The 446356-nt window shown below is 36.6% G+C and overlaps 2 protein-coding genes and 1 long non-coding RNA gene across 17 annotated transcripts; 1 reads left to right on the top strand and 2 right to left on the bottom strand.

The window, feature by feature from the left end:
- Positions 1 to 79473: 79473 nt before the first annotated feature.
- Positions 79474 to 364780, top strand: Focad (focadhesin). 8 transcript variants are annotated; one of them, XM_074051714.1, is made up of 44 exons: positions 79474 to 79546; positions 110460 to 110546; positions 113246 to 113320; positions 115476 to 115630; positions 133833 to 133937; positions 146394 to 146495; positions 150255 to 150459; positions 158134 to 158340; positions 163720 to 163807; positions 165479 to 165681; positions 179461 to 179718; positions 211397 to 211501; positions 211932 to 212033; positions 212648 to 212709; positions 214426 to 214552; positions 245191 to 245325; positions 248540 to 248590; positions 249876 to 249959; positions 257914 to 258040; positions 264130 to 264315; positions 268876 to 268997; positions 295221 to 295313; positions 299926 to 300014; positions 304009 to 304053; positions 308914 to 309022; positions 311515 to 311631; positions 314403 to 314641; positions 317779 to 317868; positions 323159 to 323306; positions 325156 to 325275; positions 328198 to 328320; positions 328777 to 328854; positions 329499 to 329570; positions 330892 to 330994; positions 332793 to 332873; positions 346775 to 346903; positions 348667 to 348782; positions 351222 to 351482; positions 352148 to 352237; positions 355437 to 355614; positions 357205 to 357302; positions 359896 to 360147; positions 362171 to 362246; positions 364425 to 364780. In XM_074051714.1, exons 2-44 carry the CDS (start codon positions 110490 to 110492, stop codon positions 364496 to 364498), a joined length of 5337 nt encoding a protein of 1778 aa, XP_073907815.1. In that variant the 5' UTR covers positions 79474 to 79546; positions 110460 to 110489; the 3' UTR covers positions 364499 to 364780. The 8 variants fall into 8 exon arrangements, with proteins under 8 accessions (XP_073907815.1, XP_073907812.1, XP_073907814.1 ...); XM_074051711.1 differs by having other exon boundaries at positions 212579 to 212709; XM_074051712.1 differs by lacking the exon at positions 79474 to 79546 and adding an exon at positions 94738 to 94873 and having other exon boundaries at positions 212579 to 212709.
- Positions 364781 to 364983: 203 nt separating this feature from the next.
- LOC141415421 (uncharacterized) lies at positions 364984 to 376124 on the bottom strand. Its single transcript, XR_012440425.1, has 2 exons — positions 369762 to 376124; positions 364984 to 368133 (listed from the first exon to the last, which is right to left on the bottom strand). It is a non-coding gene; the product is annotated as an uncharacterized lncRNA (long non-coding RNA).
- Positions 376125 to 378060: 1936 nt separating this feature from the next.
- Positions 378061 to 404898, bottom strand: Hacd4 (3-hydroxyacyl-CoA dehydratase 4). 8 transcript variants are annotated; one of them, XM_020180642.2, is made up of 7 exons: positions 404746 to 404898; positions 403325 to 403428; positions 400961 to 401088; positions 392986 to 393098; positions 388959 to 389065; positions 385253 to 385378; positions 378061 to 378392 (listed from the first exon to the last, which is right to left on the bottom strand). In XM_020180642.2, exons 1-7 carry the CDS (start codon positions 404781 to 404783, stop codon positions 378310 to 378312), a joined length of 699 nt encoding a protein of 232 aa, XP_020036231.1. In that variant the 5' UTR covers positions 404784 to 404898; the 3' UTR covers positions 378061 to 378309. The 8 variants fall into 8 exon arrangements, with proteins under 8 accessions (XP_020036231.1, XP_020036233.1, XP_073907820.1 ...); XM_020180644.2 differs by lacking the exon at positions 404746 to 404898 and adding an exon at positions 404605 to 404737; XM_074051719.1 differs by lacking the exon at positions 404746 to 404898 and adding an exon at positions 401891 to 401976.
- Positions 404899 to 446356: the final 41458 nt, after the last annotated feature.

Below are 446356 nucleotides of genomic sequence, written 5' to 3'. Positions count from 1 at the left end.
CAGGTGAAGGTGAGACACCTGGGAGATCGCGGGGCAGACCCTTGGGGACCCGGCTCGGAGTTGTTTTCTCAGGGGGGCTTCCTCCTCTGACAGCCTGCTGGGTTGCATCAGATCGTGGGGACTGTCCGCCGAGGACGCGCAGAGCCACCGGAGCCTTAAAATAGCAGATAAAGTTAATACTGACTGTAATGTGCATAAATTGGATTATAATCTTTAGGCATATTGGTGACAGCCAACGTAATCCATCTCTGGGTCTTAATCCATTTAGGCTTCCGGGTGACAACCAGTCTCAGGAGTGTTCTCAGAGTCTCTCTCCTGGAAATGTTCCCACTCAGTGCCCGTGGATAGAATAGTGTGGCCACCCGAGGGACGCGAGGAAGAGTAGTGACTAGCTTCCTTTAGAAACGCAGACAACCTTTAAAAAGGAAACGGATAAGATCGAGACAATTGATATGAAAATGAAAGATGGGTGTGACGTGTTCGTTAAGTAAAGATCCTTACATCTTTGCTCTTATCCCTTTTTTTTTTTTCCCCCTTTTGGTCTTTATCTTTACCACCCTTTTTCTCTCTACTCCCATCTTTGTGAACCTTTTTGACTCAACTTTCTTGCTTTCCTCTTTCCTTATTAAGAGCAGGAAGCAAGTTGTCTTGGCCCTTGGATTGAAGAAATCAGAATAGCGGGAAAGAGGTTCACTGGGGCATCCGGGGTCCTCACTGTTAATATTCAGTTCTCCCTGATGCTCACCAAAAAAAAAGAAAGAAAGAAAAGAAAAGAAAAAGAAAAAAAGATAATGGGAATCAGATTGAGCCACTTAGCCCCAACTTCAATCTACAAGTCAGCAAGCTCCCAACTGGAATGGTTTGATCCCCTAAAACTGATAATGTCTCCTAGTTACAACCAAAACAACTTCGATTGACGACTCCATTCCTTCTCAAGCTTTACTGATTGTAGCCGAGGGAGGAGAAAACGATTGAGGGGGAAAAAACATTTTAATGCAAGTGTAAGGGCTTAGATTTCTCAACCTAGTACATAGTGCATTATATCTTGTAGGTGTGCGTGCAGCTCTGGTCAGTGTGTATAATGACTAAATTTACATACACATGGACCACCTGTGTGTACACTACCACATTACGGGAAGGCTGGCTCTACCTGCCGGGCATTACTAAACTTTTGAAGAAGTGATCAAATTGGAGAGAAGTCCTTTGGAATGATGAGATTGGAAACTGAGGATTATCTGGATGCATCATTAGTAAGTTCATTTTCCTATTAAATGGTAACCATTAGCAGTGAGTGTGGCTTAGGACAAGGTGCGAAATAAGGATTCCTATTTGAGTTGATTTCAGGCTTTGGCTATCTTCTCTCCATACTGCCAGACCTCTGTCTTGTGATTCTCTCCAGAACTTGTACTTAAGCAAAGGACAGATGTTTCTTTTCTGAATTACATTTTTGCTAAACTCGGGTTTATTTGAGCAAACACAAATAAACCATAGCGTCTGAGAGAGTCTTTCCGCAGTAGTCCTCCTTTCTCATAAAACCCCCAAGGTACGGTCATTCCCAATCTCCAGACGGTGCAGATTTAAATTCCGTCAGTAGATGGCGCACAAATTCCTTCCACAGACGTCCTTATGTGACCCTTCACAATAAAGACTGGGACCTGTAGATAGAATAGGAAAGAAAACAACCCATAATACTGTAGGTTCAACTTTGAACAAAGGAATTTATGCCAGTCTTTCAATTTGTTATTTATGTCTACTTTAATAAATTGTTTATTAAAAGCAATCAAAACAGGAAGAACAGATTAATTTCCTATCCAGTTAATCTGGAGATTTTAATATTTAAGTGAGGTATAAATGTGAAGAACCATCTTTTGGGTACTTGACAATATAATTATAGAAAATGTGCTGCAAAAAACTTTGCGACAAACTTGCTAAATACCAACTAATAATAACAATAATTCATAATTAATAATCCAGATTAATTATTCTTACCAAAATTCATACACAGTATGAAGCACCATGGAACTGGTTTGGAGAGCAGAAAAGAAAAGCAATTGATATCATATCAAATAAAAATTGTGATGAAGAATAAAAGAGTCTGTGACAGACGTTTAGCCCCTGCAATTATTACCACTACCATCACTGTCCTAACACCATCATTGCGCTTCCGGGCTTTTCATTTGCAGGTGTTTTACTAACTTCAAAGTTGAGGCCAGATTGGTGCTTCTGGCAAGACAAAAACAAGGCTTTACAAGTGTAACTAGGGTGTTAAGGAAAACCCTAAAATCAATATTATCTATTTGTTGTGATAAATTATCGATAATTTGACAAACTCAAAAAAATCATTAAAAATTAGCTTTTGCCCATCCTTTGCTGTATGACTTTGAAGAAAGAGGAAGTTGCATGGGGGAAAACCTAGATAATTGGACAGGTAGTAAACAGACATTTTGCCAGTCCTACATTCAGAATAATTAAGGATTTGTTCCCATAACAGTGCACTTGCCTGTGTACTACATCCATATATTTATTTACTAAAACTAGTCCATATGTTGGACCTGGAGCTAGGGACTAGTATAAATCACAGAGCTCCTGGGGAGAAACATGACCAAAATCATTTGCTTTAATTTTTTTAAAGTTCCTAACAACTGAATAGAAGACAGATCTATGTGTCACACATAAGCAAACACCAAAGAGACCCAACAATGATATATTGTAAGAACTTTTGTAAATGTCACAGTGTACCCCCCATTACAACCATACTATGATAATAAAAAAAGAAAAGAAAAACAGTGGCACAAGTCCAGAAGTCCTAAGTTGTTGTGTTCAGTTCCAGCTTTTAGTACTTTGAAAGGGATGGGGAGGCTCTTTCTTGCAACTGCAGCTGATTCCTAAGTTCCTTTTTCTTCATCTGAACTACTTTCTATTCCCTTAAATGCAGTTCACTTAGGGGGAAAAAAAATCTCACAATGAAAAAAAAGTCTTTTCAAGATCACAAACACATTCTCTCAGCTTACTCTCTCTCATCTTCCTTTTTAGCACTACTGGGATTTGAACCCAGGACCTCACACATGCTAGGCAAGTGCTCTACCACTTGAGCACACTGTTTCTTACAGAAGTTTTTGGTTCAAATGTTACATGTTTAGTATTATATCTAATTCATTATTTTAGGACAGTGTGTTGGGAACATCAAAATAGTAAGAATCATTACTACATTGGAAAAGCAGTTGCTTTGATATCCACTTGAGCACCTAGTCCAAAATTATTTCCAGAGATAAGAAATGCACAGAGCTTTTTTAAGCACCAGAACCTGTTCATGTGTAAATTATTCCCTGAGAATCATTTAGGTGATACATTTATACATTCAGAAGACAAGAGTGCCTCCATAGTAATAATTAATTAATTTGGTAGGCTGTATCTCTAATTTAATAAATAGCACCTCAAGGCCTGAAAATTAATCAAGGATGTTATATGGCTAGCAATATGAAACATGATAAATATTGGGGGTCAGTTAATAGATTGTGATTGAAAATGTCTCCCTAATATATACATGAGCCCCCAGTTGAATAGTTGCGGATAAAATACATACTACATTGAAACTGATTGCTTTAAAACTATCTAAAAAGTAGCCCATTTTACTTTATGTATGTCTGGCATCTCCTCAAAGGCTACTGTGCAATTTTCCATCATTCTTCACAAAATGATTTGATCTCTTTGATTTTCAATAGAAATTTGGTTTATTCTTATATGCCAGTTCACCTCTCCCATTCACATATAATGAATTGAGTTAATCACTTTATCTTAATATCACTTACTATATTTTGCATTATTTTGTAAACATGGAAAAAAATCACATATCAAGCCTATAAATTAAAATAGATCAAGTTCAATTAAAATTCAAAAGAAACTTAGGAAAAAGAAATTACTTTCTTCTGGGTACTAAACAGCAAAACAGTTGTTTAAAATAATACTAAGCCTCTAAGAAGTGAATGATTTACTGCCTTTTGGTAGGATCAGGTATACTGGTTGGGTTAAGCCATTTACAGTCAGCCTCAAATAATCCATGACTATATTACTCACTTAGCAGATAATCCCAATGATATAATTTATGTGTATAGGTTTTTTACTGTATTAAAGGCAGGATTTCTTTAAAACTGTACAAAATGCATCTGACTACATCTATTTGTCAGTTTCCATTCATAATTTTTCTCAAAGGAAAGTTTATGTTAACCTTTGGAGCTTTTCCTAAATTTTCTAAATGTTATTAGAAAAGCTTTCTAATAAAACTTTAAAATTTTTGGCTGAAGTGTGACTTGAACCCAGGACCTCCAACTTGCTACACAGATGCTCTACCACTTGAGCAATACCCCCAGTACTAATTAAGCTTTGTGAATTTTACTAAGCCCAGAAATGGAGCACTTTAACAAAGAACTATTGGTTTAGGAAGCAATACCACTTAAAAGGAAAGAAGCAATATTCACTTATTACTTTGCTGAATCACAAGAACTCCTAGAGGGTATTGCTAGGAATAGTTCTATTATACATCTTATGGAATCAAATAAGGGATAATTAATGAAGGATTTTCCTCTGAACTGTATTGATAGCAATTTGGAGAAGTATAAAGTTGTGACAAGGAGATAAGAATCACTAATGGATAGCAAATAAATAAATAAATAAATAAATCTCTACTTATTTCTATGCAATTAGACCCTCAATATTTATTATTTCGGTCGTTTGTCTTCTGTTTCATGACTTTGACATTTTACTTTTATTATTATTTCAATGTATTCAGTTACCTTTTAGTGGTTACCCATTGAAGGTCAGCCATTGTTCTTGGTCCTCAGAAGCCAGAACACAGTATGGGATGTCTCTAACACTCACATTTATTTCAAAACATTTCATAATTATCTACTTAGCATGATAGGTTGGTGCAACAAATGAAAGCTGCAATTAAGCATATCACAATAAATCCTGGTTATTCTCTTGTATCACTCTTTTAAAAGAAAAAAAGATTTCATCATAACATTAACAGTAACCTCTACTTAAAAAAGAAAACATAAAGAAGATGGTTGGACTTATTCACTAAAATCACAAGTAAGTATTGAGAAGATTTCCAAGTGAAAAATTCACTTTCTAAAGTTCCAAATGGCCAAATTGGAACACTTTAAACCTGAAAAAGAATTCATAATTCCATAGTGATACTTTAAAATATAATAATAATAAAATAACTTAAAAATTTCTTCTTCCATAAAATACTAATAAATATATACACAAAGAATGATAGCATTAAAAAAGTCATCATTTTTCAGCCTCCAATGCAGCAATCAATTTAATCAAAGCTTATCAAATATGCGAAAGGTATTGAATGAAAGACTTCTGGTTTGGAGGGTTTTTGTTTGTTTGTTTTTGTTTGTTTGGTGATGGTACTGGGGTTTGAGCTCAGGGCTTCATGCTTGCTAGGCAAATGCTGTACTACTGGGGCCATACCCTCCAGGTCTTTTTGCATTATTTTTCAGCAAATCATGCACTTTTGCCTGGCTGGTCTGGGATTGTGATCTTCTTACCTTTGCTTCTGGGATCACAGGCATGCACCAACAAGTCAGGCTGATTAAAAGATTTTTTTAATGCATTATTCACAAGGTTTCATTGTCTCATTGCACAGATTACAAATTACATATTAATTACAAAAGACTCTTCAAGTGGAGAAATCTGGTGGACACCACTTAGCCAAGTAGTCAAACTGAACATTGCTGATATCATGGACGTCTTGATGCAATGTAATTTAGTATGCAGCATCACCTAGAGAGTATTCCTGTCAGAGAGTATTCCTAACTGTGAGGTTTAACCATGAGGAAGGAATCAGACAAATCCAGATATTATGAGGCATTTTACAACACAAGTGACCTAATTACTCTCTTAAAAAATCAAGAATGATGGAGGGGGGTGAAATCAGCTATGATATATTGTAAGAGCCTTTGTAAATGTCACAACATACCTCCAGCACAACAACAATAATAGTTAATTAATTAATCTCAATATCATAAGGGTCAAAAGAAAAAACTGAAAGTATGTTCCAGATTAAAGTTGGTTGAAGAAACATGACAACTAAGTACACAATGCTTAATACTTAACCAGATTCTAAATCCAAAAACAAACACATAAACAAAAACAGCCTAAAGAGAATTCGCAGGGAAGTTAGAGAAAGTACCCCAGTACTGCCAAAATAAACAAATAAATAAAAAATAAAATTTAAAAACAGATTTAGAGCTTATTTTTAAGTAGCCATTCTGTATATGTTTCCTTAATAGTGTTTATTTTTGTTTGCTAAAAATATAAGCTTACTAAGCACAAAAGTAGGGAAAAGGGGAAATGAAAATATCATCATCTGAATGACTCGTGTGTGTGTGTGTGTGTGTGTGTGTGTGTGTGTGTGTGTGTATTGAATCCAGGGCCTTGTACATGCTAAAGAAACCCTCTACCACTGAGCTACATTCCCAGTCCAAGAATTTTATTTTTGAAAAAAAGACAAGAATTCTTTTTTTTTCTTTTTTCTGTTTCAGGCTTTAGCTACTTTATGTTTCTGTTTTCTGCTTACCCAGATTTGTTTTTGAATTATTATAATGTGATGCTTTTTGATTGACTGATGTATCTTTGAGGTCAGCATCTTTGGTGATTTCGGCTTTTTTCAAATAATGAAGGGCTCCAAAAGGGAGCACGACACATGACATGAGTTTAGTGTGCCCTGCTGAACTAGTGACATTATTTTCATGGAATGTTCCTTCAAAAGTATGTGCTGTGTATGAAAGGTTTCCCTCATGAGATTACAGCAATTGAAAGGTCAATAAATTCTTTCTACAAACTGCTTAATTATCCTCCATTAAGCATTTCTCAAAAAGGTGTGTGTGTGTGTGTGTGTGTGTGTGTGTGTGTGTGTGTTGTAGTAGTAGTAGTATTCAAGGACTGCCAACATCAGCATTGTCTAACTTAGAAAGATTTTTTTCATGCTTTCATCACTGACCTGGTGTATAATTCACCTACTTTCCTTTTGTTATTGCTCAAGGGCAGCTGGATGAGTGGCCTTGGCCCATTTGGAAACTATCTAATGTTTTTGTTCTCAGTTAATATTTTCTTTAAAGGTCACCTACCTCTGACACCCATCCCATTAGCACTTCTCAGAATCAGGACTAGGAATTTTGCTTGACGAGTAAAGCCAGTGCAGTGTATGAAGATCATCCAGCACTTTCCAACAGATTAACAAATTATTTGCTAGGCTTTCATTTTAGGCCCAGGATCTTTGTGGGCACTTTGTTGCCAACCAGGTACCAGGGGAGGAATTTGGAAAAAGTAGATGAAATAAGAACAGAGTAGAGAGCTCTGTGTTTCCTTTCAAATTTGAGAGAGAATGCACAAAGGCACCATTCACTCCTTAAAAGATCTTTCAGGGTTTGAGAAGGGCATAAAGTAAAAATAGGGAGGGAAAAAAAAGACCCTAAATAAAGAGCAAATAAACAAGATAAATCCACACCACTTTAAGATTTTAAAAAATTCCAAAGTAGACTACAAAACAGAATTTGGGGGAATTATAACAGTACTATAACAGTATTATGGAAAATTCTTTTTACTCTAAGGGAAAAGCATTTAGAGATTGGTTTTGATTTTTATTCAGCAGCCCCAAAGTGGAAGCTGTAATTGCCTATAACATAGTCCATATAGTTTCTCAATTAATTAGTTGTTGTACTGTGGTTCTTACCCAGGCTGTGATTACTCTATATACATGAAAGGCAGTGGAAGTATCTTTCTGAGATTGTCAGACCTCTTAAGCTTTCCTACAATCAAGACCCTTAATTCTCTTATATAACCCTATATTTAAAACCATGTATTGGTCTTGCTGTATCCCAGACATTTTGATTAAAGGGCTCACGCAATGGTCTGACTCTGAGCCAGAACTTAAGTTAAGCCTTAAGGTAGTGATCATAAGCACATGGAAGGAAAAAGATATACAGACAGTTTTCAGGTCATAATGCAAAATATCCCAAGTCATTTTTGCCTTCCTTGACTCAACAACTTGGTATGAAGTTTTTTAGCTAGATATGCAAAGTTTTTATTTTTATTTTTTTGTTGTTTTATTTGGGGGAATATCAAAAGAAGTTGGAGTTCCTCTGATCCTAATTAAAAGTAAAACAGCAATTACGATATTTGTGGATGAAATTGTTTTTCCTTCTAGATTCACCAATCTGTAAAACCATTTATGGAATGCAGTAGAATACAAAACATAAAATCACTTTCCCTAATACTACAGATTGATTTAACAAATATTTATTGTATACGTATTATATATGAAGTACACAAAATTACCTTTTTCAACTTTAGATAAAATTCAATGAAAAGGTAATTTTTGAGGGGGAGCTGGGTATTAAACGAGGGCTTTGCTCCTGATAGTGCATGCTTGTAATACCAGTAATTCCAGAACTCTGGAGGACAAACTAGGAGAAACAAAACAAGATAGTAAGAGCCTATCTCAAGCAAGCAAACAAAGTTTCCTTAGCATGGTATATTTTCTGGGATAATTTACTTGTTCAATAATAAGAAAATAAGAATAACATAGCATAGGCACAGTTAGACTTTCACAACAACTTAGGAATGGAAAAGCAAAGACATTTATCAGTACTCAGAATTCTGCCATCACTAATGAATACCATAAAGATAAGGTGGCACTCATCCTCATTTTTCCAGTTGGGATGAATCAGAACACTCTTGGTCCTGGTTTTGCCCTGGCAGCAGTCTTTAACCTCACTCTTTTTCTTTCTACTTCAGTGTTTTATCATATTAGCCATTATGAAAAGCTGCTTTGTGTTTCATGAACACATGAAAACTCAGATGTGAAGGTAATTTTTGAGATGTTATTACTTAATTTTACGTGTTTGGAGTTAAGAGTTCATTGAACTTTTATGTAGATACATGAAAATGCTACCAAACAGTATTAAGTCAATCTTAGCAAGTGTTTTTTTAAGTATTGGCCCAAATATAAATTGGCTAACTTCTTCCTTAATGTCAAAGATAAGATGATTTAACTCTTGGGTATAAGCTAGTGCACTTGGCAAACCTGGGGAGCAGAAGCAATTCTGAGCCAACCACATTTCTCAGAAAAGGAAGTTCTTTGACATCAAAAGTTGTCTCCGACTGGCAGGGTTTAGGAGCAGCAGATAGTCCTAAAATAATAAATTTGAGAAATCTTATTTTATTATAAAAATAGAAAAAAAATTGTGTGTGTGTTTCTGGGGATCAAACCCAGGGCCTCACATATGCTAGGCAAGCACTCCACCACTGAGCTATACTCCCAGCACTCAGAATAGTTTTTCATTAAGCCAATGGCACAAATTTTATTTACATGAGAAATGAAGATGGCCCAAAAGTCACTAAAAAAAAAAAAAAAACAGAAGAAGAACTAAATTGAGTCCATAGGAAAAATTGTATGGTTTATTTATTTAAAATAACATAGTAGATGATGTGTACATTTTGCAGATTTTAATGTAAAAATTTGAATTCCCTGCTTCTTCTGGGGAAGGTAGCTTTTTTATTTATTTTTTTGTGTGTATGACAGTATTGGGGTTTGAACTTAGAGCCCTATATTTGCTAGGCCTGTGCTCTACCACTTAAGCCACATCTCCAGTTTTTTTCTGGGGAAAATAAAATCACAGGATCTAGCTATGGCCACACAAAGCTGGCATATCTCAGTGAGTCCGCTGAAGCTGAATGCAGGCTACCCCCCAGACCAGGTCCTCCTTCTGCAGTTATTTAGTGCCCCTCCCTGACCATTTCACTCACTCTACTGGCCTAATCTGTGAGGCCCTTTTTGTGGTAGTAAAGATGATCTTATCCCCAGGATCCTGTCTTTGATACAGAACAGATGTGGATAATCCATGACAAGCAAACAGGCTCTAAGCCTATTTTGAGTTAAGGAAAGCTTTTACATCTTTAAATAGTTAAATAAAAAAAAATTAAAGGATATTTCATGACACATGAAAATTACTTGAAATTAAAATTTCAGTGTCTGTAAGAAAAGTTTTATTGGAATGCAACAAAGCTCATTTGTCTATGTATCATGCATGGTTGCCTTTGTGCTACCAGGGTAGGATGGAGTAGTTGTGATAGAGATCTTCTGGCCCACCAAGTCTAAAAGCCATTGCTAAGGAAAAACATATTCAATGATATTTTCCACAGCACTGTAAGGAAGACTTTATTCAGCACCATTGCAAAAGGTATAGAGTCCATTGCAATGAGGACTTATGGAGGGGTGGAGGGGACTGTGTTCAACTTCAAACACAGCATAGGTCAGGGGAATTTATAACCAAGGAACAAAGAAGGGGTCTATGGATAGAAAATCATTAAAAGGGGGATTCCGGCTACACTGACCTCACAATATTCTTGCTGAAGAACTTCTGCAGTGATCAAGCATCACTTGGGGCTTGATGGAGGATGAGGAGCCTGACCTAATACCTAGGATGAGAGGTTCTTGCTAAAACTAGATTTTAGAAGGAAGTATACTGATGGCCTAGGAGAAGTTCAGAAAAGTCTAACTAACCTTTGGCAAAGCAAAGGATCTTTGACACCACGTTTGCTGATCTTGGTCTAGAACAGTGTTATCCAATAGAACTGTAATGTAAGGCACATTTGTCATTTTAAATGTTCTAGTAGACACAATTTAGAAAAGAAAGATGAAATCAATTTTAATAATATTTTTATTTAAACAACAGAGTAAAACATTATCATTTCAATGTGCAATCAATATAGGAATTGTTAATAAGACACTTTACATTCTCTTTTCATGCTGTCTTTGCGATTTGGTGTGTACACATTTGCAGTATATCTCACTTTCAAGTAGAATTAGTCTCATTTGAAGTACTCAGTGGCCACAATGGCAGCACAGATTTAGAATTAAGACTACTAAGAGAGGGCTGGAGGCATGACTCAAAGAGGTGGAGCCCTTGAGCATAGGCCCTGATTTCAAATTCCAGTACTACCAAAAACAGATTTTTAAGAAAAGTGCTGGGACTATGGCTAAGTGGTAGAGTACTGCTTAGCTTAGAGGTCCTGGGTTAAATCCTCAGCACTAAAAGGAAAAGAAAAATAGTATTAGAAGACAACCATTTAGAAAAGAAATTAAGTCTATTTATGTAATAAAGAACTCTCTGGAGTAGTCACTGCAGTAGAGTAGGAACAAATGCCTTTAGGTTTGAGAGTGAAAGAGGGCTGGGAGAATGAGTTTAGGCTACTAGGAGCTGAAGAGGATCTTAAGACATATTGGGATCTATGGACCTTTTTCCTGGGTTTAAGAAAAACCTAAAAATTTTTTGATATAAAGAATTATGTTTAGGGCTGGTGGAGTGGCTCAAGTGCATACTCCCTGGGGTGCATACTGACATCTACAGAACAGGTTTCCCTTGAAGCCACTGTACACCTTCTTCATGTGAGCACAGACACACAATTCTAGTGCAATATGGTAATTACTGTAACGACCTTTGTTCAAAGCAGCAGAAGAGCAGACAGAGAACCGGGTCAGGGGTTTGAAGAAAATTCATCGTTGGAGAGCCTTTTCTACTACCAAATCAATGTGGCTTTAGAGTTTAGCATTACTGCAGAAATGTTTTTGAGTATGTATTGTCACTTGTGAAAATTAGATGGTGAAAACTCAAATAATTATAATTTGGATATGTATAGATATGAATATCTAGATAAATGAGAACTTTTGCTTTTGTAAACTCCTATGATAATGACAGAAAATAGAAGTATTGCTTGAACACTGAATTTTGCCTAGAGGAAAATTATGTCTTTCTTAATTTTTTGGTTTAACAAACATATATATATATATGAGTTCAAACTCCAGTACCAACAACAACAACAAAAAAAGGTAAACAAAAAGAAAGTAAAACCCATATGGTCTACACTCTGGACCAAAGATAGCTGGTAATGCCTTATATCCTCCTTATGGAACACTCATATCAGGGTCGGGCATGTGCCTGGCAGCCATAAACCTGGAAGAGTAAAGAAGATCAAAAGGGAAGGGCAAAGAGGATCAAATGTGCACATGTATGCTTTCCCAGACCCTGGCAGCCACTGCACAGAAATTAAACCATTCAGGCAGGAGCCACTAGGAGAGGGCCTCCGTTTCCTACCACCTAGTAACCCCACCCTATTGGATAAAACCCTAACTGCCACCTCACCCCTCAAAGTGTAATTCTGCTTTTCTAATAGCTCTCTCTTTACTATCTTCCTACTCTTTGTGGCTCTTTTGCTGTACCTGGGCAGTATTCTAATCTTAGATGTAGTACCCAAGAACCGAGAAACATCTGGAACACCCCAATCACCAGTAACATTGTGAGTATTTACACATATTAACTTTTTAAAAATTCCAATAATAACTTCCATGGTGCTGGGAAACCATTATCCCCATGTTTTACCTGAGCAATCTTAGGCACTGAGAGCTTAAAGGTTTTGTGGGAGTCACACAACTAGTGAGTAGCAAAGTTCTGGGTAACAACTGTCCTGGTTTTAGGACTGATAAGTTCTTCCCCCCCAAGTAACTCCTCAGTCCCAAGAAAACCAGCATGGTTGGTCAATCTAAAATTCAAACCCTGGGAAGCCTTCAGATTTAATGCTACTAACATGTAATCTATTTTATTTTATTTATTTTGGTGCTGGGGATTTAGAATGTGCTAAGTGTACACTCTACCACTTAGCTACACCCCTAGGCTTATCTCTTTTATAATAGTGTACAAATAACCCTAATAAATGTGGAATACCATGTATACACATGGATCTAACAAAAGCAGTCTTTTTAAATCTGGGCCTTCTATAAGATGGTCAACTTGGAAAATTCAACTAGCTAGTCTCCCAATAAACACTCTTAAGTGTTCTAGGGTGACCTGCACCAACTGTAGTTGGAGGGCAATTAAGGCAATTGAAGAATCTTCTAATAGTCAGGCAGAGGAAGGAAAAGGGGAATTGAAAATGTTCTGACAGAAAAGCAAAGATGTCTCATTTTTCACAAGCAAGCACAGTAGGGAGCTCAAAAAGTTTGTAAATGCAACTTGGAGCACTCTGTTTTCTGTAAGTTCATGTTTTCCAGGTCATTAAAGAAACTTTCTGTTGTGTGCATCCATTGACCTTTCCCCTCCATTCAGCCCAAGGCCTTGCTGTGACTGTACTACATTAAGGTAGAGTCAAGGCAGAGGTGCCAGAGGACAGAGAAGATGGGTGTGTTTCCCTCAGGCTAATGGGAAAATACCCTAAAACTTCCTTCACCTGGGGAGGAAGCAGGTAGGAAAGAGCAACTAAGTCAGCAGGGTCTTTGAGTCTAAACCTTCAATCACCTCCCAAATCACCCCTGCAGCCACCTGAGTGGATAAAATCTTGTGGTGCCTTGTTCACCTTGGCAATCAATGAGGAAATGAGAAGCTAACTTATGAAAGACCTTGCATTTCATGCTTGGAAGTTTAGGTGCTTCTGTGCTAAAGGGAAGCCACTGAAACAGTTTGAACAGAGAGGAGCGACATGATTTGCATATTTAAAACATATGAGGATCTTGTCACACACAGTCCTAAGGAATGTATTATGCAAAGACATGCTGAATGATAAACTAGTTACTAAGTGGACCCCTAGGAAACAAAAACTTTGAAGATCTCTTTAAAGAGATTTAAAACAAATAAATGAAAACAATAAAAAGACTTATGTATATCAAAGAAAATACAACAGGGAAGATTGTAAACCATGTAAGCCAATGATGTATTTAAAGATGAAGACAAGGGCTGGAGTGGGGGTGGGGCATAGCACTTGCCTAGCATGTGTTGAGGTCCTGGGTTCAATCCCCAGTACTGAAATTTAAATAAATAAATAAGATGAAGATGAGATCATTTACTGAATGAACACATTCTTGACCTCAATACTGATTTGGAACACATGAAGTTTCCAAATTGTCCCCTGCAACAGCAAATAGGGCTTATTGGTTACATGTTCTAAACCAATATGAAGAAACAGAAAAATCATCCAGACTGGCTTGTAGTTTCTCATGGCCTCTCTGAAGGATATTTTATCAGAGATCCTTCTTCCTGCATTATAATCATACTGTCATTCCTCTGTACACAGATTTCTGAGAGAGAATGTAATATTTTGCTTTTTATTTTAAAAGGTAAAATGAGATTTAAAAAAAAATCCTTAATATATACATTGTATGCATGCTAGGCTTTTTGTGTCATTGACTTAAAATCTCAATCTTTACATTCTTTTTGAAAGCTTACCTCACAGTTTATTTTTCTAAAGCTGATATTTTATATATACAGTTTTATTTGATTTAATACTCATTCATTGATAAATACATCTTGCTTGCCTACCTTTTTTCCCCCTTAGGTTCTGAAGAAGATTATAGTCTAGTGTGAAACAATTTTATCATGATATGTGTAAAAAATATGAAAGAGAGCTGGTGGCATGGATCAGTGGATAGAGCACCTGCCTAGGAAGTGTGAGGCCCTGAGTTCAAATCCCAGCACCACAAAAAAAATGAAGGTCAACTTGCCTACCCAATATTTATTTACTGTATCTTTCTGAGAGGGGAACCCCAGTTTGGTTGGGGAGACAAGTATCATGCCCAATCGTACTGGATTGTATGTCCCCAAATGGCCACAGCAATATTCTGATCCCACTTGCCCTTCTAGACTTGATCACCCTAAGCAGTAACATTTACCTCCTTTCCCCTTTAGCCTTGGCAGATCTTAGTGTTTGCCACAATACATAGAATGTGGCACAAATTATGCTGAGTGACTTCTAGGCTGAGGTCATAAAGGCAATATGATTTCCCCCGAGTCTATCTTGGGACACTCGCCCTTGGGACTCAGCCATCATGATGTGGGAACCCAAGATGCCACATGAAAAGGTCATGTGTAGGTGTTCTAATCACAGTTCCAACTGTGTAAGTCTTCTTGGCTGGCAGCCAGCATCAATTGCTATGTTGATACCAGGTAGAGCAGAGACAGTCTCTGCTGAGCTTTGCCCAAATGGCATGTTTGTGAGAAAACACTTTCATTCTAAGCCATTAAGTTTTGAGTTAATTTTTACAAAACAATCAGCTTAAAAAACTATATTTCCCAGATTTCCTGATAGACTGGAGAAGCCATGTGACGTAATTCTAACCAATGAGATATAAGCAGATGTATTCATTCATCTTTCATCACTATAATAAAATACCTGACACAGACTTTGTTTTTTTTTTTCATTTTTCTTTTATTATTCATATGTGCATACAAGGCTTGGTTCATTTCTCCCCCCTGCCCCCACCCCCTCCCTTACCACCCACTCCACCCCCTCCCGCTCCCCCCCTCACTACCCAGCAGAAACTATTTTGCCCTTATCTCTAATTTTGTTGTAGAGAGAGTATAAGCAATAATAGGAAGGAACAAGGGGTTTTGCTGGTTGAGATAAGGATAGCTATACAGGGCATTGACTCACATTGATTTCCTGTGCGTGGGTGTTACCTTCTAGGTTAATTCTTTTTGATCTAACCTTTTCTCTAGTTCCTGGTCCCCTTTTCCTATTGGCCTCAGTTGCTTTAAGGTATCTGCTTTAGTTTCTCTGCATTAAGGGCAACGAATGCTAGCTAGGTTTTTAGGTGTCTTACCTATCCACACCCCTCCCTTGTGTGCTAAAGCTTTTATCATGTGCTCATAGTCCAATCCCCTTGTTGTGTTTGCCCTTGATCTAATGTCCACATATGAGGGAGAACATACGATTTTTGGTCTTTTGGGCCAGGCTAAGCTCACTCAGAATGATGTTCTCCAATTCCATCCATTTACCAGCGAATGATAACATTTCGTTCTTCTTCATGGCTGCATAAAATTCCATTGTGTATAGATACCACATTTTCTTAATCCATTCGTCAGTGCTGGCGCATCTTGGCTGTTTCCATAACTTGGCTATTGTGAATAGTGCCACAATAAACATGGATGTGCAGGTGCCTCTGTAGTAACAGTCTTTTGGGTATAGCCCCAAGAGTGGTATTGCTGGATCAAATGGCAGATCGATGTCCAGCTTTATAAGTAGCCTCCAAATTTTTTTCCAGAGTGGTTGTACTAGTCTACATTCCCACCATCAGTGTAAGAGGGTTCCTTTTTCCCCGCATCCTCGCCAACACCTGTTGGTGGTGTTGCTGATGATGGCTATTCTAACAGGGGTGAGGTGGAATCTTAGCGTGGTTTTAATTTGCATTTCCTTTATTGCTAGAGATGGTGAGCATTTTTTCATGTGTTTTCTGGCCATTTGAATTTCTTCTTTTGAGAAAGTTCTGTTTAGTTCACATGCCCATTTCTTTATTGGTTCATTAGTTTTGGGAGAATTTAGTTTTTTAAGTTCCCTGTATATTCTAGTTATCAGTCCTTTGTCTGATGTATAATTGGCAAATATTTTCTCCCACTCTGTGGGTGTTCTCTTCAGTTTAGAGACCATTTCTTTTGATGAACAGAAGCTTTTTAGTTTTATGAGGTCCCATTTATCTATGCTATCTCTTAGTTGCTGTGCTGCTGGGGTTTCGTTGAGAAAGTTCTTACCTATACCTACAAACTCCAGAGTATTTCCTACTCTTTCTTGTATCAACTTAAGTGTTTGGGGTCTGATATTAAGATCCTTGATCCATTTTGAGTTAATCTTGGTATAGGGTGATATACATGGATCTAGTTTCAGTTTTTTGCAGACTGCTAACCAGTTTTCCCAGCAGTTTTTGTTGAAGAGGCTGCTATTTCTCCATCGTATATTTTTAGCTCCTTTGTCAAAGATAAGTTGCTCATAGTTGTGTGGCTTCATATCTGGATCCTCTATTCTGTTCCACTGGTCTTCATGTCTGTTTTTGTGCCAGTACCATGCTGTTTTTATTGTTATTGCTTTGTAATATAGTTTGAAGTCAGGTATTGTGATACCTCCTGCATTGTTCTTTTGACTGAGTATTGCCTTGGCTATTCGTGGCCTCTTGTGTTTCCATATAAATTTAACAGTACATTTTTCAATCTCTTTAATGAATGTCATTGGAATTTTGATGGGAATTGCATTAAACATGTAGATTACTTTGGGAAGTATCGACATTTTTACTATGTTGATTCTACCAATCCATGAGCATGGGAGATCTCTCCACTTTCTATAGTCTTCCTCAATCTCTTTCTTCAGAAGTGTATAGTTTTCCTTGTAGAGGTATTTCACATCTTTTGTTAGGTTTACACCTAGGTATTTGATTTTTTTTGAGGCTATTGTAAATGGAATTGTTTTCATACATTCTTTTTCCGTTTGCTCATTGTTAGTGTATAGAAATGCTAATGATTTTTCTATGTTGATTTTATATCCTGCTACCTTGCTATAGCTATTGATGATGTCTAGAAGCTTCTGAGTAGAGTTTTTTGGGTCTTTAAGGTATAGGATCATGTCGTCTGCAAATAGGGATATTTTGACAGTTTCTTTACCTATTTGTATTCCTTTTATTCCTTCTTCTTGCCTAATTGCTCTGGCTAGGAATTCCAGTACTATGTTGAATAGGAGTGGAGATAGTGGGCATCCTTGTCTGGTTCCTGATTTTAGAGGGAATGGTTTTAATTTTTCTCCGTTAAGTATAATGCTGGCTGTAGGTTTGTCATATATAGCTTTTATAATGTTGAGGAACTTTCCTTCTATTCCTAGTTTTCTTAGAGCTTTTATCATGAAATGATGTTGGATCTTATCAAAGGCTTTTTCTGCATCTATTGAGATGATCAAGTGGTTTTTGTCTTTGCTTCTGTTAATGTGGTTTATTACGTTTATTGATTTTCGTATGTTGAACCACCCCTGCATCCCTGGGATGAAGCCTACCTGGTCGTGGTGAATAATCTTTTTGATGTGTTGCTGAATTCAATTTGCCATTATTTTGTTGAGGATTTTTGCATCAATGTTCATTAAGGAGATTGGCCTATAGTTCTCCTTTTTGGAGGTGTCTTTGCCTGGTTTTGGGATAAGTGTAATACTGGCTTCATAAAATGTGTTTGGCAGTTTTCCTTCCCTTTCTATTTCATGGACCAGTTTAAGGAGGGTTGGTATCAGTTCTTTAAAGGTCTGATAGAATTCAGCAGAGAATCCATCAGGTCCTGGACTTTTCTTTTTGGGGAGACTCTTGATTGCTGCTTCAATTTCATTTTGTGTTATAGGTCTATTCAGGTGATTAATTTCCTCTTGGTTCAGTTTTGGATGATCATTTGTATCTAGAAATCTGTCCATTTCTTTTAGATTTTCAAATTTATTTGAATATAGGTTCTCAAAGTAGTCTCTGATGATTTCCTGGACTTCCATGGTGTTTGTTGTTATCTCCCCTTTTGCATTCCTGATTCTACTAATTTGGGTTTTTTCTCTCCTCATTTTAGTCAGGTTTGCCAGGGGTCTATCGATCTTGTTTATTTTTTCAAAGAACCAACTTTTTGTTTCATTAATTCTTTGTATGGTTTTTTTGGTTTCTATTTCGTTGATTTCAGCTCTTATTTTTATTATTTCTCTCCTTCTATTTGTTTTGGGATTTGCTTGTTCTTGTTTTTCTAGGAGTTTGAGATGTATCATTAGGTCATTGATTTGGGATCTTTCAATCTTTTTAATATATGCACTCATGGCTATAAACTTTCCTCTCAAGACTGCCTTAGCTGTGTCCCATAGGTTCCGGTAGGTTGTGTTTCATTTTCATTGACTTCCAGGAACTTTTTAATTTCCTCTTTTATTGCATCGATGATCCATTCTTCATTAAGTAATGAGTTATTTAGTTTCCAGCTGTTTGCATGTTTTTTGTCTTTACTTTTGTTGTTGAGTTCTACTTTTACTGCATTGTGGTCAGATAGTATGCATGGTATTATTTCTATTTTCTTATATTTGCTGAGGCTTGCTTTGTGCCCTAGGATATGATCTATTTTGGAGAAGGTTCCATGGGCTGCTGAGAAGAATGTATATTGTGTAGAAGTTGGATGAAATGTTCTGTAGACATCTACTAGGTCCACTTGATCTATTGCATATTTTAGATCTTGGATTTCTTTATTGAGTTTTTGTTTGGATGACCTATCTATTGATGATAATGGAGTGTTAAAGTCTCCCACAACCACTGTGTTGGCGTTTATATATGCTTTTAGGTCTTTCAGGGTATGTTTGATGAAATTGGGTGCGTTGACATTGGGTGCGTACAGATTGATGATTATTATTTCCTTTTGGTCTATTTCCCCTTTTATTAGTATGGAATGTCCTTCTTTATCTCGTTTGATCAATGTAGGTTTGAAGTCTACTTTGTCAGAGATAAGTATTGCTACTCCTGCTTGTTTTCGGGGGCCGTTGGCTTGGTAAATCTTCTTCCAGCCTTTCATCCTAAGCATATGCTTATTTCTGTCGGTGAGATGAGTCTCCTGTAAGCAACAAATTGTTGGATCTTCTTTTTTAATCCATTTTGTCAAATGGTGTCTTTTGATGGGTGAATTAAGTCCATTAACATTAAGTGTTAGTACTGATAGGTATGTGGTGATTCCTGCCATTTAGTTATCATAGTTGTTTGAAGGTTTGATTGTGTGTACCTAACTTGATGTTACTCTCTACTGTCTTGCTTTTTCTTATCCTGTGGTTTGGTGCTGCCTGCCTTTTCATGGTTAAGTTGGGTGTCACTTTCTGTGTGCAGGATCCCTTGCAGAATCTTTTGTAATGGTGGCTTTGTGGTCACATATTGTTTTAGTTTCTGCTTATCATGAAAGACTTTTATTGCTCCATCTATTTTGAATGATAGCTTTGCTGGGTAGAGTATCCTGGGGTTGAAGTTATTTTCATTCAGTGCCCGGAAGATCTCACCCCACGCTCTTCTTGCTTTTAATGTTTCTGTTGAGAAGTCTGCTGTGATTTTGATGGGTTTACCTTTGTATGTTACTTGTTTTTTCTCTCTTGCAGCCTTCAATATTCTTTCCTTAGTTTCTGAACTTGTTGTTTTAATGATGATATGTCGTGGAGTAGTTCTATTTTGATCTGGTCTGTTTGGTGTCCTGGAGGCCTCTTGCATTTGTATGGGAATCTCTTTCTCTAGATTTGGGAAATTTTCCATTATTATTTTGTTGAATATATTACGCATTCCCTTCGCTTGCACCTCTTCTCCTTCTTCGATGCCCATGATTCTCAAGTTTGGTCTTTTGATGGAGTCAGTGAGTTCTTGCATTTTCTTTTCACAGGTCTTGAGTTGTTTAATTAATAGTTCTTCAGTTTTTCCTTTAATTACCATTTCATCTTCAAGTTCTGAGATTCTGTCTTCTGTTTGTTCTATTCTGCTGGATTGGCCTTCCGTTTTGTTTTGCAGTTCTGTTTCGTTCTTTTTTCTGAGGTTTTCCATATCCTGGCTGTTTTCTTCTTTATTGTTGTCTATTTTTGTCCTGAGTTCATTTATCCATTTATTCATTGTGTTCTCTCCTTCACTTTGGTGTTTATACAGTGCTTCTATGGTTTCCTTTATTTCTTCTTTTGCTTTTTCAAATTCTCTATTTTTATTGTCTTGGAATTTCTTGAGTGTCTCCTGTACATTTTGGTTGACCCTATCCAGTATCATCTCTATAAAATTCTCATTGAGTACTTGTAGTATGTCTTCTTTTAAATTATTCTTGTGGGCTTCATTGGGTCCTTTGGCATAGTTTATCTTCATTTTGTTGGAGTCTGGATCTGAGTATCTGTTCTCTTCATTCCCCTCTGGTTCCTGTACTAATTTTTTGCTGTGGGGAAACTGGTTTCCTTGTTTTTTCTGTCTTCCTGTCATTGTCCTTGGTGTTGTTACTGTCCCTGTACTGTGTGTAATTAAGTATTTTCTAGCTTGTAATATTAACAATGGTAATATTGAGAATGGAAGAGTGAGCTGAGATGGAAAGCAAGAAGTTAAAGAAAAGGGGAAAACAAACATACAGACAAGAAGGAGAAAGCAGAACAAGGTATCAGACAAGAGAGTTTCAAAGGTATAAACAGGGAGTGTTAGTGTACTAATTGACAGTAAGCTGAACAGACAATAGAGAGACAGAGAGAGGATTGAAAATCAAAGATAAAAAAATAAAAAATAAGTATATGAAAGTAATATCTATTTATAAAAATGAATTAAAATAAAATGGAAAATAGAAAATTAAAAAAAAACCAAAAAACTTCCAAGTTTATATGCAATGCAATTTCAGTCTTAATAATTTGGATGTCCGTCTCAGTCTCCAGTCCTGGAGTTGGTGCCTCAGATGTTGTTCTGTAGTTGTCTCATCAAAGGGGATGCATAAAGTAGAACAAAACTACACTCACACTCACACAGAAGAAAAAAAAAAAAAAGCCCCACCAAGTGTCCCCAGTTCAAATGCAATACAGTTTCAGTAAGTTTTTCGGCTTGCAGGTGTAATTCGGTTGTTCTCTCATCAAAGGTAGGGAGAAAAAGAAAAAAAAGCGTCTGGAGGCAGTTCTGAGAGTGGTATCTGCAACTGTGGCTTGCCTGCCTGCTGCTCTCAGCCTGTAGCTGGCTGCGTTATTTATGCAGATCTCTGGGGTGAGCTAGCACTCACCTGGTCCCACAGGCTTTGTTTGCTCAGAGTTCTCCTGTGCTGCGGCCTCTTCTACAGGCTTTTCCCTTTCCAAGCACTGGGAAAGGTGCCACTGCCCCGCGTTGTCAGGCATGCGTGTTTATTTACAGTTCACTGGGAAGTGGGTCTTCCCTCCTCTCACAAGCATCCCTGCTCCTGGTGGCTGGGCACACGCCCCGCTCCCGCCAGAGCCTCTCCGGCCCGCCGGGCTCGTTTATTTACAGTCCCGGGAAGGGTTCCCTTCCCCCAATCTTCAGCGCTCAGGGCGCCCCACCCTCTTTCCAGCGTGTCTTAACTGTTCTTATTGCTTAGTACTCGGTTTCTCTTTTTTTCCCGGGTGGAGGTCAGTCTGTCCAGGGGGCTATGCTGCTCTGGCCCAGGCTTGTCTGTGGGGCTACCGGCGGTACTGCGAAGCTCACCTGGTCCGCGTCTTCCCAAGCCGCATGGGCTCCGGCCACTGGCGGCCCCGGTGGCCCTCCTCGGTTCTCCGTTTAACGTGAAGTGGAGATTCTCTGCACCGGCTGGAGATGTGGAGGAGTCAAAGTTATGCCTTTTCTCGGTGATTATGCCTGCAAAGTGTGTCTCCAGCGTCTCTCCAAGATTTCACTATAGGAGGCTCGCTTTCTGCTTCCTACCTCTAGCCGCCATCTTGGAATTCCCTCCTGACACAGACTTTGTAAAGAAAACAGGTTTATTTAGCTTGTAGTTATAGAGGGTGTGGTGAGAGCCCTATGACAAATGGCAGAGCTTGTATGAGAGGAAGAATCCTATCTCAAACAAGAAAGCAGAAAGATTTGAGTGAGGCCTTACTTCTTTTGTAACAGGCCTCTTACAGAACTACCCTGATCCCTTCAGAACGCAGGATCCCGATAATCTCCCACCCAGGTCCCACCTCTCAAAAAGGTTCTACCATCTCCCAATACCACCATCCTAGAGACTAAGCCTCTAACACACTGACCCTTGGGAGACACTTGAACCATATCCAAATCATAGCAGCAAAGGTCCAAAGCTCAGCAGATGGTTATGTGACTTTAGAACCTGGATCCGTGGTTCTGCTTTCTGCCTGCAATTTGGTGCCATTTTGTAAGAATGAGAAATAAGGCCACATCCTAAAGGTTTACAACAGATCTTTTAGGCCCAACATTTTTTGTCATCATGACAATGCAAATTAGAACTATAATGAAGTACTTTTTCACACTTCAAAAAAAAGCAAACATCCTGTAATCCCAGCACTCCACAGGCTGGAGCATCTTAAATTTGAGAACAGCCTGGATTACACAGGAAGACACTGTTTCAAAAAAATTTTTATTTGGCCAGGAGTGTTTGGTGCATGCCTATAACCCCAGCTACTCAGGAAACAGAAGCAGAAGGATTACAAGTTTGAGGCCGGCCTGGGCAAAAGTTAGGGAGAACCTATCTCAAAAAACAAAATTCAAAGTCAAAGGCCTGGGGGCATGGCTCAAGTAGCAGGGCACCTGCCTAGCAAGCACAAAGCTCTGAATTCAAACCCCAATACCACCACAAATGACAAAAGCAACAACAAAAAACTCATCAAAATGTGTACCAAGGTATGTGTACTTTACTGTAAATTACAAAATAATAGTTAATTAAAAATAAATATACACTGGCTTACTTTTCAATGCTTACTTACTCCTGAGATCCACTTGGAGTAGCTAGGGGTTAAATATTATTGATTTGCTGCTATGGTTAACTTATAATAGCAATGTTCAAACTAATATTAAAAATGAAAATATTTTTATGACCAGGTCTTACTGAACAGCAAAGCATTAGCTCTCTTTATTTACACAAAACGATATATTCTAGCCCAAAGCATAGTCAACATAAATATTCTTTCTCCTTTTCCCAAACTGAGATAACCATAACAACATTCTTTAGGCGAATCTCCATACCAACAAATCCAACAACTGATGTGGATTTTTTTTCTTCTGAGACAAAGAAGTTTCTCAATGTTGCTCAGGCTGGCCTTGAACTTGTGATCTTCTGCTAGGACTTCTTGATAAAAATGAGATCTGAGTCTTAACTGTGATCTGAGTTACAGCAGGATTAGCAGCCAAAATCAGAGTGAGTTGAAGTTCCAGAAGCAATGGAAAAAAAAATATATGTGTGTATATATTTTATAACACACATACATGTATGTTTATATGTAATACACATGTGTATGCACACACATACACATATATATTATATTATAAACATATATATAGTGAGAGGGAGAAACAAACAGAAAAACATGGAACAGAGATAAAGAAACTGAAGGATAGTGATTCAATGCAATCATTGAAAAGACTGAAACAATTTTCTAAACAAGAAAAATAGTACTTGATTGGGAAAGGATACAGAGAATCTTTACAGGTGTCTTGGGAGGGATGATGGCTAAGTGCCTGTGTACACATGTACAAGTATAAAATTCTTAAAGCTTTACATGTATGTTAGTGCATATTACTTTACTAGATGTGTGTTACATTTCAAGAAAAAAACCAGAGGGATTGACCTGTAGGTGACAGAGTCAAAAGAAAGTGTGGAGAAAAGTGGCCTAAATAGAGATCTGTTTAGACAGTAGATTTGACTAGGCCTGGAGACTGTTTGGATGAAAGAAGGGAGAATGTAAGGACAAGACACCATCACTAATAACTTGGGCATCTGGTTAAATGATAGTGCAAATAACCTAGATAGGAAGGTGGAGTGTCTGAGCAATGACATGGTCTGCCTTGGACAGGATAGAGTTCTGAATAGCGTTCAAGTTAAAGAAGCATGGTTTTGTGTGACTAGTAATATTAATTATTTATTGAATATATAAACATTCAGTAAGCAATTGAATGGATAGTCCTAAACTTCAAAAGAGATGTCTGAAACCCAGAAAGGTTTTTAGAAAATGTCAGTATTTGGAAGGTGTTAGAAAGTACTACTTTTCTGTAAAATAGAGACTTAGCTGGATATATGGCTTCTTAAGTAGAGACTCTATTTTCCTGCCTCCTTGCAGCTAATTGTGGCCATATCTAAGTTCTGACCAATAGAATTTAGTAGAAATGATATTTGCAACTTCTGGATCATGCCTTTTATAGGAAAGAAATATGTTTCCTTATTTCTATTGAATACAAATATAATTGTAAAGTAATTTTGACCACATAGATGAAGCCCATTTCCAATAAATGTCATAGATTAAAAGGATCTTGGGTTCTCTAAACCACTGTGCCACCGTTATTATTCCAGGACCACACACACAAAAATACTATTAAAGAAATAACTCTCATGTTTAAGTCTATTTTGTCTTTTAATATTGTAGTCTAGCCTTTATTTGTACTAATCCAATTATTATTTAAAATCAGCAGCAAATGTGACAAATGAGAAGTACAAGAACAGTGTGGAAAATTGTAAAGACTGAGGGAGAAGACAAGAAAAAAGTAATCAATTGTGTTTAAAACTTTGATCCATCAGCCAGGAAATGATTTCAGATCATCTTCTCAGAATCTTCAATTTCATTATGTTTGATCATTGTTACCTAATCACTTATCCACAGTATCAAATGAGTCAATTCTATCTCACTAATTAGGACAAGTAATTTTTGCTTCTGTTCTGCTTGGTGTAGTAAATATTACTTTGTCTTTTATAGTAATCTCACAGTGCTTCTCACCCAAGAAGGATCTGTCATTCTGATGGTGTGTTTAGGTAAATGTTCTAGAAGGTGCCAATATTGGATCCATTTTAATTCCAGACTAATTAAGCTTGGACAAGAACCAACTATATTGACTCAAAGTAATCAGTCTTCTTCCCAAAAATTACACAGAGGATTAATCTAGCAAAAAGAAGGGATATATATATATATATATATATCTGTGTGTGTGTGTGTGTGTGTGTGCCAGAGTGTTCACTAATTACTAGTTAATTGTCTTCTTATGCAAGGGACAGAACCAAAGGAAGAACAGGGCAGGGCTTACTGGAAGGCTCTTGAGGTGGCTCAAAGATTCTGAGGAACCAGAACTGTTCTAGGGACCTTGAAGACTACAATCAAGGACTTAATACCACCCTTTCTCTTCCTACCTCCATTTTCTCTCAGGCTGCCAGTTTTACATTTTCATGTATAATTATACTTTTGAGAGCAAGGGCTACCTTTTTTACTTTTAACAATTATACTAGGTTCGGTTCTAGAACAAGAATTTAAAGAGTATGGACCTTTGGGGCTGGGGAAGTGGCTCAAGTGGTAGAAAATCTGCCTAGCAAGTGCAAAGCTCTGAATTTAGAAAGAGAGAGAAGAAGAGAGAGAGAGAGACAGAGAGAGAGAGAGAGAGAGAGAGAGAGAGAGAGGGAGAATGGACCTTTTTTAAAGATCTTGATTATATTGCCAATTGCTTTCTGAAAAAAAATGCATACCAGTTTAGGTTCTCAACAGGAGTGTGTCATGATTCTTTTTGCCTAAATTTTACAAATTTTAGTAAATTTGTTTTTAGTAGAATAAAACATGCCACTGCTGTTTTATTTTGTTTTACTCTATGACTATTAAAAGTGAATTCCTTCACATATTTATTGATCATTTTTTATTTATGCTACTAAGATTTGTCTGTGTTTTGTTTTTGCACCTTTTCCATTGAAGTTTCAATGCTTTTCTTATTGATTTCAACTGCTATACACTTTATTGATTTAAACTGCTACATACCCTTTGTCAGACATCTTGAAAGATTTTTCTACTTTGTAATTTGCTTTTCAATTTTTGATAGTTTCTGTTGGAGAGACTTAAATTTCTCACATAGTTAGATCTTTGATTTTGATTCCTTTGTGATTTAGCCCATTGATTTTATACTTAGACATTTCTTCCTCCCTCTCAAGAACAAGTAAATAGTTCCCTAAATATTCTTCTAGTTTTTCAACCAGTGCTTTGACAAACATTGATTTTGTTTCAGTCATGTTTTAATATTTGTTTGGCTTACACTGAACATTTTTCAAATTTAACATCAGGAAATAATTTTAGAGTGTGTTGTACATTGGCAATTTAACTCAAGTTTTCACAGGCAACCATTGAACTATTGAACTATTTTTCTTTCACACAGTGCAATGTGATGTCAAGCTTTTTTATTTACACCATTTTTATAACTAATAATAGTTGTTTATTCCCTTCTAAAGATATACTTACAAGTGTTTATACTGTTACTACCTTGTTATGTGTGTTGTTCTAATGTTTTTTAATGAATGATAGGCCAAGTCTTTGTATTGGACTTTTAGTTATCAGTTACAAAAATTCATTAAGTTACTTTATGTGAAAAAGAGAATATTCAAGGACCAATAAATTGTGCCTAGAAGAAAGGATCAATTTAACCCAGAGATGATAATTGAATCCTTTGAGCTGGGTATTCACTCTTTCCCTCATCAATTTCCTTTTTAAAAATACATCTTGGCCCTTCTTTGTTTTTTCTAGCTAATCAACTCTAGAATCACCATTTCAAGCTTCAAAAGGTATCCTATTTGGATTTCGATTAGAGTTGCATTAAATCTATAAATTAATATGAGAAGAACTGACATCTTTATAATAGTCATTGGTATCTAGGAACTTGGTAGGACTTCCATTTATTCAAGTCTTTTTTTTAATGGTCTTCAGTAAAATTTTGCAGTTTTATTTATATCATTCCTGTCCATTTCCTGTTATGGTTATTCTGAGGTATTTTATATCATTCATTTCTAAGTCAATCACCATCTGACTTCTACCTATTAATCTTAATTCTTTTGTTACTAAAGAAGGAGGAGTGAGAATCGTGGAAAGAAATTACTGGAAGGATATAGGAGAAACTCAGAATTAAGAAAAGAGAATTAAGTTTTGGGAAAAGGAGGCAGGGCTGACATCAGAGGTGACTGAATTCATGGCTGAAACATGACTGAATTTCTCTTTCACAAGTGCTTTCTCTCTCTGTCTTTGTGTGTGTGTGTGTGTGTGTGTGTGTCTCACATACTTTCTTCCTTTTCTGTGTCTCTATTGCTTATTTTTCATCTCTACAGATATTTGTATTTTGAGTTTATTCTGGTATTTCCATTATCCAAAACCAGAGAGTGTTTTTCTCATTGGTTCCAGACAGAAAGATCAGTCCAGGTTGGATCATATGCCTACTATTGAACACTACTTCTCTCTATAGCTAGATGCTGTCCTGCTATGATTGGCACCATGTCTTGACTCATGTCTCTGCCCCTGTAGGCAGGGAAGAAAGATTTGTTGCCAGATGAAGAGGAGAAAGGCATGTGGAGCAGATGATAACCACTACATCCATTGATATTATTCCTGCTAAATTGTCCTATGATTGGTATACTTCTAATTCAAAGGACACTCTTCAATTCTTGTGATTATTTTTGTCTCTGAAATCTTCAATGCTATTGACACCCTCCTGAAATTCTCTCCTCACCTTGGTCCAATGACATATTCTTTTTATGGTTTTCAAAAACCAATTTTTTGTTGTCATTTTTTTTTTGAGACAGGATCTCACTATGTAGGGCTGGTCTTGAACTTGGATCCTTCTGCCTTATCCTTCTGAGTGTTGGGATATAGGTATGTGCAGCCATGTGTGCTCTTCTTTTTCATTCTCAATTCCAGATTTTTCATCTCCCACCCACTCTTCTTTTTTGTTTTATATAGGCTTTCATCCTTGGTTTATTTCTTTTCTCCTTCTAGAGCATATTATGCAGGACTGTCCTAATCTTAACCTGTGGCTTTATGCACCGTTGATTCTCAAATTGATTCCTCTAGGTTAACTCTTTTCCCATCTTTAGATTCAGCCTCAAATGATAAGAGACTCACTGCTTTAACTACAAGGGAGAATAGTGGCTTAAATTGTCACCTGGCCACAGGAGATACTGAACATATAGTGAATACATATAGAAAATATTAACTGTGTCTTATAGAGTGAACACAGTCTTCCATTCTTCACCTGTGTGATCTGTTTCCAAAGCAGTAACATTTTATACTTCATCTCTAGTAATCAGATAAAAGCCAGGACATGGCATAATAATTAGAAAAAAATATGCTGGAAAAAGTGACTAAGTGTTTTCATACCTAAAATTCCTAATTCATGATTATGGTGAGAATATAATAAGATACTTAATGCATGTAAAATCATTTTATTGTGCATAAACAACTATGTACAGCACATGAAATAAAATGATCTATAGTATGTAATTTTTGGATACTATCAATTTGCAACAAATAGGTATCATCTCTTTCTAGGAGGTCCTTAATTATTTCATTAGTTATTTGAATTTAGTGTAACACAAAATCAACAGTCATTGTATATAAAATACAACTCTTTCAACATCAAAACCAGCATTTTGTTAATGGGAAAAATATGGAGAAGTCCCATTAAAATCAGGAGTTAGGTGAAAACATCTACTGTTGCCACTATTCAAGGCTATTTTGGAGATTACAAGCCATCACAACTAGAAAAGAGATGGAAATGAGAAGTGTAAAAAATGGAAAGGGAGGAGGCAAAATTATAATTACTTGTAGATATTATTGTTGTATTCCTGACAAACTTGTGATAACTGAAAGCTATAGATAAGATTCTTCATGAAGTTGGCTAAATGTGAAGTTAACACGAAAGAGGAATGTATTATTTATTTAAAACACCAACTAGTTAATTTAGAATACACAATGAGCAAAAGACACTATTTACATAAGCAACAAAGTCTTTCTTGAAAAAAATTAAGAAATAGGCCAGGTGCTAGTGGCTCAAGCCTGTAATTCTATCTACTCATGAAGCAGAAATTGGAAGGATCATGGTTTGAGGCCAGTCCAGGCAAAAAGTTAACAAGACCTTATCTCAATCAATGGCTGAGTATGGTGGTACATGCCTGTCTTCCATCTACAGAAGAGACATAAATAGGAGGATTGTGGTCGAGGCTCACCCAGGCATAAAATGAGACCCTATCTCAAAAACAACCTATAGGGCTGGAGCTATTGCTTTATCAGTAGAGCACCTGCCTCACAAGCACAAAGTCTTGAATTCAAATCCCAGTACTGCCGAAATACACACACACACACACACACACACACACACACACACGCACGCACAGAACCACTTCAAACTACAACTCAAGTCCCAAAAGAACCTTGAACAAATGAAAAGACACATGTCCCCTGTTCTTGACTAAGAAGGCCCATCAGAACAGGGATTGATTCAATAAAAAGACAAAGATGATTTTATTTCAGGCAATTTGATTCTGAGGTCTATTTTAAAAAGAAACAAGCAACACATGTACAGAAATGTCGGGAAGCCTAGAATGTGAGGATAAAGTAGCCCTTTTATATTGAAAAGAATCAGTAGAACAAATGAATATTCAGAAATAGAAGCTAGTAAATATGAAAGCAGCATTTCAAATCAGTAGGAAAAATGGCTTATACAAAAAACATGTTTGAACTGCTGATAGACAGCTAGAAAAATAAGGAAAAAAATTGGATCTCTGCCTACTAACTTATATTACAACAATTCCAGTTGCCTCAAATATTTATATGTAAAAGATGAAAGAGTAGAAGAACCAGGAGAAAACTTCAGAGATTTCCTTTTTTAAAAAAAAAATTCAGGGTGAGAAGGATATTTGTAAACATGTAACAAAATTCAGAAGCCATAAAGGAAAAAATGAGTAAAAATTACATAAACTGAAATAAAGTTCTGCAAGCTAAAACAATCAAAAGACAACAGGACTCAGAGTGTAGCTCAGGGGTGGAGTGCTTGCCTAGCACATGTGTGGCCCTGGCCTCGGTCCCCAGAAATGACACTGAAAAAATAAAAAGACAATGACAAATAGGAAAACTATTTGGTACTCTTAGCTATGTTAGGTTTTCTAACACAGAGAAAGCTTTTATAAATCAGTAAGAGAAAAGACCAACAGACTGTTGATATAAAAGAAAAAACAAATGACCCTTGAACATATGAAAAGATGCTTAGTCTTACAAAATCAGAAATGCATATTAAAGCAATTTTAAATACATATATTAAATACATTTTTTAAACTGTATTAGCAGGAATCTAAAGGTTTGATTAGACAATGTGTTCTCACACATCACTAGAGTGTAAATTGGCAATTTGGCACTACCTCACAGAATTAACAATGTAACCCAACAGATTTTCTTCTGGGAGTTTATCCCAGACGTTATTCACTCATGTATGAAATGATGTATGAAATAGATTACTCATTGCAGCATTGTTTCTGATATCAAGAGATTTCATAGTAAAAGATGTACACAATGTGCTTTGGGTTAGGGCAGCTATGAAGATGCTCCTTGTATGACACAAAATGATCTTCATGATCTAATGTTATTCAGAAAGGGCAAGGTATGATTTGATCCAGCAATACCACTCTTGGGGATATACCCAAAAGACTGTTACTCCAGAGGCACCTGCACATCCATGTTTATTGCGGCACTATTCACAATAGCCAAGTTATGGAAACAGCCAAGATGTCCCACCACTGACGAATGGATTAAGAAAATGTGGTATCTATACACAATGGAATTTTATGCAGCCATGAAGAAGAACGAAATGTTATCATTCGCTGGTAAATGGATGGAATTGGAGAACATCATTCTGAGTGAGGTTAGCCTGGCTCAAAAAACCAAAAATTGTATGTTCTCCCTCATATGTGGACATTAGATCAAGGGCAAACACAACAATGGGATTGGACTATGAGCACATGATAAAAGCGAGAGCACACAAGGGAGGGGTGAGGATAGATAAGACACCTAAAAAACCAGCTAGCATTTGTTGCCCTTAACACAGAGAAACTAAAGCAAATACCTTAAAGCAACTGAGGCCAATAGGAAAAGGGGAACAGGTACTAGAGAAAAGGTTAGATCAAAAAGAGTTAACCTAGAAGGTAACACCCACGCACAGGAAATCAATGTGAGTCAATGCCCTGTATAGCTATCCTTATCTCAACCAGCAAAAACCCTTGTTCCTTCCTATTATTGCTTATACTCTCTCTACAACAAAATTAGAAATAAGGGCAAAATAGTTTCTGCTGGGTATTGAGTGGGTGGTAAGGGAGGGGGTGGGGGCAGGGGGGAGAAATGAACCAAGCCTTGTATGCACATATGAATAATAAAAGAAAAATGAAACAAAAAAAAGAAAGGGCAAGGTATGGTTTGTATAGTATGCTTTTATGTACAAATGGGAGGAAAAAGAATGTAAATTGTGTTTATATGTATGAATTATCTCCAGAAAGGCACACAAAAATTCTTCATGGTAGTGTCTCTAGAAAACAGAACAGTATAACTGGCTCCCACCAGTAATCCTAGCTTCTTGAGAGGCTGAGATAAGGAAGATCGCAGTTACGGGCAAAAAAAAGTTTGTGATACTCCATGTCAGTGGAAAAAACTGAATATAGTAGGGCGTGCTGTCATCCCAGCAACTGTGGAGGACTGTGGTGCAGGCTTGTCTCAGTAAAAAGAGAGACCTTTTCTCCCAAATAAGAGTAAAAAGGGCTGGAAATGTGGCTCAAGCAGCAGAGTGCCTGCCTAGCAAGTGCAAAGCCCTGAGTTCAAACCCCAGTACCAAAAAAAAAAAAAAGAGCATTTTATATCCCTTTGTGCTTTGTTTATCAATGAATGTAAAACCAATTCTATACTGTAAATAAAATTAAATCGTAAACTGTTATCCCATTTTCTCATTTAGAGTCACTTTTGCTTACTATTGAAATGACAAAATAATTCTGAGGTTACAACCTCTATTATAACTCTTCCTGAATCAGAATATTAATTTAGCAGTACATCTAAGTGGCAATACAGTAGAAAACTCCTGGAGACCAGGTAGTGGGACAATCAGAAGGTAGGACAGAAGTTACATTATCCCACATTTGGGGGATCTAACATGTGGATGATGTTTCAAATACTTTATTCATTTATCTTCAAAAGTTGTTAAACTAAACGTATGACCTAGTGTAACTGATAACTCCTATCTCTTTGAGATGTATGAAACACTTCTGTTGTCCCACAACTGCTGCTACTATGCTCATTTGAGCTGCTCTTTGCATTGCATTTTCTCCACAATGTTTCATAATGTTCATTTACTCGTGTGTGTGTGTGTGTGTGTGTGTGTGTCTGTGTGTGTCTGTGTGTGGTACCGGGGATTGAACCCATGGCCTCCTACAATGCTAGGCCACTTAATTACACACTCGGTTTTGTTCATACACTTTTAATCATGAAAACTTCCCTGGTTAGGGGCTGGATGTGGTGGCATACAACTGTCATCCCAGCTACTTAGGAGGCAGAGTCAAGCGGACCACAGTTTTAGGACAGCCTGGGCAAAAAAGTTAGCGAGATTCCCCATTTGAACAAGCAAGTTAGGTGTGGTGGTGTATACTGAAATCCCAGATATATGGGAGGCATAGGTAGGAGGATCACGGTCTGAGGCTGGTCCTGGGTACAATGCAGGGAACCACCATATTTGAAAAATAAAAGTGAAAAGGGCTGAGGGCATAGCTCAAGTGGTACAGTTCCTGCCTAGCAAACACAAGACCCTGCCTAAACCCTAGTACTGCCAAGAACAAAACAGGAAAGAAAGAAAAGAAAACGCTTTTAAGCTGTCAAGTCTTGTCCACTTTATTTTTCAATATGTAGAAATCTTTTTGTACCATATGATTCAAATGCACAAGTACAAAAAGATTCTAGTGAAGAGACTTGCACCTCTTACCTGGGTCCTTTTTTTGACTTTTGGTTATGCATATTATAAGCAAGAAAGAAGTACAATGCCTACTGGCCTATTTGGATTTTGGAGGCGGCATCTTCCTCACTTGGATGTGTTGCTCTAGCCCATATACTGAGTGACTCCAAGAGCTGCTAGTTTTGAGAGGCCCAGAACAGGAAATGCCTCAGCAACAGGTCTAAGCTGTTGTGCATGGTGCTTTGCAACTTGGGCCATATGACTTAGCAGGTCCAGTGAAAACAAGGAGTAGTAGACAGGCCTGCTGCTAGCCCTTAGTGGAAACTGAGTGCTTAACCATGGGCTACCAAGTTACCATATGACCTGAGCTGCCCATCTTGAACTTGATGCTATCTGATTCACCAAGCCATAATGCTGGCTGTGAACAGCAGCTACCCATCATTAATGGAAGTGGTATATATGTGACAAGGTTTGAGCATGTCCTGAAGGCACAACTAAGTTACATGAGGAAGTGGTCCAAGTGCCCATGGTTTCTACTTCTGCTACAAGGCCTTCTATCTCCCAGAGTGCACCTATTACCTCATGGGGTATATGCTATGATCAGTTGATGCAGGAAGACTGTGGCCTAGTCTACAGATGGTTCTGCACATTATACATGGACCACTCAAAAGTGGAGAGCTGTAATATTATAGCCTCTTTCTGGAACATCCTGAAGGACAGTGGTGAAGAAAACCTTGGCAGAGGGCAGAATTTTAGCAATAAGCCTGATTGTATGTTTTGCTTGGAAGAAAAAATAGCCAGATGTGTGATCACATATATATTCTTGGGTTTCAGCTCATGATTTGGCTGGTGGTCAATGACTTAGAAGGAACACGATTAGAAAACTGGTGACCAAGACTTTTGAGAAAGAGGTATGTGACTAGATCTCCTTAAATGGGCAAAGTATGTAATGATATTTGTGTCCCAAGTAAATTCTCACCAAAAGGTAACCTCAACAAAGGAGGACTTTAATGATCAAGTAAATGGAATGATGTGTTTTGTGGATAACAGTTGACCTCTTTCCCCAGCCATCCCTGTCACTCCCCAACAGGCTCATGAAAAAAGTCGCATGTGGGCAGGGATGAAGGTTAGGCATGTAGCTCAGCACCATGGACTTCTACTCACAAAGATGGCCTGGCTACAGTAACTGCTGAGTGCCTAACCTGCCAGCAGCCCTGACATAGCATCATTCTTTGAGTTGATCAGTCAGTGACCTGATGACAGGTTGACTACATTGGATGGCTTCCATCGTGGAAGGGACAGCCCTATGTCCTTACTGGAATAGACACTTATTTTGGGTATTGAACTGTCTTTTATGAATGTAATAATTCTGTGAAAACTATCATCTGAGGACTTACAGAATAACTTGTCCACCATCATGGTATTGCATATAGCATTGCTTTTGACCAAGTAGCTCACTTCACAGCCAAAGAAGTGTGTTAATGGGCTCATGCTCATGGAATTCACTGACCTACTATGCTCTCCACCATCCTCCAGCAGCTGGCTGGATAGAACATTCGAATGGCCTGGTGAAGATTCAATTATTGTGCCAGTTAGGTGGCAAAACCTTGCAGAACTGGCACAAGGTTCTCCAGAAGGCTAATATGCTCTTAATCAGCATCCAATATATGGTACAATTTCTTCTGTAATTTGAATTCATGAGTGCAGAAAATGGTACCACTCATCTTTACTCTAGCAACTCACTCACTAGCAAAATTTTTGCTTTCTATTCCTGTGACCTTATGTTCTGCTGGCCAAGAAGTAATAGTCGCAGAAGCGGGAGTGATTCTACCAGGAGGCACAATGATTCCACTGAGTGGGAAGGTAAGGCTAGCCACATTGGGCTCCCCATGCTCCTGAGTCAACAAGCTAAGAAGGGATACCCAGTATTGGCAGGGTTGGTTGAGCCACATTACCAAGGGGAAATTGCACTACTAGTCCATGGTAAAGGTATGGAAGTGCAGGAGATCCCTTAGGGTGTCCATTACTAAGACCAATGGAAAACTACAACAATTCAATGCAGGCAGATTGACAAATGGCCCAGGACTTTCAGGCATGAAGATGTGGGTCACCCCTCCAGGTCAGAAAAAAGTATCTGAGGAGCTTACAGCAGGCAGAGGGAATAAAAAAGGGCAGCACACGGAGGCAGTTATAAATACCAGCTATGGCCATGTGACCAGTTACAGAGGATTATAACTGTCATGCATGTTTCTTTCCTCTTTGTTAAGAATGTTTGTGTATATACACATATATATTAAGCACGTATCTTTGTTTTCCTTCCTCTTCTATTCCTTCATCCTGTAATATAACATTGATTGAATTAATGCCAGTATGTAAGTGTTGTTAAATCTACATTTACTGTATTTAAATTATGAGATGTCAGGAGAAGAGTAAAAAGTCCTCAAAAGACTTTATCACCTATTCTGGGGAAAGAATTAGTGTGTTTTCAGTTGTATGCAGAATAGTTAACATGTTAGGTAGTATTATGACCTTGTTATTGTTTTTATTTAGAGATTCAGTATGACATAAGGAGCTGTGTTTGGGTGTCAAGTTGATAAGGGGTGGATTTATGATTGTCAATCTCAATTGCCAAACTGACTGGATTGGGAGATGTTTGAGGGCTGGTTAACCACACTTCTCAGTGTGTTAGTGGGGGTGGAGGGCATTTCCAGAGAGGACTGACATGTGGAAGAGCAACTGAGGGGGAAAACCCATCCTGATTGTGGGCAGTACCATCCAATAAACTGGGGTTCCAGATGGAATAAAAGTGGAAAGAGAGAAAGTCAGCCAGTGTGTTAAGCTCCTTTCTTCCCGAGTGAGGGTGTCTGCTGCTGAGCCATCATCTGTGGCCATCAGATTCCAGCTTCTTAAGACTTTTGATGCAGACTCACATCAGCAACTCTCTAGAGATCTTCCCCCCGCCCCGCCCTTGCTCTGAGGCTTCCAGCTTCTTAGACTGAGCAGCTACTGGGTTCTCTGCCTCACAGAATGCAGATAGCCATTGTTGAACCAGCCTCAAATCATGTAAGCCAATCCAATAAATCCATTTTTATAATTATAACATTCAAATATCTAGAGAAACACAGAATATATATATATATTTGTTATGTTCCTCTAGAGAACCCTGACTAATCCAGCAGATTAGGCACCCCTCAGCTATCAGGCTTTACTTGTTTTGTCATCAGTATCAGTATTTCTCATGATTAAATGCCTAGAGATTATTTTCAAAGGTAGGTGGTGATTCAGTAAGTCTGCAGTATCAGCTGACAATGTGCATTCTTAATCTCCCAGGTAATACTGATGCTGCTGGTGTAGGCCCATACTTTGACAGCAAGAGCCTATGTGAGTCTACCCTGGAGGGCTGTGGAGTCTTGGATTTTTTTTTTTTTTTGCTGGTGCTTCAACTCAGGGCCTACACCTTGAGCCACTCCACCAAGCATTTTTTTCTCTTTATTCATTTATTCATATGTGCATACATTGTTTGGGCCATTTTCTTCCCCTTACCGCCCTCACTTCCAGGCAGAACTTGTTCTGCCCTTTTCTCCAATTTTCTTGAACAGAAGACGTAAGCAATAATAAGAAAGACTTAGTGTTTTTGCTAGTTGAGATAAGAACAGCTATACAGAGAGATTCCTAGCATTGCTTCCATACATATGTGTATTATAACCAGAATTGATTCATCTCTACCTGATCTCTTCACTACTTCCCAGTCACCTTCCCATATTGACCTCTGTCATTTTAAGGTTACTGTATTAGCTCCTCTGCACTGGGGACATCAAACACTTTCAAGTTTTGGGTTTTCTACCTATCCCCATTCCTCCTGTATGTGCCCTCCCCTTAGCGTGTGACCCAAGTCCAACAACACTACTGCCTTTGCCCTAGATCTAAAGTCCGCAAATGAGGGAGAACATATGGTTTTTGGTCTTCTGAGCCTGGCTAACCTCGCTCAGGATGATGTTCTCCAGTTCCATCCATTTACTTGCAAATGATAAGATTTCATTCTTCTTCATGGCTGAGTAAAATTCCACTGTGTATAAATACCACATTTTCTTAATCCATTCATCAGTAGGGGCATCTTGGCTGTTTCCATAACTCGGCTATTGTGAATAGTGCCGCAATAAACATGGGTGTGTAGGTGCCTCTGGAGTAACCTGAGTCACATTACTTTGGGTATATCCCTAGGAGTGGGATTGCTGGATCATATGGCAAATCTATGTTTAGATTTTTAAGAAGCTTCCATATTGTTGCACTAGCTTGCATTCCCACAAGCAGTGTATGAGGGTTTCTTTTCCCCACATCCTCACCAACACCTGTTGTTGGTGGTGTTTTGATGATAGCTATTCTAACAGAGGTGAGGTGGAATCTTAGTGTGGCTTTGATTTGCATTTCCTTTATGGCCAGAGGTGGTGAGCATTTTTTCATGTTTATTTTGGCCATTTGAATTTCTTTTTTTGAGAAAGTTCTGTTTAGTTCATTTGTCCTCTTCTTTATTGGTTCACTGATTTTGGGAGAGTTTAGTTTTTGAAGTTACCTGTATATTTTGGTTATCAGTCCTTTGTTTGATGTGTAGCTGGCAAATATTTTCTCCCACTCTGTGGGTGATCTCTTCAGTTTAGAGACCATTTCTTTTGTTGTGCAGAAACATTTTTAGTTTTATGAAGACTCATTTGTCTATCCTTGCTCTTAGTTGCTGAGCTGCTGGGGTTCTATTAGGGAGGTCCTTGCCTATATCTATTACTTCCAGAGTATTTTCTGCTCTTTCCTGTACCAACTTTAGGGTTTCAGGTCTGATATTAAGGTCCTTGATCCATTTTGAGTTGATACTAGTATAGGGTGATAAACATGGATCTAGTTTCAGTTTCTTGCAAATGGATAACCACTTTTCCCAGAAACATTTGTTGAAGAGGCTGTTTTTTCTCCATCATATGTTTTTGGCACCTTGTCAAAAATGAGGTGGGTATAGTTGTGTGGATTCATATCTGGATCTTCTATTGTGTTCCACTGGTCTTCATGTCTGTTTTTATGCCAGTACCATGCTGTTTTTATTGCTATTGCTTTGTAATATAGTTTGAAGTCGGGTATTGTGATACCTCCAGCATTGCTTTTTTTGCTGAGTATTGCCTTGGCTATTCATAGTCTCTTGTGTTTCCAAATCAAGTTTAGTCTAGATTTTTCAATCTCTGTGATGAAAGTCATTGGGATTTTGATGGGAATTGGATTAAACATGTAGATTACTTTTGGTAGTATAGCCATTTTTACTATGTTGATTCTACCAATCTGTGAACACAGGAGATCTTTCCACCTTCTCTAGTCTTCCTCGATCTCTTTCTTCAGGGTTTTGTAGTTCTCCTTGTAGACATCATTCACATTCTTTGTTAAGTTTACTCTTAGGTATTTGATTTTTTTTTGAGGCTATTGTAAATGGAATTGTTTCCAATATTCTTTCTCAATTTGTTCGTTGTTGGTGTATACAAAAGCTAATCATTTTTGTAAATTGATTTTGTATCCTGCCACCTTGATTAGTTGTTTGTGGTGTCTACGAGTTTTTGGGTAGAGTTTTTTGGGTCTTTAAGATATAGGATCATGTCATCTGCAAATACGGATATTTTGACAGTTTCTTTACCTATTTGTATTCCTTTAAGTTCTTCTTCTTGCCTAATTTTTCTGGCTAGGAATTCCAGGACTATGTTGAATAGGAGTAGGGATAGTGGGCTCCATTGTCTTGTTCCTGATTTTAAGGGAAATGGTTTCAGTTTTTCACCATTAAGTATGATGTTGGCTATAGGTTTGTCATATGTAGCCTTTATAATGTTGAGGTACATTCCTTCTGTTCTTAGTTTTCTTAGAGCTTTTATCTTGAAATGTTGTTGGATCTTATCAAAGGCTTCTTCTGCATCTATTGAAATGATCAAGTGATTTTTGTCTTTGCTTCTATTAATGTGCTATATTACATTTATAGATTTGCGTATGTTGAACCACCCCTGCATCCCTGGGATGAAGGTGACTTGGTTGGGGTGGATGATCTTTCTGATGTGTTGTTGGATTTAGTTTGCCATTATTTTATTGAGGATTTTTGCATAGATGTTCATTAAGAAGACTGGCTTATAGTTCTCCTTTTTGGAGGTGTCTTTGTCTGGTTTTGGGATGAGTATAATTCTGGCTTCATAAAATGAATTAGGCAGTGTTCCTTCCCTTTCTATTTCATGAAAAAGTTTAAGGAGAGTTGATATTATCTCTTCTTTAAAGGTCTCACAGAAGTCAGCACAGTATCCATCAGGTCCTGAACTTTCCTTTTTTGGGAGACTCTTTATTGCTGCTTCAATTTCATTTTGTGCTATAGATCTATTTAGGTAATTAATATCCTCTTGGTTCAATTTTAGATGGTCATAAGTATCTAGAAATTTGTCCATTTCTTCAAGATTTTCAAATTTATTGGAATATAGGTTCTCAAAGTAGTCTCTGATGATCCCCTGGATTTCCATGGTGTTTGTTGCTGTCTCCCCTTTTGCATCTCTGATTTTACTGATTTGGGTTTTTTCCTCTCCTCATTTTAGTCAGGTTTGTCAGGGGTCTGTCAATGTTGTTTATTTTTTCAAGGACCAAATTTTGTTTTATTGATTTGTTGTAGTGTTTTTTGTTTGTTTGTTTGGTTGTTTCTATTTCATTAATTTTGGCCCTATTTTTATTATTTCTCCCATTCTGCTTGTTTTGGGTTTTGCTTGTTCTTGTTTCTCTAGGAGCTTAAGATATAGCATTAGGTCATTGATTTGAGATCTTTTTGTCCTTTTAATATATGCACTCATGGCTATAAACTTTCCTCTTAGGACTGCCTTTGCTGTGTCCCATAGGTTCTGGTAGGTTGTGTTTTCATTTTCACAAGCCTCCAGGAATATTTTTATTTCCCCTTTTATTTCATCAATGAAATTGATAAAATGTGTTATTCAGCTTCCAATTGTTTGTGTATTTTCTGCTGTTGTTTTTGTTTTTTGAGATCTAGTTTTAATGCATTGTGATCAGATAGAATGTATGGGATTATTTCTACTTTCTTATATTTGCTGAGGCTTACTTTGTGCCATAAGAGATGATTAATTTTGGAGAAAGTTCCATGGGCTGCTGAGAAGAATGTACATTGTGTGGAAGTTGGATGAAATATTCTGTAGACATCAGCTAGGTCCATTTAATCTATGGGGTCATTTAATTCTAGAATATCTTTATTGATTTTTTTGTTTGGATGACCTATCTATTGGTGATAGGTGGGTATTAAAGTCTCCCACTGCCACTGTGTTGGAGTCTGTATATGTTTTTAGGTCCTTCAGAGAATGTTTGATGAAATTGGGTGCACTGATGTTGGGTGCATGTAGGTTGATAATTGTTATTTCCTTTTGGTGTATTTCTCCTTTTATTAGTATGGAATGTCCTTCTTTATCTTGTTTGATCAATGTAAGTTTGAAGTCTACTTTGTCCAAGATAAGTATTGCTACTCCTGCCTGTTTTCAGGGACCATTGTCTTGGTAAATCTTCTTCCAGCCTTTCACCCTAAGCCGGTGCTTGTTTCTGTCAATGAGATGGGTCTTCTGTAAACAACAGATTGTTGGATCTTCCTTTTTAATCCAGTTTGCCAAAAGGAGTCTTTTGATGGGGGAGTTAAGTCTGTTAACATTCAGTGTTAATATTGATAGGTATGTGGTGATTCTTGTCATTTAGTTGTTTTTGTAGTTTAAGGATTTGATTGTGTGCAGCTAAATCAGTGTTACTTTCTGATTCCTTGTCTTTTATTCTCCTGTGGTTTGGTACTGCATGTCCTCTTCATGGTTTTGTTTGCTTTCATTTTCTGTGTGCAAAATTCCTTGAAGAATCTTTTGTAATGGTGGCTTGGTGGTCATATATTGTTTTAGTTCCTGCTTATCGTGGAAGTCTTTTATTATTCCATCTATTTTGAATGATAGTTTTGCTGGGTAGAGTATCTTTGGGTTGAAGTTCTTTTCATTCAGTGCCCAAAATACCTTACTCTATGTCCTTCTTGCTTTTATGGTTTCTGTTGAGAAATCTGCTGTGATTATGATGGGTTTACCTTTATATGATTGTTTTTTCTCTCTTACAGCCTTCAGTATTCTTTCTCTATTTTCTGTGCTTGTTGTTTTAACGATAATATGTTGTGGGGTAGTTCTATTTTGGTGAAGTCTGTCTGTTATCCTGGAGGCTTCCTGTACCTGAATGGGCATAGCTTTCTTGAGATTTGGGAAAATTTCTGTTATTATTTTGTTGAATATATTTCAAATCCCTTTTGCTTGCACCTCTTCTCCTTCAATGTGCATGTGTCTCAGGTTTGGTCTTTTGATGCAGTCTGTGAGTACTTGCATGGTTTTGTTTAACCATGTCTAGTAACATCTCCATGAAATTCTCAGTGATTACTTGCAGGATTTATTCTTTCAGAGTGTTCTTATGGGCCTTGTTGAGTTCCATGGCGTCTTTTCTCTTTGTTTTGTTGTAGTCTGGAGCTGGATATCTGTTTTCTTCATTTCCCCCTGAATCCTGTATTAAATTATTTTTGGGGGGAGAATGGTTTCCATCCATTTTTTGTCCTCTCATCGCTTCACTTGGTACTGTGCAACTATGTTCTTGATAGTATAATTGATTAGCACCTTGAGCCACTCCACCAACCTCTTTTTGTGTTGAGTTTTTTCGAGGTAGTGTCTCACGAGCTATTTGCCTGGGTTTGCTTTGAACTATGATCCTCCCATTCTCTGCCTTCTTAGTAGCTAGGATTATAGGAGTGGGCCACCAGCACCTGGTAGTTTGTTTTGAAACAGAATCTTGCTATATAGCTGAGGCTTGTTTTGAACTCACTGTGTAGTCCAGGTTTCCCTCAAACTCAGGACTCTCCTGCCTCAGTCTCTGAGTGCTAGGATTGCAAGTGTAGCCATCACGCCCAGCTTCCACCTATGTAAGACTACATAGGATTCCTGTGTTGTTCATGTCCCCCAGCATTCTCAAGTTTTAAAATATTCTTCCATATATGTTCTATGTGTAAGCAAGTGTATGCATATTTAACTGTATCTAATTATTTACACAAATGATGGCACATTACATACATTGTTCTACATTTTTTCCACTTAATGTTTTACTGGTGCATGTAACACTGCCTTGTGTTTTTTTTTCCACACTGGATTTTTTTTATTTATTCATTTATTCATATGTGTGTACATTGTTTGGGCCATGTCTTCCCCCCATAACTTGGCTATTGGGAATAATGCTGCAATAGACATGGATGTGCAGGTGCTTTTGGAAGAACTTGAGTATATTCCTTTGGGTATATCCCTAGGAGTGGGATTGCTGGATCATATGGCAGATCTATGTTTAGTTTTTTAAGAAGCCTCCATATTGTTTTCCAATGTGGTTGTAGTAGTTTACATTCCAACCAGTAGTGTATGAAGGTTCCTTTTCCCCATGTCCTCACCAACCTTTGTTGTTGGTGTTGAATTTGATGATAGCAATTCTAACAGGAGTGAGGTGGAATCTTAGTGTGGTTTTCAATTGCATTTCCTTTATGGCCAGGTATGGTGATAACTTTTTCATGTGTTTTTTGGCTATTTGCAATTCTTCCCTTGAGAAAGTTGTGTTTAGTTCAGTTGCCCATTTCTTTATTGGTTCATTGATCTTGGGGGAGTTTAGTTTTTTGAGCTCCCTGTATATTCTGGTTATCAGTCCTTTGTCTGATATATAGGCAACGAATATTTTTCCCACTCTTGGGTGGTCTCTTCAGTTCAGAGACCATTTTTTTTTGTTGTGCAGAAGCTTTTTAATTTTATGAAGTCCCATTTGTCCATCCCTTCTCTAGTTGCTAGGCTGCTGGTGTTCTACTGTGGAAGTCCTTGCCTATACCTATTGCTTCCAGAGTATTTCCTGCCCTTTCCTGTACTAACTTCAAGGTTTCAAGTCTGATATTAAGGTCCTTAACCCACTTTGAGTTGATAGACATGGATCTTTTTGCAGGTAGATAACCACTTTTTCCAGCAAAATTTGTTGAAGAAGCTGTCTATTCTCCATCATATGTTCCTGGCACCTTTGTCAAAAATAAGGTGGGCATTGCTGTGTGGATTCATAGGTGGGTCCTCTATTCTGTTCACTGGTGTTTTTATCTGTTTTTGTGCCAGTGCCATGCTGTTTTTATTACTATGGCTCTGTAATATAGTTTGAAGTTGGGTATTGTGATACCTCCAGCATTGCTCTTTTTTTGCTGAGTATTGGCTTGGCCATTTGCTGTCTCTTGTGTTTCCAAATGAACTTTAGAGTAGGTTTTCAATCTCTGTGATGAATGTCATTGGGATTTTGATGGGAATTGCATTGAACATTTAGATTGCTTTTGGTACTATAACCATTTCTATTATGCTGATTCTACCAATTCATGTGTTCAAGATTTTCAAATTTATTGGAATATAGGTTCTCAAAGTAGTCTCTGATGAATCCCTGGATTTCTGTGGTGTTTGTTATTATCTCCCCTTTTGCTTTTCTGATTTTATTGATTTGGGTCTTCTCCCTCATTTTCGTCAGATTTGCCAGGGATTTGTTAATTTTGTTTATTTTTTCAAAGAACCAGTTTTTGTTTCACTGATTCTTTGTAGGGTTTTTTGGTCCCTATTTCATGAATTTTGGCACTTATTTTTATTATTTCACTCCTTCTGCTTGTTTTGGGTTTTGCTTGTTCTTGTTTCTCTAGGAGCTTGAGATATAGCATTAGGTCATTGATTTGAGATCTTTTTGTCCTTTTAATATATGCACTCATGGCTATAAACTTTCCTCTTAGGACTGCCTTTGCTGTGTCCCATAGGTTCTGGCAGGTCATGTTTTCATTTTCATTAGCTTCCAGGAACCTTTTTATTTCCTCTTTTATTTCATCAATGACCCACTGATCATTGACCAATGTGTTATTCAGCTTCCAATTGTTTGTGTATTTTCTGCTGTTGTTTTTGTTGTTGAGTTCTAATTTCAATGTGTTGCAATCAGATAGAATGCATGGGATTATTTCTATTTTCTTATATTTGCTGAGGCTTACTTTGTGCCATAAGATATGATCAATTTTGGAGAAAGTTCCATGGGCTGCTGAGAAGAATGTATATTGTGCAGATGTTGGATGAAATACTCTGTAGACATAAGTTAGGTTCATTTCATTTATGGTGTGACTTAGTTCTAGAATTTCTTTATTGATTTTTTGTTTGGGATGACCTATCTATTGGTGATAGGTGGGTATTAAAATCTCCCACTACCACTGTGTTGGAGTCTATATGTGATTTTAAGTCCTTTAAAGTATGTTTGATGAAATTGGGTGCACTGAGATTGGGTGCATATAAGTTGATAATTGTTATTTCCTCTTGGCATATTTTGCCTTTTATTATTATGAAATGTCCTTCTTTATCTTGTTTGATCATTGTAAGTTTGAAGTCTACTTTGTCTGATACAAATATTGCTATTCCCTGACTTTTTTCAGGAGCTATTAGTCTGGTAAATCTTCTTCCAGCTTTTAATCTTAAGCCACTGTTTGTTTTTGTCAATGAGATGGGTCTCCTGTAAACAACAGATTTTTGAATCTTCCTTTTTAGTAGTTTGCCAAATGGTGTCTTTTGATGGGGAAGTTGAGTCCATTGACATTCAGTGTTCAGTGTTAATATTGATAGGTATGTGGTGATTCCTGCCACTTAGTTGTTTTTGTTGTTTAAGGGCTTGATTGTATGCAGCTGAATCAGTGCTACTCTCTGATTCCTTGTCTTTTCTTCTACTGTGGTTTGATATTACCTGTCCTCTTGTAGTTTTGTTTGCTTTCATTTTCTGTGTACAGAATTCCTTGGAGAATCTTTTGTAGTGGTGGCTTGGTGGTCATATATTGTTTTAGTTTTTGCTTATCATGGAAGATTTTTATTGCTCCATCTATTTTGAATGATAATTTTGCTGGGTAGAGTATCCTAGCATTTAAATTATTTTCATTCAGTGCCCAAAATACCTCACTCCATGCCCTTTTGTTTTTAAGGTTTCCGTTGAGAAATCTGCTGTGATTTTGATGGATTTACCTTTATATGATTGTTTTTTCTCTCTTACAGCTTTCAGTATTCTTTCTTTATTCTCTGTGCTTTTTGTCTTAATGATAATATTCCGTGGGGAGGTTCTATTTCGGTCAAGTCTTGTTGGTGTCCTGGAGTCCTCCTGTACCTGAATGGGCAAAACTTTCTCCAGATTTGGGAGATTTTCTGTTATTATTTTATTTAATATATTATGAATCTCTTTTGTTTGGGCCTTTTCTCCTTCTTCAATACCATGTTTCTCAGATTTGGTCTTTTGATGGAGTTGGTGAGTTCTTATATATTCCTTTCACAGCTCTTGAGTTGTTTGACTAACATTTCTTCAGTTTTTTCTTTCATTTCTATTTTATCTTTGAGTTTTGAGATTCTGTCTTCTAGTTGTTCTGGTCTTCTGGAGTGGCCTTCCATTGTGTTTTGTGTTTAAGTTTGATTCTTTTTTCTGAGGTTTTCCATATCTTGGGTTACTTCTTTAATATTTTTAATTTTCATCTTTAATTCATGTATCTATTTTTAATGTTCTCCATTTCATTATGGTGTTTATTTAAAGTAGCTCTGAGTTCATTTATTTGTTTCTGTGTCTTCTTATGTTCTTTATTTTTGGTGTCTTGATATTTCTTGAGTGCATCTTTTACATTTTTGTTAATCACATATATTATTTTCTCCATGAAATTCTCCATGATTTCTTGCAAGATTTCTTCCTCGAGGGAGTTTTTGTGGGCATTTTGGGGGCCCTTAGTGTCATTTATCATTGTTTTGTTCAGGTCAGGAACTGGGTATCTGTTTTCTTCATTTCCTTCTGAGTCTTGTATTAAATTATCTTTTTGAAGAGAGTGGTTTCCATCCTTTCTTCTTCTCACTCTACTTGGTACTGTGCAACTATGTTCTTGATAGGCTAGTTGGTGATTTTAGTTGCCTGCTTTCTTTCCCTTGATTTAATTTTTGTGTTGTGACTGTCTTGATTGTTAGCTAGGTTGGTGTGCTAGTTCTGTCCCTGGTCTGAAGGTGTAATTTAGCAATAACTAATTCACCAGTTCAATACCCGACCAGTTGTTTATATAGTATATAGATGACTTCTTGGTGGTAATATCTATAAACAGTGGGAGTTGGGGGGTTAACATTTGGTGGGCTAGCTAAGAAATTTGGGGAATTGGTTAGGGTCTGCCTTGTATTTTTAATGGCAAAATAGTATTTTGCACAATGTAGTGATTATTTAAGTAATGAGTATTCAAATGATGTCAGGCTACTCCTCTGACACTTGGTCTTAGCTCTACCTCTCCCTCCTTCTGGCACTTTTCTTCTTGTTCCAGTAGCATCTGGCCTGTAGCATCTATCACACCTACCTATCAGTGAGGATATGGAAGGGGAGAGCCATGGTTGCTGTGTCACAGTTCTATTTTTCCCCAAGAGAAGAGCAGGATTAGTCAAATCCTACATGAACATGACTGGTCCTACAGTGGGCAATTTTTAAAAATTTGGTGGTACTGGGGTTTGAACTCAGGGCTTTGTGCTTGCTAGCAGGTTCTCTACCACTTCAGCCATGTCTCCATCCCTTTTTACTTTAGATATTTTTTGAATAGGGTGTTGTATTTATACCCTGGCTGACCTGGATCATGATGTTCCTGTTTGTACTTCATCAAGTAGCTGAGACACACACACAACTTTTTATTGGTTGAGGTGGGAAGGGGAGGGGATCTCACAAACTTTTTGCCTGGGCTGGCTTTGACTTGCAATCCTCCTGATCTATGCCTCCCAAATATTTAGGACAACAGGTGTGACCCACCAAGCTCAGTTAATTTGCAATTTCTTTTTACTTAGTATGTTGCATCCAGTTTCAGCTCTGGGCTCTAAGAGTATAAGATAGATATAACTGGGCTCTCTTCTCCATAATTTCACATATATGTTAGTTATCTTTCACTTGACATACCATTTTATGTTCAGAATACTATTATTGTTATTGATGAGGTGAAGCAGGAGCTATGCATTTCTTATGGTCCAGCAAAGGTATTTACTAATCTGTTAGTAATGGTATTAATTTATTATGGTGGTAATAATAAAGCATGCATCAATGGACTAAAATATAGATAAAGCCAGGTTCTGGAAGGGCTCTATCAATAGTAAAATTTGGTGTAGGCATTTTGCATCTGTAGTACCATAGTTACATAGAACCAATAGCAGAGAAACAAAACTCTACATAGAAGAGAATTAAGCTTAAAAGGGCACAGTATTATTAACTGTAGGAGACCTCTGAAATTTTCTTTTTCAGTCTGATGGCTTATCTTTTTGACTTATTACTGATTTGCCTCCTTTCTGTTGTTGACTAGAATCTGAGCTGATTTCAATTCTTATTTTATTTCCATTACACTTTATTATGAGTATGGTCCATCACTAAGTAAACTGTTAGGTGCTGGGGCTCCAGTGCTTCCCAAAACAAATCAGCTTCCAGTCTAACTAGATAGATCAAGTAAGAGACTATATGAAAGGTACACAAATAGTGAAAAGGAACAAGTGAGTAAACTTTTTAGATACAGGCTGTGGTGGTCAGAAGAAATTGATAAAAGTTGTGTAGGAGTCAGAATGGAGTGTCTTTCTTTCTTTCCCTCTTTCCTTCTCTCTCTCTCTCTCTCTCTCTCTCTCTCTCTCTTTCTCTTTTTCTAGTGGTGCTGGGGATCAGATACAGGGCCTGCACATGCATTGTACCACTGAGCTACAACCTGGTCCCAAGGGGTTTCTTTTCCTGAAAAAAAACTTCTAATGATAACCAATTGTGAATTGTACTTTTAGAAAGCTCAGTAGAGGTGTCTCTTCTGTCTCATCTCATTTTATTTTTTCCTGATTAAGTCTTATCAGCAAGAGAAAAGAAAGGTAATTTTGCCCACACAATCAAAACCTATAGATTTTGTGCTTGTAGGAAGACGATTGGGATTCAACCTCAGAACCAGTCTCCTTGGAAACTGAGAGACTAGTTTTAGGTCTAGGAGAGTTTTAAGGAAAACAAAAAAGGGAGACCCAGTCTTGCAGCAGGATGCAGAGTGCCTGCATGGATACAGGAGATAGGCTATTCACTGGGGCTCCTACATGAAGGGCTCCTTGGCTGGGTCTGCAGTCTGTGGCACATATCCCTGGAGCACGCACCACCTGGTTGCCTTCTCCAAGGGAGAGGGCATATGGTTCTGACAGCATTACACAGTAGAGGAAGAAGTTGTTACCCAGTGATCCTAGTTTGACTGAGACTAGGGAGGGGAGATGCCCAAAAGATGACTGGGATCTCTGATTTAATTTGATTTAGAAAAATAAGGAAATGTGACTTTTCCCATACCTAAGAATAATAAAACAGTACAAGAGCAACTCATATTGGTAACAAAATAAATAATTTGAAAATTCAGCATGGCTTAATTTCTAAGTAACCACAAAGCAACGAAACACAGCTACATTTACAAGAATTAAAGACCTTGAAAATTAACGTGTCTGAATTAAATTGGACACATTTCCAGACTAGGATAAAATTGTGTTTGACTTGTGGGTTTCTGGTTACTAAGGATACCAAGAAGTGAGAAGTAAAGATTTCAGAAATGTAGAGGTCCCCAAGTTAATCCCTTTTGAGGCCCAGGTTCACATGAAACTAATATATTTTCTAGCAAGATTCTCTTTCTTGTGGCACCACACTGTTTCCTACATAAGTGAAAACAGTAGGCCTTGAATCTAAAGCTGATCATATAGCTTTGTTACAATGCAGTGGTTTGAACTCACCTGCAAGTTTTATGTTTGAAAAGGGAGGGTTTAATTGGCATTGAGCCATGAATTTTAAAAACATTGATTTTTGATTTTTTGGGGGCATACTGGGGTTTGAACTCAGGGCTTCATGCTTGCTAGGCAGGCTCCCTACCACTTGAGCCACAACCCAGTCCTTCTTGATGGATTTCTTATGCTTGGGTAGCCCAGTTCCTGAATGTCTGGTTTCTCTTGATGTGAGTTTAGCTTCTAATTTGGCTGCATAAATAATGCAGGATGGGTGACTGACTGTTGAAGGCAGCCTGCCATAATAAGACACACACTTGGCCCTACTGTGTGGGTGCTCTGGTGTCCTTGCATGGGGCCTGGTCCTCTCTTGAATGAGTAAGGCAAGACCCAGTCTCTGTCAGGAGGCAAGTTCTGCTGGGACAAGGCCCCTGACTTCCTCATGTCTACCCAGCCTGGAGCTGTAAGAAGTACACTTCTTTACTCCTCTCTGCTAGGTGTCATTTCTTCCTAGATGCTGGGGAAGAGCTTATATTTTATTTCTGCTCCATATAGGTGCTATGGTTTGAAGGTCTGCTCATAGTTCATGTGTTGGAAATTTAATCCCCAGATTCATACATTAATAGAATTTGGAGATTGGGACTTTAGGAAGCAATTAGGATTGGATGAGATCATGAGAATAGAACTTGAATGATGGCATTAGATTTATAAGGAAGAGAGACCTGGCCTCTGCCATCTTAGGATGCACCAGGAAGGCCCTTGGCAGATGCCAATGTCATGGTTTTGAACTTCCAGGCCTCAAAAACCATGAACCAAAGGCATTTGTTCCCTTTATAAAGTACCCAGGCTTGATCATTTTGTGACAGCAACAGAAAATAGCAAAAACAAGAGGCTCACACATTCTAGCTTTAGAAACAAGGATACTAGAAGAAGTAGTGAAATTCCATCAAAGTAACACAATAACAAAGTAATATCAGTTGCTAATTTACAAGTTTTCAAATTTCAGAAAAATCACAGTGCAAGGTTTGAAGGATGAATAGCAGTTTAGTAGTGACAAGAATGGAGGGGAGGCAGGTGAAAAACACTTATCAGTAATTTAATAATATCACCTGTGATTATTGATAGTAAACAACAACAACAAAAAACAGAGCACCCACGTCAAGAGTCTGTTGTTTTTGTTTTATGTGGTGCTGGAGATTGAACTCAGGGCTTTTTGTTTGCTTGAGATGCGGTGGAGGGGGGGGGGTCTTACTATGTTGCCCAGACTGGCAGACTGGTCTTGAACTCCTGGACCCCAGGGATCCTCCTGCCTAAGCCTCCACAGTGCTGGGACTACATCACTCACCACCACCACACTCCACTTGTCAAGAGCCTGACTACATTGAGACTGTTGGAGATATGAAAATCAAACAGTGGTCCATGACAATGTTTAATGACATTGGGGAAAGGGTATATTCAATAATTGTGCTCAAATGTACATGTGGTTATATTGACTTTTTTCAAAATACTGTTTTAACTGCATTTGAAATAAAAATATATTAAAAAAAAAAAGAACGGAGGGGAGGGAATGGGCATGCTAGTCAAAAGGATGGGGTGCCCAGAAGCACCAAACATATTGGATGTTTGAGCAACTATACGGAATTTGGTATCCCTGGAATTTCAAGTAACATAAGGCTGGATGTGGTGGTGAATACTTATAATCCCAGCACTTGGGAGGCTAAGGCAGGAGGATCATGAGGTTGAGGCCAGTCTTGTGAAACCCTGTGGAGCAGGAAGAAGTGAAATAGGAAAATAGCAAGAGATAAAGTTGGAGAGATGGAAAAGGCCATATTACAAGTGAATTTATGTGGGGTTTTGTTGTTGTTATTGTTTATTCATTTGTTTTTGTTACTGGGGTTTGAGCTCAGGGCTGATCATTATGTTATAACAACCACTTAGGACATCCTTAATTTGTAGGTGATTTTTATGGGCCAAATCCTATGTTGAAACCCTATCAGTATCTCAGAATATGATTGTATTTGGAGAAGTGATTTTCTTCTTTTAAGAAGAGGAAATTTGGATACATGAAGATGCCAGAGATGTGTGCACCACATGGAAGAAAGAGCATGTGAGAACACAAGAGAAAGTGGCTACCACAGTGTAAGAAGAAAGACCTCAGGAAGAAACCAGACCTGCAAGTACTTTGATAATAATTATGAATATGTAAGAGATTTTCTTGTTTGCATAAAGAACTACTGGAAATATACACAGGTAGTTGATAGGACATGACTTTTCATTGTAAATGTTTCATAGTTTTTCTATTTTTTTTTTTTTTTGGGTAGTACTGGGGTTTGAACTCAGGGCCTCTTGCTTGCTAAGCAGGAGCTCTACCACTTCAAGCCACATGTCCAGCCCTCCTTGACATTAGTTATTTTTTATGTAGGGTCTCACTTTTTTGCCCAGGGCTAGCCTCAGACTACAATCCTTCTACTAACAGCCTCCTTAGTAGCTAAGATATAGATGTGTACCATGTCATATTGTTGAAATGGGATCTCACTAACTTTTCCCTTGCTATGGCCTTAAACTATGATCCTTCCAGTCTTCACTGTCCAGGTTGCTGGGATTGCAGGCACAGGCCACTGTATACCACCTCATACCATTTTCATTTTTAAACAAGTGAATGTGATGCAAAAATCAAGTAGATGCATATACATTATAAGCTACATTGTGAGGTATGCCACCCAGATCTCTCTTCAGGGACTTCAGTGCAGTTGGTTCTCCCTGTCCATGGGGTTTGCGTCCATGATTCCACTGACTGTGCATGGGAAATATTCAGGAGAAAACCTTGCATCTGTATTGAACATGTTCCTCTTGTTATTATTCCCTAAACAGTATGGTATAATGATGGTTTACATGATATTTACATTGTATGAGGTAGCATACATAACCCAGAGATGACTTAAAGAATATGGGAGGACATGTGTAGGTTATATGCAAATATTCTGCCATTTTATATAAGGGACATGAACATGTACAGATTCTGGTACCCACCAGGGTCCTGGAAGCAGCCCCCATGGCTACCAAGGGACAACAAACTGCCTAGCTGTGGAGAATGCAGTCAGCTGGCTAGAGCTCTCTGGCCATAGCTCCTCAGGGCCTGCCTCAGGGGTAAAGAGCTGTCTTGCTGAAGGTCACATCCTTCCCAAGACATCTCGCAGCTGCCAGCAGAGTGAGGCAAGAGCATAAAACAGGCCATTTTAGCTTTATTTTTTATTAGGATATATTTATTGTATGGGGGGATTCCTTGTGGCAATTCCAAATAGGCTTATATTGTACATTTTTAAAATCAGCCCCACATCTCTCCCCCTCCCTGCCTCACTTAAAGTAACTGCAAAAGATTTCTTTGTTCTATTTCATATAAGTATATAGTCCATCAACCATATACCCTCACCTTAATCTCCATTTCCCCTCCCTCTCCCGCAAATACCCCTCTCCTCCACACTGTGCCTATTTTACAGCCCTGTCTTTCTTTATCAATATTTAAGTTGATGTTCAAAGGGGTTTCTCAATGTAGCCCTACTGTAGGTGGGCTGGCAGAGTGGCTCAAGTGGTAAGAGCTCCAGCCTAGGAAGTGTGAGGCCCTGAGTTCAAACCCCAGTGCTGCAAAAAAAAAAAAAAAAAAAGTCTAAATGTTCTGTTTTAGCTTTATAAGGATCATCCCTGAAGCTGAGCTCCCAGTTTGGTCTACTAGGCTCTTTGCCCAGACTGCATCTGTACTCTGTGTTTTCCTCTTCTCCATTTCACTTCCTTACCCAACTTTTGACAGGTGTTTACTCTTATAACATGAACTTCAGCTCACAGATTACTTCTGGAGAAAGAAGAAACATGTGTATTTGGTATTTACATTCAAAGAAATAATTCAAATAATATAGAAAATTCTTTGTGTCAAGTGATCTTGAGTCCAATGTATTTCAATGTAATCTTTTAAAGTAACAATGTTAGCAGTAGCACAATGTATCATATTCTCAGAAAAAATTATGTAACAAGATTTCTTTTTACATTTGACAATGGAAGAGCAATGGCTATGTTTGCAAATGAAATTAAATTAAAAGGTACTCTTTAACTCAATGAAATATTCTATCCATTTTCCATATTACTTACTATGTGCACGATGTATGGTGCACAAGCACACACACATAATCTTTAGGTTTGCAATTTTCTTATCTATCATCTGCCCTTAATCACTTAAACATTTTTACCATTTTATTAAATGCTATATGTCAGGGCTGGGGAATGTAGCTTAGTGGTAGAAGCACTTGCTTTGTATGTGCAAGTCCCCTGTTCCACTCCCAGCACTATGAATAAAATAAAATAAAAATAAAAAGTTAAAGTAGTAGAGTGCCTAACTAACAAGCATGAGGCTCTGAATTCAAACCCCAGTACCACCAAAAAAAAAAAAAAAAGTTAAGTGTCAGAAACTATTCTAAGATATGGATCTTATTTTCAAAGAACTCACACTCTAGTTGACACTTGAAAAATATTATCAGAATGCTTATAAAATTGAGGTTTTTGGAGAGAGCTATCTAACCTTCAACCTGAGGCTCCCTGAGGTATCACAGCAGGCTAGGGGTGGAGCTCCACCATACAACCATTGCCCAGGATGGACAAGGCCCTGGGTTTCATCCCTGGTACTGTAAGAGGAATAAAAAGAAATGTAAGATATTGCAGCAGTTTTTGAAAAGCTTTTCCTTTTAAGCTTCTATATTTTCTTTTTTCCTGCAACACTTTAAGCTAAAAGCCATCTCAAGTATTCTTTTTTCTTTTTTTCTTTTTATTTTTTTTTCTTTCATTTTTCTTTTATTATTCATATGTGCATACAAGGATTGGTTCATTTCTCCCCACTGCCCCCACCCCCTCACTTACCACCCACTCCACCCCCTCCATCTCCCCCCCCCTCAATACCCAGCAGAAACTATTTTGCCCTTATTTCTAATTTTGTTGTAGAGAGAGTATAAGCAATAATAGGAAGGAACAAGGGGTTTTGCTGGTTGAGATAAGGATAGCTATACAGGGCATTGACTCACATTGATTTCCTGTGCATGGGTGTTAACTTCTAGGTTAATTCTTTTTGGTCTAACCTTTTCTCTAGTACCTGTTCCCCTTTTCCTATTGGCCTCAGTTGCTTTAAGGTATCTGCTTTAGTTTCTCTGTGTTAAGGGCAACAAATGCTAGCTAGTTTTTTAAGTGTCTTACCTATCCTCACCCCTTCCTTGTGTGCTCTCGCTTTTATCATGTGCTCATAGTCCAATCCCCTTGTTGTGTTTGCCTTTGATCTAATGTCCACATATGAGGGAGAACATACGATTTTTGGTTTTTTGAGCCAGGCTAATCTCACTCAGAATGATGTTCTCCAATTCCATCCATTTACCAGCGAATGATAACATTTCGTTCTTCTTCATGGCTGCATAAAATTCCATTGTGTATAGATACCACATTTTCTTAATCCATTCGTCAGTGGTGGGGCATCTTGGCTGTTTCCATAACTTGGCTATTGTGAATAGTGCCGCAATAAACATGGATGTGCAGGTGCCTCTGGAGTAACAGTCTTTTGGGTATATCCCCAAGAGTGGTATTGCTGGATCAAATGGTAGATCGATGTCCAGCTTTTTAAGTAGCCTCCAAATTGTTTTCCAGAGTGGTTGTACTAGTCTACATTCCCACCAACAGTGTAAGAGGGTTCCTTTTTCCCCGCATCCTCGCCAACACCTGTTGTTGGTGGTGTTGCTGATGATGGCTATTCTAACAGGGGTGAGGTGGAATCTTAGTGTGGTTTTAATTTGCATTTCCTTTATTGCTAGAGATGGTGAGCATTTTTTCATGTGTTTTCTGGCCATTTGAATTTCTTCTTTTGAGAAAGTTCTGTTTAGTTCACATGCCCATTTCTTTATTGGTTCATTAGTTTTGGGAGAATTTAGTTTTTTAAGTTCCCTGTATATTCTGGTTATCAGTCCTTTGTCTGATGTATAGTTGGCAAATATTTTCTCCCACTCTGTGGGTGTTCTCTTCAGTTTAGAGACCATTTCTTTTGATAAACAGAAACTTTTTAGTTTTATGAGGTCCCATTTATCTATGCTATCTCTTAGTTGCTGTGCTGCTGGGGTTTCATTGAGAAAGTTCTTACCTATACCTACTAACTCCAGAGTATTTCCTACTCTTTCTTGTATCAACTTAAGAGTTTGGGGTCTGATATTAAGATCCTTGATCCATTTTGAGTTAATCTTGGTATAGGGTGATATACATGGATCTAGTTTCAGTTTTTTGCAGACTGCTAACCAGTTTTCCCAGCAGTTTTTGTTGAAGAGGCTGCTATTTCTCCATTGTATATTTTTAGCTCCTTTGTCAAAGATAAGTTGCTTATAGTTGTGTGGCTTCATATCTGGGTCTTCTATTCTGTTCCACTGGTCTTCATGTCTGTTTTTGTGCCAGTACCATGCTGTTTTTATTGTTATTGCTTTGTAATATAGTTTGAAGTCAGGTATTGTGATACCTCCTGCATTGTTCTTTTGACTGAGTATTGCCTTGGCTATTCGTGGCCTCTTGTGTTTCCATATAAATTTAACAGTAGATTTTTCAATCTCTTTAATGAATGTCATTGGAATTTTGATGGGAATTGCATGAAACATGTAGATTACTTTGGGGAGTATCGACATTTTTACTATGTTGATTCTACCAATCCATGAGCATGGGAGATCTCTCCACTTTCTGTAGTCTTCCTCAATCTCTTTCTTCAGAAGTGTATAGTTTTCCTTGTAGAGGTCTTTCACATCTTTTGTTAGGTTTACACCTAGGTATTTGATTTTGTTTGAGGCTTTTGTAAATGGAATTGTTTTCATATATTCTTTTTCAGTTTGTTCATTATTAGTGTATAGAAATGCTAATGATTTTTCTATGTTGATTTTATATCCTGCTACCTTGCTATAGCTATTGATGATGTCTAGAAGCTTCTGAGTAGAGTTTTTTGGGTCTTTAAGGTATAGGATCATGTCGTCTGCAAATAGGGATATTTTGACAGTTTCTTTACCTATTTGTATTCCTTTTATTCCTTTCTTGCCTAATTGCTCTGGCTAGGAATTCCAGTACTATGTTGAATAGGAGTGGAGATAGTGGGCATCCTTGTCTGGTTCCTGATTTTAGAGGGAATGGTTTTAATTTTTCTCCGTTAAGTATAATGCTGGCTGTAGGTTTGTCATATATAGCTTTTATAATGTTGAGGAACTTTCCTTCTATTCCTAGTTTTCTTAGAGCTTTTATCATGAAATGATGTTGGATCTTATCAAAGGCTTTTTCTGCATCTATTGAGATGATCAAGTGGTTTTTGTCTTTGCTTCTGTTAATGTGGTTTATTACGTTTATTGATTTTCGTATGTTGAACCACCCCTGCATCCCTGGGATGAAGCCTACCTGGTCGTGGTGAATAATCTTTTTGATGTGTTGCTGAATTTGAATTGCCATTATTTCATTGAGGATTTTTGCATCAATGTTCATTAAGGAGATTGGCCTATAGTTCTCCTTTTTGGAGGTGTCTTTGCCTGGTTTTGGGATAAGTGTAATACTGGCTTCATAAAATGTGTTTGGCAGTTTTCCTTCCCTTTCTACTTCATGGACCAGTTTAAGGAGGGTTGGTATCAGTTCTTCTTTAAAGGTCTGATAGAATTCAGCAGAGAATCCATCAGGTCCTGGACTTTTCTTTTTGGGGAGACTCTTGATTGCTGCTTCAATTTCATTTTGTGTTATAGGTCTATTCAGGTGATTAATTTCCTCTTGGTTCAGTTTTGGATGATCATATGTATCTAGAAATCTGTCCATTTCTTTTAGATTTTCAAATTTATTTGAATATAGGTTCTCAAAGTAGTCTCTGATGATTTCCTGGACTTCCATGGTGTTTGTTGTTATCTCCCCTTTTGCATTCCTAATTCTACTAATTTGGGTTTTTTCTCTCCTCATTTTAGTCACGTTTGCCAGGGGTCTATCGATCTTGTTTATTTTTTCAAAGAACCAACTTTTTGTTTCATTAATTCTTTGTATGGTTTTTTTGGTTTCTATTTCGTTGATTTCAGCTCTTATTTTTATTATTTCTCTCCTTCTATTTGTTTTGGGATTTGCTTGTTCTTGTTTTTCTAGGAGTTTGAGATGTATCATTAGGTCATTGATTTGGGATCTTTCAGTCTTTTTAATATATGCACTCATGGCTATAAACTTTCCTCTCAAGACTGCCTTAGTTGTGTCCCATAGGTTCCGGTAGGTTGTGTTTCATTTTCATTGACTTCCAGGAACTTTTTAATTTCCTCTTTTATTGCATCGATGATCCACTCTTCATTAAGTAATGAGTTATTTAGTTTCCAGCTGTTTGCATGTTTTTTGTCTTTACTTTTGTTGTTGAGTTCTACTTTTACTGCACTGTGGTCAGATAGTATGCACGGTATTACTTCTATTTTCTTATATTTGCTGAGGCTTGCTTTGTGCCCTAGGATATGATCTATTTTGGAGAAGGTTCCATGGGCTGCTGAGAAGAATGTATATTGTGTAGAGGTTGGATGAAATGTTCTGTAGACATCTACTAGGTCCACTTGATCTATTGCATATTTTAGATCTTGGATTTCTTTATTGAGATTTTGTTTGGGTGACCTATCTATTGATGATAATGGAGTGTTAAAGTCTCCCACAACCACTGTGTTGGCGTTTATATATGCTTTTAGGTCTTTCAGGGTATGTTTGATGAAATTGGGTGCGTTGACATTGGGTGTGAACAGATTGATGATTATTATTTCCTTTTGGTCTATTTCCCCTTTTATTAGTATGGAATGTCCTTCTTTATCTCGTTTGATCAATGTAGGTTTGAAGTCTACTTTGTCAGAGATAAGTATTGCTACTCCTGCTTGTTTTCGGGGGCCGTTGGCTTGGTAAATCTTCTTCCAGCCTTTCATCCTAAGCATATGCTTATTTCTGTCGGTGAGATGAGTCTCCTGTAAGCAACAAATTGTTGGATCTTCTTTTTTAATCCATTTTGTCAAATGGTGTCTTTTGATGGGTGAATTAAGTCTGTTAACATTAAGTGTTAGCAGCTAAGGCAGTCTTGAGAGGAAAGTTTATAGCCATGAGTGCATATATTAAAAAGATTGAAAGATCCCAAATCAATGACCTAATGATACATCTCAAACTCCTAGAAAACAAGAACAAGCAAATCCCAAAACAAATAGAAGGAGAGAAATAATAAAAATAAGAGCTGAAATCAACAAAATAGAAACCAAAAAAACCATACAAAGAATTAATGAAACAAAAAGTTGGTTCTTTGAAAAAATAAACAAGATCGATAGACCCCTGGCAAACGTGACTAAAATGAGGAGAGAAAAAACCCAAATTAGTAGAATTAGGAATGCAAAAGGGGAGATAACAACAAACACCATGGAAGTCCAGGAAATCATCAGAGACTACTTTGAGAACCTATATTCAAATAAATTTGAAAATCTAAAAGAAATGGACAGATTTCTAGATACATATGATCATCCAAAACTGAACCAAGAGGAAATTAATCACCTGAATAGACCTATAACACAAAATGAAATTGAAGCAGCAATCAAGAGTCTCCCCAAAAAGAAAAGTCCAGGACCTGATGGATTCTCTGCTGAATTCTATCAGACCTTTAAAGAAGAACTGATACCAACCCTCCTTAAACTGGTCCATGAAGTAGAAAGGGAAGGAAAACTGCCAAACACATTTTATGAAGCCAGTATTACACTTATCCCAAAACCAGGCAAAGACACCTCCAAAAAGGAGAACTATAGGCCAATCTCCTTAATGAACATTGATGCAAAAATCCTCAATGAAATAATGGCAATTCAAATTCAGCAACACATCAAAAAGATTATTCACCACGACCAGGTAGGCTTCATCCCAGGGATGCAGGGGTGGTTCAACATACGAAAATCAATAAACGTAATAAACCACATTAACAGAAGCAAAGACAAAAACCACTTGATCATCTCAATAGATGCAGAAAAAGCCTTTGATAAGATCCAACATCATTTCATGATAAAAGCTCTAAGAAAACTAGGAATAGAAGGAAAGTTCCTCAACATTATAAAAGCTATATATGACAAACCTACAGCCAGCATTATACTTAACGGAGAAAAATTAAAACCATTCCCTCTAAAATCAGGAACCAGACAAGGATGCCCACTATCTCCACTCCTATTCAACATAGTACTGGAATTCCTAGCCAGAGCAATTAGGCAAGAAGAAGGAATAAAAGGAATACAAATAGGTAAAGAAACTGTCAAAATATCCCTATTTGCAGACGACATGATCCTATACCTTAAAGACCCAAAAAACTCTACTCAGAAGCTTCTAGACATCATCAATAGCTATAGCAAGGTAGCAGGATATAAAATCAACATAGAAAAATCATTAGCATTTCTATACACTAACAATGAGCAAACGGAAAAAGAATGTATGAAAACAATTCCATTTACAATAGCCTCAAACAAAATCAAATACCTAGGTGTAAACCTAACAAAAGATGTGAAAGACCTCTACAAGGAAAACTATACAATTCTGAAGAAAGAGATTGAGGAAGACTACAGAAAGTGGAGAGATCTCCCATGCTCATGGATTGGTAGAATCAACATAGTAAAAATGTCGATACTCCCCAAAGTAATCTACATGTTTCATGCAATTCCCATCAAAATTCCAATGACATTCATTAAAGAGATTGAAAAATCTACTGTTAAATTTATATGGAAACACAAGAGGCCACGAATAGCCAAGGCAATACTCAGTCAAAAGAACAATGCAGGAGGTATCACAATACCTGACTTCAAACTATATTACAAAGCAATAACAATAAAAACAGCGTGGTACTGGCACAAAAACAGACATGAAGACCAGTGGAACAGAATAGAGGATCCAGATAAGAAGCCACACAACTATGAGCAACTTATCTTTGACAAAGGAGCTAAAAATATACAATGGAGAAATAGCAGCCTCTTCAACAAAAACTGCTGGGAAAACTGGTTAGCAGTCTGCAAAAAACTGAAACTAGATCCATGTATATCACCCTATACCAAGATTAACTCAAAATGGATCAAGGATCTTAATATCAGACCCCAAACTCTTAAGTTGATACAAGAAAGAGTAGGAAATACTCTGGAGTTAGTAGGTATAGGTAAGAACTTTCTCAATGAAACCCCAGCAGCACAGCAACTAAGAGATAGCATAGATAAATGGGACCTCATAAAACTAAAAAGTTTCTGTTTATCAAAAGAAATGGTCTCTAAACTGAAGAGAACACCCACAGAGTGGGAGAAAATATTTGCCAACTATACATCAGACAAAGGACTGATAACCAGAATATACAGGGAACTTAAAAAACTAAATTCTCCCAAAACTAATGAACCAATAAAGAAATGGGCATGTGAACTAAACAGAACTTTCTCAAAAGAAGAAATTCAAATGGCCAGAAAACACATGAAAAAATGCTCACCATCTCTAGCAATAAAGGAAATGCAAATTAAAACCACACTAAGATTCCACCTCACCCCTGTTAGAATAGCCATCATCAGCAACACCACCAACAACAGGTGTTGGCGAGGATGCGGGGAAAAAGGAACCCTCTTACACTGTTGGTGGGAATGTAGACTAGTACAACCACTCTGGAAAACAATTTGGAGGCTACTTAAAAAGCTGGACATCGATCTACCATTTGATCCAGCAATACCACTCTTGGGGATATACCCAAAAGACTGTTACTCCAGAGGCACCTGCACATCCATGTTTATTGCGGCACTATTCACAATAGCCAAGTTATGGAAACAGCCAAGATGTCCCACCACTGACGAATGGATTAAGAAAATGTGGTATCTATACACAATGGAATTTTATGCAGCCATGAAGAAGAACGAAATGTTATCATTCGCTGGTAAATGGATGGAATTGGAGAACATCATTCTGAGTGAGGTTAGCCTGGCTCAAAAGACCAAAAATCGTATGTTCTCCCTCATATGTGGACATTAGATCAAGGGCAAACACAACAAGGGGATTGGACTATGAGCACATGATAAAAGCGAGAGCACACAAGGGAGGGGTGAGGATAGGTAAGATACCTAAAAAACTAGCTAGCATTTGTTGCCCTTAACGCAGAGAAACTAAAGCAGATACCTTAAAGCAACTGAGGCCAATAGGAAAAGGGGACCAGGAACTAGAGAAAAGGTTAGACCAAAAAGAATTAACCTAGAAGTTAACACCCATGCACAGGAAATCAATGTGAGTCAATGCCCTGTATAGCTATCCTTATCTCAACCAGCAAAACCCCTTGTTCCTTCCTATTATTGCTTATACTCTCTCTACAACAAAATTAGAAATAAGGGCAAAATAGTTTCTGCTGGGTATTGAGGGGGGGGGAGATGGAGGGGGCGGAGTGGATTGTAAGTGAGGGGGTGGGGGCAGTGGGGAGAAATGAACCAATCCTTGTATGCACATATGAATAATAAAAGAAAAATGAAAAAAAAAAAAACATTAAGTGTTAGTACTGATAGGTATGTGGTGATTCCTGCCATTTAGTTGTCTTAGTTGTTTGAAGGTTTGATTGTGTGTACCTAACTTGATGTTACTCTCTACTGTGTTGCTTTTTCTTATCCTGTGGTTTGGTGCTGCCTGCCTTTTCATGGTTAAGTTGGGTGTCACTTTCTGTGTGCAGGATCCCTTGCAGAATCTTTTGTAATGGTGGCTTTGTGGTCACATATTGTTTTAGTTTCTGCTTATCATGAAAGACTTTTATTGCTCCATCTATTTTGAATGATAGCTTTGCTGGGTAGAGTATCCTGGGGTTGAAGTTATTTTCATTCAGTGCCTGGAAGATCTCACCCCACGCTCTTCTTGCTTTTAATGTTTCTGTTGAGAAGTCTGCTGTGATTTTGATGGGTTTACCTTTGTATGTTACTTGTTTTTTCTCTCTTGCAGCCTTCAATATTCTTTCCTTAGTTTCTGAACTTGTTGTTTTAATGATGATATGTCGTGGAGTAGTTCTATTTTGATCTGGTCTGTTTGGTGTCCTGGAGGCCTCTTGCATTTGTATGGGATATCTTTCTCTAGATTTGGGAAATTTTCCGTTATTATTTTGTTGAATATATTACGCATTTCCTTTGCTTGCACCTCTTCTCCTTCTTCGATGCCCATGATTCTCAAGTTTGGTCTTTTGATGGAGTGAGTTCTTGCATTTTCTTTTCACAGGTCTTGAGTTGTTTAATTAATAGTTCTTCAGTTTTTCCTTTAATTACCATTTCATCTTCAAGTTCTGAGATTCTGTCTTCTGTTTGTTCTATTCTGCTGGATTGGCCTTCCGTTTTGTTTTGCAGTTCTGTTTTGTTCTTTTTTCTGAGGTTTTCCATATCCTGGCAGTTTTCTTCTTTATTGTTGTCTATTTTTGTCCTGAGTTCATTTATCCATTTATTCATTGTGTTCTCTCTTTCACTTTGGTGTTTATACAGTGCTTCTATGGTTTCCTTTATTTCTTCTTTTGCTTTTTCAAATTCTCTATTTTTATTGTCTTGGAATTTCTTGAGTGTCTCCTGTACATTTTGGTTGACCCTATCCAGTATCATCTCTATAAAATTCTCATTGAGTACTTGTAGTATGTCTTCTTTTAAATTATTCTTGTGGGCTTCATTGGGTCCTTTTCAAGTATTCTTACCAAATATATTTCATGTTTCACCCAATCTTCATAAAAAATAAGCATATAAGGATTATATATGTATATTTAATTTTCATGAATGTCATGAAGAAAATCACTAGTGGATGACATTTTTAAAATGTTTTTCCTAATTATCTATTCTGTGTTGTTATTTAATCTTAATGAGACCAGATAAAACAGCCAATTTCAAAGCCCTTTTCAAAAAGTGAAGTAAAAATATCATTGTTATTGCTTTATTATTATTATTATTATTATTATGCATGTGTGGTGCTAGAGATTGAATTCAGAGCTAAGTGAGCACTCTACCACTTTTTATTAATTATTAAGAGACTAAAGGAAGAAGTTTTGCTTCCTCCCTCAAGAATCCAAGAAAATGTAATTTAATTGCTGGATAAATGTTTTCCTTTCTAAAAGTTGTATATTTCTAGGCCCATACATAAATATGGAGGAACTGGTAGTATCACATTCACATTCACTGTGGTATGATGTTGACTAAGTGATCTGGCATCTAGTATGACTACAGAAGCATCTACTTTATTAAAGGAGGTATATAGCAATTGCTCATTTAGTACTGAGTCTAAAGGTTCAGATGAGGCCTCAGTTCATAGAGACAACTATTCATTTTTGAGTCCATATTATTTATGGAGCACTTTGAGAGCTCCAAAGACAAGTAGAACTTCCTCTGTCTTTCCAAAGAGTTTATCATATATTCAAGAAAAATAAGGTAAATCAGCAGTCAGGAAGAGACAAATCCTGCAGAAGAAGGGATAATACAGTAGAGAGTGATATCTTTTCCTTTTCTTCAGTATGGGGGTTGGCACTCAGGGCTTCTGGTTATTAGGTAGGTGCTCCACGGCTTGAGCCACGTCTCCAGCCCTTAAGTAGGCACTTTGCTTGATGAAAGCTTAATAAGACTAGAGTTATTGGCTTAGAAACTGTCAAAGAGAAAAGAGATCAGAGCTATCAATAATGTTTGCTCAAAATTAGGAGGGGTATCTTACTTAACAGAACTAAGAAAGCTGTCACTTCAGTGGGAACCCAAAGAAAGAAGCAGGCCACTTAAATGCTATAATTATTCAGGAATTAGAGGCAGTAAACAAGGCAACTAACAAAAATAAAACAGAAAAAATGACTGTGAAGCCAGAGACAACTCAGGAAGAATGATAAATAAAAATAAGTCTTAAAAATAAAAAGAACTTTAGAGAGGTAAAGTATTATATTCATAAAATGCAAACAGGGTATTGTAAAATATTTATAGAACAAAAAGACTCTGAGAAAACAAAAATGCAGAAGTAGAAATTTAAAAGACATTATGCTATTCCGTAAAGTAGAGAAAAAAAAAAAAAGCCAGAGATGCGAAGTAGCAGAGAAATATTTTCATGGCATATAACATAAAGTTAGTCATTTTTAAGGTATACAATTCAGTGGCCTTTAGAGCATTCATGAGTTTATAAAATCAGCACTTTTCTCTAGTATCCAGACTTTTTAATCACTCCAGAATACCTTGTAAAATAGAAAATTGGCTAGAAGGCCAAAATCTGACTCATAAGTGTTCCAGAAAAAGGGAAGTTGGTGGAAAGAACTGTCAAAGAAATGCTTCAGGCTGGGTTCTGGTGGCTCACACCTGTAATCATAGCTACTTAGGAGGCAGAGATCAGGAGGATCACAGTTCAAAGCCAGCCCGGGCAAATAATCCACCAGATCCTATCTTGAAAAAGCATATCACACAAACGGGCTGGTGGAGTGGCTCAAGGTGTAGGCCCTGAGTTCAAGTCCTGGTACTGTGAAAAAAAAGAAATGCTTTAGAACAAATTTCCAGAGTTGATGGGTGAACTTGAATTTTATGACTGAAAAGACACACTAAGCATTTTTCTCATCATGCCCAACAAAGTGTGAGAAAAGTTTCTTATGCCAAAATATATCAAGATAAACTGGGTGGGGTGGCATGTGCCTGTAATCTCAGCTTCTTGGGAGAGTGGAGAGAGGGGGATCATGGTTTGAGGCCATCATGGGGAAGAGTTAGTGAGAGAACCTAATTGTAAAGCAAACTGAAAATGGCAAAGAGACTGGAGATGTAGTTCAAGGGGTAGAGGCTTGCCTAGTAATTATGAGACCGAGTTCAATCCCCAGTAACACACAACACACACACACACACACACACACACACACACATTAAAAAAAAGAAAAAAGAAAATGATAGAATTAAGATAAAAATATCAGCCTATTAGGGCTAAAGAGAAGACCCTGAAAGTTATCAGTGAGCAAACACAAATTACATACAAATACTTGAGTTTCACAATAACCTTAGATTTCCCAATACCAACAGTGGAAGACAGTGAAGTCACACACTTAATTATAATTATTTCCACCTAGAATTCTGTTCATAGATAAATTATTGATCAGTATGAGAGATGAATGTGTGATATATTTAGAATGTAAGGTTTTTATTCTTCATTATTTTTATTATTATTATTATTGAGACAGGGTGTCACTATGTATCCCAGGCTGGTCTGGAACTCCTGATCCTAAATACTGGAATTAGTACAGGGATTACAGACACGTGCCACCATGCCCAACTTTATTAGGAAACTAGACAGAATGTAAACTCAGAAAAAAAAGTGAGGATCAAAGATATGTCAGGAAAGAAGTGAAGATAATTTTGATGATGATAAGGAAGAATAAAAGGAAGTGAGGAAGCAGAGAAAGGTGGGGAGAAGGAAGAGAAGGGATTAGGAAGCTCCAGGATGACACTGGATAGCTGATATAGAGAAAGACTAGGAAGCAGAGGTTCAGGAGGAATTTCTTCGCATAAAAAATTGTAACTCATAGATGGATTTGTTTCATTAAGTATTTAGACATATTGAACAAGGATTTACAGCTTTCCTTGATAGTTTGAGAATGAATTAGTAATAAAAACATAGAAGATTGAATAGGCAAATTATTAATTTTTGGGAAAACAACAATGTTCTACACAAATAAAAATGTAACCCTGGCACACAAGCTGTCTCATCTCTGAAATAATATTAGCATAATCATAGTCACATAAATACTGAATATTGATTTAATACCTCAAAGCAATGTAGTCACATTAAGAGATGATAAAGGCTGGGGATGTAGTTCAGTGGTGCATGGGGACCTGGGTTCGATCCCCAGGACCACAATGAAATGATGACAGAGAGAAAGTGTGTGTAATGTGTGTGTTTTTCAGGGGGAGATATATATGAGATAGTAAATCTTTATCTTTCAAAGTCAATGGAGATCATCTAAAGCTTTTTAAGATATCAAGAGATACTACTCTGACCTATTTTGGACTAGGAAAGCAAATACTAAGTGGCAACACAAAAAACAAAAAACAACAATAAAACCCCTAACAGACTTGAAAGTGGTTTCCACTTAGAGATCTGGGAAAGGGGTAGGACTGAAGACTGCTGTTTTTTGTTTGTATGTTTATTAAAAATCCCAAAGTGCCATCTGATTGTTCAAACAACTTACTCATATTATGAAGCATTGTGGTTATTTGGTGAAGATAATAAAGATTACATATAGTGTGAATAAAAATAACTGTCTTAGTCTGACTCCAATAGTTACTTATGACTTAGAAAAATATTTCTGATTAGGGCTCATATGCAGATTCAGTAAATACCTACTATTAAATATTTAGATTAAAGTAAATATGCTATGTTCTAAAAAATTATGATGATTAAATTTGTGGTTCTAAGCTAGGCACGGTGGGTACCTGCCTGTAATCCTAGCATTTGGGAGGCTGAGGCAGAAGGATCATGAGTTTGAAGCCAACTTGGGCTACATAGTGAGACCGTATCTCAAAAACAAACAAAAAAAGTAGTTCCAGTAGTGACAAAAATAATGATGTTGGTGGATGGATCTGAATAGTTCAAATAAAATTGTTCAATATATGTCAATAGGGAACATTCTAAAACAATATCAGATAATATGAAATTATAAATATGCATGTAAATACATTAATAAATTATTTTTGACTATTCCTTTAATGTTCTTAAAATAATACATAGTCTAGTTAACAAAAAATAAAAAAACAAAAACTATTTTTGCAATGTCTCATTAAGAAAATAAGGTATTGATTTAAATTTGAAATCACTTTATATTTAGGTAAGTTCTGTAGTTTTTTTCTTGCATTATTCTCTGAAGCAACTAATACTTTCATTTAAATTAGCTTAACAATCTACCACTTGTTTCTCTTTTCTTTATCTATGCTTTATGATCACTGAAAACATGTCTTTATGAAATATGCATGCTGTGAGATGTCTCCTACTGTCATCTTAATTAATTAAAAATGAAATTTCATACTACTGAAAATATTCAGATAAGTAATAAAGGCAATGTACTTTAGAAAAAGCTAAAAATCACTCACTCATTCACTAGAGATGGAAATTGTCTTTTATAATTCTTGTTAGAAGCTCTTAAGGCTAAAGGAACGTCTACAGATTTATTAACCCAGAATGAAGAGAAGATGTTTGTGCTATATAATTTCATAATTGAGAATTTAAACTGTAAAGGAAAGAGTACCCATAAGTGACTCATTGCCTGTGGTTTTTTTTTTTTTTACACAACAGAAATTTATTCATTTCTTACAGTTTTAAAGCCTGGGAAGTACAAGAGTGATGGGCAGCCAGGCCTACTCTCTAGACGCAGGCCCTCTCTGTGCTTCAAGATGGTATCTTGATGCTGTGTGCTCTGCAGGGGACAGATGCCATGCACTCACATGGTGATGGAAGGGGAAAGCCTGCTCCCTCAGGCCGCTGTGCAGAGACCCTGATTCTATCCATGAGAGCCCTGCCCGTGTGATATAATTGCCTCCTAAGCTGTCCACCTCTGAATACTGTTACATTGATGGCTAAGATTCACATGAGTGCTGAAGGACACATTCAGACCATAGTAAGGTCTATCTAGAAGCCTATAACTAATGACCTATTTAAAAGCATTATTGCCTGTGTTTTAACGCAATCCAAAATTAATCTCACCCTTTTGGCTATATCCCTGACAATAAGGTCTTTCATGCCAATTCTCTGACGTTAGTTTGGGGTCTAGGAACATCCCTGAGAGGACAGAAAAGGATCACCAAGGAAACCACTGCAGAAATTCTAAATATCTTTTAGGTGCTTTACAGCAGACAGCTGAAACATTTTTGGATATGGTCACTATTGTGACCCAGAGTATTGCTTTAGGATCAGGCCATGGAGAAATTAAGTATGGAAAAGCCTTGCACTCCCATAGAAAAGCATTTAAAAAACCCCTTTAAAAAACACAGCAAACCAGAAAAAAAAAAGATATAAAATAAATAAATTAAGAACCTTCCTAATAAAGAAGGGATTCGTCATTGTGTTAATCATTCTGATATAAATAACAGAAGTAGAGCAAAACTTTAATGTTTTCTAGTTACTTATAGATGTTATTAGGAAAGGTTTAAGTGCATTTAGATAGAGAAAAAGAAGTGCATATTTATCTTTTTACTCTTCCTGGTATTGTCAAGTCTCTCTTATAATTTCTGGGTGAAATCCAATATAATTGTATGGCATCCTATAAGCAGTAACATTTTCCTTGTTTAATGTAGTAGAGAAGAACCCAGTACAATTTGCATCACATTTTAATATTTTAAAGAATGAAATGTTAAATTATGAGGACAAACTTTTCTTTTCTTTATTCTATTTGAGAAATCATTATGAAAACTTGTAACATTTAATCATAAGGGGGAAAAGAGCCCCCTTATCTGATCTTTAGTGGCTTCATTTGAACAACTGGATAAAAAAGAAAACAACATGAAGGACATCCTCGTAACCTACGGTAATATGAATGAAGTAGAAACATTTTATAAATTTTTATTGTTATAAACAAAGTTGCTTAATCTGCCAGCATTGTTTCATTATGCAATAAAATACCCCTGGAAGATAAATAACAGTTATTAATATCTATTATATTTCTATTTTTAATGTTCTGATATAAAACAACATCCATATCAAAAAATTACAAGGGAGAAGAAAAGGAAAGGAATTAGGGTAGACTATAAAGGTTGTACACATCCTAAATGGTGTGATTATAGGGCATGATGGCCATTGAATAGATCCATTAGTCATAATTGAAGCTGTCAGAAGCCAGTTAAATGGCTGCCTCTGAGGAGGTCACCTTCCACATATGAGTTGGCCTATGCCTTGTATTAGCTTTGTTAGGAAGTTGAATACTGACTCATCTGGACAAACCTTAAAAACATGGCTTAAGAAATGAAATAGTAAATCTCAACAGTAACAGTGCTGTGGACTGAAATAAAATGCACTGCATAAGGAGCTGTATTCACAGTAGACAAATGTTATCATCTACACTGTTCTCTGCCCACACAGGTATCTGTTTACCTCTGCAGCTCCACCTTCAGCCTTGCACCTAGCTTTGGGTTGGCCTTTATAAATTGCACCAAAAGATATTCCTTGCCCTCTGACTCCTGGTTAGACGCAGCCAATGGGAGGTCCTGTGGAAGACTGGAAGAGATGGAGAGTTTTTATGTCTTAGCTCTTGGATATTTAATTCCCTGTTGTCTTCTTTCACAGGCCTGTGCTCCACCAAGGACCATAGATGAGCTAGACTAGAGTGAGGCAAATGAGGCCTTAAAGTACGAAATTCAAAGGAGCATCATTCTTGGTGTTGTGCAAGGGCAGATTTGGAATCTGAGATCAAAACTGAAGGCCTGCTTGAATTTTGATTACTAACGCTCCTCTCCACCCCCAAGTGCTAGAAATCAAACCCAGAGCTTCATGCATGCAAGGCAAGCACTATAACATTGAGGTATATTCCCCAGCTCCTTGATTACTACTTCCTTACAGTAACCCTTCCTTTGACTGAACCGGTTCAAGGGGATTCTGTTCCTTATAGTTGGTTCCATGGTTATAAGGACTGAAATTTGAGAACATTACTGAATAGTTTCCTTCAATTATTCCCCCATATCTACTTATGTCAGTGCCTGGAGTAAAAGGTTGCATCAGAATCTGAGGTGGGGTGAGGGGTGTAGAGAAAGAACCATACTTAGGGAAGCAGCAAGAGAACCAATTGCTTCTCTTGTACATGTTCTCTAAAAATGCAAAAGTCAGAGTTAAGGGCAGTTTACTTCTTCCTGGTCAGATCCTTTTCTGGTATAAAATATTCTAGTTCTATAAGTCTCATAGGCTAGCACTTACTCACATAGCCATTATCTTACTGTGAAGGAGTCTGGGAAAGTATCTGGCAAAGAGAAATAAGAGAGCCAGGATTGTTTTAAATTAAGGGTAGGCAAACCTGAGTTTACAGGTTAAGAATGCGTTTTACATTTTAAAAAATCCCAGTGCATAGCCTTCATGTCAAATCAAGAAAAGAAGAAAGTGATGCAGGAGGCCCTGTGTTCACTGTGTTCAATCATTCCATCACCACCACCAACATAGGAACGTGAACTTGCTTTTAGGATGCAGTAGAGTGTGAATTATTCTGTTACCAAATTAAATGGCAAAGTATGTCTAGTGTGCATACACCTAAGTGACATACAGCTACCTAAGTGACATACAGCTATGGCAAAAGATTAAAATATATATTGACACTCCAAGACTCATCACAATAGTCACAATTCACAGGAGGGCAATGGTTATAAAAATATGAAAATTTACAATGGAATGTCTCATCACAGTACAGTTTATTCACAAAAATTTAAAAAAATGAAAGAAGTGAAACCAAAGTAAGCTTCTGAGTGACTCCTTTGTTAGCCAAGCAAGGAAAACTGTTTTCTGATGGTGAGTTAATTAAATATGTTTGATTGCAGCAGCTGGGGAAATGTTTGAAAAAATGTTCCATCACTAGACTTAAGAGACAGCTCACAGAATGGGAAAAAGTCTTTGCCAGCTATTTATCTGATAAGGGACTAATATTCAGAATCTACAGGGAATTTAAAAAACTTAACCGCTAGAATCAATAGCCCAATGAAGAAATGGGCGCATGAATTGAATAGGGAGTTTTCAAAGGAAGAGGTACAAATGGCCAATAAATACATGAAGAAGTGTTCAACTTCCCTGGCTATAAAAGAAAAATGCATATCAAAACTACACTAAAATTTCATCTCCCCCCAGTTAGAATGGCCATCTTCAAGAACACAAACAACAAGTGTTGGGGAGGATGTGGTGCAACAGGAACCCTTTAGACAGTACTGGTGGGAATGCAAATTAGTACAACCATTATGGACAGCAGTATAGAGATTCCTCAAAAAACTAAAAATAGAACTTCCATTTGATCCAATGCTATTGCTCCTGATGTCAAGTCAGGGTACCATAGCGACACTTGCACGCTGATGTTTATCACAGTACAGTTTACAATAGTCAAGCTATGGAAACAACCCAGATGCCCTACAACTGAAGAATGGATCAAGAAAATATAATATATATATGTATAAATATTATATTTTATATATAAATATAAAAATATATAATGGAATTTTACTCAGCCCTAAGGAAGAGTGAAACCATGTTGTTTGAAGGTAGATGGATGCAATTGGAGGATATCATGTTAAGTGAATGAAGTCAGGTTCAGAAAGATAAAGGCAGCATATTTTCTCTCATATGTGGAAGATAGATCCAAATGATAAACATATGCACAAAAAAACATGATCATGTACAAACATATATGTAGAACATGTTTGTAATAGTGGAATGACACTATGGAAATTGGGGAAGGAGGGAAGGGAAAGAAGAAACATAACTTTTGTGAAGGTAGAGGATCTAAGGATATGTGTTCAAAGTTGTTGAAAACTGGGGGAGTGGGAGGGAAAGGCTAAGGGGATGTAATGGAGAGGGTAGAACTGACTAAAGTAAAGTATACCAAGAATGGGGCTACATCAAGAAGCCCCTTTGAACATTGACTTAGAAATTAATAATGAAAGACAGAACTTAAAATAGTATAGTGTGGTGGGGTAACTTGTAGGAGGCGGGAAGGTGAATGAAGGAGATAAAGGTGAGGTGATATGGTTGATGGACTTCGTATACTTACATGAAATAGAACAATGAAACTTTTTGAAGTTGCTTTAAGTGGGGCAGGAGGAAGTTGAGGGGGAGAAATGGTGGGGGGTGATCTAACAAATGTACAAGGTAAGCCTATTCAGAATTGTTACAATGAACTCCCCCCTCGCCCCCGCTCCATACAATGAATATATCCTAATAAAATATTTAAAACAAACAAAAACTCTTGCTAAATGGTAGCAAAATTTAAAATATGCTTAAGATCTTCATTAAAAATATTAAACTTACATTGAATTTGAGAAAAGAAAAGAAACGTTTCAGACTGTTAGCCTTTCAGTGAGACCTGTTAACGTAAAGAGTTGGGGATGTTGGGCGCAACACCAATAGTCACTTGAAAAACAATGCAAATAATTTTAAGTGCTTTTTCTTAGCTCTTGATGAATTGACAGGTATTACAATATCACTCAGTAATTGTTTATTCAAGGAGGCAGTGCTGAGTTTGAAATGTTTTTGAAGATATTCAGAAAACACTAATTTAGTACAACCTCAAGTGGAATCTGCTAAGATGCATTATAACTGATGGTGATTAAAAATATGTATGGAGCAGAAAAGACTTTGAGATAAATGTATAAAACTTGTGAAAATATAAGGTATTTAAAACCTCTGTGTTGTTTATCAGCAAGTAATTCGTAGAAACTGTGGTTTTAAACTAACAGTTTCAATTGTGAACTTCATTTACTCTGGCAGACTTAATGATCAGGTCTGTGAACCTCTGTCAAAAATAGAATATCCCAAGTCAGGTGCCAATGGCTCATGCCTGTAATCATAGCTACTTGGGGGGCTAAAATCAGGAGAGTTGTGGTTTGATGTCAACCCAGGCAAAAAGCTGGTGAGACTCCATCTCAACCAATAGCTGGATGTGGTGGCATGTGCCTGTCATCCTAACTATGGAGGGAAGCATAAAATAGGAGGATAGTAGTCCAGGGCAGCCCAGGCAAACGCAAGACCCTATTTCCAAAATAACCAGAGCAGAAAGGGTTGTAGGTGTTGCTCAAGTGGTAAAGCACCCACCTTAAAAGTGTGAAGCCCTTAGTTCAAACCCAGTATCGCAGGAAAAAAAAAAATACTGGTTTTCCCTATAACACAGCAGTTTGGCAGCTTAGCAGTGGTAAAGTTTGATTGTAGCTTTCTTCTTTTCTTCTTCTTCTTCTTCTTCTTCTTCTTCTTGAACTGGGTTTTGAACTCATGGCAGTTCATTTCACTTTTTTTTTTTTTTTAAGAGATGGGGTCTTGTGAACTATTTTCCCAAGCTAGCCTTGAACCAAGATTCTCCTGATCTCAGTGGCTACAGGCATGAGCCACTGGCACCTAGCTAAGTTTGATTGTAATTTTGAACACAGACCTGAGACTGGTTGTTGGCGTCGGGGAAAAGGAAAATGAGGTAAGTCTCTCTCAATCACTGTCATCAAACATGAATGGCTTTGAAAATTAGCTTTTGCATCAGACGTGATCACGTCTGTCAATTTGAAATCACAAGGCAAACAGTGCCTGTATGAAAATCCTGTACTGTGAAAAGACATTTTAACAACTAATGCTATTTCAGTCACAGATAACGCCAAGCTACTTAATACATGACCTGTGCTGTCAGTTTTAAAAAGAAGCAAGGTTTCCATTAAAAACTGTAGAAAAAATATTTTTCAAGCTCAAACTGTAGTTCCAACAGTATTTTGAATCTCAATGCAAGTGGAATGGAAATTTCTATACATCAAAATTCATTTATTAAAGAAGACAGATAAGTGCAAAGATATGATGTGTTCACAGATTGGAAGGATTAATATTGTCAGAATGTCCATGCTACTCAAAGTGATCTATAGGTTCATGAAAATCCCCATGAAAATCCCAGTGACATTATTTACAGAAATTGAAATAACAATCCTAAAATTTATATGAAACCACAAAAGATCCCCAAAACAATTTTTTAGAAAAGAGAACAAAGCTGGAAGCATCATATTTCAAAACAGATTACAAAGCCACAGTAATTCAAACAGTACTGGGCTGGGAACGTAGGTCAGTGGAAGGGAACATGCGTGAGGTCCTAGGTTCAATCTTCTGCACCAGAAGAATAAGAAAGCATCGCACTGGCACAAAAACAAATAGACCAGTTGAACAGAATAGGTATCCCTGAAATAAATTCACATTCTATGATCATCTGGTCTTCGACAACCATGTCAAGAACACACAATGGGGAAAATGCAGTCTCTTTGGAGTGTTGGAAAAACTGGATTTCCATATGCAGAAGAACAAAACTAGACCCTTATCTCACTCCATGTATAAACATCTAAAAATGGACTTAACCATAAGATCTGAATCTATAAAAAAAGAAAACATGAGAAAAAAGCTTGTAGACACTGGCCGGGGCAATGACTTTTTGAGTATGATACCAAAAGCACAGGCAGCAAATACACAAATGGGATTGCATCAAATGGAAAACCATCTGCACAATGAAAGAAACCATCAACAATGTGATGACCTACAGCACTGCAGAGACTATTTGTAACACAATAGACCTAAAAGGGGCTACTATCCAGAATTTATAAGAAACTCCATAGCAAAACAGAACCAAACAACTAGACAAAAATCCTTCTCCTTTTTTTTTTTTGAAACAGGCTCTCACTATGAAGCCCAGCCTCAAACTTGTGATCCTCCTGCTTCTGTTCCTGAGTGATGCTGGAATTACAGGCATCTGCCACCATGCCCAATCAGGGGTGATATTGAGTCCCTTATGTTACAGAATCTCCTTTTGATCTTTTAAATTTCCTGGCTACACCTCTGTTTATAGTCTCTTACTGCATTCTCCTCTCATTTTCTTAATTTGATTATGCCATCTGTTACTTTCTGGGAACCCTGATTAATAGAGTAGGCCTTATCCAGAAGGTAACATTTTGGCAAAGACTTGAATAATCTGTTGGAATCAGTCATAAAGATATCTGGGGCAGGGGCCAAGATCTTGTAGCTGGGAGGAAGCAGGGTGACTGGAGCAGAGGTGCTGGGGAAGCATGTAGAAGACGAGGTCACAGAGGTAACGCTGTGTGTATATGCTGGAGATGAAGCTGCATGGTGCAGGGGAGGTAAACTATGTGTGGCCTCGTGTTCGTCTTTGGCTTTTACTTTGAAAGAAATGGGAGCAAAGGGAGCCACATATTCACATCGGACTAAACCTAATAAGATTGCTTTCTGTTATGGGTTGACAGTGGAGCTCTGTGATTCAGTGCTGAATTTCTCCTCTCAGTCTTGTGCCTGCTGATGAATGCGTGGGCGTGTTCAGCCAGCTCAGCATGCTTGGGCCTGAGTTCAAGGCTTTGTGTCTCTCCTGATGCTGTGGGTGACATGACCTTTCCTTACAGTCAGGATTCAGACTACAGTGTCTTTTTTTTTGTTAGCATATTCTTTTCAGTTCTGCTAATGATTTGGGAGTGGACACATTTTTCTTACTCTCTTTCTTTTTTTGCTGTTGTTAAAGTCAATAGGCCTTTCTACACTGACTTCAAAAAGTGTACTTATCTAAAGGGTCTTGTACAATAGAGAACTAACTGCTTAACTATTTCAGGAGAAATAATACAAGGCATATAACAGAGAATTACTGTCTGCCTGCTTACCTCTTAAAGATAGTGGTTTGTCCTGAATATTTAAAAAGCAAGGAATTCATTTGCATGTACTATCTATGACTATCCAGAAAATAATATGCAGATTCAAAATATGTTTTAATCCTTCAATTGAAATTTCCACTTAAGCTGGGTCTAAATCACCTTCTGAAGGTTAAATGAATAAACTTGATCCCCTCCACTCCAGAACCCTCTTACCAACTTCCATGGGGTTCATTCTCTGATTTGTGTCGTCATTTCTCAGAAATTCTCCCTGGGCTGAGTCTCAATGAATCGCTTGTACAGAGTTCCACATTAGCTGTGGGTGTGCCCTAGTCAACCATACTGACCTTTCCTAGGTATTAACTTAATCAATTTAACTATAAATTATAGCTGAATTCCTTCAGGCCCCCACTATTTGCTTTCAGTTCTAAAAGACACAAGCTATTTAGCTAATAAGATTAATTAGACAGACCTTTTTCTTCCTGTCTAACAAAAGTGGCCTATAATAATCTGTTCTGATGGTTTGTTGTCTAATCTTCACCTTAGTTTCTTTTTTTTTTTTTTTTGTGATGCTGGGGATGGAACCCAGGGCCTTGCACATGCTAGGCAAGTGTTCTACCACTGAGCTACATCCCAAACCCTTCACCTTAATGTCTTTTAAAATTTTTTATTAGTTAAAAAAATAATTCTAGCCAAGTTCATGAAGTGGACTATTTCAGTGGGCATATACAGTAGAAAGAGGACTGAGTGAGGAGTCAGAAATCAGGGTTTTAGTACTTCTTAGGACACCTGCTAGCCATATGACCTTGAAAATAAACTTCATTTTTCTGAAATATCAGTTTCCCCTGTCTGTAATTTGATAAGGTTAAATTAGATTAGTGAAACATTAGCAGAATTTAAGATGTAACATAGACTATAATGTCCCTAAAAAATATAAAAACTTCTAACTATAATCTACTAATGATCGTTTTATATGACAGAACATTTTTAACATTAAAAAAAAATCAGATTTTGGGTGTAGCTCATGATAGAGCACTGTCTGCCATGTGCGAGGCCTTGGGTTCAAGCCCCAGTACCAGAAACACACACACACACACACACACACACACACACACACACACACACAAAATGAGTTGGGTTGAGCGTCAAGGAAGGGGGATCATAAGTTTGATAGCAGCCTAGGCAACATAGTGAGACCCTGTTTGAAAAAAAGAAATCAAAGCACAATCTCAGAAAAAAGGATAGTTAAATTGAATAAGTTAACTTTTATGAACACTCAATACATTTTTTTATTTCAGATCCTTTTCAGTGAAAACTTTGTCATGGACTGACAGCCTCTCAGACACTTTCTGGTTCTAAAAGTCTACACCTCTGGTCTTGTCAAAATAAGTCTTGTGGCTTCTGAGTTGGTCTCCAGGATGAGCTGGCTCTTTGAGGCTCTGTATCATGTCTTTCATCTTGGTATCTCCCAGGCCTAGCACAGTGCCGATATAGCAATAAATCAAATAAATTAAAAGATGAAATGATCCCTAGGGAATTGCAGCCCCCATTTGGAAGGAGCAGGAAGGAGAGGTTGTTCTTCCAGCCTCGTCAAAGATTGGTAGTGAACAGTCAAGTCACTTCTAGGTTCTAGTTTTAGCAGTCTTAATTCTTCTACCCTACCCCAACCCTGAATCTAGGGTAGGTGCCTGCTATGGTTTGAGTATTTTTAATCTTTCCCTGCCAATTCATATGTTGAAAGCTAACATCCAATGCAACAGTATTAAGAGGTGGGGCATGGCTGAGGATGTATCTCAGTGCTAGAGCACTTGCCTAGCATGCTTGCAAGACCCTGGGTTCCAGCTCTAGCACTGGGAAACAAAACAAAACAACAAAACAAAACAAAAAGAGGTGGGGCTTTGGGGAGGTGATTCCGTCATGAAGTCTCTGCTTTCATGAATCAGATTAATATTCTTATAAAAAATGTTTGTCAGGGCATGGTGGCTGAGACAGGAGAACTGAGGGCATTCTGGGCTACACAGCATGACCCTGTCTCAAAAAAAAAAAAGTTAAAGGAGTTGGGGATGAAGTTATACAGTGCATGCTTAGAATGTGTGAAGGCCCACTTTTTTTTTTTTTTGCTGTACTGGGATTTGAACTCAGGGCTTTAGCAGGCAGTCTACCACTTGAACCATGACCTCAGCCCATGAAGTCCCAAGTTTGATCCCCAGTACCACAGGGGAAATTAAAAAAAAAAAAAAAAAGATTGCCCCTTCTGCTATGTGGCTCTCACCAGATGATAAATCCGCTTGCTTGGACTTCCCAGCCTGTAGAACTGTGTGCAATATATTTCTATTGCTTATGATCTAATTACCCAGTCTAAAGTGCTTCGTTATAGAAGCTCAAATGGACTATGACACTGTCAAAGGTAGACTTTTTATCATTTTTTAAGTGGGTATTTCCCTATATGCTCTTCAAGCCAGATTTTTTTTTTTAAATAGAAACAGAACATTTATTTATTGAGAGAAGGGTGCCTGGATTCAAATTTGGCTTTGCTATTAACTGGGTGTGTGACCCTGATCAAGTTGATTCAAGTCCTGTGTCTCAGGTTATTTATAAAATGTGAGTAATAATTGCACTTGTAAAGTAGGACTGTGAACAAAACTATCAATATATTTAAAATAGTACTGTTCACATAGTTACACATTCAATTATAATTTTGACTAATGAACCTCAAGAAATATGAGAATTGATGAAGAAAAAAAGTCCTAAAAGAAGTACTGGTATATTTGGAAGACTGAGGGGAAATATCAAGCTCCATAAAATCAAAAAGGCAATTATAAACCACATAAAACTCCTTTTTCCCAAAGGATAACAGAGATTGAATACATAAGTAGGTTCAAAATTAATTTAGATAAATTCTTACAAAATGAATACAACCTAAGTTGTTTGGAGAACTAGAAATAGTCTATGGTATATAATTACTTTCTTGACCGGAAGTACAGGAAACCAAATCCTTCCTACAAAGGAGAAGTAGAATTTCTTTTTAACACATTAAAATGACCTTGGAAGCTTAGAAAACACCAATGCCAAGGTCCTATAATAGAACTATTGAATTAAAGTCTCTAGAGAAGGGGCCCAGGCAATTTTTTTTTTTTTTATAAAAAGTCTCCAAATGTTTCTAAAGTTCCACCAGGGTTCGGAAACAGCAACTTGGCTTCACTTTTGCATATAATTTACACTTCTGTCATTCACAATCAGAATTCCACTCCTTCATAACCTTCTCTTCTCATTTTTTCCTACTGTCTATTTTAGCTCCTGCTCCAATGTGCCAGGTGTCTGTTACAGCTTCCCAAGTGGGAGTACCCCTTCCCCCTTCCCGGAAGAAAATGCATGTTTATGCCCAAGGGCAGGATCTCAATAAGTAAGCATTAGACACCAATAACAGTAACAATCATAGTAAAAGTACTTGAGCCAGTTCTCCCCAGATTAAATGAGTGGGTCTTTCCCACTATTCAAGCGGTCCTATCAATGTAGCGGACAGAGCTGCAGTGTTTCAAGTCTAGTAAAGATGCGTAGTACTAGGTACAAGAAGAAGGGAGCCACTTCGCAGCTAGTGGCCTGGCTGCTTACATTTTCTGAATCCTTAATGTTATCGGTACTATTTTTTTCCCTTTTTTGGTTAGCAAAAATCTCCAAATACCAAGAAGCTGCTCTGCATCGTCCAAAGTTGTAGAGAGGCAGCCAACAAGACCACCTGGGTACGCTGCAGTGGCATCTCCAGGCAGGTTCCTTTAAATTGCTTTTCCTAGAGCTGGCTCCGCACTGCCTGGCTACCCAACCGCCAGCACGCGCGCGCAGCCCCGCCTGCACCACCGCGGCTGCGGGGCCGCGCACAGCCACCACGCACCCTGGCAGTCGCAATGCGCGACCTCAGCCTGGGAAGCGCGTGCGCGCCAGCGCGGCGGGCGGACCCAAGCCAGAGGAGGCGGGGCACGTCCTTAAAATCTGCAGCCCATTGGCTGGTCCCTTAAGGCCCCGCCCCCAGTGTTGGAGGCGGCGGGGCGGGCCACGTCAAGCTGGCGCTGCCGGGTTGAGCTTGTAGCAGAAGGGAGGTAAGCCATGGGGATGCAGGCGCTTCTCTGCGGGTTGCTGCTGGCTGATCTCGAGCTGCCGAGTGTCATCCGCCTGCGGCCTGGCGTTGGCCCTCTCAGCTTGCGTTGAGGGAGGCGAAGGCCCTATGGGGCTGGGACTGTGCAGCCGAGCATGCGGCTGCAGGGCCGCGGCGCGGCGCGGGGCGGCCAGGAAAGGGCAGGACGTGCTCTGTGCCCTGGTCCCGGCCTGTCTGGGTTCCGAGCTTTCTGCGGTTACAGAGCTCTCGGATGGCTGGGCAGTGCTGGCTGTGGTGCCTGCCGTGGGACTCAGAGGCATCCAGACTCCGAAACCGGTTGGCGTGCTCCTTACTTACTGAACTGCAGCAGGTTGCAGTTGTTCCTCCCTTCCTTCCTTAACCGGTTTCCCTAGTCTGGGGAAGTGCCAGGGATGCCTCCTTCTCCAGGACTCAGATCATGTCCACGTTAATGAGAAAGCTTATGAATGAGCAGAGCCTGTTTTCAGACCTCCTGGTTCTCTGTTCTCACGTGCGGGAACTTCCTGAAGAAAGAACATATATATATATTATAATTAAGAAAGTATATATATGTATTTTTAAATGTTTGCAACAGCTAGGCGGAAAGTTGCAGAGATCTGCAGTTACGTTGCACCTACTTTCCACGAGATAATTTCAGCTGTGCCATCCTGGTCTCCCAGCGTGTATCTTGTATTTGGAGGTTTTGAAATCAGGGAAGTCATCCTGTCAGTTATCATGCAGTCATTCACCCACTCATTTTGCAGACTTTTTTCATGAATTCCTTAATGGTCAAGATCTTAGGCCAGATGCTAAAATTGACTTCTCCTGCCTATTCTTCCAGTTATCTGTAAGTTTTATTGTCTTGAGTTACAAGATTTGAGATGGAATTTTTTGTTGGTGGTTCAATTTTAAATCTAGGTATAAAAAATAGCTGTCTTCTGGGACCTTGATTTCACTCTCTAGTAACCCTGTTTTTAGAGTCTTAAGCCTACTTTCACATGCTTAAAAGACGGAGGGGTAATCCTTCTAAGTATACCATTAAAGACCACCAAGTCTATTTGTAAGGTGAGGAGAATGAGATTAGAAATATCCAGTAATTCTGAGATGTTCAAGGAGAAGATGGGCATACAGCATATTGACTGAATGGTGTTAGCAATTGTGCACCAACCATTTTAAAAACACAGGATGATTTTTATGATTATATATCCCAACAAACACAGGATCTGTCTACATTCACTTTTTCACTAGAAAAGTGCCTGGTTTGCCTGGTTATAATTTTGATTGACATTAGCTCCTGCAAGGAACGCACTATGACTCATCTAAATTTTGAAATGTAATAGTCATGAGCTTTTTAATGTTTCATATAGAGAATGGTACAGAAACAATTGGAGAAGAATGCAATTTTCAAAGTGTTTTCACTTGTTTTGGTAGATTAATAGTAGCTCAAACCTCTGCCTTGATTTTTTGCTTGCAGGGTTAATGTTAGTTACCATTGCTTGGCTATTAATACCATGTGTATTTTAGCATTTATTGTATCAGCCTAACATTTACTGCATTTTAGTTGATTGATGACTCTAATTGAGGCCTGATAATCTATGGTAAATAAATTGCTATTTTGAAATAAAAATGCCTTAGAGAAATAATAGTTTTCATATGTTGATTGATTAATGGTGCTTACAAGTAGATCAGTTTGCCTTTTTCTAGGTGTAAAGTGATTTCTAAAGTTGTTCTTCTAAGACAATATTAATAGCCTCATGTTACTTTCTGGATATTGTCCACAACCCATTAAGTTGAATTAAATTCTCTGTCTCACTATTAGGAGTTTAGAAAATGTTAATTCTGTAAGTATAGTATTTTTAAAAAATGACTACTAATCCAGAGATACTTAGTATAGTAAGATATAGTGTAGTTATGTAAGTGTAATGTAAATCTTATTCACAATTAAATTGGATGGATGTGATGTGTAATAGTTCCACAATAGGAAATTTATTGAGATGGATTACATCTCAATAAAGTCAATGTAAGTTGACTATATTGCAAGTTGAAAATGCATTTGATACACCTCATTTAATGAACTTCATACCTTAGCAGTACAGCACACTGGAGAACATCGGCTGTTTACACTAGGGATCCAGTGGTTGACTGGGAGCTGCTTCTTCCTGCTGCTGTCTAGTAAGCCCAGCCACTCTTGCACCATGTATCCCTAGACCAGGAGATGATCAAAACTCAAAATTTGAGTACACTTTCTATTGAATGTGTTTTGTTTTTGCACCATTTTAAGGTTGGAAAACCATTAGTTAGAAGTCCTGACTTACAGTGCATTTTGAAGACTTCAACAGATTTGACTTTAAATTAAGTATGAGGGGGGGCTGTGGTGTGCACCTGTAGTCCCAGTACCTCCAGAGGCTGAGATAGAGGGATCACCTGAGAACTGACCTTCAAGTTGAACTCCTGGGAGTTCAGGGCTAGTGTGGACAGCATAGTAAGACCCCATCTTTTAAACAAAAAAATGAAAATAAATACCGAACAACTCTTCATTGTTCATGATGGGAAAACATTTCTTTTAGACAAAAGGAAGGTGAGACTCCAAACTGCAAACTGAGACTCTAATATGTAGCTTGTTATTATTTATTTAAATGAACCATCTTTTCACTTATCTGGGGACCAATGAAGCATTCCAGCCAAGTTCTTATACTGAAGATTTTACTTTCTTCTGTTCAATTATCATATCTATTCTAATCTCTAGACAGATGAGTGATTGCTTGCTAACTTAGCTCATAAGCATTTTGAACAGATGTTATAATTAGTTATAGTTGTAACTATAGTTCTGTGTTCTGGCTTCCAGGTGTGTACCATCCCTCCTTTTTTTGGTGGTACTGGAGTTTTGAACTCGAGACCTTGCACTTACTAGGCAGGCTTTTTACCACATGAGCCACTCCATCACCTCCCATTCCCCTCTTTCTTGACAAACCTTTCTCTTTTGTCTACCTATTTCAGAATTTGCTTTCTTTTACTTTAACAATCATGGAGCATGTTGGGTTTTGTAATTAAAACGTCAGTTTTTAGTATTTGGTATTAGGACATAAACACAGTGGTGGGAAGACACAGAGGAAACTTCTAAAGTTATTTAATCCAAATAACTTTATTTGTATTAAATGAAACATTTAAGTAGATGGGATTTTAAGTTGGAGATGTTTTTAATTCTTCTCTTCAACAAGACAATGACTGTTCTTGTCACACATTCCTAAGTTTCCTTTTTTGTTTTTTGAGACTAAGTCTTAGCATGTAGCCCAGACTGGCCTAGAACTTACTATGTAGCCTAGGCTTGCCTCCAACTCAAGATCTTCCTGCCTTAGCCTCCCACGTGCTGGGATTACAGATGTATGCCACCACACCTGGTTTAGATTCCTAATTTTTTATCAAGGAATTGAAAGTACTACATGAAAGCCCCAGACAAAGCCAAAATACAATGAGGCAAATATTATAATTAGATGTATACATAAAGTACAGTGGGGATTAGAAGTAATTGTATGTGAGGTTTTAGGAGATTTAAAGAAAGCTTTGTGGAAGAATTTTTGTCTTACTAAATTTTGAAAGTGAGTAGGAATTAGTAAGAAAAGAGGGGAAGACATTCTAAGCACAAGAAAGTAGTAAGGACAAGCAGGTTAGATGTAGAACATAGTATTAGTGTATTGAGGGTGAATAGAGAGATGACGTTTAATAAGTAAATGTGGGCCAAATAATGAAACCCTTTGCCCCATGAAGTTAAAGATTTTGAACTTTATTCTGGAGGTTGTGGTGATCTTTGGGGAAGAGATTTTAAATGGAAGAATGTTAAGATTAGTTTCATAAGACAGTGTAAGGAATGAATTATAGTGGAATAAGGCCAAAATGCCCACTAGGGAGCTGTTCATTTGGGAAGACAAGAAGCTTGAGAGAACAGGATGGATTCAAAGTGTATTAAGGTGAACAAGCAGGTGTCTAGTTGGGTGTGGGGGGATGAGGAAGAGGGGAAATCAAGGACACCTATGTTTATGATGATAGGAGTTACATGAGGAATATCAGACATGTAAGGATGTGGACATTGCTTTGGGTCACAGAATTGGTGTTCAGTTTGGATAGAAGGTTGCTTTAGTCTGGAAATGGGGTATTTTGGGCTGAAAATAGATATTTGGATGTATTGGCATATCCATAGTTAAGTTAGTGTAAGATTAGGTGGGATACCTAGGAGAGTTTGTGGAATTCTAAAGAACAAAACAAAAGAGAAACCCTTGGAAGTACCTCTATATAAAGAAGATGGTCCAGTGAAAAAGACTGAGAAGGAACAGCTTAATTGACAGGGAGCTTTAGAAGATCAGGAGGGAGGGAATTTGAAAAGGAGAACCTGGCCACCTGTCAAATGCTGTAAGACTTTGGGAAGTTTTGCCAGATAGGCAGTTTGTAATTTGTAATAATACTGTTATAATTGTGTGAATTTCTGCAGCAAAATGCAGTAGAGCCAAAGATGATCAAGACTTGGATTGCTTCAATATGAAGATTTTGTTGTTCACATATGGTAGCAATACAGGGAGTTAAAAATATTGGCAAGAGACTGAATGGGGGAGGGGTTGGTAGTGATGAAGCCAGGAGGCTGAAAGCCTGAGAGAAAATAATTGGTTCAAGAATGAATGAAGTGTACAGTGTTTGTAGATAAAAGAGAGATAGCTTAAAGAACAGAAAATACTCATGATCAGAGAATACAGATGGCCTGAGACTTGCAGAGGTTTGACTTAGGAGTTTTCAGTGTATGAAAGTAATATGCATTCAGAAGAAACTGTACTTTGGATTTTAAATTTTGGTTATTTCCCAGGCTAGTAATATGGAGTATGATATTCTCTCAAAGGTTGAGCGGTAGCAATAAGCCATAGCAATCAGCCACATAATCCTAACTGGAACTCTACTGTGTAGTGCCGCTAAGTGACTATGTTGAGTGAGTTAGATACATTAAATGCATTTTCAACTTATGATATTTTCAGTTGATAATGAGTTATTGAGATGTAACTCCATTGTGTATGGGGGAACACCTGTATTTGGATTTAAGATTTTAGGGTGTTGATGGGATGTAGGGTTTAAGATATGGATGTGGGTGGCTGAAATGGAGATGCTCAAGAACAATGAGACTGATATACTGGATGTATCACTTACCTAGACATTGATTCCTGATGACTGTTGCTCAGGGAGGAGAAGTAGACTCAAATTTTGGTTTCTCAGGTTGTAGATTGCTTATTGTAGTGATTGCAGTACATGAGAAATGAAGGTACTTTGATATCAGACTCTCAAAGGAATAGGTCTGGAGGGCAAATGGCATGGAAGCAATCTTCTGGGTCTTGGAGTTTGGAAGAATGATTTGTCTTCAATGGGAGCCACTAAAAAAGGAAGGTTTAGTTTTCATTAGGCCTAGGAGATAGGGGGAATATCTGTTGAAGAGGCTGAAGATGTAATAGTTTATTGACTTTGGAAGGAGGGAAGACTTTTTTTTTTTTTTTTTTGTGGTACTGGGGCTTGAACTTAGGACCTTCACCTTGAGCCACTTCACCAGTTGTATTTTTGTGAAGGGTTTTTCGAGGTAGGGTCTCACGAACTATTTGCCTGGGCTGGCTTCAAACCATGATCCTCGTGATCTCTGCTTCCTGAGTAGCTAGGATTATAGGCATGAGCCACTGTGCCTGGCCAGGGAAGACTGTTTAGTATAGAGGAAGATAGGTTAAAAAGAAATTAGATTTGGGTTTAAGGATGACAAGGCTTTTCTGAGGCATATATCTAGCTTTAAAGTTCCAAATAGTAGTTTGGATGTGAAGTTTTCATGAAACTTCCTCTAGCTATCCTTTAATCATCAAATCATTATATAGTTTCTGTTATAGTAGAATAGCTGGCATAGTAGTTTTTAAATGAAAAAATAACGTATCTCCAGTGAATATTTGTGTTTGTCAGAGGAAGACTAGCTTTTTTGCTTTTATGTACTTCTTGTTGACCTTTGCCCTTCAAAATACTTTGGCTGGCACTTTTCATCACATGTTAATGACTAATAGTATTTTTAGGTCAGTGATGGGGCTTAAAGGTGATAGATGCCATGGATGTGAGAGGTAGATATATCTGCATTTACCACTGATTTTCCTCCTGTAATGCTGATACCTAGAGTATCAGTGAACAATCTATCACTTTCTTTCCCTCCCTTCCCTTCTCTTTCCCTTTTTTGAGATGGTGTCTTGCTATCTTGCCCAGGCTGGCTTTGAACTCCTGGGCTCAAACCAACCTCCTGCCTTAGTCTTCTGAGTAGCTTGTGTTTCAAAGTGTACGTCTTCATTCATGTACTAGGTCTCATTACTTTCACTTCTCTCTCTCTGTCAATATTACATTTTTCCTTATTGCTGATGGTACCCATCAGTATATAAAAATGATGTTCTTTTCTTATTTTAAAATAATATCTCTTGACCCCATTTCCCTGTATAAGCCACTGCACAATTTCTTTGTTTCTCTTTAGGGCAAAAACTATAGTCAATTGTTCAATTGCTTGCCTTCTATTCTTTCTTTAACATACTTTAATCAGGCTTTCTCTTTTACCACTCATAAAAAATTCCTCAAAGTCACTAATGACTTTCATTTTGCTAAGTCCAGAGGTCTGTTTTTTGTTTGGTTTTTGTTTTTGTTTTTACTGGGACACAAACCCAGTTCCTCCCACATGCTAGGCACTGTTGAGCTACACATCCTGAGGCCTTTGGTCTGTTCTTACTCCCCTAGTTGACCTCTTAGCATTTTTTGAGATAGTTCATCACTTTCTGCTTTTAACACGTTTATTCAAATACCACTATTTCCTTCTACCTCACTGCTTCTTTTTTAGTCCTTTTCTGGTTCTTTCTTATCTCCCTGACCTCTTACTACTGGAGTGGTCCAGGGTTCAGTTAATTTTTATTTTCAGTATCACTTTTTTTTTTTTTTTTGCTGGGGCTGGGGTTTGAACTCAGGGCTTTGTACTTGCAAAGGAGGTACTCTATCATTTGAGCCACAACTCCAGTCTCTGAAATTTTTATTTCCAGCCTGGATCTTTTCTCTTGAACTCCAGACCCTTTTATCCAGTGTCTACTCAGCACTTCCATTTGGACAACTAGTAGATATAGATATCTTGAATCCCACTCTCAATTTTCTCCCAATACCTACTTTGCTTACAATTATCCCCATTTCAGTTAATGGAAATTCCATGCTTTCTATGGCTCGGGCCAAAAACCTGGGTGTCATCCTTGACTCTTTTTCTTTCACAATCTTAACATAAACTATTAGGTAAGTCTGTTGGTTATACCTTTAAAATATATCTAGAATAAGAGTACCTCTCTCTACCCACTGCCCTCTCCCCGAGTCTAAGCCCTTCTTGTCTGTGTCCTGGATATTGTAGTAACCTCTGTACCAGTTATATATTGCTACCCACATTCAAAATTAGCAGCCTACAGCAACAATTTTTCATTAGCTTATGATTCTGTGGCTGACAGTTTTGGTTGTGCTTGCAGTGAGTTACAGTTCTTTTGCTGTTCTTGCCTGTACTTACCCATGTGGTGACTGGGACTGATAGGTTTGCAGGTCTTAGCTAGGCATGGTTTATCTCTGCTCCACAGGGACCTGAGAGCTGCCCCATTTTAACTTGTGTCATGGTCACATTGAAACAAAAGAGCAAGAGGAGGCTTCATGGCTTTTGGAAGCCTCAACTAAGAATTCGTACAACTTCATTTTCCTTGCTGTTGGTTTGCTGTTGGTTAGGGCAGATCACAAGGTCAACCCAGGGCTGGGGCCATGGTTCAGTGGTAGAGTGCCTGTCTAGCAAGCACAAGGCCCTGAGTTCAAACCCCAGTCCTTGCCAAAGGGGAAGAAAAAAAAAAAAAGTCTGAGACAAGGTCAATCCAGTTCAAGGATATAGAGCATTAGTCTTATGTTTTTTTTTAGACAGGATCTTGCCATGTTAACTCAGGCTGGTCTTGAACTTGTGTTCCTCCTACCTCAGCCTCCTGAATGCTGATTACAGATGTGTACCACCATCTCTAGGTTAGTATACTTTTTTAAATGAGAGGAGCAGAAAAGTAACTTTTTCCCTCCCAGGACATAGACACATGTGGTAGTTTTTTCTAGATATTAAAAGTATTCTGAAAAAAGGGATTTATTTAATATATTTAATACTGTATTTTCAAATTAAGTCATCAATAAAGGATATTCTCTAAACTTTGAATGTAGGGAAATGTTCATAGTGAAGAGTGATTATATACTGAATATAATGTTCTGAAAATAGCAAAGTCACTTTGGAAAGTGGTTTATAGACAAGGACTGGAAGACACTTGGAATTATTGTTTTTCTTTTACATTTGATCATAGCTCTCTCTTTCTCTCTCTCTCTTTTTTTTTTTCATTTTTGCAGATTTGGAATTGAACCCAGGGCCTTGTACCTTTAAGGCAAGTTCTCTACTACTGAGCTATACTCCCACAGCTAACCATAGTATTCTATTTTTTTTTTTTTTTTGGTGGTGGTGGTGGTACTGGGGTTTAAACTCAGGGTTTCATGCTTGCTAGGCAGTTTCTGTACTGCTTGAGCCATGCCTCCAGTCATTTTTGCCCTGGTTGTTTTGGAGATAGGGTATTGCTTTTTGCTCAGGCTGGCCTGGATTTTGATCTTCCCCTTCCCATTTTAGGCTTCCTGCCATCTCTGAGATGACAGGTGCATGCCACCATGGCTAGAATTTTTACATTGAGGTGGACTTTCACAGACTTTTTTGGCCCAGGCTAGCCTTGAACCACAATTCTCGTGATCTCAGCTTTCCAATTAGCTAGGATTATAGGCATGAACTACTGGAGCCTGGCTCAACCACAGCTTTTAAACTGATATCTTCTTGTCCCCACAACACTTCAGCAGAGTAGCTATAGTGATTTTTTCAGAAATATGAATTAGGTTTCTTCTTTTGCTCTAAATGCCCCAGTGGCTTCCCATTGCCACCCAAAGAAAAAGGCAAAATCTTTGTAGTGGCCTCAGAGGCTTGCCATGATCCAACCCATTTGTGGCCTCTTTGACTTAATTTCCAACTATTCTGTTACTCAATCATGTTATCTTCTAAATTGGCTTTGCTGTTCTTTATACATACTAGCCATTCTCTCTCCATGGCTTTTGTACTGCTTCTCTTTCTGCCTGGAATTCTTTTTTTCTGAGATTATGAACTATTCCTTTAGCTCCTTTAAGTTTTTGCTCGAGTGTCATCTCAGTGAGACTTTCTCTGACTATCCTCTTTAAAATTGGAGCCTCTCTTTGGTATTACCTCTCTTCCTGCTCTGGTGTTCTTTTATATGTAACACCTATATTCAGAGATGCTATATACTGCTTTGCTTATTCTTGCCTTCCCTCCACTAGGATTATAATCTAGAAGGCAGAGATTTTTGTCTGTATTCAGTGTTTAGTACAGTGAATGGCACAGGTAGGCATCTAATATTTGATGAATAAATGAATGAAAAGGTAGGTTTTTGGTACTGCAACCTTTTTTCAGGGCTTGGTTTTTTGTTTATGCTTTATGGAAAAACTCTTGAACAGGTTGTGGTTTATTATCTGAGGACATTTCTGGCCTCCTGTTGCAAGTACTTTTTAGAATTCACTTTTCATTAGAGGTCTGCTAGATAGTGTTCTTCTGCATCCAAGATCTTCATTCTTTGCAAGAAGAGTATCATGATTTTTGCTTAACTGCATTGAATACCTGCTCTTGGTGCTTAATAGCAAACTCTTCACTTTATGTTGTAAATCATAACATTTTTGTTCAAAGGAGAGCTGAAGGCCAGGGACGTGACTCAATGGTAGAGTGCTTGACTAGAATGTGTAAGGTCCTGGTTTGATCCTCAGCATACCTTAAAACAAACAAAACAAAACAGCAAAGCTGAAACAGTTGATATGTCAAAGTGAAGTCTAAAGCAGAAAATTTTCAAACCTTTTCTTAACTGTTGAACTTTCCCCACCCCAAAATATCTTACTGAGAACTTAAGATGAGGTCTGTTTTGTCATTCAAAATAAAGCAATTTTAAATTCTAATTTATGGAATAATCATGTTATAAAATCAGCCTGTACCATGAGATTATTATAATGAGCATAATATTTAAAATTAATGATTATGAATAAAAATGACAATCTCTTAAATGCCTGATTTTTGTTCCATTGCATACCATTAAGAAAATCTTCATTCACACAGGTTAGCAGTTTCAAATGGTAATAATTTTTTTAATAGTTCATATTGTTTTGGAAGAGTCTTACTATGTAGCCAGGGCTGGCCTGGAACTCACTGTGCAACTGGGGCTGGCCTCAAAGAGTTTCTGCCTCCTGGGTTACAAACATGCCTTACCATGTTCTACTCTATTTTTCTTTATTCTTACAAATACATTTATGTGGAAAATTTCACACACACACACACACACACACACACAAACACATGTAAATACAGAGTACAGTAAATGAACTTAGTTACAACAAAGTCATTTTTTTCTTGTCTCATTTATCTCATTTTATCTTGTTCTCACACGTTTTTCCTCCTTTAGCTCTGAAAAAGTAATTATTTTGAACTACTATTGACTGTGTATATATATATGTATATACATATAATTGCTATGTAATTATCAACCGTAACAAAATCATCATTTAATACTTAACACTTAATTCCTTAATACTACTTAATAGTCCATGTTTCAGAATTTTTAATTATGCCAAGATTGTCTTTTTTTTTTTACTTCTTTTTTTAATTTTTTTAATTTTTTTGTTCATTTATTTACATGTGCATACATTGTTTGGGTCATTTCTCCACCCTGTCTCCCTACCCCACCCTTGCCCCCCTACCCCCGTCAGTTTCACCAAGATTGTCTTATTACAGTTGATTTTTTGGAATTAGTTCAAGTGAGGTTCCCAAATTATATGTGGCTATTATATCTTTTAAATTGCTTATTATGTTTCAGTCCCTCTACCCTTTCTTATTAAAATGTCATTGATTATAGAAATAGAGTCATCGGATTGAGCTGTGCCTGAGAGAATAGTAAAACACACCTCTGGGTAGACCTGTGAGGTTATTTCTAGAGAGGAATAATTAAGGGGGAAGACATACCCTGAATGTGGGTGGCACTATCCCATAGGCTGGGGGCCTGAATGAAATAAAAAGGGAAAAAGGAGAGAGCACTGCAGATCAGGCTTTCTCTCTGCTTCCTGGCTTACCCTGATGTAAGCTACTCCGACCCACATGCCCTCCCTGCCATTATGGACTCAAAGCTTTCAAACTGTGAGCCAAACTAAATCCTTCCTTCTTTGTTGTTTTGTCAGGCATTTTTGTCACAGTGATGAGGAAACTTTTATTTAGGCTTATAGTGAGAACTGAGAGCAAAAGGCAGAGCTGAAAGGTTTGAGAAACTCAGAGTTTGCTAAAAACACAGAAAATTGGTACCAGAGAAGTTGTGGTGTTGCCATGACTAAATGCGACCCTGTGATTCTTAAGCCTTTGGAGCTGGTTTGCAGGAGAGATTTGGCAAAGTTTGGAGATAGGGGCCACGGGAGCCTTAGAATGCTGTAAGCAGAAGTTGATGGGGTTCTGGTGAGACCTTAGAAGGCCAGAATGCCAGTGCACATGTAGACAGTAAAGACTCTGTCCTTGAGGTTTCAAATAGGAATGAGGACTTTGTTGGGAATTGGACTTGAGGTAATGTATGTTGTATTCTGGCAAAGAACTTGTCTATATTTTTGTCCATGTCCTGGATTTTGTGGATGCTGGGTTTAAAGGTGATGGTCTAATTAACTTGGTGGAGGAAATTTCAAGGCAGTCCGGCATTTAGGCTGAGGCATGATTTTGCTGGTGCTTTTAGATAAGCATACAGTGAGAACTGTGAGTGTAAAGTAAAGCAGAAAAGGAGCAGGTTTAAAGTTGGCCAAGGAAAGTGTGGTTGTTAAAGAAATTAGCACTATTAAAAGAAGCAAAGTATTTGCATCAGGACAATAGGAAAGATGATTTCAGGGCATCTCAGGAATTGGTCAGATCCTACCCATTGCAGGCTGAAGTTGCAGAGCTCCCATGCGAAGAGAGCACCTCCAGGGCATCTTGCTCACAGAGGGCCACCTAGGGAAGTGCTTCCTTATGTTCAGCCATCCAGGGACTCAGAAGCCACTGCAGCTGTGGTTGAAGAGGGCTCAGCTACTGCTTAAGCTGGTGGTACATCTTGGCATTGTACATGCAATGTTGAATGTGCAGGCGTGAAGAATACAAGAGTTGTATGTTAGTGGAGGCTTCTACTCAGATTTCAAAGGAAGGCCTGTGATGCCAGGCAGTGTGTAGCAGGGTCAGGATCCTTGCAGGCAGCTCCTGAGAGGGCAATGTATGAAGTTGTGAGAATGAAACCTAGGCTGTGATAGAGACCCAAGGAAGTTGATGATGCCAGGAACGTGGAATGTCTGCTGAGGAAGGCCACAGGCATAGAGCAAAGCCAGCTCAAGATAGAAGCTAGGTAGGCTGCAAACAGCAAGGCTGTAAGGACAAGGCTGTCCAAGCCCATTGGAGCTCCCATCATGACACCACATGCTCTTGGTGGTGGTCATGGAGCTATAAAATTCACTATTTGTCCTGCTGGGTTTTGGTCCTGTTTGGGTCGATTTCTTCCTTGCTATTCTCCTTTTGGAATAGAATGGTTACTCTGTGCCATTGGGTCTTGGAAGTATGTAACTTGTGAGATAAACTCTCACAGCTAAGAGTTTATCTTTAATTTCAGAGGAGACTTTGAACTTCAACATTTGTTTTGGAACTGTTAGGACCATGGGGACTTTTGGAGATGGACTGAATGCATTTTGCATTATGAGCTTTTGGGGCCAGAGATGGAATATTTTGGTTTAAGGAGATGTGTTTGGGTATCAGTTTGACAAGGGTGGGCTTGTGATGGTTAATCTTTGTAGAGAGGATTAACTAGGGGAAAAGATCTACCCTAAATGTTTTTGGCACCATCCCATAGGCTGGGGGTCTGAATGAAATAAAAGGAGAAAAAAGAAAGAACCCAAGTGGGCATTCTGTCTCTGATTTTTGATCACCATGATGTGAGCTTCTCTGAGGCCCCATTGGGTTCTCCTTCCCATGAAACCTTTGAAATTATGAGTCAGAATAAATCTTTTAAGTTGGTTTTCTCAGGTATTTGGTCACAACAACAAAACTGACTAACACAATGTCCTATTTCATCACCTCATAAGGATACAATGTTTGGGTAACTTTTAAGTGACGCTGAGATGAATCAGTGGGTTTAGGTAGGGTCATCCCGATCTTTCTAATGTAAAGTTATCCATCTTCCTTTAACCTACTAGTCTTAGCAACAGTTGATGATTACTTATATATTAACAAGGTAACCTCATATCTTTAAAGATTTTTCAAGAGCTTAGGGTATGGCTCAAGTGGTAGAGCACGAACCTAGCAAGCAAGGCCCTGAATTCAAACCTCAGTACTACCAAAACCAAGTTTTAAAAAAGAAATAAATACATTTTAATTTTCTTTCTTTCACAATACAACCAGTCTTTCCTCTATCCTTCCCATCCTGCACTTACATACATGCACAGTGACTTCAACATTTGTTGAGACTTTGACATAAAGCTCAGAGGGAACATGAAATGGAATGGACAATGAAGGCTGGGGAGGGGTAATGAGGATTGTATGCCTACTTTGCTAAATTTTCCTGTCTCCTCTCTTTCCTTCCCTGTCTCTGTTTTTAGCTTATAGATTTTTTTTTAAGCTTATAGGATTTTTGAGCTATGTGGGATAGCAAGGACTTAGAGGGCCAGTGAGATCTTATAGCGATTGGAAGGATTGGGGCAGATGTTGATGGCAGCATTGAAACTGGGTATGAATGCAGTGTAAATTCAGGCTGCAGCTCAATATACAAATGTGAACATTGAGTGTAGTCAAGATTGGCCCCAAATAAAATTGAGTGAATGAAGCTTGTACACTCTGCACCTGACATCCTTTTGTTATGTAGTCTTTCTTTGCTGCTGTAGACAAAAGTAAGTTGTAGTCCAAGGATTTATGAGACTCCCACATTGCTAGATTATCTTAAAAACAGATGATGACTCCTTTTGTCTTCTACTATTAGTTTGTGACTGCTTCTTCATCCATTTATCTCAACTGAAACCTTTGGAATCATCCTTCACTCTTCCAGCATTCTACATCTAGTCCATCAGCAACTTTTGTCAAAATATATCTAAAGTACTTTTCATCTTACAACTAAAAGCTTGTGCTCTTTAGCCAAGTGAGACCTGATGTGTGAATGGTGACTATAGTTAATAATAATGTATTGTGCACTTGAGATTTATAAGAGAGCAGTACTCAGGTGTTCTGAACACACACATACATGCAAAATCATAACTATGAGGTGATGGATATATTACCTACCTTGATTAAAGTTATTATTTCACAATGTATACATATATCAAAATATAACATTTATATCATATGAATACATAATTTTTTAAACCGTGCCTCAATATATCTGAAAAAATATAAAAAGAAAAAAAAAAGCACAAAAACCAAAAACCACATATCTAAAGTCTGACCTCTGCTCACTGTCTCTCCTACTGGTCCCTCCTCCAAGCCAACATGATTATTACAGTAACCATCTAAATGGTCTTCCTTTTTCCTTTCTTTTTTGTGGTCTGTTCTCCATAGGAACCACAATGATCTTTTAAAAATGATAGTCAAATATGCCATCTCTCTGTTCCAGATGCTCCTGTATTGCTCAGGAACATCCAAAAGTTCACAACCAAGCCCTAGCAGGGGCTTCCACAGCTTGGGTCCCTACTTCACACTGTAGTTTCACTGCCCAACTGGCTCACTTGCTCCAACTACAGTGGTGTCTTTGCTCTTCCCTAAACTTGCTAAGCATGTTTCCATATCAAGTTCATTGCCTTTACTGCTCCTTCTGTCTGAAATGCTTATTTCCATCAGGTGTCTGTCTAAATGTCACCGTACTGAAAGGCCTTTCTTGATTCTTTGACAGATACTGTAAATGTAAAGACTTCCCTAAAATTTACTAATGACAAAATTTTGATTTTCCATGTGTTATGTTGTATGTGCATTGGAAAATTAAAATAATTTAAAATAAAGTCTTTGTGCTATAGTTTAAACAATTAAAATTATATGCCCTCTAGGTAGAAGCTAACAAAGTTGATTAGAGAGGAGTGGAGGAAGTTGAACACACTGGAGAAACACTTAATTTTTATCAGGAACAAATGGATTAATCTCCTGGCAAACAATTTAGAAGCAAAGGTAATTTTGTTAGCTTACTTATTTAGAACTTTGCAGCTTCTAATAACTCAAAGGTGTGACTTTCTCATTAAATAGTTCTTAATAAGTAGTGTAATTGGCTCAAGTGGCTTTTTAAAAAAATCTTTGTGCTGTGATGAAACTACTTTAGATAATGATAAAAGACCACGGTTTGCAAGTAAGTAACTACGATCACTAATTTTTTATCAAGACTAAAAAATTCATCTTACGGTTTTATTTGAAGAGAATTAATAATTCCCTTTTAATTTAAAAAGTAATCTATGCCTAGTGTAGAAAAAAAATGTGGCAAGTATAAGAGAGAATGTAGTGGGATGTAATCACCCATCGTCCTGTTATCCAGAAATAACCTTGCATATTTACTCTGTGTGTTTGCTTTGTGTTTGTTTCTTAATACTGTGTGTGAGTGTTTACATGCATATGTATATAAATGTATAGTTTATATATATTAATCTTGACTGTTCATGATTGTATATGAAAATTTTATTCAGTTTTAATTGTAATCATTTAATGGCATTATTAAAACTTCATAGATAATTGCTTTAAATTACAGGTTAATATTTTGTCTGTATATTCCTTAGTTTACCTTTTATATTAATCAGTGGGTACTTTTGCACAAACCATGCTTGCTGTTTGGCCATTTGTACTCTTGCTTAACTTTTCAAATGTGAGCTGAGTAGAACTTGCACTCCCATAGAGCCGCTTAGGCTTTGACTTGCCTGGAACTTTCAGCTTCCTTGTGAGATGAAGTAGGGCCAGTGGGATTTGGGAAGAAGACTTGTGTTCCTGGGAACCATACTGGTACTGCCTTATTTTTGTAGCTTGGTTCCTGAGCTGAAGTAACCTTTGAGGACTTTGATGTAAGTTTAGAAGTAAGCCAGGTTGGGAACAGTTTCACATACAATGCTTGGATTTGGGGAAAGAGGCAGAAATAGCCTTTGAGGATTAAATGAAACTGTGAACATGGACTTCTTTGTGAATTGCTGGGATATGGAATGGCTGGGACTGTTTATGCAGTCAGTCATTTACTTCCAACAAGCTTATGCATGTATGAAAATGATATGTATTGGTTTAAAAATTTGTGAGATTAAATTCTCTTTAGGAGTTACATATTACTTCAGAACTTCTTTGTTTAAAAAGAATTCTTTTAGCTGGGAGCATAATTGAGTGCATGTGCATAAAACCCTGAGTTCAATCACGAGCACCAAAAAAAAAAAAGCAAAAACAAACATAAACTTTATCTGAAAGACATTCTACATACTGTACTCTATTGATTGAATGTCAGCATTTTAGTACAGTATCTTCTTTTAATTTTTTTTGGTAGTGGGTTTGAACTGCTTGGTTGGCAGGTGCTCTACCACTAGAGCCATACTCTCAGCTCTTTTTTATTTAGTTAGTTTTAGAATAGGGTGTCCTGTTTTTACCAGGTGTGTCTGTATCTCCATCCTCCTATTTATGCCTTCTGTGTAGCTGGAATGACAGTTGTGTTTACCATGCCCAGCTTTATTGGTTGATATGAGGTCTTGCTAACTGTTTTCCTTGGATTGGCCTCAAACTGCTATTCTCCCAGTCTTTGCCTCCTGAGTAGCTGGGATTACAGGTATGAATCACTACACCTGGCTTCCTGTTCTAATTCTTGATTGTGCGTTTTGGTATCTCTGTGCTAATGTGAAATGATTTACTAATGATCTCAGGGTGGTTAGTTAATATCAGATTATTAGGCACCATACAAATAAAAGTAGCCATGAGTAATACTAGCTGTAGCATAGAAGATCACTAAATGTTACTTCTTTGGGTGATTATGTATTTAAAATGCCTTTCACCCCAGAATAGTGTGTCTGGAATGAACTAATTATTTTCCAACCCTAAGTGTGTGGGTAACTGAATTTAGATTACTGTATTAGTTTGAAAATAAAATTATTTAAAGTTTTACTTTTCTGCTCTGGTCCTTATTAATTTATTTTGGTCTTTGTTTTATGAATTCTAATTAATTTTTTAATTTCTTACTCTCTGCTTTGGACAGCTGGTCTGAAAACAGTAGCATCCTGATTATAACTTTTTAAAAAATGTATTCTATATTAGATACTGTGCTAAACACAGTCATTCAACAAACATTTATTAACTGCTTATTACATGCCAGCCCCTGCAGTGGGTGAACAAGACACAGAAACTCTAGAGCCTAAAAGTGCAGAATAATAATGTCATGGCCTTGGTGAGGGAGGAGCCCTTCCTGCTGGGGCCACCTCTGCACAGGCATCTGAGGTCTGAGCATGGTGGAGCTGCTGAACATATGGACACTGGCCCCTTCAGAATTAGAAGTCTTCCCTATCTTGAGGAGAGATTATAACCCTCTCAGAGCTGGAAGGAACACCAGAGACTTCTGTACTGTATACTCATTTTTTTCTGGACCGTGAGGCCAAGTTGTAGAAGCTGTTTTCTGAGGCAGCTGCAGGAAGAGAAAGAACATGCAGTAGCTTCCTCTTGGTCTTCCTGCTTTTGGGCATTTATTTCTTCCTGACCATTCCATTGTTATTCCAAACTCTGTATTTCAGCATGTGAATTTATCCATGTACAAATATCTCTGTCCTATTGAACCCTGTTTTGAACTGTCACATGGTGAGGTTACCTGCCAGTCATGCATTCATTTGTGGCACTGTAGCCATCTCCTTGTGGCAGAATTCATTTAGGGAACTGATTGCTTTCATCTTTTTCAATGAGTACTTATTTTAAAAAATAAATGGAAAATGCTATCAGTGGCAAGAAGTGTTGACACTATTACCGTTGCTGAACGTGGCCAATCTTTACCTTTTGTTAGATACTCATTGAACTTGAGCTGAAATGTCAATGATGAGATAAAACTATAAAAATCTAGGAACATATGCAAGTGTGAGAGATGCATTGCTGATTATGGTAGCACAAAGACAAAGGTTAGAGTGGTAATTTTTGTGCTGTAGGCACAAAGTACTCCTTTAATATGTAACTTTTGTACATTAGACTTGATTACATGTGTTTAGCATTGCAGTATATTTATTTAAAGATACAGAGCTGTTTGCATATGCCAATAAGTTACCTTGGGAATTTGATTTAACACTGTGTATGCAAACCTAGGTTTTTTTTTTTTTTTTTTTAAGGTAGGCTCTTTCTGTGTAGCTAGGCTGACCTCAAACTTGTGATCCTCCTGCTTTAGCCTTCTGAGTTCTGGGATTACCACATCCAGCCCAAACCTAGGTATTCTTTTAAGATTTAGCTCAATTCCCTGAAGTACAAGATACAATGGAGAAAATAAGATGTTAGGTTCAGACTAAGAATAATAAAAGCTAACCTATAAAAGGTGTTTGCTATGTGCTTGTTTCTGGGTGAAATGCTTTAATGGATTATCTGAATCTTATAAAAACTTTGGTAACTATACTTTATAGAGGAGTGGTTAAGCATGTGAGATTTGGAGACAGACTTAATATGTCCATGTTCTGCTTCTTATATAAGGCAATTAATTTCAACCTCTCTTTGCCTCACTTGGTTTTTTCATACGAAAATAAGGGTAATAGTACGTATCACGGGATTGTTTTGAATATTGGGTGAAAGAATGCATGTAAAACTTTGACAGTACCTGCCTGCCAAATGGTAAAATTCTCAATAAAATCTAGTTATAAATACCACTGTATAACTCCAGGGAATTTACTTCCTCTCAAGTTCCTAATTTCACATGGAGTTATAAAGATCCTGTGGGATCAAGAATTTTATGGAGTGCTTGGCTCATAGGAGCTGTTTAATCCAACATGGTGTTCTAAATCCTATGTCACAATTTGTGTTTACCCAGTAGCTCTTTAAACAGGTATTTGTTATGTGTTGGCGACAACAGTGGTTAAAAAAGAGAGTGGGTGCCTGTCTTCAAGAGTTTGCATTTTGCTGGATGCCTCTGGCTCATGCCTGTCATCCTAGCTACTTGGGAGGCTGAGATTGGGAGGATTGCAGTTTGAGACCAGACTGTGCAAATTGTCCATGGGACTCCAGAGCAAAATGGACAGGAGGTGTGGCTCAAGTGGTAGAGTACGTAGAGTACGTGCTTTCCAAGAGCCTACTTTCCAAGTGCAAAGCCTGGAGATCACTACCCCAAGTCCCACCAAAAAATAAATAAATAAATAAATAAATAAAAATAAAAGTTTACATTTCACTGAGCCAGGGAGGCAGGGTGGGACAGTAGAAATAAGTACATGACATTCATCTGAGATTGCTGTAAAAGCTTGAAGAATACAACAGAGCGTCACTGTGGTAGCAGGTAGGGAGCTGCCTGAGGCTGGGGTGCAGTGACTGCCACAGGGAAGGCTCTGGGAGAGGTAAAGGAGGAGAACAGCAAGGGTAAGAGACATGGAAAGAACTTTCAGTGTGATTTAGTGCCCTGACTGAGGGAGAGTTGAGACCAGATTGCCTAAGACATTTTGGATTTCAAAGAGCAGTTGGAAGCTATTGAACAGTATTAAACAGGTGAGTGGAAAGTCAACTATATATGTATAGTTTTATTGGTTTCACTGTGCTATTTTCCTATATATATATATATATATATATATATATATATATATATATATATTTCAACAATATTTATCCGCCTGCTACCCTCTCCTTTCCCTGTACTCCTGCTCACTGGTCTTCCCCAGCCCCCAAAGACCCACTTTTACAGTCATATCATTATTATTCTCTTTAAGTCTATAGCCTACATATGAGCAAAAACATGCAATATTTGTCTTTCTGAACTTGGCTTATCTCACTTAATATGATGGTCTCCAGTTCTGTCCATTTTTTTGCAGATATCATAATCTCATTCTTCCTTTGACTGAATAATATTCCATTGTATATATGTGCCACGTTTAAAAGCCAACTTTATTTTGAATGGGAATCTTTTAACTGTTTTTAACCTTGGGACTACCTATATCTAGTGACTTAGGTATAAGACTCCACTCTGGGTTTTGATGAGACATGCCCTCTGTATTCTTAAAACTCAAATTCTTTTCCATCATTCACCTTCATTGACTGTCCAACAAACATCAAGGGAGGGAGGAAACACACACCTTTAGCATGCCTACTGTGTGCAAGACCCTCTGGCCTTCAGCATACTTTGTATTCTTATCCACACAACCTTATTTAACCAGTGAGGAGATAAGCTTGGATGCCATAAGGAGTTTGCCTAAGCTTTAAGGCTGCTGCTGACCTTGGATTTGCATTCAGCTCTGTTTTCCCTCCTGTCTTGGCCTACTCACTTTGCTCTTTGTGTCACATTGCTCTGTCGTCATGATGATAGAGGCACGTAAAATCATAAACTTAATCAGATTAAAGGTGTTTTCTCATTTTCTCTATAGACAGTTTTAAGGGGCTGCAATATAAGTCAGTTTTTCACAGTGCACTATTTATCTTGTTAGTTTGAACATTTTCGAGATAGTTCTAAGAATGTGGTAATTTCTTTCTGTGATTTAGTTGGTTAGTGGAATAATCTCCATCTCCATTTTGGGCTACATTTACTTTGTTAACAATGGTGGAATTTTCTGTATAATTTCTTTGTTCATTTGGTCTTCTGCTTTCATTATTCCTAAGTATGCAGGTTTAAGTAAACTATAACTGTTTTGTTGTGAATTTAATAACTTAAATTTCATGAAAAAAGAAACAAATGAGGTCAGTTGGTTACTTTGTAGCAATCAAGAAAAATATTGCCATTAAGCTTATGATAAGTCTACATAGTTCTCTTCCAGAGTAAGAGTTTTTATTTTGGTGTGAAACTTTCTAAGAGACTAATTGGGAAAATTATAATGATTAAAATGGAGTGAGTTTTTAAATGGTTAAAGTTAATTGAATCTATCTGGTTAAATTGCAGTGATTCCTTTTCAATATTACTGACTCCAAAGCATTGGTAAAAATAACGATCAAAAAATTAACCTTATATAATTAAAAAAATTTCCTACTTTTACTACTGTCCACTTTTATGAACCCTTTAATGATGAATTTCAGTGCTTGCAGTGACTTGGGTATCAGAAAGTTGTATCCTCTATGAATAAACATTTTGGTATTTGAGCTGGGCGTGGTGGTACTCAGTTATAATCCCAGCACTGAGGAAGCTGAGGCAGGAGGATCTCAAGTTCGATGTAAGCCTGCCTACATAGTAAAACCTTGACTTAAAAGTAAAAAAAGCTAAGCAAACCAAAGATTTTGATAGTTTTGTAACTTAAACTTACAAAACAGGCTGGATGTATGCCTTTAGTCTCAGACTAGGGAGAATCACTTGAACCCAGGATTTCCAGGCCAGTCTGGGCAACATTGCAAAACATGTTTTTTTGTGGCAAAATTAGAAAAAAGAAATGAGCAAAAATTAAAAAAAAGAAAAACACAAATCATACTTTCCAGGCTTTTAAATGTGCATATGCAGTCTGGAGCCAAAGAACTTGGAGCTCTGTAACACTCTGTCACCTTGGGGAAGTTATTTAATTCTTCTATGCTTTAGTTTCTTTTCTTTTTTGACAGTACTGGAGTTTTAACTCCGGGCTTTGTGCTTGCCTAGTCATTTGCGTGTAGTTATTGTGTCAGATAGGCTCTTTTGTCTGGCTGACCTTGGACAGAGATCCTCCTGCATAGCTGGGATTAAATGGGTGAGTCACCGTACTTAGCTCTTCAGTTTCTTAATCTGTAAAATGAATACCTAATTCAGGTTACTATAGGAGTTAAAGGAGTTAATCCGTGTGAAGGGCTTTGAATGTTGCCTGGCCCCTAGGGACATATGGATGGGATTTTAAAAAACTTTTTATTATGAAAAAATTTCAAATTTATATACATATATACTATGTACTCACTTACTATCAACATTTAGATATTGTTTTATTTATCATTTTCTGTTTTTTGTTTTGTGTCCTGGACTGGAGTATTTTATAGAAAAATTTGTAATATCAATTATTACTCTATCAATACTTCACTTTGGACCATATAAATGCTTGCTAATAATTAAGTAAATTACTTTAGAGAACCAGTGCACAAAACTTGAGTCATTTTTGAGAGGAGGAAATATAGGTAAAATATCTGTAACATACATTCTGTGATGTTTTACTAAATTTTAGTTAACTGAATGATATTTAACCTGGGTGCGGTGGTGCATGTCTGTCCCAGCTACTCAGGAACCCAGGACTTGGTAACCAGCCTGGGCAATGTAGTGAAACCTTATTTCAAAAAAATAAATAAAGAAAGAAAGAAAGAAAGAAAAAGAAAAATTAAATGATAATTGTGAATGTGGAGATTTTGCTCTTCAGATAGATTAGTAATTTATTGGCCAGTAAGATGTTTCGAAATGATTGGGTATGTATTATTCAGCTTTCTATTATGGTGACAAAGTACTTGAGAAAAGTCAACTTAAAGGAAGAAAGGTTATTTTGTCTCATGATTTCAGAGGTTTCAGTCCATGGTAACTTGGCTCTGTTGTTTTTGGGCTGTGGTGAGGCAAACTATCATGGCAGGAAGTATATGGTAGAGAGCTGTTCACCTCATGGTGGCAAGAGAAGACAGAAAGTTATCTATCTATTTATCTGTCTATCTATCTACCTATCTGGAGAAGCACTGGGGTGCAGATATAGCCCCCAAGGGCACACCTTCAGGGACCCATCCTCTTCAACTAGGTTCTACCTCCTAAGTTCCCATCATCTCCCAGTTGCCTGTCAAATTCTGAACTCCAGCAGTGGTTAATAGTTAATCCATTGGTAAGGTTAGCACCCTTATGATCTAATCATTTCCCCAAAGCCCCACCTCTGAATATTGCTGTACTAGGGACAAAGCCTTCAACAAATAAGCCTTTGGGGACATTTCAGATCCAATCCATAACAAGTCATCTGTTTTATTGTGAATATACTGGAAAGATTATTGTGTGTTAAAATAAAATCCTTACAAGTGTTTAGGACAGACCAATTTGAGTAGTTACTCTCTTGAAGGAGCAAAAATATTTTAAAATTGTAATACTGGAAAACCAAAATATTTGATACTTGGTACTGTAAAAATCCTAGAGATAAAGAAGTCCTTAGATTATTGTCATTATTTTTTTTGTGGTGATACTGAGGTTTGAACTCGGGGTCTCAGGCTTGCTAGGGAGGAGCTCTTACCGTTTTAGTCACTCTGCCAGCCAAGCCCTTAAATTTAAAACACTTTTTTCATCTGCATCCCCTTATACATTTAGCATTTAAATATACACACATGATACTTTAAAAAACATTATTCAAGAATAATTGAAAAAAATATTGTAACAAGGCATTATTCAATTGGTGGTTTTATTTCTCACTTTAATGCCTTGCTCTCCTGGACAGCAATGAAGTTTATCTTGGAATTTCCTGCCTTTGATCTAATAGTAGGCTCCCATTTAAAAATTTTTGAGTAAGTAACATGTGATATTAACCAAGAAGGAACTAAATTGTTAAAGGCAGGAATTTGATTGCAATTTGATGTACTTTCAGTAAATTGCAATTGGTGAGATCATCACAACTTATAGTTACCTAAATTTTTTAGTACTTGAATTATAGTAAAATTCCTGGGACATCATGCAATAATGTGAAACATGCTGGTCATGCCTCATGTTGCTGATGGTCCAGTGGAAAGAACACTGGGTTGAAAGTCAAGAAATCTCCATCCTCACCTTGACATCTGTCATGACAATTTTCCTTATCGGTAAGTTGTTTAACTTCTCCCCTCCCCTCCCATCTCCTCTCCCTCTTTCCTCCCTCCATCTCCTCTGTTGTGGAAGACTACCCAGTAGCTGCAGTTATAGCTATGTGCCACCATGCCTAGCTTTTTTAACCTTTTTAAGTTAAGTTTCTTCATTTCTCCAATGAAAAAGAAGTATGGAAGGGAAATGATGTCAGGTCTGTTATACTTGTTAAGGAAGTACTAGTGCTGCAACAAGGAGACCCCCAAAGTGCAGTCGTTTATGCAGGGTATTTTATTTCTTTCTTATGCAATAGTTGAAGTTCCAGCTGTGCAGCTCTGCACTAAGCTGTCATTTAAGATCCAATTCCTTTCATCTTATTTGTTTGACAGTGTCCTAGGGGCATTGTCTTTATGTGCATAATTTAATCTGGGTTGTTGCCAAATCTTGGTGTGATTGGGAAGATAGTGGAAGAAGCAGTGTAGTCTAGAAAAGGTACATCACTTCTGTTGAAACTTCACTGGAGAGCACTTAATCACATCATCATACCTAACCATACTTGAGGCTAGGAAGTATAATGGAGCTAGTCAAGTAACAATTTTATTAATTCAGGATGAGAGGAGAATAGTTTGTAGTTTCTCTGATTATGTTATTGACCAAGTATCTTTGTCACACCACTTAGTTGCCCTCTGCTTAAGTTTGATTTTGAAATTGCTGGCAATAGAAGTGTTTTCTATTCTCTTTAATTTAAGTATGATTTGGGGCCTTTTTGAGAATACAGTGACTAAAATTTGTTTTGTTCACTTGATCTTTATGATTAAAACTTCTCATTGGGACTTCTGTGTGATCTTTCTCTTTTTATGCATCATATAGTTAGTTTTCTAAGGTTCTTACCCAGTTAATTTGGAAATTAGATGACAGATTTTGGACTGTTTTGAGGTAGGAGCTGTGGCTAAACTTGAGTTTCTGGTAGGTGTCAGGATTTAATACTGGGTATGAAACAGAGCCAGCTGCTGGATCCTTGGGACCAGGAAGCAGAAGGTGAAAAGCTAAGCAGGCAGAATAAGGAAGATAAAAATATTGGCTAGCAAAACATAGTAGTTATTTGAAAACTATAAACATATTTTCCCCCTAATTTTGAGAGGCAGAGCCAGTCAAATAGAGTCTGGAATATACCCTTGTTTGATAGTCTTGATAACTTTATTTATGTTAGCTCAAATTCATGTACCTGTTTATTTTGTAGTACTGGGGTTTGCGCTTGTTAGGCAGGCACTCAACCACTTGGGCCACAGTCCCAGCTCTTCAAATTTATTTTTTATGTTATTTATTTTTTTCATTGCTGGGGATTTTCCAACCCAGGGCCTTATGCATGCTAGGCAAGCTTTCTACCACTTAGCTTCAAATTTATTGATAGTATACTCACCAGCTTTGCAAAGTCATCCAAATGAAAGTAATAAGAAAAAAGAAGTCAAAATAAGGTAGTTCCCCTTATCTGCAGTTTGACTTTCTTTGATTCAGTTACCTTGGTTAACTATGAAAATATTTCAATGGAAAATTCCAGAAATAAACAGTTCATAAGTTTTAAATTTCACCCCATCCTGAGTGGCATGATTAAATTTCAGCTATCCTAGTTTGTCCTGCCTGGGGCATGAATCATCTGTTTGTCCAGTATATCTGCACTGTATACTCTACTTGCCCATTAGTCACATAATATGTGTCAGTTTTCAGATCTAATGTTGCACTATCACAGTGCTTGTGTGTAGGGCTTGGTGCTGTCTGCAGTTTTAGGCATCTTCTGGGGTCTTGGAATGGAGAAACTACCTATGTGTTTAACATCCTCAGGTTGATGAGTCCATAGCTTAATTTGTGGGATGAAAAAACTTAGTAAATCCCATAACTGATAATTGCAATAGTTGATAAACTGTTAGAAATAATGTAAGTCCTAGATGTGTCTGTAAAACAGAGGTTCCAATTAATATGAATGAAACACTTTTTTTTTCCAGTTTACTGACGTTATTCATGTAAACTAGATTTAAGAATGTACTCCAGATAGCATTAACTTCCACCCAGATTGCTGCCTTTGAGTTCTTATATAGAAATTTGGTAGTCAAGAGTGCTCAGAGTCAGATGTCTTTCTCTATTACCTCTTGCTCCTGTGTCCTCCAACTGTCCTATATAATCACTTGTTCCCTCTGCTGGGTTTTTGCAGCACTGGTATCATTAGATAGGTTTTCTCTTGTTTTTCAGATTATGCCCTTTATTTGAAGTTTTTCATTAAGTACTTTTATGTGATATGTGGTACATATTTTTATATACTAGAGAAACTGAGAGGAAAACTTGAAAGCTCTTTATCTATGTGCTGCTCTTTTATTTCTTTTAGAGTACAATTGATAGATTTATTTTCTTGGAAGTATTCTTAAGGGGCTGAAACACCTTGGTAGATAATATGATAATTGCTTATATTAACAAATGCTTTGATTCATGGCGAGTTTAAAGACCTCATGAAAAATTCTCTTTCTGCTTTAGATTTAGATGGACAAAAAGGCATAATGACAGTGAAGATAAATCTTTTAAAATCAAACGCTTTTTTAGCATGTGATTTATGGATCATAGTGTGACTGCTTTCCTTTTAGTAAGAACGCCATCACAAGAAGTAATATATGTTATTTGTCTTTAATGTATAAAATGCTGAAAGGAAGTTGAGATTAAAAATAAATTAGGACACATTCCACACCAGTGCTAATGCTAGCATGTGTATCGTTTTTGAAATTCCCTAAGAGAATATGATGTTTTTATGCCCTGAAAGGCCAAATGGTTGTGATTAACCTTAAGTATAAGTCTCTAGCAGATGAAAGACACTTGCAATTTGTAGCCTAAGAATAGCAAATCAAGGATGATAACAAATCATTGTAGCTTGGGTAGTAGTTTGAGAATGCATAATGGCCATTTGTTAGGAAAGATAAAGTTACTATAGCTTTTTAAAATGTATTCATTCTCTATAAAGTGTCACACTGAAATTAGGGCTGTCTTTTATAAGCTTAGGTATTTGGCATCTGTACTTAGGTAATTTTGATAAAAACAGCACTCTAATCACAGTGGTCCACCTCTTGAAGACAAAGCCATCTTTTTGGATTGTTTAGCTCCTTTTCTGCTAAGATAGACTATTAGCCTAAGTAGCTGCTCATCTAGTCCCCAAAGCCAAGTAGGAATTCAAGCATTCTGGGCCAGGATCAGAGAATACAGCCAACATTTTCTTCTGTAGTTCTGTCACTGTTGACATTTGAAGAAGTCTATTATGTGACATGTAGATTACCATCTCTTCTTTAGGTACTCTGAATTCTATCTTCCATTGAGTCAGGTTAGATCATCAAAAAATGTTGTACTTGGACCCCATTAGCTGAGATTCTTGCTGAAGTATATGTTACATTATACCAATGGCTTTATTTGAGGTTGTTTAAAAAAGAAGTAATATAAAACTTCCTTTTGCTTAAGTTATTGAGAACACTGTATTTCATATTCTCATGATGTGAGAAATTTCTTTCTGAGCTTAAGGGCATAAAAAACTTTGCTTTCTTTACTTTTCCATGTTTTAAATAATAAAAGTGGCATATGAGTTATTTATATATTTACTTTGCTTCCTGGAAGCACAGAACCAAATTTGGATGCTAATTGTAGCAACTGTGTCAAGAAATGTTTAGAAATTAATTAAAAAATAGTTATCATGCACACCAGGATCTGTTTTTATAAAGAAAATTTTACTGGATCACAATGATAATTTCTTTATGTATTACCTAGAGCGGCTTTCATGCTATAATAGCTTATTTGAATAGTTGCTGATTGGCACTTTACAGAAATCCCAATCCTGATGTAGATGGTCACAAGATGGTATGAGTCAGAACAAAGGCAATAGTAGCAAAAGCAAGGTGACTACTGTTAGATGTGGCCAGGTGGGAAAGATGTAACAGAGTTATGCTATGAAAGGTATTTAGTCTTTAAATAGTGGGAGCATATAGAGAGAATATATAATGCCCCATATAGTGGGGCATTCTATGTATTCTATCTGACATCCTCACTTGAGTATCTATTATGCATCTAAAACTTAACTATCCAAAGTGCAATTTCTGGTCTTCCCCACAAAACTTGTTTCTGCAACTTCATCCTTTCCTTTAATTAAAAAAGTGCCATGGTAAGAAGTAATATAGAAATTTTTCTGTTTAGTGTATAAAATGCCCAAAGAAATTGAGATTAAAAATAAAGTTGCCCAGATTAAAAACCTTGGAGTTAGCCTTGACTTTTTCTTTCTCTTATACTATTGTTGAATCCATATTGTCTCTCCCTTCAAATATATCTAGAATCTGACCACTTCTTTTGTTGTTTTGAGACAGAGTCTTGCTGTATAGCCCAGTCTGGACTTGAAGTTGTGATCCTCCTGCTTCAGCCTCCTCAGTGCTGGGATCACAGGCATATGCCACCATGCCCAGCTTTCTGACTTCTTGCCTCAACTGATTCTATTAAAAAATATATCACTTCTTTCTACAATGACTTCTCATTTCATCAGGATAAATGTATCAGTCCTTCTAGTGACTTACAAGACCTTTTATGATCTGACTTTTCATTGATTCTCTGACTTTACCATTTTTTCCCTCTTGCATTGCACACTGTGCTCGTCTCTTTGTTTTTCCTAAGACAGGTCTTAAACACTTCCTTAGTGTAGGGCTTTTTCATTACCCATTTCCTGTTTCTGTGACAGTGTTCCCCCAATTAGGTTACTAATTCCCTTCTTTTAAGTCTGTTCAAATTCCAACCCCTCTAGGAGAAAGTAATCCTGATCACCCTATTTAAAGCACAAAGTCACCTTTCCCCATTGCACGTTCCCTTTCTCTGCTTTCCTTTTTTCCTTAGCACTTATCACCTTCTAATATATTATACTTTATGTATTTATACTTTATGTATTCCTTGCCTCCCCTTTTTTTTTTTGGTGGGACTGAGGTTTGAACTCAGGGCTTCATGCTTGCGAAGCAGACGCTCTACTTATTGAGACATACCTCTGGTTATTTTTGGAGGTGGGCTCTCCTGAACTGTCTGTTCAGGCTGGCCTTGAACTGTGATCCTTCTGATCTCAGCCTCTCAAGTAGCTAGGATTGCAGGGGTGAGCCACTGACACCTGGCTAATTCTTTGCCTCTGGTTACTAGACTGTAAACTCCACAAGTACAGAGATTTTTATTTTATTTACTATGTAGCCCCAGAACTTAGATAATAGGCATCTAATAAGTATTTGTTAAGTGAATGAATGCATTTTTAAGATATGAATATTGTTCTCGTAGAATTTTTTCTCCTCCAAACTTTTTCCTGAGTTTCCCAAGGATGTATTTTAGGAAATTATGTTATGATATATTGTGGAATTCAAAGAAGAAATTCCAAGAAATTTGTAACTGGCACAATTGGGATGTTGAAGAAGTTCTGACTTGCTTAAGGTAATGAATAAATTTAGATAGGGAGATAGTTTGCAATTTTAGAACAAGTTGTCTCAGGGCTATGGAATGTCAAACTTAAGGCACTAAATTGGGACATAGATGTTGGAAAAAAAAGTCAGGATAAATTGCTAAATAGGGGAGTTTAGCTTTGGAAGAAAGGAAGGAAAATAGAAAGATGCTGCAGGATCAATGCAATGTGCTTCATTTTTTTTGGGATCAAGAGAATGGTTTTGTCACTTGTTTTTATGAAGTAACCCAATGTATTAATCAGTTTGTGTCACTATTATGAAATATCTGAGGCTGTGTAACTTTATAAAGAGATTTATTTAGGTCATAGTTCTGGAGGGTCAAGGGCATGCATTTAGTCATTTCCTTCTTTCTGGCAGTACTAAGGAGGCTGAGGGCATTACATGACAAGGGACAGGAAGTATGCATCTCTCTTCTGGTTTTTCTCCTTGTTCCTATAAAGCTGCTAGAATTAATCATGAAGGCTCCACTCTGATGAATTTATCTAATCCTAATCATCTCCCAAGGGCCCTACCTCTAAGTACCTTATTTCAATTGAGTTTCTGCTCTCTGAATAACTTATAATGGGGATTAAATTTCAACACATAAACCCTTGGGGGACACAGTGAAACCATATCCAAACCATAGCACTTCACCAGTATATTGCATTGACATGAATTTTATTTTACATTATGTTGTAATAAATAGGCAATCTAAAGCAACTACTTTTCAGAGTAATGCAATTTGGTGGGTTCAGAGTAATTTCTGCCTAGAAATAGGATAAATTGAGTTATTTAGGAAATCCTCTTATTAGTTCCATGCCTTCACATTATCCATCTTTTGCATTTTTTTTTGTTGTTGGAGAATACAGTAGGAATAAGAAGTGTGGTATTAATATTAAAAATTGGTGGTAATTGTTTGCTTGTTTTCTTTTTAGGAGACAGTTTGTTTTGATGTGTGACTTTCTTTTCTAAGTATATACTTTCTGAAAAAAGTTCACCTAGGTGACACATTTGTCATCAGCAGTTAGATTAGTGCTTGAGTGAGAGCTTATTCCAAAGGGAGGCACAGTTTATACAGTTTGACTCTTTCTCCTGTATGCGTTTGATCCACAACAGGATTAATTTATAGCTCAAATGTGTGGTTGAACTTTTTTTTTTTTTTAGGTTCTATAATGTGAAGTCATCTGTTTCAGGGCTAACTCTCATGGAAAAACCCAAAGTTCTTGGCCAGTTTTAGTTTATTTACTAATGACATTTGAATATTGAAGGGGTTAACAAAGAAGTTTGTGCCAGTGATTACTCTGTAGATCCTAATGTCTTATTCCCATTGTGGTTTTTGAAATGACTTACATTCTTATCATTTGAGGAACAGTTGGTTTGGAGGCCAGCACCAGTTGGAGGACTAACAAGTATTCTTTTGTTTTGGTTACAGAAGCTGTATACATACATGTAAGAAGCAAAAATGTCAGATGATATCAGGAAAAGGTTTGATTTTCCAAATTCTCTTATCCAATCACAGGTAATTATATTTATTTATTTTTGCTTCTTGGTAACAAATGAGCTTTTTTGGTGGATGGTTAATTGAACTTTATATTTTTAACATTTAATGTTTTTACATATCTTCTACATATAGAGACTTATTTTACTAAACAACTGTTGATGAGTTAATTTGCAAAAATATGTTTGAAATAGGAAAATATTTGAAAGTGGTCAATCTCAGCTTCTATTTATGTCATATTTTTTCCCCTTGAATAATAAAACCTTGATTAACCAGTTTGCTCCTAAGATGTGTTTTTGTTGCCTGTAATTAATTATTCAGAACAGAGGTAAATGGTTGTATACATCCACAGTGTATGAGAGATTTATATTTGCAGATTTATATTTATATAGATTTATCTGTAGATTTATATTTACTCATTTACAACTATTAAAAATAATAGATTTTTATAATAATGAATTCAATTATTAAAATATCTGGATTAATACAATTTGATGCATCTACTGAGGTAGGAGTAATTTAATTTAGTGAGCTTTTCCATAAATAGGACAAAGAGTTAAAACCAAGATGATTTTCTGGTTAGCCATTAGCTAAGTAGAAGGATTCTGCTTAATCAAGGTACTATATAATACCTTGTTATCTTTTCCTATGAGTAAAGCTAAGCAACCAGCAGAAGCCAGCCTGAAGACTTAACCATGGACAGCGTCTCGGACACTTTGTCGGGTTAACTTCGGAGATGCCTGCATGGGAATTGACTTAGCTGGGTGGTGGGGAACCCTTCCATGAGGAGTAGGACCCTCCTTATGCAAGATTCCCTTCTACCTGACTGGGTTGGAGTCATACCCTGCTCTGTGCAGCACAGGTTCTTCCCATGAAGAAGACAATGACAGCTTGGAGGACACTGCCCACAATTTTCATTAGCATAGATAAAGAGAAATGCCCGGATGTGTTCCTGTTAAATTAATGAAAGTGTATGTGTGCTGTTTAGTGTAGAATGTCTATTTAAATTCTGATGAAAAACTTAAGTAGTAATGTAGGCTAATTTATCTTTATGTTTTATATTTTCAAACCAATTTAGGCTACTATCTTTGATTTATTAAGGATGAATTAAAAAGCAAATTAGAGAAGTTGAACATTGTTAGGAGTAGAGATATGTATTAAATTAACATTATTTTCTTTTAGTCCTTTAAATATGAACTATAGCTTTTGCTATCCCCATTGCATTTCATATTAGTTTTATTAGTTCTTGTGATATGCTCTGTCTTCTGTGAATCAGATACTTGTTATTGTTTTTTTTTTTGTAACCATTGTTTAGTGTTAGTACCATATTTCATTGATTCACAAATACATTTTTTTTCTTTACATTTTAACTTCTTTGGAATTGGATTGGTTCTCATAAGGCTGGCAGCTGTTGAGATGTAGTTGGTACTGACTTCACACTTGTAAACTTGGCCATGAATTTTTAAATAAGTTTAAAAGAGCTTCTTCATTAATGTAAAATCAAATCCTAAATTATGAGAAGCCTTGTATGCTATTGATTGATAGTTTTTTTTCTTTCTCTGTGGTAGATAATGGTGTATCTTGCAGTTGATGTCAAGATACCTAATGAAATATGCTATGTTTTGTACAACAGGAACTCCTCATTTCTTGTTTATCCTTTTGCTAGGAGGTGAGAGACAGTAAATTTAACTAAACAATGTTACCGTGAGTGACTTATTTCACAAAACTGAGATCCTCAAGCATTGAGGTCTTATGTTAGTTCCAGTGTCTGAAACATACACACACACACACACACACACACACGTGCACCCAAAGGGAATGGGTGTTGTGTGGTGTTTTGAACTTTTCTGGAGACTTTGCAAGACTAACAGCTACTTTCAGTTATAAAACACAAGGCTCCAGCATAGGATAGACAGTCGTAGTAATGAAGATTTCCTCAGCACACAGAATGGCTATGATTGTTGTCAGCCTATTTGCTCTCAGACAGAGTGCTGCATAGTGATGCCCTAGGGGTATGAAACTGAGGTGGTAAAAGGCAATAATATTTATGTATTTATGTAATCAACACTTTTATAAGAATCTTGAATGTAATTTTGGCTCTTTGACTAAAGCAGGATATGGAAAATTTTTTAGAGATTTATGAGACTGAAAACTTATTAAATTAGGGCTGAAACCTATGAAAAAAATGATAAAGTAACGGGGCTTAGAAGGGGGAGGACAATGGTGGAATAAGGAAGACCAGTCTGTGGGCTGTCTCCGTACAGATAGGGATGAAATTTTTTCTTCATCTTCACTAAGGGCATGAGGAAACAAAATGGATTTTATTTAGATGCAAAGATAATTTTAAAGACTGAGGTTTCTCATTTGTCTTATGGTATAATAGATTAGACAGTCTCAACTTGTCTTTTGTACTAAGTGGTAGCAATTTGAGTGAAAATTGGCAATTTTCTTAACATCTGTGAACTATAGCTTGCTTATTGGTAACCTGGGATAAAAATGCTTGAAAGTTGAAGATTGGAAGTTATGTATCTGTAGATTACCCAATTCAGTGCACATTGAATGAGAATTTTATTGATAACCAGTTGGTTGTCTGACATATTCACATCATACTCACACCAACTATTTTTGATGTTAGTTATCTTAAATGCACTATTTGGAAAGAACTTCTGAGGGAATGTGTTCCTTTATTCATTTATTTATTTATTTATTTATTTTTTTAGGCTGTGGGCCATCTTATTGCTGCAGTCCTAAAAGAAAGTGGCTTTTCAGAAAAGATCCACCAATCCACAAACCAGGTCTGTGTTTAACTGTGTGTTCTAATTCTATTAAGATATTGCTACTAGCTGGATCATATACAGACTTGTCACGTTTCCCTCAACTTACCATAGAAATTATTTTGAACTCTGAGAATTCCATTCCCTTCCCTTCCCTCTCCCCCCTTCCCATTCCCTCCTCTCCCCTCCCATATTCTGTAGCATTTTAAAAAAAATTTAGGATTATTACAATAGATTCTAGGAGTAAGGCATGGAGGGGCGCGAGGAGGGGGGGTTTCTCATGACTGTTTATAGAAAATAACATGGGTGGAATGAGGGAAGGCATGCTTTATGGAAAGTTGACAGTTACCTCTTAGGGAATGTTTTTGACTAATACAGAAAATAAAAACAGTGGCTGTGTTTGGGAGTAGGAGATTTTGTGTGTTCCAGTTAGCCCCAATTGTGAATTTCTAAGTTGGAAAGTTCACACATTGACTGTTGAAGCTGGAGGGAAATTTCCCATCCCACACACAGGACCAGTGAGTGCCAAAGTTGAAACCATGCCTGAGACATACCACTTGGGATTTAGTTGATCAGTGTTGTGTATTTTGATATGCTGGTTGGGAAAACTACTTCACAGAGGTATTCTGGTACATTCTACAGAGAACATGGATGATGGAAGTAAGATTTCTTTTCACAACAGAAATAAACCAATTTTCTTTTCCTCACATTCTTTTTGACTAACCACTGTAGTTTATATTCCTTCACACTGCTGACATGGGGAAGTGTAGTGATATGCTTCACTAATTGACATTTATCTGGTGTTTGTATGTAGTCCTAAAGTAGGTTTTTTGAGAACCCTGATCCTAATCCTGCTGTTAATCACATTATGTACTTGGAGAAGATCTAGTAGTTTTACCTAAATTGCTAAGATTTATTGAATGTCAAATCCCTGTAACTACATATTTCTACTTCCACTAATAAATGAATGCTTATTTCCATGAAGACATGTTATTACCTGAGGCAACACTTGGCTTATTCATTTATTTTGTTTTTCTGACTTAGTAATAGAGTAATGGCATTTAGAGCCCTTTGATATTATCCATACAGGTGAATATAATTTTCTTCAGACTAAGAGGAAAAATGGAATATAAGTATTTCCTTCCTACAGTGATTGACTGTTAACTAACTCTGTTGCTCTTTTCATACTGGGATGCTAAGACTGAAATGGCTCTCAGCCAGCTGTAGTTGTAAAGTGGGCACAATATGTTGTTGGTTTCTATTCTTCTTATGAGCTGGGGATCTCCAGTTTTCATTCAGATTACACATTTCTCTAATAAATTGTGTCAAGAGAAAGGAAAAAAAGCTTTACTAAGAGTTCTTTTTAGTTTTTAATAAAGAACAAAAACAGGCATAAATCGAAATGGACTTAACACGTAAAACATTCAAATACTGGCTTATCATCATCACTGAATCTTTTTTGGGATCATGAGTTCCTGAAAAAGTTATAAAAGCTAGCATACCTGCTTTAATAGAGTGTTTCAAAATAAGAATTTGTGTTTACTTATGTGCCCATCAGTATCTTTCTGTCAGAAGATGAATGCAAGAATGAGAGGGGAAAAGTCATAGTGTTTTTCGTGGGTTATGGGATGAGCAGCTTTATGGTGCTCTTTCCTATTTCTCTCTTGTATCAGGGCCCACATAAGATAAACTTGAACAAACTGTGGCAGGGGCATTGTGGGTGGTGGTAGAGTGCCTTCAGGCAATAGAAGTTGGTGATAGGAGAGCAAAACATTTTCTGACAATGTCATTGCCATTTAAGGCTTGAAGCCTAGATAATATTTGCAGTTTAACAGACTAACTGATAGACTAGTACTGTTGGTGTCTGGTTACATTGCTAGATTTGAGCATGTGCTAGAATGGAGTCTTAAATGTGTTGTATTGCTAGAACTCGGGTTGTCTTTCTACCTGCAGCCAGCAGGTATCTGCAGCCCAGATATCAGAGAGAGAAATTTCAAACATTTCCCTGTCTTGGAAAATTGACTTTAGTTTATTCTAGGAACAGAGTGACAATAGCATACTATTGCTACAGGAAAGCTAGCCCATTGTGCATGAATTATACGTTGATGAATGGCTATGCTTGTGTGTGTGTTTGCTGCCCATCAGAAGTGTCTTTTAATCACTGATTTGATTTCAGACTCCTGCTTTAAACTTGCTGTGGGAGGAGTGTTGCAGTGACAATGTAGTTGTTCGAACAGCCTGCTGTGAGGGTCTGGTGGCACTTGTTGCTCAGAATCATGCAGAGTTCAGCTATGTTCTCAACGGGATACTCAACCTGATTCCTTCAGCCAGGTACACTTTATTCCATCTGTGATTAATGATTTACATTTTTAGAAAAAAATTCGTTAATTCCCTTTTAAGGGTCAGTATTCACTCTACTTGCAAATCTTTTTTATTTCCCTTAAAATATTATGAGTTTATATTTCACATGTGGTAAAATCATGCTAATTTAAATCTTATAACTTTGGCACTTATCATGTGCTAAAGTTAAGCTTTGAGGCTCTACTTTATTGTTGCTCTTTTTATGAGAAAAACAAGTAGTTAGATTATAATTCACTATATCAATATAAATTCTTGATTTCTTTTAAGAAAGAAGGTGGCCCATAGGCATTTCTTCTTCCACAGTGATGCAGTCTATACACTGTAATTTCAGTACCCAGTCAGCCCTTGGCACTAGTAATCTGCGCTAGAAAATGATAATACTAATTTCTATAAAAGTATTTCATGATTTTGGAATGTCTTCTTGGTGATTATTCAAGTGAATAATGTTTTGTTCTTTGAGTTTGTTTGACATAGCCATATTTCATTCATTCATAGATTGAGGGTAAAGAATTACAAGGTGTAGCAAGAGCCTACTCTTTCTGAGCTAGTCAGACAGGACCACATTTGAACCAATGAGCATTTCTTGTAAATACTCTCTAAGGCCTGGGTATGTAGCTCAGTGGTAAAATGAGTTCCTGGCATATAAAGCCCTGGGGTCAGTCCACAGCACACCAAAACAAAAATACAACCCACCCTCCCTCCCCCGAAAAAACCCAAAACAATTCCTGGAAAAGGAAATACTACTCCTTGTTTCAAGAAATGGTCTTATAAGCCTTCATTTTTGCCTACTTTGAATCATTTAGGCTTCTACCCTTTCCCCCAGCTGTCACCCTGCCTCCTTCCTCTGCTTCTTCATGGTATTACTTGTTCTCATGTTGATTTTTACTCCTCTTTATTGTCATATAATAGAGTTGAGTGTTCAGTCTTTTGTTCTGCTTCAGCGGAGAGGGACAGCAGGTGTAACTACTAATCTGTAGAAGATACCTTCCTGGGCTTGAAGTCTATTAGGCTACTTAACATTTTCATCTCTCTTCATAAATTCTATTCTGTTTCCTCAGACCACCTCTTTGTGTATTTTTAAATTAGGTTTTATTTATTGAATGTATTAAATTGTACATAGTAAGGAGGTTCATCATAATGTTTTCATATATGCATATAATGTACTCTGATCTATTCACATCCTGTATTACTTTTTCTTATTCTTTGTGTATTGTTAGCACCGTGGCTTTCCTTTACATTTTGCTGTCTATAACTATAAGTCTGTAGCTTATAGACCATGTATAGCATGTATAAGACCTTTTCAAACCAGTGCCAGTCTCCTACTCAAGCTATGTTTCCTCCCATGATCTCTCTGTTCTGACACACACAACTCTTCAGATTTCCTGAGCCTTCGCATGCACTCCACCTGTGCATGGAGTGCTCCTTCCCCTTCTCCTTTGGCATCATCGTCATTATTATATATATCCATAAATATGTTCTTACCTGTCTGTTAATATGTAGCTAACTCTGACACTTAGTAGATGATTAAATATTTCTCAGTAAGTATTATAGGCTAAAAATGTTCTCACTTTCTCTCTTTCTGGTCCTATGTATGTGTGCACACACACAGAATAATTTTAGAATAACTTGTATACCATTGAAAATGATTTTGAGGAAGATTTTTATATCTCTTTCTCTTTCCCTCCCGCCCTCCCTCTTGTTAGCATTAAACTAGCTACCTAGATTTTGTGTCAGATGCTGGTAATAGTATTCCTTTTCCTCTAAACAGTTTTCAAATGCCTTAAAATCTGTGAACATAAAATCAACTTGCATTGTGAAGTTGTACTACTTATATTAGAGTTTCAGAAGCTGAGGACAATGCCGACTGTCTATTTTTTTTTCTTCTGTGTTTTTTAATGGTAATTAGACTGGATTGGACTCTACCTTTAATTACAGAAAATTATGTTAGAAAAATTTGTTGGTGCAATACAGTTCACACATTAGTATAAATTCATCATCACTGTTGTAAATCTCAAAGTAAAAGCTTTGCTAATAGTCAGTAAGCATGCCATCTGCCTATAATTATCCATAGGCTTAGTTTTTAAAAATTTAACAATGTAGTCTTTGAATAGGCAATACATTCAGATTTTGAGTATATGAGGCAGAACCTCAGTCCTACCCTGTCTCTGTTTTTTTTCCACGAGGACAAAACTGTTGCTAGGTCTTATTTCTTTTTAAAGATATTCTATATACATATAGATAAAATTTATATGTAAAAGTATTTGCCTTTTTCAAGACCTAGTATCCTAATATATATGTGTATATGTATGTATATAAAATATTCTTTACATTGCATTTTTAGTGAAAAAATATCTTGGAACTTATTCCATAAAGTACATGAAGAGTTTTCTAAATTTTTCTAGTTGTATAACATTCCATTATCTAGATAAATCATAATTTAGCAATTCCCTATTTTTTCCAGTCTTTTGGGAGAACAGACAATCTTATACATGGTGGTTAAGATGTCCAAGATGTGGAAGAAACTCTTGAATTTTACACTAAACAGATATAGGAATTTTAACACTGTAAGGATATTGGTATTAAAAAAAGTTTCTTATCTGAGAAAGTTCATATAGTCTAAACTGTTAGCCACAGGGGGCTGTGAACAGGGTAGATCCTGATGTGAGCTGGTTTAATTTTTGTTGTTGTTTTTCGAGTTGAGGTTCTCCTATGTTGTCCAGGCTGGTTCAAAACACCTGTACTTAAGGAATCCTCCTTCCTCATCCTCCTGCTCACTGGGACTATAGGCTTCTGCCACTGTGCTTGGATTTCAATTTAATTTTGAATCAGTTTGATCATTAAATGTATTACGTAAGTGCTAAGTTTGCTTTGTTGTTTTCAGTAGGGGTTATAATTATTTGTATGAAGAAAGCAAATTTTCTTCTTTTGCTTTATTTCAAGTAGCAGAGCTCTGAGATTTGTAGTAATTACAAAGGCTAAACTTTGTATTGTTTATGTTTTTTTTTTTTTTAAGCAACATGAGAATCAAATTTAAGAAACACAAGCTAATTGAAAACAGAAGATGCAAACATCCTTGTCTTCCAAATGCTGCTCAGGGAATCTTTGAGACACAGAACTATTTCTGTCTTTGGTATCTAAAAGAAGGAATGATTTTGACTGAGATACTGAGCTTTCAGTTTCTAATATTTACGTTTCTATGTGTCTCTGAATTTCTCTTCTTAAAATAGAGGTTTATCTGACTCTAGAAGCACCTTGGGAACAGAGCTATGTCATGATTGCTTATCTTTGATTTAGAAAAATGATGCTAAAACTTTGTTTCCATCTTGCCTATTATCCACCTTAATTCCTTCATGCTCCAAGATAGTGGATGGGGGCGGGGAAAGAAAAAGCCAACAGTGAGAAGAAGCTTTCTACAGAATCGATACTTAGAGAATGTGGTTTGTGGAGGTTTCTTACCATTGCAGCAGAGGTTGAAAGCCTCAAAAAAGATGGAAGTAAAAGTAGATGAAGCCATTTCTCCCAGCCCTATAACTTGCTTGTGGTCCTTGCAGGTCTAAGTGTGTAACATAACCTTGGAACACATAGCGAAGCCACCCCTCCTTCTGAAAGCCAGCACATAATTTGTGAGACTTTGGTTTAGAGCCTGCTTCATTGTATAGTCTAACTTTGAAAAAGACTTGACATTTGCAGTGCTCTGGTTGTCTAAACTTCAGGGAGTGGCTGGGAAAGTGTCTGGCTTTGCTTGAGAGACTGTTCTCTTCAAAGGAATAGTTTGATGTCCTAAAGTGTTCATGGTTCAAAGCTGAGGCAACATGAAACAACTGTAAACTCGTTTTTATAGCTTCTGTAAACAAAGAAATGGATTTAAGCACTCTAAAATGTTCTTTTAATCAGTAAGGAAATTTGAAAAAAAACACTTCCCTAGGCAGGGTGAAGAAAAAAAGGGACCACAAAGAACACGAAGTAAGGAAATCATTATCACCCATTGAATGTGAATTTAGAAATTAACTGAAACTGAAATTAAAGTAAATGATAAAAAGTAGCACGTACTTTTCTTGTCCTTTGAAGAGTTGCTTGTTTTGAGTTTAGATTGTTTTCAGTTTTGTTTAGTTTTCTTTTTATATTGAATTTATCCTGAGACAAAGATTCCCGGAGCAGAGTTTTTTTTTTTTTTTCCTTAACTATGCTAGCTTCTGGAAAGCTCATGCAGCCATTGTTACAGTTGCTTAGTAACAGGATTGTGAATAAAATCTTCCTCTCCTGTGGAACTAGGTATTCAGTTTTCAATATCGAGGTGTCATGACAGCCTGTAATTTTGTTTCAACTGCTTTCTCTCCCACCCGCGCCTCTTCTTTTAAAAATGTAGAGTAGTTATGCTCCATATAAACTAGGCTAGCATTTGAGTTGTCTGCCTTGTGTGCTTCCAAACAGGGAAGGGATCTGCACTTGATGAATTTTGGGAATATTAAGTGTATTAATGGGTTGGAAATTATGTGTGGGAAATTAAAGTGTATTTTTTATAGCCTACCTAATGAAATCTTGTAGAGGATATTAAAAATTCCCTTAGTGGGTTCTGGCTAAAGCTGTTGGATTCAATGAGTCTTTGATCATTGATTAATGAAGGTCTAATGATTAGAAATGATTCTGAGAATTATTTGGAGTTAAGATTTATGATAATTCACTGAAAAAATTCTTGTCTCAGGGTCTTCCCTTTTACTGATGATTCTTTTCCTCAGGGAACTTAATTACTTTGTTATAATGTAGGAGACACACTATTCATATCTTCTTGTATTATTGAAGATTTTCTGTACTATTTAGCTTCTTTCCCTTTATTTTACTTGGCTGGAGAAGAAGGACCAAGGAGGAATGCCCTTATGAGGTTACCTCCAGGCTTAGGGAAGACAGCCTGCTTTAATTTGCACATGAGTGTAGAGTATTATTTCATGAATTTGAGATAGTTTCAGGGTTTATATATACATTGGTATTGCTCATTTTGCTGTTATCAGAGAGTGACAGAATTAGTAGATCCTGCCTGTTTCCCCATCTTGTCTTTAAAATTTTCCTTTTAAGTCTATTAGTTTGTTTCCAGATGTTCTTCTTCTCTTTTTCCCCAATCCCTTTTCTTTCTCTAAAATCCTAGGATCTCTCTCAACTTGAAGCTTATAAACAGAAAAGTAATTCCAGCCACTTTTCTCATCTAGGACATTCTGCCCTATTTCTTTTTAAGTTTGTTGATCTGCCTGAATGCTTTGTTTGTCACAAAATCTTCTATTTTAAGAGTTGTATGTTATGCTAAGAAGTTTCTAGGTGATTTCTAGGTGGTTTAAGAACAGTGGCTATTGAACATATTACTTTTATAATGGAAAAATGCTTCAGAAAAAATTTGGCTGTTTTCTGGTACTTACAAGACAAGTGAGCATACTGAACTTTCTCAAGCAAAAGCTAAATAGCATTGTATCTTTTAGATATTTTTTTTAATATCTTAGTTTTTTTTTAAAGGAACATTTTTAAATCTTTTATTTAGGCATGAGGTCTCCAGAATTGTTTTTTAATTTTCTCCCTCCTTTCCTCTATCTTTGTCTCTGTTTCCTCATGGTTTTATAATGCATTTAGACAATGATTTGATCATTAATCTGATATTTGTCACTCTTATTTGCTGTTGACTTCCTGTGTGTTCTTAAAGCTAACCCAATTATTCTGTTCTGGGATCTTAAATCCTGTCTAGTTGAAAAGACACTTGGCCACATTTGTACCATTTGCTCCCATGAGACCCAGGGAAGTGCCCCTTTGGGATATTTATGTCATTCTCTTCAACCAAAATACTTGTTTATTCTATCCTCTGTCAAATACGGGTGTTTCCTAATGCCTGCCTCATCTTTCATATATTTTGAAAGCAAAGAGCCAACCATTATTTGTAGTCTTTTCTGAAACAGACTGAGCTTACCTGAGCAGTGCTTCGTATTACAATCAAGTCAGTCCTAAATGCATTATTTATATACACAATAGTGATTATATACTTATATTATATCTGCCTAGTGCAAACCAATTTGCATGAATGATTTTATAATTAGCATAGTTTGTACAACTGGGCCAAAAAACTTTTTTGGGTTTCTTCTATATAGCTTTTGGGATCTTCAGCATTGATGTTGAAGACATATGAACTGAGTCCTGGCTTTTATGCCAGGATTTTCAGTGAAAATCCTTTTGTATTCTCTTGCTACTACAATTGTGGCTTAGTCTTGAAGTCTCTTTCACTTTCCTTTCTTGTGTAAATTTACCTTTTTTGGAAGAAAAGACTTGTTCTACCTGATCTTTATTGATCAGGTAATAGGTCCTGAGCATGTTAGGATCCTTTGGACCACCAGTTACAGAAAGCTACTTGAACTAGCATGAGCATAAAAGGTTGATATATATGTATATATTTTTGGTGGGACTGATGTCTGAATTCAGGGCTTCAAGCTTGCAAAGTTGATATTCTACTGCTTGAGCCACAGCTCCAGTCATTTTGGTCTAGTTATTTTGGAGATGGAGTTTTGCAAACTGCTTGGGCTGGCCTCAAACTGCGTCAGCTCCCAAGTAGCTAGGATTACAGGCATGAGCCACTAGCACCTGACTTTTTCACTTTTTTAAATAAAGAAGGGTACAAAATGTCCTAAGAATAGGAATGCATGTGGTCCTCAGAAATAGATTGGATACAGTCTGTGTGTCTCATTCTTGTATTTTGCTGCAGACTTTCTCTGCTTCTTACTTCACTGCCACCTGCTCCTGGGTCACCATCTCTTATATATAAGAGATAGCCAGGCTGAGATTGGAATTTTTCACCTCAACTAAAGATTTCTAAGGGTAGGACCTGCAGTTGGATTAGTCAGCTCTGCCAGTGAGTGTGTGTGTGTCAATTTCCTAGCTCTGCTGTATCAAATGACCATAAACTTGGTGGTTTAAAACAACACTTATTCTTTCATAATTCTGGAGAATAGAAGATCACAACCAAAGTATCAGCAGGGTTAGTTCATTTTGGAGTCTCTGAGAATCTTCTTTATGTCTCTTCTAGCTTCACACTACAAACAACTTGTGGCATATCTAGGCTAGTGGCTGCATAACTCCAGTCTCTTCCTCTGTATTCTCATGTTACCTTCTCTCTGTGTCTCTGTCTTAAATATTCCTTTTCTATCTCTTATAAGGATACCAGTTACTGGGTTGTAAGACCCACTCAGCTTGATCTCATCTTGAGATCCTTAACTTAATTATATTAGTAAAGATGTTATGTCCATATAAAGTCACATTCATAGATATAGCAAGTTAGACTTAGATATATCTTTTTGGAGGCCACAATTTTACCCTTTATTGGCTGTCTTCATTGTGTGAACGTACATGTGTTTGGATCCCTTATACATATTAGTAGAAAAGGAGTGTTAATTTCTTATACACAAAGGAGACCTGGATGTTATTCCCAGAGGAACTCTCTGTACTGGAATTGAATTTGGGGAGAGCCATGAGCTTGGAAATAGGCATCTTTCATCCAGTTCAGCTCTAGCTTTGAAACGTAATTGTACTTAAGTATAAGTGACTAACAGTGTATATGTTTTTCTCTGGTAGGGATAGCAGGAGGAGAGATTGAGTGGATGAAGGGTCAGTGTCACAGATACTTGTTTTTTTACAGGGGTGGTAGTAAACTGCCCTGTTTTCCACCTTCTTCCTCCTTTGGAATTTTTTTTTTAAATTATAAATGATCTTTCTGAATAGGAATAATAACAGGAATAACCACTGCCTTGGTTGCTAGGGGAAAGAAGGTTAAAAACAAGACTAGATGCCAGGCAGGATGGTGTACATCTGTAATCCCAGCACTTGAGAGGCTGAGGCAGGAGGATTGTGATTTAAAAGCCAGCCAGGGAAACATAGCCAGACCCTGTCTCAAAAATAAAACAAACAACAAATAAAACAAATAAACAAACAAAACCAAAAGAAAGGAAAGTAGCCTTATTTGAATATTAGCTCTATGCATAGCTTTGTGCTCTAGGTAGAATAGTGTCTTTCCACTAACTAGGAGGCACGTAGAATCTGATTGTTTTCCTTTTTGGTGCTGTTAGTAGCTGTTGACATTAATGACTATGCCCATTAATACATTGGGTTAGGGGTTTCAACAACGGTAGCATCCTGATTCTCTCATTTTTCTTCATTTATTATTTCAAATACTGCTGTAAGAGGAATCTTGCCAATTTTTACTCTTTGGTTATCTAAAAGTACAATTTGTAAAGGAAAGACAAGATATATACATAAAACCTTCCTTAATTTACTAACAATTTTTTTTAGAATCCTTTAGTAGCGACCAGTTAGATCTGTTTTTTGGTGGGATTTGAACTCAGGGCTTCATGCTCGAAAAGCAGGTGTATCACCACTTGAGCCACACTTGCAGTCCATTTTTCTTTGGTAATTTTTTGGAGATAGGGTCTCCAGAACTATTTGCCTAGGCTGGCCGAAAAATTTGATCCTCTTGATCTCAGCCTCTCAAGTATCTTGGATTACAGTTGTGAGCCACTGGCACCTGGCTAGATTTTCTTTTTTTAAAAATTATAATAAATCATCACAGATATAATTGTCATGGATTTAAATTTATTCAATAGATTTCACTCCTCCATTTTCTTCTTTTTTTTTTTTTGGGAAAAACTATTCTTTGAGAGTTTGTTATTTTCCACCTATTTTAAAAACTGTTTATGTACCCATTCTTTAGAAGCAGCTTGGAGAGAAAAGTTTAAAAAATTCCATGGTTATTCAATGATTTTCACACATGAAAATGAGTTAAGATGGAAGAGAGGAAAAGAAAATAGCATTTTCCAAAAGGTGCCTTTTGTAGCTGTTCTTATATTAAGTCAGAAGAGTTAATTTGCAATGTGATGAATTTAGCTACATGGTTGATAGTCTTCAACACAGCAATTTTTTATATTCCATCTGAATATTTTGGTATGACTTTTTTATTCTGTCAGGAATGTACATTGGTTTTAATATTGGATTAAGATGTATTTAATGAAAACAAACAAAACTCCAACCAAAAAAGTAGGTGCTTCCTTTGACCAATAGGATTGTTTCATTGCTTGATAACATAAATGTATTATATTAACTTTACTTTTCCAGTATTTACAATTCATTGACTAAATGTGCAATCCCTGAAATCACTGATCTTTATTAACCATACCACTAATACTATTTGTATTAATTCATTTAGTAAAGAGCTAAATAATGAATTTTGATATTAAAGTGATCAGATCCTCTAATTTCTTTCTTCTTTTTTAGATACTCTAATTTCAATGTGCATGTTTAAAATCATGTAATTGCAGGACTAGAAATTACCTTCAGGAGTCCCTTCTGGAGCAGAGCATGATAGTACCTTTGCTATCTCCAACCATATTGAGTCTTCTGTTAAACCTTATTAAGTATATTTTCTCCTATATTCCTGTGCTCAAAGCTATGATGTCATGGTGAGTGAAGCAGAGGTAGTTGCTGGTTTAGAGGTTATTGCCATGTCCACATAGTTCTGCATATCTACCTATAGTCATATAAACTACACATGTGAAACTGTGTTCACATCAAGTATATTGTGCTGAGAGTGCCATAATAGAAGGGCTTCACTGAGTCATGCTGGACAAAGAAGGCTTTCTTGAGGCAGTTACTAAGGAATGAATAGAAGTTATCTGGCAAATGGGAGAGGGTAGAACTTTTACATTTACAGGAAATAGCATGTGCCAAGTCCATGTTTAGGAGGAAAGATGGCTACCAGAAAGGCTGAAAGAACACTCTGGACAAGGGAAAAGTGGTTTAGATGAGGCTAGGAAAGTGGATAGGAGCTACACAATGGAGGCCCTGATAGATGATCTGGAAGATTGGATCTTTATCTTGGTTACAGCGGCAATCTGTTGAAGTGGTTTTATTTTAAGTTTCTTGAGACAGGACTGTACCATGTAGCTCATGTTGGCCTAGAACTGGAAATCCTCTCACCTCAACCTCCTGAGTGCTGGGATTACATGTGTGTGCCACCATTCCTAGCTTATTGAAGTGTTTAGTTTAATGGGTGTCAGTGGGTCCAAAATGACCACTCTGGCTACAGCATGAAGATCAAACAGCTGATAAATGAGCTGAGGTGTGGCTCATTTAGTAGAACTCACCTAAAAAGCATAAGGCCCTGAGTTCAAACCCCAGTACGGACATTAAAAAAAAAGATAAAGACAAAATTGAAAGTGTTAGCGTTAGAATAGACAGGTAGAGTGGAAACAGGGAGATTAGTTTAGGTGGTAGTGTTCAGGTGAGAGGTGATGGTTGCTTCCACTCTAGATGGAGGAAATAGATTTGTGAAATTTTTGGTGGTGAAACATTTGAGGTGGATTGAGTATGATGTCTGAAAGAGTATGTCAAAGTGGCACATTGATTTCTGGTTTGATTTCCCTGCATGTGTGTAGGGAACATTAGAATACCAGGTGCGTGGGGAGAGCATGAGTTCAAGTTTGGACATGTCGAATACAAGATATTCAGGTGGTGGGGCTGGGAATAGCTAGTAGGCAGCTGGATGTGCCTTTCTTGTTAATGATATCCCCAGAACAGTTATACTATGAATACGTTAAGCATAATATCTAATCAGCTGTTTTTTGCTCTGATTAAGGTCTTTACTTTGATTTGTTAATTAACTGTTCTATGTTCCTGTGTACCTCAGAGTCATGCAGCCTGCTTGTCTAAAGGTTAATTCTAGTTCCTGAAAGTGTTCCTCAGAAGTCTGCTTTCTCAAATTTAGCAACATGTTTTTTTGTGTCTTTGCTAAACTGTGACTGAATACAGGTCTTAAAATAAAAGACACTAGTTATTTCATTGTTTATTTAAATTTTTGCTTATACTATCTATTTGGGAGATCAGGTTTAATCTTCTGTTTGTGTTCAGAGTCCTTCTTCACCTAAGATTATAAATTATTACTATTTTTGCAGTGTTGGAGATTGAGCCCAGGGCTATGTACATGCTAGGCAAGCACTTTACCAATGAGCCATACCTGCAGACCTCCTCTGACTTCTGTTTTTAAACTAATAAAATTGTGCATACTTTTCTGAAAATGCAAAAAATGATACTTTTACATTGTGAAAGTAGTAAGTGTTAAAACTTGATTTAAAAAAAGTCATCTTTTTTTAAATCACTTTTTTATTGGGTACTGATAAAAAAAGTAAGGTAGGATAGGACTTGAAAGTTTCAGCAATATTAGGATGTATGAGAGGTTCTTCTGAGTCTCTATCTTAGTTTCCTCTAGGATATAGAGAAAGATAGGGTATCCGAAGTTAGATTCAGGTATACGGAGTTAAGTACCAGCTAACTCCAGTGAAATTGGAATCTCATTTCTAAGCCTATAAAAAAGACTTTTATGTAGACACACTCCAAGTGTTTGAAAGTGGTTCTTAAACAGCTTTTTTCCCATTTAATTTGTCATGGACATTTTTCCATGTTAGTAGTTACAAATCTGTTTGCATACTTGTTAACAACTTCAGAATATCCTATCATGTAGATAGATGTGTCATATGTTAACCATTTCCTTATTGGTAAACATGCATTTTTCTCTTTCACTTTTTAAGATAATGAATGTGGTGCAATATGTTCTTTTGAGTATATGTCAGGGTGTAACTGTAGGATGGGTTCCTAGAAGCAGAATTTATTGGAATAAGCATGTGTTATTTTAAATTTTTATAGGTATTGTGAAATTGCTCTCCATAAAGTCTGAACCAATGTATGCTCAATGTGAAAGTGCCCTATTTCCTCATTGACCCACCAATACTGGATGTTATGAATCTTATTCTTTGTGATTCTTGATTCTCTGCTTATTTTTCCATTCTATGAGTTGTTATTTTATTGCTTTTCTTGTTTGATGGATATTAACTCTTTGTCTATCATGTGTTATAAGTATTTAATCACAGACTCTTAATTTTATGTTTTCTTTTTCCTGAAACCCCCCCTAAAATTTTAGTTACATATTAGTTTCTGTTTGCTCTTTTTTACACCCTATCCCCATCCTTTTTTTTTTTTAATTCATTTATTCATATGTGCATACATTATTTGGGCCATTTCTCCCTGTCTCCCACCCCTTCCCTCTGCTCCCCTCCCCCCTTGCTTCCAGACAGAACCTGTTCTGCCCTTTTCTCCAATTTTTTTTTTTTTTTTAGGGCTTCAGTATGAGTTTATTTATTTATTTATTTTTTTTCATTTTTCTTTTATTATTCATATGTGCATACAAGGCTTGGTTCATTTCTCCCCCCTGCCCCCACCCCCTCCCTTACCACCCACTCCACCCCCTCCCGCTCCCCCCCCAATACCCAGCAGAAACTATTTTGCCCTTATCTCTAATTTTGTTGTAGAGAGAGTATAAGCAATAATAGGAAGGAACAAGGGGTTTTGCTGGTTGAGATAAGGATAGCTATACAGGGCATTGACTCACATTGATTTCCTGTGTGTGGGTGTTACCTTCTAGGTTAATTCTTTTTGATCTAACCTTTTCTCTAGTTCCTGGTCCCCTTTTCCTATTGGCCTCAGTTGCTTTAAGGTATCTGCTTTAGTTTCTCTGCATTAAGGGCAACAAATGCTAGCTAGTTTTTTAGGTGTCTTACCTATCCTCACCCCTCCCTTGTGTGCTCTCGCTTTTATCATGTGCTCATAGTCCAATCCCCTTGTTGTGTTTGCCCTTGATCTAATATCCACATATGAGGGAGAACATACGATTTTTGGTCTTTTGAGCCAGGCTAACCTCACTCAGAATGATGTTCTCCAATTCCATCCATTTACCAGCGAATGATAACATTTCGTTCTTCTTCATGGCTGCTCCAATTTTGTTGAAGAGAAGGCAAGAGCAATATTAACAAAGACAAAGCGTTTTTGCTAGTTGAGATAAGGATAGCTATTCAGAGAGATTCCTAGCATTGCTTTCATGCACAAGTATATTACAACCTGAATTGATTCATCTCTACCTGACCTTTTTACTAGTTCCAGATCACCTTCCCTTACTGACTTCTGTCACTTTAAGGTTTCTGTGTTAGCTTCTCTGCAGTGGGGACATCAAACACTTTCAAGTTTTGGGTTTCTTACCTATCCCTGTACCTCCCGTATGTGCTTTCCTCTTAGCATGTGACCCAAGTACAACAACACTGCTGCATTTGCCCTAGATCTAAAATCCGCATATGAGGGAGAACATACGATTTTTGGTCTTTTGGGCCAGGCTAACCTCATTCAGAATGATGTTCTCCAATTCCATCCATTTACCAGCAAATGATAACATTTCGTTCTTCTTCATGGCTGAATAAAATTCCATTGTGTATAAATACCACATTTTCTTAATCCATTCGTCGGTGGGGCATCTTGGCTGTTTCCATAACTTGGCTATTGTGAATAGTGCCGCAATAAACATGGGTGTGCAGGTGCCTCTGGAGTAACCTGAGTCACATTACTTTGGGTATATCCCTAGGAGTGGGATTGCTGGATCATATGGCAGATCTATGTTTAGATTTTTAAGAAGCTTCCATATTGTTTTCCAGAGTTGTTGCACTAGCTTGCATTCACACAAGCAGTGTATGAGGGTTTCTTTTCCTCACATCCTCACCAACACCTGTTGTTGGTGGTGTTTTTGATGATAGCTCTTCTAACAGGGGTGAGGTGGAATCTTAGTGTGGTTTTGATTTGCATTTCCTTTATGGCCAGAGATGGTGAGCATTTTTTCATGTGTGTTTTGGCCATTTGAATTTCTTCTTTTGAGAAAGTTCTGTTTAGTTCAGTTTCCCTCTTCTTTATTGGTTCACTGATTTTGGGAGAGTTTAGTTTTTTAAGTTCCCTGTATATTCTGGTTATCAGTCCTTTGTCTGATGTATAGCTGGCAAATATCTTCTCCCATTCTGTGGGTGGTCTCTTCAGTTTAGAGACCATTTCTTTTGTTGTGTAGAAACTTTTTTAGTTTTGTGAACTCTCATTTGTCCATCCTTGCTCTTAGTTGCTGAGCTGTTGGGGTTCTATTGAGGAAGTCCTTGCCTATTACTTCCAGAGTGTTTTCTGCTCTTTCCTGTACCAACTTTAGAGTTTCGGGTCTGATATTAAGGTTCTTGATGCATTTTGAGTTGATACTAGGATAGGATGATAAACATGGATCTAGTTTCAGTTTTTTGCAGATGGATAACCACTTTTCCCAACAACATTTGTTGATGAGGCTGTCTTTTCTCCATTGTATATTTTTAGTGCCAAATAAGGTAGACATAGTTGTGTGGATTCATATCCAGGTCCTCTATTCTGTTCCACAGGTCTTCATGTCTGTTTTTATGCCAGCACCATGCATAAAACATGCTATTGCTTTGTAATATAGTTTGAAGTCAGGTATTGTGATACCTCCAGCATTGCTCTTTTTGCTGAGTATTGCTTTGGCTATTCATAGTCTCTTGTGTTTCCAAATGAATTTTAGGATAGATTTTTCAATCTTGGTTATGAATGTCATTGGGATTTTGATGGGAATTGCATTAAACATGTAGATTACTTTTGGTAGTACAGCCATTTTTACTATGTTGATTCTACCAATCCATGAACACAGGAGATCTTTCCATCTTCTGTAGTCTTCCTCGATCTCTTTCTTCAGGAATTTGTAGTTCTCTTTGTAGACGTCATTCACATCCTTTGTTAAGTTAACTCCTTGGATTTGATTCTTTTTGAGGGTATCAAAAATGGAATTGTTTCCATATATTCTTTCTTAATTTGTTCATTATTGGTGTATAGAAAAACTAATGAATTTTGAAAGTTGATTTTGTATCCTGCCACCTTGCTGTAGTTGTTTATGGTGTCTAAGAGTTTTTGGGTCTTTAAGATATAGGATCATGTCGTCTGCAAATAGGGATATTTTGACAGTTTCTTTACCTATTTGTATTCCTTGTATTTCTTCTTCTTGCCTAATTGCTCTGGCTAGGAATTCCAGTACTATGTTGAGTAGGAGTGGAGATAGTGGACATCCTTGTGTCATTCCTGATCAGTTTTTCTCCATTAAGTATGATGTTGGCTGTAGGTTTGTCATATATAGCCTTTACAATGTTGAGGTACATTCCTTCTATTCTTAGTTTTCTTAGAGCTTTTATCATGAAGTGGTGTTGGATCTTATCAAAGGCTTTTTCTGCATCTATTGAGATAATCAAATGGTTTTTGTCTTTGCTTCTATTAATGTGCTGTATTACATTTATAGATTTGTGTATGTTGAATCACCCCTGCATCCCTGGGATGAAGGCGACTTGGTAGTGGTGAATGATCTTTCTGATGTGTTGTTGGATTCAGTTTGTCATTATTTTATTGAGGATTTTTGCATAGATGTTCATTAAGGAGACTGACCTATAGTTCTCCTTTTTGGAGGTGTCTTTTTCTGGTTTTGGGATGAGTGTAATGCTGGCTTCCGAAAATGAGTTAGGCTTGGCTTTAAATTGCTCTTATTTATTCTTTAATTTGGCAGAAAATGATAGCTTATTATTTCTGATTTTAGATTGTACAGATGAGGATGTTTAGATTGCTCTGTGATTAGTGACTTACCCAAGATTCCCTAGCTAATTAGAATTAAAGCAGCTTAAATCAAAATTAATCTGAAGTCATCTGTCTAAACCTATTTGAAATATTTAGATAAGGAGACCAAGTGAAACTTAAAGATTAAAAATCTGGACTTCATTTGATACCCTCGGTGGTTCTCTGAACCCCTTGGAATTAAATACAAATATGATGTATGTGCTTTTCTCTGGCTTTCTGTTCCTTTCAGGAAGGGGTGAGCAGCCTAAACTGTTTAAAAATCATAGATCTGTTGTCTGCCCTCTATAAAACTTTAATCCTATGGCAAATAAGTCTTACAAGGAAAACTAATATAGTTTTACTTGCAAAAAATGGTTCATTTAATAAATACATATTTCTTGGAAGAAATTGAGTGAGGACTTCAGTCAACTAAGATGCATATGAATGGAGTCATTTTAGCTTAAATCAGATGCTAGAGCTCATTTCTAGTTGCATCCAAATATAGTGACCCTTCCACCCAGGCAAACCACAGAGGACCCCCTTTTCCCCCGCAGTTGGGGCACAGGCCTGGGTCAGAGCCATGGGACCTTGTATTAACCATAAGGAACTTACTTATAAAAGGCAAGTCTACAATCCTGAGACTTGGTGAGTTAGTTTTAGAGAATTTACATGTGTGAAGGAATCAGATCCCATTGAGACTCTGAGGAGACTCTGTGATCTCTGCCCTCTGTGACTGAGGCTAAACATTTACACCTAGGAACAGGTTCTTAATAAATTGGTGATAGAGCAGTTGTGATTTCCATGTTGAGGTATCTTCAGGTCTTTATAAAAGTTACTGTTGTGAGGACTTGTGAAGAACCATTACTTATAGTCCAGGATCCTCCATTACAGAGAGGTTTTGATTCCGTAAAAGTGAATGGCGATGAAGAGCTACAAAGCAGGACTTTATTTCAAAATTGTGGATTTTAAGATATCATTTTCCTAAGCTTCAGAGAAAGAGGAGTCTAGAGACTTAGTGTCAATAGAGAAGGTTCTAGAAGATTCTCAGCAGGAAGAAAATAAGGCAATATTTCTGTTACTCAATGTCGGGAGGATGGATGTCTCATGGAGGTGCCATGCAGGCCGACATTACCATTCATTCAAGGTTTAAAATGTTTTCCTTTTTAATTTTTTATTGTGTCATAATGGAATTAGCTAGCCATTTTGTTGATCAAAGAAAAGTACCATGGAATTGACATAGTACCAAGGCAGGGGATATGAGCAAAACTATTCTTAACACACACAGGAGAATCTTTATGGAGAAAGTTTCATGGAGTGTTGAGTCCACTGTTCTCCAGTGGACCCACACAGGAAACAAATCATACACACTTTTTCCTGTCACAAAAGAGTTATCTGTGAATCGACACTGCATGTTTCTAAGAGGATTCGTATAAAAGAGAAAAGTGCCATTGTAAAGACTGTGAAAAGTTCTTCAAGTGGAAGGGAAACCTCAACACTCCCTTAAAGAATCCACTTAGGAACTGAGCCATATGAGCATCCACAGCAGTGCTGTGATGCGGAAATATAACAGGAGCCACAAAAGCAAGCCACAGTTTTCTAGTAGTCACATTAAAAAAGTAAAAAGAAACAGATGATGTTAGCTTTAATAATGTATTTTATGTCAGCCAGTATACCAAAAATATTATTTCAATATGTAATCAACATGAAAATTATACATATTTTGTATCCCTTTTTATGCCTTTAATCTTTTAAATCTAGCACGTATTTGACATAACACATCTCAATTTGATCTAGCCATATTACCCATGCTCAATGATCACTATGTGGCTGTTGGCAACTGTATTGAATAGTACAGGTCTACTTTGTGGTCAAACCTTTTGCCAATTTTTAAATGCCATTAAAAAATACCCTCAGTGACATCTTACATAAATACCCTAAATGATATTTAATTATGCCCAAGTCTTGTAAAAAATGAATTGTAAACTACTCTGTTCTGGATAATAAATAACATAGTAATATAGGTTACACACTAAATAGAATGTCTAGCTTATAGTAGATGCTCAATGAATATTAACAATCATGTTTAAAAAATATTTTTCCATTTAACTAAAATCTTTTTATTAATGGGTGTCATTTGCCCTGATTGGTCCCCTGGTCCACATTTTTGAGTTGTTGATCCATTTCATCTGTCTGGTTATTTTCCATGCTCTACTAATGTTTGCAAATGAAAGACTTGCTCATTAATTATGGGTAACTGATGTGGTCACTGCCTGAAATTATGTGGGCTAATGTTTGTTTTTTTTCCTGATTGATTTTTTCCCCAAGTGTGTGTAGGGAGGAGTGGTTTGATTCTTTGCCTGCATTTGTTTTTTTGCTCCCTTAGATGGGTTTTAAAAGTGGTGCAGAATGAACTGGGTGCCTGTGGGTGGCTACTGTTCAATGTGGGTGGGATGTTTTAAATTATTTAAAAATGGTTGGATTGGGCTGGTGGCATAGCTTTGTGGTAGAGCACTTGTCTAGCATGTGCAAGGTCCTGCATTCAACACCCAGTACCACAAAAAAGAAAAGAAGCAGGATTAAGCCTCTGTTTATCATATTCACTTTGTGTCTATAACATTTAACATACCATTACATTTCTTAACAGGAATACACATGGCTTGATAAAAGCTCTCATGAAATTACTACAAATGCAAGCTCTAAAGGAAGGACAAAGTGGGGAAAAGAACATTCAGAATATATATACTATTAGGTAAGTCCTTTTTCCCTTTTTTTAAGTGAATTGTTAGTTAAGTTATGAACTAAAACATGAAAGTCCGTTAAGAATTAGTTATTTAATTCAACAGAATTTGCACACAGTGATTGTGAGTCTTCGCTTCTCAAGGAGTTAGTATTTCAGAGACTCGCAAGAATGAGGTAGACTTGACAACATTCTGAGTATCAGAAACCCAACGTGGGTTTCAGGGTTGCTTTTTAGAAATGAAAGTGCTTAGCAAAAATTCAGATCATTCTTTTTGCTGTAGGATGTATAACTCTCTTCCCAGTACTATAAAAATTTCAGAGTTCATTGAACAAATTTGCTAAAGTACAAGGGCTTTGGATTAGGTAAGACGGCAAGCTTTCTCACTGTAAAAACTAATAGGAAACTGTTGTTCGCAAGTGTTATTACCCAGGCCAAGATCAATAGTTAGAATGCAGAGTGCCTTTCCTTTGTCATCTATATAATGTGATATAGTATGATTATTAAAAAAAAAAGAAACAGCAGCACTGGATTTTATAGGGGAGTTGTGGATAAGGGAAGGTATCACAATTACTTCTGATGATGACTCTGTATGTCTATTGCCTGGAAGCTCCCAGAAAATCATTTCTTAAGAGAGGGGCACTCAGCAGAGGGTCCAGAAGAAGCATGCAACCATGTTGTGCTGTCCCAGGAAGTTAACAACTTGATGCATACTGAATGTGCTCATTTCAAAGAATGACACCATGGGACTATTAATAGGGTATTGGTTTATGAAGGGAACATGGCTTCCATGAGCTGTGGTGATTCAATAGGGAAATAAATCAGGTACTTATGAACCATCACCGGTTTGAACTTACAGCATCAGTAATTTTGGGAATTTGACATCCCAGCTGTCAGAAAGTATGAAGAGGCTCTAAAATAGGGTGATACTTACTATTTACCTTTATTTATTGTGCTTTCCTTTTGATATAAGTGAGCAGCATCTCATGTATTACCACACTGTTTCCTATAATTTTAGCATTGCTTAAGATATTTTATTGTGAGTAGATCATTGAGAGTTTCTGAACCCATTTTGTTTAATAGGGTCAGATTCATAGTGTATATATTTTTTTCTTAACATGTTTTGTGAATATCTGCAAGCATACAGAGAAGTTGGAAGAATGTGGTGTAATGAACTCACTTTTTTTTAACTAGGGGATGCAAAGAGAAATTTATTTATTTTGAAAATTCTGTAGAGGCTTGAAATGTTCAGAGTGAAGTTTATTATGCCCCTCTTTCTTTCTCATTCTCTTAACATGGTAGGGCTCTTTGTTTTTTGTTTGCTTGTTGTTTTGGTGGAATTGGGATTTGAACTCAAGGTTGCAGAGCAGGTGCTTTACTGATTGAGCCACACCTCCAGTCTATTTTGCTCTCTGTCCTATAGATTTTAGCTTCCCAAGTAGCTAGGACTCCAAGTGGGAGCCACTGGCACTTGGTGGTAGTGCTCTTTGTAATGCAAGGATTTACTTTCAGGTTTCTTTATCTAATGCCTTGACTAGAATTGATCCTGAAGAGTAGATGAACAGATCCTAATGTTTCTGGAGGAACATCTGTGTTTCTCCCCTTTAAAAAAAGCAAAACAAAGTCTTGGGCCAGAGTTCCAGGGTTAAAAGTAATTCAGTTTCATTTGTTGTTAAGTTGGAATTGTTTGTTTTTCTTTTTTAGATAGAGAAGCTATAGAGGAAATTTAATCTTTAACAATTTTATTTAGATTTAATCCACATATGATATGATTGAGCTATTCAAAGTGTATAAGTCAGTAGTTTTAGTGTATTCACAATTCTGTAGCCATCACCACAATCAATTTTAGAACATTTTCATGATCTTCCAAAGAAATTCCTCATCCATTAGCAGTTAGTCCCTATTTCCTTTCTACCTAGTGGGGTATTTTAATCTTTGGTTCTGAATACTGACTGCTTATTAAAACCACCTGGGCATGCTTGAAAACAAGCAAATGTGGGAACAATCAAATATCCCAGAATTTTTGCTATGAGCCCTACTGGTTGTTGTTGTTTTAAAGGATCCTCTGTGGTTCTGATTCATAAGATCTAAGTACAAGATGATAGTCAGCTGTTCTTTAATGTGCCTACTAGTCAACTGGAGATCTTCTAAACTGCATATTCTCTCTCCTTAAGTCTCAGCTGGGCTCAAGAGGCCTAGCAAGTGCCTAGGTGATGCTGCTGTTGCCCTGTAGCAGAGCTTCGTGGTATCAGCAGTACCTGGGGACTTGTCTTGAAGGCAGCATCTTAGGCTCCATGGCAGGCCGCCTCAATCAGAGACTGTGTTTTAGAAAGATTGTCCAGATAATTCATAGGCTCCGTGAAGTACTTGTTGAGATAAAGGTAAAAAAAAAGGTTTTTTTTTTTGTAGTACTGGAATTGAACCTGGGGCCTTACACATGCTAGGCAAGTGCTCTGCCACTTAAGCCAGTCCCTAGCCCTTAAATTCTTGTGGTATGTAGAACAATTAGAGCTCCTTTCATTTTCATACTAATTATTCTCCTTGTGTGTGATTGCTATCCCTTTATTCATCTGTAATGTTTTACCCGTTTTTAGAATTCATTTTCTCTTGTAGTTGGTTCTTCTAACTGCAGTCTTGTTTTCAAAAGGCAGTCAGTGCAAGTATGGCTAGGGAGTCTAGTTTGAGGAGCCAAAAAGAATTGAGTACATAAGGTTTGTCTTTAGATAGGTGGCACATTAAGAGGTACAGAATCAATCACCTGAGTTGGCATAATCCAGTAATGTTTATGAAGTGCTCTTGTATGAATGGCTGTTTGGTATTATAAATCACTGGATTGTAATTGAGTGTATAAGAGCTTTAAGTTCTTCCAGAGGGGATTGTGGATGGCAGAAACAGAGGAGAGGTGAACCTGAAGAACAGATTCCTCTCAAGAGAACTATTATTACCTGAGTCAAGTATAAAATTTGTCATGCTGTTTTAGAGCCTTCTTTACCACATGTTGGTTAGCAATATCATTCAGCCTTGGAGAGCCAACCACTGAGCTATGTATGACAGCATAAAAAGGAATATGAGAAGCTTAGAGCTCTACAAAGAGATGCTTTCTGAATATAAAGCTAATCTGTGATTTCATGTTTTAAGGACTTTGCCGGTGTGTAGTTGTGGTTTAAGTTTTTTTTGCTTTTTTTTTTTGTCCTAATTAGCTGATTAGTTTGAGTCATAATGGAACAGCCTACTTGGTTATTTAAAATGGGTCTGTATAGAATTACATATGGTGGGTCAGTGTGGGAGTAGAGAGACAATATGTGAGGATCAGGAATGTGAGCTAGTGGGTGCTCTTGTTCCTGTGCACTTCCTGAGGAGCCCTAGAGAGGATATTCTTTTTGCTATATTTTTGTTGATTCTTCTGAATCTTGTTTTCAAAGTGCAGAGGTCCAAAATCAATCACCTGAGTTGGCATAATCTGGTAATGTTTATATAGAACCCTCATTTGAATGGTTGTTTAACATTGTAGTAGCTTAGTGGTTCTCAAACTTCTCATGCATTAAAACAACTTGGCCAGCTTGTTAAAAGTGCTTAATGAGCTTATCCTCAAAGTTTTGATATTTGCTTCTACAACATGGCCTGGAAATACACACTTTCAACAAGGGATTTGATATAGTTGATACATTGAATTTAAGTGTGTGTAGCTGATAAAGCTTATATTGCTTAACTGGACTCTCTTAGGAAGATCTTACTTAGATTTGTGGCTTAAGCAAGAGTAGATGGGGATATTTCAGTGGGGTTGCGGCTGTGAGTATGTTTGATGATGGGGATAACTGGAAGAACACTGCAGTACATTTAGTTAATGTGAGCAACTCAAGAGCCTTTACCAAGCATATATGGCTGCACATTAGAGTCTTCTGAGGAAGTTTTAAATATATCCTTGCCTGAGTACTATTTAGAAAGCTTTGAGGATCAGCCTGAGAAACTGGTTTTTTCCCCATACTTCCTTTGTGATTTTCACTGTGTAGGTAGGGTAGAGAGATCTTTTGGCCCAGGGTTACAGTGAGGCGGTGGGGCTTCATAGTTGTGGGACATCATTCAGATTTTTCAGTATATGTAAGATTTTTATGTGGATCCTTCTTACTAAATGCTGGAAAGCAATTTAAAAAAATGCAGGGTAGGCATACCAGACACATCTGTTCACAGGATATAATCCATGGGTAATAAGTTTATTATCTCTGGCTTAGGAACTTAATGGTTTTCAAGAACTTTAGAAACCCAGTTCTTCTTGTGAACAGTTTTGAAGCTAACATTTTTTTTCTTTTTTCCACTTTTGAGATACCTTTTAGGTTTTTTTTTTTCTCACCCCTTTGTTTGGTCTAGATTGTTGGTTACAAGGATGAATAACTAGAGCTAAGATTTCAATTATTAGAGACAAATTTTCTCAGTTGCTTTGCAATATGCCATTTTCCCCTTGATTTGCTTTTTTTCTGCATATTCATATTCTGGCAATCTTTTAAAGATCTCTTTTCCCTCAACTAAAGTGAGGAAATAGCTGTGAATTCATGAGCAGTACCTGCCTGTTCCAGGATTCATGCATCATTCTGATGTGCCAGACAGTGGCTGACGCGCACAAATATCAAATGTGAAGAGTCTTACTTGTGGCAAGGCTTGTTCTGATCAACATCAAGCTGTACTTCCTGAAATAAGGGAATATTAAGTGATTTGGCAGATGGCGTGCTTTGAAGTGGGCAATTAGGCCAACAGTAATGGATAGTTGTACCCTGAGTAAATTTAGGCCCTCTGTATATATATTTATTCATGTAGTGGTGTTATGTAGTTTATTTGGTTGGAGAGTTAATTTAAAGAACTTAAGAAATGTGTGTCCTAAAGGCTGAGATACTTATAAATTCATATTGATTCTTTGACTTATAACTGAATGCAAATTCATTCCATAGATTCATCAAATAAAGAAAAACAAGAAAAAGTCCCAGATAAACACTGATGTAGGTGAACAAAAGCCAGTATGTGATTTGGATATCAAAATGGAGCCCTAGTTTTTATTTTAATAACTGACTTTTTCTAAGCAATAAACTGTTTTTGCCTTTTTCCTAATTATATGTTTTGAAGGATGTATGGAGCTAGCCATGGGAAGAGTAGCGGAAGTGTTTTGTGAAAGAGGTTGGCACATCGGATGGACCCACAAAAGAAAGAGTGGCTGGATTTTAGAGCTCACTAGAGGCAGAGGCCTGGTCAGAGGTTCAAAAAAGAAGAGCAAGGCAAAGACTGAGTTTTATTTAAAGAATAGTGGGAAGTCATTGAAGGCTTCTCTTTTTAACTTACTGTTTTAAAATAATTTTAAAGTTCTAGAACAGTTTCCTGAGTAGTGTAAGAAATTCCACATACCATGTATTCAGGGTCATCAGTGTTTTTAACGTTTTGCCATGTGTGCTCATCGAATTCTACTTTTGATAGTTGTCTTAATAATATCTTTATGCTTTTTCCCTTTTCTCTTTATTTTTAATGCATGGGATCTAGTTTAGGATCACATGTTGCCTTTAGCTGTCATTACTTTTTAGTTTTTTGAACTCTGGAACTATTTCTCAGCCTTACTCTTTAATTACTGTTTAATTAGGGTAGTTGTTTAGTTATTGTGGGTTTTTTTGGGGGAGTACTGGGGTTTGAACTTAGGGCTTCCCAGTTGCTAGGTAAGTGCTCTACTACTTGAGCATTCCTCCAGCCCTAGTTTTTGTTTTTTTATTCCTGTATAAATTCTGCTACTACATTTACTATTTTGTTTCTTTCCTTTTCTTCATCCTCCCTCTCTTCTCTTCTATTTCCTCTTCCTCTTCTCCCCTCCCCTCCCCTCCTCTCTCTGTCTCCCCTCTTCTCTGTAGCCCAGGCTAGCCTCAAACTTGTTGTGTAGCCAGGCTATACCTGCAATTTATAATCCTTTTGAAGAATAAGCTACATATATTGTACAGCTAGCAATGTCCACTAGAAAATGCTTTGTAAGTTGTTCTAAATGTAAATTTTACTATATAAATTGGTATGATAATTTGATAATAGGTGTTTTTAACACCACAAAAATATTAGAGTTTTTGCCTCGTTAGCCTGTTTGATGTTTCTCTAGTGTGTGTGTGTGTGTGTGTGTGTGTGTATGTCTGTATGTGAGATCATGTAACTTAACGAAAGAAAAGTTTTAGATCCCTAAATACTTATATATTTCCCCCATTTATTACCTTATACCTAAAATAGTTCCGGAATTCTGTCATTGGCAGAGACCTTGCATTAAAATCCTGGCTCTCAAAATAGAGATCCTGGGAAAGGTTCAATGTAAGGGCAGAAATACTGTAATAGGAAGTATATTTTCAGAGGGATCTTATAAACTCCCTGTCTTGCAGACTTAAAGAAAAAGCATAATTACTCAGAAATGTCAAAATTAAAAGCACTTTTGCTCTATGTCTTTTTCATAGGAGGTGTGTGAAAAGCACAAGATTACATTTGTCTTAAAATTATGCTATACATAACAATTCATAATTAGTTATGTATATTGGTGTTTTTTCTTCTTGGTTCATGTTTCTCTTAATAGTAGTATTCATGGTGGAATCTTTATATTTTTTTTGTTATGCATCTTTAAACTTTCTGTAGAGATTTAAAAAAATCAGCTTCTTACCAACACTGTCAAATCAAAATTCAGAGTAGGTAGAGAAATGCTTTTAAAATGCGTATTTGATGTAGTAAGCGCTATGCTATGCTCTGAATGCTTGGGGTCACAGCTGCATACATGAAAATGCATGGTGACTGCAGGCATTGTTTCCTCACACAGAAAAGGCAATCTGTGCCAGTCGCTGAATTTATGATGTAAATCAAATCATAGCTTTCTGACACTCAGAGATGTAGTAAGAAGGTTGAGGTGACCAAAAGGTTACAAATAACTTTTGCTTTCTGATTTACCTCTTGCAAAGCTAATTTTTTTATTCCCTCATTTCCATTAAGGTTGATGTATTTATTCTTGGGAAGGTGACTCTATTTTATCACTGCCTCCATGCTAGTCTAGTGGAACCATGAATATATCATTCCTTCCTTCCTCACTGCATTTGCACCTGTACTGCTGTGTGTTATCTGTGATATTATTACTAAAGGGGGTGGGAAGCACTCATATCACATCCAGAGTCTGAGTGCTTCCTTTTTTTTTTTTTTTTCCCTGAACAGTGTTGATTTTGGAATAAGAAACTTTTTTTTTTTCATGATCCAGCTTAGTTTTTCATTTGTGACAACATGAATAAACCAGTTTCGAGGTTTAAGATGTTTTGGGGAAAGTGTATGGTGTGTGAGTGAGATAGTTACATGCATTGCAGACTTGCATTTGGCACTGAAAGGGAGACAAACTGGTTAAGACACAGACCCAACTTTTAAGCTGCTTGAGCTCTAATTAAACCTACTCTCATGATAACCATACTAATATGTATTTATGGAGTACTTGCATTTGCTAGGTGTTACATTGTATGCTTTACTTAAAATAGCAATTAAAATATTTCCTATCACAGAATGAGAAGTTGCCAACCTACACAATAAATAGATTAATCTGTGATGGCAGGTTAAAAAAAAATCCAACAAAAAGCCAAAGGAGAGATTGCAGGCAGTAAAGGCCAATGGAGGGTGACCTGGTTGTCTGGTTTGTATTGATTTTGAACTGTAGAAACAATGTTATACTTTTTTAAGGAGAAGGCAGAATCTACATGCTATCTCAGGAGTTAGGAAATTCTGATTTAAAAATTTCTCCTGGTCACTATATTTTACTTCTTCAAAATAGAAATGAGGGATGATTTATTTCTGTGAGATAATAGGAGAACTCTTTTTTGAGGCCTTAGATTTTAGTAGACATTGGCCTTAGGGCCATTTAAGCTTCACATAACATTAGCGTTGAGAACCATCTTTATGGTTGTCTGCTTTTTCAGGATTTAGTTCTACCTCTACACCTGAGCATACTGAGGTTAGGGCTTTAAGGGGTGGTGTGGGTTATATGACTTTCAGCTCTATTAGGTATTTGGTCTCATCTTCTCATTTTACAGATGAAGAAATGTTGGCTAAGAGAAGCTAATTCTCTTACCTGGGATCCCATGCTATGTTGCAGATCCAGAATGTAAATTTGGAGTTCTTGATGCTTACTTCTATGCTTTCCCCTAACTATTTTACCCCACCCCTCCATTTTGGTTTTATCTGAGACAGCGACACTACCACATAACAGTAAAGTTTTCCAGTGATGTGCTAGAGCCCTGCTTATGTAAAAATAACAGTGATGATGATGTACCACACTGTTTGTTTTTTCAAACAAACAGTAGCTTAATGGTTGCCACTGTGACTTTTACAAGTGATCAGATTGATTGTATGGTCAGCCCTTCCATCATTTTGAATAAAGGATAGAGTCAACTGACTCTATCCATATCCAAGTTATGAACTGACTGTTCATAACTTGAATGGCAGACTTGGGAGTAATTGAACTTTAAAGTGTAACCAAGTTTTGTTTGTTTTTTTAAATACAGCTTATTCCCTTCCTCCCTCTTGCCTTTCTTTCTTACCAATAGCGTTTCTAGCTTTGACTTTTATTTTTGTTTTTTGGTGGCACTGGGTTTGAACTGAGGGCCTCATGCTAGGTGCTCTTACTGCTTGAGCCACTCTGCCAGGCTGTTACTGTGTTGGGTATTTTTGAGATCAGGTCTCTTGAGCTATTTTCCTGGGCTGGCTTTCAACTGCCATCCTCCTGATCTCTGCGTACTGAGTAGCTAGCATTATAGGCATGAGCTACTGGTGCCCAGCCAGTTTAAACTTGTTGACTTGTTTAAATTGTGGATCTTCTCACTTACCTTGACCTTTCTTTCTTGGCTGTACTTAAAAGAAGCAGCATGGCTGAAAGCCAGTGAGTGAAAGGAAGAAAAGAAAAATCTCGAATAATCCATAAATTTAATAATCAATTCTTGAATACATCAGGAGTGAACTATACTTAGCCTTATGGCATTTAAAATACTCTAATTATAATATTTTGAATAGAAAAATAACTTCATTTTCTGTCATACTCAAATCAGCATGTGTATTATTTAATGCTGTTTATCTTAGAACAAGATTCTTTATTATGCAAAGGAATAATTTTACATTTGTTTTCCATTTTAAGCCTTCTAGTTTGTAATATGTTGTGTTACTCTTGGGCACCTAATGTTAATTTTTGAGAAGTGTATTACCATAAGAAACTTAAAAATTTGAGTATAGCTGATCACTTCTAGTTCAGTATAAAGCAGGGTATAGTTAGAATCACAATCTTTTTGAATAATTCAAGACTGGTACCATGCTTTATTTAGTTTTGTGCCTCCTGTAGTGCTTATACTTTACTTAGAGCAATGTTTCTGATCTAAGAGCAATTTGGCCCTACAGGCACATTTGGTAATGTCTGCAGACATTTTTGGTTGTCATAAATAGGAGAAGTGTTACTAGCATCTAGTGAGAAGAGGCCAGGGATGCTGCTAACATCCTATGGTGCATAGGAAAACCTCCACAGTAAATAATTATCTACCCTAAAATGTCAGTAGTGCTAATACTGAGAAACTCATGTGTGGCATTAGTTTAGTTTATGGAATTAAAAAAGTATCCATTAAATTAATTAAGCATAGGGTTCTCTATATTATTATTCACATACCAATTTGATGATTCACAAGGGAGAAGTTAGCTTTTTGCTTCATTATGCTTAAACTATTAAAACAAAATTTGACAATTATAATTGATTTTAGGTTATTTGTGTTCAATTGAAATAGTATATTAGTAATCATGTGCTAATCGACAAGAACAGTCAGTGTTCTCATTTTGTACAGCCCTTCTCAAGATCTTCATCTCAAAATCAATATTGTATATTATTCCCTACAACATTGCCACTTAGATTGGATATAATCAGTTATCTGGATAACTTAATTATCCAGAGATCTAAATCAGTAATTAATCTGGATTTTTATCCTAGTATATTTTACTTAATCTCAGTTTTAGTGATTAAGTCTAAGATACTAAATGGCATTGGCTAAATCTAATAGCCCTTCAGTTTTGTGCAACACAGGAGGAGTGGCTTCCTCAGTCTGAGTGGAGAGAAGCCACATTGTAATGGAGTTATTTGTCATATGTGCATCATTTCCAATCCTACTTTAATATCTGTTAAATCTCTTATATCTGTTGACCTGATTTAGTTTGGACAAAATGGTATGTTTTAACCGAGAGGTAGTTCCACAGTAGGAATGGGAAAGGGATGACTTAAAAGGGAAGAATATTGATAAGCACTTCAGTGCTTTATGATTCTACAAAAACTTTGTGGTTAACTTCTTGGGATTTTCTTCTGCAATAGTAAGAAATGCACCACTAGCTGGAGGATTAATACATGGTCTTGTCCAACACAGTTGCTTATCAGAAGAAGAACCAACAGCAATAATAATTATAGCTGATTTTTCTTTTTTATTTGGAGGTTTTAACTGAACATGCTCTATTGAACATTGAGTCTAAGAAGTACATATGATGTGATATACCTGATGAGCCTTAGGGTTTATAATAGTTGCTTTTTAATATCTGTAACAACTAGATTAGAAGCAGATTCTGGATAGGTTGAACTGCCAAAGAGTTTGGGATTCAGAAACATGATTTTGATATGATTTTTGAGGTTTGGCATAAGAAGTTGCTTAGAGCCATCCCTTAGCAATAGTGGCAATCTGGCAGTCAGAAATAGCCTGCACTTTAACAAGCAGGAGGCTGCCAGCCTGTGAAGTGAGGATATGATAGAGTAGGTGAGCTCGAAGAAAAAATGAGATGGTGTTAATATCCAGAAACTGTGCAGTAGTGGCAGAGAGGTGTTTAACATGAGTGTTGTGTTTCAATATGATAGATCTACTGAACTTTTCTTATTTTAAAAGAGAAAAAAAAAGCCAGAATAATTTCCTATCCTTGACCTCCCTTATTAGTGGTTTTTGCTTGTTGCAATTTTGAACCTTGGCAACACATTAGAATTACCTGTGGGGTTTTTAAAAATTGCTAATGCGTGAACACCATTCTTAGAAATTCTAAGATATTGGTGATAAGAACTCCACAGACAATCTGACACATAACCAAGTTTGAGAAACACAGCTTTATAGCAGTACAGCATCATTTTTTTGCAGGACTATTTAGTAGGTTAGAGAATTTGTGTTTCTAAATTCCTAGGTGATGCTGATGTGCTGGTAAAGTCATCACACTTTGAGAACCCCTAAGAAGGCACTTTTTGAAGTATGATTTGAGGCTTGGAAGTGTAATTCAGTGGTAGAGCACTTACTTAACACCTATTAGGCTCTGGGCTCGCTTGCTCTCCTGCACCTCAAAAATAAATAAATAAATATGCTGGCAGAGTGGCTTAAATGGTAGGATGCCTGCCTGGAAGCACAAGACCTGGAGTTTTGTCTCCAGTATCACCAAAAGACAAATAAACAAATAAACAACCCCCCCACCAAATCATTTGAGTATTAAGTGATGGTCTAAGTGTTTTTTTTGATTGATTGCATATTAAAAATTAAGCTTAAAGAATGGTGTTACATATATGATTCCTTTTGTGCTTAAAACATTGATATTTCTATGTTGTTTGGATTATTTTTGCAATGAAGCTTTTAATTTTTACTAGATTTCCTTGGAGAGAAAAATCAGCATCGATAATTACAAAGTTTAAGTACTTCATAGCTTGAAAAGCTGATACATTTACAATTACTATTAGGCTTTTTGAACTATTTAAAATGACTTGTGGTTGTGTTCCCTCCCCTATATTTAGAGTTCTTTGAGACTCCTTCAGATTTCAGATCTTACGTTTAATGTAGGTTTTTAAGATATTTTAATGGAAATAGCTCAAATAAGATTCATCCGTGTTCACTTGTAATTGAAGCATTTTCAGTTAGGATGGTTTCTTGTTTGGGATGGTAGGTATATTTTCTTTTCCTTTTCCTTAAATATGCTGAGGGAGCATATGCACTTGAGAAGAGGCAATTAAGTGGGAACAGAGAGCAAGAGATGGTGCTGTGAGTTTCAATAATGGTGGAAGAAGTGGAACCTTTTTGGCATGGAAAAAGAACCCTAGAAAGACGGTGAGATGCCCTGTAACCTCCGGGAATAAGGAATCAATGGTTGGATGTGAGAGAGACACAGGACTCCAGAGCTCGGTCAAAGTCAGAGCTATTCAATTGTAGAGTCTTTTCTCCAATTTGGATCCTGAGAGTCTAGGTCCGCTTTCTTTTCTGCAAAACTGTTAGATAAAAGGAAAAAAAAAAGTCAGTTCTGAAGAACCAATTCTGCAATTAGTATAGCAAATGCTAGTTTTGTGATATTATGAATCCTGGAAAAAGTCGCTAGATTGTATTGGCTTTTTTGCTCTTATATTTGGATATTGAGGATGTGTAGTCCTGAAATGACAGCTTCCAATGTGATTTGTGTGTTTTTCAGAAATCATCCTCAGCCTTTGGTCACTGTGCTTGAACATAGACCTGATTGTTGGCCTGTACTATTGCAGCAGCTGACAGCTTTTTTCCAGCAATGCCCTGAAAGGTAATGTGAAACAAAATAAATGAAGGAGACAGAAAGGTATATGCTAATTTTAGAGCTAGCTTTTTTTCCCCCTTAAAAGTTCTACGACTATGTTTTCTCCTGAAGAAAGAAATGTTCTAGAGCTGGTTGCAGTTTTCTATTTTCCTTTTAAGAGTAAGAGAAAAAAAAATAACTTGTCAGATTCATTGACTGTTGAAATATTGAGTATGAAAAAAGCTGTTATTAAAGCAGATATGCATTGATTAGTGAGTTAATCTGTAGTAGAAACCCTCCAACTGGGGTGAAATAATCCTGCCTTGTGGGATAAGATTACCAACAAATTATGTCGGTTTGTTAAGTGTCACCATGGCCTTCTGATGGTCCTTAGAGCTACTCCCTTTTCTTCTGTGTTTACTACATGGCACTGATTCAAGTCCTCATCTCTTGCTTTGGCTGTTGCCACTTGTTCTGAACTGTTGTCTCAGTACACAGTCTTGACCTGCTCACATCCATTCTCTGATTCTCTGAGAATCCATTGGTATGATTTGTCAAGAATGCAAATCTTACTGTGTCACTTCCTTGCTTAGATCTCCACAGCTGTGGGTTTCAAACTGCAATTGCAGTATATGGGCTCCACAGGGGAGTTGCCCCCAACCCCTTGAATTCTGTATTTGTTGCCAGTACCTGTTGATGTCTTACAGAAGCTTTCTATTGAAAACAAACAGACAAAAACCAAAAACTAACTTGGTTTCTGAAATTGTTAGAAATTTCCTGGACTATAGGATAAAATCTAATATGTCCTGTTTATGATATGGTTCTCACTGGTTTTATCTTTTTGTTTTTCTCATAATTGTTTTTTGCTTTATTTCCATCATAAAAATGAATTAATGATATTCTGTGAGTGGTCCATAAATTTTGCCAAGGGAATTAATAATAGATGAATGAATAAAATTAAGTCTTACTGATTTGGTAACTTTTAAATTTTAATGTAACTTTAAAATACCACATTGCTATAGAATGTGTAAGATTATAAAATTGTGTTGTCAAACACAATTCGAATTTCATTCCTTCCATGAAGTGATTACACTTTTATTCCATTTTTTGCAATTTTCACTTCCTGCCCTCTAGTTCAGGAGCACAGTTGATTGTTTCTGTTTGACTGTATGCTTACTGTATGTTTCTTAAGAATAGTTAATATCTGGTTCACCATTGTATCTTAATTAATTATTTCTTATATTTAATAAATGAAAATATTAAAAGAAATAAAATGGTATTTAATTGATGCATGGTATTTAAAAACTACTCTGTTACTTACTGTGATTGAGATAATTAGTTGACTGCACATCTCTTTGAAGGCCTGATGTATATATTATTGGTGATACAGCAATAAAGAGGAATCCATGGTCCATGCCCTCATTTGGCTTATAGTCTAGAGAGGGATAAAACACATAATGACAATAAGCCATTGCACTGAAGAGCATATAATGGGGACTTGATAAAGGCTGCCTGTCAGGAAGGGACTTTAGGAAGTCATTGTAAAACAGAGAAATGAAAGATGATAAAAATTAGGCCCAAGGTGGGAGGTAGGGGAGGAATAGGAAGGGAGAAAAGGGAGAAGAACATTACAGATAGAGGGAACTGCAAGTGAGAAGAGGCCTAGCTAGCTTGATTGAAGACCTGAAATATGTTTAATAAATTCAATGGAAGAGTGGAGAAATAAAACAAATGAGTCTAGAAAGGTAAAAAGATGCTGCATTATAGAGGGTTTGTGAACCCAATTAAATTTTTTGTCTTTAGGCCAAATTGTTTTAAGATGGCTAATGATAGGATCAGATTTTTATGTTTGCATGTTATTCTGACATGTTTCTGACTTTGGACTAGAAGTTACTGTGATATAATGAAATATAGATAGTTATGAAAGATATATAAAAAGATATGTAGATATGTAGAGTCTTTTTCCTATGAGTAGAAAGTGATTAAGAGGAGGCCTTTGGCAATTACCTCATTTATCTCTCCCTTAGTTTTCTATATCTGTGTTGTGGGCATAATAATATTTTTTATTTCATAGGGTTTTGGCAAGAATCAAATGAATTTAAAGACTTAAAGAGTAATAATTTGCACACTGTAAAGGTTAACAAGTTAACAGACTCAGTAATCCTCTCATGGAGGAATAGCATTTCAAGACCTGCCATGGATGCCTGAAACCACAGATAGTACTGCAGCCCATATATGTCATACTTTTTTCTATACACATGTATAGTTTTTCATTACTATAACAGAATACCTGAGATTGGATAACTATAAAAAAGAGGTTTATTACCATACAGTTCTGAAGATTTGAGGGTACGACACTGGCTTCTGCTGGGCTGTGGTAAGGACCTAATAGTGGATGGTGTCATGGTGGTGAGAATGCATGAGAGGGAGAAATCTCACTGCTATTCAGGAGGCCAGTGAGAAAGTCAAGGGTCAGGCTCAGGCTCTTTTATAATGAGTTTTTTTTTTTTTTTTTTTGAGAACTAACTCAGGGGTCCCATAAGAACTATCTTAATCTCCTGTGAGGGCAGCATACCTTCAACTAGTTTCTACTTCAAGGTCCAACAACCTCTCTAGCACTGAATTGAACTGAACTGAAGATCCAGTGTCCAACACATGAGTCTTAGGTTACTGAATCATGTCAAGCCTATATCAACATAAATTAGGCACATATTAGCAGATTAATAGCAACTGAGATGGGGTTTGTGGCACATGCCAACTACGCAGGTGCCTGAGGCAGAAGGATCATCAAGTCCAGGAGTTCAGGACCAGCCTGGTCAATATAATGGGATCCTGTATCTTGAAGAAGAACAAGGAATAAGGATGAAGGAAGGAGAAGAAAAGATTTACAATAATTTACCATAGATCTTACCTTAACATACAACTATTTTTCTTTATTGAGCTGAGAACTTGTTCTGTTGAAGAAAGCAGTGTATGACTTGGCATTTCTAAATTGCCAGAGTCACTAGTCTGGTGCTTTGATGTCATTATTAAGTAAAATAGGGACACAATTGTTGCCATATCATGACAATTGATTTGATGACCAACATGGCTTCCAAGTGACTCATGCTTTGTATGGTGGGCAGCACGGATAAACTGGACAAAAGGATTCATGTCCTGGAAAGGAAAGAGTGGGACAGTGAAATTTCATTATGGTATTCAGCATGGGATATAATAATGTACAGGTTATGAATTGTTTATTTCTGGAACTTTCCATTTAATATTTTGAGATTATGGTTGAGTGAGGGTAACAAATTGCAGAAAGGAAAAGGGGAATACTATACATGTTAACTGTCATCCTAATCATTTTAGGATGACTGTATGAATTTGTTTTACACAGATTTTACCCATATAGTTTTTCCACAAATGCATGCCTCTGCCATGCTCATGGAGCATAGATCCCTTCATCTGCAATTCTAAAAAGGTCTCAGGTGATGCTGGTGTTCACCAAAGACTGGCCATGGATTTGTAGAGATGCTCTTCTAATATGCAAAAAATGATGCTCTTATTTCTGGACATTGTGTTTATGATTTCCTGGTATTAAGTCATTTTCCTCAGTGCACAAGGAACTGTTTGACATAGGTCTAGTTAGGTCGCAGGGGAATACCAGAAGAAAACAAGAAAGAAGTTACACTTGATGTTGTTGTAGTTTATGATATGTCATGGAGTGTAAGTTGATATGTGCTACTTATCTGTTTGGTAGTGTATTTAACTCAGTGATGGGCTAATGAATTATGTGACTTGCAGGTCAGAAGTTTCATGTATCCAAATAATGGCACCATTTCTATGGTATCTATACTGTGAACCATCTCAGTTACAAGAATATGCTAAGCTTCGAATAGCCCTGCTAAAAGTTTTACTTCAGCCCAGGGTTGTTAGTGACAAAGCACAACCGTCAACATTGGACCAACAGATACTTCAACTGTGTTGTGACATGGTTCCATGTTTGCAGGTAAGGTCTTTTGTCCTTTTTTCCTAATGAAGTATTAGTACTGAGAAGTATTGATTATTATTAGCATAATAAAGTTATTCTAGATTCTATATGATTTGGCAAACTTAGAGACCATCCTGATTTTAAAAATGCTTGCAATCTTTTGGAGAAGATAAAAGAACCAAAATCTAGATTTTATAGTAATGTATACTATGTTAACTAAACCCACAAAAATATGCATTCTATCTTGGGATAAGTAGGAATGAAAGCTTTCCATTATTTATGAGAAACTTATGAGGGAAAGGAGATTTTGAGTTACTAGGTACAAGAAAAGAAAAGACCTCATCATGCAAATTTTAAAGAAAGGTATGTCTCTGGTGAGATGTACTCTGAGGAGGCAAAGTTTGGTGGCTGAGTGCTGGATTCCAGTTTCTGCCTCTTCCCTTATAAGATATATATTGGTCCTGGTGGATCCTGCTCTTGAGAAGTAGGGGATGGAAGGTTGTTCACAGAGGTATAGATAAAATGCTGGGACAGTTCAGGGGAAAAAGAAATTTGAGTTAATATCTCTACAACTGCAAATTAAAAAAAAATTCAGTTGCCAGTATATTGTGTTTTCATTGTAGTGGTTCACTTCTCAGGCTGACCCATTCCATGAACAAGGTTAGGCCAGTTGCCTGGAATCTGAGCACCATGCTGCTCAAGTGATGGAGGGAATCTCTGAATATATTTCAAGGCAATCACTCGAGGTCACAGATGACCTGTTTTGAGTTTGTGTTAGCAAGGAGTGACTAGAGTGAATCTTTCTTTTGTGACTCATAAATGGGCTTTCCTTTAATCAAGGCAGAGAAAAGTTAATTAAAATGAATTCTCGGGTGGCTTTTCTAAGGCTTTTGTTTTCTATGAGTAACAAAGCAATGCACGGGCAAAATGTCTTGAGCTAAGGTACATTTTTTTTACACCATGCCCACATTGTCTTTCTGTGCTCTTTGGTAAATGTTTGCCTTCATTTCCATGAAAAGCTTAAATATTTGCAGAAATGAACTCTGTATGGTATTTCTGGGACTCTTTGACTTATTACTATAACAGAGATGTGAGGAAAAATGGAAACATCATTTGAAACTAGTGAGATAAAAATATTTACTCACTTAGTCAATCAACTTTACTAGAAGAAAGAATCTCAGATTTAAAAGGGGTTCTAGAGGCAGAGTTCCCACTCATTAGTTTGTTTTTTTGGTGCTTGCTAAGCAAGTGATTTACTACTTGAGGTGGCCTGCAGACCTTTTGTCTTTATTTTGCTTTTGATACAGGATCTTGCCAACTTTGCCTAGGATAGCCCTGAACTTGTGACTTTCCTTACTCTGCTTCCTAAGTAGCTGTGATTGCAGGTGTAGGTTACCATATCCAGCTGCAGGGATTTCTTACACTATCTAAAAGGTGACCATCCAATTACTAGTTGGATAGTTCAGTGATAAGCATACTATTTTGCAAGACAACCATTTTTTTTTTTTTTTTTTTTTTTCATTTTTCTTTTATTATTCATATGTGCATACAAGGCTTGGTTCATTTCTCCCCCCTGCCCCCACCCCCTCCCTTACCACCCACTCCGCCCCCTCCCGCTCCCCCCCTCAATACCCAGCAGAAACTATTTTGCCCTTATCTCTAATTTTGTTGTAGAGAGAGTATAAGCAATAATAGGAAGGAACAAGGGGTTTTGCTGGTTGAGATAAGGATAGCTATACAGGGCATTGACTCACATTGATTTCCTGTGTGTGGGTGTTACCTTCTAGGTTAATTCTTTTTGATCTAACCTTTTCTCTAGTTCCTGGTCCCCTTTTCCTATTGGCCTCAGTTGCTTTAAGGTATCTGCTTTAGTTTCTCTGCGTTAAGGGCAACAAATGCTAGCTAGTTTTTTAGGTGTCTTACCTATCCTCACCCCTCCCTTGTGTGCTCTCGCTTTTATCATGTGCTCATAGTCCAATCCCCTTGTTGTGTTTGCCCTTGATCTAATGTCCACATATGAGGGAGAACATACGATTTTTGGTCTTTTGAGCCAGGCTAACCTCACTCAGAATGATGTTCTCCAATTCCATCCATTTACCAGCGAATGATAACATTTCGTTCTTCTTCATGGCTGCATAAAATTCCATTGTGTATAGATACCACATTTTCTTAATCCATTCGTCAGTGCTGGGACATCTTGGCTGTTTCCATAACTTGGCTATTGTGAATAGTGCCGCAATAAACATGGATGTGCAGGTGCCTCTGGAGTAACAGTCTTTTGGGTATATCCCCAAGAGTGGTATTGCTGGATCAAATGGTAGATCGATGTCCAGCTTTTTAAGTAGCCTCCAAATTTTTTTCCAGAGTGGTTGTACTAGTCTACATTCCCACCAACAGTGTAAAAGGGTTCCTTTTTCCCCGCATCCTCGCCAACACCTGTTGTTGGTGGTGTTGCTGATGATGGCTATTCTAACAGGGGTGAGGTGGAATCTTAGTGTGGTTTTAATTTGCATTTCCTTTATTGCTAGAGATGGTGAGCATTTTTTCATGTGTTTTCTGGCCATTTGAATTTCTTCTTTTGAGAAAGTTCTGTTTAGTTCACATGCCCATTTCTTTATTGGTTCATTAGTTTTGGGAGAATTTAGTTTTTTAAGTTCCCTGTATATTCTGGTTATCAGTCCTTTGTCTGATGTATAATTGGCAAATATTTTCTCCCACTCTGTGGGTGTTCTCTTCAGTTTAGAGACCATTTCTTTTGATGAACAGAAGCTTTTTAGTTTTATGAGGTCCCATTTATCTATGCTATTTCTTAGTTGCTGTGCTGCTGGGGTTTCATTGAGAAAGTTTTTACCTATACCTACTAACTCCAGAGTATTTCCTACTCTTTCTTGTATCAACTTAAGAGTTTGGGGTCTGATATTAAGATCCTTGATCCATTTTGAGTTAATCTTGGTATAGGGTGATATACATGGATCTAGTTTCAGTTTTTTGCAGACTGCTAACCAGTTTTCCCAACAGTTTTTGTTGAAGAGGCTGCTATTTCTCCATCGTATATTTTTAGCTCCTTTGTCAAAGATAAGTTGCTCATAGTTGTGTGGCTTCATATCTGGATCCTCTATTCTGTTCCACTGGTCTTCATGTCTGTTTTTGTGCCAGTACCATGCTGTTTTTATTGTTATTGCTTTGTAATATAGTTTGAAGTCAGGTATTGTGATACCTCCTGCATTGTTCTTTTGACTGAGTATTGCCTTGGCTATTCGTGGCCTCTTGTGTTTCCATATAAATTTCACAGTAGATTTTTCAATCTCTTTAATGAATGTCATTGGAATTTTGATGGGAATTGCATGAAACATGTAGATTACTTTGGGGAGTATCGACATTTTTACTATGTTGATTCTACCAATCCATGAGCATGGGAGATCTCTCCACTTTCTATAGTCTTCCTCAATCTCTTTCTTCAGAAGTGTATAGTTTTCCTTGTAGAGGTCTTTCACATCTTTTGTTAGGTTTACACCTAGGTATTTGATTTTTTTTGAGGCTATTGTAAATGGAATTGTTTTCATACATTCTTTTTCCGTTTGCTCATTGTTAGTGTATAGAAATGCTAATGATTTTTCTATGTTGATTTTATATCCTGCTACTTTGCTATAGCTATTGATGATGTCTAGAAGCTTCTGAGTAGAGTTTTTTGGGTCTAGGACAACCATTTTTTAAAAAGTAGTTTTATTGACCTTCATTTAAAAAATTATCCACTAGTTTCTACTTTTCCCATAGCGAAATAAGTGTTTAAAAAGCTCATTTGTTACCTAGGAGTAAATTTAGCAAAAGATGTGAATGGCCTCTACAAGGAGAATTACAAACTCCTGAAGAGATCGAGGATGACTTCTGAAGATGGAAAGATCTCCTGTGCTCATGGATCGATAGAATTAACATAGTAAAAATGGCTACACTACCAAAAGCAATCTACATATTTAATGCAATTCCCATCAAAATCCCAATGACATTCATCACAGAGATTGAATAATCTACCCTAAAGTTCATTTGGAAATACAAGAGACCGTGAATAGGCAAGACAATACTCAGCAAAAGAAGCAATGCTGGAGGTATCACAATACCTGACTTCAAACAATATTACAAAGCAATAGAAATAAAAACAGCATGGTACTGGCACAAAAACAGACATGAAGACCAGTGGAACAGAATAGAAGATCCAGATATGAATCCATACAACTATACCCACCTCATTTTTGGCCAAGGTGCCAAAAACATACAATGGAGAAAAAACAGCCTCTTCAACAAATGTTGCTGGGAAAAGTGGTTATCCATCTGCAAGAAACTGAAACTAGATCCATGTTTATCACCCTATACTAGTATCAACTCAAAATGGGTTAAGGACCTAAATATCAGACCAGAAACTCTGAAGTTAGTACAGGAAGGATCAGGAAATACTCTGGGACTAATAGGTATAGGCAAGGACTTCCTCAATACAACCCCAGCAGCCCATCAACTAAGAGAAAGGATGGACAAATGGACTTCATAAAATTAAAAAGCTTCTGCTCAACAAAAGAAATGGTCTCTAAACTGAAGAGACCACCCACAGAGTGGGAGAAAATATTTGCCAGCTATACATCAGACAAAGGACTGATAACCAGAATATACAGGGAAATTAAGAAACTAAACTCTCCTAAAATCAATGAACCAATTAAAAATGGGCAACTGAACTTAATAGAACTTTCTCAAAAGAAGAAATTCAAATGGCAAAAAAGCACATGAAGAAATGCTCACGATCTCTAAGCCATAAAGGAAATGCAAATCAAAACCACACTAAGATTCCACCTTACCTGTTAGAATAGCCATCATCAAAAACACCACCAACAACATGTGTTGGCGAGGATGCGGGAAAAGGAACCCTAATCCACTGCTGGTGAGAATGCAAGCAACCACTCTGGAAAAAACTTTGGAGGCTTCTTAAAAATCTAAACATAGACCTGCCATATGATCCAGCAATCCCACTCCTGGGGATATACCCAAAGGATTGCAACACAGGTTACTCCAGAAGCACCTGCACACCCATGTTTATTGCAGCACTATTCACAATAGCCAAGTTATGGAAACAACCAAGATGCCCCACTACTGATGAATGGATCAAGAAAATGTGGTACTTGTACACAATGGAATTTTACTCAGCTATGAAGAAGAATGAAATCTTATCATCTGCAGGTAAATGGATGGAACTAGAGAACATCATTCTGAGTGAGGTCAGCCAACCTCAGAAGTTCAAAAATTGTATGTTCTCCCTCATATGCGGACTTTAGATCTAGGGCAAATGCATCAGTGTGGTTGGACTGGGACCACATGACAAGGGGAGAGCACATTTGGGTAATATAGAAATAGGTAGAGAATCCAAAACATGAAAGTGTTTGATGTCCCCACTCCAGAGGAGCTAATACAGAAACCTTAAAGCAACAGAGGTTATCATGACAAGGGGATCAGTAACCAGGGTAAAGATCAGTTAGAAATGAATCAACATGGGTCATAACACGTGCACACGAAAGCAGTGCTAGGAATATTTCTGTATAGCTATCCTCAACTCAACTAGCAAAAACACTTTGTCTTCCTTATTTCTTCAACAAAACTAGTGATAAAGGCAGAACATGACCTGCCTGGAACTGAGGGGAGAAGGGGGAAGAGGATGGGAGAGGAGGATGGAAGGAGAAATGACCCAAACAATGTATGCACATGTGAATAAAAGAATAATAAAAAAAAAATTAAAAGCTCATTTGTGGGTATTTTTTTGTCTCATTTTCTCTCTTCCTTCCCTTCCTTCTGTTTTTCCATCATTTTCTTTACTTCTCTATATGAAATAATTTCCAGATTTTTTCCCTTTCTTTCATTATTATTATTATTGTTATTACTATTATTATTACTATTCTTTGCTAGGGATTCTCTATTGGTACTCAGAATGTGCTCCTTTGAAGTATTCTTCTCAGTGCTGAATGCAGTGCTGTAGATATTGTCTGACCATACATTGCATTGACATAGGACCACATTTAAATTAAAAAATTGTTTCTGAAATACCGTGCTCCCTTATTGATTTATGATTAGAGTGTGGTCAGTGAAACTCCTATTTTTCTCCTCAACCAGTACTCTTCCATTTTATATTTGTGGAGTTGTCTTGTTCATTTTAATTTTGATTCTGGTCTTCTCATATAATATCATTACACATGATATTACCTTTATGTTTCTACATAAAGGTAGAACATTACTTCAAAATTATCCTTAAGAATTTTCATAATTTAAGCTGGGTGCCGGTGACTCATGCCTGTAACCCTTGATACTTGGGAGGCTGAGATTGGGAAGATAGTAGTTGGAGGACAGCCCAGACAAATGGTTTTCAAGACCCATCTCCAAGATAACCAGAGCAAAATGGACCAGAGGTGTAGCTCAAGCAGTAGAGTACCTGTTTTGCAAGCATGAAACCCTGAGTTCAAACCTCAGTCTTACAAAAAAAAAAAAAAAAAGAATTTTCATAATGTTAAAGATGACTAAAGCACACTTACTGCTAACTTACTGAGGTTATCTTCTGAATTTTTTTTATTATTATGGAGAGTTTCCAGTATGAACAAAAAAATGTACTCATGAAAATATGTTATCAAATAAACATTAAGCATTTGTGTTCAAGCCATCTCATTTCTCAGAAGCCTTTAGAATGTTCTATGCTTGCAAAAGAACAAATAATTTAGGTACTGGGCTTGTCACATTTTGTTTGTAACTTTTTTTCTCTCTTGATCTTTTAATATCTTTTTTGTCTTGTGTGCTAAGAACTAATTTTTATCTCTGTGTATAAATGTAGCAGTTTTGGGTTATTTTGGTAGTAGCTACTGGTGAAACTATAGGCTTTTCCTCTTGATGACTTTAACAGACACAGGATCTTGATTGAAGCAAATGATCATTGTTTATAATATCTGAAAAATGCCAGTGTGTCTGTGAGCAGGGCCATCCCCTTAATACCAACTCTAGAATTTTGATCAGAACAGCTGCATTTGAATTGAATTGGGATTTTCAAGAATACCCAAGTACTTCTTATCTAAGATATTTCCCTGTTGCAAAGACACCCTTTGCAACCATTTGAATATGACCTCTTATTACATCTTTCAAGTGTGGAAGTGCTGCTCTTAGTTAAGGCTTACAGATGTAGGGCTTCCTAGTGCGTTAGAATAAGATGCTGACCCTTACTACTAGTATCTATGTTGGTATTATAAGAAGGAGAGTTCACTTGGAGAATTCAAAACCAGCTTATATTTAATTTCCCTCAACACACAGACACCAGCACAATTTTTGTCTTAAGACATCTCCACTTAGAAAAGCTCCACTATAAAAATAAATGAAGAGATGTGTGCCGGGCAAGAGTAACTAAAACAGCAGTAAACCATATTTTGTGTAATGACTAAAGAAGGCAGTGTTGTGTTACTTAATACTCTTTGAGTTATGTAACTTACTTCATCTCTTTTAATTTTTGTTTTAGGTACTGGGGTTTGAACTCAGGACTTTGCATTTGAACCACTCTGCCAGTCCCCCTTTAATTCTTTATAGGTTTAGAGAAAATCATTTTATTGAAAACTTCTTGTATAGCTTAAAATTATCCTGTAATTTTATATCATTTTAACATTGCATCATAACTTTCTTAAACAGATAAAAGATCTGATACAGACAACAGAAGTGATGCTGTTTATTGAAGAAGTATATTTAAGCCTTTTGCGTCATCCTGTTTTCTGGAAAATTCAGCTTATCCAGCTTACTCTTCAGCTGCTGTGTATCTCTGACATCAGCTTGAAGATAACTGGGGAATGTTCATCTTTAATTCAGCTTTTAGAGCACAGCATTGAACTTTTAAAGGAGGTAAGGATAGTAAGACATTTTAATGTATCACTTAAGAAAATCAGAAACTAAGTAGTTGTGCTTATTTTATTGCATATCAGAAGTGATTTGATTTAAAAGGTAGATCATACTACCAACGTACTACTCCTAGTATTATTTATTGTAAAAACAAGCCGTTAAATAGTCTTTAGAACATCAGTTAAGTATCTACCACTGTGGTTTTTTTTTTTTTCATTTATCAGGTATTGAACAACTGATATCAAATATTGTAGGCCCTGCAAGGTCCATAGATGAAAAATACGTTCTGCTGCATCAAGAAACTTAACAGACATATAAATAAATAATTCTGGTTTTTTATAGCAGTTTGTATGAAGGATAAGGGAAGCATAGCTTAAGGGAAATAGGGCATGAGTTGAGATTTGAAGACTGAGTAGGAATTTGCCTGAGAGAAGCCAGAGGTTGGCTGGGGCATTCTAGCTGGGAGAACAACATTTGCCTAAAACCAGAAACATGAAAAAGCAAGCAGGCATGGCCTGTTCAGAAAACATAAGTATTATTGCTTTAAGTATTGTTGAAGGATTAAGGTGTGGAAGATAAGGTTGAACCTGTTTCCCATGTCCTACAAATGAGTTTACATTTTATCTTGTAGATAATGGCTTGATGTTGAAGACCTTTCAGCAGATAGGTGCCCTCGTTTTTCATTGTGTGGAAGATCTTTCTAGTAGGAGAGTGGAGGAGGGTATTGTAGGGCAACACTAATAAGGCAGGAAGTTAGGAGGGTGTTTTTAGTTAGGGTTGTCATGACAAAATACCACAGTCTGGGTACCTTAAAAATCAGAAATTTTTTTCCTATGGTTCTTGAGGCTGAGAAGTCCAAGATCAGAGTACTGGTAGACTAGGTTCTTGGTGAAGGCTCTCTACCTTGTTTATTTATGGCTGCCTTTTTGCAGTTTCCACACATGGTAGGAAGAAAGCATGAATTCTCTGATGTCTCTATTGGATTAGGACTCCACATTTATGACCTCATTTAACCATAATTACATTCTTACTTCAATTAATAGTCACATTAGGATAGAGGTTCAGAATATAAATTTTGGGGGATGCAATTCAGTTCATAGCAAGGGATTTATTAGGGAAATCAGAGTGGGAAAAGAGTAATAAGAGAGGAAACCAGAATGACTTTGATTGATCAAAGATCAACCAAAGATAGTCAAAGAGAGGGTCTTTCATAGAATGACACCTTCTAATTTAGGCTCCTGGATGGTGCCATTTACTTTGAGAAATGATAACTAATGTTGGAGAAAAGATGATTAATTTGGTTTTTAAATAGGCTTGGTTTGAAGTGAATATAGATTATAGGTCATTGTGTATATTATTTTGAAATTCAAAGTAGAAGTCTAGGCTAAAGACGTAGATTTATAGATACTTATTTTGGGGTGGGAGTTTTTAAGTTTGGGATACGACGAAAGGGCTTGGGAATGTAACTCCAGGGATTACTAGTATTTAGATTGTCCTGATAAAGAGAAACCTTGGAAAGTACAGCTGGAAGAATTATAAGATAAGAAGAGGAGACAGATGACTTAAAAATCAAGGGAAGGCTGGGCACCAGTGGCTCATTCCTGTAATACTAGCCACTCAGGAGTCAGAGATCAGGAAGATCAGCCCAGGCAAATAGTTTGCAAAACCCTACCTCAAAAATACCCAACACAAAACAGGGCTGCTGCATTTCTCTTATGGTGTTAGTAGGTATAGATACTCAACATTTAGATCCATTAATTCATCAGGAGTTGCAAAAGTGGTGATGTTCTAATTCTATCATTTCTTTTTCATTTATTAGGTGGAATACTTCTATAAGAACAGTTTCCCCTCACTTACTATTTGGTTATCCAGTTGTAGGATGTATATAGAAGATGTTGGATAAATGCATCTCTCTCCTTTTTCTCTTTATGTGCCAATTTTAAAAAGTATCATGAAATCATAGGTTTAAAAATATTTAATGCATTTTAATCTATGAAATGTGTTGTTGCTATTGAAGTTTAAGTTGTCCTATTTTTGATCAATAGGAATGTCACAAAGTTGGCTCTTGTTTAGTTTTTTAAAATATTTTATTATAACACAGAATCACAGAATACAAATTTCATTTACAAATAGGAAATGATTTCTGTGAAAGAAGATCTTACTTATGTTGTCTCCTCTCTGCTCAGTATTTTAACAATTTAGAAGGAAGTAATGCTAAGTAGAACTGTTACAATGGTTGTGTTATAAAGTTTCTTGCTGTTATTCCTAAGGCATAAAGTAAGGAAAATTATTTTGAAAACATATATCCTTTAAGACCCCTAGTCACACTAATTTGAAATAAAGTGAAGTAGAATAAAATAGTTGTATCTATTTTTCGGCTATATATATTTTATTGTTTCACTGGGTTTATCAGTTGGATATTCAATTCAATGATTACATTATTTTTCACCTTTGTTTTTTTTCTGCTCATACCACAGAAGTGTGATTGTACACTGAATAGGTTTATATCCTAGATGTATTAGTTTTTGTAGACTTGGTCTTATCTTAGTAGAGCTATTAGTTGCTCTACTTGAATGATAGTAGTTTAAGGTCCCTTTCATTTCAAGCAAAATTAAGCAAACATAATACTGATTGGGAGGAGACCCAGCAGCTCTTAAAGTGAAGGACAGGTTGAATATTTTGGCTTTAGAAAGGTTAGGAATCTGTGGTTTCTAAGAAACTGCCACCAGATGACTCAGTTTCAACCCCTTCTTTGTCTCAATGTAGGAGTTCCTAGGAAGAATGATCTGTTGGGCAGAATTGGGCTCAGTCAGCTCTGACCAGAGGACAGGTTAGGAAGAAAAGCTGTGGCCCTGGGGGATTTTGTGATCTGGGCCGCCCTATCCTTTGTGTCTTTTATAGGATGTGGACTTTCTTTTTTTTTTTCTTTTTTATTATATTATTGTTGTACTGGGGGTACATTGTACATTTACAAAAGTTTTTACAATATATAATAGTTGAATTCATCCCCTCTATCATTCTCCATTATCTCCCCCCTCCCCATTCCTGGAATATTTTCAACATGTCTCATTTTTCCATTTTCATATTATACCTTGTTTTCACTTTCTTTTTTAATACTTCTCCATGATTAAGACTAAATTCTTGAGAAGAAGGGACTATCTTGTTTGTAGCACCATCTTTAGACACAACATATGTTCTTGGTGTGTAGTACATGGGTGGTGTTTGATCATTTCTTTTATTTGAATTCATGACAAATTTGTGGACCTCAATTGTTTTCTGACACTAAGAGTTCGCTAACACCTGTTGGCCAGGTATAAAGGCATTTACTCCTTTGTATTTAAATTTCTTTCTCCAGATAGGCTTTGTGTTAGTTAGGCTAAGTTTCTCTAAAGGCAAAAGCAGAGCCTGGGTGCCCTCAAAAGCAAAGGCTTACATAACTGGAGTTCATTTGCAAATATGATCTTAGAAAACAGGTGGGAAGGGGACAAAATGAGTGAAATATGGAAGGTATATAAAAGTTTTGTGAAGTTGGCCACTGCTACAAATAACCAGTTCCTTCCTTCCATAGAATTCTTTCAGAAGTCTTGTGAAATATGTCTCAGAACCTGCCAGAAGAGCCACAGAATACAGGGGAAACATTTATCTGTAGGCACTTAGCCATGAATTGTCAAGCCTTACCCTGTGGGGCTTGAATTTTGAAGCAAAGAAGTGTGTGGTGGGGCATGAGGGGAAACCTTAAGGTTGCACCTGTGCAGAGACTGTTACTGTTGCAGTTGTAGTAGAGGAAATGGCACATGAAATACCGATACAGGCTTTTATTACAAGATTTCACTGTATGCGCTTATCTTTTGGTGCCCATTAAAAAATCAATCAAGCAAACAAAGCCCTGGTAACCAATTGTAAGCAGTTTATCTAGTCTAGTCCTCCATGATTTACTCTTCTTTATTTTTGATGTCTTGAATCTCCTTTCTCTTTCACTCTCTGTTGCTCACAGGCTGGTCTGATCCTTTCTTAAAATGTTTCTATTCCATTTTAGAACCCTAAAATGCTACTTTGTAGCCCTTGCAATGACAGCTGGTATGAAAAGGGCATTCCAGTAATATCATCAGTATACAGTAATGCTTTTATTTCTGATCCTCTTGGAAGATAGTGCATTTAGAATTTAAATAACTGCTGCCTTTCTGTTTTATATGGACGTGCAGAAAGCGAGGAAACTATGATATTGAATGGTATGATGTATCTTGTAAGTGCATTGTTTTAAAAATGCATTTATTATCCTCAAATAGATAGAGCTGCTTTGTTGTTCTCAACTGTATTTCAATACCAGTGAACATACATAAGTTCCCAAAGATACAATCTGTAATATTTTCTATTTACAAAAACTTATAATTCATTTCCTTCTTTTCCTATTTTTCAAAGTCCACAAACCATTAGAAGATTTTGCAGTTTATTTTCACTTTTCAAATGTAAAACTGAGATGTAGGGTATTTATTAGTTTGTGCTGGAGTTGATAGCATCTCTAAGTTATAACTTGTAAGTGTGTCAGACTAAATTGTTTTTCAAGTGTTTCCTTAACACGTGGCTCTCTCTCACAGATTTTTTTTTGTCTGTCCTAATGATTTGTAGGTACTTCTGCTCTATAGGCACATCTGTAAAATTTCAAAATGAAGTAGTTTTAGCTGGATCTTTCTTCTTTTAGTTTGATTGTACATTGTTTTCTTTACTTAGAAATCTCAAATAACATCTGTCACTTGCATTTTATTAGAACTTAATGTGTGTCTTTTATTTATATACTTAGTGAACTTAGTGATTTTATGTTTCTATTGTTACTATTTTGCTATATTTAAATATGCTTAATAAATTACTATAATTTCAAAATAATCCCTGCTTCCCTCAGAATAGTATTCTTTTATTATAATAAAATGATTCATTAACATTTTAATGTAGTTCATCATGGAAATTACATAGGTAGATCGTGTCTATGTTAGGTCAGTAGAAAAATTGAGCTACTTTTCAGAAATAAAATATCCTTAAATTTAGTACTTCAGGTTATTTCAATGTTTGTAGATTGACCGTTTTGAAGACTTGTCTATTTATTGTGTTTTGAAGACTTGTCAATTTGTTGAGTTTTCTCTCTGAATTATTTTGGCATAAGCCTGCCTTTTGTCCTTGTGATACAGCAGTTTAAACTTATTTCTGATGATGTGGCATTCACCAATTCTTTCTTTAGTAGTGCAGACTTGTTTGAGTAACTTTATGTAATAAGTTTGCAATTGTTTATGTTAAGTATATTCTTCTTGGATACATGTGTAAAGTCGTAGTTCTGGGAACCTGTTCAATAACTTTGGTTTTTTTTTTTTTTTGGTGCTCTTCCTTTTTTAGGATTTCCCTGTTGAATTGGTCATAATTGGAATAGCTTTACTTCTTCTCCAGACTCCAGCTAGTCAGCAGAAGCCACTCTTAAATCTAGGTAAATAAAAATACACTTGGTAGAGTAAAATGTAAATGTGACACAAGTGTTGGCAGGTGTCATCACTTGAAGTGTATGTCATGCTTTCCTGTATATTTTGAGTTTCTGTTCTGTGATTTTCTTAATTATTACTAGGTATTTTTTCTTATTTAAGGTATTATCTTTTGCCAGGTTCCAAATCCCATTATTTACTAAGTATCTTGCATGCCCATCAAGTTATAATACAAATCATATAACAGTGACATTTGTAAATGTATTGAGGGCATATAACTTTATTGCCAATTGTACATCAAAATGAGAAGCAATAATATAAAACCCTTGAAAGAAAGTGTTTAGCCAGTTGTATTTGTTTTTCTAAAAACATTATTATTTATAATTGATGCTACATTGAATAAAATTTAATGTGTTGTTAGTGTATGAATTTAGCTAGTACAAAGGAAAGATAATATTCTTTTGCCTGTCCGGTATTGAGGGAGGGGCAAAAGTGAAGCAAAAATGTTTTAGTTATGAATGATGTGGGGCTGCGGTATATAGCTAAATGGTAGAGTGTTGGTCTAATGTGCCAGTGCGAGGCCTTGAAATTTAATCCCCAACACTGCAAAAAAAAAACAAAAAACAAAAAAACCCATAAAGAGTTAAGTTGCTGGGTCTGGAAAATTGATAGGTTACATCTTCAAAATGCGATTTTTTGGGCTTCAGGTGTGGCTCAAGTGGTAGAGCTTCTGCCTAGCAAGTTTGAAGTCCTGAGTTTAAACCCCAGTACTGGTTAAAAAAAAAAAAAAAAGTGTTCTTTTTTTTTTTTGCTTTTCATTTTTCATTAGTATGTCTCACTTTGGTTCAATATAATCTGTGTAGGAATGGGGATAATGGTCTAAATTATTTTGTTTTAGTGCCACAGTATGTTGGTATATCTCCATCCTCATTTTTAAATAGTGTTTGAGGTCAGAATCAATTTATAGCACATTCCTCTGGGCATTTTAATTCTTCAAAGTGGCTTCAGTACATGGAGGAGATCCTTGTCTCTCAGACTTTGATTTCAATCCTGCTTTTACCTTGGTGCCTTATGTTCATTTGTGCTTTTCCTCCCCAAAACAAAAAGAGCTGAGTTAAAATTCTAGACCCCCCACCTCCCAAAAAAGAATCACTTATTTAGAAAAAAGACCTTCATTGTTCTGCTGGTTATGGACTTTGGGACTTTTGTGATCTACTTCTTAGGAAGTATAGCAGAAAGGCGGGCCTGCTTCACCTTGCCCATTCACTTAAGCTTCTACTAATAAAATTTTCAGTTGTTTTGTGAAGGAAGTCTGTACGTTGTATTTATTATCCACTGGTTAGGAACTTTTGGTCTCTTGGCTATTTGCTGAGGGCAACAGGATCTGAGAGGTTGAAACACTGAATTGTATTATTTTTTTAAAAAGATTATATTTACCTATAAAGGAATTGCCTATTTTCTCTGAGTATTATCAGTTTTTCATAATGGTTTGTTTTACATAATACTTAATTTTTTATGCTATATTTGTTTCTTTTTATGATGAGATTTATCACTAGTTATGCATCTGACCCTTTTTTTAAAGTCACAAGAAAACTTTGCCATATCACTGTTAAAACGGCATTTCATTTGACAGTGGTATTAATTCTGAAAATGTGAATTCTTGTTTCTTTGATATTTAGCTTTGAAGGTCCTTTCTTTTGCTGAGGGTCAGAAAATCCCAAAGTCTTCTCTGCTGCTCGTGATGCCCCTTCTGCAGATACTGTCTTCTACTGCCTGGGAAGACTGCATGGCAGTGGAGGAAGAAGGTCCCTCTAGACAGCAGTTGGCTCTAAACCTTCTGGAAATGGTACAGCAGGAATGTTACAGAGATGACCACCCAAAGGTAATGGGTTCATCCTGTTTCTCTTAAGTGTCCATGTGAATATTTTGTATTTGCAAATCATCTCACCTTCTGACAAAGTTTCTGTTAGGGTATAACCTCTATTATTGAACTTTCCCATTCTTTCAGGCTGTGGTGAGGGAGATGTTAGTATATTCTTCTGGACCCAGAGGTAGGAGGATTGGGAAATAAGTTTGGAAATGCTATATAATTCTTCTTCCTCTTTGACATTGTAGTGTACATTATTCATTAAAGATCCTAAGGAATCTTGCAGAAAAGTAACTAATTCTATTTAATCTAGTGCTTCTTTAATGTTTGAGCACAGATTCTTTCCTTCTCATCATACTGTCAATGCGTATGTCATATCGTTAGACTGGGAATAGTCCAGTGCTCCTCAAATGCCTGGAAGTTCTGGGGTCAGTATGAAGTAGGACTTTGTATGATATGACATGGTATGCCATATTCTCCTGGCATATTGGCTCTTGATGCCTCCTGTATGTGCTTCTACTACATTGTCCCTTGCTGGATGGCACAAGCCTGTCACATGCTGGTTTTAGTCCTGCCAACCTCATTCTGTGTTTTCTGTCTCACTTGTCCTTTTATGAAAATGTGACAATATTGTCAGTGTTGGGTTAGTGGTTAAGTTCTAGGACTAGATTTGCAAGACCTTTTCTTTTTATGTTTTGAGTTTGCCTTTGGTAAAGTGTAGTATTACTTCCCAACTCCTACTTTTATGGGAAGGGAATGAGAATTAAGATAAAGCTGGTGAAGCATCATAAGTTTCTGAGGAGAGAGGCACTATATAAATACAAGCTAGAAACATGTTTGTTCTTCATATGAAAAGACAGAAATACCTCTCACCATGTATTGTTAAATGTTCTAGCAGCAAGAATCCAGTCATTATTATTTGCTTGAGCATGTAGTAGAAACTAGCCTATCACTATATGCAAATTGAATATGTATTACAGTTTCCTAAATCCAGATTGTTTTATTGAAACTTTAATACTGACTACATAATCGATTTGTATTCAGAGAAGGAGGTTCTTCCTGTGTCAGCTCTGAGGCAAGCAAAATGTGGCCAAAGAATTCTAATAGCTTTTTTACCTCTTGTTTTGCCCATATAGAATGATGATTGGATCCTGAATGGGGGTAGGGCTAGGGCCAGGTGTATTTTCTCTAAGAGTTGTGTTCCTTTAAATCATAAGTGTTATTACTGAAGATTTCCCTAGCTAGTAAACTATTTTACTAGTTTGCTATTTGCTCAGGTGTGTATGAATCTTATTCATCAACATGAATAGCTGGACTTTCTCTTCAGCAACTAGTGAGGAAGGAGGAGGAAGGAATACTATTAAGGCTATAAATGTCCTCCATGTGATACTGGGCTGGGTTTGACTAGAGGCTTTGAGTAGATATATGCTCACCGTTTCTAAAAATTTAAGCCACATTTTACTGTTAGATTTTTTTCTTTTTTTTTTTTTTCCTGCATCTACCTGGGACTCTATATTCCAAACATACCTATCAATTCGACTTGCTCCACGTACTAGATGTCTTTTCCTGGATTTTCGCTTTTGCACAAAATGCTCTTTCATGTCCTCTGCATGAACTGCTTATTCTTCAAGACTCAGCCAAATGTTCTCAACCTCCGAGAGTCAGAATTCATTGCTGTCTCTTTGTGTTCATAGCATCTTTTTTTGCATTGGTTAAATGCAAAAACTGCCCTGTGTTAATGCAGAGGGTTACATGTTTGTACTTCCAACTCTATTATGAGCTCACTGAGGGGAAGAATCTTGGCTCTTTTCTTTCTTAAGGCCTTTAGGAAATTGCAGCAATTTAAATAGTTAACATTTAAATTGCAACAGTTTTTGAACTTCTTGTGTTTTGCCTCTCCTAAGTGTTTCTGTAAGCTTTTTATCTTTTGTAAGCTGATAGAGGAAAGGAGCTCTTTAGTTAAAAATATTTTAGCTCATTGTCAAACTGATTATTCTCCTTCTTTAAATAAATAACATCCTAGCTTATTTATCTATCTTTGCATCCAAAGTAACTGGTCCATTTTTCACCACATGATAGACATTTAGTAAATTTTTTTCTGTGAGGAGTGTGTGTCTCTAATAAGAATGCAGGTTATTTTACCGTCTTAATTTATTTCAGATAGACCTCTATATAAAAGCCTCAGATTTTCTTGTTCCTATTATTTCTTTTTTGATTGGTGACTCTGATTTACAGCATTTGATTTAGAACTAGAGCAACTCTTTAGAACTACAGTTCTTTTGGCAGATGAAAACAAGGTTAGACACACTGTGCCATGAAATTCTGTAATTGCATCTTCATTTCTGAAGTGTCGAATAAAAAACACTTTAACTTCTTCCAATTTATAAGATTTAAAAATGTAAGATCTCCAACTTGACATTTACTTCTTTAAAATCAAAGATTGATATTATCTAATAAGTTTTTATAGTGTGTGGAAAACAAGATCCTTTCTATTTGGCTTTTAAATGTGATATATTTAAAACCATCTATTGTATTGTCTCCAGATTCAAAGAAAATGAGACACTAGTATATTCTAAAGTGCTTGAAAGGTCATGCTCCTCCCATCTCCTGAGAGAATGTTGGAGATAAAAGAGAGCACTAGTGTATGAGTTAGGGTCCAGTCAGGAGAGGGAAATTTGTTGATAAAGTTTAGACTTATTTTCACTTTTTTGGTTATTATGAATATGCTGCTATGAATATTCGTAGACAGGTTTTTGTGAGGATATGTGTTTTTATTTCTCTCGGATAGATACCTAGTAGAATTCCTGGGTCATATTATGACTCTGTTTAAGTGTTTGAGAAACTATCAGGCTGTTTTCTAAAGCGTCCTCACTAACTATGCTACAGTCTGTCTTTTTGGAAGATTTTCATGTCTACAACTCTAGCACAAATGTTGATATTGAATCTTTTTGATTTTAGCTGTCCTTATGGGCAGGAAGTACAAATTCCCTTCCCTTCCTTGCCTTCCCTCCCCTCCCTTTGCCTCCCCTCCCCTTGCTGGGATGGAGCTCATGACTTCTGACAGGGTAAGCAGGTGGTCTACCATTGAGCTATATTCTGAGCCATGAGAGTATTCTGAAATACTCATTGTACAAGCCAGGATACTGAGAGTAGAGAGGTTACGAACTTGTGATTACATGGGTGGTAAAGGCTAGAGTTGAAAATCAGATTTTTGGCTATTTAACTCTAGAGCCTAGATCCTTTTACTTGTTCCCTCCCTCCTTTCCTCCCTCACTCCCTTCCTTCCTACACTAATTTATTATATTGGTACTGAATTTAGGAGTAAATAACAGCAGTGTTTTGGTAAATTAATAGTTAAAGGAATGGTAAATTAACATTACATTGAAATAAACTGGTTTATTAAGAGCTTTAAGCCTGAATCTTGCGCTTTTTTGTCATCTTCTGAATGCCATGGGATGGGATGGTGTGGGTTATCTTTTTTGTGATAACCAACCACTCCTAAATTGCTCAACTCATGTAAAGTATTTGAAGAAGTGCAGTACTAGAAAGATTTCCTTGAGGTTTTTCTAGTCTAATCTTCTGTTTCTGGTCTGATGAGTGATTAATATACCTTTTAAAGGAGTCCAAGTTTGAGTTTCTGCATCCCTTCTCTGCTCTCACTACACCTGGTTTAGTGTGTATTGTAGATGTATGTTATTCTTTACTGTTAATAAAAGCCTATATTTCTCACCAGTATTCACAATTTTTTTCTGACTTCTTTACCCAAATAAGTATGATCATATGTCTGTCTTACCATTAACACTTATTGTCCGGGAACATTTTTTTGATTTTTTTTATTGTTTTGCTGGGTGAGGGTACATTGTGGCATTTATAAAAGTTCTTACAATGTATCAAATATATTATACTTGAATTCACCCCCTCCACCACTACCTGAGCATTTTTATTAAAAGCTTTCTAAAGTAAAATATTTTCAACTCTTTTAAATAGGTAAAAGATGTTTTACAACCATTTAGTATTTATTTAAATGTGATTTACTATGGTTTCTTTTCTCCCTTTTATTTTTTATTGAGCTATAATTTATATAACACAAATCTGTGTTTTATTTTTAAACAGTCAACTTTCTCCTCTGAAAGGAAGAGCCTACCAACGCTTTCATGGGTACTTCCTCAGGCTGGGACCAGGATTCAGTAGCTGACACTGAGAAAAAACACTTAATGGCATCCTTGCCCTGGGACTTTGCCAGTGACAGCTGTCACTCAATAGGAGAGGGAGACTTTTCTGTGGCATCTTATTTAACATTGTACCTTTTGCTACTGCTCTAACCTTAGGCAAATAAAATACAGAGCCTGATCCTGACCATAATACTATAAGTAAAGTGGGATTGCTTTTCTCTTTTATTGATTGCTGTTACATGTGTCTGTAATGGTCTTGTTTTATTTTCAACTCATTGTTCGTGGTGATTTCCAATTCTTTTTTTTTTTTTTTTTTGGTGGTCAAACTCAGTATCTTAACATTCCCTAGGCAGGCGCTATACCCCTTAAGCCACTCCATCAACGATTTTTGCACTGGTTATTTTTGAGATAGTGTCTTGCTTTATGCCCCATCCAGCCTGAACTGTGATCCTCCCGTCTGTGTTCCCAGCATAGCTGGTGACAAGTGCATGCTACTGCATCCAGCCATTGTTTAAGATGGGGTCTTGTGACCTTTTTGCCAGGGCTGGCTTCAAGCTCCACCTCCCAGGTAGGTAAGATTACATGCTTGGACCACCACGCCCAGCCCAGTTGTTTTATTTGATATTCATAATCATTGGTTTTATTCCCCTCCCCCAACAAGGCAACAGGGATATTTCCCTATATTTTGTAGTTTCAGACACTGTCCTAGGGGCTTCATTTGATTTGTCTCATATCTACCTCAATAATACTGGCAGGAAATTAGTCATTATTCAGATTTTGCAAATGAGGAAAGTAAGGTTTAGAGAGATTGCATAATGGCTAATAGCTGGCATGGCTGTGCTGAAGTCTTGGTCTTTAATCTCAAGTCCAGGGCTACTTGTCATTAGTCTAAAGAACTTGGCTCTGAAGGTGTGGCTTAAGCCATAGAACACCTACTTTGTAAGCATGAAGCCTTGAGTTCAAACCCCAGTCCCACCAAAAACCAAACAATAAAAAAACTTGACTGTAGTCATTAATGAATTTCATCTTCTTTGAGAGATAGAGGTATATCAACTTCAATATTAATTAAGTAATAATAGTGCTGGGGATTGAACTCAGGGTCTTATGATGCTAGCCAAGTGCCCTGCCACTGAATTATATACCCAGCCCTTTTTTTTTTTTTGAGACAAGCATTTACTATATAGTTCAGGCTGACTTTGAAATCACTATGTAGGCCAGGCTGTTACCAAACTCTTGATCATTCTACCTCTGCCTCCTAAATGCTAAGATTACAAGTGTATATCACCATGCCCTGCTTTAAGTTTTAAATTTTATAATCTTTTTCATTGGAGGCAGGTATCAAACCCAGGGCTTTTTGCATGTTAGACAACAATTTAACTGCTGAGCTACATCCCCAATCCCTACAATTTATAATTTTTTAATATGTTCACATGGCTCAGAAGTATCAAGTGATACGTGATGAGAAGCATTCATTTTGCTCTTGATTCCAGTGGTTCTTTTTTTTAAAATTTTATTATTCATATGTGCATACAAGGCTTGGGTCATTTCTCCCCCCTGCCCCCACCCCCTCCCTTACCACCCAGTCAGCCTCCTCCCTCTCCACCCCCTCAATACCCAGCAGAAACTATTTTGCCCTTATTTCTAATTTTGTTGTAGAGAGATTATAAGCCATAATAGGAAGGAATAAGGGTTTTTGCTGATTGAGATAAGGATAGCTATACAGGGAGTTGACTCACATTAATTTCCTGTGCGTGCGTGTTACCTTCTAGGTTAATTCTTTTTGATCTCACCTTTTCTCTAGTTCCTGTTCCCCTTTTCCTATTGGCCTCAGTTGCTTTTAAGGTATCTGCTTTAGTTTCTCTGCGTTAAGGGCAACAAATGCTAGCTAGTTTTTTAGGTGTCTTTCCTATCCTCACCCCTCCCTTGTGTGCTCTCGCTTTTATCATGTGCTCAAAGTCCAATCCCATTGTTGTGTTTGCCCTTGATCTAATGTCCGCATATGAGGGAGAACATACGATTTTTGGTCTTTTGGGCCAGGCTAACCTCACTCAGAATGATGTTCTCCAATTCCATCCATTTACCAGCGAATGATAACATTTCGTTCTTCTTCATGGCTGCATAAAATTCCATTGTGTATAGATACCACATTTTCTTAATCCATTCGTCAGTGGTGGGGCATCTTGGCTGTTTCCATAACTTGGCTATTGTGAATAGTGCCTCAATAAACATGGGTGTGCAGGTGCCTCTGGAGTAACCTGTGTCACAGTCTTTTGGGTATATCCCCAAGAGTGGTATTGCTGGATCAAATGGTAGATCAATGTCTAGCTTTTTAAGTAGCCTCCAGATTTCTTTATTGGTTCATTAGTTTTGGGAGAATTTAGTTTTTTAAGTTCCCTATATATTCTGGTTATCAGTCCTTTTTCTGATGTATAGTTGGCAAATATTTTCTCCCACTCTGTGGGTGTTCTCTTCAGTTTAGAGACCATTTCTTTTGATGAACAGAAACTTTTTAGCTTTATGAGGTCACATTTATCTATGCTATCTTTTAGTTGTTGTGCTGCTGGGGTTTCGTTGAGAAAGTTCTTACCTATACCTACTAACTTCAGAGTATTTCCTACTCTTTCCTGTATCAACTTTAGAGTTCGGGTTAAGTCTGATGTTAAGAACCTTGATCCATTTTGAGTTAATCTTAGTATAGGGTGATATACATGGATCTAGTTTCAGTTTTTTGCAGACTGCTAACCAGTTTTCCCAGCAGTTTTTTTTGAAGAGGCAGCTATTTCTCCATCGTATATTTTTAGCTCCTTTGTCAAAAACAAGTTGGTTATAGTTGTGTGGCTTCATATCTGGGTCCTCTATTCTGTTCCACTGGTCTTCATGTCTGTTTTTGTGCCAGTACCATGCTGTTTTTATCATTATTGCTTTGTAATACAGTTTGAAGTCAGGTATCGTGATACCTTCATCATTGTTCTTTAACTGAGTATTGCCTTGGCTATTCATGGCCTCTTGTGTTTCCATATAAATTTAACGGTAGATTTTTCAATCTCTTTACTGAATGTCATTGGAATTTTGATGGGAATTGCGTTAAACATGTAGATTCTTTTTGGGAGTATAGACATTTTTACTATGTTGATTCTACCAATCCATGAGCATGGGAGATCTCTCCACTTTGTATAGTCTTCCTCAATCTCTTTCTTCAGAAGTGTATAGTTTTCCTTGTAGAGGTCTTTCACGCCTTTTGTTAGGTTACACCTAGGTATTTGATTTTTTTTGAGGCTATTGTAAATGGAATTGTTCTCATACATTCTTTTTCAGTTTGCTTATTGTTAGTGTATAGAAATGCTAATGATTTTTCTATGTTGATTTTATATCCTGCTACCTTGCTATAGCTATTGATGATGTCTAGAAGCTTCTGAGTAGAGTTTTTTGGGTCTTTAAGGTATAGGATCATGTCGTCTGCAAATAGGGATATTTTGACAGTTTCTTTACCTATTTGTATTCCTTTTATTCCTTCTTCTTGCCTAATTGCTCTGGCTAGGAATTCCAGTACTATGTTGAATAGGAGTGGGGATAGTGGGCATCCTTGTCTAGTTCCTGATTTCAGAGGGAATGGTTTCAGTTTTTCTCCGTTAAGTATAATGCTGGCTGTAGGTTTGTCATACATAGCTTTTATAATGTTGAGGTACTTTCCTTCTATTCCTAGTTTTCTTAGAGCTTTTAGCATGAAATGGTATTGGATGTTATCAAAGGCTTTTTCTGCATAAATTGAGATGATCAAGTGGTTTTGTCTTTGCTTCTGTTAATGTGGTTTATTACATTTATTGATTTTCATATGTTGAACTACCCCTGCATCCCTGGGATGAAGCCTACTTGGTCATGCTGAATAATCTTTTTGATGTGTTGTTGAATTCGGTTTGCCGTTATTTTGTTGAGGATTTTTGTGTCAATGTTCATTAAGGAGATTGGCCTATAGCTCTCCTTTTTGGAGGTGTCTTTGCTGGTTTTGGGATAAGTGTAATATTGGCTTCATAAAATGTGTTTGGCAGTTTCCATCCCTTTCTATTTTTTTGGTTCGTATTTCGTTGATTTCAACTCTTATTTTTATTATTTCTCTCCTTCTATTTGTTTTGGGATTTGCTTGTTCTTGTTTTTCTAGGAGTTTGAGATGTATCATTAGGTCATTGATTTGGGATCTTTCAGTTTTTTTAATATATGCACTCATGGCTATAAACTTTCCTCTCAGGACTGCCTTAGCTGTGTCCCATAGGTTCCGGTAGGTTGTGTTGTCATTTTCATTGACTTCCAGGAACTTTTAAATTTCCTCTTTTATTTCATCGATGATCCATTCTTCATTAAGTAATGAGTTATTTAGTTTCCAGCTGTTTGCATGTTTTTTGTCTTTACTTTTGTTGTTGAGTTCTACTTTTACTGCATTGTGATCAGACAGTATGCACTGTATAATTTCTGTTTTCTTGTATTTGCTGAGGCTTGCTTTGTGCCCTAGGATATGATGTATTTTGGAGAAGGTTCCATGGGCTGCTGAGAAAAATGTATATTGTGTAGAGGTTGGATGAAATGTTCTGTAGACATCAATTAGGTCCATTTGATTTATTGCATATTTTAGATCTTGGATTTCTTTATTGATTTTGTGTTTGGATGACCTGTCTATTGATGATAATGGGGTGTTAAAGTCTCCCACAAACACTGTGTTGGCGTTTAAACATGCTTTTAGGTCTTTTCAGGGTATGTTTGATGAAATTGGTTGCGTACAGGTTGATAATTATTATTTCCTTTTGGTCTATTTCCCCTTTTATTAGTATGGAATGTCCTTCTTTATCTCGTTTGTTCAATGTAGGTTTGAAGTCTACTTTGTCAGAGATAAGTAATGCTACTCCTGCCTGTTTTTGGGAGCCATGGCTTGGTAAATCTTCTTCCAGCCTTTCATCCTAAGCCTATGCTTATTTCTGTCAGTGAGATGGGTCTCCTGTAAGCATCAAATTGTTGGATCTTCCTTTTTAATCCATTTCGTCAAGCGGTGCGGTGCTTTTTGATGGGTGAATTAAGTCCGTTAACATTAAGCATTAGTACTGATAGGTATGTGGTGATTCCTGTCATTTAGTTGTCTTAGTTGTTTGAAGGTTTGATTGTGTGTACCTAAGTTGAGGTTACTCTCTACTGTCTTGCTTTTTCCTGTGGTTTGGTGCTGCCTGTCTTTTCATGGTTAAGTTGGGTTTCACTTTTTGTGTGCAGAATCCCTTGCAGAATCTTTTGTAGTGGTAGCTTTGTGGTCACATATTGTTTTAGTTTCTGCTTATCATGGAAGACTTTTATTGTTCCATCTATTTTGAATGGTAGTTTTGCTGGGTAGAGTATCCTGGAGTTGAAGTTATTTTCATTCAGTGCCCGGAAAATCTCACCCCACGCTCTTCTTGCTTTTAATGTTTCTGTTGAGAAGTCTGCTGTGATTTTGATGGGTTTACCTTTGCATGTTACTTGTTTTTTCTCTTTCAGCTTTCAATATTCTTTCCTTAGTTTCTGAACTTGTTGTTTTAATGATGATATGTCGTGGGGTAATTCTATTTTGATCTGGTCTGTTAGGTGTCCTGGAGGCCTTTTGCATCTGTATGGGAATATCTTTCTCTAGATGTGAGAAATTTTCTGTTATTATTTTGTTGAATATATTACTCATTCCCTTTGCTTGCACCTCTTCTCCTTCTTCGATGCCCATGATTCTCAAGTTTGGTCTTTTGATGGAGTTGGTGAGTTCTTGCAGTTTCTTTTCACAGGTCTTGAGGCGTTTAATTAATAGTTCTTTGGTTTTTCCTTTAATTACCATTTCATCTTCAAGTTCTGAGATTCTGTCTTCTGTTTGTTCTATTCTGCTGGATTGGCCTTCTGTTTTGTTTTGCAGTTCTGGTTCGTTCTTTTTTCTGAGGTTTTCCATATCCTGGGTGGTTTCCTCTTTAATGTCAATTTTTGTCCTGAGTTCATTTATCCGTTTATTCATCGTCTTCTCTGTTTCATTTTGGTGTTTATACAGTGCTTTTATGGTTTCCTTTATTTCTTCTTTTGCTTTTTCAAATTCTCTATTTTTGTTGTCTTGGAATTTCTTGAGTGTCTCCTGTACATTTTCGTTGACCCTATCCAGTATCATCTCTATAAAATTCTCATTGAGTACCTGTAGTATGTCTTCTTTTAAATTATTCTTGTGGGCTTCATTGGGTCCTTTGGCATAGTTTATCTTCATTTTGTTGGAGTCTGGATCTGAGTTTCTGTTTTCTTCATTCCCTTCTGGTTCCTGTACTAATTTTTTGCTGTGGGGAAACTGGTTTCCCTGTTTTTTCTGTCTTCCCGTCATTGTCTTTGGTGTTGTTACTGTCCCTGTACTGTGTGCAATTAAGTATTTTCTAGCTTGTAATAATAACAATTGCAATATTTAGAATGGAAGGGTGAGAGGAGATGGAAAGCAAGAAGTTAAAGAAAGGGGGAAAACAAATACACAGACAAGAAAGAGAAAACAGAAGAAGGTATCAGACAAGAAAGTTTCAAAGGTATAAACAGGTAGCGTTAGTGTACTAATTGACAGTAAGCTGAACAGACATTAGAGAGACAGAGAGAGGATTGAAAATAAAAAATAAAAAAAATAAAGATAAGAATAAAAGTACAAATAAGTAAATGAAAGAAATATCTATATATAAAAATGAATTAAAATAAGGTGAAAAATAGAAAATTAAAATAAAAAACCAAAAAACCTCCAAGTTCAAATGCAGTGAAGTTTCAGTGTTAATGATTTGGGTGTCTGTCTCAGTCTCCAATCCTGGAGATGGTGCCTCAGATGTTGTTCTGTAGTTGTCTCATCAAAGAGGATGCATAAAGTAGAACAAAACTACACACACACACACAAAAAAAAAAAATAAACCCCACCAAGTGTCCCAAGTTCAAATGCAATACAGTTTCAGTAAGTTTTTCAGCATGCAGGTGTAATTCGATTGTTCTCTCATTAAGGGTGGGAGAAAAAGAAAAAAAAAGCGTCTGGAGACAGTTCTGAGAATGGTATCTGCAGCTGTGGCTTGTCTGCCCGCTGCTGTCAGCGTGCTGTTGCTGGTGGCGTTATTTATGCAGATCTCTGGGGTGAGCTTAGCACTCACCTGGCCCTGCAGGCTTTGTTTACTCAGAGTTCTCCTGTGCGGGAGCCTCTGCTACAGGCTTTCCCCTTTCCAAGCACTGGGAAAGGTGACACTGCCTCTGCGTTGTCAGGCTGCGTGTTTATTTACAGTTCATGTGGGAAGCGGGTCTTCCCCTCTCTCCTCTGTTTTCCTCCCACTGCCACTTTTACAGGCTTTCCTGCTCCTGATTACTGGGCGGTGCTGCTGCTTCTGCCAGCTGCCATGTTTGTTTACAGTTCACGTGGGAAGTGGGTCTTCCCTCCTCTCCTGTGGAGTTTTCCTCAGTCCACCACTCTCAGAAGCTTTCCTGATCCTGGTTGCTGGGCGCGTGCCCCCGCTCCCACCAGAGCCTTTCCGGCCTGCCCGGCTTGTTTATTTACAGTCCCGGGAAGGATTCCCTTCCCCCAATCTTCAGCGCTCATGGTGCCCCACCCTCTTTCCCACGTGTCTTTATTGTTCTTATTGCTTATTACTCAGTTTCTCTTTTTTTCCTGGGTGGAGGTCGGTCTGTCCAGGGAGCTATGCTGCTCTGGCCCAGGGTTGTCTGTGGGAGTACAGCGGTACCGCGAAGCTCACCTGGTCTGCGTCTTCCTGAACCATCTGGGCGCAGCGACTGGCGGCCCAGGGGCCCTCCTGGTTTCTCCGTTTAACGTGAAGTGGAGATTCTCTGCGCTGGCTGGAGGTGTGGAGGGGTCAAAGTTTTGCCTCTTCTCAGTGATTATGCCTGCAAAGTGTGTCTCCACCGTCTCTCCACGATTTCACTATAGGAGGCTTGCTTTCTGCTTCCTCCCTCTAGCTGCCATCTTGGAATCCCTCCAGTTCATGTGGTTCTGTCTCACCTTTCTAAATGGAAGGTGATGATGAATGGTTAATCATTTCTTCTGTATTTGCCCATATGCATTTCTTTAAATGTAATCAAATGCAAATATATAGTACTTTTCTGACCACCCTCTTATAAAAAGAGTTAATAGCATTCCAGACACTTTCTGCACCTTATACTTTCACACAGAGGATCTTTATTATATCATCACAGAAATTCCTCATTCAGTTTTAGGGGGCCATGAAGTTCTCAGATAGATTTCATATCCAGTTTTAAGCATATACTCATGAGAATTGAACACTTACATCCTAAGAAAAACTTTTATAGGTTGTTCATAGCAGCATTAGTCATAATAGCCCAAAATGGAAACAACCCAAATATCCATTGATGAATGGATATACAAAGTATAGTATATCCATACAGTGGAATAATATTTGGAGTAGAAAGGAAGTACTGATAAAAGCTGTGACATGGTTGTACCTTGAAAGAATATTGTGTAGTTACTACAATACAAAATAGCCAGAATGGAAACAGAAAGTTGATTAGTAGTTTCCAGGGTCTGTGGAGGACAGGGCACAGGGGGATGTGAGGAGTGACTGTTAATGGGTACAGGGCTTCCCCTTTGGGTGATGAAGATGTTGTAAAATTAGATACTGGTGGTAGTTATACAACTCTATGAATTCTTAAAATCTACTGAGTTATAAACTCTCATCAGGGCATTGTGTGGTATATGAATTATATCTCAATAAACCTGCTACTAAAAGTTTTAAAATAAACGTTAACTTTCATTTTCCATCCTTTCAATTGTTATCATATCCAAATAAGTCATCCTCTAGTTACTAGATAGTTACACTCTTGAGATTTCTAATTTGTCTCATCACACTCTGTTATTTGAATTACTTTAATAGCAGGCAGTGTCTGTCGACTCTTCTAATGCCTGTGGCTTCTCCTGAGCTGTTTCTGCACATAGCACAATGCAGGCCAGAGAGTGGGCTACTGCCATGACTGCACTACTACTCTGTGAGGAGCCATTTCTCCGGCTTACTGAAATATAACATCTTCTCTGGGGATTGTTTCAGTTTAGAGCTGTCAGGCTACATTTTACTGCAGAAGTTATTCACAATTACTAATGAATTCCCAGGCTCCAGCTGAACCAACTCTGTTCCTATCAACATACTGTCTGTTACAAATGTGAATTGTCCTCTGTCCAAGTCTGCCATCTGCCCTGGGCTGCTGCTTATAAGGGCCTGGAGGGGGTTAAATGCACTGGGTTTTCTGTCTCTTCGTTGCTGAATACTTTTTTATTGACTAACTTTTTCCAAACTGCTGCCTCTGTATCTTATATATTGATTTTTTTTCTACCTTAATTGGGAATGAATGGTAAAAATGAGCAGAACTTGTAATAAAGTGTTCTAGAGTTCCATCTAACAACTGTTTTTCTCTTTGTGTAATCCTGTTACCTCAAATGTGGGCAGAGAGCTTTTTGGCAGGAATTCAAAGTTTGTATTCATTTTGTTGGAAGGAATGATTTCTTATAATGAAAAATAAAAAATAAATGAATGCCAGAAATATATTTCTGACAAATATATTCATATTCCTCTTTATTCATGCTCTTTTTGGTGTGTTTATTTTTCAGCTCTGCTACAGGCTTCCATTCCCTGTAACTAGCATGTGTGACTCAATAATTACAGCCTGGAGGATTCTGGAAGTAATGAGAGAAGAATCTGCAGCAAATGACTGGCTGTCTTCGGTCGAGTCCTTGCTCCCTGTTACTACAGTGATCCCCATGCAAGTTTTTCTTCTGCTGGCTTACCTCCTTGTTGAGGATAAAGGACAGAATCTTCACCAAATACTGAAGGTCACCACACAATTAGCCCAGGCAGATTCCTCTCAGGTAATAAAAGAAAACAGTGGAACTGGATGGGAAGAACGTTTAATTATTGGAATTATAATCGGTCATTAATACTTTGAAGAATGTTTTAAATTATGGTTTAATTCTTCTTGTTCTTTTTTTTTTTTATAGTGCTGGGTTTTAAACTTAAGGCCTTGTGCTTGTGAGACAGGCACTCTACTGCTTGAGCCACACCTCCAGTTCTTTTTGCTATCTTTATCCTCCTAATTTGTTTTTCTTTCTTCTTACTCTGAGTTGATGTGAACTTAAGAATAATATTTCTGTAATGAAAGCCACACTTTGTAAGGAAATCTGCATATGGTGCTATTCTTTTTCTTTCATTTTTCAGTGAATTGCTAATTCTTACAACCTATTCCAAGGTGTATCTCTCTTAATTCTAATACTGATCTTTTAAAGTAGTCCCAGATTAATCAATCCACAATAAAACTGCCTATACAATAAGCACTAATGTATTTTTAAATACTTGAAATTTGACCCTATCTTAGTTCTTTCATTTAATAAACTGAAAAATATTCGGTCCTTCCTATGTGTGGTCCTTAATCTGCATGGTGGAATGTAAGAATCTCTGTCTGCACATAACTTGAGTATAATAAGAAAGCACTCAATAAGACTGTTTCCCTCAACTTTTAAACTGTTTATTTAGCATCATTTTGTGTGATCTTCTCCCTACCCACTCCCAAACAGACATGGCAGATAGACTCTCTAGAATGCATTTCCTGTGAATGAAAGGGTTTCCTAACTAAATAGGCACAGCATTTTTTATGAGCCTCTGTTTATCAGTATCTGTGCTTATGTTTCCTTTCAAATATGGTTAAGAAAAATGTCATCACTTAGTGGAAAATCATGTGTTCTAGAGGAAAAAAAATTGGTGGTAGAATGAGACAAATGTGTTTAAGATGTGAAGTTACAGGGTAGAATGCCTGCTAGCAAGCCTGAGGCACTGGGTTCAATCCCCAGTACTACAAATAATAATAATAATAATAATAATAATAATAATAATAATAATAATAACTAATTAATTGTATTTAGAATTCCTTTTTACCCTCACCTAGTTATGATCAGTAACCAACTACTGATAGCTCTCAAAAAGATTTCCCTTTGACCAGACCTCTTCTTTTGATTCTCTAAGCAAATCTGTAGTGTAGTCTAAGTACTTTTGTTTTTTACACAGTATATGCATAATATGAATCATTTCAACAACTTGCTTCCTACTTTACTTCTCTTTTCTACTTTCAGTAATGGCCCTACTTCTAACCAATGTTTTCTTTCAGTGTTGATACCTTATAAGGTAATTTCTTTTTGATAGTTAATACATAAGTGATACCTGGAGATATTCTAAAGAAGGGGTCCCTTGAAATAATACAGTATGATATGTTGAAAGATATAGAAAGTTGTTATGAAACATTCTCTCTCTCTCTCTCTCTCTCTCCCCCTCCCCACCCCCCCTCCCCTCCACCCTCTCACCCTCTCTCCCTCAGTGCACTTGGTCTTTGAAATTGTAGGGTGGTACTTTTGCTTTCAGGTAACAGAAACCCATCTTAAACTACCATAAACAGTTTTTATTAGCTCTGGCATTTAAACCAGTCATGACCTAGACAGTGCATTCAAGGCACAGTGTCTTTCTTTCCTTTGTGAATTATCTGGAATCCAAGGCCTTATTAACCTCATCTTCCCAATCCAAAAAGAAGAGAGATGTAGAGAACACTCCATTGCCTTTGCTTGGATGGGTCATGTGTCCACATTAAGCAACCATCATGATACGATAATGAGCACTTTAATTGGCCATCCTAGGTGGAATAGAAGTAGGATAAGTGTCAGAGCCCTAAAATTACCTGGGCCATCAGATTTATGTGGACTGAGGTTAGGATGGTTCCCTAAAAGAATGATAGTTTGCTGTAATGGAAGTGGGAGTGTGCAAAGTGGACAAAAAAATGTTGAGTAGTACTTCTTAATCCATGGATCAGGGAACACTGAATTGCTATAAATATGGCATGTGTGCTTGAGATATTCCCTCTCTCCTTCTAGCAGTCAGGTGATTGTCTCAGCTCAGGCTGCTGGAAGTCTCTGGCTGGCAGTCTGCCAGCTGGTGTTTCATTTATTTACCCTGTTATCCTTAATAAACATTAGTTTTCATGTATGTTGTGAAATGGAATAGGTTGGCAAGCACTAGAATGACCACTGACATTTACTTATTTATTTAATAAATATTTATTAAGCACTGCTATAAATTGAAGCCAATGTGTTCTACCATTGTTGATAAATTTTTAGACAGCTTTGAAAGAAATGAGGAAAACATCTAGTAGATGAATGGTAGAATAAAGTTTTTAAATGTGGTTACCCACATTCATGTGCTAGCATAGGAAATATTAATAAGAATGTAGGTGGAAAAGGACAAAAGAAGTATCTTAGAAATAGGAGATAGTGTTGTTTTTTCCCCCTCACTTTTCCTTATGATGTGGCCATATATCATTTTACTAGCCTTTAGTTACAAGCAAAGCAGCCAAAAAGAGAGGAGTGAATATTTTGAAAAAGTAAGATTTCTGATTTTGAATAGTTCCTTGGAGTAGATTTGATTGAAATGAATTAGAATTGTAATATATTAAGTGGAGTGATTTCTACTTCTTTTCACTTAGTTGATGAGATTATATAGAGTGTGTTCATAGTTCATGTGGGTTTGTCATTTCTTGTAGAAAGAAGGGCAATTGGCTCCAATTCATGGAGGAGATGATACTACAATTTTAGGCTACTAGTGAGACTAAGTAAATAGGGAAGATTAGGAATTTCAATGCAGTCTTTTTGCTTCTGTTTTGGTGGTCACCTGACATTTATTGTAGAATTTTATCACTTATAGTGTGGTTATCTAAATGTTGTGTTTGAATGACAACTTGGCTTATTATAAGACTCCTACTATATGATCTTGTGAGAGAAAATATTTGGCTTGTTTGAAAGAGATGAGCTATATGTAAAGTATGTGTTACTATTATTAATTCTATGTGGTATTAATAGAAATTATTTTTAATAGTGCTAATTAATAGGAATACAAATGATTAATATCTATTGGTAACACCATATTAGTGTTAAAAGGTGATTTTAAAAATGTAGTTTTATTACTGCTTACCGATCCTATGGTTTGATGGATCTGCTTCCCCAATGTGAGTTTTCATCCTTAGTCTGTCACCTGGTATACATTTCCCATTATGTTTAAGACAGTTAACTGTCTTAGGGCTATGAGAAGACTATAAAGGTAAGTAATCTGAAGAGGGTCTGGCCTTATGAGTACCACTTGATCTTAAAATGACACAATAGTTGTCCCAAATCGAGGCAATAAATCAATGTGTGAAAGAATAAATAGAGTTTTCTCATATCTAGAAATGCTATCAGCAGTTATTAATAATCCTTTTAGTTTTCTTACCGGACATCATCAAACTGAGTTTGCACAAGGTACAACCTCACATCAAGCAGTGCTCAGTAAATGTTCTGTGCTTTTTACATTCTTGGAGCCAGTATCTTTGAATATTCTGAGGAAAGTTCTGAAATGAGCATCATGGGTGAACTCTCATCAAAGTCTTGAAAACTTTAAGCACATTGATTTAAAGATTCAGAGGTTTTCTTAACGTTTTTTATTGCAATAATAAATGAGAATTCTCTTTCCTAAATTAGTGATTTTTTTTAATGGAAATAGCAGTTAGTACATTCATGTGGTTTTAGATTTAAAAAAATGGTATTTCCTGCCCTTCTGATACTGTGAGTAATGTCATTTCCGCCACATTTTGATGTAAATCATCCAGCCTGCCTAAGCGAGAATCAAAGCATGTGACTTCCTGGCTTATGTACACTAATATACGCTTGACTTTGTTCTTTTCTTGTTGAGCTATTTCTTACCTGTGTGGTTGTGTAGGATCCAGCCACATCTGAGTGAAATCAGGGGTAGTGAATGTTAATCACAGATTCTACTGAGTTAATGAAGAGATGATGTGTATTCCAGTCCTAAATGGGAACTTTTTTCTGAATTTTAATTTATAACCCTTTTAAGGCTATTATCAAATCAGATTTTGAACCCTTAGCCAATAATTGGCCCACCTGTGTAACATGATTGTGAACAGTTAGAGAAAATCTGAGATTGACAAAACTTCCTTAAGAGGAGATTAGTGACCCATAGTTAGTTAGGCAATAGATGTTTGTTGTCCTATCTCCCATGTATATGACACCAGCAAAGTGGCATTACATTTGTTTAGAACCACATATGGCTCTGTGTTCTGCACTGTGTACCTCAAGTACATTTTTAGCAGGTAACAGCACTAGCTTGGTACCACTTTCTTTAGTTCATTCTGTATACCGGATTGTATTTTGCTTCCTTTCTTTTCATTTTGGATTTAATGTTTTGTTCTTTGCCAACTCTGAATGTGACTTACAGAAATATTCAACCCGTAATTATTTTGGCAGCTTCTGGTAGGTTTTTCTTTGTATCTACCTGGGACTCTCTCCCAGTGTTCCTAATGTTAACCTGTGTCTAAAGAAGACACCAGGAAGTCTTATCTCTTCAAGCCTTCTCTAATACCTGTTCTGATTCTTCTTCACTGGGCTCCCCTATAGTGTTGGTATTGAGCATTATACATAAGGGAAAATAGAGGTGTTGGAGGACTCTGTGATTCACATAGCTTTGTGATCTTACAAAAGCCTTATAGGACTTATTGGATGTTTAATAGTATGTCTTATAAGTATATTCAGTGTACAAAAGATTATATTTCTTTTGGAAATCAGAGCTGTTTGTTCATGTTTTAAAACTTGAGATAATGTGTTTTCTTCTTGTCATTCTTCTTATACTGTTAAGAGTATAGGACAAGAATAAATATCAAGAATAATGGCCATAGAGGTTAGGAGGGGTACAGGAGAGGGAGGAGAGAGGGAGAATAGAAAACAGGTATCAAGATACACTTAGATAGGAGGAATAAGTTCTATTGTTCTGCAGTACAGTAGGATGACTATAGTTTGCAATAATTATTTTGTAAAGAGCTATGAGAAAGGAGTTTGAAGGCTCTCAATACAGAGATGATAAATGAATGCTTAAGGAGACAGAAATGCTATTTACTGTGATTTAATCATTATGTATTGTGTATATCTGTCAGACTGTCACACTATACTGCATAAATGTATAGGGTTATTGTGTATCAATGAAAATTTAAAATTCAATATCTAAACTGAATATTAATCACTGATATTACAAATTATTGGGTAAGTTGAGAAAGTTTACTATAACTCTAATACTATGTGTAAGGCATATTAATTTTTTTCTTACTGATTTATAAAGTGGAATATGCCAAAGAACAAAAGCCTATGAATTTTTTAATAAAACTTAAAAACTATACATATTAATGGGATACCATGTTTTGATATACACATACATTGTGTAATGTTTAAATCAGTTTAAACATATCTATTTCCTCAAACATTTATCATTTCTTTAAGGTGAAACCTTCAAAATCCTTTCTTCTAACTTCTTGAAATACACAGAACATTATAATCTGTAGTCACCCTCCTGTGAAATAACATAACAGAACTTCTTGCTCCTATCTGACTGTAACTTCATGCCCATTGATTGATCAGCCTTCTCCCTACCCCTTTTCCCCAGCCTCTGATAGTAACCACTCTACTTTCAACTTCTATTAGATTGCCTTTGGTGAGGTACTTGGGTTTGAACTTAGAACTTTGTGCTTGATAGACAGGTGATCTATCGCTTTGAGCCATGCTCCAGCCCTTTTTGCTCTGGTTACTTTGGAGCTAGAGTCTTGATTTTGCCCAGGCATCCTGCACTGTGATCCTCCTAGTTTATGCTTTCTACTGTCACTGAGGATGACAGGAGCACACTACCATGCCCAGATTTTTTCGCTTGAGACGGGGTTTTCACATACTTTTTTTTTTTTGCCCAGGATGTCCTGGCCCGAACTGTGATCTTCCTGATCTCAGCCTCCCAAGTAGCTAGTATTGTAAGTGTGACCACCAGTGTCCAGCTAGATCAACGTTTTTGAATTACTCATGAGTGAGATCAAGCAGTAGAAACTTTAAAAGTTTGACTTATAAAGTCAACCACAAGTTTCCTTCCTCTAAACCTATTCTCATGGATGAATTTGGTAAAGTCACTTTTGTGAAACTTGTCATCTGTTTGAGACACTTGGTATTTGTTTACCTTTCTCTTGTTTGGAAGTGGTGGTAGTCATGTTTATTTTTTTTTCCTACTGGCATTTTACAGCTCTAAGGTCTTTTATTTCCTCTTTACAGTTTGGTTGTTAAGTCTGGTTAAAGGTCTTGTTTAATGGGAAAAATTACAATCTTTGTCAGTTTTATTTTATCTTTGTGATGTTTTCAGGGCTTAGTTTTTCCATTTGTAAAAGTATGCACATATTTGAGTCATTTGAAATTACTTATGTGGCTAGGTTCATGGCCCATGACTTTCTGTCTTTTCAAAGTCATATGTTATTAAATAGTAAAAGTTGACTTTCAGGGCAGAATCCTGTGGTAGTTCTACTCAGGGTCATAAGCCATATTTTAACATTGGAAAATGAATAGGAAATGTGTGAAATTTAATGGTCTGTAAGTTACTGCTGTGAGAAAGGGAGAAAATATATTCTATTAAAGAAGTTGCACAAAGAGTCTTTGGACACTTTGCACTCTGTTTCATTGTGACTGAGTTCTGTGAATTGCTACCCCCTGAAGTTAGTCTTCTTCCTGTGTTCTTTACACCAGCAAATAGAAGCCAGAATGTACAGTACTTTCAATACAGACCTTTAGAGATAAGAAGTGCTGAACTACTATTTCCTGGTAGCCATAGCATCAATTATGCCTAGAGAAAAATTGGTGTGGGCCTGTCAGCATGAAGCAATTACACAATGGGAAGCACAGACCAAAATATAAGGTCAAGTTGTATCTGCCTTATCCTGTAGCAATATATTTATTTCTTCTTTATATGTCTCACAAAGATACCTATGGAAAAAATGTTTTTAACTGGCACTTGAACGGTATTATGTTTTCCTGATTGTGTAAATGAAGCCAATAGTTTATACTCAGGGAAGCAGTTCTTTGTTAATTTCCTGACATTTCTGAGTATTAATATTGGGCCATGTTACTTCTAGTTAATTTATAGGTTAGAAATTACTTAATATTTTCATTGAAAGAATGTTTGTGATTTTTCAGTTCAACTCATATTATTGTGACACTTATTTGTTTAATATACTAAAACAAAACACATTTGTCTTGATGTATCACTGAACACCAGAAAGGATGGAGAAGAGTTGGAAGAGGATGGATTCAGTACTGCATTCTAAATAGGGGAGTCTACCTGCCTCCAAGTGACTATCAGGTATCAGCAGCTTTGCCTATTGGTTAAAACTCAAAAGAAGAGAGTGAGACTAACTGAATAAATGTATAAAAGCACGGTTATCATCTAATGGTCAGAAATTATTTGTACATATGCACACACTATTTGTAATGTTCAGAATCAGGAAGTTCTCAAATTAAAGAAGTTTTTCAGTGTGTAAAAGGTAGATTTTTGCATACCCTTTGTTTTGAAAAATAATGTTGAGAAAATTAGACCTGTTTGTTAGGGCTGTGACATTAAAAAGTTTGACAAGATGTAGTCAGTTTGAGAACTTGAAAGGACATGAAGGGATCACTCATTAAATAAATAGCCATGGCGAACCTCTTTGGGATACACATGTTAACTGGAACTTGGGATGTGAAGACAGTATACAGGGAAGATGGGCAATAGACTCTGTGCTAAAAATGCAAGGAAGCAGGTGGTATGCAAACCTAGAAAGGGGCAACTAAGTCATACAAGGGACCAGATAAGGCTGCTGGGAATAGGCTATTCATGAGTAAGTATTCTTTGAAATGAGTTGGAAGAAGCCTGTTTGTGTCACATATTAAATGTTTCTTATTTTATAATCCTATTGAGTACCACTGTTAAGCAAACCGTGGAATAAATAAATTTCTGTAGGTATTGGAGTAGTTCTTTTTGAACCATACTTTCACTGGCAGTGCTTTCTCCAGTATTTCAGATTTAATTTTCTTCTTTGGGAGTCAATGGCAGGAGCACACAGTCATACTTATACCTACTATCCCATAGCAGTAATTGAGTTGATGGGTCATGATTTGGTGGGAAAGTTCAACTCCAGAATTCTGAAGGTTGGAGAGTTGTGTTAGCATCTTTATCAGAAGTCTTGAGACTTATGCTGTCTCTTTTGCTATTGAATGTGGTGGGCTTCTACCTTGACAATGACAGTTTTCAGCATTTCATATAGATAGTATAACAGGCAATGTAAAGAAATTGGGCATTTTCTTAATGCAGAGAAACTAAAGCAGATACCTTAAAAGCAACGGAGGCCAATAGGAAAAGGGGACTAGGAACTAGAGAAAAGGTTAGATCAAAAAGAATTAACCTAGAAGGTAACACCCACGCACAGGAAATCAATGTGAGTCAATGCCCTGTATAGCTATCCTTATCTCAACCAGCAAAACCCCTTGTTCCTTCCTATTATTGCTTATACTCTCTCTACAACAAAATTAGAAATAAGGGCAAAATAGTTTCTGCTGGGTATTGAGGGGGTGGGGGGGAGAGGGAGGGGGCTGAGTGGGTGGTAAGGGAGGGGGTGGAGGCAGGGGGAAGAAATGACCCAAGCATTGTATGCACATATGAATAATAAAACAATAAAAAAAAAGAAATTGGGCATTTCAAGTCAGTTTGCTTCAGATGTGTAAACATAGTTACAAATGAACTGGGGGCAGACACGTTGTTCAGGAGTGACCCAGTATGATTTCTGAATGGCAGGCTTATAGTATGTTGATTAGAGTTTTGGACACCGCGTGTCCAGCCATCCTTGTTTACTGCCATTCTTGTGGGAATGGCTTACCTCTGCATTTAAGAGGATTTTTGTATCTTTTCCATCTATCTTTAAAGTAAACAAGCATATGAAATATAAGTAACTTAAATTTACCATATTATAGAATCAAATAAGTACTAAAGTTGAATGAGTCAGAGCAAATTAGCATTCTAAAGTATTCTGTAGTTATCTTGAATGTGAACTGTCCTCAAAGGGAATTCAGATGCTATTCAGATACTATCAGATTTAGAATTCATGAAAGGAATTCCTCAAGGGAAACTGCATTTTATTTTTTTTTGTCTTTCAGTAACCTTCAAAAGTTCTTGTGTTTAGTTTAGTGATTAACACATAAATATATTAGATATATTTACCTACTGTTCTAGAACCAACAAACCGTTTTCCACTATTGTCATGTGTTTTCATACTGACAGATGTGACATTGTGGAGTCCAGGGACAGTTAGGTTAGATTACATTGAAATCTTATTAAAGAAAATTATATTAATTTAGGGTTCAGGGAATTTGATACAGGCTAAGTTAAAACATAGTGGGTGTTGACGATACTATTTTTAGGCAGTTTGGACTTGCTCATTTACATTAGTACAATGAATGTGCCAATTTAAAATGATCAAATTATCTATTCATTATGGCATATCAAGAGGGACTGGTACTTGGAAGCACTTAGCTAATTAGTTTTAGTATATAAGTGAAAATAATCAACTTTTTTTTCTTTAACATTTTTTTCTTAACTCTGTCTTGCCTACCTGCATTATTTCTTATAGTCTGAGCTATTATTAATGATAATTATACTGGTGGCATTTTATTCTATTTAAATGTACTTAGTATCAATTTATATTTAATTTTTAATGGTAGAGGTGCAGCTTGATCTGTGTTAAGTATAATTATCATGGTATTATCATTCAGCTTGAAGCACTGTGGATACCTTGTTTTTATTAGGTCCCATTTTATTTATTAAGCATTTTCAAGTCATTCATTTAATCATTCAACTTCCTATTTGGTGGGTGCTGATAATACTAAGATGAAAGGACATAGTCTTTGCCTCCAGGGATGATGGGTTGAGAGAAGTATTAAAAATTACTCTGCAGTACAGGATGGTAATTTCCTCTGTGGAAGCATATAAACACTGCTGCAACACAGATGAAAGGGCCCCTAAGTTTCTTCTAAGTAGGGGAAAGAGAAAACATTCTAGGAAGAATGAAGAACAGATGTGAAGAACATGGATGTGGTAGATCACACTGGGGTAACAAGACTGAAAGTCATATAATATCAAACTGGATATATAGGATGAGGGAAGTGGTGCCTAGAGTGGATGCAGGTATTTAGAACAACATCCTAAGGAGCTTTGCAGTCAGGAGATGTGATTTTCCCTAATGTACTGGGGTAATCAGACACAAGGGAGATGAAGTTGCTTAACAGGATGTTAAAATAGAACTTTTGGTGGCAACCTTGTAATACCAAAGTGAGTTTTGAGACACAATACCCAGGATAAACTGTAGCACAGGAGAAATAAACCTAGGTGCAGGTGAACTACTGCAGTTCTTAACCCCTTGTTTATATCCAAGTATAGATGTTGGGAGATGAGCGTGTAAGTGAAGAGTACAGGGAGGGTTCTTGGGGAGTTATGAGTCTCATAGTTTTAGCCTCTTATCTCAAGCCCAATGTCGGGGACTGCAGCCTAACCTTTACCTCCTTCAATCCCTCCATCCAGTCCAGTTTGATGTGTATCTCCTGGAAGTTGGGGTGGATGGATACATAGGGTGAATTGGTGACTCCCTGAAAAATCTAAAGTGGAATGATGTGCTGGCTTAGTAGTTGTGATGGTGGAAGTGATGGAGAGATTGATTTACATTTGTAGAATTTGTCTAAGCAAAAAAATGTATTAGTGCTTCCCTTAATGAAATGTTGGCAGCAGGGGCAAGAGAAGTACACTGGGATCAGATTGTCTCAGCTCTCTCAGAGCTGCTTAGAGCACTGTACAGGCCTCTGATGAAGCAGTATTTCTAGGGGCTGTGGAACAAGTGACCCAGAAAAAAGCATCTCACCTGCCTAGAGTTGCAAGAGAACTTATTCTTTTTTTTTCCTTTATTATTCATATGTGCATACAAGGCTTGGGTCATTTCTCCCCCCTGCCCCCACCCCCTCCCTTACCACCCACTCCGCCCCCTCCCTCTCCCCCCCACCCCCTCAATACCCAGCAGAAACTATTTTGCCCTTATTTCTAATTTTGTTGTAGAGAGATTATAAGCCATAATAGGAAGGAATAAGGGTTTTTGCTGGTGGAGATAAGGATAGCTATACAGGGCATTGACTCACATTGATTTCCTGTGCGTGGGTGTTACCTTCTAGGTTAATTCTTCTTGATCTCACCTTTTCTCTAGTTCCTGGACCCCTTTTCCTATTGGCCTCCGTTGCTTTTAAGGTATCTACTTTAGTTTCTCTGCATTAAGGGCAACAAATGCTAGCTAGTTTTTTAGGTGTCTTACCTATCCTCACCCCGCCCTTGTGTGCTCTCGCTTTTATCATGTGCTCAAAGTCCAATCCCATTGTTGTGTTTGCCCTTGATCTAATGTCCACATATGAGGGAGAACATACGATTTTTGGTCTTTTGAGCCAGGCTAACCTCACTCAGAATGATGTTCTCCAATTCCATCCATTTACCAGCGAATGATAACATTTCGTTCTTCTTCATGGCTGCATAAAATTCCATTGTGTATAGATACCACATTTTCTTAATCCATTTGTCAGTGGTGGGGCATCTTGGCTGTTGCCATAACTTGGCTGTTGTGAATAGTGTCGCAATAAAAATGGGTGTGCAGGTGCAAGAGAACTTATTCTTGTAGGTCTGGGCAACTTGTCATAGAGCAGTAGGAGAATCCCTTTGGGGATTGTGAGATGTAAAGACACCCAGTGCTGACACTGTTCTCTAAGGGTGCTTGTTCCAAGTCAGAGATGGAGAGGGGAAGCCAACTTTATTAAAGGTTGTAAGGTTAAGGGAACCTCTGAGAATTCTGCCAACTATCACTGTAGCCCATTGCTAGGGATCTGGATTTAACCTTCCTCGTCTTATCAGCATGGGAACAAGAAATGTGCAGATATTTTTAGGTTTAGGTTTCTGTGGGGCTTGAATGATTCTGAGCCATTTATTGTAGTAGATTGTCAAATGGTCAGTTCATTCCATACCTTTCCCTTTTTTGGTTTACATTTAAAATTTTACATTTAAAAATTTTTTTATACTTTGCTGAGGTTCACACATGGAGTTCTCAAAATTCACTTTGGCCAATGCTTTTTCTCAGCAATGTCATATTATAATTAATGATACATTGAGGAAATATTGTAAAGGATAAAAGTAATTGCATCAACTAGCTATGCTTCCCTTTTTGTTTTTTTTTTTCAACATTAGTATAATTTATTCAACTGATAGAAAGGAGTCTTATATGTTTTTCTGTTGCCTGGTAGAGAATTCTTGGTGCCTGTTTTAAAACATTCAGTAAGCATTTGATGAGTTCTTAGTTGTTTTTTGAAGCCAAGGAGGGTTCAGGCTGTGGTCTGCAAAATTACTAAAGGAAGTTCAGCAGTCATTTTTGAAACAGCAGAAAAGTGAAGAATCATGCATGCATGTATAAGGTTGTCTTAAATCAAACCCTAGCTGGAACTGTAGTGACACATGCTGTTCTTGAAAGACTTAATACAGTCCTTCTAATCGGATGAATTGTCTTGTTGTGCAAAAACTGTTATTACACTGTGTGTGAAACCAACCATGCTGCAGGGGGAAAAATTAAATCGCCTGACTGAGAGGTCACTTGTGAATAGTAACACAAGATCTATTACCGTTATTAGAGACTCTGGAGGACATTCACCCTTTTATGGTCTTTCAACTGCTGGAATGAAATATTTTAGTGGTAAATGACACGCTTCTGGGAAATCCTCCTGAAGATTCATTCTTTACTATTGGTACATAGGATAAAAGGCAGGGGGCATAGAGAAAATAGGGGAAAAAAATCACAATATTCCTTTCAGATCACTTAAAAATTTTACTTAATTTTTGATTTTGTGTGATAACAATTGCCATTAAATGTTCCTCATTATACTACTCTCAATCTGTATCTGTTAGGACTACACTTTCTCTTTTGTAACATGTCTTGCACATTCTGTAGGGAAATTCATGATAGCATAAGATCTCAGAAACCAGGGTGGCTGTGGTTTATGTCAAAATCTGGATCATGTGCTTTAAGATAACATGAAGTAAAGAGTCAATCTGCTCATTTTGTTTATATTTTAAGGGTCTTGAAGTGTACACAAGAAGGATTATGTGAGTATGTGTTTTAGTTCTGCATGGCAACCATGCTGAGTGGTAAATATTTTAAGATGTGAGTGAGCAGCTATTGATCTGAAGTGATGCTTTATAACACAGTTATTAAAGTGCAAACTAGGGTTCCTTTCCAATGGATAATATTCATTATAAACTATCAATCTATTTGTTATGGTTTATTTCCACTCTGAAATTTTCTGCCTTTTTGTTAGATGGTCGAGATTAGTTTTTGTGGGCACAAGGAAGATATAAAGTAGGTAGGGATAGAATTGCAAATAATTTGGGTAAATTTTTTTTGGCTAATTTCAAAGTCAAATTGCTGACTTTTTTTTCTTTCTATTATTTGATTTCAGCCTTTCCCCCCACCCCCTTTCCTCTACAACTTCCTTACTTTATTGCCCAAAAGCTATGGCACTGTTAGAGCGATCCGAACAGGGATATAAATTCATTGGATTTCTCAGTGCCTGCCTTTGTTACAGGTATATTGATGGGCTCATTAAAACATATCTGTTGAAATGGGGTTGGGAAGTAGGAGGAATAGAGGAAAGGAAATACATTTTCAGAAGGAAGAATACATAGATACTTGAGCTTCACCTGGAAATAAAAATAATTTTTTTAAGTGGGAGATAGAAGCCCTTTGTCAGGTTGCTAATGAGAGGCTTGACCTAGTGGCTGCAGCAGCAGCATCTTTGGGGATGATGAGAGATGCAAAATGCACTGTTGCTAGGCAACTCTCTTGGCTGACTTTGGAGCAGGTTCATATGTGCTAAGAGCTAATGAATCCTCATGTCTGCTCTTTGAAACTGTTCAAAAGCCAATGAAGACATACCCAGATATTTACCATTTACAAGTACCTGAACCATTCTTGCCATGTCATTTAGTCATTAAAAATTAAGTTGACCATTTGCTGTGTCCTGAATATTGCTTTATTTTTCACAGTGGGCCAGTGTTTTAGCCCTAATAAATATGTTTTCACAAAGGAGCACAATAAACATGACTTAGTTCTGATTGGTGCTATTTATATTATAGATTATGAAGGATTATTTAAAACTTGAATGTCTTTTTTTTCCTTCTTTTTTCTTCAAAAGTAATAAGTTGTTATAGTCTGCCTCTTCAGGCCTCTTAGAAAATTTCAGGTCATACTCTCTGCATGCCTTGTTCAGCCCAAGGCCATCTCTGAAGATGCCAGGATTATGTTTTGTAGGTGACCTCTTTAACCACCCCGAACTTCAAAAAACACCCTGGATAATAACCATAAGACAAGACACAGAACATGAATGAAAGTCTGATAAGGGACATTCCTGAATCAATTAATGAATCTAAGTACTTGTAAGGTCCCACACAATGTCTAATAACCTCTCAGAGATGTTGCAAACTTCTGATAATAGCTCAGGATTGCTGTGAAGATTAAAAGATCTGATACATGATAAAACCTGTAAACTGCCATGCAAATACTAGTTTTTTTTTTCCACATTGAATTCCAACCAATTGCCTAAGTTCAATAAGAATTTTGTGCTGTTGTATTATTTGCTAAGAGTTAGGTTTGTTAATATTATTGTAGGATATAGGATAATGATAGTAGGTTTTATTTGTAATAGGTTTTAGCTTTTATCTGTTTAAATTTTACTTGCACTACCTGTGGTTTCTCTTAGTGTCATAGCACCTGGTATAAAACCATGAGATAGCATTCAATAAGAAATTACTTAAAGAAAGTCACACAAACTTCTTGTACAGACTATCTAAATTGTCTTTTTTCTTATAATATTTCAAAATGTAATAAAATTCTGTTAAGATTCTATAAATGTGTTTTATCTAAAATGAGAGCTATAAAAGAAGTCATCACATTAAATTCAGCATGTGAATTAAATGACATAATCCAGAGTACAGTACTCAGTTTATAATCAGTGTTCAACAATATGTACTGTTAAAATGATAGTTGACTTTTGTAGTTCTTTTTTACTCATTTAACAATTATTTGCTACCGTATGTTACAGGCAAGTGCTACTGTTTATCTAAAGAGACATACTTTTTGCGCATCTGGGGCTGTCATTATCCTTTATTCCTCAAGCTCTGACAGCATTGTCCAATAGAACCTTTTGCCATCGTGTGAATGCTCTGTAATTTGTGCTGTCTGATAAGGTAGCCACTGACCACATTTGATGATTGGGCATTTGAAATTTGGATAGTGTGACTGAGGAACAATGTTTTAATTTTATTTATTTTAATTAATTCTAATTCAAATTTAAATAGCCAGGTGTAGCTATTTGGCAATAAAATCTAGAATCAGTAAAATCTCTCCTTTGAACAATGAAAGACAATTATTATCTATGCTGCCTAGTATTTTGCACTATTTAAAAATGTTATTTTCTTGTTTTTATATCTTAATTTTGGTTCACAATAACTTTTTGTTAGGCATTTGTGTGTGTGTGTGTGTGTGTGTGTGTGTGTGATGGTACTGAGGTTTGAACTGAGAGCCTTGCGTTTTCTAACCAGGTGCTCTACCACTTGAGCCATGCCATAAGCCCCTTTATTATGTATTTTGTTCTCAAAATTGATTTCAGGTTTTTCAGTCAATAACAGTTGAGCTTATAGTTTTGAGTTTCTTAACTAGACTGTAAAGTATTTGACATCAGAGACTCTTTTCTCAGTTATGTTATTAAAGCCTAACAGTGTAGGTGTGGAACTGACCTTCCAATACTTTTGATTGTTGAACATATAATTTATAGGAGAATTTCCTGTTTATTATTGATGTTAGAAATTCTCTAGAAGTTATTCTTTTTAAAAATAATAGCGGCAATTTTGTTTTCTTAACTGCTACTTTCTTTTAAAGCAAAATTTAGAGTGTTTGTGGGCCAGGGCTCTCCAAGATAACACCCTGGTTCAATGATTTTCCAGCAGAGCTCACAGAACTCAAGCTTTGGATTGTATCGTGGCTAGGATTTATTACAGTGAAAGAATACAAAGCAAAATCAGTAAGGGAAGAGGTTCATGGGGCCAAGTCCAGAGGAAACAGGCATAAACTTCCAGGAGTCCCCACCCTGGGGAATTAGACAGGACGCACTCGAGCCCTTCAGCATCAGTTATGACAGCTCATGTGAAGTGTCTAGTGGGGTAGCTTGTTAGAGACTCTGCCAAGGATTTTATTGGAGCTGGTGAGTTGAGGCACAGTATTTTATACACAGTGACTGTGCAGTTTAGGAGTTTAGGGACCCTTAGATCAGTTAAAGAATGGTGGGAGCCTTCCCCAAATCCATTTTCCAAAACCTTATCAAAGACTAATCTTTCATGCAGGCCTTTGTATGGATGGCAGTCCCAAGCCTGTTTGTTAACTCTTTTCTACACAAATACTTGCTTAAATATTGATTTGGTTAATTTGAGCTGTTTTTTTTTTTTTTTGTTGTTGTTGTTGTTAAGAAGTAGATCTGAAATCATTCTTCACAATTTCTTCTATTCTCCCATCCAAGTACTAACCAGCCCCAACTCTGCTTAGCTTCCAAGATCAGACAAGATTGGGTGCATTCAGGGTAGCATGGGTGTAGACACAATTTCTTCTATTCACATTTTGGATATCTGAGTATATATTTTAAACACCTCCTAAGCAGGTGGTTATTATTCTCTTTACTGAATACCTTTTCTTATAAAAATTTTTCCTCCTTTTGGGAGTAGCCCAAAATGTCTATTTTTTAAACATTCCTTTAAAAATTCCTCTTCCATATTAAGCCCAGGTATGCCTTTTAATTTGGTTTTTGGGATTACATAAAAGAAACCTAGTTTTGTGTTTTCTGTAAGTCCTTTAAATATTTGATGATATCTGTTGCCCATCTTCTATTGTGTATTACAGCTGTGTTGTTTTTAAATTTCTGTTTTCTTATTTATTTATTTATTTATTTTGGTGCTGGGATCAAACCCAGGGCTTCCTTCATGTTAGCTATACAAGAACTGTACCACCAAGCCACATTTCCAGCCCTATTCTGTATTGCAGAATTTGTAGTTTGTATATCTCTTTGCCTGTTTCTCTTTGTGTCTGTAACAAAAATCCCACTTATGTATTTTCACTTGGTGTATGTTTTGCACATTTGTGTGTGTGTGTGTGTGTATGTATATTTTTTTTTTACTATTGGGATTTAAACTCAAAACCTCATTCTTGCTAGGTAGGCAGTCTACAATTTGAGCCACACACTCCCAGCCCTATTTTGTATGTTATATTTTAATTTGACAGTTTTAATTGATTTACTCAGACATTAAATAATGAATACATACTATCACATATATATCATATCATATATATGATATATCTAGAGAAATGTGTCCTACATCTTACAGAATTTTTGATTTAGAGAGAATACTAGGTTGGAAGGTTTCTTTTAACATTTTTTAATGTAAAAATTCAAATATCTTCAGAAATGTAGAGAATAGTACAATAAACCTGATGTGCCCATTCTTTATACTCAGAAATTGTTACTATACAGCCAGATTGTATTATACTACTCCCTAATATATTACTAGGGAGTATTTGTACTATTCCTTAGTTTCTAATTCTGAGAAATTATTTTGAAACATATTCCAGACACTTGCTGAAGTTGAAAATTTTTTCTCCAGAAATATTGTATCTATTTTACTCCCCCAGAATCATGTGTCCCTTTTAATGTATCCTTATATTAAGTTTTAATGTATCCTTATATATGTTTAATATAACATATAAAAAGTTACTTTCTTATGATTTGCAGTTATGAAAAATTATGAAAATAAATGTTCTTAAAATTCCTATTTGCCAGTTTTTTTTCCTTTAAATTTTAGATTTATGTGTTTTGTTCATAATAATATTTTTTTTCTTGTTTTTTGGATGTTCTTCTTTTTAAGCCATATCTTTCCTTTCTGGTATAGTTTGAATCTGGAGTGTCCCCCAAAGACCCATGTGTTAAAGGATTGGTTGCCAAACTTTAGAACTAATGAGAAGTATTGGTACCTTTAGGAGGTGGGGCCTAATGGAAGGAAGTTAGGTCTTGGGGGGCATACCCTTGCCTTCAAGTGGGATGCCTCAGTCCCTTCATTTCTCTCTGTGCTTCTTGGTTGCCATGAGGCAAACAAGCTCTTGTACCATGCATTCCTGCTGTGGTGTATGTGCTACCTCAGGTCCAAACTGACAGAGCCAAGGAACCATGGTGTAAAACTTCTGAAATAGGCAAAATAAATATTTCCTCCTTATAAGTTGATTATCTTAGGTATATCATCACAGCAACAGGAACTATATAACATACTTATTTAATATTCTTTGTTTTAATGCTCAGTGAGTTATTACCATCTAGAGGCATACAAATAAATATTTTCAACATTTTTCTGAATTCCTTAAAAATGATTTCTTCTTTGTGTGTTTCTTGAATTCATGTGGAATTTTTTTTCCTACATGATAACGTGTTAGAATTACCCTTCCCTGTTAGGTAATCAGTTTTTCCTAACACCATTCATTGTTTAATCTATTTTCCCCTTATTGGTTTGCAATGTTTGCTTCTTTCATGAATGTCACTGTCATTTTACTAATGTTTATTTCATCTAGACTGATGATTTTCCTTGAGGCAAATGATTTAGGAGCTTAGCAAATGTGTTTTCTGTCATTCTTTAGCAGTGTACTATACTGTCTACAATAGAATCAGTCTTCGTTGTCATCCACTGTTTCAAGAAATTTAGACAATCTTTTTTTGTGTTTCTGGCTTTTTTCTTAATGTTACTTCATTTTGTGTATAATCTTGGTTAATATAATATTCAAATCAAGTCATTTGCTTACCTTTATTCACACAGACCCTACTTAATAAATAATCTTTTCTAAAAGTTTTTAAATTTTATTTTTTGCCCCTCCCCCAGTATTTCATCTTTTATTTGAGGCTATACCATGTAATTCATGCATAAAATACATACCACTGAAGAAGACAAGTAAAGCTTTGGACTCATACTTTATATTCATCCAACTTGTTTTGACTCTTTATTCTTTTTTTCTGTCTAGTGTAGTGTGGATTTGTATCACGTTTACTATTGTCAGTCTTACATGCTTTTCATATCCTAATAAATTGATTTGACTCTCATAGCTTTGGTTTCTTTGAGTAACCTGCTATTTTATTAAACTCAAAAGCTTTGAATTTCTCTAGTGTTATTATATAGTTGCTTACTTAGATGATGAATTTCAGACACCCTCTTCCAACTCTGATGTAAAACATATTACCAGTGACACAACAGTAAAAATTGACTATTTGTAATTGAGAGGAAAATACATATATTTTACATTACATACAGGACATTGGCTTTTAGATTTTATCTTATTAGTCAGATATCAAAAAAATTAGAACTAACATAGTGGAAATATAAAACTACTTTTCTCCAAGAAAGAAATTTAATCACTCAAGTGATATACTTTTTATATTTTTGTAGTCTGCAGTTATATTTTTATAGTCTGCAATTATTTCCATAAGTGGTGCTGCTATGTTGTTGACTGTATCTTTTACATACTAGGAAATTTATACCTCAAAGTCTGATAGTGTCCATGTTTGTGACATCTCAGTAACCTCTATCCAACAGGTACCATTTTCTGATCCTAAGTTAATATGATCAGAGTACTATGTTTAAGTATTTTCTTTGCAAATGGTAGGCTTTTAATCCTTGTTTATAGTCAAATGATTGCAAAATTATTACAAGATCCATTTTGTTAGTTGGTATTTGAGCAGATAGAGAAATTAGGAGTAATTTATGCATAATAAAAGCATTGTCAGTTTGCTAGGTATGAGGGAGACAAAGGTGAAAAAGATGTCACCCCTACCTTTGGTATGGTTAAATGGCAAGTACATGGGTTTTGGAGTTAAATTGCCTAAATCCAATTCTAACTTTTGTACAAGCTTCAGATTTGTCATTTGGAACGTGGTAATAATCATTATTGTCTGCCAAATGCTTAGGAGAATGTGATAGTAAGTGTTAAATAATTTCTAGCTGCTATTGTTGGAGGAGTCATCACAGATCAAATAGATCAGAATAAAGCTAGAGTTATATCACCATAGAAAGAAGACTGTCTGGTGGGGCCTTTATTAATTTAAATACATTTCTTCCCTAGACCCATGCGATTCTCAAAGGTTAATCATCAAGGCTTTAACTATTTGTTTAATTATAATGTTGTGATGTAAATATAATTTGAATCTTAGAGGAATAAAATTATACCATGTTTACCTTTCTTTTGGTGTTATGCATGCCTGCAGATTCCTTGTAAATGGAGGAGCTAATTAACTTTAAACAGTTATCAGTGGACTGCTTTCCATGAATCACTTAAATGATAACTAAATGCCATAAGTAGAAATGCAAAGTAAGTGAGGAAGTTGGAATTAACTAATGTTCAAAAGTTTAATTGTATGTAGATCATCATCATTATCATGTCCTTTTTTTGGTACAGTGAAGTGTTTTTTTTTGTTTTGTTTTTCTTTTTTTAAAAAACAGGATCTCCCTCACAATGTTGACTAGGATGGTCTTGAATGCCAGGATGCAAGCGTTCCTCCTTCCTTAGCCTCCTGAATAGCTGGGACTATAGATCTGACTAGAATGAATAATATTTAAAAGTCCCTTGCAGTGTTAAAATGATTAAAGAAAGCAGTTATGCTTGTTTGCATATACCATTCAAACATATTCTTCTTTTGTATGTATGGTACTGGAGTTTGAACTCAGAGCCTTACTAGGCAAGTGCTCTGCCACTTGAGCTATGCCCTCAGCCCTTTTGTTTGTATTTCGTTTCTGAGATAGGGTCCCACCAACTTTGTCCAGGATGGTCTCAAACTTGCAATCCTCCTTCCTCCTCTTCCTGAGGGGCTAGGAATACAGATATGCACCATCATGCCCACTATTGTCATTCTTTGTTATATAAATTCATATTTTATCCTTTCATTTCTAGCATTACACATACTATGATTTTGTCTCTCTTTAATGTATGCCAAACACCTTGTAAAACATAGAATTTAGGTCGACTTTTTTTCATAAGGCAAAGATGGGTCAGTATTTATTGAATCTAAGACTATGGATAAAAGAATAATAGAACATTTGTAGTTCAAACATGAGTTTGAAAAGTTAAAGAAAACCAGATACTGCTTTGGATTTTTGCCTCTCACTTCCATTGCATGATTATGTCTTGAATTATTTCTTTCTACTAGCAACTTTATTTTCTATTTATACTAATTTATTCTATGTCTTTCATATAGTAATAAAGTATGAGCTATCTGTATACTTTAATGAAAGAGGGATAGTTGTAAGCATTATATATTCTGTTACCTGCTAACTGATGAGTAGTAACAAAGCCCTTTTTATTTCTTGTAATTTATAAATAGATAGCACAACTCATGATTTTCATTGAAGAATTGTCTGAAAGATTATGCTTTTTTGTGTAGCCTCATGAAGTGTTGCCAGTGTGTATGTTTTTCCTGGAATCCAGAGTTAAGTTTTATACTCTGTTCTTTATATGCTGGAATCCAGGAAGATGCTGGTTTGCATCTCTTCTGAGTGTTGTGTGTTTGTTTTTTTTTCCCCTCCTTTATGCTTTGTCTAACTAATGGGAGAAGATTTACTTGATAGCTCCTTGTTCTTGTAATAGGGGACCTGGAATCTTTCTTTGTTGTCACTATAGAATGAAGGAGTGGACTACCATACTCCTTTTTTCACCAATAATCTTTTCATTCCTCTGGACCTCAGTTTCATTATATGTAGAATAAGGTTCTTAAATTAAAGGAACTTGACAAGATCTCTTCTGATGCAAAAAACAAAACAAACAAACAAAAAAAAAACAATTCCATGATTCTTTTCTGTCTTTTTGGTGGTTAAAAAACACGTAATAGCGAGTCTACCTTAAATTTCTAAGTATACTGTAGTCAACAATATCGTTAACTACAAGAGCATTGTTGTATATTTGATCTCTAAAACATTTTCCTTTTGCCTAACTGAAACTTTATACCCAGAGATCAATACCTCTTTCATCCCCCTACTCCTCTATTAATTAGAGACTACCATTCTACTTTTTCCTTCTCAGAGTTTGACTACTTTAGATATATAAGGGAATCATGCTGTATTTGTCCTTCTGTGACTGTCTTGTTTCACTTTAGCATAGTGTCCACAAGATGTAGCATGTGACAGATTTTCCTTCTTTTTAAAGACTGAATAGCAGAGATGACATTGTATTCATCCATTCATCCATCAATAAATGTTTAGATTATTTTTATCTCTTGAGCATTGTAAATAATGCTGTAATGAATATGGAAGTGCATATGTCTTCTTGAGATCCTGATTTCAGTTATTTTGAAGACATACCCATAAGTGGATTGGTAGATTGTGTGCTAGGTTCTTTTTTTTAATTTAAAATAACTTTAATACTGTTTTCATAGTGGCTGTACCATTTGACATTCCCACTAACAGTGTCCAAAGGTTTTAATTTCTCCATCAGCTCTTCCCACCTCTTCCTGATGCCATTTACCACAGCTGAGATAGTACCTCAGTGTGGATTTGATTTTCATTTCTCTATTTATTAATGGTGTTGAGCATATTTTCTTGTCTATATTGGCCATTTATATGTCTTTTTTTTGGGGAGAACTGTTCATTCAAGTTCTCTGCTGTATCTATCTATCTATCTATCATCTATCTATCTATCTATCTATCTATCTATCTATCTATCTATCATCATCATCATCATCTAACATTTATTTATCTAATCTAGAGACAGGATCTTGCTATGAGGCTCAGGCTGGCCTCAAACTCTCTATCCTACTGTTTCAGCCTTCTTAGGGCTGGAATTTCAAACATGTGCCACCATGCCTGGCTCAGTCTCTGCTCCTCTTAAAATTGAGTTAATTGTAATTATTTTGTTGAGTTGTAGGGGATTTTTACAAATATTTTAAGTATTAACCCCTTATCAGATATATGGCTGGCAAGTATTTTTTCCTCAATGTACATTTTTGCTGTTTTACTCTGTCAATTATTGTGCTGCTCAGAAGCCTTTTAGCTGATGTAGTTCACTTTACGTTTGCTTTTGTTGCTTGGACTTTGATCCAAGAAACTATTGCAATGACTATTGTTATGATGCTTTTCCCTGTATTTTCTTCTAGGAGTTTTATAGTCTCAGGTTTTATGTTTTCTTTATTTTAATTTTGTGTGTATTGTGTAGGATGGGATTGAGTTTTATTCTTTTGCATATAAATTTCCAGTTTTCCCAATAATATTTGTTGAAGAGACTATTTGTATTGTATAGTCTTGGTACCCTAGTCCAAGATGATTTCACCACTCATGAATGAGTTTATTTCTGGACTGTTTATTTTGTCCCATTGTTCTATATGTCTGTTCTTATGCCAGTACCATGCCTTTTGGTTTATTGTAACTTTGTAATTTAAAGTATTTTTGTTAGTGTATATTAATTTTACTAAGTGAAAGTTTTCATTGTGGTATTTCCATTTATTCATATAATGTACATTGATAATATTCACTGCCCTGTATTATTATTTTTTATCCCCTTCCTTTCTTACAAATTTTAAAAATGTGATTCATTATGTCCTTTCGTATGTGCATACAGTCCACTTGAATTACATTGCTTACCCCTTTCACCCTCTGCTTCTCCCTCAGTAATCCCTCTTTTTCATTCATGTCCTTCCTTTTTTTTTTTTTTTATATCTAGGTTCTGTGTATGAGAGGAAACTTTTTTTCTTCTTATTGTGTACATATGCCATATCATTTTAAATCCATTCATCTATTGGTGGGCACCTAGGCTGATTCCGTAGCTGGGCTGTTGTGAATAGTGCTGCAGTAAACATTGGTGTGCAGATATTTCTATCGTGTACAGGCTTATGTTCCTTCTGATATATGCCCAAGGGTGTTATAGCAGGATCATGTGGCAATTCTATTTTTAGTTTTTTAAGGACCCTCCTTACTGATTACCATAGTGGCTGTACTAATTTACATTTCCACCACCAGCATTTGAGAGTTCCTCCTTTCTCCCTTCCCTGCATACTTGCCACCATTTTTTGTGTGTGTGTGTTTTCTGGATGATTGTCATTGTGACTGGGTTAAGATAGAATCCCACTGTAGTTTTGATTTGCATTTCCTTTATGGCTCAAAATGTCGAACACTTTTTCATGTGTTTATTAGCTATTTGTGCTTCTTCTTTTGAAAACTGCTTGTTCAATTCACACTTGCCCACTTAGTAGATTGTTCGTTCTTTTAGTGTTTAAATTGAGCTCTTTATGTATTCTAGATATTAATCCCTTGTCACATGAATAGCTGGCAATGATTTTTCTCTCATTCTGTGGCTGTCTCTTTTCTCTGATGATCGTTTCTTTTGATGTGCAAAAGCTCTTAAAATCTGATACAATGTCATTGTCAGTTCTTCCTCTTATTTCCTGAACTATTAGAGCCCTATTTGGAAAGTTGTTGCTTATGATTATATCTTGAAATGTTTTCTCTAGTATTTTCAAAGTTTCAGATCTTACAGTAAGCTTTTTGATCCGTTTTGAACTGGTTTTAGTACAGGACGAGAGTTAGAGATCTAGATTCAGTCTTCTACATGTGGATGTTCAGTTTTCCCAGCCCTATTTGATGAGACTGTCTATTCAAATATTTTTGGCAGCTTTGTCAATCAAATGGCTATAGTTATCTGTTCTATTCCATTGGTCTACATGTCTGTTTTTGTTCCAGTACCATGCTATTTTTGTTACTTTGGCTCTGTACTATAATTTAAAATCAGGTTTTGTGAAACCTTTAGCATTGCTGTTTTGCTCAGGATTGTTCTATCTATTCTGGGTCTTTTAACTTCCATATGAATTTTAGAAAATTTCCCCCAGTTTTGTGAATGTTTTGAAGTCAGAGTGTGAGGCCAAAAGTATTGTCCATTTTCCAAGGTTATTTTGGCTATTGAAGGTCCTATGTGGTTTCATATGAATTTTAGGGCTTTTTTTTCCTGGAAAAAATGCTTTTGAAACATAGTTTGTGTTGAACCTATAGTTTGGTTAGGGTAGTATGGACATTTTAAGCAATATTAAGTCTTCTAATCCACAAACATAGGTACTTTTCCATTTATTTGGGTCTTCTTTAATTTCTTTCAGAAAGTTTTGTAGTTGGTAGTATGCAAGTCTTTTACTTCCTTAGTTTATTGCTAATTATTTTATTCTTCTTACGCTATTGTAAATGGCATTGCTTGTTAATGTCCTTTTTGTATTGTTCTTAATGTATAAAAAAGAAGCTGATTTTCATGTGTTGATTTTGTATACTGCCGCTTTGCTGAATATATTAGTTATAAGTTTTTTATTGGAAGTTTTAGAGTTTTCTACAAAGAAGATCATAGCAACAAATTGAGGTGAATTTTACTTCTCTGATTTTCATGTCTTTTATGTATTTTTCTTGCCTAATTTTTCTCACTAGGACTTCCAGTATTAGATTGAATTGAAGTGGGGAGAGTGTGCGTCCATGCCTTGCTCGTTATCTTTAAGGAAAAGCCTTCAGTTTTTCACCATTGTGTATCATGTTAGGTATGGAGGTTTCATATATGACCTTTATTTTGTTGAACAAATTTCCTTCTATTCCTAGTTAGTTCAGTGGTTTATTATTATTACTATTATTATTATTACTGTTATGGAAGACTTGAGTTTTGTCAAATGGTTTTCCTCTATCTATTGAGGTAACTGAATGATTTTTAAATCATTCTTTCTGTTTAATGTGATCTATCACATTGATTTTCATATGCTGTACCATCCTTGTATCCCTGACATAAATCCTGGTTGATCATGGTCATGATCTTTTTAATGTGCTGTTGAATTCATTTTGATAGTACTGTGTTGAGATTTTTGCATGTATGTTCATCAGAGATACTGGCCTGTAGTTTACTTTCTTGTAATGTGTTTGTTTTTGGTATCTTGGTAATTCTGGCCTTATAAAATGACTTTGAAAGTATTTTCTTCCCCTCATTTTTTGGAAAGAATTTTAGAAGGATTGGTGCTAATCTTTAAGTGTTTGGTAGAATTATTCAATGAAGCCATCAGGTGTTGGGGTTTTGTTTGTTGGGAGGCTTTTGCTTAACTCATTGTCTTTATCAGTTATGAACATGTTTAAATTTTTGTATTTCTAAGTGTTTCAGTCTTGTTAGGTTGTGTGTTTCTAAGAATTTATCCATTTCTCTTCCACTTCACCCCGGTTAGAATAGCCATCATTAGCAACACCACTAACAACAGGTGTTGGCGAGGATGTGGGGAAAAAGGAACCCTCTTTCACTGCTCGTGGGAATGTAAACTAGTACAACCACTCTGGAAAAAATCTGGAGGCTACTTAAAAAGCTAAGCATTGATCTACCATATGATCCAGCGATACCATTCTTGGGGATATACCCAAAAGGATGTGACACAGGTTACTCCAGAGGCACCTGCACACCCATGTTTATTGCAGCACTATTCACAATAGCCAAGTTATGGACACAGCCAAGATGCCCCACTACTGACGAATGGATTAAGAAAATGTGGTATCTATACACAATGGAATTTTATTCAGCCATGAAGAAGAACGAAATGTTATCATTCGCTGGTAAATGAATGGAATTGGAGAACATCATTCTGAGTGAGGTTAACCTGGCCTGAAAGACCGAAAATCATATGTTCTCCCTCATATGCAGACATTAGATCAAGGGCAAACACAACAAGGAGATTGGACTTTGATCACATGATAAAGTGAGAGCACACAAGGGAGGTGTGAGGATAGGTAAGACACCTAAAAAACTAGGTAGCACTTGTTGTCCTCAATGCAGAGAAACTAAAGCAGATACTTTAAAGCAACTAAGGCCAATAGAAGAAGGGGACCAGGAACTAGAGAAAAGGTTAGTTCAAGAAGAATTAACCTAGCAGGTAACACACATGCACAGGAAATCAATGCGAGTTAACTCCCTGTATAGCTATCCTTATCTCAACTAGTAAAAACCCTGGTCCTTCAAAAAAAAAGAATTTATCCATCTCTTTTAGATTAAAATAAAAATCTAAATAAAATTGCTCATATTAGTCTCTTATAACCTACTTTATTTCTGTGGCATAGTTGTAATGTCTCTTCCTTACTTTTGGTTTTCTTTATTTTTGTCTTTTTTCTTTTCTCTTTGTCTAGCTTAAAGTTTGTTAATTTCATTGATTTTTTTTAAGCAAATGGCTTAATTTCCTTATTTTTGCTAATATTGTTCGTTTTCTAATTTCTTTAGGTGTGAAGTTATGTTGTTTATTTGAGATCTTTGCTGCTGTTGTTTTTCTGAGGCAGGGTCCGTATATGTAGCCCAGGCTGGCCTTGAACTTGTGACCTCTTCTTACTACTGCTTTTGCTACATTGCATAAGCTCTAGAATATTATTTCATTTGTCCTAAAATATTTTCTCATTTCCCCTTTGGTTTCTTCTTTGATCCATTGGTTAGTCAAGAATAATAACTCTTAAATAAATGCCCAGTTTCCAGGTATTTGTGAATGTTTTAAAGTTTTCCTTCATTACTTTCATTTTATTGTGGTTTAAAAGAGTAACTGGTATGATTTCAGTCTCTTGGTTTTGTCAAAATTTGTTTTATGACCTAACCTTTCCTGTAGAATGTTCCATGGGTGCTTGAAAACAACATGTATTTTGCTGTGATTGGTCAGATTGTTCCATATATGTTTGTTAAGATCATTTGGTCTGTAGTGTTGTTCAAGGCCTTTGTTCCCTTACTGATCGGTCTGGATGTTCTATCCATTGTTAAAAATGGGGTGTCAGAATCTTGAGGGTGTTGGAATCTTCTACTATTATTATATGCTATCTGTTTCCCCCTTCTCCTGATACTGTATGGCTATCAGTATTTGCTTCACGTATTTGGGTGTTCTGATGTTGGGTGCAATACACAGGCACACACACACACACACACACACACACACAAAATTGCTGTACCTTCCTGGTGAATGAACCATTTTATCGTCATATATGTTCTTCTTCATCTCTTGTGACAGTTTTGATTTAATGTTTATTATCTGATATAAGTGTAGTAACCCCCTATTCTCTTTTAATTACCTTTGAATCAAGTATTCTTTCATTTTCAGCCTATTTGTCTACTTAAATCTAAGACTGCATTTTATAGACTGCATATAGTTGGATCTTGTTTCATCCATTCAGCTACTCTTGTCTTTTGGTTGGGAGTTTAATCCATTTACTTTAAAGAAATTAGTGGTATGAAAAGATTTACAATTGCCATTATGTTAATTGGTTTGTGTCTGGTAGATTTTTCTTTTCTACTCTTGTCTTTATGTTCCATTGTTTGTGTTCATACCAGCATTCCTTATTTGTTTTCTTTTGTGTATCTTTTATGGTTATTTTTGACTGATAGTAAGATTCTTACACTGTATCAAATATATCATACTTGAATTCAGTCCCTCCACTGCTCTCCTTTATCCTCCCTCCCCCCTGATTCCTCAAGTAGTTTCAACAGGTATCATTTTTGTATTTACTTACACGTGTACACATTTTTTTATACCATATTCACCTTCCTACCCTCTTTCCCTGCTGCCTCCCCCCTCCCACTGGTGCCAGCCTCCTACCCTCTGGGCAGGACCTGTTCTGCTCTCCTGTTCTCTGATTTTGTAGAAGAAAAAAGAGATAAAAAAGAAAAAGAAAAACATGTCATTTTTGCTTGTTTAAGATAAAGGTAGCTACACAAGGAGTTTCCTTGTGAAGTTTCCATGTATATATGTATTATAACCCCAATTTATGGTTATCTTATTTGTGGTTATCATAAAGCTTACATAAAACATCATACAACTATAAAAATATTTAAGTGATAACTTACATACATAAATTTCAATTACCTATATAATTTTCACCCTATTTATGATACAGATGTCGCATATAGCATCTTTTTTATATTGTGTATATGTACATATTATATATTTATAATTATTTATACTTTTATGTTATAATTTGTATACCAGAATTAAAAGTGGTTTATGTATAATGCTACAGCATTATAGGATTTTGTATTTGTCTATATATTTTCCTTTACCAGAAAACTTTATACTTTTGTATGTTTTTGTGTTGCTATCTAGTGTTCTCATTTTTCAATTTGAAGGACTCCCTTTAACGTTTCTTGTAAGGCTGGTCTAGTAGTGGTATGGTAAACTCTCTCAAGCTTTTATATATCTAAAAATGTCTTTTATTTGTCCTTCATATTTAAGGAATAGTTTTGCCAGATATGGTACTCTTGTTTGTCAGGTTTTTTCTATTCATTTTGAATATATCATCCCACTCCCTTATCTCTCTCTCTCTCTCTCTATATATATATAAATATACATATATAGATAGATAGATAGATAGATAGATAGATATAAATTTACTGGTTATTGTTGTACTTGTGGTACATTGTGACATTTACAAAAGTTCTTACACTATATCATAGTTGAATTCATCCCTTCCATCATTCTCCTTTATCTCCCCTCCCCCTGCTCCCTACTGATTTGTAAAATTTCTGCTGCGATATCTGCTTTGTAGTCTTATGGGGAGTCTAGTAACAATCCCATGACTCTAAATCAGTTTGTTTGTCAAGGACTTGAACTCTGAATGTGAAAAGAGAAAGCATTGAATTTTATGAAACTAGATTTCAAGACAGTCAATTATAGGGTGCTTATCAGCATTTTAAAATTTTAAGGTAAAATCTAAAAGTTCATTTTTTCCCTCTATCTCTGGAGAGTAAAAGGTTTATGAGCAGGAGACTCAAGAGCTGGTAATGATACCTCAGGTAAATAAGTGGAATTATGTGTTATTTCATTAGGAAAATATCATGTTTAACTTTATGTAAAAAATCTTTTTCCAAAGATGTATATATCTGTGTTTCCTTAGTGAAATATTCCTTCTTTTATTATTTCCACTTATCTGGGCACTTAATTTGGACTATTATGCCTCAAGAACTATATTAAGTCTAAGATTATTTATTATAAAGGTTTCCCACATGGTTTCTTTCTTTCTGAACTGGCCAAAGAAAAAGACACATATTTCTTTAGAGTCAGAACTCTTAAGGGAACTGTATTCTTAGGCATAAATACAGTACTTTGTTTCTTTCTTGACAATATAATTAAAACACTTGTTTAAAAGTCACATGACTAAATACACTATTTTATAAAATGCCACTAAATGTACTGATAGCCTTCCTCAGAACTAAGAATCTGTCAGAGTGCCTTGGTAGAAATCTTCTCACTGGGGATAATTCATTATATTGCAAGGCAATCTAAGGTAACTTTTTGTTTTTAATTAAAGTAGAAAATAAAAAGCCAATTCAAAAATTTGTCTTCCTTCATTGTTCAAGGTGAGAGTGATAGAATTTCTGTCCTAACCAAGTCCTAACACTTGTTAAAAACATCGTAAATCCTGGCTGTGTCCCATGAGGCTGTGATTACTGCATGCATAGCTCCACATGCCACCATGGTATATCACGGTCAGGATCATTAATGAATTAATTTTTAGATGTCACTGTCTTGATGGTTGGGTTAAGAGGATATTTTTCTTCTTGAAATTGAATTAAAGTAGATGTCTTCTAAGCTTAGAAGAGCAGGCTTCCAAAGATTAGAACAGAAAGGAAATAAATACTAGAAACCAACTTTTGAAATGTAACATTTGAAAGATAATTTCTTTTGGCACTACATTTTGGCCTATCAAGTTAAGTGCCTTTCTCATAGTAGAGATTCAATAAATGATTTTGTATTGGCATTTTAAAATTAGTCTTATTAAAGTCTAATTCACATACCATATAATTCACTCATTCAAAGTATGTAATTTCATGGCTTGTAGTACATTTACAGAGTAGTACAAATACCACTACAATCAACTTAAGACCATTTTCATCATCTTCAAAAGAAACCTATATTCATTAACAATCATCCCCTATTTTCCTCTTCTTTACCTCTCCCTATCCCCCAAATCCCAAGGCCTATTTACTTTCTCTACATTTGCCTATTCTGGGCATTTCATGTATATAAATGAGATCATACAACATGTGGTCTTTTGTGATGTGCTTTTTTCACTTAAAGTAATGTTTTCAAGATTTGTCTATGTTTTAACATGTTATTAGTACTTCATTCCTGTTTATGGCAGAGTAATAGTCCATTGTTTAATTATGCTACATTTTATTTATGCATTCATTAGTGTTGATGGATATCAACACTAATATCCACCTGCTTTGCAAGTACAAGGCTCTCAATTCAAGCCCTAGTACTGCTCAAAAACCAAATCAAAACAACTACCCCCCAAAAAATAGGTGGATTAGTAGAACTATGAAATTGCCATTAATAACAAATACCTAACTTAATTTCTAAGTCTTCTAATTCATTCATAGTCATATTATTCTTTTCAAGAAAAAAGAGGTAAACATTGCTTTATAGATTGCAGTTTTTGAAGAAAAAGGCATAATTAACATACTCTTTAAAATCGTGTTAGGTACCAAATCTGATTCCAGTTTTGATGTTCAAATTGGGTAGACCACTGGAGCCTGTGCTATACAATGACATATTGTACACTTTACCTACGCTTGGTGTTCACAAGGTTAGTATATTAACCATTTTACTTAGAGAAAAAAAGAAAGTGAGACCTAAAAAGTACATTGAGTTCTTTTTGGTGGTTTGAAATTTTAAGTCTTAAATTTTGATGCTATCCCTATTTCCCTTTTTGGGTCATATATTGCAGTAGGTAATATTCACCAAAGCTAAAGTGTTTATTATAATGTTTAAGGCATAATTCTTTGAAAGCACTTAATATCCAAGTTGTCGCATCTACTGATCTCTGAGATTAGGTCCTATGCCCCCAGGATTGCCCTCGAGTCCCTCCCAAAGCTATCTCTATCCTCTGAGAAGATGGGTATTATCTCAGCAAGCTTCCATTTCATTATATAATAAAGTGTTTAAAATGCTTTTGGCAACCTTGAGGTTGTCTACACTACTTTTATGAAACCAAAATGTCTTTGATATTTTTCTAGGTGTGCATAGCACAGATCCTGCGAGTAATCCAACTGCTTGGAACCACCCCACAGCTGAGAGCCATCACTCTGCGCCTATTGACGTCTTTGTGGGAAAAGCAGGTAAGCTCAGATACAAACTTATATGAGTAGTAAACATACTCCTTTCACTGAAGAAAAATGATTAAGCCATTATATGTGACAGTGCTTTGATTTAGTATTATTAGTGAGTGGCATCAATGATTGCATTGAGAAATTTTGATTTATTATGATGTATTTGATCTGTAATATAGCCAGTTTTGATTGACTCAGAACTGAGAATACAAAATCATCTTTTTTTTACTTATTTCTAAAATTTATCTATTTGTATGAGAAAGCATAGAAATATGTTTAGAATATAAATGGTGATTAGAGCCTTTGTAATTAGAATGAGATTTAGCCACTTTCTTCGTGTTTTATGAGAGGAACAGTCCATAGGTCTGTATGAAAATCCTCAGTAATCACAACAGCATTCTTCTCTGCTGATTAGCAGAGATACATTATAATTTCCAATGCAAATGAAAAATTTGGAGGTGAAAATGATGTATAGAAGGAAATAATGATTATTCCACTCAAGCTGGGAAATTACCTTTGTGTGTGTTTGTGTGTGTGTGAAATTACATTTTTAGGATCGTGTATATCCTGAACTTCAGCGTTTTATGGCCATGTCTGATGCACCTTCTCTCTCTGTGGGCAAGGAACTCCAGTGGGAGAAATTAATTGCAAAAGCAGCTTCAATCCGAGATATATGCAAGCAAAGGTAAGATGTGTGGAATTCTTCAGGACATATGCTATGATGTGTTTTTTGTCACTTAATTTTTCTCTTGCATGGAAGAATAAGTTAGTTTTCAGTTCATATAATCTGATTGTAAAATTTATTGGAGGATAATTTTCAGAAGCAAGGATGTCTTTCAACATTAGTCTTGTATCTAAGATCTAGTCTATTTTTAAAATAGGATATTTATATCCCTTTCAGGATAATAATTTAATATTGCTGTGAAACATATGATGTCATGTTTTCTACTTTTCTCATATAGATCTTTGAAAACTAAGCAGTGGACTATAGTCATGAACTATTTGCCCCCCACCCACATTGGATTTTGAGACAGGGTCTTGCTGTAAAGCTCAGGTTGGCTTTGAATTCCCAATCCTCTGGTTTCAGTCACAGAAGTGGTGGCATTACAGATGTGTGCTACCAATACATGGCTTATACATGACTTTTATAGATAGTTTTAATAGGGAGGGCCTTATTTGTGACTCGTGTGAAATTATTATGAATTATAACAAGGAAGAAAATGATACTAGATTTCCTTCTACATGGAGGGAATAGACTGGATGCATTTGAAATCATTTGTAACCCTGCAGTTTCACATGTTGGTGAGCAGCCTCATTGTAGAATTCCTGGGAGCACATTCTTACATCTGCCAGTGACCTCAATGTGAATTATGCTTTCTGAAGCTGGGCAATAGGTTGGCCCAGACGCTGACAACACAGATGATCCTGTTTCAAGTGAAATCTTGGATCAGAATGTATAAGAGCCTAAGTAAGCCCTAGCAGTACTGCCTCTTTGCTAAACCTTTGCCTTTATGCACATATATAACCTAAGTTGGGGAGTCCAGATTTTATTGCTGTGTTGGCATGGAAAAAAATTTCAGAGATGAAAGGTTATCATCTAACATTTTTATTTTATATACTTGAGAATGAAGTGCAGGAGAGGTTGTATATCAGAGCCGATCAGTCTATTGATGACTTATTCAGTGTGCCTCTCAGTTATACTGCCAGATCTGTCACATGTTTTTTCCAGTTTTAGAAAATCATTGCCATTTGTGGGACAATGAAACAAAGGAATCCTGTCAGATAATTTCGTCAATTAGCATTTTGTTATTAGAGAAAAGTATTATATTAATGAGGGTAACAAGGACTTAGGGAGCTGACCTGAGTAACTGTGAGCTAGTGAATCTAGCATAGTGCTTGTTATAACTCAGTCAGTTATAATTTATATTATTATTTTTATAACCACCATCACTGTGATAAGTGTAGTCTCTTAGTATCACTACTACCATAAATCATCTTCTGATTTCAAATCTCTGCTTTCATAGTCAGTATCTGATACCAGAGCAGCCACTAGGAAGGAATAGCTCTGTTGTTACTGATAATCTTGATAAGTTCACTATTTTACCTTTATTATACATTTGATTTTTCTCAATTCAGACACAAGTGGGGAGAATAAAATTTGTTAAGAAATATCTTCTTTTTTAGAATAATATTTCTATATCAAAACGAGCATTAAGTTATAGAAGAAATGATCATAATATAAAGAATTTAAGAATAATGTATGGTATTAGTATCTCAGGTTTAATATTGAGTGAGCACAGGGGTAAAGAAAAACATTACTGCCTTTTGTTCAAGCAAAAGATGTGGGTATGGTAGTAGGTTTTTGGATCTAATTTTGATTGTCACCTGTTGTTTGTTGCAGGCCCTATCAGCATGGTGCAGACATGCTGGCAGCTATTTCTCAGGTGCTGAATGAATGTACCAAACCTGACCAAGCTACTCCAGCAGCCTTGGTGTTACAAGGCCTTCATGCACTCTGCCAAGCAGAGGTGGGTGTTTTTGAATTGTTCTGGATAACTAATATTTTACAAGGCAGAGTGGCTATAAGGGTGCAAAATCAGATTCTGGTAACTGAAAGTCTGAATATCTATTTGCAGAGATTTTTATTTCAAAAAGTAGAATAGCACCTACTTTATAAATTCTTTCAAAAGCGGAGTCTTAAACCATCTGGTCATGTAGACTTTCTTTTGAAATTAAATAAAACCCAGCTTTTGTTTGTCCTTGTTCTTATTTTTGTTAAAATAAAAAGGAAATTTATGTTTATAGACTTCTTGCGTATATATGCTTTTTAATTTTGTAATGGCAGAGCCTTAAAATAAGATGAGATGAGGAAATTATCATAAGCCCGTGGCACTTTTATAACCACTAAAATTACTATTGGTTTGAAGATTGTCAAAGGAATCTTTCCATTCTAATGATTAGGCTTGGTAGGATAGGTGAATGTTAGAATTGAACTTGTAAAACATTTCTTGAACTTTAGATCACTTCCAGAATTACAACTTAGCACAGAGAATATTTATTGTTTTTTTGAATCTTTATTGTTTTGAAGAAAGATGATAGTAACACGAAAGATCATTCATTGACGTAGCCAAAGTTTTTGACACAGTTAACATACAGACTAGTTTTTAAGTAAATGAGAGTAAGTGGAATTCTCTTACCTTTATGTTATAACTAATTTATGGTCGACAAAGATGTTAATGAAAGAATGACATAATACAATCTGAAACCATATTAAGTGTTTATATCCTCATAAACACTAATGCTAAATGCTTTTCCTTACCAACTCTGCAACATAGGAATTAACACCATTTTAAAACTGAGGTAAGTAGGCCTTAGGAGAAGTTACTTATTTAGAATCTTGACATGAGAATGAACTCATATTTTCCTGTGTGAACACTTATTTTAGCAGACAGTGAGCATCCTTGCTGTTCAGAAAGTGATGTGTGTTAAGGACAGTGCTTTCACATTAGGTGCCCAGTAGCTGGAAAAGTTGTTAGAACTTCACAGCAGAAGATCATTACAGCAGGGGAATACTATACCCAGCAAGGTCATAGTATTTATATAGTATTTTTTATTGCTTCAGTCAGTCATGTGGGATCAAGAAGTGTCACTTCAATAATTGTATTACTTTCTAATAAATTATTCTAAACCTTAGTTTTAAACCAGTTCTAAACAAAAGCTTTGAAAGAACAAGAAATTCTGTACTTAGATTTCTAAAAATGGAGCATTTTTACTAACTTCCAGTATTTTCTTTTCATTATTTTTTCCAAACTGGCACTGTCTCATTTCTGAAATTAACTTCTTTCCTTAAGAAATAGTAAATTAGTGTTACTGTTTATAATTTAATCATTTTCTCCACCTCACCTTTCTGTTACCATAAGGCTGTATAGTCTATCAATGCTTATTAACTTGTCAGAAATGCCTTGGGTTGGGCACTGACTCTTCTCATCCCATTTCTTGCAGACATCATTATTAACTGTGGCTTAGTACTGGAGATCTGAAAAATGTTTCCTGATATGGTAGAAAGCATCTTTGTTTGTAGCACTTGGGTCTGTACCTGATGTATAGTAGTTGTTAGCTGCGTGTCTATTGACTAATTTACTTATTATCTCAGAACCTTTATTTCTTCAAGTGAGGATAAAATGAAATTACACAAAGGACCTAGCCTAATATCTGCCCATATAGGTGCCCTCTTGATGTCAAACTTTGTCTTGATGAGTTGGTACCCAACTGGATAACTCAGTGCCATCAAGTAGGTTCTAAATAGTTCCTTGATCTTTCCCTTGAAATTCACATAGTCTGTAAGAGTGATTTAATGTCTTCCTCCAAATGGTATTCTATCCTGTCATTACCAAAGCTGTTGAGTTTTCATTGTGTACTTAAAGAAGAATGTTTGGGATTGCTGAATATTTAGCCTCAAATCAATTCTTCCCAATTCAAACCATTACTCACAAAAGTAATTTTGAGTTCATTCTTATGATGTACTACTTTGCACATCATACTCTTGTATTCTAGGAATTGAGGCATCACGCTTATATTTTATTTAATAAAACCTATCTCTTATTTTGGTACCTCAGCACTCCTTCCTTTCCCATTGTGTCATCCCATATTAACAGTATGAAATTCAAATCCCATTAACGTTTTTTATCAAAACTCTCTTTTAAGAAACCTCAACTGATAACATTGCAAATGAACTAAAATTTTGTATGTTATCCATCCGGCAATAGCTGCTAGCTCCTTTCAGTCCTTCTCATAGCAAGATGGTCATTAATAAATAACAGAGCAATACCACCAATTAACTTAATATTATTTAAAGGAATGCTTACTTTGTTATCATTTATTTTTCAACTGTGTTTCTTATCTAGAGGTGAATAAGTATTATGTATCATGTTTTCCTTTATTTTTTCTTTTTTGCAGCACTTGGGTTTGAATTCAGGACCTCACACTTGCTAGTCAGGCACTGTACCACCAACCATTTTTTCGCTTTATTAATTTTCCAATTGAGTCTTATACTGCTTATTTTTTTGGAAGGAAGGGGCAGACCTGCATAACACCATAATCCTCCTACCTATGCCTCCCACATTCCTGGGGTTAGAAATGTGTACCAGTGTACCTGGCTTGTTTGTTGAGATGGAGTCTTGCTAACATTTTGGCCAGGCTGGCCTTGAACAATGATCCCCCCAATCTCTGCATCCCAAGTAGTTGGTGTTATAGGTATGAGCCACTGTGCCTGGCCCTTCTGTATTGCTTTGTTGATATTACAAATATCCTGAGTTGTCTTTTTTTTTTTTGAGGCTACATTCGTGTTAGTTTTGGTAATAAAAGTGCTCCTTTCAAATATTTGGTAATGAATAGCTTTATGTTCCTCTAAATAATTAATTCCTTTTGATGAGTCTTGATGATGTCAATATATCTTTCTATTTTGTTTAAGCCTTTCTGCGCTTTGTGTGTGTGTTTTCATTATTTGTGAAGCTGTTGCTATTATATCCTGTGATGTGTGTTAAAATTGTAAAATTTACCCAATTCAGCAGCTCTTGCCATGCCACATTTACTAATTTGAGACTATTCTTTTGTTTTGGGCCTGCCTGCTGTCCTCAGAAGTCAACATACCTTCTGCGAGGCTATTTATTCTGTTGTCTAATTGATATCATGTGTGAAGCATTGGGGTAGCCACCAGTTTCAAGAATAAAAACTTAGCACAGTCACGAATCCATTCCACAGCAGTGTTTGTGGTGATTTGTATATCCATTACTCTTTAGATTCCTAATAAATAGCATTAGGAGTACAGAAAGATAGCCTAAAATAATGAAATAAATCAATAAGGATAAGAGAATAAGCTTCTTAGCTGTGAGAAAATACATCAGTTCAAAAGCCACTTATAATTGAATTTTATAAGGCTCTCCTAAACTTGTCTTAGTATAAGACGTAGTGCTTTTTTCCCTTAAGGTTGATAATGAACTCTTTAATTTTGAGTGTAAGATTAAACTTATATTTTCTGCTGTTTACTCATTTACCTGACCATCAATGGGAATTTTAAAAGGATGAACTCAGTCCTAAATGCCAAGTAGACCTGGGTAAAGATTGTATTTCCAATATGGGTTTCTTTGATGCTGCTTCTTTAAACAAAAATATAGAGAGAAGCTTCTGGAAATCTTGACTACCATAAAGGTGAGAATGTAGTTTGGCAGTGTGGAGTTGGAAAATAGGAATTAATTCTTTACTTAATGCTACTGACATACTGATTTGAACTTCATAAATTTCTTTTAAGAATTAAACAACTTTTAAAAATTACAGCTAGTATTTCTTGGGTACCTAGTGTAAGTTTTGACATTTTCTGATGTAGGAATTACAAGAGTTCATTTTTTGGTGAACAGAGGCTCTGTAACTTTCCCAAGGTCATGTTGCTCACAAAAAGTGGATCCAAGACTCTGAGGCCCATTCTTTTTTGTTTCTCCCAGGCTTCCTTCCTTTGACAAATGTGGGCGTTGAAAGAAAGTAATGTTATTTATCTTTAAGCCAAAGAGTTGTCATTTTCAAAAGGAAATAATTAATATTCTTGTATTCTCTGTTCCTTATCTTTTCCATCTAGCATTCTCATCACTTTTTGCCCCACGTTACCCCATTTGCCTTAATTTTCTCACTTCTTTCTGACTTACTATAGAGTAATGGCTTTGAGAAGAAATATTCTGCCTTTTAAAAAGCAGTTTCGATGAGTGCATTTTGTTATGCCATCTTCCTACACAGATGCATTGTATTTCACTCTTTTCCCTCCCTCTCCTCCCCCTAATCCCGTCAAACAATATTGCTAGTGCATATTTGTATCTGTCCTTCCACATATGAGAAAGGACATGCGACCTTTGTCTTTCTGAATTTGGCTTACTTTGTTTAACATGATGATCTCCAGTTCCAATAATTCACATACATGCAAATCACCCATTTAATATGTATAATTCAGTGGTTTATGTATATTCAAACAGTCATGCTGCTATCACCACAACCAATTACACAACATTTTTACCATTTTCTCCCAAACTCTGTACCCTTTTGTTCTCAACCTCAGTTCCCCATATTCCACATTCCAACTGGCCTTAGAAAACCATTTATCTGGTTTGGCTATTCTGGATATTTGTTATAAACAGAAACAGAATAATATGGTGTATTGTCTTTTGTGGCTGACTTTTTCTACTTAACATGTTTTTGAGGTTCATCTATGTTATGGCAGGTGCCAATACTTTATTTCTTGGGTGAATAATATGCTATATGGTTATATCATATCTCATTTTTCTACTCATCAGTTAACGGACACTTGGAATACTTCTGTTTTTTGGCCATTTTGAACAGTGGTATTTTGAATAAGTTTTTATGTGGATATGTTTTCATTTTTGGAGCTATATTCTTCAGAGTGGTATTTGGTGAGTTATATGGTAACTCTATGTTTCAACCATTTTAGAAACTTCCAGACTGTTTCCAAAGTGGCTGTTCCATTTTATTTTTGCAGCAACGATGTATGAAAGTTCCAGCTTCTCCACATCCTTACCAACACTTATTTTTCTGTTTTTTTTTAACTGTAGACATCCTAATGAATATGAACTGGTGTCTGATGTGGGTTTTATTCATATTTCACAGTAACTAATGATATTTTGCATCATTTTCTTTTCTTATTGGCCACGTGTGTTCCCATTTTGGATAAATGTTTTTTCAGATTTTTTGAATGTTCTCTTCATTACTTTTAACTTCCCTCTTTCCATTCATTCCTGTATGGGTGATGAATAAAACAATTCTTCCCTGATGCTTCGAAGTAAGGGATACTGAGAAGGCATGAACTTGACTCGTTGGCCTTCTGAGTCAAGGTAGCTTATCCAAATATGAAAGATACATGAACACAGGAATTATGTTCTTTGCTATGTTGGTTAACATGTTATACTTTCTTTGCTATATATGTAATTAGTAGAATGGTTTCCACTGGAAAACTATTGGAGATATTGTAATAATATGTGTAGTAGTAAACATCTGTTGACTTTCTGAGTTTCTATATAGTAAACACTGTACCTTAAAGTCATTAATTTATTATCTCATTTAATTTGTACCCAAAACCCTGTTCATGGTAGGTACCATTTTTTTCTGAGAAGGTGACAAAGGTTAAATATTACTGAAGGCTAGATGTAGTAGAGTCAGAATTCAAACCCAGGTCTTTCTAAATCACTATGTTTTTTGAACAAAGCTTAAATGAGGTGTAATTCACTTATCAAGGGTTTCTGTTGGTGGTAGTTTTGTTTAGCTGAACTTGTCATGTGATATTGGAGAAATCTTTTTTTTAGGATAATGTTTAGACTCTTCCTAACCTTCTTCTTTCTCACTTTTTTTGGGATTAGTTAGTACATAAGATTTTACATTATCAAGGCTCTGCATAGGACTCTAATGAGAAAGATGCTTTGAGCTAAAATATATTAGCTTTTAGTGTTTTATTTGTTATACACTGTATTTTATATTTTAAAGATGTGGTGAAGCATTTTTATCCCACCTATAAAGATGTTAGGTTTTTATAATATCACACTACAAAACCATATTCATTTTTCTTTGTTCCTTTTTGTTGTATTTTCTTTAAACAGATATTGTTAAGTTTCCCGTCATTGACTTTACATTTTACTTGAAATAATTTTGATATTGCTGCAAGTTATAATGGTTTAATTATTTTGCATTGAGTGAAAATATAATAAGTAATCAAAATATATATATTAGATTTTTTAAGTTACTTATTTTTGTCTCTTTAAAATTAATAGTCTATGACTATTAATTATTTAATAGTCATAGACTATTAAAAGGATTTTAATAGTGTAAAAGAATTCTTTTCTTTTGGATTATTTTCTTATAGTAAATATTTTGCATTATTTGTGGAGGCGTTGGTACGGAGTTTGTACTAAGGGCCCACCACTTGAGCCACACATCTGTTCCTTTTATCTTTTAGCTTATTTTTCAGATAGGGTCTTTCCCCTCACCTCCCAATCTTGCCTCCAGACACAGATCCTCCTGCCTCTGCCTACTGCTTAGCTAGGATTACAGATGTGTGCTATCATGCTCAACTTGTTTGTTGAGATTTTCTTGCTAGCTTTTTTCTTGGGCTGGCCTCCAACTCCAGTTCTCTCTCTCTCCATCTCCTGAGTAACTGGGATTACAAATGTGAGCCATAGTGCCAGGCTTAAAGATATTTTCATGATCTTATTAACTGCTTAGCTTATTTGTTAGCAACCTTCCTTGTTTACCTGATCATGAGAGGTGGAATATACCATTTGTACCACGTTTCTGGCACTTACAAAAACCTTTCTGGTGTTTATAACTAGCAAGAATAGTTCATTTGTGTTACCACCACATTGAATTTAGGGCATCATTTCTTGTTACCAGGATGCCCTATGTACAAACATTCCAAATTATTATTCAGAAGAGAGATGTAAACTGACTACTTTGTCCTCACAGTGAATTTTGCCCCATAAAGGTTTATATTTTGAGCTTTGGAGAACTATGAATATGAGAGGACATTTGTGTAAGTAAATCTATCATAGACTTTTATGTTACAGTTGTAAAAAAATTAAATGTTTTTGACTGATTAATATTATTTGCTTTGTTATTAATATTTTTAAAGGATGTTTTTGACATTCATCTTGCCTAGGGATCTTGTTTAAATCCATCTACCAGTTTGTTTTTCTTTATACTTTTTTAAAAAAGATTGTTACTTTGATTTAGGGATAAGAGTTTATGCTTCTAAGTATAAAATGATTTCATAATCTCATAAATGTTGCTGCCTGTTCCAAGAGATGTTCAAATAGAACTGTTGGCAATCTTTTAGAACAGTTTTTTATTCATTCTCAGGTGGTTAGGAGAGCAAGGATAAGGGGACACACACACACACAAATAGGTGGCACAACTTTCCCCACCCCTGTCCACTGCAACAACAAACATTAGGTAGATATCTCCTAGGCAGTGCACATCAAGCATTAACCCTAAAAATAAAAAAAGTGACAACTTGAGCCAGGCTGGGCACTGCCCTCTGGATACAAAGATTTATGAGACATTTTTGGCTTTCTGGGAGCTTGCAGTCTAATATGGGGGAACATTGTGTTAAGTATCTTAATGTATTTGAAGTTCAGAAATAGACCAAGGAGGGCGTAAGATACACGATAAAGTACTTGTTCAAACCTCACTGTCAGGTGGCAGAGGGAAAGATGGTAGGATTGGAGGAGAAAGGCTCAATGGCTCACCTGCCTTCTTTTTCTTTCTTTCTTTATGTGAACTGCTTTACTGAGGTACACATCACATTCCATATGTATTTTGCATTTAAAGTGTACAATTCAGTGACATTCTGAGTAGTCATGGAGTTTAAGCATCACTAAAGGCAATTTTAGAACATTGTATCTCAAAAAGAGACCTCACATCAATTATGCATTACATCCCAAACCCTCCATACCACCCAGATTTAGGGAAACACTCTACTTCTAGATATTTACCCAAGTCAGTGAAAACATGTCCAAAAGAACCCCAAATGACACAAGAATATTCATTTAAGCTTTATCAATGACAGAATATTTGGAAGTATTGAAAATATCTATCAGCTAGCCAATGAGTAAGCAAATTGAGAATTTTACAATGAAATACTATTCTGCAAGTAAAAGGAACAGATCTCTGCCACTTATGCAAACGTGGATGAATCTTGAAAACATGCTTAGTGAAAGAAGCATACAAAGAGTCTGACTACACCATATGACTCCTATTTTATGAAGTTCAACAGTTGGTAAAACTAATCTATGGGCACAGAAATAAGAGTAGTGGTTGACCTGGAGTTTTGAGGTAGAGTAGACCTGAAAGGAGCATGAGGAAATTTTTTGGACAGTGGTTATGTTTGCACCATCCACTATTGTAGCTGTTAGCTGTGTGTGGCTAGTGATCACTTGAACTATGGCTATCCAAATTGTGATGCATTGTAAGTCTAAAATACACTGTGTATCTTACAGCCACGTGCTGCAAACCAGCTTTTCAGCCAACAATGGACCACATATGTGACAGTGTCCCATGCTATTGTAACTTGTGTAGGCATATTCTGATATTAGTACAATGATGATATTGACTAATTACATGCCTTAGAATGTATTCCTGCTGTTAAGCAACCCAATCATGGATCTCATTGATAATATGTTAAAAGTTAAGTACATATTGAAATGGATATGTATATAATGGTTGCAAATACATTCAAAACATATTTCCTTGGCCTTTATCTTGACTGGAGTGGTGATTCCATATATGTGTCACTTGTCATAGTTCATCATACTACACAATGAAGATCTGTACATTTTACAGTGTGTTATTCAACTTCAGTAAAACAAAAGTATAAAAGCTACTTTCTTTGGGACCTGTTACTATGTTTGTCTTTTGGTATATGTTATGTTCTATGTTAAATATCCAATAACCTTTGCATGTAGATAATATTTACTGAAGAGTTTAGAAAGTGTAACATACCAAATTACCGTGGGAATATGTGATAACATGGAGATTAGAATGTTCTTTCATTTGATTATCATTGGTGTTCTTCCTATGCCAGCATGTTGCTTCACCAATTATAATAAAAGAGTGAGTTCACTTTGAGAACACTTGAAGTTTTGCTCCTTCAGTCATTAATTTCTCAACCAATGCTTTAAGTGGCATATTTCCAAAACATAATTGTGTGACTGAATAGGAATCAAGTAACATTGCTACTGATGTTTCAACAGGGGAAATAACTTCTGATTAAACAAACTGCCCAGGGTGGGAGAGACACACTTATAGTGTGTGCAAAAATGAAAATCAATGTATTCTGTACTTGAAAAGAGGGCTCATTCGCTTTTAACATCTTCTCTCTTAAAGGCTTAACATGGGAATGTTTGGCAGTGCTAACCCTGTGTTTTCTTAATCAGTTGTGTGTCTATTGTAGAAAAATTAATAGGCACTGCACAATCATGAAGAAAAGCTCTTTCATCTTGCCCAACTCCATGAGGGTGTTATATTTTCAAAGCAGAGTATTGTACATTTGAGCAATAGATAAGGAGGGGAGGGGCCTTTCCTGGGGATTCTTGACCGCTGGAAGAGTTCATTTCAGGCCATTTGTCACAGCAGTGATTTCCCCGGAAATACCCTATGCCAAGGTTATGTTTTGGCTATTCTATTCCCTTTTATTTATTTACTTTCTGAAACCATGGTGGAAGGTAGTTGTCCTTGCCCTCTCCCATCATCCCAACCCTTTGTCTAGAGTCTCCTTTGGAACCCCATGGGGTGGGAGCAATGTTCAATAGGACCCAGCAGGTTTGGAAGGTTTTAGGGAGTTAGTGTAGTATAAAAATGGCCAATAGAAATCCTGCATTTTGTGTGAGCATTTTTTAGCGTGATAAATATAATTTAGTATGGAAATGTGATCCATTGTTCGATGGCAGGTTTTCTCAGCTGTGTACAGTAAGGCTTCTGTCACCTACTGTGGATTTGGTATTTATTACACTCTGGAACCTCTTTTGTTGTTCTTATAGTTTTGTTTGTGGAGACTTTTAAAGGTAGATTGTCTGTCTAACCTTGCAGAGGAATTGATTAAGTTGAATTTGCTATGCATTAGAGAATGAATTTGCTGGTCTTTTTGAACTGAGCTCCTGTTATTTGTAGTTGGGGCCTATTTTTTGATGGCTTCAGTTCTTCCTGGGCATGAAAACTCTTTGTACATTTGTTGAATCTATTTCCATGCTGAGCTTTTTATATACTGTACAATGACTCTTTGCAGTTAAAAGTTGTAGTTTGGCCTTATTTTTAACTTTAAAAGGACAGCAGGAACTTGCCTTTTATTAAACATTTGTGAATTTTATAACATGTACTTTGTCTCCCTGCAAGTAGATTTTTAAATACCTTTTTTAAAATTTTTGAAATAAAATTTAAATGGACTGTGTTACATTTGTATGATGTATACTATTCAGCACATACAAGCCATTTGTGAAATGTTTGGGGAAATAAAAATACTGTTTTTTATTAATAGAAAATTGTTTATCTTTTCACTACTCTTTAGTTGGTTTAGTCTTTTTTTTTTTTTTAAAGCAAAGCATTCTGAGATCATGGAAAGTTGAGTGCTCTATCAAAACTTATAGTAGGTTTTGATAAAATTACCTACTTAAAATTACCTACATAAAATTGAGGTCTTGAAATTTTATCACTTTGATTTTGCTTCTATCCTTCAATTCTCTGTCCTTTTCCATCTTCCACCTACCATGCTCGGATATGTTAAGATCTTTTAAGACATTTTATTCTTAATAGTTTATGACCTCCAATATTGAAATTATAATATTTAGGATCTCCCTTTGCTCCCTGTATGTGATTTTAATTTAATTTTTGCTTTTTTTGCTTAAATAATTTTTATATGAAGAGTTTCTTCACTTGAATCAGAATTGTAGTCTCTGAGGATTATTAACTGTCATGAGCAGTCTGTGACCTAACATGAACGCTGTTCAGGGTGTCCAGCCGTGAGTTTCCGGCTCTCAGGCACAAACTAAGGACATTCTTTAAAAGATCAAACGACTTGGACACTGGGAGGGTTTTAATGATGTCAGTTAACATCAGAGGAGTTGGGCTCAGTGGTTGCAAATTGTGCTCCTCTGAATCAAAGCCACTGAGCTGGAAATAATGACATGACTAAAATGATGCTAACTGTGTACCATTCTGCTATTCCGGTGAATAAAATATATTGGTTTAAACTTATACCAGAAGTACGTTTTTCTTCAGGGGGTAAATAAGGACATGTAGTGTAGAAGGCAATCATTGAAGGAGAACAGGGTAGTAAATGACATTAATGTTTTGAACAGGTTTTGGAGTTTTGAGATCTGATTAAAAACATTATTTTGGTACCTTCTGAGAAATTGAAAGGTCAGTTTAAAAACATTTTCTTCAGCATATGCTCTCAAGTGACATAGAGTCATGCTTTTATCAGAAATGGTATTCTTGGGTGTGGTGTTTAAACTCATTTCTGTGCTATATAAATGTGTCCAAAATAATAGGAGTATAACATTGCTTAGGATAAAATTTTACCACACTCATTTATACAAACACTGGTAATTCCAAATTAACCTTGATTAGATGACTAAAATCACCTTTGTTGCAGTTAGTTAAGGGAAGTTAATTTGCTTAAAAAGGATTTGGAAATAAGGCAACAAGACTTTGTTAAGTCTTTTCACAGTACAGAATTTTTCAGAATTCCAGAGCATATAAACCCAGAAGTATTATTTACAGAAAGTAATCTATGCATTTTCTTTTAAAAGCTGAGAGACTTTTCATAGTCAACAGAAAAGGGTTTCTTAGAGTCTGTGACCTATACTATTAATTGGTTGCTATCCTGAAGCTGTATTTATGTTTTGATTTTTGAGTACATACTAGTTACATTTTAGGGGACTTCCTGCCATACAGGGTTTCTTTTCTTTTCTTTCTTTTCCCCTCCTGTCTTCCCTTTCTCTCCCTACTTCTCTTCTTCCTCTTCATTTAAAAACAATTCACAATAGCATAGTGGAATATATTCTGCCTTTAGTCTAGATTCAGCAGTGAGTAAGATGTTCTCTGGGGCACTCTTCTTTTTGCTTCAGAGCTATGACATGCCACCTCTACTTATGTAGAGCAGTTTACTTGCTGAAACAATTGTCAGGGATATATAGCTTTGATCTGCAATTATAGAATTATACTGTTTATATCAGCTACTCTATCCAAGTTATGAACTTCATGGAAAAACGGAATCTAGTGATTTCTAGTGTGTAAAGTAGGATCTTCAAAAGTCTTTTTGATAATTAGGCTATTGAATTAGAAACTCAAAAGATGAAGCCTAGATTTTATTTTTTGATGAGTTCCCTATTGTCTTCAATGTTCAATAGTGAAGTTTGGGATCACTGTCAAAAGCAACAGTCTCTAAAGTGAATTGTGTATAAGCTTGCCCACAAAGCATGGAAGAAAATTAGGATATTTCTTATTTATCTTTTATATTTATTAATATTGTCATATGGCTTTGTGTTATTATGTGTTACTGACACTACCCAGGTATCCTGAAGGAAGATGGGGGGCAGCATTCCATAATATAGACCACTTGCAGTACCCTCTCTCCTTTGCTAGAATATTGCGGTCCATTGCACTTAAATGGATAGAATATATATTTCCATCATTTTATTAGTTATGCCGGTTTCAGATATGGATTATTAGGATTTATCTGAAGCAGGTAATTTTAGCTGTGTAGAATTTCTTCGTTCCTTTGTGTTATGCTAAGTACAACTACATACAAATTATCTAACTTTTTGCTATGTATTTTTTGAATCATTTAATCATAAACCTTTTCCTGACAATTGTGCCTTAACAAAACAGCTGTATTGAGATATATTCACATGTCATCTACTTTAGACTTTTAAAGTATGCATTTTAGTGTTCTTTAGTATATTCACAAAGTTATGCATCAATCACCACTATAAGCCTTTAGAATGTTTTCATTGTTCCTAGGGTAGATTGAATAATGGCTCTTAAAGATAGCCAGGTCGTAATCTGAGGAACCTGTAAATATTACCCTTTATGGCAAAGGAGACTTTGAAGTTGTGATTAAATTAAGGATCTCCAGATTATCCTAGAGCATCTGGGTGGGACTTAAATATAATCAAAAGTGTCCGTATGAGAGAAGGAGGAAGACTTAACTACAGAAGAGGAAGGAGGTGATGTGACAGCAGAAACAGAGGGGAAGTGGTGATGATGTGGAGAAGATATCATGAGTCAAGCAAAGCCACCAGAGGTTAGAAAAGGCAAAGGAATCCAAAGGAAGTGGATTCTCTTTTTGAGCCTCCAAAAGGAACCTTGACTATAGTCTTGTCAAACTCACTTCAGACTTCTGGCCTCTAGAGCTTTAAGAGAATACATTTGTGTTATTTTAAGCCACCAGTTTTGTGGTAATTTGTTACAGCAGCCATGGGAAGCTAATATAACCCCCACTCCAAAAAAAAAAAAAAAAAAGAAAAAACCCTGTGCCCTGTAATTAGCAATCAATCTTAATATCCTTCTTTCCTCAGTTTCTGGCAACTTCTTTATGTCTTAGTGAATTTTCCTATTCTGGACTTCTTATGTAAATGGAATTATATTATCTATGGAATCTTGTATCTAGTTTTATAATGTATAATATTTTCAAGTTTCATCTAAGTTCCCTTTTAAATGTCTGATTGATATTCCATTTGTATGGCAATACCACATTTTGTTTATACATATATCAGTTGATTGATATTTGGATTGTTTAGACTTCAGGATATTATCAGTAATGTTACTATGAATATTTCTGAATAGGTTTTTATGTAGACATATATCCTTGCTTCTCTTGTGTAAGTTCCTAAAAATGGGATTTCTAGGTTATATAGTAACTGTTCAACTTTTCAAGGAATTCTCAAAATGTTTTTCAAAGTGGTTGCACCATTTTAAATTCTTGCCAGGAATATATGAGACCTCCCATTTCTCCATATCCTTAATATTTATTGTTGTCTTTTTTTTTCAATCAGAGCTATCCTATTCACTGTGAAGTAGCATCTCAATCTTGATTTGCATTTTCCTAATAACTTGTATTGTTGGGAATATTTTGAGGTGATTATTTGCAGAATGTATTATATATAATATTTTTACTGAGATTAAGAGCATCTCTAAAATATATTTGTATAGGTATAAAATATATTTGTATAGATAGAAATCCAAAGATTATTGAACTTAAAAATGGATTGTATTTTCCTTTTTTTATTAAGTATTGTTCCAAATTTTCTCACTTTGTCTAATACTTTCTTCTCCTTAGTTCACACATGCAACACATTAACCTGTGTACATATGTGCTATTGTGCGAAAAACTTTACTAGTCATTGCTGCTGCTTGATAACTAATGAGGATTGAAGATGAATAGCTTAGAGCAGTACAGACAGCATTTAGCCTTGGAAAATTTAACACTTAACTGTTAGTTAGAGTTCAGATTCCGCAGTTGCAGAGCAGTATTAAGAGTAGTCGATCCTAAAGTGCAAGTGAAGGACAGCCTTAGAACCTGCCTTCTAAGCCACCCCATCCCATTCCTTCAAAAGTTAGATAATTGAATTACTATATGACACAGAAATCCCATTCCTGGGCATATATACAAGAAAAGTGTTTTGTGTTCATACAAAAATTTTGTGTACAGACAAATATAGGTGCATTATTCTTAATAATCAAAAAATAGAAACCACCCAGATACCCATCTAATCAGTTATTTATTCATTTATATGTATATGTATTCATTTTTATTCATTCAATTAAATTTGTATGTCTGCTATGTATTAGGCACTGTTACATGTTAAAGATGCAATGATTTAAAAGACAGACATAGTTTTTTACACTCAGGACACTTGCAGTTTAAGTTGGGGACCCCAAACAAATAGCCCTTTGTGGAACTTACCTATTTGCAGTTGTGAAAAATCCTACAAAGCAGGGATATAAGTTGCTTTGGAAATACAGGGGGTTTATATTAATCTAAGAATGTCATTTAGATTCTTATGATCAGTGAGACATTTCCTTGTTGCTACATTAATAAGGAAGTCACTGTGGAGGATTTATTGAGTGATTTATGTTTCTCCCTTAGGTTTATGTCCTTCCCACTTTGCCCATGGCATCCCTTTGTAATTGAGAGTCATAGCTCACTGTGAAGTGTTTCCATATTTGTGTTCTGTGAGTTACCTTAGGACATTACCTCTTCTTTTTCCATGGTCTTAACCCTTAATAGAGGACTTAGCTTATTATAAGACTTTATTTAATGTGTGCTTATTTATCACACATCTTGAATTTCCCAGGAAAGTTTTGATTTCACATTTTCTGTCTTCTCAACTCAGTATTCTAATTTTTAGAATATGCATATTGATTTTTAAAGTACTGTTATTATACAGCATGTTTGTCATTCAAAAATTTAAAAAATATAGATTAGCAAAATTAGAAATAAAAAGTTGTTTATAATGTGCTTAGAACCATCCAGAAATAACTCTAACAACTTGCCAAATATAATTTTGTACTGCTTTCTGTTTGTATATCTATAGATATTATAAAAATAAGATTGTACTGAGCATATTCAATTTAACCTGAGTTTTTGTTTTTCTGGATTTTTTAGTGGTTCCATGATTTGTCATTGTACCTTGCATGTATTGTCCTTTTTTCCAGTCCATGATTGTTGGCATTTTGTTTGATTCTTTCTAATGTTTTTTCTATCATTTACAATGCTGCAATGATCATCCTTCAAGTTAACTTTAGTACTTATCTCTAACATTTCTTTAGGATAAGCTTTTAGAAATGGAGTTTCTGGTCGAACTATGTGTAATTACAACAAGAATTTCATCTATTACAGTCCTACCTGTATCATATGGGACTCTTGCTTTCCTCTATACAGCCTACTACATGGGATATCGATTTTTCATTTGTGTCTTGATAATTGTTTTGAAAAACTTGGGTGACCATTGTAACTAAAGTCCCGATTCTTTTAGGTATGTATGACTATGAGAGAAGGTAAACTTTATGATGTATAGAAATAAATAAGAAAATACAAGGAAATCCTAAGCTTTTATTATATGGCTTTGCAATAGAAATTTACACTTATTTTATTGTAGTATGGCATGGGGAGTTGTGTGTGAGAGGGCAGCCTCAGGACTTTTCTGCACTCTAGTAGACCTTTCAGGCCATCTTCAGAAGGCCAGGCTGGAATGTGAATGTTTGAGTTATTGTGTAGAGGGTTATGTTCTTAGCCACAGGTGCCTGTCTATTACTTTGTGGCTACGCTTAAGTTTCTGAAGGTTGAAACTTAGAAGAATCTGCAGAAGTATGCATGTTCTTTATTCCTAAGGGAGAAGACTTTATTCCAGGTCTTGCGCCTTTCATACCCTGGATATTAAATGGAATAGCATCAAAGGAAACTTCCAAATCTCCATTATGTCCCTTTCTTAAGCATTAAACCAGAGCTAACCTAGGTGGAAGCAGCCACCTTTCTGGTGCTTCTCATTCCCTTTGGTTACCCTGAAGCGTTTTAGCCCTAAACTATTGTAGCAGTTAAAAGTCCACTACAAAAGTAAGCATATTAGAGCACACAGGAAAAATGAGAGCTTTTACAATCTTTGTACTTCACTTGGCCTGGATGCCTTTCCTATACAATATTGTGGGATTTTCATGGTAAGTGCAGCTGACATATAATTGGATGAATGGGATGCCCAATGAATACATCGGCTATTGAGGCTCATGAGGCTCATGAGGCTCTGGAAAAGGTGGTATTGATTAATGTAGGAGGTTAGTGACAACCATCAAAGTTAAATTGTAATGAGGCACAACCATGCAGGTGCTTTGGTTTGTCTTAGAAAACTAACTGAAGTTAGAGAATTCAAAGCAGAATGGAACAGTAATACTGATGCCAAGAGCAAACATTTAAGTGCTTACTCATTGCTAAGAACTGTACTAAGTCTTTTTACAAACATCATCACAGTCATCTTGTGAGGTTGTTATTAATACTCATTTTGTCGATGAGGACAATGAGACTACACAACTGATTAGCAGCATAAGCAGGGGTTGAGCCTAGATTTCTCTGATGCCGGAACATCTATTTCTCTGTAGTCATGCTAAATCCAAGCTCTTTTGTAAAGAGCTTTATTGAGGTAAAATTCACATACAATAAAGTTAACCTATTTAAAGTGTACAGTGGTTTTTAGTATATCCACTTGGATATTAGGTATAAATGAATCATGCAATATACATACTTGTACAGCTTCTTTCACAAAGCATGTTTTCAGGATTCATGCATGTGGTAGCATACTAAGTCTACACCTTTATGATGCCATTGCCTATTATTTCTTTTGTGATCCTACAGAAAGCCTTTAGTCCATCTACTTAGTTTTTTAAAATCTTTGTGCAGTGTTTTCTTGTTTAATTTTTATGGATTGTATAGGCACCCCCAGACATATTACTTAGTTGATGTGACAGAAATAGTTGTTATTTCCTGGCTTATGCTTTGGAGAAGGAGGAGCAATAATCATGCCTGGCAACAGGAGAGTTCAATATCCTTGGAATTACATTAGGTGGTAGAAGAGATTTGATTCTATTTGTAAAATAAGAACAGCTATGTTAAACTTACATGTTGCCTTGTAAAACAAAACTTAATTTTAAGTGGTGAATAGAAAAAAACATGTCAATTCTTATGAAAGAATGACCATGCTTCCAAATGCCATTAAAAATATAGTAGTTTTAGATGTCATGTGAAAATAAAGCTTTATGTAAGGTATAGGGAACCAAAGAAAATTAATTTTAATTATAGCAAAATGACTATGAATGAAAGTCAATTATAGCAAAATGACTATGAGTGAAAGTCATGAGTATATATTTACTTTAAAGTAGGACTCAAGTATCATAAGTATGTAGTGGGAAAGTCAAATTATGGGGGGAGAAAGAAGATTACAACTCACCAACAGAGGCTGGGGACATGGCTCAAGGGATAAAGCATCTGCTACGCACACAAAGCCCCGAGTTTAAATCCCAATACCACCAAAAAATAAAAGAAAGAAAAGAAAAGTAAACCTATTATAAAGATGAACCACTATAAATGGAGAACAATCACTTATAAACCTCAGAGACAACTGCTGTGTGTGTATCCTGGAAAAGGAATCATACTATACGTATTCCTTTCTAATCTGTTTGTTTCAGTCAGCAGTTTTTCAGGGGCACCAGATCATGCTGATAATCCACTTTGGGCATCTAATTGAATGAGTACGTGTGTATAAAACAGTTAATGAATTTCCTGTTTGAGATACCTAATTTGTTATTATTTTTATAAGCCATACTGCGATAAGTGTTTTTGTATAAATAAATGTGGTAAATGTCTTTGCAGGGCCTTTATTATTTAATAGGTTTGCATTTTTGATACAGGTAGACCATTGGAAAAGAGTTGGGAAAAAAGAAGAATTACTTTTCTATACATTTTTTTAAATAAGCAAGTAGTTTGAACAAGAGGTAGATTGCTTTACTTTTAATTTGGATGAAAGACCATAAAGCCAATGAGCTTTTCTAATATTTTCTTCTCTTGAGTGAAGAGCCATACCATAAAAAGCATTCTCCCATGGAATCCAGGGTCCTCTGATTTCTTGGTTCCTCTATTTCACTAGCATTTCTTCTTGGTGCCCCTTGTTTCCTCACCCTTTTAATATTCTTCTCTATGGCAGGTGGACTCTTTTGGAAGTCAGTTAACATTCTGTCCTCTTTAGAGTTGTAGCCTGTTTTCTTGGAAGGTTTCTTTAGCACTGCTGTGGTGCAGATGTTTTTCTGGGACTTTCTAAAGTAAGCAATTGCAATATAGACTTCTGAGAATAAGGTAACATTAATAGCATACTTAGATTTGTGGAATTTTTACATAGAATTTTAGTTTTGAACTCTTTAATACTTATGTAGGCATGATTTGAATTTGCTATACTCTCAAGAGTCTGGGTCCAAGGAGTTAGTATCAGTGAACAGTTAATTAAAGCATTGGTTTACAGTTAGTAGACTTAAGAGATTTGAAGATTTTCTAAAGGATGGACAGTCATAATTAGTTTGAATTAACTGCATTTCCAGATCTTTAATTTCACTGTGTACTCTTCAGTGATATTTATCGGAAATTACACTGTTTCTCCTTTCTCAATTCTCTTTACACAATTGCTCTTTCCATTTTATAAAGAGAAGTCTATCTCCACTCATGGTGTATCTTTTGTAGCTCACCACTCTAAGAGGTAAAACCTCCAGGGTATCATACAGGCAGAATTCAAATTGCTGATTCAATTTAACATGAGAAATTCATTGTACAAATATCACTGTGATATTTGCATACATGCTTATAATGTACTTTGGTCTAATTCATCCTCTTTATTACTCTTTCTTAATATTTTTAAATCAAGCCACCATCTCTCTATCCTCCATTGCCATTTCTGATACTTTAACCTTCTCTGTGTAGTTATTACTTATGTTTAGTGATTACTTGTTAATAGTTGAAATATGTTTATAGCTTGGCTAATTATATGTTAGTAATAATCATGGCAGTTATATAACGTGATTTAAAAAATTAAGTCTATGGTCTTAGAAAATAAAAATAAATAGTTTTAATTCATGCTACATTTTTGTTGTAGAGGTTTATGACAAATGATCAATAGCAGAATTCTAACTACAAAATACATTAGGATAAAACTGAGGAAGATAAGGCTATGGGTGTGGCCCTGAGTTCAAAGCCCCAGTAATGCCAAACCAGACAGACAAACAAACAAACTGAGAACTGGAATGGAACTGCAATTTCAAGAAGGAAAAGAATTATATATATTTTTGACTGTTAAGACATTTTTGCATAAGTTTTATAAAATGAACGATGGCACACATAAAATTGCTATGGTATTTTATCCAATTGCATTAAGTTAATAGAGTGTTTCAGTAGTTTTATTTTACTTTTCTTTTTTTATTATATTATTGTTGTACTGGGGGTACATTGTGAAATTTACAAAAGTTCTTACAATATATCATAGTCAAATTCACCCCCTCCATCATTCCTCCTTATTACCCCCTCCCTTCCTTCCTGGAATAGTTTCAGCATGTCTCATTTTTCCATTTTCATACATGAGTACATAATATTTCCACAATATTCACCCTCCTTTTCCCTTTCCTTATATCCCCTCCACCACACACACACTGCTACCAACACCCAGCCAGGACCTGTTTTACCTTATTGTTCTCCTTTTTTGAAAAAAAAAAAAAAAAAGATACTTTTGCTTGTTTAAGAGAACTCTATAGGAGTTCCCTTGTGACATTTCCATGTATATATGTATTATAACTCGAATTGGTTCATGCCCTATATTTTTCTCCTTTCTACCTTAGTCCCCTTCTTATGGTGATTTCAACAGGTTTAAAAATTCTATAATCATTCATGTATAGAGAGTACATAACCATATTCACTTTCTTAACTTCCTTCTTTTAACCTCCCTCTCCCATTAGCGACTTCCCCTTAGTGTAACCTGTTTTTCATAGTGTTGCGTATATTTGTATTGTGAGTAGTTTTATTTTAAATTGTCAATATTTACTATATATTAGAAAATAACTCTACGGCAACCCTTAAACTTATGATTTTAGTTGCCAACTTATTTCAAAACTCTTAGGAATTGCATAAGACAAAAAATCCTGCCTGCCTTACATTATACTTTGAACATGACTTTTCTTTTGTCATGTAGGATTACACTGGTATAATTGGAAATTAAAATACTTAACACTGTCTGATACATAATCTCTTCAGTACTCTCTTCTGTTTTCTTTAACAAGGTAATTTCCCCCTCTATATGTAGCAATTTCTTTCAACACAGGGTTTTGTAATACATGTTTATGTATCAGTCTTTATTACCTCCTAGCGAGTTCCTTGAAGGTAAAAGGTGTGTCTTATCAATCTTTTTTTTCCCCTTTCCTCCAAAGCCCAACTTAGTACCTGGTATATAGCAGTTGTTCAGTTCACAGTTCTTGAACTGAAGAAAAATAAACAAATAAATAATCCTGAATTCTGTGAAAGTATTAGAGGTCTTTAACTTGTTTTGCTTCTCAAGATTTATCTCATCTGGCCCCACTGAAAATTTTTCCATTGACTATTTAGCCTGTATGAATAATTCCGAAAACTGTTACCTTCAGATAATGTCAAAAGCTTTTAAATGCACTTGGGGAACTCTATCCTTTAAAGTGGTTTAAACTGAGTAGGTATTTTTAAGCTTCATCTTTGTAGCTAAAAATTGCTTTCTAAAGTGTTTTTGGAATCTCTGACATGAGGCTTTAAAAACAATTCATCAATTATTCTTGATATATCACAAGTTAATTTTTAATATGAAATGGCAATAAACCATATTTCTAAATATCTTTTCATAGTGCACTTGTAATAGTTTAGCCCTTTAGAAAATTTAGGTAGGTGTGTTTTATATATATATATATATTTTTTTTTTTTTCTTTGAGATTGATTGGATCTTGATATGTATTCCAGGCTGGCCTCCAATTTGTGGTCCTCTAGCCCTAGCTTTCAGAGTTCTGGATTGCTAGCATATGCCACCATGCCCGGCTTTAGATGGATGATATTTTATTCTTGTCGCTCATGGATACACATTGGCTTTGCTTTTTTGTATCTGCTGAACAACTTTGCAGCAGTTTGATTTTCTTAGTCTTACGCTATATTGACTGAATTTCTATTATTTTCTTTTATCACCTTGGAGTCCAATCTTCATTGAAGAAAAAAGGAGAAGGATCTGGCATTTCTGGTTTCTTTTTTAAATTCTCTGTGGTTATTTGAAAGGGAATAAAGGACTAATTAATATCTTGCTAAAGAATAGTTTTGACACATCCCTACTGTGGATTTGCTCATTCATACCAAAAGAATGTCCACCATGAAGTAGATAATTACTCCAGACAGAATCTGTGAATCAGAAAAAGTCAATGTCCCTGTAGGGAGCTCTTTGTGTCACTCTTTCTGTTCCTATAGAGAAATCAATGGGGTTTGCATTGGAAGATATTGTTCCCCATAGGGAGGTAACTCAGGGAACCTGCAACTTCTCACTTGGGGAATGAAAAAGAAAACTAACATCATCAGTCTCTGAGTTGTGAGTCCCTCAGGTGACTAGACAGTCTAGATCAATCTGTTTAATAAATGTCTGCTTTTACTTGTGTCACACAGTTTTAAGCCTCTTCTAGTCAGATGTTAGTTTAAGTATGTACTACAAACTGTCAAATAGTTTCTCAGAAATACAGAATAATTTTGGAAATGGGATAGTGATATGAGGGGTGTTAACATGACAGCAGTATTACCACAGGCACAAATAATTTTGATTTAGACATGTGCCTTTACATTCTTCACCATGAAAGGACAGAGGTCCAGCAACCGTAACAGAGAATCATCAGAATTATTATCCTTTAGTTTATAAAGGACTTAAAAAAGGACAACTCAATATTTATACCTATTTGTTTATTTTCCTACAAAACTGCTTTCATGATCATTAGTCTCAGACATTAAAAGACTATGAAATTGCTTAAATAAACCTGTTAGACATTTAAAAAACATTTATAACCTTTAACCCCAAATTATTAGGATAAAAAAGAATGTTATTTTTCCCATTGTTTCTGCTCCATTGATTGTCTTTTTAAACTCCTTCTTTATCTCCTGTTACTGTGTTTTGGTAACAAAATCATCCTGTTTTATGAACTATGTGTGTTGAATTAGCTGAAGAGGGCTTCACTGCATTGTGATGACTTGAGTCCTTCAATTGTGAAGGCAGTTGCTTTTCCCTTCATTATGAAAGGGGCACAGAAGGCAGTTTTCATAGCCTAAAGGTTTTTATAAAGCTCTCCCTCTGTTGGAGTAAAGAATCAGGACAAAATGAGTAGGCTGTTCTCAGGAATTTCTAGAAATAGCTTTTGAAAGTAAAATTAGGAGATAGCTATCTGTTCCTCTTCAAAGGAACAAAGTCATTTTCACAGCATAGGAATTAGAAGCAAAGGCTCTGATTCTTCTCCAGTTCTTTATTTTTCCCATCAGTTATAATAGCAATAACCATATTTTTCGGTGTATAAAACACGTTTGCATACAATTGTCTCAATGTGGCCTTTGCTGTTAACCTCCTGCTACACATAGAGCAGGTGTTGCTAGTATTATTTCCATTTTGCAGCTGGGGAAACAGACTGAGAGAGATTAATGACTGCCATAGTCTAACAGCTATCGAATGGGAGAGCCTGGGGTTTCTGACTCCAGTCATGTGCTCTTTCCAGTATATCACACTGCATAGGGTCTCCTTAATCTGTACTCTTTAGTGTTGCTAATATTCTTGTGGAAGAATAACATGGAAAAACTACTATTGTCCCTAGCAACAAGATGTACATAATGTAGGCACTTAGAATGGGATAAAGTTCTCCCAAAATCAAACTAAGCAGGACATTGAACCATTTGTACATAAATATTAATATGCTACATGTGCATAATTTATAGGTATTATGCCTCATTGTATTTTATGTGTTTATTGCTTGCTTGTTTTTTAACTTCATTATTGAATGGTGGAGTTAGTGTAGACTGGCAGTTTCCTTGGCACTTTTAAGATCTTTTTGTGTGATCTTCTGGTTTTGTTAAATTTAAAAAGCTTGTTCTTAATTTTAAATTGTTCATTGGCAGTATGTTTATTCAAAGATAAGCTTTGAAGTTTATCTCTGTTTTCTGTGTTTAATAGTCACAGTATGATGTATTTACTTAAAAAACATACTTTTATTTATCTTACTTTGGATTCAAGCTAGAGATTTATGCCTTTTATTGATTCTGAAAATTCTTAGCCAGTATTTCTTTAGTGCTTCTTTCATTCTCCCTTTAACCTTTTATTTTGAACCAATTTTATACTTACAGAAAAGTCTAAGAAGTAGTATAGGGAGATATATAAATAGAATTGAAATATTTAGCAAAAAAATTTCTGGTCACCCAGGATTGGGAAGGCTGAGAAGAAATGGAGAGTGAGAAATGAGTACAGTTTTTTTTTTAGGGGGGGTGTATGTGATGAAAATGACTTAAAATTGATCATGATAGTTGTACAACTTTGTGAGCATACTGAAAGTCACTGAACTGTACACTTTACCTGGGGAATTGTATAACAAATATATGAATTATGCTTCAATAAAAGCTCTTATTAAAACAAATGAAAAAGTGTAGACTTCTTGTAAATTTCCACCCATCTTCCCCTAATAGTAATGTCTTGCTTATATAACTATAGTAAAGTTATAAAACTCAGAAATAAATGTAGGTGCAATGCTATTAACTAAATTATGGACCTTATTCCCATTTTGCCAGTTTTCTCACCAGTGTGATTTTCCTGGATCCATTCCAGGATTCCACATTGAATTTAATTGTCATGTTTGCTAACTCTCTTCCAATTGTGCCAGTTCCTTAGTCTCCTTGGCTTTTATGATCCTGATACTTTTCAAGAGTCCTGACCAGGTATTTTGTAAACTGTCCCTCAATTTAGGTGAATGTGATTATTTCTCATGATGAGATCAAGGTTATACATTCTTGGCAAGAATACTTCAGAAAGCTGGGTGCTGGTGGCATATACTTATAATCCTAGCCACTTGGGAGGCAGAGGTCAGGAGCATTATGGTTCAGGCCAACCCAGCAAAAAGTGGGACCTTATTCCAAAAATACCCAACACAAAAAAGGGTTGATGGAGTGGCTCAAGTGGTAGAGCACCTGTGTAGCAAGTGTGAGGTCCTGAGTTCAAACTCCAGTACTGCCAAAACAAAAACAAACAACCCCCCCCCCCCCAAAATCCCCAAAAACCCTTCAGAAATAGCATGCCTTTCTCACATCAAGGGGGACATAACATTATTATATTTTACTACTGTTGATTTTAATTTGATCCTTTGGTTAAGGTGATTTATACAGGATTTCCCTACTATAGTTACTATTTATTCATTTGTAAGTAGTAAATGTGTTGGGGGGAGATGCTTTTTGAGACATTGCAGTTTTCCTATTTCTCCTCAAATTTTTGCCCACTAATTTTAGCACCTGTCAATAGATCTTGTCTACAGCAATGACAAGGCACTGTGGCATTTGCCTAGTGCCTATTTTTCTCATCACCTCTTCATTTTTTAATTGAATTTTTTGTAAGGAAGAACAGCTCCTCACTTATTTATTCATTCAATTATTTGTATATATCAATGTAGACTCATGGATATTTATTTTATGTTCCAAATTCTTATCTAATTACCATTACTACCATTGCTATGTTTGTTATTCAAACTACTCACGCATTGGCCATTGAGAATTCTTTCAGATTAGCTACTATGCTTTCTCAACAAACTCACATCCTTTTTGTTTGTTTTTTAGTGTCAGGGGGTTGAACTCAGGGCTTCAAGTTTGCTTGGTAGGTTCTCTACTGCTCGAGCCACACCCCAGTCCCTGGGAGACAATTATTTTGTGGCACTGTGGTTTGAACTCAGGGTTTTGTCCTTGACAAGCAGGCACTCTACCATGTGAGCTGCATCTCCAGTCCATTTTGTTCTGGTGATTTTGGAGATTGGGTTTCATGAACTATTTGCCCTGGCTATCCTTAAACTATGATCCTCTTGGTCTTAGCCTCCCAAATTGCTAGGATTACAGATGTGAGCCTGACTTTTACATCCTTTTTTGAACACCTTACTTTCTAGCATAAGAAGATGCTACAGGCTTATATTTTCCTACCCCATCCCTGGAATCAACCACTTCTGCAAGGGTCATGCCAAGATTCTTTTGGAAATGCTACACATAAGATAGACCACTTTATTGAATGCTATATGATTTTGTTGCTTTCTGTTACATTATACCTGAGATAATCAATTTTATTAAAAAAAAGTTTATGTTGGCTCATAGTTTTGGAAGTTTCAGCCCATGACCAGTTAACCTCTCTGCTTTTGGATCTGTGGCAAGGAACATCAAGGTAGGGAACCTGTGGCAGAGTACTGTCTATTCATCTCATTATAGGTAAGTGAATGAGTTAAGGAAGAAAAGTAGAGTACCATAGTCCCCTTTAAGGACATGCCCCCAAATGACCTAAAACCACCCCCCCCACTAGGCCCTACCTTTTAAGGTTTCTACCACGTCCCAGTAGCAGCAGTCTGCAGACTGAGCCTTTAACATATGAGCCTTTGAGAGCTAGTTAAGATCTAAACTAAAGCAATGACTTTAAACTTTAAAATATAGCCTCTTTGTGCTAATTGTAGGGTAATGTAACATGAATTGGGCTAATGATTTCTATGATTGCATTTTTTAATAATGGAGATTCTAGTTGTTTCTTTTTAAAATTGGCCTCTTCTTTTCCATTAGATCTTACTCTTTTATTGGAAATTAAATGGCTTATCTTATATATCTTTTGTATTTCTTTTAATTCATTTTACTGTCTGGAGGTCTTAGACTCTATAATCTGTTGCTTATTGTTTTTTGCTGATTCTTACTCATGTTAGACTGTATGACTATGTATTTTGATTTTTTTTAAATCATGAACTCTTTAGATGGGCTTATTTTTATGTGTGAATTATTTGGAATATGTGTTATCAGAGTGTGCTTCCAGAATGGTGTAGGTGCATCCAACTCACCTCCATGTTTTATGCTAATTTCTCAACTTGGTGGTTTCTAATTCAACTATTACAGTAAAGAGTCAGCCTTTCCAGGGTGCTAGTTTTTACATGGGGGGGGGGTTCTGTACTCCCTGTTTTCCATAGGCTAAAGGCCAGGTCTCCTATTTTTGTGCAGACATTTAAATAGAAGCTTTTAGGTGAAAGAAACTGATACATTTCTTTACAATGCCTGGAGCTACAATGCAAGTATTTCCCTATTTGTTTCTGGTGCTCAGCAGTAGCCCTTTTTCCCCTTTTCTTTTCAGCTCCACTGTATATAGGAGAATTTTCTATCCTTTTCAATCACTTTGAAAAGGTATATCATATTGCTGGAGCAACAGTCTTGAAAACAGACTAGTCATTAGGTAATGAGCAGCAGACAGAATAAACTAGGAAAATCAGACTCATCTGATATAGTTTGACAGATTATGCAGGCCAAAAGGATCAGATCTATAAGGTTCAATAGGGACTCACATGGCAGAATGGTAATGGGTAGAATCAAAGGAGCCTTAGGGCTAGATATCTAAGATGTAGATAAGAATAGCCCAGGGTTGGAGAAGTCAGAGAAAGCAGTTTCTTTGGTTTTCCTGCCCCTGTTTATGTGTGAGCAAGCTTGGTGTTTCAAATATTCACTGCAGGTGTACCTGGCTTACATTTAAGGCCATACTTCATGACTGGGATACTGGAATATTTTCTCACTGTTTACAGAGAGAGTACTATTTTAGACATTAGTTTTCAAACTTTCCAGGAAGAAGACTAAAAAAATAATTCTAAACCTTTAAACATACTTTTCAGGTGTTTCCTCATGCAGGAAAGGACCAGGCTCCCTTTGTACTTCTGTAATTGGTGGCCAGAAGTCTTGTTTTGTTGACCCACAAAGTACATTGAAATTTTTGTGGCAGTGTGAGGTAGTGCGAGGACATCTCCTCAATATCTTTACACATAGAAATTTTCAAATGACAGATCTGTTGTTGACCAACCCCATGTCTGAGCTGTAGTTTTCTCTCTTGGAGGTCTTCCAATTAATCTCAATTAATCACATTTCACAATATCTCAAACTGAGTTTGTCTACTGTATCTCCCATCTCCTACAAATGTACTTCTTCTTCCAGTTTCTTTCTGTTGTGTTTTTTTTTTTAATGTTGCTACTATTTGCCCAGATCTCTAGGCCCCACATACCTCACTTTCCAACTCAAGTTCTTCTAATTCTTTTATTCTCTACTTGATATTTCTTCCCATCTCTCAGTATTTTAGTGCCTTCAGTACTGATCATCTCTTACTTATTACTGTGCTAGGAGAGTGGGGAATAAGAATCATGAGATGTGGTCATTGCCTTCTAAGAGCTTAATATCTAGTTGAAGAGAATTTCGATTCATGACAACATTGAACAATACTTGACAGTATATAATTAAATGCTAAATTAGGTGGTACAGAGTTTTCAGTGTTAGAAATTGGAGGAAAGAAAGGAATTAAATGAATATTTAAATTTTAAGAGAAAACTTAATTGAGGAAGTGGGATTTAAACTGGGTCTGGAAACAACATAGGTTGGAATTAAAGAGGCATTTAAAGTGAGGAGTAAGAAGGAATAGTTAGTGAGTTTACTGAGTGTAACATTTTGGGAAAACTGAAGCCTGTTTATATGTTAGGGACAAGTGAAAAATGGAAATGAGAGCAAGAAGCAGGAGGGAGGGAAGGGATGACAATTGCTTTGACTTTGGCTGTAAGATTACTTCATCAATCTTTCAAGGGTAGCCTTTCATTTTGTATGTTCCTCAGCTTATTTCTAGAGGTGGCATTTTCTTTTTAATTCTAGTTCAAATTACCTTGGTATTCTAGATACTCTGATCCACCAGCCTTCCCCCAATAGCATGCATTGTTTTTTGGGCCTACAGCATACTTTTCTGTGGTTGATTTATGAGTTCTCTATCCTTGAGTGTCTGTGTGATTTCTGTCCATACCTTCTTCAAGTCTTCTCAAGACTTACTATCTCTTGTTACCCACCCTGATGATTCCAGCCCATTGATATTTCTTTCCTCCTTAACTTCCTTTTGAAGCTATTTTGTGTTGGAAATAGTTCAAATCATGTACCCTTTTATTGTCTAATAATTTAGATAAATTTTTTGAGTGGTTAGATTGTGTTTTATATTTTGCTGTAGAAACCTGAGTATACTTGGTACTGAATTTGTAGCTTTTAAGGAACTCTTTTCTTTGAAACCCTGATTATTTGTCATCTCAGAGTTACTTCCTTGTGTAGATGTGCCTGCTGTCATGCCTGACCTATAGTACTTCCTTTAGTAAATGCTAGTTGAATTCAAATCATGTAGTGAATTTCAAGTCAAAGATCATCTGTTTCATGGAAAGTAGGAAATAAGAGCAAAACCCCTAAAGGTAACATTTCTGGAAGATGTCCTTTCTCTTTCTATTCCTTTGGGCCTCTCCTTAATTGGTATCCTTTAAGTATATATTATTCATTTATCTTTGTCATGTCTTTACTTACTACTTCATGTAGTTTTTCTAAATAATTTATATTTGTAGGTAGAGATAAATTGTATATATTAATTGCAGCTTAAGAGAAGAGATTGGAGTGTTTTAGAAAGATTAATCCTGGTTAAACTCTATTTCATTGATCCATGTTAGCACTCTGTCCTGCCTGAATTTTAATATTTTAATGAAATATACATCAGTAAAAAAAATCATCTGTTGTTACTGGAATTGAACTTAAGAAGAACATTTGAGTATCTATAAAACCAGATTTGAAATGACTAGGAACACAGTTTTAAGGAAATTGGGTCATGTTAAAATTGCTATAGCAGTTTTGTTGGGCTTTAGGTTTATTATATCATTTAACAACCTCTTAAAAATCTGAAGTAACTTTTAAAAGTCTTAAATTATTATTTTAAATAATACAATTATTCTCTCACCTCCTTTAAAAGCTTATAAGGTGATTTGAATTGAGAATTGGTTGATTTATATATATTAAAATCAACCAATTTTCTGGGTTCTAATGTAGTTTCAGCAGAGGTAAAAAATAACTCAAAAAACTATAAGAGCTATGTATGCCTGGATTTAGAAATGTGCTGACATTATCTTACCTTTTTTATTTTAAGGAATATATATTCCAGTGTCAATTTTGTATGTAACACAAAGTTGTGTATGAAGAAGAAAGGAAGAGAGGGAGGAGTGAAAGAGAGAAGGAAAGAAAGTGAAAAGGAGTATGCTAGTCAGATTTCTGTAACTGTAACAAAATATCTGAAAAAACAACTTAATGAAGGAAAGTTTTATTTTAGCTCCTGATTTCAGAGTTTTCAGTCCATGGTTGACTGGCTCAGTTGTAGAACACCATGGCAGAGAAATAAGGCTCGATGGAGTGGAGCTGTTCTTCTCATGGCAGCCAGGGAGGGAAGGGAGGGGAAGTAAGGGAGGAACAGAAAGTGAGAGAGAGAGAGAGAGAGATTGAGATTGATTTGGGATAGGATATATCCTTCAAAGTCTCCCTCCAGTGACCCATCTCTTCCAACTAACCCTACTTCCTAATAGCCCATTTAGCTATGAACTCATCAGTGGACTAATCCATTGATAAGGCTAGTGCCCTCATGATCCAATTATTTCTCACTGGATCCTTGAGCTGGGACCAAGTCTTCAACACATGAGTCTTTTCAGGGAAAATTTCATATCTGAACCATAACAGATGGATAGTTATTTGCTTGAGTAACTGAAACAAGTAATAGAATAACAATTGTGTGGGGTAGGCTGGTTCTTCAACAGTTTATAATGGTTTAAAGTTTTCTTTTGAGGAAGTAGTACCTTATGAAATCTTCTAGGAATATTGTGGTTCTTTTCTTGATTCCTTATGATAACATATACCACAATTAAGTTATAACTTCATATGAGTTGGAGTTTTATTACATACTGACTTTTAAAATTTGTTTCACAGGTTGTTTGTATTCGCTCCACTTGGAATGCTCTCTCTCCAAAGTTGAGTTGTGACACAAGACCTCTCATTTTGAAGACGCTGAGTGAACTGTTTTCTCTAGTTCCTTCCTTAACAGTCAATACAGCTGAATATGAGGTATGCATATGGAGTTCAATAAGTTGTCTGTTGTGTATTGCAAAATCGTGAATAAAATAACTACTTTTGGAATAAATATTCATAATCTCCCCCTCTTTTTTGAGGTGGGGTCTTGTTCAGGTTGGTCTTGAACTTGTTCTATAGCTGAGGCTGGCCTCAAACTCATGATCCTCCCAGGTTAGTCTCCTGAATGTTGGGATTACAGACAGGCATGTACCACCATGCATAATGTTTTTGTTTTTGTGAGCCAGAGTCTTGCTATGTGCCCAGACCTGCCCTTATTAATTCTAGTCTCTATGAGTGGTTACATAAAGGACGCCAAGTTTTTATTATGAGAGTATCATCAGGAATTTAAAAAGACAGTTTGTTAAAAATAAGAGTTCCTAAAATAATACTGTTAATAATATTCACAACTTAAAATCTTTTTTTTTATTTCTTTATTATAGACAGAGTAGTCCAGGCTGGCCTAGAACTCACTATGTAGGTCAGGCTGGCCTCAAACTCAAGATCCTCATTCTTCTCCCTCCAAATTTCTGTTTTACAAGTATGCCCCCCTATGGCCAGCAAGACTGATATATTACTGCTTAACATTGTTTTCCATGCTTTCTTCTTTGAGTGTAATAATCAGAGGTTGGAGAATTACATGTATGTCTCCATTTTCTCTTTCATGCTCACCTTTACTCCTTTTCCTTCAAAGAGCAGCAACTGATTTTCATTTGAAGTCTTGATGACAACATACCATTTGATTTAGAGAGACTTTATAAACTACCTCATCATAAATTTCCTTTAAATGTGATTAAACTCTAATCATTCTAAATGTCACATAATGAATAAAATCGAATTTGTCCTTTCTGGGGTTAAATATATAGCATAGTGTCTGGCACATATTCTGTAAGTAGTTGTTGAATGAATCAGTGAACCAATACAGAGGATTATGAGTTTATTCTTACATGTGGGCTTTTGTTTTAAGGTATTAAAAAAAAAGAATCAATTTGAGACTCCTAGAGTATTTAGTTCACCAACAGTCTCTTTTATGGCTATAATTCATAGCTATTTGCTCTTATACTGTCAGGGAGCCTATATGGCTAATAATAAGGAACTAAGACTAAAATCCGAGGCAAAGGCATGTTGTGTGTACTTACATTCTGTCTTCATGGACTGAAATCGGATGCCTTTGTATTGCTTATACTTTACATTATTCTAATTGTATTGCAGGCTAATTTATGAAGTGGTTTGTGTGTTGGTTTCTTAGATTTGCTTACTGATAGCTGTGAGTTGTCTTTTGGACTTGATTATTTTTTCTTTCAGATTTTACATTCTTTTGATTTATCTTCATGTTTATATTATATTAAGGTTTTTCTGTTGTTCAAGCAGACTGCTTTGGGACTGTTTTATATACCTCTTTCCTCACAGTCAAGGAGGTCCTCCCTTCAGTGACAATGGTACCCTTGGAAGCAAAAGTGAAGAACTGATGAAGGAGAGACTCTCCTTCTCTCTTTCCCTTCTTACTTTCTTCTCTCCCCTCCCTGCATCCTTTTCTCCCTTTCTCCCTCCTTTGTTTCTTCCTTCCTCTCTCCCTCATTTCCTCCCTCCCTCCTTCTCTTCTTCCCTCCCTTATTCTTTTCCTTCCACCCTTCCCTCTCTCTGTCCTCATCTGTCTTTCTATCTTTCCCTCTCTTCCTATACATATTTAGACAATTTCTTTTCTTTTAACTGCTTAGAATTTGTTAGGTCATAAGCCAGAGTTCAATTTAGTTTTCCCAAAGCATTTATTAGGTCACTTTATTCCTGTTCATTTCAATATTTTATGTAAGGCTAAAATGAAGTCCATTTTCTTTATAACAAATCAATAAGTCCTTCTACAACATATCCTGTCTCTATTGTCCTGCACTTAGGACTCCAAATAAACAAAGCCATTTGTCATTTCCCTGTGTGCCTCCAAACTGTTCTAGTTCTTTTCTTTTATTCATTTTGTTCTCTCTGTCTAGATTTCCTTTCTTTTTCATCTCTATTTAATGGATCATTGTGTGTACACACAGGATTTTCCAACTGTACTGCTTGTGGCTATGTTCTTTACTTTGTGTGTTTGTTTCCTGTAATGCACATATTAACTTAAAAAAACAAAGGTTATTTAAAAACCTGACAAAAATAAAATTCTGTTCTATTGGAAAACATTTCTGTAAGCAGAAGTCTTATTGCTCCCTAATTACTTTATACTGTCCTAAGAACTTCATTTTGTACTACAAGGATATCTATCTATCTATCTATCTATCTATCTATCTATCTATCCATCCATCCATCCATCCATCTATCTATCTATCTATCTATCTATCTATCTATCTATCTATCTATCTATCTATCTATCTTGAACTCCTACTAATTTCCCAGTGCTCTTCTTGGTATTTTACATCAATTAGTTCTAAAACCTGATAAGAAGGTATTATTTTTTATTTTATAGCTAAAGATGCTACTGAGGTTTTGAGAGGTCCATCTATTTATTAAATCAATATTTATTGAGTATCTGCCATGTGCCTTGTAGTTGCTAAGTGGAAGCTGATAGCTAAACTCAGGATTTTCTACCTACCTAGCCTATATTTTCCCATTTTATGATATGGTCATTCCCTGTATTCTAGAAAGCTCAAAGGTTGGTAGACAAAATTGACACAAGCAGTGATAGTTATAGTAACATTAAATATTTGACACTTTTAAAAATTTTTTAAAACTCAGGATATATAACTTGTACAAAGGTATTTCTTAGTGATGTTTCTATAAGTGTATATAATATACCCCAAATAAATATTTGTTACTTCTAATGATATGTTCTGGACTCTGTGGTCAAAATATTTAAAATAAAAAAGAAACAATAACTACCCTGATTATTGTGTGACACAGAGGGCCTTAATCATTCCAGATGCTAAAGTATGTCATGTGTGGTATGGCCACTTGGAGAAAGATAGTCTCTGTTCAAAGAGTGACATTTTCATTAGGAATTGAGAGTAAAAATGCTTAGGTTTTTAGATTCAATTATCTTAGAAATCTCAGTATGTTTGAGTTATCCATGTTTAAATGGTGGATCTTTTTCCAATATTGTTATCTTATGAATGATAGGTAAATATAGGTTGAATCAATGATGTAATTTAAAAAATAGTTTAATTTTTATTATTCTCAGTTTTGCTGTTGTCTTAAAATTTTTTCTTGTTTCCTAATTTTTCAGAATTTTAAAGTTCAAGTCCTCAGTTTCCTCTGGACTCATACTCAAAACAAGGTATTATGACAGGGTGTAAGTGAGTCTGAACAAATTGGGGAAGTAAGACTGTTAGAGTAAAAAAAATGCAACTCTTAAAATGCAGCTTCTTTTTTAAAAATAGTTTTACTCACATTTTTTCATTAGTATACATGAAAGTTATGAGGGGGTTTCATTATGGTAATTCTATACTTATGTACCATGTATTTTGAATAAGCTCACTCCCTCCATTTTAGTCCTATTCTCTCCTTGCCTCCTCCTCCCCTTTTTCAAACAGTGTTTGGTGGGTTTCATTAAGTTGTCTTCACATATGTGCGTGTACGTGTGTATGTGTGTGTGCTTGTGTGTTTGTGTAGCATACTTTGATCTTCTTTACTTCTCAGAATCCTTTCCTTTCCTTGTTTCCCTCCCCCTTCTCACTGATTCCTGTCTAGGCCCTGTTGTTCATATTCATGTCTTCTTCTTATTATTATTATTAATATTATTATTTTTACCATCATTTTAGGTCTAGGTTCTATAAATGAGCAAGAACACGCAATATGATGGCTTCTTGATTCAAAAAGTTTGACTGTTAATAAGTTTAGATTTAAAAAATTATTTTCAATTTATATCCATTAATATATTTTCTTCAAAAAGTGTACTTAATATTTTTTCAATCTGACAGACATGAAGAGGGATTGATGACTTTATCTCATATTTTTATATGGTCCTTCCCCTTTGCCACTTTGCTCTTCCACCACCAACTAGCATAACAAATGAACAAACAATCCTGTTATTCAAGAAGTTGTTTGTGATGTTGTACCTCAGCCATGGGTAAATGAGGTTAGGTTCCAAAAGGCTGTTCACAGATGGAAAACCAGAATCTAAACCCAGGCTTGTCAGACTCTAAACCATACCACTTCATGGGACCTGAGCAATTATGAGTCACTTTATGTTTACTGTCCAAATTAGGATAAAAATTTGGTGTTTCTGACACTTTTTACCCAATGCTGTTTTCTCTTTATTTTTATTTGGGACACATTCTCCAGAAACATATTTGATGTTAATAATTTTTTCCAGCTGTTTTAACTTCTGTCTTCAGGCTTTTAAAAATCTTCCTTTCACAGTATTATTTTGGAAATGATAAATTTGATTTCTTTTTTGAAATTGCTAGTAAATGTCCTTTTGGCCTGAGCAAGACTTATACACCTTGTCCAAAGCACTAACTATAGAACCTTGGAGTTAACAAGCGAAGATTCTTCCTCCAGATCTGATTTCTAAATAACATGTTATTTTTTTGTGTTTGCTTTTCTTTTACCCTATATAGGACCCAGTTGTAGCAAATGCAGCATATAAATCTCTGTCCCACTTTAGTGCAGGAGAACACACCATTCTTCACCTTCCTGAAAAGGTAGGCATTTCTCACTGGTATTGCTTCACTTTTCTGGGTTTTATGATTTTTCTCCCTCTCTTAGAACATCTGTCCAAATAACATAAGAACTCATATTTATTATTTGTTTTATCTGTAAAAACTGTATATCTTATGTTTCACAGGTAATGAGTTTAGAACTCTTTGAAGCAGATGAAAGATAGCTGTGGTACAAATGAAGTCATCTAAAGGTGACTGTATTTATGGTTTGGTCTGGAAGACATTTGCCACTGAGGACCTACTTTGCTGCCAAGTCAGCACAGCATCTTGGACTTCAGTTCCAAGCATGGCCTGTATCAATCAACTACAATTTTCTTTTTTTTTTTTTATTAAAGAACAATAATATTTTATCAACATAAAGCATAAATGTCTACTACAATTTTCTACCACCTGTGAAGCCACAGATCTTTATTTGGAATGAAAAAATGAATGGCATATGAAAAAACCTGCTATTTTTTAGTATAGTGTAAAATGATATATAGGTTAGCCACAGAGACCTGACTGAAGAAAGTATGATTACTTTTTATGAGTTAGTACACAGTATGGCATTGTCTTAGTTTTTAAAATAAAATTATTTTAGTTTTAAACTAGAAAACATATAGCCTTTTTTAGTATCTACCTATTATAGCCAGTTTTAAACTATAAGATCAGTTTAAGGAGTTCAGTATCTGATTTCACATTTAGAGCAGCTATTAGTTCAAATATGTATACAGGTGTTTATTGAATGCCTTTAGAATATAAGGCAGACATTGTATTGCATAATATTACCCAGAAACTATTCTGGAGATTAAATGGCAAGAAAGTTTGGTGTGAATTTCTTGGTATCCTCAGCCATTGAGATGGGTTTCACTTTTTCTTCTAGATTAAGTTTCTACAGAGATTAGAAGCCAGTAGGAATCTAGCAAACTTTTATGAAATTGAATTGGAGCTACCATATAATGGATACTGAAAACGGGTTATGAAAAACCAAATCTTAAGTAAAGCAGGATTTCCTATACTATTGAAGACTCATAAAGACAGACTGGCCAGCTTGTCATGCAGTGATTTACAAATGTGAGGGTTGAAGTAAAAGTGTTTCATAACACATATAATTAAATAAATGGACTTCAAGCCATATTATAGAGACTACCAATACCCACAGCTGTTTAAAAAAGAAAAAGGAGAAAAAGCAATGTGGATTTGGTTAGCAGTAGCATCTGGAGAGAGATTCTTTTATTATTTTTAATAAGCTATTGCTCATTTCAATTGCAGCATAAAATTGCCTCTTATTTTTAGCAGTTATTCCTAGAATATTCCAACTTGAACAATATCTTTTATTAAATAACTCCTCTGTACTCTCCACTGTTTATTATCTGCCTCTTTAGGTATTGACATATGTGTCTTATTCATGACTGTAGGGTTAGATTCAGTTTTAATTGTGTCTGTTAGAGTTCATATTCAATTAAGTGTTGTACTAAGTCAACTGTTAGCTACTTCCTTAATCTTACTCTTCTGAACCCTCTGATCTCTGAATAGTCATAAATAGTTTTTTATACCTTCCAATATAAATAGTAGTGATCATTCAGACTTAGGTTTTCTATATATTTTTGAACTTTTGCCATCAGAGTACAAAGAATTGCAGAAGAAAGTCATATAGCTTCTCCTTTTGCAGCCATGTTTTTCAACTTTCTTTCTGTCCTAATCCCATTCTGGGATATGTCCTGCCACCCCAAGAAGCAATAGTTCACTGTATGGTGGGTTTTTCCAAATGAGGTTGTGATGAGGGAGTTGAAGAGTGTGGAAAGAGTTTTTCCCACTCTGCCCCCATCTTGTGATTGCAAAGACCTACCTCCTCATGGAGAACCACTGTTTTCAAGACTGTACCCTTCATTCTTCTTTTTATTACTATTTTTAGTTTGGCTGTTAGGATGACTAAAAACTAAAATTCTAGAAAGTGGCCACTGTGTTCATATCCCAGACAAGTCCAGGAAGGCTAAGGATACAGCCCAGTAGGTCAGTGCTGCTGCTTTGTAGGTGTTGGCAGTGGGTATGAAACTTAAGCTCACCTTCAAGTGTTTCCAAAGTCCCTGCCAAGTAGGAACTTCTATAATGTACAAACCAAGTTTCTTCTTTGTTGTCACAGATCACTTGTCCTGTACTAAAGGTAATAGCTTACTTACAAGTTTTAAGATTCCTATACACTTTTCCAGTGAAATTACATCCACTTTCTCTCTTTCCACTTTTGGCAATATGTAATATAAACCATTGAACCCACTGTGAACTTCAAGTGGAATTTAAAAATAAGAAAAGATAGAATGTAACCTTACAAACATTCGACTTTTCTGAATTATAACTCAGCAGCTTTTGTAAGTACTACTTTTCTTCAAGTTTAATTAAGAAATATTTCTTGTTGATTGAAGAACATCAGTGTAGTTTGTGTAACTTGTTGAGAGTGAACAGACAGGACAAAAGGAGTAAGAGGAGTGGTAGATATCAGAAGATGAGGGCTGAAGGAAATAGTACAGACAGAAAACATCAGTGAATAGGTAGCTGAATGGGGCACCACCTGAGGAAGGGATTTGAATACCAAGTTCATTACCTCATCTTTCTTGTCACTGGCTTGTGATTGGGAAGTTCTGTGGGACTAGAAGTGATGGAAACTTAATACTTGCATCAGTTTAATAATTATTTATGGATATACACTGTTAGACCCTGCCTTATGAACTGGGGATGTTGAATGAACGCATGCATCTTTTTTGTTGGTTTGTATCAGTATTGCTATTAATCTCTTAAAATGCAAATGTAAATTTGTTGAAAAATAGACAAGAATGAGTTTTCCCTTTTAGTTCATATTTATTCTATTGTTTTCAGCTATTACCATTGTCCTCAGCCTTCTTTAGCACTCCTATCTCCCCCCATCCAAAAAAAAAAAGAAAAAAGAAAAAAGACCTATATAGAATACAGAATTGTTTTTCTGGTGAAAGAATCAGTAATGGACAAACTTCTACGTAAAAGACATTGATTCTCCTCTCTGACATAGATTCATTAAAAAATATTCAGCTATTTAAAAACTAAACTTTTTATTATAGGGGTCTTAAGATAGATTGTTTTGTTGATTTTAGAAGTAATATAAAAGAACTCATTATGCGTTCAGGGTTGGTATAAATATGGTATAACCCGTTTGGCTTTGATTTAAGTGAATGTCACTGCATTCATCAGAAGCTGTTTCTCTTTTTAACTGAACTTATGTAGATACTTGACATGCTCCAAATTAAAATCCTCTGTTTATGTACAGATTCTCGGACTTTCATAGGTTATATACACAGAAAGGTGGTTGAAAGGTTATCTGGCTCAGAACCCACAGTGAGGCATTTTGAAGGTTAAATTTTCCAGGATTCAATTTGAAGCAGATTTTAGAAGTAATTTGTCATTTTTATTTGGCTTCCCATTTAAGGGTTTTCAACAAAGCTTAGCTATAATAGGAAGGTCTTTGTTATTGTGTGTGTATTTTAACAGCTAATGGAATATAATTGCCAAAATCCTATAACTTCAGCAGCTGTTCTTCCTTGTGACTTATCTTGATCCTTCCTATTTGTACTCATATTGAGCTTTTCTGTTGTTACACATAAACCGAGGGAAAAATCTGGCATTAGCATAGGGAATCTAGAACAAATAATTCTTTAAGGGGTGAGCAGATGAGGAAGGGAATGTAATATAATCAAGTTATAAGTGTGAATTTGTCCAGGAGAGTCAGCTACCTTTGAGGAAAAAAGCTGAAGGAGCAATCATACCATTATAACTATGTAGCATTTATCATCTATACGTAAATGACATATGTAATTCTGTGTTAAAGTTTATGAATATGTGAGATGTAGACACATGCTCTTCAATGCATAGCAGGTAAATTAATATATCCAGTTATGTGAATGTGAAATTAGACAATTTATCTCCATTAATGGGTAGATAAATTTTCTTTATCCCCAACCTGGTAACTATATAAATATCATTTTAAATTCACATATATTAATTGTACAATGGGGTTTCATTGTGATATTTCCATATGTGCATATATTATGCATTTTGATCAAATTTACCCCCTTTATTACTCTTTCTTACCCTCCCTACATCACCCTTCTAAACAATTTTAATGGGTTTTATTATTCTGTTTTCATATATGTGTATAAAATACTTAGATCATATTCACCCCTCCTTCAACTTCTTTCTGCTCTTCTGTCTCTGCTAGTTCCCACCCTCAAACATTCCCTATATTATACTTATGTGATTTATTTTTTATTGCACAAGTGAGGGAGAATTGTGATAATTGTCTTTCTCAGTCTGCCTTATTTTGCTTCACATAATCTGCAGTTCCATCCATTTTCCTGCAAATGACATAATTTCATTCTTCTTCATGATAAAATAATATTCCATTTGTCTAAATGCCATATTTTCTTTATCCCTTCATCACTTGATGGGCATCTAGACTGATTCCATGGTTTGGCTATTGTGAGCAGTACCGCTGTAAATATGAATGTGTCTTATTACATGTTCACTTAATTTTTCTTCAGATACACATATGGGGTGGTATACAGGGTTTTATGGTAGTTCTCTTTTAAGCTTTTTGAGATACCTCCATACTAATTTCTATAGTGGTCACACCTGTTTATATTTCCACCAACAATATATTATGGGTTCTTGTTCCCCACATCCTTACCAGCATTTGTTGTTTGTTTTCTTGATAATAGCCATTTTGACTGGGGTGAGATGGAATGTCATTTTAATTTGCATTTTCTTTATGGCTAAGGAAGTTGAACATTTCTTCATGAATTCATTGACCAATTATATTACTCTTCAGAACTATTTAATTCATTATATACAGTCATTAATATTGGGGTATAATTTTTGGAGCTCTTTATATATTCTAGACATTAATCCTTTATTCAATGAATAGCTGCCAAATATTTTCTCCCATTCCATAGGTTGTCTCTTGATTCTCGTAATTGATTCCTTTGTTGTGTAGAAGCTTTTTAATTTGATGCAACCCCATTTATCAATTCTTCTACATGTGGGTATTTAGTTTTCTTAACATAATTTGTTGAAGAGACTATCTTTTTCCACATACTTTTTTGGCATCTTTATTGAAAATCAGATGGCTGTAGCTGTGTGGGTTTATTTCTGGGTCTTCTAGTCCATTGGTCAACATGTTTGTTTTTGTGCCAATACCATGCTGTCTTTGTTGCTATGACTGTGTAGTATAATTTGGAGTCAGGTATTGTGATCCCTCCTGCATTGCTCTTTTTACTCAGAATTGCTTTGGCAATATGGGATCTTTTTTGCATCCATATGAATTTTAGAATTGGTTTTTCTATTTCTATGGAGACTGATATTAGACCTTTTATGGGGATGGCATTGAATCTTTAGATTGCTTTTGGTGTGTGGCTATTTTCACAATATTAATTCTGTGATCCACGATCATGGGAGGGCTTTCTATTTCCTAGGGTGACCTTCAACTTCTTTCTTTGGTGTTTTACGGTTTTCATTATAGAGGTCTTTTGCCTCCTTTGTTAAGCTTATTCCTAGGTATTTTACTTTGTTGTGGGTATTGTAAGTGACATTGAGAGTTTTATTACTGCTTCAGTCTCATTATTTGTTATAGATCCGTGTAGGTGGTTTTTATACTCTTAGTTCAAATTGGTATGTCAGATACATGTAGAAATTCATCCATTTCTTCTAGATTTTTGAATTTATTAGAATATAAGTTTTTAAATATTCCCTAATGAGCCTGTGGATTTCAGTGGTATTTGTTATGATATCAATTTTTTGCCTCTAGTTTTACTAAGTTGTCTTTTGTCTCTGTCTTGATTAGTTTGGCAAAGAGTTTGTCATCCTTATCTTTTCAATGAAATGATTCTTAGTTTCATTGATCTTTGCATTTTTCTTTTAGTTGCCATTTCATTAATGTCAGTTCTGATGTTTCATTCTTTATGTCCTTCTGATTTATACTTTATTCCTTTTGATGGCTGAATTATATTCCATGGCAGTAATATGCTACATTTTGTTTATTAATTTATCAGTTGATAGACATTTGGGTTTTCTTTCATTTGGGGTCTATTATGAGTAGTAATGGTTTGCATGAAAGTTTTCGTATGCTCATATTTTCATTTTTCTGAGTTATATACCTACATGTGTAATTGGTGTACACTATGCTCACTATTTTACCGTTTTCCAAAGCTACTTGCTGCCTCAAAAAGTCAGATAACAGGGTTGAGCATGGTGACACACAGTTATAACCCTACTTGTGAGGTGGAGATTGGGAGGATTGTGATTCAAGAGCAGCCCAAGAAAACAGTGAGGTCCCATTTCACCAAACAAGCTGGGCATATTGGTTCACATCTGTAATCCCCTCCCTGAGAGGTATAGATAGAGGATCATGGTCTGAGGCTGGCCCCAGGGAAATCTGAGACCCTATCTGAAAAATAAAAATAAAAAAATAACTAAAGCAAAAAGTGCTAGGGGCATGGCTAGGTGGTACAGCACCTGGCTGAAGTCCTGTGTTCAAACACCAATACCAAAACAAAAAGCAAAAATAGGAAGCAAGACAGAGGGACACAAAAACCATTTTTTTCTAGGACTTTTAGGCACTTCAACTGATTAGAATCTCAAAGATAATCCTTTATCATAGTAAACCTAGAAGCCCTTGCTTCTCAGTCCCAAAAAGGTTTGTAGATATGCTAAGGTGTATGTGGTATGCAGTGTAACAATAGATGCTATCCTTTCCCAGTTGGAGTGTACATGATGTTATCTCTGATAGTGTGGCTGGTTCAGCCTTCTGAGAATTAGGTGCTCTATGTTGAGCCTAAATTAATTCTAGTCCTAGAAAGTACTCAGGAGGTCAAGATGCTTCCACTCTTCCTTCATGACACAAGGGAACACTTGTTACGGTTGAGAAGCTTCATTGGAGTGGAGATTATTATACTTAAGAGAAACATTTCCTCTCTGCTTTCTTTATCCCTTTGCAAAAATCCTGACTCAGTGCAGTTTCTAAATGAAACAGTGCTTTGGGGACCCATGAAGACAGCAGTCTGCAGGAATTGTTAATTATTTCTAAAAATAACTTCAGGAGACAGGCTAATGGTAATGATTGGGTTCTGGCACTTTATGGTTATAGCAACTACTTTTATATATTTTGATTTCCTCCCCTAATGCTTCATTATCTCTATGTGGGCATTATAATGGTATGTCATTGAAAATATTAAAAATTTAACTAATTGCTTAACAGTTATATCTTGTGGAAACTAAGATGGTGATAAACTTTGTACATTTTTCATTTTTGGTTCACACGAACCTAACTAATCACAGAGCAACCAAAAAAATGTTCAAAATGCAAATTAGACACCATAAAATATAGCTACCAATTATAGATTTTAGTGTTTTTGTATCCTGTAGCAAATAACTGCCAAGTCTGGAAATAAAGTCAGCTAGAGGTTTTTGTCGTTTCCTGTTTGCTACTGTATTTCTATTGAAAGATTTTAAGATCTATCATGGAAGTACAGCTGGAATTACAACATTTTTAAAAAAATGTCCAGATAAGACAAATGTTTAATTATAAGCCATAGATGTTCAATATATTGAAAATGTGAGTGTTTACATTTTATTGTCAGATGGATTTTATTAGTTTTCTATAATAATCATTGCATATCCTGGCATTTGGTAGCTTTTCTACTGTATTAACATTCATTCTTTAAATGAATCTGAGATTTTATGTAATAAGATGACTAGAATTTTACATTTAATCTAGAGCATGAGTAAATAATTAAAATATTAATTTCAATGGTCTTTTGACATCATAGTTTAACGGAATCTAACAGTTTTTAAATTTTGACACCAAAAGGACAAAGACAAGATTTTATGTAACGTTTTAGTATCATTATCTCTAAAATATTACCACTTATCTTTTTAGATTAGACCAGAAATTCCCATTCCTGCTGAGTTAGGTGGCGATGAAGATGAGGAAGATGTGGATCTTTCAGTTCCTGGCCCTTGCTATCTCAGACTCCTGTCACTCACTGCTCCCTTGGTTTTACCAGGTGACTCATACTTGGAGACAGGGAAGCTTACCATTTTAAATGACTACTGCATGTGTGACTAATTGTGGTCTTTGGGTTATATATTTACTGTAGTCTACTTTAAACATAAGTACTTATTTTGTACCTTAAATGCTAAGTACATCCATATGTTCTTTAGGGACCAATTGAAGTCGTATGGTTTCAAAACACACCAAAAAAGCCAATAGACTCAAGTAAAGTTAAACTGGAAAATTAGCATAAATGATTGTTCTCATTAATAATTAAAATTCCTTTCAAAGGCTAAACTTGAAATAAGACAAATTTTCAGTGACATTATAAGTCACTGGTTAATTGTTGCCTCTTTTTTACATAAGCTAAGTGAAAAGATCATTTGAGAATTAAAAATTTATTGTGTAGTTTCATCACTTGTTACAAACTTATTATTTCAAGAAAGTACTCCAGCTGGGCACAGTGGCTCACACCTGTAATCCTAGCTATTTAGGAAGCTGAGATTGGGATGATTGCAGTTTGAGGCCAGCCTATGGAAAAAGTTCATGAGACTCCATATCAACCAATGACTGGGTAGCTGGTGCATGTTTGTCATCCTATTTATGGCAAGAAACATAGATAGGAGCATTGCAGTCCAGGTTGGCCTGGATAATAAGCAAAACTGCATCTCCAAAATCACCATAGTAAAAAGTGCTGGAGACCTGACTCAGTCGGTAGAGTACCTGCCAGGCAAGCATGATGCCCTGAGTTCAAACTTGAGTATCTTCAGGAGAGAACTTCAAAGGTATTATCAATATTTGAAAGCTATAAATTGATGCTTTTAAAAGATGGGTCAAATTATGTGGTCATTCCAGTTTGAAAAAATCCTTATTGAACTTTTAGCTTTTAAGAAATTATTCTAATGCATACATGTGGTGATCATTCTATATGGATGTCATATTTAGAAATATTTGCCCACCTCATTACTCTATTTCTTACCCAAGAAACCTTAGGTGATCACCTCTGAGACATTGTTTGTAAGATATGATTAGGAATTTACATTTTTTATCTTAAGTTTAATTTTCTGATTATTAACAATTATTTAAAGTTTCCCCAAGTGATCTTTTGTGATGAGTAGCTTTTCAGTATTAGTCAACATTTTACTTTTTGTCCCAATTCTACCTTGAATATTTATGGGTGTGAAAATTTAATTTCTGAAAACAAAGCTTAATAGAAACAGAAAATGTCATGTTGTCTTTGCAATCATAATCACCCTAGCCTGTAATGTTAAAATGTTTTTTTCTTGGTTTTGTCCCACATGAAGCTAAATATATATATTATTATAAATTTCTAAACAAAACTCCTGTCCCAAATCCCTGCCTCCTTTCATTAGAGCAAACTGAATGGTGCATCTCAGACAAGGATGTCACCTTTTCCCCTGCTGTTAAAAAATAAGTTCCAGAGACTTGTTCAGTGTTACTGTCTTCTCTTCTCCCCTACTTCCTGCCTCATAGCTCCTCAGAGTCTACACCTTGCTGAGTTTAGTAGCAAGCAGAAAGGAAAAGCCTTGTTTCCTACATTCCTCCTGTATCCTAAAACAGCCTACTCAAAATTTCTTTCATTTCTTTCTTCCTTTCTTTTTCCCTTTTGTATACTGAGGTTTGCTGGTACTGAGGCTTAAACTCAGGGCTTTATATTTGCTAGACAGGTGCTCTAGCACTTGAGCCACTCTGCTGGCTATAGTACTAAGGTTTGAACATGGACTTCACAATTGCAAGATAGGTGCTCTATTGCTTAATCCATGCCTCTAGTCCTCTTTTTAGATTAAAAAAAAATGACTCTGTTCTTCTACACTATCCCTATTTCAGTCCTGTGTTATTAGAAAACAAACAGGGAGGAATGGTTACCAAGGTGAGCTGGTATGTCTGTCCAATGTGTGTGGTACTGTGGTGGCCGCTAGCTGACTCTTCTGTAGTCTTTTTTGCTTGATGGTAAACAGTGTTTTTCCCTGAGAAGAAGGGGAGAACTTCAGATCAATAACAGTGGCTGTTTGAGAAAAGTCAATAACTAGAGTCAGGAGGTATGTTTAGGTACTAACCATGACTGGCAAACCATCACCATGGACAATGTTTTCATTTATCTGTGCTTTACTTTCCCTCTGATTAGTAGAGAACTGAACAATGAGCTAGGACAAAGACTCTAGCCTTTAAGAATGTGTGCCATAAAGTGTACAGCGTGGAATGGTACATGTCAGTCACTAGGTGCTATAGGCAGAAAAACAGATTGCTCTTAATTGAGTGAATCCTGGTCCTTCCTTCTTTTAATTCCTGTCGAGTGAACATAACTGCAAAGTAAATCTAATAATTTGCATTATTTTATTATTATTATTATTGAGTTTTAAAAACATATTCTACTTAAAAATAATTATAGACTTTAAGAAGCCACAAAACTAGTTGAGAGAGTTCCCACATACCTTTTACCCAGCCACTCCCATTGATAACATTTCATATAGCCATAGTATGTTATTAAAGCTAGAAAACCGATCTACCTGGATTTTACCACTTATTTTCAGTATGCAAACTCTTTGGATTAGTTTTTTTTTTTTTTTAACTCAGCATGGTGGCCTTGAGATCCATGCAAACTGTTGCTTGAATCAATTTAAAACAAACAAGCTGCTGAGTGGTATTCCATTGTATGGCTATACTGGAGTCTGTTCACATACTTACTTGCTGAAGAACATTTGAGTTGTTTAAAAAACTTATGTCTGACACCCATGTCCTGCAAATTTTTAGCTTCTTTTTAAATTCTCACATGGTCATCTATAAGGAAGAGACTAAGGAAAGGCTCTTAAGACAGTGGGGAAAAAAAATCCTAGATGTTAGCTTAATAGCTAAAAGAAGAATGTGCTCTATGCATTAGCTACGTTCAGGATCTTGGTATCTTATCCTCATTTAAAATTTTCTTTAAGGCTGGGTTTATCTGTAATCCCAGCTACCTGATAAGCAGAGATAAAGAGGATCTCACCTTTATGCTGCCTGAGCAAAAAAATCATCAAGACTGCATCTCAACAAAATAATCCAGGTGTGTTGGCATGCCCCTGTGATTCAGCTAGGCAGGAGGTATAAGTAGGAGGATCTTGGTCTGAGGCTGGCCTCAGGCAAACTGAAAAAGATAACTGAAAAAAAAATGGGAGGGGGGGGTTGGGGACCTGGCTTAAATGGTAAAAAGTGCTTATTCAGCAAACACAAGGCCCTGGAGTTCAAACCCCAGTACCACCAATATATATATATAGATCTAGATCTATATCTAGATCTATATATATATATATATTCTTAAAGCTGGAGTTATTTGAGAATTCCTAATTTGCTTGATGAGTAGACATGTTTCCGAAGCTGAGTTTACCCATGTACATATGTGTGCTTGTCCCTTGACATGTGTACTTGTCCCTTTTGCCAGAACACATGAACTTACTCTCTCTCAGTGTAGTGCCAGTGTCCTTCCTCATGATAGGTGACTCATATTCTGAAAAGTCTGCACACTCATTCCCAGCCTGAAGCAGCCATACTTGTGCCATTGTATTCAGGAATTGGGATATATGGCCTACAATTGGATACTCCCCTTTCTTGTTTAGATGTTGTGTAGACTAAGGTCATGACCAGAAGTGTAGTCACATTCAGTGGAGTAACTGAAGAGAGTTCAATAAAGGGACTATTTACTGTTGTGCTGTCAAAGGGAAGGGCAGTTCACTAGAAATGGTAATATTATCCCTGAGTGGTTCGGGTTCTTTGGCCTTGGATTTAAGGGAAAAGAGGTTAAGAGAGAGCATCTGTATCACAAATAGGGCTGCCTAAGTGGAGCCAGGACTTCTGAACAGGGGGACACAGCCTCTAGCAACCTGCTGGAAGGTGTCTGGGGAATGCATTCCCTTACTCTCTGATATCCTGCCAATGACTCTCATTAGATGAAGCCAAAGGGAAGCCAGCAGACAGGAGAGGCTATTGACACATTTCTTTTTTCTTTTTTGAAACATTTCTTAAAGATTATTTTTGCAGGGCACAGAGCAAGGTTGAGAAAGGTAGAGGGGATATTTGGAGGAGTAAACAGAAAACATCCCACACAGGTGTCCTCTGGGCTTTGAAGGGAGAATCTTGGTTGCATCTAGGAGAGTTTTCTATAAGGAGGACAGAACTAGGTACTTCACAGATGCTCCAGAGAGCACTTGTGGCCTTTAATTTAATCATGATCATTTAAAGGAGATGCTTAGATACATTCAGAATGAAATCCCAGTGTAGTGAGCAGACCCTTGCCTTTTGTTCCTGTAAGAGGCATATGCAGCTCTTTCCTTTTTGTTTTCCATTTATTTAGGTTTAATGTTTCTTTGTTTTTGTTTCTGTATTGGGCAACCTCTAGTGGCTCTTCAGAAAATGACACTACTATGAACCCATAGTGCTATTATCTGTCCTCTATTTTGTTTGACATCCTATTGTCTTTCTGATCCTACATTTCTTTGTTGTTTTGTAATAAGTAAAATTTCAAATTAGAAGAAACACAAGCAAAGAAATGATAAAGGAATATTTCATTTTTTAATAACTGTACTAGTATTGCTACAGAATGATGGTTATTCCTAAAAGTCCTCCCTAAAAATGCCAAACAGATAAGAAGGACCCAGTCATATTAAAATCTGGGATTAATATGTCCCATTTAGAAGGAACAGCAAGTTCAGTGGCCCTGACTAAGTCATCGAATTGTATTTTTGAGGACTGCGCAGAGACCATTTGGAATTTGTTTGTTAATCTGGCAAGGAGGGAGGGTTACGATCATGATCCCTCCACCATGGCAGAAGATGTGAAATCATTCTGTGTGCAATGAGAAGCCATCGCTGGCTTCTAGTTAGAGGATGGTTTGTGGCAGTGGTCATGAGGACAGAAATCAAAAAACTAGTCTTTATGTTAGTATGGATGAAGAAGAGAGAAAACGATAGGTAAGTAGAGGTGAAAATACATGGAAAAGAATGGATTAGGGTATACTTTGAAGAGGAAGCCACAAGAACTTGCTAACCTAAGTGAGGAATTAAGAATGACTTCTAAATTATTACATTTGAACTTGGTGCCATGTTCTAACTTGGGAGACACTACAAAAGTAATCGGGACCAGGAGTCTCCTTCTTTTTTTTTTGGTGGAACAGGGGTTTGAACTTTACAAACCTGCTTTGCATTTACAAAGCAGGTGCTCTACCCCTTAAACCACACCTCCAGTCCATTTTGTTGTTATTTTTGGAGGTGGGGGGAGCGGTCTCACAAAATATTTGCCTGGGCTAACCTTGAACCATGATCCTCCCAATCTCAGCCTTCCAAGTAGCTCAGTTTACAGGCATGAGCCACCAGCACCCAATTTAGTTTTCTTTTTATCATGTGAAGCTCAACCTGAAATATAGCTTAGATGTTTACATTCTAGTTAAAAGTGAGGATTTCTCTTTCAGAATACTGGATCTACGCTGTCTTTGTGTTTTGCTTTGTTTTTGTTTTTCTTTTTTGGTGGTACTGGGGTTTGAACTCAGGGACTTGCACTTGCTAAGCAAGTACTCCTCCACTTGAGCCATGTCCCCTGTCTTTTTTGGCTTTAGTTTATTTTTCATTCTTAAAAAATTTCTTTATGTATTTACATCATCATATTATTGTACTGGGGTACATTGTGAAATTTACAAATGTGCTTATAATATATCTTAGTTAAATTCAGCCCCTCCAACATTCTCCCTTCATTCCTGGAATGAGTCTCATTTTCATTTTCATACATGAGTGCATAATATTTCTGCGATGTTCACCCGTCTTCACCTTTTCCTTATATCTCCCCACCACTGGTACCAACACCCAGATAGATATTTTTTGCTTGCGGCTAGCCTTGGACCACAATCTTCCTCCCTCCACCTCTCACATAGCTGGGATTATAGACATTCACCACCATATCCAGCTTGTTTTTTGAGATAGTATCTCCCTAACTTTTTCGCCCAGAGTGATCTCAAACTTTGGTCCTCCCATCTCTGCCTTCTGTATAGCTGGGATTATAAGCGTGCACCACCACACCAAGCCTGTACTCTAACTTTGATCTCCTTTTATCCTCTTGCAGCTTTAGAAGAATTTTTTATATCCCTTGTGAAGCAAGAAATGGCAAATATGCCCCGTGGGATATATCACTCTGCATTAAAAGGAGGTATCCGCTCAGACCAAGGAAAGACTGTGGCAGGAATCCCCAATTTTATGTTAAAGATGTATGAAACAAACAAGCAACCAGGATTGAAACCTGGTCTTGCAGGTAAGAGTAGTGTGCATAGGTTTTTAATGTGATTTGAATGATGTTGTATGTTACTGCAGGGTGTCACTACTACTGATATTTAGACATAACTAGATAAATCAGACAAAAATTAAATTTTAAAAGGCACAGAAGAACTATAGAAGCAAAGACAGAGTTGGGCTAAAATTTCAGGATGGGCTGAACATTTTGAAACTCTTTTTTTTCCCTTTTGAGGATGTTCATTGATTTTGATTGTGGGCCAGGATTGGGTGTTGGCCCAGGCAAAGGCCTGGTCTGTTGGAGGAAAGAGAAACCAGTGAGAATTTTAGTGCCTGCATTGGACTATTGTGACAAGTCAGAGATTTTCATCACAGGGAATTTTTAATTTGCACCAAAAGCTAAAAAGTCTGGTAGAAAGTTTCTGAAAGACAAAATAAAATCTCTTTGGTTTTAGATCTTGTGGAGCTTAGGATATAAAGACTGACTAGCAGAATGGACCTGAAAACAGCATGCAAGAGCAGAAACCCTAAAGATGGCAGTGAGTTGGTTGTGAAGGTCTGCAGCTGGTCTCCCCTGGGTGCACTTCCTGGCCACAGCTGGAGGTTGAGCATTTGGGCTCTACCCTAGCAAAAGGCAGGTGTAGAAGTTGAGAAAGCACCTGAGAGCTTGACATTCATGTAGCTAAGAAACTTGAAGAACCTCAAACACAGACCTGAATATCCTTAAGATATTCATCAGATTTTAAAGATTTATATGATGGAATATTAAAGAGCTAAGCTGAAAACTTCTGAGGGCAGGCCTGAATTTCCCTTTTGGGTCCCAGAGATTGGAGTCAAAGGCCCATTGAACTATCAGCTGAAAACCTTGGAGCCCAGGGTTGAGGCAGAGGGGAAGACATGACTTAGAAACAGCAGTAAGGCATAGGACACTAAAATTTTCCAAATTGTACAATCAAGCCTAACCTAGATCAACCCCTGAGTAGGTTAAGATAGCCAATTCTTCACCCAGTCTGCCTAACAGAGGAAAGAAAACTACTCTCTGACAAGTGTGAGAATGTGGTTCTTTCATATGCTGTCCATTACATGGTGAAAAGGCACTAGAGATAGGAAAAAGAAATGAAGGTACTGGAAATGAAAAAATATTTTGTGGATTTAAAAAGTCACTCCATTAGAAAAGATTATAGTTTCTGTTGGTCTACATGACGTAACATAGCTTCAAAATATATTAAATATGAGCAGAACTAAAAGAGGAAATAGAAAAAACCCACAAAATATTGAAAACTTTGAAATATCTTTTTCAATAGCTAGCAGAACAGGCAGACAAAAAAATCATCTAAGTTTGCAAAATATCTGAACAGTACTATGAGCAAATTTTATTGAAAACAGTGTGTATCTCATAAACATTGATGGAAGTCCTATTCTTTTTAAACTTTGGGAAATTTACCAAAATTACCATATGAAGGAACATAAGCTTTAATAAACTTTAAGATACTCTAGTCACTTAGAATCTATCCTATCTTACCAAACTGACCAGAAGGAGAAATAGAGCACATGAATAGTTGATATGTATTAAATTAATTGATTCTGTAAACTAATACCCTTCCTTCATTGAAAACTCTAGGTGCTTCCTTGATGAATTCTCCTAACAGCTTCTTCTTCTGTGAGAGAGAGAGAGAGAGAGTGAGCAGTATCTTATAAAACTTTAACAGAGCATAGAAAAAAGGCACAACATTTTATGGCAGCAGTATAATCTTAATACCAAAACCTGGTCTTTACTCTACAAGAAAGGAATGTTGTACACCAGTCTTTTCTGTAACAAAGTTGGAAGAATTAAAAAAAAAATTGAAAATTGAATTAAGCAATTCATATAAGGATTAATACATAATAATTGAATCATTAAAATTAATGTTTCAAAACCAACATAATTCAGGACAATATTTAAAGTTTCAGTAGTGCAGAAAAAAGACTTAACTCATTAAAATGTGAAGGGAACTTATTTTATTCCGATTAAAGAACATTCACCAAGAAGTAGGGTGTCATAGCATCTGTTTGTAATCCCAGCACTTGATTGCCTGAGGCAAAAGGGTTACAAATTTGAGACCAGCCTGGGCTACATAGCAAGACCTGACTCCAAAAATATAACAGCAACAAAAAGAAAAGCCACCATGACTTATTTATAGTTAATACTGAAATAGTGATACCTTTACTCCCTGAAATTGGGGAAAAGATGTCGGTGCTTGTTATCACCACTATTATAGGTATTGCAGTAAGCTAAGAAAAAGAAATAAAAGGCATAAGAGCTAGAAAAGAAGAGATTAACAGTCATTAGTCATTGTTTGCAGGTACCATGATCATATACTAGATCAATATGATCCACAGATTTATACTAGGTTTAATAAATGAAGTCAATTCAACAAGGTTACCTCATACAAAGGTCAGTATATGAAAAAATCAGTTATGTATTTTTATATACCATAGCAAATAAAAAATGAAAACTTAAAACTATGATAGCATCAAAAATATCAAGCACCTAAAACAAACTTACAGCCTGTATACTGTAAACTACAAAATATTGAGAGAAAAAACTTAATAAATGGAACAGCAAATAATATATATGGACTAGAAGAGTGCATATTGTAAAATGTAAGTTCTCCCCAAACTAATGTATAGATTCAACTCAATTGCCATCAATATGGTGACAAATTTTTGGAAATTGACAATTTTATTCCAAAGTATGTGTGGAAAATGCTAAAGACCAATAATAATCCAGACTAACCAAAGGAAGAATATACCAAGTTCAGACACACACACAGAGTTACTAAAGGTGGCACTGAAGTGCTGTGAAGAAAAATGATGGTCTTTTCTATGAGTGCTGCTATAATTTTAAAAGGAATGGCAAATATATAAAAATTAAGAACATGTCTTACTGAAGCTATATGGAGATTAAAAAGTCAAGTTATGGAGTTCAAGAAGGTATTTTACAATACTTATATCTGATAAAGAACTTACCCAGTATGTATGAAGAACTTCTGCAATCAGTGAGAAATAGACACTTAATACAAAACAGAAAAATGGTTTGAATTTACACCTCAAAAATTGTGTTTTCAAATGCCTAGTGCACATATGGGAAGATAGTCAACTTCATTAACATCAAAAAAGTGTACAAGAAAATACTGTTACATACCTACTGGAATGGATAAAAAAAAGATGGAAAATACACAGTTAGTCTCGTGTATCCATGAATTACACATCGGTGGTTTCAACCAACTGCAGATGGAAAGTATTCAGAAAAAAATTTGCATCTTTACTGAACATGTGCAGCTTTTTTTTCTTGTCAATCCCTAAACAATGTAGTGTGATAACTATTTGCATAGCATCACATTGTATTAGGGATTATAAATAATGCAGAGATGATTTTAAATATATGGGAGGATGTGAATAGATAACGCGCAGATACTGTCATTTTCCATAACGACTTGAGTATCCATGGATTTAGGTATCTATGGGGTTTCCTGGAGACAATTCCCCTTGGATACCAACAAATAACTGTATTGGTGAATATGTGGAGCAACCAGAACTGGTGTCGGGAATGTAAGTTCATGTAACACTTTGGAAAATGGTACTGAACTGATTCCTACCCTATTGCCCAGTTATTTCATTCTTAGGGATAAAACCCAAATGAAGGCACTGCAGGATATATATTGTGATGTCCATAGCAATACAACTTAAATAGCCCCGTACTTGGAAGCTGTTTAAATGCCTACTGACAGTAAAATGGATAAATAAGTATATAATATAAGTATTGTGTATCTATGTGATGGAATGCATATTTACTTATAAATGCTTATGTACTTATTCATGAGAGAATGATCACAGTACAACTGCTAATGAAGCATTCTCACAACAATTAGGCTGAGTAAAAGAAGTCAGATATGAAGGCACATACTCAGTCTAATCCCATTGTAAAGTACCATGGCAGGCAGAGTGGTAGCTAGAAGCATGCTACTAGTGGGTGGGCATGGGAGTGACTGGAAGGAGAAAGGAGGAAGGGCTTCTGAGATGATGGATAATAACATTGTGTTTCTTGATCTGGGTTCTGGTTAGGCAGGTTTATCAGTGTGTCACAATTCACTGAGCCGTATACTTATGTTCACTTTTCTGTGTGTTAGTCATATGTTAATGAATGATGTTGAAAAATGTGATGATCTCTATATTTTAAGTTATTTTTGTTCTTGTATGTATCTTCTTGTTGACCCTAAGTCACCCACCAGCCCTTGGCTGTCTGCTCTTTTTTTTTTTTTTTTTTTGGTACTGGGGTACCTAGGAATTATGTTTAACCATTTATTTATAAATATTTACACTTACAAGTATTTACTTATAAATGACTTGTAAATAAGTTGTATTTAAATATTTTTGTATCTTCTGTGTTTTTTCTTTCCTTAGACATCAATACTCAAAAATAACAACTTGCTTATTTTACCTTTTCATTTATATGTTCCCTACTCAGATTTATTACAGATTACTGAGAATATAACTAATGATGTTTTGCCATAAGAAACATATTTGTAATGTTTTTTTAAAGGTGGTATGTTATTTTGCTACGACATTGCCATGTACCAGAGTAAAGATGGAAAACCATTGAATCGATTGATGGCCAGTAGAGGGCGAAGTTTCAAGCAGACCTCCCTTGCCCTTGTACATGAGGTAGGTGCCCTCCAGCTCACTGTTCTCTGTGTGTTTTACATTAACTCTCCTTTCCTTTATGTTTATGAAATAGAGTGTTTGCTTGAATATTTTTTTCTTTATCATAATTAATGTAAGTTTCTTTAAAGGCTACCAAAATAGCTGAGCAAACAGAATACTAAAATATTTTGAGGTATTTCTGAAAGAAACTGCATGTTTCTCACACTGCCCAGCCTAATTGTTAGGGAGTAGTATCTCAAGACTTGGTTTATTCCAAATCGCTATATTTAAGTTTCATTATTGAGAATAAATTTCAACTTAAAACTATTGCCTGCTTCTTAATTTTATTCTTTTCTAAGTATGTAGGACACCAGTGTTTGTACTTTGTCAGTAGAAGTAACAGTAAATAAAAATGTATTCTTGGTTTTAGGGTTTATCTTTCCTTTCACCTGCGTTTAAAAAATTAGGTGTTCAAATTTTTTTCTTTTTTCTTTTTCTTTCTTTCTTTTTTGCTGGAACTGAAGTTTGAACTCAGGGCTTCACACTTGCAAAGCAGGCACTCTAGGCTTGAGTCATGCCTCCAGTCCATTTTTGTTCTGGTTATTTTGGAGATGGGATCACACAAACTATTTGTCTGGGCTGGCCTCACCACAGTCCTTCTGATTTTGGCCTGTACACAGGCATGAGCTACCAGTGCCCAGCATGTGTTTATTTTTTTATTTTTATTTTTTTTTATTATTCATATGTGCATACAATGCTTGGGTCATTTCTCCCCCCTCCCAGCATGTATTTAAAATTTAAAGTATGTGATGCCCTTAAATGATTTTCAGGAAATAAGATCATTGCAGATTATAATGAAGCCAGGGGTAGCTGGAAAGCACTTGGAAAATATATGCTTCTGTTGTTTTTAAATTTTCTTAATACTCATTCAGGTGTTTATCAATTAAAATATATTAATCAGTAGTAACAAAAGAAAATCTCAAAGCAAAAATTTTTTTACGTAATTGAGACACAATGGGTTACATATGCAAATTATAGAACGTTAACGGGCTTGATGTTAAAATAATTACTATTTCTAAATGTGTCTGTATAAAAACATATTTCAATACTTGATTTATAAATCCTGGTGTCACTAATTTGGTTCAATTATATTATGTATCCTTCTACTTGTTGCCAACATAACAGGTTAGCAAAGGGCAGAGGGTTTTAAAGAGCCAGCTTCATCCCATGCCAGCATTTTCCTTTCATATATTTAAGTAGAGTTGAAATTGTATACATATTTGGTTGAGGATTTGCTTGTCTCATATGGTGTTTCTCTCAACTAAAGAAGGAATCAGGATCTTGGAGGAGTGATGTTTTCCTGGAAGGAAGAGATTTAATTTCACAAAATGGGGAAAAACATAGGTGATTTCTACATTTAGCATTCCTTAGCATCTCATTCCTTGGGATAGAGGAGGGAGAGATTTGGTGCCTGTATCCTCAGGACAAATCAGAGTTGCCAAGCCTTCATGGAAAAGCTGATTTGAAAAATCACCATCAAAACAGAATAAAAAAGCATGGGACAGGATAGCAAAACATCAATAAATTAAGCTAGTGCTGTCAGGAGTGATGAGATGTGCCCCAGATTTGAAAATCTCTGGGTTATGATGCTTGGAGCTTGTGTTACAGAGGACCTAGACTATTGCAAATGGTTGACAAAATAATGTCATTATTTTAGGAGTCAATTAAAAGGCATATTAGAAAGAATTCTGCGAACTCTATGGTAGGATTTTAGTTCACATTTCACCTTCTGATTTCTTTAGTTCCTTTTTTTTAAAAAACAGAGAAGGAATGAGCCATAAGTTTCTCAAACTATATGATAAGAAATATGATTATAATAATAATAGCTTATGATCAGCTCAGGCACTTTTAAAATTGCTAAATATATAGTTGGGCCCTGACTTAAAATGTCTTAGTTTATTATTATTATCACAGAACTGGGTTTTGAACTCAGAGGCTTGTGCTTGCTAGGCAGGTACGCTACCACTTGAGTCATGTCCCAAGCCTGCCCCAACCCCCTTTTTTTTTGCTTTAGTTATTTTTCAAATATGGTCTCACTTTCTTTCCAGACCAGCCTGGGATTGTGATCTTCATACATATACTGTCTGTATGGCTGGTACTATAGGCATCTACCACCATGCCCAGCCCTCAGCTTACACTTTTTTTGACTTGTAGTATATGACTAATCTATAATGTTTGAAGGTTCCAATTTAAGTACATTTTCAGTGTATGATGGTTTATTGGAATGTGTCCCTGTAATTGTGAGGAAGCAACTGTGTATTAATTCATTTAATCCCTGCCTTAATGCTCTGAGGTAGCTTCTGTTCATTTGCTGGAGGTCATAAAGCTATTAGGCGGAAGAGCCTGGAAACTGAATCCAGGAAGGAGACTGGGTAGTCTTGCGCTGTCTTCTGCAGCAGTATCTTTTATCCAAGGTGGACATGTTCTAGGACAGACAGTGGATGCCTAACCCATAGACAGCACTGAACTCTACACAGTAATGCCTTTTAAATCTTAACAATGTACTTAGTGTACACTGGACTATAACTTGTACAGTTTGAGGTGGGACAAGACTAGCACAGATTTCTTTTCCTTCCATCACAATCTCATGTGTAGATTTTTTTAATAAGAAAATTTTAATATATCAGTGAAATTAAAATTCTATAATTTGTATGTACCAATAATATACTGTAATTTTATAAAACAGTATTTAGGAGAAATAAAGGGAAAAATTCATGGATATACTTTTCATATACAATTTTATTTTCTTATTAAGTCAGGACCCTCACTTTTTCACATTATGCCTTTTCTTTGGCATGGCTAAGTCGCCAGCATCACCACTCTTGTGCTTTGGGACCATTATACCAGACACGAGCATTATGGTGCCTTGACAGTTGAGGGCTAGTGAGGGCTAGTAGAGGAGTAGTGAGTGACTAAGGCCTCACAGATGTACTGGACACAGGGATGATTCACGTTCACAGTGGCTGCTGCAAGATTTTATCAGGAGTCTCAGAACAACATGCAACTTAAAACTTAACAGCTTATTTCTGGAATTTTCCATTTCATATTTTCAGACCACATTTGACTGTGAGTAATTAGAAGCCATGGAAAGTGAAATTACAGATAAGGGGACTACTGTACTGTTCCAGGTCAATCAGAGAACATTTAAAAACTATATTTGGATCCTTCCAAGATTACTTTCAATAACTCTTAACTCTTCTCCTTGCTTCTGGCCTTTCTTTCATTGCAGGCTGCTTGGTATTTTTTCCAGATGAAATGTCTTCAAATTCTACTTTGATTCCCACTGCTACTCTATTCCAAGTCTCTTTTATTTTAAAGTCTTTCTTGAGGATTTCAGTTTGTTTACTAACTCACTGGTTGGTGGACCTTTGGGTTGCTTCTGGGTTTTGGTTATCATGACTTAGCGCTGCTATAAACATTCTCGTGCAGGTCTCTGTGTCTGGACATCTGTTTTCATTTATTTTAAATAAATAAATAGGAGTGAGATTGATAGGTTATGTGTTCATGTAGAGCTTTGTACAAAACTAACAGGCTTTTCCTAGTGGCTATCCCACTCTGCCTGCCCACCTGCCATACACAAGAGTTCTATGTTCTACCTCCATCTAGTTCTTGAGTCATTCTCGTAGGTATCTTTGTTGCTCATGTTCCATTCAGATGTTTTCTTCCATGAGGTGTATGCTCTGATATTTTGCCTATTTTTTCCTTGAGTTTGGTTTGCAAGCAATAGTTCTTTTTATATTATGCACATAAATGATATATTGGAAGGGATTCTAATTTCCATTTTCTAACTTCTTTTTGTCTAACCTAAGATCACAAAGATTATATTTAATGTGTTTAATTTTTATTTTTCATTTTTTAAAAATTAAAGTATAATTCATATATCATAAAACTCACCCATTTAAGTGTACAATCCATTGTTTTCAGAATATCCATGGAGTTGTATAACAGTTACAATTTTAAAACAATTTTAACACCCCAAAAGAATATCCACTAGTAATTACATTCTAGTTTCTCCTTTCCTCAGCCTCTGGCAGCCACTGACATTTTGGACATTTCATATAAGCAGAATCATTTTTAGTATGGCTTCTTTCACTTGGTATAATGTTTTTTAAGGTTTATATGGTAGCCTGTATCAGTACTTTATTACTTTTTATGGTTGAGAAGTATTCTACTATAAGGACATACCACATCTAGTGTATCCATAATCAGTTTGTTGATAGCCTATGTTTTCTTGTAGAAGTTTTATCCTTTAGGCTTGCATTTTAGGCTGTGATTCTTTTGAGTTGATATTTGTATAAGATATGAGTTATACCATCTTTTCTTCACTTACCTAAGTACCTTTGTTAAAAATCCTTTGTCTGTATGTATGTTACCCTGTTGTGCTCCATTGTGTTCTGTATGTCTGTACTTTCACCAAGCCATACTGCTTAATTACTGACACTTTATAATGAATCTTGAAATGAAGCAGTATGAGTCTTTCAACCTTGTTTCTTTAAAAAAATATTTTGGCTGTTTTAAGCCCTTTGCTTTTTTTATGTAAGTTTTAAATCATCTTTGAGAAATTATTTTTAACAGTCCTGCCATGATTTTGATTATAAATGCATTGAATCTGAAGGTCAACTTGGGAAAGACTTAACATGTTAGTAACAGTGCATCACTGTACACAGGAACAAGGTATCTTTCCACTTAGATTTGCTATTTTTTTGTTTTCGTGTTACAAATTCTGAACTTATTTTATTAAATTTACATATTCCTAAGTGTTTTGATGAAAGTATTGCAATTAGACTTTATTTTTGGTTTGTTTATAATTTCCAAATATTGCTAGTATGTAAACACACAATTAATTTTCTTCTAGACATTCCTAAACCCACTTATAAATTCTTACAGATTTGTTTGTTTTTAATGTTTTCTATGACTAGAGGTGGTTTCAGTGAATAATTTCTTACTTGTATGCCTCCAATTCCTTTTTCAGTGCCCGATTTCAATGCTTCAGGTCTCCACCACAGTGATAATAGGACTGTTGAGAGTGGATGTTCTCCTGTTATTCATAGTATTAGGGAAAGGCATCCAGTGTCTCATCATTTTCATCATTTGAGATGACGCCAGTATAATTAGTGTCTCATCTCACCTTGAAGCACTTTTCTTTTAGTCCTAAATTGCTGAGAATTTTTATCATAAATAGATATTGAATTTTTCAGATGCCTTTTTCTGTATGTATTAAGATATGATGAATTATTTTGATTGATTTTCTGAAACTAACCCTGCATTCCTAGTATAAACTCTACTTGATCATAATTTTCCTTCTATTTTTTATATTGCTACATTCTATTTGCTAATACTCTGTTAAGGATTTTTGTATCTTTGCCCATGAGGAATATTGTTCTGTAGTTTTCTTATAATATCTTGTCAGGTTATATTATGAGGGTAATTGTATCCTAGTAAAGTGAGTTGTATAACATTCCCTTCTCTTTTGTTTCCTGAAAGAATTTGTGTAGTCTTGTTATTAACTTTTTTTTAAGTCTTTGGTAAAATTTCCTAGTGAAACTATCTGGGCCTGGAGTTTTCTTTATAAAAATGTTTGTAACTATGAGTTCCATTTATTTAATGTATGTGAGACCATTCCTTCTAACTTTTTACCTCTTTATGTCTCTGTCTTGACCTATAGATCCTGAAGAGAGGATTAAGGGAGACCAGCATACATCACAGTTAGTTTCTGTTTTCCTTTCTAAAGAATAAACACCAGAAATCAGGGAATTTGTTTTGTTCACGTGTACACAGTGTTTGATATTCCTGGAACACAGCAGAGTTACTAATTATTTTAATCCTTTTCAATCTTGCATATGTTCATAGTTATTTTATAATTTCCTTTTTTCAGAAATGTTAAATTAGTGTCAAGTCTTATACAGTCATGTATTACATAAGGCCATGTCAATCAATAATGAGCCATAAAAAATAGTCCAATAAGATTATATTGCTTAAAGTTCGGTGTGGTATAACATGGTTGTAATCCTAGTACTTGGGAGACTGAGGCAAGAGGATCATAAGTTTGAGGCCAGCTTAGACTTCTTAGTGAGACCCCTTCTAACAAAACAAAAGAACAATAAAACCCAACAGGACTATATCTCTTAGTAATGTCATAGCCATGCTTGTTTGTGTAAGCACACTCTGTGATGTTCCTGCAACAACAAAATAACCTAATGAAGCATATGTCCAGCATATCTCCACCACTGGTTAGGTAATACATTACTATAATTGATAGGCTCTTACTAAGAAATATGATCTTGCTGTCACTGATCATGCCCTTATATACTCTTTTCATTCCTATGGTTTAGCCACCCCTCCTGTTTTCCATCCCCAAAGAATAAATGTCTTCCTTTTGGATATTCTATATCCTTTCAATAGCTACAAATACAGGTGAATGAGTCAACAAATTGCTAAAAGAGATTAGTTTTGAATGGAGATGTGCTTTGCGCCCTATATTTTTTTAATAGATAGACTTTTTAGAGCAGTTTTTAAGTTCATAGCAAAATTGAGGGGAAAGTATGACCATTCCTATATATCCCTCTACCTGTCGTACCTCCTGTCCCCACACACCACCTAAGTGTGTGGATGAACCTACAGTGTCACATCATTATCACCAAAAGTCCATACTTCACATTACTTTTGAGGTTAAACATTCTGTGGGTTTGAATAAAAGCACTGCTATGTGTACATCATTGTAATTATTGAATAGTTTCATTGCCTTAAAAATGCCCTGTTCATCCCTCTCTCCTCCCTAATTCCAGGTAACTACTGACCTTTTTTCTGTCTCTATAGTTTTGTCTTTTCCAGACTGTCATATAGTTGGTATCATACAGTATGTGTGATTTTTCACACCTTGGTAGCTTGTTTTTCTTTCAGCACTGAATAATATTCCATTGTCTAGAAGTATCACAGTTTAACTTTCCATTTACCTACTGATCTCTTCGTTGCTTCCAAGTTTTAAAAGATATGAATAAAGCTACTTTAAAGTTGGCATGCAGATTTTTTTTTTGTAGCCATAGTTTTCAACTCCTTAGGAGAAATACTAAAGAACATAATTGCTGGATTATATGGTAAGAATGTGTTCGGTTTTATAAGAAACTGCCAAACTGTTTTCCAAAATGGTAGTATCATTTTGTATTCTCACCAACATTTAATGACAGCTCCTGTTGGTCCACATTCTTATAGCCATTCAATGTTCTGTTCTGAATTTTGGCTGTTCTAATAGGTAGGCAGTCATCCTTGATGAAATATGATAGGGAACATCTATTCAAATGCTTATATTTTATCTATGTATCTTTTTTGGTGAGATTTCTTATCTATGGCCTTTTAAAAATTGGGTTGCTTTCACCCTCCTGACACCTTGCTTTTGGACTTCCAGCTTCCAGAACCGTGACAAAGTAAATTTTTGTTGCTTATGCTACCCAGTCTTAGACCTAGCAAACTGACATATGCATTATTAACTAACATATGGTTATTCTGGTTTGTTTCTAAAGTCACATATAAAATGGAAGGGGAGATATGGATCAGAAATAACCAAATGACATAGTCAAGTTGAGGGTGAATTATGAGATTAAAAGTCCAATTTCTCAAGAGATTCCTGCACACCCATGTTGATTGCGGCGCTGTTCACAGTGGCTCTGTGTTATGAAATCAGTCAAGGTGCCTATCAACAGATGAATGTTATGAAGAAGAATGAAATTATATCATTTGCAGAAAAATGGATGGAACTGGAGGTCATTATGTCAAGTGAACTAAGCCAGACTAAAACAAATACCAAATGCTTTTCATATGTGGAAGCTAGAGCTAAAGAAAAAAACTGAGCATGAGTATAAATGGGGGACCATCTGGGGAAGAACTTAACAGGAGGTGGGAATTGGAAGAGAGGATGTGGGGAATAATGTGATAATGTATGGAGAAGTCATAATGAAGCTCATTTGAGAAATGCAAGAAGGATAAAAAATAAGGTAGGGGATAAGAAAAGTAGAGAAGGTGAATATGATCAGAGTTTATTTGGAGACATCCCAGTGGAAGCCCCCACAGTACAGTTAATATGCACTAGTAAAAATGGGAAAAATCCAATTTCCCATCTTTCACTTAAAGTTATTGGGATAGTCAATTGGAAGAGGCAAAATGCTCACCCATAGGCTTTTCCTTGGTGTTTTGCTTTTGTTTTGTTTGTTTCTGATGTAAATTTTACTTAGTGTCTCTTGGGAATGAAAATTATGTGATCGAGATCATTGACTCCCCAATTTCTATTCATTCTAATTCTTAGCAGGTCTTGTATTCTTTTGGGAGCTCATTTTCCGCCTTTAATTTCATCTTCCTTACAAAGCAGCCTTTACAGTGCCAGTGGTGGTGACTTGTGTTTGTGACAGGATCTTTCTCTAGTCTAGGCTGGCCTGGTACTCTCTGTCCTCTTTTCTCAGCCTTGAAGTGCTGGGATTACAGGCATATGTCTCCTCACCCACAAAAACATTTTAAAACACATGTGTAATCATTCCCCTCTTTGCTACACCTTTCTCTTAAAACCCTTTTTTCTGTGAAAAAATTTCACATTGACCATCTATGGCAAGGATGAGTTCTCAGGTTGTACACATATTTAGTAATTCTTAGATAATTTTTGTTTCTCAAACATTCCATAGTTCCATGCCTTTGCACAAGCCATCCCTGTGTCAGGAATATACTTTGGTGCTCTCTCAGTCATCTTCAGTCACTTTTTACTTTGCAGTGCTGGGGATGGAAGCCAGGGCCTTGCATATATTAAAAATTGGGTTTCTTCCTTTATCAGATAATGCCTTTTCCTGACATTGTCTCCTAGTCTACTATTTATCTTTTCATTCTTTTGACAGTGTCTTTTGCATAGAAAATTTTTTTTTTTAATTTTAATGGAGTCTTGCTTTCTTTTATGGGTCGGCCTTTGGCGTTATTTCTAAAAACCAAACTCAAGAGCATAGATTTTTCTCTTATGCCATCTTTTCAGAATGTTTTGTAGTGTTGTCTATTTTGAGTTATTTTAGATCAGTGATCTATTTTGACTTATTTTGTAGAAGAGTGTAAGGTTTGTATCTAGATTATATTTCTTTTTTCTCCTGAAGATTTCTAGTTGTTCCACCATCATCTGTTGAACATAAAAAGATCTTTTCCCTGTTATATTGCCTTTGGTCCTTTGTCAAAGATCAGTTCACTATCTCTGTATGGTGTTTCTGGGCTTTTAAATCTGTTCCATTGATCTATTTCTCTCATTAATTACCAATATCACACTGATTACTATAGATTTGTAGTAAGTCTTGAACTTGGATAGTGAAACTCCTCCAACTTTGATCTTCAGTGTTGTCCCTCTGTGTCTTTTCCATTAACATATGAACTTGAGAATGAGTTTGTTGAGATCTGTGAAATAACTTGATGGGGTTTTTATGGGACTGCACTTAATCTGTATGTCAAATTGTGAAAACTGATTTCTTTTTAACAGTGTTGAATCTTCCTATCTTTTGTTTTCTTAACTCATCATTTATTTCTTTTATCAGAGTTTTATTTTTCATATAGATCTTGTATTTAATTTTGTAGCTATTAATATAAATGGCATTATGTTTTAAATTTTGACATCTATTTTTTCATTGCTGTTATATAGGAAAGTGTGCATTTATATTAAGTTTGTATTCTGAACCTTGCTGTAGTCACTTGTGAGTTCTTGGGGTTTTTTGGTCATTTTAAAAAAAGTTTTCTTTATTGACACTCATGTCATCTGTGAAAAAAATAGCCTATTTCCTCCTTCCCTTCATTATTCATTTTACTTTCTCTTTTTACTTTTTTTTGGTGGTACTGGGGTTTGAACTCAGGGCCTCACACTTGCTGGGTAGGTGCTTTGCGACTTGAGCCACTCCACGAGTCCTAGATCTGAGTATCAGTAACTCTTTTGCCCAGGCTGACATCAAACCTCAGTCCTCCCATCTCCAACTCTTGCATTGATGGGATTATAAGGATGAGTCGTCCTCCCTGGCCCTTTCCTTCTATCTTAAAAAAAGTCTTTTAAAATTTATTGAAAGACAAGTCTATTGACAATAAATTCCATCAGCTTTGTTTGCATGAGAGAGTATATTTTCCTTTATTTTTGAAAGATCATTTTATAGGGTATAGAAGTCTACATTGCTAGTTTTGTTCATCAAATGATTAAAATATTTTACTGTGCTTTTTTTTTTTCTTTCGCATGGTATCTGAGAGGAAGTTGACTGTGATTCTTACCTTTGATCCTTTCAAAGGAAGGTATTTTCCCTTTGACTCTTTTTTTTTTTTCGGAATATTGTTCTTTACCTTTGATTTTCTGTGGTTCAAATGTGATATAGCTACCTGTAGGTTATGGGGCATTTATCCTGTTTGGTGTTGTCTAATCCCCCACTATCTGGTTTGCTTCTAACATTAATTTATGGAAATTCTTCCATCATTATTGTTTCAAATAATTTCCCTATTCCTTTCTCTTTTTCTTCTCCTTCTGGAATTCCTATTACATGTATGTTACGCTTTTGGAATTTTCCCACAACCCTTGGATAGTCTGTTTTCTTTTGTCTGTTTTTTGGGTTTTTTTTTTTTTTTTTTCTCTCTTACTTTTCAGTTCTGGAGATTTTTGTTGAGGCATCAACCTCAGAGACTTTCTCCTTAGGTGCGTCCAGTGTACTAATAAACCCACTAGAGGCATTGTTCACTAATGTTACAGAGTTTTTGATCTCTAGCATTTCTTCCTGCTTTTTTCTCAGATTTTTTTTTCCTGTCTCCTTACATTGTCCATCTGTTCTTGCATATTGTCCAGGTTTATCCCTTATAGCCATGGCATATTAATCATGGCTGTTTTAAATTCTCAGTTTGATGATTTCAACATCTCTGACATGTCTGCCTGTGGTTCTGATTCTTGCTTTGTTTCTTCAAACTGTTTTTTGCCTTTATGTATATATATTTACAGTTTTTCCCTGATAACTTTTACTAGGTAAAAGAAATTGAAGTAAATAGACCATTAGTATTATAGTGGTAAGGTGTGTGTGTTGGGGGGGTGTGTGGAAGCATTCTGTAGTCAGATAGTTGGATCTCAATTTCTTAATGAACTTGTAACTATCACAAGTGCTATTCAGTTTCTTCTACTCCCTTAGGTGGAGCACGATGGATAGATTGGGTGGGAGTTCTATATTTCTCTTCTACATTGAAGGCTAAAGGATGTTGTAGGTGGGTATTTCCCTTACCTCAGGTTAATCAGGTGCTGATAAAACTCCGTTAGGAGCTGGGCATAGAGAAGTACACCTTTGATCCCAGTACTTGGGAAGCTTAGGAAGGAAGATTGTGAATTTGAGAACAGTCTGAACTATATAGTGAGACTTTAAAATAAAACCCCAAAAATGACAATAAATACTCCATTAGATTAAGAAAATGTGGTGTTTATATATAGTTGAATTTTACTCAGCCACAAAGAAGAGTGGTATTTGGCATTCTCAGGTAAAGGGATAAAACTGGAGAACATCATCTTAAGTGAGTCAGCCAGGTTCAGAAGGCCAAAAGTGACATGTTTTCTCTCATCTATGGAATATGGACCTAACACAAATATAGCAGTATTATGAAACACTGGTCACACTAAGGGGAGGTCACACGTAGGAGGGGTAGGGGAACTAGAAACTTGAATAGGGTTGATATACTCTCTACATAAGAATGAATATAGAAATCTTAAACTGACTGAAACTACCGTAAGAAAGGAACTAAGGTAGAATGAAGACTATTAGAGGAGATAAACCAATTGGGGTTATAATACATCTATACAAGGAAATATCACAAAGAAACTCTTTGTGTAGCTACCTTTATCTCAAACAAGCTAAAATGTCATGTTTTTCATTTTATCCTTTCTCTTTTTTCATGTACATAATTGGAGAACAGGAGGGCAGAACAAGCCCTGCCCAGAGGGGAGTGCTGGCTCCAGCAGAAGGAGGGAGTTGTTGGGGAAAGGGGATATGAAGGTGAACATGATTCAAAAAATGTGTATGCATGTAGGTAAATGCAAAAATGATAACTGTTGAAATTACTCCAGGAATCGAAGAAGGGTGGAATGAAGAAGAATGGTAGAAGAGGTGAATTCATGTACAATATATTTGATACATTGTAAGAACCAGTATAAATGCCACAGGTATCCCCAACCATCACAACAATAAAGGAAAAAAATTACCATTAAAAAAAAAAAAGACTCTATCAGGATAGGCTTTGGTAAATAGTTTCTTCTGATTGCAGACCTGGGCGCCCTGGTGACTGATCTACACTGGGAACTTCTGATTCTCTGCCTTCTGTAACTGTAACATCAACTGGAACTTGAACTATATTATCAACTGTAGTTTAAGTTTTTCTAACCAGGCACTTGTTACCATGGAGGTTTCTACCTATGGGTTACTGTTCAGTAAGTTGTGATTCTCTGTTTGCCTATCTGTCATGGGGTCTGCATTTTGCTCTGTGATCTCAATTATCTTACAGATCTCAGATGAGCTATTGATTGTAATGTTATCCACAATGAATTCCTTTGAAATTCATTTTTTAAAAGTTTTTATCAATTTTTCTTAAAGTGCTATTCTGCAATGTTACTTTTGGAAGAAGAATCACAGTTCTCTGTCTGGATTTGGGTTTGATCTGACATAACAGAAAAGTCCTGCATAATTACTATCTTGTTTAGATTTCCCTAAATCTGAACTGCCCTCTCTCTTTGTTCCTTGGACCAGGGGTCCACTGTGGTCATTTCAGGTCTCCAAGCTCAGGTGACTATCTTTCTCTGCTCTGATTTATGCCTTCTTCTCATCCTGAGGTTCACTTTGCTCCTGTTGAGGAGGAAGCTGAAGGTGAATGTCAGTTTCCTTCTCTGGAATGTCATCCTCTGGCATTTCTAACTTTGACATGCCATTCTCACCTAAATTGGGTGATGCTGAAATGTCCCTGGACGAGAATGGCAATCTTCCTTCATTATTTTCTCCATTCCTAGGCACATGCAAATTTTTGTGATCCTGCCATTGCTACCCAACCATATTTCTGTCACAGCACTATGTAGTAAGCTGGGTTTTAAAAATTTTTTGTTTTAGAGAAACCGTGTCCAGACTTACTGAAAGCTCCACTCTGATTAAAATGTCTGGTTTTACATTCTGTCTTTTCTTCTTAAGTAATCATTTTTTGATTATTTTTGCTTTATAAATTAATTTTGTTTCTCCTCTGCTTTCTTTAGAATTTTTACCTAGATCCTCAAAGTTTTATGTGATATGAGCAATTACTTAAAATATAAGAAATATAATTTCTCCTTTTCTTTCAGCTCCTTCTTTATTTTAAAATATATTTCTTATGAAGTACATGGAATAGTGTTAGCATTCATGCAATATGAAACGATTAGATGAAAATTATGAATAATAATGGGGAGAAATTATATCTGTGCTTCTTATAGATTCTCCCTGGAAAATACTGTGAAAAGTATGGTTTGCTGTGTTTTAGATACTCCATAATTACCATGTGGATGTGAGTTGTTATGGTAACTGGGTTTCCCCCTTCTATTAAATAACAGAGTAAATGGTTGCTTGAGATGTGATTGAATTGTCAGCTTTCAAGCTAATGTTACCCTGATGGGAAATGGGGTGGGGTGGGGAGACAATAAAGAGAGAGGCATGGGGAGATGAAGAAAGAGAGAAAGGAGAATATTAAATGTCTCAAAAACACCTACAAAGAGATAGTGTCATTTTACTTCAAAAAGGTGTCCTTCATAAGCCCTCCCTTCTTATAATTTGTTAGGGGACAGGAATAACAAAAAGTTATTTTCTGCCAATGAGATTACTATTGACAAAAAACTGAAGCAATTTTTTGAAGCAAAATGAAACAGTGGGACATTGAGTGGCTTTTAGGGTCTCAAGCGCCAAGTACAAGTGGTTTTTCTTCTAGGCATGTGAGAAGAATGTTAACCAAACATTGTGACTCAGTATTCATTCGTCTTGGTTTGTATGTCTGTATAGCAACTGAAGTAAATACCTTAATCTTTTCAATTGTTCTATTCCTTGGCTTATTTGTTTGGTGATAATAAGAACATTTGATGACCATGAAAAATGCCTAATTTTGTGGAGTTCAGCTTCAATAATTAATAACAAATATTTAGTTTACCTGTCAATTTTTACATGTTGCTGTGCCTTTCCCATTCTAGTTTGATGAAGAACCTCACCCAGTTTGTCTAACTTGATTTATAGTATTTCTTGAAGGGTTGTTAAAATAGATACTAGCTTGTGTAGGTTATAATTGTATTTGTTAAGATCATTTAAGAGGCAGAATACACTACCAAGTTCCTGGGCAATATATTCTGAAAAGTAAGTAGCTAATTAGATGGGCATGTGGCCTTATGAGTAAAACATGCATCAGTGAGGAAAACATGACTACTGTTTCATTTTCTCTCCCAGTATTCCTCTACATTTGTGAACAGTATTTTTATGCAAAATATTTTGTGTTGAGATAGTACTTTTGGTGTACTTACTTAGAATCTATATGATACAAAAATGTTTAGGGAATATCAAAATATAAAGTTTATAATCCCTACTTTCAAATTTTGCCTTGTCACTCATTATGTACTTATCTTTAACTAAACATTTCCTGTCTAAAACATTTTGCACATACATTTATAAAATGAATTTATAAAATTTCAGATCACTGTGTCTTTAAAAATTTGTACTTGAGTTTAGCTGTATCAGATGGAAAATTTTTTGTTTCCAGAGTCACCGTATGTTGAACAACATAATATTTTTCTTACTTTTTTTTTATTGTTTATTTGTTGCGAGCACTTATGGTTCATTACCAATCGAGTACAGGTAAGCAGTACTCAGGAGACTCTTACTTCAGAGAACAGGATTTTATTCCAACAAATCCACATGGCACTCTCCCAAGGATCCTAATGTCCTGTCCTCTGTTACCCCAGCCAGCCAGGAACTTACTCAGGCCTTCCCCAAGCCTTGCTCACCATGCGACATTTTCTTAGGTGTTAAGGGGAGTCCAGCTGAGCTCTGGGGAATCCTTACAGCAGATCTGAGTTGCAGGTGGATCTCACAGTCTGCCGGTGACACCGGTCGTTGGGAGAAGGGGCGGTGCTCTCAAGCAGCGGCTGCCTCTGCGTCAGAGCTTCAGGATGGACTCCGACAGCACGTACTCCAGCATTCGGGAGGCGAGCAATGAGTGGTAGCAAGGCTTGGGTTTTTATGCTTGGTGGTGACCTCATGGTTGGTGTTATCGGTCTAGCCACCTAGATAGAAATGATATGTTCATTTACATATCAGCCTGTCATTCTCTGGCTTGGTTTCTTAGTCCTAATATACACTAGCTAATAATTCTTATTACAGCAGTTTTCCATACTTTAACACAATACAGTTAACCAATACAACAGCAATCTTATATGTGTTCACCATAATATTGTTTGGGCCACCTCTCCCCCTTATCTCCTCTCCCATCTCCCTTGCTTCCAGGCAGAACCTGTTCTGCTCTGTTCTCCAATTTTGTTGAAGAGAAAACATAAGAGATAATAACAAAGACATAGCATTTTTGCTAGCTTGAGATAAAGATAGCTATACAGAGAGATTCCTAGCATTGCTTCCATGCACTTGTGTATTGCAATCCACATTGGTTCATCTCTACCAGACCTCTTCTCTACTTCCTGGTCACCTTCTCATAGTGGCCTCTGCCACAATGATTACAAAGATTACACACTAAGATTACTTTGTTTGCTCCTCTACAGTGTGCACATCAAACACTTTCAAGTTTAGGTTTCCTTCCCTTTCCTTATTCCTCCTGTGTTCTCCCCGTAGTATGTGACCCATGTCCAATAATATTACTGTACTTGTTTTGGGTCTATAATCTGCATATGAGGGAGAATGTGATTTTTGACCTTCTGAGCCTGTCTAACTTCACTTAAGATGATGTTCTCCAGTTTCATCCATTTACCTGCAAATGACAAAATTTCATTCTTCTTTGTGGCTGAGAAAATTCCATTGTGTATAAATACCACATTTTCTTAATACATTTGTCAGTAGTGGGGCATCTTGGCTGTTTCCATAGCTTAGCTATTGTGAATAGTGTGGCAATAAACATGGGTGTGCAGATGCCTTTGGAATAACCTGAGTCGCATTCCTTTGGGTATATTCTAGGAGTGGTATTTCTGGATCATATAGTAGATCTGTGTTTAGTTTTTTAAGGAGTCTCCATATGGACAACATAATTTCATATAAGAATTTCTCCTTAGTAAAGGGAATGCTGTACATTTAATTCTGTTAAACTCAGCAGGTATGTAATTGAATGCCTGGACACTGTTATGGGCACCGTTCCAGGATGACCAGGACACAATCTCTGCCCCCTAGGATTGTGTGAGGTTAAGATTCATACACAAAAGGTCTAAAATGGAATTAGAAGAGTGTTACAGAAGAGACACACAGTGTACTAGAAGTATAGAGGTGAGAGAAATTATTTCAGTGAGTAGAAATGAGAGAAGATAAGGGCAGAGTAACAGTGAGGGCAAAGGTCCTATAAAGTACAGGACAAGTTCAGGAACTGGATTATACCTCAGTTTAACCAGAATAGAGTTGAACAGAGGAGCAAGAAATCAAGTGGGAAAATTAGTGAAGGATCTTGTCCAGCATAATTATTTCTTAAAGTAAAGGGTGTTCTTTTGATTCTAAAAAGATTTTGAACATGATACAAAAGAGTTTGGATATTATTCTTTAATGAGCCATCAAAGATTTTTGACAAGAAGTTCTTAATTAATGCAAAAGTAGCAGCGCCACTTACAATGTGTTAGAAGGAGGAGTGATTTTGGTTTGTTGGAAATCAGTTAAGTGGCATCATAGTAATCTAGGCAGGAATTAGCACTATGCCAAAGAGCCAAAGAGGAAGAAAGTAGGGACATACAGAATTTACATTTTAGAAGTAGGCTAGATAGTTGTTAGACTCATGAGAAACCTCAAGACAAATCAGAAGCTTCAAATGATAGTAACAAGGATATTGGTGATGATCATGACAGAATCAGGAAAGGTAAGAGGAAGAGTAAACTTTGAATGGTGATGAAAAACAACTGCACAGAGTGTAACAGATGGTAGGAGGTGATATTTGTAAAGCACATGTCAAAAACCAGTGATTTTTCTACCTATTTTTGATATTTTAATTAAAAATTTTATATGTTTTCAGTTTATTATAGATTTCTCTTTATTGCACAATTACACTAAATTTCATCTGACCATTTTCTCAACATTTTAAAGAAATGTGGGTAAATTAATAGTTTATTAGGATAGCACATTGCACTTAATTTATGAGGGCTCTCTATATACTCTCTAAAATATATAAAATTAAAAATAAAAATATTTTAATCAAATACAACTTTAGTATCAACCACATTATGTATGCAATGAAACAATATTATGCTTTTAGCAAAGAGTTTAGGCTCAGCTTCACATAGACCAACTTTTTTTTTTTTCATTTTTCTTTTATTATTCATATGTGCATACAAGGCTTGGTTCATTTCTCCCCCCTGCCCCCACCCCCTCCCTTACCACCCACTCCACCCTCTCCCGCTCCCACCCCTCAATACCCAGCAGAAACTATTTTGCCCTTATCTCTAATTTTGTTGTAGAGAGAGTATAAGCAATAATAGGAAGGAACAAGGGGTTTTGCTGGTTGAGATAAGGATAGCTATACAGGGCATTGACTCACATTGATTTCCTGTGCGTGGGTGTTACCTTCTAGGTTAATTCTTTTTGATCTAACCTTTTCTCTAGTTCCTGGTCCCCTTTTCCTATTGGCCTCAGTTGCTTTAAGGTATCTGCTTTAGTTTCTCTGCATTAAGGGCAACAAATGCTAGCTAGTTTTTTAGGTGTCTTACCTATCCTCACCCCTCCCTTGTGTGCTCTCGCTTTTATCATGTGCTCAAAGTCCAATCCACTTGTTGTGTTTGCCCTTGATCTAATGTCCACATATGAGGGAGAACATACGATTTTTGGTCTTTTGAGCCAGGCTAACCTCACTCAGAATGATGTTCTCCAATTCCATCCATTTACCAGCGAATGATAACATTTCGTTCTTCTTCATGGCTGCATAAAATTCCATTGTGTATAGATACCACATTTTCTTAATCCATTCGTCAGTGCTGGGGCATCTTGGCTGTTTCCATAACTTGGCTATTCACATAGACCAACTATTTCTTTGTTCTCCTTTCCCCCCAAATTACTATAACAACAAGTTCTAAGTTTCATGGGTTTTAACTTTTTTGTCATTCCCATACAAGGCAACTGTAAGAGGCATCAGGTTACTTACACAGCTCCTGCTCTCTGATTTCTGGGAGAGGTAGAATTACTGGGTTATCCGAATCTTCATCTCAGCTACCAGAATGTGATGGAACTCAGTGGACAGCAGTTCACGAGTTTGCCACAGTTCACTGCGGAATCTCTAGAGCAATTTTGCAAATTTTTCAAAGGTAAAATATGTTCTGTTCAAGTTTTTACTTGCTCTGGGACACATATAATATCCAGTCTTAACCAATGTAAAGAAGTCTATGTCCATATCCACTCATGGATCTCTTACCTCATTTCCTCAGATACCTCTGTATTTTTATAAATATACAATGCAAATAGGAAAAAAAGCAGGCATCATTATTTTTACATAAAGAGTAAGTTTCTTTACACTTTTTCTTCTTGCCATAGATCTGATTTATTTTCTGAGAAGGGGCATATAGAACTTTATTATACCTTGCTTTAGGAAGAATTGTCACAGTTTTTAAAGATTTTCTATTATTATTGTACTGGGGGTACATTGTGACATTTATAAAAGTTCTTACACTATATCATACTGAATTCACCCCTCTATCATTCTGTTATCTATGGGGTACCATGTGATATTCTAATACATGTGTATTCAACTTTATTGAGGTACAGTTTGCTTATAGTAACTTTCTCCTCTTTTAGCATACAGTTCTTTTATATGCTAAAGTTATTTTAAATTTTATAAAATTTATTTTCATTAGCATAAATTAATTGTACAAAGGGGTTTCATTGTGATATTTACAATATACTTAAAATGTACTTCAAATTCATCTCATCTGTATTACTCTCTTTTAACCACCCTTCCTCTTCCTCCATCCTTTTTAACATTTTTTGTTGGTTTTCATTGTGCTATTTTCATGCATATATATAATGTGCTTCTATAATATTTACTGCCCATCATCCTCTCCTTTCACCTTTCTCCAACCTGCTGGTTCCCCACTTCCAACAGTCCCCCTTTACAATCATGTCATATTATTATTATTTTTTTTTCATTTTTCTTTTATTATTCATATGTGCATACAAGGATTGGTTCATTTCTCCCCACTGCCCCCACCCCCTCCCTTACCACCCACTCCGCCCCCTCCCTCTCCCCCCCCCAATACCCAGCAGAAACTATTTTGCCCTTATTTCTAATTTTGTTGTAGAGAGGGTATAAGCAATAATAGGAAGGAACAAGGGGTTTTGCTGGTTGAGATAAGGATAGCTATACAGGGCATTGACTCACATTGATTTCCTGTGCGTGGGTGTTACCTTCCAGGTTAATTCTTTTTGATCTAACCTTTTCTCTAGTACCTGTTCCCCTTTTCCTATTGGCCTCAGTTGCTTTAAGGTGTCTGCTTTAGTTTCTCTGCGTTAAGGGCAACAAATGCTAGCTAGTTTTTTAGGTGTCTTACCTATCCTCATCCCTCCCTTGTGTGCTCTCGCTTTTATCATGTGCTCATAGTCCAATCCCCTTGTTGTGTTTGCCCTTGATCTAATGTCCACATATGCGGGAGAACATACGAGTTTTGGTTTTTTGAGCCAGGCTAACCTCACTCAGAATGATGTTCTCCAATTCCATCCATTTACCAGCGAATGATAACATTTCATTTACCAGCGAATGATAACATTTCGTTCTTCTTCATGGCTGCATAAAATTCCATTGTGTATAGATACCACATTTTCTTAATACATTCGACAGTGGTGGGACATCTTGGCTGTTTCCATAACTTGGCTATTGTGAATAGTGCCGCAATAAACATGATGTGCAAGTGCCTCTGGAGTAACAGTCTTTTGGGTATATCCCCAAGAGTGGTATTGCTGGATCAAATGGTAGATCGATGTCCAGCTTTTTAAGTAGCCTCCAGATTTTTTTCCAGAGTGGTTGTACTAGTCTACATTCCCACCAACAGTGTAAGAGGGTTCCTTTTTCCCCACATCCTCGCCAACACCTGTTGTTGGTGGTGTTGCTGATGATGGCTATTCTAACAGGGGTGAGGTGGAATCTTAGCGTGGTTTTAATTTGCATTTCCTTTATTGCTAGAGATGGTGAGCATTTTTTCATGTGTTTTCTGGCCATTTGAATTTCTTCTTTTGAGAAAGTTCTATTTAGTTCACATGCCCATTTCTTTATTGGTTCATTAGTTTTGGGAGAATTTAGTTTTTTAAGTTCCCTGTATATTCTGGTTATCAGTCCTTTGTCTGATGTATAGTTGGCAAATATTTTCTCCCACTCTGTGGGTGTTCTCTTCAGTTTAGAGACCATTTCTTTTGATGAACAGAAGCTTTTTAGTTTTATGAGGTCCCATTTATCTATGCTATCTCTTAGTTGCTGTGCTGCTGGGGTTTCATTGAGAAAGTTCTTACCTATACCTACTAACTCCAGAGTATTATGTCATATTATTATTTATATTTAGATCTGGATTCCACATATGAGTGAAAACATGTGATACTTGTCTTTCTGAGTTTATCTCTCTTAATATGATTGATCTCCATATAATTCTATCTATTTTTGAAAGTATATTCCTATAACCAGTACCACAGTAAAGATAAGAATAATCCTAACATCCTAAAAAAATTCCTTCACGCGCTTTTGTAGTCAGGCCTTTTCCCTTCTCCCATCTCCTGAAACTACAGTTTTCTTTTCTTTCCCTCTAATTAAAATTATAGCTTAAAGAGTCCTAGGTACCACCATAAAGTAGGCACAGATGACCAAGAGAGCTAAACTCCAAGCCTCCAGCCTTCACACTTATTTTATCTGGACAAGTTTTCTTCTTGGCTTTTAGTATTGTCATCTCAACATTCTATTTAAGATGAGTAGAAAATTTGCATAGCTAAATGTTTGAAAACGAGTACTTTGCAGTGTTCCTGATATAGCACTGAGCTGCCTTCATTCCCTATAGTCTATTGTCAGCATTAGCAGTCAATGAGGAAATTTTACAATAGAAATAAGATCATGCCATTCTTCTTAAACCTTATAATGACTCCCTAAAAGTGAGTCCTGAAAAGTGACCTAGAAGACCCTGAAGTCTCTGGCTGCCCTGTTAATTCACCAAGTTTTTTTCTTTCTCCCTTATTCTTCGTTCACCTTGTGTATTTTAGTTATTCTGCCTTCTTTCTGTTCCTCACACAGGTCAGCCATGTGCCTGCCTGAGAGTCTTTGCCATACTTTTGTTTTGTTTTGTTGTTGTTTGTTTGTTTTATTAATTGAAGTAATATTAATATAGCATACAGTTAACCACTTTAAATTTGAAAATGTACAATTAACTAGCATTTAGTTAATTGGGAAACATTCACAATGTTGTGCAATTATCATTGCAGTTAAGTTGCAAAACATTTTTATCATTTCCAAATGAAGCCTTATACCCATTTAATAGTCACTTCCCATTCCCCCTTCCTTCTTTTTTTTTTTTTCATTTATTCATGTGTGCATACAATGTTTGGGTCATTTCTCCCTCCACCACCTGTCTCCTCCCTTTCCTCCACCTCCCTCGCTTCCAGGCAAAAACTGTTCTGCTCTTTTCTCTAATTTTGTTGAAGAGAGAGTATGAACAATAATAAGAAGGACAAAGCATTTTTGCTAGTTGAGATAAGGATAGTTATACAGGGAGATTCCTCGCATTGCTTCCATGTACAAATGTGTTACATTCTAAGTTGATTCTTCTCGAACTGATCTTTTCTCTAGTTCGTGATCCCCTTCTCCTATTGGCCTCTGTCGCTTTAAAGTTTCTGCATTAGTTCATTTGCATTGAGGACATCAAATACTATCATGTTTTTTGGGTTTCTTACCTATCCTCATACCTCCCTTGTGTGCTGTCGCCTTATCACGTAGCCAAAGTTCAATCACCTTGCTGTTTTTGCCCTTGATCTAAAGTCTGCATATGAGGGAGAGCATATGATTTTTGGTCTTCTGAGGCTGGCTAACCTCGCTCAGAATGATGTTCTACAGTTCCATCCATTTACTTGCAAATAATAAGATTTCATTCTTCTTCATGGGTGAGTAGAATTCCATTGTGTATAAATACCACATTTTCATAATCCATTCATCAGTAATGGGGCATCTTGGCTGTTTCCATAACTTGGCTATTGTGAATAGCACTGCAATGAACATGGGTGTTCAAGTGCCTCTGGAGTAACCTGTGTTGCATTCCTTTGTCCCCCTTCCTTCTTCCCCTCTCCCCTACTCCCAGCCCTCAGCAACCACTAGACTCCTTTGTGCCTTGATAGGTTTAGCCATTCTGGATATTTCTTATAAATGGAATAATATGTGATCTTTTATATCTGGCTTCTTTCACTTTTGTTTTCAAGATTCATCCACAATACAATATTGTGGCAAGTAAGAGTACTTTATTCTTTTTATGGCTGAATAGTTATTTCATTTATGCATATACCATATTTTGTTCATTCATTCATCCATGAATACGTTTTGATTGTTTCCACCTTTTGGCTATTGTGAAAAAAGTGCTGCTATAATCATTTATGTACAATTATTTATTTGGAATTGTTTTAAATTCTACCTAGAAGTGTAACTGCTGGGTCTTATGGTATTTCTGTGTTCAATGTTTTAAAGAACCACCAAACTTTTCCATAATAGCTGAACAATTTTAGATTCCCAGCAACACTTACATTCTCACCTCCCATCAAGGTTTTGCTTACACTTTACCTTCTTAATGAGCTCTACTTTGATTGCCTGTTTAACCCTTTCACCTGCTCCTGTCCCCATTCTTACTTCATTAGCTTCCTTCTTCCTCTTGCATATTTTCTTAATATGGTCTCTTTCTTGGGCACATGTATAATGTTTCATTATATTCACTACCTATTTTGTATAGAAACAACTTCTTCTTTTTCTTCTCCTTCTCCTCCTCCTCCTCCTCTTCCCCCTCCCTTTCCCCCTCCCCCTCCCCCTCCCCCTCCTCCTCCTCCTCCTCTTCTTCTTCTTCTTCTTCTTCTTCTTCTTCTTCTTCTTCTTCTTCTTCTTCTTCTTCTTCTTCTTCTTCTTCTTCTTCTTCTTCTTCTTCTCTTCTTCTTCTTCTTCTTTCTTTCTTCTTCCTCTCCTCCTCTTCCTCTTTCTCCTCCTCTTCCTATTCCTCCTCATCATCTACCTCACTGGGTATTGAACTTGGGGCCTCATGCTTCCTAGATAGCTGCTCTACACTTGAGCAACTTGCCTGTGCTTTTTTCCATTGTTTTTTTTTTAGGTGGTACTGGAATTTGAACTCAGGGCTTTGTATTTGATCGGCAAGCACTCTACCACTTAAGCCACTCCTCCAGCCCAGCATTGGTTATTTTTGAGATAGGGTCTTGTTTTATGTCCTAGCCTGCCTAGACTGTGATCCTATTTTTGTTTCCCCATGTAGCTGGGGATGACAAGAGTGCACCACTGCATTTAGCCATTGGTTTGCTAAGATTATAGGCTTGAGCCACGGTGCCCAGCCTCTTACTCTTCTTGAAGACATAGGACCTACTTGTCTCAATAGTCCACCACACTGCTGTTATTGTAAGAGTGTATGTAGTTGGTTATAGAAAAAAATAAATTTCACACATTTATTAAAACTTGGTAACACAGTAGTTGAGAACCCTGCTTTATCATCTGCTGAGTAGCTACGTGGCAGCTTCATGATTCTAAATTATTTTGATTGGGATTCCTTCATTTTCTTCTCACAAATTAGACGTAATTTCTATACTTTATCAGTGCTAATTGAATTTATTTTTAATCATAGCAATGTTAGCCTAAAATATAGGCAACATGAGTGACTATATTGAGTTGAAATGCATCTTCAAAATTATCAGGGACACCTTTTTGCCTGTGACAAAACTGGAGTGTAAGCACATGACTCTCTTCAAGCTATTTCTCCAAGTCCTTTTCATTAAGGGGAAGAGCAAAAGAGTGAATTTTTAAAGAGACCCATTTATTCACAGCAAACTCCAGGAAACTCTTAAGATTATGGCTTAATCCCATAAAACAGGGGCTCCAGGGTGGCAACTAGTCTCTAATGCAGCCACTTTACCTGTGGTCAGATGAGCAGCAGGATTAGCTCAGCCTTTTGCTCATAACCTCCTTCTAAATAGGTTTCCTGGCATGACTTTGTTTTTAGAAGCTCAACATTTTATTTGTTCATTTTCATGTATGTTTTTCCTTAATCCTTTTCTTCTCTAACTCAAATTTAAGGAGCAATTGAGACCATTGTCTTCCCAAAACTTTCAGTGTTCTTTTCGCCAATTTGTTGAAGCTATCGACATTCTTAGTAGTGCAGTGAGACCCGTGGGTTATTTGGCAGGGAATCTGAAAATACTTTGAGCTTCTAAAGTTAAGAGGTAAAAGTTGGGGTTGTGGTGCTTGAGTGTTATTTCTGTTAAATCCAGGTCTCAAAATAGGGCTTAATGGTAGTTAAGAATTGATAGGAAAAAAGTTAAAGATTGCCCACATTTTGCAAAGAGAGAGCAGGGCCAAAAACTGATGAATGCCTCCCCAGCCGGATACATGGCCTATGTTACTGTTTGCTTCCTGAATAGCAAGACAAGAAGCAGGGATTGGAGGGTTCCTTCCTTCAAGGAATTTTGTGGACATTTTAATAAGATGTCCCCTACCCCACTTGGCAGAGTGAATATTATTCAGAAAAAGAAGAGATTAACCTTTGTAATTTTTTCAAGTTCATTTCATGGTCTGAGTATCCATTTCATACTGTTGGAGTATCTAATTTTCAAAAAAGCAGCAGTGGCATGAGAAGTGATTAATAGCAGTCAGAATTAATTTCTTTGTACTCTTCATTCTCTTAGAAATCTATTTGTGCCCATCTCTAGCTCTCCTGCTAGCCAGAAAGCTCTCTGCATACATGAACTGATTGATAATCCTCATATCCTTCCACAGTACCTTGCAAAGTAGACTTTCATGAAGGCTGAGATTAAAGAACATCTGGAGGCCATGGGAACTTTCTATATATATATATATTCAGGGAGGCTGTTAACCTTATCACAAGACACTGGAAAGAATTCTTTAATGCAATGAAAAGTTCTTAAGCACTATCATGATTCTGTTGTAATTATGTATATATTTCTCTCTGTCTCCTCCCCTACCAAGGACACAGACTAAAGTTAGATGAGATAACTTACAGGAAGCATGACATCTGATGCACTGTAACTGTTTTTCTTGAGTGATCCTTCTTTAACAGAAGCAGACTCTATATTTGTTGCAAGATAGCTGTATACTAATGGATAGAAACAGAAATGACTATGAAAACCAGATGTTTTGCATGGGTCTCTATTCAGAAATAAGATTTCAATATGGGCATATATCATTTTTCTCCTGTTTACCTAAACTGATGAAAGGGCATTTATCTAGTGGTATGCACAATTGCTATATGCAGGACTCATCTGTGTGCTCTTACCACCATGGTTTTTATACAACATGATATTTCTTTTGGCAATTTAAGTTTATTACTTCAGAAATTGTCATATTTGAAATACAGGATATAGGCAATATTTATTTTTATTTAAAATTGCTAGGGGGATTTGTTAGACAATACTCAGTTCCCCAACTTTGGAAGAGGTTTTACAACACCCTCCCCCTCAATTTTCAAGGATGGATTTTTATTACACATACATTTCAACTTGTTATTATTATAGGATTGTATTTGCTTTAATTTAGGAAATTCCAGGCACTTTGTCTTCATAAGACTCCAAATTCTTTTCCTCTGGGACTATCCAAAAGATATTATTTGTGGTTCTGATCTTGGATTGTTTGTTTTTGAGTTTAAGTCACTTAAATAAAAGAAAAGAAAGAATTGGTGACATGATTTTAATTTTATTCTGTTGTAACTCTGTGTAATCTAACATATCCTGGTACATTTTTCCACAGGTCCACATCCAGCTTTCAGAATGGCACCATGCACTTTTTCTTCCACAAGCATGGCTTGCATATATGAATCGAGCTTATCATGCCATTTTACAGGTAAGAATACTATGATGGGGGAGGAAAGAGGGAGTTTTTTGCAGGCAGCATTTCGTCCTGATCGGAAATTTTACTGAAACTACATATTTAATGTGAAAGCACTTGGGAAAACAGCAGTATCAAAAATGCAATGGTTGTTTTTGCTATGAGGAATGTGAGCTGATGTTCATAGTTGCACTTAAAATTTCAATATGGATGCCTCGGAGATTTGTGTCTCCCATCCAGAGTTTCCTCCTGACCTCCACCCTTTCTGTCCTGGTGCCTTCTGAAAGCCTCCCAAACTGATGTATATCTTTCTTTATCCTGTGTTTCCTCAAGTTGGGCCTGCCTGCAGCTCCAGCCTTATCTCTTCACACCCCATCCCCACACCCATATGTCTGTTTCAGTCTTGCTTTATGTCTTTTCTGAAACTTGCCATGTCTCTCTAACCTCTTGGCTCTTGCACACACTGTTTTTTCCTGTCTCAGACCCTGACATTCCCTATTTGTTCCCACCTAATTTCGACTTGTTTTTGGAATCAATTTCTCTGGAAAGACACTTGCGTGTCTTATCTCCCCACCCCTTCTCTGTATGCCCCTCTATGTTCTTTCTTAGCAGCTGTGCTTCCCTCTTTGAAGCCCTTACTACAGTGATTGTTTATCTGGGGCCTCCCATTGTCTCTGTGATCATCCAGGGCAGAAGTGTGTTTGCTTCTCTGATGTCTCTGCTACCTGATACATAAGCATCTAAAACATAATTGTTGCTTGCTAAATAGATGAGCTATACTCAACTTGATTCCATTTACTCTAGTACTATTATAAGTGATAGTTTAAGAATTTTTAAATTGCAGATATATTTTTGTCATTTGGGGGCTACATGAAACAGTAGAAGAAAGCAACTAGCTCAGTTCTTTTTCCTTGCTTAAAAGTCATTGTTAAGGATAATAGAAAAATGTGATTCTACTTAAGTAACTTATGTCCTAGATTGAGATTTTCATGGATGATAAAAGATAATCATCCATGACCTTTAATTATATGATGATTAAAGATAACAACTGTCCTATAAAGTGGAGTGGGAGAGTGAAACTGGAGGGTTGCGGTTAGATAAGGTGGTAAGAATGACTGAGTGTCTAGGCACTGTTATATTCTCATCTCAAAGTAAAATCCTGCTGCAAGAGAGTTTATTGAGTCTAGAATTTAGAAAACACTGATTATCTTCAGAGATTCTGATTCATTAGAACTTAGTAGAGGACCAGGAACCTCCAGGTTTTATAAGCCACCAGGTGTGCTTAATGCAATTAGTCTAGCCTCACTTTGAACAACACTGTTTCAGATGTTCCCCCAAATGTGCTGTAATCTGCATTTCAAAGATGCTTCTTTGGAATCCCTATTTTCTTTTGCTCATCATTATTTTATTCTGATTTCAGCCTAGTAGTGTCTATTTTGAGTAATTTTTGTGAGTAAATAAATGAATTAAACCTGTCTCTACATGTTTCTTTAACATCACTATACACAACCATGGCTAGTTCTAGTTTTTATTCAAGAAGGGTGAGATTGCAGGTTAGGATGCTCATTTCCTCACATTCCTGCTTCCTGCAGTAGTTTTTTAGTGTTTTCCTTCACCAAACGTTTATGGCGAAGGCCCAGTGCTGAGTGCATGGGATGCAAAGGAGAATAAAGCACTCCTCCCAGCTAGTGATTTCTCAGTTCAGTGAGGGAGGATAACATTTCCAGTAGCAATCCCAGTACAACATCTTCAGTGGTTCTAAGAAAAGAGGGAACGGATGTTCCCTACCTGGAGAAGGTAATAATAGTTCCTCCTGAAGAGTGAAGAATTTTATTTAGCCCTTAGTGTAAGAAAGGCTGAACTGAATATATTATGGTGTAATTCTTACAGATGATTTGCAGTTGATTAAAAAAAAAAAAACTCCATTTTTCCCATCAGAGCTACATTTATTGAATAATTAGTGTGTATCCAACACTTAACATATATTATTTCACTTAATCTTTACAAAGACCCATTGAAGTGTGTGTTTTTAAACCCATGAATAATTAGATTATAGATGGGGGAAGCAAATGGCTCAAAACCCAGTAGTTAGTAAATGAATTGGAACTTAACTAGGATTTGTTGGACTCCATAGCCTCAGCCTTTTCTTCTGTATCACATATTTTCACTAACACTATCATTAGTTGTAGTAATAAATAATGCAAATTGGTTTAATATTTTAAAGGACAGATGTATTTATGAAAAGTCTGGTGACTGATTTTTAGAATACAGGCCTGTGATTCTACTTTTCTATTGTTTTAGTGATAGCACATTTTTTTTGTCTTTTAAGATCTCTTTACTTTGGATTTCTATTAAGTCCAGTGGCATTGACAATTAGTGACAAAAGAAGTAAAACTGAAGGGCTTCAGTAAAAACTAAGGCTTCAGGCTTAGCCATCTGCTTCCAGCCTTATCTTAACATTTCCACAGAAACATGGGATTTTTAATTAGAAGTATTATCAGTGTGGTTGACTTATGGGAAGTATATGGATATTTTCCCATCAAGATGAAAAATGCAGATGCGAACTGATTGACTCTTCAAAGACCATCTCGGTAAGAAACTTTCTAAGGTCTCCTTTACCTTGTTTACCATCCCTTCTGTGATGCTGAGCAAGTTCATGTCTCCAGCCTCTGTGAAATAGTCTCTTTGGAATTGTGAGTATAACCTCAAACAGCAGACAGGGATGAAAGCAGATTGACTATAGCCACTCATCTCTTGATCAACTAGCCACAAAACAGTCTGAAATCAAAGTCAAGGTCAGTAACTGAGACCCGCTAATATATAGCTCTTTGACGGTTGAAAGATTTTTTTCTTTTTTGTTATATTATTTGCATTACTGGTGCTGGGGATTGAAATCAGGGCCTTGCACATGCCAAGCATATTCTACCAGTCAGCTATATCCCTAACCCCTATTATTTATTTTTAATGTACACTGAAGAACTGGGTGAAATTGCTCACTATAATCAGCAAGCTCTTGGTGATATACGCTAGAGACAAAAATTAAGAGGAATGGATAGAGTACTAGGTGGAATTAATAGTCAATCCAAAAATCTCAGTTCAGGTTATCATGTCAGCCTGTTCTCTCCCCATTTCCTCCTCTTTGTCAGAAGTAGAGATGACTTTGTTGAATGCTGCTGGAAATAGGCTAATTGGATCTGGATAAGTAACCTAACACAGACTGGGTAGAAGAAGGTAGGGAGACATTCCAGAAAGAAGCTCTGAGAAAGAAAAATATGAAACTTACTAAGTCACAATAGAATGGTTGTACTGGTTTGTGACTACAGGGAAGATTAGAAAAGTTGGCCTTCTTAGGAATCTGCACATATTCTGGATTTCTTATGCTTGCATACTTCCAGGTTTTTAACCATCTAATTTCTTGTTCCTTTTTTTTGGAAAATCATTATATGAAATAGACGTCTTGGGAATAAATGGGCATAATTTAAGAAGCACAACTAGCAGAGATTGGCAATAAAAATATTCTCTTTTACTTCCCCTGCCCTCTTGAGGAGGCCAATATAATTGTTAAATATTAATATTAATATTTTTAGTTTGGTCATTTATGATACTTCCTTCCAAAAGACAGAGGGGAGAATAAAAGAGCCAGGTTTTCTCTTTTAAAATATGGAGATAAGGACAAATATGATTGTAATAAATAAACTGTGTAGAGTGCCCACCAAATATGGAAGTGCCTGAACAGGTGAGCAGGGTACTGTGTGCTACAAGTTGTGCTAGATATAAGGATCACTGCTAATGAAAATGCAAACCAGCAGACTACTTCTGAAAATGGTTAGGCATTACTCTGTGTTCTTACATAAAATGTGAATACTCACAGAAAACAAAGAAAGAAGGAAGGAAAGAAGGGGGGAAGAAGGACAAAATGTGAATCCTTGTCTAATTTAGGATCCATCAATAAATTAGTATTTTAATTACAGTTAAATAGCATAATTGGTGATAGAGTAAAGGGGGAAATAACTGATCCCAATAACCTTGAGTGTGAAATAATGGAAAGGATAATAAGCATTTGAAAGTCTTAAAGAGACAATATTAGCTATATTTTTGTTACATTGTGGAAGTCAAGAACTATGGTATCTGTTTTTGTAAGTTCACTCAAGAAATAGAAATGTAGTGTGAAGCTGATTCTGAATAGCTTTTGTTACATGTCATATGGATCTTAAGTGTGACTTCTCATCTAACTCATTTTCTACCAATCTGTTATAATACTAATGCCCAACCCCAATCTTCATACACTGTCAGCTAAAAATGATCAATTGCTGACAAAGTCAAATCATTACCATATAGGGGACATTTCAAAGGGGACCCATGAAATTCAAATCTGCTTTAATAGCTATCCCTAAATGAAGTTCTGTGTACTACATTTGCCAATCATACAAGCTCTTCAAGATGTACCTCTGGTGAATGCAGAAATACCTGAGCACTAATATGACTTTTTCTCCTTACTCATCCTCTCCCATGATCTCATATCCTATCAGAATATTATAATCAACTGGGAAAGGGTCTGTTTCCCAAAGAAATTTTCAGTTCATTCTGGATCGAGTTCACATGCTGATTTTTGCTGTGTTGTTTGCAGGGAAGAATAGGAGAGCTAGAGCTGCAGTTAAAACATGGAAAAGAAGGACCTGAAGAGGTACAATACAAAAGCTGCACAGCCTGGCTTTGGTAAGTGGATGGTGTTCTGCTGCTCATCATTGCCATGGGAAATGAGTGATAAAGGGAATGGCAACTGCTTTAAAGGCTTTGATGTTGGTGACTTTACCTTCTGCATGAGCCTGAATTGAAAACCATAGAAGATCTAATACATATATTTTTACCGAATCCCTAAATATAATAGGGAGAACTTTATTCATAAATTACATAATCACCTCTCAGTATCCATAGGGAATTGATTCCAGGAACCATGACAGATATCAAAATTCATGGATCCATAAGTTCCTTATATAAAATAGCATAGTATATGCATATAACCTCTGCACATACTCCCATATATTTTAAGCCATCTCTAGGTTGTTTATGATACCTTATACCATATAAATGCTATGTTTATAGTTGTTACAATCTGCTCATTAGGTAATAATGACAAGAAAAACGTCTGTCTATATTCAGTCCACACAATTACTTTTTCTGAATATTTTTAATCCATGGTTGGTTGTGTATCTATGGATTTACAACCCATGGATACAGAGGGCTGACTGTATATAAATGTGTGTGTGTGGGTGTGTATTCTTAATACAGTGTGGAAATAGTTTGTTTTTCCCCCCTTTGCACCTTACAACTGATGATTTTATATGCCTTTGAACAAAAAATTCTGGTTTTTCCCACTCATTTCATAGCTGTCCCGCCTCACATTTAGTGAAGAACTACTCCACTCCTTCTCTCCTTTGCTCATCCTTCCACAAGACCTCTTCATTATTAGGAGCAACTTTACCATGTCAGGCCTTTAATTTCAATAGCAGACACTCTGTAGGGTATTACCACTATATTAACTAGAAATGTATAAGTGCTGGGACATGAAAAGCAACTTAAATTGTTATATAGACTGGTAAGAATACTGTGTCAGCTTAATTGTTTCAGCAGCCTACATGTAAGTTTAGTGTCCAGAGCCTAAATAACTGTTGACAATCACAGGTTGCTTTAATCTAAAAAACATATCTGAAAATTTCTTGATTTGTAGAAAAGTTAAATCTGTGTATATTTAATTAATTCTATTACAAGTTGTATTTTCTAGATTTATAAAAATAGCAATGTAGTTTAAATATTTTGATATTGGATTTAAGATTAGATATTAAGAATTTGGGTTTCATTTCTTATTTGCTCATATCTTTGGCATCTGATTTTGCTTTCATCTTCTGAAAGTGATAGATTGGTGGGAATTGTATATTTACTGCATTCTAAAATACATAAAGAGACCTATGGATAAAAGTCCCTGATGATCTGTATCATGATCTGTATGTGAGAATAAGACAGATAAGTTCCTAGAAGTTTCTTAAGAATAATATAAAACTAGAAAGTTTGAAAATTTCAGAGAATTGAATCCTGGAACACTTCAGCATTTATAGAGGGGGAAGATGAAGAAGGAATCAGGCTACTTTGAAGTGAGCTCTTTAGCAACTCACTTAATTGGAACAGAATCCCAAATGCACATAAGGACATTTTAAATATACTATTTCAAAATTTATTTATTGAGGGTCTGTAACATGCCAGGCTTTGTTCTGAACATAGAACAACAGCAGTGAACAACCCCTCATCCTTGTTCTCCAAGGGAGAACTTTTCCTGAGGGAAATGATCAGGAGTCATTGTAATAAAATTGTTCAGGCAAAAGATGGCAGAGTTTGGACTAAGGTGCTAGCAGTAGAAGTACTGAGAAGTAAATAAAATTTGAATCTATTTCAAAGGCAGATTCCTTTGGTTTAAAATTCCATAGGTTTAAATTATTAACTTAAATAAAGGTTACGAGTGAAAGATAGATGAAGGATATGAGAGAAATCCAAAGATAACTCCAAGATTTTGACTGACTAAAAGTATGGTGTTCCCATACTAAGATAGGAATGATAGAAGAAAAGCAGGTCACCATAGGGAAAGAATCAGATTTTAGATTTGTTAGAGCTGAGATGCCTAATTAGACTTCCAAGTTGGGATATCAACCAAGTAGGTTGTTGACTGAGTCTAGAGTTCTACAAAGAAATCAAGGCTGCGGATATAAATTTGGGAATTGTTAGCATATTGATGGCATTAAAAATCATGCTGATAAGAGCACCTAGTAAGTGAGTAAAGAAAGAAAATTTCAGAGGGTTGAGCCCTGTAACACTTCAGCATTTATAGAAGGGAAAGATGAAGAGGGACTCAATAAAGTAGACAGAAAATTAGTAATCAATATATAGGAAGAGAACCAAGAGTGTGGAATCTCTAAAGCAAAGGAAAGAAAGTCTTCTAAGAAAAGAGTGACCAATTGTGCCAAATGCCAAGGATGAAGATTAGGAATAAAGCATTAGAGTTAACCTCTTGCAAGTCATTGATTACCATGACAGGAGTTATTTTGGTGGAGTTGTGGAGATAAAAGCCAGATTGTAGAAGGGCTCAGAGGGAGCTGAAGGAGATGAACTAGAATTAGCAGGTATAGATAATATTCTTCTAAAGAAGTTTTGATATATATGAGGTAGAGAAATGGGACAGTATTTGGAGGGCTTTTTCTTCTTCTAGATGCTATGATAGTTCTACATGCAAGTAGGGAATGAAAAATTGGTGATGCAGCAGAGAGAAGGGAATAGAGAGGGAGCTCTAGTGCACAAGAGAAAGGTTTGGTTCTAGATAGAATTGTGGACAGTCACCATTTGTAAATATGGTGAATATATACTGACCAATGAAAGATTACAGGGGATGCACTAAGCTTCACCTAGGAAGGCAGAAATTGGACAATACATTTTAGAGAAATTTATTGTCAAATCATTTTAAAATCATTTATGGTTTTTAGGAGCCATGTGAAACTATCTGAAAAACATAGTTTTTATGAACGACTTGTTCTCAGGGAGTGCCAAGTGGCTAAGTTTTTTTGTGTGTAAAATGCAAACATTTATGAATGTAAATATAATTCATATTTGAATACTAAAATTTATATTTATGAAAACTTTGAATTTATAAATTTCAAAGTACATATATTGAAAATTATCCTTTTAAAATGTGAACTTGGGGGAAGTGGGGAGGTGGCCAAATAATATATACACATGTAAGTAAATGTAAAATAAATAAAATAATACTAAAATAAAATAAATTAAATTAAAAAAAATAAAATGTGAACTTGGAAGCCAGTGTTTGTTTTTCACTTTATCTCAAGGGTTCTATATTGGAAAAAAATATATTCTGTGAATATTTTAATTGAGCATATCTGCCTTTCAATCTACCGGTATCATTATCTTCTTTTGGCTTTGGTCTGATTACATAACCAAAAATTGCAATTGTATATACAGGCAGTGACTATTCCACATGTATGACTTGGAAATTGTAAGTTGATGTTTCGATGAGCTCTTGTGCAAAAAAGAGATAAAGGGTATCATAGTCGATTTGGCTACCATATCAGAAATACTGTAGACTAGGTAGCTTAATGAAAAGAAATTTCTTCCTCACAGTTCTGGAATCTGAGAATCAGAGATCAAGTACCCAGTGTATTTGGTATCTGATGAGGGCCCAAGTCCTGTTTGCAGATGGCCTGTCTTTACAATGAATGCTAATATGGGAGAGACTAAAAAGAGAGGAAGCAAGCTTTCTTGTCTGTTCTTATAAGGCCACTAATCCCATTAATGAGAGCTCCACTTTCCATTACTACGACATTGAGGACTAGGATTTCGACATATGAATTTGGGGATTAGACAGCATTCAGAGCAGGAGATAAAGGACTCCTGTATAGCCACCACTCAGTTTGAGATGACACTCATAATGCTGCCTGCAATCCCTCCTTTCTCACCTCCACTAAATGACCCAATGAAATGGAAGATATAGCTGTCTTTGAAGTAAAACCTTATTACAGATTTTTTTCCTTGCATCAAGGTTATACTAAGAGTTGAAGTCATTGCCAGAGGTTCTTATTAGTTGGAGAGTAAGAAAAAAAATTGTGTTCTTGCTCTCACGTAAATTCATGTCTATTTTCCATCTTTATTGCAGGGTCAGAGACATGTTGACTGATGAGATCACCAAGACAGCTGCAAAGTAAGAGTCATTTATTCTTTTACTTTAGTTTTTTTTTAAATTAAACTTTTATTTCCTGGCAGGTACATGTAGTTCCTCCTTTTGGAGCATTTCATAACTTTAAGGACTGTAAAGTACTTTTTGATTACTCTTTTTTTTTAAAAAAAATCGGTTGCTACCCTTTCTTATATTAAGTTAATTCTTGCTATATATGCTGCAAATGCATGACTTTACATCTTGAGTCACTGAGGTTGTAACTTAACAAAATGCCATGTGCTTTGGCTTCAATGTAAAGGATTATAATTTAGTTCAAAGGGGAAAAAATAAATTCTTAAGAATGTGAGTTATGTGGAGTCTGCAGATAGATTAAATCTGAACTGCAAAACAACAAACAAATCAAAGTAGTACTTCCTTTCATTTCCTGTGTGTTCGAGTCCAGTGTATCTCAAAACTGAATTTTATATACTCAACACGAATGCAAAGGCCCAGTAAAAATGCAGTTTCAGTCATATCCTTATGGTTGTTTTAACAAAAATTACTGGAGTGGAACTGCCTTGAGACTTTTTATTTACCTTAAGCCAATGCTCTCCAAGAAAACTGTACCCTAATGAACTTGCTAGAACTATCTCATCAGGCTCCTTGGTTAACAGGCTCACTAATTGTTCCTGGCAGTTCTGTCACTTATATTCACTTCTCCCTTCTACCATCACCTTTAACTGTTGCCATTTGTTTGACTTCCTTATTTCTTAGCTTCCAAATAACATAGGCACACCTTTGACCTTGAGGGTTGCATGTGTACTGAAAGTCCATATCATGTGGAAATACCAAATTGCTGTAAGTTTCCTCCTTATCATATCCCAGTACTTTCTGTAGCTAAGCAGGTTTTGCTTTAGGAAGAGCAAACCGAAGAAATAAAACTACGGTGTGCCTTTGTGCTAGCATTCTACCAGTAGTTTCCTAAGCAGTCAATTAACTGTGATGTGTGACCTCAGCCTAGGGTCACTACTCAGTCATGTCTTCTGAATAAACGAAAAGAGCAGTGACAGTCCTCCTCTGTTCTCATTTTCTTGATGGGGAGCACTGGGAAATATCTGTAGATATAGCTGTTGACAGGATGGAATGGAACTTAGAGAGACTTCCTTAGAAACATTCACACCTGCTTTTCTGGTTTGGTGGATTGCAGACCAGTGGGCAAGTTTCCAGAGATGCATGTTTGGGGGGAGGGGGCTATATAGAGTTATTTGGTCGACTAATATCCTGTTGAAACCTGTGCTTTGACATTTGTAGTAAAATGCTTGAATGCTGAAGAAGCTAGCAGCTTTCTATGAAAACAAACTATAATCTTACCTCTTTGGTAGCTTTTACACTTTCCATTCTGAAATTTTATTTCTCCATGACTTAACTTCAGGTGTGAGGCATTACTAATGATCTGAATGTGCTCAAATTCTGAAGTAGTGTGGACTAAAGATAATTCATGTTCTTATGCCATTGCTACTTTTTCATCAAAAATTTCAAAGTATTTTTTAACCCAGTCTTATTAAATCAATCCTGATAATAGTAGGCATGACAGAAAGCAAATAGGTGTTATTTTAAAGTTCAGAGGCAGAGAGATAAATGAGAGTGCTGGGGGAAAAAGTAGCTACTACCCTCTTTTTGTTTATTTCCATTGTCTTCCTCCAAGCAGGTGAAGAGCTCACCACAACCCTCTGACAGCTTAGCTTTCAGTTCTTGGACCATGACTATCACTGGCCATTTTGGACCAGAGAAGGACTTATTTTATGCATAGTCTTATATTAAATGCAGGAAGTAAAACACAAGTCATGGGGTTAAACTGACGTGTGCACTTGAGACCATTTTTCAAGCATTAGGGTTAGGCATAATGAAGAATCAGAACATAGACCTAATGATGGATGGAAATTTGTTTTTATTGTTACTAATTAAATTGATTTGAACCTGAAGACAAAAATCCCCAAAAGATTGGGTCACTTTGCTAATATGTAATATAATACTTTGTCCCTAAGAAAGCATCATTGAGGCTCATCCTTCTTGTGCTTTTTAATTAGGTTAATGACATCAGTTTGTTCCAAAGGACAATTTAATTAAAATGTCAGTGGTGCTGCCTAGATAAATACTGTACTGATGCTGACATGTTATTATGCAAATTAGTCACTGCTGTTTGACTGGTAGGGGAGGGTTATTTGAGTAACAAGGGGATAAATTTTTATGCTACAGTTGTAGATTTTTGCTGGCCAGCTCCTCCTCAGATTTGTTTCACTAAATATGTATTGAGTGCATGCTCTTCAAAAGTTGCTCACTATTCTTGGCATGTAGAGAATGAAAAGATAATCAAGAGCTAGTCATGATACCTTTGTGAAGTACACAATATGTGGACTGTAGAACAGTTTTTTGCTATATAAAGATTAATGTCCAGTGTTCAGCCTGCATCCAGAGATCTAAATGCTTTAAATGGCTTTAAATGCATTTTCATCCATTTTTCAGCAATACGTGCTCAGGTGTGTCAAGACCAGTAGAACTTTTGAAATAAAATGATTTGGAGCAGCGTTTTAAAACTGGGGCTCAATTCTTTCTCAAATTTCAGGGCTGGAAGGATGCTTTTGATGTCATCTTGTGTAGCATCTTTGTTTAGAGATTTGATGTGCAATTTCAGGTGACTGTGTTTTTGGCATGGTGATGTAAATTGGCAAACTAATTATCAGACCACTGAGAACTTAAACCTATTTTTTAAACTAAATTTAAAACTATTTCTTAAGTCCCTAAATTTCCCAACCTTAAGGATTCATAGCCATTTTGTACCAAGAGAGGCCTCAGGATATTTACATTTCAAAGAAAGAAATAGGGAGGCAAACATTTGGAGGATCACATTTCCAGGCGTCTGTAGCAAAAAGTTAGGGAAACACTATGTCAGCAAGCAAGCCAGACATTGTGGTAGATATCTGTAATCCCAGCTATCCAGGAGCATAGATAGGAGGATCTCTGTCCAAGGTCCATCTTTGGTAAAAAGCCTGAGACCTATATGAAAAATAACTAAAGCAAAAAAGGGGCTGAGAACATGTCTCAAGTGGTAGAATACCTGCCTAGCAAACACAAAGCCCTGAGCTGAGTTCAAACCCCAGTACTACCTTCCCAAAAGAGAAATAAATCAATAAATCAATAATACAATGTGAGTACTCCTAATCCAAAATGCTTGAGACCAGAAGTACTTCAGATCTTAGTGCTTTTCAATTTTTGAAATATTATATAGGCTTTGCCAACTTAGCCTCCCTAATCTAAAAATCCACAATTCACAATCCTCCAAAATGTGAGATATTTTGAGCATCATTGCTCAACCTGTATTAAAGATAAGTATTTAGTTTTGCTTTTGTGAAATAATTTTATGGTCTAAATCCTACCATGCTTCATGGCATTTTATTATAGCTAAATAAATACTCAGTAACCCAAAATCTAGGTTGGAACTGTCTTCTTAGACCTCAAGGCTTCCTTCCAATTTTCTCTCCCATTCATCCTCAATATGAGTGTTGATTTCTTACTAGCTTATGACAGACCTCACAGAAGAATGAACTAAAGAAGATTGAACAAGATGAGCAAGCATGAAGAGCAGATTTTCATTGAGTTGAACCACCCTAAGGTTAGAGGGAGAGAGGGAAAGGGCAGTTGAATAGATGAATGGAAGGACTTTATAATGGCAGGTCCAGAATCCCATTCTTAATAAATAGATATGAACACATGTGCACAGTAACATTTTAACACCCATGGGCTCACCTGTTCGGCTGTGTCTGTGGATTGGATCTGGATGAAGGTACAATGCTTGCACAGGAGCAGGACCAAAAATCCTCCCCATCCCAGGTTTATATCCTAGTCCTGCACTGGAATAAGCAGAGAGTGGTTCTTGAAGGCATATAATGAACTCCAGTTCAGTTCTCAAGAGTAGGTTTTAGGGAACATTCTCTGTATTTATGGTGATGCACAATCATAAGCCTGAGAACAGAAGTCTTTGGATGGATGCTCAGTTGCCTGAGCTCCATTATGACAATTGACAAGCCAACAAGAACTTGTTAGAGTCTCATTTGTTACTTTCTTTTATAGGATCAATGTGGGATTGTAGAATAATACTAAGTGCACATTGTCAAGTGCTAAATATATATGAAAAATATTTAGTTATCTTGATTCTGAAGTCAAAGATAAAATTTTTGTTACTAATATTAGAAAACTAATAATTTAGGTGATATAACATGATCCAAATAGTCTGTAAACAAGTTTTTCTTTTTGTATCTTACTTGGAATCTTCAAATTGTATCACAAAGTGTCTTTAAAGTTGCTGGCTTTGGCATGCTAAGACAAAGAAGGAGATGATAGTAATGACTGAGGGAAGCTGCCATGTGTCAACGTGTAAGGAAAATGCTGTCTGAAGTGGTTCACAAGAAGCTGGTTCCACATACCAGTGCTTCAGAAAAGCCAGAGGCCATTCCAATCTTCTGGGCTTATTCACGTAAAGGTCCTTGGTTGTGTTTTCAGAACAAATCGATAGAATTAAATTGGCCAAAGATGACATAGAAGAAGATAGCTTGGGAACTGCCAAGTCGAACAGTGGAATAAAATTTTTTGGAAGGCAGAAATTAGAAATATGAGCTTGAATCTTTAAGTTGTAGAAAGTCACTGTGATCATACATTGGTAAGAAGAGTTACAAATCAGCACTATTATAAGGAGAGAAATTGACATCTGGAACAAGCATATTTACATTTATGAGCTTTGTGCAGGAATAGAAGTGCTTTTCATCTCTTCTGTCCTCCCATGATAGCGTCTTCCCTTCTCTTGGTTAATGCCCCTAAGTCCTCTCTTGAAATCTTTTTCTTTTAAAACAGGGAGAGTCCAGTGGTCAAAGGCAATGCGCTGTTAGCCCTAAGCAGCCTTGCCGTCATCGTATCCAAACATGAAGCCAGCCTCTCCTCAGACTCTGATGGGGTCCTGGAGGTGAGTTACGGTGATTTAAGCTAGGTGGGCGTTAGTCATGTCTCTTTAAGCCTGGTTTTTGATGAGCTGGCCCTAGATTTACAAGATTAAATTCTGTGAGTGCAGCACCCAATTTCTGCTACTTGATGAGCCTTCACACTGTCTTCCTGACTTTTGTTTGCTGCTTTTCTGTTTTGCCTTCTCCATCACAGTTAAGTGGTCATTTCCATTTGAAGGTGCCAATTTTATGCAACAGGGGTTGTCTTTTTGTGATTACATCAGTGGTAACCAATCTTAGGAGGTTAACTAGGCTTACTGAAAGTGAACAATGCTGTCAAAAATGATAAATAAGCAGTGTTTACAGATTGAAAAAAATGTACTTTGCATTTTAATTGTAGATGTCAAGGATAAAGTGCCTATTCATTTTTGCACGCCATTTATTTCTTAATTAAACATGTGGCAAGCTAGCCAATGTTCATTTCCAATGTACTTTCTCAGATAATTCATATCTGTCAAAATAAAAAGGCACAGATTTGTTCTTATTGAAAGCTCCATTATCTGGTAGCTCCTATTATCTGGAGATGAAGTAGCTGAGTGGTTAAAAAGCATGGGCTTTGGAATAAGAGAGTCCTATGTTTAAATCTTACTGCTTCAACTCATTAGCTCACTGGCCTATTTCTAGTAATCTCTTTCAGAGCCTGTTTCCCCATCTGTAAAATGGGGATAGCGATACTTACCAAATTGCACTATAGCAAGCATTAAATGAATTAGTACATGTAACACACAGCAGCTGGCAAATACAAATTTCTCAAATCATGACTATGTTTAGCATGTGCATCTACTTTATCACAGCTTGCTCTGGAAGTTGAGACTTTATTCAGCATTATTCAGCCTGTCTCTGTCTTAGAGACTCATGGGCTATTCATACTCTCACTTCATGGTATTTTTGGCTACAAAGAAATCAACTCTGACTTATTTAAATAAAAAAGGAACTGGAAGGATATGTAATCCAGAAGCTTAAAAGCTTTAAAGGCTGAGTCTTGGGATAGCAGGAACAAGGTAGTTAGGGAGTCCATTTTACAGATATTAATGAAATATCTCAGGAGACCACCCCATTTGGGTAGATAAACTCCAATCATTCATTGTCCTTGAACCAACCACTTAAAATTTAGAGACACTATGTCCTATGTCCACCCCTTGGATAGAGTAGGACAGGCTGCTTCATTGAGAATTTAAGCAATCTTCATATTCAAAGTTGGAATTTCCTGCAGGGTGCTATTACCAATAAGCAAGAGAATAGGCAGTATGGACAAGAGCTGCAAGTGTACTTTACACATAGAGGAGATTGTTCTATGAATGATAAAAGTATCATTAGTTAGCATAAGAATATTTAGCTTTGAACCCAGAGTCTTATTTTAATGATGAGAAAGATTAAAAAATTTTAGAGGATGCATTTCATTTCCTTGAAAGAGCCATGGCCTGCATTATCAGAGGCCACCTGCCAAAGAGATTTACAACCTAAAAAAGTTAAGGTCCTTTCCTGTGATCTCTTCATTGTGGTGTTAATTATGCTGAATTAACAGTTGTACAGTTAATTAGCCCTGTAATAACTGGGGGCGTGCATTAAAGATTGAGTTCTAGGCTCTCTTGTTCTTCTTTACTGCCACCCCCCCCACCCCCCCACCCCCCTCTCCCCGCATCCCCATACACACTTCCACTCTGTACACTTCAAACCATTCAGCCTAAAGACAGGGCTTGATTTTATTCTTGATAACTTTGCTTTGCTCAATACAAACTCATGATCTCATTATTTGATTGAAGTTGAAATTTGTCAAACTTCATTCAAATAAGTATGTGACAAACAGCTAAAAATCTTAAGATGAAGGCCTTGTTTGATTCAAGAAACTAAATTCCAAGGAGATACTCACTATTGAGTACCATGTGAATTACTAAATGCAATTGACACCTGTGGGATGAATGATTTTTATAACCAAGTTTTCTGTTTAATGAATGGAGTTAGAATTTCTCAGTCAGCTAGGTTTTCTTAAAGGATAACTATATGATAATGGTAAACAAAAATACTAGAGTTGATCAAACTATTGTAGGCTGATTGCCTCCTTTGTGAAATGGCAAGTATAAAAGTGAGAGAATTTAAATTGTTTTCTTTGCATCTCTCTCTCTCTCTCTCTCTTTCTCTCTATCACATTATTGCCACCATAATTCATTGAATAGAGGAGAGCTGTTGGGTTTTGGATGTGTTGTTTTGTAGCTCCTATCCCACTTCTGCTACATCTTGTATAAAAAATAAATCTTACTCTTATTGGGGCATAGGTAAGAATGTGCTTTTTGTCAAATATCTGTTCATCTTGTATAATCCAAGCAGATGAAGTTTCCTTTTTGGTAATAGCTTTTTAGTGTTTAATACAAAAGGGGGTTGTACTCTGGGTGTCAAAACCATGTTTAGACTTATTTTCTTTTTTCTGTTATTATTTCATGTTGTTATTCATCTGTAGGCTCAACCTAATTTCCTTCCAATGAAAGAGTGGGTTTCCATGGTGCTTGATACTCTCCTAGTCATTGTGGATAACCATTACCAAACCAGAGGACAACTCTTCTCCTGCTTTTATCATGTAAGTGTGAGAAATAAAAAATGACCAGAAAGGCCAAATGTGATGACTCAAACCTGTAATCCTAATACTTGTGAGGCAGAGATCAAGAAGACTGTGGTTCAATGTCAGCCCAGGCAAAAAGTTGGTGAGACCACCATCTAAACCAGTGGCTGGGTGCAGTGGCACATGCTTGTCATCCCAGCTACATGGAGAAGCACAAATAGGTCCCAGCTGGTCTGGGTATAAAGCAAGACTTCCCCATCTCAAAAATAATCAATGCAAAAAGAGCTGGTAGAGTAGCTCAAGGGGTCTAGTACCTGAATAGCAAGTGCAAGTTCCTGAGTTAAACCCCTGCACTGCCAAAAATTTAAAAAAAAAAAAAAAAAATATATATATATATATATATATACACACACACACATATATATATACATATATATATATGTCAGAAAAGCTGAGGGTTGCCAGTTCTAACTCCAGTTGTTCTCAAGGAATTCTCATTTTCAGCTCTGGTTGTAAGTTAGTTATCTGGGAAACCTACATGACTTGTAGGCTCCACCCCTAACTTGATGTTCTGGGATGTGCCCTGGGAATCAGCAGTTTGAAAACTCTAGATTTTTCTGATTTGTAGTCAGGGTCATGAACTGCAGTTAATAGTAGAATAATCATTAGCTGAAATTGTAGTTACTCAGAGTTTCAAGTCATAATCGGTCCATTTTAGGATATGTGTAATAGGTCATGAGTAATTCTCTTAATCTCTTTGGACCTTATTGTTCTTATTTATAAAAGGTGAGAGTTGAATAATATTCTCTTCAATTTTTGAAGCCCTACGTCTGATCTTTACTAGTTTCGTGGCCGTTGACTTAACATTCAACTCTTGCTTTCTTTACTGATGAAACAAAAGTAATAAACAATGCTTTGCCGACTTTCTTAAAGGCTATGAGAATCAGTATATTTAAGCCATGTAAAAGTGTTTTGAAAATAGTGAAATACTCTAAATGCAAAGTAATGTTTCTGGTCATAAAAGTGCACCTGTTACCCACAGTCATTTTCTGTCTTCATGCTTGTATTCTGATACTTGAAGAAACTGAATACATACTTTTTTCTTTAATTTTCCTTTTATTGGTTGTAGCATGTGTTTTATTTCTACATGTGTACAGAATTATTTTGGTTCTATCCTATCAGTATCCATTGCTTAGGGAATTATAGTGATCATGGGACAGTCAGCTGAGTGGCAGAGGATTATAGTTGACTTGAATAAAAATATAGCCCAGGTCCTGAACTGTTGCTAAAATAACAAATTTAGCCTGAAATCCTTTGCCTGTGGTCTTCTCTGTACATTGTGTGTGCTTCTATCTTCCTGCTGTGGGAGGACTGGTATGTATTCATCTGAGACATAGAGTCTAAATGTTAGATTTTTAGCCATATTTGAGAACAAAAAAATTACTTACCAGATAATGTAGAATCAAATTAGAAGTAGATTTTGCTCAAAGAAGTAATTTCTTTATGCTGATTTGCTTAACTTGTTTAGAAGCTTCTATGAAGTCTTTGCAGTAGCTATTCAGTTCAGACATTCATGGGAATAGGACATTGTGTGACATTTCTCATAATTCTTCTTTGTGCTTGCAAACCAGTAAGAAAACCTCTTCACTAGCCAGCTCAGTTTCTTCTTACCTTCGTGATTTACATTAGTACAGTTTTCAAAGCTCTGTTTCAAAAGTCGCTTCCTGTATCCCTGCAGCAGAATCATTTTGAGTAACATTCTCATTTAGAGAGTGCTGTATTAACTTAGAGTGTAACTTAGTACATGCTTGATTTTTATCCTTAAAATACTAGAGTTTCGAGAGTGTGTAGGCATGGGATTAAAAACACATTTTAGTGTGCTCTGATTGCCAGGGCTGCCATCTTTATGCTGTGTCTGAAGATTAAAATGGATAATAGTGAGGAATGATAAACAGGCTTTCGTCTTCACATGAGACCCATGTATGGATGTACATAGAGTACTACTTGAGCTCTCTAACATGGGATTCTTATAGAAGCTGTTCATGTTCAGCTGCCCTGTCATTTTACTAGGATTGTTATTCATCTCTTTTCCCATAATTATATATAGGAAGTAGTATATAGAGCTCTCCATTTCATTTTGAATAGCTGGTTATTGCTTTGTAACTAGAGGCTTTTAGGATTTCAACTTCCTTTTTAATTAAAAAGAATTAACCCCCTGTAGGAAATAATCCATCTATTGGGAAGTGTTCCCACCAAAAATTTTGGGAAATGTGCCAGTAGATCTTTGTGCTAAACTTGCACTTGTTTCTCTATATTAAACTTAAGCCCCTTTTCCTTTCTTTCCTGGAAAACTCCTTTCTGGACATTTATAATGTAGCTTGGTGGCTTGTTGAGGTTCAGGTAGTTTCACTTATTTCTCTCTCTCTCTCTCTCTCTCTCTCTCTCTCTCTCTCTCTCTATATATATATATATATATATATATATATGTGAGCTTTTAAAAACACTGAAATTCTTTCAGTCTTTGAAGTAAGAGAATTCATAACCTTTAAACATAAGATACTTATTTTCTTTTTCAAATTTAAAAGGACATTAGTAGTTAATTGGCTATTTAGTAGCAAATTGTTTCATCAAGGGAAAACAAAACTAGGAAACACATTTAGTTTGAGGGGGCTGTGGAAGCAGATTTAGAGAAGCTTATATTGTTGTCCATAGCTTTTGTAACAGGTATGCCTCCTTCATGTTTTAAACAAAAGGCTAACCCCGTTTTCTTTTTTTTTGGCATGCTCTAGAAATCCTATTCTGGTGAAAACACAGCTAGTGCCATTGCCCGTTCTGCTGCCGCCACGGCTTTGTCTCTCCTTGTGCCAGTTTTCATTATCTCTTGCAAAGAGAAGGTTGAGGAAATCCTGAACATGCTGACTGCCAGGTTACCTGGGAAACCAAGTGCTGATGACTCTCAAGCCGTGCAAATCCACATGGGCCTTGCTTTGGGGATGTTTCTCTCACGCCTGTGTGAGGAGAAACTCAGGTACGGTTTATTAAAATATTCCTGCTTTTCCTCTTTGTGGTTTGTGAAGGATTTTGCATCTTTACACACACACTCCATACGTTGTATCTGAGAAATATGTGGTTGTGAAACTCTTTAAGATAAGAAAGTTGATCCCATCTTATTCTCCTTTATGGGTGAATCTGTCTGTCTAAAATACCATCATGTAGACATTCATGTATTTGAATGGTTGATATTCAAGTGATTAATTACTTGAAAATCATTTCATGCTTAGATGAAAGCCTTGAGTACATTTGTATAATAGGTATGAACAAAAGTCTAATCTTACAGTACTATAAGTAAAGAAGAGCTTTTTTTCTCATTTGTATGCATGAAAATAATTGCTGGGATTTTCGTAGTTGATATCATTGTAAAATGGAAGGAAAGGATTTGGGCATCTCTTGTACCCAAGGCTTGTTGGGAGTCACTGGGTCACCTGAGAACTGCATGTACCCAGCTTTAAATATTGCTTTTATCCTGTGCCCTGGCTACATTTTAATAATCCTTAAAGAGTCTTAATCTGCTCATATTATACTATGTACTTTATTCAGTTTGATTACTTGTTTTTGGACTTTATCCTTGAGTGGAGCTAATAGAATATCAAAGACCCAGGTAGAAAATTCCACTAAATGGAAAAGCTTTCTTTTGCATAAATCTATTTTAGTTTTGTTGTTCATACTGTTTATTCTTCTTTATAACAAACCTTAGCATCTTACTTATCCAGATTGATTATAGTGTGATCCAACATGAATGTTTGGTTATCATATATATTTATATATATATATATATATATAATATATATTTGATATATTTGATTGACTTGGAATTTAACCCCATTTTCCTGTGTTAGAAATAGGATAATGGGGAGACATCCCACTGTGATGTTAGATATCTAAACTCCCCTCATGGCAGAAATTAGTGGTCTGAAAGCAAAAACTGGTGTTAGTGTGAAGAAGCTGGATGAAATTATGCCTTTTGTAGGTTGCAGTTTGAAGCTGGTGGTTAAGTTTGTAACTTATATCACTTTGTACAAACACTGATATGTGAAACTTTTATGGGAATTGCTATTGATCTGGGGAAATGGTATGTTTCAGATGATCATTTTCAGCTCCTGAAAACATCTGTCAGATGATTGAGATGACCGGCTCAGACTCTGCAATCATAAATGCATCATTCCCAGAATATTCATTTTGTTCTGCTCACTAGCATTAGTGCATATAGGCCTGCTCTGGATGGAAACAAAAAAAAATGCTCCTTATATGGGAATTAACTTTTACATATCTCATGTGTGGTAGAACAGAAAGTGTTTTTAAAGACTTAGACTTCAAAGTGAGTTTCCCCCCTTTGTTACTGTGCTACAAATGGCAGTCTCCTTACCATCTGTGCTCAGGCTCCCTCTTCGGTATTTTTTCAAGTGACGTATTATACAACTAAGAGTCAGTGCTGGCAGTTTAATTCTAGGCAGCTCATTTCATCCCAACCTGGCCCTGACTCTCTTCATCATTAACTTAGAATGAGAAGCTGCTGGTTTTAGGCCTGACAAGCTTATATTTGTGTTTTAATTTAATCATGCTGCCTAGAAAAAAATCCCATGGTGACTTCCCCCAGCACACTTGTCCCTCTTTCCTGGATTTTCTTCTACTTCTATCTTATTTGAATTTGTACCACAAAAAATTCTGGGCAAAGACACCAGGAAGCTTTTTTCATGACTCAGTACCTCAGAATAACTACAGATTTTAAAGTTGCCTAATATTCCTGTGTTTTGTAGCTTTCTTCTTCTTCAGCCCTGTGTATAATTAGTAATGCAGTCACTGATATAATTATTCATGGCTCTCACCTTCCCAGTTTTTTGAAGCACAGGAATATGGCATTTATGTACTAATAGATCTTTTACTAGGTAATTACAGGGTCACCAGAAAATGACAGCTTTGGAGAAAGTGTCTGTTTTTTTTTGCTAAAGTAAAGGTAAGTGTTTTGATGGCTATTGACTCTAAACAATCAATAATATCAAACAAATGGCCCAAAATGACCCTTTAATGGGAACAGAATTAGGGCAGGATATTGGTTCTCAGAGAGTGAAAAATCACCTTGTAGAAGTGAATTATGACAATCGATCTTTTTTTATTTATTTTTTGCCAAAGCCTTCCGAATTTACATTCTAATATCAGGAAAGTATATTATCGTAAGCTTTTTGCTTCTGTCATAACTCCCAGAAGGTACAAGTATGATCTTTTTGGCATTTATTTAGATATTTAAGAATATCTTATTCCAGAGAAGAACTCCAATAGGACTTATTTAGTTAAAGCCATTAAATGTATGTGTGTGTGTGTGTGTGTTTCTTTAATGGCAAAAATAATCCTTCATCTTGGGTGGCCTTGCTTTTGCCTTGGCTTGAGAAGCTAGCATTCCTGGGGCTGCCTTCCATCTAGTGCAATCTGAGGCAGCAGCATACAGGCTGAGACATGGGGATCTCTGGATGACAAAGTGTCAATGAAGAAGCCACAATTCTGGCTGTAGAAACAGCTATCAAGCTACCTTTTAATTTGTACTTTGCAACTGAAGATCTTCTTTCTCACTAAGCCAATTGCAAAAGCTAATTATTCCATAAAAGCATAAAATAGAGGGCTATCATTTTTACCTCTTTAATATGTAAGTAAAGGAATATAATTTATAACCTATATAATTAAGACAAAAGTGACAATCTTTGCAAGAGAGAGGTTAGAAATGATTATGACCATATCACTTAATAAGTTATTAAATATTTTGCAGAAAAATCTCTTTTGCATTCTTAGAAATGTTTGGAATTTTAACTTTGGTTTTATTTCTTAGTGATTTAAATTTTGAATATGCTGAGAAAAACTAGAAGAAGGAGTTTTAGAATTTATTGGCTTATAAGTCGTTATACTCTTCAGAAACCTAATTACTGAATAAGTTCTCTAACTCAGTTTCTTTATCTAGAAAATAAGCATCTGTGAGTTACCAATATTATTATTTTTGTTTTTAATAATGAAATGCTAGCATTGTCAGTAAAATGTTAATAGGAAATTTCTTTCTACTATGTATTTTGAACAGTTGATGGTTACTAATGATTTATTTCCCATCCTTGGTTTGTTATGTAGTGATATATCTGGTAAACAGATGAACCTTCTTCTGATGAAGTCTTTGGATGCCCTGGAAAACTGCTGCTTCGATGCTAGTCTTGAATACAAGTATGTTGTTCCCATTTCCTCGCTAGTAGATACTTAGGGATTGGTTGCTACTCTGCCGTAAATCTTGCATACTATGTGAAATATTTGTGGGCTCTGGTCTTGAATTCTTTTGCAGAGTTTTCAGCAGTAATCATTTTTTAAAAACATGCAGTTACTGCTTACTTGTTTTGAAAACCTATTTCAGCAATAGGCAGTTTGCTCAAATACAGAGCAACAAATATCATTTTATAGTTTAGTCTTTATATTACTAAAACCTTAGTTTTGTCTTTCAGTTATCATATGAGGCATATATCTGGGGACCTAGATGTATGACTTAACCTTTTTCAGGATCTGTTGAAATCATTGGAATTTGATTGGGTCAAGAGAGTCTTTGATGATTTATATTTCCCTGTAAATCCATTGACAGAGGTATTAAAATAGAAACAAATACTTGTTATGCCATGGTTCTCAACCTGTTTAACAATAATGGGTCCTTTCCCCCCTCCCAGATTTCATGCTTTTTAAAGATTTTGTCTTTTAAACTAAACTTTTAAACTTATTTTCTCATTCTAGCAGTTAATAAAAAAGAAAAATAATCCAAAAAGAATATTTTTAAAAATTGTACTAAATATACACATTTAGCTACACATTAAATGTTTCAGTTAACCTATATGAATTGTGGGGGTAAAAAATGTGGTTTTGTTAGGCTTTCTGAAATATTGACACCATTGAGAACCCGCATTGGAGGAGAGTAGAGTTGGGTCATCAGAAACTTCCAGTCCATTTAGTGAAAATTTCCTTGTCTCTCAAAGCCCAATTAAAAAGCTCAGGGCTTTCAAGAAGCCCTTACTTTATCCTCTTCAAGTTTTTGTTATTCCTGTAGTCAATAAGGTTTAGTATTTTCTCATTCTTGATGCACTGTAGATGTACAGTTTGGAGAACACATTTGTATGTGTGTATGTGTGTATGTGTGTTACTGTGGTTTGAACTCAGGGCCTTACTTTGCTTTGCCATTTGAGCCATGCCACCAGTCTTTTTTGCTTTAGGTTATTTTTCAAGTAGGGTTTTGTGCTTTTCACACTGCCTGACTTGGTACTGCGATCTTCCTATCTATGCCTCCCTGCAGCTGGGATTACAGGTATCACCACATGTTTGATGAGATGGGGTCTTGCTAAGTTTTTTCCTTGGCTGGACTGGAACCTTTATCCTCCTTATCTAAGCCTGCCAAGTAGCTAGGGTTGCAGGCCTGAACCACTGGGCCCTGCTGGTCATCACATTTCAGTAGAAAGAAAACAAGTTGATGCTTGACAGTATGGTGTTTTATTTATTTATTTTTTTCTGTTGTGCAAGTTTTGCCTGTCATTAAAAAAAAAAAAAGAGACTGCTTTTCTAACTAGGTCTGGTCCTGAAAGCAGGAGCTTGGGACAGTCCTCTTTCAGTGAAATAGTGGAAAATAGTGGGAGCATTAGTAGGAGGTGGTTAATAGAGCTGAGAGTGTGCTACCTCAAGTGATAGAATTCACCCAAAGCAAATTCACCAGGCTTCCCTGATGTAGGGGATGTATCCCTACTGAGCTAGCTCAGCACCTGGGCTGGCCAGTGTGTGGTCCTATCACTAACATTTTGCTGCCATCTAGTGGTAGTGGGCTTGGTATTAAAATTCTCACAGACCTGACTGTCCTATGCTCTATCCATCAAAGACCTGAGCTTTGGTTAATTACTATTGAGCTTTTATAAATGCAATAACATTTGCATAGTGTTTTGTAAAGGGAAAATTGCTATACAAATGTTAACTGTTATTAGAACTAATTATTAGATGGCCTCCTGTACTTAATCTTCAGCATTGCCAACAATGAGCTAGAGGATTCAAGATTCATCCTGGTTAGTTTAGAAAATATGTCCGTATATCTCAGTTGATATAACAGCACAAATATCAGAATTGCATAGCTTTTTAGGATTTCTTTTCACCAGTGATATTTTAATATACTCTGATAGAGAGTCAAATAAATTATGACATAATAGGATGTAGAATTTTAAAACTCAAATTGTCTTTATCATTTGTTAGCATTCCTATAGGGTATTTATACTAACAATTCCAAAGGTTCAGTTTTATACTTAGTATCTTAATATGTTTCTATTTCATCTTTCTGAGAGACCAACACTTTAACTCCTCGTTTGTAGTGCACAGAAAGGTGTGAAATCTACCTTTGCCCAAGTTATTCTTCTCTTAGAGCTGGCAGACATATCAAAAAGAACCTAAAATGTGGTAAATGTGGGGAAATGGTGAGCTAATCACCTGGGATAATCTTTAAGATTTAGGACAAAAATAAACACATTAAAATGGAGAAGATGTAGAACTGAAGAGGAATAAAGGCTTAAGAAAACCTTCTACGTACATACTGGAAAACTGAGAAAAAGTAGAAGGAAACTATTGAGAAGGCCATTTGATTATCCACACAAGAAAAAAAAAGACTAAATTTCAAGATATGAGCTGAGGAAACTCTACTAACTACAGATGTCACTCTAACATATTTACAATGCCACATGCATGTACATAATTAGGTTATATGTTTATATATTACAGCAGGCAAATAATTAACATTGTAGCCACGAATAGAGTTATAACCTTGCCTAAAAATAATGGCAGTTGCTGTGATAATTTTTAGGCAAATGTGAGCTAGAAAATCCGATGTCTTTTTTTTAAACCTTTGTATCTTTGTATCTTTGTACCTTGAGATGCTGGAGTACAGATATTTTTGTTAAATCCAGTATACCTCAGAAAGCAAGACCTAGATAGTTGCCTGTTTATTGAGAAGATGAATCCCAGTTCTTACACTAGTGAGCTTTGAGAGAAATCCTCTCTCCACACAAATGTCACATCCATCTTTCTTAAGAAAGGTACCAGTAGAAGCGGGGAAGGGATAAAGAAAGGGTGAAGGAGGATGAATATGGTGGAAGTACTATGTATTCATGTGTGAAACTGGAACAATGAGACCTGTTGAAACTGTTCTAAAAAGGGAGGAGGGAGAATTAAAGAGAAAGGGGGGGTGAATCTAACTAAGATATATTGTAAGCACTTTTATAAATGTCACAATCTACCCACGGCACAACTATAATATGCTAATAAATAAAAAATACGTAGATGACATGTTCAGTGCATTTTATCACTCATAAGGTAAAACGGAAACAACAACAATGAAGTCACGCAAGACCTGATACCTATGTTTGGTTGAAGGTAGTAGGTCTTGCATGACTTTATTGTTGTTGGTTCCTTTCTACCCCCTGTAGTTCTTCTGTGTACTCTAGCCTCTTAAAAGGCTTCACTTCGGTCACTTCTTCAGCACGCAGTAAGTATTGGTTCAGCTCCTGCATGCATCAAGCTGTATATCATAGATACTGTAGTGAGGAAAAACAGAAAGAGTGCCCTCCCTTATGGGACTTGCTGGTTTGAGAGGGATAGAAATCAATCCCCAAAGTAATCCTTATCAGAACTTACATTTAAAATTGTGGAAGTAACGCTAAACAAAAGAAAAAAACAAAAAAAAATTAAAAAATTAAATAAAATTGTGGAAGTATAGGGTGCTGTGGGAGAATATGACAGAGGTTTCCCACTGGACCAGGGAAGGTATCCCTGAGGACATAACATTTGAAATCTTATACATAAGTAGCAATTGCATAGCCAAAGGGAAGGCACCAGTCAAAAATATTAACCAAATTCTTTCTAATTCTATCTTTGGTCTAATTTTTTCGAATGTTTAAATACATCAATATAGAAAGGTAGCTAAAAGAAAAAAAACTTGCCTGTAGATTCTAAATTAAAACAAAGACTTTAAATCCATTCTAATCAAGAAGTAGTCTTTCCTTCAGAAGTGCAATTTGTCTCAAGGCATGCGGTGCTCGGATGTTAGATGTTGATTTAACTGGTTGGAAATGCGTTGTGCCAGTGGAGCTTGTTAAGTTCCTGTAAGCTGTGACAGCAGTTCTGCTTGACTAATGATGGACGATTACTGCAGCAGCTTCTTTACAAAGACTTCTTAGTGCCAGATTGTTATGCAATGGAAACATGAAAAACACACTTCATGCTGCCTTCTCATGGGCATCCCATCATGGTGTTATGTTGGGCACTGAGAAGGGCCTCGGGCTCAGCAGGTGGAGCAGAAGGCTGGGACCCAAAGTCCTCTAGTTCTGGTCATGTTCTATTGGAAACTCTGTGTGTGACCTTGAGCAAATCCGAAAGTCTGTCCATCCTTTTGGGTGTCTACTATCAGATGAGGATGCTCTGCTTTCATAGAGGTGGTGGGGGAGTAACTACTCTATTTATAAAATAATTAGTTTCTTGATGCCAGCTAAGGGTGTAAACAGTATTTAAGAGAAAAAAATGACATAACATATGGACATTGAAATATAGTATTGGAGAAATGCCCTGGAATGTATTCTTAAGTGACAGATACTATGACAAGAGGCAAGGCAAACCAGAGCCAGGATGATATCTGAAAAACTCAGTATTTCCTCCAGTTCAACAGCAACAATGACAACAAAAACTTTAAAAAGCAAAAAATTGTCACAAGCTGCATTATGTTATCATACTAGCTTGAAGTTTTCTGAGAGAACAGTTCTTTTCTTTAAATAGTATGTATTCTTTCAGAAGAAATGGGGCACAAAGGCCCAGATTCCAATTGAATTGTCACATGGTATAACTTTTGACAAGCCTGTCATTTGTCCATTTTCTATTCTGACCCAGTGGTACTCTGAGAGATCAGAGGGGAGAGAAGGATTAATGTCATTGTGCACAGATGAATACGCAGTTTCTTTAAGAAAGAAATTCCACTTGTTGAAGTTGACTAGGAAACATGGAGCACTAGCAGTACCTCCTAATCATGCCTTGCACTGATTTCCCGTTGTCAGTCAGATGTCCTCAGCTCATAGTTTGAAATCTAGTCTTTTCTGTCCTTATGCAGATCATTATTGCATGCTCAACATAGACAGATGGAGAAAGGGCTACATCATTTCTGTCAGGACAGAAATAGATAGGTGTTTTATGCCTTCTCCTCTCCTCATTGTAGGGGTTAAATCAGGCCGTTTTGTGGTCTTTTTTGTGGTTTGTCCAGTGCATCTTGGATACTTGTTTTGATATAAAGTTCCTGTTGAACGGACAGGTAAATATACCTGTCATGAATCATGGGACACAGTTACATATGAGGCAGAAGAATTAAAATCTGCCATCTCACCTCAGGCACTGTAAACTCCCATGGGAAGTGAGGATCAGTCATGGATTTCTTGTATCTAACTCCTCATCTTTTTTGTCATTCAAGCACCGGCTGTATATTGGGAGTTGGACTTGTTCTGTCCCTCATGAGCCACAGCAGCCAAATGGAATCCCGAGTACATGTGGCAGCATCACTTCGGAAGCTGTCTGCATATCTAGATGACAGGGGGAGCCAGAGCAGGACATTTCAGGAGGTAGGAGATGAAGTTTCCATTTTTCTTCCCTTTCCTTTCTTTTGTTTTTCTGTTGGTGCTCATTTTCTACTTCTCCTATTTTGATGACCCTGTAAATTAAATTCTTTCTCAATTTCAAATGTGATAGGGAAAAAATCTGAATGGCAAGTCATCTATATTAGATCATGAGTTTTTCAGATTGTGTGCCTATATAAATCAACTTAAACATGAATGTAGCATATGAGATAAGAGCCATTAGTGAATGCAGAAGCCTGTTAGCATCATAAGAAGGCACTTCCTAAGAAGAGGTACAATTTCTGGAAGAAGGTTAAATGGAGGCTTTTAGAACTGTGCCCAAGCAACATGGTAGAAAGGAATTTGATGTTTTTTTAAATGCCCACCAGCACGAAAACTTATTGAGGAAATTCTCTTTGCCACACTTAATGAAAAAGTTTTTCTGATATCTCACAAAAAGTACACAGAATTGAGTTCATGGGACAGTCCTTGTGTGCTAACCATGCTTAGATAGACAGCTTTGGGCATGTGTTGTGCCCATCTCTGTTGTGCCCAGGTAAAGCTGCACTGCCTGTGTTCTGCTCTAGGAGAAGCAGGGTTGACCTCGTGGCCTGGCCAGATTCTCCCTCTCATTAGAGTAGATTCACTTTATCCTTGACTGCCTAAGAGCTATTGATGGGTGCATAATGGCTGCTGTGTTTCCTGCATAGCTCCTCCGCTTTCAGCAATAAGATTTGTTGAATTGGTGAATTTCTTTGGGGCACAGAAGGTTGAAGTTTTGTTCTAAGACATGCACTAAATTTCCATTTTTAAAGTAGCATACAGCATAACTTAAAAGTACATTTTTTTTTCAAAACAAAGGAGAAAATCTTGTGACTGAGAAACAATTCAATTAATAAATGAAACCAAGGTTTTTATAACATGTATGCCTGCCTTGATAGTTTGAATTATTAGACCTTAAGCAAACAGTTTTGTTTTTCCCTCTCCTTTGATGTTTTATAATCTAGTTTTTACCTTGAAAACTGCTTATATTTTCATGCTTCAAATAGTGCTATGAGTTGAATTTTACACTTTATCTTAACAACATCCTTATAAGGAAGGGTCTTATCATGAAAATTTGCAGTAGCAGGAAAAGGATGATTAACTTCAATTTGCAGAAATTGAGACTTAGGTTAAGTGACTTGCTCAAAGATGCTTAGCTGGTATAAGGTTAATTTGGGACATAGGCCCAAGTATTGTCTCTACTTCCAACATCCATATATATAAATATACAATTTGTTCATTTACTTATTCATTTATTTACTTATCAAGTTTTCACACTAGTACAATGAAGTAGATAGTATAATCCCTATTTTACACGATTAATCTAACTCCTCAACCCATATCATTCTTGTTCTAATCAGGATCCACAGTTTTTCCAGGGAATCTTAACATAGATGTGTATCACTTTTTTGAACTTCCTGTTGGGCCATGGATGGCTTTCATGGCAATCAATAGCATCCACTGCTAGTGAAAAATTTCTTTTCTTCTTTTGACGGATGCTATGCTGTGGCATAATGTGGTGAGGAAACTTTTTTATTGAGAGTCTGAAGATGTGGATTTGAATCTTGCTTTTATCTGACAGCTATATGCAATTGAGCCTCAAATCTTTATCTAAGAAGTAGGAATAATGATACCCATCCTGACACTGTTAGGAAATACACTAATACAGATCAGGCAGCAAAACAGTGCTTGATCTGTGGTAAATGCATTTGAACTCAGTTCATATTCTGGGGAGAAGTTTGATAGTCAACCAAGCCATGTTCTTTGGTCTTGCATCATGAAGAAAAATTTTTCTGCTGTGATTTCATCTCAGGTCCTCGCCTACACCCTTAGCTGTGTGTGTACATCAGCGTTCAGTGCTGGCATTATTGAGGCTACGGAGGCTGAAGACATTATGAACAAGCTTCAACTGTTAGTAGAGAAGAACCAGCAGGTTGGGACGTCTGCCCTGATTTGCTCTCCCCTGGGCCTCATGCTGTTGCTGAGTCTACACTTTGCCTTATTCTGAGTTAGAGTATGTTTTTGTATCTAGAACTGAGGAACCCTTCTCCATTGCTCTAGGCAGCAATCCAAATCTTTTTCTTGCCTTATCCTCTTGTCTCCTTCTGTGGATGTTTCTTTTTCTTTGTCTGAGACATTACTGATAGACTTTTTTTTCTCTCTCTAGCCAATGTGTAAATGTACCACAGATGTGTTTAGTAAATGTGGGGAGTGAATTATGAGAAGCCTATGAGAACTTGACATAAGCACAGTTGTGCTCAATGATCTACAGGCTGAATTTGGCATTGACCCAGCCACAGAAGAGAGCGAAGTACAAAATGTATCACTACTGCTTTTCCTAAGTTGTTTATGTTCAGAGAAGTAGGAGCACAGGTTTCTCTTGTTACAGTGTCACACCCCTCCCCAAGAAATGTTGTTCCACCTTCCTGTTTACCACTGGATATAAAAGAGTCATTGAAGGAGGATGCGAGGTTTTTTGATGGAGGGTTTTTTGATGGGGGATGGGTTGGTTGTTTGGTGGCTTGCAAGGGGACTGCTACAGAATGGCGCTGCTGCTGCTGAGTTATGCTAGAGATTAGAGGAAACATGGGACAGTGCAAGTCTGAGCACCGAGACTTTACAGGGAAAATGGGGCAGTGCAAGTCTGAGGACAAAGACTTTAAGAGAGATTATGCTAAAGAAAAGCTAACATGGGACATGGGACAGAGCAAGTCTAAGGAAAGAGACTTTAAAGAACAGAAGACTTTAGAAGTAAGGTTTTAAAGTTAGAGAAAAACAGTACAGAGAAGAGAAGTAAAAGAGCAACAAGGCTGTCGTGGGTTTCCATCCAAGCACCCAGTTCACCTGGCCCCAACTTTCTGCATATCTGTCTTCTATCATTTCTCCTTTCTGAGTGTCCCATTGTCCCCAGTTAGGTTAGGAGAACAAGGGAGCAAGAGAAAGCTCACTCTGGGTGGCACCCGAACAGGGACGCCTGGGATGAGGAGACACTCTCTGGGAAGCACGTGCATAGTAGAGAAATGAAAAATAAGCAAAGTGAGAGGGAGAGTGAATTGAATACAGTCAGGTGTAAAAACATGGGAAAGTCTATATATAGGCTTTAAAAAAAATCTATGTTAAAGAGGTTAAGTAAAAGAAAAAAATACAGAAGAAGAACTATAAGGTAGAGAAATACAGTAGAAGAAATAGAGAAATACGGTAGAAGAATTATACGATAGAATACGGTAGATGATGGTCCAAGTAACCTATTAGAGCATAGAAGTAAGAAGTAAAAGATTTTCTTCCATGGTAGTTGAGCTGGGATGTGGGACTCACCCCTTACAACCAGTCATACAGGAGTGTGAGAGGCAGTAACAAGATGCTGTGGGCAGTGGAGCCGCTGAGCCATCAGCCCCATCTTAAAAGTAAAGTAGAGTCCAGAGATGATTCTGATTCAGTGTCAGGTGAGGAGGGTCAGGAGGACACTCGGCCCATCAAGTACTGGGAACCATGCATCTGGAGTTACCTCCATGGGCCAAGGGACTTCCTACTCTTGCGAAGAGTCCCCTACAGGCTGCCTTGCAGGTGACTCATAGTCAAAGAGGCTTTACCTTATGCTTGAGAGACTGGACCATAGCAGCCCTGGCATACAATAGAGGTTCAAGACAACTGGTTGGATTGGGGAACAGGCTTCATCGGGAGCATTTAAGAAATAAAAAGGGAAGTAAATACAATTACATCTTAAAATATGTAGCTAGGGAATATCAGAATTATACAAAGCTAGCAACAGTAATTTATGAAGATGTGAATACATAGAGAACTCTGATTCAGTCAAACCTCAGCAAATTCAAGGCAGAAAATTCTCTGCTCATAGCTGAATACGTATAGGAAAATTAAATACCTGTAAACTAAATAACCTTAAAATGATCCCTCTGAAATATTACTCAGCCTTAAAAAGGAAATTCTGCCATGTACTATAGTATGGATGAACCTTGAAGACATTATGCTAAGTGAAATAGGACAACTACAGGGGAGGCTCTGTATGATTTTACTTTTATGAGGTTACATAGCATCGCCAGAATCAAATAGTCAGAATGTCAAGTGGTAGTTGCCATGGGTTGAGGAGAGGGAGGAATAGAGTTAGTGTTTAATGAGTACAAAGTCTCTGTTTTTCAAGATGGAAAGAATTCTGAAAGTGGTTGAGTGTAGTCAATGCTATGGAGCTGGTATTCATTTAATTGAGGACTAGAGGTGTGGCTTAAGCAGTAGAGCACCTGCCTCACAGGCATGAATTCCACACCCTCCAATGGAAAAAAAAATCCATCTAATTGCAAATGCCATAGAATTTTCCCAGTTGGATTTTAATTTTTTAGAGGTTTTTCCAGAGTCATTGTATTGGCCACAGTGGGTTATTGTAGGATTTGCAGGTTTTAAGCTTATGCAGGTCTTGTTGCTATTTCATGGTTGTGTGCACTTGCTCACATTCAGAAGTTTTCATGTGCTTTGTTGGATGTGGGGTATTTTCTGTCATTGTTTAGGTGTTCACTGACCTTGTGTGGTCCATCTTGGTGTTTTTATATATAATCCCTTCTGAGATTTGGAATTGCTTGAGCTGAGTTACTCTATGCAGTATATTTTCCTAAAATAAACTACTTGCTGCAGCTGAACTCCCTGCAATTAGACTCTGCAGTTTCTGTTGCCAACCAAAGTCTAGATCAAAAAAAAAAAATCTGTAAACCTCTGATTTTCAGAAGACAAATAGATTTGTAAGTAGGAACAACCCCTAGAAATGCTTGTTTTTCTGTATGTATAAATATTCCTAATCTGTGTCTTTTTCTTCTTTTTCTCACCCTTGTTTTTAATGTACTTATACCAGACTTCAGGTTTTGCCCTGGCATTAGGAAACATAGTTCATGGTTTATCTGTGTGCGGACATGGAAAAGCTGAAGACTTGGGCAGCAAACTTCTCCCTGGTTGGATCAGAATTGTTCTAGCAGAGGTAGAGGTCACATCCTGTATGCTATTTTATATTTTTATAAAGGAAAAAGGACCAGTTTATTGGACCATATATAAGAACTGCTAAGATATGTAGTTTAACTATAAAAGAACAAGCAATTTCAAATGAAAGAGACATGTACTTTTATTCCTCATAAACAATGCATCCTATCAACCATTATAGTTTTTTTTTTTAAACTGGCTACTAGATCAGTGCTTTAATTTGAAAACATTGCGTTTTTTGAAAAATAAAAACAGCAAGACACCTATGATCATGCACTCTTAATATGCTACTTTATTTTAGTCTGTTGCATTTATTTTAGTTAGTTATACAGGTTATACTGATCCTACACATTTAGTACTATGTTAACCATTTATTTCTCCCTGCAATAATAACTTTTATAGAATCCAAACCCAAGGAGTATTTTGCTCTTGATATATTCTGATGTTTTGTTTTCAGGGCACTCCCACAATGCTGTGTCTGGCAGCCCTTCATGGCATGGTAGCCTTGGTAGGCTCTGAAGGGGATGCAATGCAGGTAAAGAAAGGGACCCTCTGTTGAGAGGAAGGAATTTAAATGTGCATATAGCCATGGCAGGAGGAGGATATCCATTGCCTTAGTATGCTAAATTCAGAAGAATATGTGCTCATGGTAATAGTTATGCTGGGTTTTCAAAGACTTGCTGTATGAAAAGGTGCTCTTGACCAAAAATTCTTTTAGTAGAGATTTGTTCCCTGTTTTATTTGGTTTGTAGAGATTAAACCAGGTCAATGTAGGTACTTTCCACAAATTTCCCTGCCTGAGAAAAGTGATTGAGTAATAACAAATTTCAAAAGTCATTCACAAGAAACTACAGTTTGTATCTGTAATTTTTAAGTTTATATAAATACTGTTTTCATAATGTAACTTCTAAATGTTTTTGTGTAGGTTTACACATAATTCTAAAGGAGCTCTTTTGTGCATATAGTAAGTTTGTTGAGTGACTGCTACATGCCAAACTGAAAAAATCAATGATAAATAAAGCATTGGCACTGGCCTTGAGGAACTCTGAGCTTATGTGTTTGAAATATAAGGACACATGACAAATTATCCCATATTTAGAAGATGTTTGCTCATGCACTGGGAATATAATTATTTACTTTTGGGAAGAGGATGATGGATATTTCTTCTCATTTTTTCAGCTGAAGTCAGAAGCCATCCAGACGTCTCATTTTCAAAGCAGACTTAATGAAGTCATAAGAACCTTAACTCAAGTGAGAAGTGAAACTTAAAAATCCTTGGGTGGGAAAACAGATAACCCCCTTTCTTGTCCTTTTATATAATATAAGATGTTTTACCTGGATAATGCAGAAATCTCTGTCTTCATGGTGAAGTAAAAGGGGATTTGGGAGTGGTATATGGTCCTGTATTCACTGATAAACATGCACAGCTTTTTTTTGATGTGGGAGGGGAGTAGTGCTAGAACCCAGGGTCTTGCACTTGCTAAGTAAATACTCAACCGCTGAGCTATGTCTCCAGTTAAAAATCTGGCATTTTGATTTAGGTTGGTATTGATTTCCCTTAAAAATTAAAAACTAACCCTGTGGTGATTAGCAGGCCCTAGGACAAAGAAAAAAAGAAGGTGATCAAAGGGCAGGGCAGGTATCTAGGAAGAATGATCAGGGACACTAGTTCAGATATCAATGATAAAAGTATTTGTGATGAATTATTGTCATTATTCCTAGCTAAAGAATAAATTATTTATCTGCTAAGAAATGTTTTTATCTTTTAAGTTTTTTTTTAAATGTTGTATTCATTGGATAAAATTTGAAAGTACAGAACAAAAGAGGCTGAAAAAGTATCTTCAGTGGTCCTCCAAACCTGAAGCAACTACTGTAACATACGGTTGTATTTCCAAACATTCTTACTTTGTTTGCATGATTGGTATTCTTACTGGGTCCAGAACCTTATAACTTAATCTTTTCATTGAGCATGCTTATTTTCATTCTTATAAAACATACCTAATTATAGTACCTACTACATAAAGTTTAGTAATTCATGCTTTGACATCAAACATAAATCTCTAAACAAAAGAAACATTTATGAATATGTTCTGAAAATTTTACTGAAAACTTAAGTTGCTGTAACTTGGAGGAAAATCTGTAAATGAAAACTATTCTTTAAGAATGTTTATAAAAAAGAGAACAAAATAATATCTCCTTCCTTTTTTAGAAGTATTTTAGTATAACTATCCTTCACCTCTTTTGTACATCTTAAGTTTTTTTCTACCATAGTTTTAAAAATTCCTTGGAGAACAGTCTGACTCAGGAATAACATGAGCAAAACACTCTTTATTTCTGCCACAATTAATTGCTTATATAATTCATTTATACATTCATGTAGCAAATACTTGTTGAGTACCTGTATTATAACTACATCTAGTGTCTGACACACACATCATGTCTTGTCATAGAACTTCTCGTTACCAGCCAAGCCATTGTCTTACAAAACATTAGTGATGTTCTGTGTGTGACCCTTTATTGAATGGAGGTTTGGTCCTGCCCCACCATTGAACTGTTGTATTTTCATCTGTAGGTCATCAGTGTCTCTGGGGTGATTGGTCTTCAGTCAAATGCAATCTGGCTTCTAGGACATCTCCATCTATCTACTGTGTCCTCAAATCAAAGTAGAACCTCTGGTAAGATTAAAGTCCTAAAACACTGGGACGGGAATAAGAAGTTACTCAGTGTTTAGTACTGTGGTAAGAGTACTACTCTTCACAACAACCCTAAGTGGTGCATGCTACCATCTCTGTTTTATATCCGAGAGAAATGGGGTATGGAGAGGCTGCCTGACTTATACAAGGTTACATGGCAGGAGGTGGTAGTTTGAACTCCACCTTTGTTGGCCTCTAAACCCCACACTCATTCATGTTTCCTCTTTGCCTTCCTTAGAGAATGTTGTAGACATTCAATCTAACCCTCATATTTAAAAATGAAGAATGTGAGGCTCAGAAGGATTATATGGCTTGCATGTAGAGTTTGTTTAGTGACAAATCCTGAAACAAGGAACCAGGTCATTAAAGCTTAGAGCAGACATTTTTACTTTACTAGATGTAATGGTATTATGTTTCATTAAAAGTCTCTTTATATATGACTGGAGTTATTCTGGTTCATGGTTTTATAAAAATAATGAGCTAACTACATTTAAAGATGTGCATTTCCCTGGGAACTGAAATCCTGTATCTTAGTGTAACAAAGCATTTTCTATTTGTAGCTTTTTGATAAAAGCAATTAAAATATTCACAATTCCCACATGCTTAATTTGTTTGTACTTGAAGATTTTCTGAAGAAGGCATCATTGTTAATATATGTGCTCCTTTCTCTTTGTAGAATTTTGACTCACTGGCTATCTTGGACCCAGGCCAGAGAGGTTTAGGTATCAAAGTTTCCTTGTTAAAATTTAATTTCACTTATTCCTGACAGGTAGTCTACTAACATCATAGCCATGAATGTGGGCCACAATAATTACTATTTCCCTTGCTTCATTCAGTCTGTAGCTATAAAAATATAGCCTTCCCAACATAATGAATTTTAGACAGCTGGAAGTTGTCATATTAAAATGGGAAAAAAAACAGTCATACTGGAAACCCTTGGTAATGCTAGTTTTGAAGGTCAGGTCATAAACAGTATCCTTGTAAAGCAGCATATTTATATCAGGCTTTTGCTATTTTGCATAGGCTTTTAATTATATTATGGAGTACTTAGTCTGACCCATTTACTCAAATCAGGTAGCATTGAATCATCTTATACCCAGGTTCTTCTGAACAAAATGATTGTATGTCTGGAAAAGCACAGTGATTTGTTCCTGATGAAATTTTCCAACTGAGCCATTTATTGTAGTAAGAACTATCTCATGAAATAGTTATAGGTGCCTGGGAGGAAAAGGATTTAGGAAACTCTCAGGACCAAACTAGCATACATGTCACTGCTTCACCATTCCAGGTCAGCAACCACATCTGGTTATTTGCACATGTTTGTCACTTAGAGGTCCCTGCCTTAGGTAATAAACTGGTGCTATTAGTACTGATTGTTGAATTTCCATGATTCATGTATCTGGTTCAGCATGTCCTAAAGTGACCCTTAGAACAGGGATCTAAGCCTAAAACCCTGAGGAGGTCACTGAACTGGGACTCATTGATTTGACAATGTGGAGGGGAAAGGATTTTTAACCACTTAACTCAAGTATTCATCCTGTGATTTTTTTTTCTAGGTTTGTCACCATTGTAGATTTTCCTGCATAGCTTAAGTCATTACTTCAGTGCTAGTCACTTAATCTAACAGAATTAGTTGCAGCCACAGAATATTGTGCTGAGATTAATGGCATAAACATCTCCACTTTGTCTGTAGGTTGATGTGGCAGCATGAGATCATTATCTCTCCATCATTAGTCCTGCCAAGTTCACTGGTTAATTTGATCATTTTCTGTCTCCACAGTTCCTACAGACTACAGCTATTTGCCTGAAAGCAGTTTTATTAGAGCAGCCATTGGCTTCTTCATTACAGGAGGCAAAAAAGGCAAGTGAGCACATTCCTTGAATTTTATCATCTTTCTACATGTTAAGTAAGTTTGTGTGCCCTAAGCAGGCCTCTGTAGAATTAACAATACAAATCTGAAGGGCTATTTTCTTGAGCTAAATTATCTTTCTAATAGAGATGACCAGGAGGTTAACTACAATAATAGCTACATAAACATACCCACTGGGTAGTCTCTTGGAATCACTGTCTTTGATCTTGGGTGGCTCTGTGATAACCTTAATATTCCATTTGGCCATTTCAAAAGTATAAACTCACATTGCTTTTCCTGTCAATTTACTGTGATCTAAGAAGAGAAAAAAACACTTCAGTGCAGATTGTATCCCTTGGAAGTAGGTCTTGTCCCTGTACCTTGTGTGATCAAATTGTGTTGTTGGAGCCACTGGCTCTAGTTCCTAGTTTCAGTTTGTGTTCTTTTTCCCTGTACACATTTGTCCCTTTGTGATTCTGTGTTGCTGCCATCCACATGAGAGCACAAGCAGTATGAAGACAGAGATTGAGTGCCTTTTTTAACTGGAGCCAGAACAGTTATGCCATGTGAGTTATTGAAGAAGTGCTCTTTAATGATACACATACTTTTTGGAGCTGCGAGTCGAAAAAATGGATTAGAACTGAACATGTTCTGCCTCAGGTACCAGCTTCATTAATGAAATATTCTTTCATTGATATTTGCTAAGATCATTCTTTCTTGGCTAGGAAAATTGGTGCCTGTATTTATAGCGAGATCATTACAATTTTGGAAAGAAAAAAGTTTCTAAAAGAACTTAAAATGAAAAGCTAGAGGAATCTGGAGGAAGTAGCGTTATCAGTGAAGATCATAGAAGATAAAATGTTACCATTGGAGGGGAGTTCAAGGTTACTCTGTCTGATTTCCCACTGGGTGCAGTAATCCTTGGAGCTTCCAGATTTTGAACTATTTGCACAGCTTAGAGACTTGCATTTGGTGTCTGGAGCTCTATAGTTGATGCTACGGTTTCTTTTATCCCAGTATCATGAGTTAACATTATTTGCTTTAAATTTTCCCCAGCAGAAGTTGACATATGGTTATGTCATTGTTGTACATGAGATATAAACATTATATATTACAAGCAATGTACAAGTTACTTTAGTGACCATATTGCTATGGATTAAGTCTGCTTAAAATATTCATTAGTAAGAAACTGAATTCTCACTAAGTAAACATCTAAAGTTTCTGAGGCCAGAATCATGTTAGAACTGTTTATTTTTGCTGTACTTTTTTTATTAGGTTGCTTATTGCTATCTTATAAGATTTTTGAATGATTATAATGTGAGATGTTTCCATGAGAAACAGAATAAAAAACTCTTAGGTCAAATGAAAGACTCTTTTTCTTTTCTAGCAAATAAAATGTCATTTGTCTCCCCAGAGCCATATTTCTTGGCAGAAATGAATTTTCTCTGAAACTTATGGGGAATTCTTGGTTGAATGTGACATTTTTATGATTACACAATCATGGCACAACAGGAATTATTCTGCTCTGAGGCTGAAAAATCAGGTGGAAGTGAAATTGGTGTTGTGATGTGTAGTCTTGCTGAAAGCTGTTTTAAAACAGATTAATGAAGTATTAAAAATGCCATATTATCAATTGAATTTTTGGCATTTTCAGGTTGTGGGAGAGGGCTGCCTTCTTGTCAGGTTTACTGGCTAGATTCAGAGGAAAATCTATTCAGCCTTACACATTACTAATGATGACCCCAGAGGAGTGGGGGCCGTGGGAGGCTGACCTCCGCCTCCAAAGCCCATTTACAAAAACAAAACCAGACCCTGCTCTATGGGACTAAATGGGATGGCCAAAAGCAGAGGTGTGCATGCAAACGAGTGTTTTCTTCTTCGATATGCCCAGCTCATTTGAATTTTAATAACTCTCTTCTGAAGCAGCTTTTGAGTTTAAATGTCTGGATGTCACTCACCAGAGCCCAGTGGGGCTGCTGATAGGAAGGATGACAACTTTGGTGAACTCTTTTGAGGAAGAAATGGTTTTAGAGAATAAAAATCATGTTTGGCACAAGCAGAAGATAGAACACTTCAGGGATGGCATGGTTTCATCGCTGTTGTATGCTCTTTTTAACTCTAGGAACTCACAGGAAGAAATGTGAAGGGTTGTCCCTGATCCACACTTGTACCAGGATAAGATTGCACGTCATGATTTCCATTATAGCCCATCAGATTTGAACATATTAATCTTTTGGAAGCTTAGGACTTTCCTCACTTTGAATACTCACTTATGTGGCAGAACATACAAGATGTTCAAAGCATTCATTTCTTCTTAGAGGCCTGTACTTTAAAACCATACCAAGTCGATGAAATTCCTTCAGATTTAAGTTTCCAATTCATAGTTTTGAAAATTACTTTCCTTATGTATTCTGTGACTTTCTTCCCTAATAGCCCTGGCCTCCTTCCATCAGATGTGTTGCTCCTTAACTTTTGTGGTCATCCTTCTCTAGTCTGTGGACATGTCTAATTACTTTCTAATGCTAACATTAGGTATTTCTACATAATAGGATTATTTTTATTATCTTTCTATTATTGGGGAATGTGACTAACTCTTTCTAAACTTGTATTTTTCTATTGGGCTTTAAAGTTTACAGAAAAAATGAATGACATTTCCTTCTTAATATCTATTCATTGGTTAGTGATCTGTATGCATAAGTATTAGGATTGTGTACAAATTATCTATAAGCATATTCTCAATCATTTTTTGACATTTCATATGAGGTACAATTGTCAAGAAGGTGTCTAGCAGAAGGAACAGAATTAGTGAACTCTGAATGTGGGATAAATTATGTGAAAAAGTTGTCTACTTTTTATGAAATTATAGAGTTGGTTGCCAAGATCATGTATCATTTAAAAATATTTGAGCCTAGTAATGTGTTATCTATTATAGGCCTTCAAAAATATTATTAGAAATGAGTACATGTGTCTAATGCAAAGTTCAAAAATGATATAAAAAATAAGAATCCCTTGTTATATCTCTATATAGAGATTACTACTGTAGATACTCCAGCAGATGTACTTCTAGGTGTGTGTATTATAATTACTTGTAAGTTTATATTATCCTACTAGATGATTTTTCAAAAAACTTAATGACTTTCCATATAAGTGGATATAATCACTACCCACCTTCTTTAAAGGAGACTTGGAAGAAGTATGAAAAGAATCCTGCTGCATCATTTTCCAGGCATTCATCAATAGGATATTGATGGATATCAATGGGATATTGTGGGTTTGATTTTTATTTTTATTGAAAAAATTAAAATATTTGGAAACAGAAATGTAACCGATTATTCTAGGACCTATATCTAGACATTCTTAGATACTAACTTTTTAACTTATTTTTTTTTTTGCACATACAATTTTTACACATGTGCAAATATGCATATACTTTATTTTTAACTACTATAAACATTTCCCTATTTCCAATATAGCTCCATAATTATCTTTTAATTTAGTTTAATTTATTTTTATTTTTGGCAGCACTGGGGTTTGAACTCAGGGCCCCATGCTTGCTATGCAGGTGCTTTACCACTTGAGCCACTCTGCTAGCCCTTGTCTCCATAATTATCATTTTAAGTGATTGTAGAGTATTTAATCAAGTTGATAAATTATGATTAATCATTTCATTATTGGTTATTTAAGAATTTTCTACTATGGTGACCATCTTTCTGCATATACCCTCTCCTCTCTGTTAAAGTTTTCCTTAGGATAAATCCTCAGCAATTCGTTAGTGGGTAAGAGTGTAAGGATTTGGTGACTAGAGGGATGGCACGGCGTTTTTGCCTTTCAGAAGGATTGTGCTAGTTTTTAGCTCTCAGCTCTGCATGGATATGCACAGCAGTATATCATAGAGCCAGACTGCTTGAGTTCATATTCTGCTACTACTTCTTGCTGGCTCTTTAAGTTCAGGAAACCACCTGTGTCCCTGAGCCTCAATGGCCTATGTAAAATGAAAAAGATAATGGAATGTTCTCTATAGAGTTTTGTAGTGGTTATGTGTCGTTTTATTTAACAGTACTTAGAAAACAAAATAAAGAATACACTCCTTCTAGTTATAATATATTATAAAGCTTTGAGGTATAAAATGATACTTTAAGATTACCTTTGTGGGGGGCAGTTCTGATTGAACTCAGGGTCTTGTGCTTAGCAGGCAGATGCCCTATCACTTGAGCTACAACCCCAGTCCTTTTTGCTGGACAGCCTGGACCACAATCCTTCTATTTATGCTTCCTGCATAGCCGGGTTGACAGGCACATACCACCACACTGAGCTTTTATTTTGAGATGGGGTCTCATGATCTTTTTTCTAGAATAGCCTAGAACCACGATCCTCCTGAAGAATTCTGCCTCCCCAGTAGATAAGATTATAGGTGTGAGCCATCGTGCCCAGGCAAAACTGCTTTTATTTGCATTTCATTGCCAGAAGGAATGAACATTTTTTGTATTTTTACTATTCAAGAGGTTTTTAAATTAACGTTTAGAATTTCTCAAATTTGTACTTTTTAAAACATTTTTTAAAAATAATTTCTAACTTACAGGAAAGTTGCAAAAATTTACAGAAAAGTTACAAACTGTCTCCCTTCTCTGACTATAAGAAAAAACTCTCACATTCCATTCACCCAGAGGAACCTATTTATTTATTATTTGTTATTTCACTAACAATCCCAATGGTATCTTTAATAGGAAAAGGGCAATCCAGAATGTTGTTGACTTCCTTATCATGTCTCTTCAATCTGAAACAATTCCTCAGTGTTCTGACTTTCATGACTTGAGCATATTTTAAGATTGAAGCTGGTTGTTTTACAGAATATTCTTCAATTTGGTTTTGGCTCGTGATTCTCATATGAGTGGCAGGTCAATGGTTTTTGGCAAGAATATCACGGAAATGGAGCTCTGCTCTCACTGTGCCCTTTAGGTAGCACATGCTGTCCATCTCCCGCCACTGTGAGTTAACCTTGATCTCTTGGATAAGGTGCTGTCTTCCAGGTTTTCCCATATGAAGTTACTCTTCTTCCTTTATCAAGAAATATTTTGGGTGGAGATATTTTGAGAATTTATAAACATCCACATTTTCATTCTATTTTCCCCCTACAGTGTTGGTGCCCATTACTGTATCTTGCTTGAATTTATTATTATTATGGGACTCAGTGGTTGAGTGCAGCATAGCATGTGTGAGGCCATGGGTTCCATCCTCGGCATTGCAAAGGAAAAAAAAAGAAAATGGTTATTATGATGGTTGCCAAAAGGTGATTTACAAAATTCCATTATTATTCCATGTACATTTTTTAGTAGGGATTCTGCTCCAAGGAAGAGATTTCTCTTCATTCATTCTTTCTTTCCCTCTACTCCCTCACTTCTTCCCTCCTTCCCTCCCTTTTCATTATTTTATTATTCAATTTTATTCATTATTTTAATCTTCAAATTGCCCCAGATTTGACCAGCCTCTTCAGCTGACTCTTACGTGCTTTTGACATGACCCCATCATTCTCTGAGTTTTTCCTTTGTGTCATAAGAAGTTGTTCTAGGCTTATCTGTCTTGTACTATCTTCAAGTCTGTGATCATCAGGTAGCCTAGTTTCCTTTCAGCAGAGAATAGTATTTAGAAGCCAAACTCTGGGTACAACATATGTATTGCTAGTGGGATAATAATCACTGCTTCCAGAGCTACTCAGTGGACAGTGCCAGGAAATACACATTCTCTTTCCTTTTCTCTTGTACATCTATATTTGTTTCTATACCTAGATGTATGTATCCATATGTTTATATCTATCTATATTTAATGCTGAGTTCATACTGATATCTGCAGTTCTAGTTCAAGACCATTCTACCTTTTTCTCTTTTATATTTGTACCTTCCTTCTCTGATAGTAAGAAACCTGGCTTCCCAGTGGCTCAAACCTGTAATCCTAGCTACTCAGGAGGCAGAGATCAAGAGGATCACGGTTCAAAGCCAACCTGGGCAAACAGATTGTGAGACCCTATCTTGAAAAAACCCTTCACAAAAAAGGGCTGGTGGAATGGCTCAAGGTGTAGGCCCTGAGTTCAAGCCCCAGTACTGCTTAAAAAAAAATAAAAAAGAAACCTGGCTCCCATTATTCTCAATATATTTACTCATTTGATCAGTCGCCTGTGTGTAATCAATCTCCTATTCCCACTAGACCACAGCTTGGCTAAGCTCTCTTCTCTCTTGGGTTTTGATTTCCACTGGCTGCCACTGCTAAATGGCCTTGCTCCTGCTAAGGGGCACAGGTTGTTCTTGTTTCTGATAACTCTGAATGTTGTTGAAGTTTTTGCTCTTAAAAAAATACCCTACCAGTTTTTAGTATCTGATGTTTCAGAGTCATTAATTGTTTTCAACAACTCTCTTGATTGTAGAATAATTTCCGGAGGGCAAAGCATTTTATAGTTCTGCAAATAGTCTGTGCTGTAATTATTTCTGCTTGTGTTTTCTATGGACTTTATCTGGAAGAACCCCTACTCATCCTTTCTGTCTTGATTTAAACATCTTTTTGGTGGAGTGGGTGTTAAGGGAGGGGTTGGGGGCAGGGGGGAGAAATGACCCAAGCCTTGTATGCACATATGAATAATAAAACAATAAAAAAGAAAAATAAATAAACATCAATAAACATCTTTTTTTTGGGGGGTGGGTAGGTAGGGCCTTCCCTACTGCTCTCAGGTTATTTTCTTTCTTCTTTCCTTCCTTCCTCCCTCCCTCCCTCCCTCCTTCTCTCCCCTCCCTCCCTCCCTTCCTTCCCTTCTTTCCTCCCTCCCTCTGTCCTTCCTTCCCTCCCTCATTCCTTCCTTCCTTTATTCCTTCCTTCCCTCTCTTTTTCTCTCTTTTTTTCTTTTCTCTTCTCTTCTGTTCTCTCTCTCTCTCTTTCTTCTATTACTTTTTTGGCAGTAGTGGTGTTTGAACTCAAGACCTCAAACTTCAAGTGCTCCACTTCTTAAGACATGTCCTCAAGCCCTTTTTGCTTTTGCTTTGTTTTTAGGTAGGGTCTGATGCTTCTGCCCTGTCTGGCTTCAAAACTTCCAAGTACCTGGGATTATAAAATGTACTACCATGCCTAGCTTTTTTTATCGAAATAGGATCTCACTAGCTTTTTAGCTGGGCTGGTCTTACACTGAAATCCTATCTCCACCTCCCAAGTAACTAGGACTATAGGTAGGATGTATCATGATGCCTAGCCTTAGATTAGATTTTTCATGGGATACTTTTCTATAAATTTTTCATAGTATTTTACATGTGTGTCATTGTTTATATACTCTTTTACTTTTCTTTGTTAAAAGTCTGTCTCATTAGACGTAATCCCCTCAATGGGGAGGAAGAACATCTCATCTGATCTGTGTTTTGTCCTAAATGTTTAGAGCAGACCACCTGGCAAAAAATAGTATTCAGATATTTGTGATTTACATTATGTGTGTGTGTGTGTGTGTGTGTGTGTGTACTGGATTATTTTAAGCTAAGCTGTTTCTAGTAACACTGAAGATGGGGAAAGTAAAGACATGCCCATACCACACACAAACAATGTGCTAAAGATAGAGAATGTACACTCCAGCTGTTAGTCTTTTTGTTGCCAGACTTTTCCTATAGGAATTATACATGTGCACTGTGACATTGAGATCTGATCCTTGGTGTAGCCAAAGTATGCGTGATAATGGGTCCTGTTATAAAGCATTATGTTCGGATAAGCCATTTATAACTCTGCGGCTGTCAAATAGATGAGAGATTTAAAGCAGCTTCATATCCAGATTTTAAAACATCTGGATCTTTTTAGCAAGTACCCATAGGCATTCTCAGTTTCAAATCCATTGTTCATAAAGCATTCCAGTATTTCTTCTTATCTAAGACACTTGTTTGAAAGACAAAGCACTAAAATAAAGGAACTGATCGTTCCTGTTTCTATTTGGATTCTTTTGTCCTGTGCTAAAGAACTCTGGGGAAGGAGCCAACGACTTTGCTGCGTGAGCTTTGGGACCCCTCTCTTTTCATACCTCCCCCCAAATGCATGGAGCTGCCAAATACTTTTTCCATTCCTTAGTTCCCTTTATTCCTTTTAGTGTCAAAATCAGTTCCTTGCAAATTTAGTGGAAAATCCTGTGTGATTCTAGTTATGCTACTCAGTAATGATTCTCTGTCCTTTCAAATATGGAGGATTTACTGCATTACAGCACTGACGTGATTTTCAACCTTCTCCATTTTACAAGTTCTCTTTGTTTCTGACACTTGCTTGTATATCAGGTCAAGTGAAGTGAATATAAAAGCAACATGCAAAAGATATAGTAAAGTGTGACCACTGAGGAAGGTTTCATTATCCATCAAAGAAGAGCTCATTGTCTGAGCAATGAAACATCTAAAATATGACCATTTTACCCAGGGTTCTGGTATTAGAGGACAGGTTGAATGCCTTTTCCTGCTTCCCTAAATCCTCTGGAAACTGCAAGTTTTCCATAGTGAATTCTGTTGACAGACCTCAAATAACATTTTATGTAATTTTTGTAAGCACTTTATCTTAAAAACTTTTAAAAATAGAATGCTGCTAACGAATCAGTGATTTCCAATACAGAATTATATACATGTCTTTAGTAAGAGACAAATGTTATTCTATTTACAGATTTGCTATAATACCATCAGGTCACCACATCAGGCCATTTCTATGAATCATGTACCCAAAGGACCCTTAAAATTGATTATTATGTTATTGTTGTGTGAAAGCAAAGACTCTAATCTTCATTCAGCCAGTATTGTGTACAAACACTTGCCACAAATATGTAAGCAGTACAGAGTTACGTGAATAGCCAACCAGTTAGCTCCTATCTTACCGTGTTTCTCATAGACGGGTCATTTCTCATAGATTGTTCGTTTATTTATCTTCTCACTAAAACAATAAGCTCCATGATCTAACAACCTGTTCTGTCTTTTTCAGATGTCTCCATTGTCGGGAACAGTCCTTGATACCTAATAGATACTCAATAAATTTTTGGTTGAATGAAAGTGTTTACAAATGTATTTACTTTGTCAGAAAGTTGTCTTGTAATAGCAATGGTTAACTCCTTGATAAGATTTGCTGAACTTCCAGTATTACATCTCAAGATGAGACGGAAATAAAGCATCAGTCCCTAGTAGCACAGCATAGCAGAGTGGTAGGAATGTTGACCTTTAACATTTTTATAAAACAAGAGTGTTGAAGTTGAAACTAGTACCATTGCAAGGCACAGTACTAGTTTCATCAAGAGGAGAGAAACACCAAGAGTAAGGTAGTAGGTGAGTGGGCCCCAAGGCTAAATAAACATTCTGAATTCTGAGACTTTTCTGGATGGAAATGAGAATCTGAAACATGGGATAAAGGCTTACATTAGAAGTAGTCATCAACATATAAGTAATATTAACAACTGGGAGAGTAGATGAGCTCACTCAGTGAGACACAGCAGAGGAAGAATATAGAAACAATTATTTCAAGAACAGAGCATGATATACTTTTCATTCATTCTCTGAATGAAACTGAACTTTTCAGAGAATTAAAAGTATGGAAAGAAAGACTGAAAAAAATGCACTTGAATTTGGCATTTAGATTTAAGGCCATTAAAAATCTTAGCAAGAGCAGCTTTGATGATGACTAGATAGCAATAGTATTAAGGTACTTGTTAGTGCAGAAAATGACTTACTTAAACTAACCAAAAATAGAGGTATTTATTGAAAAGAATATCAGAAATCCAAGGGCAGAAATTCTATTCCCAGTTCTTTAGAGTACCAGAAAACAGGAAGATACCAGGCACCAATACTTTGTCTTGCTCTTTCTCTCTGCCTATCTTTTCCATCCTACATAGTATCAGTTTCTCCTAGGGTTTCTACTTTTCTCTCTAAAAACTGTTTCATCACTTCCTGTGATTTTTGTACACATACCATAAAATTTACATCTTAACTATCTTAAAGTACACAATTCTGTGGTTTTTATTGCATCTATAGTGTTTGTACACCCATCAATCACTATCTACTTCCAGAACATTTTCATCACCCTAAAAAGGAAACCTTGAGCCAACTGAACAGTTGATCCCCCTTCCCCATTGCCCCCAGCCCCTAGCAATAATCCTTTATTTTTGTTTCTCTAGATTTTCCTTTTTTGTATATTTCATTAAAATAGTATCATGTGATATGTGATTTCTTATAACAGGCTTCTTTTCTCTTAGCCTAATGCTTCCAAAGTTTATCCATGTTGTAGCAAGTATCATTTCTTCATTCCTTTTTATAACTGAATAATAACCCATTGCATGGATATGCCACATTTTATCTAGTCATCAGTTGATGGACATTTACCTTTTGGGTATTGCAATTAGTGCTGTTATTAATATCTGTGTACATTTTTTGTTTGAACACCTGTTTTCTTTTCGAGCTAGATAATATGGAGATTCTGTTTAACTTTTTAAGAAACTGCCAAACTTTCTCCACCATGGCTGCACTATGTCACATTCCCATTAACGGTATGTGAAGATCCAGTTTCTCCACATCCTTGCCAACTGTTTTCCATTGTAGTATTATTGCTATTGCCATCTGATTGGATGTGAAGTAGAAAACCTCATGGTTTTGAGGTTTCCTAACAGCTTTGGTATTGGGCACCTTTTTATGTCCTTGTTGGCCATTTGTTTTGGGTGTTTGGGGTGTTTTTGTTTTGTTTTGTTTATTGAGACAGGGTCTGGCTATGAATTCCAGGCTGACCTCAAAAGTATCTATCTTCCAACCTCAGCCTCCAAAATGTGGGATTAGAGCCATGTACCACCATACCCTGCTTCTTATTTGCCCTTAATATATTTTCTTTGGAGAATTATCTTCAAGTCATTTGCCCATTTAGAAAAACATTGTCTTTTGGTTGTGGAATTTGAGTTCTTGGTATATTCTAGAGACTGGATCCATGTCTATGATTTGCAAATTCTCCCATTCTCTAGATTGTCTTTTCATTTTGTTGACAATGTCCTTTGATGCACAAAGGTTTTAAACACTGATGGAGTCTAGTTTATCTACTGTTTTTCTTTTGTTGCTTATGCATTTGATGTCATGTCCAACAATACATTGTCCAACTCTTAAGTGAAGATTTACTCCCATGCTTTTTTTTCTAAGAACTTGATTGTTTAGCCTTTATATTTGATAAGTTTTATATTTAAGTTTTTATTTATTTTTTATTTTGGAAGTACTGAGGTTTGAACTCAGGGCTTTGTGCTTACAAGGCAGGTACTCTTTTGCCTGAGCTACACCTCTAGCCCCTGAGTTAATTTTTGTATTTAGTGTTAGGTAGGATTCATGGATGTCTAGCTCAGCCATTTGTTGAAGAGGCATTTTTTCCCTCATTGTGTGGATTTGGCACCAGTGTTAAAAATTTATTGGCTGTAAATGTATGGGTTTATTTCTAGGCTCTCAACCCTATTCTATTGGTCTGTATATCTGTCCTTATATGTGCCCATACTGTGCAGATTACTATAGCTCTGTAGTAAGTTTTTAAATAGGTACATGTGAATCCTTTCATTTTTTTCTTTTTCTAGGTTGTTGCAGCTATTTGGGGGCCCTACAATTCCATATTAATTCAAAGATTCGTTCTTTCAATTTTTGCCAAAAAGACTTGGAATTTTGATAGGTATTGCATTGAACCTATAGGACACTTTGAATAATATTATCATTTTAATGATATTTAGAATTGCAGTCTATGAACATGATGTCTTTCCATTTGCCTAGGTCCTCTTTCATTTCTTTTAGCAATGCTTGTACTTTCCAGAGTGCAAGTCTTTCAACTTTGGCTAAATGTATTTTCAGGTGTTTAATTCTGTTTAGTGCTATTATAAGTAGAATTTTTTTCTTAATTTCCTTTTCAGATTATTCATCACTAAAATGCAGAAACAACGAATTATTCTCTCTCTCAGTTTGAGGTTTGTCACTTGGTAGTCTTTTCTATAATCCAACTTTTGTTTTTTGTTGTTTCTGTTTTTTTTTCTACTCTGTTTTGTTTTAGCTGAACTCAAAATTTTATTATTTCTTTCCCTCTGCTAATTTTGGGTCTATTTGCTTTTCTTTTCCTAACTCCTTGAGGCAGATTTTTCTGTTTTGGGTTTGTTAAATTTCTTGGATGTATAGATTTGTGTCATTTTTTTATAAATCAAATTTGGTACTTTTTGGCTGTCATTTATTCAAATATTCTTTGGCCCTTTCTCTTCTATATTTCTAGAGATCCCATTATGCATAACTTAGTATGCTTCATGGTACTTTTACCTTCTCTTCATTTTAAAAAAAAATTTATTAGGATATATTCATTATGGGGGGATATTCATAGTGACAATTCTGATTACACTTATATTGTACATTATTTACATTGTCCCCATCGTCTGTCCCTCTCAGCCCTCTCCCTACTCCATTTAAAGCAATTGCAAGAGGTTTCTTTGTTCTGTTTCATATAGCTATATGAAGTCCATCTACCACATACCATCACCTTAATCTCCTTTCTTCACCCTCCCTCCCTCCCACACACACACTGTACCTATTTTACAATCCTGGCTTTTGTTATTAATATTTACATTAATGTTCAGAGGGGTGTCTTATGTATGCCCACTGTGGGAATACTTTCCTTTGGTCCGTCCAACCTCCTCATTAGCTTTCAATACACATCCTTATATCCTCTACCTGTACATCTTATGTTATACGATATTACCAATGCTGTATCATTCTCTTTTCCTTTCCCTCTTTTCCCGAGTTCCATAGAGTAGTTCCATTGTTACAAATATGTTCTACATATGAGTTTGTATATGATCATGATTGTTTTTGTGTATATGTTTATCTTTGTATCTATCTTTCATGTATGAGAGAAAACATATGTCTTGTGTTTCTAATCCTGGCTAATTTCACTTAGCATGTTGTCCTCCAGTTGAACCCATTTACCTTCAAACCACATGTCATTATTTCTTATGGCTAAGTAATACTCCATTGTGTATATATTCCACAATTTCTTGATCCATTCATCAGTTGTAGGGTATCTGGGTTGTTTCCAAAGCTTGGCTACAGTGAATAATGCTGGGATGAATACTGGGGTACAGATGTCTGTACTGTATGGTGTCTTACATTCCTTTGGGTAGATGCCCAGGAGTGATATCACTGGATCATATGGCAATTCTATCTCTAGTTTTTTGAGAAATCTCCATATTGCTTTCCATAGTTGTTGTACTAGTTTGCATTCACACCAGCAATGTATTAGGGTTCCTATTTTGCCACATCCTCACCAGAATTTGTTTTTGGTTTTTTGCTTCTTCTTTTTTCTTTCTTCTCCAACTAAATAACTTCACCTGGCCAATCTATGGACTAACTATACTCCCTTAGTGATCATCTCTGGAGCAGCCATCATAGCATGGGCTGAAGAGCAAAAGAAGTAATGAATCAGATAGTATAGAAGGTAGAGACTTAAGGCCCAGGGGCTATACGTAATTTGTAGTGCTTAGAAGGTAATGCACGTGGGCAGGCAATACTCATCCACTCTGCTGGAAGTGCATTGAGGAATAAGTGAGCAATGAGGGCACAAAGTATAATGAGCCACTCTTTAAAAAAAAAAAGAAACAGATAAAAAGACACAAGATTGTGGAAGACAGCTAAGTAAAAAATGTGGGATATTCCTATCTAGACTATTCCTATAGAGACAAATAAGAGAGAAAAGAACAGGGGAGCCAGGTTTTATAGCATATGGAGCTAAGATTCAGAGCATATTAGAGGTTTGAGTATACTTGAAGATGTGATCTCAAATCCTTTGAAACTAGAAGAAGCAATGCATTTTTGCATTTTCATGATGCTGCAAAGGTATTTATCATTATTATTATAATCATTATTAATCTTCTTTCTTGTTACAGGTCCTGAAGCTGTGCCTCCTTCTCTTCTCAAAGTAGTGATGAAACCCATAGCAACTGTTGGCGAAAACTACCAGTATCCTCCTGCAAACTGGGCCGCACTCCTCTCTCCACTTATGAGACTAAATTTTGGTAAGTACCGAGTGTTTTTAAGTCTGAAGACTTTGCTTTTATTATTTACCTAAATAGAAAAACAGATTCTATGTCACAACTGGTAGTGACTGGTAGACTTGTGGATCTAGATGTTTGTCAACTTGGATGGAATGTCTGAGTTACTTTCACTGAGTCATTGAATCATTTCCATTGAATGAGGAGAAAGAGGTCTATAGACAGGTCAGATACAGTTATGAAAAACAACACTTTTCTGAGGTATGTATATCATTGGGTGTAGTGCAGGCTGGTTGGTGGTTATCAAACTGCACTTCCAGAGTCTTAGGTTTCAAGGAAGCACTTTTTAAGGTGATGCATTAGTTTTCTTTTGCTACTGTAGCAAATTACCACACACTTAGTGGCTCAAAACAACCCAAAATTTATTGTCTTACAGTTATATGGATCAGAAGGCCAACATGGTGTTCAGACTAAGAGCAAGGTACTAGGAGAAGAGAATTTCTTTCTAGAAACACTGGGAGAGAATCCATTTCTTTCCCTTTGCCAGTTTCAAGAGGCTGCTTATATCTTTGATATGTGACCTTCTTTCTACATATTCAAAACAAGCAATGGAGGGCTCAGGACTTCTCACACAAGTGCATGTTTCCAAACTTCTGTGACTATTGGGCCTATTTAAATAATTCAGGATAGTCTCCCAACTCAAGGTCCTTAAACTTAATCCCATCTGCAAAGGTCCTTTGACATGTAACGTAATATATATTCACAGGTTCCAGGGATTGGGATGTGGACATTATTGGAGGCCATTATTCTGCCTACCAGAGAGTCTTTGTGGTGAGAGACAAAGGAATGCCCATTTCTACACTTCACTTCATCCACAGCATCCTCTTTTATACAGAATGGGATTACTACATATATTTATAATTTCATATGCTTGACTCATGCTTCAAGGAGGGATGAGAGAGAAGAGAACATGTAAGGCAGTATATTTGCCATCACTGCTCTATCACTTACAATACAATGCTTACTTATACATAATATACAGAATAACTTGTATACTGTAATTTATATGTAATTTGTGATAGTTAGGACTGGAATGTGGCTTAGTGGTAGACCACTTGCCTAGTATGTGTAAGACCCTGTGCTTAATTCCAAGCACCATAAAAAAAGATAAAGATGACTTTGACTGTACACAGCTTTTTGCTTAAATGTTTGCATTTGAACCTAATCCCTGTATCAAAATACGATGTCAGCATGTTGAGTTTCCAGGGATTTCATTTGAAAAATATGTTCCTCTGTCCCTCTCATACTTCTATATGTGGCAATTGAAATACTTGTGTTTTAGTTAAGTCTTCAGATAAAAAGGAGAAAAGGTCTGGTTGGAAGAATTAGAGTACTGTAAAGACCTGATCACTACACAGCATGCTAGATAGAATGTGCTGACCATGAGGTAGAGAGGAGGGAAAAACTGGGACCAAGAGATTTTTAGCTAGAATGTTTTCATATTTTTGATAGTGCTAGAGTGGTTATGTTTCTCTGACTATCATAAGAGAGATTAAACTTGCTAGTTCAAGGCCCTTGCCAGTTTCAACACTTCAGACTTGGACACCACTGGAGACATCCTTTGCCTTATCACTCACAGGGCCTCTTGAAATACCTTTTGATTTATTAATGTTCTGTTACCTGCAGAAATTACCCAAGCAGGTGCTTTGATTTGAACATTAAAGCCTGAAAATGAACCAGAGGAGCAACAGCATTGCAGAGATTCTTTTCCTTTTTTTCTCTTTCAGGTGAAGAGACACAGCAACTGTGCCTGGAAATTATGGTGACGCAAGCACAGTCATCACAGAATGCAGCTGCCCTGCTGGGCTTATGGGTGATGCCACCACTTGTCCACAGTCTCAGTGTATGTAGTAATTAAGGGTGTTGAGCAGCAGGAAGATAAGTTTCTTTGGGGGAAGATTAACATGCATTTGGATTGTGTTCTCCATGTAAAGAGCGGGGACTTGATAGTAGCTGGCCAGCAGATTGGAATGCTGTTACCATTCACTTTAACTACCATTTATTACAAAGGTGACAAAATGGTGATCAAAGGTATTCAAATTTCTTTGTCAAGACCATACAACTAGAAATTCATGGAGTTATTTGAACCTAAATTTATTTGATTATATTGTATACATAGATATTTCAGTGGGTATTAAGAGAAAGGCAAATCTACATGCACTGGACTCATCTATATATTATCCCTCCCTTTCCCAGAGGGGCAGCAGTTAAGTTGAGTGGTGAAAGCTTGATATGATTTGGATACGCACCAAGTCAGAAGCACTAGGCAGGTAGGTGGGAGAGTGCAGGCATAGGAGGTGTAACACCTCTGCTACAGTGTTGAGCTTGAACAAGTGCTGAGGAGGAAGTGATTCAGCCTGGTATTTGTGACAAAGTATACAGGTTAGCACTTTCCAGGTATATACACCAAAGGTAGAGAAGAAGAGTGGAATAAAAGTATTTAAAGATGTTAGGGCTGGGACATAGCTCAAATGGTAGAGTGTCTACCCAGCAAGCACAAGGCCCAATACTGTCCAAAAGATGTGAAATTAGTAAAAGATGCATAATTTTGAGTACATTTTAAGCTGGAACAGAAAAATGCAATTCACAACTCCTTAGAGGCTTATCAGTTGATGATAAGAAAATTATCTTCATCTTTGAATCCTCTGTAATCTGGCTTTAATTTTTTAAAGTAGTGCAAAAGCCATTTTATTTCCTCAGTGCCTTGGCTTTTGTTCCTACTCTGCATTGTTTTAGTGTTTTGAGTCTAATGCTCTTTAGTTGAAGATATGTATTATTGAGGCCTATATCCTCTCTGTTCACTACTGTCATTACCCCACCTGTATACTATAAGTGACTTCTGCTAGCACCACCTGCTGAGTACTTGCTATGTACTTGGTACCTGTTGACACTCAATGAGTACTTAACTTACAGATATCAGATTTAATCTCTACAATTCTGGAAGGCCATGTTTTTAAACAGCTTTATTGAGTTATAATTTACATACTGTGAAATGACCATTTTAAGTATAAACTTTAGTGAATTTTAGTACATTTATAAGTTTTTAGTCATTGTCAAGAACATTTCCATTCAGTCAACACAAGTTCCATTGGGTTTATTTTTAGTCGGTCTATTCCCAATCTTAGACCCAGACCACACCAAACTACCGTCTATAATTTTGCCTGTGTAACATAACTATTAATTTAAATTTCATATAAATTTTATAAATTCTCTAGAATCATAATAAGAGCTCTTTTGTGTCTCCCTTATTTTAATTCTGAGAAATACATTTTGTTGGTTCTATCCTATAGATGGATAAACTGAGTCAAGTAGGAAGTCAAACAAAGTTAGCATCCTAATAAATGGAAGGGCAATATCTGGCTGACTGCAAAACTATTGAGCTCTTGCTTCTTTTTGCATTAGGTATATTTCTAACAACCTCCTTTGTTGACCTCAGAAATTTTCCTACATTTTAGTATCCTTCCATTTCTTTTTTTGACCTGGGTAGCTTTTTGCATCTGACTTTAGTTACAGAGGCCTTTTTTTTTTTCAGCCTTTGTTAAAAATGTTTTAAAACTTATTTTCTTATAAAGTTGTCTGAGATAGCATATTCTGTTAAATGAACTCTTTAGAAAACTTATTCCAACTATAATGACCTTTTTGGAAAGTTACTGATATTATTTTTTTAGTCTACTTCTTTTACAGTTGCTGCCCCTTTAGTAACACATTGTTTCTAACAAGTTTTGAAGCTTACCCTCTTAAAGTCTATGTCATGTAACAGAGCTAGTAGTAACTATGCCCCTTCTTGGTTCTTGTGAACTCTAAGATGCTCTGCATGACCCCATCATGTCAATTCTCCTTATTTTTCCCTCCATTCTTATTTTTCTTCAGAAGAAGAACTAATAATATCAAATGCTCTGTTTGATTTCTAGAAGATGAGTCTTTTGTCTTTAAGAACTTTTCTTGCTGGAGAACGTGGCTTTTTAAAACAGAATAGTAATTCTTATGTACTTTTAGAAGTAGCATTTTGTTTCCCTCTCTGAAAAAATCCAACCTTTAAACTGAATAGTTCACAGATAGATTGGCAGACACCACATAGACACGAGTCATCATGGTTCCGAAGTAGCTACAACAGCCGAAACTCCATGCATTGGTGACCTACTGAACAACACTTTGGGAACATGAGGGAAAAATAAACTTTCATCTCTCTGCCTACCCTCAAACTCCATGATGACCTAGAAGTTCTGAGAACTACAAACCAAACTTACCTGTTTACATCTGACCTCTTCTGTTTAACTTCCAGCTGAATATCAAGAAATACCTCCTGGTATCTGTGCCTCTGTGGATAAAACACGTCTCTGATGAACAGATCCAGGGGTTTGTTGAAAACCTAATGGTGGCAGTTTTTAAAGCAGCTTCTCCACTTTGTAACCCTGAATTATGCCCAAGTGCCTTACAGGGTCTGAGCCAGGCCATGAAACTGCCCAGCCCCACCCATCACCTCTGGAGTCTTCTCTGTGAAGCTACTGGGAAAATTTTTGACCTTCTGCCAAATAAGATTCGGGTAAGGAACAAAAATATTTACATTCCTGACAATTTATGTTTAGGCTTCTTTAAAGTCTTTTTGGCAAAGCAGGGAGGTGTATGTTTTAAGAATGTGGGTGGGAAGGCTAGCAAGAAATAACCACATTCTTCACTAGGAGTGTGTTTGCTTCCAAGATCTAAATTGAGGTTGAAGATTTAGAACCAAAGTTTTGAGCAAGCTCAGAAGTAGATTAACCAGTGCTGCACTGGGAAATTTGCTGTTAGGGTTTTTTGCCAGATGCCTGCAGAAGATGTGCAGGCTCAGAAATCCTTACTCTTTACACCTGGAGTGTTCTTGGGCATATTGTACAATATGCTATCTATTTCAAATGGCTTAATATTAGCCCTTCCCTTTTCCCAGCAGATCTCTGCATTGGATTTTTACAAAGAGGTTAAAAATCTGATTAAGACAATGGAACTCAGATAGGAAAAAAAAGTACAGCCAAGCAAATACATAAAATAATAAGAAAAATGTTCTTTCAATGATAAAAATTGAGCATATGTTTTGGTTTGGTTAAAACTAAAATTTCATCAGCTGCTGTTCTTGAGGATAAACAAGTCTAATTAATTGTCAGAACATTAAGAATAGACTTGTTATTCTTACCTTGAGTTGTATTTGACATGCTTGGAATTTTTCTTTACCAGAGAAATGATCTAGAGCTATATATTAGTATAGCAAAATGCCTCTCGGAAATGACAGATGATGATGCCGCTCGGCTTTCCCCGATTACAAAGGTAATAACATATCTGTATTTTTTCATTATTGAGACAAAAATTACAGTTGAAGAACTGATTACAGTGTCCTTTTGGTTGAAGCTTGTTTTGCTTTATTGGTTAACTCACTGGTTAATTTCAGGAAGCCCTCTTTCTCTTTCACTGTGAGGTCTGCTAGCCAGCTTACTAGTGTGATTGGTGCTTACTACATGTTGTATAGATGGATGAACAATTTTAACCCAACTTCTTCCACTTTGTCAAGAACATTTTTGCGTCACCTGTGGGCAAAAATAAGTGCAGGGCAATCGCTTTAGGCCATGTACAAAGAATGGGATATTCTAACATAAGAACTTTCTAGTTCATAAAAGGCATATATAAGTAGTTCTGGTCTTATATTTGTTTCTTGCACCTTATTTTGTGTTTTGGAATGCAGAAGGGTAGGTGATTGAACAACAAGTACCTTCCCCATACTCCAATGGTGAATTAGCAAAAAGTAATACGTCAATACAGTTGCCACATTCAGCAAATAAAATACAAAATACCCTGTTAAATTTGAGTTGCAGATAAGTAATGAATATTTTTTAGCATAAGTACATACCATCTGGCATACTTATTTGAATGTAAACTTGCATACAGCCAATACTATAACCCTCTCATTACCAATAGCTGGTGGATATCTCATTTATTTCACTTTATGGCAGGTTTTCCTCTTCAGTTGTATCCTTGAATTTCTGTGTCATATAGTAGTGGTTCTCAAAGTGTGGTCCTTGGACCAGTGGCATCAGCATTTCCCTGGTAACTGACTAAAAATAGAAATTCTCAAATCCCACTCCAGACCATGATGCCCAGGAGTTTCTTTTAATAGTCTTTCAGGCAATTCTGTATGTCCTAAGGTTGAGAGTCACTGTTACAGAATATTTGGAATGTCAGCATTTGGAAGATTAGCTTGTTTTAAACAAAGAAAAGCAGCAGAGACAAGTAGTAAGAGGATAGACTGGAGTCTTACTGGTCAGGTGAGTGGCCTACAATTAACTAACAATGTGACCTTGGTGAAGTTTTATAACCTCTTTCTGCCTTAGTTTCTCCATCTGTAAAATACCTCTTAGGGTTGTTTTGAGAGTTAAGTGACTTATTCCATGTTAAGTAATCAGAATAGTGCCTTGCCCAAGGCACAGGCTCAGTAATTATTAATGTAATTTTTGCATTCCTGTAATTAATTATATTTTATTATTACACTTATGTAATGTTGTGGGAAACAAGGCATATAATTTACTCTGTGGTACCTAGAGCTAAATGTCACTGTGCTATTTACTTGGGTTATTCAGAAATTTGTCACAGGAACATAGTAAACAGTATTCTGATGGCCCCAAAGAGTTAGTCTTCTCCACTAAGTTAGAGTTTTCTATTCATTTTTGGAAAGAATAGAGGGAAGAGTAAAGAAGTGGTAAAGAACACAGACTCCCTGAGTTCCAGTTCTTACTCTTTCACCTGTAGCTGTATGACCCTAAGCAAGTTACTTACCTCTGTACTTCAGTTTCTTCATCTATCTAGGAACAATAATATAAATCTACTGCAGAGGATTGGCATGTGAATTCAATGGTTAATATAGAAGTTCTCAAATGTTTTGGTCTCAGAAACATACTGGTTTCTTAAAAATTATTGGCGACCCCCAAAGAGCTTTTACTTATGGATTATATCTGTGGATAATTACCTTAATAGGGGTTAAAACACAGAAAAAAATTAAATATTTACTTAAAAATAATAACCCCATTACATTTCAACACAAGAATTAAAAATATTTTATAAACACACATAAAATAGTAGGAAAAGTAACATTGTTTAATATTTTTGCAAACCTCTTTAATGTCTAGCTCATAAGGCAGCTGGATTCTCATGGCTGCTTCTTCATTCATTCTGGTGTGATGTTGTTTTGGTGAAGTACGTGAAGAAATTCCAATCTCAAACAGTAGTTGGAAAGAACAGTGTGTTTTCACTGTTCAGTCTTTTCAGATAATTACAGATATTTTTCTTTGCTATTGAACCAAAGTCAGCAACTAGTAGTTTCTTAAAGGCTAGCTGTAATGTGTACTCCAAAAACACATTAGTGAAATTCACATACTGTTAGGTTAAAATCCATTGGATGGTTTTGTACTTCAAGTTTTTTTCCAGTGCATGATTTTCTCATATCACACATTAATAATTTAGAAAATGTTGGATCACTGAGTTTTGATCTTCCAAATGCAGATACATTTTATCATACAATATCAAATCATTGTATTTGTTATTATCCCCAGCAAACTCATCAGAAAAGCATTTTACATATTGGAAAACTGCCAAGCTCACAGTAACAGAAAACAAGTTTTCTTTCTTTTTTTCTTTTTTTTTTTTTTGAGACAACAAGTTTTCTAAAAATCTCATTTTTATTAGAAAGCTCAGATTTTATCAACAGATATTGACAGGTATTTTCCTGGAATTGACAAGCTCACTTTCTTCAATTTTTAATAAAGTAATCTATCAAACAGACTATTTAAATAACAATAATTTGTCTATTATTCTTCTCTGTAAAGTAGTATTCCATAAGAAGAGTAGCCATTTAGCTCCCAACTCAATCTTGCAAGTGTTTTTCCTTGAGACCACCATTATACTTAGGAGTATAGCAAAAGTCCCTTATATGTATTTCTCATTTTGTAAAACAGAATATTAAGAAGGTTTATACTCAAAGGACAAGGTTTAATAAAACTAATGTTTATTGTTTACAAGGATATTTTAAGTGAACTGGCTTTAAAAAAAAAAACTTGTAAGTGGCAGTGAATAATAGAATGAATACCAGTATAGCTTGATAGTCATAAAAAAAGTTTGACCTTGTAGAACCTCTCACAGGGTTTTGTAATCCCTAGAGGTCTATGTACCACATTTTGAAAACTGCTGAATGTTAAGTGCTTAGAATGGTGTTTGACACATGATAAATACTAGATTTGCTATTACCATCTTATTATTTGCTTACCTGTTAACCTCTGAACACATTCATGGTTTTTAAGATGAAACAGGAGGTGACATTACAACCCTCTATTGTATATGCATTTTAATATAGCACACAGGCAGATAGGTCACATGCTTCAGGAAATGAACAGTTTTAGCATGTTCTGTTTTGCCCTTGCCCTGAGGTTCTATAGCCACTTCAGTTAACTTAATAATGGCTGAATAATTTGCTTTTTTGCAGAATAACATGGAAAAGGCTGCCTTTGTCAAGCTGTACTTAGTCTCTCAAGGACGGTTCCCCTTGATGAGCCTGACTGATATGCTCAGTGCTGCTGTGCAGCACCATGAGAAAGAAACACTGGCCTGGATGATTCTGCACAGCTTATACCAGGCACGGATTGTGAGCCATGCCAATACAGGTAAGGCCAGTTGGGGCAAACGTTGAGGGCAGAACCAGATCAGCCTGCTCTTCCTTTTAAGTTGCACTTGTCTTCTCAGCTTGAAAGCTATTTTAGTGCTTCCTGACACAGAGTAGGCCTTCTTACCCCAAATAAGAAGTTCCTTGGACAGAAATGTGCAGTTAAAGCTTACAACATCCACTTCTTGAATATGAGAATAAATTTTTGAAGGTGTTTTGTGTTGTATTTGCCCCTCCAGACCTCAAGGATACAAACAGTGAACCAGGTTGCTTCTATTTAACTTCAGTTTCGTAATCACACAAGATACAGATTGGTTCCCCCTGATGATTTCATGAAAACAGCTTTTTGTGTGTGTTGGGGGGGGTCCTTAATAAACAGCCAAAAAGGAAAACAAACATCAAAATTAAATAGTTTTCCTGTAGAAGAACTTCTCAGTTGAAAATACTGAAGTCTGGCCATACCAATTACATTCATTCTCAAGCCTGAAGCTCTGCTAATGAATCACAAGGTACATTTAGGCCATTTTAGGCATTGTGCTTTAATAACCACCAGAAAACAGGGCATCCCCATGGCTCCTTTGATATTTTTAGTCGTGTGCTTATCATTGCTCAACACTGCATTCAGATTCTGAATGGCACCTGGCTTAAGTGGTCAAGCGTGGCTGGGTAGTCCTTGTAATCATAGGCAACTTATATATGTTTCTGTGCCCGTGTCCTCCATCTATCTATTGTACTTTATGACTTTGAGGAAAAATTGACACACATCATTGTAATACTTTGCAAAACTGTATTAGAAAATTTGATTCATCCTTCTCTTTAGCAATTAAGGCGATTTTCTCTTATCTGCTTTAGTGCCTGGGTGCTGAAAAAATGAACCTGTGGTGAGAAATTGAATTTTTATTTTGTTTCATTCTAAACCAAAAATGTGTTTATCAAGAAGAAATCTATTAGGTACTTCCAATTAAGCATGAAGATACTTGCAATAAGCTGAAATAATTTGATGTTGCCTTTGGTTCTGTTTGCAACTCTCAAATGTAATTCTCATTTTCCTCTTAGTCACTAAATACTGAAAACCTTCCTAAGTTTTTACTGTGTTGGGAGTCCTCATTTCTTAAAAAAAATTTTTCAAAGGATAAAATCAATATTTATGATGATGTTTGTTTTCCAGGTGGTTTTTATTTTTCTTTTTAAGTCTTTGGGATAGGCTTCCTCTGTTATTTTAGCATAAATTGGAAACATAGAAGTAAAGGACTATAAAAGTAACTAATTATCCAGGATTCAACATTACTGGCTAGTTGGCATGCCAGATTTTTCCTAGTGTGTTTAATATTGAGAAAGAAATGCCAATAAATGCATTGTATCACTAGTGGGCAGGGAGGTTTGAAAAATAGATTGTTTTTTTAAATAAAGATCATGATATGGTTATCAGTTGTGAACAGTATCGACTCTCACAGGCAATCACAAGTCTCAGACGTTGAAGGAGAACAGCAGACTACTTAATGGGATCCTCACCAGGTGTCCTGCTTTACTTATGATGCTTATTACTGGTCTACTTTAATTTCAAAGTAAGAAGACATCCTTTTTATTTCAGGGGTGCTGAAGAGAATGGAGTGGCTCTTGGAACTGATGGGTTATATCAGAAATATTGCTTACCAGTCAACATCTGTTCAGAACATGGCTGTTGATGAGGTATAATCTTAGAGGAGTCTTGTATAGCTTTCTTAAAACATAGTACTTCTAGTTACTCTCCCAAAAGAAGAATGTGTTGCCATGTGTTAGTCAGCTTTCCATTGCTGTGACAAATTCCTGAGGCAATCAGCTTACAAAGTAAAAAAGATTATTTTGGCTCACAGTTTTGGAGGTTCCAGTCCATGATCAGGGGACTCATTAGTTGGGCCTGCAGTGAAGCAGCATATCACAGAAGTGTGTTTTGGAGCAAAGCTGCTCACCTCATTGCCAGGTAACAAAAGAGACAGGTCTCACAGTCCCCTTCAAGGGCACCTCCAACCAATAACCCAGGCTCCACCTCCTAAAGGTTCCACAGTCTCCCCTTAGTTCCACCCTGGGAACTACTTCTGTAACACTAGAGCCTTTTGGGGGACATTCAAAGTCCAAACAATAGCACACTACTTGCAGCTTTTCTTTCCCTCCCTCCTTTGATTTTTGAAAGACTCTGGTAACAATTCCCCAATGCCATAAGGAAACCATATTCATACCATGTTCCTGAAGACACTCAGGATTATTCTTTGAGAAATATTTTTAACAAAATATTTTTTAAAATATGATAAGCATATTTTAAAAAATAGGAACACAAACTGGTGTGGGGGTGGGGGAAGAGGTCCTGTATCACATAACATGTCTGGGAGTACCAGACTCTGGCCTTTTCTTTGGCCCATATGTGACTAAAAATGCCTAATGTGAAGAGATTCCTAAAATGTATGCAAATTATCTTTATGTGTGCCAATATTTCCATGTGTGCATGGACTAGAGGGGAATACTCATCACACCTGTAAATATGACTATGACCCCAAAAGTAAGCACCTCTGCTATTGGGTGAGTTTAACAAGAAAAAGTTAATAAAATGAAAATAGCTCTTTCCTATGCATTTTTTAATGGAAGAATTTTCTCTGTAGGCAAAGTTCACGGGTGGATAGAATTTGCATAATCTGGGGTGTTCTTTGAAATTCTGCCCAATTTTTCTGAAAAGTTGCCTTTTTGGATTTTTGAAAGTTCAGTTAGGAAATGAGGAATTTTAAGAGACTGAGGTATTTTTAAGCTTTTTTTTTTTTTGAAGTAGCATATATCTGTCAGCTTTTTTCTTTTGACTCCCTAAGTTTTTATTAACTTTGTTTTTTTACAAAAATCTTTTTTTTTTTTTTTTTAGATCTCATTTTAGTTAGCTTTATTAATGTACAATAAAGTTAAATACAGTAAAAGTCACTGCTTTGTTTTGTTTTAAAGAAATGAGGTCCCACTATGTTGCCCAGGCTGGTCTTGAACTCTTTTTTTTTTTTTTTTTCATTTTTCTTTTATTATTCATATGTGCATACAAGGCTTGGTTCATTTCTCCCCCCTGCCCCCACCCCCTCCCTTACCACCCACTCCACCCCCTCCCACTCCCCCCCTCAATACCCCGCAGAAACTATTTTGCCCTTATCTCTAATTTTGTTGTAGAGAGAGTATAAGCAATAATAGGAAGGAACAAGGGGTTTTGCTGGTTGAGATAAGGATAGCTATACAGGGCATTGACTCACATTGATTTCCTGTGCGTGGGTGTTACCTTCTAGGTTAATTCTTTTTGATCTAACCTTTTCTCTAGTTCCTGGTCCCCTTTTCCTATTGGCCTCAGTTGCTTTAAGGTATCTGCTTTAGTTTCTCTGCATTAAGGGCAACAAATGCTAGCTAGTTTTTTAGGTGTCTTACCTATCCTCACCCCTCCCTTGTGTGCTCTCGCTTTTATCCTGTGCTCATAGTCCAATCCCCTTGTTGTGTTTGCCCTTGATCTAATGTCCACATATGAGGGAGAACATACGATTTTTGGTCTTTTGAGCCAGGCTAACCTCACTCAGAATGATGTTCTCCAATTCCATCCATTTACCAGCGAATGATAACATTTCGTTCTTCTTCATGGCTGCATAAAATTCCATTGTGTATAGATACCACATTTTCTTAATCTTAAAACCCTTAAAAGGATAAAAATTAGCAGAAAGAATTATAATTTTAGTCACAGTAATTCAGCAACTCAGAGATGCCCCTACTGCCAATGTCTTTACAGTTATTGAGATTATTGTAAAATCTGAATGGATGGATAGCAAACAGATTTTTTTAAGGTGCATGAAGAGAGATTCCTTGTTGTTCAGAAATAAAATCGCATGATTCGTATTTTTAAAAATTAGTTTGGACTACATCACAATACATAGCTTTCTTAATTTCTCAACTCTTTGAAAACACCAAAAACAGGAGTGTTGGATAGTGATATCATTGGGAATAAATTGTTTCTCCTAAAATGTTAGAGCAATAATAATAATGAAACTACTGGGCCTTCTATCCTCACATAAAGCTACTTTTAAAACCTTCTAACACCCAGAAATGTTTCTACATTGAGCATGGGAATTGAGTTTGCTACTCAGTCCAGTTCCTCCTTTGGGGTAGGGGTGCAGGAGGAGGAGAAGTAGGGAAAGGGAAAGATGGCATTGCACCATAATGGGGGCTGTGATGGGAATATAAGTTACTTTGAATTTCTAAAACATAAGACTGAAAATTGCTTCTGTTTCCACTGCAGGCTTTGGATTTCTTGTTACTGATATTTGCAGCTGCAGTGGTAGCTTGGGCAGACCACGAGTCTCCACTCTTCCTTGGCCTTAGTGCCAGCTGGTTGCCATGGCATCAGGAGAATGGCCTGGCTGGGCCAGCATCAAACTTCCTTGGCAGAAGTCCAATGCATAGGGTCACTCTGCAGGGGACTCTCACTCTCCTTCCCAGGAGCATGCTGCTGCTGCTGCAGAAAGAGCCATGGAAGGAACAGACCCAGAAGGTGAGGCTGGCAGCCACCGGTGAGGCAGGGCAGGCAGGCTTTTGTCTCCACAGTTTGTAGTGTAGAATTGAGGTGGGAGTTCAGTGAAACTTGAATCACAACACAGGCTTTCATAAGCAGCCCCGGATCTTAGCCAGTTGCAAAGCCTCAGAGAGGAGGCAGCTCAGAGTCAAGGTAACTGCTGATTAGGAACAACTTGCTTATAGTTGGGGTTGGGGTGGAGAGAAGAGCCCATATCTACATTCACTTATTGAAAGCACAGGTGCTCTTGATCCTTAGGAAAAAAGGTTCAGTAAGTTTCAGGTGAGAATCCCAAGGTGAGGACAGGCAGGAGGGCAAATTCAAGATTTAAGAAGGTATAAAGTGTGGGTTAAGTGGTGAGGAGCAAGTTGGGGAAGATCAAACACTGCCTGGGCTGGCTAAGGAGATTCTTCCCCAGGGGAATTGTGGGTCTGGACCTCTGTTGTCTTTCAGGATCATTAAGATTCCCCCTAGCTCATACCATTCCACAGATTTGCTGCAGATACTAGTCATGCTTCTGGTCTGCCATAGATGCCAAATGGAATTTTGTTAAGGTCTAATATCATCAACCCTTGCTCTGAGCAAAGACCAGTTTGCAGGAAGCACCTTTTGATTTTTATTACTAAAAAAACTAAGTAAAGCTAGTAGTCCCCAGGCTACTAGCAGAATATGTGAAAATACTGTACTCCCTGTTCTTATTCCGCCATCTTTAATATAGTTTGTTGGAAGATTCTTTTTGAATCCCATTTAATCAAAACTGGATTTTTATTAGGCTCAAAACGTAAAACTAACTTTTTGTTGCTTATTCTTCAAATCTGAACACTAATCTTTAAAAACATTTCTGAGCTAAAAACCCACAATTTAGCTATGAGTAATTCCATTGAGTCTGTCAGCTAAAATGTCTTTTTCCCCTCAAATCTGATAAGCGTTAGTATTGCTGCCCCAAGTTTTTCATTTTATGTTCAACTTTTAATTAAAATAAATTTACATGTGGTCTTCCATTTTGTTATTTCTGGACTGGAACACTGTGTTCACTCTGGACTACAGTGTAGACATCTTGCATTGATTATGTATTTGAAGTGCTTGATTTATTTACTTACTAGCAGGATATTATAAAACAAAATTGAAAAAGGAAAGAAACAAAGAAAAAACTTAATTAAGGCAGGAAATTAGTAATACTTTCTTTCTCTCGCTCTTCTACTCTTTCTTCAATTCAGCTTCTCATATCTGAAGTTGAAATGCCTTGTACTTGATTGGTAACTTTCAGTCATCAATAAAATTACCCTGTGTCTAATTCAAAAACACTTGGACTCCATCCTGGGAAATCATTCAAACTCATGAGTATTATGAGTTTTTACCTTATTTGTAGGATGTATGTACAGTTAACACACTTGGCTTTGTCTAAATTATTTTATGTCTTTTCTCTTGCTTTTCAACTTCTTTTCGAATTCATTTGGGCAGGAACTGTTCTCATTTGTGTTCTCAGAAACACATTTCATCTCAGAAACAGGCTTACATCTGGTGGGTTCCCTACTTGCTGCCTAGCCAAGAAACGTAGGCCAAAATTCATATGGAACCATTGGGAGGCAGCATGATGCAAAGAAAGTGCATTGGGATTTGCACCTGGGTATAGCTGGGTTCAAATCTTGGCTCTGCTATTCCCTGGAAGTAGACTTCAGCCACTTTGGGCCTCTCAAAGTGATTATACAAAATGTTCATGGCACACAGAAGATACACTCTGGGCACATGTCTGCCTCATTCTTGAAACCTATACCAGGCCTCAAGATATTTAGTAGGTAGAGTGGGTTTGTGATGTCTTTTGACTAAATGAGAGCTGTGTTCATATCTTATGCTTGGTCTCTGTCTCATTTCCACTCCCCCAGCCCAGTTAGGAATTGCCTAAAGACTATTGCACTTAACACTCGCTTATGCAGGCTTAATGGATTGATTTCATGCTGATAGTAGGGTTTTCTTCAATGATACTTTTTTTTTTTAACTCTAGTTCATTGACTGGCTATTCAGCATCATGGAAAGTCCTAAAGAAGCCCTCTCAGCAAAGTCCAAGGACATTTTTAAAGGTATTACTTCATGCTTTTGCATGTGATGCAGAACAGCATACTTACGCATATTGATTTCTGAAAGACCTCCTCTTGAAGAGCAGTGGCATTTTGAGCCAGAAATTGGGTTTAAAAGAGTTCTGATACCTTTAAGTTTAATTTTTAAATTAAACTTTAAGTTTTTGGTTTTTAAATGTTTTGTAATAATGGTAAATAATGATTTTAATTAAAATTTGCAAAAATTTAGAAAAGTAAAAGAGCAGCAAACAGAAATCTGGAATCCCATTTCCCAAAGACAAAATTGGTAAATTTCCGTAAGAACTTTGGCTCCCTGTGTCTGAATACTTTTTAACATATTTATAATCATATACATGAAAAAATATACATAGATCATTTAAAAACTGCCTCTTTAATTTTAAAAGTATTTTTAAAGCATTTAAACCTGTTCTTATACTGGCTTCATAAGTAGTATTAATGGCTACATAGTATTTTGACAAGGGAACTAGGCATTTCCCATACCATCAGGCATGTAGAATGCTTTCATGTGTTTTATACTTCTTTACTGACTTTGTTACACAATGACTGTAGGACCCTCCAAACAGTGGAACATATTTCTGAAAATTAGTAGATTTCCCTTACTCAGGTCTGAGAAGTTATTTATCATTGATCTTGTGGCCTGAGATAGCTTTACTGTGTCTTGGGACATCTATGTCTTAGGAGTTGGAGGTCTGGAGCTAGTGACTGCTGATGATGTCCCTGGTATTTTATAAGACATTGTACTGAAAAGTGTCATTCCTCTCACCCTCCTCTATAATTTTCTGGCCAGCCTGGAGCCATAGTACAGCCCATATTTTACTTTATATAGGGTACAATTTTTTTGGTTGCTAAACAAGAATTCATTGATGTGATCCTTACTCCTACCCCAGAAATGTGTGGGAAGCATACGGATGACAGAATAGTACCCCCATGTGATTCTAGTAAAACACAGAACTTCACTGAAAAATCAAGACTGTGATCTGACATATTTTCACTTGATCCATCCTAGAGACTTGTTAATAGGACTTCTCTGTTCATTTGCCTCAGTGAGTGTGGGCTCAGTTTTATTGGCCATGGATCCATAAAACCACTGTTTGCTCCAAACATGTACTATCTGAAGTTACAAAGTTAATAACTGACACAAAGGAGAACAACAGTCATTTGGTTCAAAGAAGCACTCATTCATTTGATTACGTAGTCCTAGCTTACTGGAGTCACAATAGTTGTGTAACCTGGTTTGCCTACATTTCTTCACATTCTTATATTTTAAAAAATATATTTATACTAGTAGTCTAAAATAAGATACATAGCAAGTTACCTAAAAGGGATTACTCAGAATTTCGCTACCTATGACAGAGCAGAGACAGTGTAGACTCGTGGATACATGTCCAAAATATAATTAAGTACAGTCACACTTGCTCCATTAGCCCATGAACTCAACATTTGTAGGATTGGGGCTTTGGTGTTTTTAGCTTTAATTAAATACTTAATGGAGATAATCATATTCATGTAGAAAAGAGCACAAATACTAAGTAGATTTTTAGAAAGAGAACAACTCATGCAATCAGCATCCACATCAAGAAAAAGAACATGCCAGAAGTCAGTTTTCATTTTTTTCCCTTAGTACTGCAGTTTGCACTCGGGGCCTCACACTTGCAGGCAAGTGTGCTACCATTTGAGCTGCCCCACCCCTTGTTTGCTTTAGTTATTTTTCTAATAGGGTCTCACAATTTTTTCTCAGGTCAGCCTGGACCTCAATCCTCCTACCTATGCATCCCTCATATCCAGGATTACAGACTCATGCCACTGCACCTGACTTGTTGGTTAAGGCAGGGTCTCAATAACTTTTTGTCAGGACTGGTTACAAACTGAGATCTTTCCAACCAGTTGGTATTATAGGTATGAACCACTATACCCAGTCCAGTTTTCAATTTAATTCTGCAAAATTTCCCATTAACTGATTACAGGTTAACTTAAAAAAAATTCCTTCAAACTTTGAAATGCTTTTCTGCCATTAAAATTTGCCAACACTTGCTGGGAATTCTTAGTTTTAAAGATTAGCCAAGTGAAAAAAAAGACAAGTTCAGTTCTGATACTTTTTTGATCAAAATGACCTTTTCAAGTACACCAAATCCAACAGTGACTGTTTTTTTGTCCCCTTAGCCACCCTGCTGTCCTTGAGAGTTCTCCCAGAGTTTAAGAAGAAAGCCGTGTGGACCAGAGCATATGGTTGGTGAACAGTTTTGCAGTAGCCAGCAGCATTCTCAGCAAGACAAGGCAAACCATAGAAATGAAAGTTTTTCAGAATTCCTGAAAATGGTGGGACACACTGATCCTTGCAATCAAGGGCATAAAAAGGTGGCCAGGAAACGGGTGCATTGCTTTGGTACCCACGTCAGCTGAGACTGAAACAGGAGCATGAGTTTTCTTTATTTGACTAGAGTTTAATATGAACACGTTCTCTGTTGAAAACCTCTCTACCCTGAATTCTAGTAAAATAATCTTGTGAATTTTGTGCATGTGATTTTTCTTTATTTTAAAGAATGTGGGAAGATTTTGCCAGCAAAAGCAAACTATAGTGGTGATAGTGATACTTTGATCTATTTTCCATGAAGTTGCTAAGAAAATAACTGACTCAGTGTTAGACAAATTTTATTCCTATTAATAAAACCCCCATGTAGAACTGCTTTGCACATTTAAACAATAGGCATAACACTGAATATTAGCTAAATCAGATTTATTGGTGATGGCTGTCATTTCTTTGTGCTTTTTTCTTGTTTGCAAATGAAAGTTATCAGAATAACATTAGTTAAAAAGGAGACTATTAGTTCACAAACTAGGAAATTTAAGAGTAGATCTGATGAATCCAATGAGGACATCAGACACTGTTCTTCAGGATCACTCCCCATAGTTAGAAAACTGGTTGTCAGCAACCTCAAAGGTAAGGAAAGGTGTCTTTGTCTATAGGTGTGGCAAAGGCGACATGGGAAGACTCTCGTCAGTCTGGGGCACATGGGAGTCTCTGAACAAGTTCCTGGGCCCTGGGAGGTGGGTTATACTCACTGACCAGGCCTGAGTCATACGTCCACTCCTTAGTCCCTGGACAGAGAGAAGCAGAGGTAAACCATCTAAACTGGGTTTCCCCAAAACAAAGATGAGATGTTGGACAGGCTAAAAGGATGACATATATCTCCTCTAAAGGTCAGTCTTTTTTCGTAAGTACAAATCTCTTAATCAAGGTGACTACTAGACTAAAGTAAACAAAGTTTCATGACAATACCTCAAGGGTTGCATTTGACGCATTTTGTTGAGACTCAGCCAGCATTTCAATATTGATGTTTACTAATTATCCTTCCTCTGCATAGCCATCAGTCAGGGCTCTGTTTAGCCAATCATAAAATGTACTGACCCATACAAATACGGGATCACTGGGAAGAAAAATTATACACTGAAATAATGTGCCTTGTTTCTGCCATGGCATAGCACAGCATCTGGGGCTTCAGAAGCCCCAAGGAACTTCTAGTGTTCCCATGGGGCTTGCACCATCAGCTGTACCTGCCACTTAGGTTAAAAATAACTTTAGCTTTATTTTCCAAATATGTCATTTCTTTAGAGGCTGGGCTAGAGGGAAATGAATTTGAACAAAGCAAGAAGGCAGAAAATTTACACCATTTTCTGTCCTATTCACATACACTTCCTACCTGTTAGAGTTTAAAATTCATCTAACATTTATTGTGAGGTGCCAGACTTTATGTACACTAGAGGCTTCAGTTGTATTAGCAGTGTTTTTCTATTTTAAAAGGGAGTAAACACATCTACTACGTTTCAGAGCTTCACCTAGAGCCCAGATCCTAGAATGTAAGATCCCAAATTATTTCTACTGCATCTGTTGGGGTACTTTAACTTGCAGCCCACCTAGGCTAGAAATCAGCTATAACTGGCATGACCCTTGGGTAACCTCGTGAAGAGGAAGATAGCCTTGAAACAGGGTTGTAAAACATGGTAAACTGTCAATTAAAAGCTGTAACCTCGGACAGAGCTGTGAGGAATTGCTCATTAGAGCCATGCAAAAGTTCAGGACCGAGATGAAAGGCACCATGCAGAGATAAGCACCCATTCCTGCCTTTCTTTGTCTCCACTTGTAAATAAACTTTCCAAAGCAGGACTCCCCTGCTGTTCTTATCTAAACCTTAGGTTTCTATTCCACTATTAGCCCCTAATTTATGGGAGAACACATTCCTTATAACCTGATAAGTAAGCCTCTGGTGTTTCTCCAGTTCCCAATAAATAATATTACCCCACCACCAAGACGTGGGCAAGATCAGGATGTGGGCAAGATCAGGAAAATGTGACCCCAGGGGCATGAGGAATTCCTATGTGACGATGATTGATGCTTTAAAGAGTATAAGACTGCTTAAACTTTTCTTTCGGGGTCCTTGTTGAAACCTGCTGTGTCAGGCGGATGCTCGGACCCTAGCCGGCTAGAAATAAACCTCGCCGTGTGACCTCCTTTGTCTCGAGTGTCCTTTGTCCTCTCAGGAGGTGGCCGGCCTCGTACCCTAACAGCTGGAGGTCCCACCGAGATCGGCCCCCTCCCTGAGAGGAACAAACGGCCTCTGATACCGAGGTTTAATTGGGAAAGACCGCGGAAGGAGGATTGGCCACCTCCGTTTGGAGGGACTTAGAGTCCCCATCTGAATGTGGTTGAGAATTCTCATTGAGTGAAAGGAAGGGGTCACAGCCCTGGAAGCTTCACTATCGGTAGTCGTGGGAGACATCCCCGACAGTCAGGAATCGCGCTGGCGTCCTCAGTGGACGCCGTTTGGGCGGTCTTTGGGTAAGGATCCTAAATCTGGTGTGAATGGAAGTGCGCCTGTGAGAGTAGTCCGGTCGACCGGCTGGTACTTGTGTATGTTGGAGAGTCCTGTGCGAATTTGTTTGTCTGCTGGAATTGTCTCTTTTGTTCTTTGTTGTCTCCTTTGTCCATCTCTTCTGATCATCATGGGACAGGCCCAGATAACTCCTAAGTCCCTTCTTCTGAGTCATTTTTCAGAAATCCGCACTAAGGGACACAGTTATGGCATGAAAATTAAGAAAGGTAAGTTTGATGCCCTTTGCTCAGTGAAATGGCCAACCTTTAATGTAGGCTGGCCTCCTCAGGGTACCTTCTCCTTGGACACGATTAAGAAGGTCCACAATGTCATTAATAAACCTGGTCTTCGTGGCCACCCTGATCAATATCCCTACATCCTTATGTGACAGACCTTAATAGAGGACCCCCCTTCTTGGCTGCGGCCATTTGCCCATGAGACAGCTACAGACCAGCCCACAATACTGGCTGTGTTGGGGAACGCTCCCACTCCTGTTAATTCCCTTAAGAAGCCTATTCTGCAGGAAAACCCGACTTCCCATCCGTCCTTGATAAACTTAGATTCTGAGACAAGCCCACCGCTATATGCTGCTGCTGCACCACTCCGGCCAGAGGCAGCTGACCCCCTTGAACCTCCCCATTCATCAGCCTCCCCGTCTGCACCCCCGCCCCAGTCTCTGGACCGGTGAGGGGACTCAGGCCCCATAGACAGTGAGAAAAAAATTCCAGAGGAGGAGCCCTCCTCCACTTCCACCCCCCCCATCCTCCCAGTGCGGGCTCTGGGCAATGCTGGTCCCAATGGGGGATGCATCTATCAGTATTGGCCCTTTTCAGGTAGTGACCTGTACAACTCGAAAGCCCAGAATCCTCCTTTTTCTGAGGATCCTAGAGGCCTGACAGATCTGTTCAAGTCCATTTTACATACTCACAGTCCTACATGAGATGACTGTCAGCAGCTCCTTAAGACTCTATTCACCATTGAGGAACGGGAGCAGATTCTCACTGAAACCAGAAAGAATGTCCCCGGTGACGACAGATGACCAACTACCCTGCCAAACCTGATTGATGACCATTTTCCCTTGAACAGACCCGATTGGGACTATGGGAACGCAGAAGGTAGGGAGCATCTCCAGGTCTATCACCAGACTCTTATGGCAGGCCTCCGGACGGCACCTTGCCGCCCTACCAATCTGGCTAAGGTAAGACGGTAGTACAGGGGAAAAATGAAAGCCCGGCCACATTCCTTGAGCGCCTTTACGAAACCCGGGGGAAAAGACTATAGGCCAGTCCAAGATTTAAGGAAAGTAAATAAGAGGGTCAAGGACATCCACCCCACAGTCCCCAACCCCTATACCTTGCTGAGCCATTTGCCCCCTTCCCATGTTTGGTATACCACTTTGGACTTGAAAGATGCTTTCTTTAGCATAGCCCTGACACCCAACAGTCAACACATTTTTGCCTTCAAATGGCATGATGAAAATACGGGAACCCCTGGACAGTTAACATAGACTAGACTCCCACAGGGTTTCAAAAACTCCCCTACTCTGTTCAATGAGGCTCTTAATCAGGATCAGGACTCATATCACCAGAGCACAGTTCCGTCACACTTTTGCAGTATGTAGATGACTTGCCTCTGGCAGCTGCATCTGAAGCTGGATGTGGCAAGCCACTGGAGACCTCCTCCAGGAGCTGAGGAAATTGGGCTATCGGGCCAGTGCAAAGAAGGCCCAAATTTGTAGACAAACAGTAACCAACCTGGGGTATAAACTAAAAGGGGGAACCAGATGGTTAACGAATGCTATAAAAAATTAAAAAAAAAAAACTATTCTCAGACTCCCCGTCCCCACCTCAGCTCAAGAAGTTCATAAGTTCCTGGGGACAACGGGCTACTGCCAGCTGTGGATATTGGGGTATGCTAAACTGGCAAAACCCTTATATGAGACAACTGAAGGTAAGGCCCCATGGGCCTGGGGGCCAAATCAACAAAAGGCCTTTGAGGAGCTCAAGACCGCCCTCCTGAGAGCTCCAGCCCTGGCGCTGCCAGACCCTCTAAAGCCCTGCACCCTCCCAACATGACTGTCAAGAGATTATAGCTAAATCACCCAAGTGTGCCCGGATCTCCAGGACTCAGCCCTACCCAACAGTGAGCTGGTATGGTATACAGATGGGAGTAGCTTCATCTTGGATGGGGTGCGTAAGGTGGGGGCAACAGTGGTAGACCAAGGTAAAAACATAATTTGAAATGCCCCATTGCCCCCAGGGACCTCAACCCAGAAGGCCAAACATCGCACTGGCAGAGGCACTCGAGCGGGCTGAGGGAAAATGAGTGACTGTTTATACCGACAGCCGCTATGCTTTTGGCACCATCCATGTACATGGTGCCATCTACCGGGAAAGGGGTTTCATTACAGTGAAAGGAAAGGAGCTACGTAACCTCCTGGAGATCCAGAGATTACTGATTGCGGTGCAGAAGCCTCAGGCTGCGGCAATAGTACACATTCCTGGTCACCAGTCTTCCCAGACTCCGAAAGCTATGGGGAACTGGCAAGCGGACAAAACGGCCCAAAACGCTGCTTTGGCCTCCACGACCCTAGTGCTGACTTTACCCGTGCCCGAGCTTCCATGCTTACCACCACAACCCAAGTACACCCAGGAAGACAGACAGTGGATCCAAGGTCACCAATGCCAGGAGTCCAACCAGCAAGGCTGTATCGTGATGATGAAGGGCGACTGATCCTTCCTGAAAAGTTAGGACTGTTTCTCCTCTCCAACCTACATCGAGCCAACCATTTAGGCAAGAAGAAACTACTCGCCCTCCTCGAGTCGGCCCGCCTCTGGTTCCTGCATCAAACAGCCCAGATTCAAAAGATTGTGGACCAATGTGCCGGGTGCCAGGCTATGAAACCCAGCAAAAGGGGACTCCTACATACAGGTACATGGGTACGGGGAGGGCGCCAGGATGGAGCTGGGAAGTGGATTTCACTGAGGTGAAGCTGGGAAGGTATGGGTATAGGTATTTGTTTGTTCTGATAGACACTTTCTCAGTCTGGGTAAAGGCTTTTCCTACAAAACAAGAGACTGCTCAGGTTGTAGCTAAGGTGTTGCTAAAAAAAAAAAAAAAAAACATACCCAGATATGGCATCCCCAAAACTCTAGGCTCTGATAACGGTCCGGCTTTCATCAGTAACGTCCTACAAGTGCTGGCCCAGGCAGTAGGGACTAATTAAAACCTACATTATAAATATAACCCCCAGAGCTCGGGACAGATAAAAAAAATAATAATAAATAAACAAATCGGACCCTAAAGGAGACCTTATTTAAATTAGCCATCGAGACTGGCGGAGACTGGGTGGCTCTCCTACCCTATGCCATCTTCCGGGTTCAAAATTCACTATATGTACATGGATTGACACCTTTTAAAATTCTATATGGGGCTCCGCCCCCCATTGTTGTCTAAACTCTACCGGACCAAGACCCCAGTATGGCCCCAAATTACTTGGCCAGCTTAAAGGCCCTTAATGCGCAACTTGTATGAGACCAAAGATGCATCAAACCCGGAACATGGCATCATCCCAGGGGATTGGGTATAGGTAAAGAGACACAGAGCCCACACTTAAAAAAAAAAAAAAAAGATGGAAGGGCCCTTACATGGTCATTCTGGTTACCCCCACTGCTCTTAAGGTTGACGGCGTCGGGCCTTGGGTCCATCACTCCCACGTGCGTCAAGCCAGTCAGCAAGAACAGGAAGAGGCTAATCCATTAAAACTGAAGCTCATCCGGCCCAGAAGACGTACAGAGCAACTCTCCACGTGACTTTCAATGCCCCCCCCTGCAGTGACCTCCGGACCAGGGCAGACCCCAAGGCCCATTAGACAGCAAGATGGTAAAATCCTTCCTGTGCACTCTAAGTCTTCTGTGTCTACGCGGGATGGGACTTGCCCAGAACTTTAATCCCCACCAGCCCTATCACCTCACCTGGATGGTCATAGACATGTCCACAGGGGAGATTCTCAACCAGACCTCCAAGGTGACCCCTCCCAACATCTGGTTCCCTGATTTAACCTTCGATCTCACAAAACTGCTTCAACTAACTTGGAATGATAAATTTGTTCAAAAACACCATTTTTATGTCTGTCCCGGATACCTAAAAGATAAAAGTAACAGCAAGCAATGTGGAGGGGGGCGAGAAATTACTTTTGTGCCTCCTGGTCTTGTGTGTCCACTGGTAACATCTGGTGGACACCCCCTGTGACAACCGACCTAATTAACGTGTCTCGACCCCCAGGGTCCCAAAATATTCCATGTAACCAAGGCCACCCACTAGACAAGACTGTAAAAATTAATTGTAACCCTGTAACCATCAAATTTACCGAGAAAGGTAAAACTGATGCTTGTTGGGTATCAGGTCTCAGCTGGGAGTTCGCCTGTACGACCCGGTCAGGCTCAGGGCCTGAGACCAGGGAGCCCTATTTACCATTCGGCTCACACAGCAACCAGCTCCTACTCGAGCAATAGGCCCAAATAAGGTACTTAAACCTCCCTATGTAAGGCCGCCTCCCCAACCTCGTACAACCCTGGTCCCTTCCCGGCCTCACAAAAGTGCTAGTATTGCAACTCCAGGACCACCAGGAACTGGCTCTTCCCTGGGAAGGCCCAGCCCCACGACCGGGTCCACAGACCCCCTTTGGAATCTGGTAAATGTGCATTCCTAACATTAAACCACACCAGCCCTAATATGACTACCTCCTGCTGGCTGTGCTATGATGTGAGGCCCCCATTCTATGAGGCAATAGGACTAAATGCCACCTACAATGTCTCGACCAGTGAAAACCGCATTCAATGTTCCTGGGGAAACCGTAAGAGAGGTCTGACCATACAAGAAGTAAGCAGCCAAGGAACCTGCTTAGGGAATGTGCCAGAGGGAAAACAGGACCTATGTACTGTTGTAGATAACGACCCCACCTAGGGCGATGGTATTAAATGGGTAATTCCAAAAGACAATGGATGGTGGATATGCTCACAGTCTGGGATTACCCCTTGCCTATCGACTAATGTCTTTAACGGCTCCAGGGAATTCTGTGTCCTAGTGACTGTGCTGTCCCGCATCATCTATCATTCTGAAGAGAGCCTATATTCACACTGGAATACGGGAACAGGTGAGAGAAAAAAGAGAGAGCCTATTTCTGCATTAACCATTGCTACCCTACTTAGCCTAGGAGTGGCCGGAGCAGGAACTGGCATAGCATCCCTGCCAGTTCCTGCTGGCTACTCAACATAGTGGGATATCCTCGCTGCGCACGGCCATAGACAAGGACATAGAAAGGATAGAAGCCTCCATTAGTCACCTAGAAAAGTCCCTTACCTCCCTATCTGAGGTAGTACTCCAGAACAGATGGGGGCTAGACTTATTGTTCCTTCAGCAGGGGAGACTATGTGCTGCCTTAGGGGAGGAATGTTGTTTCTATGCTGATCATTCGGGAGTAATTAGGGAGTCTATGTCTAAAGTGAGGGAAGGACTGGCCAAAAGGAAGTGGGAAAGAGAAGCCCAAGAAGGTTGGTTTGAAGCTTGGTTCAATAGGTCCCCCCTGGTTTAATACCCTTGTCTCCACCCTGGTGGGTCCCTTGGTTATACTGCTGCTTATCCTAACTTTCGGCCCATGCATTCTGAATAAGCTAGTGACCTTTGTAAAAGATCGAGTTAGTACAGTCCAACTCATGGTCCTGAGACAGCAATATGAAGGGCTACCTAGCCCTAAAAATGTTTATGCATATCATCCAAATGAGCATGATTCCTCATTATAAACATCTAAAGGAGGGAATGTTGGGGTACTTTAACTTGCAGCCCACCTAGCCTAGAAATCAGCTATAACTGGCATGACCCTTGGGTAACCTCGTGAAGAGGAAGATAGCCTTGAAACAGGGTTGTAAAACATGGTAAACTGTCAATTAAAAGCTGTAACCTCGGACAGAGCTGTGAGGAATTGCTCATTAGAGCCATGCAAAAGTTCAGGACCGAGATGAAAGGCACCATGCAGAGATAAGCACCCATTCCTGCCTTTCTTTGTCTCCACTTGTAAATAAACTTTCCAAAGCAGGACTCCCCTGCTGTTCTTATCTAAACCTTAGGTTTCTATTCCACTATTAGCCCCTAATTTATGGGAGAACACATTCCTTATAACCTGATAAGTAAGCCTCTGGTGTTTCTCCAGTTCCCAATAAATAATATTACCCCACCACCAAGACGTGGGCAAGATCAGGATGTGGGCAAGATCAGGAAAATGTGACCCCAGGGGCATGAGGAATTCCTATGTGACGATGATTGATGCTTTAAAGAGTATAAGACTGCTTAAACTTTTCTCTCGGGGTCCTTGTTGAAACCTGCTGTGTCAGGCGGATGCTCGGACCCTAGCCAGCTAGAAATAAACCTCACCTTGTGACCTCCTTTGTCTCGAGTGTCCTTTGTCCTCTCAGGAGGTGGCCGGCCTCGTACCCTAACACATCAAGCTCATCACCTCCTGCTTTAAGATGAAAACGCCCACAAAAGATTAAATCTAATTTATGCATAATGAAGATTCGTGCAACCAGATGAAAGAACCAACTTCATCTTACTAGGCCTCTGGAATTTGGCAAGTTCAGGAGTAGTAGTGTAAAGGGTTAGGTCATCGTGGTTAAAGGACTTGACATTCTTGGATCACCTTGCAAACATAGGTGGTAAGGAGGAGTAGTGAAGAGGGAATGGGCACTGTAGACCTCTTTTTCACTCTGAGTCAGCAGCCACAGATTGCTAATGCCCCAATTAAGGGAGAAAGGGTCAGCGTAGACTTCTAAACTCATTCCAGCCCAGTTTCTTCCCAAACTTTGTCTCTGCTCCTTTCCTTGACAAGAAAACAGAAGAGTAGAAAAGTAGGAAAATAAGATATACCTCTATACTCTCTTCCCTAGCCTCCTCTTTTTGAGAAGGCTCAAATAGGTCCTATTCATAGGGACCTCTAAAGTTTGAAAAACTGATGATTCTAAAATCTAAACATTCTATGATATAAGTCACCAAAATAAGACAACCCTTCCTCTTGGTTACCTGTGTGACCTCAGGTGAGAATTATTCACTTAAGGATATTTCAGTTTGTCCTACAGAAAATTAGAAAACTCTTTTTTAGAACAGATGTTCCTAACAATATACAAAAGGAAATTTTACTTATTTGCCCTTTTCTGTTAAGTTTTTGAAAACACAAGTTGCCAAAACAAATAGTACGCGGGGATATACTAACAAATTAATGTATGGGATTTAATGTGTGGGGTTAGAGTTGTGTTATATCTCTCTGAAGTCTCCAAATACTGACTCTTGACTTGAAAAGTGTACATTTGGGCCAGATGTTGGGATTCATGCAAGTGTCTCAAATATTCTTTGTGTTTTATTTGTAGTGTAATGGTTCCATGGTAACAAGAGGCTGTTAATAATTTATTTTGAAGTTGATTGCTAGAAGTTAAGTTCTCTTGTAGTGATGGTATTTGGAGGGTGGGACTTCTGGGAAGTAAGTAAATATGAGGTGGATCCCTCATAAATGGGATTAGTAAACTGATAAGAAAAGACATGGTAGAGATGATTTCTCTACCATGTGAGGATATAGCAAGAAAGCATCTATGTGCAAACCACAAAGAAGAATCAATTGTTACCTTGAAACCTTACTAGAAACTGAATGGCTAGCACCTTTACATTGGATTTTCTAGCCTCCCAAATTGTGAGAAACCTACATTCAGTTTATAGGAGCCCAATCAAAGAGAACAATTGATACCAAGAAGTGAGGTGTTGTTATAACCATAATATAAAAATGTGGAAACAGCTTTAAAATTAAGTATTGGTGGGAGAAAATATTTGCAAGCTACACATCAGACAAAGGACTGATAACCAGAATATATAGGGAACTTAAAAAACTAAATTCTCCCAAAACTAATGAACCAATAAAGAAATGGGCAAGTGAACTAAACAGAACTTTCTCAAAAGAAGAAATTCAAGTGGCCAAAAAACCCATGAAAAAATGCTCACCATCTCTAGCAATAAAGGAAATGCAAATTAAAACCACACTAAGATTCCACCTCACCCCTGTTAGAATAGCCATCATTAGCAACACCACAAACAACAGGTGTTGGCAAGGATGCGGGGAAAAAGGAACCCTCTTACACTGCTGGTGGGAATGTAAACTAGTACAACCACTCTGGAAAAAAATTTGGAGGCTACTTAAAAAGCTTAACATTGATCTACCATTTGATCCAGCAATACCACTCTTGGGGATATACCCAAAAGACTGTGATACAGGTTACTCCAGAGGCACCTGAACACCCATGTTTATTGTGACACTATTCACAATAGCCAAGTTATGGAAATAGCCAAGATGCCCCACCACTGACGAATGGATTAAGAAAATGTGGTATCTATACACAATGGAATTTTATGCAGCCATGAAGAAGAATGAAATGTTATCATTCGCTGGTAAATGGATGGAATTGGAGAACATCATTCTGAGTGAGGTTAGCCTGGCCCAAAAGACCAAAAATCATATGTTCTCCCTCATATGTGGACATTAGATCAAGGGCAAACACAACAATGGATTGGACTTTGAGCACATGATAAAAGCGAGAGCACACAAGGGAGGGGTGAGGATAGGTAAGACACCTAAAAAATTAGCTAGCATTTGTTGCCCTTAACGCAGAGAAACTAAAGCAGATACCTTAAAAGCAACTGAGGCCAATAGGAAAAGGGGACCAGGAACTAGAGAAAAGGTTAGATCAAAAAGAATTAACCTAGAAGGTAACACACATGCACAGGAAATTAATGTGAGTCAATTCCCTGTACACGTATCCTTATCTCAACCAGCAAAAATCCTTGTTCCTTCCTATTATTGCTTATACTCTCTCTTCAACAAAATTAGAGATAAGGGCAAAATAGTTTCTGCTGGGTATTGAGGTGGGGGAGAGGAAGGGGGTGGAGTGGGTGGTAAGGGAGGGGGTGGGGGCAGGGGGGAGAAATGACCCAAGCCTTGTATGCACATATGAATAATAAAACAATTTTAAAAAAAGAACTAAATATTGGGTAGAGGCTGGAAGAGTTTTGAGAGCCATGGTAGGAGAAGCCAATATTGACATTAGCAGTTGCTAAAGATAATTTTGGTGAGGGCTGAGCAAGGAAAGAAGAGAGCTGTAGAGGAAACCCCTATCTTCCTAGGAAATATATAAATAATCTTGAATATTCTTTGGTAGAATTAAGGATGACCAAGGTCATTCTGATGACTTTTCAGATGGAAATGAAGAACATGCTCTTGGAAACTAGAAAAAAGGGCAACTTTGCTATAGATTGGTAAAGAACTTGGCTGAATTTTGTTCATATTCTAGTGTTTTATGGAAGATGAAACTTGTGGAAAATAAAACTGGATATTTAGCTGAGATCTCTTACAAAGTGCAGAAGGAATGACTTGATTCCTCCTGACCGCTTATCATAAAACATGAGAAAAAAGAGGAATACTGCTAACTTGAACTAAAGGGAATGGAGATAGGACAGAATGAACGAGGACTGTTGTACTTCTTGGGTTTTACAGTATGGAACCCTAGAGTTATTTGACTATAACTTGTGTTTTCAAAAACTAACAGAAAAGGATATATAAGGAAATTTTCCTTTTGTATATTGTTAGGAACATCTGTTCTAAAAAAGAGTTTTCTAATTTTCTGTAGAACTGAAATATCCTTAAGTGAATAATTCTCACCTGAGGTCATACAGGTAACCTAGAACTTGAACTATTGTTCAAAACAAGGGAAGAATAATCCTGACAGTGACTCAAAAATCAGCCCTCCACCCCTCCCACACACACACAGGCACAAAAGGGTAAACATCACTTTAGTCTCAATAGGCCAGATAGTTTGCCTAGAGCCATAGGAATGGGGCCATCTAAAGTTACTGGAGCTTGACCTCTCCCAACAGAGACCTGGGGGTAAGATCTCTGCTTCAGTAGATCCCCTTAGGCAGAACATCAAGCTCTTAGAGAGTGCCTTGCTAAGTTTTGACCCTACTAGGGACCTGTCATTCTATCCTTCCTTTTTGTTTCTCCCTTTTGAAATGGGAATGTCTAGCCTAAGGCTTGTCCTACCATTGTATTTTGGAAGTACATAACTTGTTTGGTTTCACAGATTGACAGCTGGAAAGGAACTTTGTCTTAGGATATATTGTTCATTGAGTTTCAGCTGCCTCAGATTTAGATGATTAATAAATGAAACTTTCGACTTCATAGTTGATGCAGGAATGAGTTAAGTCTTTGGGGGCAATTGGGGTAAGAATAAATATATTTTACATGTGAAGACATGAATTTTGTGGAGTCATGTACATAATACTGTGGACTGAATCTGTGTTCCCCCCAAATTCATGTGTTAAAACCTAACCTCCCATTATATTTGGAATGGGACTAGTACAATTATAAAAGACACAAGAGGATTAATCTTGCTTTCATGTTAAGATACATAAGGCAAGCATCCATGTGCAAACTAAAAGGAGATCCCTCACTATAACTGAATTGGCTAGCATCTTGATCTAGCCTCCAGAACTTCAAGAAATAAATTTCTGATGTTTAAGCTACTGAGTTTATGGGGATTTGTGATATAGCAGCCTGTACTAAGACACGGGACTTGGAAAGATGTTTAATTTTCTAAGCCTACCTAAAATTTAAGGTTATTATTAGCTCTGGAGGCAATGACATTTGTCTATAGAGTGTGTTACTCTGACAACTGCAGAGCATATTTTACAATGTTCTCCTATAAATCTGCTATCTTGGAACTCAGATAGCAGTACATGTAATTTAGGTTATCAAGTTTGGTTTCTCAATTTAATTGAATCTACTTCAGTTAATCTATTTCTCATTAACCTTATAGGAAAATAATCAGGACTTCACATAATATAAATGTAACATATAAGATTCACAGCTTTGGTGAAGCAGGGTATACAGAATTTATGTTTTCAAAAACGTAAGTGAAAAACATTGACTGCTGTGATATGTATAGGTTTAGGGGTGAGCAATTATCTCATGTCAAGAATTTTTGTCAAACATAGGTATTTTGCCACCACAATACTTCCTGTGTTATATTTGCTGCAGCTGAATCCACAAGCCTGTCTTTTTTCTTGTCACATTAGAATGCTGTGCTTCACATTTTCTTCTTTTTAATGGAAAAAACTCTGAGGATGTCCCTTCTTTCTGAGTAAAGATGACTGTAGGTAAAATACATACCTAAAGTGGAGAAGAAAGTGGCAAAAGTAAATGTGATTAACCATTTTTCTGAAAAGAACCAAGATTTTGTAATATGCTTAGTGCCCTGGTTGAATTCCAGGAGCAATACACTCAACAAGGGAGACTCAAAGAAGAAACAGTTAAAGAACTGGCCAGATTTCAGGCAAAAAGGGAAGTAAATCAAACTTTTCCATCCTCTGTTTTTTTGCTTTTTTGGGGGGAGAGGGGAGTACAGGCGCCTTGCACTTGCTAGGCAGGTGCTCTACCCCTTGGACAACGCCCCCAGCCCACATCCAACTCTCTGTAATACATGCAATTACTTCCTTTCTTTGGGGTAGCTCTGTTCACCACCTCTGAAGTTTCATATTTTGTTTTTTTTCTATATATGTTGTTCTTATATCTGCGATCTCTTACTTTCTCAAAATAATCACTTTGAAGATTTGTAAAGGTTAGAGCTGGGTAAGCAAATTTAATGTCTTTTTCCCAATTTTCTGGAAAAAAATTAAGCACATTTTTTTATTTATCTTTATTTTTTATTAACACACAGTACATTTAATTTCTTTTTATAGCTTTACTCTTTAACCTCAGGTTCTCAGTAAATGTATTATTCTTATTTTATGTTTTTATTAGCACATTACACATATTTCATATGTGCATACACCATACCACATGTCCTCTCTTATATGTAGAAACTAAAGAAAAATAAATAAATAAATAAATAAATACCTGAAAGTAGAATCATGAATCCTAGGGACTTGAGAAGGGTGATGGGTAAGGGTAGAATGAGGGTGGTTATGATCCCTTTTATTTCTCTCTCTTGCCAATTAGGCTCTGGCTAAAACTACTGATAATATATTGAATCAAAGTGACAAGACCCTTGTCTTGTTCCTGATCTTAGAGGAAATGCTCTCTGTTTTTCCCCAATCCAATATGATATTGGATGTGGGTTTATCATACGTAGCCTTTATTGTGTTGAGGTGTGATCTTTCTATTCCTAGTTTCTTTAGGAATTTTATCATGAAGGGATGTTGAATTTTATCAAATGCTTTTTATGTATTTATTGAGGTATATTATTTTTATCCTTAATTCTTTTTATGTGATATATTTATTGATTTATATATGTTGAATCAGTCTTGCATCCCTGGAATGAAACCAACTTGATCATAGCATATGATCTTCTTATAGTATTATTAAACTTGACTTGCTAGTATTTTGTTGGGAATTTTTGCCTCTGTTTTCATCAAGGCTATTGGTCTATAGTTTTATCCCTGTTAAGTTTTGTTACCAAAACCTGGCCTCTTAAAATGACTGGAAGCATTCCCTCCCTTTCAATTCTATGTAATAGGTTGAAAGGAGTTGGCATTAGTTTTTCTTTAAAAGCTTGGTAAAATTCAGCAGGTAGGTCATCTCATCCTATACTTTTCTTTGTTGGGAGACTTTATTACTGATTCAATATCATTACTTATTATTGGTCTATTCAGGTTTTTCTGTATCCTCTTTGTAAAATATAAGACATTTATCTACTTCTTGCATATTTCCAATTTGTTAACATACAATTTTTCAAAATAATTCCTAATGAATCTTGGAATTTCTGTAGTATCAATTTAAGGGTTTTTTTTTGTTTTGTTTTTTGGTATTAGGAATTGAACCCAGAGCCTCACATATGCCAGGCAAGCATTATTCCACTTGATCCATGCCTGTTTGTTTGTTTGTTTGTTTGTTTGTTTTGAGGTAGTCTTTCTTAGAATATCAAGGCTGGACTTGAACTCATGATCCCTCTACCTCTGCCTCCCAAGTAACTGGCCATTTCTAATTTTATTTATTTCTGTCTTCTTTGTATTTTTCTTGGTTAGTCTAGATAACAGTTTATCAAATTTCCATTTCCTTTCAAAGAACCAATTCTTTGTGTTATTTATCTTTTGTACTGTTTTTTAGTCTCTATTTCATTTATTTCTGGTCTAATCTTTATTATTTCTATTAATTTTGGTTTGGTTTCTTCTTATTTTTCTAAGTTCTTCAGATGCATCATTAAGTTATTTATTGAAATCTTTTTTTTTTTTAATGCAGGCACTCATTGCTGTAAACTTCCCTCTTGGTCCTGCTTTTTACTATATCCCTCAGGATTTGGCATGCTGTATTTCTGTTTTTATTTGTTTCAAAAAATTTTTCAGTATTCCTCTGACTTCCTCAATGATCCATCATTTGTTCAAAAGTTTGTTGTATAGTCTCCATATGTTTGTAGAATTCTGAAGTTTCTTTTGTTGACTTCTAATTTCATTCAATTGTAAATAGACAAGATAGAGGATATAATTTCAATGTTTTAAATTTGTTAAGACTTGTTTTATGGCCTAATATATAGTCTATTCTAGGGAAAGTTCAACATGCTGATGAAAAGAATGCATATTCTACAGCTGTTGGATCAAATGTTCCATAAATGTTAAGTCCATTTGATCTCTAGTATAGTTTATCTCTAGTGTTTCTGTATTGATTTTTTTTTAATCTGGATGATCTGTCCAGATGAGAGGAGACTAGGATAGTGAAACCCCCCACTATTACCGTATTGGAGCCTATCTCTCCCTTTAGGTTTAATAGTGTTGGTTTTATAAAATTGGATGCTCTGACATTAAGTACATATAGATTTACAATTGTGATCAATTGGGGGTATAGGACAGTTATCTTATTTGCCTTTTCTTACAGTTTTTGTCTTAAAGTCAGTTTTGTCCAATATTAAGTATATCTATTCCTTCTCACTAGGGTGTTCCCTTTGCTTGGAATATCATTTCCCATCCTTTCACTTTTAGTCTCTGTGTGTCTTTACTGGTGTAGTACATTTCTTGTTAGGCAGCATATTGTTGGGTCTTGTCTTTTGTTTGTTTGTTTGTTTGTTTGTTTTAATCCATTCAGCTAGTCTTCATCTTTTAATTGGAGAATTTAGTCCATTTTCATTCAGGGTTATTACTGAAAGGTACTGATTTATATCTGTCATTTTGTGATTTTTCTCCTAGTTGTTTTGAGTATCTTGTTCATTCCTTCTTTTCTTATTCATCTTTATGGTTTGGTGACTTACAATATTGGTAATGTTTGATTCTTCACTATTTTTCTTTTGTGCATCTCCTTTTCTAGTGGGACTTATACTTTCACATGTTATCATGATGGGAGTTATCTTTCTTTCACTTCTGGATTTAGGACTCCTTTAAGCATATTTTGCAAGGCTGGTCTGAAAGACATGAATTCCCACAGTTTTTGCTTATCTTGGAAGATCTTTATTTCTCCTTCATTTCTAAAGGATAGCCTTGCTGGGTATAGGAATCTTGGTTGGCAGTGTTTTTTGTTTGTTTGTTTTGTTTTTCAGGACTTGGAATACATCATGTATTTCTTCCTGGCCTTTAGCATCTCTGCTGAAAAATATGCTATTGGCCTAATGGGGTTGACCTTAAATCTGCCTTGATGTCATTCTCTTGCAGATTTTAAAATTATTTCTTTGTCTTATACATTTGACAATTTGACTATAGTATGTTATAGTGAAGATATTTTCTGTTCATGTCTTTTAGGGTTCTATAAGCCCCTGAATATGGATGTCCATCTCTTTCCCAAGATTAGGGAAGTTTTCTGTGCTTATAACATTTATCTTCTTGCCCTCTGGTAGTCCACTGATGGAAATGTTTGTTTAATGGTGCCTCAAAGATTTTGCATGCTCTCTTCATTCTGTCTGAATGTGATGTTTCAAAATACCTGTCTTCAGGCTCAGATACTTTTATATCTACTTGATCTAGTCTGTGATTGAGGCCTTCATCTAAATTTTTATTTGACTTATTGAGCTCTTCATGTACAAGATTTCTGTTTGGTTCTTTTTCAAAATCTCATTTTGCAGAATTTCTCATTAGGAAGCCTGCCTTGTCTTCCTAGTTTCATTTATGTGTATTCTCGTAGCTCTTAAGATTTTTCATAATCACTATTTTGAGTTCTTTATCACACATTTCATCCATTTTGATATCTTTGGGATCTGTTGCTAGAGATTTATCTTTTTGGGGGTGTTGTATTGCCTTACTTTTTAATATTGACTGTGTTCCTATGTTGAGATTTGCCCATCTAGTGGGTCAAATAGCTCTACCATATTTCTGGAATGGCCTTAATAAGCAGCTTTTTCCTGAATATGTGTCTAGTTGTATTTTGTTATGCAATGTTAGCTTTATTTCCAGCTGGGTACTATAGTGTAGGCTCCCTTTAGCTTCTTTAGTGAGTGATTATGGTGTGTACCTTGTCAGAGTTGGAGAGATCCACTGTCTTCTGTGGGCCATGCAAGAGTAAGGACACTCTAGTAGTTCAGGTAGGTATAGTGTAGACAACAGAGTGTGTGAAGTGCACACTGCATGACTGCTTGGCTATTCAGTGAGTGTGGTAGCCCCTGTCAGGAACCCTAAGGAGTTTCTTTTGGTAGCTTTTTGTTTTTGTTTTTTGTAACAGTCCTGGAGTTTGAACTCATGCTTGCTAGGTAGGTGTTTTACCACATGAGCCACTCCACCAACCCTTTTTAGTGCTGGGTATTTTCAAGATAGGGTCTCTCTCATGAACTGTTTGCCCTGGCTGGCTTCAAACCATGATCTTCCTGATCTCTGCCTCCTGAGTAGATAGGATTACAGTTGTAAGCCATCACTGCCTGACTATGTACTGTTTCTTCTGCTTTTCTCCCCCCACAGTATTGGTGAACTCAGGGCCTTGTGATTGCTAGGTAGGCGTTCTACCATTCAGTCACTCCCCCAATCCTTTTTGTTTTGGTAAGTTTGAAGATAAGGTCTCATGTTTTGCTGGGCCAGCTTTCTCCTACCTATGCCTTCTGTGTACCTGGGATTAGAGTCATATGTCACCATGCCCTCCTTACTCTTTGAGATGGGGTTTCACTAACTGGTAGATCATCTCCTATCTCAATCTCACTTGTAGCTGAAATTACAGGTATAAGCCACCACACCTGGCCCCTAAAGCACTATTGATGTGAATAGTAAATTAGCTGAATTATGTGTAAGGGTCTCTGGTACTGGCTACAGCAGTAGTGGTGAGGGGTCTGAAGCATTTTTCCCTTGACCAGACAGTGTGTGGGCCTAGATACTTTGTGGGAAGAGGCAGTGGCAGAAACCACAGCATCTCCCCTGTAGTGCTCACACCCAGCCTTTGGCAGTCAGTACATGGTCATAAAAAGTTTGGGGGCAGCCAGCAGTGGAAACACATAGGTGTAGTGGCAGCAAGAATTGTAGTGTTGTTACTGTAGGAGTGCTACTGTAGAAATGCCTGCCCAGGTAGGCAGAATCTCAGAGCATAATGTTGGTATCCCCCTAACCATAAGCACCTGGCAATGGGGTGGACATCAGCCAGAACTTTTCTATTTTAGCTATAGTGCCCTTCAGGGAGTGAGGAGGGCTGGGTTGTGGCAGATACAGGCAAAATTCCTCCTGTGGCCTCCCTTGGCTGTGCACACACATTTCTAGGGTAATGACCAGGGATCACACACACACACACACACACTCCGACTCCTTCAACTGAACTGCCTGTGGTATCAAGTGAGAGCAGGATATGGATAGCAGCTAGCAAAGTTTCTTTCTGGACTTTCTTGGGCCATGTTCCCCAGAGGCAAGGGTGATAGCTGAAGACCCAGGATTGCTCAAAGCTATCCCTTTACACCTCTATGAACATGGCATCAGTGGAATCACAGAATTCTTCCACCACCATGTTAGTCACAGGCACCAACACCCAGCCCTGTGAGGAGGAATGGTGGAAACCATACAGGTGATTGCTATCAGTACTGACACCCACATGAATCTGCATGCAGCTGGCCATGCCATAGTCTCAGAGAGCAAGCCCCATTGGATTTGTTCCAAAATCATTATACTGGAAAAAGTTTGTTTTGTGAGGAAGCTACCTGCTAAGCCATGGCAGTTGAATGTCTCTAAAGTCCCAGAAATGGAAATATGCAGGGGCTTCTGAGCCCTGGAGCAATCCAAATTCAAATAATATGTCATTTTTCAAATGGCTCCTGGCTGTAGCACCCTAGGGGTAGGGATTGCTGAGAGATGATGTGAGATCCTTTTCCAAAGCAAGGCAACTGTGTAGACTTCAGGTTAATTATCTAGTTAGGCTGCAAGCCTATGAGTACTATAAAACTTTCTAGTAGTGAGGACTGCCAGTATCCACACAGACAGAGTTTGCTGGGACTCTCTGGGGAAAGACTCCTCTTCCCTCAACTGTGAAGCCAGGTTAGTAGGTGCTCAGATATTTTGTTTCTGTCACTATGCTATTGTCCCAGGTCTCTGAATCTTATAAAGTTCCTGCTGACTTTCGGGGTAATCCCATGCTCATTCACCTCAAAATACACCTGTTGCTTTGGGGTTTTTTGTGAAGGAGCAGATGAGTGCTTGGTGCTTCAATTTAGGCATCTTAAAATCCCATCCAACTGTAAATTTTGTCCCATAAATTTTTCTTGAGTCTTTATCCCCTCCACCCACTTGCCTGCAAGGAAATGCTAGTATGTAAGGCCAAACAAACAGGAAACTAAATATAAATGGAAAACACAGAGATAACCAATCTTGTTCAGTTTGGCATTTGGTTTTGTTTGTAGACATCTAACTCCAGGGTCAAATTTTCAACATTTCACACATAATACAGTTATCTTTTCTGCTAGGAAAAATGCTGTTGTTCTTACAGTGAAACAGCAATATGGTTTATTTCACCATGCTCTGCAAAAAGCATTGTAACTTCCAGGTGCTTTAGTAACACAATCTAGTTCATCGTGTTAGGCTTCCTTTTGGTCTCTGCCATGTTTACCAACTTGTCTACTAAGGTATAAATGCAAAAACAAAACAGCCACTTACCTATGAAGAGCATCATGAGATACAACTTCAGCACATATGGGAAATAGATGGATAAGTCAAAGGGCAGCTTGGCAGAGTAAGTGCCGAATGATTCAAAATAAGGCAGCGACTGATAGATGGCAAATGCTGTTTAAAAAAAGCAAGCATCATAAGGGTTCCCTCCTTACCTTGTCACAGGGATGTGCACATATGTGTCCTTGGTGTAGGATATTTTGAATTTGGCAATGACACTTTTCTGGTGATTGCTGACTCCTCTAGCTAAAGCTGCATGCAGTCTGACCTAGAAATCTGCTGAATGACTGACTTGACTGCTCCAGCAGTGGACTTGCTGAATGTTTGTCCATTGTATACTCCATCATGCTTACATGGACAGAGTTTACAATATTTCTAAAAATGACAACTCAAAATACTTCTGCCCCCTTCACCACAAATAAGGGCGATAGCAAATAAATTTGGAAAATGGTGAAAAATGTTTATTACAGTAGACATTCTGAGAAGTTTTGCAATAAAGAAAGGATATTGCCCAACATTTTCTTAACATAACTGGTCTTGGAAAATATTCTTGCTCCCCAACCCAAGAAGTACTTAACAAAAATTCTGAGAAATACTGGACTAAATTATTCAGAGGAGAGAGGATGGTGTCAGATGGAAAGAGATGGAGGTTCCAAAAAACTGTATCTCATATGCACAAGTTTTTGGAGAGGGGAAGATACCAGGGGTTGAAGTGGGGCTTCGTGGTTGCTAGGCAGGAGCTCTACCACATGAGCCACTCCACAAACCCTTTTAAAATGGTTATTTTTAAGATAGGGTCTCTCTGTGTGCTCTGGCTGGCCTGGAGTGTGATTCTTCTATTTGGGCTTACAGCTGTGTGCCACTGTACCCAGCCATTGATTGACATGGGATTCTCACAAACCTTTTGCTTAGGGTGGCTTCATACTGTGATCTTCCTGCATAACTAGGATTACAGGCTTGAGCCACCATGCCTGGCCCATGTGTAGATTTTTATCACATTTTACTCATAAAGTGATCATATACTAACTATGGTTATATAAGATCCTATCATTAGAGTAAGCTGGATGAATGGTACATAAGAATAATATACTATTTTTACAGTTTCTTATGAGCCTGAAATTATTTAAAAATAAAAATGTTTTTAAAAGAGAGAGCTTGAATAAAAGTCAGGAGCCACAGCTGTTAAAGCCAGACAGAGCTGGGTTATTGGTACAAGATCTGCAATTGATACCAAACATGCTGTTAATAAGGGCTGTACCTAAGATTCTAGCATTTTATCATTGAAATAGCTGATGTGGTTATTTATATGAACTTTGCTATTGTCTTACATTGTCAGGTGGGGAAATTATAGTTACTAAAAATAATTTATTGACTTTTAATATTAAAATTAGAATTATCAAAAGTTAAGTAGGTTTTCTTAACTGCATATTTTTATGCACTGGAACATTTGAATAGATCAAAACATCTATAGATAAAATTAGAGTCACCTACATTCCACCAAACAATTCATTATTACTGGCAATTTGTCACATATGCTAGATATTTTTTCTGCACATACTGTACTTTGTAATCACAAGAATAAGTTTACAAATATAACAAAAGAATAGGAGTTGCATGGCAACCATACAAAACCATACTTTCCTAAAAAGAAAAAGGCTTAGAATTATGAGATGACAAGAATGGAAATGTTTCCTATGTATTTATTCATCCCTTATTATTAAGAAGGGATTGCTTAGCTGGTGGAGTGGCTCAAGTGGTAGAGCGCCTGCCTAGCAAGCATGTGGGCCTGAGTTTACAATCAAGTACCATTCCTCCCAAAAAAAATAAAGAAGGGATTGCTCATATTTTTATCTATTCCTTTATATGATGCTTTTAAACCTATTTTTTAAATTTATTATTTTATTAATATAATTTTAGTTGAAAATCATAGTGTATACATTTGTGGGGTTCAATGTGATGTTACAATACATATATGCAATGTGGAATGATAAAATAATAAATTTGGAAAACAGTCAATACATGTTTATCACAGTAGACATTCTGAGAAGTTCTGCAATAAAGAATGGAGTATCACCCAAACTAATTAATTTACCTACTACTTCACTTTTTTTTTGTAGTGAATCATTTGAAACTTACTCTCTTGGCTATTTTAAAGCATAAATTTATTTTTTGAGATGTTCTAATTGATCATTTTTACTCTTTTTTAATATTTAACTGGACTTTATCCATTTTTTTGATTTGCTGAATTTTGTTTTTATTATTATATTATTGTAGTGGGAGTACATTTTGACATTCATGTAAGTTCTTACAATATGTCATAGTGAATTTACCTCCTCCATCATTCTCTTTTATCTCCCCTCACTGTTTTCACCTAGTTATGAGATAGACCTCAAAAATGTATTCCTCCTAATTTAAACTTTGTACCCTTTGCCAACATCTTTATATATTGTCTATAGTATTTCCATATGATTTGACAAAGGAATGCACTTAATAAATATTTCAATGAGTGAGGGATTTCATTCTTAAAGGATGGACAATTAGTTTTTTTATGGTTTTCAGATTATGCTCTTGATTTTCTGGGCATACCCTAAAATTCAGTAATTCTCCTTGAAAATAAAACAAGTTTTAAAATTCTGTCTAATATGATTTACTGTAACTTAAGCTCCATTTCTCTAGTCATCAGTAGGTAGAAAACATGTGGTTTTATTCTATATATTTGTCTTTATATATTTTACTATTATTGGCAACACCACTATTATTTTATATCTGTTTCCTTATGTTTTTTCTTACTTGACTTAATATGCTTTCTTGATTATTTTATGCCTTATGTTTTCAAAAACTTTAGTCATGACTTTCGGAACTCCCTCCAGTCTGCCAAATGCACTCTAGAAGGAAGCATATATTCTCCAATATCCTTGAGTTCTTAGATAAGTAATGATTTTAATTATTTAATTTTAAGCTTTAAATTTATGTTTAAGCTGTGTATTTTACCTACTGCAGATTGCGGTCTATAGATCATCTTGTATTCATTGAGCATGCCTGCTGGTGCAGAAAGGAAAGGAAGGAAACAGATGGATACCCCCAAGCCCGCATGGTGTTTCCAGTCTAGTCAGGGAAATGGACATTAACCAAGGAATCATACAAATTAGATAGTCCCTACTGAAGACTATCTAATTTTTAGTCACAAATTAGATAGGCCCTACTGAAGAGTAATTCATGATGCTGTATTAGGGAAATTAGTTGAGAAGTCGGGGAAAACTTTCCTCTGAAAGAGACGATTCATCTCAAAGTACAGTTAATTAGTCATTGGCAAGGATAAGATACATAGGAGATGATAAGTAGGAAGGAGAATTTAGCCAGAGAGAGCCAAATTTCTATGCATTAAAAAAGTAAAGTCCCTACATGTTAAATCCCTCTCTGGTGAGCAGACTAAGCGAGGATAAATGAGTTACCGAAACTCATATGGTAAGTTAATGGCATTAAGGGCCTGGGCTCAAATGTCCTCATTTTTCATCCAATTTTTTGTCTATTGTGCATAGTTGCTTCTTTTCAACTTTGCTTTTAATGCTTTCTTTCTTTGCAGCAAGGGAAATATGCCAAGAAAGATTCACTGAGTGAGCTAAACACTACCAAAAGTAGCAATTTCGTCATCAAAAGATTGTCAGTCAGGAATTCGATGCATCACTCTCCTTACCTTCAGCAAGAACACACAGAGGGTAAATTGGCATCCACAGTGTTTGACTGAGCCATGTCAAGACAGCATAGGATGTTCCTATGACGGATAACATGCTGTAAGTGTACCTGGAAGGAGACAGAAGTTCATAAACACTTGCTGCTGATGTCTGGGATATAGATGAAGAAAGTGCCATACTGCATAATTAAATACAGGAATAAAACTAGAATTCCATGCTTTAGTTCCTATAATTTAAGTGAGGGAAGAGGTAAAAATGGTGTTGGGGGGTGTGACACTTTGGGTTATCTCATGGGTTGGATCATAGATAATTATACAGCTGAATAAGGCAAGAACGTAACTCTTATCCCCTCCCAAGGAATTATAGTTACAAGTTTCCTTGATTAGTGACTTCATTTCCATTAAGAAGCCAAGCCTATTTTATGCAGCAACACCTAGGATTTTTTTAAAATCTACTTTGTAAATGTTTTGGAAATTAGTTTATGATAATATGGCTTCTAAACTCTTAGTTGACATCCCTCTATAGCTGTGGTTGTGTCACATTATATGGTCAGTTGAAGTAACTGACCTTAGGAACTGGTTTGAGGCACAGTAGGTAGCTTTAAACCTACCAGTGTGAAATAGTAGACAATGTTGTCTACATATTTTTATTTGAATAGGACAGTGGTTCTTAGGCCATACATCAGAATTACCCACATGGCTTGTTAAAGCACAAATTGCTTTAACTCTGGGAATCCCAACTCCAGAGTTTCTGAGGTAGAGCCCAATTTCCTAGTTTATGGGCTTGAGGTAGAGCCTGATAATCTGTATTACTAACAAGTTCCTGGTGAGGCTTATGCCACTAGTCCCCAGACCAGACTTTGAGAACTTTCGGTTTAAACAATACATGACAAAACAAAGCAACTCTCCAAGTCTGGAAAACAAAAATGGAGAAAAAGTAAATCATTCCTTCATTCTAGGACCCTAACTCCACTCCTCAGAGACAATATCAGTGCCAGTTTCTTATGTATCCTCTTAGAAATGTTTTGCATATGCATATCTATGTGGATATTTACTGCATAGAATATTTAGGGAATGGCACAAGCTATCACTAACACAGCATGTTATCACACTTTTTCATCTTTACTAATTGAAGTTAAAAATGGTATCTCACTATCTCCCTACCCTCCCTTATTAGAAAGACAAAAGATGAGTGGATAAAGATCTTCTTATATATGTTTAAAAGACACTGTGGATAAAGCACAGTTTATCTATTATTTCTTTTGTTGCCAGTGGTTTAGGTGTCATATAAAAGAATACATTGCCAAATGCAAAGTCATAAATATTTTCCGCTATATTTTCTTCCAAGAGTTTTATATTTTGTGAGGTAAGGCCCAAATTCATTCTTCTGCATGTGTGCATCTAGTAGCACCATTTGCTGAGAGGAATGTTCTTTTCTTCTTGAATGCTTTTGCCACCTTTGTCAGAAGTTAATTGTTCAAAATGTGAGTTTATCTCTGGACTATTCTATTCCATGATTGATCCACATGGCAAGTGCCACACTCAAGATTATTGTTGCTTTGAAGGAAGTGTTGAAATTCGGAAGTGTGAGTCTTCCAACTCTGTTCATCTTTTTCAAGATTGTTTGTGACCACTCTGAGTTCCTTGAGTTTCCATACGAGCAAACCAACTAAGATTCCAATAGAGATTTCTCTGAATCTATAGATCAGTTGGGAGTACTGCCATCTTAACAATATTTTAGCCAATGTAGGATGTCTTTCTGTTTACTAAGATCTTTATTTTTCCAATAATGTTTTATAATTTCCATTGTGCAAGTTCTGCCCATCTTTTGTCAAATGTATTCCCACGTTCTTTATTTTTTGATGTTATTATAAATATAATTATTTTCTTAATTTTATTTTAGGATAGTTCATTAGAAATGTATAGAAATATAATTGATTTTTATATTGATCTTGTATTCTACAACCTCGCTAAACTTGTGGATTCCTTGTTTTTTCAAGTCTAAGAGCCTATTGTCTGCCAATAGGAGATAGTTTAACTTCTTTTTTCCTCATTTGGATGCCTTTATATTGAACTTCCGGTACAATGTTGAATAGAAATGGCAAGAGTGGACATCTTTTCTTGTTCCTGATCTTAGGAAGCAAGTGTCAGTCGCATCACCATCATGTTAGCTGTGGATTTTTCACAGATGCCTTTGGTAGGTTGAGGAAGTTCTCTGCTTATTTTTTTAAATCATTCTAGGGTACATTAATAAAGGATGATTCCACCCCCATTTTACAGAGGTAAAATAATTTCAAAACAGAGACCCAAGAATTTCACTGTTAGGTATAAGGGAAATGAAAACATATACACTCAAAAGCTTGTACATGGATGTTCATAGCAGTATTCCTTATTGCCAAACTGTGGAAATAACCCACATACCTATCAGCTGATGAATGAATAAACAAAGTGCTATGTAAATACAATAAACTATCATTCAGTCACAAAAAGCTATGATTATACTAGTATACATTACAACATTGCATAAACCTTGAAAAATAGTAGAAAGAAGCCAGTTCATTTATTTATATGTAATTTTTTAAATAGGCAAATCCATAGGGACAACATATGAATGGCTGCCAGGGATTGGGGAGAGGAGAGAATGGGATGTGACTGCTAATGGGTATGGGGTTTCTTTTGGAGGTGATAAAAATGTCTTAGACAATGGTAATGATTATACATCTCTTTGAATATATTAAAACCCACAAATTTTATATTTAAAAAGGTGAATTTTATGACATCAATTACATCTTAATAAAGCTGTTATTCTTTAAAAGGTTGTGATATGCCCAAGATTATTTTCCAAATAATTAATGGAGGTAGGTTTCATCCTGAGGTCTTTTACTCTATATCCAAAAATAATCCCATGATATCTTGCTACTACTTTCAATGCAAAAGTCATTTTGCTCTCTGTTGAGCTTATCTGGGATTGAATCAATACCAAAAGAGCCAGATCCCATTCAAATATATTGGAAAGTTGTGGCCCCCAACAAGGATCTGGTGACTTGTGATAGGAAGTTATGAGCTACAAAAGTCCAGGAAGTTTGCTGTTAGTCTATAGAAGTATTTTAAAAATGAGAAATAGCTTACTAAGTTACAAAGATAAAGAATTATAGTCATTTTGAGTCAACAAAATATTTCATTGTAATTCTCTCTAGGATTCAACCTATTATTTAGACATATTTTAACCCAGCCAAGTTACTGATAATATAGTAAGTATAGAATTTACTACATACTCTCAGCTTTAAAAAAAATAGTTTTTTTGTGACCTATTCATATCCAGATTTTTCAAGTAGGGTAGACAGTGCTCATTGATGAAAGCTCAAGTAGCAGTAGGATACCTCCACAAAATAAGCTATGAGGCTCACTGAGCAAAAAAGGACTGTCATATTCTCGCTGGTAGCAAGAATGCTAGGAACATTTTATTTCAAAGTTTTGGAATTAGAAGAAAACTTAAGGCTATCTAAAGCAAGAGTTCCCTTGGGTTCCATAAAAGGACTTAGGTTAGTCATTTGAACCCACTGGAATCATAAACAAAAATGCATGTGGAAGTGCATTCTTTTCCTCAGACATGAGGGCCTATGTTTAAAATATTTTTGGATTCATAGAAACCAACTTTGTAAATTCCAAAAATGATACAATAAAAGTCCTGCTCTGCTTATTAGAATAATGTGTGCTAGAGAAATTGCAAGGAATGCCTTTCATTAGCAAACAGCTGTAAGGTTTATTCCAAGTTGGTCTTATGCCAAGCCTTGTGCTGGAAACCTGAATGCACTGATTTGCTCTCGTAATACCATGGTAAGTTTTCATTATCTTTGATATGCCTATTATGGGAAGCACTAAAAATACATTTCCATATCAAGATAAAATAATTTGAAAAGAGGTTATGTTTTTCAGTCTAATTCAGAATAACCAAATATAGGCATCTATTACTGATTTCACTGTAGAAAGCAATTTGGCCTTGTTTAAAAAGATTATTTTGCCTTCTTACCTAACCATATCCAATAGATTCCAAAAGATGAATAAAACACACACCACATATTTCTCTTGGACTTCCTCTTGACTGGTGATCACCACAAAAAGGATGATTATTCTCTCTGTGAGCTAACAAACAAACAGCAAAGTCAAGAATTAAGATCAGCTGTTAAGCCATGTAGGTATTTTTCTAATTTAAAAAAACCCAGAGCTTCTTTTAAACTATGCTTTAGCTGGTAATCTGTATACTAAATATTATTAACAATTACTATCTCTCAGGAAGTTGGATTATGGGTAAATTTAATTTCCTGCTTTTTGTTTTCCTGTACTTTCCAAATTACATATAACAAATGAAAAGATAACCTATTTTTATCTAAATCAGAATATTTCCTTTCTTCTTGCCACATGCATTCATTTCTATTCATTCTGGTGAACTTTTATTTGAGTGCTCACTATGCATTAGATGCTATAATAAAAACATGGCTGTTGTTTAAGACAGGGAAGCAGTAGTGGGTAAATGTGGAGCAATGACTATAGCACAGTATGTGCTAAGAGTGGGAACACAGGGAAGGGAAGAAATACTTGCTGCCTGAGGAAAGAATGCAGAGAGGTTTATGAAGACAGGCAACATTTCAGTTTGATCTTGAAAAATGAATGGGAGTCTGTCAAGTAGACTGGACAAGAGAAAGGGCATCCTTGGCAAAGGGAACAGTCTGAGCAAAGGTGCTGGAGCGATCCTGAAAATGCAAGGTGTGAAAATGCAGGGTTCATTACGGAGGAATAAGAAGAGGCTGAGTGCAAGGAAGGGAAGACCAGGAGATGAAATTGAAAATGACTTTGCGGCTGGATTATGAAGGATTTTGAATGACAGCCCAGGAAATTTCAATTTCATCCAATAGAGAAGCCATTGTAGCCTTTTTTTTTCTTTTGGTAAGGGAGTAATATAATCCTAACCCCTATAAGCTAGTGGAAAATGAAAAGAATTTAACACATTCTTGGAATATATAATATATATCCTAAGTCAGTAAGCATTTACAAATCATTGAGAATTCACACACTTTTGGCTTAGCTCCAGTTACTAGTATCAATAAAATACAATCCTTTTTCCCCACCTAAAGTGCCTTCTTACATTAATACATCCTACACATTCTACTTCTTGTGTGTTTAATAGGACTTTTAATTTCCGGTGGTCAAAATATATTTGAGATTTTTAGGAGCATACTAGTGGTAAAGAAAAATATCAAGGATTGCTCTATAGTTTTCAGTAGCGTCTTTATTTTAAAAAGCTGATTAAGGACAAAATACTGAGATAATATAAGACAGAATCATAGACTGTTAGTGTAGAAAAATCCAAGATTTGCCAACAGTGGCCACATGATCAGAAATCCACATGTATAAGCTCTATCAGCATGTTTATGACTACAGAGGTGAGTCAAGAGGGCCCTTGCATGGCTAAGGGGAATTAAGGCATAGTGCAAATCTTAGGCAATCTATGGAAGCTATCTACATAGCTATTTTTCTTCCATCAGTCTTCCTTTTAAATATAATGCCCTGATGTCCTTATGTAATTCAATTATATTAACAAATACTACTAAATTGCAATTATAATTACTGAATAATCTGACCTTGCTTTTATGAAACCTGGCAGCCTTTCAATACAAGGCTTAAATAGCAAATACTTAGGCACTATCTAATTTTGTATCTAGTTAATTCCTCATAATTAGGAAAATCTTGTTTTTGCTAAAAATCTCAGGAGATACACACACATGAATGCATACATAGAACAATGACCTGTACCCCTCCAGATAATACTAGCCCAACTCTACTCTTTTACAAATAAGGAATTTAGGAATCAGCTTATTTGAGTGACATGGCCAAACTACTGGGAGACGAGAAATTAAATGTATTCTAAGTCTTCTGGTGTCCAGATTTATAAGCTTTCTATCCATAATGTCAGGCTCCTTCAAATGGTGAGGAGAGGGCAAAATCTCCTAAAAGAGACTGGAACTGCATGATGAAATTCACTCTATTGAAAATCATTATTTGAGGGTCTGTGGCACATTGGTGACAGAAGCAGAATTTCAATTGCACAGAAATCAGCAGTTGCCATGCCCCAAAACATGAAACCACAGCACACAAATATGCATGTGAATCCATAATTAACCTAATTAGTTAATTATCTGAGGGTTATTTACATCTAACTTGGCCATCCAATGGCAATACAATGAGAGAATTTAGGTGGGGATATTCTTAAATTGGTAAAAGTCAATATTTATTCATTACTGTCTGCCAGTTTCCAAACATGCACCATCTTGCTTCATCTCTGTAATGAAGTAAGAAGAAGGTGCTATTCTATTTAACTGCCTTTAACAAAAGGGATGCATTTTACTAAGTGAAAGTGACTTGCCTACAGGTATGGAATCAAAATTTAGACAATCCTTTGTTCTGAAGTGCTAAGACTTTTTCATTTTTGTTACTTCCCGGGCTACTCCAGAACTAATACATCGGTGACTGTCTATTCTTTAGAAAAACATTTTGTTAAAAATTAAGACCTGAAAGCAAGTGGTTTCTTGGTATTCTAAATCAACACAAAAATAATTTTGATGAAAAGACTTTCTAAATTTATAAATTTTGATATATTTCAATCAGTTATTTAGAGCTTTACACTTGGGAAAACTAAGCACTTTGTTCTTTTTAACAAATCATGTGAAAATATGACTATTACTAATGAATGGTTCTGTAATGTTTAGTATAACACAAACAGGTAGAATAAAAGGTATATTTAAAATCCTGTAACTTAGGCCAAATTAAGCATGGTGGTAATATGGTCCACTTGAAAGTACAGCCACTATCATATAAGAATAATTTGCATTTTTATGTTTGATCTAGGCATCCTAAACTCCAGGTTAAACAATGACTGAAACTAAGTTGTTACTTTCTAAATGGCAGGCAGCACTTTATAAGCTCTGAGGGGGTAAAATGACACCTTAACTGAAGGGAGAATTTCTAGAATCTTAAAAATTAGTTTTAGTCTCAAAGACTACTGTTTTACTAAAATGATAACCAAACTATTTCAGTCATATCAACATTTTAAGTACATCAGAAACATATCTCTATATATGGAAAACCATCTTTATAAGACAAAAGCATTTAAATAATTCTATATTTTTTTTATTAATCATTCAGTAGATACCTACAGAGTATACTGTTCTGGGTCCCAGAGAACATAACTGTGAACAAGACCAAGTTCGTGCCCTCCTGGCATTTACATTCTACTTAGTGAAATAGGCAGTAAGCAGGTATAGCAAAACAGCCTAAATTTTTACTATAAATCACATCCTATATGACCTCCAGTAATTAATTTTTGCATTAAATAGTTATACCAGATATAATATTTAGCATCTATTATTACCTAATAGTTATAAATAAAATAAGGTTGTTCTGAAGAGTAAATAAGTTAATATATATAAAGAACTTAGAAAAGTGTTTGGCACATAGAAAGCTTTAAATAAATATAAGATAATATTAAGAAAATATATAAATATAATTTAATTTAATGTAGTGATTAGTATAACTATAGGACATTTTTCTGCATAAAGATTTAAAAAGTCAGGCTAGAGGTGTGGCTCAAATGATAGTACCCCAGCCTTGCAAGCACAGAGCCCTGAGTTCAAACTCCATTGTTGCTTAAAAAAAAGACAAAAAAAGTAAATTTCACCATTTGTAAATTATGCTATCAATTCCAGCATTTGTTAAATTATACAATGAATCAAGGAATATAGTTTTGTACTTATCACACTAAAGCACTCCATGGGTCAAGTGCAAAAACCAGAAGAAAAATATATAAAATCTTACTTATAGAGTGAATTGTATCTGTAATTCATTCCCAAGAAGTTTCAGAATTTGAAGACTTACCACTCAACACTATTATCAGCACTATTATTATTACTACTATTATTGATAATAATATTATTATTCATATAAGCCTATTCTCAACTCAAAATCTGAGAGAAAAATCAATGTGACTTTATGGAAAGTCAAAAGATTATTTAACCTAGAAATGAAAATAAGCACCTGTTTCACAGTACAAGGCCCTGAGTTCAATCCCAAATACAACCAAAACTAAAAAAATAAAGAGAAAAAGAATGAAAGAAAGAAAGACAGAAAGAAAAAAGAGGAAGGAAGGGAGGGAGGAAGGAAGGAGGAAGGGAGGGAGGAAGGAAGGAGGAAGGGAGGGAGGAAGGGCGGGAAGAAGGAAGGAACAGTTAAGAGTGAAGCCTAAGTGTGTTCTTAAACAGGTACGAGGCATTTTCCTTTGGGAATACCTTCATATTTCTTCTCTTAAGAGTCTGTGACTGTGAAATTTTTGGAGTGATTTTTGGCAGGCAGATCTCTGCTTGTCCTCTATCAGAAGGGAGGATGTGGGATTGAACCATTTTAATTCAGTTATAAATGAGATCTTTGCATTTAAAACTTTTCTCAAAAGATGAAGTGAACCACAGGACCCTGGGGGTTTCCTTCAAGGTGTATCAGTCTAACGTTATGAAACAAATGTTAGTTTGGCTATTTTCCCTTCTTGAGTTGAACTATTTTAAAGCCATATCAATAAAGCTCTCTTTCTCAGGCTTCTGCACAAATGAAGTCTGAACAAAGCCCTTCAAAATCAATGTCAGGGTTGGTAGTATTCCTCTTCCCTACAAGTCAGGTTTTTAAAAAATTAAATCTATTGAAATCAACTAGTCTCCCCATTTAGCAATTTTTAAAATGCTCCCCATGAGCATTTTATGCACACTCATTTGGGAGGAAAGGGTTGGAGAGGAGAGATGTTGAGTTTTCATTTATATCATCATTTTTATATGCCTTTAAAAAATTTTTTTGCTTTCCCACTTAAGTTAAAAATATCTAACATTTGCAGTACTTCTTTACATAACTTAATTGGCATGTAATTATTCCCAAAGATGGAAATTTATAAACAGCTATTTATATTATGGTTTTGTCTTATTCCCCTAAGTGTATAAAATAAAATATATATCTGTTAAATGATTATCGTCTTACAGTCAGTTTTTTCTTTTTGTTTTAGCAATTTCATGTAATTTTAAAAATTCATATCCTTTTGCTTAATGTCAGAGATATGAGTGTAAAGCACTTAATAATGCATAGAACAGCCACAAAAACCTACCTCCTGTTCATACCAGTACTTACTATATGTGATGTTAATTGTTCAACTAGCTCATCCAATCCTACTGCTAGATGGAATAATTTATCTCGATATTTTGGAGGACAAGCTCCAAAAATGTGGCTTAGCCATCTCTTGAAGGATAATAACAAAGTAACAGAACAATTGTGCAAGCATAGTGTTTGGCCTCCTTGAAAGCAGCTGGACACTATCCATTTTTAAGATACTGCACACAGTCAGCTGTGAGTACGGTGTAAATAACTCAACTGCCCTAACTACTGTTTCTTCATTTAAAAATGGGGAAATAGGAAAACCAAGAGTGATTACACAATATGAGAGTTTTGTTTCATAATTTTAAAGCAGAGGCCTCAGACTCATCTCATAATGAGGGAATTTTAATTGTCTATAAAACTCCAATAAAGGAAGGGGTCAGAAAATGAAACTTTAGGTACTATGATGATTTTTAAAAGTTTTTACAACACCATTTCAATTCTGAGAACCATGGAAAGGATTAAGTGAATAAAAAAATAGAGGGAACATAAAATCTCATATAGGAAGTTAAAAGAGGAAGAAAAACAACCACAACAAAAACTAATAATAATCAGTCCTGGATGAAAATAGTAATATTCTTTCCTTATGTCATGATCTCTGACTTGTTATCCATCCTAAGGACTAAAGACTTAAAAATCATTTGTGCTCCATTAACAGTAGTCTTTGCAAACTCACCTTTGAATAAAAAGTGTAAATGTAGATTTGCAATTATTTTTAAATCACCAAATTAGGATTTTGGTCTTTGATTTAAGTGATATTGCAATGAGCCATTAGAGATTTAATTATCAATATTAAAAGCACACTTAAATATTCTCGAATTTCTTGACCTCCATGAAATCAGATGTCTAAGTTATACAACAATTTCTATTATTAAATAAGCTATATAATTTTGTAAATCATAAAATGTGTATATTTTCTAGGGATAGTCTGAGTACTCATTTAGTTTTCTTTCTTACACAGTAATCTGTTTTCAGTGGGTGCACTAACAATAACTAAACTAACAGTATTTTTAATATTAAAAATGCCATTTTTACAATGAAACTAGTACTAACCAATTTAGCCTAAAAAAGTAAGAAGTCCTTAAAAGTATACTGAAAGAAAACATGACTTAAGATTTGAGCTGAATAATCTCATATGATAAAACACAACATTTCATTTAATCTGAGCTGTTAATTCTGTTCTCTAAGATTAGTATCATGGGATTCTAGTCCCATGTGCATTTTGGGTTTTTCAAAGTAAAGCAGACCTGTTAAATAAGTCATAAATGCAAATAAATCTTGTTCTCAAATTATATGCTGCTTGGGTCAGATCTGTATCCCTTTTTATTCTGTAAAGAAATATGATTAAAGGAATTCTAGGTCTTAGCTAGGAAACTACTACAGTAGTACTATTTTATACACTACTGCCCTCATTTTTATTTTACACTTGATATTTCAACACTTAAAATGTCATTATCCTAATGGATACTACTTCTGTATTTTATTTGATAAGTAAAATTAAAAATATCCTCTAAACATTTTTGATGCTTATAATTCTGAGTTCTTACTAGGTTCCTTAGGATTATACTGCTATTTACATCTTTAAGCTTTCATGATATTTAAGCAAACTTTAATACAGTAATCTATGCTATTCCTTAATTCAACCAAAATTTAAGATATATGTTTACATTCTAAACACTCAGCTAGGTGCTGGCAATACAAGAAGACTGAGATTTTAATAATTTTTACAATGTAAATTTGTCAAATTTAGTCTTTTATTCTTCAAATTTATTTGGGGAATACTTAAAATTATTCTCATGTAGAGAATCTCCTAATGTTTTCAACATTTGCTCATGAAGCCCCCTAATCCTTTTCCTTCTTTCTCATAGAAAATACCATTTTAAAATTCTTGTTGCTTTAATCCAGCAATGATTTTTCTATGCTGAGTCTCTACAAGTAAATTTCCAATCTTCTTTCAGCCTGCCTTCAAGGGCTGGAGGCATGGTAGAAGGGACAAATAATAGCCAAAATAACAACAGTGGCTACAAAGTATTAACTGAGTGCCAAGAACTCACTCCACCCATGTTCTCAGTTACTCCATAAGATCCATGTTGTTTTCATGTCACATTAGAAAATGAGTTTCAGAATGTTAAAATACCTTGTTTAAGTCCCCACAACCACTATAGGTCAAACTGAAATTTGAATCCTGGTCTATGTGACCCCAAGTCTATACTTAGATGCTATACTAGACAAACATAAATGATCTCTTCTTCCCATTTTTCTTCAGTGAAAGTAGTTGAATGAAGAAACACCTTGGAAATATTCTAGTCTCTGGCTAGAGATGACAGGAATTTTGAGAGTTTTGTTTTTTTAATTATCTGTTCTTTTCCAGGTATTGTGTGTTGTGTCCTTTTTCAGCAAACAGCCCAATGGTTATGGGTGGTATAATCCCACAGTGGTCAGTAGAAGAGCCACACACCAAACTCAAGTCTGAATGCCTTCAATCCTATGTCTTTCCATTGTTTTATACTACCTGGTGACATAGTGAGGGTAAAAAGTGGCCATGAACTCTCCTCCCATGATAGGATCAACAAGCACTGCTAACTTAAATGTTTCCAGCTGGCTATTCTAACTGCAGTGTTGTAGACTAGGCAATCCGTCCATGGAATGAATTCTACTGACATAAAACCAAGAGAGGCTGTAAGTAGAACAAAGTTAAAAATTAAACAGATTCAACAAATAATAATAATAATAGCAAAACTAATAATGTGATTGGTTAAACCTACCTGCAGAAACCTCGGGAAAAGATGGTTTGACTCGATGCCGATATATATGTGCAACAGCTCCAAGACAGAAATAGATTGGCAGAATCTCATGACAAGTCCGATAGCATAAAAAGTGTCAACCATTGAATCTGCGTTCAGCGGATTACAAATACAGAGATAGTAAGTAAAAACTAGACCACAACACATCTATGCAGCACTTTGAAATAAAACTGAGATTATTTTCTACCTCTTTATTGTACATGTGAAAAATAATCTAAATAGGGTACTAATTATTAAGAATGCAACACAACCCAAGAAAGTATGTTGTATTCACCTTAATTGATCCTTTTCCAAAAATAAGTAAAAACTTAAAAGGCTTCACAGTCAAAACTGCAGTATTATTCCCAGTGTATGAGATTATAAGGCAATTTCCACATAAAATACTAGCCAGAATCTAAATCACCTGAAGTGTAAGTAGGCTGGAGGTGAGCTTACTAAAGAGTCTCCTCTGTGCTCAGCCTTTTCACTGACAAGAAAATTACAAAGTTGAGAAAAAAAATATGACTTCGGTTTTATGGAAATCACATTAATGGTAGCATGATATCAGACACCAAGTGTATACAGCACTGGTTCAAGTACGTACTTAGCTAGTACTTTTTAGATTTGTGTTAAACACTGAACTTGGGCCTTTGGTCAGGACTTTCAGAGTTTTCATTGTAGAGGGCCCAACGGAAATCTTGCCCTTAGGAGAAGCTGAAATGGAAGAGAAACAAATGTCTATCTATGGTGGATGTCTGTCCCTTTAAGTGTTAAAATCAAATTCCACCATGTTTAGAAACTTCTGGGGGGCGGTGCAGAGATTTTGCTGTCTTTACTGGCCTTCCTATCATTCAGATGATAATAACTGATTAAGCACCAACATGAGGTAGACACTATTACTCTCATCCCCACCTCAGAGATGATCCCCGATGCTCAGACAGTCCACACTCTTATCCAATGCCTGCACCGGCTACAGCAGAGCTTGTCAATTACACAACCTTGATGGAAAGCAGGTGTCACAAGGTCAGGGTTTTAGATTGTCGCTGAGCTACTTACTAAGTCATATATTGTCTCAGGAATTGTACTGAACTCCCTCTTAGATGTTCTCAGCCTTCTATATGAATCGGTTGTGTTTTTTTGATAATACGTAGCTTCCATAATTACAATAGCAGGAAAACAGTTAAGAAATAAATATGCTGCTGACTAAAGCGACGTTTTCCCACTGGAAAGGTGAGGTGGAATCAGAGCGCTCTTGGCTTGGGATGCATGTTGTGAACGATTTAATACACCCCACAGCCTGAGCCAACGTCCAAGGCCCACAAGTGAGCGCTTTCTGATCTAAAATTGAAAAGAATGTTTCCCATTGCCTCTCTTTCCTTCTACTTGAAAATCCTCAATGTTTATAGTTGAAATTCAAGGACTGGGTTGTATCCTCAAGGTTATTAACAAAGGCAGAAATTTATTTGTAGATTTTTTTCTGTAAGAAAAAGCAACATAAAATAGTTTATGGTACCTCCAAAGCTGCTTTCCTTGTGATACAGAAGTCTGAACTGATGAGCAAAGCACAGCTTTTTTCCAGATTTATTCTACGTGTTTGTTTTTAGCGAACCCAGCAGTTGCTCAAATTGTCGAGTCATCTAACAGTTGTAAATTGTGATGACACTTACTCATGCGGGGATAGAACATGAAGAGAATGTTGTTTTGACAGTCATCTAGTGATTCATTTTTAAAAAAAAAAACAAAACTGAACTGCATATTTTAAAACAGCATTTTTACTTTTTAGGAAATTGGAAGAAGTGTATGACTTAAGCCATCAGTGCCAACTCCATGTAGGTGATTAGTCATCTCCAAAGTGTGTCATGTACACATTACTCCTTAAGGGATCAAATGGAGTCCTGGGGAGTGAAAAGTTTGTCATTCACTTACTAGTAGTCTCCAGTTACCCTAAACCTAAGGAGTAAAAAATCCTGGAAGAATCTGATTAATTCCTAATTTCTCTGCACAAAATGTAACACTGGAATTTACAGATATCCTTAGAGTGCACCAAATTTACTAGGGTTTGGTGCAGAACCAAAAAGGAACAGTGAAATGTTACCACCCCAAAGTCATGTCTGTGTTTTCAGAGCAAACAGCCTACTCAGAGGAAACAAATCCTTTCCCTTATCCCAACTTCTCCCTGCTCCAAAAAGGTTAAGGTTTTTGCAATAAACAAGAAGTATGGTTATTGAAAAACATCAACATGGAGAATGTTAGGTGAGCTTCACAGAAGTTCAAAATTACTATAAGCAAAACTAGATGAAAACAAGCATTCAAAGTTAAAAATCAAACACAGTTTTGGAGTTTTACCTTTTCCAAATGAAAAGAATCTGACTGTCATATTTGTAAATATCCATGAGTGGCCACAGAACTGGATTAAGTAATAGATGAAAAGATAGGCATTCTTCCTATATCTATAAATACAGGAAAATGTTATTAAACACTTTTTTATAATTATCCCTTCATCCTTGTGCACATGTCTTTTAATGTACCAAACTGAGCAAGCAAAAGAAAATGGTTCATATATCAGAGTCGCTTATTTGGTTGTCCCCCAAAACACATCGGATTTTGAAGAGACTCAAAATACACACTATCTGCTAATGTGAATATACTTAATTTTCTTAAACTCAAATACAGTTCTTTTTTAAAAATACACTTTCATCTTTGAAAGAAAGGTTAATTGTGCTGTTCTAACTTTGGACATTACTGCAAAGATAGCTTTGGATATTTGAGGGAGAAAAACATGGGTGCAGAGGGGTTGATGTGGTCAGTGTGTGTGTCAGTAGCTCAGTCGGCTAAGTGCAGGCCTTGAGAGAAAAATGGTTTATAGTTATGAGAGGCAGGAGTAATGGCCACATTGCCAAACAGTGCATAATTCCGTAACTGGACACACCTGACTTTTGAGTGCTTCATGTGACTAGGGTTTTAGTAGCTTGCCACTGCCATCTATTATATTTGCAAGGAAGATAGTTTCCTTCATTAAACACACGCAGAGAGCAGTTTAGTTGCTCAAGCCAAAAAAGAGAAGTCAAGCTAGGTTTGAAAATGTGGGTTGCTGGGGAGATGATTAAAAGAAGTCTGACAGATACAGAGTTCGGGGGAGAGGAAAAAGCATTGGTTGAAGTGCTCCCTAGGGGTTCCGAAGGATGGAGGGTGAACAAGATTTTCTCCTAGTTGAAGACGTGAAACCTCTGAGAAACAAAGCACGTTAGCTGCGAGGCAGACCCGGTGTTGGTGGATGATTTTACATGGCCGCTCAGCAGATACCTTAAACTGCTGAAGGGCTTAGGACGAGGAAATCCTCCTTCATCCTCCAGGAGAATCGCCTGTACAACTGCAACGCTTTCCCTGGAATCGCGAGTGTGATAGGTGCTTCCGCAGCAGCAAGATCAAACCATCACCCCGCAACCCTGCGTCTGACCAAGTCCAGGGCAGGGTTCTGGGCAAGTAGGAAGGGAAGAAGGACTGGCAGACACACAAAGGGAAGAGGTGGCCACTCAGCCTGTCCTTCCCATTTCCTTAGCTCCAAAGTGAGGAAAGTAACAGAGCCTTCTTCCTAGGATTGTCGAGAAAATTAAACTAGCGGATACCTGTTAGGAGCCCCCGGAGCGCGGGGCGCAGGGTTGGGAGGCGCCACACGGGCGGGTGGCACCAACTGCAAGGGGATCCCCGCCTCTGCGGCCTCTCTCCCGCCCCTCCCCCGCGGCCCGGGCGGGGGCCGAGCGCCCTACCTGGGCTGCAGCCAGGCGGGCAGCGCCAAGGGCCCCATGGGCCTCTCCACCAGGACCTCCAGCGCAGTCCGGGAAGCCGCACCCGCGGGGCTGGAGGGGGGAGGCGCGGCCCAGAGGCCGGACGCAGAAGGGCGGGGCCTCCCACACTCAGCAATTTACAAGGATGGGGGTAGGGGGGAAGAACCAGCCTGAGGTCGTGCGATGGGCAAGAGAGTGAAGTTCTTGCTTGCAGCGCTGCACTAGGAATAGCTGGCCAGGGCAGGAAAGGTGCGCACGTGTGGGCCAGCCATCAGCCGGGACCAGGCACGTGTGCATCTTTGCATTCCGACGGTTATCTAACTCCACTTACAGGCTCCTGATCTTTGGGCTGAGACCCAGTTGGGATCTCTCGCGGAAATATTACCTATACACCTGGGCGATCTCTCCAGTTTAGGAATTCAGCCCATCCCAGAGCCTCCAGGAGTGAGTGGATCCGCTGGATGGAATTGGTGGGGGCCTCTCTTACAATCGTCACCTAACAGACGTTCAAAAAGAAGTTATGGTCACATCTTTACAAAAAGGTGCTCCATTCCTCCAAGACTCCTTCCTTGAGCTCAAGTATGCCCTGAGTCCTCGCTGATGCTTGGGAATCTTCCCATCCTAAAGCTTTTCCTGATCTCTTAAGACTGTAGCATCACCTTCTCATACTCAAATGACACACCCATGTTACTGCTGAAGATCAGGACTGCCTTCCAGCCACTTCTGTTCTATCAAGTAAACACGCCTAAAACAAAGAAACAGCCAAGAAGGCACGTGCACACAGTGAGACCAGAACACCCAATTACTGGAGTTGGAAGTTTGTGCCCCCCATTTTACGGAAAGGGAAGTTGAGGCTTCAAAAATGTTGTCATTTACCACAGGTCACACAGCTGATAAATGGCAGTAATTGAACTTAAAGGTCAGCATTTTTTTTTTTTTCTCATTAGGGCACGGTTTCCTTCCTCATAGTCCAGTCACTGCATTCACCTCTCCCCTCTGCATTTCTCCACATTTCTGGCCTCTCCTCCCCTGTCCTCAGCCAGGGGTTAACCTCCCCACGTGATCACCAGTCCTTTCTGGAACTCACTCTAGCGGTTGTCACATTGCCTCGTCTCCCATCTTCATTATCTCCTTTCTACTTTGACCACGGTTGAAGAACATATTCAAACCCCTTACCCTGGAATTAAACATTTTATTCTTTCTGCTTCTGTAATTCTTTCAAAACTCCCCACCATCTCCCGTCATCAGGCACTTCTTTCATTCTTTACCATTCTCTTCCTCTTGTGTTCCACAACACCTTCCAATGTGGCTTCCAGTGCTCTCTCATGATCTCTTGGTCTAATTAACTCCGTTTTGGCCCTCTCTGACTCCATTTTTGCCCTTTCCACTTTTTCCTTGGGAGTCTTTTCCTCCTTCATTCACCTTGGATTCCTGGAACCACAGAACTGATGGATAAACATCTTGTGACAGGAGTTGAATCTACTCCCCAGAGAGCAAAGACTTTTTCTGTCTTGACAAAGTACACCCTGACCAATCCTAAGATAATGATCACCGAGACCAAGGTTTGACCAAAACTATTAGCTATGCATGCTTCTTGCCCCTTCCATATATAATTTCATGTCAGTACTCCAAAGATGAGCTTGGGGGGGTCACTGAATCCCTTTGTTCTTCCTAACATGGCCACATGTGACTAAATCTCCTTTCTCTGCCCTTCACCACTACTGGTTTCCTTAACTGATGTATTGAACGGGTGGCTGAGCCTAGTCTGTTGAGGCTCCTGGGATGGGGCTTTTGTCCTAAAACTCTGGGAACAAGGTGACAGCCCCACAGTCCTTGCTTTTAGAGAGCATTTGATATAAATGGAAAACTTAAGTAAACACTGGTGTGTAACCTATCATCAAGGCCATTTGTGCCAGGCAGCAAAGCCAGGCATCAAGGCCAGGCAGCAAAAGAGAAAGTCCAGGATGGCCTGCAGTGGGGAAGAAGAGAGTGAGGGAGGGTGACAAGCCTCTCAGAGGAATTGATTGGTCCTTTATCACCAAGCACAACCCCTGTGTCCGTGTCCTCATCCTTCTCAACAGATCTGCACTCATTCCCTCTTTACCTCTGCAACTCTACATGTTCTCCTCCCAGTTCCTGTTCTTTCTGTCTCCATGAACGGTTTCCCTGCTCCTGCTCTGTTCCCTCAAAGGTCTTCTTTTTCATTTGCCACCATGTTATCCTTGACCACAGACACCCATCACATATGGCTTTATCACCTTGCAGACAACTTCTGACTGTATTATTTGCGGCTTCTTTTATGAACACCAGCTCTGGCCTTTGAACTGCTTCTGGATATTCCTTCATGAAAGTCCTATTGCTACTTATAATTCAACCTATTTAAAATATATGTATTGCTTTCTTTCCAAATCATTGTCCAATTTCCTGCAGGAAGATCACCATTTTCCTAGCCACTTGGGATTTCAATTTGGGAGTTATCATTAAGTCTTCTTGTTCAGCTGAGCACCACTGATTTCATCCTTTCAAGATCTACTGACCACTAGTGTTCCACTTTCATTATTTCTTATCCAGTACCAAAATAAAAAGTAATTGGCTTTCTTCAAATCCATTCTGTACATCATCACTCCATTGCATTTCTTGGAGCATCACTTTGGTTAAATCTTTCTCTGTACGAAAAGCTTTTTAGTTGCCAGAAATAAAAGAAGCCAACAACCAATCAACCTTTTCAAATCAAGCAGGGAATTCTATCTTATTTCCCAAGCAGTTAGTACAAATGGAGCTCTTGAGAGACCAGTTTGAATTAGTTTGGTGGCTCTGGAGTTTTTTGTTTGTTTGTTTGTTTGTTGTGATATCGGAGTTTGAACTTAGGGGTTTGCACTTATGAAGCAGGACTCTACTGCTTGAACCACACTTCCATCTCTTTTTTCCTCTGGTTGTTCTGGAGATAGGGTTTCACTTTTCGAAAGTACAAGAGAACCACGATCCTCCTATTTAATGTTTTCCAAACAGTCGTGTGCCACCATGCCCAGATTTTCCCATTGAGATGGGGGTCTCAAGAATTTTTTTGCCTGGGCTAGCCTCAAATCACAATCCTCCTAATCTCACCCTCCCAAGTAGCTTGGATTACAGGAAAGCTACTGGCACCCATCCAGAAAGTATTTCTTAAAGCACATTCTAACCAAGCCTTTCTTCTGGGCGAAATTCTTTGCTGGTCTTCTGTTGCCTGCTTACAGTTGGATCTCATTTTGCTTCTAAACCTGTCACACACTGACATTCCTCCATTAAAATAAGAACAATTTGCTATTCCATGTACCCACCAGGCATTCTCTGATCATGTGCATCTATGAAATTTTCCCCCAACACTTTGAATTTCTCTTCCACACCTCCCCTTCTCACAACCCAATATTCTTCCCCCTGTGGTTCTTAGGGCTCAGACTCAAGCTTGTTAGGCAATCACTCTACCACTTGAGCAGTTCCCCTCAGTCTTTTACAGCCCAAAATTTACCTATCAAAGTTCTATTCACTCCTTAAAGTCTTTCCCAGAGCCCTGTGGCAGCCACACTGGATTAATAGCACTTACCCTAGGGTATCATTTTTGAGGTAGTTCCTACTCAACTAGATTACAGATTCTGAGAGGACCCTACCTTGTACTAACAGTGAGAATTTGACAAGATTACACCTTTTAAAACAGTTTCTGTTGCCAAAAATACATAGCTGTTGGGAAGACTGAGTAAGAAAATGTACAAATAAAAATAGATAGCAGCACCTACTGCAGTGCTCGGCATGGTAGGTGTCTATTAAAGCAGTGAATGAGTGCATGAAACTAAGGGCTTCTCCCCCCAAACATTAACTAAGATAAAACAAAACATTCAGTGGGGATTGCATTACTGAACTATGTAGAGTGGACTTTCAGTTATCCACATGTAAAGAAGTGGGAAGCCAATTTAGTTCTAGAAACTCTGGATTAATATATTCTTCTCTTTGGAAGGATTTTAAAAAATTATTTGACTAGTTCAGGGTTTTTTTTTCTGCCTGGGAAAATGTTTAATTTTTTCTTATGAAAGAACATCAAGTGGGAGGTCAAAGTCTTGAAATATATTTAGTGGAAATAATAGACTGGCTCAAGACTTAAAAAGAAATGCAAAAAATGAATACTAGTTTCACAAATATCTTCAGAGAAATTAAAACCAATGGTTAAAACTCTGGACTTTGGACACTCCTTATCCATCATTCATCTTGGTTTTTTTTTTTCTGTGTGTTTTCCCTCTCTCGCTTCCATGGTGATCTCATTTTCTGAAGGTCAGTGCTTCATGTGATATGCTCAGAGAGCAGAGGCTCTCTCTCACTACCCACCTTCTTTCTCATCAGCCAGAAGTTGTTCTCTAAGGAATGAACTATGCTCTGATTCCAGCCAGATAAATTTCATGTTCAGATTTCTTGTTTATTTCCACCCCCTGGAAGAGCTCACCCTTTTCCCCACTCCCAATTTCATGGTATAGAGAGAAAATTCCCAGGCTACTGGAGCTGTACAAGCCTTAGAGAGTCTGTGGTCCAATCACTGTATTTTGTAGGCACTAAGAAGCTCGTTGAAGCTGATTTGAGAAGGTTGTTCCATAGGTCTGTGTAACTTTTCACCCTACTTCTCATCACCTTAGCTTACTTGGGCATCAGTCATCAACAGCCATCTACTGTTACTTCATTTGGGCATATGTTTAGCTTACATTACCACTCCTTTCCAGCTGATCCAAAACATTGCTTCTACATTTCTGCAGAATTTGACCACCCTTCCTTTACTGCTGTATTCAGAAAACCAAACACTGTACTAAGATACTTGCCTTGTTGTGTCATCACTCTTCAATTTAACCCCTGTCCTAGTCCAAGGCAAATGTATTCAGATATGATTGGTATACTCAACTATGAGGCACCATCTTATCTGTTTTCTATGCCTTGGACACTTTCCTCATCAACTTCATTTTTTTATATTGGTGATTATTAGCTCTATCTGTTTCACAGTGCTTCCCATTATTTATCTCACTTAATCCTCAGAGCAACTGTATATGGTGGGAATTATTCTTACCCTAATGTTTTGGATGAGAAAACAAGGTCAGACCAGTTAAATATTTTGACCAAGATTACATAGCTAATAAATGTTGGAACTGAGATGAGAAGGTTTGTCTGTCTCTAGATTGTGAATTCTTATCCACTCTGCTATATTAACATGTTACATATGATTGTACAGTATTTGAGTACTGATTGTATTTTTGTTATATACAATAGAGTCAAATTTTAGCACTATATGTAAAACCTGAAACTATAAGGTTTCTAGAAAAAAAACACAGGAGAAAAATCTTTTTTTTTTTTTTAGGTATTTCAATAGATAATTTCTCAGACACTTTCTTAGATATCTAATCAAGTATTTCTTCACTATTTCTGATCTTCAGAGGCACTTTTAAATGAATAAAAAGGCAAGCTATAAACTGGGAGAAAATATTTACAAAATATATGATGACAAAAGGACGTGTATGCAAATATATTTAAAAACTCTCAGGTCAATAAGATAAGCAACCCAGTAAAAACTGAGCAAAAGAATTCAACACATACCAAAGAAGATATGTGGAAAGAACATAAAAAGATGCTCAAAATCATTATTTATTGGGGAAATGCAAATAAAACACCGTGAGATCCCATTATACACATAGGAGAATGGCTAAAAAAGAAAAGACTCCATATCAAGTGTTGATAACAATGTGCCAGAGCTGAAACTCTCTCACACAATTTTATTTGTAATAGTCCAAACCTGGAAACAATCCAAATTTCCATCAATAGATGACCAAGTAAACAAATAGTGGCATAGCCATCCATGGGCTATTACTCAGCAATAAAAAGGAAGTGACTTACTCACACAAGCAATGCCATGGACAAAACTCAAAATATTTTTGCTGAGTGTAAGAATATAGATAAAAAAGAGTCCCTACTGCATGAGTCCACTAATTTAAAATTCTAGGAAATGGAAACTATTCTACAGTGATAGAAGGCAGATTAGTGGCTACCCAGGAAAGGACAGGGAAAAGGAGTGATATGAAGAGAGTGGGTGATGACCATACCCATTGTCTGGACAGTCGAGATGGTTTTGCAGGTGTCTATCTATCTTAAGTCTTATCAGGCTGGGCATGGTGGTACATGCCTGTAATCCAGCACTCAGAAGGCTGAGGCACAAGGACTGTAAATTCGAGGTCAGCCTTGGGCTACATAGTGGTACTCCAAATAATAATAATAATAACATCAATTTTAAATTTATGGAGTTTATTTTATGTTAGTTACATTGCACTTTGATAAAGCTGTTAAAATTTAGCACATTAATTTTTAGAAAGACAATTTTTTCTGTTATTTGCTTTGAATAACTTATTTATTTTTGTTTATCAAACCACTTTCTGTTTATTATCAAGTAAGACAAAACAAGACAACACAAAACAAAACTTGCAAATTAAAAGGAATTCAATATCCTCCAGTTCAGCCTCCTTGAGTTATGGTCTTTCTCCCCAGGGTGCTTTGTTCACACAACCTGGAAGTGGCAAAGACTGGGTCACAAACCTACACACACACAGGCCTCTGGGCTGTCATTTAGTTCCATGATTGCACCTGGTTGAGGGGTTTTGTCACACTGTGTGTACACTAGATGTGTTCTCACTGACTCTATTGAGAGTAAAGTAGTCCCACCTGCTACCTGTCTTCTTTCCTTGCCTGGACAGTCCTCTGTTCCCCATTCCTTCCCCCATCTCCTCACCAACTTGAAACGCCCTGCAGAAACTTCTGGAGCAAGTTCTGGGGGGACCATTTTATGCCAGATTGCACATGCAGGAACCGCCCTGTCTTTCCCACACTCATGTTGATGTGTGCCACTCTTAAGAGCACACAGACTTTTCCCTAGTTGCCTGAGAAAGCAGGATGGCTAATGAGCCTTTCGTGTTGCTCTTCTACGTTGCTCTTATGAATCTTCCATGTTTCACACATCCCCATCTTTGTTACAGAACTGGGACTAGATGAAACTGGTGAGATACCTAGGGCATACAATTTGAGACTCCCTCTTTCTGGCCTGCAGTGTTGAGAGAGAAGTCCTCTTAAATTTTGCAGCCTAGGTATCTCCGGACCCCACCAAACCCCAGCCCTGCTGAGTGCCAGTGATAGGGAGTGGGTGAAAAAGAACAGGGACTCTGGCTACACATCTTTCCATTCTATGCTCCCCACCCCACCCCATTCTACATTCTATTTTCTCCTGCTCCCTTTTTTAGTATCTCTCTTTTCCCCCATACTAGAAACCTCTCCACTAGTTCCCTAAGCCAGTGTATATTACTTTATGGTCATGTTTTCATTCTCAATGGCTTATTTTAAAGCTCAATCTATAGTTTTTCTATCTACCATGAAAAAACTCTTTTGGGGAACTTATAAGTTCCTTTTATTTTTACCAAAGTTTGACTCTCAAACCATTGCTTCACTAGGGACTGGAAAGTCCCCCTTTGTTAGGTAAGGATGAAAGTGAACTAAGTCCTTCCCTTCAATTCTTACTACAAATGTGCCCAAATCTCCTGACACACAAAAGATGGCTCTTGGCTGAGTAGACAGGTCACATACAAAGAAATATAAACAGAAAATCACATTAATATATTTCAAAACTGTTATTTCTGTTACATATATGTAGTTAAGGTTTTACTTAAATTTGTATACAGTTTCATTTCTGTCTGTTCATTGTTCCATGTCTTTGACTATGATTAGTAAAAACTTCTTTTCCTAGATTATTTCACTTTACAAATTGCTTAGAAGTGTTACTGATAGAAGACCAACTTACTATAATAATACAGTAAAATTTTAAAGATAAAGATTACTTTTTAAGTGATGGAAACATCATTTGGATTGCAGATATAGTTTCAAAAGAACAGAACTTTCACATTGATTGATTAGACAAAATTATTTGTGCTATATTGTGATCATTCTTAAGGGGGTGTTGGATTTTGGTATTCTAAAGGAAGGTATTTTCAAAAACCAATTAGGCTGTGGTAGTTAAGACTGTAGTTGTAAGATATGCACAGCGTCAAGAAGCAAAACTGCAATATCTTTTATAATCCTGCTTTTGAATAAGAAAGTTAAAAAACAAAGTTAGCAACAATGTAAGCATGTACATGTTAATTTTCCTAAAACATATTGACTTTTTCCAGATGTTTAAATAGATAAATGTAGCTCATTTTGTATATTTATGAAGTTTAGTAATGCTAGGAAATGCTGGTCCCAAAGAAAATATGACCAGAAAGATTCCTGCCTTCCATTTGAATTTCTGGGATTGAGAAAAAGAAAAGGTTACTCCTTAAATTCCTTTACGTCATATTGCATTCTGAAGTTAGCTGTTTTCTCAGTAGAGGGGAATTGGATAAGAAGATCATAAAATTTTTATGATCATATTATAATATAATGCCATGATTCATTCCATAACTCAAATATATTCTTTCTAGAAAAGACATCAGCTTCAAATGTGGTTAACGTTTGTACTTCTTTATTTATATTTTACTTTCATATTTTCATTCTGCCACTTTGTGCATACTTTCCACAGAATTATTGTTTATCAAAATACTATGCAAGCTAGGTTCGTATTGAATATTTGGGGGAAGAGTGAATTTAAAGACAAAATGACATGGTCTTATTCTCAATTTCATAAGAGGCTTGGAATTTTTATTTTTAATATTCTCAGAGACAGAAAGTAGCAGTTACAAGAGGCAAGGAATTTTCAGTCAGCAGGCATGGGTTCAGGTCTAGGTTTCACTTCTGTGTGATTTGCACAAGTATTAAAGTCCATCTGAACCTCAGCTACTTTATTTTTATTTTATTTTGGCTCTTTGTGGTGTTGGGGATCAAATTCAGGGTCTTGCAAGGCAGGCAAGTGCTCTACACATCAGGTCAGATCCTTTGTTTCTAAATTGAAAGTAATACCATTAAAGATGCTATCCTACCTACTATTGAGGATCAACACAGATAACTGTCAAGGTTCAAATGATAATGAGAACAAGGTCATGGCAAGTCCAGAAGACAACCTACTCCAGCAATTTGAAGATGGATCCTTCAATGCTGCCTGTCAAATTATGTGGAAACCTATGGAAGATAGAACTGGGGCAGGGAGGTCAGAGTGGAGCTGAAAAGGGGTCAAGTAATGGTAGGAAAAAAGGATTATCATCCTAAATCAGATTCAAGATTTTAGACCTTTAGTCAGAAAATGTCTAATGCAGTTTCTTTGTTAAGAATCACAGGGCTGAGGGTTTAGTTCAGTAGTAGAGTACTTGCCTTGTCCTGCCTTTGATCATCAGTACTACAAGCAAACAAACAATGAAAGAAAGCCATAGAAGTACAAGTAATGAACGGACTGAGGGAAAAAGGATATAAAGAAGAGCAGAAATGGATTCAGAAGTAAGGAAGTCCGAAATAGATCAAAAAGTCAAGGTTGAACTCAGATATGATTATCTAGATTGGGTTTTTAAGATAAGGGTTGGCTAAACAAAAATAGGGAGCCAAAACAGAGAGATTCCATAGGCAAGGAGTGTTTGTATTCACATGTTGCATAGCAGAAAATTCTGTCTGGCTGAGGGAGTAAGCAGATTTTGGGTCTCTGTAGAGTATAGCTATAGGGAAAGACAAGAAGGCTACATTACATTTTTGCACATTAGCTATCAGGGTCAAGAAGAAAGAAAATGCTTCTTGGTACCAATCTGCTGAGGGTTCTTTCACTACTAAGCAAATTGCAACTCCCTTACTGTTAGCAATTCTGAGCTTTTGAGTGTTGGTGGCCCTCAGCTCTTAATGTCACAGCTCTGGACTTGGAGTGCTAAAACCAGATTACGAACACTGGAATAAATGTCTAATTCTTTAATATGTACATAACTATCGTGCTAAAAACATTAAGAACTTTCAGGTAGATCCTTCCATCTTCTGATGTCGTCTTCAATTTCTTTCTTCAGTGGTTTATAGTTTTCATTGAAAAGGTCTTTGGTTTCCTTCATTAAATTTATTCCAAGGTACTAGATTATTTTTGAGGCTATTGTAAATGGGATTGTTTCCCTGATTTCTTTCTCAGTCTGTTCATTGTTGGTATATAGGAAGGCTACTGATTTCTTTATGTTAATTTTGTATCCTACTACTTTGCTGAAAGAGTTTATGATTTCAAATAATTTTTTGGTAGAGTTATCAGGGTCTTTTAAGTATAGAATCAAGTCATCTGCAAATAGGGTTAGTTTGACTTCTTCCCTCCCTATTTGAATCCCTTTCAGTTCTTCCTCTCATCTTACTGCTCTGACTAGGAATTTCAAAGCTATATTGAGTAGGAGTGGGCAAAGTGGGCATCCTGTCTTATACCTGTCTTTAGCAGGATTGATTTCAGTTTTTCCCTGTTTAGTATAATGTTGATGATACATTTGTCGTATAGCCTTTATTATGTTGAGGAACATTCCTTCTATTCTTAGTTTCTTTAGAGCTTTTATCATGAAAGGATGTTGAATTTTGTCAAAGATTCTTTCTGCATCTATTGAGAGGATAGTGTAGGTTTTGTCCTTCTGTTTAAATGCTGTATTACATTTGTAAATTTGTGTATGTTGAACCATCCTTGCAACCCTGGAATGAATCCAGTGTAGTCACGGTGTATGATCTTTTTGATGTTTTGTTGAATCTGTTTGTCAGTATTTCACTGAGAATCTTTGCATCCGTATTCATTAAAGATACTAGTCTATAATTCTCTTTTTGGGTTGCATCTTTATCTTGTTTTGCAATGAGTATAATGCTGGTTCACAGAATAAGTTTGGTGGTGTCTCTTCCCTTCCTATTTCCTGGAAAAAGTCTGAGGAGTATTGGTATTAGTTCTTCTTTAAAGGTTTGATAAAATTTGGCTATGAATCCATAAGGTCTGGGTATCTTCTTTGTAGGGAGGCCCTTTATTACTGCTTCAATTTCATTGCTTGTTATAGATCTATTTAGGTGGTGAATATCTTCTTGTTTAATTTTCGTTGGTTATATGCATCTGGAAATGTATCCATCTCATCTAGATCTTCCAGTTTACTTGAATATAAGTTTTCAAAGTAGTCTCTGATGATCCTCTGAATTTCATTAGTATTTGTAGCTATGTCCCCTTTTTCATCTCTGGTTTAATTAATTTGGGTCTTTTCCCTCCTGCATTTTGTCCTGTTGGCTAAAGGTTTGTCAATCTTGTTAATCTTTTCAAAAAACCAACTTTTTGTTTCATTGATTCTTTGTGTAGATTTTTGGTCTCAATCTCATTGATCTCAGCCCTGATCTTTATTATTTCTGTCTGTCTGCTGTACACCCATACACAGATGTTCATCACAATATTGTTCACAACAGCCAAGTTATGGAAACAACCCAGATGCCCTAAAACTAATGAATGGATCAAGAAAATGTGGTGTATATATACAATGGAGTTTTACTCAGCTATAAGGAATAATGAGATGTGGTTTGAAGGTAAATGGACACAATTGGAGGACATCATGCTAAGTGAAGTAGGTAAAGCTCTTAAAGACAAAGGCTACATCTTTTCTCTCATATGTGGCAGATAGAGCCAAAAGACAAATAGATACAGGAAAACAAGCATGATCATATACAAACTATTATGTGGAACACATTTGTAAAAGTGGAACTACTTTATGGCACTCAGGGAAAGAGGGAAAGGAAAAGAGAATGATAGAGGGTCAGTAATATCATAAAACATAACATCTGTGAAGGTAGAGGATATAAGGATGTGTATTGAAAGCTGTTGAAAAATGGGGGGGTGGAAGGTAAGAGATAAGGGAGAATAATGGAAGGAGCTGAATGGACCAAAGTAAAGTATACATTGAGAAACCCCTTTGAACATCAACTTAAATATTAATAATATAAGACAGGACTGTAAAATGGGTACAGGGTATGTGGGAGGGGGGTACTAGGGGGAGAGTGAATGAAGGAGATTAAGGTGAGGGTATATGGCTGATGAACTTCATATACTTATGTGAAATAGAACAAAGAAACCTTTTGCAATTGCTTTAAATGGTGTGGGGAGGGTATTGAGGGGGAGAGACGATGTGGGTTATGTAACCAATGTATAATATAAGCCTAACTGGAATTGTCACTATGAATCCCACCCCCTTGTATAACAAATTCATCCTAATAAAAATACTAAATAAGTAAATAAAACAAGAACTTTCAGAGAATCATGACCTCACTTAGTAGATAAAATAAGGCACTAGAAACTGACTATATGTCAACTAATATATACAAACTCTTTGAAAGAGAATTCCAAACAGCTATTTTAAGGAAATTAAGTGAGAAAAAAAAGAAAAGAAACTTACAAAGAAATGATTCAGTACTCTATGAGAGAATGTTGACAGAGAGCTTTAAATAATTAAAAAAAATCAAACAGATATCTTTGAGTTGAAAGTATACTAAGTGAAATCAAAATGCCATATGACATTAATACCAGAATAGATCAAACAAAAGAAAGACTTAGCAAGCTTAAAGACAGCTATTTGAAAATACACCATTGGAGGAGAGAAAAGAAAAAAAAGAATGAAGAGGGATGAATGAAGAGAGCTTACCAAAATTTTGCTACAGCATTAAAAGACCAAACATTGAGGTTATTGGGGTCATTCACGAAGGACTTGAGAATGACAAAGGAATAGAAAACTTATTCAAAGAGATAAAAATAGAAACCTTTCTAAACCTGGGCAAGGATACAAATATCTAGTTACAAGATGGGAAAAGGCCACAAGTTAGATTAAATTCAACCAGGTCTACCCCAAGACATATAAAATCAAATTTTCCTAGGTTAGAGATTCTCAAAACAGAAAGATAAAGCAATATATAAGGTTATTTCAATTTTCTTGAGAACAGATTTTTTAAAGGATACTTTACAAACCAGAAAAGAGTGGAATGAGATTTTAATAGTACTAAAGAAAAAAACTGCCAACCCAAAATATTATATCCCATAAAGATATCCTTTAGAAGTTGAGGGAAAGATAAAGACATTCCCATACAAATGAAAAGTGAGAAAATATATTTCCACCTAATTAGTCCTAAAAGAAATGCTAAAGAAAGGATTTCTTCACCCTGAGAAAAAGAGACATTAATGAGTAATAAGAAAACATGGAAAGGTATAAAAGTCACTGGTATACAGACAAGTTCAGACTGGTCTAGTATTGTAAACTATCCATATTTTCAGTATGAAGATTAAAAAACATAACAACCACTCTGTTATATTAAGAGAAGAGCAATATAGAATGATACAAAATGGTACATCAACAATTCAAAATGTGGGGAGGAATGGAGTGTAGCGCTTTTTTTGTATATTTTCTTTTTCTATCTTTACAGTCATTTTAAGTTGCTGTTATTTCTGAATTGCTTGTTATAACTAAAATGTATTTTTATAAAATGTATTTTTATTTTCATAATAATCACTAAGTAAAACTATGTCACAAACCTAAACTAATAAGCAAGGAATTGAAACACACTATGAAAAGTAAATCACTTAACCCAAATGAACACCATGTAAAAGGGAGAAAGAAATAAATGAAGTATAATAAAACTAGAAAGCAGGTTCTAAAATGTCTATAAAATGCCTTGTCATCTTAAATGTAAATGGATTTAATTCTCCAATTAAGAGACATAGAGTGACTGAATGGATGAAAAACACAATACTCAATATGCATTGCTTACAAGAAACTCATTTCACCTTTAGGGACATGCATAGACTGAAAGTGAAAGGATAGAGTAAGTTATTTATGCAAATGGAATGAAAAGAGAGCAGGAGTAGCTATACTTACATAAGTAAGTATGACCGTATAAGTAAGTAGACCGTACGCCAAATGTGGTAAAAAGAGACAAGGAAAGACATTAATGATGAAGGGGTCAATTCAGCAAGAGGAAACAACAGTTCTAAATATATATGTGTTCAAAATCAAATTACCCATATGTACACAGTAAATATTAATAGTCCTAAAGGGAGACTAGCCCACTTTCAACAATGAACAGATCATCCACAAAGAAAATGAACAAAGAAGCCATAGGCCAAATGAACCTCACACTCATCTACAGAACACTCCAGACAACAGCTGCAGATCACAGATTCCTGTTAACAGCACAAGAAGCATTCTTCAACACAGGTCATATGGTAAACCACAATACAATTATCTATATAATTTTTAAAAATGAAAGATACCAAGTATCTTGTACAGCCCCAGTGCAATAAAACTAGAAATCAATAACAAGAAAAATTTTGGAAATTATAAAATATGTAAAATTAAACCACTTCCTCCTGAACAGCCAGGGTGTCAAGGAATAAGCTAAGAAAGAAATTAAGTCTTTTCTTAAACAAATGGAAATATAAAAATAACATATCAAAGCCTATGGGATACGAGAAAGCAATACTAAGAAGTTTATAGCAATCAATGACTACATCAAAAAAGTAGAAAGTTCTCCAGGTCTAGTGGTATGCTCTTGTAATTCCAGCACTCAGCTGGCACAGCCAGGGGTATCATGAGTATGAGGCCAGCCTGGGCTGCATAGCAAAGACCCTGTTTTAAAAAAGAAGAAGAAAGATCTCAAACAAATGACTTATTACTGCACCTCAAATAACTAGAAAAATAAGAACAACTCAAATCCCTAAATTAGTAGACAGAAAGAAATAATAAAGATAAAAGCAGAAAAGGATAAAAAACCCAAAAGATCAATGAAACACAGACCCAATTTCTTAAAAATAAAAAGTTGATAAATCTTAGACAGACTAAGAAATAAGGAGAGAAGTCAAAAAAAATCAGAGATGAAAACCATAAAATAAAAGAGATCATTAGAGATTATTATGAACAATTCTATACCAACAAGTTGATAAACTAGAAAAAATGGACAGATTCCATATATACCTTACAAAATTGAATCATGAAGGAATAGAAAACTGAAACAGACCAATAATGAGTAATGAGATGAATCAGTAATTAAAAAATCCCACCTAAAAAAAGTTCAGGAACTGATAGCTTTACTGCTGAATTCTACAAAACATTTAGAGAACTAATTCTAATTCTTCTTATATTATTCAAAAAAAATGAAGAGAATGGAATTCTTCCAAACTCATTAATTGATGCCAAAACACAAAGACAAAGAGACAACCAAAAAAGAAAGCTATTTGCCAATATCTTTAATGAACATAGATGCAAAGATCCTCAATAGGTGGCTGAGTGGCTCAAGAAGTAAGAATGTCCGCTTAGCAAGCACAAGACCCTGAGTTCAAACCCCAGTGCTCCCCCACCCCCACAATCTTCAATGAAATAATAGCAAACTTAGTGAGTAAGTCACTAATTCATACCTTTGAAGGTAATAAGTCTCTGGCTTTGGGTTCCTTTCCTTGTCCTCTGTTTCCTGTCTTCTGTGAGGTGAACAGCCTCTTCCTCCACATATTCATGCTGCCATGATGTTCTGCCTCACTACTGGCCTAGAAACAACAAAGCCAGATATGGTGGCCTAAACCCACTAAAGTCATGAGCAGAAATGTATTTTTTTTCTTTTAAGTTATTTCTTTCTGGTATTTGGTCACAGTAACATGAAAGTAACACAGAAATTTCAAACCAACAGAGTAGGGTCATTACAATGTGATCAAACCTGATCATGTAGCTCTTAAGCCTTTGGAACTGCTTTGTGAGAACAATATTGACAATGTTTGGAAATGCAGGCTTCAGAAGCCCTCAAATGCAATCAGCAGAGCTGAATGGGTGATTTTGGCAGGAGTTCAAAGACCAGATACTGATAGAAATGAGATAAAGATTGTGATTGTGAAATTTTAGGTGGGAATGAAGACTACTGGAAATTGGACTACAGCTCATTCATGTTACATTCTGGCAAAGAATTTGGTTATACTTTGTACATGTCTTGAGACTTTGAGTGGAGCTAAATTTTAATGTAATGGACAAATTAATTGGGTAGGAGGAAATTCCAGGATAGCATAGCATTCAGGCCATGGCGTGGGTATAACTGGCTGCTTTTAGCCAAGTTTACAGTGAGAATTGGGAAAAAAAGCAGAACGGGAATATTTCAAAAATGAGCAGTTTGGCCAGGGAAGGATCATATTTAAAGTTGTGGATAAGGATGTTGTAGTTGTCAGAGATTAGTACCATTAAAAAGAAATCAAGTACTTTGCATCAGGACAATGGGAACAATGCCTTGAGGACACCTCAGGAAGTATCCAGAGCCCACCTCAGGATCAAGGGTACAAATGTTTTAACTCATTTGAAAAACTTTGCTTTCAGTAGAGTGCTACAGTGTACCACAGGGCAACCTAAGGAATTGCTTTCTCAGGTTTAGCCAACCTGACACTCAGAGGGCACTGCAGCCATGGTACCAGTGGGCCTGGTCTTGGTGTTATCCATGTGATACTGCTTTTGCAGGCAGGCAGAATGTAAGAATTGCAGTGTCATAGAGGATTCCATCAGGATTTCAAATGAAGGCCTGGGAGGCCAGGAAATGTGTGACAGGGTAAGAATTCCCTTCAGACAACTCCTAAGAAGGCAATGTGTGAAGCTGTGAGAATGAAACCTAAACTGCAATAGAATCCCCAAGCTGTTGGAGAGGCCAGGAATGAGAAATGTCTGCCAAGGACAGCAACAGATAATGAATGGAGTCAGCCACAAGAGAGGCGAGATGAGCTGCAGAGGGCAAGGCCACAGAGCAGACTACACAAGCCAACTGGAGCTCATGTCGTACTTCCACATTGTCTCCCAGGTGCAGACATGGAGCTACAGGATTCAATGTTTGCCCTGCTGAATTTTGGTCTTTCTTTGATCCAATACTTCCTTGCTATTATCCTATTCCTCCCTTTTGGAATGGAAATGTTTATTCTGTATCACTGTGTGTTAAAAGTATGTAACTTGTTTTTTTGACTCAAGGTGACTCACAACTAAGAGTTGCCTTGAGTCTCAGAGGAAATTTTGGACTGAACTTTTGAACAATGTTGGAACATAAGACTTTGGGGACTCTTGAAAATAGACTAAGTGCATTTTACATTGTGAGATGATTATGAGTCTTTGAGATCCAAGGACAGAAAGTTATAGTTTGAATATGAAATGTCCCCAGTGCGGCTCTGTGTTATATTCTTGGTTCCCAGATGATGGTGCCATTTTGGGAGGTTGTGAAACTTTTAAGAGGTGGAACACAAGGAGAGGAAGTAAGTCACTGGGGCCATGCCTTGCAAGTTTATGCCTGGTCTCTAAGCCCCTTTCCTCACTCTCTGTTTCCTATCTGCCATGCGGTGAACAGCCTCCTTTTCCACATGCTCCCACCACCATGGTGTTCTGCCTTACCACTGGTCCAGAAACAACAGAGCTGGCCATGATAGGCTAAAACCTCTCAACCATGAAACAAAATATATATCTTTGTTTCCTTTAGTTGTTCCTGTGAGTTGTTTGCCATGGTGAAAAAGTAACTAATGCATACAGATTATTATTTTCCTTTTTTAAAAACTCAGGTATCATATCCATAAAATAAAATGCAGAAAATTGAATAAAATCAATTAATTTAAAAAAAGCATATACCCAAGATAACCCACCTTCCACGTGTATATAGAATATTTGTCACCCCAGAAAGTTCTCTCATGTCTTTTCCAATTTGATTAATTCCTGCCCCATTTGTTCTGTTCTCCATAATAACTATTCTTATTTCTATCACCATAGATTTATTTGGTCTATTCTACAATTTGTAAGTAAGCTAATTCAGTTGTTCTCTTTCATATTGGCTTCTTTTGCTCACAATGTTTTTGACATTCATCCAAGTTGTTGCTTATGCTTTATTGTTGAATATTATTATATTTTATGAATACAATGCAATTTTAAATTCATTCTCATGTTGATAGACATTTGGTTGTTCACAATTTTAGAACATTACAAATAAAGGTACTATCAAATGCTTGTACATAGTCTATATGTAGACATTTATTTTTCATTTGCCTAGGTAAATACCTAAAAGTAGAATTTTTGGATCATGACAAATATGTATTTACTTTATAAGAAATTGTGAAATAGTGTTCACAAACTATTGTACCATTTTATATACCCAGTAGTAAGGAATAAGAGTGCTGCATCCTTGTTAATATTTGGCACAGTGTTTTTAATTTTAGCCATTCCTGGGTTGCATACTAGTATATCATTGTGGTTTTAATCTGTACTTCCCTGATGACTAAGGATGCTAAGTACAGTTCATGTGTTTATTACCCATTTCTACTTCTTCCTTTGTGAAGTGTTTTTTCAAGTGTGTTCTCCATTTTTAGTGTATGTAGTTTTTTTTAATGATAGCAAAGTTTATTAGGGAAGACATTTAGTATAACAGGATAAAAGCAGGGAGAAATGGTGGAAAAGTGGAGAAACATTTCCTGCTCCCAATGCAGGAAATGGGAGTAAAGACTTGATTGTATATCTTTTTGTCACTGAATTATAGGAATTTGCATATATGGATACAAGGCCTTTGTCAGATATGTGTATTGTGAATATTTTCTTATAGTCTGTGATTATTTATTTTCTTAATGGTGTTTTTGATGAATAGAAGGCTGGATTTTGATAAGGTCTATGATTTTTCTTTAGATATATGTCATATCTTTGCCTCCCCTAAGATTGCAACAATAATTACGTATGTTTTCTTTTAGAAGGCAATTATTTGCAGAGCAACTTTGTATTTGGTGACCTTGCTAAATTCATCAATTAGCTCTAATACTTATTTTTGATAAACTACTTAGAATGAAATTGTGAACTTATATCCCATTTATAAATAAAATTAATTTTACTTCTTTTTTCAGATCTTTGTGTGATATTTTACATGCTTATTATCCTGGCTTGTACCGGGGTAGTATGTCAGTAGAAATGGTAATAGTAAATATTCTCGTCTTATTCATGCTCTTAAAAAGAAAATTATTTCGCTGTTTTTCACCAACTGAGGTTTGCAGTAAGTGTTTTGTAGCTACTTTGTCAAATTCATGAGGTTTTCATGTATGGTTAGTTTACTGAAAGTTTTTGTTTTTAATTATGAATGGCTATGACATTTTATCAAAAGAATTTTGTGTATCTATTGAGATATATATTGATGTGATAAACCAGCTTTGCACTACTGGAATGAATTTTACACTAAGTCATGATATGTCATCATTTAAAAGTGTTTATGAATTTGTTTGCTAATATTTAGATTAGGTCAATGTCTACTTTGTCTGATATTAGAAATAGTTGCTCTAGCTTTCTTAGGACAAGTGATTACATAGCATGTCTTTTCTCATCCTTTAAGCCTTTTTTCTATATATTTAAGGTATATATGCTCTGGTAAATGCATATATAATAGTTGGGTTTTATTTTACGGGGGTTGTTGGGGATTGAACCTAAGGCCCTGTGCATGTTAAGATCATTCTCTATCATGGAACTAAACTCCCCAGTCATAGGTTTTACTTTTTATTCAATCTGACAATCTGTGCCTAATTTTTATGGTTGGGCTAATGTCTATTATCTTGATATTCATTTTCTATCTGCCCCATTTCTTCTTTTTTTCTTCTTGCCTGGCATTTTTGGAATTATCAAGTACTTTTGGGAATTTCATTTTGCTTCTTGTATTGGGTTTTGGCTATAGTTTTTTTTAACTTTTTTAGTAATTGCTCTAGGAATTATCAAATACATCCTTAAATTATAATCTATATTAAATTTTATAGTACAGCACATATGTTGAAAGAAGCTTATAACAGAATTCTTCCATTTCCTTTCTTCCATTTTTATGCATTATTTCATGCATATTACTTATGCATATTTTATAAATCTCACAGTAAATCTTTTTGTTTGAGAAAGTTAATTATTTCCAAAGTAAACTTTAAAATGAGGGCAAAACAACTTTATATTTATTCACATATTTAACATTTCTTCAATCCTTCATTCTTTCATGTAGATTCTATTTTCATCTAATATCATTTCACCTTATCCTTAACAACTTTCCTTCTTTTCTTATTTTTGTACACACACAAAATTTCAAATCATTTATATTGTTGAACATCTCCTGCAAGATTTTTTCTGTACTTAAGTCTCAGAATTGAAGGGCAGATTCCACCTTGTTGGCCTTGAACCCTAAATGTAATTATAAAAATCCTGCTCTTCACTATCTACTCACTTTACCTCCTTCCCCCTTCCTCTGTCTTCCTTCTTCCCTACTAAGAGCTTAGAATAGTTATTGGTGTGTAACTCAGGTAAGAGTCATCCAGGGCTACGTGCTGGAGGACTAGCTTGGGCATGCTTTGGCAGAGCACTGAAGAGGAAGATGAGCTGAGGCCCAAACCATCTAGGGTAGAAGTGGAGTGGACAGGGCTTGGCAGGTCCATTTGTACCTCTGACTCAGCATTGTTCCCAGGCCAACTGCTGAAAATCTCAAACGACCAGATGTGCTGGGGTACACACACCAGAATTCACAGCTCTAGCATCCTCTCTGTCCCTCAGTCTCTTCCTTTCCGTGTTCCTGTCCCTCTCTCTGCTCCTACTCTCCTCTCTTTATTCCCAGAGGAATAGCAGTGCCTCCTTGCCTTTCTCTGCAGTTTCCCCCCATTTCCCCCCATTTCTCCTGGCCCCAGATTAGCATTCAGCAGAATTAGAGCCCCACTCAAGTACTCTTCACCTCCCCATCCTGTTGTTCCTTGAACCTGGAAAACTCCCAGCCTATGAGAGTACTCATAGGCAAGGTCACTGGACACTCCCCACCTTCAGATGCATCCACATTAACTGGGCCAGCTGGCCTGTGCAAGGAGCCCACACTTGGGCCTGTCCTTGTCGTTGGGATAGCTCTGTTGCTGGGACTAGCCATGGCCAAGGCAGGGACCTTTCATAGCTTCTGCTTTGATCCTATAGCATTTTCAGGGTTTACCTGACACCTTTTCTTCATGTTGCTCCACAGTATCAAGCCCTGTTCCCCATGACCATCTGTGGTGGACCCCAGGCACCCCCAGTTGGGGAGATGGGGGTGAGATAACTTTGGCAGGGATCTGTGACACTGCATTGTTGGGCTGTGTTCATTGGACCTTTGCCCAGGGACACTAGGCCATATGCCATATGCCATAGTGTTTAGGCCCTGGAATGTTGGGGGCTGAAATGAAGGTGTGCTTTCTTCCATCTCATGGTGTGTGATCCTTTTCACCTCCAGTGGTACCTGAATACCCCTAATCCTGGAATACTCAAATTTAGCATTGCCAAAGAAGGTCTAAGATAAGTTTGAACCCTAGAGGTGACCTAGAGTTGGTGACCAGGGTGCCAACAGACCCAAGGAGCTCCTTTGCTCAGGAGGTCTGCTCTGAGGGGACAGTCAGGGAAGCCTCAGGTCTCTCAGGCTTCTGAAAAAGATCAGGGTCTTTGAGGTTCTGGAATTGTGTGGCATGGGTCTGCTCCTTGACCATAGGCAGGAGAGAGGAGAGACCCATGACTCACAGCAGCTAGAGTCAGAGACTTGAGACAAAGGGTCACAAGATGGAGAAAGATGAGATCCAATGGTCTCTGCACAATACCTCACCAACAATCCACATTCTGTCTCCAACCCAAGAGCCTACACATGGGAATTAGAGCAAGACAAATAATCCCAAAGCCACAAATTGGCAATTAGTCCCTAAATCTTCTTGGAGCCTAGATGTTCCAATTTCAGGCCCAATATTCCTGACAAAATGACTTACGATGCACATCAGTTGTCTTGCCTTCCTGGCATCCATCCTGATGGTTGAGGAGCAACCATGTGTGCCCTATTCTCAATCCCATGGAATTGGGTAGAACTGATAGCTCAATTCTTCCTCCATCCCAACCCAATCATTCTGTTCCTTTGGCGACAGGGATTACTTCAAAGACAGGCAGGTGTCCTGGCTTGCAAATGGTTTGGTGCTGAGATATTGCTTAAGGCCATGGGAAGTGATTGTCTCTTTTCTCTGAGGTTGCTGGGGGGATGGAACTTTAAAGGGTCTTGGTACCACAAAAAGAGAGAACAGAATGGGAAATGGAGTCCCGACTGCCACTCTGTGAGCATCTGTACCTTGATGGACCTGAAGGCAGATCTAATTATGTAAGTAACAGGGGCCAAAAAAATTATTTCCTTTGCTTAGACAGATTAAATTGAGTTTGTTCTTTGAAGTCCAAAGTGTTCCTGAAAGGACTATGGGATTAAATATCACATAACAAAAAAGAAGAGAACTCCAGCTTGTGAGGGAGGAAGGGTGAAAGATGTGTGACCAACAGAAGATGGTTACTATGTACTGACTGCCTGGAGGATCACTTGATCCTTCCCCTGTGGTGTAACTATTTCACTTTTTGGGAACCTAAGTAGGGAGCAGGTCAGTACCTGGGGTCACAATATGAGCATAGCATACATCCTTGTCAGGACACTGGTCCTGGCTCATCATCAATGTGTTGAAGGAAGTAATGCAAATGAGAGCATCATGCAGTCTGCTAAACTCAATAGCACTGTGTCGACACCTTTATGAATTAAACCACTAGACTTTGACAAGGGAGTTGGGTTAGGGACAGATATCTCTTCCTGTTCTCAGAGCTGGGAAGGGAGTAGAGGAAGTGGGTAGCCTAGGATCTCAGGGAAGGGAGTGTTAGCTATACATCAATCCCCTCTGCTCACAAAGAACACTGACCCCACCATTAAAAAGCTATGCCTTTAAGGGAGGGGGTGGGGGGAAAGGGGGAGAAATCACCCAAACATTGTAGGTACATACAAATAAAATAAATAAATAAAAAGCTATGCCATCTCTAAACCTCACATGATCCATTTTGCATGTAGCAACACAGAGGTTCCTAGTGGACAAATGACTTGTCAAAGGTTATACATCTGGAAAATATTGGGAAAGAGCAAATCTGGGTATTCAGACTCTTGGCCTTGGGTGGCTGACAAGAATGTCCTGGAAGTATGTCCCTTACAGGCAGTCCTTCCTGCTTCATGACCCCTTGATTGTTTTCTGAAGAAAGCTTTCTCTGAAATGCTCTACTCCATGTCTGCCTGTGATAGATCTCTGGGCTAATAATAATTCTTCTGATTGGCAGCAATTTTGTATTACTTTAAAGGAAAATTTGGGTTTATTTAACCAAAAAGACCAAGAGTAAGGCTTTCTTCAGGCATGACTACATCCAGATGCTCACAAGAGCTGTCTCTAAATATTACTCAGCAATGATTTCCTCCAGGTTGCTTTCATTCTCAAGGACAGGTCATTTGCATTAACCCAACCAGATTAAAAAAAAAAGAAAAAGAAAAAGAAAAGAAGGAAAGAAAGAAAAAGAGAAAGAGAAGAAAAGAAAGCCTATGAGACTTACAGGGTACCATTAAGGGAACAAATACCCAAATTATGGGAATTCCAGAAGGTGAAGAACAGAGTAAAGGCATTGAAAACCTATTTCATGAGATAATGGCCAAACATTTCCCAAATCTTCAAAGAGATATGGATATTCAGATACAAGAAACTTAAAGGACCCAACTAGATTTTACCAAAAGAGACCTTCCTCTAGGCATATTATAGTTAAAATGTCAAAAGTAAAAGACAAACAGAATCTTAAAAATAACAAGAGAAATGTGTCACATAAAAGGAAATGAACATCAGAATTAAAGTACATATTTCATCAAAAATCTTACAGGACAAAAGAGAATGGGATGCTATATTCAAAATACTGAAAAAAACCCTATCAACCAATAAGACCATAACCAGCAAAATAACCCTTCAAAAATTAAGAAGAAATGAAAACTTTCCCAAATAAGTAGAAACTGAGGGACTCTATCACCAGACCAGCCCTACAAGAAACACATAATGGAGTTTTACACTGAACAAAAGGATGATAATGACCATCATGAAAACATGTATAGAAAAACTGTATAGAAGAAAAAGAGAAGAGAATCAAACCATAGTATGACATAAAACCACCAAATCCTAAAAAATGATAAGAGAAATAGAAAGGAACAAAATTATAAAAAAACAAATGGGACCTAATTAAATAATAAGAGGAAGTTCATACCTATCAGTGATAACCTTGAATGTAAATGGATTAAATTCTCTATTCAAAAGACATAAACTGGCTGAATGAATTAACAAAACAAGACCCAACTCTATGCTGCCAACAACAATCTCACTTTGTTGGCAAAGATATACATAGAGTAGAAGTGAAGGTTTGGAAAAAGATATGTCATGCAACATGCAAAAGGAAACTAAAAACAAGCAGGAATTGCTATACTCATATGAGAAGGAGAAGACTTTAAACAAAAAGCTAAAAAGGGACAAAGAAAGCCATCATGTACTGATAAAAGAATCAATTCAACAAGAAGATATAAAAATTATAAGAATATGGCAACATGGGACCAACCAAACATATGAAGTAAATATTATTGAATTTAAAGGTAGAGATAGATTTAATACAATAATAGTTGGGGACTTCAACATCCCACTTTCCTGCATGGATAGATCATTCAGACAGGAAATCAATGAAGAAATAACTGACTTAAATTATACTCTTGAGAAACTGGACCTAATAGACATAGAATATTTCACCCAATGGGAGCAGACTACACATTCTTCTCATCAGCACTTGGAACTTTCTCCAGGATAGATCATATGTTAGTCCACAAATCAAAAATCAATATTAAATAAATTAAAATCGTATCATTTATTTTTTGAGACAATGGAGTAAAACTATAAATCGGCTAGAATAAGAATGGAAAGTATACAAGTACATATCAATTGAATGACATGTTCCTAAATAACCAATAAGTAACTAAAGAAATTAAAAAGGAAACAAAATATTTCTAAAAACAAATGAAAATAACAGTGTAGCATATTAAACTCTGTAGGATACAAGAAAAGCAGAACTAAGAAGGAAGTTTACAGCAGTAAATACACATATAAAAAAAAATAACAGCCTCAAACAATCTAACAGTAGACCTTCAAGGAGTTAGAAAAGCAAGAACAAGCCAAACCCCAAATTAGTAGAAGGAAAGAAATAATAAAGATCAGAAGATAAAAAAATTAACTCAAAACTGAAAAAAATACAACAGATCAATGAATAAAGAGTTGGTTTTTTGGAAAGGATAATCAAATTGAAAAATCTTTAGTTAGACTAAAGAACAAAATACAGAAGATTAAAGAAAGAAGGAAAAAAGAAAGAAAAAAAGAAAAACAAAGTTGGAAATAAAAAGGAGACATTACAATTGATAATTCAGAAATACAGAGAATCATAAGAAACTACTCTGAACAATTATATTCTAAAAACCTGGAAGACCTAGGAGAAATGGATGAATTTCTGGACATAAAAAAACCTATCAAAATTGAATCAAGATGAAATGGAAAAGCCAAACAGACCAATATTGAGTGTTGAGATTGAACTGCAATTAAAAATCTCCCATTTAAAAAAAAAGTCCAGGACTTGATAATTTTACTATTCAATTCTATAAAACTGTATTTGATTTTGTTTTTGGTACAGGGTCTTCCTATGCAGCCCAAGCTGCCCTTGAACTAGCAGTCCTCCTGCCTAAGCTTCCAGGTGCTTGGATTATAGGCATACACCACCATACCTGGTTTTACAAAATGTTTAAAGAAGAACTATTTCAATTATTCTTAAAAATATTGCAAATCAATGAAAAGGAAAGATCTCTGTCAAACTCTTCTTACAAGACCAGCATTATTGTGGTGCCCAAAACAGATAAAGATATAGCAACGACAAAAACCACAGACCTTATCCCTGATGAACATATATGCAAAAATACTAGTACACCAAATGCAACAGCACATCAAAAAGATCATACCCTGTGATTATGTGGTATTCATCCCAGGGACACAAGGATGGCTTAACATATGCAAATTAATAACATGATATGACACCTGAACAGAAAAGGACAAAAATGCAATCATTTCAATAGCTACAGAAAAAGCATTTGAAAAATTCAACATTCCTTCATAAAAACTCGAACAAATTGAGTATAGAGAGAACAGTCTCAAAATACTGAAAGGCTATATCTAAAGAACCTATATTCAATATCATACTGAATAAGGAAAAGCTAAAAGCATTTCTTCTAAGGTTGGAAAAAAGATAAGTCCACTTTTACCACTTTTATTTAATACAGTATTAGAAATCTTTTCAAGAACAATTAGGTAAGATAAAGACATAAAGGGCATATGAATTAGGATAGAAATTAAATTATTCATGTTTGCAAATGATATGATTTTATGTATAAAAAACTAGTGGAAAGGGTGAACTTGTTCAAAGTACACTATATGCATAAATGGAAATATCACAATGATTTCCCTCATATTATTAATGTGCTAACTCAAAAATATAAAATAAAATTAAAATAGAAAAAACTAAATTCTCTATTAAAAAGCTGTTAGAAGTTGTAAACAAATTCAGCAAAGTTGTATGATACAATATCAGCATACAAATAACAGTAGCATTTTTTATACATCAATGATGAATTTGCTGAAAATTTAATTAAGAAAGTAATGCTATTCACACTAGCTACAAAAAGTAAAATTTTTAGGAAGAAATTCAACCAAGAAAATCAAAGATACCCATAATGAAAATTTAAAAATATAGATGAAAGAAATTATAAAAAGTACAAAAATTAGAAAGATATTCCATGTTAATAGATCAGAAGAATTAATATTGGTAAGATGATCAAAACTATTCAAAGACATCTGTGAGTTAAAATGAAACACCTTTTAAAATATCAATACTTTCTTTGCAGAAATAGGAAAAAAAATTTAAATTCTGAGGAGGGGAAAAAAAACTGGAGGCCTCATAATACTTGACTTCAAAATCTACTACAAAGCTATAGCAACCAAAACAGCATGGTATTGTCATATAAACAGACATGAATACCAATGGAACAGAATAAAGAACCTAGAAGTTAATCCACATTCAAACAGCTAACTAAATTTTTATAAAGGTGCTAAGAACATGACAGTGAAGCAAAGACATTCTTATCAATAAATGGTGCTGGCAAATTGGATATATATGCGTGTGTGTATTGCGTGTATTGCATGTGTGTATTGCATATATATGCAGAAGGATGAAATGAAATCCCTTCCTTTCACCCAACTCAAAATCTTGAAGCTATGAAATTGCCACAAGAAAACATAGAGGATAAACTTTAATACACTGGTGTAGGCAACAATTGTCTTTTAAAGATAGTACCCCAAAAGCACAGGCAATAAAAGGAAAAATAAACAAATATCAGACTAAGAAGCTTCTTCACAGCAAAGGAAATAATCAGCAAAACTAAGAGACAACTTACAGAATGAAAGAAAATATTTACAGACCATTTACCCAATAAGGGATTAATATCTAGAAAACAAAAGGAACTAAAAAAAAGCCTAACATCAAATAAACAAATGACCCAATTAAAATGGGCTAAAGAACTAATAGGCATTTCTCAAAAGAAGACATACAAATGAACAATAAATATGGAAGAATAATGCAATCTTGCTAATCATCGGGGAAATGCAAATCAAAACCATCATGTGGTGAGCTTTAACCCCAGTTAGAAGAAGACAAGAGAAAAAAATATATAACAAATGTTGGTGAGGATTCAGAAAAAGTAGAACTCACACATTTTAATGAGAATTAAAATGACAGAGTCATTACAGAAAACATTATGATGAGTCCTCAAAAAACTAAAAATAGTAATCCCATATGATCAAGAAATTCCACCAGTGGAATTTCCAAAGGAGATAAAATTATATACCAAAAAGACACTTGCATTTCCTTGTTTATTGCAGCACCATTCACAATAACTAAAATATGGAATCAACTTATATGTGCATCAATGGATGAATGGGTAAAAAAATGTTAAGTGTAATAAGGAAGACTCAGAAAGACAAATGCCACATATTCTTATTAAGTTGTGAAAAGTAATAAGTCCCTCTTGTAGAACAGTATGGAATTACGGTTACTAGAGACTGGAAAGGGAGAAGGGAAAGGCAGATGAAAGACATTCAATAGAGGCATCAAAACAGAGAAGAGGAATTAGCTCTTATTTTTCTATAGCACATAGGGCAACTACTGATTCAAATATTATATATAATATATATATATCATTTTTTTGTTTTAACTTTTTAGAATCATCTCTCCATTGTTATGGATTATGAATCCTTGAATGTTTCACTTCAGCCCCTGTGCTTAAAATGGATGTTATACTCCTGTCAAGTTTTAAAGAGCAGTTTAGAATATTTTCAACTCTTATTTTTCCATGCAATTCATAAAACCAGCATGTGTTACAAGTCAATTTTATGCCCAGCAAGGTGCTAAGTGCTGGCATTTCAAGGGTGGATAAGTCTTGTCACTCTTCTGAAAATGCCTTCCTTGATGTGTCTCTTACATAAAACCTTAATACTGATGTGCTACTCTGTACTCAGATCATGGCTCGCGCCAGGCTTCACAGAACTTAGGGCTTCTTATGAATGACATAAATTTGTATGTTTCACTACAAAATCAGCATTTCTTCCTTTTAATTTCTTTCGCTGGTAGTATTTTTTGGTACAGCACAATTAGATTTCTTTTAACGCTTGTGTAAGTAGAAGAAATTGAACTTAGTTTTTTAAAAAAAATTAATTTAATTCTTATGTAAAATAATTCCCAATTGTTTTGCAGTTGTGGTGGCCTTGTTGTAAAAGTCTGTTCTCACTTATCACAGACTATGTATGAGTGAAGGCTTAGGAGCTTTGTCATAATTCTGGCTCACTGTATGCTCATGGCAAATCATTATTCACATGTAGCCAATTTGTAAAATAAGGAAAGTAAACTCTTAAGTTTATGAGAAGTCTGACCCAGACAAGGTCAAAAAATGGAATGAATGATTAAAATAATGTTGATGAAATCTAAATACATTGAGGATTGCCTTTTGCTCATCACTATTGCAAACACTTGGTGTCAGTTGTCTCACTTGCTTCTCCAGCAAATTTGGAATGGAGTACTATTTTACTGTTACCCCCATTTTGCCAATAAGAAACTAGAATACAGATAATTTATGTATGCCATGCGGGATTATCACTGCTAGCAAGCAGTAGAGGTGAGTTTTGAACTCAGGTTGACTCAAATGATTGAGCAGTGCCTTTACACACATAATTATTTTTCAAATGCTAAATTTTAAATTTGTTCAGAACTCAAGAATGCAATATTTACTAAACAAACAGAATTTTGGTTAGTCTTCACACTAATTTAAAATTCCAGGCTATGTTCCAGAGGATATGTTTTCCTCTCCAACTTAATTTAATTGCATCTGGAGCTGCTTGGACAGCCATCCATCATTATTACATTTTCCACAGCAGCTATCAGCCAGAGGAGAAAATCCTATTAAAGCTATTGAATCCATCACCTTCAAGGCATGTGAAGATGCAACTAACAGGCTTTCTTCTTTGACTGTGCCTCTTGCTCCAGCTGATGCCTTGTTTTTCTCCTTCCATTTGCAGTCAAGCTTTGCATGCTTTTCAGACTTCATCTTCTAGACTTTTCTGCAATTACCAACTACTTCCTGCTTCTTTTAACCCTCTGTCCCTACTGCTGTCCTCAGCCTCCACCCTGTCTTCTTCTTCCTCTAGGCTCCTCATTCTCACTTCAGGCTTTACACTAACTATAGCCCATGCCATGGTTGACTGTATATTGGTCTCTTCATCACACTGAGGTTTCTGGTCATAGGAATGGATGCTTTCCCAACTTGGCATGGTGCGAGGTGAGTCGGCTACTCATGAGATGGTGTTCATTGTCATTTGAAAGCTACCATTGAGAATGTCAGCAGTTAATCCCACAAGGACTCCTTGAGGATGGTAGAGTCTTATTCTAGGAAAATTGTGGATATTGCTACCAATGGAGGCTTTTCTCTACCCTTAGGAGACCCATGCAAGTTTGGAAACACAGAGAAAGAATGCTGTAGTACATAAGTGATTAAATTTGTCTAAGAACTGTAGACAGCCTATGATCTTCAGTGAGACTGTAGAAAAGATGCTAGGGAATGGGCAGGAGAGGGACAGTTTTGTTCTTCTTGAACTAAGATTCCTTCTCTCACAGAGAACAAATGTGTTAAAATTTTTTTCTGAACATCAGATATATTCCAACAAGAAAATTGTTAGCTTTCCCCAAGACATAATATGTTGAAGATCTTTGATGGTTAGATATTTAATTTTTTGGTCTTTGATTTGAGAGTTACCTTCAGAATGTGTGTGAGTTACCAAGGTACAAACACATGTTGAACATGCATGCTGAAAGGCTGGAGTTTAGAGCTGTGTAAATGTAGTCTTCTGAAGTTTACCCCTTAATGAGACTCTTAGGAAGTTTGGTAGTGCTGGATAGACCTGGCTTTTATGTGCATATGGGAAAATGTACACAATACTGGTGTTTGGGTATTGCAGAAGGTCTAGAGGACACAATACTCACAAATGTCAGAGTATATGTTAAACAAGATAATAGTGATGGGTGATGAACTGAAAAGTTTTTAAAATTAGATGAAACCTGTAATGATATTTTGTCAAAATTATAGTAGGCATCTTTTAAAAAATAACATGAATACAATGGTCAAGTTAGAGTTAGTGCCTAAGAGACCTTGGTTAAAGTGTGCATCATTTTAGTTCTTAGTTTCTTTATCTGTAAAGTAATAACCAACTCCACAGCATTATAGTGGAAAGAGGTTATATTGTTTGATTTGTGTTTTAGTTAGGGTTCTCCAGAGAGACAGACTGATAGCATACACAGTCAAGTGTTGCATAGCATCTATTTGGTTATGACAGACCACATGTATAATGGTGTCCCCATAAGATTGTATCACCTAGTGACAATTGTAGCCCTTTTAGTCTGTGTAAATACTCTCTTTCATACTCTCAAAACAATGAAAATATGTAGTGAGGCATTTTCCATAACATACCCTATTGCTGAGGAGTGTATGACTATACAGAGAAACATGGGTAAGAATTTATTTGGGGTGTCTGGGAGTGTGGTTCAAGTGGTAGAGCACCTGCCTAACAAGTGTGAGACACAGAGTTCAAGCTAAGTACTGCCAAAAACCAAAAAAATGAATTTATCAGGGGAATTGGCTCACTTGATTACTAAGTTGATAATTCCTACTACTGGCCATCTGCAAGCTTGAGAACCAGGAAAACCAGTTGTACGCTTAGTTTAAGTCTAAAGACTCAAAACCAAAAAATAATTGTTACTTTTATTCCACTACTTTTTAAAATTGTATTTTAATTCTCAAATCCTATAAATCACATATGATGTATATTTTCTGTTACACTTTCTGACTAATAAAAGCTTTCAGAGATTTTGAAAAACGTGAGATAGTTCTGACCATATAGAGCCTTTGATGTATATGTATAGAAGCTTTAACTCTTGATTTAGCAAAGGAAATATTTGGAAGATGGAAATACTATGAAATTACCAAAAAAAAAGCCAATTGATTATTTCCAGGTGTACAATCTTCCATTAGTGGGCTTTTCTTGGAAACTCTTTTTCTCTCCACTTAAAATAAGTATAGGAAGCTGCATCTTTTTCTTGGACATGGGTCACACACTAAGAGGAGATTGTGCATGAGAGGGATAGGGAAAGGGAAGAAAACCAAAAAATTGAATGTGGATGATGTGCTCACTGTATAGAATGAATATAGTAATCTTAAACTGGCAGAGGCCACTATGGGAAGGGGACCAGGAAGTAGTGAAGAGGCCTGGTAGAAATGAATCAATTTGGGTTGTAATACATATGTGCATGGAAACAACACAAGGAGTCTTCCTGTATAGTTATCCTTATCTCAAACTTGCAAAAACAACATGTTTTTCTTATTATCTTTTATGTTTTTTCTTCAACAAAATTGGAGAACAAGAGGGTGGCAGAGGGGAAAGGTAGCCCAAATAATGTATACACATGTAAGTAAATGTAAAAGTGATAAAATATTTTTTTTTAAAAAAAAGATCAGCTAATAGAAAACTCTGGGGAAATGGGAGACTAAGGGACTGTAGGAGAATGTCATGATCTAGGTGAGGTGGGTCTGATCTGAGTGTGGTTACTGAGCCTTATGAACCAAGTTGACATTGCATTAGCTTCCAAGAGCTGCCATAACACTGAGTGGCTTAAGGCAACAGAACTTCATCATCTCCCTGTTCTGGAGGACAGAAGTCCAAAATCAAGATGTTGGCAGTGACATATTCTGTCTAAAGACTCAAAGTGATGATCAATCACTTCTCGTGGCTTGTAGCAATCCTTGGCACTTCTTGACTTATAGATACATAATTATAGATAACTAATCGCTGTATCCGTCTTCACATGGCATCCTCCTGTACATGTTTGTGCCCCAATTTTTATTATCTTAAAGGAACTCCAGCTATTGATTTAGAGCCTATTGTAATCCAGTGTGCCCTTCCTTTAACTTGATTACATATGCAAAGTTCCTATTTCCAAATAAGTTCACACTCACAGGTACCAAGAGTTATGAATTTAGCACATCTTTTTGGGGACATGATACAAACCACAACATTAATACAGTAGAAAAAGATGTAGCTAGCTTCACTCGCTGTGCTGCCAGTTCCACTCACTGTGGGAGAAACCCTTAGGTTCTGGATGCTTAAAGGGTGGTATCCAGACCAGCATCTTCAGACAAGACCTGAGTCCTAAATAGATATGCAAGACTTGAGGCCCCTCTCCAGATGTACTGAATTAGAAGCTATACTTTAATAGTGTCTTCAGATGACTGGTGTACATTGAAGTGAGATAACAGTAGTTATCTCAAAGTATGGGCCTCAGCAGCATTGGCTTCACCTGTGAGCTTCTCTGACCTATAGCCATGGGTTCCATTCAACGTACTGAGCTAGAACCTCTGGAGGTGCAACCCAGGAAACTGGCTCAACAAGTTCTCAGATGATTCTTATGCACTTAAATTTTGAGAACAACTGACTTAGAAGAAGGTCTTCAGAACTATCATAGACAGCCAGGTGGCAAAGAGAAATTACTGCTCAAGTATAGATGTGGAAGGCATCATAAATAAGGAAATATGACTAAAAAAAAATCTGGCATAGGGAAGATGGGATGCAAATGCTCAAACCCAGAATATTCATGTCATTGTATTAGGGCATAAGACAATGGAAGCCAAAGAATATCATGAGGGAATGGGGAAAGAATTCATGGATGCAGAAGAGAAAACCAAATCTGGATTCATATTTGTCACTTGAAGAGTTTTCCATTTAGGGCAATGGTTTTCTTTTTTTTTCTTTTCTTTTTTTTTTGCAGTACTAGGGATTGAACTCAGGGCCTCACACTTGCTAGGCAGGCACTCTACCACTTGAGTCACTCTGCCAGCCTGAATGGTTTTCATTTCTGATTTCACAGAAATCTGCATATTTGGGCATCCCCACTAGAAATTACAGGGGCCAAATTACACATTTTAGGAAGCTCCATGGTGGATTTGAATAAGCAGCTATAGTTGGTCCCTTTTCCTTTAGGGAGAAATAATTGGTGATGAAATAAACTTGAGTCATATGATGCAGAATTTTCTCTGTGAAAGCATATTAGTGTTAATGTAGTGATTTAATAAAAATGAAACTAGTGTTGTATTTTCCTTTTTAATAAATTTTGAATTTTCAAAATTGAATTTGAAGTTGAAGAATCCTCACTTAGGCCTAAGAGGCCCCTAAAACATGGTAGATCCACTGAACAATCTATCTGGACACCATTTGTTTTGGGCATAGACTATTCTTAACAGAGGCAGCCAAGCTAGTAATTATCCAGAAACCTCATACATCAGGATGTGGGCTGCCCTCACCGTTAATGGCCATTCATTTATATGTGTGTGTGCATGCATCTCTGTGTATATGCATACATAACTGAACAAAGTACACAAAAATGCCCTATCTTTGTGGTGCTTATGTTGTATTGTAGGAAGACAAGAGCTAGGCAATAAAATATAACTAAAATTCATCATCTGTCAGATCATGATGAATAGGGAAGCAGGACAGACAGTGTTAGGTGTAGAGGAGTGAAATTATATGGAGTGATTAAAGAAAACCTAACTTAAAAGTTGACTTTCTAGGCTAAGTAATTTTGTAAATTCAGTTGTTATTGATATTGTGTTTTAGGTCAAGAATGGACCAAGAGAGAGGGTGGAGCAAGATGGCAGATTAGAAGCATCCTTCATTTGACTGTGAATAAGAAGAGTCAGGGTAATGAAGGAAGACCATTAGGAATCATGAGGGAAGTGGTAGGACAGCTGAAAGCACAAAGAAAAAGGTAACAGAGAAAAATAGAAAACAGTCTGCAACTCCAACCCTAGGTATCTTGGGGATGGGGAAGCTGAAGACACAACCACAAGGTAGTCCAGATGAGTGGTCATAGGGACAGACTGACAAATCTAGCCTGAGAATAAGCCCACACTTCCTGCAGGCCTTAAACCTAGTGCAGTGATTTGGTATGGCAGTGACTTCTCCTGAATGGCAGGCTAGCATTGGAGAAGAAAGACATTTTGTTGCTCTCTTTATCTTGGAGAGCTATAGCAAGACACCATCTTGAGAGGGGTCTTATCCTTTCAGAATGAGATACTCTGGGACTTGAAAACAAAGAGCAATGAGCAATTATGACTTAGGGAGTTTTGGGACACCCTGCCACAGTGTCTGGGCAGAAGATGGCCATGAGCGGTAGTCATGGACTGAGAGAGAGGGTATGACATGGATCCACTGAGAAGTTAAGAAGCACAGAGCTTGGGCAGTGGAGGGCACAGGGGTCAGTGGTCCCACCCTACTTGGTGAGGAGTCAGTCCCATTGCCTGAAGATCATGGCAGAAACAGAGCATTGAACCTAAGGTTAGCAGACTGCTAAGCCTCTGGCAGCTGCCTCCTGGCTATGGATGTTTTCTGCCACATGGGACTGAGAACTCTGAGTTCAAGTCTAGTGAATCATGTTACTTCTCCAGGCTTCTACCCCACAGGCTAAGGAACTGCTGGACAGGGTCTGAAAACAATAAGACCAGCTTCAGGAACTGACCCCTGACTGTGTGTGTTTGCTGCCAGGCAGGATTGACAGCTCTGAGCCTAGGACTCTATAGAGTACATGATTTCCCCCAACCTTTTCCCTCTCATAGGGAAATGATCTGTTTGGCAGGATATGAAAGCACTGGGACTAACATCCAGAGTTCCTGAGTCCCTCAGTTCTTCCCCCTCCTGCCCAGTCTATTTTCTTTCCCCTTAATGCATCTCTCTTTGATGCATTAAGGGGACACCCTTAAGCCAGGCTCCAGTGGCTCACACCTGTAATCCTAGATACTTGGGAGGCTGAGATCAGGAGAATGGCAGTTAAAGGCCAGCCAGTGCAAATAGTTCACAAGACCCCATGTTCAAAATAACCAAAGCAAAATGGACTGGAGGCATGGCCCAATCAGAAAAGTGCCCATGTTGCAATTGTGAAGTCCTGAGTTCAAACCCCATCCCCACCAAAAGTTTAAGGGGGAGACTCCTAAACTTGAATTGTGTGCCTCTGGGTACCTAAACTGGAGGGCTTGTGGAGCAAGTGGGAGCCTTCCTAGTCCACAAGCTGCAAAGATCCTTATGGCCAGTGACAGTTCTGGTACACAAAGAAAGGAAGCTTATAAAGTGAGAGCAACCCAGAAGTGGACCCTTAACTGGCCCCACCCCTTAGCCTATATATGGCAAAAATCTATACATTAGGAACTAAAAGAGTTCCAGCTAGTTTTCCTTCATCTGGGTGGTTCTGGGATAACATCAAGTGCTCTGAGCATGTGGGAAAATGTTTGAACACTGAGCTATATCTCAAGTCCAGTGTTGATAAGTTGTACCTCATCCCTAACATTAGACAGTCCTGCCAAAATATTGAGAGTACTTCATCCAAAAGACTACAGGTGATTAGAACTTCTAAACAATGACTTGGCTTCTGATGTGTAAATTCCAATGCAAAACCACAGGAAATATGAGAAAAAAGTCAGTATGACTCCTCCAAAAGTCAACAACAACTCCACAAGAAAAGATACTAATGACAGTGAAGTGGATGAAATCCAAAAGAATTCAAAAGAATGATTATAAGAGTGATCAGCAAAATTAAAGAGGAAACAAATAAGTACCTGAATGAATTCCAATAGGATACAAATAAAACTGAACAAAATTAGGAAGAAAGTTCAGGAAATAAAGATGAATTCAGTAAAGATAGGAATCCTAAAAAAATATTGATGTTTTGTAAATGAAAAGCTCAATAAGTCAAATAAAAAACTCAGTTGAAAATCTTGCCAATAGACTGAATCAAGTTGAATTCAGAATATCAAGGTTTGAAGGCAGATGAAATAAGACATTCAAATAAAGATAAAGAATAAAAAAGAGAAAGTATGAATGGAACATGCAAGACCTCTGGGACATCATTAAAATTTCAAATCTACAAAACTTGAGCAAAGAATAAGGAGAAGAAATAAAAGATAAAGGCATAGAAAATATATTCAATAAAATAACAGCAGAAAATGTCCTGAATCTTGATAAATGGTCATTTAGGTACAGGAGGCTTTTAGGATACCAAACAGGAAGACCAGAAAAGTATCTCTCCATGTCATATTATAGTTAAAACATTAAGTATACAGAACAAGAAAAGAACATTGAAAGCTGCAAGAGAGAAGCATGAAGTTTCATATAAAGGAAAACACATCAGAATCATAGCAATTTCTCAACAGAAATGCTAAAAGCAAGAAGGGCATGGAATGGTGTATTTCAAGCCCATAAAGAAAATAATTATCATTTAAATTACTGTATCTGGAAAAGCTAACCTTCATAATTGAATGAGAAATAAAAACATTTCATGATAAACAAAACTAAGGGAGTTTATGACCACTAAGCTATCACTGTATAATATACTTAAAAGAGTACTATATACAGAAAAGGAAGATAAATAAAGCCATGAAAATATGGAGAAAAATAAATCTCACTAGATGAGTAGATAAGCAAATGACTATTAGGAAAGAATGAAACACTACAGAAAAAACAGAATGACAGGAATTACTATGTACCTTTCAATAGTAATTCTGAATGTTAATGCTTTCAATTCTCAAATCAAAAGATTGGCAGATTGTATTAAAAAAAGAAGACCCAACCAACTGTTGCCTACAAGGAATGCAACTCACTGCCAAAGAAAAACAGGCTTAAAATGAGAGGATGAAGAAAGATATTCCCAGGAAATGGAGCCTGAAAGCAATCAGTAGTAGCTATATTTATATCTGATAAAACCATGTCAAATAAAATTAGTCAGAAGAGACAAAGATGCTCACTTCACATTGATCAAGGGAATGATCCATCATGAATCATATATGCACTAAATGTTGACACACTTAACTTCATCAAACAAATGCTATTGTGCACAAAAACATAGATAGACCTGGACATATTAATAGTGAATTACTTCAATACCCCACTATCACCATTAGATGTCATCTGAACAAATAGTCAAAGAAGAAACTTCAGAATTAAATGCCATCATAGATAAAATGCACTTACCAGACACCTACAGAATATTCCACACAACAGCCACAGAATACACATTACTCTCAACAACCCATAGAACTTTCTCCAAAATAGATCATCCTTTAGGACATAAAACAAGTCTTAAAAAAGTACAATAAAATTAAAATAACTTCCTGTATTTTATCAGACCTCAATGGAATAAAACTAGAGATCAGTAGCAATAGACCCACAGAAAATGTTCAAAATTCTGGAGACTGAACAATACACTCCTGAGTATCACTGGATCATTGAAGATAAGGGGGGGGGGGGTGGCGCGTGGATTTCTGTAGTCAAATGAAAATGACAACACAACTTACTAAAACCTTTGATACACATAAAAGGCAGTGCTAAGAAGAAAATTTATACATATGAGTGCCTACATTTAAAATTCATCAGAAGAATCTCAAATAAATAACCCAATGAACTTCTAAAACTCTTAGGAAAACAAGAACAAGCCAAACCCAAAAGAAGTAGAAAGAAAGAAATAATAAAAATCAGAGTTGAAATGAATGAAATGGAAACTAAAAAAGCAATACAGAGAATCAATGAAACAAACAACTTGGTTCTTTGAAAGATAAACAAGATTGACATACCCTTAGACAAACTAACCAAAAGAAAAAAAAAACAGGAAGAAGATCCTAATTAATAAAATTAGAAATGAAAGAGGTGATATCACAACAAATACTAATTAAATTCAGAGGATCATTAGGGAAACTTCAAAAATTTTTATTCCAATAAACTGGAAAATGTATAAGAAATGGATAAATTTCTAGATACATATGATCTACCAAAACTGAATTGAGAGAATATAAACTGCTTAAACAGACCAAAAACAAGTAATGAAATTGAAGCAGTAGTAAAGCATCTTTCCACAAAGAAAAGCCCAACAGAAACTGTAAAAGCAAGTAGGGCATGGTTTCATTGCTGGATGATACCAGACCTTTACAAAAGAACACACATGATTCTCAAGTTATTTCACAAAGTAAAAAGGGGAGGAATGATACCAAACACCTTTTATAAGCCAGTATTACCCAGATACAAAAAACAGATAAGGACATAACAAACGCAAATATTATAGACCATTTTACTAGATGAACATATATATAAAAATTCTCAATAAATGCCAGACATTGTTGCTCACATCTATAATCCCAGTTACTCAGTAGGTAGAGATCAAGGGGATCATGGTTTGAGGAAGGCCAAGGCAAAAATTTAGCTAGACCACATCTTAATCAATAATCCAAGTGTGGTGTCACATGCCTGTCATCCAGCTATATGGCAAGCTATTGTAGGAGAATTGCATATTGAAGATGACATCAGGCAAAAATCATGCTGAGAAATAACTAGAGCAAAATGGGCTTGGGGCATTGTTTAAGTGGTAGAGTGTCTGCCTAATAAGTGCAAGGTCCTGAGTTCAAACATCAGTACCATCAATAAAAATTCTTTATAAAATACTTGCAAACTAAATTCTTCCACACATTAAAATATCATACACCATGATCAAGTTGGCTTTACTCCAGGGATATAAGGATGGTTCAATACATGCAAATCGGTCCAATCCAAGACAGTGACTAGGGCACAGAAGCGGATAGAGTGAGCTCCATGGATCAAAAACCTTGTTGAGATGCTGGAGCCACACTTGGCAGAAATAAAACACCAAGGAGAATCAAAACTTTGACACCATGAGCCCCCAGCCCACAGAAAGCTTCTCCATGCCACATTACATTGAGAAAACAAGAGGGCTCCTGCTGCCACCAGACATCAGCTCCAAACCTGCTTGGGAGGCATTTGGCAGACCAAACAGGTGAGTGCTAAATGTTACATGGTATTCCCCCAGTCACCCACACCCTCAATAAACCAGCATAGCCCCCTGGGCATATTGACCCCCCCTGCAAAAAAAAAAACTGAATAAACAACAAACTGAAAATTAGCCATAGCAGAGGGGGCGGGAACTCTGAAAGTACACTGGAGAAGGGGGAAGAGCAAGGAGCTGACCTCTGTGTGAACTTCAGTAAACAAACAGTTAAAAAGGCAGGAGGGCTGCCAGTGGGGGGGAGGAGCAGTGATAAGCTGCCGCCTGAAATAGGGCAGGTAATGGTTCACAAAGCTCATCTCCTGAGCCAGTGAGCAACATCCAAAGTCAAACAACACTGCAAAATTGAAAAACAATCAGAAAACCATCACAGCAAGCTGACAGCAGGGGGCTGGCTGACGGATCACTGACCTTGCCCCAGAGAAAGGGGGTGAGGCAAAGAAACAAGCCCCAGTAATCAAGCAAAGTGAAAACCCAACTCCAAAGCAGGACAGCTGGTGGGCTACAGAGCTGATTCTGGAACCTGAGGACAACATACAAACTTAAACTGCCACACTCCAATGAGGGAGGAGCTGACCAAACAGCTGCCTCTGAAAGACAGAAGATAAAAAAAAAACCACTGGGTGAGACTACAACAGAGCTTCTGCTTAAATACCAACACCTGGACTGGATGCTGGAGGAGTAACACCAGAACTTAAACTAAGACTGAAATTCTATTGTTCCTGAATCTGGAATTTTTGTTTCTTTTCTTTCTTGTTTGTTTGTTCATCTCTCCCAATTCATTTCTTTGGGGTTTTTGTTGTTGTTGTTGTTAGTTTTACTATTGTGAATTAGCTAATAGTAAGTTACACCCAGACCAGGGACAGAAATAGCACACACATGCTTAGCTACAACCCAATACAGCCACAAAACAAAATTAAACCAAGTGAAAGAAAACAGGTGACTGAAACCACCATCTAGCCTATCAAGAACATAGTTGCACAGTACCAAGAGGAGTGATGGGATGACAAAAAAGGGATGGAAACCATTCTCCCCCCAAAAATAATTTAATACAGGATTCAGAGGGAAATGAAGAAAATGGATACCCAGTTCCGGACTCCAACAAAGCAAAGATAAATGACACCAAGAAACCCAATGATGCCCACAAGAACAACCTCAAAGAAGAAATCCTGCAAGTAATAATGAAGAATTTCATGGGGATGTTACCAAAGATGGTTAACCAAAACCAAGAGCCTTTCAAGAAATTTTAAGACATCAAAAATAAAGAATATGAGAAGACACAGAAACAAATAAATGAACTCATAGGAGCCCTAAATAAACAACAAAGTGCAACAGAGCACACTATAAATAGAGAGATAAATAAATTGAAGACAAAATAGACATTAAAGAAGTGACCTATGAAATGGAAAACCTCAGAAAAAAGAATGAAACAGAAATACAAAACAGAATGGAAGGCCACTCCAGCAGACTAGAACAAGTAGAAGACAGAATCTCAGAACTTGAAGCTAAAATGGTAATTAAAGGAAAAACTGAAGAGCTATTAATCAAACAACTCAAGACCTGCAGAAGAAATATTCAAGAGCTCACTGGCTCCATCAAAAGACCAAACCTGAGAATCATGGAAATTGAGGAAGGAGAAGAGGTGCAAGCAAAAGCAATTCATAATATATTCAACAAAATAATACTAGAAAAATCCCAAACCTAGAGAAAGTTATGCCCATTCAGGTACAGGAGGCCTCCAGGACACTATACACACTTGACCAAAATAGAACTACCCCATGACAGGGACTAGAGAAAGAATATTGAAGTCTGTAAGAGAGAAAAAACAAGTAATATACAAAGATAAACCCATCAAAATCACAGCAGATTTCTTAATGGAAACCTTAAAAGCAAGAAGAGCATGGAGTGAGGTATTCCAGACACTAAAAGAAAACAACTTCAACCATGGAATTCTCTACCCAGCAAAACTATCATTCAAAATAGATGGAGCAATAAAAACCTTCCATGATAAGCAGAAACTAAAATCATATATGACCACCAAACTACCACTACAAATGATTCTTCAAGGAATTCTGCACACAGAAAATGAAAGCAAACAAAACCATGAGAGGACAGGCAGCACCAAACCAAAGGAGAAGAAAAGACAAGGAATCAGAGACTAACATTTATTCAGCTGCACACAATCAAATCCTTAAACAACAAAAAAAAACTAAATGGCAGGAATCTCTACATACCTATCA

Source organism: Castor canadensis, chromosome 13, assembly GCF_047511655.1.
Source record: "Castor canadensis chromosome 13, mCasCan1.hap1v2, whole genome shotgun sequence".
Classification (NCBI taxonomy): domain Eukaryota; kingdom Metazoa; phylum Chordata; class Mammalia; order Rodentia; family Castoridae; genus Castor; species Castor canadensis.
This window is presented reverse-complemented; position numbering and strand designations above follow the sequence as displayed.

What these genes read in the sequence shown, in the direction of transcription:
- Focad (XM_074051711.1), top strand. Translation starts at nt 110,490, where the DNA reads ATGTCAGATGATATCAGGAAAAGGTTTGATTTTCCAAATTCTCTTATC. An exon ending in AACCTGATTCCTTCAGCCAG is followed by an intron (nt 115,631 to 133,832) that starts GTACACTTTATT and finishes ATTTCTTAACAG; the next exon opens with GAATACACATGGCTTGATAA. An exon ending in ATGCACTCTGCCAAGCAGAG is followed by an intron (nt 214,553 to 245,190) that starts GTGGGTGTTTTT and finishes TTTGTTTCACAG; the next exon opens with GTTGTTTGTATTCGCTCCAC.
- Hacd4 (XM_020180642.2), bottom strand. Translation starts at nt 404,783, where the DNA reads ATGGGGCCCTTGGCGCTGCCCGCCTGGCTGCAGCCCAG. An exon ending in ATTCTTTTCATTTGGAAAAG is followed by an intron (nt 401,089 to 403,324) that starts GTAAAACTCCAA and finishes CGCTGAACGCAG; the next exon opens with ATTCAATGGTTGACACTTTT. An exon ending in TTTTCCCGAGGTTTCTGCAG is followed by an intron (nt 393,099 to 400,960) that starts GTAGGTTTAACC and finishes TTTGTTTGTTAG; the next exon opens with CTCACAGAGAGAATAATCAT.